This window comes from Lontra canadensis, unplaced genomic scaffold (assembly GCF_010015895.1).
Source record: "Lontra canadensis isolate GAN:19392208 unplaced genomic scaffold, GSC_riverotter_1.0 scaffold53, whole genome shotgun sequence".
NCBI lineage: Eukaryota > Metazoa > Chordata > Mammalia > Carnivora > Mustelidae > Lontra > Lontra canadensis.
In genome coordinates, this window is record NW_022631047.1 from 1001162 (window position 1) to 1425559 (window position 424398).

Below are 424398 nucleotides of genomic sequence, written 5' to 3' on the forward strand. Positions count from 1 at the left end.
CTCAAACCAGCTGTGGCTCTCTTAAGGAAAGGAATTTAGCCTACCATTATTATTTGCCGATGACGTGGTATGTAGAGAAAATCCTTAAGACTCCACCAAAAAAACCTGAGAACTAAAAGTTCAGTAAAATTGTAGGATACAAAGTCAACATACAAAAATCTGTTGCATTTCTATACAGCAGTAGCTGTTAGACAAAACCCATTTACAGGTGCTTCAAAGAGAATAAAATACCTACAAATAAATTTAACCAAGGAGGTAAAAGAGCCATACAGTGAAAACTATATGGTATTAAGGAAAGGAACTGAAGATACAGAAGCCATTCCATGCTCAGGGACTGCAAGTATTGTTAAAATGTCCACACTTCCCAGAACAAACTATAGAGTCAATGCGATCCCTATCAAAAATCCAATGGCAGGGGCGCCTGGGTGGCTCAGTGGGTTTCAGCCTCTGCCTTTGGCTGGGGTCATGATCCCGGGGTCCTGGGATCGAGCCCCACATCGGGCTCTCTGCTCGGCAGGGAGCCTGCTTCCTCCTCTCTCTCTGCCTGCCTCTCTGCCTACCTGTGATCTCTGTCAAATAAATAAAATCTTAAAAAAAAAAAATCCAATGGCTTCTTTCACAGAAATAAATAATCCCAAAATCTGTATGGAACCACAAAAGTCCCCAAACAGCCAAAGCAATCTTGAGAAAACAAAGCTAGAGGCATCACACTCCTTGACCTTCGATTATATTATAAAGCTATAGTAATCAAAACAGTATGGTGTTGGCATAGAACACTCAGAACAACAGAAAGCCCAGAAACAAACCCTTTCAGGCTTCCCCTGCTACCTGAAAGTACAGTGTTCCTATAAAACCTTTGATTGATTGATATAAAGCAAAAAAATCAATTACTGTTAGTTTAAATGGAGAAATTTTCGAGAATTCCCAGACCCTCAAAACAATCTCTTTTAGGTGTCTCTGACACTTGAGGACACATCTTGCTAACGGACGCACAAAATAAATTCAAATAAGGCACAGATGCACACAGTTCAAAGCTATGGCATTCAGATGCTGCGCGTATACCGAGGGAAGAAGCTTGGGGGGCTGCTTTCCCGGCGTGGGGTGCTCACAGCCTCTATGATGGCTCATTGCAACAAAAGCTGAATGTCATTTTTGCTTTTCAGTCTCCTCAGTAAAAGCAAAAATCCCCTTTGGATTTCTTTTGGTTAGTGAAAACAGGTCTTGATGTAGTTTTTTGTTTGTTTGTTTGTTTTGTTTTGTTTTGTTTTTAAGATTCCCTTTATTTATTTGACAGCGAGAGAGGGAACACAAGCAGGGGCAGGGGCAGAGGGAGAAGCACACTTCCTGTCAAGCAGAGAGCCCGACGAGGGGCCGATCCCAGGACCCTGAGATCACAACCGAGCTGAAGACAGACACTCAACGACTGAGCCACCCAGGCACCCCTTAATATAGGTCTTAAAAGCAAAGTGGCCTTGGGGCGCCTGGGTGGCTCAGTGGGTTAAAGCCTCTGCCTTCGGCTCAGGTCATGATCCCAGGGTCGATCCCAGGGTCCTGGGATCAAGCCCCACGTCGGGCTCTCTGCTCAGCAGGGAGCCTGTTTCCCTTCCTCTCTCTCTGCCTGCCTCTCTGCCTACTTGTGATCTCTGTCAAATAAATAAAATCTTTTTTAAAAAAATAAAGTAAATAATTAAAAGCAAAGTGGACTAACATGAACTTTCACAAAGCAAGGGCTATCTGCATATGGCTAACTAATTTATGATAAAGGAGCCAAGTATTCTATATAATGGGAAAAGGACAGTCTCTTTAATAAATGGCACTGGGAAAACTAGACAGCCACATGCAAAACAATGAGACTGGAGCATTATCTTACACTCAACAAAAAACAAATAACTAAAAATGGGTTAAACACTTGAATGTAAGACCTAGAACCATAAAACCAGAAAAAATATGCAATAAGGGGCACCTGGGTGCTCAGTGGGTTAAAGCCTCTGCCTTCAGCTCAGGTCATGATCCCAGGGTCCTGGGATCGAGCCCCACATCGGGCTCTCTGCTCGGCGGGGAGCCTGCTTCCCCCTCTCTCTCTGCCTATCTCTCTGCCTACTTGTGATCTCTGTCAAATAAATAAATAAATAAAAATCTTTAAAAAAAAAATGCAATAAGCTCTTTGACACAGGTCTTGGTGATGAGATGTTTTAATGTGATACCCAAAAGCAAAGGCAATAAAAGCAAAAAAAAAAAAAAAATCATCTATATCAAACTAAAAAGTTCCCACATCACATACATAACCAACAAAATGAAAAGCCAAACTACCAAAAGGGCGAAAATATTTGTAAATTATGTATCTAACAGGGGGTTAATATTTGAAATATGTAAGGAACTCGCACAACTCAATAGCTAAAAAAAAACAAAAAACTCGCACAACTCGATAGCTAAAAAAAAACAAAAAACAAAAAAATGGGCAGATCTGAATAGAGATTTTTCCAAAGAAGACATACAGATGGCCAACAAGTACCTGAAAAGATATTCACCATCACAAATCATCAGGGAAATGCAAATTTAAAGATTTTATTTATTTATTTGACAGACAGAGATCACAAGTAGGCAGAGAGGAAGGCAGAGAGAGAGGAAGGGAAACAGGCTCCCTGCTGAACAGAGATTCCTGATGCAGGACTTGATCCCAGGACCCTGGGATCATGACCTGAGCCAAAGGCAGACACTTAACTGACTGAGCCACCCAGGCACCCTAAGGGAAATGCAAATTTAAACCACAATCAGACATCACCTTACACCTTTCAGAATGGCTCTCATCACAAAGACAAGAAATAACAAGTGTTGGTGAAAAAGGGAACCCTTGTACCCTATGGGATATAAACTGGTACAAGCACTAGGTAAAACAGCATGGAGGGGCCTCAAAAAACTAAAAATAGAGGGGCACCTGGTGGCTCAGTCGGAGACCTTCCTTGTTCAGTGGAAGGCCTGCTTCTCCCTCTCCCACTCCCCCTGCTTGTATTCCCTCTCTCCCTGTCTCTCCCTCTGTCAAATAAATAAATAAAATATTTTTTAAAAAATGGAAAACAAAACTGCTGCATGATCCAATAATTCCACTTCTGGGTATACATCTAAAGGAAATCTCTATCTCAAAGAGATCCCTGCACCGCCATATTCACCGCACCATTATTTACAATAGCCAAGACAGGGACACGACCTAAGTGACCACTGAAGAATGAATGAAGAAAAAATGTGGGGTGTGCATGTGTACACACATACACACACACACACACACACACACACAGAGGAATATTATTCAGTCATAAAAAGAAGGAAATCTTACCATTTGCAACAACATGGATAGGCCTTGAGAGCATTATGCTAAGTGAAACAAGTCAAAGACAAATACTGTATGATCTCACTCACATGTGGAATCTAATACTACTACTAAAAAAAAAAAAGCTCATAGAGGGGTGCCTGGGTGGCTCAGTGGGATAAAGCCTCTGCCTTTGACTCAGGTCATGATCCCAGGGTCCTGGGAACGAGCCCCATATAGGGCTCTCTGCTCAGCAGGGAGCCTGCTTCCCCCTCTCTCTCTGCCTGCGTCTCTGCCTGCTTGTGATCTCTATCTCTGTCAAATAAATAAATAAAATCTTAAAAAAAAAAAAAAAAGGCTCAGAGATACAGAGAACATATTGGTGATTCCAGAGGTGGGGTAGGAGAGTGGGAGAAATGGGTAAAGGGGGTCAAAAGATACAAACTTCCAGCTATAAAATAAGACCTGAGACACAATGTACAGCATGGTGACTATAGTTAAAATACCATATTGTATATGTGAAAGCTGCTAAGACAAGAGATCTGAAAAGTCTCATCACAAGGAAAAAAATTTGTAACAATGTAAGTTGATGAATTTTTTTTTTAAGATTTTATTTATTGACCTGACAGAGAGAGATCACAAGTAGACAGAGAGGCAGAGAGAGAGAGAGAGAGAGGGAAGCAGGCTCCCTGCTGAGCAGAGAGCCCAATGCGGGACTCAATCCCAGGACCCTGAGATCATGACCTGAGCCGAAGGCAGTGGCTTAACCCACTGAGCCACCCAGGCGCCCCTAAGTTGATGAATGTTAACTATAACTAGACTTACTATTTTTCATTTTGAGATTGTATAAATATTGAAATGTTATATATCTGAAACTAATTTAATGTTCTATGTCAATGTTAATTTTTTTTAATAAAAAAAGGAAAAAATACAAGTTAAAATTTTAAAAAAGCTTTTCAATTAATGAATCTTGTCAGTTTAATTAATGGTCACAACCTACTGTGCATCCAGCCACCAAGAATGCTGGTTCCGTTGAGCATGGTCAAGGCACCTGTGTGAAGCGGCTCCCTTTGAGCTTCTCAGTGAGACTCATTCCCAGTCTCGGTGATGAGCGAAGACAGCTCCCTGTCTATGATCCACTGCCCATTATGATCCCGTGCGCTCTGCAGTGAAAGGACTCTAAGCCACAAACATGGACGCTCTGCGGCCCAGCACGGGCTCACAGTGTCTTAGTGGCAGGTGTCTTGCGGCAGGTATCGCCAGACTCACAGAGGCTTCAGGCTTACCTGATAGGCAGCAAAATGAGAAATATTTTCTAACCATTCAGTTATGCTCACTTTGAGCTCTGCTCCTGCTAAGCAGGGTCGGGCCTGGTTAGTACTTGGATGGGAGCTCTGCTCCTTTGGAGACCCCTCCTTGAATGGCAACTAGAGAAGCTGTACTCCATCAGTCCTAACTACCACATGGAAGGAGAGTGGGGGAGAGCAAGGGCAGATTACTGAAAGCAGGCTCAGTGGACCAGGTGATTTCAGAACTGCCTTGGGAGGGGGGATGCTTTGTCATCTTCTCTGGAAATATATAAACCTTAGGATGCTATCCACTGGGAGGAGAGAAAAAGGCTCAGAGGAAAAAACAAAACTCAGTTCCACAAGGCGTTGTCAAAATTCACCTTATTAGCAAAAGCTGAATTCAAATTTCATGCCATCCATGAATGCAGCTCCTATTTTTTCAATAACTTTCATACTCACTGCTGGTCCTCTGCTGCCTCTGTTTCCTTCCCACCAACTTATGAGGATTCTCAAGCCTTGGCCATGGGGACAGAGTTGCCCTCCCCCCAACCCAGAAATTTAAGGAAAACCCAAGAAACACAGGGCAGAGGAACTTACATTTCTAAGGCCTCTTATTGAGTTATTCGATCCTGGGCATGCGGCCCAAGGCCTGCTGCTCTAGCTGGCTTCAGATAATACAAACAGGGATCTTGTAATGTGTGACTTTAAAAAGCACTCTTGACCTAGTTCATCACTTCAAGTAGTTACATTTCCAGAAAACTAGAGGACATGGCACAAATTCTCCCATCCAGGAGGTCCCTAATCTTTCCCAACCTTTGCCAGTTCCGGATATATAAGGGAAGAGGTACTGATCTACATATTAAATGCAAGACAAGACACAATTCAGTACATTGTGGTACTTATATATACAAAGGTGGAACAAATTAAGGGTCATTAATCACAAGAATTAAACAAATGTGTATCTGTTACTTCTCAAACAGCTGGCCTGGATACTAACACATACAAGATGCCTGCTTCTTTCAGAGAAAGGCAGATACCACTGCATATAGGTAGACAATCACTGATATCTGCAAATACTACCCTCTTTTTTTTTTTAAGTTTTATTTATTTAGATAATCTCTATACCCCATGTGGGGCTCAAACTCACAACCTGAGATCAAGAGTCGTATGTTCTTCTGACTGAGCTCACCAGGCGCCCCACAAATACTGCTCTCTTGAAATGCGACTTTACTGGCCCAAAGTGCTGTAGTTAACTGGATGTGGCAATACAGTTGTCTGCCCAACAGCCATTTTCCCCTCTTCCCTACATACAGAATCCTAGAGCATTCCTGACAGTGCCAGCCCCAGGGGATTCATCACAATCCTCTTTGCTGGATACTCTTTCCCAGCCTGCCCTGTAACGTGGGGCGGCTCTGTGTAGCACCAGCTCTAGTCAATAAGATGTAAGAGGAAGTCAGCTGGGGACCAGAGTGTCAACAGAAGAAAGCCCTCACTGCCTTCTTCCTTTACCACCGGGTCACTGTTGGAAGGATGTGATGCCTGGAGCTGCAACTGCCTTTTTTTGTTTTTTTTAGATTTTATTTATTTATTAGAGAGGCAGGCGGAGTGTGGGGGGAAGCAGGCTCCCTGCTGAGCAGAGAGCCAGATGCGGCCTCCATCCCAGGACCCTTACATCAGGACCTGAGATCAGGACCTGAGCCAAAGGTAGAGGCTTAACCCACTGAGCCACCCAGGCACCCCAGCAGCTGTCTTCTTTAAGGCCATGAGGTGACTACCATAAGGAGGAAAAGCTAACATGATTAAGGAATACATATTTTATAAATTAGGGTCATGTGGCATACCATACAATAAAATATTATTCAGCCATTTAAAAAAAAAAAAAAAGGAAAACTTGCCATTTGCAACAATATGGATGGGCCTCCAGGGTATTATGTGAAATAAAGTAAGTCAGAGAAAGGCAAATACTGTATAACTTCACTTGAATGCAAAAACAAACAAAACACTGAACTCACAGATTGTATACTTGAAAGTTGCTGAGAGGTAAGTTTTCATCATAAGAAAAAGATTTTTGGGGGCACCTGGGTGGCTCAGTCATTAAGCGTCTGCCTTCAGTCCAAGAGTCCTGGGATTGAGCCCCGAATCACACTCCCTGCTCAGTGGGGAACCTGCTTCTCCCTCTCCCACTCAGCCTGCTTGTGTTCCCTCTCTCACTGTCTGTCAGAGAAATAAAATCTTAAAAAAAAAAAAAAAAAAGGAAAAAACTTTTTCTAACTATGTGTGGTGATGGACATTAATTACACTCACCGTGTTGTTTACCCCACAATGTGCACAAATATAGAATCATTGTTACACACCTGAAACTAATGTTACATGTCAATTATACCTCAATACAAAGAAAAAAAAAGAACTAAAAATCTATTAGGCAAACAGAGCGATTATATACATAAAACCAAACATAAGAAAGGTACAAAGAATAAAGGGGAGCTAAGGGACGCCTCAGTGGCTCAGTTGGTTAAGCATCTGGCTTTGGCTCAGCTCATGATCCCAGGGTCCTGGTCTGCCCGGCTGGGGCCTCGCTCAGCTGGGAGCCTGCTTCTCCTTCTGCCTGCCACTCCCCCTGCTTGTGTTCTCTCTGACAAATAAATATATAAAATCTTTTTTAAAAAAATTTTTAAAAAGGACAGCTAAGAGAGATGAGGGACCTTGTATCATCTCTGCAAACCTATGTCTACCTAACACCTCCCGTCCACTCTACTCAAAGTTATTATTTTTACACAAAGCTCACTCTGGCCTCCTCTGAAATCTGGCTCACCTCCCAAGAGACCTCATTCACCTGGAGCACCCTCAAGGGGAGACTGCTCCTTTCCGTGAACCCCATATTCTTATACTGGGAAGTGAGGTCCACATTCTCCTTGGACCCCAATGCTGTTTCCCCACTGTTATTCTCAGAGCAGTAAAAATCTCAGCTCCTCTGGAGTTGATGCCAATCTGATACACTGTCTCTACCTTTTCTCATCTCTGTAATTCACAGACACTCAATATTTACTGAAGGGTATGGCACTCTGAATACTGCTATCACCGTGGCGTCTGCAAGGTATAACGTGGGCTATTCAGTAATTAACATCATAGTTCCTCATTGCAGTGGACAATGTAGGTTTCCTCCCCAGTGTCCCTTCTACTCTTCCCCATTTGGATGGACTCCAGTCCACGTCCAATGGCAGACAGACCCTGACTGGCCTATCAGAGTAACATCTCCTTGTCACAGGGGCGGGCAAAACCCCACGTCTAAGCCAAACAGGGCATGTTATTTCCCTAGTCATGCTGATTAATTCAAAGATTGACGGGCATTTTTCTTAGTCAGTCTAGTCAAAGTGAAGTTCAGGAACTGATTCCAATGGTGAAGAAAAGCTCATGCTGCTGTGCCTGGTTGGCTCAGTCAGTAGAGCACGAGACTCCTGATCTCAGGGTCATGAGTTCAAGCCCCATGTTGGTGTAAAGCTTATTTAAATAAATAAATAAATAAATAAATATTTCCAAAATAAAAAAGAAAAGAAAAGCTCCCTCTCTTCCTCCTGTGATATAAAGATGTGATACCCATGCAGCTAAGCAGGTATGGCTCCAGGAGGGAATCAAGTACGAAGTCAACACATGAAGGACAGTGATAAAAAAAATTAGAAAGTCCCTTTGTGATGTCATAAAAGTTCTGGATAAAAATTAACTTGAACCCCACCCTACCTCTTGACTTTTCAATTACATAAGTCAATAAACCCTCTTTACTGGTTAGCCAGTTTTATTTATTTTTTAAGATTTTACTTATTTATTTGTCAGAGAGAGAGAGAGAGCGCACACGAGCATACACAAGTAGACAGAGTGGCAGTCAGAGAGAGAAGCAGGCTTCCCGCTGAGCAAGGAGCCTGATGTGGGACTCGATCCCAGGACCCTGGGATCATGACCTGAGCCAAAGGCAGCAGCTTAACCAACTGAGCCACCCAGGTGTCCCAAGGTTAGCCAGTTTTAGTCAGGTATTTACTACTTGCAACTGAAAAAGCTCTACAGAACATTCTCCTCAGAGCCAATAACCTTCACATCCCTACCCTTTCAACCATTCACTCTCATGGCCAATCAACCTAGTTCCTATCTTCCTCTATATCCTTTAAATATAGGATATATATTCAAATGCACTATTTTCTCCAACTAAACTCTGAGAGCTCCAACCATCTTGCTTCTTCATCCTCGAGACCCAAGCCTGTTAGTGACTTTCTAAATTCCCTCAATCAAATAGGCCACTTTTGGGGCGCCTGGGTGGCTCAGTGGGTAAGCCGCTGCCTTCGGCTCAGGTCATGATCTCAGGGTCCTGGGATCGAGTCCCGCGTCGGGCTCTCTGCTCAGCGGGGAGCCTGCTTCCCTCTCTCTCTCTCTCTCTCTCTCTGCCTGCCTCTCTGTCTACTTGTGATCTCTCTCTGTCAAATCAATAAATAAAATATTTAAAAAAAAAAAAATAGGCCACTTTTTTTTTTTTTAAAGTAAGCTCTACACCCAATGTGGAGCTTGAACTCATGACCCTGAGATTAAGGGTCACATGCTTTATCCTCTGTACCAGCCAGATGGCTCTAATAGGCCACTTTTATACTCATTCCTCTATGTGGCCTAAACCACAAACCCTCTTTGACTTAGATTCTCAATCGCTTCCATGTTCATCCATCATCCCTACTCCACAAAACTCCAACCCATTACCATTTCCAGCTGCCGCTCTGTTCTAGCTCAATCATCCAACCAGCTGAGTACTGCTGGAAGAGGAAATCACTACCTCGTGGACTGGCATCATTACAAACTCATGATCTTCCATGACAACCACCCTCCATGCTACTCAGCAAGTTCATGTAGGGAGCACAGAGAAGGCAACTCAGTAGATGTCAAATGAGTATTTGTGAACGGGTCCCCAGTAAGCCGCCTCCCACTTTTCACAGCACCTATTTCAAACCTTCACCACTTTCTCAAGCCACCTCCTCCTCCTTCCTCTTTTAGCAAATCAATCACCTCGTGTTCTACTACAGAGTAAAAATACCTAGCAACTCTATCTCCTGAATCCCTAATCTATTTCCTAATTAACTTACTAGTGTCAGTGTCCATCCTTGACCCTTCCCTTTTATCCAGAGAGCCATTCATTCTCCAGATATTTGACTGCCCAGTACATGCCAGGCACCGTACTCTGCTTGGCCCCAGAAAGAGTGTGTGTTAGTAGGGATAGGGGACAGAGACAGAAAAGACAGTGGCAACAACCTGAAAAAAAGGAACATGATCCCTTTGAAGATCTGAAAGCTAGTAGATGTGGCTGGTATAGAGGTGTGGCTGATACAAGCAAGCAGCGTTTCAAACTGCCGGGTTTGGTGGCCCAACTAAAGATTCAGTCTTTATCAAAACACATGGAAGGATTTTAGGTAGGGAGATGACATAATCAAATGCACATTTCAAAAAGATCACTCCTCTTATTAAAGCTGTAGTTACCTATGTTAGTTTGTTCTCTGTCCTTTCTGTAGCTAAAAATATCTTCAATAGATTTCCAGACCTAACACAGACCTAGAGTCAGAATCTCTGCGGGCTGAGCCTGGAAGTCTGTCTGTTTATAAAGTTCCCAGGAGATTCTAAAGAACAGCTAAGTCTTGGGGCACCTGGGTGGCTCAGTGGGTTAAAGCCTCTGCCTTTGGCTCGGGTCATGGTCCCAGGGTCCTGGGTTCAAGCCCCGCATCGGGGTCTCTGCTCAGTAGAGAGCCTGCAGGCTCTCTGCTCAGCAGGGAGCCTGCTTTCTCCTTCTGCCTGCCTCTCTGCCTGCCTATGATCTCTATCTGTCAAATAAATAAATAAAATCTTTAAAAAAAAAAAGAATAGCTAAATCTGAGAACCACTATTTTAGAGCAGTAAACAAAAAAAAAAGAAACTAGCATACTTACATATATTTCTTTTTTCTGCTTATATCTTGCATCTAGTGTGGGCTTATTAAAAATGGGACTTGGGGAGCGTCTGGGTTGCTCAGTTGTTTAAGCATCTGTCTTCTGCTCAGGTCATCTCAGGTCATGATCCCAGGGTCTGGGATTGAGTCCCACATCCGGCTACCTGCTCAAGGGAAGTCTGCTTCTCCCTCTGCTCCTCCCCTCTCCTTGTGCTCTCTCTCATTCAAATAAATAAATAAAATCTTTAAAAAATGGGACTGGGGAAAGACTTTATAAACGACCCATGTATCATAAAACATCCTTATTATCCTCCTCTTTCTTTCTGTTATGGGTTACCATGAATACCACTTCCTGGTCAAAATGCCAAAGGACTGATAAAATTCTCTCCTATTTACTTAGGAAATAGTGTTCTCTCTTCCTAAACTATTATACATCTTAACACGTTAGCTAGTGTTTAAAGAGCTAGTTAAGCTCTATAGGGTGAGCCCACAATTAATCAAGTAACTGAAGATCTATAGTGCTGTGTAATTCCAAGAGTTGTTCTATTAGTTTGTTTGTTTGTTTGTTTGTTTTTAAGAGGGAGAAAATGCATGCACGCAATGCCAGGGAGAGAGGCAGAGGGAGAAAGAACGTTAAGCAGGCCCTGTGCCCAGAATGTAGTCCACATGAGGCTCCATCTCACAACCCTGAGATCTTAACGAGAGTCACAATCAAGTCAGATGCTCAATGGATGCTCAACCGACTGAGTCACCTAGGCGACCCTGTGCTCTTAGGTTTGTTTTTTTTTTTAAGATTTTATTTATTTATTCGACAGAGAGAGTGAGAGAGCACAAGCAGGGGGAACAGTGGGGAGAGAGAGGGAGAAGCAGACTCCCTGCTGAGCAAAGAGCCAGATGCAGAGCTCAATCCCAGGACCCTGGGATCATGACCTAAAAGCTGAAGGCAGACAGCTAATTATCTGAGCCACCCAGGCACCCCTCTCTTAGGTTTTTAATGTGTATTTTTCTTTTACTTTTAAAGATGTGCTCTTTCTAATTATTCTATGTTGAGACTAATATTAGAATAAATATGCAATCCCTAAAAACTTACAAGTCAAATGCTATGTGTGGAGAGAGGAGACAGAGGCATTTGTCACAGAAAATCCAAAATCCACATGTGTTGAAGAAATCACCTATGCCTGGTTAAGATCATGTTCAGTATAGTTTACACTATTTATGATTTTTTTTTTTTTTAAAGATTTTATTTATTTTTCAGCGACAGAGGGAGAGCGAGCGAGCACAGGCAGACAGAGGCAGAGGGAGAAGCAGGCTCCCCGCCGAGCAAGGAGCCCGATGTGGGACTCGATCCCAGGACGCTGGGATCATGACCTGAGCCGAAGGCAGCTGCTTAACCAACTGAGCCACCCAGGCGTCCCTACACTATTTATGATTTAAAAAAAAAAAAGAATAGTATGAAAAATGAAGGACATTCTCCAATCTGTTTGCCAAGAGTCTTCATGTTTTCTCCTTGCCCTACTTCTTTATAAAGCAGAAAAAAATGCTAGGAAGTCAGATAATGCCATAACAGCTTCTACTTGACAAAGTGCCAAAAGAGGGCTACAGCTAGACCAAGGGGAAGAGGGAAAAAGAAAAATCAGATAAACCACATTTTCCAAATCAACTACTGCTAACATGATGAAAGACACAAAAAGGCATTTGTGATACAGCTCTTCCCCAGCCTCCTAACCAAACACTTATGAGAACAGATTTCTTCTTGCTCCATTTCTTCAGGTCCAGTGATAATTTACGGGTAGAAAATGGGGGAAAAAACAGCAACTTCATGTGTTGGGAAGAGTAAAGGAAATTTATTTCACACTTTTTCACTACTTACTCTGTGCCAGGCCCCATTCTATTTTACAAATATTAACAGATCTCCTCCTCCCAACAGCCTTATGAACTAGCTACTACTATCCTTATTTTACAGATGGGGGAACTGAGGCACACAGAGGTAACTAAACTTGTTGGTTACCAGCAAATACCTGGTAGAACCTGGGTTCCAATCTAAACAGAGTGGTGTGAGCCCTTCTCTTTGGCTCCCCCTTTGCTGCCTGAGATAATTTAGCCCCTGGAGTTGTAAGGATTCGGTGGAGGCTTCCGGGAATAGCCGCTAAGATTTCTACTCTTCCGAGCAGCTTGCCCCAACCAGCAAACATCACTTACTGCCCATCAAGTTTATTTATGCTTCACCCTCCCGAGCTCGCACGGGCTTTCTACTCCGAATCTCTGCCTGCACACCCGCCCAGGTAGCCCCAGCCTCAGCACCAGGGGCGCGGCATTTACTGACCCAGGGTCTGACCAGTTGGTTCCCTCCCAGCACAGGGCGGGGAACCTCAGAAAATAGTTTGGGGAATGAGATGTCCAAGGCTAGCAGAGATGTCACAGACTGAAAGGGCTGGAGTGCCGAGCCTCCATTCCAGGAGGACCCGTGAAGTCCCGACCGCGGTCAAAAGAAACTTCAACCTGGGAGAAACTGGGTAGGGGACCAAGCTTAATCCCAAATCTTAACATTGATTTCAACTACTAGCTCATTTAAATAAAAAGGGGAGAGGAAAAAGAAACACTTTGGAGTTATTGTTCCAAGTCACATAACAACTCAGTGACCTCTGCTCTCTTCTACCAAACCGCGAGAGTAAGCTAAGCCTTGGCGCTGAAAGCACCCCACTACGCCTTCCACCCGGCCTTCGGCCCTCCCCCTGGTCCGGCGTTCTCCCACAAGCCGATTCGGAGAAAATATCCCAGTCAGCACTAAACGGGGAACTCACGGCTGGGCAAGGGAGATATCCTGGGGGCTCCCCGCACGCTTTTAGGGTCAGGGGAGGGGACTATAAATTGAGCATTGCCTTTTAGTTCCGGGACAAGAAGTGCGCCAAAACTTCCTGAGTCACCAACCGCCGCCACCTGCCGGAAGCCACCGCCTGGGCGTCCTCCTCCTGCTAAACAGCTGCGTCTCCCGTGAGCCCGCGGGAGCTCGAGGACTACGACTCCCGGCATGCTCCGAGGCCTCTGGAGTTAACCCTTAGGGGCCCGCAGCCTCCTCCCAGCGCCCCGCCTCCGCCCTCACCTGGACCCCGCAGGGTGAGTTTTTGGGAGCTGGGGAGGGACTCTTTCCTTTATTTAAGCTTGATTTAAGGTGTGTGTGCGTGCGTGCGTGCGTGTGCGTGTGATGTATTCTGGGAGGGTGGAATGATTCTGATTTTTCTAAAATGGGACAGTGTTCAGTAATAAGATTCAGACGCATTTTTGCAAGTGGAAGACAGATCATCCACTCTGAACCCCAGGGTCTAAGGGGAATCACTACTATCTTCCTCAGAATGCTGCCTAAATCCTTTCCTTCCTTTTCCCTAGAACAAAAGTAGCCAGCAACCTCCCCCCTCTCCCAACCACCTCAGACTTAGACCCAACCCTGGTGCCCCCCTGCAAGGTTTGGGACTTGGGGCCAGTGTCAGAGTTTTTATTATTCTCTGGTTGAGGGGTAAGTACCCGTGGAGCCCACTGGACCTCCCACATCCTTTTGGTTTAGAGATTTTAGGATTTAGGCCCTTTGCCTCTCAGGGCCTCCTGCCCCTCCCCTCAGGTGCCACCACAGAGTGAGTCCCTGCAAATTCAGCTGCATATTCAGCAGGCACCCTACCTTTGTCTGACCTGAATGACCATGGGCTTGTGGAAAAGGGTTCCTTCCTTGGGAGTATGGATGGTGGGCAGTAAACCTGATCCTTGCCCCCACCCTTAATACAATACTGGAAACAGGAGACAATGGGGGTGTCACACTCCTCTTTCTGTTACTATTCTTTATCTATATTGTGCACAATTTCAGTTCTGGGCTGGGAGGGAAGGCAGCAGGGACTGTAAATTTGGGGGATTATTAGTCTATGGGGTCAACTACCCCTGTTCCTCAACCATGGTCAGAGGGGAGTAGAGGAGCTGCTTGTTCTTTTCACCTTTCACTGCTCCCAGACCCCATTTTTTTTTTTTTTTAAGATTTCATTTTTAAGTAGTCTGCACACGCAATGTGGGGCCTGAACCTACAACTCTGAGAGATAGGAGTCACATGTTCTACTGACTGAGCTAAGCAGGTGCCCCTCCCAGACTCCACTTTAACAATCCCTTAGGGGCGCCTGGGTGGCTCAGTGGGTTAAAGCCTCTGCCTTCGGCTCAGGTCGTGATCCCAGGGTCCTGGAATCGAGCCCTGCATCAGGCTCTCTGCTTGGCAGGGAGCCTGCTTTCCTCTCTCTCTCTGCCTGCCTCTCTGCCTACCTGTGATCTCTGTCTGTCAGATAAATAAATAAAATAAAATGAAATTTTTTTAAAATAATAAAATAAAAAACAATCCTAGTTCACAAGGCCCCGCTCCCTGCCTTAGCCTTCAAGAATCTAAAGCTGCTAGAAAAAAGGGCTACTCTGTGTCAGGGGGTTGAGGCCTGGAATGCCTGCATCCTCCTCTTTGCTTCACCCCTATGTCAGTGTCTGTCACTGGCAAACATCCTATCCTTACCCTGGAGGTTAACTCCCTCATTCTGGGCCATCTCTGGCTTCCTTCCCCTGCCCCCAAAGGGGCCATTGTTCTGGCCAGCATTTGGGGCCAAGTGAACAGAAGCGAGAAGACCTTGGGACAGGAGTCCTGAACCATAGGAGTCCAGGGCAGGCCAGCATATCTCTCCTCTATCTCACCCTCCCCACCGCCAACTGGCTCCCTGCCCCTGCCCCCGCCCCTTGACATCCCAGACTCCCTGGCTATTTAAACAGAGATGGGTGCCCCCATCGGCACACTGTCCTTTGGCCACCGGACATCATGCCTCCCAAGAAGGATGTTCCTATGAAGAAACCGGCAGGACCCTCTATTGCCAAACCTGCTGCCAAACCCGCAGTTGGGGCCCCTCCAGCCAAGACCAAGGCTGAGCCAGCTCCAGCTGCCCCTCCAGCCCCTCAGAAAACCCAGGAGCCCCCCATCGATCTCTCCAAAGTGGTGGTGAGTTCCGGGAAAGTGAAGAAAGAATTTGGAAGGGATGACACAGGGTGGGAAACAGCCTAGGAGATGAGGGGGTATCTAGAAAACAGGGAATCACTGAGAACCAGCAGATATTAGAGATTCCTCTTAGTCCCCCCCACTGCCCGCTGCCATTTCAAAGCATCCAGGCTTATGACTCTGCTGTTCTTTTTTGTTCTCTCCCTCTAACCTATAACATGTGTGTGGGTATGTACACACATTCTCACTGACCCCCCTGCCAGAGGCAGGGACCCGTGAGATGGGGAACATCTGGGTTCTGAGGACGGTTTCAAGGTGAAGAGAGGGAGCTTGTGCCTGTGCCTGGCTGACTGTTCAATTCTAAAAGCCACAGCTCCGAACCCCAGGAGGGAAGGCTGAAGAGGACAGACTTGTTAGACAATCACAGCTGGGGGCCAGGGGTAAATTTAGCCTTTGTTCAGCCCCCAGTTATGTGAGGGATGCAGAGCTCAGGGCACTGGAGGGAGGGAAACAGGTGGCATGGGATTAACCCTGTTCCCAGGAAACCCTCCCCCCCATAATTCCTCCTCTTGGGATTCTCCCAAGGTCCGGAGCTGGGAATGGGACTGAGGTGGCTGGGCTCCCAGCCTGGTCTCGTTAGGCCCCTCCCCAAAAGTGGCTGCCAGTTGGTTGGGAGGAGTGCTGGAGAGAGATTGAATGAGCCCTGTCATCCCTCCTCACCTGCTCTTTTCTTCCACAGATCGAGTTTAACAAGGACCAGCTGGAGGGTGAGGAGAAGCTGGTCCCTTATGCTCCACTGTCTAGTCCCAAGCCCCTGGTCAGATCCTCTTTCTCTTCCCCTGACTCCGGTCCCAACCTTGAAAACTTCCACACTAGTGGTCTTTGGGTTCCCTATTCTGCCCAGCTCCAGCACATAGTTTCTGAATCTCCTTTCTGTCAGGGGTGGGGGAGGGGTGGCGATGGGAACCCCTGGTCCCAATACTGACCTTTGCTTATACTTCAGAGTTCAAGGAGGCTTTTGAGCTGTTTGACCGAGTAGGGGATGGCAAGATCCTGTACAGTCAGTGTGGGGATGTGATGAGGGCCCTGGGCCAGAACCCCACCAACGCCGAGGTGCTCAAGGTCCTGGGGAACCCCAAGAGTGATGGTGAGGGGGATGCCTGGAACAATGCGGGTTTTCAGTGTGGTGGTGGAACCGAGGAATGTTGGCAAGGTGACAGAGGATGCTGGGGTGGGTTTCAGGACTTCAAAAACTATCAAACGCGGCTAGAAAAACAAACTGAATGTTGAACAGGATGAAGGCCTATGTGGTAGGGGTGGGAGCTGGGTCCAAGGTGACACTGCACTGACCTCTCCCTCCTCTTTCCAACCACTAGAGCTGAAGTCCCGGCGTGTGGACTTCGAGACTTTCCTGCCTATGCTCCAGGCCGTAGCCAAAAACCGGGACCAAGGCACATATGAGGACTACCTGGAAGGGCTTCGGGTGTTTGACAAAGAGGGGAATGGCAAAGTCATGGGAGCAGAGCTCAGACATGTCCTTACCACCCTGGGTGAGGCAGGGACCAGAACTCCTGTGGGTTGGAGAGGAGGGGGTGGACCAAGAAGGTTAGCCAAGTAGGCAGAGCCTAGAAGGATTATCGGCCTATAGGTCATGGGCAGGAGACTGAGAAGGTCAGAGCCATGGGGCAGAATCCGAAGGGCTTCTTCCTGCAGGAGGTAAAGTGAGGGTAGATGCAGATGCCTCCCAAAGGACAGAGGAAAGAGGATGAGGTGGAAAACCTGATTTTCTGTTGTGGAAGAGATGCTTGTGCTCTGTGATCTGGTAGCCCCTTAACCCTCTTGGAATTCACTTTCCCTCTGTGAAAGCTTTCACCAGGTGCTAGTGCAGGTGAAATGGAAAACAAGATCCAGAGACAGCTTCTAGCTGTTACCATTACAAGGAGGGGATTCCTTTGGGGTTCTGTGGCCATGAGCAAGTTTCCAAGGGTGGGAGAAGAGAAGGTACCACCTAGAAGAGAGGCCTGGTTGGTGAGGGAGGGAGGGCAGGGACTAAAATGCTATGTCTGGGGCTCAGGAGAGAAGATGACTGAAGAGGAGGTGGAGACTGTTCTGGCAGGGCATGAGGACAGCAATGGCTGCATCAACTATGAAGGTGAGGGACCAGCGGAGCAGAAGGGGCAGGGAAGGAGGGGAGGCAGAAGGCTCGCGGTCTGTGGGTGGGGACACCCGAGACCTAGATTGTTAAAATCAGATGGATTATCCACGGGCCTGCTTCTGAACCCCTCTTGCCTCCTCTCTGCAGCCTTCCTGAAGCACATCCTAAGCGTCTGAGCTCCTACAGGTAGGGCTCCTCCCGCCCCACTCCCGGAGAGGCAAGTTTCCTTTCCTTTCCTCAGCCAGGGCAGGAAAGCAGGGAAGTGCGTTTTCATGTCCTGCTGCGCGCGAGTGACCGGCCTTGGCAACTTTCATGTTTTTCCACAGATGCGGTGGGGGTCGGACACTGCCCCACCCCCATCCCCAGCCTCTCCGGCAGGCGGAAGCACGTTCCTGCCACTAGGAGGCCACCTATTGTTTCCAAATAAAGAGACTATTCCTCACTAGGCGTCCGACTGTTGCTTTCTTCCGAGGTGGGGGAGGGAGGAAGGGGGCAGTGACCGATATCCAATCCGATATCCTCTGATCTTCCTGCTGCACGGAGTAGCGAGCTCTCTGCGCCCCGCTCGATCCGCTTCTGCGATTTCCTCCTAGCCAGGTAGGGGGGCTAAGCCGAAGGAAGCAGCGGCGGGCCCTGCCCACCTCATTACTAATATAGCGATGTTATCTGCATAAAGCCAGGCCAGGACTCCTATTGGCTGGATCAGCTGAGAGTGACGTCATTGGGACGTACTAAGACTAGGGTTGGGTGGGGAACCGGAGCCATTACTGCAGGGAAAGGTCCCGCGGAGCGGAGCGGTCAAGATGGTGGGGCCCGGGGCCTGGAACGATGAACGGGATCTGGGGCGAGACGCGGGAAGTTGGGGGTGGGGGTTTGCAAAGGGAAGCTGAGGGCCTGGAAGGTCGGGGGTGGGGTTGGAAAGTTTGGGGGTCTTGTCCTGTCGGGAAGCGAGTTCCCAGCTCGGAACAGGAGTTTGTGGTTCAGTTTGTGGGACTGGGATAGAAGCTTGGGGTTCAGATGCTGACTGCTCCCCTCTTCCCTGAGCAGTGTGATTTCACCGAGGACCAGACTGCAGGTAAGTAATCTCTGACCCCTACTGAGGTCATGTTTAGGGAGAGGGACCCCCGCCTCTAGCACCTACCTCCTAACCCCAACCTGTCATCTCTTCAGCGCCCCCAGGGAAGTACTTACCGGATTCCCTTCTCCCGCTTTCTGGATCCTCCATTTTCTTTTCTCACTCTTTCTTCCTCCCTCCCCTTCCACTCTAGATCCGAGCCCCAAGCCCCGGGTGAGTTTTAGGTGGTGTGGGTATGTGAAACAACTTGGTCACCTAATGCCTGTTGTGTGTGGGGTGTGGGGAGGGTGTATTAAGTTGCCTGTGCTCCTCTGTCCCTTAATCAGCTTCTGCCTCTTTTTTCCTCCTGTGATAACACCCCGCCCCCTCCCCCAGCTTGGAACTGTGAAGATTGTAAAAAGCAGTGACCTGGAATCTTGTGAAAATGGGAACAGGGGGATTTGCTGAGGATATTTCATAGCTGTACCCTCTGAAGGTCTCTTTCTGTACAGGAGGGGTGGGAAGTATCAGGCTGGGATGACCCCAGTCCCAGGCTGCTGCTCCTACTTCCTTATAAGGACAGGCCCCAGACAGGGCGGTGGCAAATTCCTGCCCTTAGTAAGAGTAGTGAGGCAGTTGGGCAGGCTTGCTGTAGGCAGAGGGATCTGTGAATGACAGTTCTGCTCAGGGGGGAGGAAAGCTGTGTCATTATGTGGGACACCAGTGTTGGGAGGCAGGGACACTAGGCCCCTCTTAGTGGACTTAGGTGTACAGTAGTACAAATACCTGGTTTCCTCAGCATGATCGAAGTTGAGGGGGCAGAAGGGGTTGTGAGGGGGGGTTTGGGTTAACCCCCCATATGCTCAGTGCTGATGTATATCTGAATCTTCAGAGTTCAAGGAGGCCTTTCAGCTGTTTGACCGAACAGGGGATGGCAAGATCCTGTACAGCCAGTGTGGGGACGTGATGAGGGCCCTGGGCCAGAACCCCACCAACGCCGAGGTGCTCAAGGTCCTGGGGAACCCCAAGAGTGATGGTGAGGGTCCTTGTGGACAATTTCTCAGTGTGGTGATGGGCCTACAGCTCTTCAGCTGAGAACTTCCCTTTATCTGCATAGGCCCAGAACTCAGGCGGGTTTATCTCAGCAAACCCAACAGATTTCTCCTGCTTTGAGTGGCAGCCACCTCCTCACTCGTGGTCCCTGTCATGTCCTCAGTCCCAAGAACCTGTGTGACTTTCCTTCCGCCTCCTTTATGGCAGAGATGAATGTGAAGGTGCTGGACTTTGAACACTTCCTGCCCATGCTACAGACTGTGGCCAAGAACAAGGACCAGGGCACCTATGAGGACTATGTTGAAGGCCTTCGGGTGTTTGACAAGGAGGGGAATGGCACCGTCATGGGTGCTGAAATCCGGCATGTTCTTGTCACCCTGGGTAAGGCTCTACCCTGGCTCCTAGAGTGGCAGTACCACCTGATTCATGCCTGCCACCCAGTTCCCAAAATGCATTTTTTCTCTCTCTACAGGCGAGAAGATGACCGAGGAAGAAGTAGAGATGCTGGTGGCAGGGCATGAGGACAGCAACGGTTGTATCAACTATGAAGGTGAGGGATGAATTGGGGCTGTCATGGACGAAGTTGTCTAGGCAGGTCACCCCCAGCGTTTGGGGCTCTCCCTATCCCTGGGCTACAAAAAGAACCTGGAGGCAAGGGGCAGGGCCCAGCCCAGCCCAGGAGTGGGAGGCCATGGGAACATGACAGGAAAGGAAGGGGTAATGTGTAAAGGGGGTTGGGAGGCGGGAAGGAATGGGAAGTCAAAGGGAATGTCTGTTCCTCCATCACCTGACCCCTTCACCCCACGTCTGTGTCTTGTCTTCACCATGAATGTCTCTTCCTTCCTGCAGCGTTTGTGAGGCATATCCTGTCGGGGTGACGGGCCCATGGGGCGGGTACGGCTCCTCCCAGCCTCCCCTTCTCTAGTTGCCCCCTCCCCAGTGTTTTTCTGCCCAACCTCTGCTCTCTAGCCCCTGCCCTTCCCCTACTACCATCTGACTTCCTCCTAGCATGTTTCTGCATGGAGCTGACTGGGAAGGGGAGGAGTTCCTCAAAGAGGAAGACAGCCTGGGGGTGTGGTACCTCCTTTTCTCCTAGAATGGGCTCTGAGGTTTTGCTTATAGGGCCCAGGGTGCTGGTGTCTGGGAACTCACACCAGCCTGTTCTGGTCTTGCCTAGAGGTGATCCTCTGGCCCTGGGGCACAGGTGGTTCGCATAGGGGGGTTGGTTGCCTGCCCTGTCGTGCTGCTGGAGCTGACTAGTCTTTTCTTCTTCCTTCTGCTGGGCAGCTTGGAGGTACCCTAACCCAAACCTCTGTCCTCTCCTGCCAATGGCTTACAGTAGCTGTAGGTGTAGTTAAGAACTTTTCTGCCTCCTGCTGTGTTCTCGCTGCTCAGGGTGGGGTGGAGGGGCTAATAGCGGGTGCGGGGGGAGCTGGGGGCCGAGAGAACTGGGCAGATCAAGGTGGCTCCTCCGCAAAGCCAGGGTTGGTTTCTGCGGGCGCACTCCCAGGCTACCTTCGTGGTCCTGTGGTCTCCTGGCCCCTGGTGGACCCCTCCCCGCGGCCCTCCTCCCTGGCTCATCCCTCTCTCCAATCCACAGAGCTTGTCCGTATGGTGCTGAATGGCTGAGGATGTTCCTGGTGTGCCCAAGCCCCGTGCCTTCCCCCGTGTGAGACTGCATGTAGCCCCGAACGTGTCCTAGGTCCTCTTGTCACAGCACCTCTGCCAGCTTGTCTCTTGGAGAATATTTGCTGTCAGCAGTCACCAAATAAACTTGCTCTGTGCCCTAAGTACGGTTCTACTTTCCTTCCTGAGCAGGGTGAAGGGCAGGAGAGACCATCTAGGGTCCTAGGCCAGGGGTTGGGAAAGCTTGGGGAAGAAGGGCTTGTAGGATCCATCTTGGTGTCATTTAAGGACTGCTGGCTCCATTCATTGATGTCACAAAGGCTACCCCCTGGGGGATTAAGGAAGCCAGATATACCCTTAGGACCAAGGCTGACCATGCTCGTGCAGTCTCGCACCAGGAGGTCCTCCTAGCCTCCCAACTGGTTCAGCCCAGCCCTCACCCTCCCAAGCACTGGTGGCTTCTTGTGGGGAAAGCCCAGGGAGTGTCTGATGGAGCGAAAGCCAAGCCTGTGTTAGCACTGCCTGCGCCTGTCACTTCATAACACAAGCTTGTGAAATGCCTGCCTTCTTCCCGCCTTAATAAGGAAAAGAATGAAGCCCTTACTTCTGCGAGGACAAATACACAAAATCTCCAGGTTGTGGGGACGTTCTTCTAAGTCTCAGCTATTTTTAGGGCAGGTGAGCACCTCTGCCCTGCTCCACACCCCAGGGCACAGTCCCCACGCTTGTGCTGCCCGCAGCCCATTGCAGAGAGAGGCCTAGTGGCTGTGTCCCAGTGGCTGGCCCAGTGCCTCTCCAGCCCAGGCGAATGCCCCTGGGAAGGACTCCGGGAAGGTTGCCCCAGCCCAAATCCCCCTGCCTGATAGCCACAGGTCAGAGAACACAGAAGCATTCACAAGATGGAACTGAAAGCAAATTAATTTATAAAAAAAAAAAAAAAAATGAAAAAAAAATGAAAAAAGAAAAGAAAAGAAAAAAAAAGAAAATTTACAGAAAACCTTGAACAGAAGAAAGGTGCCAAGACGCAGAGGAAGAGAAACACGGGGACATGAGGAACAAAGGCCTGGTGGGAGGGACCAGGGAGAGCTGGTGGGAGGCCTGGCGTCCCCGCTGCCTTCATGTCAAGGATGAAGAAGAGAAAAGTGGTAGGGAAGGCAGTGGAATCCAGGGAGCAGAGCCAAGCTGCAAGCTGGGGGTAGGCACTACCCTGGGTCGGGCACCCCTCCTCCACTGTCCCCAAGTCCCAGGGAACCCCTAGCTACCAGTCAAGGTTCTGAGGATCTTGGTGGAAGAGGTTAGAGGGGTGACCCACCAAGTAATAAGAAGGAGGTGCTTAAGTGCTTTTTTAAAAACTCAGGTTTTTACAATTCCCCATCTTCTCTAGCTCCCCTCTCCATGTCTTCTAGGAGCCCAGGAACAGGGCCCAGGGAGGAGGAACAGTGCTCTTTTTTCCTCTATTACCTATCACAGGAATCCCCAAAATACGTTTCCCCACCAAATACACATACGCTGACATCAACTACGCAGGTGACTTTTAAAAACACAAAACTGACATTCAGGGGCAAAGGGGTCATCAGCTGAGCTGGGGTGGCCTAAAACAGCGACACTGAGGAGGCAGCAGGAGAGATCAGTAGGAACAGACTGGGGATGGGGTGGCCAAGGGAGTTTGGGAGTTGATTCGGTCACTAACGAGGGGCTGGAGGAGACAGACTCTGCACCCTATTCTATCCCCAGAGCTCTCCCAGAAACCTTAAATCCCCTTTCCTGTCACCTCCCTCCAAAAAAATGGAATTTTTTTTTTTTTTTTTTTTTTAGTGGGTGGAGGGAGCTCCAATGTGGCTTTTTTATATCTCTCTACTTCCTTTAAAGGGCTTCGTTTGTTTTGTGTTTTTTTTTTTCATCCATAAAAAATGCAGTAGTTTTGAGGGGTGCACCCTTAAAAGTGGTTAATCAGAACCTTGTATAAACACCTTTCCCCAGCCCTTTCTTTGAGGGCAGCATCCCCATCCTATCCTCTCTCCCAGACATTAGAAATATCTTTTAAACAGAAGTCCTTGAATAATCCGATATAAAAATGCACGCCTCTGCCAGGCATGGTGGGGGCTTTGGAGGGGCAGGAGGAGCTTTCCTTACGTAGTGATGAACTCTCCAGGCTGGGGAAGGGTCCCAGTGGTGGGGAGAGGGCTGTTCCTGGAAACTTGATCTCCATAGGGGGTGAGGGAGAGAGATGTCTGGCTGGCTCCTCACTGCGGAGGTGGCACAGGGGTGACTGTGCCTGGGCTCGGGGCCGTGGGATCTGGAGGCAGGGGGGTACCTGGGTCTGTGGAGAGAAGGAAGAGGAATCAGCCGGTGGGCAGCAGAGGGGTCCAGACCCAGGCACCAAAGACAAACAGAACCGGGCACGGCATGCAATGGGTGGGTAGGTGACTGAGGCAGCCTTTCCCCAGCGCTCTCTCCCACCTCACAGCGAGAAAACTGAAACACCCCAAATCTTCCTGCCCCCAAGGGAACTCTCCCTACGGGGCGTTTGAATGTGATGGGAACAAGCAAGGGGGTGCCAGTCATCATGCAAACAGGTAGCTGTTTTTCAAGTTTACAACTGAGACGCTGTGCCTTAGGACTCCTCCGTGACCCACCAGTGAAAGGCCCCAACGTCATCCTAGATGTGGCGGCTGCCAGGGTGGGGAATGGCAGAGGACAGCCAGAGAGGCCCTTCCCCCTGTGTTCTAATTTACCAGAGGGAGCGTTCAAAAAGGATGGTGGAAGTTCTATTACCTAAGCCCTTCCCCTACCTGCCCCCACTTCCCCGACCCTCCATGTGGACCCCTCTCCCTCACCCTTCTCCCTCCAGGACCCTTCTCACCTGGCAGTGGGCTGGCACTGGGCAGGAGGTTGCCCTGAACAGCTGCCACAATGGCAGGGCTCTGGGCTGCGGCGGATCCGAGCCCCGGCCCGAGAGGCAAGGAAGATGGCATGGTGGTGGTCGCCGGCAGGTTAGGGTGTAGAGGGTTCGCCATGGACACAGGCAGGTTAGGTGGGGGGAGAGTGCCCGGGGCAAACGGGAGATGGTGGTGATGCCCATGCAGGTTAGGAGGAGGGGGCAGGTTAATACTGATGGAGTCGGCTAGACTACCAAATGGGATGACGGATGGAGCGGGAGGAGGAGGAGGAGGCGGCATGCCGAAAGGCAAACCCAAAGGAGCATTACCCGCCACGCCTGGGTGCCCGCTGCCTGGCACTGCCCCTGGCATCATTGCGGGAGGAGTTTGTTGGTTGGGGAACGGTGAGGGGCCTGGGAACAAAGAAAAGAGAAAGAAGCTGAGAGGCAGAAAATCTCCCTTCTTGACTCACTCGCACAGCCAGGATGCTCTAGCCACGCCCCAGCACCCGTTTGCCTGATGGACTCAGTGGTAAATCCTTGGAACAAAACCTCCAAGGCCTGGCCCTGGGGAGGGACCCCTGTTGGTTCAGGGATGTCACAGAGGTGAGCCCATCTGCAGAAGTCTCTAGTCCTGCCCTGTATCCCTTTCGAGGTGGGAGATAGGAATGTTCACCCAGAGGCCCCCCAACCCCACCCCCAGTCAGCAAGAGTTCCAGAAGCCATCACTTACCATGGGGTCCAGGGGGGGGTACCCCTGGTGGGACTGCCCCAGGCTGGGGGGCTCCAGCTGGTTGCTGCTGCTGTGGCCCCGCGGCTGACCCTGCCTGCCCAATCTGTTCAGAGGGGCCCAAGCTTGCGGGGGGAGCCCCACCACCAGCAGGAGCAGGGGCGACAGAGGCTGGAGCCATAGCCAAGCTGTGAACCACAGGTGGCCCAGTGCCTGCAGGTGGGACAGGCTGGGAGCCCGGGGGCAGGGCTGGCGGGGGCTGCTGCTGCTGTTGGTGCATTTGCTGGAAGTGCTGCTGCCGGGCCCTCATCTCTGCATACTTCAGCTGCTCCATATGGAAAGCTTGTCTGTCGGCCAGGAGCTGCTGCCTCTGATACTCCAGCTGCCGGGTCCAAGTGAGTACTGTTACCCATTACCCATGTGCACAAAACCCTGCCCCCTGCTCCACCCTCCAACACACCCTGTCTCTCCTGGCCAGTACCAGCACCAAATGCAGATGCAGATCTCGTGCTTGGGCTTCCCGGGCCCTGCCCTGTCCTCCCCACCACAACCCCCAGCACCCGGTCTTCTGGCTGCCCGCATGACTTCTCACTGCAGTGGAGTTCACCTAGTGGGAACCTTTACTCTTTCCAGCTCCAGAGCTCTGAATCTGTCGTTTGTTTTTACTTATTTATTTGAGAGAGAGAGCGCACAAGCAGAGGGAGCGGCAGGCAGAGGGAGAGGAGAAGCAGGCTCCCCGCAGAACAAGGAGTTCAACGTGGAACTCAATTCCAGGACCCTGGGATCATGACCTGAGCCAAAGACAGGCACTTAACCAGCTGGGCCACCCAGGTGCCCTCTGTCATTATCTTCTTTCCTTTCTTTTTTTTTTTTTTTTTTTAAAGATTTTATTTATTTGTCAGAGAGAGAGAAAGAGAGCACAAGCAAGGGGAGCGGCAGGCAGAGGGAGAGGGAGAAGCAGGCTTCCTCCGGGGCAGGGAGCCCGATGAGGGGCTCGATCCCAGGACCCAGACATCATGACCTGAGCTGAAGGCAGATACTTAACCGACTGAGCCACCCAGGCGCCCCTCTGTCATTATTTTCATTTGGAAAATGCCTCCGGTTCCTCTTGTCAACTCATGTTCTTTTCTTCCCTCAAAATTGCCTAAATACTCACCATTCTTAGGAAGCCATCACAGATCAACTCTTTAGCCTCTGAGCTTTGCCTTTATTTTGTTATCTCTCAGGACTTTTAATCTGAATTTGTCAGATACCTTAAGCATTCACTGTTTTGGATGCCTCCTTACTGAATATTGGATGTCTCCAATTAAACCGCAGGTTCTGTTAGGATCCCTGTCTTGCATTTCTTTTTATATCATCTCAGAAACAAAATGGTTCAATACTTTGTCCCTCCCATCCCCTTACCAAGTTCACCATCTGGATCTGAAGCCCCTTTCCTCTCATCATCTGTTAAACCTACTCGATGGCTCAACAAATACTTATTTACTGAAAGTCCACGGTACATCAAACACTGGTCAAGGACCTGGACATGAGGCAATGGAGAAACCAACTAGAATTTCTGCCCCACGATGTCAACATTCCGTGGGACCTGAGGCTCCAGGTTTCACCAGTGGGCCACTGTCCTCTACTGTCCAGGGCGAGCACCTTCTCCTCAGCCATGAAGCCCTGTCACTCTCAGTCTCCTGCCACTGCTGCTCGCCCCCCTCCTAAACCCACACCCTCAAGGTGTGGCCCTGGGCTCCACAGGCCCCCAGGGGATGGTACTCACTGCCTCCCGCTCCCGGTCCATGATGGTCTCTAACTCTTCAAAGTGCCGGAGTTTGATCTCCAACTTTTTCATCTGGGTCTCCACCAGCAGGGCCACCAGCGATTTGATCTTCCTCTCCTCCACGGCAGCCAGGTGCTAGGGAAGGCAGAGAGGGCAGCGTGTGAGCGGGAGGGGCCCACTGGAGGTGGGCTGGGACAGAGCAGTAAGGCGGGGGCTGGCAAGTTTTAAGAAAGAACTGGCTGTAGTCACAACCCACAGAGGAGCAAAGGCTTCACATTCTTAAAAGTACATGAAAAAAAAAAAAGAGTGAAAAAAGATAAGACAAGGTCAAATAACGAGGATAAAACCAGGCCTAATGGTAAAAAGCTTCAAATTGCTTAGAGAAGAGATGATCAACTCTCCCTCTCAGATCAAACTGAGAAGGAAACAGGTCAGCGTTATGGAAGCAAGTGGGGAAGGAGTCAGAGAAGGTGGTCATGAGATCAGAGAAGGTGGTGGCGTCTTCCGGGACCCTAGTCCTCACCTTGGCCTTCACTGCGGCGGCGGCCAGAGCAGCGGCGGCAGCGGTGGACAGATTGCCCTCCCCGATGTCCCGCTCCACCTTCGTCTTCCTCTCCCCCTCTGACTCTACCACATCCTTCAGCACTTCCTCCTGCCCTTCCTTCGGCTCCTTCTCCTTCTCCGCGTCAACTGGGCCAGGAAGAAGGTAGGGTTAGGGCTGCTGCCCACTTCCGTTCCCTGGACACCCAACTACCATGCTGGAAGGCTCACCTATGGGGTCCCCGTCGCTCTTCTCTGATTCCTTCTCGCTGTCACCTTGTTTCCCTCTCTCTTCGTCCTTCTTGGGGACCTCGCTGGTTTTCTCCTTTGTTTCTTCTTCGGCAGCCCCAACTCCTTCTCGGGGTTCCTGAGGTACCAGTGAAAGAAAAGTAGACGGCATCAGGTTGGCTGGTCCTGGCACAGGGGGCCAGTCTGGGAAGTGACTATGACTCCCCTCCCCACCCTGCCACGCCCGGCCCCTCCACCCTCCCAGCCCAGCTCATTCCTGCTGCACCTTGGGCTCCTTCTTCTCCTCCGTGGCCTGGCCCTCCGCCCGTGCCTCGTCCGTCCCGCTCTCCTCTGGGCCCAGGGGAAAGAGAAAATGGGAAACGTCTGATGCTGAGTCTGTCCCCGGATCGCTTTCCCGAAAGCCCACTCTCCTAGCCAAAATCTTAGTGTGAGGGCTGGCAGGGAGCCACAGCCCCTAAAGGGGAGTTCTGGGGAAGAGAAAACCCCTGCCAGTTCCCCGTGTTGGTCTTGTGCTCTGAGGACAAGGCGAGGCAGGGATGGCATGGGGTCACCAGTTAGCGGGGGCTCTCGGTCAAAGGGGAGGACTCTGGGAACCCAGCAGGCCTCACCGATCCGCTCAGGCTCGTCAGAGGTGGTTCCCGCGATACCACTGCTCTCCAGACCGAAGGCTGGGTCGGCCTTGCCTGTCACTTTGGCTGCCTCCTCCACTTTCCGAACGTGGGCCTCCACCAAGGCTGTGGGCACTTCTTCCTTCATTTTGGAGAACTCTTCTGCAAGATCCAGAGAGGACAAGGCTGGGGACAGGGGCAGGCAGGCCATTTTGGCTGTCCCTGTGAAAGCTGCCTCAGAAGCCCATCTCTTCCTCTAGGCCAGCATGGAGCTCGACAGGTGCCTGAGCGGACGCCAGCGGCAGACAGTGCCAGTAGGGCAGCCAAACTTGAGGGTCTTTCAAGGTCTGAGTAACCAGCCTTTCAAACCAAAGAGGCCAGGACCCCTCCACATTACCTAGGGCCGACTTCGCAGCAGCAGAGGCGACTCGAGGATCGACGACAGAGGCCAGGAAGGCAACAGTGCTCATAACAGGGTTGCCTGACTGACTGAAGGGGATAGGCTGGTAGGCCAGGGGGCCCAGGGAGGCCTCTGAGTCCTCCAGGTACGGGTCTTCAATGGGAAGACGAAGAAAATGCAAGATGCACTCATCCTGCGTGCGGCTTCCCACGTGCTCTGACACTTTGTTCCAGTCATCTTTGTACATTTCCAGTGCCTGGTGGTAGTGGTGGAGACACAACTTCCTTACTTAGCCACTTTCCTTGAAGGTCAACTCCCCCCATCCTACTAAGGGCAGCGGGCTTCAAAGCTCTCTGTGTTGTGGTATTTGTGGATTCTGCTGGGTCCCAGGGGAATCTCCAAGTAGCACTACGAGAGGATATGGAGTTAATGAAATGGCCCAAATGCCTGGCTTGGAGCTATTCCCTGGGGCAGGTGCGGCAGGCATTGGGGAAGAGAGAGACTGGGGACGAGATCACGCTCTGCCCACTCACGAGTGCGGCTGGCACCCGGGCCACTTCCGTTTTCAGAGAAAACTCTCCTTTCCTTGCCCCAATTACCTCCAGGAGGAGCAGGGTCTCCTGTTCCGTCCACTCTCGAGTGGCACTGGCCGCAGCTTTACTCTGCAGGAGATACGGGTATGTCAGAGAGAGGAGCCCGTGACTACTGGAGGGTGAAGGCACCCCTGCCCGGAGTCAGCCCACACCTCTGTACCTTGGAGGGGATGTTCTTCTTCGTGTACATGTCTGTGCGCAGGCCAAAGTTCTGCATGTCTGTCGGTTTCTCTTTGCCCTTGTCAGGGAAGTTGAGCATTTGCTGGGAAGCAGAGGTCTGCTATTTGCGGAGGGAAAAGAAAGAGGTGAGGATGGGTGACCCCGGGAGCCAGGGGCGGACAGAGAGAGAAAACAGACAGAAGGAGCTTCCTTCCCAAAGCCAGGGACACCCCTGGGTGGGACTTCCTCCCTCACTGCTGTAGCTCCTCTGCTCTCACGTCTCTTCTCCCCGGGCAGGGGCCCCCCAATAAAGGGGCAAATAAGAAGCCCAGCGGGGTCTACACCCCACCTACCAGCTCTGGCTTGCCCTTAGCCGTCTCTGGCACCAGGTCATCCAGCTCTTTGCCCTTTCGCCCAGCCTTGGTATCAGCATCAACCTGGCGGCCCTGGGGGACAGAGCTTGGCGTCATGGAAGCTGGGCGGAAAATGACCAGGCCAAGGCCCTGGAGGCCTCAAGACCAAATGCTGGGCGGCTCACAAGCTCTGGGGGCACTCATGCCACTGTTCCGTGTTCCCTTCATGATTAATTAGATCTGTAGTTGGCATGATCCCCATTTATATTCACATGGAACTTTATAGGTTCCCTCAGGAGCTGGACAGTTAGGTTCTAATCCTAGATTTGGTACTCTGTGACCCTGGGCAAGCCACATAATCTGTCTCCACTTTATTTCTGTAATGTATGGAATGGAGGTGGAAAAAAAAAATGGAAGTGATGATAATTATGAGGCAAAAATGAAAAAAATGCTGGAAATGCAACAAAGTTAAAAAATTTCATGCAACTTAATTTTCAGCCATTTTTCTCTATCTGCTCCACGCCCTACACTGGCCTGTCTGCTCCTCAAGGACAAGGAGCATCTCTTCTCCCTCAGCAAGTCCTTGCAGTCTTAGGTACAGAGGCTGAGAGAGGGCGCTAAAAACACGGGGCTGACTCCTGTGGCCCTTTGCATCCCATGGAAAAGGAAGAAGCCTCAAAACACTCCCGAACCATTACCCTAAAAAACCAGAAAAAGAAAAGTCCAAAGAAGCCCAGTTTTTCCCAGCACCCCCACCCCGCCCCCACAGCCCCTCACCCTACCTGTGGGGTCTTGGGCTGCAAAGGCACCAGCCCGGAGGGCGTGTCTGCCAGGACATGGAAGTGAGAGGTGGGCGGAGGCCCCATCGGGGTTGGTCGACTCTCAGCATCCACCTGGTAGTTAATAAGACCCCACTGCTCTAGGAAGGCATGGACCCTGGCAGGAGAGAGGTAGAGATAGGGTCACGTGGGGCTGCCGGAAAGGGACGGGGGGGCATAAAGTTCCCTCTCCCCAGCCCTCTTCTCTGCCCATTCTACTGCCTGGCGAACCCCTAAATGCCAGTGACATCCAGGGGGACCTCCAGCCGGGACCTCTCTCCATATCCACATCCAGGGGGACCTCCAGCCGGGACCTCTCTCCATATCCACCATCTCCAAACATCTCTTCCTGGATAGAGTCCGGAAAACTGAACCAGGATCCCTCAATGACACATGCACTCCTCCCTTCTTCCACATGCCAGAGAATGCCACTGCCATTCCCTCAAGTCACATGTGCCCTGAACGTGGACTGTGCCTTTCTCTAGAGGTGTTTTTTTTTTTCCTGCTTGTTCCCCTATGCTCTTTGCTGCCAGCTCTCCTTCTGCCAAGAAGCATCTGTGGCACCTTATGTCTCCCCCTCCCCTCAGCTGCAGACCCACCTCATGATGGCACAGACATCCCCGGCCAGGTTCCTGCGGCAGGCGGTGGAGGTAAGATATTCCTGGGGGTTCAGCCGGTAAGTGTCAATCATGAAGTTTCGATAAGCCAGGTAGCTTTGGGGAGGCGGGGAGGGAGAGAGAGAAAGAGAGGGAGAGAGATATGAATGAGAGGAAGGAAAGTAAGTCTTCTGAGGACTGAGGGGTAGGAAAGGTGATAAAAGAGTGGATGGTTCCTCCTGTGTGACTAAAGGAAACAGAGTGGGTCACAGGCTGTGGTGAACACGGGGGTCCGCCATGTGCTAGATGCAAGGGGTTCCAACGTTGCCACATTTGCCTTGATGGAAGTGGGATTCACTTAAGTGAATCATCTCCTGGGCTGTACTTGGGGAAGTTTTCGTCAAACTTTTCAACAGGCAATCAAAAAGCAAGAAAAGATACCCTTATTTCCAAAGGCAGGTGTTAAGGGGAAGTCTTTATACATGCATCCGACTATAGTCAACATGACGTGCTATAAAGAATATATGTTTTGGGGCGCCTGGGTGGCTCAGTGGGTTAAAGCCTCTGCCTTCGGCTCAGGTCATGATCCCAGGGCCCCAGGATCGAGCCCTGCATCAAGCTCTCTGCTCAGCAGGGAGCCTGCTTCCCTTCCTCTCTGCCTGCCTCTCTGCCTAATTGTGATCTCTGTCAAATAAATAAATAAAATCTTTTAAAAAAAAAAGAATATGTTTTCATTTTTTAAGCCCCACACATAACAGGGAGCAGGTGTGGAGCTCGCTGAGGGAAAAAAAAAAAAATATATATATATATATATTTATCTGTATTTTTTTTTAAGATTTTATTTATTTGTCAGAGAGAGAGTGAGCACAGGCAGACAGAATGGCAGGCAGCGGCAGAGGGAGAAGCAGGCTCCCTGCTAAGCAAGGAGACTGATGTGGGACTCGATCCCAGGACACTGGGATCATGACCTGAGCCGAAGGCAGCCGCTCAACCAACTGAGCCACCCAGGCATCCCTATCTGTATTTTTTAATTAGAGACAGAGCGTGCACAGGGAAGGGGCAGAGGGAGAGAGAATCTTTTTATTGTTTTAAGACATATTTATTTGAGAGAGTGTGTGTGAGTGGGGGAGGGACAAAGGGAGAGAATCTCAAGCAGGCTCCCCACTAAATGTGGAGCCCAGTGCAGGGCTTGATCCCATGACCCATGAAGTCATGACCTGAGCCAAAATCACTAGTTGATGCTCAACTGACTGAGCCCCCCAGCACCCCAAGGGAGAGAAAGTATCTTAAGCAGGCTCCACAGTGCAGAGCCTGATGCTGGCCTCAATCTTATGACCCTGAGATCATGACCTGAGCCATAACCAAAATCGGATGCTACCGAGTCACCCAAGCACCCCTAGAATATAAATACATATATATATTTTTTAAAGATTTTACTTATTTATTTGATAGAGATCTCAAGTAGGGCGAGAGGCAGGCAGAAAGAGAGAGAGGAGGAAGCAGGCTCCCCGCTGAGCAGAGAGCCCAATGTGGGACTTGATCCCAGAACTCTGGGATCTTGACCTGAGATGAAGGCAGAGGCTTTAACCCACGAGCCATCCAGGTACCCCAAATACATATTTTGAGGGTGGAAAGATCTAAGTTCAAATCCCAGTTCTACCATGATGTCTTCACGCAAAGTACTTATTAAATTTTTTGAACCATGGTCTCCTAACCTGTAAAGTGGAGTGTCTGCTGAGGAACAGAAAGACCTGGAAAGATCTAGAACAGTGCCAGGCACATTTCAGCAGCTCAGCAAATAGTAGCTATTGGGTGGTACAGCATACAGTTTGAGAATATGAGCCAGTCTGAAGGACTCAGATCCTGGTTTTTCTACTCACTGTGTGACCTTAATCAAGTGATTTAACCTCTCTCTGATTCTCTGCTCACTTCCTCTTTGTATCTCAGTTTCCTAATCAGTAAACTGGAGAGGAGAATAGGACCTACCTCTAAAGCTGATGTGAAGATTAGTCAATGCCTATAAGACACTTAGGATAGTGCCTGGGAGATAGTAAGCTTTCAGGAAATGCAGGCAATTACCACTATTTACTATCTTAACCAAGAGAATGAAGTGTAGAACAATTCTAGATCATGCCCTGCCTATGCTTGTCACCATGTTATTACTCTTTTCTCCTGGAGAGAGCAAGCTTCTTCATATATACTGCCTTCCCTGGGAAGCAGAGCAGAGAACCATACCACGCTCCAAGAAAGAAATATGGTGGGAAGGCAAGATGGCCCCAGAGAGGGGAAGCTGAGCAATGGCTGGGAAGCAAGCTCAGGGAGATCAACACTTTCTCACCCTTCTCATTACATTTATCCTGGAGCATCCCTAGCCATAGGAGATTCCCAAGACTCATTCAAAGCTAAATAGGTTTCGCTTGAAGCAACACCTTGCCGATAATGAAGACTTCCAAGCCCCAAGCCTGTACAGTACACAACACTTCTCTCCAGAGAGCCTTCTCCATCCCTTAATTCAGAGTCTTGGATCTTCATAGTTCCTCCTCTTGTTTTTCTATTAAAACCTACTTTCAGGGACCAGCACGGTCATTTACATTTCAGTCAGAGCTATTATGTATGCTGGGGATACCTGTGTTTTGAATATCTTAGTAATGATGTAAGGCTCTGGACTCTGTTGAAACAAATGGAGGCATCAGAGCAGGTACCCATTTTGTACAGAAGACCATGCTTAATGTTGCCCCCAGGCAATCCTAGAGAGCACCCTACTGGGGCCACGGTGCTGGGCTGGGGCTGCCTGTGGACAGAGATCATGTCTTTGCAAGAGGAGCACAGTGGCTGGCTCTTGCAAGGAGCACAAGAAATATTTGCTCAATGGGATATTGCTGGATCAGGAAGGATGATCAGGGACAGGAGGGAGAAAGAGTGTTGTGAGCTGAGATTTCCTTACATTTCTGGAGTCTTGGACTTGTTCTTGCCGTTAAAGAACTCAGGGAGAGCCCTCCGCTCAATGGCATGAACACTGCAAAAGAAGACAGAACAGATTCAGAAGGCACTGGTGGAGAGATGGGAGCCTCAGAAGGAAAAGCCTAGATGGGAGGGAGGGAGAACACAGCAGTCGTCCCTTCCTTGGGAAGACCGTCCCCCAGGGGGTGAAGACTCAAAGATACGAGCTTCCCTAAAACCAAAGTGTTCCCCAGTCTACCCGGCTGATGAAGAAATAACTTATTTGGAGACAGGAAGAGGAACAACATGTTGGCCCCTGGAGGCAGGGCAAAAGAGAAGCAGTGAGGCGTTGGGGCGACAATACCTGTTATAGTCAAACCAGGCAGCGTAGCTGGGAATGATGATGTGGTGCGTCTGCTCGGTCACGTTGTCCTCATGGAGGTCCGGATTCTTCGTCTGCTCCCCCTTATTCCCCGTACTGTTTTCATCCTCATCCTACAAGTACGGAGGCTGCTGGACACTCAGCATTCCCATTATGCCCCTGGCAACCCTCTGCTTCTCCCACACCCCAGGGAAGTGGGCACTAAGGATGGGTAGGGAATGAAAAATTACAGGCCCTGGAACATGGAAAGGGTCAGGGTTTTGAGTTTTGAACAACAGCCAGAATTAGTCTAAGGTGGGAAAAGTCCAGGCAGTAGAAAGCTCTGGGGAGAAGGAACTTTATAAGCACAACTCAGAATCCCGTAGAGAGGTAGAGAGGGCCTCTCTAAACTGGCTCCACCTTGCCCGTGGTCTCCATGCTTTCATCCTCCTGCTCATCTGAAAGAGAGAGATGGGGAAACAGAAGGTTGGAGCCTCCTGACAGGCAGGAGAATCCCACTCTCTGAAAAGCCCTGACGGGCTGGGGGAGGCTGGCAGCTGGGCGCCCCCCATCCTTACCCAGGTCAGTCATGGTGCCTCCTTTGACTGGGGCGGACTCTGAATCCTTCTTAGTGTTGACTGCCAGGAGAGAGAGTCATTTTATCAGACAGGTTCTGCCCAAACCGAGCCCTTATGCCTCTCCACCGTTAACAACTCTAGAGATCTCATCTCCCCTAAAAGTTTCTCCACTGGATCGCAAAAGGTGGTAACTCCCTCTGGGCACAGTCATTATAGGCCTTGACACTAACTTGCCACTTTCCCTCCTTCCCCCGCCCAAAATTCAGTTAACTTTTTTCCTGTAAAGAAGCATCTTCTACTCAATGGAAACTCATAAGGCATTCCTGTCTTTGACAGGCCCCTCTGGTCCCTGTGAGTTCTTAATGGACCGAAACCAAGTCTGACCAAATCCCTGTGCAGAGCTGTGGCTGGATCTTCAACATTTTTTTTTTTTTAAAGATTTTATTTATTTATTTGACAGAGAGAGATCACAGTAGACAGAGAGGCAGGCAGAGAGAGAGAGAGGGAAGCAGGCTCCCTGCTGAGCAGAGAGCCCGATGCGGGACTCGATCCCAGGACCCCGAGATCATGACCTGAGCCGAAGGCAGCGGCTTAACCCACTGAGCCACCCAGGCGCCCCGATCTTCAACATTTTTTAAAGCAGGAGGCTTCCCTTAACTGAGTCCGTACATGGCAGCTCCGGAGAAAACACGAATACAGAAGAGAGCCGCGTGATTGAAGAGAGCCTGTGATTGACAACGGGGTGGGAGCCAGCGCTCCTCTAGCTCTGTGGCCCCCTCCCCCACCCCTGAAATACACTCTGGGATATTTGCAGCTCGTTCGTGGAATACAGATCATAGTCCCCCTTTGCAACTGTACCACCCTCTAACACTGCAGAGCAATGGTCTCCAAAGTGGGCTTCTCCCATAGGATGCAATATAGGCAGAATACAGGCAGAGAATTGCAGAACTTCTCTTTGCATTTGTATTTTAATCTTATCCTTTACCTTTTCCCACTTTTACGTGACATTTGCATGTGTTTCATAATGTTCCTAAAGTAACGGTATATACATATACGTACAACGGTACGTACATATAACTTGTGCTTCAACACTTTCCTGCTGATGGTACGTGATCAAAAGCAGTTTGGAAACAACTACCGTCAGGAGCAAAGCACAGGCCACAGCTCCCATATGGATAAAGTCAGAGGACTGTCCATGATGATGAAAATAATTTTAATAACCAGCTAAACTGAAAGGGAAGATCCTCCAGACCTGGAACTGGGCTGGGGAACTCAGCCCTGACAGAATGTACGTCCCAGGAGCTGGTGTGGCCGATACCTGTTTTAGGCAACGTCACCTCCTCTACGTTGGGGACTGGTGAAGGCTCATCCATGTCCTTTGTCAGGTCTTCTTGCTCCTCCTCTCTGTGGCCACGCTTCGACTTGGTGTAAGGTGTCGAGGGACTGGGAAGGAAAGGAAGTGAAAGATAACCCAGTTCTCCTTGGACAGGAAGTCCCTGGAAGTTGACGTTCAAGGGGAGTGAAGCCAGAGAGAACCCCAAATGTGGAGCTGAGCATACACAGAAATCAATCACTACAGAGTACTCGGAAGAGCAAAGGCTTCCACCAGAAGACTAGCTCTCTCTGAGTTCACTAGTGGCTGCAACTAGAACTAACAACTGGGGAGCTAGAGAAGACCTCATCTTCCCTCTCAGAACATCTGGGAATCTGGCCTACCCCAGCAAGGGCCAGCTGGGTATGGGAAGGAGTTTGTCCTTCCTTCCTTCAACATGGCATGGAAAGAACGGTGAAGGTGGGGGGCAGGGTAGGAGCTGGCATACCCTTTCTTAGCATTTTTCTTCTTAGCTTCTGGGGTTGGTGAAGGAGAGGGGGAGCGCTTCCTCTTCTTATAGTTCCCTCCTTTCTTGTCCCGCCGATCTGAATCTGGGCTGTTCACCTGCAGGTTGGAGAACTGGAGTGAACGTCAGCCAACAAGCCCCACTGAAGACCTATCCTAAGGCTTCAGCTAAGGGACCAGGGAAGAAAGAAGAGAAATTTTCACCTCATCTGTCAGCGTCTTAGCTGAAATCTTCTTTCGGCGGGAGACGGGGTTTTTGTCATCATTTACCTCGTAGTCTTCCTCGTTCATCCATTCATTGAAAGTGTCTGTGTCCAGAATCCACTTCGCATGAACCTGAAGTATAAAGGCAGGCTTTGCTGGAGAGAAGTCTGAAGGCCACGGCTGTCTGGGCACCCTTGACGAAAACCCCAAGGACGTGGCTCTTGAGCTTCACTTCCGAAGAGTGGTCTAGTTCTGGTACTTGTCTTTTTTTTTTTTTTTTAAAGATTTTATTTATTTATTTGACAGAGACAGACATGGTGAGAAAGGGAACACAAGCAGGGGGAGTGGGAGAGGGAGAAGCAGGCTCCTTCCAGAGCAGGGAGCCTGATGCAGGGCTGGATCCCAGGACCTTAATGACTGAGCCAGCCAGGCACCCCTCGTCTTTAAAAAACAGATTTCTAAGTAATATCCACACACAATGTGGGGCTCGAACTTAAAACCCCAAGTTCAAGAGTCGCACACTCTACCAACTGAGCCTGCCAGGCACCCCCTGGCATAGTTTCTTGGGCCAGGGGACAAGAAGGGCTCACCTTCCTAGGTTTCTCAGGAGTTGGAGCATCTTCCACAGATGCTTCGATTTCACTGGCTGGGATCCACGTGTCATAACTGCCACGGGAGATTGAGTGTGAAGCGGGATTAACAGGACAGAGTCACAGAAAAGCAAAGTGCAGATCTTTTACCTTTTCCACTTATAAAAAGTAAAGGGTTATTGGGTTCTTTCTTGGTATGCCTATTTTTCCAATTAATATTGATATCCTTTCTTTCTTTTTCTTTTTTCTTTCTTTTTTTTTTTTTGGTATTCTTTCTATTATAAAATAATAAAAACAACTCCAAAAAAATGAAAGAGAGAAAAGAATCCCCCAACACAACTATTTGATATGTACTTTTTCCTAGCAAATTTTTCCTGTACAATTTTGTTTTTAAACATAACTGCAGTGTTATTTTATAATCACACTTTTTGCATTTTATATTTATCTACAAATTATCCATGTGATTTCTTTTTTCCCCCATGTTATTTCTATCAGTTTGATGGCTGCATAATAGTCCACTCAGTAGATATGAAAACTGCTGAAGCATTTTCCCACTGTTAGACATTTAGACTGCTTCTAACATTTATCGGAGATTATACTGGAATAACCATTTCACATATAAAGCCCCAATCTTTTTAGTCTAACCCGCATGGGATAAGTCCAAACGTCTCCCAAGACAGAAAATTCTCATAATAGAGAGGAGGAGAACAAATTAACAGAACTAAAAATAATCCCAAAAGAGTGTCTGCTTGCTTTGCTAGATGTTCTAAGGCTTCTCAGTCTGGCTCCTATGCTTAAACCTGCCCCAGGACCCTGTCCTCACCTGTCAGGATAGTAGCCCCAGTGCAGAAGAACCTGCTTATCCCGCTTCATGACTGGTCGTACCCATTCCTCTGGGGATAGAGACAGAACAAGGAGAGATATAAGCTAAGGGCATACACAGAAAATAACTGTACACAGCTCGTGTTGCAGCCAGAGACCTGGACACAGGAACATAAGGCAGTAGGAGGGCACAGCATCAAAAGGAGAGAGGAGCCCAGGCCCTGTGCAGAGGCTGAATGGTTCCCAACTCCTAGTCCAAGCCGTCCACTGCAGAGGTCAAGAAAACCCAGGTCTCACCTTCTTCCAGGTTCCCTGGGACAGGATACACAACATGGGAGGCATTGTTCTTATCTTCAGTGACTGTTCCCTGGACGCCAGGAGGAAAAGCAGGTAAATAGTCCCCTCTGAAATACTCATGGGTGTAAATAAGCCAAAATAAGACCTAACCACATATCTGCCTTCCTAATCATGTTTTGCTCAGAATGGTATTAAAGTCAGTTTGCATTCTTTAAACACACACCAGCTGAGAGGCAGAAGGAAATAGCTAGGATAGTGCTAATAATGAAGAAAAACTAAAGAACTAAAAGTTGCTACAGATAATCCTCTGAATACATAATCTGCACATGGGAAATGTGAAGCTGCCTGTCCCCAGGAATGGCATCTACTTGTTATTAGAGTTCCAGAGTAGATGTTTCATTTCTCTGAAATCAGGCAATCTCTGGTTTTCCTAACCCCCAGGCCAGTGCAGTCTCTAGGAACAGTGATCCAAGCCTGTCAACTGGGAAATGGGAGGAGCGAACTGAGAAAGAGACGCTCAAGGCTTTAACTCTAGTCTCTTTTCAAGTAGGCAGAGCCGCCTTTGCAGTAGAAAATATGTCACCCAAAGGGCGGCTTATTGTACTGAAAACATCAGGAAAAGAGTCATGGAGTTTCCAAAACTTCTTCTGACCCACCCACTCACCTGGTGTCTCTTGATAATGTCCTTTAATTTCCCCAGCAGTTTGGGTTCAATTTCTGGGCACAGAAATATGTTAGGTCGAGACAGGCAGTTATTCTGTAGGGCGAAGAAAGAGATGCAATGAGATCATGGGAAAGGCGTGTTTTGGATTTTCACTGAGGGAAAGGAGATGGACAGGGGTGGTTTTTGACTATTACCTGCACCAAGGACTTCTCAATGGTCATAAACATTTCCACATTGCGGTCCATGCGTGATGGATTCTGGAAATCATAACGCCGCCTGGAAAAGAGGCAATAATCTGAGTGATTTAGATCAGGCCCAAGACGAGTTAGGGTATGTGGCTTTTTAGCATGGGAAATCGGGATGCAATCTTGCTCAAAACTGTTGCCAAAATGGCCTGGGATCTGGGGTTCACTGATCTCAACTCCACGAATCACTTTGTACTTCATCCGAAAGGACAAAGAGAAGCTTGAGATGCCAACCAAAGAATCCCCTTCCCTCTATGATACACACACCAATGCACACACACATGCTTATTCACTCTTGGAGACTATTTTGATTCTGTCAGCCACCTTTCTGACCCAGCACATCAGGCCTACTGATCTAGCAAAGTAAGAGACTCACAGGAATATCTACTCATGCTCTCCCACCCCAAGAAAGACCCAGGAAATCATAAAGGGGGAGTCCCCCTAAACGTTAAGAACCATAGAGAAGAAGACTTCTCACCATCCCTGGTCACTCTTGAATTTGTAGGCAGCTGCAAGTATGTGGCATAGGGAGCCTCCTGCTTTGAAATCTAGGAAACATTTTATCTACAAAATTGAGACAAGAAAGAAGAATGTGAGAGTTAAATCCTGAATTCCCTTACTAAGAATCCTTTCACAAAATCCCATGCTGAACTAACCTTGCTCTCAAAGCTGGAATTCTTTTATTTTTTTTTTTTTTAAGATTTATCTATTTATTTGAGAGAGGGAGAGAGTGTGCAGAGGGAAGGGGCAGAGGGAAAGGGAGAGAAAATCTTAAACTGACTCCTCATTGAGCACAGAGCCTGATGCAGGGCTTGATCCCATGACCCTGAGATCACAAACTGAGCTGAAATCAAAAGTTGGAGGCCCAATCGACTGAGCCCTCAAAGCTGGAATTCTTTAACCTCTACGCCATGGTATCACATGGCCTGGAAAAAGGCACGGGGAGAAACCAGTATTCATAAAGCCCCACCTTTTGCCATGTTCTTACGGGGTTACCTCACTGACCAGTACAGAAACCCTATAAGGTAGAGATATTAATCCCATCCAGAGATGAAGGAACAGATACTCAAAAGGTTTAAACGGATTCCCCAAGATCACAGAGATACCAAGTGGCAGAGTCAGAATTTGAACACAAGCCTACATAAATCCAAATCTTGTACCCTTTTAACCATGCCATGAGAGTTTCATATATGAGCTTAGACACTCTCAGATAACCTGCTGAATGAAGTTTCGTGGGTTTTTTTTAAGATTTTAAGCAATCTCTCCACCTAACGTGGGGCTCGAATTCACAACCCCCAGATCAAGAGTCGCACGCTCCACCGACTCAGCCAGCCACGCACCCCTTGTTGCATGAAGTATTATGAAGACAAAGGGAGTGGTAAACTGGGGACTAGAGCAAGCCACTGACAGCCTCACTAGGGGCAGAGATAATAGGCAAGTACCAAATCTCAAAAAGCATGAAATTGACAAAAACCCCACAACCCCCTCTCCAGTTTGGAGATTCATTCCCTGGCATTTGCACTCACCGGCAGTTTCGTGAGCGGTGCGTTGCTGACATGTTTGCCAAAAACTTCTTCCTGAAACTGTAGCAACTGTACAACCAGGCTAGACAAGGACTTGTTGGTAGGTGGTTCAGCTTGGATATACTGGGGAAACAGAGGCAAAGGGAAGAAAAGCAAACCCCAGATAAACTGTCCACTATCTCCTTATTTCTTCCCCCAGGGTTCTGGAAGCATCTGGGATAGGAAAAAATAGTGTCTTCTTCTCCCATATGTCTAGTTTCTATAAAGAAAATGGCAGAAGGGAAGCCCTCTAAGCCCCTCACAGTAAGTTGAAATTCTGCTGCCCCCAACCCAGCCTGCCAGCACTCGGTGCTGGAGGCAAGTGGGGCATCCTACTTTTCAGCTACACTCTGAAATTGGAGTTGAAGGACCCTGATTTCTAGTCAACAGCACTGAGGGCTATAAAATCCTAAAGGTTCGTTAAGTTCAGGCAATGGAAGGAGTGTCTCTGAGACTCTAAACAAGACAACAGTGTATTTCTTGGGAGCAACTTCTTGGAAGGCCAAGACTCCCCCTAACTTACTAGAGGATTACAGGGGGTTATAGTCTTATCAGACTATAGACTATAGTCTTATTAGACTCACACAGCTTAATAAGAACGGTGCAAGGAAGTGAGGCAAGGCAAACTAAGAGAATGAGCTTGTGCGCTCTGTTTCTCCTAGGAACTGGGCACAAATGTCTTTGTAGGCTCTCCTAGAAGGCAAGAACCAAGCTACTACCAGCCTGGTGAGAAAGAGCAAGAAAACATCTCTCCTCTCTGAGGAAACTGTATCTGAGACAGGCAACCCTGGGCCTTCTTACGCATTTCCCTGTTATGCTACCTAGTATCCTAGCCTCCTGTTCTAATTTAAATCTGAGCCAGGAGGCTAACTTTCTCTTTACCTTTTGACCCCTGTTTCCTCAACCCTAATCACAGAGAAAAGTGCTCCTCTCAGTGGGAGATGTAAAGAGAGCCTTGAAGGAAAAGATAATCGACAAAGAGCTAAGAACTTGAAAGCTGAATTTGAAAGCTCACAGGCTGTCAATCCCCCCAGGGCTAGAGACTAAGCCCCTAGACTGATCTCCCTTCCAAAAGGTCAAAGGTGGAGGCCTGGGAACCAGATCCTCACGCTGGGGTACAGGCATACCACAGACCCAACAGCTGTTTGTCAGGATTCTGACACTCAGAGAGACCTCCGAGATAGGCCAGAACCAGGATCAGAGGGGTGTACTCCTAAACCACCCATCACATTTCTGACAGGCTGGAAAGCTGGGCAGGAAGAACTGGGGAGCTAAGGAAAGCCAGAAAGAGAACCTCTAACTGGGGGTAGTGAAAGGGAAGAGGCAAACCATCTCCACAGAAAAAACCCACGTATAGACATTCCTTTCAACCAGGCCTAAAGACAAAGACAACACCAGGAAGAGGTTTGACAGAAAAGTCAGGTAGGGCTTTTTGAACCCTTTGTTCACCACCTTATTATCTCCAATTAAAGGCTGGGGGGCTGGAGATTTAAAGCGTGTCTGAGCCTCTGAACCCCAAACCAAAGGCAATGCAAGGCCAGGTGGTCGGATGACTTCATTGTGAAGCTGAGGGATGGTTTAAGAGGTCGCTGCCCAGGAACTGCTATAACCTGGCTCCCAAGGGGTTTTGTTGCCCCTTGGGTGGAGGTGGGGGACGAGCAGTGGAGACAGGTGTGGGGGGCTTCTTCAGGCCAAGGGCCTGCTCTGTGGCTGTTTACCCTCCTGCTTTCATCATCTCTCCGAACATACACAAAGCACTAGGGAGGCCTCAGCCCTGCCGGTACCTGGCTCCGTGGGGAGCTCTGGCGGGCACCGTGGCGGGCACGCTGGGGCGGGCGAGGCGGGAGGGGGGGCATCAGGCACCCCGTCCACCCTCGGCCGCCTCTCCCGGAAAAGCCCGGAAGGCTCTGGCCCAGGGGAGGGTGGGCGGCTGGCACCGAGACCCGCCGGGCAGTGGAGAAAAACAAGGGGCAGAGGGCGCAGCAGGGAGGGCGGGGGCTGGAATCCCAGCCTGCGGGGGGCGGGGGGGCGGTAAAAGAGGCTGGGGGAGGGGCGCGGGGAGCCGGCGGGCGAGCTGGGGCTGCTCCCAAGGCCGCGGGGGAGGGGCCGCGGGCTGCCCGAGGGTGGGCAGGATTCGGGGGGGCTCCGGGGCCGCGGTCCCTTTGTCCCGCCCCCGGCCCCCGCGCGGCCCTGCCCGCGTACCTTCTTGTAGTTCTTGCCGAGCCAGAGCCTCACGTTGTCGAACTGGGTCACGGTGTCCGCGGCCTCGTAGTACTTCACGTTGGGGCCGCCGTCCTTCTTCCGCACCGCCATCTTCTCGGGCTCGGGCCCCGCCGCCGCCCGCCCCGCTCAGCTCAGCTCCCGCCTCCTCCGCCTCCTCCTCCGCCCGCCTCCCGCCGCCTCCCGCCGCCGCGGCCGCCGCCTCCCGCCGCCTGGGCCGGCCCCGGCCCGCGCAGCGCCCCCTGCCGACCGGCCGGGCACGGCGGCGGCCAAGCTCCCAACGCGGGACCCACCCTGGCGGTCTCCCCGGCGGCGGCGGCAGCGGCGGCGGGAGCCTTGGAGAGGCAGCTGCTTCCTGGAGGGGGCGCCCACTCTCCTGAGATCGTTCTCTACCCGAGGCGAAGTCTTTCCCCTCTCTTTGCCTCTCAGCCCAGGGAGTGGGGTACCTCTCTAGCCTACCCCAAGCCGACGTCCGTCTCTGGAGGAACCCGCAGCTCATAGTTCCGCGTGGTCCTTACCTTGCACGTTCCCAACCCCACGGAGCCCTTAATCTCAAGGAACCCCAGACCCCTTTCCCCAGGAAGTTTCTTTCTTTAATCCATCCCCAGGACTTCCCCGTTTCAACTCTTCCGGAGTCTCCCTCACTCTTAACACCTTGCCTCAGCAACCCCTCTCACTCCTTAACCGGAGGAGTCCTCTAGCTGCCACCCTGGGGCCGAGTCTCTTCCCTCCAACTGAGTCCTCTGCAGGCCGCCATCGCCTTCTAAATAGTTTTGCGCTCTTTGAGACCCCAATCTTGTCTGGGCGGGAGGACCCCCGCCCCCAACCTCCCTCCCTGGGTCACCCGCTCCACCCGCTTGTTCCTTTGAGTGGCGTAGAGGCGAGGTAAGGGACGGAGGGCGGGGGTCACAGGGTGTGTGTGTGTATGGGGTCGGGCCGGCTTCCCATTGCTACATTCCCTCCGTGGTCGCAATGCGGACCCCTTCTGTAAGCGCGCGGCGAGAGACGGTTTTGGAAGTCACGGTGGCCGAGTGGTTAAGGCGTTGGACTCGAAATCCAATGGGGATTCCCCGCACAGGTTCGAATCCTGTTCGTGACGGCAGCTTTTTTCCCCCTTCTTCTGGATACGTAAAGGGGACCCCCCGCGCACTTGTCTTTCGTGCACTTCCCTTTCTGTCCCAGAAATAGAAGCCGAGAGGTCTCACGCCTGAATTGGGAGGGAGGGAGGTGATCAAGGGAAGCTTAATCGTGCACAACTGTATTGGCTGCTAAGACACAAGACACTTTCTGAATCCTCTAACTTCAGGTTTGTTAGAGCTTGGGCACACGTTTCATTCTTGGGGACGGGAATGGCAAAGGATTTGGTTGAAGAAGGGTTAGGTTTTTGAAAATCTGAATTCCTGTTGTGATATAATAGTCAAAATTAGAGTTTCCAGGAAAAGAGGGCGCCTCTGGGTTTCATGACTGGAAGTGTGATTATAACTGAGACCCAGGAAAACGCTTTTCTCTTCGGATTTCTTTGAGGAGGCTCATCTCAGATGTCACTGGGCTAGGAGGAAGTAGCCTGTTGAAGGGTAAACACTACAGATCTAGTTGGAATGTAGGGAGATAATACTTTTTACTGATTGCCCATTAGGTGCCAAGTGCTGTTCTAAATTATCCGTGTATTAACCAAGCTAGGGAATTAATTCCTTTTTAAACCTCTAACCCTCCTGTATTCACCTTATCTGGTTCTTCCCATCCCCTAATTTTCTAATCACGGGGAATATGTAGGATACTTGTTGAGGACGTTCTTTTTGTATTTCATTTCTTGTACAGCATCATTTTTTCCAAGAAAGATCTGCCAAAGGGCAGGGAGTTCAAGAGTAATTCAGAGAGCTTTATACACCTTTCTACTTTGCAGTTTTCCACCTTCGTTCGTTTTTCTCATACTCTTCTTTCTGAGATCATCCTCACCACTGTCTCCTTCCATCCTGGCACCCTCATCATTTATAAATTCTCATCCTGCACATCCTTTTATCCTTTCTCTTTGAGACTCTTGATTCTCCAGCTGGAACCTGTTGTTCTACCACTGCCATTGACTCCTGTTGCATGCAACACATCTCCTTTGACACCTCTTTGCAAGAACTGATTAAAAGTTATATTTATTCTGCTTCCTAAATAGATCTTAACTCTTCACGTTTCTCAGGGTCAGTGCAGTCTAGGCCGACCACTTGCTAGAGTCATTGGGAAAGTAGATTGTGAGGACCACATGAGTTACTCTATGTGAAGCTGCACTAAAGCATCCCACTGCAGGGGCTCCTGGGTGACTCAGTCAGTTAAGCAGCTGCCTTTGGCTCAGGTCATGATCCCAGAGTCCTGAGATTGAGCCCCAGATCAGGCTTCCTGCTAGTGGAGAGCCTGCTTCTCCCTCACCCTCTGCCTGCTTGTGCTCTCTATCTCTCTGTCAAATAAATAAATACATTTTTTTTTAAATTGTTGTAGCTGGAGACTTTAAACCCTCCCTCAGCTGCTTTCTGTGTTTCATGAGCTGGTCCCTTTTCACTCACCATTCTTTCCTATTCACTACTTTCCAACCACTGGCACAGTACCTGGTCTAGTATTTGTCTATGTTCATGCTATTCTCTGCCTGAAATAATCTTTCCCATCCTCACCATCTACTCAGCTTCCACATCAATGTTGGTTCTCCTGGGAAGTCATCTCTAACCTCTTGTCACCCACCATACACTAATCATGTTTTGTGAAGTCTTTCTTCCCCGGCAGAACATCAACTCTTGGCACATATAAGCCACTCAATTAAAAAAATAAAATAACTTTGTTGAGTAAATGGATTTTTTTTGTTTTTACAGTAGGTATGTATATGTTTTAATCTTCACTCAGAATGGACTATAAGGTTCTTGAGAGTTAGGACTGTGTATTTTTTGTCTCTTTTTCCTTTACTAGGCCTTTATACACAGATGTGATCAAGTGTGACCTGAATGAACATACTCTAACAGGCTCAGTACTCAGCTTCCTATCAAGTGCCATTTTGCGCATGCTCTCAGTTACGTCTGGAGAGGCAAGACCAAAATTGACCAGCAGAGGGCAACCAACAACTGTGCTGCGAAGGGAAGAAGGCACCGTGGCCTACAAAATGGAGGACCTGGACGGACAAGTTAGCTGAGGTTGTTGGGTACTCGGAGATCCTGCCTTTCCCTCTCAAATACTTCCCTTGCAACTGTCATAGATCAGAGGCCAAGGCTTCAAACTTTAATGTACAATAGGTAATTTCAGATTTCTACCATCCCCACAGCTCACCTGAACTCCCCAATTCCTTCACCTTTGCTCTTGCATTCAACAATTCTCTATCCTGATACATTTCCTTTGGCTATACGATCGGGTACCCCCAGGCATTCCTTCCTTTCTGATTCGACATTTGACTTTGCTCATCTGCCCTAAAGCTACCTTCTCCACCTAGTCTTGTGATCCCACTCATTTCAACCTCCTAAGGAAACTTCCCTTAACATCGTTCGGTAACGTTCAAATTCTGTTCCACTAGATCAATCCATTAAATCACAACTATCCTACACCCTCACCTGACAATTCCAAATGATCAAGTTGTTTTCTACTTCCATTTTTTTCTTCAGGTTTTAAGTAATCTCCACACTCAACTTGGGGCTCAAATTTATAACCCCCAAATCAAGAGTCCCACGCTCCACTGACTGAGCCAGTCAGGAGCCTCTACTTCCATTTTTTGAATGAAATGTACACTCTCTGCCTCCAGCTTCATACTATCTTAACACCCTGTTGTAAAAACCTTTGCTATGTTTGAAACCATTGAGATCTTACTGGACTTCAGAGACACTGTACTCTCATTTTTCTTAGAACATTGTTTCTCCATCTCATTTGTTTTCTCCCTCCTCCTGTGGAATTCTGCCAAAATCTTCATTTTTCTCCCTCCTCCCAAGACAAAAATCCCAAGCTTAAATTGTGGTCCTATACCTTCAGCTATCTATATATCCCCTAAAATGCAAACAAAACTTCTCCCTTCCCAGAATGACATTCTTTTCCCATTTCTGTTAATACTGTTCTTGCAATTCCATGGTTTCCAATCTTATGAATTAATTTGGCATTTTTCTTTCTCCCATGCCTGACATCCATCAATCATTGTTTCTTCTACCACATCATCTAATTTGTTACAATGGGCTTCCTGGTGCCCCAGTTTCACCATATTCAGAGTTCTACAATACTGGTTTCATCATATTCCTCTGCCCAGGGACTTCAACGCCCCATTTGATTACACACATGCTCCTCTGATCAACACACTTGGCCTAAATCACCCTTTTTTTTTTTTTTTTTGAAAAAGATTTGATAGAGAGCAAGAGCACAAGCAGGCAGAGAGGCAAGCAGAGGGAGAGGGAGAAGCAGGCTCCCTGCTGAGCAGGAAGCCTGATGCAGGGCTCCAATCCAGGACCCTGGGACCATGACCTGAGCTGAAGGCAGACCCTTAACCGGCTGAGCCATCTAGGCACCCCCTGAATTACCCATTATATTTATTTATTTTTTAGATTATTTATTTATTTGACAGACAGAGATCACAAGTAGGCAGAGAAGCAGGCAGAGAGAGAGGAGGAAGAAGGCTCCCCGCAGAGCAGAGAGCCCAATGTGGGGCTCGATCCCAGGACCCTGGGATCATGACCTGAGCCGAAGGCAGAGGCTTTAACCCACTGAGCCACCCAGGCGCCCCGTGAATCACCCATTTAAAAAAAAGAATCCTCGGGATGCCTGAGTGGCTCAGTTCGTTAAGCGACTGCCTTCAGCTTAGGTCATGATCCCAGGGTACTGGAATCGAGTCCCGCATCGGGCTCACTGCCTGCCACTCTGCCTTCTTGTGCTCTCTGACAAATAAAATAAAATCTAAAAATACATAGGGCGCCTGGGTTGCTCAGTGGGTTAAAGCCTCTGCCTTCAGCTCAGGTCATGATCCCAGGGTCCTGGGATGGAGCCCCGCATTGGGCTCTCTGCTCGGCGGGGAGCCTGCCTCTCTGCCTACTTGTGATCTCTTGTCTGTCAAATAAACAAATAAAATATTTAAAAAAAAAAAAAAAGACTCTGCCTTCAGCTCAGGTCATGACCTCCGGTCCTGGGATGGAGCCCCGCATCGCCAGGACCCCCACATCGCATCGCATCGGGCTTTCTGCTCAGCAGGGAGCCCGGTTCCACGCCTCCTCTGCCTGCTGCTCTGCCTACTTGTGATCTGTCAAATAAATAAAATCGTTTTAAAAAATCTAAAAATACATAAATAAATAAATCCTTAATCCTTTCCAGCAAAATACCCCCAATCTGTTCAGGCTGAGCATCTCCACAGCTTAATGCCTTCTCTCATGCAGCTCCTTCACCTTATAGCCAAGTAGCTAATGTCACCCTATACTGATCTTTTCAGTGACAAATTCTTAGATCTTAACCAAAATTGCTTTTATGTGATTAAAAAGCTAATGTGCAGACATCTGACACACAAGAACTTATTGTCCCTTTCCAAGTTGCTGACTTGTTCCAAATGTTAAGAGGTCTGGAGCTCTGTAGTTTATCCAGTAATCATTAGAGGACTTCCGCTGACATTATCTCAACCTACACTTATCTCAGGAATGTGGTCATTGCACAAAAACATTTCTGGAACTCCTTCACGGCTAGTTTATGGGCCACATTTAAATGATTCATTACTTGTCAACTGTACTCAAAACACACACCATAATTCTATTATCATACCCAAAAAAAATCATTCCTTCAAAAAAAATTTTTTTTGAAGTGGAGGCATTTGCCAACTTTTTCTTCTATTTTTCAGATTTTTTAAAAAAGAATTATTTGAGAGAGAGAGTGTGAGAGAATGAGCATGAGAAGTGGGAGGGTCAGAGAGAGAAGCAGACTCCCTGCCAAGCAGGGAGCCTGATATGGGACTTGATCCTGGGACTCCAGGATCATGACCTGAGCCGAAGGCAGTTGCTTAACCAACTGAGCCACCCAGGCGTCCCTATTTTTCAGATTTTATTACAGATTACTTCTGGATTTCCCCAAAGTCCCATTCTTAGACTTCCTCCCATCCTCTCTTTTAGTGTTTGTGTTCATTCCCAGAATTTCACCACCACCTTTGGGCAGAGAACTCCCAAAGCCAGATCTTTAACCCTAACTTCTTGCTCTTAAGTTCCATATCCATGTTTCCATTTACTGGCTAAATAGCTTTATGTGGAAGCATTTTAACCCAAGTTCTCTAAATGAGCTCATTACTTCACCCCTGAAACCTGCTCATCCTCTCATCTCTATTCGGGTTAGTAATGATCCTATCTTCCATTCTCACAGACAAGAAATGTCTTTATCTGTGATTCATCTTTGGTTATGTGCCTCGTTATGTGCAGTGGTTAGGAGCCCAGGCTCTGAAATGACTGTGGGTTCAAATCCCAGTTCTGATCATTACCCATGTGAATTTTGCCTATCTCCCCATATAGAAACTGGAGATGGCAAAAGCACTTTTTAATAAAATGGTTGGGAAGTCAAGATGTTTGATACTTAAAATAGTGCCCAACTCACAATAAATGCTCAACCCCCTTTCCTCACTGCCAGTATCTGAACCTGTTTAAAACTCAGTTCATTGATTCTCCTGAGAAGCATCTCACCATTGGTAGTAGGTAGTTGACCCCTTTCCTCCTTCTTGTCCCACTGTACTGAATCCTTATTAGCAATGTATTATTCTGTATTTCCCATTCCTTGTTCAAATTCATGTCACCTATTGAACTACAGATTTCTCTCACCTGTTTCTCAATTATTTGTGTATCTTAAATGCCTGACACCACATGTGACACAGGCCAGGTATGGTATAAATGTTGGCTGAGTCAATCTAGTCAGTTACTAAGGCCTGTCAGTTTTCTTCCCCGATGTCTTGTCCTCTTTCAAGCTCTAAACCCCTTGCATGAATTATGGCAAAGCTTATTTAATATTGCCACCAGAATCATGAGGTGGAAGTTACTCTTGTCAAAAACTTACCTGTAAAACTAAAGTTCAAAAGCCTCTGAAGAACTGGCCCCAGAATAATTTTCTAGTCCTATTTTCTGTTATTTCCTTTGACGAACACTATGGTCCAGATGACACTAGTCTCTTCCTTCTTCAACATATCCTTCACCTCCACTTATTTTCATGCTATGATCTAAACCTAAAGCAGAGGTTGCAAACTGATGGACCCCAGATTTTTGGGGGCCACAAGTATATTTTTTAATTGAGCCAATACTAGGCTCAATTTTGGGCATAAACACTAGGATGGCCAATGGTTCTTTAAAAAATAAGATTTGGCAGTGTGGGGCCCCTGTTCTTGTGGGGCAACAAACTACCTGAGGTGCACTGCTAGCTATCCCCTTCTCTCAGGGCACCTAGCCAGCTTTTAAAAAAACTTCTCAACAATGCAAATATAAATGAAGAAATCAGGCTAATGGTGGGACACACCAGACCTATCTCCTGATGTTACATAACATAAAGACCACCTCTCCTGTGATCCCTTCTATCCCCAAAACTGCTTAACTTGAATCTCTCAGACCCTGGATCTGTTTAGTAAAAAATAGGGGGAGGAAGTTAAGGGACACTGTGAAGTAGCAATCAATCAAATCCAAAAGACCGCTCTCTAGGGTAACTGGCTCAATCTCTTCAACAGATCACTGTTACAAAAAAGGTTGTTCCAGGAATCTAGATTAAGAGTATAAATGGGGCACCTGGGTGGCTCAGTCAGCTGAGCATCAGACTATTGATTTTGGCTCAGGTCATGATCTGCAGGTCCTGATATGGAGCCCCACGTCTGGCTCCACGCTCAGTGCAGCATCTGCTTAGGATTCACCCTCTTCCTCTTCTCCTCCCCCCAACGTACACATGCCCTCTCAATAAATAAAATATTCTTTTAAAAGAGTGGGGCGCCTGTGGGTGGCTCAGTTGGTTAAGTGTCTGCCTTTGGTTCAGGTCATGGTCCCAGGGTCCTGGGATCTAGTCCCACATCCCGCTCTCTGCTCTCATTTCCTCCCCACTTGTGCGCTCTCAAAAAAATAAAATCTTTAATAAAAAGTATATGGGTGGGCGCCTGGGTGGCTCAGTGGGTTAAGCCGCTGCCTTTGGCTCGGGTCATGATCTCGGGGTCCTGGGATCGAGTCCCGCATCGGGGTCTCTGCTCAGCGGGGAGCCTGCTTCCTCCTCTCTCTCTCTCTGCCTGCCTCTCTGTCTACTTGTGATCTCTGTCAAATAAATAAATAAAATCTTTAAAAAAAAAAAAGTATATGGGTGCCTTGGTCATTAAGCATCTGCCTTAGGCTCAGGTCATGATCCCAGGGTCCTGGGATCAAGCCCTGAATGGGGCTCCACACTCAGCGGGAAGCCTGCTTCTCCCTCTGCTTATGCGTGCTCTCTAATAAATAAATAAAAGCTTTAAAAAATAAAAATAAAGGTATAAAAGATAGTTAAGACACATAACCTGGTGTAATGCATGCTTCCTGGATTGGATCCAGGGCTGGACAAAAATTAGCTCTAAAAGTACTTTTCTTGCGTACCTAGGTGGCTCAGTCAGTTAAGTGCCTGCCTTTGGCTCAGGTCATGATCTCAGGGTCCTGGGATCGAGTCCCACATCAGGCTCCCTACTCTGCGGGAACCCTGCTTCTTCTTCTCTCCCTCTGCTTGTGTGCTCGCTCTCAAATAAATAAATAAAATTAAATTATAATAATTAAATTAAATAAATAAAAGTACTTTTCTTGAGACAACTGGAGAAATGTACATATTAATTTTAAGAATTTGTTATGGTAGTAATGTAGAAAACGTTGATTCTTCAAATTAAAATACCGAGGTAAAAAATTGAAACTAAGCTTCATACTTCCCCCGCCCATTCTCCTGGCTTTCAAAGTCTAGAACAGATTGGCAAACTTTCTACACAGCCAAGCAGCAAATATTTTAGGCTTTGTGGGTCATAGTTCTGTGGAACTACTCTGCTCTGCTGCTGTGATCTAAAAGTAGCCCCAGATAACACATAAGCAAATGGGCATAGCTGTGTTCTAGTAAAACATTTTTACAAAAGCAGGGAGCAGGACACAAGCTCTAGTGTGCCAACCTCTGATCCAGAACAGAGAAGTCTCGGAAACGTGTTTCCTGGCACCTATCTGAGTCAGTGCCTTTCCCTTCCCTCTGTTCACATAATGCTTGCAGATCTACTTACCACATTGATTACATCTTATTCTATCATATAGTTATCTCCCTTGTGGAGGAAGTGCTTTCAAAGCAGGTGCCACTGTGCTACATGACACCCATCCCCACCTGAGTTCCTTGCACGATATAACCAGTGAGTATTGCTCCCGCAAACCAAATCTATCCCAAAAGAAAGATCTAGCACCCTTTGTGACACTCAAAAGAACAAGCAGCAGGTCCTGAAAGTAATTTTGAAGGAGCATCAGGCAAAACAAGAGCACTCCTCATCTCTCTAGATACTGTATATCCACTAGATAGCCCGTGTGTCGCCTCTGCCGCTCCACCGTGGCAGATGTGTTCACCATAAAGCATCAGACCTCGTGTGCACGCGAGTTAACAGACGCCGTGGGCTCAGGGATGTCCTTGCACCCTTTTGCTTTTTAGCCTCACTAGAGTACCTAGAGAGCTAATGGATGTACATTAAGTGCATCATAAACAATCAACAAATTTAAAATATACTACTGTGAGGAACGATTCCCTTTTTCTCAAGACCGAGGAGCAGGTGGCAGCAAACGCCTGGGTCAGGCTTCATCGAGACTTGACAACTGGAACAGTACAGTCACCCCCCGGCCTCATGTTTCCTTTCTTGGTTTGGAGACGCTGGGTAATGGAATCCCAGATTCCAGAACAAAGGTGCTTGTGGGACAATGGAGAAGGGTGTATGCATATCTTCTGTAGAAACTGTCCTAAAACTCCAGGAGCACTTAGGGGAAGATATGGAATTTGGGGCAAAGGCAAATGCTGGGAAGAACACATGTCGGCTACTACAGAACAGGAGATAGGAGGGAGGGTGATAGGAGGTCACAAAGGGCAAAAAAGTGAGGTGCCCACTCCCAGACAGACATCCTGCTAAAACAGAGCTTAGTTCTAAGACAAGGGTATGTTATAAAGCAAGAAATAAGGTGAGAGAAAGGCCAAAGCAGAGGAGAAAGCTTCACGAGAAAGGGAGTGATGTTGGATTAAGAATTGAGAGTTGAGTAAAAGGTTTATTAGTAGTGCAGTCAACATCATGGAACAGCACATATAACACAACCAGCAACCCGCAGAGACACTAGTGCAAGGGGAGGGAAGCCTTAACTGAGCTTCCTGGCTCCGTCTGAGGGTGACAACAGGAGGGTATAGGCCTTGGTAAGGCAGGTGAGGGCAGAGGGGAGCGGAAGAAATGTAGTAACCAGACTAAGTATAGCAGCGATTTCAAATTCCTGAGCACAAGGTCCTGGAGCTGGAACACAGGACTGTTCCCTACTCCCTTCAAGCTATAACCCTCACCCCACCCCATTCCCAGTGGAGCCATGTCCCAACTCCCCAGGCCCACAGCAAGCTGGCCTGGAATAAGACTCCAGAGAAAGAAGAAGCTGTTATATGGCCCTATCTCTTCAACCCCCCTCCCACCTGCTTATTAAAATAATCACACCCTCTATCCCCTCCTTTCTCTTCCTCTACCAGCCACCCTAGGGATCAAGGAATGTCCAGGTAGCCGAAGATGGAGCTAAAGTCCTTAGAGGGCATGGGCAAAGCCAGAGCACAGCCTGTACTCAGAGACAAAGAGACATCACGTCTCTCCCATCTTGCCTAGTGCAGCTTAGAACCCAATTCTGGATCTCCAAGGAAACCAGGGGTGGGGAGTAGAAATGTCTTCAAAATTAATACTCTATAAATACAGAGTTTAACAAAGAGACCCGTGGAAGGGCTGGGAGCAAAGTTCTCCAGAGGGCACAGGCATCGATGCTGGACTATCGTACCCATCACTGGAATAGAAGCGCCTCGTCTCAGATGGGGTTATGGAGGGTTGGGGCAGACAGGTTCACCGAGGACTCCCTTGGCCCTTCCTATATTAAAGCCAAAGGTTGTGCTGAAAAGGAAAAATATAAAACAGATCCCCCACCCCTGGCCCACCCTATCCAGAATCCCCAAAATAGGAACATCAAAAAGAAAGTTTTAAGCTTTGTTAATTTTTTTTTCTTTTTCCTTTCTTAAAAAAAAAAAAAAAGTAAATAAATTAGATAGCCAACAATGTGGCTGGGCTGGAAAAGTGGGGTAGCCATAACCAGGCCATTCTTTTTAAAAAAAAAAAAAAAAAAAAAGGGAGGGAAGGAAATACAAACAAAGGAATTATCAAAATAACTGGTTAGAATCACAGGGCTGGAGAGGGGTCCATGGAACTATTATCAGGTAGGCAGTACCTACCTGATTTCAGCAAAAGCCAGAGAGCTGCTTCTTGCTGGGCACATCCACCCCAACAGACTAATCCCCTACCCCCAATGCTGTCATTCCCTAACGTTGAGAAAACGTAGGAAAGCAGAGCTCATCTGGAAAATTCCGGCATGCCAGCCTGCACACCTGCAGAACCAGCAGGAGCCTGCGCCCAGCAGGTGGGCTGGACAGGGTATTGCTTGGCACAGAGGTCCAGTCTTCCCGTAAGGGCCATCAGTTCCCCTCAGGGCCGGTTACTGGCCTCACTGCATATTTCTAGGGTCGATTCCACCCTTACCATTTCTTCGGGATGTCTGCTTCCCAGAGCTGCCCTCTCATACTGTTTAGTGTCAACAGGCCTGCCCGCTCCAATTCCCTGGTTTTGGAGGAGGGGGAACGATCAGATAGTCCTCACTCCACCCTGATCCTCTAGAGAAAAGGAATTCTTTGTGCTTTCTAAAAATATCTAGAACCAGGGACCCTGGGCAGGAAAAGAGATATAGAGGTGGGGACTTTTCCCAAACTGACTGAAAATTTACAGACATCTTAGGGGAAGAAATTAAGCAAAAGGAAGGAATCTGGGTTTCCCACCTGAAAGGCTGAGCAGAATGCCCTGGGCCCTTCAGTGCCAGAAGAACAGGGAAACGGTGCAGCCCACATGTAGGCCACTATACTGTGGATAGGAGGGAGGACTCAGGGGCCGGCTGCTGGAGTGATGGGTCTTCTGGTCCCCATCTCTTCCTGCTAGCCTGTGGAGATCTCCTATATCTCTTCCACGCCATGCGCAAAGATCATGACAAGGCCCGGCTCCTGCACCATGTCGTCACCCATGTGCTGGTTCTCACAGGCCATCACAACGACAGCCTGCTTGCCAGGGATGCGCTTGGCCACATAGTTCTCATAGTAGCGCCGGTTCATCTGTCTTGTCTCTAGGGTGGCCAGACCCTGCGGCCAGCTCCGCTCGTGGGCATTTTCAATCAGCTCGTTGACGATAGAGGCGGGACAGCCACTCTCCACCAGGGAGCGCTTGATTACAGCCTGGAGTACAGCATCTGGGGTCGAGATCATCCCTCCCCAGCGGGTCACTCTTGCGGGCTGCAGGGAGTTCACCCACCTGTGTGGACGGGGTGGGAGACGGTCACTCCAGCTCATTCCCCTTCTCTGCACTAGGCTTTCTCTCCTAATAGGAAGGACCACCCGCTCTGCACTCGGCCTAACCCTGATCTTCCATCTTCCTTTTTCCATCACTGGTTCAGAAACTCCACATCTCCCCCTGGTTGGTCCCATGTGAGTCACTACTTGTCACTCACTCACCAGATTAAACCCTACAACTGAAGAGTTTCTGTCATTTTTCTTAAAAATCCCAATACTCAGCACCTACGGCGCCTGGCACAAACTAAGTGTTCAACAAATGGGTAGTGATTGAAGCCCCAGTTCCTGTGCCCCACGTGGCGCTATTTGCACATTTATTGATTCACACCTAGAATTTACAGGACTCCAGCACTGCACGGGATTTTAGACTTTGCTTGTGTGTGCTGCGCTTTGGATCACTCTCCTGGATTTGCATTCGCTCTCTTTGGATTGTAAGCTACCTGATGACAGGGACACTATCTCTTTCTTCGTGGTCCTCCTAGCCCTCCACAGCCTTTAATGCAGGGCTTGGTACCTGCAGGTACTTGCTAAAGTCTGGATGGACTGCATCCTTGGGTAAGCTCTCCCTTCCATCCACCCAAAAGAATATGAGAGATTCTCCAGTGGGCTGAAAGTTATCCTCTTCTCTGTTCCTGTCCTTCATCCCAATGTCTGAAAAGCGGTGGCCCCCACCCAGCCCTCTTATTACCCTACTTCTGCCACTCCCCTGCTCCTCCTCCATTCAGGGCTTGGTGCAAGGACATGGAGCAAGGGACTCCGCATCCTGAGTGACACTCACTCTAGGATCTCGTTGTATTCAATTGTCTCCTCCAGGTTCTGCAGGTTGGGGTTGACGCTACGGATAGCTCGCATGTATGCCTTTAGCAGCTGGATATCTCGCTTCTGTGGGAGCGAAGAAGAGTCAGAGATGATGGTTAGCGCAGACAACAAATGAAAGACAGAAGTCTGTCTTACAACGAGGGTGACTGAGGGATCTGAAGAACACCAAGACCTGGAAGCTTCATGAAGATGGAGATGTGACGGTCTCATTCACAGCTCCTTATCCCTGGTGCTTAGCAGGGTGCCTTCTTAGAGGAGACATGTAATAAATGTTAGGTGAATGAATGACACTGATGGGATGAAGGAAAGGGAGAAGAGCTCCAGGCTGATTCCCTCCCAGGCCACAGGCAGAGTATCCCCTTCCCTGGGCGCACACACACCTGTGCAGACCTGCATGCTCACAGGGGCGCTCCTCACCCCCAGTTACCCGTACATGTGCACGGCGTGCATGTGTGTGCGCATGCGTGCGCGCGCGCGCACACACACACACACACACACACACACACACACACAGCTACGCACAGTTACATATCTGTTTAACGCACTTATCTGCATATTAGGGACAGGCTCATGCCTATGTTCTCTGGGGCCCACCTGCTCGGCCAGCTGGTGTTTGTGCTCGGCTGAGGTCTTCTCCAGCTCTGCGATGCGCGTCTGCTGCTGCTGCACCACGGAGCGCAGGTGCTTAATGCAGTTGTGATTTGGCAGCTCATCTTTGGGCATCTCCAGGCTGCCATCCAGAGTGGGCAAGAAAAGCAGAACGGGAGCATTCAATGGGACATGTGGGCAAAGGCAGGAAATTGATGAGAGGGCTTTCTCCTAGCCCAGATTTCGAATATGCAGGCCTCCCTCTCATTCCCTTCGCTTCCTTTTCCCCAGCTCTGCTCCCCGTCCCCACCCCGCACTCCTTTGCTCTCTACTTTTTCTGGGCCTCTTTCCCTTTCTAAGACAGTGTTTTATCTACCACATGGCTATCCTATCTTCCTACAGATTCTGCCTGTACACTCATTCCTCCTGAGAAGCCCTAGATTCACGGCCCCAGCTAGCAGCATTTAATCAAATACTTCACACTCCAAAGAAAGGGAAAACAAAAACAAAAACAAAAACAAAAACAGGGCAAGAGGAAATATGAGAAGCCTAGAAATTAGAGCAGTCAGTCTGAAAAAGAGAAAGGGGGTACCGGGCTGACAGGGAAGAATAAAGGAAATCAGTCCTTATTATTAGCACACCGACTGGGAATTGTTGCCTCCTTTCCTTTATTAAAGCAAGAACGCAAAAATCATAGCTGGAAAAGCATCACGGAAGTGAGATCTCGGGGCAGGGAGGCAGGGAGGCCAAGGACACTTCTTGCGTACATTCAGAGGAGACCTCCTGAGCTGGTGGGCAGGGCATCTGGAGACGGCGGAGTGGGGACGGGGAGTGTGGTTGGTGGCAGGGTTGGGGGAGGTCATAAACCGGAAGGCCCTTAACTGTGTGGGGCAGAGGAAGGGAAGCAATCTCACCCGCAGCCCTGCTCACAGGTCACAGGCCGTTTGGGGTTGTGCTCACAGTCGCTGAGGTGAGACATGAGGTTGTCAAGCCGGACAACAGCACTACAGCCAAACACAGCGTTGTCGCAGGCGATCTGCAGCTTCGACAACATGTTCCGCATGATCCGAGGTACTGGGCGCAGGTGGGCAACCGTCACAACGCTACGGTCCACTGGACACGTCTGCTGCTGAGAGAACCACTGGGTGATGCAGGCATTGCAGAAGGCATGCTCACAATGAGGTGCCTAGAAGGAAGAGCAGGGCAAAAGGGACACAAGAGAATTAGCCGGAGCTAAGAGCCTGAGTATAAGTCCACAAAGCCACTCAAGCTCCTGAGCAGCTGCCAGGACCAGGGGTCCCCAGGGGTCACAGCAAAGTACAGATGTGCCACGGTCAAGGCACTGTGTAGGGACAGGCTTCAGACAGATTTCCTGCACTCAGGATTCCAAATGGATTATGACATTAGACAAACAAGTACAAAGTTATGTAACAATAAGAGGTATAAATAATATTCCAGGACAATAGGAGAGATGACATGAGGCAGTTGATTATTAATTGCCAACTGGATTGCATACACAGTAACTGCCAAAATCCAGAGGAGGATGAGATCTTTCTAGGCTAGGTCAGTCAGGGCAGGTATTTATGGAGAGGACAGAATTTGATATGGGTCTGGAAGGATGTGTGGAGAGGACACAGGGAAGAGATTTAGTGGCAGAAATACAATGTAAGAAAGCAAAGCAAAACAAAACAAAAGACTGGAACTCCTGGTGAGAGGTTACGAGTCCTCTCTGTAGGGGCCCAAGCTCCTATCTTGTGAGGGTTGATCTGAGGCATTGCCCTGAATCTTAATGGGAAGGCCTAGCCTCCAAAATAGGGTCATTTTCTCATAGAATCACATTCTTTTCAGTTTCATAAAGATCGTATTTCAGCTTACTTTCTTGATAACTCAGATAAACTCTGAAATTAATCCCTCAAAGTTAGAGGATTCCCAGGCTTCTGTGGAGACACCATCTGCATGGGACAAACACAGCAGGCACTTAGTAGTTGATGAATAAATGGCATGCCATGTCCCAAATACTCTGCTAGGTGCTTAAGATACAAAAGACAGGTTTTGCCTTCAAGATGCTCACAGACACCAAAGACTGGAAACGCAGAAAGACCTTGTAAGAGAAGAAGTCATTCTCAGGGCACCTGGGTGGCTCAGTCAGTTAAGTGTCTGCCTTTGGCTTAGGTCATGATCCCCGGGTCCTGGGATCAAGGCCCATATAGGACACTCCACTTAGCGGGGACCCTGCTTCTCCCCCTCCTTCTGCCTGCTGCCCCCACCCCTTGCCTTGTGTGCTCTCTCTCTCCCCCTCTGTCAAAATAACATCTTGGGAAAAAAAAAAAAAAGAAGAAGAAGTCATTCTCAATGTCACTAATCCAACTGTCAGTAGATTTTTATTTTTCATTCAAAGACAAATCTGAGTCTTTTCAAAATCTTTACAGACCCTATCTCCAAAAATAACCCCCCAAATTTGTCCACTTTTCCCCATCTGTCCTGCCACTAACCCAGTTCAAGCTATCATCTCTCACCTTCATTACTAAGTACATCTTCTAGTTGGCCTCCCTACTTCTACCTCACCACTTTGTAATTCAGGCTACCTTCATCAGCCAGAGTGATCACCTCAAAATGAAAACTAGATCTTATCACTCCCCTGCTTAAAACTTTACAATGGCTTCTCATTGTGCTTAAAATAAATCCAAACTCCCACTCAGGACCTATAAAATTCTGCTGGATCTGGCCCTATGCCTCTGACCTCTCCTCACCTCACACCACGCTCCCAACACTGTGTTCAGGCCATTCTGGCCTCCTTTCTGTGCTTTGTTTACATCCAGCTCACTCCTGCCCCAGGATCTTCACTTTTGTTGCTCCTCTTTGCCTGAAATGCTCTCCCTCTAAATCTCAGCATGAATGTCCCCTTATTATTCAGATCTCATCCCAACTGTCACCTCTCTCATGACCAGCCCATCGAATCCTGCCACCCCTACAAAAATATACAGAATGTGCTATGTTCTGTGTAAGAAAAGTTGGACAAATAAACTAATACAAAGAGTTAACCGTCGGGGTGGTAGGGATTACATGGGCTGGGACGAGGACGGGGACTGTATGCCTTTTTATACTGTTTTGATTTCTGAACCGTATGAATTTACTGCCTATTCAAAAATTAAATAAATATGTCGGGGGTGAGGGGGACCTGGCTGGCTCAGAGGAGAGTGCAACTCTTGATCTCAGGGTTGTGAGTTTCAGTCCCGTATTGGCGGTAGAAATTACTTAAAAAAAAAAAAAAATGATGTAGGGAAATCAGCATTCCCAGCACGTGCCTTCTACCCTTGGTATGTGGCTGCTGACCCGGCATCCTGAGGTCTGCCTGACCTGCTTGCTCCTTAGAAGGCAGGGGTGGGAGAGTGGGTGTGGCTCCTGACTTAGACTGTCAAGAACCAACACTGACTTCTCCACATGTGACTCACACCTCAAATGACAGTGCCAGGGGAGGGAAGGAACTGACACAGCCCATGACCTCTTGACACCACCAGGAGAGCTAGCTACATATCCAGCCAATCTGCTTCTAATGGCCTAGGCAGGGAATAGGTCCAGGGCTAGAGGCCGCTGGAATGCAGTCTGATTTTCAGTCAGCTTGGGCATCTGCGCTCCTTTGGGTGGTGGAAAACTGGAGTAAGAATAAACCCAAAGGATCAAGAGGAGCCCCTGGGAGCTGTATAAGCAGTGAGTGGGGGAAGGGCCATGAGACCTCACTGACTAGTGTCCTGGTTTGGAGAATGGGATTAGGTCTAGCTAGCCAGGAGTGGCAGAGGATTAACTGGTATTTACAGAGGGCGGCCAGTAAGAACCATGCAGGATGACATCCACGAATACTATTGCTAAGGATTCATCTCCCTCATTATACTTGCCTGTTAATCAGGAGTTTCTCCTCATACTTGCCCCAGGAAGACAGACTCTGGTCTGGCAAGGCTTGTAGAGAAATGACCTAGTGAAGGGGGCAGCTTTCATATCAAAATGCAGAGTACAAGGCTGCATCAAAAATTGTTTTTTCTAATAAATCCCAGGAAGAAAACAGGACAATACATACAGTTCCCACTCCCTGTTAGTTAGTAAGTAGGCTGAAAAGGCCTGCAGGCAAACCGGCTGATTAAGTGAAACATGACATTATCTTGAGAGAGAACTTATCGGGAAAGTCCAGAAGTTCACTCATAGCTAGGAAGATGGAACCTAGTCAGAGCCCCAGCAGAGGAAAGGAAGTTCCTGAGCTACTGTCAGAAGACAGAAAAAAATTTCTGACCAATGTAGTGGAAAAATCTCAGCCCGGCCTCAGAAAAATCTGGAGCTCTGGACTTCTGTGGCATCTGCCTCTAGACAGACTCTGAAGACCCTGTTCCTTTCATAGCCGTCACTACTCCTCTGTACCAAACCTCTAGTCTCTATCCGTGTGGCTGTCAAGGGGGTTGGGGGACGGGAGCCAGAACACAGTGCCTTCCCCATTGGTCCCATCGCCTATATTTTCTATTAGCGCCACTGTCTGGCACCCCCCCCCCCCAAACTGCCATCAGACCAACTCACCTGGACTGGCTCCTCCAAGACCCCACTGCAAATAGGACAGATAAGGTCTTCGTCAACATCCCCCTGGAAACGGGTTACATCATACCCCATGTCTCATCACTGAAACCCAGGACCTAGAAGGAGCAAGAGCGGGGGGAAAAAAAAAAAGCCAGTTCAAAAGAAGCTAGAAACATGGGCCAATTTGCACTTACTGTCAAGATCCATTCATTTGTTCAACAATTATTTACTGAGCACCTACTATGTGCCAGTCATTTGGGGGGGTGGAAATCTGACTCAAGAAACTTAATCTAATGGGAGAAGATAATAAATAAGCATACATTTAAAATATGAAATGACAAATGCCTTGACAGGGCATTATGAGGGCAAAAAACGTGGATACCTAACCCAGGCTGGAAGGAGAGGGTGATTTGGGGAAGTTTTATGGGAGCAGGTGTCATCAACAGGACAAGCAAGAGTAGCTAGGTGTTGGGGATGGGCAGGTAAGGGCATTAGCATTGGGCATTAGCATTCAAAAGCCCAGAAGCAAGAGGACATATGATGGATTCAGGGAACTCTGAGTGGTTCAGAAAATGGCTGATCTGAAGGACCCAAAGGAGGGAGTGTCTAGATACAAGGCTAGAGAGGCAAGCAAGGGTCAGGCCACGAGAAGTCTTACGTAAGGAGTTTGGGCTCTATCCTGAAGGCTATGGGAAACCACTGAAAGACTTCAAAGGAATGATGCAATGAAAGTACTCTTCACTCTGTCAACACGGGTGAGACTGGAGACAGGAAGAACGTGTAGGCAGGAGAGAGACAGAGATAGTCTGAAGTTAGGTAGTGGTGATGAAGATAAAGAAGGGAGGTTCAGGAGAGCAAAGATTCAAAGAGCAGGGAGGCTGCCGTGCCTCTTCTTCAGGCTTTCTAAGGGTTAAATCCAAAGACGTCACTGAACGGTGACTGAAACCCTCCTGTGGATTTCCAACTGGTGGGCTAGCTGGATTGAGGATGGGCACCTAACACAAGGGCAGCCACACCACAGACCAGCCATCAGTTGTGATGGCCTAGAAAAGACGAGATAAGTAAGAGGGTTCTCGGAAATTTAGAATCACACTGTCTGACTTAAAAGGGCAGAAAGAACGGGATGCAGAAAGACCTCGCAAGGTCAGTGCAAGTTGAAGTACAGCACTGGATTGAGTCAAGTGACTGGAATAATTGGCTGCTATTCACTAGGCATGTGACCTTGGGCAGGCTGTATCAACTCCCTAAGTCTATTTATTTTTTTAAATACATAAAATGGGTATAAATAATAACAGAAGTGACTTTCACAGAGTTATCCACAAAGAGATGATGTATATAAAACATTTAGGGCCGCTTGGCTGGCTCAGTCAGGTGAGGACCCAACTCTTGATTTCAGTTCAGGTCGTTGTCTCGGGTCATGAGATCAAGCCCTGCAGTGTCCTCTAAGATCAGGAGGAAATCTGCTTCTCTTCTTCCCTCCTTCCCTTTGCCCCAACCCCCAGTAGCACATGCTCTCTCTAATATATATAAATAAATCTTAACAAAACAAAACAAACACATATTTAGCAAAGTGCCTACTGGCCCATAGCAGACACTCAACATACAACGGTTATCACTATTTATATGCATGTTTAATTTCTACTACTTGATTAAAAATTCCTTAAGAGCAGGGGCGCCTGGCTGCCTCAGAGCACGTGACTCTTGCTCTCAGGTCATGAGTCTGAGCCCCACGTTGGGTGTAGAGATTACTTAAAAATGAATAAATAAATTAAAACTTAAAAACAAACAAGTAACTAAAAATAAAAATTCCTTAAGAGCAGAAACTTAGGTTCTATGTCTAATGTAGCACCAAGCAGAGTTCTTACATGTCACTAAAATGTTTGGTGAATTCATATGCTGCTTTCAGTAGGAGCTTCCAGCAGTGAGAGCATATAATCTCCTATTTCACCTAACATCCCATTTTCTGTAAATAGCACCAGTTTTTCTTTAGGAATCACAGCCTGCCTCCTTGTGGACCCAACCCAGGACAGTGAGAGTGATGCCTGGCACCTCTATGGAGCTCTCAAGGGTGTCTTTCCCTGAGGACTGCATAGCTGGTAGAATGTATAACCCAGAGTGGTCAGAGATCATTTCTGCCATTAATGAGGAAGGTCTGTTTATAGAATGAAGGCAATAATGAAGAAAGCAGAGCTGAGGGGCGCCTGGGTGGTTCAGTCGGTTAAGTGTCTGTCTTCAGCTCAGGTCATGATCCCAGTGTCCTCAGATTGAGCCCCATGTGGGGCTCCCTGCTCAGTGGGGAGCCTGCTTCTCCCTCTCCCACTTCTCCTGCTTGTCCTCTCCCTCTCTCTGTCAAATGAATAAATAAAATCTTAAAAAAAGAAAGCAAGCAAGCAAGCAAGCAAGGAGAGCTGAGAGATAATTCAGATGAGATCATTTAAGGTCCTGCATTCCCCCATGCCTGAAGCCACAATCACCTTTTGAACACAGTTACATGAGCCAACAAATTCCCTATTCTGTGTAGGCTAGTTTGAGCTGGGTTTATATCTCTTTCAACTGAGGAAAATGCTGGGGACGCCTGGCCTGGCCGGTTCAGTTGGTAGAGTATGCGACTGCTGATCTCAGGGTTGTTGAGTATGAGCCCCACCGTGGGTGTGGAATTACTTAAAAAACAAAAAACAACCGAACAAAAAAACCCAAGCCAAACCCAACAAAACAAAAAAATCCAGTAACGGCTAACAAGGCTAACGGGTACAAGAAATCCCTTTATTCATTTTATACAGGAACAATGACACCCCATGACACTGCTTCATTTATATTGACCTCTATCACTGCCATTTCTCTATACACTTTGTTCCTCCTTTTTTAGGGCCTAAAGCTTATAAACAACCCCTCTGAAACTGTCACTGTCTACCACCTTGGCCAGACTATATCACATATAAAATGGGGTGGGGAGAGGGTACCTACCATGTACGTGTCTCCCCTCAGACCTCTGATCTGTTTCAAGACCAACATAATAGGGAAAAAAATGGAAGCAAAGGATGTAATTCTCTTGAATCTACAGTGATGGATCAGGATGAGTACATAAATAGTGACACTGAAGATCTAACACAATAAAATGTAAAATCCAGAACCAAGGTCCCTGTGAGTCTCCTTGTCGCACCTCACTGAACTGTACGAGGATGGAGGTGAGAACAAGGGTAGCCCACGGTGTCTTTGTTCTGTGTACTGCAATTACTGGGAGCTGCAGTGGGCCCCATGGCACTGATGCCCCTGCAGCCACACTCAAGGGCTTGTGCTCCTCTCTCATCTGTCTGGCTCTGGTGGAGGCTTAGTGCTACGTAGCACTTAGACCTCCCCCCAAGCTACAGCTGATTGGACAAAGGGTTACCCTAACCAAGTGGGGCCAATGGAGCCTATCCCTGAGAATTTATTTGAGCTGAACTCTAAGAAAATTAAGTTAGTCTTTCTCTGGTTGTCATATGGACTGAGGAAGACAAAAATCTACAGATGGAAAGAAAAGCTTGGAACAGAGACCGTGAGAAAGGCTCAGATAAGAGCTAGAAAGTGTCCTGAGGCTTCAAGTACCTAGTTTGTTCCCAAGGCCTTCCTGTCTTTGGTTTCTGTGAAACATCGTAATATCCTCTTCTTGTTTATGCTACTTTGAGTTGGGTTTCTCTACCTTACAACCAGAAGAATCCTGGCTTCTACAATAGCAAAGAAATAGCATATTAATATCAGAAGTCAGACAGGGAAGGATAAATTAAGGGCAATGTTTTTCTTTAATCTTAAACCTGTTTAGCCAAAAACCATACTGTAAAACAATCTACATAGTATTCACTTAATAGACATTTACTGAGTACTATCTTTACATCAATAAGCCTAATAAAACCTAGTCGCTGTGAGGTAAATGAAGAGGAGGAGAAAGCACAACGTACTAGAGGAACAAAGAGGGAGTTCTACCATCAAAAAGAATGAAAACTTGCCATCTGCAATGAATGATGTGGATCAAACTAGAGTGTATCATGCTAAGCAAAATAAGTCAGAGAAAGACAAGTATCCTCATGATTTCACTCACATGTGGAATTTAAGAAACCAAACAGATGAGCATAGGGGAAGGGAAGGAAAAATAAAGATAAAAACTGAGAGGAAAGCAAACCATACATGACTCTTAACTACAGAAAACAAGCTGAGGGTTGCTGGGAGGTGGGCAGGAGATGGGATAACTGGGTGATGGGCATTAAGGAGGGCACATGATATGAGGAGCACTGGGTGTTATATGTAAGTGATCATCACCAAATTCTACTCCTGAAACCAATACTACACTATATGTTAACTAACTTGAATTTAAAAAAAAAAGAGGGAGTTTGAGATCAGACTAGGGATGGTCAGAAAGACTTCCTAGAGGGACGCCTGGGTGGCTCAGTGGGTTAAGCTGCTGCCTTCGGCTCAGGTCATGATCTCAGGATCCTGGGATCGAGTCCCGCATCGGGCTCTGCTCAGTGGGGAGCCTGCTTCCCTCTCTCTCTCTCTCTCTCTGTCTGCCTCTGTCTACTGTGATCTCTCTCTGTCAAATAAATAAAATAAAATCTTTAAAAAAAAAAAAAAAGAAAAAAAAAGAAAAAAGAAAGACTTCCTAGAAATGTCTCTCAAAATATGTTTAGAACAAGGGTTCACAACTATAACACTAGAGGCATTTGGGCTAAAAGTTCCTTGTTGTAGGGGGCTGGCCTGTGCACGTAACAATGTTTAACAGCATCCCTGGACTCCACCCTCTAGAAGTTGGTAGTAGTCCTCAAATCGCGACACCCAAAATGTCTCCAGACATTGGCATATATCCTCTGGGGAACTAAATCACCCGTGGTTGAGAACCACAGGTTTAAAAAATGAGGAGCTAGCATCATGGAGCAGGGTATGGGTCTTCTAGGTAGATAAAATAGCATGAAGCAAGAAGTCAGCTAAGGGTTTGTGCAGAGATATGCTGAAAGAAGTGCACAGAGAGGCAGGCAGGAGCAAAGCACTGAAGGCCCTGGGACATTTCACCAGACTTAGAATTAACCTGAAAGCTATGGGAGGTACCTGAAGGATTTCCTTTGTTGACATATATTTATATGTTTTAATCTTTTCTTTTTGGTGCCTGGGTGGTTCAGTTGGTTAAGCATCTGCCTTCGGCTCAGGTCATGATCCCTGGGACCTGGGATTGAGTCCCTTGTGGAGCTCTCTGCTCAGCGGAGAGTCTGCTTCTCTCTCTCCCACCAGCCCTCTGCCCTGCTTGTGCTCTCTCTCATTCTTGCTCACTCTCAACCACAATCTTTAAAAAACTTTTATTTTGACAATTTCAGACTTTCTGAAAAGTTCCACAAATAGTAAAAAGAACCCATATACCTTTCATCTAGATTCCCTAAATGTTAACATTTTACCGCATCTTTTATAATCCCTCTTGATATACATGAATAGATAAAAAATTTTCTGAGCTGCTTGAGAGTAAATTATATCCTGAATGCCTTTTTTTTTTTAAAGATTTTATTTATTTATCTGACAGAGATCACAAGTAGGCAGAGAGGCAGGCAGAGAGAGAGGGGGGAAGCAGGCTCCCTGCTGAGCAGAGCGCCCGACGTGGGGCTTGATCCCAGGACCCCGGGATCATGACCCCAGCCGAAGGCAGAGGCCTAACCCACTGAGCCACCCAGGTGCCCCCTGGATGCCTTTATCCCTGAACTTTTTTACTGTGTATTTCCTAAAAAGAACACTCTCTGGGGTGCCTGGATGGCTCAGTCGGTTAAGCGTCTGTCTGCCTTCACCTTGGGTCACGATCCCAGACTCCTAGGATTGAGTCCCATGTTGAGCTCCTTGCTCAATGGGGAGCCTGCTTCTCTCCCTCTGCCTGCCGCTCCCCCTGCTTGTGCTTGCTCTCTCCCTCTGCCCTCTCCGTCAAATAAATAAGATCTTTAAAAAAATAAAAAAAAAGAAACCACCACAACAAAATTCTCTTATATGATAGTAAAATTAGAGAAATCAGGATATTAACATTGACAGGATACTATTATTTACAAACCCTCTTCCAATTTTGCCACTTGTCACAATAATCTCTTTCAGCAAAAGAACATTCAAGACTATGTATTGCATTGAGTTGCCAAGCTTCTTTCAACTTATTTTAAGATTTTATTTATTTGAGAGAGCACACGTGGAAACAGGGGAGAGGGGCAGAGGGAGAGAATATCAACCAGACTCCCCACTGAGCACGGACTCTCATGCAGGGCTCAATCTCATGACCCTGACCCAGAGATCATGACCTGAGCCGAAATCAAGAATCAGACACTCAACTGACTGAGCCACCCAGGCGCCCCTTTATTTATTTATTTAAAGATTTTATTTATTTGACAGAGATCATAAGTGGGCAGAGAGGCAAGTAGAGAGAGAGAGTGGGGAACCAGGCTCCCCACTGAGCAGAGCCCCCCGCCATGAGGGGCTCCATCCTAGGACCCTGAGATCATGACCTGAGCTGAAGGCAGAGGCTTAACCCACTGAGCCACCCAGGCGCCCCCCTTTTTTTAAATTTTATTTAGGGGTGCCTGGGTGGCTCAGTGGGTTAAAGCCTCTGCCTTCAGCTCAGGTCACGATTCCAGGGTCCTGGGATCGAGCCCCCATATCGTGTTCTCTGCTTGGCTAGGAGCCTGCTTCCCCCCTCCCTCTCTGCCTGCCTTTCTGCCTACTTGTGATCTCTGTCCAATAAATAAATAAAATCTTAAAAAAAAAAATTTTTTTTATTTATTTATTTGACCGAAAGAGAGGTCACAAGTAGCCAGAGAGGCAGGCAGAGAGAGAGGGGGAAGCAGGCTTCCTGCTGAGCAGAGCGCCCAATGCGGGACTCATCCCAGGATCCTGAGATCGTGACCTGAGCTGAGGGAGAGGCTTAACCCAGGTGCCCCTTTAAATTATTTTAATCTGAAAAAATTACTAACACGTTTGGGTCTTTCATGATCTTGATTTTTTTTTTTTAATTTATGTTTTAAAGATTTATCTATTTAGGGGCGCCTGGGTGGCTCAGTGGGTTAGGCCACTGCCTTCAGCTCAGGTCATGATCTCAGGGTCCTGGGATCGAGTCCCGCATCGGGCTCTCTGCTCAGCAGGAAGCCTGCTTCCCTCTCTCTCTCTCTCTGCCTGCCTCTCTGTCTACTTGTGATCTCTCTCTGTCAAATAAATAAATAAAATATTAAAAAAAAATAAAGATTTATCTATTTGACAGAGAGAGCTCTCAAGCAGGGGGAGCAGCAGGCAGAGGAAGAGGGAGAAGTGGGCTACCCGTGGAGCCCAAGACAGGGCTTAATCCCATGACCCTGGGATCACGACCTCAGCCAAAAGCAGAGGCTCCACCGAGTGAGCCACCCAGGTGCCCCACCTTGAATTTTTTAAGAATACAGGCCAGTATAATGAGAAGGTCTCTCAGTGTGGGTTTGTCTGATGTTTCCTCATGATTAAATTCAGGTTTCAATTTGGGCAAAAATGCCACAAAAGTCAGACTGTAATCTTAACGTATCAGGAGTACATGTTGATTTGCACCTTTCCCAGGGAAACTAACTCTGGTTAAGTGTTGCTGGCAAGGTTCTCTACTGTAGAGTTACTACTTTACTCCTTTGTAATTAATAAGAATCTTTTGAGGAGATTCTTTGAATCCTGAAGGGTTAAGAAACTGACATGATTTAAAAAAGAGAGAAACTGACATGACCAGTTTTCTTTTTCATTCAGATAACTTTGGCAACTGTGTAGAAAAAGTAGGGGGTAGGGAAGATATGGGAAAACGAGACCTTTTTAGGAGGTTATTATAAAAATTCAGATCAAAAAAAGTATAAAGCCTCAAACCAAAGCAATTAAGAGAAACAATCTACTGGTTTAGGAAGTAATTATTTACCACAATAAGAATTTCAAGAAAAAGATTAGGATTAGGGAGGAAAGATAATGATACTAATTTTGGACATGTAGAGTTTAGGGTTCCAAGTACAAATTCTGAAGCGGGTAGCTGACATCAGGAATTCTGAAAGGCCACACAGGGAAAATACACAGAATAAAAACAGAAAATGAATGTTCGGGGTAGGGGGCAGTGCCTAGATGGCTCTGTCGGTTGGGCGTCTGCCTTTGACTCAGTTCATGATCCCAAGGTCCTGGGATAGAGACCCATGTCAGGCTCCCTGCTCAGCAGGGAGTCTGCTTCTCCCTCTCCTTCTCTTCCATTTGTGTTCTCTCTCTCTCTCAAATAAATAAATAAAATCTAAAAAAAAAAAAAAGAAAGAAAGAAAGAAAATGAGGGTGGGTCTGAAGAATACAGAACGCTGGACAGCACTGATTCTTTATTTTTTTATTTCTATATTTTTAAAAGATTCTATTTATTTGATAAACAGAGCAAGAGGGCACAAGTAGGGGGAGGGGCAGAGGGAGAATCAGAATCCCTGCTGAGCAAGGCACCTACCTGACAAGGGGCTTGACAAGAGACTCAATTCCAGGACTCTGGGATCAGGACCTGAGTCGAAGGCAGCTGTTTAACCAACTGAGCCACCCAGGTGCTCCACTCTGCTTTATTTCTTAGCCTTCTTTTTTTCACAAGTAATATATGACTAAATTCCCATTTTAAAAGACCCAGAGAGGGGCCCCTGGGTGGCTCAGTGGGTTAAAGCCTCTGCCTTTGGCTCAGGTCATGGTCCCAGGGTCCCAGGGTCCTGGGATCGGGCCCCACACTGGGCTCTCTGCTCAGCAGGGAGCCTAGTTCCCTTCCTCTCTCTCTGCCTGCCTCTCTGCCTACTTGTGATCTCTGTCAAATAAATAAATAAAATGTTCAAAAAATTAAAAAATAAAAAATAAAAGACTCAGAGAATATAATTATTAGCCTTTCTTCCCACTTTCCTCTCCCCCATCCATTGCTGGGTGTACACTCGTTCTTTCAATGTGCCTTCTCTGTCATACACAGATTCTTGTATGGACAAGACAGACAAAATCCCTGCTCTCATGTAGTTTTATGTTCTAGTGATAACAATTTCTAGGGGCACCTGCATAGCACAGTCAGTTAAGTGTCCAACTCTTGGTTTTGGCTCAGGTCCTAATCTGAGGGTCCTATAATGGAGACCCATGTCAGGCTCTACACCCAGCAGAGTCTGCTTGAGATTCTCTCTACCTCTCCCTCTGCCCCTCCCACTCATGCTCTGAAAGTAAATAAATAAATCTTAATTTTTTTCCCCCAATCTACAGTCTAAACCTTGATTACAATATATTTTGCCATTCGCCTCAGGACTTCAGTTGCCTGGTTGCCATTTTTCCCCTAGAAACAAATCATGTTGCAATTAACATCCCGGTAACATGATTTTGTTGGAACACAAGATCAAATCTCTCTCCTAGGACAGATACCTAGAGGAGGAACTGCCGGGTTGGTTGAATAGTGTGCCTACTATTTATTTTTCTAGATATATAATCTTCTGGAAAGCCCTTCACAATTTAGACACCACCAAGGGTGCCTGAGAATACTTTAACGATAATATTTAAAAGCAAAGAAAAAAAAGAGCCTGCCCCCCCACTCCTCAAAAAAAGACTGAGAGTTGAGGGCACCTGGGTGGCTCAGTGGGTTAAATTCTCTGCCTTCGGCTCAGGTCATGATCCCAGGGTCCTGGGATCGAGCCCCACATCGGGCTCCCTGCTCAGCAGGGAGCCTGCTTCCTCCTATCTCTCTGCCTGCTTCTCTGCCTACTTGTGATCTCTGTCAAATAAATAAAATCTTAAAAAAAAAAAAAAAAAAGACTGAGAGGAGCCTGAATGGCTCCGTGGATTAAGCACCTGACTTTGGCTCAGGTGGTGATCTCCAGGTCCTGGGATCAAGCTGGCTTCAACTCTGCTCAGCAGGGAGTCTGCTTGTCCTTCCAACTCCCCCCATCCCACCCCCACCTCTGCTCACAGGCACTTGCTCTCTCTCTCAGATAAATAAATGGGTAGAGTCTTTAAAAAAAAAAAAAAAAAAACTGAGAAAGATTGATTAGATGAGAGAAAATCCTGGAGAGAAGAGCCTCGTAAAAGTCAAGGAAGTTGGAGGAAGGGGACTTTTTGTTTAATGGGTATAGAGTTTCAGTTTTGCAAGATAAAAAAGTTCTGGAGATGTTTCACAACCACGTGAACATACTTAACATTCTGAACTATACACTCAAAAATGGTTAAGATGGTTATTTTTTTTTTTTTAAGATTTTGTTTATTTATTTGACAGAGAGAGATCACAAGTAGGCAGAGAGAGAGGGAAGCAGGCTTCCCGCTGAGCAGAGAGCCCGATGCGGGACTCGATCCCAGGACCCTGAGATCATGACCTGAGCTGAAGGCAGCGGCTTAACCCACTGAGCCACCCAGGCGCCCCAAGATGGTTAATTTTATGTTACTTTAAAAAAAAAAAAAAAGATTTTATTTATTTATTTGACAGAGATCACAAGTAGGCAGAGAGGCAGGCAGAGAGAGAGAGGGGGAAGCAGGCTTGCCGCTGAGCAGAGAGCCCGATGCGGGGCTTGATTCCCAGGACTCTTGGGATCATTACCTGAGCTGAAGGCAGAGGCTTTAACCCACTGAGCCACCCAGGCGCCCCGTTACGTGTTTTTTTACCACAATAAAAAAGTCAAGGAAGTGGAGTGCTTGGAGGAGGGAAGGGAAGTGTCAAAAGCTGCAGTCAAGTCTGATTAAAAAAAAAACAAAAATAAATGGCCAGGATGTGGGACCGGATACCAGGGCAGAGCATGGCTGCCTGCAGCTGGGAGGCGCCATGAGGAGCAGCTGTAGTGGCTCACAGAGGTGGTCCCAAGTGAATAAGACGGGAGGCAGAGAGGCAGAGATGCAGAGAACTCTGTCCAAAGCTTGATTTCAAAGGAAGGGAAAGAGTACTACCCTAAGGATGACAAGAGCTTGAGGAAGTGGGTTGTGAGGGGGTTGTTTCCTTCTAATGAGAAAGGCCCCAGGATGCTGATATACAGAGAGGAGAGTGCTAGTGAAGCGGAAAAGGCAAAGACAGGAGAGAATCCGGTCACTGAGGCAGTGGTAGGCAGGAGACCTGGAATGAGGTTCAACAGGAAGAGGGACACCTCTGAAGCAGGAAAGAAGAATGGTACTAAAAACAGTCCACATAGGTTTTCAAAAATCATGTCAGTAAACCTTAAACAAAAATCAGATGATCCCTGATTCATTTACATGACCAGGAAAGTGTACAGTTGAGTGATTATGGTAATGTAAGCCCATTTGATGGAATAATGTATCTATTTTAAATGATGCTTATGAGGAATATGCAATAGAATAATGAAAGGTAAATATAGAAGGACACAAAATTGAATACCGAGCTGTTTAAGAACACCATATATTTATAAATAATCCATACATAAAGAGACCAAAAGGAATGACCAAAATGTTACCAGTGGTTTTATTTGGGATTAGGATAAGGATTTTTTTTTTTCTACTTTTAGTTACCAAAAACTTTAGTAGGTATACATTTTTTTAAAAGTCATAATTCAACTTTAAACAGTCTTCCACATTATGAAAAAAAAAACATATACTTTTTAAATTTAGAAATTACTTGAGAATAAAAAATACAGAATGTTCTTACTTTTGAAGTACAGTAATAAAAGAGGACAGAATTTGGTCATACTGGGAATCATCTCCCATGGACCTGATTAAGAGTCTAATGTTTGCCTTTAGAGTTAGAATGGACTTTAAGAGACCTGTGGTTTAACACCCAGGGCAGGAATCCTCTCCATAGCACCCAAGAGTCAGTCACTCCATGCTTAGACACTCCTGGGAAAGGTCAAGGGTGTGGCAAGAGCACAGATGAGAAATATCTATCTAGCCCAGACTCATTTCTCTCATAGCATTCTAGAATGTCTATGTCCCTCTAAAACAGGGTACCCAGAGCTCCACATGCGGACTGACCAATATGGATACCTTTCCGGGGCACCTGGGTGGCTCAGTGGGTTAAAGCTTCTCCCTTCGGGTCAGGTCATGATCCCAGGTCCTGGGATCGAGCCCTGAGTTGGGCTCTCTGATCAGCCGGGGGCCTGCTTCCCTTCCTCTATCTCTCTCTCTCTCTCTCTCTCTCTCTGCCTGCCTGTGATCTCTGTCTGTCAAATAACTAAATAAAAATCTTAAAAAACAGGGGCGCCTGGGTGGCTCAGTGGGTTAAGCCGCTGCCTTCGGCTCGGGTCATGATCTCAGGGTCCTGGATCGAGTCCCGCGTCGGGCTCTCTGCTCAGCAGGGAGCCTGCTCCCTCCTCTCTCTCCGCCTGCCTCTCTGTCTACTTGTGATCTCTGTCAAATAAATAAATAAAATCTTTAAAAAAAAAAAAACACTTAAAAAACAAAAAAACCACTTGTAAGCTCCACAAATGGGCCAGCCAGGCGCTCCTGCTTTTGGTACTTTTTTTTTTTTTAAGATTTTATTTAATTAATTAATTTATTTATTTTTAAAGATTTTATTTATTTATTTTATTTATTTATTAGACAGAGAGAGGGGACACAAGCAGGGGGAGGAGCAGAGGGAGAAGCAGGCTCCCTGCCGAGCAGGGAGCCCGATGTAGGCCTCAATCCCAGGACCCTCCGATCATAACCTGAGCCGAAGGCAGACACTTAATGACTGAGCCACCCAGGTGCCCTGCTTTTGGTACTTTTAATTCACTCAGTGTTTTTTGTTTCGTTTTAAAATATTTTATTCCTTTATTTGACAGAGAGAGAGAACACAAGCAGGCAGAGAGGCAGGCAGAGGGAGAAGGACCAGACTCGCCACCAAGCAGGGAGCCCAATGCAGGGCTCGATCCCAGGACCCCAAGATCATGACCCGAGCCAAAGGCAGGCGCTTAACCAACTGAGCTGCCCAAGCGCCCCTCACTCAGTCTTGCTTCTTTTTTTCCTACTTCTTCTATAATGATATTTTAATTACCTAATTAAATAATAATGAAGTAAAAATAATAATAATGAAGTCAACATTTATACAGCACTTCTCTACGCTAAGCACTATTCTAAGCATTTCTTGTATATTAACTCATCTAATTTTTACTACTCTGTAAGTTACTCTCTGAGGTTGGGACTGTCATTACCCACATTTTACAGATGAGTAACAGATGCACAAAGGTTAAAAAGCTTGCCTAAAATCATACAGCTCACAACTGGTAGAGACCGATTCAAACCCAGGCAGACTGGCTCCAGAGCCCAAGCTTTTAACCACCATGCTAAATTCCCTCTCAATTCGAAAAAATGCAAGCTGCAAAAGGCATGTTGTATGAATAGTATGGTCCCATTTTTACAAGAACAATTTAAAAAATTAAAACTACAAGTGCCTAGGGGCGCCTGGGTGACTCAGTTGGTTAGGCATCCAACTCCTGATTATGGCTCAGGTCATCTCTGGGTCGTGATGCTGAGCCCCACATCAGGTTCTGCACTTAGTGCAGAATCTGCTTGTCCCCTCTCTCTGTTCTTCCCTCTGTTCAATCTCTTGCTTTCTCAAATAAATAAATTTTTAAATAAAATCTTAAAAAAAAAATTAGGAGTGCCTGGCTCAGAGATTACTTAAAAGTAAAATCTTTAGGGGAGCCTGGGTGGCTCAGTGGGTTAAAGCCTCTGCCTTCGGCTCAGGTCATGATCCCAGGGTCCTGGGATGGTGCCCTGCATCCGGCTCTCTGCTCAGCAGAGAGCCTGCTTCCTCCTCTCTGTCTGCCTGCCTCTCTGCCTACTTGTGATCTCTATCTGTCAAATAAATAAATAAAGTCCTTAAACAAATAAAAATAAAATAAAATAAAATCTTTAGGGGCGCCTGGGTGGCTCACTTGGTTGAGCAACTGCCTTTGGCTAAGGTCATGATCTCCGGGTCCCGGGATCAAGCCCCATGACCAGCTCTTCTCCGTCTTCCACTCACCCTGCTTGTGTTCCCTCTCTCAATTTGTCTCTGTTAAATAAATAAAATCTTAAAAAAAAATAAAGTAAAAAATAAAATCTTTAAAAGAAATAAATAGGGGCACCTGGATGGCTCAGTCATTAAGCATCGGCTCAGGTCATGATCCCAGGATCTTGGGATGGAGCCCAGTGCCAGACTCCCTGTTCAGCACGGAATCTGCTTCCAGGGAGCCTGCTTCTCCCTCTCCCTCTGCCCTACCCCCCCCCCTCGTGCAGTCTCTCTCTCCCTTGTGCTCTCTATTGCAAATAAATAAATTTTTTAAAAATCTAGACGCTAGGGCGCCTGGGTGGCTCAGTGGGTTAAGCCTCTGCCTTCGGCTCAGGTCATGATCTCAGGTTCCTGGGATCGAGTCCCGCATCGGGCTCTCTGCTCAGCAGGGAGCCTGCTTCCCTCTCTCTCTCTCTCTCTCCCCGCCTGCCTCTCTGTCTACTTGTGATCTCTGTCTGTCAAATAAATAAATAAAATCTTTAAAAAAAAAAAAATCTAGACGCTAAAATTTTACTTGTTTTTTTTTAAAAATAGGCTCCACACCCAACATGGGGCTTGAACTCATGACCATGAGTTCCATGCTCTACCAGCTGAGCCAACCAGGTGCCCACTAAGATTTTACTTTTGATCAGGTTATATATTTCTGCAAGATTTAATTTTTTTTAAAAAATCAGTTATCCTTAGAGCAAAGGACAAAAATTAAAATAACATTTCCCTTTTCTCCCTTGTTGCTATGGGGCAATATAGAAAAGCAGGCCTAGAGGGGCGCCTGGGTGGCTCAGTGGATTAAAGCCTCTGCCTTCGGCTCAGATCATGATCCCAGGGTCCTGGGATCAAGCCCTGCATTGCATCAGGCTCTCTGCTCAGCGGGGAATCTGCCTCCTCCTCTCTCTCTGTCTGCCAAATAAATAAATAAAATCTTAAAAAAAAAAAAAAGCAGGCCTAGAGTTTATATGGTGCTTCATTGCACTTTCACTTCATTTTATTTTATTTTACTTTATTTATTTGTCAGAGGGAGAGCACAAGCAGGGGGAGTGGCAGGCAGATGACCCCAAATCATCTACAGACTGAGCCTCTGAGGCGCCCCTGTACTTTACTTTTTTAATTTGTTTATTTACTTATTTATTTGCACTCCTTATTCATTTCTTTTACAGTAGACTCCATGGAGCCCATCATTGGGCTTGAATTCATGACCCCAAGATCAAGACATGAGCTGCAATCAAGAGTCAGACACAACCAAGTGAGCCATACAGGCGCCCCTGCACTTTCAATATACCAATGCTAACAGTATTTTCCTTTTTTTTTTTTTTTTTAAAGATTTTTTTAAATTTACTTCACAGATCACAAGTAGGCAGAGAGGCAGGCAGAGAGAGAGAGGAGGAGGAGGTAGGCTCCCTGCTGAGCAGAGAGCCTGATGCGGGACTGGATCCCAGGACCCTGAGATCACGGCCTGAGCCAAAGGCAGAGGCTTTAACCACTGAGCCACCCAGGCGCCCCAACTAACAGTATTTTCTTAAGGAGGAATACAGATTCTGAAACTTACCTTAATGGGGTCTCAGGAGATCCCCTTTCCCAAAATAAATAGCAGAGAATTTGTCTCTCCTAGCAAAGGGATGGCCAGAGGGGGAGGGAAGCCACTAGTCAGCATTAAGAGCTATAAGGTTCCCACCATAAAGTCAGCATTTACAAAACTACAGACATGCTAGGCATTGTTCTTTCTAGTTTTATTTATTTATTTGTGGTAATCACTACACCCAGTGAGGGGGCTCAGACTTACAACCCAGAGATCAAGAGTCACATGCTCTTCCACCTGAGCCAGCCAGGCACCCTGGCATTGTTCTAAATCAAAACCCCCTTTATCAGATTAGAGGTCCTCCTGTTTTATCTACTCTTACACAATTGCATTCTTTCAGGGGTGCCGCCTCAAGAATTAAGGGGAAATTTAGATTTATCATCTGATTAGGGTATTCCCTATTTGTCATCTAAGGGAAACAAAAGTCGTATACAACCTTGGAAGCCAGCTCTCTGCCCTGCCTTGCCCTGCCCCCAGGCAGGCAGTCAGCCTGACGGGCTAGGCTCCTTGATGATTCCTTCCATTCTCTGGACTCTCAACACTGCCATGGGGCCCGTCAGAGGAGCAGGTTATCATTCCAAGGGGGGGGGAGGCATCACAAGAACTCAACTGCTCACTGCCCTGGGGGTGGAAGCTTCAATAAAACTAACACCTTAGGGACCTCAAGAGTCATAGCCAATGACCATAACCACTGGAAGCAGTTTCCTGGATATTCTCCTTGAGTTGTAGAATAGAAGGAAAGGCCTTCCGAAGGTTTCACCTGAACTAAGGAGCACTGAGGTGTCCCTTCGGGCTGTTCTGCCAACCTCCCTGATTTGAACATCCCAAACCCAACCTGAAGACTGCATTTCCAGCCTTCTTTTCTATAGGCCCAGAATTCAACAAGGTAATTACATTATTTTATTTCCTTGCTGTCACACTGGGGTCTCTCTATATAATCCTCGTCACTATTATCATAAAATGCAAGGGCTTTCTCAGATCCCTTTCTATATAGCCTTTTAACTTGCTGTTGAAGTTGCTTTCTCTGGTCTACCCCTAAAGAGAGCCAGGAATTCAAAACAGATTGTTGCTAAAGGAACCTGAACATTTATCCTCCCTTATTCACAGTTTCTTAAACCTGTGTACAGATGTGCAAACCATGCACCTTGTCTTTTTAAAAATTTTTTTAATCTTAGGGGCACTTGGGTGGCTCAGTGGGTTAAGCCTCTGCCTTCAGCTCAGGTCATGATCTCAGGGTCCTGGGATCAAGCCCCGCATTGGGCTCTCTGCTCAGCAGGGAGCCTGCTTCTCCCCCTCTCTGCCTGCCTCTCTGCCTACTTGTGATCTCTCTCTCTCTGTCAAATAAATAAATAAAATCTTAAAAAATTTTTTTTAAATTTTGAAGATTTTATTTATTTATTTGATAGACAAGTAGGCAGAGAGCCAGGCAGAGAGAGAGAGAGAGGAGGAAGCGGGCTCCCTACTGAGCAGAGAGCCTGATGTGGGGCCTGGGATCATGACCTGAGCCCAAGGCAGAGGCTTTAACCCACTGAGCCACCCAGGTGCCCCGAGATTTTATTTATTCATTTGAGAGAGACAGAGTGAGAGAGTATGAGCTGGGGGCGGGGGGTGGGTGGGCAGAGGGAGAAGCAGACTCCCCACTGAGCAGGGAGCCTGATGCACAGCTCAATACTATAACCTACTCCAATGTAAGGAAACCGGTGACTTCTAGGAATTTCAACATAGTGAAGAAATTAACTGGTGAAGGGTCTCACATTTCATTACAAATCTCCCAATGAAGGAATAGATATGGAAAATAAGAAAACATAGTTGAGAATCCAGAAACTTGAGACCCAGTTCTAGCTCTATTACTGACCAGATGTGTGACCTTGGGCAAGTTACCTAACTGAGCTGGGCCCCAGTTCCCTTACCACACAAGAAATGAAGCATCTTGGACTACATGCATTCTGAGGTACTCTACAAGTTGCAGGATTCTGAGATTCAACATATAAAACAGAAATGCTAAATTAGGGGATAATTAAGTTAGAGAAGGTACCCTGGCTTTACCACTAACTGAACTGACTTTGCTCTCTTTAGGCAACTCTCTTGACTTTTTAAGTGAAAGGAAGTGGTCCTAGGACACCTGGGTGGGTTGCTCAGTTGGTTAAGCGTTTGCCTTCAACTCACGTCTGTGCCTGGGATCAAGCCCTGCCTTGGCTCCCTGCTTAGCCAGGAGCCTTCTTTCCCTCTCCCTCTGCTGCTTGTGCTTGTGCATACATTCTCTCTCTCTGTTAAATAAATAAATAAAATCTTAAAAGAAACAAAGTGGTCTCTTTATTTAAGCAGTAGAGTTCTTAGACTGAAGTTACTCCTTCTCTTAAAGAAATGACTTCTGAGGAATTCTGCTTCCTCACTTATGAGATGAAGGGGTGAGCTACATTGCCCCAAAGATTCTGTTTAATTCTAGAATGCTATGATCCATACTGGATTTACCACAGGGGACTAATTGATTGATTGAAGTGAGCTCTACACCCAATGTGGGGCTTGAACTCATGACCCTAAGATCAAAAGAGTCCTCTGAAATCAAGAGTCACATTGTCCACCGACTGAGCCGGTCATGTGGCCCACCACAGCGGATTTTAAAATTAAAATTCTTTAGGGGACACCTGGGTGGCTCAGTTGGTTAAGTGTCTTGACTCTTGGTTTCAACTCAGGTCATGATCTCATGGTCAGGGGATCGAGCCCCGCATCTGGCTCTATACTGAGCTGAACACAGAGCCTGCTTAGGATTTTCTCTCTTCCCCTCTGCCCCTCCCCCCTGGCTCATGCGCTCTCTCTCATTAAATAGATAAATATTTTTAAAAATGAAATTAAATCCTTTAGTATGTTTTAAGTGGTTCAATTTACAAAGAATCCAGAGGGCACACAATTCCTCAAGAATTTATTTAACACATGAAGTGAGCCCTACCAGGCCTGAAGGCCAGCAAGGACCTCCCACTTAGTCACAAACTCCAAGCACTATTTGTGTGGTTGCCCCAAACCTCAACTTCATCATCTACGCACAGTCACTTTGCCAGTAGAGACACGTAAAAGATAAAGAAAACACAATCATTGTCCTCAAAGTAAGGTGTAGGCTTGAGCCCAATGAATATACAAGATATAAAACACATAAAAAGACATAAAATTGACTGAGCAATTCACCAAAAAGTAAAAGTTAATAGTTACCGTCATACATAAATATGCAAAGAACAGACTGATGTGGGTTAATCACAGGAAGCTTTATGCAGAAGAATCTTTAAGAACCAAGTTTTCAAAAGCAGAGGGAATCCAGACAGGCTGAGAAGAGACCGGAAGCCTGGAATGGGATTCTGAATCAAGGCTCTTTACCTTCCAAGTGTTGGGGGGTAGGTTCCCTGTTCACAAGGCTCCAACCCCCTGAGGCCTCCACTCAGTGCCACTCAGGAGACGCTCCCAGTAACCCATCTTGTTGGCTATTGTCCGACTGAGTCTTCCTTCCTAGTAACAAGCTCCATCGCCAAGGGGATGGATGTGATGTCACAATCAGGAGCACTCTATTAATAGGAACAAGGAAGAAAAAGGTGAGTCAGGGGAACTACCTCCACCTGGCAGTGAAACTAGACAGACCTGGATCTGGCAGTTGGCTGAGGAGGATGAGATGATTCCATTAAGGGCAATAGGTTGCAGGGCTGGGGACATAGGACTGCCTTCTAAAGATGGAGAGCACTGGCTAAGGAATCACATACACAGTCCAGGAGAGTCAAACATAGCTGAGAGAGACAGAGGAAGGAACAAGAAAAAAGGTAAAGAGCTATTTGAGACAGAAAAAGATTCTCTTATTCAGTGCACACAACCACGAGTAATGTCAACGCTTCCAGATCTGTGGCTATATGATGCAGAGATCAGTGACAGCTTACATGCACAGTACGATGCTTTCCTGTTTCCCAAAGGCTTTTCACAGAAATTACTGAAGTCATGTAAAAACAATTCTAATCCCATCCTCCAACTGGAAAATACTATTTCATAAGGAGAAGATACTCAAGAATCCCTGCAGGTGTGATTCTACTTCCCAAATCAGAAAATATTCCTGAGGGGATTAGCCTTTAAAAAAGCAGCAGCAGCAGTAGTGAAATGGGCAATTACTCCCAAGTGGACAACCGGGAGGATCAGAGGTATGATTAGACTGACTAAGAATGGGACCAAGTAAAGGGGGACAAGGCTTCAGATGAAGGGTGCTGTGAGATCTACTCACTACTACACAGGAAAGAAGTAAATATTGAAACTCCTTTCTTCCCCATCACATGGCTATCAACAGATTAAGGGCTGTGTTACAAAGCAACAGGATGATAATTTTTGCACATAAAACTGAGACCATTTCATCTTGAGTCCAGTACACACGCTCATTGGTTTACAATGCTCATCAGCCACAACACGTTTAGTGTAATATTTTTAAATGAACCAGAGAGATAAAGGTGCAATGTCAGACACACTTTCTCTTTCGGGGGTAGTGAGGAAGCTGTTTCTCCCTCATCCATATCACAAAGCAGAATATAATGCTGTTTGCATTTTGACACACCCTATTTCCCAACAACCTGGCACAGGCACCTCTACCTCACGAAATGCTTCCAGGAACCACTGTTACTGGTTATGTTCAGTCTTCTAATGACAAGCTCCAGACTCAGAATCTTGCCCATGCTGGGATGTTCCCTTAGCCAGAAGAAACCAGGATTTTTTCAACTGAGAGGAGGACCAGGAGTCAGGAAACTTGGGTTCTGGTCCCAGGCCTGCCAACTGTAGGACTTTAAACAAGCCATATATCTCTTCCATAGCTTCAATGTCTTCACCTGACAAGTAGGGAAGATACCTGCCTTTATCTACCTTATATGTTGTCCTGGAAAATCAAAGACATAATAAATGTGAAAACATACTGAATACAGCTATGTTTCAGGTAAGATATTTGTAGTAAAAGAACGTAAAATAAATTTATAATACTGAAGGCTAGTGAGGAAATGCTCGAAAAGGAGCTTGTTCCTTTTCAATTACAGGGAAAGAGGCCCAGACACAGTCAGCTGGACACACAGAGTAGTAACATGATCACATCACTCAGATTCCCTACCACTAGTCTACCCCATTCCCACCTGGGGGAAAACTAACAACCAGCAACACTACCAGCTTCTTGCCCTATTATCAGACTCTAAAAGCACCTGTTTAGGAAGTGGTCAAACTATCACTATCACAGCCCAGGCCCCATGAACAGTGTGGCTCCTTCAACAGCCACGGATGCTATTAGGGAGAATGAACTCAGTTTCTGAATGGGGAAGATGTCTGTGAGCCCCTTGGGCAAAACACTCTGACCTCTCAGCTTTCTGCTCCTTCTCCAGCCCCCTCCTCCCCATTCCCAATTCCGCAGAGTTCTGGGTTGGGGAAGGCTTTCCGTGTGTGAAGCCTGCGAAAGGGCCTGGCTCTGCAAAGCCAGGGAAGGGATGTAAGGAATGTGAGATTCCTTCAAGGAGGGGTGAGAGGGGGAGGGGGAAAAGGAATGGAGGAGGAAGACAAGGCTGCCAAAGACAAGGCACGGGAGAGGAGCCAAGCTATGGCGCTTCGAGGGCGGGGGTTCAGATTCCGCCGCCCCTGCCCAGGCTAGCCCCCAGAATGTTCCCTCCCTCCTCTCCCTGCCCGTCGTCACTGCCCATTTAAACACCACGTTGTAACCCCAGGTCCCCTCCTTCCGGTCCTCCAGTCAGCGCAGACCCCCCTCCCGCACTTAGGACTCCCCTACTCCAATGCACCTTCCCAACAACCCACCCACCAGCGCCTCTTTCTCACCTCCGGACTCCTCCCTATTCCTGCTCTCTTCCTCCATTTTTCATCTTTACTCCTATCCCTTCTCCTGACCTCCAATACCTTGAACCCCCCCGCCCCAACCCCCGTGGGACATCACCCCCTCCCGCCCCACACCCTCTTTTAGGTGGAAGCCCGCGCCGGCGCAGTACGCACCGCCCTGGAAGCGGCCTGGACTCTCCGTAACCCGGCCCGACTGGAGCTGAGGCCGCAGCGGCCACAGGATAGCTCCGGTGCCGGGTCCCAGCCTATCCTGGGAGGGGAAGGAGAAGGAGAAGGTAGGTTCCAACCACTCGTCGCCCTGTGAGTCGGATCCCTTGCCCCGCCCACCGCTGCTACGCAACCCGGCGGAAGCTCGTCACCAAACCCCGCCTCTTTGTTTAACTCGAATCTAGACTAGAAGCCAAGAGCGACCAACGAGGAGAGAGGAGGGTTACCCGGGCTTCCCCTCAACACCGGAAATCTTTATGATCCCAACGAGGGCTATATAGCCATTTGGGAAGGAGAACTCTATGGTGTTCCCCGCGTGAATGTAGGGGGCGGAGCACGAGGCTGACTCCCTGCAGGTCTAGACTTCACTTTACTGGGGAATACGAGTCCGATCTCCTATGGGACGAGGTGCGAGATTATTGCGAGGCCAGCCTGTAGTGAGACTTAGCATCTCCTGTTTCCAGAGCGGTGGTCAGCATCCCGGTGCCTCCCGACCCTATGACTCATAGTCACGGGAGTAGATACTGTAGTCTACAGGGCGACCACTGGGTGGAGAGTGGAGTAGTGTCTAACCGCAAGGCTTTGATCTTGGGTGCCCAACGGGTTGCCTGCCTCTCTGCTAGCCGCACGCCTGCTGTATCTACGTTGGCTCTCCGGACACGACTAGAGTTCCATGAAACACCTAAGGGAAGGGGAGATAAGATGTCCCTCTTCCTATGTTATGCTCTGATTTCCTTAGGATACAACACTGTAGTTGGGGGTGTTGGGGGGAGAGAACCTGGGATCGGAGGAAAGTCAAAGCGGAGCCTAAAGCGCTCCAGAAGGTAAGGAAATAAGCCAAGACATTACAATTACATGACCTGTTAGGCTAATCTGATATTAAATAGTATTTGTTAAGGGGGCGCCTGGGTGGCTCAGTGGGTTAAGCCTCTGCCTTTGGCCCAGGTCATAATCTCAGGGTCCTCGGATTGAGCCCCGCATCGGGCTCTCTGCTTGGCGGGTAGCCTGCTTCCCCCTCTCCCTCTGCCTGCCTCTCTGCCTACTTGTGATCCCTCTCTCTCTCTGTCAAATAAATTTAAAAGAAAATCTTAAATACTATTTGTTATGGATAGTCGGTAAACAAATGGTTGTGGTTTGTATATATATGTAACTGGCTGTACACATTACAGAACTAGAACCTTTTGTTGAGTTTCTAACAAGTCCCAGGGGGAACTAAAGGTTCGGGCCTCCTCCGTTAAAGCCTCTGAGAGCAGGGGAGACCCTGGGATCTAGAGAGATAAGTGCATTAGGAAGAGGTACCTTTCACACTCTTAGAGGGACTAATGCAAATGCTGTTCTGTGCCCTGGGTTCCGTTCTTTCAAAAAGGGTGAGTCAGCCTCTAGTGTGAAGGCTACTTTTTCCAAAACCCTGACGAAGCAGGCTGTATAGCGCATTAAAGATGGGGACCCCAAATCAGGAATAAAGATGAGGGTTATAGCAGTGGGAGAAGAAACTGTGCCTGCTATGTGCTAAGCACTGCTTTTTATATAACTTACGTTTTCTTGTATGCAAACCGGAATTACATAGTTAAGAACTGTCGATAAAATAAGTGAAGTGCTGAGCCTGTTTCAGACTTTTGTCCACTGTATTACAAAACCCCTGGTCCTTTTTCCAGGGCCACGTCTTAGAAATAAAGTCATGGAGACTAAGCGTAGTCTCTCAGTCAAGTAAGGAAAATTGGACCCCAGGCGCTCCCTGCTGGCCAATCTTTCTCGAGGCGCCAACCATCTGCGGGGCTCCTTTAACACATAAAATCCGCCCCTTTCGCGGCGCGTGAATCTTGGGTCCCGATTGGCTGAGTGGGGGCCGGCGGCGGGGCGCGGGGCGCGTCGGGACAGTGTTGATTGGCCGGAGGGAGGCCAGCCGGAAACTTCCGGGAATGTCCTCACTCCCGCGTTCCATCGGGCTGCATCCGGCGGCAGCGGAGCCTGTGGCTCCCCCTGCGGGCGGCTCTGCAGCGTGAGCGGTCCGGCCCGCTGGCTGGGTGGGTGGGCGGCGCTGGGTGGGTGGGCGGCGGTGGGTGGGGGGAGGAGGGGATGGACCGAGTCCTGGGTTGTCCGGATGAGGGTTCGGGAAGGTTTGGCGAGTAAGGTTGCATTCCTTGGATCTGCACCAGTTTCCCTACCCCCGTCTCCGTCAGCTCCCCGACGTCGGGGATTGAGACTGAAAGAGCATCCCGGGACGGGGCCTTCCGGCCTCGAAGCAGCCTATCCAGAGACCCTCAAATTCTGATCTTGAAGTTGGAGGCTCTTGGGGAAGTTCGTTTCTAAACTTTTAGAAGAATTAGAGGATTTGCGGCTGCCTGACCCCAGCCTAGTGTGGTAGGTAGGCCTTGGGAAGTGGAGCATGGGGGCGAAGTCTCCAAGCCTTGAGCCTTCATTACCCTTTACCTCTTCTAGTGTAGTGCGGAGGCTCGGACAGCATGACGACGGAGACCTTCGTGAAGGATATCAAGCCCGGGCTCAAGAATCTGAACCTCATCTTCATTGTGCTGGAGACAGGTGGCTATTCTGGGATGGTGGGCCCCCTGCGCGGTCTCTCTGGGTTGCGGGGAGGGGGCAGTGGGGGGAATACCATCTCCGCACTTAACTAGCTACCGGGATGTCAGGGCACACCCCAAGAAATTGCTCACACCTAACCTCTCCTAGATCCTGGCCTGGAGAGTTGTAGTCGCGTGTAGGGTAGATGGAACTCTCCGGATCCAAGCCTCCAGCACCACTTGGGCCTCTTTCCACTAGCGCCCCTCTCCATGGTGCTGTCCCTCCACTCCCCCCTCACCCCACCAGTATCTAGATCTCATCCCTCTGATCATCTATTCCTCCCACCCACCCCACCATTTATCTGTTCCCTGCAGGTCGAGTGACCAAGACAAAGGACGGGCACGAGGTTCGGACCTGCAAAGTGGCAGACAAAACAGGCAGCATCAATATCTCTGTCTGGGACGACGTGGGTAACCTGATCCAGCCTGGAGACATTATTCGGCTCACCAAAGGGTAATTCCTGGTTACTCCTGGTTATCCACGGGCAATAACAGCTAAGGTGGGGGTTGGGGGGGTTAAGAGTTAACAGCCCTTGTAACTTTTATGAGTATTCCAAATCTTACTTTTTTGTGCCCTCACAGGTACGCTTCAGTGTTCAAAGGTTGTCTGACACTATACACTGGACGTGGGGGTGATCTTCAGAAGATTGGAGAGTAAGTGTCTTGGGGATTGAGATGTAGAAGCACCAGGTCAAGGGGGTAAGTTTAAGCTTTGCACAGAGGCAGCATATGGTTATAGAGTCCATGTTTCATATCTGGACCTTTCTGAGGCCTCCAGCAGTGGCCCAGAGACTGGGTCCGAGGCTTTAGCCAACTTCTCTCCTTGCAGATTCTGTATGGTATATTCTGAGGTTCCTAACTTCAGTGAGCCAAACCCAGAGTACAGTGCCCAGCAGGCACCCAACAAGGCGGTGAGTTCCATGGCCTTGAGACAGGGAAGGAGGGCAGGTCAGTCCCAGGAGTATGGGGGGCGGGGGTGGAGGGCAAGGTCTGAGTATTTAATTTGTGCCTTTAGGTGCAGAACGACAGCAGCCCTCCGGCCCCCCAGCCTACCACCGGACCCCCTGCCGTTTCTCCAGGTACACCTCTTTCCTCCCAGCCGCTGGTTCTTTTAGCTCCTCTTCTCTCCCCAGCCTGGAAAGATGAATTGCCTTCATCCCTTTCCCCAATTTCTTTTCTCTCAGTGTGTTCCCTTCCAGCCAGTCCTTCCTCCCAGTTCTTTTGCAAGTCCTTGTGGGGAAAAGATTTGGGGACCTGTTTCTGTCACTGCTAGAGCTCTGGGACTCTTGTGCCACTAGCACTCAAGGACACCAGTGAGAACAGTATCTCAGCAAATATTGCACTCCTTCCTTGGAGCTTGTTTCTTTCTGCTTCTTTGGCGGGTCCTTGCCCTTTTCCCCTTGCCCTTTCAGTTCATTCCACGGTTCTGACATGGATGCAGAGGACTTAACATGGAGTCCACACTGTACAGCTTTAGAGCACCAAGGAGTTTCCTTTTAGGGTCATCACTCTTCTTGAAACTAAAGACCTTTCTTGTATGCCTTGGACCTCAGTGTTAAGATTTCATCTCCTATACTTCAAGCCCTGCTTTTTCATTTCTTGCTTTTGATTAGAATCACTCACCAACATCATCTCCTTCATCCCTTCACTTTTCCTTAGGAACTGGATTTTTACTGCTCTTTTTCTCCATCTGGGTTCTTTCCCAGCTGACCCCAGCACTCCCTGGGATTTGGCTCTCTCTTACCTCTGATCGGTGCCTTAGGTTTTTGCATATGAAACGAGGCTTCGGGGTTGCTTCTGCCCTTCCTCAGTCTGTGCCTATATCCCCAGTTGCTATAGTTCTCAGAATTGTTTTCGTCAGAACCACCAGGGTCAGGGGGTTTCTTGGATACATCATGAAATAACATTTAATTCCACCACAAAAAATCAGCATCCATGTTTTTTTTTCTTTTCTTTTTCTTTCTTTCTTTCTTTTTTTTTTTTTTAAGATATTCTTTTTTTATCAGAGGGCAGAGGGAGAGAGCACAAGCCGGCAGCAGGGGGGATGGGGGGGATGGGCGAGGTAGGCGGCAGGCAGGGGGAAAAGAGCAGGCTCCCTGCCAGCAAGGAGCCCAATGTGGGACTCAATCCCAGGACCCTGGGAATTACAACCTGAGCTGAAGGCAGACACTTAACCAACTGAGCCACCCAGGCGTCCCAACATCCATGTTTTCAATGGGAAATATGACTGTTATATATTTCCAGGTTTCCCTAACTCCGTAATTTGTAAAAAGTATTTTAAATAAGATACATGTTAGCCTCTTGGCCCCTCATATATACCTGCCAGATGTTTATTCACTTGGTGACCTGACAGGTAAAAAAGGCTTAACAAAAAAAACAAAAAAATGTGGATGGCATAAAAACTTAACAGAAAAGCTTTCTATATCCTCTTCTAACATTTTTTGTGTATTGAGCAAAAGGCATTATATTTTTCTGTTTCGGCTGTCTTGGTGTGGAGCAACCGGGTCTCAGCAAGGATGTGGTTGGAGAACTGCTAGCCTATGACTTCTGTCCCGTTTAGGGGTCATAGTGCCCTCTACATATGAGAGGCAGGCCTGTGTCTTCACTTAACAAGCATGTCTAGAGGAGAAAGCCAGGAATAAAACACAGCGCCTGCCTTTAGGAGCCTGTAGCTTATGAAGGAGATAGTCGAACACAGAGTCACACTGTGGGTATGGCAAGGTTAGTAAGATACACCTTTGCAGGCGCTCAGGGAAATCATCTCACACGCCTGGCTCCCATCAGACATGTAAGCTACCCACAAAAATGTTACTTATTATTTGGGGGGGGGGGTGAGTAATAATTGTTTTGCTCACTCTTAGCTACATTTTGTGATACCCACCACTTTTTTTTTTTTTTTTTTTTTTTTTTTTTAAAGATCCTTCTTGTATTTTAACACAGAAACTTCGGGCCCTTCCCCTACCCATGCTTCTCTGGTTTTACAAAGACTTTTGATAAAGGGGCATTCTTGTCAGACATCCTTGAATCTAGAACTAAACAGCGAATTCTAGGTCTGACCTCCCTGATACATAGACGAATAAAAGAGAAAAATATCACACTGGGGCTCACATAGCAACTTCTCTGGGGCTCCGTTCATACAACCTCCACTTGCTTGGTCCTATCGGGCAGGAGTGCACAGCTGTGCTTGATGAAGACTGGGTTCGTCTCTGGGACCTGCAGCAGGGCCTCGGGGACGCACCGCTCTCCTTAGTTCTCTAATTCCTGTATTTCTTCCCCTTCTCCCACTGCTAGCCTCTGAGAACCAGAACGGGAATGGACTGAGTGCCCCACCAGGTCCTGGTGGTGGCCCGCACCCCCCTCACGCACCCTCGCATCCCCCTAGCACCCGAATTACCCGAAGCCAGCCCAACCACACACCTGCCGGCCCTCCCGGCCCCTCCAGCAGCCCTGTCAGTAACGGCAAAGAAACCCGGAGGAGCAGCAAGAGATAGCAAGACTTTCTTCCTCCCTTCCCACCACCCACCAGAACCCCAGCATCTCGAGCACCCAGCCTCCTTCTAGAGTACTGGCTTTGGTGGGGTGGGGTGGGTAGGTAGTAGTATTTTAGCCACTAAATTTCATTAGAGGGGTGTGGTGAGCAGCGGACTTACCCACCCTAAGCCCATACTCCCTGCCTTGCCCAGCTGGGATTCAAGCCCCCTGCCCACCCTCCATCCTCTTAGAAGCAAGTCACAGTCTGTTTCTGGTGTGTGTGATGTGGAAGACAAATTGAATCTCTCCTTCCTAATAAACGTTACCACTCTGTACTGGACTCCTTTGTTCTTTGTGGGAAAATGAAGAGGTTAGCAGTCAGATATTTGGCAAAATGGGCTATCCCTAGGAGGTGGGAGGAAGACTGGTTACAGGTAAGGAGGTCTAGGCAAAGCGGGCCTGCCCCTTTAAGGTAGTTCCCTCCCCCGCCCCCCCCCCCCGCCCCACAGGTGACCCTTGCTCGCCAGCCTGCCTGCTTACCCCCCCACAGCTGGAACCAAGAAGGCTGTGTCCCCCTTCTTCTGGGCGTCCTTCCAGTCCTGCTGTCAGGTAACGCCAACCTCAACCCCCTAGGCAATTGCCCTAATCAGACTGCTCCCCTGATCTTAAGCCAGGTCAGACATCTGAGGGGAGCCCAGTTATTTCTTCCCTCTTTCCACCAGAGCGTCCCCCTTCTTGGTCACTGATTCCCAGAGCTCTGGCTCTTACTCTGCTGGGACAAGGAGTTGCTAAGTATGCTTTCTTCCCCACGCCCCTGGGGTTGCCACTTATCTGCCTCTTTACCCCCTTACCAGCCGAGGAACACCCAGATCCCACTTTCCCAGGGAATGTGGGGAATGGGGTTGGAAATGAAGGACTCCCAGTACTAGATGTAAGGTGGGGTGTGGTGAGAGGATATACAGGGGGAAAGGCTGAAATGGTACCAAGTGGGTTAGTGGGGTGAATTATTTAGAAGAAAATGCCAGGCTCGGGTTTTTCTTAGACACGTGGCTTTTCCAGGGTCAGAGGGTGGCCCCTCCCTACTCAGGGGCCCAGCCAAGACTGACCTTTGACCCCCACCCCAGAGACCAGTGAACCATTAACTCCTCTCTGAGGTGAGCCTTCCCACACTGGCTCCTCCCCTCCCAGACCCCGCCCCAAGGCAGGTGGGCTAGGAGCCGGGAGGGGGGGTGTCCATCCCAGCATTCCATCTGACGTGGCCTCCATTCCACCTGACCGCCTGGAGGCTGAGCCCCGCTCCCTTTCCCGACACAGGAACATCTTAACGTCCACAGTAAAGCCTGCCCAGGACCAGAGGTAACGGCTCTCACACTGCTAACGAGGGTGAGGCCCTGTGGTTTGAGGGGAGATGGAGAGGTGGGGCAGGATTGAAGGGTGGGGTTTTGGGGACAGGATGGGCCGTCAGCTCTGGATCAGGTGAAGGAGGCACTCTGGGTCAAGGAAGGTGTTCTGGGAATTGGCAAATAAGAGGCTGCTCCAGAAGTAGGCAATGGGGAGGGAGAAAGGAGGCTAGAATGGGGGCTGCAGCTAGGTTCTAGGCAGGGCGGTACAGGGACTGAGGAATCCCCAGGCCTGAGCTGGACAGCAGAGCAGAAGCCCAGGCCTTTCCTCCTCGTTCTTCCAGGTCACAGTCCTCAGGATGTTCCAAGGGGAATAGAAGCCCGAAGCTGAGCCTCTAGCCCGTTCCCCCCAATAATGGGGTCCCCAAGGAGTCATCTGGTGGCTGGCCTGTGTGTGTGGATGACCTTGGGCTGGGTAGGGGGCTCAGCCCCCAACCTGGGCCCTGCTGAGCAGGAGCAGAACCATTACCTGGCCCAGCTGTTTGGCCTGTATGGAGAGAACGGGACACTGACCGCGGGGGGCCTAGCACGGCTTCTCCACAGCCTGGGGCTAGGCCGAGTTCAAGCCCTTCGGCTGGGACACCACGGGCCTCCAGCTGGTCGGGCTGCACCCCCAGCTGGAGACAATTCCACGCACAGGTACTAACCCCTTCCCCCACCCCAAAATACCACATCCCCCGCTCTTCCCAGGGCTTGCATCAGTCTCCAGTTGCCTAGCTCTGGCTTCCTAAAATCAGATTCCTGGAATTACAAATTTTTCAAAACCTGACTCCCTGTATTCCTTCATGGCCCCCTTTGCCTCTACTGCCTTTTAATTCTCCCCTCTTCCAAATCCCTGGGTTTCAACTCCTTGCTCTTAGTCCCAGTGCTCAATGCCTCCAGGCTGACTTGGTTCCCAATCTGTAGCATTTTCAGATGTGAGGTGGGCTGCCCCCCACCTCACATCAATTTCTCTCACTCTCACGCCCCCATTCTTATTCTTAGACCCTCCTATAAATCAACAATTCTCAGATCCTCCTAGAACTGACATTCCACGGTTTCTGGGTCCCAGGAACTCCAGCTAGTGGCTGTACCCTCCTTTCCCCCTTAAGCACCCTACGATCCTCAAGGGGGAGTGTCTTTCTTCCTTTTTTTTTTTTTTAAATTTTTAAAGATTTTATTTATTTATTTGACAGAGAGAGAGAGACAGATCACAAGTGGGCAGAGAGGCAAACAGAGAGGGGGAAGCAAGCTCCCTGCTGAGCAGAGAGCCTGATGTGGGGCTTGATCCCAGGACCCTGAGATCATGACCTGAGCCAAAGGCAGAGGCTTAACCCATTGAGCCACCCAGGCGCCCCTCTTTCTTCTTTTTTAAAGATTTATTTATTTGAGAGACAGAGAACAGGGGGAAGGGGCAGAGAGAGTCTTAAGTAGATTCCACACTGAGCTCAGAGCCTGACTAAGGGCTTGATTTCAGGGCTCGATTTCATGACACTGAGATCATGACCTGAGTTGAAACCAAGAGTCCAATGCTTAACAAACTACACCACCCAGGCACCCCTGAAGGGCAGTTTCTTAAAGAACATGAGCTAGTCTGACTTGCTATCTCATCCATTCCAGATCACAGGACCCTGAGCTGAGTGTGGATGTCTGGGCAGGGCTGCCTTTGGGTCCCTCGGGATGGGGTGACCCAGAGAAGCCAAAGGCCCCAGCATCCCCCCATGGGCCAGCACCCTCGGGCCTGGACCTCTTTCACAGGCTTCTGTTGTTGGACCATTCACTGGCTGACCATCTGAATGAGGATGTAAGTCTGGTGATATCTAGGTACAGGGTAAGGACCATGGGCTTTAGATGGCCTAAAGGGTTTAAAGAGTTATTTTTAAAAAGGTTTTATTTATTAGAGAGAGAGAGTGCATGCACAAGAGACAGAGAGAGAGCAGGGGCTGGGGGAGAGAGAAGCAGACTCACCGGTGAGCAAGGAACCCTACGCAGGGTTTGATCCCAGGACCCTGGGATCATAACCTGAGCCAAAGGCAGCCACTTAACAGACCGGGCCACCCAGGTGCCCCTTAAGAGTAATTTCATGCAGTTAATTTAAAAAATAAACAAATCCAGGTGTGATCTTAGGGTATGTTATTCCAATAGTGAAATACGGTTCCTCGGCTCAGCACCCATGAGCCCACACCAAAATCTCCCAGACCTGGCTTAGGGACCACACTGGGCAAAGCAGAGAATCCAGAGAAACAGCCCAGGGTAGAATTTGAGGCTGGCTCTCCGGAGAGGAAACCTGCAGGGAGAGGAAGGCTTTCTTCAGCCAGAAAGTGAGCTTGTTTTACACACACCAGAGGGCAGTGAAAGCGTGCCTGGTGAGGGTGAGCACCCTATCACAGGGGGCATTCAAGCCAAGGCTGGATGAACATGTGACAGGGCTGTTGCAAGGAAGGTTGGATGGCTTTTCAAGTTCTGGCGCTCCTAAGATTCTGCAACAGAGGGCTCTGGCCATCCAACCAACTCCATCACCAAGTCAACGAAGTCATCCGGGGCTTGGGAGGGAGGGAGATGGTGGCATTGTTTATTGGCACCCAATCTGTACTGAGTTGAACGTTTGCACTGGGCTGGACATTCACTAATAGTTAATACCTACTGATCATACAGAACTATCCCTGGTCCCTGATGCACCCGCCGGGGTGAGCAAAGGGGACCCTGGAGAGACCCAGGAGTCCATGCAATGGAAGGACAGACATTAAAGATCTGAGTCACCGTTCTCAGCGGTGCCCCAGTGTGTGACCTCCAACTCAACTCCCCTAGTGTCTGAATGGCTCCCAGCTGCTGGTCAATTTTGGCCTGAGCCCCGCTGCTCCTCTGACCCCACATCAGTTTGCTCTGCTGTGTCCAGCTCTGCTTTATCAGATCGACAGTCGTGTCTGCATCCAGGCCCCAACCCCAAGTCCCCCAGGGGATCTTCTGTCTGGTCAGTGAGAGTGGGTGGCAGGGCTCCGTGAATCCTGGCACAGAGTGGGCCCTTAGCCAAGCAAGGGGGTTCACTGGGGGTGCTGCCTCCCCTTGCAGGGTATCCCTGCCCCACCTTGCTTCCGAGGTCCTCCCTCTACCCCTAGCCTAACTTCAGTCCCTGTTTCTCCCCAGCCCTGGTTCATAGCGCCCTGGCAGTCCTGCTGCTCAGCCTCCCTGCCCCCCTCTCCCTGCTCCTGCTGCGGCTCCTGGGACCACGTCTGTTGCGGCCCCTGCTAGGCTTCCTGGGGGCCCTGGCCGTGGGCACACTTTGTGGGGACGCGGTGCTTCACCTGCTGCCACATGTATGTGAAGCCCCCTCCGGGTACCCAAGGGCTTCCCTCCCCCTTCTTGTCAGCTCCCGAGCTCCACGCCCAGCCCCAGGCTGCAGCCCACAGCTGCCTTCTGATAGAAAATGAATGAAGGCTTGCAGCCTCCCTCACACGAGGGAGATGTTGTAGGTGCACGGGCTTCTGGGGTCTGCCCTGAACCCCCTCTCTGGCAGGCACAAGGGGGGCAGCATGCTGGACCTAGCGGACGACCAGAGGAGGACCTGGGACCAGGACTGTCAGTACTTGGAGGTCTCTTCCTGCTCTTTGTGCTGGAAAACATGCTAGGGCTTTTGCGGCGTCGAGGGTTCAGGCCAGTGAGTGATACTCTTTTCTCCTCCTTCCACCAAACCCAGAATTCTGGCCAACACCAGCCAGGTGAGGCGCCGAGGGTGCTCCTGGCGCTCTTGATATTTGCCTGAGGGTGCAGGACCTGACAGCTAATGGGGTGGGTTGGGGCCCCTCAGCACAAACCCAGGATTTCTGGCCAAAGGGCCCCTCCTCTCCCAAGTTAAAGTCAACAAGAAACAGGGAGGTGCCAACCCTGAAAGAGAGTGGAGAGGCCAAAAAAACACCCCCAAGCGGTAGAGGTGAGCCCAGGTATCCTTTTCCCAGTGAGCAGCCCGGCCTCTCCTTAGCCCCTGGCTCTGCTGCCTCCCCCACCAGGAGGGATACCCTCCCATTTCAGAGATGCTGCAGGCAAAAAAGAAAGGATCTCAGGGTAGCGACCCTGGACCTGGAGGATGGCAGTGGGACGGCCCTTCAGCCCCTACAGGCAGCTCCAGGTAAGCAGAGAAAATGAAGAGCAGGCTCCTGGCTCTCACCTGCAGCCACCTGCACTGCCCTTGTCCTTCCTGCAGAGCCAGAAGCTCAGGGCCGTGGCGAGCAAGCCAGCCAGCCCCCACCGGCCCCAGCTCCCGCTGGGCACCAAGGCCACAGTCATGGGCACCAGGGTGGTGGTGGTGCCCACATCACGTGGATGGTCCTCCTGGGAGACGGTCTGCACAACCTCACTGATGGGCTGGCCATAGGTGCGAGGGGAGGGGAAGGAGGGAGGCAAAGCCCAGGAGAGGGCACCCAGGGGAGAGGAGGCCCGGTGGCTGTGCCGTTCCCCAGACTGACCTCCAACCCTGCCAATCCCAGGTGCTGCCTTCTCCGATGGCTTCTCCAGTGGCCTCAGCACCACCCTGGCCGTCTTCTGCCACGAACTTCCCCACGAACTGGGTAGGAATGGCAGTGAAGCGGGGTGGGGTGGACTCCAGAAAGGAAAGGCCTCCAAGAGGGGGAAGCTGGGAGCCCGGCGGGTGACGAGGCTGAGGGGCAGCCCTGGCTTATTCCCGCACCACCCCCGTCCCCACAGGTGACTTCGCAATGCTGCTCCAGGCAGGCCTGTCCTTCCGGCGGCTGCTGCTGCTGAGCCTGGTGTCTGGAGTTCTGGGACTAGGGGGTGCAGCCCTGGGGGTGGGGCTCAGTTTGGGCCCTGTCCCCCTCACTCCCTGGGTGTTTGGGGTCACTGCTGGGGTCTTCCTCTATGTGGCCCTTGTGGACATGGTGAGAGGTGTGGGGCGGTGCAGAGAAAAGCAAGGGCAGCAGGGAGGTGGGTTTGGCAGGGAGGGGGGTGCCGGTCCCTAGTCCCTCCACCTCCACCGTCCCCTATCCCCCTCCCCTAAGCCACCTGGAAGGGTGCTGGACCCCAGGTCCGGTGGAGCCTGAGAAACAAGGGCCTGGAGGAGTTTGGAGGGGCTGCCGGTACTTTCCGACACCTCCCTCTCCTGCTTCGGGGCGGGGGGTAGAGACCAGGCCAGGATCCTGACGTTCTTCCTTTCTTTCAGCTACCAGCCCTGCTTCGACCTCCTGAGCCCCTCCCTATGCTCCATGTGCTACTGCAGGGTATGGGGCTGCTGCTGGGGGGCGGCCTCATGGTCACCATAGCCCTGCTGGAGGAGCAGCTGTGGCCCCCGGTCTCTGATGGCTGATGGGGACCAGTGGAAAGGTTGCCCTTCCTTCCCCCCAACCACAGGAATGGAGGCGGGACACAGGGCCAGTAGGAGCAACAGGATTTTAATAAACAGAACCCATCCCAAAGCCATGACTACGACAGTTGTACTTGCACCAAAACAGCATAGAAAACCAGGATGTGGTGGGAGGAGGGCTCAAAGCAGGTGGGGGCGGGGTAAGAGGACAGGAGCAGGGCCTGGAGGGGATAGGGTGCGTCCATCTGCAGGGAGAGCATTGTGCTTTAGCCCAGGGGAGGGGGGAGGGGTGGGGCAAATGCACTGCAAGGTCCCCACTTTTTCCTGCTGCCCTCAGCACCCTGGGGATACAGGCATCTGGGCAGACCTGCCCTTTATTGCTGCCCACCAGCATTAAACACCCCCGACCCCAACACTAGCACCACAGGCGGATCTGGGACAGGGTACAGGGCGGGAACGGGAAAATTGCTTAGAGAAAGATTCAACTAGAATCCAGTGAATTGTGCTCAGTTCTCTTTACTTCCTACAACCGAGTACATGGGTCACAGGGTGGAGGGGGTGACAGGACATGGAACATGCCCCTCGGTGCCCCCAACACACCCCTGCACACAGGATGGTGGTGTCTGCAGCATCACAGGTCATGCAGGGCACGGGGGAGGGGGGTTCACACACACAGAGACGCCCACGGCGGGTACCAGACAGAGAACACCCCTGAATATACACAGCTGTACACAGGGAACCCCCAGGTCCCCAACCCAACCCTCTCCCCTGTCTTGCCGTCCCCCCAGGCCGGAGGAACTGTATTGCTTTGAGAGAGCCACCCTGGGGGCCGCTCTGCCAGGCACCCTCCCCTCCCCTCCCCTCCCCTCCCCCCCACCCCCATTTTGGCACATCTGCAAGACACGTGGCGGCGAGAGTAGGCACCCTCCCTCCCAGGCTTCTGTGGCTTGGAGTTGAGGAAGGGGGTAGGAGACTCTGTCCTCCATCTTGCCCCTAGCCCTTCCCAAACCCCTACCAAACCCACTCCAGCCGGAACCCACCCCCACCCCCCGAAACACACACATACAAAGCTGAGCTATCCAGGAATACAGGGGAACAAGGAGATTGTCCGGGACAGGAGCGGAGGCAGTCAGGGGAGAAAGGACTGGAAGCAGAGACCCCCACCCTGGTGTGGGGATAAGACTGGCACAACAGCTACTTTAGTGCAATTGGAGAGGGTGCCCAGAGTGAGGGATGGAGATGGGAGGGGAAGGCTCTCCCTGTCTTCCCTGGGGGGCAAAGCCAGGCTCCCCAGGGAAAGGGCCTAGCAGGAGCAAGCGAGGGCCAAGGGCAGATGCTCTCGTCACCCGCCACCCTCTGCCCTCCCAAATGCAGTGACAGTGTCCCCCTCACACCTAAGTGGGCAACAGCAGCCTCGGAGTCAGTACCTTCAAGTAATTCATAGAACAGACCCTCCCCACCCCAGCTTCCTCCCATCTCTGGGATTTGGTCGCTTCTCTAGGGTTGGGTTGGGAGGAGGGAGTCCCCAAGTCAGGCCCTTCCCTCTCCACCTCCCTCTTCCCAGACCACTGGGCTTGGTCCTCAAAGATTCCTTGCCTCCGCCCTTGCCCAACCTGGGTCAAGGCCACGGAGGGCTGGAGCCACCACAATTAGAGGGGAAGGGGCTGCTTTGCTCCTTATCCCTCCTTCTTAAAAGGTAGGGTTCAAACTAGGTGGGATGGGGCCCCTATACTGGTTTGCCCCAGGAGGAGGGCTTCTGGGCTAGGGTCTGTAAGGCTATTTTCCTTTGCGGTGGGAAGGGAGGTGGGGATGAACACAGGGTGTGGGGAGAGGGGGAGGAATGGCGGAGAGGGAAGGAGGAAGGGGCCTCCCTGCTGGAGCACAGTCACTGGAGTCATTCAGACAAAGAAACACTCCTGTGTACAGAGATAGAGCAGGCCTGCTCCCAGGCCCACCAGCCAGGCCCTGCCCTCAGCTTGCGGGGCCCCTTCCAAGACCCCAGCGGAGGCTTCCGGGGGGTACAGCTGCAGAACCATTCACTCTGGCCCCACGCCCCCCACCCTGCCCACAGCCTCTCCTCCCCTTCTAGGTTCGGGGAGTAAGAAGGTGCTCGGGTGGGCAGACAGCGGTGGAAACAGTATTGAGTTTTCCTTTGGTTACATATTGAAGGCAAAGGTGAGCTGGACTTACAGTCAAAACGGATAGGGATGAGGAAGGAAGAGGGGCCATGCTGGGGTTGGAGAGGGAGGTAGGCCCTCCTCAGCCCCTCCACCCCAAGAAACACATGTCTAAGTGGGGTGGCAGTCCCTCATCTCATCTCTCCCACCCCCCACAGCACCAAACAGAAGGAGAAGCCCCCTCCCCCAGGGGCTGCTCCCCACCCCAACCTGGGCTGTACATTCAGTGGTTTTCAGCAGTCCTATGGCTCAGGGGGCCACGGCGGGGGAGGTGGCCCGTCAGTCTCAGTTGGACAGTGGCAGTGACCCAGGTCTGTTGGCCCATCCTGGGACCCACAGTTTGTGCCATTTGTTTTTCTGAAGGATAGTACACAACCCTACCAAAGCCACCGCCCAATCAGAAACATCTCCCCAAAAATCAGAAACTAAAAACTGGCTCTTTTCAACTCGCCCTCTGATTCACAAGCCTGTTTCCCTGTCTCCTATGTAGCCCTCGCTCTGTCTCCTTTGCTGGGACCTGGGGCTGCTCCCAGGGTCCTCACTTAAAATAGGCCTTTTCTCAAAAGTGCTTATTACTTGAAGCAAGTGCTTTAGAGCTGCGGTGGGGAGAGGGGGAGGGAAGAGGGAGGGCAAAGGGAAGGAGGTGTTTCCTCCCCACCCTACCCCCTTAAGATTGGGGGGCATTCTGCCTGTTTTACTTCTCCACACCCGTTTAAGTCAAAGAGGTTTAAAAAAAAAATCTTAACATTAAAATAAATATGCAGTGGCCATGAGAATGGTCAAAACACTTCAAAAAACACTAGGGGCTGGGGAGCCCAGGGTGGGGTGTGGGATTTCCTTTGGCATAAGGAGAGGAGGCTGCTCGTCCTCCACGCCGCCTCCTCACAGCCGGACGAGGAGGGGCAGGGGACTCCCCACGACCTGCCCCAGCACTGCTGACGGTGTGCTGAAGGGGCAGCGGGGGAAGAGGAAGCAGCCAGAAATCTCATCTAGCAAAACAATGGGGCTCCTGATAAATACTCAGATTCTTCCTGTCGTCGCCAAACATTGATAAAGGAGAACACGACTGATACCCCACTGATACCCCGAGAGTCTTCTCTGGAGGACCCATCTCTCTGCCCACCCCCTGCCCCCCTACCCCCCGTCACCTAATTCCCAGCACCAAAATGAGAGGGAGGGGGTGGAATGGGAAGATCTGAGGAGAGTGGAAATTAGGGCAAGCTTTTCAGAACCAGCAGGGTTGGGGGTGGGGGGGGCTGCAGCCCTTAAGAGAGGTCACATTGATTGTCGTATTGGGGAGGGCAGGGTGTGAAAGGGAGGTGGGCAAGAGGGGCGTCGCAAGGCCCTTTGGCTTTGAAAACAAAACTAAAAACTAAAAGCTGCACAATCCTTCTCACCAATAATGGTCATTTGGAAGCTTTGAAATGGTTTAGGAACTGAGGTTTGGGGGAAGCAAGACACAGAGAGAGGGAATAGAGACCATGACAAAAAGAATAAGGACTTGGACAAACACCCCAGGCTTCAGGGAACCAGCATGAGGTATGGTTAAGGGTATCTGTTAGGGAGGGAGGGGTCTCTGGGATGCCCCCCCTCCCCTCAGGACCCCCTTGGTGAGGGCAGCAAGACTTGCAGGGGACACGACTGAAAAGTGGGTGAGGTTGTGAACGAAGCAAGCGTGGGTGGGGGAAGGAAACTGAGGGATCCCCCGGGCGGCGGTGGGGCAGGGGGGACCCTGTACTGTGTAAACGAAGCCTGTCCAGTTCTCAGGGGACAATACTGATGGCAGCCAAACTGGGCAAGGGTGCACTGTGGGAGTGGAGGGGGCATGACCTCTATTCAAGTTCTGTGTCTTGGCCCCTGGCTGAGGTATTGAGTGTGAGGAAGGGAACACTGGGCTGTGGGAGTGGGTCCAACTGTCCAGGAGGCTTAGCTGGGAGATGGATGGACAGGGCGTTGGAAGGGACCAGGGCCAAATTCAATGCTACATTTAGAGAGAAAACTGCCCCCTCCTCACTCCGGCCCAGTTTGGCTTTTGGGGTGCGACTTTTGGGAATCTTCTCAGTGCGGCCCCTCGCTCAATCCCATCTCTCCCCGAGGCCGGGAGGGCAGGGACCAAGCCTCATAGGGTATTTATCGCTCCCTAGATCAGAGCTTCATCCTCACACGGGAGGGGAAGCCGGTCCAGAGTCGCCACGGTCCCTAGTCTGCCCTGCCCCTCCCACCATCTTTGGCTTCAGATCAGGAGTGACTGGGGGCGGTGGGTACTCTTGGACATAACGGAAGGTGGGGGCACAGAGGAACTATGGGGTTTGGGGGGCACAGGAGGAAGAACACGGTCCTTCCCTCCCCACACATGCAAACACATGCCTGAAACACACAGGACATACTAGGGCTGTGGTTTTGAAATGGGCAGGAAATTAATTTTTTTCTTCCCCTAAAGGATAAAATGCTTACTTAAAAATTCATGACAAGCCTCAAAGTCAAGGGAGGGGGAGCCAGGGCGGGAATGGCCACAGGCTCTGCCCTCCCAAAAGAAGTGAAAAGAAAGAAGCAAGGTTAAAGTGCGTGGTTAGGGGGCCAGGCCAGCGAGGCAGGGAGTCAGGGAGGAGCAGGCTGTGGGGGCAGAGCCAGCCCTTGATTTGCATATGAGGAGCCAGGGGAGAGTGCAGGATTGGGGCCCAGGTACAGTAGTTGCTGCTTCAAGTGTGTTGCATTTGAACTTTAGGGGTGACAGGGTACAGAAGTGGGGGAAAAGCTCCAGGCCCCAGTGCTAAATACCCTCCCCCCTCATCCACTAGCTGCCCCTGAAGGGGGAGGGGGACACCCCCAGAGTGCTCACACAGTACCAGAAATTAAGGCTTCTCACTGCTGCGGGGGTGGAGGGGCCAGCCGAGCAGGGAGGCAGTGATGGGTATGGAAGAGGAGGAGGGATCTGCCTGGCAGTAGGGGCAGGGGGACCCAGAGAGGAGAGACAGAGGGAAGGGAAGGGGGAGTTGGCAGCAGAAAGGGAAACCGAGAGCTGGGGTAAAAGAGAGGGTAGCCAGGCATTTAGCAATCATTTGGGGACACTTGGCAGAAGGGGTTGCCCTGGGGTTGCCAAGGGCCTGGGGTGCTCCCTGTCGGTCCCAGACCCCTGCCAGGCCAGGATGGTGTGGCAAAGGGGTGAGCAGCTGCTCCCCAGTGCTTCTTCCCCCCCGTTCTGTCCCCCCCACCCAGTCGTGTTCTCCTTTAAAGTGCCCTAAATGTATAGACTTTTTCTAAATAAATAGAATAAGATATCAAGCCACCGGCAGGGGGAGGGACACCGAAGGGGGGCTACTCCGAGTAGCAGCCGTCTAAGCCAATGGCGCCGTGCCGCTCCTGGCTGTAGGGGCAGGAGGCCCCGTGGGGCAGGGCCCCGCAGCCACCCACCGTCTTGGCTGCTGCGATGCCGCAGTTCTTGAGCAGGCTGAAGCTGAAAGGACTGACGGCGTCCTTGGGTGGGAAAGGCTTCATGGTGGAGAGGATCAAGGCCAGGCAGTCTGCCACATCTTTGTTGGGGGCGCAGGCCAGCGCTGGGGTGTGACCTGCAGGGCAGAGGGGGAGAACTGAGGCCTGGGGTCCTGCAGCCCCAGGGCCCCACCCATCTTCCCCCAGGCCCTGAGCTCTCCTGCTCTCATCTGTGGAGGGGAGCCAAGGCAGGCAAGTACCCAGAACCATCAGAATTCAAGGCCAACGAGGGCCCAGGGGGGCTGACAGGCAGACTGTTAAGGTGGGGGGTAAAGGGTAGAGCACCGGGGACACAAGGCTGGGAGGCTGAGGTGTGTGGGAGGTCTTCCTGAGGACAGTGCTGGGTCTGCCTAGTTCTGTCAGACTGCCCTCAGAGACTCTAGCGTATTGGTATTGCGTCCCTGCTCTGAAGAGTTCCCCTGGGGGAAAAAAGACACCCCAGTTTATAGGTTAAGGTTAAGAAGTCACCTCCTGAAGAGTGTCCCTGACCCCAAACCCGGGAGAGGCGGGGGACTCGGGACCCCACCCACCTTCTTCATCCACAGCCAGCACTGTGGCCCCACGACTCAGTAGGGCCTGCACCACAGAAGCAAGACCGTTCCGGGCAGCAATGTGGAGTGGCCTTGGAAGAAAGGAAAAAGGAGCAAGAAATCAGTAGGGTACCAAGCTGCCCTTCCTCTTCCAGCCGGAGTATCCCGAGTGCTAAACAAATACTGGGAGTTCCAGAGAGCCCCTGGAAGGTGGGTGGCTCTTTCTTCACCCACCTGCCTCCCCCAGCCAGGAGCCCCCTTCCCCAGGCACTCACATCTGCAGCGCACTGTTGGTAGCATTGATAAGGCCAAGGTCTTGGGTTTCTGCCAGGATCATGAGGGCACATTTCTCATGGCCCTGAGGGAGAGGAACAGAGATGGAGTGGAAGCAGGCAGGCTGCAGAGCAGGAGTTGGGTAGTGGGAGGACAAAGAGCTATGCAGGCTGGACAATCCTGATGGCTGTTCCAGTCTGCCCCCAAGGTGGGCAGACCCTCCCACTGCCCCCCGGCCCCTCATCAAGCCCTGCCCCTTACACAGCCCTCGCCATCCCTGTAGCAAGGCCATACCTTGCTACAAGCCAAGTGGAGGGCAGTGTTCTTGTTCTCATCCAGCACAGTAAGGTCTGCCTTCCCTCGATACAGCAGAAATTCTGCAAGAGAAAGAGGGCAGAGGACTGATGCCTTTCCTCCAGAGCAGGAGCCCTCCCGGCTCCTGGTCCTCCCATCTGCATCCACTCTGCATGCCATCTGCAGAGAATGAACTACCCAGAGACATGCCTCCTGCTTCCTGAGCCATGGCACAGGCAGGGCTGCCCCATCTTGCAGAAACACAAGGAGAGCTCCCCCTCCCACACACAGCCCCTACACACCCACAGCAGCGGTCTGGCCGTTCTCGGCCGCCGTCATGAGCGCGGTGCGGCCGGTGTGGTCAGTGGCGTTCACCTCGGCTTGATGCTGCAGGAGCATCCGGAGCCCAGATATGTTGTCCGCGAAGGCAGCGGCGTGAAGAGGGGTCCTGCGGGGGAGTGGGGGTGTCAGGGCAGAGAGGAAAGGGAAGGCTCGTTCACCTGAGCAGAAAGAGGCCAGAGGCAATGGAGCCTTTTCTCTAAGCCTTCCACCACTCACCGTCCTTTGGCATCTCGGCTGTTCACAATCTTGGCACCCAGAGCTCCCAGCAGCATCTCTGTGGTGCTGTCCTGGTTATTAATTCTGGGGGAGGAGGAAGGGTCAGCAGGAAGGACAAGGAAAATGAAATGCTTGTCCTAAGCCCCGGTCCCAGACCCCCGAGCAGGGTGGAGGTGCAGGAAAGGACTTACACTGCACAGTGCAAAGGAGTGAAGGGGTTTCCCTCCAGGTATGAAAATGGGCTGTGTTCAAGTAACAACTCCAGACAATCTTCATGTCCTGAGCAGGAGAAAGGAAGAACAGTGGAGGGTGGAGAGGGACGAAGACCACCTCTGTCCGGTGCCATCTTGAGACATCCCACTTCCAGATGCAGCTTCACCTGGGTCCCTCCCTCAACTCCACAGGGCCTCAGTCTCTGTTCTGTTCTGCCCTCCCCCATGCCGCACCCCGACTCCCGCACCCGCCAAGGCCGCAGGCCCGCACCAGTGTAGGAGGCCCAGTGCATGGGCGAGTATCCACTATAATCCACGCCAGCATCCAGGGGGTCTGTGGAAAGGGCAGCCTGCAGCAGCGTCCGCAGCACAGCGGTGTGGCCGCAGGCTGAGGCCAGGTGAATGGGGGTGCGGCCCTTGAAGTCTCGGCAGAGCACAAACGCGTCGTGGTCCAGCAGGGCGGCCAGGCAGTCCTCACAGCCGGTCACTGCCTGTGGGCGACGTAACGGTGTGAGGGAGGGCACAGGGCCATTCCCTGCCTCACAGCCAGTCGTCAGAGCTCACCCCGGAATGAGAACCACTTCCAGGGTGCCCATTGTTGTCTTTGCGCCAACTCTAAATGTTAGGTGTCAGCATCTCCTGCCTCCCTCTTCTCTATGCCAACAGACAAGCAGAAGGGTAAGAGTTAATTCTGGCACTCTGGAGTAGGGGACAAATGGCAGTGTTGGAGGATGAAGGGATCGAAGCATCCCCTGGGTTGAGGAGGAGACAGCTTTAGGCCAACTGATGGTGGAGAAGGCCTGAGATGGTGGCATCATTAGCCAGGGGCCAGGACCAGGGCTGGGGTTCCTGGGGCAGGGACTGGGTAGCGAGCATGTGGCTGTATGAGATAACGAAGCAAGGGAATCGGGGAGACCCGCTACAGATGTCAGGTACTCCTCCTGGAGCAAACACAGTAAGGCCCAATTAAGACTCTGGGCACAAAATACTGGCCCACCTGCTAGACAGTCTGCTGTCCTACTGCTGATGGGTCCTGTGTTCCCAAGTCCAGGCCTGTCAGTGAGCAGCCCCACCCAGGAGGTCACTCACCCCACGGTGGAGGGCGGTGCGGCCCCGGAGGTCAGCAGCATCAGCCGTGGATCCTTTCTCTAGCAGCAGATGGACACAATCCACATGGCCATTCATGATGGCCAGCATCAGTGGGGTTCTACAGAGGGGGCAGGAGAAAGGTGAGGGCCCGCAGGGACACGAAAAGCTGCACCCTGCCCCTGGCCCACACTCACTGTCCATAGGCATCCATGACATCTGTGATGTCAGCTCGTTCCCCACTGTCGATCAGCAAGTGCAGGGAGTCAGTGTGGCCAGAGGCAGCTAGGAGAAAAGGGTCTGGGTCAAGGCACAGTCAAGGGGAAAGAGGCAGCCAGGTCGAGCAGAAAGGACTCAAGGGTGAAGATTAAGGGAAGACCTGGAGAGGCAGGCCGAAGTCTTAGGGGAACAGGAAGCCACGAATCAGAACTTGAAGTTTCCATTCTCCTTGCCCTGCTCCACTCCCAACCCTAAGCCCGTTCAGGAAGGGTCTGGGACCCGTCTCCATGCCCTCCAGCAAGGGGAGGGAAGCGCCTGAAGGGCGTCCTCACCAGCAGCGTGCAGGGGCGTCCACTTGCGTCTGCGCTCCCTGACGAGTGCAGAGGCGCCATGGGCTGTAAGTACCTCCACACACTCGGTGGAGCCCCGCTCGGTGGCCAGGAAGAGCGCGGTCCGGCCCTTGTGGTCCCTTACATCCAGATTCACCAGCGTCTCGGCCAGTGTCTTCAGGGCTTCACAGTGACCGTTGTAGGCCTGGGTGGGGCGGCGGGGGGTACAGGTAACCGATGGATACAGCTGAGGACACTGTCCCCACTCTTCTCTTGGGCCCCATGGGGAAACTCCAGGCAGCAGTCCCCCCCACGAGCTCGGGCCCCTCAGACTCTCGACTTGTACCACACCCAGACCTCCCCAGACCACTGCCTGTTTGCCACATCCCCACAAGAAGGCAGAAGCTAGGACAGATTCCCAAGTGCTCATGCCTGTGTGTGGGTCTGGGGCAGGGAGGGACAAGGAAGGCAGGGGGAAAGGACTGTGGACTCACAGCTAAGTGCAAAGGGCTGACTGGAATGGTGCTCTCCACATCCTCCAGGCAGTTAAAGGACATTTCTAAGAGCTGCAATGGACAGGAAAGTAGGGGCAGAGGTTCTTGAATTTCTAAGATGTTACCCCTCCCCCCCCACAGTCACCCCCGAAGCCCCTGGTGCTAGAGACCACATCTGAGTCAACCATCCCTCGGTTTCAGAATCCACAAACACAAAGGTGATGGCGTGCCCTGCCCCTCTCCTCTGCCCCTCACCAGATCCCGCACATACCAGTTCGAGGTTCTGTCTGTTGCCATAGGCGGCTGCATAGTGCACAGCTGTGTAGCCCTGCCTGTCCCGCAGGGAGGGGTCTGCACCGTTATCCAGTAAGAACTCCAGACAGCTGGGGGACAGGGGCACACTGTGAGGCAGGGACAGGCCCAGCAGGGGAGGGCCCAGTTGTACAAAGTGCAGAGGAGAGGGGCAAGGGAGCCCCTCCAGGCCCAGCTGCCCAACACCCGTCCCCTGCTCCACGGAGGCCAACTCCTGCCCATTCGACCCTGGCTCCAGACCCACCACCTCTTTCACATCAGCCCTACTCTGGCTTCGGTGCCTTCCTTTATCCCTGGAACGCTCTCCTGGAGAACCTAGAGCATAGTTATTAGTTACCAACACTTTCCACCAACCTCCACACACACTGACCTCCTGTCTGGAATGCCTTCTCCTTCCAACCTCTCTGAAGAAGTCCTACCCATCCCAAGCTTGTTCCTTGCCTCCTCCCCTCTGTGAGGCCTTCCCCAACCTTCCCAGTGAGGTGCCTCTTCCTCTGTGCTCCCTTGGCACCCTTCTTAGAGGGTCAGCTTAGAAGTACTAGCAGCAATAATAATAATCAGCACTTACTACATGTCAAGCACTGTTCTAAGCACTTCAAGTGTATGAAATCGCTTAGTCTGCATCATGCTCTCATGGTCCTATTCTTATTCCTACCATGGTTAAGTAAATTGAGGCACGGAGAAGTTAAGTTGTCAAAAGTCACACAGTTGAGTTTCTTGGATTGGAGTATCCTTCTTTAAAGAAAAACTACCCTTTCCTTTCAGAACACTCGTAGATTTACGGAAAGACTGTGAAGATAGTCTAGAGTTTCCACATGCACCGCACTATTCTCCCTATTGTTAATATCTAACATTAGAATGTGTAAATGCCCTTTCATTTTTATTTCCCAACAGCTTATTCGTTTTCAAAGGGCAGAAATTTGAGGATTTTTTGTTTGTTTGTTTTGGAGAGTAAGATGCAGGAAGGAGCAGTGGGAGAGGGAGAGAGAGATTCTCAAGCAGGCTCCAAGCCCAGCTCGGAGTCCGAAGTGGGGCTCGATCTCATAACCTTGAGATCCTGACCTGAGCCAAAATGAAGAGTCGGATGCTTAACTGACTGAACCACCCAGGGACCCCAAGAGTAATTCATCTTTTATCCTTGTACCTATCACAGTACTTAGTACCTAATAAGTAAATCCTCAATTCTTCTGGAATAGATAAGTGATTTGGTGTGTTTAGCTCATCTGATTCTCTCAGGAAGGCCATCCATTCCCTGAGGGAAGGAACTAGGTCTCCTACTTTGGTTTGTACCCACAATATTTAGTCTAGGACTGGGCTCAGAGTGCACCCAACGTACTGCAGGCGGGCCAGCTGCCAGCAGCGGAAGTGAGGTGGCAGGATCCGGAGTGGGTGGGAGTGCGTCAGGGCCAGAGCCGACGCCACTGGGACAGCGCATCCAGGGGCTCTGCTCAACTACTCACAAGAAGGCCTCCTTCCTGCGGGACTCCTTCAGTGGCTCGTCCTCTTCAGCATCGTGGCTGGAAGATGAGTGAGGTTCCGCTCTGGGGTACAGACAGTGAAGTCAGGGGAGGCTCAGGGAGGTGAGTGGAGCTGAGAAGGCCAAAGTGGGACTCTCACCTCCGGTAGGTGTCAGAGGCAGCGGCATAATGGAGCGGAGAGCAGCCTTTACAGTCGGCCTCATTGACGCCCGCGCCAGCCGTCACCAGCGTGACTGCACACTGGTAGCTGCCATTGGCGGCTGCGTAGTGCAGTGGGGTCCTGTGGAGAAGGCAAGGAGGGTGGGTAAAAGAGCCGAGGGCAGACCCAAAGGCAACCAGAGGAGCAGCCTGGAGCTGCTCTGTAGTACTCTCCCCACTTAGTCTCCAAACCCCTATCACTCCCTCCATCGTCTGTCTCTCTTAGATGACATTCCCCACATCTACTGCTGCGTATCAACACACCTTCCAAATTTGTCTCTCCTCCTCAAGTCAGCTCCACTGCTCAACAGCAAATTAAGACATTCAACGTTCCTGAAAGGAAAGAGGATGAGGGTTAAGAGAGCGAGAGGCTCAGAGAGAAGCCACAGGCACAAGGAGAGGCTGAGGAAGGATGGCGCCGCAGACAGTCCTTTCTGCTGTGACTGCTCGCACTGTGATGGGGAGACATCTGGGCAGCAGAGACGGGCCCACACCCTTGCCCAGATCTCAGTGCCTGGGAGACAGAAGAGAACTCACCCTCCAGAAGCAGCAGCATGAAGACAGGTGCGGCCAAGGTTGTCAGGCGTATTGATGTCAAAACCAGCTGAAAGCACGTGCTCATTGCTGAGTGAAGATACAATGCTATACAGCTGACCTGCAGGGCCAGAACAGCCACGGATCCCATCTGAGGGGCCTGACCAGAGGGAGAGGCCTGCACCCACCTATACACCTGCCCAACCCCCCAGACAGTCAGCACATACCTGAGGAAAGAAGCTTACGACAACAGTCAGAGAATCCAAAGAGAACAGCTAAGTGCAGAGGGAACATGTCGTGAATGCCGCGCCTGGGGAGAAGTTGAGGAACTCGGTCCTTAGGTCCAGGAGAGACTGGTTATAGACCTCCTTTCTGTAGGCCCCCTCCCACTAGCCCAGGAGATGGTGGGGTTCAGCAAGCTTCCTTTTGGCAAGCTTCTTTGTGCCTCCATGTTTGAAGTGAGAAGCCCGTACAGATCCAAAGGACCCCAACTCACCGGGCGGTATCCGCGCCATTGGTCATGAGGGTGCTGATGAGCAGTTCGTGTCCATAGCGAGCAGCCACGTGCAGTGGCGTGTTCCCAAATTTGTCGGCACAATCAATCTCGCTGCCTGAGAGGGGAAGCACACAAACTCAGGCTGACCTTGGGCTCCAGACCACTCACATACCTAGCTACCACGTGAGTGCTTGGTTCATGCCATGTCCCAGGCCACGCCTTCCACAGGTGTTAGCTTGTTTGTAAGCCTTAGGGGCAGGCAGACCAGGGCCATTTCCACAGGTACCTTGCTCAGAGCTCCAGGTGCTCATCCTGGCTGGAAGGGGGTGTGGGAGGTGGAATGAGGAAACAAAGGGGTTTCTAGGGATGAGTTCTCTGGGGAAGTGGGAAAAGAGAGCACAAAGTCTCCCAAGTTCATACCATTCTGGATGAGGATCTGGGAGCGGGTGAAACGACCATGGATGGCAGCCATGTGCAGAGGACTTTTCCCTTCCTTGCTCTGTGAAAATATGACAATTTTTTTGTTTTCAGCACAAGGCACTGAGAAGACCCCATTCCCCTTTCAAAAGGACACATCTCTGAGGATGGACTAGTCTTGTGGACATCTGCTCAGCCCATACTCTCCTGGCAAGGTCTGATCAACCTAGGAGGCAAGTCACGATTCCCCAGAGTTATCCAGAAGGGAAGATATGGTCAGGACCCCCAGAGCCAGATTCCTCTCCCAGCACTCCCAGAGCCAGGCTGTGGCGTCATCCCTTCAGGCACCTGGTAGTTGACATCAGCCCCATTATTGACCAACAGCTCCAAGCAGAGAGCGCCATTGGTGGAGACTGCAGCCACGTGCAGTGGCGTGAAGCCCTTGTCATTCGGCTGGTTGACATTGGCTCCTGCATTCACCAGCTCAATGGCCACAGCATCCTGGCCCAGGTAGCAGGCGATGTGCAAAGCTGTGTTTCCAAAAGCGTTGGGCTCGTCGATCTGGATTTCCAGGGGTGCAGATAAGGGCACAGGGAAATATCAATTTAAATAAAATGGAAGCCAGCACGGATAGCCTAGAGAACCCCAGAATTCCAACAACCACCCAAGACACCTCAGGGTCCTGACTCAATAGACTGAGCCTCTTCCTTATAGCCAGCGCTATTCACCGCGTTTCACCGTATCCTGCTGACCTCCCCCAATCGCTCCAACAATCCCAGCACCTTACGTCTCTACACACAGACCCCGACGCCCAACTCCCTGCCCTTAGCACCCAGCCTCCCGGGCTCAGCACCCTGACCTCAGCCCCCATCCGGAGCAGGTACTTCACCACTTCAATCTGGCCGCTGGCCGCAGCTGTGTGGAGCAGCCCATAGCCCTTGCGGTCCTTGCAGCCGAGGTCCGCTCCCCGTGCCACCAGCAGTTTTAGGACCTCCAAATGCCCTAGGAAGAAAGAGGAAGCTCTCAAGGGTGTGGAGGGTGAACTAAGACCCCAAGTGCCTCTCTCCAAAGGCTGCAATCCCCATCCCTGCCTTAGAAATCCTAAATGTCAAATTCCTCCTCTTTCCATGAACCGTCTCTCACCCAGGAAAGCTGCCCAGTGCAGAGGCTGCCGCTCCTTTTTGTCACAGACATTGAGGCTGGCTCCCTTGTTCAGGAGCAGGTTCACCGTCTGTATGAGGATATGAAAGACACCTGTTCAGAGCCAGGTTCGTGCTTTCAATGTACCTAAGGGCAGAAGCCTCAGTTCCTGAAAAGGCTGAGGCAGCCAAATGTCTTTGTTCTTGAACAGAACAATCTGGAGAACTAAAGGGAACAGAGGAAGCAGATACTAAGCAGGAGATCCCATACAGATTTGGAAGTTTGAGGGAAATTTGAGAGAGTCTCTTCCTATGATCTGCCGGTTCTTAAATTCTTTTGAAAAACCTTCTAAAACATTTTGAAAAACAGGGACACTCACTTCTGAAAGAGGCATGTATATAAACATTTTCCATCCAACTTTAGAGAGTTTACCTTGGACTTAAGTCCAAGTCAAGAATTTCAATCTAACCCAACCATTCATTTGGTGCTCGAGCCCAAGTGTCTATCCAGGCTGCTGTCCCCCAGACCTGATGGCCCAGAAGCAGAGGATGGTACGTGGGGTGGGAAGGGAAGGGAAGGGCCAGGACAGGATGGGATGGGGATCAGCTGGGTATGGATTGGAGCAGTCCTTACCTCCAGATGCCCACTATGCACTGCATGGTGCAGGGCACTGCGCCCACTCCTGTCGGCCACGTTGAGGCTACTCAACAGGGGTGCCAGAGCCTCAGCACACTTCGTGGCCCGGTTGGCAGCAGCCACATGCAGTGGTGTTTGCCACAGCTTGTCCCGGGCATTCACATCTGCTGAATGTGCCAGCAGCAGTCCCAGCACCTTCTGTAAAGGAGCAGGGGATAGGAGAGAAGAGAGAGGGGAAGTAGAAAGTAAAACAAATGGAGGGAAGAACAGATCAGCATGGCACATGTGGCCCCGTGGAATCCCCCCGTAACCCCCATCCCCCAGCACAGAGTCTCTTCTCATTTTTCCAACAAACGTAGCCTCTCAACCTCTACTTCCCATCTTCTGGATCTTTTTTTTTTTTTTTTTTTTAAGATTTATTTATTTGACAGAGATCACAAGTAGGCGGAGAGGCAGGCAGAGAGAGAGAGGGGAGGAAGAGGCTCCCTGCTGAGCAGACAGCCAGATGCGGGGCTTGATCCCAGAACCCTGGGATCTTGACCTGAGCCAAAGGCAGAGGCTTTAACCCACTGAGCCACCCAGGCGCCCCCCATCTTCTGGATCTTCTGAGAGTTTAAAATCTTCCCAACCTTGCTGAAGTCCCCTCCTTTTCCTCAAACCACCTGGTATCACTCCCTAACCCAGACCCTGAAAATCTTCACCCACACATATAGCTACGACCAGGTAAATCCACATATATAGAGAATCCCAATCCCTCATTACTTTTCACTAGGAAAAATACACGCTCCTGCTACCTTGCCCCAAATACCCTCATTCAGTCCTTCCACAGGCACCAAAATCATTTGTTACCTCAGTAAGCAAACAGATGCTGGTTCTTCTCTAAAACTCAGGCTAAAGGGTCCCTCCTAATCACAACCCACCACATTCCCATTGGTCCCCCATTCCCTTTGGTCTTAGTCTCTCCCCTGGTAGTTGGAGCCAGGGAACTGACCATGGAACTAAGGGAGACGTCTCCTTACCCCCTCCCCCCACCCCACCCTTTCTCTTCAGGGTTGCTGGACCCAATTGATGAGGCACGTTTGACCTCTGTACTGTCAACTTTCATGCTGCTTGAGGGGCAGGGATGCAACAGATCACTACCCTCAATCCCTCCATCACAAGGTAAGAAATCTCAGTGCCCAGAGGGGTATCAGACTCCAAGGTGGCCCCCCAGGGAAGGATGAGTCACTCAGGCCTGGCAGCAGGGCCCCCTGCAGTCTGCCAGCCCAGTGCTAAGCTCTCCCCTGACGTCAAATCAGCTGGCAACACTCAGCCCCCCTTACCAGCCAGTTCTAGGGGTAGGAAGGAGGGGCCAAGGTCTAGTCTCCTGACCTAGGGGTAGACCCGCTTGTAAGCAGACAGCTGAGGCTCTCCGATCCTTAACTTCTACCTTTAACCAACTCATCCTCTCTGAAAGGGTGAAAGGGCAGAGGAGGCCAATACCTCATTTCGGGAAGCAGCAGCACGATGAAGAGGAGTCAGCCACAGTGTGTCCTTAGCATTGACATTAGCACCTGTGGGGATATAATTTCCTCTTTTGGTGGGAAGTGGACAGCAAGTCGGGAAGGAAGCCAGTAATCAGGCTAAGGAATATGGATAGAGATGAAGCCTCTCCCAGAACAAGTACCAGAGAACAATTCTTGGATGGGCGGGGGGGAGGCTCTTCCCTCAGGTCCCCTCCCTAGGTGCCACACCTTCCAGCTCCCCACTTTCACCTGACATCAGTAGCAACTGGAGGATGGGGACATCGCCTACGTAGGCAGCAGCATGCAATGGGGTCCGCCTCTCTTGGTCCTGGGAAGGCAGAAAACAGCTGTGCCGGAGGGTGAACTATCAAGGACCCCAACCCAAGTCTTAGAGCTCCAGGCCTTTCCCCACCTCTTCCCCTAGGTTCTGCAGGCTCCTAAATCCCTATCCTAGGTCAAAACAAGCACCTAGGGAGGGTGGAGTCAGGGAGTCAGGGGGTCAGGGCCAAGGGGCTGTAAGGCAGTCTCCTTCTTCCAGGAGGGGTGGGGGCGCTGCAGATACTGATGGTTCAGAAGAGAACACCGTTTCTGGGCATCCTCAGCTCCACTGGTCTATGCTTCAAGCCTGACCCGCTCTCCATCTCCAAATGTAGAGCAGGCGCCCATCCCTGGGTAGAAAGAGCTGCGGCTTCTTCCGAGCCAAGGAGCCACGGAGCCGCCCCACTGGTTGGGAGGGGTCCAGAACACCAGGGCCCAGATTACTGGCTCCCCATCCTCCCTGATCCCAACTCACCAGTACATTGATGTTCTCCTTCTGCGAGAGGAGGGAACGCACTTCCTCCACATCTCGGCTAAAGATGGCCTGGACCAGGGGCGGCTGCAGGAAGAACCAGCGTTCAGAGAAAGCGGGCCGGAACGGAACCAGCGGTGGGGGGCGGGGGGGACACCTGGTTTGATGAGGGGCGTCGCTGGAGGGGCTCCGCTCTGGGGTCCTGGCTGCAGAGGACACTCCCGCGGCATGTTGGTCGGTCGCCAGGCCCCCAAGGACACCGGCTCGGTTGAGGGGAGCACGGCGTGGGGCGGGGCGGGAGCAGCGGGAGCCCCGGGCTCGGGCCCAGCCTAGGCCGCACATCCCCGGGCTCGCGTGGCGGCGGCGCCGGACCCTGGAAGGAGGAAGCGGGCAAGAACAGGAGGGCTGACCTGGTCCGTGATGCTGAGGATCCCCATGGCCCGGCCCGGGCTCCGTCCGCATCGAGCTCCCGGCGGCGGCGGCGGCGGCTCCACCGGGGACACGGGGCGGCCCAGGCGGCGGCTGCGGCGGCGGCTGCGGGGAGAGCGCGGCCCCGCCTACCGGGGGGCGGGCGAGCGGGAGCCCGCAGCGCTCCCTGGCGGCGGTCCTGGGCCGGGCCGCGGGGCGCTAGCCGCGCAGGCGGCCCCCAGCCTGCCGCCCTCCGCCCTGCCCTGGCTCCCGGAACGGCCCCGGCGCCCCCCACCTCGAGCCCCGGCTCCCCAAGCCCGCTGCGCCGTGCTCTCTGCTCCAGTCTGGAGGCTCGGCGGGTTTCTCACAAGACCCAAGCGTCAACGCGGGCCTTGGCCCCGTGGGGCCTCCCACCACCCAGCCCACCACAATGCCTCCGCGGGAACTAATTCCTCCCGTCTGCGATTACATACCCCCAAATCCGCCACACACTTGGGGAAACAGGGGCGTGGAGACCCGGGGGTTGATTATGGCAATAGCCCCAGAGAGAAGGAAGGCGTGTATCTCCACTGGCGGTGACATGAGTTGGGTAGACAAGAAATAGCGAAAGTGCTCAAACTGCTGAGAGAAATCCCAAAAAGGATTCTCCAGCTGCAGAAAATCCCCACAGAGAGGCTGGGACAGCTGGCAGCTGAAGAAGGCCTCCAAAGCCGACAGAAGGGGCACTTCCCGAATTCCTAATTACTTCACGGCCAGGTTAATGTGGTAGGATGGCTACACTTTAAGAGGCTCAATGGCTTCTCCCCAGAAAAGGGTGGGGTGCTTTCCCTCCTCCATTGGCGAGGCCAGAGAGCAGCCAATCAGGCAAGATCTCGATGGAGGTCGTCCCAGCCCAGAAAAGGAAGAGGGAAGAAAACTGGATATTGAAAAATTGCTGGAGTTTATAAAAGGTGATCCAGGGTCCTTAGAGCTCAGCAACTCACTATGAGTGTTCTAAGAGGGAACACATTTAGGAAGAAGTATGGCAAGTTGGCCCCCTATCAAGGTACAGATATAATAAAAGCTCTTCTTTGCTCTCTAACAATCTATGCCCTTTGTTGCCTTTGGTATCTTGATTCCCACCAGAAAGATACACAAGACACTGATACCTGTGACTTTTCCCGGAGAGAGAAACGGGGAAACAGGGAATGAGGAATGAGAGGGGAAAATACCCATCACTACATATCTTTAATAATTTTTGAACTTTTACCATATTGAAAATAAAATTTACAATATTACTCAAAACTTAACCTTTTTCCAGGAGTCTTCCCTGGTTAACAGGTTCTTTTCCTTTTGTTAGGCATCCTTAACCCTTAAATATTTAGTTTACACTGTAGCAGTCAGGTTTATTTATTTTTTCAAAGATTTTATTTACTTGGCGGGGAGGGAGCGCACACAAGCCTGGGAAGCAACAGAGGAAGAGAGAGAAGCAGGCTCTCCACTAAGCAGGGAGCCCAATGCGGGGCTCAATCCCAGGACTGTAGAACCACGACCCGGCCTGAAGGCAGATGTCCAATAGACTGAGCCACCCAGGCACCCTGTAGCAGTCAGGTTTAAACTGCATACCTTTGTGGCTCATTTCACCTTACATGTTTTTTGTTTTTTGTTTTTTTAAAGATTTTATTTATTTATTTGACAGAGAGAGACCCAGCGAGAGAAGGAACACAAGTGGGGGGAATGGGAGAGGAAGAAGCAGGCTGCCTGCCAAGCAGGCAGGGCTCGATCCCAGGACTCTGGAATCACGACCTGAGCTGAAGACAGACACTCAATGACTGAGCCACCCAGGCGCCCCTCACCTTACATGTTTGACATACAAGTGTCCAACATTTCAGAATGGATTTTAAACTCCTTAGCCAGTCTTCCAACACAGGACTGCGCATTACTTTGGTTTTTTTTGTTTTGTTTTCTATGAAAAAAGGATTTTGAGCTCTCCAAAGTGTATACATTATTCTTTGTAGCTTTAACAGAGCAGGAACAGACACTTAACATTTGATGAGGAGGAGAAAGATGAGGCTGAAGAAGTAGAAACTGAAGGAAGCTGGGGATCAGATGGATATGGGTGTTGGGACATGTTGACTTGACTACTGGACCTTCCAGGAAAGGCTGAGCTAGGATATGACCCAGAGGATGGGGAGGAGCGGACTACATGGCCTTCATTGCCTGAAATAGCTCTTGGTAACCTGAGGAATTGGAGTCAGGGGTTGAGCTGAGATCACGTGCCTGGTTCTGGTGTGGGAGTAGAGGTGAACAAGCGAGGTTACCAGCCGGGTACTTTGGGCAGCTGGAAGAAGAAGGAAGAGCTAAAGAGTTATTTTTAATATTATTCAGAGCACAGAAAGAGGATTTCTCAGTAGGGGAAAAAAGGGATATAATGTAGGTAACACAGATACTTCCAAGGTTCAGGGAGAGGCAGAGGGGTGGGGTGGTGGGAGTGGTATTTAGGCTGGGAGTAGTTGCAAAGCCCTTCTATGAAGACAGTCCTATGATTCAACTACTGAATTCACATTTGGGTAACTCTAGGCAGATATCTGCCTATTTTTAAGCCTCAGTTTTCATTCTTTTAACAAATGCTGATTGAGGACTCAACCATTATAGAATGCATAGTACAGCACTATGCTAACTGGCTTGGAAGTAGAAACTTAGAAGTAATAGTGTCTATTTTTGTGGAACTTTGAAGAGCATACATATACATACGAAACAACAAGGGGATATAGGATACATGCTATTTTACATGGCATCATGTGTTTGGAGTAATTTTCAGGGATGCGTTCAGTTGAAAGACGGTCTTCCTCGAGTAGATGTGTTTTGGGTTAGTACCTGAAGGAAGTTATTGATGTAGAGTGACAGGGAAATGGAAGGAAATTGGTTGTTCGAGTACGAGGAATGAACTAGCAAAGTTTAAATGGCAGTAATTAGCTAATCTAATTAGTAGGGGGACAACAAGCAAATTGGCTCGGCAGGCCTATTGTACCTTGGGGATTCTGCAGCAGTTAACTCGGTTAAGGCATAGTGTTAATGAGGTCACAGTTCAGTCATGTATCCCGGTTAATTTCTGTCTTTTATCCAGCCAGATCCTTTCTCCTCAGTCTAAGCAGCTGTCTCACATGTGTAAGCCCTTAGTCAGAGGGAGTGGGTCTGGACAAGAAGGCAAGGCTGGAAAGAGTAAATCTGTCCCTCAAGGTCACATGCCCATCTGAGAGTGGCTCCAGATTACCATCTTTGAATTGGAAAGTGATACTGACTGTATCCTGGTGGTGGGGGTAGGGGTGCTGAGGAAAAAAGAAGAAACGTTAGGAGAGAAAAAGAGGTAAGATCATTCTCCAATTTGGGGCTCCACGTATATATAATATAAATATAAAATAAGGATTAAAATGCCTTCCTTTAAAAAAATTTTTTAAAAGATTTTATTTATTTGTCAGAGAGAGAGAATGCAAGCACAAGCAGGGGAGAGTGGCAGGCAGAGGGGGGAGCAGTCTCCCCACTGAGCAAGGAGCCCAGCAAGGACTTGATTCTGAAGCAGATGCGTAACCACCCAAGCATTCTCCATAAAACACCTTCTTTAAAAATGTTAAATGTAAGCCAGAGTTCAAGGGAGGGTTCTTGGTCTTTGACATTCAAATAAAATAGGCTCAAAATTTAAAAGCAATCCAGGGCCACCTGACTGGTTCAGTTGATAGAGGATTCAGGGTTGTGAGTTTGAGCCCCAGGATGGGTGTAGAGATTACTTTAAAAAATAAAATCTTTTTTTAAAAAAATACTTTAATTATTTGTCAGAGAGAGAGAGAGAGAGAGAGCACAAGCAGGGGAGCAGCAGGCAGAGGGAGAAGCAAGCTACCCGCTGAGCAGGGAGGCTGATGTAGGACTTGATCCCACAATCCTTGGATCATGACCTGAGCAGAAGGCAGAGGCTTTAACCCACTGAGCCACCAAGGCGCCCCTGTCAAATAAAATCTTTAAAAAAATATTTTATTTGTTTGGCAAGCCTGGGTGGCCTAGTCAGTTAAACATCTATCTGCCTTGGGCTCAGGTCATGATCCCAGGGTCCTAGGATGGAGTCCTAGGGGGATTCATCACGCTCCCCGCTCAGCGGCCAGCTTCAGGGAGGCTGCTTCTCCCTCGGCCTGTTTCTCATGAATAAAATAAAAATAAAGTCTTTTAAAAAATAAGATTTTCAGGATGCCTGGTTGTCTCAGTTAAGCTGCTATCTTCAGCTCAGGTCATGATTCCAGAGTCCTGGGATCAAGTCCCACATCAGGTTCCTTGCTCCGCAGGGAGCCTGCTTCTCTCTCCACCTCTGCCTGCTTGTGCGTGCTCTCTCCCTCTCTCTGACAAATAAATAAATAAATAAAATCTTAAAAAAAAATAAGATTTTATTTATTTACTTGAGAGACAGAGAGAGATCACATACAGGGGTAGAGGGAGAAGCACACTCCCAGCTCAGCAGGTAGTCTGACTCCTGGAGGGTCTCTGTCCCAGGACCCTGGGATCATGACCTAAGACGAGGGCAGACCCTTTACCAACAGAATCACCCAGGCACCTTAGGCAGCACCATTCTTAAAATGTGTGGAGAATTTCAATTACTTTTGTACCCATCTAGATCCAATCTCCCTCTTTTTATTTTCCTTTTGGTTTTCCCACTTTTATCAGGAACATTGTTTTCCCTACTTGTATCAGGATGGAAAGCAGTACAGTGACATTTCTTTGCCTGGGTTCCCACCCTGAGGTCGCACCCTTCAGGTGCACACTTCCAGACAAAGAGGGTTTTCTCCCCTAAAATTAGGTCTTGTTCTTCTCCTCCCCCACCTTCTTTCTATCAATATCAAAAGAAAACATTATGCAAAACCTTAGCCCAGAGTTCGGAAGATTAATTTCCTTTCACAAAGATGTACAGCATAGTACCAGGCACTATAGAGGCTACAAAGATTAACAGAAATTCTACTCATAAACGAGGAAGAATATAATAATGGCTCTAGGGTCGCCTGGGTGGCTCAGTGGGTTAAAGCCTCTGCCTTCGGCTCAGGTCATGATCCCAGGGTCATGGGATCGAGCCCCCGCATGGGGCTGTGTGCTCAGCAGGGAGCCTGCTTCCTCCTCTCCCTGCCTGCCTCTCTGCCTACTTGTAATCTCTGTCTGTGAAATAAATAAATAAATAAAATCTAAAATAATAATAATAATAATGGCTCTAAAAGAGACGTTCAGAAGATCAAAAGATGTCTGACGATGACGCGCCCACGAAGTCGCCTCTGTGCTGCTTATGTATCAATTCCGTGACCACAGACTCGCCAAGTAGTTTGCCTGGCGACTCCGTTCCTCCTGGCCATCTCTGCAGCCTCTCATACACTCACTCCTGCGCCCTTTCTCGCTAGAGGTGTGAAACTACATCTCCCGAAAGGCCGCGTAGTCCCCTTCCTTCCTCCCTCTCCCGGTTCCGAGCCATGGCAACGGCGTGACGTGGGGGTACTGGGAGCTGTGGGAGCAGCGGTCGCGGCTTCAGTTCTAGGCTACCCCGCCGCCCGGGCGGGAGCAGGGCGAGAAGAGCTGCAGCCCCGAGGCGCTCCTGTTCTCGGGGACCCTGAGCCCGCCCGGCGGCAGCTTCCTGCCTCTTTTCCTCCAGAGTGAGGAGGGCGCAGCGGGGGTCAGAGCCCAGAGGGCAAGGGAGGTTCGGTCCCGCGCATGGCCTCGGCGGGTGCGCGGCGGCTCCCAGCCCGGACGCGCGCGGCGGCCCAGCGTTGCTGCGGCTTCACGCTCCGCCCGGGCACGCGCCCGGCTCCGCCCCAGGGCCCTCCGCGACCGCCGCGTCCAATGAGGTGAGAGGGAGGTGCAAGCGTCTGCGCTGCTGGCAAGGGGGTCGCCCAGGGGCCCCAAGTTCCACTGCGGAGGCTTGCAACCCTGGGGTGCGGGCGCGGCGTGGGGCGGCAGCGGTCTTACCCATGGGTCTCATGTAGAGCTTTGGGGAATGCTTTTGCAAGTGATTCGCAAGGGGAAGTACCCGGGATGGGTGCCCAATCACTACGTGCCCCTCGCGGGCGCCTTGGCAACGCCCGGCTTGGCAAGGCCCCAGAGACTGGGATACTTTCTGAGTCCTAGCTTTTAACAGTATCGTAGCCCACACTCCAAGGCAACTACGCTTCGCATGCACCCCACTTTTCCCCGTCTCCTCCCCCGGCACTGTCCTCAACCGCCCTCGACCTTTCGCACTCGTGACTGCCTGGCAAGGGAGCCTGTCGGGCTGCAGCAGGTGCTGGGGAAAAGGCTTGTGTTTGTTTGTATGACCTTCCGCTGGGATGTACCCCCACCCCCTTCCCCCTTCCCCTGGGAATGGTTGAAGAATACAAAGAATCTTGACATCCTCTCTCCTTTCCTTTTGTAGATTTCTGATGTCTTGTAGCCTTTTCTTGCCCCGGGCTGCCCAGGTCTTGGGGGCCGAGGTTAGCTTACCTCCCACGCGCTCCTTCATGGGCTTTGCTGCCCCCTTCACCAACAAGCGAAAAGCTTACTCTGAGCGTAGGATCATGGGGTGAGCATCCTCCCCTGTCCAGCATTCTTCCATATTCCCTTCCTCCCCAAACAAATGATTAAATCCAAGCTAGAATGTAAGGGTAGCAATAGTGGGCAAGATTCATCCCTGGCCATCTCTCTTCCAAGCTATTATTACTGATCCTTTATCCTTCTCTGCCAGCCTTCCAACCTTAATTTCCCTCTTCTTGGTTTCCCTGCATATGCATTAAGTGAAACGGGATTAGATTTGGACAATATAAGACAACAGAGTATTATTTCTCTGCCGACCTTTTAAATGTATTTGTGGGCAGGATATAATACTAACACTTACTGAGCACTTGCTACTGCTAGTAGTTAGGCTACTCAAATGTTTTAGGTAGGTTTTCTCATTTGATCCTCTCAAAAGACCTATGAATCAGGTACTATTATTAACTCTTATTTAGGGATGAGAAAACAGAGGCACAGGTAATTTACTTAGGACTACATTTTTGGAAAGTTGTGGAGCTAGGTTCTGAGTTCCTGTGTGATCACCAGTAAAATTGATAGCGTCTGTTCCCCCTAAATGATCCCTGTTAGGATCAAAATAGATAATAAATACAAAAGCATTCTGTGAACTGCAAAACATAATTTTAACATCATGGAAATTTCCATGTTTGTTTTTGGGAAGTCATTCATCCAGGCTTCTTTGGGATCTCTAGTTCTTGAAGGTGAATGGTTGGTGGGCAAAGGCATGGGTAGGGGGAGGGCAATTAGGGCAAGGAGGAACCTGACCCAGCTGACAGTCCCTTGGCCTCTCTCTGATTCCTTCCATTAGGTACTCAATGCAGGAGATGTTTGAAGTGGTGTCCAATGTCCAGGAGTATCGTGAGTTTGTGCCCTGGTGTAAGAAGTCCTTGGTGGTATCTAGCCGTAAAGGTCACCTGAAGGCCCAGTTAGAGGTTGGCTTTCCACCTATTGTGGAACGTTATACCTCTGCTGTTTCCATGGTCAAACCTCACATGGTCAAGGTGAGGCTCTGGAAAGGATTAATTAGCAAAGTTTTTGTGTTCTCTAGCGTTTTTACATGTAAGGGCTATTTTGGCCTTCTTTGTAATGACTGTATCTCCATGTGTCAAATACTCTCCTAAAAAAACATTAGAAGGAAAAGAAAACATTTCTTACAAACAAACCCTCCTCTACCTACTATAGCTTTTATCCCACTGTAATATTATTTACCTGACTGCCCTCTTCTAGGCTGTTTGCACTGATGCCAAGCTCTTCAACCACTTAGAGACCATTTGGCGATTTAGCCCTGGTATTCCTGCCTACCCCCGAACTTGCACTGTGGACTTTTCGGTGAGTCAAGAGGCTGTGTAGCATAGCACTACAACTGGTTTGTGAGAGTTGAGCAGAGGTACTATGAAAGTTATTAAGTATAGCTAGCACTTAGCATTTCCCAAGTCAATGACACTTTCTACAGGTCTGAGATTATATCAGACTTGTACTCTGTGCTCAGTCCTAAGTAACGGCTTTTGAAGGGATCTAAGGAACTGGAGTGGGAGGGAAAGAAAACACACTGAATAGTAAGTATCCTTGTGTTTGGCCAGGAACTATCCAACATGGTCCTGAGTAGTTTCTGTCTGTCTCTTACCTATTCCAGATTTCCTTTGAATTTCGTTCTCTGCTGCACTCCCAGCTGGCTACCATGTTTTTCGACGAGGTTGTCAAGCAGAATGTCGCTGCCTTTGAGCGTCGGGCAGCTACCAAGTTTGGTCCAGAAACAGCCATCCCCCGTGAACTGATGTTCCATGAGGTGCACCAGACTTGAGGCAGGATTGTTCCCTGGCCTCTTCTCTACTTTCCCTCCCAACCAATTCTCTTATTTATTTCATTTGGCTCCTGCTCCAATCTAAGGGAAGAGTCTGTGTTCATACTGATGTTCTCCCTCTCACTTCCCCAGAAATTGGGTTATAAGCTGGCTGGAAATGCTGGGGCAGAAAGGCAGGAGGTTATGGAAAGGAGACATGCCTAGGAAATGGTCAGGCTCATCTTGAGAGCCCCATATGCCTGATGTCTGCAGCCTACCTACAATGAATTATAATCAGGACAGTTGGTTGTCTCTGGACCCTGTCAAAGTGTCTTAGTATCTGACCAGGGGAAGATAGCAACTTTCTAGAGAATGAATAAACTGAGCTTTTTCCTCTGACAGAGGTACTGAGTGGTCGATAACTGTTGCCTGCCTGAGATGCCTCAGGAAATGCCTGAGATCTGGCCCCAGCTTGAAATCCATATGACCTCACTTTAAGAATATTTCCATGCTGCCTGGTTAGTGGAGAGTGAGGGTCTTTCTTAACATCAGTGCCCAGGGGCAAGGAGAAAAAAGCACTGAAGAGAATTGTACTCTTGGATTGTATCTTTTTCTTCTACTTGGCTGAGTTTTTATAAAATTTCAATAAATTAAATGTGACAGCATGAATTTAGCTTTTTTATACTGTCTTGGGGGAATGATGTGGATATACCAGAGTAGAAGAAAGTCATGGGTTCCTTCCTCAGGGGAATAAAGGTGCAAGAAGGCCTCTTGGACATAGTGTCCCTGCTAACTATAGTAGCACATTCTACAAGCCAGGACCTAGTACCCACTCCCTTGGCTATTTATAGACTTTTTCAGAAGGTCAGTTGTAGCAGGAGTCTCAGGACAGAATAATCTGGCATCAGATCTACCATATAGCTGATGGTCTTAGGACCACCTCTTACTTTGAGGACTTCCTTAGGAGACTGCAAAGAGGAGGCATTCCACACAGTACCAGAGCCCTCTAGTGGCTCAGATCCAGAGCTAGCAGTCCTCCTCTGTTTGCCCTTGGTATGGTTTTGTTCTTTTCACCCAGTGGGCTGCACCAGTTTCCTTGGATTAGTCACATATGCAGTTGTGAGGTCTCAGCTACGGTCCTCGAGTGTTCTATCTTACAACAAAATTAGGAAGGATGGGGGGCTAAAGGTCAAGGACTTTTAACCCTGAGGAAAAACAGAACTCTTCTTTGGAAATTTCACAGGGACCCTGTCTTATTAGGGTAAATGAATGTCAAATCCACGTAAAGATAAAGGGATGTATAGGGTAACTTAGAACCCACTTAGTCTAGGATCTTGCTAGCCAGAATCCTTAATTTAAAACAGAGATTCTTACAGGCCTTATTTAATAGTAGGCTCAAGCATTGTTAATAAAAACATTTATTTTGCATTTTATACAGAACAACCTGAAGTCTGGATCATGACTTGACAGTTACCCAGGGGTATACAGACAATGTGTCCATCTCAGCGTGGTTCTAGGGATTAGGGATCCACACAAACACAGGCAGGAGTTGCAAGAGAGGAAGGGAGCACAGTAGGAGTGTATTTCAATCCTTTCTTAAAGAAAAGGCAGTAGAGCATTCTGAGTCACTGAAAACCTGTGCAAATGGGGCTTCTAAAAAACGAACACTGTACTGTGAGCTCTTAGGGAAGGGGCTGGATAAGGAACTTGATAAATAAAGGGATATTTCCTGGTAGCAGGGAAAGAGAAGGGAAGCCTATTATTAATGTTCTCAGCCCCAGGACCTGATATTCAAAGGAAACCACAGCCAATCTTAAATTTCCCTGCTCAGAAAGAAGTACCCATATCCCTGGAACCAGACTATGAAGATACCATACTAGTCATTCCCAAGTCCTTATTCAATGGCCCACAGCATATTAAAATAAAGGGGGAAAAAAGTCAGAAGATAGTGGCTTGTGTTCCACGGAAGTGAAAACTCAGTTCATGTTAAGCACTGATAAAGCCAAATGACTGGGAAGGACCACAGCTCAGACAGTGGCATATACAACCTGCTGAAAGAGGTCTCTAGTGACGACCAAGAAGGGGAGATCCGGAGAACCTTCAGCTTGAGGTGCAGCAGGTATAGAAAATCTGCAAGGAGGGTCATATTAAAGTAGTGGAGAAAGAACACTCCAGATCTTAATTTTCATGGGATAATTTAAAAAATCAAATACTGGGTGCCTGTCACAATGAATGCCATGGCCTTTATGGTCACCTGGTAGCATAAAAAAAGTGCCAAAGATGTTCGACTAACCACAGGTCTTGCTAGGAAGTGTCTGTGTGCATGGGAGAGAGCAATGGGGTTTGATAGAGCTGACAATCCAACATGATTCCTATGGAAACAGAAGAGGCCAGAGTCCTGATTTGCTGGCCTCTGGAGGGCTAGAGAGAGTAGAACCAAAAGCTCTGAAGTGGTTGCAGAGAATCTGCAGCTTCGACCCAGGCAAAGGAGAGCGAGATTCTCACTCTAGAGTTGGTGGGGGGCCCAAACCTAACCCATACCACATGCACTAGTCCTGGTCACCCTACAGTTGATGGGCAACTCACCAGGCAGGAGAAAGGTACTGGCTGGGGAAGAAGGGGTTACTTTTTATCTTTTAAAGTCTTAATTTATATTTTAACCTCAAACTTATTATCAGTGCCTCAGATACAATTTAATCTTAAGTCTTAAAAAGCCCCCTGAAACAAAACAAAATTATACTTTTTTTAAAGCTCCCTCACTTTCTGATAGTTTCCCCCAGTCTTCAGTTTTACCCTGACTTAGAGTCCACAAACTTCATCAGACCATCCGTGCTCATGGACTTGGGCCTCTCTAGTGGGAAGCCTAGGGCTCGGCTCCAGATGAGTTGTGCCAGTACACCCAGTGCCCGTGACACCCCAAACAGGACTGTGTAGTAATTCATCTCTGTCATGCCATAGTACTGTAAGATAAGAGAGAAAAAAGTTTTGTTAAAGGCCCCGGGGTAATGGCATGCACAAGTCCCAGGTGATAGTAACCTAAACCAACTCAGCCTTCAACAGAAATGACACTATGTAAAGTACAGTAACTAGGATTCTGAAAAGAGAACAGCCCTTTCCTCTTGCCTGCACCTGCCCTCTGCCATACGCAACTTTATCAAAAGAATAAGGAAGAAGGCATCAGTCCTTGCTCTGACTAGTCCTTGCTCTGATTTTCTGCATGGCAGAGAACATTAACGTTTGGCACAAATTAAAGGAAATGTAGGGAAGGGAAGACTCACCTGGAGCAGCACTCCACTGTGAGCATCTACATTGGGCCAAGGATTCTTGGCCTTGCCCTGCTCTAACAGGACATTGGGCACAATCTTGTACAGCTGAGCAACCAGCTTAAACATGGAGTCATGAGGCAGGTGTTTCAAAGCAAACTCTCGCTGACAGGTATATCGTGGATCAGTCTTCCTTAGTACCGCATGGCCATAGCCTGGGACAACCTGCAAAGAGCAAGGGTAAAAAGCCAGTTGTACTCTCAAGTAGAAGTTCTTGTCTTTTCTAAATTCTTCAGGATAGACAAATATGGGGGCGGGGGGAAGTCTCTAACTTAGGGGACCTCTTTCATTCTATTCTTTTTTTTTTTTTTAAAGATTTTATTTATTTATTTGACACAGAGAGAGATCACGAGTAGGCAGAGAGGCAGGCAGATAGAGAGGGGGGAAGCTGGCTCCCTGCTGAGCAGAGAGCCCAACGTGGGGCTCGATCCCAGGACCCTGAGATCATGACCTGAGCAGAAGGCAGAGGCCTTAACCCACTGAGCCAACCAGGAGCCCCATTCTATTCTTTATTCTTCCAAATTGTACAATTTGGGTCTTGGCTTCTTTCCTAGCTGCTAAGCATCTCTGCTTACCCGTCCTGAGTTGAGTGTGTTCCATATGTAGTCTCGTAACTTCTCATCTGACACATCTTTGCCAACTTCTTTCTGTAGTTGTGTCAACCAAACAAGTACTTCCTGTGGGTAAGGTTTAGGGAATAAGATAGTATCAATACATATGCCAGGAGAGAATGCCAAGATCAGAAGCATGGGAGTAAGAAAAACAGGGAGCAGGAAAAGAAAAGGAGTCTTACCTGATTTGCCAAACCATGCAAGGGCCCTGCTAGCCCGTTCATGGCTGCTGCAAAGGACAGGTAGGGGTCTGAAAGGGCACTGCCCACCAGGTGGCTAGTATGGGCACTTACATTGCCTCCCTCATGGTCACTGTGGGGGAAGTAAGAAAGGAGAAAAGCTCTGGTAAGAGAAGTCCCAATCTCATTACCAGCCTTTGTTCACTAATCCACAGGGCTGGAGAGGTCACTGGTTGATGATGCCTGTGTGCCAAGATCCCACACTCTCACTCCAGCTTTAACAGCAATGGCCAGAAGAGGGAGCTCCTGGAAAGCTGAAAGATCACCTACTGCAGCAACTAGCACCTTTCCCAAGCTTCTTAGAAGCATTACTTTGTTCTTATCGTGGTTATGGTAATTTCCCCACACCTCTGGACTTCCTTTACTAGACTCCTTTTTTGCCTTGTGTGATCCTATGCCATGTTTCCATCTCCTTGTTGCCTGCCACCTGTTCCCAGAAGATGAGAATGTTAAGGAGCTTTTCTTAAAATTTTCTACCAACCCAGGCATCTGGTAGCTGTGGTTGCTGGGTCTAGCTTACCTGTGGATGGTGAGGTACAAGCGCATGAGCTCAGTGAACTGAGCATCGGTATAGCCTAACATGTTGGTGAAATTGTGGGACCAGTCCAGCTTAGAGTCAATGGCCCCAATACTGCTGCCCTCCCGGTAAAGATTCCGGTAGATCTTTGCTGCAACACAAGGTAGCTTTGCGATCAGATCCATACAATCTTCATAAATCAACTGAGGAGAGAAGGAAAATGGAGAAAAAAGAAAAGAATATATCAACAAAAAAGAATTAGGCAAGGATGCTCTTTGTCCCCCATGGATTGGTTGATGGTGTTATGCTCAGCAATTATATACGGAGGCTAACAACAATAACTATTTAACCAAATAATTTTATGATCCAGGCTCTGCACTAAGGGATTCACACACAGGATCTCATGTATGTCTTGTGTATATTAAAACATTATTTCTAGGGACACGTGGGTGGCTCAGTCGTTAACCACCTATCTTCAGCTCAGGTCATGATCCCAGGGTCCTGGGATCAAGCCCCACATCAGGCTCCCTGCTCCGTTAAGAAGCCTGCTTCTCCCTCTCCCCCTGCTTGTGTTCTCTCTGTCAAATAAATATACTAAATAAATAAATAAATAAACCACATTATTTCTGGGGTGCCTGGGTGGCTCAATCACTTAAGTGTTTGCCTTAGACTCAGGTCATGATCCATGAGTCCTGCAATTAAGCCCCACATTGGGATCCCTGCTCAGCGGAAAGCCTGCTTCTCCGTCTCCCTCTGCTGCTCCCCCAGCTTAAGCTACCCCCCAAATAAATAAATCTTAAAATACCCAAATCTTAAAATAATACCCAAATCTTAAAATAATAATACCCAAATCTTTAAAAAATACCCAAACAAATAAAATCTTTTAAAAAAATTTCCAATTTTTACCACATAGTGACCTCTATTTTAAAGGTGAGGGAACTAAAGCTCAGAGCATTCAGTTAAATGCCAAAGTCAGATTTTAAAAAAAGATTTATTTATTTACTGGTGGGGAGGGGCAAAGGGAGAGGGACAGAGAATCTCAAGCAGACTCTCCACTGAGCATGGAATCCCATGCAGGGGTCGATCTCATGACCCTGAAATCAGGACACCTGAGCCAAAATCAGAGTCGGATACCTGACTAAGCCACCCAGGCGCCCCCAAAGTCAGATTTTGAAGCCTTTTACATGTAATCATGATCCTTCCCAGTACATGACTCAATGAATGAGCTAAGACACTAGGTTTGAACAATTAATTCTATGTTCCACCTTACAAAGAAAATTCACCATATATGCCAAGGGTCAAACAGTGGCATTCAATTGTTAGTTAATAACAAAGGCTTTCATTTTTTTAAGCACTTATTATATAATAGGCACTGTGGTATGTTATTTGCATTTTTTTTTCTTTTCTCACAATAGTCCTGTAAGGTAATACATCCTTCATTTTATAAATGAAGAAATTGGGGCTTGGCCAGGTCAAGTAACTTGCCCAAAGTTACCCACTCAGCAAAGTTACCCACAAGCATCATGTAGCTTAAACAATTAGCTCATGGGCATTTTTGTTTCATCACACCCTTACTTTCTCCTCCCAAATTACTTTGAGTAAATTCCAGAGATTATATACTCCAACACATAAATATTTAAGCATATTATCTCTAAAAGATAAAGGCTATTGATAAATAAAAATCATAAAACCCTTATCCCACAGTAAAAAAATTAAATCCTCAATATCATTAAGTATCTACTCCGTATTTAAATTTCCCTGATTATAAAGCCCTCCACCTCATTTATTTGATTCAGGACTGAAAACAGCCCACATTGCAATCATCTCATGCTTCTCTGAAGTCTCTCTTTCTCTTTTTTTTAAAAGATTTTATTTATTTATTTGACATGCAGATCACAAGTAGACAGAGAGGCAGGCAGAGAAAGAGAGGAGGAAGCAGGCTCCCCACTGAGCAGAGAACCTGATGCGGGGCCCAATCCCAGGACACTGGGATCATGACCTGAGCCGAAGGCAGAGACTTTAACCCACTGAGCCACCCAGGAGCCCCTCTGAAGTCTCTTTTAATCAATGTTAAGCTCCCCCTTGTGCTCTTTCTTTCCCTTTTTTTTTTTTTTAAAGATTTTATTCATTTGACAGAGACACAGCGAGAGAGGGAACACAAGCAGGGGGAGTGGGAGAGAAGAAGCAGGGTTCCTGCAGAGCAGGGAGCCCGATGCAGGGCCCAAATCCAGGACCCTGGGATCCTGACCCGAGCTGAAGGCAGACCTCCAACGACTGAGCCACCCACATGCCCCTCTCTCCCTTTTTTAACTTTGCAATTTATTTGTGGAAAATTGGATCACTCATTCTGGAGAACTTCCCAGTTTAGATTTTGCTGGTTATATACCTGTGATATCATTTAACGTGTTCCTCTGTCTACTGTATTTTCTACAAACTGAGAGTTAGATCTAAAGGCTTGAGTAGATTCAGGTTCAAGTTTTTTTAGGAAGACTACCCGAATGAGCAGCTGGTGATATATGGAAGTACTGAACCACTATATTGTAAGCTGAAACTAATACTACACTGTACGTTAACTAACTGAAATTTAAACTTAAAAAAAGACTACCTGATAAATAGCGTTGTGTTCATTTATTAAGAGAAACATAGAAAAAGAAAAAAGAGAAACACAGTTGGTAGAGCATAAGACTCTTAATCTTGGGGTTATAAATTCAAGCCCCACACTGGTTGTAGAGATTACTTAAAGATAAAATCTTTTGGGGTGCCTGAGTGGCTCAATGGGTTAAGCCTCTGCCTTCAGCTCAGGTCATGATCTCAGGGTCCTGGGATCAAGCCCCATGTCGGGCTCTCTGCTCAGCAGGGAGCCTGCTTTCCCCTCCACCCCGCCTGCCTCTCTGCCTACTTGTGATCTCTCTCTCTGTCAAATAAATAAAAATAAAACCTTAAAATTAAATAAATAAAATCTTTTTTTTTTTTAAATTTTATTTAGTTACTTGACACAGAGAGAGAGAGAACACAAGCCAGCAGAGTAGCAGGTAGAGGAAGAGGGAGAAGCAGGCTCCCTGATGAGCAAGGAGCCTGACATGGGGCTCGATCCCAGGACCCTGGGATCATGACCTGTGCCGAAGGCAGTTGCTTAACCAACTGAGCCACCAGGTGCCCCAAATAAAATCTTTTTAAAAAAGATAGAAACATATAATCTAGCCACCTGTGATATTAATAGCTTACTCAACTCTTATGTCTCAATTTTATCTTCTCAAAGGGATTTTAAGTTCCTTAGGGACAAGACAGGATTTTGGCATTTTCTTTTTTAAAATAACTTTGAAAAGTATCAAATAGTGAATTTTGTCAGTGCCGCTGGATTCAATAAGTTAAAAGGCTACTTGAAGCAAGAAATACTCAGCCTAACAATTGCAAGTTCTCAGGAGATTACTTAATATGACAATCATACTATTAACTATACCTCCTTTATATCCCCCAAGGAAGTAGGTTACTTCCAGAAGCCTGCATCAAGTATATGCAGTTCTAAGAGACCTGGATGGATTAGCACAATGCCAAGAACAGAATCCTGGGCTAGACAAATTGTTATCCGTGGTATATATACTAACTTGCAAAACTATTTGGAAGGTATGGATGGCCACATCAAAAAGAAGACACATAAAGGAGATTGTGTGTCAATTTCCACTACTGAGAATGAAGTTTATAAACCAACATGTATCAGACCAGGTATGACAGTGTGGGATCCTTACTATGGTCAATGCTGTATAGTCAAGAAAAGATCAACACAAAACAAAACAAAACAAAATGACAGAAAACTCCTGCTATTTATTTTTTAATAAGCTAACACTGAGGTGCTATTAGCTATTTGTACCAACACATTCTTCATCAAGCCTTGGAATTAAAAAGACAATTAAGACATGCCAACATCACAACTATCTGGAATAAAGATTACAAAGCTGACTATAATCATCAACGTGAGCCAGCATCTCCATGGCTACCAAAATCCTGGCCAGGTAGTTAGCTTTCAATCATTTTTAAGGAGACAAAGAAAAAGAAGAAAGCTAGTATTAAGGGTGGAGAGCCCCCAGAGTGAGGGAAACTCAAGTTTGAATCTGGTCTCTATCACTTTTAGCTGCAAGACCTTGGGCTACTCAACTTCTCTAATCCTGAGTTTTCCCATTCAGTAAAATGAGAATAACAAATAACATCTACCTCATAGGGTTGTTCTGAGGATTAAATTTATTAATTAGATTCCTCCTCTCTCTCTCTCTGCCTGCCTCTCTGCCTACTTGTGATCTCTGTCTGTCAAATAAATAAATAAAATCTTTAAAAAGAAAGAAAGAGGGGCACCTGGGTGGCTCAGTGGGTTAAAGCCGCTGCCTTCGGCTCGGGTCATGATCCCAGGGTCCTGGGATCGAGCCCCGCGTCGGGCTCTCTGCTCGGCGGGGAGCCTGCTTCCTCCTCTCTCTCTGCCTGCCTCTCTGCCTACTTGTGATCTCTGTCTGTCAAATAAATAAATAAATAAAATCTTAAAAAACAAAAAAGAAAGAAAAAAAAAACAGTATGAATTGACTGATGGCTCTAGTAAAAACTCAGGTCATACATAAACTCCTTGACATAAATTTTTATTTTTTAATTTTTATTTATTTATTAGATTTTATTTATTTGTTTACCAGATCACAAGTAGGCAGAGAGGCAGGCAGAAAGGGGGAAACAGGCTTCCTGCTGAGCAGAGAGCCCAATGCGGGGCTTGATCCCAGGACCCTGAGATCATGACCTGAGCCAAAGGCAGAGGCTTAACCTACTGAGCCACTCAGGCGCCCCTCGACATAAATTTTCAAACAGAAAAAACCAGCCTAATGATGTCATGCATTTCTACTTAAGTAACCTATGGTTAAATTAACCAAGGCAGAGAACTGGATAGAAATAGTGTGTCTGACCACTGAGAGAGATACAACATGTAATAGCAAAAGAGCATGAAGCTTTACTGAACTAAAGCAGTTACCGGTGCTAGTGTTTGTGCAGTGTAAACTCATCAGACACATACCCTAAGGCTGACAAATACAACGGTACTGCTTATAAATACTCTCCAAAAGATCGGCAAAGTCCTGGAATATAACACATTCACCTCAAGACAACCACACTCACATGACATCTCATGAAGAGATAATGGCAGAACAAGCAATGATATACGTTGAAACAAGATTCATTTTAACAATTAAGTAAAGAATGGTATAAAGTAATGAAGCATGTTTGGATGCCTAGGAAATATCTTACAGACATCTACTGTAAAGCATGAAGAAGCTGTTTTCTCCCCGTCTCATGACAGTCAAGACAACAGCACTGTAAGCAGTTTAACAGCCGCATCTGTGTGGTAAATTTCTAAAAGACAAGTTTTACAATAGCAGAACTGCTCATCTCAATTTAACCTTTTCTGCTATGGTGACCCATATAAATAACAAGCTTGAATAGCATTTTAAAAAGAAAATGGAAAGCAATATATTCAGATTCTACAAACTTCTGAGCCTGCTGATGTATGGCTTTAAATACACTTTAAGCACTTATGAAAGTGGGTATTTTCCACCATTCCTATACCTTCCTTCTCAATGCCAACCAGACTAATTTCAAACCCACTCTCCCTCTTTCCCCCAATAGCAAACACAATTATTTATACACAGTTGGCACTGAGTAAATATTGACCAATCAAATGAAGGAGGATTTGCCAAAACCCCAAGAGGATGGCATCAGACCAGTGGGCGATGCATGCTCTTCTGTGCCAGGCATCAAGTGAACTCTTTGGGGGCTTTCTCCTGGTCAAATCATCTAATGTACCTGCTTTGCAAAAAGGAACTGATCTGTTCTGTATTATTTGTCTCCAAACAAGAAAAGAAAATGAGATGTCTTGCTGTAAACCTAGCCAGATAACTTGTCCTTTACCCAGTGTTTGTGGGTACCATGTGGGGTACTGGAAAGAGGACGGAAGGAATTATGTACTATGCATTTGGACAAGGCACAATAGTCTTCACATACTCAGACCAGTCTGAACTATTAAAATCACATTTCGGGGTGCCTGGGTGGCTCAGTGGGTTAAGCCGCTGCCTTCGGCTCGGGTCATGATCTCAGGGTCCTGGGATCGAGCCCCACATCAGGCTCTCTGCTCAGCGGGGAGCCTGCCTCCTCCTCTCTCTCTGCCTGCCTTTCTGCCTGTGATCTCTCTCTGTCAAATAAATAAATAAAATCTTTAAAAAAAAAAAAATAAAAAAAATAAAATAAAATCACATTTCATTTTCAGAAAATAAAGCTCATTTGTGTCTGGATCCCACTTCCAGGATACTAACCATCCTTCTGCTCCTGAGAGGTATCTTGAATGGGACAGTACAGAACACTGGCTGATTGGCATTAGTCCTCCTAGACTCTAGAACTGCCTTAGTGCCATTCACCTAACGTTCTCAAGGTTCTCCTTATTTGAAGAAGAAGAAGAAGAAGGGACTGTGGGGGGCTAGGGTGAGACTGCTCTGCGAAATCTTCCTCAGGGACCCTCCAGTTAAGTTACATCCTTTCCAGTGTTCCAACAGCCCTGCTTAATACCTCTATTACAGCAAGATTACTGAACTGTAATTTTTTTTACACATATATCACCCTAACCAAATCAATAAACTTGGTGATAGAAAGCATGTTCTATTTATCTGTGTAATCCTAAGGACTGAAAGAAAGCAAGCCTAAATAAAAATGTTAAATGAGCTTCTGGCATAACTCAGAGAAGTAGTTCTCCTAAAGATTCTACATTCCTTTTTCTTCCTTCACACTCAAGTTCTTTGAATCTCCACCACACATCAATCATTGCCATCAAAATTTCCTACCTCCCAGTACTTGGTTCGGTTGATACCCTCTGCGTATGCTCGGGCAAAGTTACTTTCACTGTTGAGGGCTGTAATAGCTGCACTGAGCTGAGACATGGGGTGTAGATTGGTGGGGAAGTTGTCCAGCATGGTGACCACATGGGAAGGTAGAGCTGCCCTCTTTGCCCACTCTTCTGAGAGCCAAGACACCTATGGAAAGGGAGACATTGCTCAGAACACTAGGCAAAGGAAAAGAAGAGAAATAAAAAGACAGTGACATCTGAGTAAAGAAAGTCCAAGAGAATTCAACCCAGTCCACTTATACAGCAGAACTCTGCTGTGATTCCTTCCCCTCACGACACATCCCTATAAACCACCACCCAGAGCCAGATCAGGATTAAGTGTCTGAGCTTAGAGAAAGGCAAAGGAGGAAGAGAACGAGAAGGGCCAATAGCTTTCTATTTTACCTGTTCCTCTGTTGGGATTTGTCCAGTTACCAGCAACCAAAATAAGCCCTCCGGCAGTGGCTCTTCCCCCCCTTTAGCCTTGGGCAGCAGTTTCTGGCATTCAGGGATACTATAGCCTCGGAAACGGATGCCCTTGAGAGAGAAGAGTAAGAGGTGCAAATCTTAAATTTATCAGCCTAGAAGTCACATAATTGACTACTCTCACTCTTATCAGACCTTTTAACAAGTTAGAATTTCTAAAGCTTAAAAAAAATTGTTTTTAAAAGCTTAAATCTTCACATGACTTAATTCTGTTTGGTACTTTTAGTTTTACTCATTGATATACTGAAAAAGTAGACTTAGTCTTCATTTATTCCATATGTACCTATTTTCCATCTTCCAAAACATGAAGGCAGATGCTTTGTTTTCCTTACCCTCACCAGTCTAATCCACGGTGTGCAAACAGTCGGTAAACTCACTGATTATTAGTGTTGACATAAGGGTCTCTCTTACCTCATCAGGATCAAGAACTGATGTTTCATATACTAATCCCTTCATGCCTCTCATGCCACCGTACATCTAAAAGAAAAAGACAAGATGTAACCAGTAGTCAGAATAACTCAGACTAGAGCTTGTCAATGTTTCACGAGATCTGAGAGATGAAATGTATTCTCTGACTTGCAACACTTCATTTTGGAAAGATTTCTGAGGAGTTAACTAAAAACTTTGCAAGGAAGACCACTGACATTGGAAATGAAAAGTTTAAGCTGAAAAATCATTATCTTTATCTAACTATCCAGTCTTATCTCTCATTCCCACCAACCAAAGGCAACAGAATGGGGTCTATAGGAGCGCTTGGATGGCTCAGACTTAAGGTTAAGCATTTGCCTTAGGCTCAAGTCATGGTCCCAGAGCCCTGGGATTGAGCTCCACTTTAGGAATCTCTGCTCAGCAGGGAGCCTGCTTCTCCCTCTCCCTCTGCCTACCCCACTCCTCTGCTTGTGCTCTCTGTCCAATAAGTAAGTAAAATCTTAAGAGAAAAAAAACAAAAACAAAAATGCGATCTATAACAGGAAAAGGAGATAGAGACCACAGGCTAAACACTGCTGTAGAATCATCATCTGAGCTGCTCAGACTCTTCGGACTGGAGAAGAAGCCGTCCTAAAACTGTTCTAATTGGTCTGCTAGAGCTGTGGTATAAATGCATGATCAGCACAGCATTAATTCTAATAGTACTGGCCCCAAAAGCTGAGGGGTTGGGAAGAAGAATAGAAACTTTATTCATCCCTCCCATAGATAAATTAGGTTAGGCTCAACTATTAAATTTACAGAAAAGAACAGTCTAATTTCTAATGAACATCATAAGTGCCAACATTTCCATATACGGGACAGGATGCTTGGATGCTTCTGAATAGTCAGTGAAGAGAATGGTATTTCTTGTTGAGGAACATTACAGAGCTCCTTTTTCCAGCCCAAATCCCATAATCTTTACCATGTCCACAGTGATCTGGCCCACTACCGTCTTGCCATGTTGCTGCCTGAAGGTCTTTATTCTGGCCTGCTCCTTAGGTATCAGGTCAGCCAATATATCTTTCAAATTCTAAAAAGAGAAATAGAGAAGTTAAGTGATGATCAAAGTGTTGATTATATTTTTCCTACAAAGTAGGTATGTTAAGACTGCTTTTTAAAATCTGGCTTTCTCAATCTGCCAGAGAAATCTGGTCAACTACTGTGCACAGATGAAGGTAAAAGAATTAGAGAGGGAGGGGAATGGAGAGCTTATTATTTAATGGCTACCTCAATTTGGGAAGATGAAAAGTTCTGGAGATGGACAGTGGTGACAGTTGTACAATAACATGACTGTACTTACTGTGACTAAACTGTACATGTTAAAATGGAAAACTTTCTGTTATGCATATTTTACTACAACTTAAAAAATTAGGCAAAAATATGGGGCGCCTGGGTGGCTCAGTGGGTTGAGGCCTCTGCCTTCGGCTCAGGTCATGGTCCCAGAGTCCTGGGATCAAGCCCCGCATCGGGTTCTCTACTCGGCAGGGAGCCTGCTTCCTCCTCTCTGCCTGCCTCTGCCTACTTGTGATCTCTCTCTGTCAAATAAATAAATAAAATGTTTAAAAAAAAATTAGGCAAAAATATTTGATATTTCCATCTCACTAACACTACTGAATTATTTCTTAAAATAATAATAATACTAATAGTTTATAACAACAATAACAACGGACACCTCTTAGAGTTATTTAGGATAATGATGAGAGGCTAGGTGGTAACCAACCGCTGCTCCCCACCCCACAATCCCAGGATCAGATTGCCTCAGTGATTCTCCTTTCCAAACCTTACCGTAGGGGAAGCGCTGGCATGCCGAGCAGCAAGAACAAGACAAGATGCATTCTGCAGAGAAAACACAAAACCTTATGCAACAGTTACTCTTCCCTCCTATAATATTAAAAAGGAGTTACAGTGACTCATCTCTTTTCATCTTAGCCTCCAAGGACAGTCTGACATAAAAAAGAGCTGTGAAAGGCCCTAAACAGCTTTGAAGGAGTTCCCAGTCTGGAGCAATAGCAGACCTAACTGTGTCGTGCATCCATAGCTTTAATAGCATTCCCTGAGGAGAGGCTCCTTCCCATCATCTGGGTTTCTGCCTGGGCTTTGTTAGGCACAGAAAAGGTCAGAGGGGCAATTGTTGGGAGTACAGAGGCCATCCCACTCTAGCTATCAATTGTTCTGGGTAGGCCTCAGAAAAGCAAATGAGGAAACTGATCAACTACCTCACTCTGCTGGTAAGACCTCTCCTGCATCTAGTCTTTTGGCAGCACTTCAACCCCTCCAGTCTAGGGCAGCCCAAAGGCAGAGGCCGCCTTTCACAGGTTTCTGGAAAATGCACAGAGAAAACAGAACACCTACAATGTAACAACAGAAAGACCACTCAAAAACAGCACTGGGAAACTAGAAAACTAGAAAATTACCTTTCAAGTGCTGAAAGAAAATAATTACGCTAAAGTTGCATATCCAGGTAAGGAAAAAGTCTCAAAAGAGGGCAAAAAAAAAGACATTTCAGAAAAACAAAAGCTGAGTTTATCACTGACACAACTGTACTAAAGGAATTTTTAAAGATATACTTCAGAACCGTAAAGACAGGTCTGAGATTCAAGGCTATTCTTCACTACAAAGATGAATAGTGTAGCTAACCTATGTTTTCTGTTTAGAGAGAGGTTTTATCCCCCCAAAAGAAAAGTTACTTTCTATGAGAAGACTGCTGAGTTGCAACAGAAAGTTCAACACTGCCTTTGAAAAAGACAACCAATTATACTACTAACCAGCTATAAAGTTTGACAAGATTAACTTTTCTGCACAAGATTATTTTGAAGATAAAATGAGACAGTCAAACTAAGCCTCAGTTTTCTCATCTATAAAACTGGTGTTAAATACCCACCACATATCTTACAGGTTGTCTTGTGATAATTAAATTACAATATTGTGAAAGCACTTTGCAAACTAAAAAGATTACATACACAGACAAACTAATCCAGTAGCAAGATCAAACCTTCCTTCTTTTTGCCAAAAGGCCAGATACACCTTTTCTTGTAGTAACTACTGCACTGTTGTTTGATTGTGCTAAAAATCATTTGAAGCCATAGTACTGTGTAAGTTCTAAAACACCACATGCCTAAGGTGAGAGTTCAGTAAGGCTGGAGATTTTTTAGAATTTAGTATTCCACCTTCTGTTGGGGCATCAGGGAATGCTGAAAAGGGAAGAGATCCTTCAGAAAAGCTGTGGGTTTTTTTGTTTGTTTTGCTTTTTTAGAGAAGGGGGAGGGGAAAAGGGTGAGGGAGAGAGAATCTTAAGCAGATTCTACGCCAAGTACAGAGCCAACTGGGGCTTGATCCCACCACCCTGAGATCATGACCTGAGCCAAATCAAGAGTGTGGAGACTACTTGAGATTCTGTCTCTCCCTCTGCCCCCCTCCCATTTTCCAAATGCACACACACACACACAGCCTCCCTCTAAAATAAATAAAATCTCCAAAAACTAACAAGATTAAAAAAATTTTAAAAAAACAACAACAATGAATTCAAAGCTAAATTCAGAGTACAAGGTAAGTTACTATGCCCCTAAAGTAAAGGGGGCTGCCTCAGCTTTGTTAACCAGGACTGTCTTTAACTCCTTTCATTAACTTCCTAAAGAGTCTCTTCTGGTTCACTGAGGACCATCTGGGCAAAAGTAGGTGGCACAAACAGGCCTTTAGTCTCTTCACCCTACAGGGGCAAATGGGAATTTGACCTAGCACCTAAGAAGTAATTTTACCTTTTCTTACTAGTCACCAAAAAGTGAACAAGAGAAAACATGAGAGTAAGTTCTATTCCACGCTCTGTGGTCCCACAGCTCCCCTGTTATAGAAGGGCCACCTCCCAGAGACTACATCAGCCCTGCAGCAGACCTTTCAACTGTGGGTGGTTGGTTGGTGTGGCAGTTTGGTTTTAAAAAGGCTACAGGGGGGACGCCTGGGTGGCTCAGTTGGTTAAGCCGCTGCCTTCGGCTCAGGTCATGATCCTGGGGTCCTGGGATCGAGTCCCGCATCGGGCTCCTTGCTCGGCGGGGAGCCTGCTTCCTCCTCTCTCTCTGCCTGCCTCTCTACCTGCTGGTGTGTACTCTCTCTCTCTGACAAATAAATAAAATCTTAAAAAAAAAAAAAAAAAAAAGGCTACAGGGGCACATATCATCTTAGAGAAAAGATGTTAAAATCTCCTCATAAATAATTTTTCCACTTTTAAATCATCTTTAAGTTTCTATAATGGCAGGGGTACCCTGCTGGCTCAGTTGGTAGAGCATCTGATTCTTTTATTAAAATATTTTATTTATTTATTTGACAGACAGAGATTACAAGTAGGCAGAGAGGCAGGTAGAGAGAGAGGAGGAAGCAGGCTCCCTGTAGAGCAGAGAGCCCGATGTGGGGCTCGATCCCAGGACTCTGAGATCATGATCTGAGCCAAAGGCAGAGGCTTTAACGCACTGAGCCCCCCAGGCGCCCCGAGCATCTGACTCTTGATCTGGGGATTGTGAGTCCTGCCCCACGTTGGGTGTAGAGATTACTTAAAAGTAAAATCTTTGGGGCACCTGGGTGGCTCAGATGGTAAAACATCTGCCTTCGGCTCAGGTCATGATCCCAGAGTCCTGGGATCGAGCCCCACATTGGACTCCCTGCTCAGTGGGAAGCCTGCTTTCCCTCTCCCACTCTTCCTGCTTATGTTCCTGCTCTCGCTCTCTCTCTGTCATATAAATAAATAAAATCTTTAAAAATAAAATAAATAAAATATTTAGGGACGCCTGGCGTGGCTCAATTGGTTAGGCATCTGCCTTCAGCTTGGGTCCTGATCCCAGGGTCCTGGGATTGAGTCCTGCGTCGGGCTCCCTGCTCCTTGGGGAGCCTGCTTCTCCCTCTCCCTCTGCTGCTCCCCCTGCTTATGCTCTCTCTGTCGAATAAATAAATAAAAATCTTGAAAAATTAAAAAAAAAATCTTAAAAAAAAAAAAGTTTCTACAATAGCTGGCTGGCTGTATTTTAAGGTTAAATCTTGGGGAGGGGGGAACCTATCCTCTTAGAGAAAAGATGTTAAATCTTTTTGATGATTTATGATTTAATGACCTTGTTGACCTATCCAAGGTCAACAAAGAGTGACTGTCCACATCTTAATTAAGATGAAAATGGAGGGGCGCCTTGATGGCTCACTGTTAAGCATCTGACTTCAGCTCAGGTCATGATCTCAGGGTTCTGGGATCGAGCCCCACACCGGGCTCTGCACTCAGCAGGAAATCTGCTTGTCCTTCTCCCTCTGACCCTGCCTGTCTCCTGCTCATGCTCTCTCAAATAAATAAAATTTTAGAAAAAAAAAAAAAAAAGAGGAAAATGGAATTTCCTCAGGCTGAAGTCCTTTCTTCCACGAATATGAATGTAAAACAGAACAAAAATAGTTTCTTTCCTCCTTGTGAGAGAACTGCTAGAATTAATGAGCTGCCCTCTTCTTTTACTTCAAGATAAAACAAACAAAAAACAGCCAAAAAAGAGGAAATCAGAAAGAAAAGGAAGGTAGATCACCTAACAAGGCTGTGAGATGAGACACCATTCAAAGGAATCAGATGGGTCATGACTGCTGCTTTGTTATATTCATTTCTCAGATCTATTTATATGAATGCTACTTTCGGAGAATGCATAGGAAGAGAAACTGAGAACTAAACTATCACCCCACTTCCAACATCAGTGAAGTCTTCATTACCTTTATTTATGTGGAGTGTCTTTGCCATTTCAAGTGAGGAGCTTCAGGAGTAACTTAGAGGGCTGATCTCAACTGTTCCTGATCTCCATCTGCAACACTTCTTAGCCAGAACTCCAATTTGCAAAGCAACACTAGTTTGTGGATAGCGTGGCTATGTAACTATAGAATAAAGCTAGTATATTCTATTTCTAAAGCCCTTTTTTGCCACTTATCACCTGTGTGATTCCAGCCAAGTCATTTAATGTTTCTATGCCTCGATTTCCTTATCTGTAAAATGGGAACAATAATAGTACCTATTTCAAAGGACTGCTGTGAGGATTAATTAACTCAACACTTAAAAAGCACTTAAAATGACATCTGGCCTAAAGCAAATATTCTGCATTTGTTATAAAATAATTATAAAATTAGGGGCGCCTGGGTGGCTCAGTGGGTTAAAGCCTCTGCCTTCGGCTCAGGTCATGATCCCAGCGTCCTGGGATCGAGCCCCGCACTGGGCTCTCTGCTCCGCGGGGAACCTGCTCCCTCTCTCTCTCTGCCTGCCTCTCTGCCTACTTGTGATCTCTGTCAAATAAATAAATAAAATCTTTTAAAAAATAATTATAAAATTAAATAGTATGGCAATTTTCTCACACCCTTCAGCATCAGGATTAGTCATATTTTTAGCTAACCCTGCAGCTGGAAAGAAAACTAAAGAAATTAAAAGGATTTTAAAGGCAGCAATTCATTGATTTAACCACTCAAAAGGGTGGAATAGGGATGCCTGGGTGGCTCAGTTGGTTGGACGACTGCCTTCGGCTCAGGTCATGATCCCGGGGTCCCGGGATCAAGTCCCACATGGGGCTCCCAGCTCCCTGGGGAGTCTGCTTCTCCGTCTGACCTTCTCCTCGCTCATGCTCTCTCTGTCTCTGTCTCAAATAAATAAATAAAATCTTGGGACGCCTGGGTGGCTCAGTTGGTTGGACGACTGCTTTCAGCTCAGGTCATGATCTCGGAGTCCCGGGATCGAGTCCCGCATCAGGCTCCCAGCTCTACGGGGAGTCTGCTTCTCCCTCTGACCTTCTCCTCGCTCATGCTCTCTCTCACTGCCTCTCTTTCAAATAAATAAATAAAATCTTTAAAATAAATAAATAAATAAATAAAATCTTAAAAAAAAAAAGGGTGGAATAGGAAAAATTCAAGTTAGAACAATTTTATCTAATGATGCAGAAGACAGAGCACATAACTTGGAATTTGGAAAGGAAAAACCTAGGTTTTAGCTACAGCTCCATTATGAAATAACAGATATCCAAAGCAAAACAACTAACTACAGTTGACTTTTGAACAATACAGGAATTAGGGGTACAGACCTTTCCCCCCGCCCCCATGCAGTCAAAAATCTGGATATAACTCTTGACTCTCCCAAAATGTAGCTACTAATAGCTGACTGTTGAGAAGCTTTATTGATAATATAAAGTCTATTCATACCTATCTTGTATGTTACATATATTATATACTGTATTCTTACAAAAAAGCTAGAGAAAATGTTACTAAGAAAATCATAAGGAAAAAAACATATTTGCAGTACTATACTGTAAAAATAGCCTCCTGTAAGTGGACCAGCACAGTTCAAACTATGTTGCTCAAGGGTAAACTGTATTGTTTTCCTTTCCTTCTCCATACTTAGAATAACACTCAAGCTATTAGCTCAAAGTCTGATAAGTCTAATAAGGACATATGTAAAGGTACTCAAAAACCTTGCTATTCAAAATATGACTGCCTAGGGGAGCCTGGGTGGCTCAGTGGGTTAAAGCCTTTGCCTTCGGCCCAGGTCCTGATCCCAGAGTCCTGGGATCGAGCCCCACATCGGGCTCTCTGCTCACCGGGGAGCCTGCTTTCTCCTCTCTCTCTCTCTTTCTGCCTGCCTCTCTGTCTACTTGTGGTCTCTGTCAAAAAAAAAAAAAAAAAAAAAAAAGTCTTTAAAATATGACAGCCCAGCCGGTAGCATTAGCATTACCTGGAGCTTGTCAGAAATGCAGAATCTTGGGCCTCACCTCAGACTTACTGCATCCAAAACTGCAGTTTAATAAGCTCAGCAGGTGATCTATATGAACAATAAAGTTTGAGATATATACATGGTCTAAAGTGTTAAGCAATGGAACAGAAGGATAAAATGTAGACCCTAGCATGTACAATTACTAAGGATCAAGTCTTAAGTCCAGGTTCTGCCACTACCTTGCTATGTTACCTTGGCTATATGACCTAACTTCTAGGTCTCAGGTTTCACACCTCTAAATTGATAATAATAAAGTCAATTCTGGGGTAGACAAATAGATTGTATAAAACAATCTGCATGAAAGCATCTAGAACAGTGCCTTATACATAAGTAAATTCGAATAAATATGTGTCTCTGGGGTGCCTGGGTGGCTTAGGTGGTTGGGTGGCTGCCTTCGGCTCAGGTTATGATCCTGGGGTCCTGGGATTGAGCCCCGCGTCGGGCTCCCTGCTCAGTGGGGAGCCTGCTTCTCTCTCTCCCTCTGCCTGCCTCTGCCTGCTTGTGCTATCTCTCTGTCAAATACATGGATAAAATCTTTAAAAAATAAAAAATGAAATGAAATGAAATAAAATAAATATGTGTGTCAGAAAAGTGTTGGCCTATTACCTATGTCAAATGTCACTACCCTCTCCTGTAGTTGGATTCCAGGAAAGAGGCGGTCAGACCTGAGCGAGGGGTAAATGGTAATTCCCTCTACCTGCAGAACAGGAAATAAAGCCCTGATATCCTTTTTAAGGGCCTTAAAGGCCTCCCAATCAAAAGGGGAGGAGTCTCAAGGAAAGAAAACAAATTTAACTACCCAGCAGAACAGACGACAAGAAAGGAGATACTGGAGGACTATTCTACCCAAGGCTACACACCTCAGTTCTCTATCTCCTAGCTGCCAAAGAAACCTGCTGAATAGCTTTGTATAGGGCGTTCAGACTATACTCACTGATGGGACAGGCAGATACAAACTTCTGAGTCATCCCTGAACTTTCACCTACCAGCTCCTCCCCCTAACTCTGAGGTGTGGCAACTAGGCTTTTGCCTTCTGGTAGCATGCCACGTGTAGAGTCACCCTACTGGAACGGCAGCTGTCAGGTGAATCAGGGAGTCACCTCATTCAATAGGTCAGCTCCTTCATGAGCAGAGATGGAGACAGCTGCTTCCAAAGACAAGGGCCTGGCTCACGTGCCTGACAGCCAGGATTCTCTGCAGGGTGGGGGTTGGGGGTATTATAACCACTAAGAGGCTTTTTCAAACCTCAAATGCTGCCACCCCTTGCAAGAACTCTCCTAGTGAGTTTGCATTTATTGATGGAAATGCACTGTAGTTCTCCAATGTGCTAGAAGAGAAAAATATAACTAAAAGAACCACTATCATAAAGGACCAAGAGAAGAAAGGACTAATAGTATATGGAGGAAATTCTGCCATGCCAAAGACTTGCCTTGCCTATAAAACTTAGGGTACTTCTGGAACAGGGTGTTAGCCGAATCACCAAAAATCATCTGAACCTACTCCTGCCCTAAAATTCTAGGAACAAAGGAATTCTATTTGAATAAGCACTTTAAAAAGTGGTTCTTTCCCTCTCACGCTATTACCATCATTGATCCACACCTAGGACCTTTACTCCAAAGGGGAAGAGCCAAATTTTCTTTGGTCCTCCATCCCAGGCACATTTAGAACGTGTCCTGCAACATATTTAAGAGCTCCAACATTAGAAGCCTGAGAAAGATGCTCCTGATTTTAATAGAGCCCTTGTCCTTCATCAAAAAAAAAAAAAAAAAAAGATCAGAACTTGCCAAGCCAGAACTGGCTTAGTTGATGAAGCAAACATAATGCACTAATAACTGGCAGGAAAAATCTTGCGCTGCAAAGGCTTCCAATGCAGAAGGAACAACTTGCATTAAGGGAAAAAGAACACACATAGGACAAAGGCTCCTCTCTCCCCAAAACCAGGTCAGAGAACTAAAGCCTTTTAACATCTATGTTTCACTATGGTGATACTGGAAGGCGGCCTGCACTACTTGGTCAGCCCACTTAATAGCCCGAGCACAGTAATCTTCAGATTTCATACTTTGACCCCCTTTATACTCACAGTAGTTTCCTTAATGATTCTACATAACTATCATTTTCTAACAGACTCTTCCCAAAGATTTACTCCAAGGAAGACCACCAAAGACCTCAGAAAAGAATCAAGAGTCCTAATTTTCCTTTCAATAGAAATCCTTGGGAAGCCTGGGTGGCTCAGTTGGTTAACCGTCTGCCTTCGACTCAGGTCATGATCCCGGGGTCCTGGGATCGAGCCCCGAATCAGGCTCCCTGCTCAGCGGAGAGCCTGCTTCTCCTTCTCCCTCTGCCTGCTGCTCTGCTTACTTGTGTTATCTCTCTGACGAATAAATAAATAAAATCTTAAAAAAAAAAAAGAAATCCTTACCGTTCTTTAACAAATATTTTCTGAACATCTACTTATTCTATACACATTACATATATACTACTGAATAAAGTCTACAGGATCTGCTGTCCTACTAGTTTTGGGGGAACTAGAAACTGCTCTCACTTCTACCAGGAGTACTTAACAAGTTTTAGTGCCTAGCACTTTGGTTCTGAAATTTACAAGAAACTTCCCTTTCCTTCTTTCTTTCTAAGATTTTATTTATCAGAGAAAGAAAGAGAGAGCATACACAAGCAGGGGGAATGGCAGGCAGAGAGAGAAGCAGGCTCTTTGCTGAGCAAGAAGCCCGATGCAGGACTTGATCCCAGGACTCTGGGATCGTGCAACTGAGTTGGACATGAACCGACTGAACCATCTAGGCATCCCAAGAAACTTTTCTAAAGGCATTTGAAAAAAAGGCCTAGGAAAACAAACCTAGAGAAAATATCCTAATGAACTATTGCTAAAAATAGTCACTTTTGAAGTCCATTTTAAAAATAATCACAAAAGGGGCGCCTGGGTGGCTCAGTGGGTTAAAGCCTCTGCCTTCGGCTCAGGTCATGATCCCAGGGTCCTGGGATCGAGCCCCGCATTGGGCTCTCTGCTCAGCAGGGAGCCTGCTTCCTCCTCTCTCTCTGCCTGCCTCTCTGCGTACTTGTGACCTCTGTCTGCCAAATAAATAAACAAAATCTTAAAAAAAAAATCACAAAAAAAGCCCCAATACTCAAAAATTTCATATATACATTCTCCAAGTTGCAAATAAAAAGTCCTGCATGTGGCTTTACTGGCCCAACAGAAGGGGACCACCAGGCATTATCAGTCAACAGAAGTCCTTGGAAGACAAAAACAAAAACAAAACACAAGTTTCCAGATCCCATCTCACTTTTGCTGAACAAGAATCTGAAGACAGGATTCATGAACGTGCAATGCAAACAGGTAAACCACGTGATGATGCCCACTGTGAACTTACAGAACTTTCATTTTTAATTATTTATTTTTCTTCTTTTAATATATTTTTTAGATTTACTTATTTATACGAAAGAGGGACAGAGACAGTGAGAGAGAGAGAGCACAAGTGGGATGAAGGGCAGAGGGAGAAGCACACTCCCCGCTGAGCATGGAGCCCAACATAGGGCTCAAACCTGGGATCCCAGGATCATGACCTGAGCCCAAGGGAGATGCTCAACCAACTGAGCCACCCAGGTGCCCCTATTTATTATTTTTCATTTCTTTTTTTTTTAGTGGGGGTGGGGCAGAAGAAGAGAGAAAGAATCTCAAGCAGGCTCCATGTCCAGCACTGAGCCCAACTTGGGGCTTGATCTCATAACCCTGAGATCATGACCTGAGTCAAAATCAAGAATCAGGTGATTAAACAACTTAGCCACCCAGGCACCCCAAGAACTTTCAAAATGATAATGTGTTAAAAGAAATACAGGGATCTAGGGGTGCCTGGGTGGCTCCGGAGGATGGGTATCTGCTTTCAGCTCAGGTCATGATACTGGAGTCCCTAGATCAGGCCCCATGTCAGGCTCCTTGCTCAGCGAGGAGTCTGCTTCTCCCTCTGCCCCTCGCCCTGCTCTCTCATGCTCGCTCGCTCTCAAATTAATAAATAAAATCTTAAAAAAAAAAAAAAAGGAAAGAAAGAAAGACAGGGACCTAAAGAATTTGGGCAGTTCAGGAGCACTGGCTCAGTCATGGGTGTGCAACTCTTGATCTTGGGGTCATGAATTCGAGCCCCACATAGAGATTGCTTAAAAACAAAATCTGAAGGGAAAAAAAAAAGAATTTGGGCAATTGAGGGAAAAACTGAAAGCCAGTCAAATACTCAGAAACCCATTGTTAGCTTTGCTTCACTGTTTCAAACTTCAAGACCTACTCAACTCTATCCCATAAAGCACTGAAACAGGGCAAAAAGAATTACGGTGTAGCTTTAGAGAGATCCACCACATCTGGCTTCCTGCCTTCTGCCCACTTGGATTCTAAGAAACAGAAATGCCAGCCTTCCCTTCTAATGATCTACTTCAGCACTGCTCACCTCACTACTTCCTCACACCCATGTATTCATCTGTTACCAATCTAAAGGCCACTAGGAAGGACAAATGCAATCATCCCACCATTAGCACATGAGGAGGCTTTATTTTCCACTTTTTATCTTTAGCCCACCTAGTAAGCATCAAGGAACTGACATCACTTTGGGTAGGCTGATAATCAAAGTTAAGGCATACAGGGACGCCTGGGTGGCTCAGTTGGTTGGGCAGCTGCCTTCGGCTCAGGTCATGATCCCAGCGTCCTGGGATCGAGTCCCGCATCGGGCTCCTTGCTCGTCAGGGAACCTGCTTCTCCCTCTGCCTCTGCCTGCCATTCTGTCTGCCTGTGCTCGCTCGCTCTCCCTCTCTCTCTCTCTGATGGATAAATAAATAAAATCTTTAAAAAAAAAAAAAAAAAAAAAAAGTTAAGGCATACAGATTTGGGCACCTGCCTTTAAAAGTTCTAGGCTGTAAAGGGTGCCTGACTGGCTTAGTTGGAAGAGCATATGACTCTTTTAATCTTGGGGTCGTGGGTTCAAGCCCTATGTTGGGTGTAGAGATTACTTAAATAAATAAACTTTAAAAAATGTTTAAAAAATAAAAATAAAAATAAAAGTTCTGGGCTGTAAGCCTAACTAACATTTCACAGAAAAAACTGACTTAGTTTTGTTGAACCCAATTTCAGACTAGGATTTTTTTTTTTAAAGATTTTATTTATTTATTTGACAGAGAGATCACAAGTAGGCAGAGAGGCAGGCGGACAGAGAGGGGGAAGCAGGTTCCCCACTTAACAGAGAGCCCAATGTGGGGCTCGATCCCAGGACCTGAGATCATGACCCGAGCTGAAGGCAGTGGCTTAACCCACTGAGCCACCCAGGTGCCCCTCAGACTAGGATTTATATAGATGCTCAATGGTGTAGGTCTACTGTAAAGGAATTATGGGTATTCATTTAAGAGTCTTGAAAAGGTCTAGAAATAACATAAAAATACTTTTGTCTTGATTTTCTCAAAGTCATTGAACATCCTAGCTTGGAAGAGCAATTCTCAATGGTACAGGAAGTAACTAGAATTTGTTAAGTCACACTGGTGTTAAGAGTCCAGAAGTGAATTGGTAGCCATACTCTAACTCCCAACCCAAATCCAAACCCAGATTACATGTGAAAAAGTAATACATCACAAAGCTAAGGCACCCACAGCTGATCCTAAGGTCACTGCTAAGTATAAGTTCACTTGGGTCAACAAGAAGTCAAATAATCTGGAAGCTCTGAATTCGTCTCTTTCCAACTCAGGTGTTCATTGAATTACCTGAAAGTAAGTAAGGTGGAACAACACAACAATGACTGGCATTTGTGTCACCTAGCAAGGTTAAAAAAAAAGTCTTCTGAGAAAAGTGAAACTATATCTGACCTTGAGAATCAAAGTGGTAGGCGTCAGTTCTTCCAGATCAGAAAACCATTTATTTTTGCCTTTTAAAGCCTACCTTAACAGCAAAAGTAAAACTGAGTACCACTTAAGCTGCAGGCTAATCTGGAAAACACAGGCAGGTACTAACAATGCTGACAAACTGAACAGGCTTCCTGGTATCCTGGTCATTCTACTTAGATCTCAGGAAATTTCCACTCCTGCATTTTTTGGGCTTTGCTCGTTTTAAGGGTCAAAGCCTTCAAATCGCTTCCAAGTTACTGGGATCCTCAGGTTCATTTCTAACAGTGAAGTAAACAAAATAATAATGACTCTACAATTATGTAGTCACCCCAAAAGCTTTCTGGACTCCCCCAGAGGCTTAAAAGATATAGTAAATTCAAAAGGTAAATTCTAAAAGCTTTTTCAAATTCATTGAAGAGTTAGATTATCTATTTGGTCTGGGTTAGGAGCTCTGGAATGAGCTAATTATAGTGTCATGCCCCTATTCTGCCAAAGCACTATCTAGAACTTGCTTCATTTCCCAAGAGTCTTCCTTACCCTGTTCCCTGGCAGCAGAAGAAGCAACAGTCAAGTAAGACAAGTGTCTCCCAAATGATCAGCCTCCACCTTGCTGCTGGGTACCTGGAAGAACCCCAGTGTAAATTCTACAGGCTTCACCTTATCTGCCAACCATGCAATATAACACAGAGCAAAACCATTCTAAGATTTTCCTTTCCTTCAGGTGCTGGCAGCTTTAATCTGCAGAAGAGAAAGTATAAACTCTTTGCAGAAGTCAAGGTCACTTGTGGGACTGTCCCTGCCTGGATGAGAGGACTGGGACTCCCCCCTTAACAGAGCAGTTTCTCTATTTAAAGAGCTAAGTTACCCAGAGACAAAAGTCCTGGCAATCTGAAATTTAAAGCACCATTACCTGCAACAAGATTCCTATGATCCAAAGGAAACAAAATTCAAATAAATTAGGGCCTCAAAGAATGAAAGGACTCTCTCCTGGGTAGACTTAAAAGCAATAGCTAAACCTGAGTGAGCAAGTAGTAGGGTTGGTCATGTGACTTTAGCAGTACTATATCCTGCCCAGTATCTTCACTTAATTGGCCTGCAGTTTGAAGGAACAATCTTTCTGGTTCTTTCTCCAATCATATGTGATAACCATGCAGAAGGTTTTACAGAAGGGCTCCACCCTACCCAAGCTCCTCCTATGTGAAGAGTAAGTGCAAGAGTCCCAAGGACAAAGAGGACCTGAGTCCCACTCCACTAGCAGGAACTACTAAAGCTTGGTCACTGAAAGCTTCAAAAATTGGGTTGGTGAAATGGAAAAAGGCAGTTTAGAAACCGACAAGGCCCTCTCTACAAGGCGGAAGCCGAAATTAGTCACTGCTCCATCTCTGGCCCTGGGACAGTGAGCACATCTGTTCACTCCTGCCACTTCTCCTAACCCTGCACCCCCTCCTCCAAGCAGGCCTCTTCCCTAACTCCAATGGAACAGAACACCTATGTTCTCCACTGGCAGCTCCTTTTTTTTTCATGGCTCTTCCACCCTAGACATGCGGGTGTCTGTAGGGTCTGAGCTCTCCACCCGCCCAAGACCGCACGCCGGGGGCGGGCAGCGCTCTCTTCACCCCCAGGCGCAGAAGGCCAGCGTAGCACATGGTCCTGAGAGCCCCACAGAGGGCTGGCGACCAGCCAAGCGCAGGGCCCCTTTAAGGCTCGCGGGGGTGCGTCTGGGTAGGGGAGGGAGACCCCGCGCTGGAGGGCCTGCAGTCGCCTCAGCCCCACCCTGGGGCCGCGCGCTCCTTCCCGTAGTTGCTCACCTTGGCTCCAAAGAGCCGGGCGGCCGCAGTGAGTAAAGCCATGACGGGCGAACTCGGGGATCTGTCGGGGAGGGAAGGAGGGGAAAGAGCTGCGGCAGGAACGGGAGCTGCCGCCGCTGCACCAAAGGCCGCACGGACGGGTGGACAAGGTTGAAAGGAGGTGGCTGAGGGAAAGAGTAGACAAACCGGCGGCGGCGCCCAGCCCGGGGTCCTCAGTGAGGACCCGCCCACGGCCAGAACTCGCTCCCGCCCCTCTCAGGGGACTCGCCTCGGGCTCGGCCATTGGTCCGGTGTATGTGGGGGCGGGACCTGAGCCGTTGACAGCAGTTGTGGAGGGCAGGATTGGATCGCCTGGGTTAGGCTAATTAGGGATGGGCGCGCGGTGGGGGGGGGACGTGTAGGTGACTAAATAAGTGCCTGATAAGTCAGTTAACTTCCTTCTTAGGCTTCCCTTCTTGCCTTTAATACATTTGGGGTTTGTTCTGAGGTGAATATGAGAGAAAAAGGTCCCAAGGACTCCGACCTTAGAAGGTTCTCGGAAGCCAGTCCCTTAATATTCTATCACAGCTACTGATCATTTACTGCTCCTCCTACCCATTGGCACGATTTCGTGATGAATGTCTTTGGTCAATGACTTAATGGCCATAGAGGTGACGTCACGTGGACAGAGGCTATGATGCCAGAGTTGGCTGCCTGGTGACAATTTGAGGCCAGCAGAGGCCATGGTATTAATGGGTACGAAGAGACCCCAATATGTGGAGAATGAAAGCAAAGGAAGGAGCCTGAGTATCCAGTCCTCTTTACGGGCTGTCAGTTCGGCGTCCAGTGTAGGGAAATCGAAGTCTTACAAATGCCAAGGGCACCTGCTGGCTCAGTCGGTGGATCATGCCACTATTGATATCGGGGTTGTAGGTTGGAGCCCTATCTTGGGTGTAGAAATTACTTAAACAAAATCATTAAAACAACAACAACAACAAAATAAAACAAAACGTGGGTTTCCATCACAGGTTAGAACCTCTAGGTCCTGGGCATTATTCTCATTGCCACTTCAGTCACATGAACCCATGCAGCCAGCCCACCCATCTAGCCATAAGATCAAAAGCTGCAGACTACCCCACATTCAAAATCAGGCATTAAGCACCCTCTCTTTTTGTCACATCACTCTCACTGGGCCTCTGGACCCTTTCTCTTACTTGGTTGTCTTCTATACACCCTTATCATATGCTTCCCAGAGACCATTAAATGAACCACAGTACTAAAGTGACCTTCCACATCACTCTTGACTAACTCCTCTAGATAGACAAGAAAGATCTTAGAACCTTTCTACTGCCTAAGAATATCATTGTCATTGACCAAGGGACAGAGAACTGACCCAAGGACCAGGACACCTTATCTATAATCCAGGCCCCAAATGAACAGTCCTTTTATCTCTTCACATAGCAGTAATAAGATTCAGAAGTCTCAGTGCCATTTAACCAGGTTTAGATAGACCTACTTTATAAAGAAACTAGTTTATATTTTGGAGTTGGGGAAAGAGAAGGAAAACCACCATTTTCTCTTCCCAACTTACCTTGGACCTAGCTTCACACCTACCAACCAATACTCCTTTGGCTTGGGGATCAGATAGGTAGGTCTTAGGAAAGAACTTCAAAAAGAGAAGCCAAGCAGAGCCCCAAAGGAACACTGACCTCAACTACCTTCTCGGTGACTTCAAAGCGCCACTGATCAATATTTGCTCCCAATTTAGCATCTCACAGAGGATTTCCTCCTAACCCTAGAATAGTCTGACCTGGTTTCTGCTCTCTGGTTAATCATCCACAGAGACTAACCAGCTGACCAGAAGCTTGAACTCCAGTGCCCTGAAAAGACAGGAGGCATTCTCTGGGTGAGGCTACCAAAGCGATAATAATAATAATTGTTATTCTATTTATTATCATTAGAGACTTTATTTTTAAGTAATATATATGCCCAATGTGGGGCTTGAACTCAGAACCCCAAGATCAAGAGTCTCACTTTACCTAGTGAACCAGACAGGTGTCCCCCCACCCCCGCCCCTACCCCAAAGAGATAATCATTGAGTGGCTTTAAGGGTAACCTACTTTGGAGCTCTAATGATTGGAGGAAGGGTGGGAAACAGCAATGCTCTAAGCCTCTTGACACGGTGTCTTGGAGCCAAGTGTTACAAAGGCTTTATGGACTTGTTTTGAAGTTGTTTAGTCCAGACATCCACTAACATAGAGCCAGTGGGAAAGCCCAGGGATGAGGACTAAATGCTACCTCTCAGAATCTAGCTTAGAATCAGTTTCTAAATGTGAGTGGGACCTGGGGAGGAGAGAAGAAAATTAAGGCAGGATTGGCACAACTAAAGCAGCCAAATGAGCTTTAGGTCCAAATACACCTAAGTGCCCGAGGAGAGGGGCAATGCAGAGAAGGCTGACAATTGAGGTCATCTTGACCTTGGCAGCACCTCTTTTTAAAATGGACAGGGGCAATGGTGCCCCCTGGTGGCTAAGGGTAAGTGGGAAAATGCAATCTAAACTTCAACTGAAACTGCCTACTTCAGTAAGTCAGTCTCCTGTATTTGACAGGTAATACCTTAAATTTATTGAACACTTAAAATTTCTAGGTACTATCTAAACGTGGTACACACCTTATCTTAATTAATCCTCACAACAGCAACTCTAAGGGATGTAGATAATAGGATCTCTATGGAGCAGAAAACCGAGGTTTAGATAAAGTATCCTGCTGAGGATCATAGTTTGTAATTGGCCTAAAGCTGTATCTTAACTACTAAGCTGTATTGTTTATATGGTGATGACTGTGAATTATCAGCTGCAACTCTGAGTCATTGTTAACTGTCTCCTGGGCACGCCAGCTCAGTGTGTTCTATGAAGTATTTTACAAAATAAGAACTATAGTCTTACTTATCTATAAAACTTTTGTACATTCATACCTGGAAATACATGATAAATCATGACCCTCCCAGAATACATACAGGTAGGAAAGACAAACAGCACCTAAAGTGACCAGGGGTAGAATGGCTTCTTATTACAAGGAATAATCAGTCTGGAGAAACAGCTTGCAGGAGGTATGATGCCTTTTCGGTATTGATTATTAGAGTCAGAGGGCATGTGTTCAAACTTGGGAGGTAGTTTTCAAACAAATAAAAGTACTAGTGTACACAGGCACTGGGGACTACATGGAGACTCCACTATAGGGAGTGAAATGTAGCAGAAAGACCACTGGCCCAGGGATAAGATGATCACTAAGACTGAAGTCTTGGCTCCCCAAGACACAATCCCTTTGAGCTTAGTTTCTTCATCTGTAAAATGGGAGTAACATCTATTTCTTAGAATTGTAAAGATTAAATAAGGTGTATGTGCTTGTTATAGGAGGATTCACCATATACTAGTTCTTTTACCCTTGCTATTCATCCGTGTCCTATATTTAAAGGATAATCTTGTCCCTGCTCTGAATCCTTTTTAATAGCATAAAAACCCTCTAAACCTTTTTTTTTTTTTTTTAATTTTTAAAGATTTTATTTATTTGAGGGGCGCCTGGGTGGCTCAGTGGGTTAAAGCCTCTGCTTTTGGCTCAGGTCATGATCCCAGGGTCCTGGGATCGAGCCCCGCATCGGACTCTGCTCAGCGGGGAGCCTGCTTCCTCCTCTCTCTCTGCCTGCTTCTCTGCCTACTTGTGATCTCTGTCTGTCAAATAAACAAATAAAATCTTAAAAAAAAAAAAGATTTTATTTATTTGAGTGATTGAAAGGGAGAGAGGGAGAAGCAGGCTCCCCACTGAGCAGGGGCCTGAGGCGGGGCTCAACGCAGGACCCTGGGATCATGACCTGAGCCGAAGACAAGACGCTTAACAGACTGAGCCACACAGTTGCCCCTAAAACTTTTAAAGGACTAGATTTTCACATAATTTGTTCAGTCACATCCAGATCTCATTTAATACTATCTCTGAGGATGTTTCTTTAAGTTCTAACATTTTACTGATAAACTCATTTAGAAGATATCTAAAGCTTAAGGTGTAATCAGGTATGCAAAGTTACTATTTGATCTACCAAATAATGGGCTAGAATAATGTTATAGGGAACCTCCAGAAGGGTTCAGATAAATTGGTGGATTCCTTGTGGTAACCTGTGATATGAATAAAGAGCTGTGCAGGGGCACCTGGGTGGCTCAGTGGGTTAAAGCCTCTGCCTTCGGCTCAGGTCATGATCCCAGGGTCCTGGGATCGAGACCCACATCAGGCTCTCTGCTCCGAAGGGAACCTGCTTCCTCCTCTCTCTCTGCCTGCCTCTCTGCCTGCTCGTGATCTCTGTCTGTCAAATAAATAAAAATCTTAAAAAAAAAAAAAAGAGCTGTGCAAACTATATCTTCCTAACTGAGGATCAAGCCAAGGACAATAATGTCCACTCTTCCCTATGTAGGACACATCCCTGTGTAGCAATGGCAAAGATTCTTGGGCAGGAGAGTTCTTAATAGCTGTGTCTTGACAGACTAGTGAGGTGTATCACTATTAATTTATTGTCAACACTATTTTATTAAAACTTGTAAATAATTTGTTTTGTACATTAAAACAATTTCGAGTTTCCTATAAGAGTACTATCAGACTTTTGATAAGCTTTCTGATGGAAGAGTAAGTTTTCAGACACAAAACAATAGACAGAATCCTGGGTATACTCACAGGGGTATGAAGCATGTGAACATTATTCATATGCATCACAGGAGAAAAAAATGGTTAGTGACAGCTGGTCTGGAAAATGAACTTGACAGGATATAGCATTTCTTGTGTCTGATGAGAAAAGAAGGAATTAACACTAGACCCTGAGTTTAGTTGTCAACTAATATCAGGATACTTGCTCTGAACTAGTTCATGTGTTAGATTTCATAGGGATTTGTGGTACAAGAAAGCTTTGTTGAACCTGTTCACTTTGTGTGCCAGGCTTAGTGCACGGTATTAAGAGAAAAAAAGATTTAAAATAGAAGCTACTTTACACCTCTATTTGATCAGACTGACACTTGGGAACATTAGCTTATTGATCCAATTTAGCCACTACAGAACTTCAGGACTGGTGGTATCTCTGGGCTTCAGCTTCTTCATCTGTAAAATGGGCAGAGGTGAACTAGATGACCTGCAAAGTCTCTTAGATTCTAAAACGCGTAATTCAAAAAGTCTTCAAAATGTTTATTCAGGTGTTCTTTCCCTGAGACATTCCTGGGATAGAAATGTTCCATTCCAAACCCTGAGACAGACACACCTCTGGATCAGAGGTGTTTAGAAGCTCCTTATAGAAGGTATCATCCCTATAGGTTTTCATCCCTATGCAGTACAGAATCTCTACACATAAAAAGTGGGGACAGACTTACAGTCCAGGGTGACAGATGGAGATGATAAAGGTATACTTTAGTGTTGCAGTTGGCATCAAGATCTAAAAGCTTAGGTCAGCAAGCAAGGGCCTTCATTAAATAACACTCCTTACCTCATCTCTCCCTATCTGATAGAGCCCTTACGTTTCAGATGAGTTGATCATATCCATTTCCCCTTTTTGTCTGCTACTGCTGATCCCTCTGTCTGGAAGGGCAGGGAGGGGAGAATAATGCATGTCCGTTATTTCAAGATCAAGCTCTGTCTTACTTTATGTTTCATCGGTATAAATACAAGTAATTTCTAGAATCCCATACTACCACACACTTACCTATGTTCCCTTGCTTATTCACAGAAGCTCCTCTTCTCGCCACGATTAGTCTCTAAACACATGGTACTGAGTAAGCACTGATAAGTGCTTATCTAGTTTGTGAGTCCAGCAGGAATCTCAGATGGCAAAAGAAAGCAAGCCTCAGACTCCTCCTACCTTCATGCTTTCCAAATACTTCACCATTTCCAAAGCTCCTCCTTCCCTTCCCTTTCCTATTGGGAATCCCCTATCTTTAAGCCTAATATAAGGATTAATGCTGGGTATGAAAAGACAACACAGTTCATACTTTTGGTTTCACAATTTTTCAGTTCATTTCAGTAAAAACATAATAGAAAAGGCATTGCCACCCTCTTCCCCTCCTGGGGGTGATCCATCAAGCCTGTCAGTCTGGGCCGCTCCAGTAGTTCATAGCTCATCATGCGATATGTGCAGGGCATGGTCACACAGATCTGCAAATAGCACATAACAATTTGAAGGAAAATGCCACTCTCATACCGATATATGCCACTATCGAGAAAATACCCAAAACCAAACTAGCACACACCATCATTTCTCAGAGCATATCCTTTTCAAAGACAAAACATTCCCACTATCCTCTCACCTGTAGCTCAGGTTGAGGGAGCCACAAATTCTGAAAGCTGACAGGAAGAGAATGGAGAGGAAGAACCCAAGTCCCTAAGTCATAAATAATAGAAGCCATGTCTGGAGCTACTATCAGAGAATGGGACATGGGGGTGGGAGGTGGAGGAACATGCTAGGGAATGTGCCGGGTTCCAAAGGGCTGTGAAGACTGGCAGTAAAATGAGAGTAGTTTACCTGTTCGCTTACTACAAAGTTTGTCTTTAACATTGTCAGCCTCTCGGGAAAAGAATTCAATGAGTTCATCCTCATATTCCTCCACAATGCTCTCACACTGTCAACCCAAGGGAGAAATGAGTGAGAGAAGGCAGCAAGAAGAAGCCTCCAGAGAGGAGGAGGACATTAGCACAGCTTGCCACTTGGGCTCTCCAGTAACTCCCCGAATCTTCAAAAACCAGCTACCCACTCCCAAAGCTCACCGCAAACTTGAGAGTGCCACTGATGTCTGAATCAATTCGGATGCCCTGTAGGTCCAGTTCATTGGATTCTCCATTCCGGCCCACTACACGTACGTAGTTCTTGCGGTGGGTGGAAGGGTCAATCTGCTCCCCATACTCCTTCATCCGGTCACATACCTCCTCTAGCAGCTCTGTGAGGTGGGCCTCTGAGCGAGCATAAGGCACCTAGAAATGTCCTCAGCCTTGGGTCACATTCTTCTACGTCTGTACGTTAGTAATTTATATCCTTACTTTTCCTTTCAAATCTAGTTCGATCAACTTATTCTAGAACGCCTTCCTTAATTAAAAACAACAGAATTCATCTGTATAGTTCCAAAGTGCTTTCAAGTATATGATCTTATTTTACCTCATATACTAGATGTAAGCTAATGGTTTTATTTCTTTGTATTCAATGAGACTAATACCTATTCTCAACAGGAGCATTAGAGAGGTAATATAGGCTTTGAGGATAACAATTATTATTATTTTTTTTAAGATTTTATTTATTTATTTGACAGAGATCACAAGCAGGCAGAGAGGCAGGCAGAGAGAGAGGAGGAAGCAGGCTCCCCGCCGAGCAGAAAGCCCAATGCAGGGCTCGATCCCAGGACCCTGAGATCATGACCCGAGCCGAAGGCAGCGGCTTAACCCACTGAGCCACCCAGGTGCCCCAAGGATAACAATTATTAAAGCATCTCACAGACATTGTAGCCTTAAGTTTTCCTTATAAACTGCTGACTAGATACAGCTTTGTGTATTTGTGTTGTTTTCAACTAAAACATAGATTTCCTAAATACGAGGATAAGACCTTCTCTTTCTATTTTGAATGAATGTACATATACGATTATGCCATAGTGAAAACATGAGTGACATGAATTAAGGATGTGGAGAAGGGTGCTGATCTGGGTTTGCTGACAACCAACCACAGCAGAAATAAAGTCTTAAGGTTTGGGACCAGGAAACACATGCATAGGGTAGAAGCCTCTTACAAATGAGACAAGCTTATCTTTTAGCTACCTCTCTGGGTCAATGTTTTCTTCACTTCTATTAAACCAAGGTTCTTAATTAGTCGAGTTCTCATTCAAAGTCCGAGTGAGCTACTTTATTTGGGGGAAGAGTAACAGTTACCTCCACCACTGACTGGCTGCCATCCGGATTAATTCGGAAAGAGCCCATCTGAATGGTCTTCTTGGGATCCACCTGGGCAATTTCCCACTCTAGTTCATCCACCAGAGCCCTGCAAGCTGGTGGGAGAGGAGAGAAAGGAGAAGGGAGGAAAGGAGAAAGGAATCACCAGGGATTTCCATTCATCTTTCTCCCAGGCCCTGGATCTCATGCTCTCCCAAGGCTCTGTCTTCCCCACCCTCCTCCTCTCACTTTTTCTCTTTGTCCCCTTACCTCCACAGTGTAGATCCTGGCTCCTTCGAGCCCAGGCAGTTCCCAGCAGGGCCCCCAGAAGCAGGGCCAGACAACCCCAGCCTTTCATCTTTAGCGTTACGGGGTTGCTCCACCTGGGTTTGGGTTGGAATAAAACATAGGTGTGAGCAGCCGGCTCCATTACCCAACCCCCCCATCCCTCATCCCAAAGCCTACAAAGGCCTCACTGTGACTCTGGCTCTACTTTTCAGGAAATGGCCAGGACACAAAGGGGCTCCTCTGTTCCCAGCGCCTGAGAACTCGGATTCCCCCGGCGGTGAGTGAGAGCGCGAGCTAGGGACTTGGGGCTCAGCCCCAGACTCTACGTCGACAGGTGAGTCCCCAGATGTTGGTACTTCAGCGTCGGCTGCCTAGGGCTTACAGAGTTATGTGGCAGCTGCGGAACGGAGGCTGGCGATTAAGCGAGGACAGCAGGCACAGAGGACCTGCCGGCAAGAGAGGCGGGTGATTCAGGCCGGGAGGCAGCGAGGTGGAGGGCGGGAGAAGAGCACTCAATAACGGGCCTATGTGGGCCCACACCTTAGATTACTGCATCCCCACCTCCAGACCATAAGCTATTTCCCGTGCGGACCAGCCCCCTTTCTAAGGACGCCGCCATTGCCTTCGCTTCAGTCCATCCCCGACACTAGTGCCACTCGCACCCGTCCCACCTCTGCTCCCAGGGCCGCCGCCGTGGCCCAGGCGCTCGAAGACGGCCGGACTCTCACTTTAGCTCCCGACCCTAGCACCTGGCTGCTGGGGAGCGGGGCTGTCCAGGCTTCTCCAGAGCGCTCCGGCACTTTCCAAGCAGGGTGCCCCAGCGACTGCCTGACCCAGCTCCCCGCACTCTACGCGGGCGCCTAAGCGGGGTTCCGATGCGCGGCAGCGCGAGCCCCACACCGGTGACCGACCCCAAACCCGCCCCTCCAAACTCTCGCGCGAACAGGCAGCTCAAGAGAGGCTTCTAGGCAGCGAGGACCCCGGTGGATCGCAGAAGGACCCAGACTTGCGTGGCGAGCAGCTCCACGTGACCACCAGGGGTCAGCCGAAGAATAGGAGTGGCCTGAAGCAAGGACAGAGCGCGTAAGGAGGCGGTCTGACGCGCGCGTCTGTCAGTCTAGGTGCGCTAGGACCTTCCAAAAGGAAGGTGCACTGCTGGTGGGTGAGAAGCCCTGGTTTCAATAGCCAGGAAACTACAACTCCCAGGAAGCACCGCAGCACTACACGGATCCTGTTAGTATCTACAGGTCTCGAGATAACCTGAAACCTGTAGTTTGTCAGCTTCCCCAACTTTCCTTTTGCAATGTTAACGAGGAAACCATACCTTATGTCTTAAAAGAATCCGACCTTAGGGCACTGGGCAGTCACAGCAAAGACCTAACATTGTGGAGGAAAGACATAATTGTATTCCTCCAACATCTTTAACTTTGGACTCCAGAGCTTCACCTTCATTTCTAGGTGGGAATTTGAAAGCTTTGGTTTTTCTCCCAGTTTGAGAAAGCCAATACAAATAAAGCAGAAGAAGGGCTTAAGTCAGAGCATCCCACACTCCCAGGTCTCTAATGACATAGATAACAGCCAATAATATTTTTGTTTTTATTTTATAAAACATGCAGTTTAAAACAAAATTTTAAAAAATAACAAAACATGGGACAGGAGAGTGGATGGAAGACAGATGCTTCTCAGCTGTCAGCCGGAGTGAAGCCGGCAGCCAAGCTTTGTCTAGGACCCAAAGGCCCTTTTGGCAATGATGGTGTTGGCAACACTGGTTTGCTAGGAACACCAATACTCGATGTCCTGACCCCTCCAGGCATCCCTCAAGCAGTCAGAGACTTGAGCTGTCCTGAGCTATTGTTGTAAGCCTGTCACTGTCCAGGACTTCAGTGCTTAGCCAACTAGGAACTGAGAGTACTGGTTCCAGGAGCGTTTGTTTTGTTTTATGTGGGGTTTTGTTTTTGTTTTTGTGTGGCCTGGATATTAATTACCCAGGATATTAATGGAAAATACCAATTACTTTCCATTTGGGTCATTTCTAGACTCTGTTTCTGGACTTCTATTTTGCAAAGGACGAAAAAGGAATCTGGCTTCTCTTCCCTTTGCAACAACTCTGCTGCGTTCCAGTTCTATTAATAGCACCATCTGTAGACCCTGAGCAGGTCCAATTCCGGAAGCGGACAAGGTATAGCCAGCTTGGAAAGCCATCTCCCAGTTCTGGGGCCACAGAACACTGAAGGGAGAGGGGGCAGTTCGCTGGAAGAGGGTGAGGTCAGAGCGCCAACACTGAGGAGAAGACAGCTGCATCTGTCAGAGACAAAACCAAGAGCATTGACTCTTAAGGTGAGTGTAGAAAAAGCAAGAGAAAAGAGGGCAAACTTGCCCCAAACATTTTAGAACCGGGAAAAGGAGGTTAGGATCAATGGAGAGTTTCAGTAATCAAATCTACTTCACTGAATGTTGGGAAGATTAAGTGCTTCGTAAACTACTGAGGGCTTTACAAATACAAGGTGGGGGTATTGGGTAGTGTTGCTGACATCACCATGATTATTATTATCACCCTGGGTATAATCTTTACATACACAGTCAAAACCCACCCTGTCCAGTTTCCCTTGCCCCATTTCCCTTGCCCCATCCCAGGTCTTACTCTTGGGACTTGTCTGGCCCTCAGGTTCAGGCACCTTCCAGTCCATCTTTCGGCCCTTCTCATAAAGACCTTTGAGCACTTTGTGGAAGGACTCAGGCTCAGTGCCATTTTTGCTTAGCTCCAGATATTTTCGGTAGAGCTGAAGGGCTGTTCGGGCATCCTCAATACTGTCATGGGTTTCCCCTTGAATCTTCAAGTCTGTGGGAATTAGAAGTGAACAGTTTGGAACCTAGCAAAGGAAGGTAAGACCATGTCCCCTCCTCACATCTCCAACTCCCATTAAACAATAAAAAAGTTGACTGCCCCCAAGGGAAAGAGCCAAATACCATCCCTAGTGCAGACGGATACTGGAGCTTCTTAAATCCATAAGTAACTCTCACTACTAACTCAGGGTCCTCCTTACTCCTCTGATGAGCACCACAGGGGTCTACAAGGTACACCAATACCAACTCACCCAGAAAGTACCAAGCAAGGAATCGCAGGGATATCATTCGTTTTCGGGGCATGTGAAACAGATAGACAGTGTCAAGGACTTGGTCCTTGGGCACCTGGCAGAGATAAAAGAGTGAGAGACTGAAGGCAGGCGATCTGTAATTTCCCATTTTCCGAAAGCAAAATGTATACCCTCAAGGGCCCACATTCAAAGACTCTTAAAAGAGCCCTGCCCGAACCATGAGGTTGATGACCCGGAAGTCCTTCTGCAAACCATGACCCACAAACTTGACTCCAATGTCTATAAGAAAACGAAGCTTTAAGTAGGTAGACTTGAGAGTTGTGAGGTGCTTAGAGGAAATCTTGGCATCTAGGTCTCCTGGCTTTATCCCCGAATACTGAGTCAAGTAATCCACCACCTAGGCATAAAAAAAAGGATAAGCCGCTCAGGAAGTGAGGTGCAGAGTCTCCCTCAACCACTCTTCTTGAGGGTCTAGAGCACTCTACATATGCACAAGGTCTGTCTCACTTGCACCTCCATATCCTAATACCTGCTCCTGAGTAGAGATGTAGTCATCAATGAAGGGAATACCCTCATTGGGTCCCTGGCCCCGAACACAGGTGATCCTTGCTACTGACATCTGGCTTGGTTTGATGGTAGACTTAGTGCCATCACTGCGTAACTCTGCTTCCTCCTGCGTGACGAGAATTGATAAGAAAATTATGACTCCTACTATCTCTCCAGAGTTCTGTTCCAACACCACACTCTTTTGGACTTTGTTACCTCATTAAGGGTGACAAACTCAGCATCCAGGCCCACCAAGTCCCCAACCTGTGGCATCTCATTCAGCATCAGTGGAATAAAGGTAGTATGTGTTTTCCGCTGCTTCCGTGCTAGTGAGGCTTCAGCCAGCAGGACACTTGCCTCAATAGGGTTCTTGACTGGAAGGAAAAATCCAGAAGACAGATGGCTTGGGACAGGGAAGTAACCAGAGGAGGGAAACCCAGATGGCTGACCAGAGACTGGGGTCTATGCTGTGATCCCTCAATAATCAAAGCATGTGAGTAAAAAGATCATGGCTGATGAACAGATGGATGGAATAGATCAAATCAGAAAACTATTAAGGAATATGTTATGAAAAAAACAAAAAAGCAGAGAGGAAAGAATAAGACTTTAGCTCTGGACTTTAGCTTAAAAAATCCAGAAAAATAAAGATGCAAGGAAACTATGGTTAAAGACACCAAAAAGGGCCTTAGTAAGGAGTTAACCTCTAAAAGAAGAAGAAAGCTTCATTTGGGGAAAAGAATGATTAGACTGAAAATCATAACCTTAGCCATTTTGATCAGATTTCTCCCCATCAACTCTTCCCCCATTACACCTCAGGATTTCCAAGTTCTAAATTTAAGGCCTGATGAACAGGACTCTCTTTAGTATCCCTGGAAATGTTAACACTGTTACCTATCCTAATCTTAACACAATCTCTTCTTAAAGACCAATCTTAATGGCCCACACCCTTTGATCTACTCTGTACCACTTACTGTTCAAGTTGTATTTGGAATTAAGATTCCTTTTGACGTAATAAAGGATAGCAGGCACTTTCCAATTCATGTCAAACTGCACAGCTTCATGCTATAAAAGAAAAAGCACTTAATGGCCTACATATATACCCCTTTTTCCTTTTTCCCTAGCCAGAGAGAAGACAGAACTAGGTGCTATTTTTTAATTCTGCTAATGCTTTTTATTCTTTTTTTTTTTTTTTAAGATTTTATTTATTTATTTGGCACAGAGAGAGAGATCACCAGTAGGGAGAGAGGCAGGCAGAGAGAGAGGGAAGCAGGCTCCCTGCTGAGCAGAGAGCGCAACTTGGGCCTCAATCCCAGGACCCTGGGATCATGATGTGAGCCAAAGACAGAGGCTTAACCCACTGAGCCACCCAGGCACCCAACACTTTTTATTCTTAAGGATCCCTCTCTCCCTCCCGAATCTGCAATCTGCATGGCATTCTCTAGAAGGAGGATGAGAACCGTAGGAGAAGGGGAGATGAAAGGGAGAACGGAATGTGTTACAACTAACCTTATCAATAGGTTCAATAAGAAAGTCATTGAAGAGATACCACTGCTGGTGGGTAACACCCTGTGGAGATAAGAGAAAAAAGACTGACGCTAAAGTGACAGCTGGACCAGTCTGGCTCAGACTTAAGATAGGGGCAGACCTGGGACTCCAATGTGGCTACCGCCAGGAGTGTCCCTGCCTTGTAGAATCTCACTCACCTCCTTACGCTGGTGGTAGGTCTCTCCGACTTTGATGTGAGCCACCAGGCTGCCCCCTGTGCGTGAGTCCAGGATGTGTACCACAGTAGCCATCAGGTCATACACAGAGACACCATGCTCCTCCTCTGCCCTGGCTGGGCCCCACTGTGAGGGGGGTACCCAGGCTGCTAAGCTAAGTTTAAGGATGGGGAAGGAAGGGGAACGGGAATAGAGGACAGGGAGTTTGGGGTATGGGGGACCAGGGTGGGTTATCTCCATTCTAGCCCATCTATGACTTTTAATACTGAACTGAGTCACTCTGGAAAAGCCCACAACTGGGAAATACTTGGCTTTATTCCCTTTCTTTTCCCTATACTAAATTCCATCTTCCCCTTGCCCTGCTTCTGTCCCAACCTTCTCTCCCTTATTCCCCTTTCTCCTCCCAGTTGTTCAACAACCTGTATCTCATCCCCATCAGTCCAATTGCAAACGTCCAGCCCTTTGTTCTTGGTTATCTTCATGCGAATGGAGAAAGGAAGCCAGACATTCTTCAACTCCTCAATGGAGGAACACATCAGCATGCCCTCTGGACTCCCTAGTTCTTTCCTGTCAGGACAAGAGAATTAGGTTTGTTCTAAAATCTAGCCAGTGACAAGAGAAGCCACTGGGTAGCTCAATTCTTTGACTGTTGCCTCAGGCCACACTTACCAATCAGCCAAAGCAAACTCCTTGTTCTTGGAGATTTCCCCACCATGCTTCTTTATTGCCATCTTGAAGGCAACCTGAACACAAAAGAAAAAATATCTGATTCCCAGGGTGCTTGGCTGGCTCAGTTGGTTAAACATCCGACTCTTGGTTTCAGCTCAGGTGATGATCTCACGGTCATAGAATCAAGCCCCGAGTAAGGCTCTGCACTCAGCACAGAGTCTGTTTGTCCCTCTCCCTTTGCTCCTCCCCTGTGCTTGCTTGCTCTCGCTCTCGAATGGATAAATAAAATCTTAAAAACAACAACAAGAACAATTGGGGATGCCTGGGTGGTTCAGTCCTTAAGCACCTGCCTTTGGCTCAGGTCATGATCCCAATGTTCTGGGATGGACCCCCGCATCGGGCTCCCTGCTCAGTCAGAAGCCTGCTTCTCCCTCTCCCACTCCCCTTGCTTGTGTTCCCTCTCTTGCTGTGTCTCCCTGTCAAATAAATAAATAAAATCTTAAAAAAAAAAATCGGATTCCCCAGGAACATTAGTCATAAACGGAGCACAGAAGGGAGAGAAAACTGAAAAGTACACGTAAAGCCCTGCTTCCTGACCTGGTCCTTACCTCGGCCTGCATTCTCCAGAAATCAGCTTCTTTCAGACTGTTCACCTCACAGTTGATGACGAGAATATCTGGCAGATGGCGGATGTTGCGGGTCTGAATCTGAGAGGACAAAACAAACAAGGAATGGCAGGGAGCCTACAGGAAAGGAACCTGGATGGGAACAGTAAAACCTGGACCTGCACTTCCTAACTGAGGTTCTTCCCACTCCCTATACATCTCTGGATGGCAGTGCTGACAGCTCGTCCCAGACGAGACCCCAGCCATGTCCCCAAGGCAGGAGGACTCACCGTGGGCTGGTACTTTTCACAGTTGTCACACCAGGCCTGTGTATTCTGCTCTAGGCAGATGCTTCGCTTCAGCACCTGAGCAAAGTCACAGTTCTTCCCGGTTTTATCTGAGGGGAAACCGGATGCTTCGCTCTACATCCTTCCTTTGGCCTACGGTCGGCCCCCCAACACCCTCTCCGTGATGTTACGGGACATCTGGGGGAGGCTTCCCAGCCCAGCTGCAGGGTATTCCACTGGTGCTACCTTCGGGGTAGGAGAGTGTGAAGAGCAGGGTGGACGAGGCCCGCACGGTCTCGCTGCCACAGCGGCACAGGCTACAGTTCTCCATCTCACAGCTGAACAGTTGCCCGATGACCGAGTCCCCCGATGAGCAAAAGCTGCTAATAGTGGGGAAGGCAGTGCATGCGCATGGAGCCAGTGAGGAGACCCCTGAAGTCACAGGGGGGCCTTCACTGTTCAAGGCCCAATTTCATACCTGCCTCCAGCACCTCGATAAGCCTGAGGTACTTCGAGCTCCTGCATGTCCTGATGCAGTTGAGTGAGAATAAAGCGATTCCACCTCTGGATAAGCCTGGCCAGATTGCCTTTGCCTGAAGCCTCATCTGAGTCCGCCAGGATCAGACCAAGGGCTGACGCCTCAGGGATGGTGCGGAATGCCCGAAGAAAATTACTGCCCTGGAATCCAGGAAGTGTGTTGGTAAAACGGGGCAATTTTCTCTTTTGTGGCCGTTTGCACAGCAATGTAGATACCTACCAGGAACTTCCCTTCCCCTTTTATGGTCTCAGGTCTCTAGACACTGACCTGACAAGGGTCACCCCGAGAGAGGTCCAACATGTGGAAGAGGAAGCCCAGCTCACATGCCAGACAGAACTCCTTCTGGCAAAGATGGTTCTGGATTAGACAGCGAACAGGTTCCAGGAAGTAGAGCACCTGGGGGGGCGGTGGAGAGAGCAAGAGAATTGATGCAGGCAACCAGTACAGGGAGGAAGAGAGATGGGAAGGTTAAGCAAGCTGGTGAAGAATACAGAGCAGGACGCCACTGAAAAATGGAGTACACAGAGGAGACCTGAAGGCTGTGGAGCAAGAAAGAATAGTGGCGGAGGCCACAGTCAAGTGGGCTTGGCTGGAGAGGCCTGGAGAAATAGTGGGTTGTGGGGCCACAGAGGAGAAAGGCAGTAGGCGTGTTAAAGTCGCAGGCGGACCCACCCTTACCTGGATCATGCAGTTACAGTAGGCATTGGGGATGTGGGGCTCCAAGCCAGCAAACAGGGTCTTATTGTAGTGTTTGAAGTCAAAGTCCTCCAGCCCTAGCTTGGAGTATTTGATGGTTACCTGAGGCAGAAACAGTCTGAGCAAGATGAAGATATCCTCAGAGTTCCCCATATCTTCTAAGTAGTCCTAACCTTCCCCAGAACCTCCCTCCCGAGTCCACGTGGTAGGTGAAGGCGTCTTGACTGAGCCCTTTCTCGTATGACCCCCTCTTCCCCAGGGAACCTTTCCCCACATCCCAGAGGGCTCCTTCCTTGGTATCCCCAGCACCTTGCGGTATTTTTTAGAGACCATGTGGAGATGTGGCTCCTCTTCCCGCCCTATCGGTGACTCAGTGACCTGGCTGAAGCTGTCAAATTCACTGTCTGACTCCTTGAGTCGGTAAGGAATCTAGAATATTTAAGAAGAGGTAATTTTATTGGATGTCTTTTTTTTTTTAAGATTTTATTTATTTATTTGACAGAGAGAGAGAGCGATTAAGGGAACACAAGCAGCGGGAGTGGGGCAGGGAAAAGCAGGCTCCCTGCTGAGCAGGGAGCCTGACTCAAGGCTTGATCCCAGACCTGAGCCGAAGGCAGACGCCTAATGACTGAGCCACCCAGGCACCCCTGGATGTCTTAATTATCTTTGGTATCCCCCCACTTTGATCCCAGCACTGAACTTTCTGATTTCATGGGGTTTTCAGCAGCCACTGCTTCCCTTTTTTCCCACTGCCACCACCTGACCTCGTCACAGCCCGACAACGATGATGGCTCCCACGCCAGGCTCTGCACATTCACTCTGTCCAACATCCCACTACTAAACTCTCCCCAAATGCCTATTTCAGTGCATCAGTTCTCCCACTATACACCAGTGTATCAAGGCTTCACAACTGGGCCCTTCCTAACCTTAACGCCTTGTGCTTTCCCAAAACAAGCCACCACTGTAGGCAGATTGGTCCCAGCACAGTCCCCATCAGACATGCCTTTCACAGTTATGCTTCTTGAGACCTTTGCTAACACTGATCTCTCATCTTGAACGTGCTCCCATATTACTTTCTACTTACCCATCTTTCACCTTCCCAGCTCAATATATCCATCTTTTTTGGTATGTCTTCCCTGACCACTCTGGCCCAGAGTAACACTTTTCCTCCAGACGGTCCCTGGCACTGAACTAACATCCTTCCGCATTTCACAAGAGAATATAAATAACTTGTTACAGACAGGTCTTATCTTTACCAACCAAGTACTAAACTTCTTAATGGCAAAGACTATCTTCTGTGTCTCTGAATCCTCCCTAACACCTGGCATGGTACCTTCAATTCAGTAGGCCTCAAAAAACCTTCACTGACTGACCTAAAACTGAAAACTGTTGAGGACTAGTAAAGAACCAAGACAGGAGAAATGCCAGGGTTAGGGCTAACCCTCTCCCCTCTGAACATACCTGATTGCGCAACCGGGTGCGGGGGTTGGGTGCATAGCCAATGAAGCCCACCTTCTTCATGGTGCGGAGAATCTCTGCATCCACAGGGGGCGCTCGCCTGTAATGCAGTATAGTTCTAGGCCTGAAGGTTGTGGGGTCTGCCCATCAAATCCCCAACCCCCAAGGAGCCAGAAAAAAAGATAATGAAGGCAGTCAAAAATCAGGAAAGATGGCTACTCCTACAGGGCTTGCTGAGAATCCTGGTATCCTGGCCCTTCCCCACTCCCTCCTTTTGGCCCAGATGTAAGGTACAACCTGGGAGCTGGAGCGGAGTTGGCAGCAGGCCAGTCAGAGAGAAGTGTGTCAGTGGTGAGCGGGACAGGGATGAGGGAAAGAGGCAGCAGGTCTTGGCTCCAGTCCAGAGGAGGCAGTGAGTCCACGAGACAGGGCAAAGCAAACTCGGTCTCACGGGAGTAAGGGTTGAAGGAAGGCTCAGGGGAATCAGTCCAGAGGTGCACACAGCCCTCAGAATCCCCAAAGGCCAGGGCCTGCTTGCTGGCTGATACGTCAAACGTCATTAGCAGAGGCCCCACAGGATTCACATGAAAGATGTCTGCTGGGTTGGCAAGGCCTGTGGGCTCACAAAACTGGCACTGCCCTAGAAGAGAGGAGGAAGCTCAGTGAGCCCTGGAAGTTGAAAGGGGGCCATCGTCTTATGCCCTGGTATCAAGGAAAGATGGCGCCTAAGTTCATGCCTAGAGATACAAAAAAGACGACCTGATGCCTTCCCATAAACCACAGGCAAGTCCCGTACCAGTAAAGGCAGTTCTAAAGTTGATTTGCCTGCTCCACCTTTATCTTGTTCTGTGTTCTTCACGTGGAGGGAGAAAATGGAAGTCCTAATCTCTGGCCAAACCTAAGCATCATCCTGACAGCCCGCTGAAAGGTTACCGTTTCTGGGGAGGTTCCTTGGAGTACAGGCCTTCCGGAGCCTAGTTCTCCTTCACTCATCAACGCCCCCTGGCCCCTACCCCTCCCTACATCCCTTCCTACCTGACTGGGAGATGATAGCAAGTCGAGAAGTATAGGTGGGGATGAAGCGCAAGAAGGCAGGATCCACATGTACTTGAAGGGGTGTGATGGCGCGCATCATGCGCAGATCATACACCTTGAGGAAACGGTCACAGGCCAGGCCGGTGAGGCGGCTGGAGAAGCCGCAGGCCGCCAGCAGGTTGCCATGCACATCAAAATCTGACAGACTCCCTGAGAAAGCATCGAACTCATGCTCCACCTTAAAAGTACGGAGGTCTCGCAGGGAAACCTGAAGAAGAGAGGACTTGGTTATCCTCCGACACTGGCATCATGAAAGGTACCTGCCACCTACCTCACCCTGTGAGGCCCTCGCCCAAAGAACTAAGGCTCTAGGATATGGGCAATCAAAGCACAGGAAAGGCAGTGAGAGAAGCCAGGAGCTGGAAGGGACCCCCAAGAGAACTCTTGTTTATTCTTGTGCCTTGAAGGTATCTAGTTACAATAGAAACCATCAGGCTGAAAGATAATCTAGTACATTGTGGCTGAGGAGGAACTCCGTTCATTCCTCCAGTCCCCCCCCCGACAACCCCACCCCAACTATAGCCCCAGCTTTGAGGGAAAGGAAGAGGTCAAGCACATGTCTGATGAAACAGGGCCTTGTGGTAGGAGGAAACACAGAACCGAGTCACCTTGCCAGACGTGTGGCCACAGAAGAAGAAACGATTTGTCTGTCTCATAATAGTGACTCCAGGCGTCTCAACCGCATACTGGGGAGGAAAGCAGGAAAAACCATTGAGAATAATTCTTCCCACAGACCAAAGGAACAGAAAGGTCGCACATACACTTAGTCATGTTCCCAGCTCAGGCGTATCCCCAGCCTCCCAAAGTCTCAGACCCTGCCTGAGATCCTGCCCTCAGATCCTGCCCCAGGCTTGTACCTTCTGAGTCTCCTGGACAGTGTTAAGGTCAATCTCCAGTATGTGGTTCTGCAGCCCACCGACAAGCAGAGTGCTGCTGTCAGTCAGCAGAAGACTGTGCATATCCTCACTCTCATCTAGCCTGTGGCAGAGAGAAAAGGCTAAGGGACCAGGCCCTTGAAAGCTTCCAATCCTTTAGCCTTCCGGTTCTAGGAGGGACCCTCTTTCCCAGTCCAGAGCTGAGAAGCCACTTACACGTAATCAAATATAATGAGGCCCCCACGGGCCATATACTTGAGGTTGTTCTTGGTGAGAAAAAGGATACCATTTTCTAGGCTCTGGATCTGTCGAATGTCATCACTGCCATTGACCTGAAACGATGAGTAACGCTCCAAGGCTGGGCCGAAAAATGAAGTAGCATGGCCCTGTTGGGGGAAAAAAGATGAGACACACCCTGAATGGATGGGCAGGGCCATCCCAGATATAGGTCAGGAACTGGACAGTAGTCGTTCAGCTTTCTTCCATTCTTGCTTGGCCTTTCTGGTTAGCAGCCCCCAAGGCATAAGCCTGGGGACCAATCTAAGTGATAAAGACATTGATGATACTATCTATGTTTGTTTAATGCTTTACAAAGTACTTTTGTAAACTCTACCTCCTTTTATCCTCACAGTGACCCTGCTGAATAGGTAATGGCTCAGTTGGTTAGAACAGTTTCAGGTCAAGCACGTGGGTCCGTCTGATTCTCCACTGGCTTTCTGACATTCCAGAGTCAAGTCTTAATCTCTACCAGCCATCTGGGAAATGTGTACTATGGGTCACAGGCTGGAAGATAGAGAATGTGAAACTCATTCCATGCTTAGCTCCTATGACATCATTCACTACTGGTTTCTCTCCTGACTCTTAACTCATACCTTCTCCTTATGTGCTTCCCTTCAGACCACTCTTGAAACATGGCTATTCCCAGTCCACTATTTTCTCATTAGTCCTCCTACGTAATCTCATCCACTCTCAAGGTTTCCACTCTCCATGTTTTTAAACTGATGGATCCTAACTCCCTTCTCTAGCCTAGACCGCTCCCGCAAGCTTCAGACTTATACATTCAAATACCAACTAAACATCTCTTTTCAGATAATTCCATGAGAACCCTAAACTCATTACATTCCCAGTTAAATTCATTATTTTTATCTCATCTTAATTCTTAACTATATTTCTTATGGTACCATGACCCATGTAATGGACTAAGTCACTGGTAGTCAATTTAAGTCTTGTTTACTTTCTAAATATTTCCCAAATCTGTTCCCATGTACGTATCTCTACAGTGCTTCATTCAGGCCTTCATATTCTATATGAACTGCTACAATAACCTACAACTGATCTCATGGAGTCCTGCCCTGTCCCCCTTAAACCAAAGTCTCTACTTCTAACTTGGCATTCTAAGATACAAACCTAACCTTATCATTCTGGATAAAAAAATCTTCAGTGGTGTGAAGGGTCAAGTCCAAGCTCTCTTAACACAGCATACAAGGTTTTTCTAGAATGCTTTTCCCCCAAATAGCTACATGGCTTCCTCTCTCCCTTCTAGGGGACTTAGAATGGACAGTGTGGCCTATATTCAGGTCCCTATTCAAATGTGGCTTCATCAGAGAGACCTTTCCCTGACCAACTATTAAAACAGTAACACCTCCCACCTTCATTACCTCAACCCCCTTACTCCACTTTATTTTCCTTAGAGATACTAAACAACACTTAATGTATTATAAATGTATTCTTGTTACCTTATTAAAAGTTCATTCTAAACCTAGACCACAGAGCAAGGTCTAGCACTTAGTAGGTGGTCAAAAAACACTAGTTAAATGAAGTCATGTCTATCTCTTCACCTTTCTCTCCCAGTGCGGTAAACCCTCATTGCTTATAGTTCCTGTACTCTGCAATCACATTGTATACTATCTTGGAAATCTTTATCCTGTTGCTTTGGCCAAGACAGCATTTTCCCCTCTTCTTCGCCTGACTCCTACTCACCTCTCAAAAACTCACTTCAGGTGTCATTTCCTTCTGAAGGCCCTCTGACCTTTCTCCATCCAGTACAAATATTTATACTGGCACTTAGTAGTTTATAGCTTTATTTCTTGTATCTTATTTCTTATATTTTAATTAATTCACTAATTAATAAGTGAAATAGTTTAGTTTCTTCTAAAGTATCATGAAGTTATCTGGTTATGTATCCTTTTTTCCTCATTGTTTTATAAATTCCTTGAGGGCAAGGATTATGTTTTAGTCAGCTTTATTCTGTGGGCCTAGCATAGCAGTAAAGACTGCCTACTAAAATGAATGTATTATCAAAAAAGCTCATTCTAGGGGCGCCTGGGTGGCTCAGTGGGATAAGCCTCTGCCTTTGGCTCAGGTCATGATCTCTGGGTCCTGGGATCGAGCCCTGCATGGGGCTCTCTGCTCAGCAGGGAATCTGCTTCCCACCCACCCACCCCCCACCACCTCCCTCTCTGCCTACTTGTGATCTCTCTCTGTGTCAAATAAATAAAATCTTAAAAAAAAAACAAAAACAAAAACTCTTTCTAATGGGAAAAGCAAAATTCATGCTCTAGGGAAGGTAAATTAGTAAACCAAGGATAACATGTTATTTCTTACAAAGTCTTGGGCTCCCTAGCATATTGGCAATATAGATACACATTAAAAAAAAAAAATTAACATTGATAACTGCTCTTGCAGAGACTAAAATCAGCCGGAGAAAACAAAATGATTCCACGTAAGGTAGCAGAAACATGTGTTAAACATTCTATAATTGAAAAAATGGGGGGTGCCTGGGCAGCTCAGTGGGTTAAGTTCCTGCCTTCGACTAAGGTCATGGTCTAGGGTCCTGGGATCCAGCCCTGCATCAGGCTCTCTGCTCGGCGGGGAGCCTGATTCCCCCTATCTCTGCCTACTTGCGATCTCTTTCTGTCAAATAAATAAAATCTCTTTTTAAAAATGGAAAACAGGGACTCCTGGGTGGCTCAGTGGGTTAAAGCCTCTGCCTTCGACTCAGGTCATGATCCTAGAGTCCTGGAATCGAGCCCCGCATAGGGCTCTCTGCTCAGCGGGGAGCCTGCTTCCTCCTCTCTCTCTCTGCCTGCCTCTCTGCCTACTTGTAATCTCTGCCTGTCAAATAAATAAATAAAATCTTTTAAAAAAATAAAAAATAAAAAATAAAAATAAAAATGGAAAACAGAGGAGGGGTATTAGAGACTGGATTTGACTACAGACTAACTGATGGGTACAGTTAACAAGATTAATCAAAGCTTGGAAGGGGCAAATAGTAGTAGAAATAGGACGATTCCTATTTCTTTGGAAAAGACTGCCTGTGTAACTTCTCCCTGGATCCTATGGTTCCTTTCACTCCCCTCCTCCTAACTTAGAGACCTAACTAACTCTCATCACCTCAACTTCAGTCTGGTTCCCAGTAAAACAGCTGCCCTCGGGCTAAAACCAGGTAAAAGACCTCCAACAACTCCTTTCATCCCTTACAAAGGGGTACAGTTCTTACCCCGTGGCTTCCCACCCATAGCATCTCCTCGTGCAAGTCAAAGTGGGAGACGGAGACAGGCACACCCACTTCAGCCACCACACTGTGCAATTCAGAGTAGACACCTTCCATTATGTGCACTGACTCCTGGACGGGAAGAGCCTCCAAGGCCACCCCCTCCGGATCCAGCTCCACATTCTGTAGCAGACTTGGGTTCAGATGGGCATCCAGGACAGGGTCCAGGGCAGAATGCATGGCTGGGGCATACTCTGCCAGTCCAGGGTCCAGACCCTCGAAGTTCATGATGACGATGGCAGATTAGACCCTTGTCACACCCTCCCTTGCAACAGCCCCTTAAGAGGCCTGACCCAACCTTCAGCAGAACAGCACCAGTGGGCCTAGAATGGACATCCTGGCCTGCAAAGGGAAAGAGGCAGCTGAGTCAGTGGCAGGCCCAAGTATTTGTATTTAATGTGTTCTCGATTATCTGGGCAGGAGGGAGATGAGGCAGGCAGAGGTGAGAAGGCCAGGTAGGGGATGAAGCAGGCAGGAAGGGAAAGGGCAGCAGGGGTAGAGGTGCAAGTCTTGTCCCTTCTTCTCCTCTAGGCCCTCTGTACTCCCCACCACCCCCACTATCTAACTTAATACTTGACTTCCTTTCCATCTCCCTTCAGGCCTGCTCCCTTGCCTGGTTCACCCCAGAACCATCAGTGGAAAGAGCAGTAACTGCGGGACAGGAGTTAGGCAGAGGGGCTAAGGTGCTTGTTTCCCAAAATTAGGGATGAGGGGTAGGGGGTTGGTAGGTGAGAACGAAATAAGTCAGTTTCCCAGAATCCTCTGCATGTTACCCAGGATTCTCCAGGGAAAAATAAGAATATACAGTTACCCACAATTGGGGCGGGGGTGGGGGGACATGATGAAAATGCCTAGTTACCCACAATTCTCTAGGGGAACCAGAGAAATCAATTACCCAGAATTCTTCCCAGGCAGCGGGGAGGGGAGGGATTAGGGCAGGGGTCAGATGTGTTCTTGGGATGCTTATGGGGATTGGGTCATTACCAAGATTTCTCCATGGCGGATATTTTGGAGCGCGTGGAATTAAAACGAGTAGGGGGAGAGAAAGCGCCGTCACCTCCGCGGGAAATTCCAGTTTCCCCAATTCTCCCCCGCGCCTGACGGTCAACCAAACCCTAAGGCGGAAAGGACGTCGCTCTCCCAGTCAGAGCTTCCAATCAGGAAGGGCGTGGGGCTCACCTAAGCCAATCAGAAGGATCCAGGTACAGACAGCTCCGCGAGAAGACGCGCGACGTAAGGGCTGGGCAAAGACAAGGTTACGGGCCCCCGGTGGGGACAAACGGTGTCAGACCCTAGCGGTATTTGGTGTCGTGAAACGTAGCCTTTTCTCGTTTAAGCTTTCTTTGAGCAGAACTAGAGAACTCGCTTGGAAATCGACCTTTCATACTCCCTAGAACTTTAGAAACTCTAGAATTAGGAACGCCCAAGGTAAAGTACTGGGAATCGTCTGCTGGGTATTCCCAGCATGGTCCAGTCCACCCCCTCTGTCCGCGGTGCTCTTGTGAGCTACTCCGCCACCTTTCACCCTGTTGCCCCCGAAACTCGCCGGCATTTCCTATCATTTTCAGGCATGGAAGAGAAAAAAGGAAGCGGGAGCCAGGCTCTTAAGACGGCCCAGCTAGCCGTGGCTTTTACGATTCTGTAAGCATCTGTCTGAAACACCCATCTGTGATGATCCCTTCCCCACATGCTCCAATGATAGGCCCAGGGAGCCAAGACCCCTCAGCTATCAAATTTCCCTACCTCTTGAAGCTGGGCATTCTCCCTCAGAGAGGGATGAGCACAGCAAATTGGGACATTTGCTTACCGCAAACTCTTAGATTTAGCACCAACGGTTATTTTCAGGGATTCTTGGGGTCTGATTCTGAGCTTGAACTGCTGTGGAATGGGGCCAGGTTGTGAGATGTCTTCAGGGCGCTTTAGCGCAGTTTCCAAAGGCCGCAGAGAGGGCCTCCCTGATGGAAGGAACTTCTCACCAAGGATAGAATGTTAAAGGACTTCTCTCTCAATAAAGGCTGCTAAATACACTGTAATAAAAGGATTCCAGGGGTGCCTGGGTGGCTCAGTCAGTAAAGCATCTGCCTTTGGCTCAGGTCGTGATCATCCCACCTGGGGCTCCCTGCTCAGCGGGGAGCCTGCTGCTCCCTCTCCCTTTACCCTTCCCCCCACTCATGCTCTTTATCGCTCGCTCCCACTCAATCTCTCTCTCCAATAAATCTTTTTAAAAAGAAAAGGGCTTCGTAATTTAGACTTCCAGGATTCACAGGGGTCCTAGAATCGGTCAGAAGTCAAAGATGGAGAGAAAAACACCTTAATTCAGAGGGTCTCCCAAACTGATCTGGCTTCATAGTTCCCTAGATTTAAAATCTTGGGGAAAGATGGTGCTGAGAGACCTAGACAGTTTGTACACTTTGAGAGATTTCCATATTGAGGTCTCAGATTGAGAAAGACTTCACAGACCTATGGGAATTACAGGACCCGAGATACTCAGAGATTCCTGGGCTAAAAGAGCTACTTTATAAAGATATTTTGTGTCTTCTCAGAGTAGTGTCCAGTGTAATAGAATGAGAATGCAGGATCTGAAACCAGATTGTCTGCACTGGACTTCTGGACACTCAGCTCTGTGATCTTGGGTAAATTACTTATCTGTTTCTTCATCTGTAATACAGGGATAATACTAGTAACTACTTCACTGGGTGGTTGTGAGAATGAAATGGGTTAATACATGAAAAGTGCTTAGACCAAGGACTTGGCATAACGTGAGAGTTGCATATATATTACCCATCATTACTAACTCCCTAGAGGTACCTCAACTGGATTTGGAGTCTGGGCATCCAACTGGAAAGGCCTGCTTAGGAGTGTCTTGTGAATGTGATTTGCATAACGGTTGAGGCCCTGCTGACGTCAAGGGGTCACTACAGCTCCAGGTCAGATCTAGACCTGGAAGTAGCTCCTGCCACAGAACAGTCCCACAACCACCCCACCTACCTTGCTTCCTACCCAACTCTCGAAGCACCAGGAAGTGAAACAAAGCAGCAGAGCCCCGTGCCTCCAACTCACCCTTGTCTCTGTCATCCCAACCCCCAAGAGTCTACTTCCTCTTCCCTCTTTTACCTTTCATCTCCTATCCTTTAGGCCTCCCAGAATGGGGCCACATTTGGGAAGAAGACAGGAGATATTAAACACAAGTGAGGTGAGCTTCCCCTCCTTCCTCCCACCCCCATTTCCTTATTCCATTTGTGTCTACCATGTGTAGAAAGAGCCAAACTGGTTCCCACTCAAACTGAAATAATCTGTCCTGATGCTGGGAACATTCCATCTGAAGGATAGATTTACCACAGAGTCCTAATTTTTGAATCAAAAGTTTCATTGGGCAGTTTTGAATAGTTTTAAGAGAAGGGAGACTTCTATCAAGGGTAACTTTCTCAGAGAAGGGTCAACCTCTTGGGGAGGCTTTCAGGACCATCTGTGTGGTCAGCCATGTCCTCATTCTGACGTCCAAATCGTTCTGGGACCCTCCACTAGGTTGGGGCAGTCCCAGATTTGGACCATTCCCCACTCCCACGCCCAACCTCACATTCTCAGCTATTTCACTGGATGTTGCATCAGGGAGGGTGATGAAATCAATGTCCGCGGATTTTACCCATGGATGCAACAGGCTGAAGGACGGGGCAGGGTCACTAACATGGTACACCTTCAACTCCCCCAGAACTCCTGGACTTCCTAGTTGTGGGATAGGGTCTGGGTGCTAGAAGATCTAAATTTGACTCCTAGCCCTTGCTTACGCCAGTATCCCAAAAGAACCAACACCTGAACCCCACAGGTCCTATGAAACTTTCGGCCACTAAGGCTGAGGAATCAGACGGTTCTTAGCAACAACTCTGTCCCTCTTCAAGAGCCCTCCTAGCCTCCACAGCGAGCCCTGAAGAGGGAGCAGTTATACCTTATATGGCATTATATGGCTTCCCAGTTCATAAAGTCCCCTCGAATCGTGAACTCTCTTCCAGTGAAAATGACTGCTCCCAAGGGAGAAAAAGAAGCCCCCTGGGTCTTAGATAGAGGGCACCAGGTGGGAATCACACTTCATTCCAAACTGAGCTCGCTATTCTACGGGGAAATAAACAAATGCTTCTGTTTTTTATTTTTCCTCAGGCAGGAGGTAAGGAAATAAGGTGCTGGGGTGGGGGGAGGAGGATCTAGCCTTGCGAGGCAAAAAGATGAGGGAAAGGTTAAACAGGAAGGAACTTGAGACTAGATCCATTTAAATATTCATTCCTCCTACCCCCACCCCCTCCACAGCCGCCACGATTCATGGAGAGCATTACACACATGCCCCATCCCAGGCCTCCAGCCACAGCAACCACACGTCTCATTTCCCTTGGAGCTGAGGCTGCATACCTGGGCTCCCCACGGAGGGGGATGATGCAGGGAGGGGAATCCCACCTGCTGTGAGTCACCTGCTGCTATAAAGGGCGGGCCTTACAATGCAGGGACCTTAAAAAGAGACTCAGAGACAAGGGGAGAAAAGCAGCAGGAAGCAGCTCAGAAACTCAGTGAACAACAGAAGGAACCAAAGCAGAGGCGCGCAGAACAGACAGCATCAGGCTCAGAAGAGAGGGAAGTGGGCAAAGATTCCACAAGGACTGGTGCAAGGCACAGAGCCAGCCAGATTTGAGCAGGCGACGGAATGCTGGGGAGCAGGGTTCTGATGCTGCTCTTGCCGCTGCTGCTGCTACCACTGCCCTGGCTGGCTGAGACCCGGGCCATGCCTGAGGGCGGTCGCCCTGCCTGGGTCCGGGGCCAGCAGCTCTCACAGCAGCTCTGCACGCTGGCCTGGAGCACACATCCTCATGTGGTAAGTCACGGGCTCTGGTGCCAAACAGGAGACTCTCCAAGCTCTCCAAGGCTGCAGTGGAAGACTCTGTGGCTTTGGATGGAAGCTGGAGGGTCGAGGGTCATCACAGAGTAAGAGAGGAAGGGAGGTGGGGCGAGGAGTGGTGTTCCTGGGAAAGGTGTGGGCCTGAGGGTCCCAGTGGAGTTTGAAAGTACTTCTCTTATCTCTTCACTCTTCCCACGCCTCCTCCGTTCCAGGACTTACCAAGAGAAGAGGAAGATGATGAGACTACACAGGAGGTCCCCCGCATCCAGTGTGAGGATGGCTGTGATCCCCAAGGACTCGAAGACAACAGTCAGGTAGTAAGAGGAGGCTGGACCACAAGGAAGAGGGACTGGGACATCACTGGGTATCATGGTGAACTAGCAAAAGTTCTGTCCTTGTCCATTCAGCTTGCTATATAACAAATACCATAGACCGGGTGGCTTAGAAACATCAAAAATAATTTAGTTCTCACTGTTCTGGAGGCTGGAAGTCGGAGATCAGGGTGCTGGCACGGTCAGGTGAGGGCCCTCTTCCAGACTCCAGACCTCTCATTGTATCTGGCAAAAGGGCCTTGGGAGTTCCGTGGGTCTCTTAGAAGAATACCAGATGCGTTCAAGAGGGCTCCACTCTCATGACTTCAACACTTCTTGAAAGCCCTCCCTCCTAATACCATCATATTGGGGAGTTAGAATTCGACATATGAATTTTGTGGGGACACATTTAGCCCATAGCAGTGTCTAAGAATGGCAAAAACTGGGTGGGTCTTTGGAGAATGGAGTAGGAGGAAGGGATCTGTTTTTTCACTGCTTTCTTCCCCCCACCCCAGTTCTGCTTACAAAGGATCCACCAGGGCCTGGTTTTTTATGAGAAGCTGCTGGGCTCAGACATTTTCACAGGGGAGCCTTCTCCACTCCCCGACGGCCCCATGGGCCAGCTTCACGCCTCCCTCCTGGGCCTGAGGCAACTCTTGCAGGTATGAACCAGGGGCCTGGAGAATGGGGGCTTGCAGGTACCACAGATGAGGACTGGAGGGTGAAGGATCTCAAGTTCTCTCTGATTGTGTCCTGTGTCCTTTCAGCCTGAGGGTCACCACTGGGAGACTGAGCAAACTCCAAGCCCCAGTCCCAGCCAGCCATGGCAGCGCCTCCTTCTCCGCTTCAAGATCCTTCGCAGCCTCCAGGCCTTTGTGGCTGTAGCTGCCCGGGTCTTTGCCCATGGAGCAGCAACCCTGAGCCCCTAAGGCCAACGGCTTAAGGATGGCACCCAGATCTCCATGGCTCAGGAGGGCTGAAATCAATCAGCTCAGGCACCTGGGAGCCGACAAGTTAATTAGTCCATTAATTCTAATGAGACTTGCGTATGTTGAAAATTACCAATACTAACTTATGCTGCTGATCTAGGACCAAGTTGAGTATTTATTAAAAAGGAAGGGAAAACTTGAGATTATTTATCCTCAGGGCAGCAGTTTGGGGAGGATTATTTATTATATTTATTCTGAATTATGTACTTTTTTCAATAAAGACTTATTTATGTGGATATCTGTGTGTGATTTCTAGGCCTGGTTGGGAAAAGGAAAAACAGGGCCAAAGGACTATAGTATGCATCCTTCTGTTCTGCAGGGCTCCAGCGGAGGGGCTATATCCTCATGATCTTCTGGTGTACGCATAAAGTAATAAGGATCTTTTTGGTCTGGATCCCTGTATAGCTGAGCAAGCTGAATGGGATTACCAAGGATTAAGACTAGGAAATTGGACCCGTAAATGGGACTGCTTTTGCTGCCTGACCCTGTGCCTCCTTACTTTCTTGGCCAAGAGTGTATTTGGCCAAACACAGGAATCCCAATTACTGCAGGATCAAAAGTCAGAGCTTTTTGGGCAGGAAGGGCATTCCAGAAAGATGGTGGTAAATCCCCCAAATTAATGGGATTCTCCCTGAGTGGTCATCTGTGAGCCCCATCAGAGGGTTTGACTACCCAAGGGGAGGTCAGCTACCTTTGGAAACAAAGAGAAGGGGAAGGCTACTGTGGTCATTCCCCATCCTTTTCTCCATAGTCACAAGATTAAAAACACATGGGCTTTGGAGTCAAACAGACCCCAGCTTGTATCTTGGCTTTGTCACCAACTAGCTGAGTGACAATGGGCTATAGAACTGCTCACCATACACCCCAACACACAGATGGCTCCCAGCCCCCCTGGAAGAATCTAAGGGACAGAAAAACCTGTTCTAAATAGGGGGGTAAGGAATGCCTGAGTGGCTCAGTCATCAAGAGTCTGCCTTCAGCTCAGGTCATGATCCCAGGGTCCTGGGATTGAGCCCCGCATCAGGCTCCCTGCTCAGTGGGAAACCTGCTTCTCCTTCTCCCCATCCTCCTGCTTGTGTTCCCTCTCTCGTTGTGTCTCTGTCAAATAAATAAAATCTTTGAAAAATAATACATAAACAGAGGGATAATTAGAAAAACATCACAAGAGGGTGCCTACTCTGGAAGGGTGGCTGGGTGACAAGTTGTGATTTGCTGACCTCGATTCTACATGGCCTGCCGGTGTCTCCAAGGACATCAGTCTTTGTGAGCAGAGAAGTAAAGAAGTTCAGAGAGGAAACACTTCTAGGTCAGCACAAAGTTTATTAGCCACTTCTGCTCAGAAGGGCCTCTTTTGGAAGAGGATGATTCCTCTAACATACCAGCCAGAAAACAGCCATACGTACAGGGCCTCACTTTCATTCCATCTCAAGTTATACTAGAAAAAAATAGCAATTATCCTGGGATTCCCTGGGAATGACTAACGTGTGAGATTGTCTGGAAGCCAATGATAAACATTCAAGGTTCTAAGTTCAGGGAACATGGTTTTTGCCCAGGTCCACACCCAAGGAATAGAAACTCTCCTTTCAGATAAGCAATATATTGTACAAAAGAACGAATGGTTATCTTAATAGAGAAATATCTAAGACCCAGGGCTTTTCTTCCTCTGTAAAAATACCAAATTCTATCTAATACTATAAAAAGTGATCCCTAAATTCCCAGCCACCCTACCATCCCTGGCCTCCAAGAGTGATTTGTCTCCTAAGCATTGAGGAAGTGGATACTAGACAGAGTAAATTATTGTGCAAAGCTTCACAGAATATTAGATTGGCAGGATCATTTTAGGGGAAGGAATGGGTGTGGCCAGCTTGGGGGGCAGGGGAAGACACTGGTACACAGGGGATGTTTATCTCCTATTCCCTTCTGCTGAGGGGAGCTTCGCGTGGTGGGCTGAAGCAGGAAGCTCTCAGTCTCGGCAGAAAACAAAGGAATTTGGGCCTTGAATCAGGAGTGAGGGGGAGAAAGAAGGAAAAGGTTATTCTAGACATGAAAGAACCAGAAGACAGAAACGGAATCTATCACACGTCTCTGTTCCCTATGGATGGCCAATGCTAGTGGGCACCACCACGTTAGCCTTACCAACTATTCAAATGTTGACATCCTCCTTTACTGGAAAGAAGCCACTCCAAGCCCCCTCAACACCGCCTAACTGTGCTGGCCTACCCTCAGAACTCCTGTACCTCCCCAAACAGCAGCTGGCCTCAATGATCCTAGTTAGAGCCATGGCTAACATCTCTTCTGGTTCCTTGGTGCCCCTTCCTTACCCATAGTCTGCTTTTACTTCCCATGCCCAATGCTAGAGTTAACCAGCTTGGAACAGGTTTTCCATCCTTGGAGAGCAACACTGTGATGTGGGGGGTAGAAGGGACAAAAGATACAGGAAGAACAGAGGAAATGTTGTTCCTAGTAGTCAGAAGGGATCAAGGGCCCATCCGTGTGGAAATGGCTGGGGTGGAAGACGTAAGCCTCGTCCACGGTGTTCTGTCCAGCAAACAGAGGGTCACCATTTGTCATGATTTCTTCAATCTTCATAGTGTTTCTGAAGACTAAGGTAGTCCAAAGAAAGAAATCAGGCCCTGATCTTAGGTAAGGAGTTCCCAACCCAGCAGGGAAAATGAGGGAGGATGGCAGCAGAGGTCTGAGCAAGGCCCGAGGAGGCACTTAGGTCAGGGAAGGAGGGGGCATGTACATTTCCTAATAAAAGGAATCAAAGAAATGAGCCTCCCTCCAAAGAGGAGCTTAGAGCTCAGCTTTTTCTATAATGGGTAAGGGAGGGCAGTCGGTAAACAGAATGTGTCCCCTCTTCCCGAGCTCTATCTCATCACTTACTTTCCATTTCGTCAGTGTTCAAGTGTCTCAGGTCATGGGGCAAATCTGGCTCTGGCACTGCCTGGGATACAGGGTCTAGAAGAGGCTCCAGCTTCAGCTCTGGTCCCATGTTTGGCTCTGGCATTCTTGGTACCACATCTAGTGTGGGCTCTGGCAGGGGCTCGAGGGCTGGCCCCAGGTCCAGGCCTGCCTCTAGCAGTGGCCCTAACTCCAGGCCTGTCTCTTGCCCTAGCAATGGCGCCAGGCCCGACTCCAGCTCAGATGACTCCGCCTCTGGCTCCAGCTTAAGGTCTGGCAGTTGCTGCAACTCATCAACCTGTCTGGATACCGCAACACAGACAAAGGTGCAGAGCTGGTTGTTTAGGGGAAGTGGGGAATGGCAGAGCAAGCAGAGACTCTCTCTCTAGGCTAAGGCAACAGAGCAGGGAGGGAGGTGGGCAGCGCCTGGGTGGCTCAGTCAGTTAAGCATCTGACTCTTGATTTCAGCTCAGGTCATGATCTCAGAATTGTGAGATCAAGCCCCAGGTCAGGCTCCATGCTCAGTGCAGCAGAATCTGCTTGAGATTCTCTCTCAGCCTCTCCCTCTACCACCCGACCCCACCCCACTGCTCACCCTCTTTCTCTCTCTCAAATAAATAAATACAATCTTTTTTTTTAAAGATTGTATTTATTTATATGACAGATGGAGATCACAAATAGGCAGAGAAGTAGGCAGAGAGAGGGGAAGAAGCAGGGTCCCTGCTGAGCAGAGAGCCCGACACGGGGCTCAATCCCAGGATGCTGGGATCATGACCTGAGCCGAAGGCAGAGGCTTTAACCCAATGAGCCACCCAGGCGCCCCATAAATAAATACAATCTTAAAAAATAAAAATGAAGAAGAAGGAGGCAACAGAGCAGAGGGCTTAAGAGCACAGGCTTTGGAATCAGGCTTGCCAGAGTTTGGGCCCTATCATTTATTGGATGGATGATCTTTAGCTTTCTAAGCCTCAGATTTATTGTCAATAAAATGGGACTACCACCACCTAACAGAATATGAGAGGCACTAGGATGGTTAAACGCAGGACTTTGGAGATTCTCCTGTCGGCTTTGAAGACGTAAGCCGCCAGGAGTCCTACAGCTCCGAGAAAATTAATTCAGCCAACAATCACTTGAGCTTTGGAGAGAACCACAAGCCTCAGATGAGACCGAAGTCCTAACTGAAACTCTGGACTGCAGCCTTGTGAGGCCCTGGGCAAAGAACTCAGCTAAGCCATGACCAGACTCTTGATCCATGGAAAATGTGAGATAATAAATGGGTGTTGTTGGGGTGCCTAGGTGGCTCAGTGGGTTAAGCCTCTGTCTTTGGCCCAGGTCATGATCTCAGGGTCCTGGGATGGAGCCCTGCATCAGGCTCTCTGCAGGGAGCCTGCTTTCCCCTCTCCCTCTGCCTGCCTCTCTGCCTACTTGTGATCTCTCTGTCAAATAAATAAATGAAATCTTTAAAGAAAAATAAATAAATGGGTGCTGTTTTAAGATTTAAAAAAAAAAAAAAAAAGCAGGACTTTGGAATCTGGCAGACCTGGATCATTTATTAGCTAGGTACCAGAATATTGCCACAGTAAACCTCACATTCTTCGGCTACAGAGGTTCATACCCATAGCTACCTCATGGGCTTAGTACGGAGATTCAATAAATCAGAAACTAAACACAGACATTTAGTCCCATATCTGCCATATGATAAATTTTCCTTAAATGTGGCTGTTATCACCTACTTGGGTGGATTCTCAAAAGGATTCAATACAATGAAAAAAAAAAAAAACCAACCCTGTTGTTAAAAAAGTACTTAGTACCATGCTTCAAGTAGCTGCCTAGGAATATCAGTGGTGATGGCGGGTATTAGCAGAGAAGGCCTGTAGAAACAACCTAAGGACGGCAGCAGAACACTAGAGAGGAAAGAGGATGGCAGAACCAGAAAAAAACCCTAGAGGCTCAAGAGTATGGGTTAGTAGGAGAGAAAATCAGCAAGGTGAACTGGGCAGATCTGGGTCACTCCATCAGCCAACAAGGGTTAGGGAGGATGAGTAGAGAAACGCATCTCTCACCTGTTAGAGACCACGATGAGCTTATGTTTCAGGTATTTCCTCCTTTCTTCAAGATTAACTGTGGGGCACATATGCAGGAGGACAGGGACGTCAGGGGGCTGGATGCACAGCCCAAGGACCCCTCACGCAAATGGTCCTGATAACCATGTTCCCCACTAACAAGCGGCATCCTGGGCACAAAGCCTTTCACTTCTCTGGCTATCAATTTTTCCACGTCTGGAGGAAAGGTGTTGGGTTTGTAGATGCCTGAGAACCCCTGCCATCATCCAGGGATGTGTGTCAACGCTTCTCACCTTTCTCTTGGTAGTATCGCCCGAAAGCCTCATCCCGGGGGACTCGGGGGTAGAGGAAGCGCAGTGGGTTCTCCGGGATGTTCTCCTCGGTGAGCAGCTGGTAGTGGCGAATGATTTTGGTCAGTGGGAGAGACTGCAGCACGTCCTTGGTGAAAGGCTGCACGGAGTAGATGAGCACCCTGTCTGCAGAAGGGAAGTGGGAACAGGTAGGCATGAAAGAGGAGGTCGGGCCTGAGACGACTCCACCCTGCCTGTCCAACCCCAAGCCTGCTGAGAGATTGCGGACAGAGCCAGGGAAGCCCAGGGCGGTCGAGGGGCAGAGCGGGCCGGCTCTGGGGACCTCGAGGGCAAAGCTGCTGACCGTCATCCTGGTGTTCCACCCACGAGCAGGTAATGCCCCCTTCCGATGTTTCGCTGAAGCGCAGTAAAAAGGTGCCGGACATGGTCTTCTTGAGCAGCTTGCGCTCCTGGCTCCGGCTCACGAAGCCCATGATGCGTCTGAAACACAGAAAGGCTGCCGTGAGGCCCACCCGCCTCCCTGCTCCCCCGCTCTCCCTGTCTGGGGAGAAAGGGCCAGGTTCTGGGGCCTTGCTCTTGGCCAAGTCACTTCATCTTACTGACAGTACTGGTATCCGCCTTCCATGGTGGGAGGAGGTACGAGGCTTCCGCGAAGTCACAGAGACAAAAAGCATCTTGTAAGAGGCAAAGTGCTGTACAAATGAGCAGGCAGTGTCGTGCAAAGCGCGTGGGCTTGCAGTCAGACAGGCCTGGGTTTGAATCCCAACTATGCCCCTTAGGTGAATTCTTGAACATCTCTGCGACCCCGCGTCATTGCAAGTAGTACACGAGAGAACTCATAAAGAGCGCTCGGCAGGCTCCCAGGGCTCAGTGGACACTGGGCGTGCGCTGGCTGTGACTATTTTTGCACACCGGAGCGTGTGTGACCTTGCAATCTTGCACCAGTGTTTGCTCTCTCCCTTTCCGCCACAGGAGGGCGCACAGGTCCGCTCTCAAGCCCAGAAAGCCAGAAAGGGAGTGGCGGGGAGAGGAAGGCTGACCGAGGCCTTACCCATCATTCCAGAGATCCTTCAAGTGGTCATGCACCAGCTCCAGAATTTTGTCTAACCACGTCCAGAATGGTAGCTTGCCAGGAGGGCTCTCCCGCTGCAGGAGGAATGGGAAAGCAGGAAGAGAAGTGGAGGTGTCTGCAGTGAGCAGAACGTGTGAGGAAGGGAAGGACTAGGGTTTGCATAGGAGCTAGATCTGGCCGCATGGGATGCAGGGAGTTACCTTAGTGAAGTCAGCCCAGGATAACAATGCACCCTCCGTCCTACAGTTCTGCCCTGAGGGAAGACAGGCAGTTCAGATAATGGGAGGAGGCAAGGCCAGGATCCCTGGAACAGAAAGGATGGAGGTCTGGGGAGACAACAGCGAGGGAAAGGCTGAGGGAAAAGGAGGTCTGTACCAAACAGCTTGTTTCTCAGCATGCTCAGCTGGTCTGGGTCAAGGCCTCGGCCAACGTAGGAGGAGAACTGCCAACTGAGAGCAGGACCCAGCAAGCTCCAAGGGGCCTTGGGGGGGCTGGAGAAGAACTGCTGATTCTGCAAGGGTGGGAAGAATGGCTCAGAAGAAGCGCCCTCACACCAAGCTTCCACACCCCTCCTGGCCATCCTTCACTGTTGGTTCCACCTCCTACCTGGGGGTTTGAGCTAAGCAGATTGAACCAAAGAACCGAGGCCCAGGCAATGGAGACTTGGTTCATGTTAGAAATAATCACCACAGGGAGGGTGTCCGTCTGAAGAGAAAACAGGAGTCAGTGGGGGGATGCAATGTTTCTAGCTTTGACAGGGGCAAAGGGGGAGAATTTCCCAAGGCTTCTATTTAACCTCTTCTTAATGCCTTCAGCCAAATCTGCTTCATTTCTCCCTGCCCTCCATTTTCACTCACTTTCAGCTCCTCCTGCAGACCCTGGTAGGTGTATTTGACAGTAATGCTTATAATGTGCAGTTCCTCTGTCACACCCAGCATTCCCTAGGACAGCCGAAGACACAACCGTCAGAGGGCCCTTTGGCAAGTTCCTCCCATCCCCCCATTCTCTCTGTCCAGGCCTCACCTTATTGCAGCCCTTTCCTGAACCACCTGAACGTTGCTCCACCAGAGTCTGTGAGTTGAGAGAAGGAGAGAAAAATGCCAGGGTGGGGATGTCCATGGTCTCTGGAACCCCTGTTTTGCCTCAAGACCTCCCAAGGCCTGGGAACGTCCTTCAGCCTGTTCCACTGGACCAGACACTTAAGCTACTAGCCCTTCTTACCAGGTAGCGGAAGTCCCAAATTAAGCCCTGACTCTGCCCTTTCTCGGGGGTCAAAGTTTTCTGGTTTGAGGTTAGAATGTTGAACTTCCGGAAGCTATTTCGGGGGAAGAAGATATATGGAGAACAGAAGCAGAGTTACTCTAAAAACTCAGCAGGAAAAACAACAAATATTCCACCTCATGTCGGTTCTCCCTTCTCCCTTTGTCCTACCCCAACCAAATCAACCTCCTCCTTGCCTACGCCCCCATGTGGTTGTGCAGGTCGTGCAGCGCCCAGATGTTTGCAGCATCCTTGTCAGACACCTACCTTTGTGATTGAGGAGGATTCCTGAAATTAAAAAAAAAAAAAAAAAAAAATCACTGGGAAGCAAAATCAGTGTAGAAGTTAGGAATTTAGTCTTTAGGATCAGATAGACCTGGGTTCAAACCCAGATCTGTGCTCACTAGCCACGCGGCCTTGCACAGGAGACATACTCTCTCCGGGCTTGTTTCTTCATTTGAATGGTGCACTGATAATACCTAACTCATGGGGTCCCTGTGACGAACAAGTACTTGACAAGCTGCAGGTTATATAGTGCTCGACAAAAGTGAGGAGTTCATTTCTGAGGTAGGCATGGACGGGGTAAGAACACAACCCCAGGGCCCTATGGTGAAGAGTGTGTGTCTCCTCTGCCCCAGCAGCCTATGCCCCAGCCTCCCTGTGGTCCCATGTGCCCCAATGGACCTGTCAATGGAGACTTCTGCAGTCAGTGACTCATTGCCTTCCTGGAGTCTCACCAGCAGCCTAGGAAAAAAGGAGGTGGATAGGGAAAAGCAGTCAGTCTCCCATCTCCTAGAGAGATCGGATGTTTGAAGAAGATAAGGTAAGAGATTAGAAGACCTAGGTGAGGGGAGGAAAAGAAGAAGAAGAAGAAGAAGGAGAAGGAGAAGAAGAAGGAGAAAAGAAGAAGAAGAAGAAAAAGAAGGAGAAGAAGGAAAAGAGGAGGAGGAGGGGGAGGGGGAGGTGGTAGTGGTGGTGGTAGGTGGATTGAGGAGAAAAGAGAGAAGACAAGAGCAGAAAGATCTGTAAAGCCAGAAAGCAAACAGTAGTACCAGGGCTGGAAAAAGGAAGCAGGAATGAGTTCTGAAATGCCAACCTTGTTTGGACAGTGAACTTGGTCCCAGTCTTGAGGATGAGGGGTCGATGGGGAGTTTGGGGCATGCAGGGCTGGATTTCTACCACAAAGGCTCTGCAGAGAGAGATGGAGGAGAGAATAGAGCTCAGTCTCTGTAAGGATGGCTCCTCTTGCTCTTTCTGCCCTCCCAGGAGCTCCCGCCCTGGCCTCTAGACCTTTGGAGCAGGTGGTGTAGCAACTCCATGACCTGAGCCTCCCGCAGGTCCACCCCTCTGGTCAGAGGGTCATTTTGATAGCTAACCAGGCATCTCAATCCCTTCAGCTCCTTCAACAGCTGGCGCAGGTGAAACAACAGCTTGGCTCCAGCTGTGAACCTGGGTGATGGGATTCCAGAGAGGGAGAGAGAACTGATGAGTGTCCTGGTGCCCCCAGACAGGTTCCAGAAGCTCTCCTTTAACTAGACAGAGAGGAAGAAACTGACTGGGACAAAAAAAAAACCCATGAAGCATATGAAAGATGATGCAACATGACTGATAATCCGAGAGATTAAAATCAAAGCCACTTTCACATATGAAACTGCTGAGAGATTTATTTCTATAATGAAGCTACTTTTCATATGATGCTTGATATGTACTATTATTCTAAGTACTTAATGTATTTAATCCTTATAACAACTCGATGAGGTGGCTACTATTATTAGTTCCATTTTACAGATAACTGAACTGTAGTAGAGAAAGGCTAAGTGACTTGCTCAAGGTCATAGAACTAGTATGGAATGAGTGGGTGATCCAGGCAGTCTGGTTGCATAATCCATACTTTCTAAAGTAGGCTCCACTCCCAAAGTGGGGCTCAAACTCACCACCCCAAGATCAAGAGTCACATGCCCTACCTACCAAGTCAGCCATAATACTTTAACTTCTGTACTTTACTATCTCTGTAACAAAAGATAATAATAGGCAATGTGGTGACAGGAAGTCAATTATAAGCTACATATGAGCAAATAGACTATAACAGCGATTTGGAACTAACGTCTAAAAAGACTCAAAACACATGCACAACATTTGCAGTATTTCTTTTCTTTCTTTCTTTTTTTTTTTCTTTTTTTTTGTAGGTTTGTGCCCAGCGTGGAGCCCAATACAGGGCTTGAACTCACAACCCTGAGATCAAGATCTGAACTGAGATCAAGAGTTGGACACTTAACCTACTGAGTCACCTAGGTGCCCCTGCAGTCTTCCATTTCTAAGCTGTATCCTAAGGAATTAATCAGACAGCAATTATTAATCATATATGTTCAATTGCTTTTAAGTTTATTAATTTAAGTCATCTATATGCCCAATGTGGGGCTTGAACTCACAACCCCAAGATCGAGAGTCACACCCTCCAGAAACTGAGCCAGCCAGGTGCCCCAGGCTCAAATTTTTAACTTGCAAAAAATATCCAAAAATATTAAATTGTTTAAAATCACAAGATAGTACATATATGATATTATTCCTATTTAAAATAAATATACAGGGGTACCTGGGTGGTTCAGTCAGTTAAGGACCTGCTTTCAGCTTGGGTCATGATCCTGAAGTCCTGGGATCGAGCTCCATGTTGGGCTCTATGCTCAGTGGGGAGCTGGCTTCTCACTCTCTCTCTCTGCCCCCCCGCCAAATAAATAAATAAATAAATAAATAAATAAATAAAATATTGAAAAACAAAACAAGGGATGCCTGGGTGGCTCAGTCAATTAAGCATCTGCCTTCAGCTCAAGTCATGATCCCCGGGGTCCTGGGATCAAGTCCTGTATAAGGCTTCTTGCTCAGCAGGGAGCCTGCTTCTCCCCCTGCCTGCCACTCCCCCTGCTCATGCTTGCTTGCTCTCTCTCTCTCTGAGAAATAAATAAATAAAATCTTTATTTTTATTTCTTTTTTTAAAAAAGATTTTATGGGGCACCTGGGTGGCTCAGTCGTTAAGTGTCTGCCTTTGGTTCTGGTCATGATCCCCAGGGTCCTGGGATCGAGCCCTGCCTCCAGCTCCCTGCTCAGCAGGAGCCCTGGTTCTCCCTTTTCCACTCTCCCTGCTTATGTTCCCTCTCTCGATGTATTCCCTCTCATTGTATCTCTCTCTGTCAAATACATAAATAAAATCTTTAAAACATTTTTAAAATAAAAAAAAAAATAAAAAGGGATGCCTGGGTGGCTCAGTCAGTTAAGCTGCTGCCTTGGGCTCAGGTCATGATCCCAGAGTCCTGGGATCGAGTCCCGCATCGGGTTCCTTGCTCGGCAGGGAGCCTGCTTCTCTCTTTGCCTCTGCCTGCCACTCTGTCTACTTGTGCATGCGCTCTCTGACAAATGAATTTTAAAAAATTAAAAAAAATAAAAAGATAAAAAAGATTTTATTTGGGGCGTCTGGGTGGCTCAGTTGTTAAGCATCTGCCTTTAGCTCAGGTCATGATCCCAGGGGCCAGCGATGGAGCCCCGCCATCAGGAATTTCTGCTCAGCAGGGGGCCTGCTTCCCCCTTCTCTCTCTTTCTGCCTACTTGTGATCTCTGCTTGTCAAATAACTAAATAAAATCTTTAAAAAATAATAATAATAAAAAATAAAAAAGATTTTATTTATTTGACAGAAAGAGAACAAGCAGGGGGAGCAGCAGAGGGAAGAGAGAAGCAGGCTCTCCGCTGAGCAGGGAGCCCAATGCAGGGCTCGATCTCAGTACCCTGGGATCATGATCTGGACCAAAGGCAGATGCTTAAATAACTGAGCCACCCAGGTGCCCCAATAAAATCTTAAAAAACAAAACAAAACAATGAACCAAAGGATCAATACAATACCACCACCAAAAGAAAGGTGTATTTTTAAACCCAGGAATACCACTTTTGAGAACTTATATTACAGAAATAATTAGGGATATAAATAAAGATAAAGCTATGAGGATGTTTACTGCAGCACTGTTTAAAATAGCAAGAAATTGGGGTGCCCAGCTGGTTCAGTTGGAGCAGCACACAACTCTTGACCTCAGGGTTGTGAGTGTGAGCCCCACACTGGGTGTAGAGATTGTTTAAATAAATAAATAAACTTAAAAAAAAATCCTTTCTCAAAAAAAAAAAAATCCGTTTTCATCTTACATAATGGTGGGTGAAAAAGATGAGAAGCCAGATCCTAAGGAAAAGAAACCTGGAGCCAAGAAGGCTGATGCTGGTAGCAGGATGAAGGAGGGTAACCTCAAGGCTGAAATGCCAAAGAAAGGGAAGCCCCATTGCAGCCCAAAACCCTGTCCTAGTCAGAGGAATTGGCACATAGTTCCCACTGGCTATGTATTCCAGAAAGGCCATGTACAACAGGAAGTATTCAGCAGCTAAATCCAGAGTTGTAAAGATAAGAAGACTCCTGCTACTGTCACAAAACCAGTTGGTGGTGACAAGATTGGTGGTACTGGGGTGGTTAAACTTCCCCAAATGCCTAGGTATTATCCTACTGGAGATGGGGCTTGAAAGATGTTGAGCCATGGCAAAAAAACCTTTCAGGCAGCATATGAGAAAACTGCAAGCTAGTGTCACCGTTTTGTTTTTTTTTTTTAAGATTTTATTATTTATTTGAGAGAGAGAGAGAGAGAAAGAGAGAGAGTATGAGTTGGGGGGAAGGGCAGAGGGAGAGGAAGAAGGAGAAGCAGACTCCCTGTTGAGCAGGGAATCCCATTCAGGGCTTGATCCCAGGACCCTGAGATCATGATCTGAGAGGAAGGCACTTAACTGACTGAGCCACCCAGGTGCCCCTCCAGGTGCCACTGTGATCATCCTCCCTGGGCTCCACAGAGGCAAGAGGGTGGTTTTCCTGAAGCATTAGAACAGTGTGCTTGCTACTTGTGACTGGACCTCTGGCCCTCAATCAAGTTCCTCTACGTAGAACACACTACTAATCTGTCATTGCCACCTCCACCAAAATTGCTATCAGCAGTGTGAAAATTCCCAAGCATCTCACTGATGCTTACTTCAAGAAGAAGTTGCATAAACCCAGACACCAGGAAGGTGAGATCTTTGACAGAAAAATGTGAGATTAGAGCAGTGCAAGGTTGACCAGAAAGCTGTGGAATTGCAAATTCTGCCAAAACTCAAAGCTGTTCCTCTGCTCCAGGGCTACCTCTGCTGTGTTTTCTCCCATGACTGGAGTTTACCCTCACAAACTGGGTACATTTTTTTTTTTTTTTTTAAAAAGAATCTAAAAACTGACCCATTTCCAGAAAAAAAAAAAAAAAAAAAAAAGAAGAAGGAAAGGAAAGGGAAGGAAAAAGAGAGAGGGAGGGAGGGAGGGATGGAGAAAGAAAGAACGAAAGAAAGAGAGAGAGAGAGGGAGGGAGGGAGAGAAAGGGAGGGAAGGAAAAAAGAAAAAAGGGAGGGAGGCAGAGGGAAGAAGGAAGAAAATGAGGGTAGGAAAGGAAGAAAAAGCTTGGAAAATAAACCCCAAAATATTTGTTGATTATGTATAATGGAATATTACTCACTCATAAAAAGAATAAAGTCTTGCCATTTGCAATGACCTGGATGGAGCTAGTGTGCATTATGCTAAGTGAATAAGTCAGTCAGAGAAAGACAAATACCGTATGATTTCATTCATATGTGGAATTTAAGAAATGAAACAGATGAACATAGTGAGGATAAAAAGAGGCATACCATTGAACTGACTCTTAAACCATAGAGAACAAACTGAGGGCTGCTGAAGGGGAGGTGGGCTTAAGGGGGGGCACTTGTGATGAGCACTGGGTATTGTATGTAAGTGATGAATACCTAAATTCTATTCCTGAAACTATGGTAACTAACCTGGAATTAAAAAAAATTTTTTGAAAAAAATTTAAAAATTAAAAAGAGCAAGATATCACTAGTAGGTCAGAGTTTACCATACCCTATACAAATGATGGCTATGTTTGCAATTGTAATTTATTTATTTATTTTTAAGATTTTATTTATTTATTTGACATACAGAGATCACAAGTAGGCAGAGAGGCAGGCAGAGACAGAGGAGAAAGCAGGCTCCCCGCTGAGCAGAGAGCCCAATGCGGGGCTCGATCCCAGGACCCTGGGATCGTGACCTGAGCTGAAGGCAGAGGCTTTAACCCACTGAGCCACCCAGGCGCCCCTGCAATTGTAATTTAAATAGTGATTCTTTATATTAAGCCCTATATATCTGTTTTCAATTTACCTGAACATTGTTGTGATTCATTCTTAATAGTTCACTTTTTATTTATTTATTTATTTATTTGATAGAGAGAGAGAGAGAGAGAGAGAACGAACAAGCAGTGGGAGCGACAGGCAAAGGGAGAGGGAGAAGCAGGCTCCCCACCAAGCAGGGAGCCCAACCCAGGGCTCGATCCCAGGAACTTGGGATCATGATCTGAGCCGAAGGCAAACACTTAATTGATGAGCCACCCAGAAGCCCCAATAGTTTACTTTTTAAAATATTATTTAATTTTTTTAAAGTAAACTCTACCCCTAATATGGGGCTTAAACTCATGACCCCAAGATTAAAAGTTGCATATTCTACCAACTGAGCCAGCCAGGCACCACCATTTTTAATAAGTATCAATGAATTTTCTCATTAGAAAATATTTAAAACAGTAGGTATTTTAAGTATAGTGAAAGACATACTAGTTGTTTTTTCCCCATCACAAAAAAAATTAATATAAAAGAGCTTACTTAAAAAAAAAAAAAGCAAGAATGGGGCACCTGGGTGGCTCAGTGGGTTAAAGCCTCTGCCTTCGGCTCAGGTCATGATCCCAGGGTCCTGGGATCAAGCCCCGCATTGGGCTCTCTGCTCAGCGGGGAGCCTGCTTCTCCCTCTCCCTCTGCCTGCCTCTTTGCCTACTTGTGATCTCTGTCAAATAAATAAATTAAAGAAAAATAGCAAGAAAGTAAAAAATCTAAATGTCCAAAAATAGGAGTTCATTAACTAAATTATGTTACCTCCATACTATGGAGGATGGAACTATGATTCAACCATTAAAAATAAAATGGGTGTGGGGCACCTGGGTGTCTCAGTCAGTTAGGCATCTGACTCTTGATCTCAGCTCAGGTCTTGATCTCAGGGTCGTGAGTTCAAGCCCCACGTTGGGTTCCATGCTGGACGTGGAGTCTACTTAAGCAAACAAACAAACAGACCCAAAAACATGGGTAAGAGGTGCCTGGCTGGCTCAGTCAGTAGGGCATGCAACTCTCCATCTCAGGGTAGTAGGTTTGAGTCCCACATTGGGTGTAGAGTTTACTTAAAAAATAAATAAAATTTTAGAAAAAAAGAAACATCAGCCTTATTTAAAAAAATAAATAACACAGGTAAATACTGTAATACACTGCTAAGTTAAAAAGAAAAACCACAGTTCTCAAAACAGTACAAAAATACGATTCAATTTTTGTATAATGTTACAGTAGCTACATCTGGGCAGTAAGATGATAGGTAATGGTCTTTCTTTTTTTCCGATATTATAGACACTACAGTTTAAAAAAAAAAAAAAAAGTAGTGGAGCACCTGGGTAGCTCAGCTGGTTAAGCAGCTGGCTTGGCTCTGATCATGATCTCACAGTCCTGGGATCGAGCCTTGTATCAGGCTCCGCATTCAGTGGGGAATCTGCTTAAGGATTCTCTCTTTCCCTCTGTCCCTCTCTCCTCCCCCGCCCTGCTTTTATTCTCTCTCTCTTTTTTTTTTTTTTTTTTTTTTAAATTTGACAGACAGAGATCACAAGCAGGCAGAGAGGCAGGCAGAGACAGAGGAGGAAGCAGGCTCCCCGCAGAGCAGAGAGCCCGATGCGGGGCTTGATCCCAGGACCCTGGGATCATGACCTGAGCCAAAGGCAGAGGCTTTAACCTACTGAGCCACACAGGCGCCCCTATTCTCTCTCTTCTAACATAGATAAATACATCTTTAAAAAAAAGTAAAAAACCTATTTCTTAGGTGATTAAAAAGGAAGGAAAAACCAGCTTATGGCTTAAACCATTCCTTTCACCAAAGCAAAGACTAGGCTCTGGGTTCTCTGTGTGATGAGAATGAAGAGAGGTTCACTGTGGTCAGACAAGGGAGCTGGGATCATTTTGGGAAGCAGAGAGTAAGGACAGCAATATCTCCTGCCTAGATAGATCATTCATTACATGAACAAGAAAATTCATTACAATTCATGGTTTATAATTTACAAAGCGCAGCGGCGTGGTTGGGACAAGGGCTGGGCGGGCCTCTCACCAGTTCTCCAGCTGTTCCAACCCTTCATCCGAAGGGGCTCCGAGGCAGGCTTTCTGCTGTTGGACTTTCCATTCCTCCAACTTGGGCAGCAGTAGCTCCACGAGGGTCGTTAACTGGCCTAGCAATGCTTTGATGGCATCCAGCACTTCCTAAGAAAGCCATAAAGTAAGTAGTGAGCACTTCTCACCATCACCCTCCACCACCCACTGGGGAGGAAGAGACAAAGAAGCCAAGGCTAAGAGGCCAGGCCTCCCACATCCCTCATTTTCCCCATTCTCTGTTGCCCACTCCCTCTGTCTGCCTCCCACCTTTCTCCTTTTGTCCAGTTCATTGAGAGTCTCCTGCAGAAGCTGCTGCTGTCTCGTCTGATGGGGGTCTAAAGAGAGTGTCTTCACTGGATGACAGGAGCAGGAGTGAGACAAATACTCAGACCTAGGGCTCCTTCCCCTCTCCATCCTGACCAGGACCTCAGGCAGATTTGGGGGCAGAGAGCAGGGGGCATTTTCAAGGGAGAAGAAGGGGACCCAAGCAAAGCAGAGGCACCTCTGGGCCCTCGGGCAGACTCTGAATGGTCATGCCGGAACCAAAAGCCCACTCGATCTGCTGAGGCAGTTTGCCATGCGTCTCCCCTAGCTCCCACCAGCTGGCCCTCAGCCACACCTCCAGCCTAACCTCCAGAGCACCAGCTGGCCCCTGTAGCTCTGCCTGGCAGTGGGGCTGTACCCAGTGCGGTTGGTGTAGTAGCCAGAGAAGATTACTGCTTCCTGGGGCTCTTCACTTCTCCCCTCTTCCACCCCTGGCCTCCCAGCAGGCACTGGTGTTTCGACCACCCCTCAGTGTGCTTGCTTCCTACCTTGGGCCTGGATCTTATATCGGAAGCAGAAGACATCCTGCTGGTCTTTCAGGTGGCAGATGGATTTCTTCAGTGTCTGGAGATGAGATAAGACCCAGAGGAGGCTGCTTTTGTGGGAGGTGGCAGGCTGAGCCCTACTGACCCTAACTCTTCCCACATCTACCCACCTCCATCATAGCCTTTAATTCCAGGATCCGGGATTCAATCTCATGCTGCTGGCTCTCTACGGGTGCTTCAATGACTGGCTCTCCTTGCTCCTGAAATAAGAGACTCTTGAGCACATTTTAATTCTGATCTTTCATCCCTAAAATCCAGCCTGCACTTATATATATCATGGAATGTGGGGGAGGATCTTGTTCTGAGACAAACTTCTGAGTCCTTTCCACAGTCACTCTCCACTCCAGGGGCTTTCAAAATCACTACAAATTGTTCTTACCAACTGAGCCCTCTGAGCCTGGATCAGAATTCTTTTTTCTTCCAGAAGGAGATTAAAGATCATCTCAGCCAACTGGGTAGGGCCCTGGGGAAGACCCTGCAGTAGAAAGATAAACAATTGGCTGAACTCAACTGTCTTCAGTGATCTAGCCCTCCAGACCTGCCCCACCACTGACCCCAGTACGTCCCCCTCCTACAGGGTCCCTAGCCCTCTCCCTCTTCACCACTGGTACCCTAAAACCTAGCCTCTTCCCAACAGGGTCATCTAGACTCTGCCTTTCTCTCTGCCAGTGATCCCTCCCAAGTCCAGACCTTGTCCTCCCTTTGCCTGGATCTGCCCCCATCCTTTCACATCTCCAGGTCCTGTTCCATACCCTAAACCATACTCCTCTATACTCAGTTCCTTTTCTATTCAGCTTTTTGGCTCTTCCTGGCTCCTCTAAGTACCTGAATGTCCCGAGAGAATTTTCGCAAGTTGTGCTGTAGTAATAGGAGCTCAGGGTCCTGACTGCAGCGGCCACACTCGTTGTTCAATTGGTCCAAGAAGTCGAAGAACAGCACGGTAGCCTTGGAATCATCATTGCCCAGTGCAGCCTCCTGCCTGGGGATCAAAAATGACAAGGATTAGTATCACTGAAGGGTTGCTACCATCTTTCGAGGTCTTCTAACCCCATCCTGCTTTTGGCATCTCCAGGATCCTGGGCACTCGGAAGAACACTGTCTTCATCCTACCCACATCCAGCTTCTTGAGGCACTCACCAGTTCTGGTCTTCAATCCAGACAGCTAAGTACTGTCGAATGTCCACGGGCAGGAGGCTATCTGAGTACAGCTGGTGCAGCTGATCCTGAAATGGGTTGTTGAGATTCTGCAACATCTCCCACTGCGCCATTTGGGGTCTGAGTCTGAAGGATGCAGGTTCCAACTGGAAATTTTGCTAGACTAAATCAGTCACAGTCTCATGACTGCTTATCACTACAATAAAGATTTTTAATTACACAGGTAAGAAAAAAATGCTCACACACACATACAATTAAAGCTACATTGACCCCACTCCTAATCTTGGTCCCTTCCTCTCTTGTCTTCACATGTAACCAGTATTATCAGCTTGGTTCACCTTCTTCCAGAGAGTACTATTTAAGAGCTCTAGTATGGGGGCCTCTTTGTTTGTTTGTTTTTTTAAGTATTTTATTTTTACTTATTTATTTGAGAGAGAGAGACAGCGAGACAGAGCATGAGCGAGAAGGTCAGAGGGAGAAGCAGACTCCCCGTGGAACCGGGAGCCCGATGCAGGATCCCAGGCCTCCAGGATCATGACCTGAGCCGAAGGCAGCCGCCCAACCAACTGAGCCACCCAGGCGCCCCATGGTGGGGGGGCTCTTTGTTTTAATGATAATTTTCAAACACACACCAAGAAGAGTGAATAGGACAAGAACCATCCATGTATCCATCATTCAGCTTCACTAAACAATATTTACACCATCTTTATTTCATCTATCACCCTCAATGAGTTTGTTTTAGATTTATTTGCTTGTGTTTGTATTCACTTACATCGTAGATCATAAATATTTATTTCAGCATGACCCCTGCTGGCCCCAAAACTTTATCAAGGGCTGAAACCTCTTTAGAGATAGGTATAACTTATAATCTGCTCTCCATACAGGAAGGAGGAACTCCATTCCAGATATTTAAATACTGCCCAAGGGGTCACTTAATCCCTAAGACTGTGATACTTTTAAGACCTCTATTGACCTCTGATTCTTCTTGTAGATTATCAACTTTGTGAAAGACCCAGAGATTTCTTCCCTCCACCCACCCCCCATCAGGGTGGGGTCAGGCAAAGAAAGCAGAGGTGTTTGTTTTTTCACAGTGAAATTTCACTCAAAACTGGTTCTTGTGTCACCAAGAAGGCTGGGATAAGAGTATTTCTTCCTCTCTTTCCCCGCCCCTGCCATCTGTCTGTTTAGGAAATCAAAACTTACTCTTGCTGCAGCCTGAACCTAACAGAAAAGGGTATTTACATACATCTGTGGTCTAAAAAAGGTCACATGATCTTATTACAAATGAAAGAAAAATCTCTGCGGTGGGAGAGATTCTCTTCCACCAGTATGAATAATCATGAGATGCTTTTTAACGTCTTTGAAGTAGAAACACGGGGAGGAAAGGACTGGTCAGGAGTTCCTATTTTTCATCTTAAACCTTTTACTAGTGCTTAACTTTTTAAACTATGCACCTGTACTGCTTTAAAACAAACAAACAAATAAAAAACAAAAACAAAAAAATGGAGAGGCCCCACTTCTCCAGGAACGAATCTCAGCTATTATTAAAAGAGCAAGGTGGCAAGTTAACCCTGAGGTTTAAATATGAAAACAAAACAAAACAAAACAACAAAAACCCATGGTCTTCCCAAAATAGATCGCAAAGACGAGGGTTAAAGGCTGTAACACTTAAGTTTTTTTCCAGCATCTCCCACTCTCTTAGGCATATATTTTGTGCTCAAACAGCTTTTGGGGAAAGAACTGCATTTTGTATGTGACCTCAGGCAAATCGTTTCACCTCTCTGTACCTTACACTTCTTTTTATTTATTTATTTATTTGACAGATCGCAGGTAGGAGAGGCAGGCAGAGAGTGAGGAGGAAGCAGGCTCTCCGCGGAGGAGAGAGCCCGATGCGGGGCTCGATTCCGGGACCCTGGGATCGTGACCTGAGCCGAAGGCAGAGCCTTAACCCACTGAGCCACCCAGGCACCACTGTACCTTACACTTCTTAAAATAACAATGAAGGAAGTGAAATCGTATCTACCTTCAGACATCGTGTGTGTGTGTGTGTGTGTGTGTGTGTGTGTGTGTGAGAATCAAAATTAAGACAGACCGGAAGGTAAAGGCATTGGCTAAGGGTATTGGAGGCTGCCAGGGAGTTTGGGAAGATGGGTGTTAGGGCTGGAGAGCTGGGCTGGATGGGGAGATTCGGTTATGCAGCAGGAGACAGTTACCTCAACCTGGAGACGAAGTTTTACCCCTACCGGGCGTACGCCCGGGGCCTGCTGCGTTGCCCACGCAGGAACTTGCGCCTGCACCCGACCCCGCGCGCCCCCTCTGGGCCCGTACCTGATAAGGGTCCCAATCCCGTCTCTCCCTAGCGGCAAGGCTTCCGGCCACAAGAGCTCCAGCGACCCGGCCCGCGCTCCGCCCTCGGCTTCGTCCCGCCCCTCGGGTCCTCCCCCTTGTAGCTGACGCTGGAGCGGAGGGCGGAACCCGGGAGCCCGCCATTCGCTGCCTGGCAACCGTGACGCTAGCTGCCATTCAGCCAAACTTTCCTAAGTTCATTGGCGCCGCCACAACTCCTCCCCCCCCCGCGGGGCGGGACAGGAGGCACCGCAACCACACTTCCATCTCGAACGATTGGTGGGCTAGCTCAACTACGCCCCACCCCGTGCCCACGGAGGGAGGAGTCCAATTAATGGAATAGCCTGGAACTGAAACAGCTGATTTCCGAGAACTCTCGCTACTGGAACGAAACCGAGAGTTTCACGGGACCCTGCAGGCTCTGAGAGCGCCATGAGAGGTGGGACCGGAATTTCGACACTTTGGGATAGGAAGGGACGAGCTGTAGTCATATTTATTGATAGTACCTTGCTAAGAACTTGAGGTTCATTGTTTCGTTTTTAATTACCACAAACCCATACAGGTGAAAATGATAATCACAGACAATTTTTGAAAATTGAGCTTGAAGAAAAATTGTTACTGGTCAGTGATTACTGAGGTTCTTACAAGGGGAGCCTGGATTCAAATCTAAATCCTCGGACTCCAAACCCCAAACTTAAAAATTCCTGCATTTTACAGCATTGCCTTCCTCCTTGATAACAAGCTAGAGATTTGGATTTTGAACATATACACATTACAGCTTGTCAAAATATTAGATTTATTTATTCTGTGATCACCAGCTTTTATATCCCAAGACTGCCATTCCCAGGATCTAAGTCATAGCCATTAAATAAGTCCTGTACTAGTCAGGCAGCTGAACTAAGACCAAAGGGCCCTGGTGGTTGTTTCTTTCTTTTTTTTTTTTTTTCCAAAGATTTTATTTATTTATTTGACAGAGAGAGATCACAAGTAGGCAGAGAGGCGGGCAGAGAGAGAGGAGGAAGCAGGCTTCCTGCCGAGCAGAGAGCCCGATGTGGGGCTCGATCGCAGGAACCTGGGATCATGACCTGAGCTGAAGGCAGAGGCTTCAACCCACTGAGCCACCCAGGCGCCCCCCGGGTGGTTGTTTCTTCCAGGTCACTCACACCTAAGCCCCCCCCCCCCAAGACCTCCCTGCTGATTGCTGGTAGAGCCGTGTTTGCCTCTTTCACTTAGAAATACTGGGTCAACTGTTCAATCCCAACCTTCACTGCAGGTTTAAGTGCAGCGCTGATTAGTAGTCCTGTGGGTCCCCCGGACAATCCAGCCATAGTCATCAGAAGGTCATAACCCATATCTATGACCCCATCTTGGCCTCGTTCCTTGGCCTTGTCTGGACAATTCTGAGCAGCATAATACAAAGCTGTGCCGAGATTGTAGAAGGTTCCCACTTGTGGCAACAATCGGACTATATTGTACACACCTTGCTCCTGCTTCTGCTCACAGTTATTGATACGGGGGGAGCGTCGGGCCCTTGGTGGGCCTGGTCGCTCCCTAGCCAAAAGCTGTAGAGCAGAGAATAGGGCATCCCCTGAAACCATCCTCACGGTGCTTCTGCTTTTCTGGAGTTCTTGAAGATGGTGGATGAGTTTCTGTGTTGCTTTTACACCCCCCTGGCGGTACAGCTGAAGTTGCAGTGTCCAGACATCAGCCTGGCAACCAGCTTTCTCCAGGGCGATCACCAGTGGCAGGGCTACCAGGAACTTGGGTAGAGGAGGCATGTGAGTAAAGCCAGGCAGGGACTTTGGGAGCAGAGTCTGGCAGGACAAGGGGTCTGAGGAAGGTGGCCAGGATCTCAAGGATGAGGGAATATTTGTCTGGTTTCCATATGAAATAACATCCACAGGGTACAGCAGGAGGTAGCAAAGAAGCAACTCAACTTGTATTGTGATGAATCTGAGGCCAAACATGTCTGAAACAGAGTATGCTGGAGAGGGGAGAAACCAGAAACACACAAACTGTTTTCCTAAGGGCTGTGGTCTGAAAGGAGCCCATGACCCAGGGCACACCTCATCCATCATCTCCAAAGTTCTGTTATTTTTAGGCCAAGGCCCAAGAATCAAGAAACGCAGCCCAATTGTTCCCACTTGGCCTTCCCCATTTTCAAGTCACCAGAGACTTCCACTGCTTTATTTCCACCCATTTATACGGGGCGCCAAATTATCACAAAGTTCAGGCAAAAACTGAGACTGTCTTGATGGGTTTGGTTACTCCTCGATCCAGTTCTGCCCACTTCTCTGCCCCATGAATAAAGGAGATATTTGCTTTCCCCATAATCAGTAAGAGATGCAATCTCTGCAAATATTTGTCCATTTGTATTGGCTGCTTAAACCTTGTCCCCTTGTCCCACATTGACCTCAACACCTAAGACCCTGTTCTTTGGCATTTCCTACACATACCTGTCACTTTTCCACTCTAGCTCACGATAGGAGCTGGGAGACCCAGAGTCAGGAGAGATTAGATATCTATGATTCGCTCTTACTGTATTTCTTTTCAGTTTAAGAATTAAATTAGTGAGCTACACCATCTAGTTGGGGATTTAGTACAGGGTGGATGAATGAGAAAAAGGTTAAATTACCTCTCATGCATAGTATATATTACATGCACAGTATATGAAGACTGAAAGGAAAGAAAAGAGCAAAATGGAATAAGAACTAGGGGCTGGGAACTACTAAATGGAGAGGGTCAAGACTAATCCCAGTCACATGTATGATTTAGCTCTGGCATGAAATAAAGTACATCTGTTGAGTGGTTGTCTACCTTTCTTTTTTCAAAATGTTTTTGTAGGGCATCTGGGTCGCTCAGTCAGTTAAGTGTCTGCCTTCACCTCAGGTCATGATCTCAGGGTCCTGGGATCGAGCACCATGTCAGGGCTTCCTGCCCGGTGGGAAGCCTGCTTCTCCCTCTCTCTCTGCCTGCTGCTTCCTCTGCTTGGGCTCTCTCTCTATGTCAAATAAATAAAATATTTAAAATATTATTTAAAAATAAATAAATAAAAATATTTTGGGGGCACCTCAGTGGCTCAATTGTTGGGCAACTGCCTTTGGTTCAGGTCATGATCCTGGAGTTCTGGGATCAAGTCCTGCATCAGGTTCCCTGCTCTGTGGGTAGTCTGCTTCTCCCTCTGATCCTCTCCCCTCTCATGCTGTCTCTCTCTCAAGTAAATAAATAAAGTCTTTAAAAAATATTTTTAAATGTATTTGTCAGAGAGAGAGAGAGAAAGCACAAGCAGGGGGAGCAGCAGGCTGTCCGCTGAGCAGGGAGTCAGATGTGGGGCTGGATCCCAGGACTCTGGGATCATGACCTGAGCCAAAGGCAGACACTTAACTGACTGAGCCACTCAGGAGCCCCTGGTCTTCTACATTTCTAACTACCTCTTCTATCGCATCCTTGAATAGCCCCAAGAAAAGAGACTTACTGCCCGGGTGGCACCGAGTCTCCGAAGTAAACGTAGACAAATACCTGAATGAATTTCTCCATAAAGCCCTCCCAAATAACTGTGGAACGTTTGATAAATTATATTGTCATCATCTGTAGACACCGAGAGGTTCTTAACTGGAGAACCTTGGAGGTTTCTTCAGCTTTTTGCCTAATTCTTCCTCACACTCCCATCACTGCTTCCTGCAGCTCTAGGGGGTACTGACAGCAACATTTTTGAACTGTGTCACCAGTAATGTGGCAGATAGCTGGTAGACCTACCATGCTGGGGGGTGTATTTGCCACCAGCAAGACATTCCTCAGGCAAAATAGCTGAGTGTTAGGTTCTCCAAGCTTCCCTGCAGTTCCCCCCAGATTCCTCAGTGACCTGAGTGCTGTCAGTGTTTTCCTTCTCATTGTGCTCTCCTCTCATGGAGGAGAGTTTCAGTGATAGCCTTTCCTCCCATCCTAACAAGCTTAAGCTGCAGAATGTGTGAGAGTGTGTTCAGAGGATGGCCAATTTTTGTCAAAAATGGCTGGAAGATCAGGGCTCCTTTCTGGGCATTTCTTGGAAAGACAGCCAACGGGGACAGCAAAACACAGCAAAGGGGCACCTGGCTGGCCCAGTTGGTAGAGCATGAGACTGTTGATCTCAGGGTTGTAAGTTTGAGCCCTATGTTGGATGTAGAGATTAATTAAAAATAAAATCTTGAAAAAAAAAAAAGACACATCAAAGGAGCAGCACAGCCTGGATCATGGTGGGCCAGGAGGAACAGCCCACAGGAAACAGGAGAGAAGTAGCGGTCGAGGTGAGAAGTGGGGAAGGGCTTGGGACAAAGAAACACCGAGACTAGTCCGAGCTAAGAAGTGGCTTTTCCCTTGGGAACTTCAGTTACACCTGGACATAGCTTTACCCCCACCCTTGCAAGCTGTGGGCAGTTCTCACCTGCTCCAGAAGGAAACAAGCCAGAGGAACAAGACGATAAGATGATCCAAACACGTCCTTTCCTCGATGCTTCTCTAATCTGAATGCTAACCTTCTCTACACTGCAGTCAAAAACAGTTGGCCCTTCTGAAAACAGTGAAGGACATATGCTTACAAATATTTATCCACCTCTTCCTGGCTCAGGCTTTTCCCCCTCACCTTTGCCCCATCCTGACAAAGGGCCATTGCTCTTTGTGGCTACTGCTTTTCCTGCCTCATATCCCTGTCACCCTAAGGATTTCTCTAGACCTAAACCTAGATCAGGAAAAATGCCTCAGTCTCTTCTGGAGAAGCAGGGAGGCAAAAGGCAGGGATGCCCAATGATTTCTGGGCAGGAGACCCCAAAATGGATTTCAAAGGACTTACCAGGTAAAAAAATGAGAAAATAGAACCTACTGGCAAGTCAGATCAAATCAGAGCAACTTTTGTTTTTATCTCATTATCCCAGCACAATACCCTAATTAAACACATGCATTACCCTGATAGTACCTCTTTCTGATCTTGTATTAGTGTAGGAATTGATCTTCATTTCTCATTTCTAAGGGTGTAGATGAGAAACTGTAGTCTGGAAAATAGGGAACAATGGCATAAGGTGCCTCCTAAAAACTGGTACAAAAATCCCATCATTTTGCCATACTGATTCCTCGCTGGTAATATCATCTAACTCTGGCAGACAGCCAAATGCATTAGGCTAATGAACAAATCCCAGATCCCTTCTCCTATCTTACTCATTCCTCTCAGTCCCAGGAGGGGCCCTAAGTAGCAAAAAGAAATCAGGGGGCGGAAAAAGTTTTCTAGAACAAGATTAAGTCTTCAGAAAACTACTGGGACACAATCCTACAACTGGGAGAAGGATGAACTGGATCTAGAGGCATCCAACCCAGCTGCTTGAAATTCCTGGAGTCCAAATCCATGGATCGTCTCAAGGCTCTGCTGCTTCTCAACAGTTCAGGGAAGTTTGGGGATCCTGTCAGATTCTCCCCTTTCTTTTCTTTTTTAAAAGATTTTATTTATTTATTTGACAGACAGAGATCACAAGTAGGCAAAGAGGCAGGCAGAGAGAGGGGGAAGCAGGCTCCCTGATGAGCAGAGAGCCCAGTTCAGGGCTTGATCCCAGGACCCGGAGATCATGACCTGAGCTGAAGGCAGAGGCTTAACTCACTGAGCCACCCAGGCGCCTGATTCTCCCATTTCTGACTGGAGTTCGCCATCCATAACAGGGCCCATCTTCACATCCAGTTTGTCAGTCAGCATTACCATCCCTCTCAACGTGCAAGTGGCTTCTGGTTGAAATTCCTCCAATTTCCAACTCTAGTGTCCAACTCTAGTGACCCTAGAGAAAAGAATGTGTAAATACGGCAGGGGGAGGAAAAGTGGTGATGAGTTCGTCTCCAGGACCAAGGAGCAAAATGACAGGAGGAGGAGGCCAAAAGCAGATCTCCCCCCAATCCAGCTCCCTAACTTTGGTCCTATACTTGTCTTCCACCTGTTCCTCATTAATTCCCATCAGTTGTCAGCTGAATTTTTTTGGTTGTTGTTTCAATTAGTATTTTTTTTTAAAGATTTTATTTATTTGACAGAATGAGAGAGAGAGAGATCACAAGTAGGCAGAGAGGCGGGGGAGGGAGTAGGCTCCTCAATGAGCAGAGAGCCCGACGTGAGGCTCGATCCGAGGACCCCGAGATCATGACCTGAGCCGAAGGCTGAGGCTCAACCCACTGAGGCGCCCCAAGTGGAGTATTTTTGAAAGTATTTATCTATTTATTATTTTTTTAAAAGATTTTATTTGAGGAGGGGAGCACAAGCAGGGGGAGCAGCAGGCAGAGGGAGAAGTAGGCTCCCCACTGAGCAAGGAGCCTGAAGTGGGACTCGATCCCAGGATCCTGGGGTCACGACCTGAGCCAAAAGCAGACACTTAACTGACTGAGCCAGAAGTCCCAGTAGATTTTATGTATTTATTTGAGAGAGAGAGCATGATCAGGGGAGAGAGGCAGAGGCAGAGGGGATAACAGACTCCACACTCAGGAGGGAGCACAATGTGGGGCTGTGATCCCAGGACCCCGGGAACTGAGCAGAAGGCAGATGCTTAACAACTGAGCCATCCAGGTGCCCCAGGTTATTTATTTGAGAGAGATATAGCGGGAAAGAGCACAAGCAGGGAGAAGAGAGAAAAGCAGACACCCCACTGAGCAGGGAGCCCCATGTGGGGTTTGATCCCAGGATCCTGAGATCACGACTTGAGCTGAAGGCAGAAGCTTAAATTTCTGAGCCACCCAGGCGCCCCACAGCACATCTATTTATAACATGGTGTATTGAGTATTTTAAGCTCACTGTTGAGACTTACTGTTCAGAAAAAAAGATTCCTTTCAAAATATGACTGCTCATCGACAATGCACCTGGTCACCCAAGAGCTCTGATGGAGATGCCCAATGAGGTTAATATTTTCACACCTGCTAACCCAACGTACACTCTGCAGCCCATGGATCAAGGAGTCATTTGGGCTTTCAAGTCTTATTATTTGAGAAATACAGTTTGTAAGGCTCCCATAAATATTGATTCCTCTGGTGGATCTGCACCAAGTAAATTGAAAATCTTTTGGAATGCAATCACCTTGCGAGATGCCATCAAGAATATTCATGGGACGGCTAGGTGGCTCAGTAGGCTAAGCAACTGCTCTCACCTCAGGTCACAATCCCGGGGTCCTGGGATCGAGTCCTGCATCAGGCTCCCTGCTCAGTGGGGAGTCAGCTTCTCCCCCTGCTTGTGCTCTCTCACTATGTCAAATAAATAAAATCTTTAAATAAGATAAAAATAAATTTTTAAAAAAAGAACATTCGTGAGTCAGGGCACCTGAGTAGCTCAGTCAGTTGAGCATCCGACTCGATTTTGACTCAGGTGATGATCTCAGGGTCGTGACACTCCAGCCGCACGTGGAGCCCTGCGTCAGGCTCCAGGCTCCACATGGAATCTTTTTTCTCCCTCTGCTATTCCCCCAGCTTGTACTCTCTCTCCCTCAAATAAGTATAAATCTTAAAAAAAAAAAAAAAATCATGATTCATGGGAAGAAGCCAAAATATCAACATGAACAGGATTTTGGGAGAAGCTGGTTCCAACTCTCAAGGACGACTTTGAGGGGTTCAAGACTTTAGTGGAGGAAGTTACTGCAAATGTGATAGAGATAGCAAGAGAACTAGAATTAGAAGTGGTGCCTGAAGATGGGATTCAGTGGCTGCAACACCATGATAAAACTTTCTCAGATGAGCAGGTGCTTCTTACAGATGAACAAAGAAAGTGATTTCTTGAAATGGAATCTCCTTCTGGTGAAGATGCTGTGAAGATTGTTGAAATGACAGCAAAGAATTTAGAAGGCTACACAAACTTAGTTGATAAAGCAGCGGCAGGGTTTGGGAGGATGGACTCCAGTGTGGAAGAAGTTCTACTGTGGGTAAAATGCTACTGAGCAGCATCACATGCTACAGAGAAATCATTCACAAAAGGAAAGAGTCAATCAGTGCACTAAACTTCACTGTTGTCTTATTTTAAGAAATTGCCACAATGGCAGTGTCTGGGTGGCTTAGTGAGTTGGGCGTCTGAGTCTTGGTTTTGGCTCAGGTCAGGATCCTGGGGTCCTGGGATGGAGCCCAGAGTCAGGCTCCTTGCTCAGTGGGGAGTCTGCTTCTCCCTCTGCCACTCCCCTGCTTATGCTCTCTCTAATAAATAAAATCTTTAAAAACAATATTTAAGGGGGCTTGGGGGGTAGGAAAAGAATAAATGAAACAAGATGGGATTGGGAGGGAGACAAACCATAAGAGACTCTTAATGTCACAAAACAAACTGAGGGGGTCAGGGGGAGGGGGGTAGGGAGAGGGTGGTGGGGTTATGGACATTGGGGAGGGTATGTGCTATGGTGAGTGCTGTGAAGTGTGTAAACCTGGCGATTCACAGACCTGTACTCCTGGGGCTAATAATACATTATATGTTTATAAAAAAATTTAAAAAAACCCCAAAAAACAAAATTTAAAACTACAGAGTAAATAAATGGAAAAGGACAGCAATACCTCTATACCCAATCATAGTAAATGGTCTATACTTAATAAGAGAAACTGGTAGAAGAAATTGGGACTGGAAGTTTCAAAGATGGCTGGCAGGTCAGGGCCCCTTTCACGGCATTTCTTGGAAGGACAGCCAATGGGGACAGCAAGGCACAGCAGAGGAGCAGGAACAGCTCTGCTGAAAAGAAGCAATGCTCCGGTTGGGAAGTGGGGAAAGGCTTGGCATAAAGATATACCAAGACCGGTCCTAGCTGGGAAGCGTCTTAACCCTTGGAAACTTCAATTACCGTGGAGGTAGCTTCACCCCTACCTTTAGAGGCTGTGGGAGGGAAAACGAAAAAACAAAAAAACCCCAGCAAGTTGAAAGAACAAGGCACTACAAACGCATCCTTTACCTAGGGCTCTCCCTGATCTGAATGGTTATTTCCTGAATCTCTCCTTCAGAAACACAGAGACAGAAAGCTGACGGTTTCCAAGAACTGGGAAGGACATGACATTTGCAATATTTATCCATCTCTTTCTTGCCCAGACATTATCCTTTACTCTGGCCCAAGCTGGCAGACTGGCTCTTGCTCCTTTTTGTGGCTCCTGTTTCTTCCTGCTAGATACACTTGTCACACTGAAGATGTACCCTAGACAAAGGATCTGTAGGTGAGAATGTTTTCCTGTCTTCTGTAGGGAAGGCAGGAGAGAAGGGATGGGTGATGGTTTCTTTTAACCCAAAGAGTTAAAAGTTCTTCTTCCAAGAACATAGGTGGAAGGCTGGGGTACTTAGACAGATTGGCACATTAGATCAATGCTGGTGACTTTTAATTTAATTAAACACGTTTAATTTAATACCAAACACATTCGTCATCTAGAGAGTACTGCATCCTAACCCTACCTCAACTGCTGGAATTAGGTTCAATCTGGTGACTAGGGGGTGATCACAGGAAAGAAATGAGGATGGGAGCATCTGGTGCCTTTTAAAACTGGTGCAACCCCCTGTCCCCCATCATGTCACAAAGCTCCCCATCTGGTGTTATGACCCACCTCTAGCAGAAAGCCAAAAGTGTTCCAAGGTGCCTTCTATATGTTACTCACTTCTCCCATTTGCTAAGGGGCGCTGCTAACCCAAAGAAATGGACTCTAAAAGAAGAGGAGTAAGTCTCTGGAGAGCTACTGAGTCAGACTGTTAAAACTGGGAGAAGCAAGGAGTGACTGCAGAGTTGTCCAGTGCTGTTGCCTAAACTTCCTGAACCCCAGATCTGCTTCTGTCTGGTAAGAGAAGTTTCTGGGTCCTGTGTGACTCTCTGAACTCTGACTTAAAAATGGTCTGCCCTTCCCTGAAGCTTCTGGCTCTTCAGTCGCTCTCATCTTCATCCTCAATCTGGAACCGTTTCTTCTTTTGGATTTCTGGAGCTCTCGACTCTGGGCCTAGGGGAATGACAGGGGTGAGAAGAGAGAGTATCTAAATACGTTAAGGGGGAAGAAGGCGGGTAGTGTCGGGTCTTCAGGACTGAGGAGAAGAGTGCTAGGGGTGAGAAGAAAAAGCAGATCCCATTCAGACACCCTACCTTTGGTCCTGCCCTCGCCTTCCTCCTGTTCCTCATCACTGTCTAGCAGCTGACGTTTCCTGGGTGCCATTTTCAGCTGTTCTTTTTCGCCAGCAGGCCCTTCCCCTGAAATGACCATAAGAGGTCTGGAATTAGGGAACCGGGCCCCCAAATATTCTCAAAATACCCTATCAGCCTTCATGGTCAACATGGCTGGTCCATAGTTAGTACCCAACAGGTAAATGGTCTTACCCTCTGGGGACTCCAGGCTGGCTTTCTTTCTTCTGGCTAACAGGAGGGCCCGTACGGCCTGTGCACGATACTCCTTTTGGTGTTCCTCTTCAGGGACAGTAGGTTCTAGTCTTGACTGAAGTTTTCCCTCCTCCTCTGGCTGACTCAAAGAAGCTGCTATCTTCCGGAGCTGGGTAGGACTCAGCTTAGCTGGAATTCTCCAGAAGGTTTCCTACAGGAGCAAAAAAGTTGAAAATGGGAGTGACACGGAAGGAGCAATCTCTAGTTCACCAGATCTTGACATTTTTCATGAGTAAATATGACCCCACATTGGTGGAGATCCACAAAGGTTGTCAATTCTACTTCTCACTTGTTTATCCAATGTATGCACAAAGTCTAACACAATGCCGGAGACATCAGAAGGTTCCCAGTAAATTCAGTTGTTAAGTAAATCAATGAACAAATATCAGGGATCTAAAGGTGAATCAGATACGATCCCTGCTTTCAAGAAACCCACGATCTAGTGGAAGAAAGAACCAACATACTGTAACATGACGGGATTGGGGCTACATCGAGGGAATGAGCAAATCCCAGCTGCCAAAGGTCCTACTTTCACCTCAGCGGGGGAAGGAGTGGTAGGGACTGCTTCTCTGAGGGGACAACTGAACTGACCGTTGAAGGCTGAGTGGAGGTTCAGCCGGAAGATGGGTGATAGGTGAGTGTTGCCTTGTACGTGTGGTTGGAGACCTCCAGTGGAGGGGCTGGCGTGATCAGCTGTTTGGAGGTATGGAAAGTAGTCCAGAACAACGACGGTGAAATGAGGTGTGTGGGTGGCGTGGGTTTGAGGCTGTGAAGGCAGGTTCAGGCTCAGCATGCCCCCCAGAGGCTGTGGACTGTGTCCCGCCAACAGCACAGAACCACCCAGTGCTCTGGACAGGGAAGTGATGTAATCAAAACCGTACTTTAGAAAGATAACTTGGGGGGCAGCATGGAAGGTGGAACAGGGGACTAGGGGATCAGAAAACATGAACAGGACGCCTTGTGCAGGAGCCTCAGTCAGAGGTGACCAGTAAGGAGGTCAGAGATGGCAACTGCAATAAGGAGGAAGAGATGTACAGTTTAAAAAAAGGAGAGAGAGAGAGAGAGAACTGTATAGTAGCAGGAACACACCCCGTAGCTGGAAGTGGAACTGGTGTTTTTACCTGTCCAGAGGCAGGAGGCCGAACCCCTAGCTTGCACAATAGCCGTTGAAACTGCTCATTTTCCATCGCTTCCTCATTTTCTTCTGTCAGCGGCACCAAAGGCACTGCCTGGGAGCAGCCTAGGACGGGGGCAGTGGTCATGTGGTGAGAATCGGAAGCCAGAACCAGTCGTCCACCCCAGGGCCAGGTCTCTGGCAGCCTCCAGTACCCTCAGCCCCGAAAACCATCCTCTATCCGCTCACCATCCTCTTCTCGATCGTCTGCTGCTCGAATCAGACAGTTCTGGAGCCACAGAAGGGGAGCAGAGAAGCCTACGGCAAGGAGGGAAACTTAACATTGGCTCATGCTGCCAACCCCTCCACTGGGACACGTCTCCAGCCCAAGCGCTCACCTTCCTGAGACAGGCTTTGCCCAAGGGCTTCGGTTGAAAGGACTGAGCTACCCTGGGCTTGCCCTGCTTCTGAGTCCTCCTCTTTCTCTTCGCCCTCGTCACTTTCTTCCTCTGGCAGGTTTCCTTCTTCCAGATCCTCCTGGCAAACATCTTTCCGGGACTCCTCTCCGTTAGGCTAAAATTCAGTGGGGGTGGGAATGGAGCGGAGTCATCTGGAAACTGAGGGCACCCAGCCAGAGGAATCTCAGGCTGGAACCGTGCAGGCGAGCAACCGGTGAGGAGCACTTGGGGGGCGGGGGGTGGAGGGGGAGGGCCTGCAGAGCCAGGGAAGGAGCGTTACCGAGCTGGAGGGCGCCAACTTCTTGCGGCGTTTCTTATACAGCTCCCGCCGCTCGGCTACCACTCCCAGAGCCAGCAGCTTGTCTACGATCCGGGCTCGTGAGCGTCTGGCAGTGATATTCTTCATGATATGACCCAGCACATCTACAAAGAGGGAAAGCGTGTTAGAGCAGCAGGGGGAAGGGAGTAGTGAAGGAGAGCAGAGGCCTTTGGAAAGAGGCGAACCTGAGTGAATTACTCACAAATGACACCACAAATAGAGTAAAGGGAAAGAAGGGATGGGATAAGCCTTCCTCGGGACTAGGAGGCAAGGGCAAGACATGGACAGCTTAGCTCCCATCTCAGAGGCTCGGAAGCCGCCCCATCACTTACCATCTGAGTCCTGGAACTCCTCAAAAAGCCGCTGCAGCTCTAGCTCCTGATCTTCCGTCCACAGTACAATATGGGTTCCTTTCCTGCTTAAGGAGGTGTCAGTGGAAGAGTGGGCCCCAGGAGCAAACGGAGGACTCCTTATCTCAATACCCCCCAGAGCATATGAGCCTCTACCTCTGGAAGTCCTTGACGCTGTCAGCCAGTCCCAGCCGTACCAGATGGTGGATGACCTGCTTGCCTGTTCGACGCGTTTTCAGCTGGGCCAAGATGACGTCCACCACATCCTGATCTAAGGGGGAGGGGGAATGAAGCAGTAAAGAGGGGTCCTAGAGCTCCTGCTGCCCACTGCAGAAATCTTCAGATCTCAAGGACTCATACCTTCCACATCCCTATGAGCAAGGTACAATTCCTGAAGCTGGGCCTCCTCCTCTGGGCTCCAAATAGGGGGTCTGCGACCGGAAGATCTAAATGGGGCAAGGAGAAAGTGAGCATGTAGGATGTTGGCTCCAAAAGAGGAGACCAAAGGCCCTCTCCGGTCAGCTCTAAAAGGAACAAGAAGGGCAACGCAGGGAACTCAGAGAAGCCAGCTAGTGGAGGTCTAGTGTGCTTCCTTTCCCTCACTGTCCTTCCACTTAATGAACCCAAAAGTCAAATGAAGAGACTTTCTGAGTTGGGCCTGTGGAAGCAGACGCTGCAGGGGCTGAGCGGATTATGGAAAAAGGAGAGAAGCTGAGCTACAGGAAAAGAGGGCAAACAGTTCCACGAACCCTCATAGTTGCCCAGCACATTTTGGGACAGGGCATATAGGGACTCTCTCCAAAGAGCCAAACCCCACTGACAACTGACTGCCCCCCATGAAGGCAGGTGAAGGAAGGAAACCAGAGCAGAAAGGAGACCAGTCCCATTCCCTCTCGAGTGATCTCAGGGAAAACTTGGGGGCTTGTTTTCTCACCTATGAAAGGGGAAGTCCTACTAGCTGATCTTCGAGCTCCTCCAGCTTTGACACTCTATGCCCGTGTTGCCCACCATTGCCCATCCTTCCCCATCTTCAAGCTCACCCGCCATCCAGAGAGCCATAGCCCTCAGCCATCTCTCGAACCACAGCTGTGTTTTTCCAGAACAGCAGCTCCACAAAGGCTTTCTGGTTGACAGCAGCCAATGCAAAAAACTTGCCCAGGATGTACTTGGCGAAAGTCACCAGCTCCTGGGGGAGAAGGAGGCTGCTCTGAGACCTCTGGCCTCAATATACACACCAAACAGACCTTCTAGGTACTTTTTCTCTACCTGTGCCCAGCTGCCCCTCCTCCCTCAGACTATCTTCCAGTCTCCCTCAATCTGTCTGCCTACCTCCTCACCGTTCTGTCACCTCTCAGCACCCTTTCTCTCCTGAAGACTATCCTTTGTGACCCTATAACTGCCCTAAGCCTCTCGGTCCCCACTGCTTGGGGTGTCCTCACTTGGTAGGCCCCAGCGGCTGGGTCACTAAGCAGTCGGTTGAAGAGGCAGAAGAGCGAGAGCTGGAAAAGCAGTGCTTCCATCTTGAGGTCATGGGCCAAGCGGTGCAGCATCTTGACCAGGCAGTGGTTAGTGTGGGCGCTGTTCTGTCGGTAGCTCCGAAGCAACAGCACATAGGCTCGCACGACAGCTGAGCTCGCAAAACTACACCGAGACAGGGAGGCAGAGCGGGCATCAGCACGAGAGGGGTGCCGCTCACCCTCTCCCCAGCTCTACGATCTCCACCCTGGGGCCCAACTCTGTCTGCTCGGCCCGCACCGTTTGAGGTAGTCCAGGAAATTAAATTCTTTCTCTGACACCTGGACCGCTTGCAGCTCTTCCTCCTCTTCTTCCTCCTCCTCCTCTTCCTCTGCCCCTTGCTCCTCTGGCCCCTGCTGCCCTATAGAAAAAGCGAGGCTTATCAGGTCTCTGTGACGCTGGTTCCAGAGAAGAGAGGGAAGGAAGGGGATGTGAAGAAAGTGGAGACTCACGGGGGAGCGGGGCACCAAGGATTTGTTTCAGCAGCTCGAACTCTTCCTCTGCGGAAATGTCTTGAGAGCCAAACACATCTCCTTCTGGCCATACCTCCCTGAAGCCCAGAGGAAAAAAAAAAAGACCTTCGTTAGGGGGTAGTTGGAGTTATAATTTGAAGTGGGTGAAGGAATTTGGGCTCAGCTCTCATCTGTCACCCAGAAAGAGAATGCAAACTGTTACCTCAAGGATGAAACAAAGACTCTAGGGAAATCAGCCACACTGCAATCCACACCATAAGAACAAAACGCAAGCAATCTAAATGTGTCACAATCAGTTGAACAAATGTACATTTCACACTGCCATTAACAATTATGGCAATATGTCTCATGAGAAACGATGCTCATGATAATACTGAGAAGTAAAAAAATACTATAAAACAGGGCGCCTGGGTGGCTCAGTGGGTTAAGCCGCTGCCTTCGGCTCAGGTCATGATCCCAGGGTCCTGGGATCGAGTCCCGCATCGGGCTCTCTGCTCAGCAGGGAGCCTGCTTCCCTCTCTCTCTCTGCCTGCCTCTCTGTCTACTTGTGATCTCTCTCTGTCAAATAAATAAATAAATCTTAAAAAAAAAAAAAAAATACTATAAAACAGTACATACAATACTTCATTCTTGTCAAGGCAACTGTGTATGTCTATAGATAACACAGAGGGGAAAAAGATGACTCATCAAAATGTTAAAGATGATTACCTTCAGCCAATAGAATTATCTGTATTTTCTCCCCAATTAACTGTGCTTTCTGATATTTCTCAAAAATAAAATGAAAACTAAAAACAGACCCCCCCCAATAAGCCAAATGAAATTGCCCAAGACTCAGTGCTCAGCACAGAGCCCCTGCGCTTCTCATGGGACTTCTCTCTTTGGAAGACAAAGAACCTTGGACCACAATGAAAGCCTCCCTCCGCCCCGCAAAGCCCAGAAGTTGGATCCAGAAGGATGTGGGGGCAGGGCTCTTACCGGGCAGACCTAAGGAGGGCCAGGGCCTGTGGGGCCCGGCCAGCCAGGAGACAGTCTTGGATCCGCACCATGGCTTCTGCCCGCTGCTCTTCCACTGGCACCTCTGAGGCCGCGTCAAAGGGAACCACGGATTCCAAACTGAGCTCTGGATCCTAGAGTGGGGTTAAGGCTATGGGAACAGAGGAGGGAAACCCAGACAGCCTACCAGCACACTACCCTAGGGAAAGGCAGGGTTTCTGCAACTACCCACCTGGGCACAGCACTGAAGCTGCTCGGCCAGGGACAGCCACATAGCCTCTAGTTCCCCTGCACCAGAGGGGACATCTCCAGATGCCAGAGGCCGATCTAGGACCTTCTTTTTCTTCTTTCTCTTCTTTCGTTTGTTCTATGGAGAAAGAACTGTTGTTAGGATGGCTGGAAAGCTAAGGAGATGTTTTCTCATCAATGTCTTCTCCATTCATTCATTCATTCATTCAAGGTCTGAATTAATTAATTCGATAGTCACAGACTGACCATGGTGTGCTATTCATAAGCAATAGGGAAGCAAGAGTGAGCGGTCTATTTCCTTGCCCTTGAGGAGCACACAGTCCAGTGGAGGAGACAGGTGTGTAGACAGGTAAAGTATACTACAGTATGGATAAGACCTAGAGTATGGCTGGGCATAAAATGCCACAGCAAACATAGGAATAGTACTTGACTTATTTATTGGGGTCAGAGATTTCCCCAAAGCAGTGATATCTTAAGCAAGTTTACAGAATGGATTTGCTACAAGGATATGAAATTGTATATGAAAAGGCTTTGTAAAATGCAAAGCCCTATGGAAACATAACCTGTATTTTTTTCTCCTGAAAAGCAGGAAAATGAGTCAACACCCCACCCCTGCTCCCCCAAATCAAAGCTGTGAACCAATTTGGGGCACAAATAGAAGGACTAGGAGGCACTCGAGGTTCACACTCTATTCAAGAAACTCATAACACACCAAAGGTTAGGAACATGAGCTTCAGAGCCCAACAGATGGGGACCTAAGTACTGACACTAGCCACTAGCAAGAACTTGAACAAGCTGCTTCACCACTCTGTGCACGTGTCCTGGCAAGACTGCAAGGATGACATGAAAGCCTTAGCACAGTGTCTGACACACAGTAGATACTCAATAAACAGTAACACCAGGGTGCCTGGGTGGCTCAGTGGGTTAAGCCTCTGCCTTCAGCTCAGGTCATGATCCCGGGGTCCTGGGATCAAGCCCTGCATCAGACTCTCCGCTCAGCAGGGAGTGTGCTTCCCCCTCTCTCTCTTCCTGCCTCTCTGCCTACTTGTGATCTCTCTATCAAATAAATAAAATCTTGAAAAAAAAAAACACAAAAAAACAATAGCACCTAGCGTTTCTGATAATGCAATAGAGCCCTGAATGTAAAAATATCTTTTCTCAAGGTCTCACTGGTACTACTGGCCCTTTTAAGTCCAGTTCTGACCAAATTTTAAGCCATAGCAAATAGAATTACAGGAAGATTTTTACAAAGCAGAGTGCCTGAGTCTGCAGGATACAAATTCATTGAGATTTTCTTCTTGTCTTAGACTTTATCATTTTTTTTTTTCAATCACGGTAAGTGTATTCTTTAATCCTCATCCTTTATTTCCCCCATCCCCCCACCCACCTCCTCTCTGGCAACCATCAGCTTGTTTTCTGTAGTTAAGAGTCTGATTCTTGGTTTGTCAGTCTTTCTCTTTTTTCCTTTGCTCATTTGTTCTGTTTCTTGAATTCCACATATGAGTGAGATCACATGGTATTTGTCTTTCTCTGCTGAATTATTTCACTTAGCATTATACTCTCTAGCTCCATTCATGTTGTTGCAAATGGTGATTTCATTCTTTTTTTTTTTTTTAATTTTATTTATTTATTTGAGAGAGAGTGTGTGAGAGTGGAGAGGTCAGAGGAAGAGCAGACTCCCCGCCAAGCAGGGAGCCCGATGTGGGACTCAATCCCAAGACTCCAGGATCATGACCCAAGCCGAAGGCAGTTGCTCAACCAACTGAGCTACCCAGGTGCCCCGATTTCATTCTTTTTTACAGCTGAATAATATTCCACTATATATATATATATATATATATATATATATATATATACACACACACACACACACACATATATATATATTCCCCCACCCCCGCTCAGCGGGGAGCCTGGTTCTCCCTCTCTCTCTGTCACTCCTCATGCCTGTGCTCACCCATGTGTGTGCTCTGTCAAATAAATAAATAACTGAATCTTTAAAAAAAGGAAAAAAAAACAGTCACATGCTCCATTGACTGAGCCAGGAAGGCACCCCTCATCCAAGGCTTTTAATTTTTTATTTCATTTCAGGCTTTTTTTTTTTTTTTTTAAGATTTTATTTATTTATTTGACAGACAGAGATCACAAATAGGTAGAGAGGCAAGCAGAGAGAGAGGGGGGGAAGCAGGCTTCCCTCGGAGCAGAGATCCTGATGGGGCTCGATCCCAGGACCCTGAGATCACAACTCGAGCCGAAGGCAGAGGCTTAACCCACTGAGCCACCCAGGTGCCCCTCGTTTCAGGCTTATATTATAATACCATCTTAGGGATCTCGGCACTGACATGAGCAGCTTGAGTTAGTCTAACAGTTACTAATACAGAATGAGATTCTAGACCTCCTGGCTTTTTTTTTTTTTAAAGATTTTATTTATTTATTTGATGGGTTGGCAGGGGACAGCACAAGCAGGGGGAACTGTAGGCAGAGGAGAGGCTTCCCCACTGAGCAGGGAGCCCAATGCTGGCCTCAATCCCAGCAACCAGGACCCTGGGATCATGACCCGAGTAGAAGGTAGACACCCAACCAAATGAGCCACCCAGGTACCCCTAGACCTCCTGAGTTTTAACTTAGGGCTCCTTCCATGTCACTACAATGCTTCTGAAGTAGAACCAGGAAAGATCACAGCATAATTACTAAACTTTAAAATTATGAATCCCCAGAATTTATATGCTTTGCACATAATAGGTGTTTCATAAATATTTCCTGTGAATTAAGATATTTACATTACATTGGAGATTAATTTAATGAAAGCAGGAAACTGTATTAGACTCACAGAGGCAACATCAGCAAATCCCTTGCCCTCCTTAGTTCAGAGTAGTTCTCACAGGTCAGCTCAAGTTACAGAAATATGAGGAGAGTTCCCTGTTCTCTGCCCCTCCCTGTGACTCTTTCCACATCCCGGGGCTGTCCAGTACCTGCACAACCAGGTTCCCACGGCTCCGACAGAACCGCTCCAACATCTTGAGGAAGAGGTGAGTGGTTTCCACCAGGTCACGAAGGAAAGAATGTGGCTGGCATCTCTCATCAAACTTTCGGAAGAGTGCCAGGAAGAGTTCTCGGTACTCCATCACATAGAAGATGTTGTCTAGGAATGGGGAAGAGAAAGGAATGGAAGGATTGGTCTGGAAACTTTGAGAAAGAGAGAGACGGATGAAGCTGGAACTGGAAAGAATGAGAATATAGTCAAGAAATGGGCAAGGCCAGGATTAGAGACCGGGCCAGGGTCTTACTCTTGATGATGCGGCTGCTCTCCCTCACAGCCTCGTCTGGGGACATGTCCATCTCATTCACGGTGGCCAGCAGTTCCTGATAGGCCTTCAGCGCCAGGTGCATCCTGGGAGATGAGGTGAAGAGGAAGCATGGAGGACAATTTAGGAAGCTGGCTCGTGGAAACAGTACCACTCCTACCCGTTCCAAAAAATACTTCCATCAAAAACAGTAACCCAGCCTGTCCTTGCTCCCCAGACTAATCACCTTAATCCTGAAACAGCAAGGAAAGTACCACTCAGAATTCAGGCACTCAGATTCCTAGCCTGGCCAAGATGCCCCCCACTTTGACCCCAATTCTTGTCCCACTCACCGACGTGCCCAGGAGGCAGCTTCCTTGCGGTCAGTCAGCATCATCTCATAGTAGTTGGTGAGGTTCTGCTCAATGAAGTGGAAGGTACGGACACTGAGGGTCTCAGAAACCAGGCCTGGCCGGAAGGAGGCAGCTCGGTTGAAGGCCATGAAGAAAGCCAAGGCCCACATGTAGTAGGTCTCGTCATGCTGCTGAGCCTTCTCCCGCAGCAGGTGATCCTGATGTCCAGGAAAAAAAGACCACGTCATGACTCCAGGGCTTCCAACTTTCTCCTCATCTTATAGGATGATGGGATAGACCCTGGACACCACTGTAACAATATTCCAGGATTTGGAATTTCCAGCCCTCTCTTGTTCTCTCCAGGTCTCTCCTCTTCCTCTGGGAATTTCTCTAAGCCTTTTTAAAAAATTTTTTATTTATTTTTTAAATTTCTTTTCAGTGTTCCAAAATTCATTGTTTATGTACCACACCCAGTGTCTAAGCCTTTTTTAAAACAGCCCCAATAACCCACTCCCTCCCAGCATCCTCACCATCTCTCAAGGGCACCCTATACCCCGCCTGACTACTGGTCTACACTCTGGGATCAGCCTCCCATAGGCTCTTCCCCAGGTCCCCTTCTTACCCACCATAGGCCCCATCACCTCTGTGTTCCACCCTTCCCAGGCTCTCACCTTCACTGAGCCCATGAGCCGGTTATAACAGTTCTCTAGGAACTCAGAGCAGAAGTCTCTGAGGAAGAGTCTCACATTGAGGGCAGAGCGGCGCTGAATGGACAGCTCCCGGGCAGCTTGGCGACGTTTAGGCACCCTTCGGGGCTGCTTTCCCAAATCTGAACTGTAGTTTCGGAGCTAGAGGTGTAGGGTGGGGAGGTCAGAATTACTTCCCACCACCACCTTCCCCCTGCAGCTCTTCCCACATTCCCAGTGCTACAATTTCCTCAGAAGAAACTCTTAGGGGTGCCTGGGTGGCTCAGTTGTTAAGTGTCTGCCTTCAGCTCCGGTCATAGTCCCGGGGTCCTGGGACCAAACCCTGCATCAGGCTCCCTGCTTGGCGGATAGCCTGCTTCTCCCTCTTTCACTCCCCTTGCTTGTGTTTCCTCTCCAGCCGTCTCTCCCTCTGTCAAATAAATAAATAGAATCGCTTAAAAAAAAAGAAAGAAAGAAAGGAACTCTTAGAAGGTTTTCTCCCTCTGGTACTAAGTGAAGACATAGATAAAGACAATAAGGCCGGAGGCTCAAAAATTTTTCTCCTATTGTCTCCAACTTTCTTTTTATTTTTTAAGATTCTCTCTCTTTCTTTCTCTTTCCTTCCTTCCTCCCTCCTTTCTTTCTTTGTTTTAAAGATTTTATTTATTTGAGAGAAAGAGAGGGGCGCCTGCGTGGCTCAGTTGTTAAGCGTCTGCCTTCGGCTCAGGCTCATGGGATCGAGTCCCACATCGGGCTCCCTGCTCATTGGGAAGCCTGCTTCTCTCTCTTCCACTCCCCCTGCTTGTGTTCCCTCTCTCACTGTGTCTCTGTCATATAAATAATAAATAAAAACAAAATAATTTAAAAAAAGAGAGAGAGAGAAAGAGCACACGTGCACGAGCAGGGGGAGGAGCAGAGGGAAATGGACAAGCGGGACCCCTGGGATCATGACCTGACACTTAATGGACTGAGCCACCCAGATGCCCCCCAAACTTTTTTTTTTTTGGAGACAGAGAAAGAGAGAAAGAGTGCACATGTGAACAAGCAGGGAGGAGGGCCAGAGGGAAGGGGAGAAGCAGACTCCACGCTGAGCAGGGAACCCAATGAAGCACTTGATCTCAAGACCCTGAGATCATGACCTGAGCCAAAGGCAGACATTTCACTGACTGAACCACCCAGGCATCCCTGTCTCCAACTTTCCAAGCCCAAGAACAAAGTCGGTTTACTTCCAGAGATGCTTGCTTACCTTTATTTCTTTTGTATGATTTTATTTTTAAGTAATCTCTACACCAACATGGGGCTCGAACTCACAGCCCCGAGATCAAGAGCTGCATGCCCCACCGATGGAGGCAGCCAGGCGGCTCCCTCACTTACCTTCCTTAGGGACCCTCAGCTCCACAGTGTTCCCACCCCACATGAGGAGCACACTCACGTTGTGGAGACCTTTGTGAAAGATGAGGTCCCTCTCCCCAATGGATTTCAAGCCTTGGACAATGTAGGAGCCCCCAAATCGAGAATGCCTGCAGTAAAAACAATAGTCCAGGGTGATTCCTCAATTCTCTGGAAGCTTTATCCCCATTCTCTCTCATCAGCACATCACAGCATATTATGACTCCAAAATGTTATCTGGTCATCACTATCTTAGCCTTTGGCCCAAGCCCTCAGACTTCCACACTGAAGGGCTGGGGACAGAGAGAGGGCACCTCCCTGACACTCACCTGTTGCCTCGCTGAAGGGCTCGAGTCTTCTTTTCTGCCATCTCTCGCTGCCGTAACACCTCCAGTTCTGCCACATCCGTGCTCCGCTCCTGCGCTAAGCGTCCCTGTCCTACTCCCGCCAGCTGTTCAGGGTTCTAGATTCAGAACAGAGAGGAAGAGTCAGAAGGACAGTCATTCCTTATTCTAGGTTCAGTCCTGCTGGGAACAGAAGAGGTGAATGAAATAGAACTGTTGAAGGTATCCCATACTCAAGACATGGTCACCTATCCCCCACCTGCTCCCAGATAATTCAGTCACTGTTTCAAGAGTAAGTCTGGCTACACAGCAGAAAGTACATGGGTGAAGGGACTAGGGAAATAAGACAGGTTCTCACCTGGTCACGAAACATAAGGGAGACAATCTCTAGCACATGCAGGCTCCACTGTTGCTCAGCGGGCGAGCTGGCCAGAAAGAGAAGCAGGTCATCCAGACCACTGAGGTGAATTGCCCAGAGAAGCTGGTCATGGACACTGGCATCATCGTCGATTCTCTGGGGAGTGAGTGATAAGGGGAGGAAGACAAGTCATTTGGTTTCACTGCCCTGCCTTGAGGTTCTCCAACTCATTTCTTGACCAAGGGTCCCCCCCTAACTTATCAGAGGGCAGAAAAGCAAAAAAGGGCAGCTCACCTTAACCAAGCATAAGAAGGCATACAACCCAAGACCCTCTCACCTTCTCCTGATCGAGGTCAGTAGGAACATGGAGAATATTTCTGACCAGCAGCAGGATCCGTTCAATCAGCAAGTTATCTTCCTCTTGCCGCTCCTCCCAGCCCTAGTCAGATGGATGGTTAGAGGCAAAGACTCCCTGTGGAAGGCAGGCAGCATCTACCCTGGCTAAAGGGCAGAAGCCCAGAGAAGAACCAGGATTAAGGGAGAGAAGAGGGGTGCCTGGGTGGCTCAGTGGGTTAAGCCTCTGCCTTTGACTCAGGTCATGGTCTCAGGGTCCTGGGATTGAGACCCGCATCAGGCTCTCTGCTCAGCAGGGAGCCTGCTTCCCCCACTCTCTCTGCCTGTTTCTCTGCCTACTTGTGATCTGTCTCTCTGTGTCAAATAAATAAATAAAATCTTTAAAAAAAAAAGGGGAGGGGATAAAAGAGTACAAGCAGTCCTGAGGCAGCCAGAGACAATGGACGGGACCATGTATTGCAAGGACTAGGACCATATCTCCAAACTCCACTGTCCTGACAATGACCAGCCAGCCTGGTGCTCTGCCTGGAGGAGGAGCAAGGCACTAAGAGTCCCCTGGGATCCTGGGCGGTGGACCCTCACTCACCAGCTGCAGCAGCTTATACAAAGTTTCACTGAGGACTCCAAAAGCCTTCTCACTGGCAAAGGCCTATAAAATAGGGGAATGGACCTTAAGTGGTACCCACCCTCCCTTTCCCTACCTCCCCCAACTTTGGACCCAGGGGCCCTGAAGGAGAACCTCACCTCTTTGTAGGCCTGCAAGTGAGCTAACACCTGCAGAAAATGGCACCGGAAGCTAGGCTCCTTGGGCACACTGCCAAAACAGAGCAAGGCTGGTTGTGTCAAGTTCACCATCAGCCTGGGGAGACCATGAAGGAAGGAGATGTTGTTCAGTTTCCTCACTGGGGTCAAACGCCGAAATCTATCAGCTCAAACGCCAAAGGCTGGCACATCATAAAATGGAAAAAGCTGGGGAACCAACCTGATAACAGCATCAAAAAGAGGCTTGTCCTGGCGGTGCTGGGTAAGCATGGGTAGAAGGTCACTCTGCAGGATCTGAGCTGCCCCCAGCTGTCGCCGCACATCGCGAGTGTCATCCTCATGCCTCAAGTATCGGATCAAATCCTTCACACTCTCTTCAGGGACAGAATAAACATTTACAAGAACCCTGGAAGAAGCTCCATCCCGGCCCCCAGGCTACCCATACCCACAACTGGAGAAATTCTACCGACCTCTGCAATTCAAGCAAGGTTTTTTACACCTGTTTCCTCAAAAAGGCACTCACCTAAGCAATCTGGTTCCTTGTGGTAAGTGTCTCCCTCTAAGTACCCAAGGGCACTACACGTGGCTAGAAGTTCACAGTTCATCATGTACAAGTCCATACACCAGTGGAGCAGCCAAGAGAGACAGATGGTAGGTGGAGACAGGACTCAGCAAGGAGGAGGCCTGTAGAGACAGGGAAAGGTAACACATGGAGGGTCCTCTCCACGAAAGGGAGAGGGGAACAGAAGAGGACCCTAATGCTCAGAGTATTCTGAACAAGGTCCTCAAATGCTTCCCTTTTGTCAAAACTACCAAAAGTCTTATGCCTAGTTCCAGGGAAAGCTTAAACTAAGGCTTCCACCTCATCAAAACCAAGGAGACCCCAAGCCTAAGAATTAAGCATCTGCTCCATACTCTAACTTGGATCTAAAACTATGGAAACAGTCTGTTTCAGAGTCAAGGTAATATATAGAAAGAAGGGATGGTCAGAGAAGGGCATCAACCCTGACACTTTCAACCTCAGCGAGCTCCGTAGCCTTCTGGAGGAAGGGTGGGGCAGGGTGGAATGAGCTTCCCTCTCCTTTAAGGCCCCTCCACCTGCCACAGACCCTCCACACACCCTGTCACAGCTCTGTGTACCACAAGGGCTAAGAAACACAATGATTCTACTTAGGATCTGACATTCCTAGGAGTCCAGAGGCTTCTGAGACACTGGGGATGCAGAGAGAAAGTTCCTTCACCATCCTCCCCAAAGTTACTCTTAAATTCTGGGGATCTTAGTAGAAGCTAGTGTCTAACAGAATAGGTATGGAAAAGAACTAAACAGAAACTGGTTCTCAGAAGAACCATCTTCCTTTTCTAAAGCTTGTCCCTTTTGATTAAGATCCCTAAACCCTCATCAGGTAATCAAGTAGGTGGAGATCCTGAATCTTGGATGTTTCAGAACCTGACCCTAATAATGCAGACACACGCACACACATTATATTCACTAACCTGTTCCTGTGGAAAACTGGGAATGTCCTCAGTCTTGTCCCCTTGGCGTATTCAGCTACACTGTTCTCAGGCCTTGGCAGCTTCCTCTCAAAAGACCTTTCCCTGTTCCAAATAGCTACCTCTAGTCCCTGACTCCACCCCTATTCCCCAAGAGTAAATGGGTAGTGTCCAAAGGACTAAGGTTTAATGCCTGATGTTATCTCCTTGCATTTATGTAATTGGTCTGCTTCTCTAGGCTACGTGTTACCCTTCTACCCACACACAGTGCTAATCTACTTTCTGAACTCTCAGCCCAGCAAGAGTGAGCCTATAAAACACTGAAGGACCAGAAGTCTGAAGGGAGACTTCTGTTCAGTGCCTTCTCTCATGGGACCTGTAGCTCCTCAGACCTGGACTCCAGTGCGGTAGGTGCAGTGTGTGGGATCTCTGATTCTCCCCTGAGACACATCCAGCTTTTTCAGATAGGTCACTGGTGTGTTTACTTACGTATACACGCGCGTGCGCGCGCACACACACAGACTGCACACTTCCCTGTCTACTCTCTCTAAGTGGCAGCCTAGGGAGCTGACAAAAACAAATAGAAGAGTCTATAAAGATGCTAAGTCAGCACATCCTCCTCGAAATAAGAGCCAGCATCACACTCTGGTACTGAAAGGTGTGACAGGATAAAGCCTTCTAACAACAGAGACAAAGCCATGTCTGGGAGGCTCTAAGACATAACCTCATACAGTTCTAGCTCCCCTTCCCCTATATCTTTGTAGACTGTAGACCAATGTGATGTAAAGATTCAGTATTTGTAAAATTGTCCCCAACAGAGTACTCAGACGTCTGCTTTCAACACTTTACCTGAAAGGCAAAAATAGCGAGCTAGTAACAGCTACCTGTTACTTGGCTATCGAACTAAGAAGGGGAGGGGAAAGGAGATGGGAAAGGAGCAGTCCTTGCAGACTTGAGATGGAAGAGGTTATGTAAGAGACCCAGGACTGCAGGTTCTAATCCCCCGCAGGTTTGTTTTTATCCCCCCTTGCAGTTCTGACAAAACCAGAGAGCAACAGGCAAAGCAGAGGAAAAAATGGGTCAGATGACCTAATGGAAAGCTCTCTGGTCATGAAGCAAGCTGTCAGTGTTGGGCCTGTCCATTAGCACTGGAATCAAACGGTTCTCTTATGCATTTCAGCCATTCTGGGTGGAAACGCGCTATTAGAAAATCATCCAGAGACAGAAAACTTAAATAGCTCACTCTTCATTCATTTAACTAGAAACTACTCACTTTGTCTGGTCTCATCTTCCTCTCCTAGACCACTTATACTCTGTCTTATTCTCCTTTACTAAATGTTGGCTTATGGATTTCTGAATGCACTCAATGTCTTTCATTTAAGAATCATTGGGTAGGGACGCCTGGGTGCCTTAGTCAGTTAAGCCGCTGCCTTCGGCTCAGGTCATGATCCCAGGGTCTTGGGATTGAGTCCCGCATTGGGCTCCTTGCTCAGCAGGGAGCCTGCTTCTCTCTCTGCCTCTGCCTGCCTCTCTGCCTGTTTGTGTGCTCTCTCTCTCTCTCTGATAAATAAATAGATAAAATCTTAAAATTAAAAAAAAAAGAATCATTGGGTAAAAACTAACACAAAGAAAAGTATAAGGGTCACAGGGTGGGGTCAGGGTCCTGGCTTCTCTTCCTCCCTCTCTGTTCTTCACCAAGGCAGAGTCACAGAAAGGATGCTGTGACAGCCATGGAGGTGCCCGCTTGGAGATTTCTCATCAAGAAAGAGCTTGTCAGGAAGCCTGGGTGGCTCAGTCGCTAAGTGTCTGCTTTCAGCTCAGGTCGTGATCCCAGGGTTCTGGGATCCAGCCGCACATTTGGCTCCTTGCTCAACAGGGAGCCTGCTTCTCCCTTTGCCTGCCACTCACCCTGCTTGCGCGCTCTCTCTCTCTGACAAAGAAATAAAATCTTAAAAAAAAAAAAAAAAGAGAAAGAGAGAGCTTATCATTCAGCTGCAAAGAACGTGGCTTGCTGACAGCACCTCCAGGATCCACTCCAGCTCTGCGCTTCCTGGGCAGCCCCTCAGTGAATGATAAGCACAGGGGTCCTCAGGCCCAACAAGGACCCCTCTACCAGTCAGTCCTTGCTTCTGAGTTTCTCCCTGGCTTGGCCAAGACTGGCCAATCAGCTCTGTGGGCTGAGCCTCTTGCTGCCCTCCAACTTGCTCCCGCCTTGATCTATCACAGCACTCCTCACTCCACTCAGCGCCTGCTCCCCAGAGGAGCTGAACTGACAGACGCCTACCCCACTTCCATTACATGGTTACTGTATTGTGAGAAGCCTGTTAAGTTATATCACAGCACATTGTAAACGCAGATGAATACAAAGTTAAAATAAAAATCAGTGGTTCCCAAGCCTCATGATTTCATGTACCAGTGTATGTCCCCCCCAAACTGGAGAACCCATCTTCACTGGTAAGGATAATAAAGATAGGGATATTAAAAACAAAACAAAACAAAACACTTTTTAAAAGCCCTACTACATCTACTTACACCAGTGTTTCATAAAAGAAAAACAGCTTAACACACACACAAAAAGTAGATATTATATAATCCCAGCTATGCCCTTTCCTTTAAGGTACATAAACAAGTCTTTATGAAAAACTCCCTACATTGATTGTCCTTCTTTTTCTCATTTGACTTCAGACTGATAGAAATGTTATTACAGACCAGTACTGTTCTGCTCACTGGCACTTAGGCATCATTGATTTATATATTTATATAATAAAAGACAGGGTACCCGAGTGGCTCAGTTGGTTAGGGCACGGCCTTTGGCTCAGGTCGTAATCCCAGAGTCCTGGGACTGGGTCCCCCGCATCAGGCTCCCAACTCTGTGGGGAGTCTGCTTCTCCCTCTGACCTTCTCCCTTCTCATGCTCTCTCTCTCTCAAATAAATAAATAAATAAAATCTTTAAAAATAAAATAAAAGTCATAAAACAGCCCAACAAAAGGAAAGTTCCCTGAGGACAAGGTTTCATTTTACTGTTTATTGCTGTACCCCTCAAAGCCGAGAACATGCCTAGAGTGAGCATGTTACATATTTGCTGAATGAATTAATTTTGAATTAACGGATTATCCTGGGTCATAACCTCTGAACCAGTGAGCCCATTTTGGAGATTATAACCCAAGAAAACAATTCGAAAAAGAGAGGAAAACAAAAATAATACCTCTTCCTAGAACATTTTAGTTTATAAAAATGTTTTCATAGCTTTATTACACTTTGAACCTCACAACAGTCCTAAGTGATAGATACAATCATTTCCATTTTACAGATGAAGAAACAGGCTCAGAGAGAATGAACACTTCAGGAAGATGTTTATAGATGAGTTATCTTTAATGGTGAAGGCTTGGAAACAAGTCAGATATCCTAACCCTGAGGAACAGCTAGGAAAACTTGATAATTTCAATAAACAATATGTCATGTAAGTAAAAACTAACTGCACACTAAAATTCAAAAGTTTATATTAAAAAATGGCACATATGGGCCGTCTCGGGGGCGAGGGGCTGACTCTTGATTTTGGGTCAAGTCATGATCTTGGGGTCTTGGGACTGAGCCGTGTGTCAGGCTCCCTGCTCAGTGGGGAGTCTGCTTGTGATTCTCCCTCTCTCTCTGCGCCCCACTCATTCAACCCACTTGTGCTCACATGTGCTCTAATAAACAACCCCCCCCCCTTTTTTTTAGATTTTATTTATTTGTCAGACAGAGAAAGAGAGCAAGCACAAGCAGGGGGAGCGACCGGCAGAGGGAGAAGTAGGCTCCTTGCTGAGCAAGGAACCTGATGCAGGACTCAATCCCAGGACCCTGGGATCATGACCTGAGCTGAAGGCAGATGCTTAACCAACTGAGCCACACAGGTGTCCCAATAAATAAAATCTTAAAAAAAAAAAAAAAAAAAAAGCTTAATTCTGATGCACAGACGAGAGAGTGGGATTTCCTATAGTTACCCACACCCCCAATCCTTTCCTCCTACAAAGAAGGAAAAGGAGAAACCACATGAGCTATTTCCAGGCTTGGGCAGAATAAACACAAGTCTGTAATTTCTCTTTGTTCTAAAATAAGAGCATTTTATTACACTTCCTGGATTTTCTGCTTTGAAAACAATTCTTCCCATGTTGCCTCTTTCACTCACAACAGAGGCAAAACGGGAAAACCATCCATTCTCGTTTGCCAAAGAACCAATAGAAAAGAAAGAAATTCCTTTTTTCCCCCCTATCAATAAACTCTTGGATAGGTTGTTTGTTTGTTTTGTGAAATGCAGCGGTTTCTGAACTGTTGGATTTCATAGACGAGTCTTTATTTTTTTTTTTTTTTAGGGTGACTAACATAAGGTTGCATACTTCACATTTTGTAACTTAAGGACACTTACACACACACATATTGCTTACTCTAAAATGGTTCAGCTGCTGTGGAAAATAGGCAATTCCTCAAAATGTTAAACACAGAGTTATCCTAAGACCCAGCAATTCCACTCTTAGGTATTTATCTGAGAGAAATAAAAAGTACGTCCACACAAAAACGTGTACATGAATGTTCATAGCAGCATTATTTATACTAGTCACAATGTGGGGAAGAACCCAAATGTCCATCAGCTGATGAGTAGATTTTGTGAAATGCAGGGATAAACAAGAAGTGGCATATGTATACAGTAGATATTTGGCAACAAAAAGAAACAAAGAGCTGATGCATGGTACAACAGGGATGAAACTGGAGAATGTTATTTTCAGTGAAAGAAGCCAAACACAAAAGGTTACATACTTTATGTTCCATTTATATGAAATGTCCAGAATAGGCAAAAGCATAGAGACACAAAGTAGATTAGTGGTTGCCAGCACCTGGGAGAAGGAGAGATGGAATACAGCTGGTACAAAGTTTCTTTAGGGGGTGATGAAAACACTCTAATGTTAGTGCTATTGGTTCTACAACTCTGCGAACTGTACCCTCTGCATGGGTGAATTTTATGGTCTGTCATATGTCAATATAAATATGTCATATATATATGTCATATGACATATATATGTCACATATATGACATTTATATGACATATATGTCATATATATGACATTTATATGACATATATATGACATATTTATACGTCAATATAAATATATCAATATAAAACTGTTATGAGAAAATCCCATGCAATTACTATATATCCTATTTTCCATTTAAACATTAAAAAACAACAACAACAACTAAGAATAAAATCTCAGGATAAAATACAGTCCATTGGGTGCCTGGGTGGCTCAGCTGGTTAAGCAACTACCTTCAGCTCAGGTCATGATCCAGGAATCCCGGGATGGATCCTCGCATCTGGCTCCTAGCTCTGCGGAGAGTCTGCTTCTCCCTCTGACCTTCTCCTCTCTTACAGTCTCTCTCCCTCTCTCTCTCTCTCTCAAATAAATAAATAAAATCTTTAGAAAAATACAGTCCATTAAATTTGATAAACTAGAATTTATGAAAAAACTAACTATATTTTACTTTCACAGTTCATCAGAGACAGATGGGAACCTTGTCAAACACCTTAGAGCCAGCAGACCTGGACATTTAAAGGGATGTTAGTTACTTTTCCCACTCACCTAAGTACCAAGTGGTTCAGAGGAAGCACTATTCCTCTGAAACATACTTGCATACTTGTAGGCCTCAAAATTTAAGACCCAAATAAAAGCAAAGGATAAAATATTAAATACATGTACTACTGAAAATAGAAAATTAACTCACTTCTTGAAAACAAAGTAAAGCCAAACAAAAAACTCTGCCCCAAACCAACTCTAAGAACCAGCTCTGAGAATCATTACTATGAACAGAATGACATTTGGCATTTGGATTCCAGTTCTGACCAGTACTAAATTAGTGATCTTGAGTTTGTGGTTTAACCTAAACCTCAATTTCCTTATCAGTCTACCGAGAAGATAAACAGGGATATTTAAATGCGATCATGTATGGAAAGCAGTGCTTCTCAGAGCATGGCATACAGACCACTGCTGGTCCACAGTCAGTCTGCATCAAGTATAGACATGAAGAGTAAGCATTTAGAACATCTTACAGGGGCGCCTGGGTGGCTCAGTGGGTTAAGCCTCTGCTTAGGTCAAGTCATGATCTCAGGGTCCTGGGATAGAGCCCCGCATTGCATTCTCTGCTCAGTGGGGAGCCTGCTTCTCCACCTCTCTCTCTGCCTGCCTCTCTGCCTGCTTGTGATCTCTGTCAAATAAATAAATAAAATCTTAACAACAACAACAAAAGAACATCTTACATTAAGTGTTAATGTTTGTTGAATCTAATAATTTTTTAAAAGATGCATTTCTTGGGGCGCCTGGGTGGCTTAGTGGGTTAAAGCCTCTGCCTTCGGCTCAGGTCATGATTCCAGGGACCTGGGATCGAGCCCCACATCTGGCTCTCTGCTCGGCAGGGAGCCTGTTTCTTCCTCCTCCTCTCTCTCTCTCTGCCTGCCTCTCTGCCTACTTGTGATCTCTATCTGTCAAATAAATAAATAAAATAAAAGATGCATTTCTTTATTTGAGAGAGAAAGAGAGGGCAGGGATGGGCAGAGGGAGAGTCCTATGCAAACTGCACTGAGCACAGAGCCCAACATGGGACTCGATCCCATGACCCTGAGACCATGACCCAACCTGAAACCAAGAGTCAGCCGCTCAACCAACTGCGCCACCCAGGCTCCCCTTGAATCTAATAATTTTTAAAACTCTATATAATTCTGTATTTTTTTTCCATGTTATTTTTCTAGTAATTTAATTTAGTTCAGGTCCTGAGTATCTCTAGATTAGATTACTCAACTGCTTCCTAACCTAACCTCTTTCCCTGCCTTAGTTAAGTCTTTTCATAATATGGTTACCAGATTTGACCATATAACCACCCTACCTAAAACCCTTCAATGGATACATAAGAAACTTCATAATGATTATCTCTGGGGAAATTGGGGGGCAGATGTCTGGGGTAGGAGAAATATTTATCTCATCTGTCTTTCACTTTAGCACTATTTGAATTGTTTATCATTAGTAATTAAATAGTTCCAGTGTTTTACAAAAGCGTTTTTAGAAAAGTACTTTATATGTCAATTCTAACTCAGTAAAGGTGGAGGTGGAGAAGAAAGAAAGAAAAGTACTAATTTTTAACACCTTCGTGGGGGTGGGGGGGGAACCTACTTGGTCCTTTACCAAGATAGTTTGAGAAGCACTGATTGATACCAGGCATTTAACTGAATGCTGAGCACAAAGTAGAACTCTCAAAATGTTCATTTCCTCTCTGCCTATTGGACTCTATAATCAGCCACTAAATGCATATGATGAGCCTCCAAAGAGAAAAGGTGCTAAAGAAACTTAAGAAATGTAGTTGCAGAAATAGAACCCGCCTAACAGAAAAGGAATAATATAAAAGACAAGTCAGGATAAGATCTAAGGAAGTGACACTGAAAAAAATATTCTGAAAAACTAGGGTTCTTTTCAGGTGAAAGTGGTCAAGGAGGTTTGGTCAGAGGAAATGTGACTGGATTGGGGCCTTCTAAGGTGCCACAGTATCCAGGCAGCTAAGAGGAGGTGGGGAGTTTAGGCCGAGAATGACCAGAGCAAAGGCCAAGAGGGAACCACTGTGGGTAACTGAAACTGAAAGGACAGCAGTAGAAAAGGGGGTTGGAACTGACTTTATGGGACAACCTTGTCTTTGTCTACCAATTCAAGGATTTAAACAAAAACCAAGAAGTCATTGAAGATTTTTGAGCTGAAAAACAAAATGATCACACTGGGGTCACACAGGCAGTATCACATAACCTGGTAGTGTGTATCACTACATATCATTCTCTACAAGGGCTCAGTCTTTTTCCTTTCATTGCATTCAACCCTGCAAAAGATCCCAACCTCAGATCAGCCCAACCATCCACTTCCCAGACTCTTGAACTTAGGTCTGGACTCACACTTGCTGAAGAAAACCAAATCCTACAGAATAATACACAATTACTGTGTACTCTCCAGCCTGACCACAGCCCTCAGCCTGGCCCAGCCAATCTTTTTTAGTGTTCCTAGGCCACTTCCTCTTCTCTTTCCCAAGGAACAACTGTTTCTAGCTTTCACCATTATCCTCAAGTCCCTCTACTCCACTGCTTCCCAGACATTTTAGCTGGTGTGTCTGCCCCCTTCCTCTGAGGAACAACTCAGTCCGTCATCAGACAAGGAAGAACTCTTTCAACTTTCTCCACCCAAGCCTAAAAAACGTACATATTTCAAATACCCACCCAGACTTCTTTGCTTCTAATCTAAGCCCTCCATTTGTGATTTATCAATCACTTGTGTCCCTTAGTTGGTTGTTCCTCATTTCTTTCTTTCTTTTTTTTTTTTTTAAGATTTTGTCTTTTGCAGGGTGGCTGGGTGGCTCAGTCATTAAGTGTCTGCCTTCAGCTCAGGTCATGATCCCAGTATCCTGGGATCAGGTCCTGCATCAGGCTCCCTGTTCAGCGGGAAGCCTGCTTCTCCCTCTTTAGCTCCCCCATGCTTGTGTTCCCTCTCTCACTGTCTCTCTCTGTCAAAATAAATAAATAAAATCTCAAGAAAGAAAAAGAAAATAAAAGAAAGAAATGAGGGAAGAAAGAAAGGCGAATATGTAGGAAGGAAGATTTTTATTTTTTTAAGTAATCTTTACACCCAACATGGGACTCAAACTCACCACACTGAGATCAAGAGTCTATCAACTGAGCCAGCCAGGTGCCCCAGTTGTTCCTCATTTCTCATTTGTTTCCGATCTTCTTTATATTGGCCCATATAAGTTGCTCGAAGCCCTTCCATCTCAGGGAGGAAAAAACCCAACATAAAACAAAACCTTTCCTTGATGCCATAAGCTACTCTCCTTCTCAAGCACAGATGGTCATAGGCCTTGGTCTTCAGTTCTCTTCCAGTCTTATTCTACATAGCCTCTTTGGGCAAACTCATCCATTCTCACATCTTCAACTACCATCTCTGAGTCATTAGCCAGCAAATCTCTACTCTTGCCATACTGAGGTCCTATGGTGTCAATCTCACATTCCACTAATGAACAACATTCTCCATCTTTATGTCTCACTGATACCTCACATTAAACCTGACCAAAATGGAATGTCTTCCCCCTAAATTTGTCTCTACTTCTATTCTGGATCTCTTTAGGGACTGACACTCTCTACTCGGTCATTCACGTAGGAAAGCTAGGTGTCATCCTAGATACCCCAAGTCATTAACTCAGGCTAATTCTACTTCCTTAACCTCTGCTATCCAACCCCTATAAACCCCCACTGCTACTGCCTTTGTTCAGACCCTGAATATCTCTAGCTTAGGCTACTCAACCACTTCCTAACCTCCTTTTCTGCTTCCAGTCTTGTTCCCTTAAATCTATTCACAAAATGGTTACTGGATTTGGCCATACAACTATAACTACCCTGCTTAAAACCCTTCAATGGATACATAAGAAACTTCATGGTGATTGTTTCTGGGGAGAATGGTGGGGGCTACAACAGAAGAAAATATTTACCTTTCACTTTAGTACTATTTGAATTATTTACCACAGCATGCACTACAAAACCGAAGTTTCAGGAGCTTCAAATGCCTACAATACAAGGTCCTTGGTAATCTCCCCTGCTGGTTTTTAAGCTGCTCTCTCAAGTTACTCTTCTGTCCTAAATGCGCTAGAGTCTATCCTTTCATCTTTTAAGTTTCAGCCCAAATGGTACTTCCTCCCAACTTTTCCATACGGAAGAGACCTCTCTCTCCTGTGTCTACTTTGTGCTGTAAATATACTTCCATCATGATATCTACAGATCATGTTATATGTCATACTTAAACAGATAGTTTGAAATGTCTGTCTCCCTCCCTTAGCCTTAGATTCCCTGAGGGCATGAAGTATTTCTTACTCATCTCTGAATTTTCAGAGTCTAGTTACAGAATCCGAACTTACAGGGGGTGGGGCTTGGACAAGTGTTTTGAAAGTGCTTACCGGTGATTCTAACTCAATCTCCTATTAATAACTGATCTAAATTATAAACTCCTTGAGATCAGGAATCATTGTGACCAGCACAATGTGAATGATCAAGAAATGGTTTTTAAACTGGAATGGAAGCAGACAAGTCCTGAAATTGAGGGAGGAAGGCTTGGAACTGGAGATTTGGAGGAATCAGAATACAAGGTGTGTGAAACTGCGGCAATAAATAAGTTTACTCAAGAGGGTCCAAAGTGAGACGAGTTAGGGAGCCAGTGCAGACTTGTCACCCAGTAACTGCAGAGGACTCATTTACATGTGTTTCTCCATCTAGACTGTTGAGTTCCTTAAGGTCAGGAACTCTATCCTGTTCATCTCTGTCCACCTGTCACTGAGCACAGTGCACAGCTTAGAACTTCTTACTGGACGGTATCAGTGACACTAACAGAAGAAGGTACAATACTTCCAGAACACAAAGTTAGAAGTGACTACTTTGGCCAGGGCAGTGGGGGGCCAGAAATAGACGTTTTCAGAGGGACAAATAAGTTCAGTCCTGAAAGAGAAGTTCATTTGGCAGAGAAGTAGTTCAAGTGGAGGGAAGAGCAGGAGCTTAAGGCATGAAGGACCACACGGCAGATACACCCCTTCCATGTAGCTGGGATTCGAGTGCATGACACAGGAAAAATGTGGGCGCTTCAGAAAATTAGTCTGAGAGGATCAGACTGTGAAGGGCCACGGAGGCCACCAAAGGATTTAAACCTGACTGTGGGGGGCCAGAGGGGAGTTTTAAATTTAATCTGAAACGACCAGATTGACTTTGTAAAAAGGCAACTAACTAGTGGCAGCACGAAGGGCAAAGTAAAGAACCAAGACTCGAGGGAAGGAGCTTCATTAGTAGCTGACAGCCCAGCTCACAAACCCAAGCAAGAGCTGTATCCTCCTTATGTCTCTCACCCGAGAGAAAGGAGCTAAAGAAACGAGAAATCCATTCTATAAACACCCAAGATTTAAGTCAAGCGAATTTCGATTTCCGACTCCTGCTTGGCGAGCTGCATTTGTTTCTTCGGGTCTGAACAGGATGGAAAGTTCCAAAGTGGAAACGCCCGGGAACCTTCTGTTCTTCCTGAGGGGTTCCACGCCATCCATCCCATCATAGTCGCACCACTGCACGAGGACCGGCTATACACCCGAGCGCGGGGTGAACGCCGCGGCACCTACTGGAACTCGGGGTGGAAAATTGCGCGTGCGCGCCTACCGCGCAAGCCCCTCCCCATGCCTTGAAAGCCGGTGGCGGGAAACCTTCCGCAGCACCTCTCGAAGGTGCCCCCGCGGCTCTGAAAGGACGTTGTCCGCTAGAGCCCTCTCTCCCACACACTCACCCGTTCCCGGCCGGTCCTCAGGATCCCTGCGGAGCCAGCGGCCCTCAGGGGCCCGGCCGAAGCCTTTCCCGCCACCCTACCCGGCGAGACCAGTCCCCGCCTGCGCGGAGAGTGGGGCGGGCGAGCCGGGCTGGTCCATGTAACCCCAACCGAGCCGCGGGGTGGGGGGGGATGGTGGTGGTGGTGATGAAGTAAGGAAAAGGGAAGAGAGTACAAGTACTGTTTGATCTGAGTTGATCCCCTATGGTGAGCTAAGAACCACAGCGCTATAAATTTTCTGCTAAGATAATAGGGATCAAAGACCGATTAGAGGTAAATTTGCAAACATTCACCCCCCGCTTAGTCAAGTGGATTATTCCAAATTCTCAATGGTTAGTTAGAAAAATTAGGCTTTATTTGGGAGGAAGTGGAGAGTTGAGCTACGGGCTAGAGTGGGCTTCCAAGCTAGAGATATAGTTTTAAAGCTTGCGAAGGGAGCGGGCTCCTAAAAGGAAGAGAACAACAATAAATATTCACTGGTAAGTTGAGGATCTCCTCTGGACTCTGCTGAGATGAGTGTATTTTGCTGATGACAAAAGAAGATAGGGCTCAGACGAATAATAATCTGAATCATTAAGCATTTGAATAGAAGGAATCAATTTCTGGGATATGAAGAGAGTTTTAAGAGATTTGCTGAAGATGAAAGGACACACGAAAGAAAAGTGAAAAGACGCACACAAAAAAGGAAAATAAAGAAGACTATAAAACTAGCGGTAAAAGCAGAAAGATACCATTTGAAGAGTGTTTCTGATCGGGTCTAATGAAATTAAAACTGTGAGGATCAAAGCCTCTCCATCCTACGGCCCCCCACCCCTATCTCTGCATTTGCTCTGGGCATCAGATTTCCTGTTTTGATCTTAGGGAGTTCTCCTTTGGCTTAAGTACCAGTTGCCTGGAGGCGCCTTGGGTATGCCTGGCAGAACTGCTAAACTATTTAAATTTTCTAGGTTCTAGGCTCACCCTACCCCTTGTTTAGATTGGGAGCTCACTGGCCCAGGGCCTCCCAAAGAGATCTGTCATACCAGAATGAACACAAAACCCAGCTGGTGGATGTAGACAAGTTTATGTGGCTTTACCCAACAGTTCAAATCCCACTGGCAACTTTTCTCAGAGCTACTTCCCCACCCAAGTCCCTGGGGCAAGCATCCCTGAGATAAGTTGGCTACACTCTTCCATTAACTTCTCCCAATTTTTTGGTACAATTGCAACCTGGTATGGGGCTCATGCCTCCATTTTCTCTCTCCCTGCCCTCAGCCCCTTCTCCCAACCCTTGGAATGCCTTGTCTCCATCTGCCTCCTGTGAGGAGTACCCCCTGCTTCCCTGCTCCCGCATAAACCTAGGGCCATAATAAACTTGACTGGCAGTAGGGTGAAGGCCAGAAGCTGAAAGGTCTTGGTTCCCTGTGTTCACCACACTGGGTTGGGAGAGTAAGGTATAGGGTGATACCTTTTTTCCCTTCCCTACCTCTCCTGCTGTGCCCCAAAACTCAGACACAGCCACGTTCACTCACATTCATACCATTCATACGCACAATCATACACACAGCGGCGAAGAGAGGTGGGTTGGGGAGGAAGGGAAGTTTGCACAAACCAGCTCATGAATGCAACTTGAAAGATTTCACACAGCAAAAGGGGAAAAAAAAAACACACATAAATTAAAAAATAAAGAAGTATATGTCCCTCCCCCAGTCTCTTTCTTCGTCCAGGGGTTGGCTCAGCCCCTCTGAGTAAACCCAGAAGCTTCCTACTCCCTCTAGCCAACTGGAGTTTTCACAGGGCCTGGGTCTTCAGTTCAACAGGTTCCCCAGTGCCCTCTGGTTGTCCATTGGAGTCACTGGGCCTGGCGCCCTTGAGAATAGACAGTCTCTCAGAAACACTCTTGAGCCGGGGAAAGAGGAGAAAGTCGTAGAGGAGACTGCCTAGTCCCCCTCCAATGATTGGGCCCACCCAGTATACCTGTAGGAAAAGGGAGAAGAAAACAAACATCTGTACTTGGTGCATACAACTGGGCACTATTTAAGCAGAAACCAGTGTTTGTTTTTAAATTCTAGATTGCTCTACTGCTTGTACCTCAAAACTTACAATTTCTTTTCTGACTCACCAAATTAGTCCTTTATCCCACATATATATTCTATTTCTTGTTACCAGTTTTCACTAGTTTATACATTGCTTTGAAAAAAAAAAAGCGTTTGATTGTGGTAAAACACATGACATAAAATTTACCACCTTAACCAATGCTAAGTGTACAGTACAGATGTATGTTAAGTATATCATATTGTTGCGCAACAAACCTCCAGAACTCCTTCATCTGGTCAATCTGAATCTCTGTACCCATTAAACAACAGCTCTCCATTGCCCCTTCTCCTGAACCTCCATCAAGTACCCATGTACTTTGTTTCAGTGAATTCGACTACTCTAGACACTTTACGTAAGTGGAGTTATACAGTATTTGTCATTTGGTGACGGTGTATTTCATGTAGCATAATGTCCTCAAGGTCCATCCCATGTTGTAGCCTTCGACAGGACTTCCTTCTTTGTAAGGCTGAATACTATTCCGGTGCATGTGGAGACTGCCTTTTGTTTATCCACTCACTTGTGAGGGACACATGGGTTGCTTCCACCTTTTGGCTTCTGTGAATAATGCTTCTGTGAAAATGGGGATACAGCTTTGAAAAATTTTTAATTATTTCCGTATGCTTGGCGGGCATATGACTAAATAACACAGACATAGCCAATTTTTATTGAGGTCTTAGTCCAGACCAGGTGCTGTGCTAAATATTTCACACATACAATGTTCACACTTACTTCTCCTCACACCCCCATTTTATGGTAAGGAAACTGGGACAAAGAATGACAGAGTCATTTGCCATGGTCACACACTGGGCCAATAATGTGCTAGAACGGGGGTGAGGTGCAGGCCCATCTGTACGCATACATATCCTGAGCCCTGAGAGGAGCAGGTTTTGACTTCCTGTTCAGTTGTCTATCCTCGTAGTGCTAGTTTTAGAATCCTGTGGATACTTAGTAAAAAATCCCTGACCAACCAACCAACCAGTGAAGGAACAACATGAGGAGCAAGAGCTTCTCTTTCTAGCAAATTTATGAATTGTGCTCACAGAGGCATGCCAGATTCTGTGACAGCCCCTTTAGCTGAGTGCTAGTAAAGCAGTTAACATATCCAGATGGAAATCAGGAACCAAATATGGAGCCTGCAGCCCACACCCATACAGGAGGGCTTTGGGATCTTGGCCCTCTCCCCTCACTCACCCAGTGGTTGGTGAAGTTTCTGGTGAGAATGGCAGGAGCAAAGGAGCGGGCAGGGTTCATGCCTGCACCAGTATAATAGATCTGCAAAAGACACAGTCATAACTGAGACACTTTCCCCTACTTCACCCCAGCTTCTCTCCCCACAACCCACATGCCCCCAAGGGCTGGCACCTTGCCCCCAGCCAGCAGCAAGAAGGGAAGGATTAACTGAGGGTGGGCGTTCCACAATGGAGTAAAGGCACTATGGATCCCTAGACAAAGCCCACATCTACCCCTGATGCATACACCTCCACCTTGAGGTCAAGAAGGACCAGATATAGAGATCACAAAAGAGAGGACTAGAACAGGCTTGACTCCTCTGTGCCGACCAAAACAGAGTGAGGAGGACTATGTTCATGTTTGACCATGAGCTGGGCAGAAAAAAACTTTAAAAGTTGGGAAAGGTCTAAGGGCCATAGAGTCCTTAAACAAGAAGTTTCTCTCCTCTCCTGCTTACCCCAAAGAGGTGTCCCAGGGTGAGGGAGAAGCCCACAGCCAGGGCTACAGATCCCAGGCGGCCATTGCGCCTCTCGTCGTATGTAGCAAAGATGCAGAGCACAAACTGGAGCGTCAGGAAGATCTCCACTGTGGTGGCCTGGCCCACACTCACCCCAGGGTGCAACTGGGCGGAAGAAGAAGAAAGGAGGCAACTCATTAGGGTTGTCCCAATGTTACCTCCTCAGGGCTTCCCACCCAGCAAGCCCTGTATGGCATCATTTCCCTGGAGAGGGAGGATGATACAACCCCCTTCACAGTAATTGTATTTGCTTGTTTCTCCCAATAATACTCCTACATGGTAGAAAGAATTGTACCCACTCAGACAGATGAGGAAGCTGAGGCCCTGTCAGGAAAAATAATTCTCCTCGAGAACCTGCAAGGAGCTAGAAGGAAAGCTGAAACCAGAACTTGGGTCTCTTGAGTCAGTCCAGGCCTTTATGCCTTCCTTACTCCTCCAAACTACATTTGACAGACATATGTGTGCATGTGAGCATACACTCCCCCCCCCCCCCCCCTCCCCACAACATCCCAGGATCCCTGAGGAATTGATCGGACTCCTCCAGGCAGGGAGTCAGGGTACCAGGTTCGTCCAGCCCCACTTAGCTGACCATTACCGTATTAAGTGCTAGGTTTCCTCGGACGGCAGGCGGGGTGACACTGTATAGCACGGCAGCCCCAGACACGGCTCCCAGGAGTTGGGCTGCCATATAGCAGAAGGCCCGGAGCAGAGACATCTGGGAACCCACAAGGAAGGCGAAAGTGACTGCAGGATTGACATGGGCTCCGCTGATGTGGCCCACAGCCTGCACCAGCGTAGCCAGGGCCAGGCCAAAGGCCAGAGCCACCTGCAGGACATGCAGGGGTCCGGGGGTCCAACGCAGTGAGGCCCCCAGTCCAAAAAAGACATAGAAGAAGGTGGCAAAGAACTCAGCAAATATGGCCCTCCAGAAGGAGGCTGACCTCAGTTCCCACATGGCAGGGGGGATGGGCACAATGCCTGGGTCCCTGATACCCCCCTGGCCTGATCTGGGTGGACAGTCCCTTTTATAGAGGACTCTTAATCCCTGGGAGGGGCAGGCTGAAGTGGCTGGTCCAGCCTCTTAACCCCTTCAGAGCTGCAGAGGGCTGGACCCACTCTTACGCATCTGATAAAGCTGCTGGATTTCCCCCTCCCTCTTCCAAGGGAGATGAGCAGAGCCCTGGGTGGGTGTTAGGGTAGGGGTAGAGCCAGGGCTAGAGAGACTCTGAGAGAAAAGGATCAAGAACAGGGGGACCGTCAAAGTCCGTTTCTCTCTGTGTCAAATTTGGGGTTCATGGTCCTGATTGACATCTATATTAGAACATTCCTCAGTTCTGCTTGGAAGATCAATCAAATTGAGTTCACTTCACAGGGTATTAGACTGTGATCCTAGGGGCCTTCAGTCTCCTCTGAGTCGGCCAGGGGTAAGGGTGGGGGTGGGGGTCAGGAGTGGGGTCCAGCAGGGAAGCTGGATAACTGAAGAGAATTCTTTAGTTCTCTGGGATTAGAGGGCCTTTTCCCATTGGTTGGTTTGGTCTGGAATCTGTGGACCCTGCAGCTCTGGGACAGAATAGTTCTGCTGTGTCTGTTTTTCTCCAAACCCAGGTTCCCTACCCCCAATCCATGCCAGCACCTCCCTTTCCAAACCCTCAGCCTGGCCTTGTAAACCACAAAGATAAGAGGAAGAATCTATCTTCCATGGATAGGGTGAGGGTGAGCTTGGGGACTGGGGAGGAGAAAAGGGCTTAGTAGTTAAATTTCAGAATCAGCTTATCCTTCATCTTTCCTAACTCACAAAGTCCTAGCAGGAAGTACTCAAAAGAAAGAAACTGAGTCATGGTTATGGAGCAATGCGAGGGTCTAATGCCTCCTAATATGGTCCTAATCAGGACCTTGGGGCCTTAAATCTGGATCCCTAAGGAAGAGTCTGGGGATGGGGGTATCTGGACAAGCATGCTGGTCAAGGAGACAGAAGAGGACAAAATGGGGTAAAAGAGCATGGGGAAAGAGGTTCAGTTGTGCCCAGGCTTGATGGGGGACTTAGTGGGGGGCTCTGCAGTAGTAGAGAAGGCAGAATGGGATACACTGGAAGGCTCTACCATCTCTACCCCATGGCAAGTCATACATGCCACAAACGTTTCCCATGAAGCACCAGAGGAGAACAAAAATTTAAAGAAGAGGTCTGCAATATTGGTTCCCAGCATTGGACCCATCCAATACATCTGTGGAGAGAGAGGAAGAACACAGATTCAGGCCTCTTCTCCTCTCATCCTCCAATATCCAGCTTGGGAATGGATAGGAACAGTTACAGCAAAGGCAGAGAGCCCATCTCACCCACCCACATGTAGGAAGTTGCTGAGAACAGGTCAGAGGGCACCCAAGGAGACTAGAGCGCCCAGTTTCATGGAAGAGGAACAATCCATTAGAGATCCTTGGAATCTCTTGGGTTTTAGATGGCCCACCAATATCCTCACTTCAGGCCCTGGGACCCTTGTTGCATCTCACCCAGAGATGCTCCCAGTTCCCAGTCACCTCTGTCGGCCCCCGAGGAGATACAAGTTTCATGCTGCTTCTGGGGAAAGGAGCCTGGGACAGGACAGAAAGTAGTATGTCATGGTAGTAAGAGCAGAGACTCTGGCAACAGATACCTTGGTTCAGATGTGGATGAGAATACAAAGTGACAGAAGTAGTTAAGACTGATAGTGGGAGTATAAATTGGGATTATTACTTTGGAACAGTATATAGAACGATATTATAAAGACGAACAAACATAGTTTCTGACCCAGGAATTTCACTTCTCATTTATATAACCAAGAGAAACTAACTTCTTCCTTCTTTCCTTCCTTCCTTTCTTCCTTCCTTCCTTCCTTTCTTTCTTTCCCCTTCTTTCTTTCTTTCATTTTCATTCCTTCCCTCTCTCCCTTCCTTACTTCCTGTTTTTCTTTCTCTGTCTCTCTCTTTCCTCCCTCCCTCCCTCCCTCCCCCTTCCATCCTTCCTTCCTCTCTCTTTCATTCTTTCCCTCCCTCCCTTTTTCCTTTCTTTCTTTTCTTCCTTTCTTTCTTTCCTTCCTCCCTCCTTCCTTCCCTCCCTCCCTCCCTCCCTCCCTCCCCCTTTCTTTATTTCTATCTCTCTTTTTCTTTCTTAGGAGACAGAGAGGAGGGAAAGAAGTAGAGGGAGAGAGAGAATCCTAAGCAGGCTCCATGCCTGGTCAGATGCTTAACCAAGTGAGCCACCCAGATACCCCCCAAAAGAAACTTCTCTATACCTACACCAGGAGACATATACAAGAATGTTGAGAGCAGCACTGTTCACAACTGCAAAATGCTTGAAGCAACCCAGATACCCATTGATAGGAGAATGGATGCCTAGACAATGATATATGTCTCTGTCTATATATATACATATATTTCATACAATGGAAAATTATTTGGCAGTCAGAATGAGAGAACCTGGAGCACCTGGGTGGCTCAGTCAGTTAAGCATCTGACTCTTGATGTCAGCTTAGGTCTCCTCTCAGGATTGTGAGTTCATGCCCTGTGCTGGGTTCCATGCTAGATGTGGAGCCTACTTAAAAAAATAAAATAAAAAGTGAACCACCACAGTGATACTCAATAACAGGGAGGAGTTTTAGCAATAAAATATCAAGTAAAAAAAAGAGTCCCAGAAGATTATACATGGCATGATAAACTTTTTATAAAATTAAAAAAAAAAAATCAGGGTGCCTAGCTGGCTTTGTTGGTAGTGCACATGACTCTTGGTCTCAGGGTTGTGAGTTCTAGTTCCATGTTGGGTGTAGAGATTACTTAAAAAAAATCTTAAAAGAATCTAAAATAAAAATATGCTTTTCAGAACACATACAGATAAGATGAAACTACACAAAAAAGAAAATAAAGAATGATGAATACGGGATTCAGGATGGTGTTTACCTCAGGCTGGGGGAGCAAGGGGATGGAGTGGAATATTTATTGATTTCTGTGATTCTCAAGGCTCTAGTTTTTCTGTTACGTGGTTGGTTTAATTGGGGTGCCTAGGTGGCTTAGGCGGTGGCACACATGGCTCTTGATCTCTGGGTCGTGAGTTCAAGCCCTCCATGAGGTGCAGAGATTACTTAATAAAACGATGCTTAGTTTGTTATTTAAAGAAATAAATTAGGGGTGCTTGGGTGGCTCCGCTGGTTAAACGTCCACTCTGTATTTGGCTCAGGTCGTGATCTCAGGGTACTGGGATCAAGCCCCATGTCAGGCTCCGCACTCAGCGTGGAGTCTGCTTGGAATTCTCGCTTCCAGTTCTCTCTGCCCCTCCCCCCACAAGCTCACACTGGCGCTCGTTCTCTCTCTGGTAAATAAATAAATAATTCTTTTTAAAAATTAGGGGAAGCCATATATAGACCAATGAGGAGGGGATGTCATAAACAAAGGAATAGTCCATGCCCTTGAAATCCTTAACAAACAACAGAAACAAACAAACAAAAAAACAACTGGCTAAAGTTATCCCTACTAAATATAAATTCCAGAAGGGCAGGGATGTGTCTGACTTGTTCACCACTGCAAACCCAAAGCTTAACACACAGCAGACAACAAATAAATGTTTGTTGAATAAATTAACATAAGCTCTCCAAGCCTCAATTTCTTCTGGATCAAATAACATAATGTAGGTAAAGTCTTAATATACTGTTTGGTACAGAATAAAGCACTTAATAAAATAAATAGGAGCCATTTGATGAGGGTTTTATTAAAAGCAAAAGCTTATCCCTAACCACCAACTCTACAACCTCTTGTAGTAAGAAACAGAAGAGCAAAGTGCAGCTAATTCAGTCCCCTTGTTTACATCAAATAAAATGATTAGATTTCCTTATTTGAAGCTATCAACTTCTTTTTTTTTAACTTTTTTTTTTTTTAAGTAACCTCTATGCCCAACATGGGGCTCAAACTCATGTCCCTGAGATCAAGAATTGTATGCTACACCGACTGAACCAGACAGACACCCAAATCTCTTCTCTTTATTCCTCACCAAACATTGACTAGAATCTCACGGAAAACTGAATCCTGGCCCATTTCCTTTCGCATTGGCCACTTAGCTGAATGACAAACTTCCAAATTCAATATAAGCTCTCAAAAGCTCACTTGAGTTTTTGCATAGATTTATATTAAACTAAAATAGCCATTATTTTCCATTAGCCTAGACTCTTGACTTTATTTTTTTTAAAGATTTATTTATTTAGTTAGTTAGTTAGTGAGGATTCAGGATCAGAGGGAGAGGGAGAATCAGACTCCCCGTTGAGCAGGGAGCCTGATGTGGGGCTCTATCTCAAGGACTCTGGGATCATGACCTGAGCCAAAGGCAGATGATTAATTGACTGAGCCACCCAGGCACCCCTAAAGAATGATTTATTTGAGAGAAAGAGAGCGAGAGAAACTATGTACACAAAGAGGGAGAGGGAGAGGAGGACACCCCACTGAGCAGGGAACCCCCACATGGGCTCAGTCCCAGAATCCTGGGATCATGACCTGAGATGAAGGCAGCCGCTTAACTGACTGAGCCAGCCAGGCACCCCTAGCCTAGCCTCTTTAAAGGCAGGCGGGGGTGGGGGGGAGCTGTGTCTCCCTTGAGGAGTGGAACCCAGGCTTCCCCAAGGCCCTGCTTGGTATGGGCTGGGTTCTTACCAATGCCAGTTCTCTAGTAGTCACTGAGCAACCCACTGCTGGGCTGGCTGGCCCACCTGCTTCCAAGCACTGCTAGTGAGCCACAGCAAATGTGGTGAGTACCTGCTGGATAGGGAGAAACACTCCACACCCAGAGATTGGCCTATGACTCTTCCTGCTCACCTAGATGAGACCAGAGGTGCTAGAACCAGAGCGGGAGGACACAAACTACCCCCCTCCCCCACTCCCTGCAGCCTCCCAGACCCCACCACCTATCTACCAAGACAGCTTTAAGCAAAGGATCTGCAACAAGTTACCCAAATTCTTAAGTGGCTGAGCCTAACTCATTGGCCTATTTGCATCATACTGAAGGTAGCTGAATGAGAGGATGCACAGAGCAGGGGGCCCTCCTCTTTTGTTCATTCCTTGAAGTCCTATCAGCCACCTGCTTTCATTACCAACCTAGTGTCACCCTACTCAGGAAGAGGGGCTGCTGCATACCTGGATGAGTAACTGGGCTGTAGCCACCTGGGGCAGTGCTAGTTAGAAGAGGACCTAGGCCAGGATGGCTGCTGTGCTCTTGGCAAGGATATTGGACACCTCCTGGAGGGAGTCAAGCCAGTGGGCATGGTGCAGTGCCAGAGGGCAGGATTTGTCTGGGTCCCACTGACCTCATCAAAAATCTGTGCCAGACTCACCACCACCAGCTCTTCAGGCAAGAGTTGAGGGACTGTGCCTGGCACAGAGCTCCCACTGGGGCACAAGGCCCTAAAAACAACCCCTACAAAGACCAGGGTGCCTAGGCCTTTAGCCAGCAGGTCTCTCCCAAACCATTGGCACTATAGGTCCTGGGCGAGAGGGCGGGGAGGGGTAGGCAAGATCAGGCTGGCTGTGTGGGCTGGCAGTGTCTGCTTCACTCTTTTCCTCACTGGTCTCCCACCTCTCTCCTCCTCTTCCTCTTTCTGTTCCCCTCCCCCTCAACAAACTCTCCAGCCTCTTCATCCTGCACCTCTTGTCCACCCCCGCCGCCCCCCCAAGGACCTGTCATGAGAGGATGGGAGAAAGACTGAAGGACAGAATAAGGGAGTAGTCAGTGAATAGGCCTCATTTGCTTTTACTGGGATTTAACAGCGGAGAAGAGGAAAAGTCTCAGTTTCAATAGGAGAAAGAAGGAGTCTATAGAAAAAGATGGTGGTTTCTCCTTTCTGCAAGAATCTCATCTTCTAGATCACCATTTCCCCCATCTGGTTCAGAGTCTCTGTTGAGTATCCCGCTCTGGTTTGGAGACTGCTTTTCTAGGTATAGGTGAGTGGAGCTGGGATGAGGAGCAAGTGTCTCAGGTGCTTTCTCTCAAGAAGGAGGTAGCCAGAGAGGGGAGTGCTCCACTCCTGTGACTAGAGAACATTTAGTGTTCTTCCTTCAGCCAATAGAGAGGAAGCTCCTCCCTCAACCCGCCACCCCTACCCAGTCGGTGCTCTCCCCAAGGGAGCCTTAGACTTTCATACTCACACCTAAACATTCAGCCTCCCCAACCTTGTGCATTCCCTCTCCTACCCATCTCTTTCTTCCTCTTTAGCCCTCCAACCCAGACTCACCACGGGAGGGGCATGAGCTTATAATGGCTTCTGTCTACCAGAGGTACTAACAGTGAAAGTAGGACTCATCCTTCCACTTCCTAATCATCTTTATACAACTGGGTTTCAGGAGCCAGAGAAGTGAAGAGGAAAGCTAAAGCAAGGATCTGGAAGACAATGAGGATTCCAGGGAAGGCAAGGTAAGGGTATTTCCATTCCTCACCAGAAACAGAGCAAGCCAGTGAGAAGGTACCAATGCTGAATTGGCAACTGGGCCACTGGAATCTGCAAAGGAAAGTTCCTCTGAGGAATTGCCTGGGACTGCAGGGGATTCCTGGGGTCGAACACTTCTAGGATTACCCAGGACACATCCCAACTCATCCTTGTCGTCTCTTTTGGTTGGCTTGGTCACTTTCTTTTTCTTTTTTTTCTCTTTTTCTTTCTTTCTTTTTCTTTTCTTTCTTTCTTTCTTTTTTTTTTTTTTTTGCTATCACTCTACTTCGTTATATTTGGGGTCCTTTCCAGGGGTTGCCAAAATTTTAAATTCTAGATTCTCCCCCTTTCTTTCTTCTGCCATTGAGTAGGCATACACATGTTTTTGAATTTTTTTTTCCTACTAAGAACTATGGATGTGGAGGAAAAGGATTTGTAAAACAGCAAACCTGGAGTAGTTACAAACTTATTTTAAGTATTAACCGCTTGTAGAAGTGAGCATCCTGGAGTCTCATCTATCTCTACACTAACTAGACTGAGTTATCTCTTGATTACTAACAATCAGCCTTCCAAACTCTTTATACTCCTGGGGCTAGGGATCCTAAATTTACTGTACCCCCTTCAATAAAGAAGGCTCCATTTCTCAGTCTCTGGGAGGTACCATAGGAAGCATAATCTATAATATTAGGGAGTAAGTACATCTATAAATCTCAGGGAATATGCAGGCAGAGCTATTTGTCTTGTCTCATTTCTCCACAGTGGGTCCCATGTGATTACCACAACCACCTCTGACTTTATCCACCAGCTTACTACCTCTCTGAAGCCAAACCACAGCTAGCCCATATCATCAAGACTTAGAGCATAACCTACATCTGAGTTCAATAGAAATATCTAACTTGCTGATCTTACAGGATTTTATGAGGATCAAATGAGATATACCCAGGCAATAAACACGTGTTAAGTTAGCTGCCTTCAAATGGAAATGAAGTGATTCATGAATTAATCAGATATACACATAATTTATGGTTATCAAGTCTTGAACATCCTCTATGGCAATTACAATGTAGGGTGAATTGAATCGAGATGTGGTCCTGAGGGGCTGGGTGAGCATCTGTCTCTGCATCCACCACGTGGAATCTTTATCCTAACCCATATTCAGAATGCCACATCAGCATGTAACCCAGCTCCATTGTTTGGACAGTTTCATAGGACAAAGGCCCCAGCATAGCACAAGCCAGCCTAGCAGCCCCTTTGGCTAGCTCCTGAGGGCCCCCCTTCTCTCTTTTTCTCTGGTTATGCTTTGCTGACTGCTGACTCCTGGCAAAGTCCAGAACAATCACCAACCTCTGAGTGCCTCATCCCTCTTGTGTCTATAGGAAGAGCTCCAATTAGCACGTGGGTCAGATGAGGACCCCCACATGTTAAAAATGGCCTAATCTAAGAAATAAGGTGAAAACAGACTGACACATCCTGTTCTTGCCCCCTTCTTCCCTTTTCTTCCTGGGGAGTCATATATAACTCCATGCCAGACAAATCAATGCTCACTATGGTTAGAACCTGTTCTAAATACTTAACAATATATGTGTTATCTAAGGTACTGGTTTTCACTAGCATTGCACCATCGGTTTATAACCTACTTATTCTAGTTGACAGCTTCTCCTTAGATGACTTCACCTATTCCACTCTCCCTCAAAATTTATATCCATATATTTACAGAACATTTTCACGTGGGTGTCCTGTAGACACCTCAAATACAGCCTGCCTGAAACAGAATGAGGGATGTCTGGTGGCTCAGTTGGCTGGGCATCTGCTTTCAGCTCAGGTCATGATCTCGGGGTCCTGGTATGGAGCCCCACATCGGGCTCCCTGCTCATCAGGAAGTCTGCTTTTCCCTCTCCCTCTAGCTCTCCCCACCCCCACTCGTTCTGTCACGAATAAATAAATAAAATCTTTTTTTTCTTTAAAGATTTTGTTTATTTATTTGACAGAGAGAGAGAGAGAGAGAGAGAGAGAGAGAGATGGAATAAAAGCAGGGAAGTGGTAGAGGGAGACGCAGGCTTCCCAGAGAGCAGAGAGCCCCATGCTCTGGGATCATGACCTGAGCTGAAGGCAGACGCTTAATGACTGAGCCACCCAGTCGCCCAATAAATAAAATCTTTTAAAAAAAACCCATGAAAAAACAGAAAGAACTATCTTCCCCCATTCAAACATGATTTTCCTTTTGTATTCTCCCATTAAATCAGAATCCTATGAATCAGCTTTGACTCCTTCCCCTATCCTCTCACTCCCACCTAACCAGTCACCAAAACGCGACCCATTCTACCTCTTACATGGTTTAACCCACACCATCTCTCACCTGAGGATTCTAGTGGCTTTAGACCCCACTGACCGTTTCTTTTTTTTTTTTTTAATATTTTATTTATTTATTTGACAGAGAGAGAGAGAGATCACAAGCAGGCTCCCTGCCAAGCAGAGAGCCTGATGCGGGACTTGATCCCAGGACCCTGAGATCATGACTTGAGCCGAAGGCAATGGCTTAACCCACTGAGCCACCCAGGGGCCCTCTTTTTTTTTTTTTTTAAAGATTTTATTTATTTGAGAGAGTGAGAGAGAACGTGAGAGGGGAGAAGGTCAGAGGGAGAAGCATACTCCCCATGGAGGTGGGAACCCAATGCACTACTCGATTCCGGGACTACCAGGATCATGACCTGAGGCGAAGCAGTTGCTTAACCAACTGAGCAGTTAATGGGTGCCCCCATTTGACCCTGTTTCTGGTCTCATTCCCTCCAATTCATTCTCCATGTTGCTGCCAGTTTTATCTTTATAAAAGTGCCTGTAGGGGTCCCTGGGTGGCTCAGTTGGTTAAGCACCTGACTTTAGCTCAGGTCATGATCTTGTGGAGTCTGTTTTTCCCTCTCCCTTTGCCCTTCCCCCTACTCGTGCACGTGCATGCTCTCTCTCTAATAAAATCTTTAATAAAAGTACTTCTAATTTGTCATCTCCCTGTGTCCCTTCAACTGTTCCTGAACGCCTGAAAGACATTCTTACTGTGAATATGTGACTCTTCATAATTCAGCTTTAACTTTCTCAACTGTTCTCCATATCTCCCCAGCATGAGGCCCTGACAATTTTGTGCTTCTTGTCACTCCTCAAAACTTCATTCTATTTCATTACCCAGTGCTTTAGCAGAAGCTGTTCCCTATACCTTGAATGTCTTTTTTTTTTTTAAGATTTTATTTATTTATTTGACAGAGAGAGACACAGCGAGAGAGGGAACACAAGCAGGGGGAGAGGCAGGCAGAGGGAGAAGCAGGCCTCCCACCAAGCAGGGAGCCCCATGTGGAGCTTGATCCCAGGACCCCGGGATTATGACCCGAGCCGAAGGCAGACACTTAATGACTGAGCCACCCAGGCACCCCTACCTTAAATCTCTTTTCACCTTTTTTCTGTCAAGTGAAACTCTATCACTTCTTAATGATTATGCATGGAAATGTTAAGAATTAATCACTTGTGGGGCGCCTGGGTGGCTCAGTCGTTAAGCGGCTGCCTTCGGCTCAGGTTGTGATCCCATGGTCCTGGGATTGAGCCCTGAATTGGGCTCCAGCCTGTTCAGCAGGAAGCCTACTTCTCCCTCTCCTACTCACCCTGTTTGTGTTCCCTCTCTTGCTGTGACTCTGTCAAAAAAATAAAATCTTTTTAAAAAAAGGAATTAATTATTGTATATTAGCAACGAGGTAGGTAAATCATCTGAATGATGAAGGTGAGTTTATCGGGTGGATGGTCAGTGTGCAAAAGTGAAATAACACAAGAGATGACAGGCAAGAAGCTATTTCCTGAACGGGAATAAAGTAATAGAGGTGTGTCTAAGTGACAGTGTGAGGAATATGCAGTGATTGCTTTAGCTCGTGCATCTAGGATGGAACCTAAGGAGAAAAACTACGGAAACAGAACCCAGGAACTTTTCTCTCATTACTACCAAGATGCAAAGTATTGACAGAGCAGGACTTTTCTGAAGGAAATCTGTCCTCCATGCCTTTGCTCCTAGAATTAAGAGGAATAGAAACATCTCTTCTCACACATTAGGCAGGATGTAAAGGCTGGACCAGGCTGACCCCTGGTGGAGAATGAGCCAGCCACTGCACTCCAAGAAGGTGGGCACAAAACTTTCTCCCTTCATCCTCATTCATTTATTAATTCAAAAACAACAGTACACCTACTCTGTGTTAAAGGTAATACTGAGGCCCTAGAGCACAGAGAACAAAGGATTTAATTCCCATTCCTAAGGATTCTTAAGAACCCATTTTAATCCCTATTCCCAAGAATTTAACAGGTGGAGCGTCTGGGTGGCTCAGTAGGTTAAGCATCTGCCTTCGGCAGGGGTCATGATCCCTGAGTTCTGGGATCTGGTCCTGGATCAGGCTCCTTGCTTCTCTTTTCCTCTGACTGCCTGTCCCCTGCTTGTGCACTCTCTGTCAAATAAAAACAACAACAAACGAAAAAACAACAACAAACGAAAACACAACAACCTTAACAGGCAAGGGGCACCTACCTGGGTGGCTCAGTGGTTAAGGGTCTGCCTTCCACTCAGGTCATAAAGGCAGGGTTCTGGGACTGAGCCCTATATAGGGCTCCCTGCTCAGCAGGGAGTCGGCTTTTCCCTGCCTCTGCCTACTACCCCAACATGCTCTCTCTACTCTTTATTTCTCTCAAATAAATAAATAAAATCTTAAAACAAAACACCAAATACATGAGCTACCTAGCTGCCTCTTTAAATGTTCCCTCTTCCCAGCAATGGGGAGAATGGGGAGTCCAGTTAGAAGGCCAATGCAGTAATCCGGGGGAGAAATAATGTGATTGGGGTTCAAGGACAATCAGATATGTGAGATGAGGGAGACAAAGAAGTCAAGGACTTCCTGGTTTCTAGCCTGGGCAGCTGGTTGGTTATGGGTTGCACTTCACAGAAGTCAGGAAACCTAGGTAGGGAAGGAAGCTTGTTTAAGAAGACAAAGTAAGTTTTAGAACAAAGTAAGTTTTAGACATGTTAAATTGAGGTGACTAGCTGACTGGGGGCAGGGGTTGTGGGGGTCAGGAACATCCTGGTAGAAATATCTAATAGGTTGTTGAATATACAAATCTGCCAATGAGGAACGAAATATACAGTAGAGATTGAGTCCTTCTCAAACAACCCTGAAAATACAAAACCAACATTTACAGTATTTACATATTATTATTTATTAAAACAACCCGCCACTTAACCTAGGGATCGCTTTTTGTCAGGTTGTATTCTAGGTTATTCTCTCATTTAATTTTTACCGAGGTCTAAAGGGTTATTATTTTTGTTTTACAAATGAAAACACTAAGGTTCGGAGAAGTTAAGTGATTTGCCCAAAGTCACACAGTGGAGCTGTGTTCGAATCCGATTACTGCTTAATTCTAAAATCTATACTTTTGATCTCTTTTTAAAGGTCCTACTTGGTAAAAACGTGAGCAGCACGCCCCTCAGAAAAAAACTAAACAAACTACCTACCAGGTCCTGACCTAGAGCGCAATTGACTAAAATGGCCGCTCCCCTACCGGGCGCTGGCTCTCTTACGTCATCATATTGCGCTGCGGCCACTCGCGCACCAAGTCGGAAAGGAGCTGGCGGGCAGATGGCGAGGTCCCAGGCCGGGGGGCGTGCCCTATTCATCCCTGGCGCAAGATGGCGCTACCTTTTGCACGTTCGTTTTGTTCATGCCGCTGGGGAGCCAAACGATTGGGGGTTGCCGCCGCCGAAGCCCGCAGAGGTAAGATTATTTCCTTTTACTCTCTTTTATCTCCAAAATGGTTTCCGTTATTCCCGGGAGCTCCTTTGGTTCATTTCCCCTCCCCATCTGCGTTGGTCTTGAGAGTCCAAACATGGAGCACAATCTTATTTATTTTTTTTTAAATCCCGAGGGGTCCGAAGGTCCATATTAAAGTGCCCCACTTTTGCCCGCGTGACATTCTGACTCTTTCCCATGTACTCGTGAACTCATGACTGCCTTTCAGATCGTAATGTGTGTGTATCTCTAAATGTGGGGTTCTAACCCCTGTCATCATTCAGTCTCTCTGCTCTGTTCACAGGCTTCAGCTTCAAACTGGACGAAAAAACCGCCCACAGCAGTCTAGCGCTCTTCAGAGGCGATACAGGTGTCAAATATGGCATAGTGGGATTGGAGCCCACCAAGTTGGCCCTGAATGTAGAGCGCTTCCGGGAGTGGGCTGTGGTGCTGGCAGACACAGCGGTCACCAGTGGCAGGCACTACTGGGAGGTGACAGTGAGGCGCTCCCACCAGTTCCGGATAGGAGTGGCAGATGTGGACATGTCTCGGGATAGTTGCATCGGTGTTGACGATCGTTCCTGGGTGTTCACCTATGCCCAGCGCAAGTGGCACACCATGTTGGCCAACGAAAAAGCCCCTGTTGAAGGCATCGGGCAGCCAGAGAAGGTGGGGCTGCTGCTGGAGTATGAGGCCCAGAAGCTGAGCCTGGTGGATGTGAGCAGGGTTGCTGTGGTCCACACGCTTCAGACAGATTTCCGAGGTCCAGTGGTACCTGCCTTTGCCCTTTGGGATGGAGAGCTGCTGACCCACTCAGGGCTTGAGGTGCCTGAAGGCCTCTAGTATGTCCGTTGCTGGAGTCCCTAATCATGCTCTCAATCATTCTCTGAAAGTGTCTGAAACCTTTTAATTTTGCCACCAAACAGTGTCTCATTTTGGAAACACAGTGTTGGGTTCTCTGTGCAATATCTTAGTCTTCTTCCTCTCCCATACCCTGTGAAAGCTGGGCATATAGCCACTCTTCCCCATCCCCAAATTACTGCTGATTTCCCAAGCTATCATGTGTGTACTTTGCCTGACTGGCTTCCTTCAGCTCCTCTGCCTCCTTGTACCCAGAGCTTTCTCAGACTGAATTCAGTCCTGGGGTGTTAGCTTTGAACTTTGAATTTATTCATCACTGTGATACCTCTGCTTCCCTTTGCCCCATATAATTGCCCCCCCCCCCTTTTGGGGCACTACAGGATCTCTCCAGAGTAAATCCTTTCTACATCTGGCTGGAGGAGTGGTGCAGTCAGTGACTTAGCCCTTTCTCTCTATAGTACATAGAGTCTGGGCTCTGGCTCCCTCAGGAAGTGCTTTACTGTGTCTGAATGAAACAGGGCCCTCCTTCCCCAGTACCTCAGTGCCAGACTCTCAGCCCCACACAGCTGCAGCTGTCACCACCCAGAGTCCGTCTGCCTTAATCTGCACACCTCTGACATTTGGTCAATCTGTTAGAGTCACTGGGCCAGTTACAACGGTGACCAAAGGAGATAAGATACTTTTGCCACAGTTGGAACTTCCAGAGGGAGGAGGGAGGCCTGAGGTCTTGCACAACCCATTTTGGGGCCTGCTTAGTCCCAAACCCTCATGTATTGCCACCTCTCCCTCCCCCCCCCCCCCCCAACCTGACCTCTGGCAGGAGAATACAGTTAAACTACAGTAATATTTAGGGTTGAGGAAAACGCGGTGGGGTGAGTATATATGTGAAATAGGTATTCTCAGTCTCTGACCTTGCAGTTCCCTCATATTCTACTTTCTGATGGTGATGCGGCTGGATACCCCTAAGGGAGAGGGGTAAGAACTGGGTTTAACAACAATAATAATTTGTGTAATTAAAGTTTATTTGAGCACAAAATACTTTCTCTGTCTATAAAATTAGCAGTAGCAGCAGTACTTTCGAGCCAAGGAGGGCAAACCTGTCCAGACGGTTAAATAAAGCCTGGTACATGGCTGTCCCACTTCCTCTGTGGACATATACCTGTGCATGGTGGCTAGGGCCCCTTTTCCAGAGTATCTCTGGCTCTCTCATGATGGTTTCTTTAGGGGAGGGAGAGGGGACCTGGGATGATTCTGAGTGGGCCAAACCATTAGGCTGTATCTCAGAGAAGCTCATCGTCTCCATGGATTGCTGTACTGCATGTGTCCACCAAGGCACTTCTCTAGACTCTGTCTGTCAAGGGAATTGGGTATTTTCACTCTCACAGAAAGCAGTGGCCTAAGTCTTGGTCCCCACTGAAGCAGTGTGGCTGTCCATAGCATGTTTGGTGGTTATGGATTGAGTGTGTGGCCAGCTCGTGCTTTTCCTCAAGCATGGACCATGTGCATGTCCCAGGCTCACACCATGCTCTCTAAGTTCTCTTTGGACAGGGCCTCTGCCGCTGCCTCAGCCTGAGTCTCCGATGGTGTGTAGGAGTCCTGGTAATCCTGAAGCAGCTTCACCACCTCCAGGTGGTTGAACTGCACAGCATCATCCAGGGGAATGTTGCCCCACCTAAAAGGAACCGAGATCGGGATCAGGGAAAGAAAACAGCGACAGTGCTCTGGTCACACTACATGACTGTGGTGGCTGGAGGGCAGAAGGAGAGAAGCTGTGCCCAGACTCCAACCCCCCCCGCCCCCGGCCACCTCCAATTTTAGCTTACTCTTACCTGTCCTTGACAAAAGGATTCACTTTGCAAGCTTCAATCAGGAACTTAACAACTTCAATGTGTCCTAGGAATATGAGCAGAAGGAAAATGAGATGGTATAGATCCTCAACCTTTTGGTGTTAGCCATATAGACTTTGGCAGCTGAAGTCTGAACCAAGAGGGGTGGGGGAAAGGCCTCTTCCCATTTTGCTCCCTGTGGCAGCCAATAATAGTTGGCCTGAAGACTGCAGGGCATCTTGACAAAACTAGTTGCTGCCCCTGTAACCTTATGGGCATATACAATAGGGAGTACTCTTCGTAGAAAAGAAATGGTCTTGGGGTGCTTGGCAGGCTCAGTCGGTAGAGCATATGACTCTTAATCTCAGGATTGTGAGTTTGAGCCCCACACTGGGAGTAGAGTTTACTTTAAAAAAAAAGGGGGGGGGATAAAATATTTTTAAAAAAGGAAAAAAAAAAAAGGATCTTAAGCTCTGGTTCCCCTTTTATTTAACCTTCAGATACCTTCAGCTGCAGCAACATGCAGGGCTGTGCGGGAGTCATAGTCTTTCTGTTCCATGTCCATGGCTGACAAGGCAAACCTGAGGGTTGTGGAAAGCAGCTGGAGTTACCCAGATTAGTCTAGAATCACTAGTGTCTTTTCTGAAGTGGGGTTCTGACTAGATAGGTTCCAGAAAAAATAAAACAGGCTCACTAAGATCTGTAGACCCTGCATAATCATGTTCCATACCCAGATGAGACTGTTACTCCCAAATCAGACAGGGGTGTGATGCTTCCAGAAACATCACTGCCTACCTGTGGTAGGTGCCCAGCACATGTTTGTTGATGTTGGTGATCTACTTGAGGGTGCTTACTTCCCTCCTAGGACTCTGCTCTTAGCACCCAGATTAATCATAACATGGCTGCCATTATTTAAATTCATATCACATGGCAGTCACTGTACTTAAAACAATCTCATTTAAATGCAGTCTGTATCCATTCTATCTGGCTCTAAAGCCGAAAAGCCTTTAACTATTTTGCTGTGTTGACTCCTAATGAGATCTCTGATCAGGAGTATTTTACTGTGTTTATTTGGTACCTTCGAAGGGCTGAGACATCTCCACTATAGGCAGCAAATAACAGGTTCACCACAGTCTTGTTCTGGAAAACAAATACCCACCTGAGATTAACTGTGACTTTGGGCTCACCCATGCTCAGCTCTGTCCTGTGACCCTTCTCCAAAGATGCTTAGCCAAGGGTATTGCTAAACCATTAATGGAATGTTCTATTCTGAAATAGTCTTACAAGCCACCTGGGGTTTTCCTTACCCGAACTTCTCCCCCTTCACGCCGTGGGTCTAACTTTCGAGCACAGTGCCTCAGGTTGTCATAGTTGTGGAAATTGAACAGAGACACCAGCTTCTAGAATTGTAAGCCAAAGAGATCGATTATTTACTCCCTGCACTCACTAGGAGCTCAAAATTGTTTCATTTACTCATTCAAAATCATTAAGATCTTCAGGCAAAATAACTCACTTGGCAGAAGCTGATGCCTCTATGGCTGTTCCCTAGCTTGTCCAATGGAGGTGACAGACACATCATTCCCATGACATTGGGCACCACTAGGAGGATGGCTCCTGATACAGCTGACTTGGCCGGCAGGCCCACCTTGGGGATAAAATTGAGACTGAGGATAAGCTAGTAGTGCCTTCAAGTCTGGATTAATAAGTTCATCTATTCCAAATGACTGCACAGGCAAGGTCATGTCCACCTCAACCTCTTGGCTTGTTAATTAGCTTCTTTCCTTACTCCTCTCCTGTCCTGTCTTCTTTAAACTCGTGGCTTCAGTAAGGAAATACTTGTTGAGTGTCTATGCTGTGCCTGATGCTGCCCTAGAGTTAGGATGGTCTCTTGACTTCATGCTGGTGGTAGGAGATGGACGATCAAGAGACAAAAAGAATCATAGCTTATGAGATAACACAGGAGGAAAGAAGCAGAGTGCTGCAATGGAGAATGCAGTGGGAGGGGGGCCTACTGGAGACAGGATGGTCAGCAAAGCCTCTCTGAGGAAGGGACCTTCTCTGAGGACCGAGACCTAGAGAAGTGCCAGGTACATGGAGGGTGGCAGAAGTGGGGTTCAGAAGCTGCAACATCATGTATTAATGTGTTTGAGGGACTTGATGTGTTTGACAGACTCGCCTAAGGACTCTCAGCCTAACTGCCAGACTAGGAGTTACGAAGGAGAGGCAGGAACAAGTTTCCAGCCTCCACCTTTGGAGACTCCGTGGCCTCACTTCTTGGCTCCGGACCGGTAGCAAACAATGGCAGGGCTGGAAGCACTCACATGGAAGGCAAACTGGCCTGAGAAGTCGTACATGCCGCAGGAGTGCATGAGGCTGAGGGTGTTGCGTACTGCTTCAGCACTCAGGACGCTCTCTCCTGTGATGGGGCAGATCCCGCCATTGGCCAGGGTGGCTGCCATGACACTGCCTGACTCACAGGTCACTTCCACTGAGCACAGCTGTAGAGACAAGGCAGAAGGGTGGGTGCAATGTGGACCATGAACACCATGTTCTTGGGCACAGAGCCATGTTCTTGGCCTCCTGATCTTTCAGAAAGTTCCCCTGGTGTTTCTGAAGGACACCAGAACCACTGGAGAGGACGCATCCCTCATGTGGGTCAGAGCGAGGATGGTGGACTGTCCTATTCCTTTGGCCCTGCGCTGAACAACAGTGTGTGCTCACCTGGAAATAGAGGTCGAGGGCTGCCATCATGTCCACCCCCTTAGGAAAGCACTGTAAGGAAGAAGAAGGGAGAACATTTCCTTTCAGGCCATCAGCAAACCCTGTCAAGCTGCCAGGATCTCAACCGAAGTCCCCAACCCCATGTGCCCTTCCACCAGCTGCAGAATTCTCAGGGACTTTCTTTACCAGCCTCTCCCAGTTACCTTCTTTTCCTTTAGATAATAGCCGATGGCATAATTCCGATCGCCTGTTTCCTTCTCTGACTGGAATCTGAAGCAAACACCCAATTTAGTACTTGATGGTTGAGGGGTGGGTTTTAGGAGAAGGGGAAAAAATACCTTCCCTGAGAGAGACAGGACTAGTTCACACGTGTCAAACTAAATCAGCCCCCAAATAAATCCTCATGGTAATCCTGGAGAAAACTACTGACCCTGAGCAAGCAGTAGACATAGCTTTACTATTAAGTGTGAAAAAGAAACTCCCAACCCCCAAATTGTCTAGTCATCTAGTTTGGAGAAACTGATGAGGTTTCTGGCTTGGAGAGGCTTGGCAAGAAGGGCTTAGGTATAAACCCTCACACTGCCTCTCTAAATACTAAATAGAAATGGAACAAATTCTTTTACAAAATAAACAAATATCAATGAATTGGCTCAGAGGAAGCTGGGTAGCCAAAATTCCCCTGGATTTCCTCCTCTTAAGATTCTTTCATCCAGGGACACCTGGGTGGCTCAGTTGGTTAAGCTGCTGCCTTCGTCTCAGGTCATGATCCCAGCGTCCTGGGATCAAGTCCCACATCGGGCTCCTTGCTCAGCGGGAGCCTGCTTCTCCCTCTGCCTCTGCCTGCCACTCTGTCTGCCTGTGCTCACTCTGACAAATAAATAAATAAAATCTTAAAAAAAAAAAAAAAAAGATTCTTTCATCCCGGGACGCCTGGGTGGCTCAGTGGGTTAAGCCGCTGCCTTCGGCTCAGGTCATGATCTCGGGATCCTGGGATTGAGTCCCGCATCGGGCTCTCTGCTCGGTGGGGAGCCTGCTTCCCTCTCTCTCTCTTCCTGTCTCTGTCTACTGTGATCTCTCTCTGTCAAATAAATAAAATAAAATCTTAAAAAAAAAAAAAAGATTCTTTCATCCCCCTTCTCTATGGCAAGTGCACATATCCCACAATGTATTTAGCCAATCCCGCAAAAGGGGGCCTTACGTGGCATTGCTGAAACCCATGTATTCATTCCCAGCCATTTTGTTCAGATACTGTAACACCTGAAAGAGGAAAGGGGGCATGAAAGGCATCACATGGGTGAGGACCCCTACTGAACACATACTAGCCTGATGAAGCCTTCTGAATTTCTCAGTCATTATCCCAGCAGAGACTCAGGAGGCTTTCCCCTCTGAGGCCATAGATTCCCATGCCTCTGGAAATAAGCCTTCTAGTATGGGCTGGTGCACTATCAGAGTGGAGTTAGAGCTGAGCACTGGGGCAGGTGGAGGGGACAAAATGCTATGGAGAAAAGCAGCCAGGAGCTGAGTAGCAAGGGAACTTACAAAATCAAACTTCTCTGCTTTGTTACAGTCCATCTGCAGAGAGAGAGAGAGAGAGAGAGGGAGAGAGATCGATCAGCTTTCCAAGCCTAGGATGATGACAGGGGAGTGTCAGGAGGACTTAGTGGAGTTTAATGTCTTACACTGATTTTGCCACTGGGAATATTTTACATTTTACAACGATTTTTTTTAATGACTGATATACACACACACACACATTATATATTATTGTTATATATATATTATATATTATATATATGTGTGTGTGTGTGTATATATAATATATAGTTATATAATATTGTGTGTGTGTGTGTGTGTGTGTGTGTGTATTTGGGGGGGTACGGCTGCATATTTAGTGATCTTAAAAACCAAACCATTTAGATTTTATTATCAAGTAATGAGTACAGATAACTTCAGCCCATCCAGGAGTCTTACCCATCTGAGTCTCACTTCCAATTCCATTCTCAATCCCAGGCCTCATCCCTGCCTCTCACTTCCATTATCCTGAGTCCGGTCCTGTCCCCAAGTCCCACTCCAATTCTGATCCCCATCCCCATCCCTTACAGCCCAGGCTGGTGCCATACTCTATCATATCCCTGACCTCCATAGCTATCTCCAACGGGATTAACAGGAATGGGATGAGAGGTGTGTTGCACAGAATATTGTTATATAGATTATATTGATAACCAAAATAAAGCTGAAGATCTTAGCTGAGTCAGGTCCAATAAGGCCTACTTCAATGGGAATAGGATGAGGCAGGTGCAGGTTACAGGGCTGCAGGCAGAGGTAACCCAGGGCAAGGGAGAGCTTGAGCCTGGTCTCCCACCCCACCCCCCACCACACCCTGTTGCTTCCTACACATGTCAACTATAGTGTCAACACCATAGGGACACTGACACCTGAGTCCCTGGGGGGAGGGTTCCTAACACCACCTTCCTCAGGAGGGGCTGTGATTGGCTCTGGAATGTTGCTGCCCACGCTGTTCTCAGGTTCTTGCTCAAGCTTTGGGAGACCTACAGCTGACAGGCCAGCCTGATGCCCTTGCTCAAGGCCAACTCACAGTTTCAAGTGACGTGAATAGCTGCCCTGGCCTGGCCATTCACCCTTCTTTCTGTGTCCCTCACCCAGAAGTGGCCAATCAGTGCCCAGTAGTGCTGTCCTCCCCCTGTATCTGGCATGTGGCCCTTGGTCCTAGGCAGGGGTCAAGACCTGCTCACTTCTCTAAGGGCCAGGAAGCTCTGGGCTCCAGACTCATGGGTGGGGGCAGAGGTATAGTTCCTTTTACTAACATCTTCAATATATGTGGTCGTTGCTGTGCCCTCACTGCCTCCTGGAGACCCTCAAAGGAATCAAAGACCCAGTAATCCCCCTGAAGAGCTGGGCAGATATGAGGAATATAGAAACAAGGGGATTTAGAGAATAGTACCTTCCAGAAGGTTAGGATGGCACTGACCTTGATCAGGGAGCTCACGACAATGGCACCAGCATTGACCATGGGGTTATGGGGGATTCCTGGAGAAATACAAACCACCCAGTCTTATTAGCCACTGTGCAAAGCCTCCTTTACAGCCTGCCCACTCTGCAGGCTAGACAAATCTTTCTTTGCTGGGGAGGATAAAATGACAGAACTGATCAGGAAGGTCAGGGAAACAAACAGGGCTGCAGGGGTAGGTGGGAATAAGAAGGGGGACACCTGAGTCTGATCTGAGCTCTGGTGGCACTCACCTTCCTCATTGAGAGAGAGCTTGTTGTAGCGTAGGCCACTGGGCTCCTTGCCCACAAACTTGTGCACGTAGTCAGTGCCAAGGGTGCTGATGGAGATGGCATAGGTGAGGGGCTTCACACAGGACTGCAGGCAGAAGGGAATCTTTGTGTGGCCCACGGAGTGCCTGCAGCAGACAGGTGCCGCAAAAAGAGTCAGCCTATGTTCTGCACCTGTGCCCTGCCTCCCCATCCTCTCACCCGGCATCTCACCGCTGACCATCCACAGTGCACAGGGAGACGCCCCACAGGTCCGGGTTGGACTTGGCCAGCTGGGGTATATAGGCTGCCACCTGGGCGTGAGTGGGGAGAGAAAACAGAACGGGGATATGGATGTAGAGAGGGGAACAGAGCTGAGGTTCAGGGTCAGGAAACTCTTTTAGATAAAAATGAGAATTCTGTCTTCTGCAGGGCAACAGGGTTCCCTCCTGCCTGTTGTTCCCAGGGACACCCAAGTCTTAAGTCCAAGAAGGCCTTATCTTTCTGTAGCCTTATCCCAATAGAGATGGCAGTAAAGCCTACAGAAGGTAAAAAGTGGAGAATTCTGGGGTCAGTTTCCCTTTTTGGGTCTTGGGCTTAATTACCCTACAGGTCTCCTTCAAAGGTCTATTGAATCCTTCATGCCAATTGTCCCCTTTGGAACTTTGGCTTCCCTCCTCTACTCTAGAAATCACATGTATAGAAATACATAAAACCCTTGTCCCCATTTTTAGAGATTCCGCTTCTCATCTCTCAATCATGGATTCCCAACCCCCGGAAATTTCCAAGAAGCAAAGTATATCTGGCCCAGAGCCCTTGTCCCGCCCTTAGTCCCCTGGCCCTCACTTTGCCTCCAGTGAGCTCTTTGGCATCTTCAAAGATGCGATCCACATGGCTCGTGAACTCCTCAAAATCAGGAATGACAAACTTCCTTCGGAATGCCTGGGTCAGGAGCACAATGTTGCTGCTCACACACCTGGATCCCAGACACGATGGGGTTAGGGGGCTGGAGAGATGCAGCTGCGACTCACTCCGGAGCCATGGAAGTCAGGAATAAGGAAAGTTTGAGTGGTCATTAGGTTTGGGACCAACAGCTGTATGACCTTTGGCATGTTACTTTATCTTTCTGGGTCTCAAGTTTCTTTTGCCCCTAAAATGAGGGGTGGCAATGATCTGGAAGGATAGCCCAAGACACAGTGTCTTAGGATATGAGAAAAAAATAAGTACCCAAATGATATGTACAGTGGGTCACCTTAATATTTTAAAATTCCTAAATCATATAAGTGTATTTACATATATTCCTATATGTACGTAAATGCATAGGACATTATCTAGAAGATACCCACTAATCTGTCATCAATGTTTCCTTCTGGGAAAAGGGACTGGGGTTGGGGAGACAAGGAAGGGAGAACATGTATTTCTATGTTGTTTGCACTTTTATAATGAGTACGCGAACATTCATATGTTACTTGTATAATAAATAATACATTGAGGAGCCCTCCCTGCTGTTATAGTCTATGTCCACAGAACAGTTCTGAGAATGGTGCCCTTAACTGTGGGGCCCTCACTTTTGGAAGAGATCTCGGTCCAAGAGGCCACCACTGCTGGACTCTCGAACCATGCGACGCATCTGGCTCATGCAGTCCCGGAGCCGGGGATCTGATGTCTGCAGTCCGGTGGCCTTCAGTGCCTTTAGGGGAAAGAAGCCTGGTAAGGTCAACTACAAGGACAGTAATGCAATCCTAACCTTCTTTCCCAATGGATAACAATTAGCTCAACCCCAACTACTACGACACGTGGACCAAATGGGTTTGCAGACTAAGAAAGGAGGAATGGTGCAGGGTTGAAGGCTGATAAGAGTTTCCTGCCCTTATTTATCAAGGCAGCTGGTTTCTGAACCCCTTGGGTCAAAGTCTCAAACCAAGAATATGGATTGAGTCAGAGGGTTTAATCTTTCCAGCCTGGAGCATAGATGGGATTGCCTTATGAGCCTTGATATCTACTGCCATCTCCTACTTTTCACCCTCATGAGGCAACGTGTTAGCTACCCTACACTTGTCCTGTCCTCCTTTTCCTGCTTTGCAGAGATCCTGAGGTCTCAGCATTCTGAGAAGATAAGAGAGGAACTTACGGTAGTGAATTTGTGGATAGGGATTCTTTCCTGTCCTTCAGCAATAGTGTAGAAGAGCAGATCACCCAGGCGGGATAGCATGCCACTCTCTGATGAGTCACTGTTTGGGGGCAGAGATAGGAAAGGAGGATAGGAACATGAGAACTGCTCCCTGCTTCTCCTCCTAGAACATGGCCTTATAAATAGATAGGTGTCCCTGGGACACCAAAGTGGTTCAGTCGGTTAAGTGTCTGCCTTTCTTCAGCTCAGGTCACGATCCTAGGGTCCTGGGATTGGGGGGGGTCCCTGCTCAGTGGGGAGCCTGCTTCTCCTTCTGCCCCCACCTTGTGCTCACTCTCTCACTTGCTCTGTCTGAAATAAATAAAATCTTTAAAATAAATACATAAACAAACAAATAAATAGGTAAGTGTCCTCACTCTACCTCACTCAACCCTCCTGCCTGAATCATTTGATCTCTCCCTATACTTCCAGCTTTCACATCTTTCCTGGAAGGTCTTAAATCTTACTCTCTAGCTTTCTTTTGTTTCTACTTTCAGACCTTTATTTCTAGCTGCCTTCTAGACACTTCCATTTCTAGATGTCCCATAGGCACTGACAACTCAAAATGTCCAAACTTGATGTTATCTCACCTCCCTCCCTCTGCTGCTCTTCCTGTGCTCGCCATTTGGGTTAATAGTAGTATCACACACCCTGGTGCCAAGCTGGAAACTTGAAATCATTTGGAGAATTCCCATACCTTACATCCATGTTCGGTCGGTAACCCCACATTATGGTAACCACCATAATGTCTCTCAAATCCACCCTCTTTTCTTCTCCTATGCCAGCACGGTATAGTAGAAAGAACCGAATTTGCCCCTTAGAAGCTGTGTGACCTTAATAGGGTTAGTAAATCAGATTATTTAATCTTGCTGAACCTCCTTCCTCATCTGTAAAATAAGGGTAACAATGCCTACTTCACATGGGTGAAGTAGGCTTAATTAACATAACATTTTGCGAAAAAGTCTTTCACAAAGTAAATGCTCAGTAAACCATGTTTCTTTATTAGCAGTCCATATTGTCTGTTCCCTAACTGTTACTACACTCCCTTGTCTTCCAACCCTTCTTCCACCATGTGCCAGTTCTTTCTAAAACTCAAATATCGGGGCGCCTGGGTGGCTCAGTGGGTTAAAGCCTCTGCCTTCGGCTTGGGTTGTGATCCCAGGGTCCTGCGATTGAGCCCCTCATCAGGATCTCTGCTCAGCAGGGAGCCTGCTTCCCTTCCTCTCTCTCTGCCTGCCTCTCTGCTTACTTGTGATCTCTGTCAAATAAATAAATAAAATCTTTAAAAAAAATAAAAAAAATAAAACTCAAATATCATTTCTCTACTCAAAAACCTTTGATAGTTCCCCAGTGTCTACCAAATAAGTTCTTATTTCTTGGTTTGGCACTCAAGGCTCTTTAAAACCTGCCAACAGGGGCACCTGGGTGGCTCATTTGGGTAAGCATTGGACTCTTGGTTTTGGCTCAGGTCGTGATCCCATGAGTTATGAGCCCTGAGTTGGGCTCTGTGCTTGGTGGGGAGCTTTCCTGAAGAGTTTCTCCCTCTGCCTCTCTCCCACACGCACACACTCTCTCTCAAATAAATAACTCTTAAAAAAACCAAAAAAACAAAAAAAAAAACCAGGCCTGCCAACCTTCCTTTCCTATTCTCCACCATACCCTGACACTCCAGTTATGCCAGATAATAGGTAGGTGTCCAAATGGGCCAGGCATTGTCAGCGTTCCTGGCCTTTGCTTATGCTGCAACTTCTGTATGAAATGACCTTTTTCTCCTTCACTTGGGACAGTCCTGCTCATCCTTCAAGGTCCAGACCAAATATACTAACTCTGTAAAGGCTTCCTCAAACCTTCCAATATTGTTTATGCTGCTGGTATGACACAACCCACCATCTTATTGACAGAAGGATCTCCCTTGCTCCACTGTTAGGTCTTTGTGATTTTTTTTTTTTTTTGAGAGTCTACATTCATTATTTTTCTAAATTAGAAGTGCATTGCAAAATCTAAACAGATATGATATTTTGTATTATAGATTAAATTCAGAAAAGATGTAAAAATTTCCTTTTTTTTTTTTAAGGTTTTATTTTTAAGTACCCTCTGCACTCAGTGTGGGGCTCAAACTTGTGATATGGAGATCAAGAGTTGCATGCTCCACTGACTGAGCCAGCCAGGTGCCCCAAGATGTAAAAATTTCTTTTTCTTTTTTTTAAGATATAAAGATTTCTAATTCCCATTCTCTCAATTTTTTTTAAGGCTTTATTTCCCACACCCCCACCCATTTTGCCCATTCTCCCTCCCCTCCCTCTTCATACATCTTTCTCTCTCTCTCTCTATATATATATATCTATATGTAGATATATATCTATATAGATATATGTATATATCTATATAGATCTAAATATATATCTATATAGATCTATATAGATATACATCCCTCTATAAATTTTTGTCTTCCTAACATTGAGCAAAGTCCCTAACACATAGTGGGTCTTCAATAGAGAATTACCAAGTTACATTTCTAGGAAGCTTCCTGTTTCCCCAAATCTCTCTTTTGCTGGCTTATAGTGCTTAAAATTCCAGGTACTGAAGACTTCTTGGTTTTCATGAATTCCGCTATTAATATGCCAACAGATTTAGAGGAAATATTTTTTCAGATCATTCCAAACATGACAGGTATTTGAAATTAAGACCCTTTAAAACTCTTTGACCCAACAATTTGACTTCCAGGTATTTATCCTGTAAGTGTACTTACACACCTGCAAAGTAACATATTCACATTTATTGTATTGTTAGTAATAGTTAAGACTGGAAATGACCTAAATGTGCATCAACAGGGAACTGGCTAGGTAAATTATGGTATATTCATGTAATGACATATTATGCAGTATAAAAAAATGAAATGAGAGAGTTCCTTAAGTACTGACATGGAATGATATCTAAGATGTCATATTGCTGCACATCAGGCTCCCTGCTCAGCAGGGAGCCTGCTTCTCCCTCTCCCACTCCTCCTGGTTGTGTTCTCTCTCTCGCTGTCTCTCTCTGTCAAATAAATAAAATCTTAAAAAAAAATAAGATGTCATTTTAACTCAAATAAGCAAGCTGTAGAACCATGTTCATAGTATGGTACCATTTATGTTAAAAGGAAAAAGATATACTTCCCTCTTAAGGTACAAAATATTTCTAGAAGGATATATAAGAAACCTATTTAAAAAAAGAAAGAAAGAAACTTGTAAGTCTGATTTACCTTCCTCTAGGGTGACGAAGCAGGTGCTGGGCAAAAGGAGTAGGATGGATATTATCCACTATATATCTCTTTGCATATTTTGAATTTTGAACCATATGAATATGTATATAGTGTTTATTGAATATGGTATATATGAATATGGGCATACTATCTATTAAAACAATGCATTAAAAAATAACAAGTCTCTCAAGAAACTTGGCATAGACGATGCATGTACATATTTAGGGCCAGGAGAATACCAGGAGAGGGGGATTTCTTTTTCTGAGGAAATCCAGTTGTCACATGAGACCAGTGACTTTAGGGAGGACAGGATCCATGCAGTGATAGAAGAAGGATGAAAAAGCTATCTGAGGAATAACTCAAGAAGGCTATTATGTAGAACACTTTAGGGCAGGCCTCTCTGTGCCTGGAAGCTGAAGGAAAATGGGAAATTATGCCATACCACTAAGGTATCACAAGCCTTAAGTAAACTGCATACCCATTTGGCTCAAATATGAATTGATCTACAATATAATGTTGGGGGGGAACAAGGTGCAGGACAATGTGTATAGCATGATGAACAGAAAATAATATCAACATGTATTTGCTGATACATGCATAAAATATCTCTAAAAGGTTATACAAGATACTGATGACAGTTGTCTCTGGGAAGCAAAATCTCCTAGGAATTTACTCTAAGAAATAACTGAGTAGGTGCACAAGAATTTGCAGTAACCAGACTGAAAATTGATTACATAAATTATGATGCCTCATACAATATAATCTCAAAATTGTTAAATAGCCACCATTAAAATGATGATATCACATATACATATTCAATATTAAAAATTGCTTGTAGGGGTGCCTGGGTGGCTCAGTCATTAATCATCTGCCCTCGGCTCATATCCTGGGATTAAGCCCCACATCAGGCTCCCTGCTCAGCGAGGAGCCCACTTCTCCCTCTCCAGCTCCCCTGTGCTTGTGTTCCCTCTCTCTCTCTCTCTCTCTCCATCATAAACAAATAAAATCTTTAAAAAAAAAAAAGCTGTTTGTAAATGAAAAAGATAGGTTACCAAAAATATGAATACTATGATCCTATTTTTGTTAAATTTTTATATATCCATATATAAGGTATATATGGATATATATTGGGTTACCTCTATTACTGGGATCCTTTATTTTCTTCTTGATACTCTATCTTGTTTTTCTCTTATAACAAGAAATAAGAAAGCTAAATATTAAAAAACAAACAAGAACCCGAATAGCAGGGCATTTTCTCTTTTCTCCTTTCCTTTCCCCCCTCAAACACAAGAACACCTCCCCATCATGGTATCACACTCTCAGAGCCCATGCCCTCCCAGTCCTTTCAACTCCTTCTGCCCAAGAGAACACCAGATCAAGGCCCTTACCACAAATTCCCTGGGAGCACAGACAGTCAGAGGCAGGAGGATCAAGGTTCCCCAGAACATGTCTATCACCTGATTCCACTGGACAAGGAAGAGTGTGTGGAAGGAATCAGGGATACCCCTCGCTCCCATCCCACAGAAGGTTTTAAGGTGAGGGAGGTTAAGGCATTGCGCTATCCCACCATTTCTCCCATGGTGATTACTTGGGAAAAGTTGGAATAGAGAGTGGAATGGAAGAGAGAGGGCTAATTTTTGAAAGTTCAATGTTCCACGTTTCCTTGAGAAGAGGCACGTATAGCCTAAAAATTAATAAGTAAATCATACCTTACTGGTCTGTTACCTGTCAGGACAGAGGCTCCAGTGGTGGTGAGACAGTGCTGTGTCTGTCTGGCTACTTTAATTATGATGTGCATGTCTTTCTGAATGTCATCAGTACATGTCAATGACAGGGAAATGGTCCATTTTTTGTTCCTGCTATAACAGAGCAAGAGCCACTTGGGCAGTGTCTACGTTGGCTTCTAGAAAGGACAAAATTTCCTGCTCAGCTCTGTCTGTATTTCGGAGAAAAGAGGCTCAGCCACCAAGTGTTCCTGGGTGGTGGAGAAGAGAGGTACAGCCTCTGGGGCAGAATAATAGCCCAAGGGAAGCAAACCTTTTATTATTATGATTTCTTTGTAAGAGAACCTTTTAAATCGGGGAGCCTGAGCAGCACAAACAAACAACGCAGCTCTGACTGGGTCTGATTTGAGAAATCTGCATCTTGCGATTTTTTCCCTATTACGACTTTCCTCATTCAACAGCCAATTGGAAACTACCCTTATTCTAGAGATTTGAGGGCCCTGACAACGCACACATCCAACACATAAGCAAACGACACACGCACATACCTGCGCACTAATAATACACGCGCATCACACATTACACGCCGAGGACATGCCGAACACAAACACACCATACAGCTGGACAGACCCAAGTACACCAAGACACGAGACGGGAGGCTGTTCCATACCCACTCATCCCCTAAAATACATCCGTGGACCTAGGAGGAGAGAGGGAGGGTGAGGATGCGCGGTGCGCACACGGCCCTGCACTCAGACACGTGCACCAAGCAACACTCCGCGCCCATCTGCGTTCCCAGTTAAGTACGCACCTTGGACAAGCACCATCCCGAGGACCGACCTGCCCAAATGCCCTCCCGGGCGGACGGCATGTTACCGCCCGAGCGCGGCGGACCCAAAGCCCCAAATCTAAAGGAAAAGGCATCGCAGGCTAGTGAGCGAGGAGAAGAGAGGGGAGATGAGATGCGCTCTCGGGGTAAAGGGACTCGGGAGCTGGCGACAACGACAGTGGGAGTAGCGAGCGAGCCTGTCCCCTGCCCCTGTCCCGCAAGCCTTACTGATCCTGGCGCTGCGGCTCGTGGCTGTGCGGCGTCTCCCTGCCCAGCGCCGCGGCCTCACTGAGGTGGTGCCGGACGCCCCCGCCAAGGAGAGGGCTCCGGCTCAGGTGACCCCAGCCTCCCAGCCAGCAGTGACTGCCGGTCCCGCTCAGCGCATTCTGCAGAGCCCTCATAGAGCGCATCCCCCCAGCGCGTCTCCCACTCGGCCCGAGCGCCCGAGGAGTCTGAGCGCTGGTTGGAGGGAGGGGCGGAGGAATCGTAAACGCCGCAAGGTGCGGGGAGCTGGGTGTTGGAGTGCGGAGCCTAGGATGTGGAGGGGAGGGGAGGGGAGGGGCCTAGTGGGTGGGGTCCCGGAGCAGGGGGAGGGGCCGGTCCCTAAGTGTATCGGACCACTGCGAAATGCACTCACGCCCCCCTAGACAGGGGATGGGCGAGGAGTGGATAGGAGAGAAAATGCGGAGGGGGGGAACGTTTAGTGGGTGGTTAAAAAAGGGCGGTGCCCGAAGGTGGGATGGACAACGTCCAGGTCCAATCATCGGGGAAGCAAAGACCTTGGGGGCGGAGAAAAGAGGAGGCTACCCAATGAGAGCAAGGCGGTGGGCCGCCCGCGAAAGCCCTGTGAATTCCTTCGTCCCCCGGCACCTTGCGGCGGCCTTGCGTGCGGACGTTGAGGGCGGGAAAGCCGAGGGTTGGGGCTTTGCGAAGCCAGGAGAGCTCCCGGAGGACGCGGCGGCGTTAGAACGATGGCGCTCTCGGAGAGAGAGGGGAGGAGTACCTGTCTACACTTGGATAAGAGTGAGCCCTATTCAAGAGGCCGCCTAGTGACCTTCAGCATTCGAAGGCCAGACCCGAACACAGTAACTCGCCGCGTCGAGCGGCATGGAGGTCAAATGAACGCCTCGTCTCCGGCACGCGGCATTGGTGAGTTGAGGAGTCAGATGTCCTGGCCGGAAAATAGCCCGACCAGAAACAGCCCCGGGCACTTCAGGGAGGGCCTGAGTTGGATGAAAAGGTCATCCTGATGGTTACTAGGTTGCCTGGGTTCTCATTTCAACTCTGACAGTCATTTGGCGGCTGTTTAGGACTTGCATGTTCTTGACTGGGCCCTTAACACATTTTATAAACCTTTAAGTGCTCCCAAGATTTTAGTTATTTTAATTGCTTGCCCCTGTATTCCTTTTTTTTTTTAATTTTTATTTTTTTATTTTTTTTAAGATTTTTTATTTATTTATTTATTTGACAGAGAGATCACAAGTAGACAGGGAGGCAGGCAGAGAGAGAGGAGGGAGCAGGCTCCCTGCTGAGCAGAGAGCCTGATGCGGGACTCGATCCCAGGGCCCTGAGATCATGACCCCAGCCGAAGGCAGCGGCTTAACCCACTGAGCCACCCAGGCGCCCTGCCCCTGTATTCCTTACGGAAAAGAGGTGATCTAGAAAAGGAATTTTGAAAACTAAGGAAATTTATCATTTGCAACTAGGAAAACATTCATTTGTGGTTTCGCAGTGCTTAACACAGCATCTGTGTTTAATAGAAACTCTGTAAATATTAGCTACCATCTAGTGCATATGGTGGATTTTATATGGTCTATCACTCCCACTTACCAGAGACTTCAGAGTAGTTACAGTTAGTCCCATTTGGAAGATGAGGAAACTAAGACTCAGAACTAGGACTTATTTTAATAACGTAACCCAGTTGTAATTTAATATCAGAGATATCATTGTAATTTAATATCAGAGTCAGGAATTAGACTCAGGTAAGTCTGTGACTACAAGGCTTTCTTCATCATGAAGCTCTTCCCAAAATTAACCCATTGAATTGGATTATCCCAGGAAATGATCCTATCCCTAAAGGAAGCGTTTTATGTGAGAAACGTTATGGTAAGGTACTGGGAGTTGTCTAGAGGCCGTATCACAAACCCTTTTCTTACAAAAAAAAATTTTTTTAAGGGACCCCTGGGTGGCTCAGTTGGTTAAGCAACTGCCTTTGGCTGGGGTCATGATCCTGGGGTCCTGGTATCAAGCCCCATGTCAGGCTCTTTGCTCAGCAGGGAGCCTGCTTCTCCCTGGCCATCTGCCTGCTGCTCTGCCTGTTTGTGCTCTCTCTGTCAAATAAATAAAATTTTTAAAAATTTGTAATTTCTCCATCTAATGTGGGGCTTGAATTTTCAACCCTGAGATCAAGGTTGCACACTCTACCTTCACTTTTCATTTAGGGATTAAAATGAGCATCAAGGGCATTTGGGAGTATAAATATCAAAACCATTCTCTGGTGTGTTTTGTAGAAAGGCAGTTCTCCTTTGCTTTGGTTAGGGATGGAGGGTTTTTTTGGGTTTGAAACCAGATAGAGTGACCTTTCTTTTGTTTGTTTTTCTCTCTGGCAGTCATACCATATCTGCCCTATCTCCTATTGGGACTCTCTCTAACTCAGGAACTCTAGCTTGCTCTCAGCTGCCTCCTGCGTGGCTTTGCCCATGACTTTAAGAATGTTCTGGTAGGGGCACCTGGGTGGCTCAGTTGGTTAAACGTCTGCCTTCACTCAGGTCATGATCGCAGGGTCCTGGGATGGAGCCCAGTTCCAGCTTCCTGCTCAGCAGGGTGTCTGCTTTTCCCTCTCCCTTTGCCCCCCAACACTTGCTTATGCTCCCACCCCCTCAATAAATAAAAATTTTTTTTAAAAAGAGAGTTCTGGAGTATAAACTCAAGCCAGCATTAGTTTTTCCAAATATAATAAAGCTAATCTTATCCTTTTCTCACAGGAATGTAATTTCTCTGAAGCGTTTTAAGCTGTCAAGAAAGCGATACCATATGTTAGGGATTTCTGAACATTACCTAGAAGTTATTTGCTTCCTTTTATTTCCTTCCCCTGCTTTTATGAATTAGCCTTAATTATAGTCAATAATGAGGTCCTCAATCTTCTTCCCAGTTCTCTCTGACTAGAGGAACCTGTTGAGCAGTGAAGTAAATCTACCTGTAGAAAGGGAGGTTGTTAGCATAGAGAACTAGCTTCCAGCTGCCCTTTGACCTTTGGTGTGATTTTCTTCCACTACAGTATTGTTAAATTTACATGAGGATGGAGCATGAACTAGTGACTTGGGAGACCCACAGTATTGTGTAAAGTATAAAATATTCAAGAAGAACAAGTTTGTCATTCCAGGTGGTTAAAGCTTGGCAGTGTCAGATCCTTTTCTTGTTCTTGATTTGAAAAAGACCCATCTAGTTAAATCTGTGCTAAAGTATTAGCCAACTGCGACATGGCCAGCTAGAAATGAGGCTTTCCATAATGTGAAAGAAATCCTCTGTCATGTCTAATAGTAGGTTTTTAGGTCAGTCCCTGGTTCTGCCAGAGTTTTGTGGTGTATGGGGGAGGATTGGTCTTAATGATTTTGAACCTAAATCAGAAAAGCTAAATCCTCTGTAGAAACTTGGTTTGTGTTTGGGGAATGTGTTTGTTATGTTTTAGAGATTCTCATTTGTTCTACTCTTTAGATTGTAGCTAGGCTATTAATTAGTGCAAATGAAAGATTTCACATAAACTTTTTTTTCACAAATCTTTGTCCTGCTAATGTTATTATTGGTGCACATGCCTTCCTGCTTTAGTTTTTCCATTTGCAAAAGATAATCTGGTTAAATATATTTATATATATAACATATGTATGTATATATATTATATATATAAAATAATACTGGGTTAAAATATAAGTCCTGGGGGCTCTAACATCATCTTCCATTCATTCAGTGAGTATTTATTCATTGGCCTATCGTGTGCTGGCCTGGAGCTAGGGAATCCAGAAGTAAAGCAAAAACAAACAAAACCATTTTCTGACTATTGGAAGAAATGAGAAAGCAGTGCTTGGGATACCTGGGTGGCTCAGTCAGTTGAGGGTCTGACTCTAGATTTTGGCTCAGGTCCTGATCTCAGGGTTGTGGGATCAAGCTCTGGGTCAGGCTCCAGGTCAGTGCAGAATCTGCTTGTCCCTCTCACTCTCTTTTCCTCCCCCCCAGATCACATGCTGGTTTGCTCTCTCTTGAATACATAAATAACTTGATGTTAAACCTTCATGGAGTAAATGAAATTTCATATACATTCAGATGTATCTATGATCTATCCCAGTGTATGTTTCTAATTCCTGTTCAGTTTAATAATTACAAAACTAAATTTTATAAGACTGAAAAAATATACACATGAGGATGTGAAAAAAAATCATATCACCACACTGGGTCAAATTTACAATGCCTAATACATTTTGTCTCTTTTGCCAAATGATCTCTCTGTAAATTGGTTTCTTTGATGGCCATAGAATAGATTATAGCAAGAGTGAATCATTATAATATGCTAAGAGAATGTAAATTTTGCCAGGGTCCCTAAAAGATTTTTAAAAACTCTTTTTTTTTTTTTTAAGATTTTATTATTTGTCAGAGAGAAGGAGAGAGAGCATAAGCAAGGGGAGAGGCAGCCTCCCAGTGAGCAGGAGCCCAGTGTGGGATCCATCCCAGGTTGGGATCATGACCTGAGCCAAAGGCAGATGCTTAACTGACTGAGCCACCCAGGCGTTCCTAAAAAACCTCTTAATAGACTAAAGCGAATTTGAAAGAATTTGAAACAGCAAAAAGAAAAAAACCTTTAGTGGATGGTTGTGGTTGGTAACATTTTTTTTTTTTCTAAGATTATTTATTTATTTATTTGAAAGAGAGAGAGAGAGCTCAAGATAGGGAACAGGAAGAGTGGGAGAGAGAGAAGCAGGGCTCCTGCCGAGCAGGGAGCCTGATGCGGGGCTTGATTCCAGGACCCCGGGTTCATGACCTGAGCTGGAGGCAGAGGCTTAACAACTGAGCCACCCAGGTGCCCCTGGTAACATTTTAATACTTTTTTTTTTTTTTTAAGATTTTTTATTTATTTGTCAGAGAGAGAGGGAGAGAGAATGAGCACAGGCAGACAGAATGGCAGGCAGAGGCAGAGGGAGAAGCAGGCGCCCCGCCGAGCAAGGAGCCCGATGTGGGACTCGATCCCAGGACGCTGGGATCATGACCTGAGCCGAAGGCAGCTGCTTAACCAACTGAGCCACCCAGGCGTCCCAATACTTGTTTTTTTAACCTAAAGAACATGAAAGATGTTTTCAGAATCTTGTGTTGCCACACAGTAAACAAAACCATTCTCTAAAAAACTACATAAAGTTACTTTTAACCACATTCATCTACTTAACACTCCATAAACTATAATTTCTCAAGATTTTATGTAATTTGAAAAATTTTACATTATACTATTTTGCCTCTCAGTTTGCTAAAGCTGCTATTATAACTCTCTTATTTTGGGAAATTTAGAGGAAACAATTTTAATTTATTTATTTTTTTGTTTTTCAGGTTTTTATTTAAATTCCCGTTAGTTAACATACAGTGTGTTACCAGTTTCAGCTGTAGAATTTAGTGACTCTTCACTTAACAACACCCCGTGCTCATCTCAACAAGTGTCCTCCTTACTATCACCTGTTTAACCCATCACCCTGCTTACTTACCTCCCTTACGTAAAACAATTTTAGATTATCAGGTAATATGTATAGTAACTACCACTTAGGTAAGAGATTTTCAAGGGTAAGTGTATTTATTTGCTTATTTGCATTTATTATTCCAGTTTAGTTCAGTTTAATTTAGATGAAAAAGTACAGAAGGTGCCAAATAAATTTATGATGTATGAAAATGATTATTAATATAATTGTGAGATTATTAAACATAGAAATTGGAAAAAAGTAATACATATACATATTTCTGTGATAGTTACTGACAATAGTGGTACTCGATTTAAAGTTGTTCTTAAGTATTTTTGTTTTGCACAGTTCTCATGTTATTTATAGCAGAATTAAAATGATTTAAAAACTAGGTTACTGGGGCACCTGGGTGGCTCAGTCGTTTAGACATCTGCCTTCGGCTCGGGTCATGATCCTAGGGTCCTGGGATCGAAACCCACATCTGGCTCCCCGGTCAGTGGAGAGCCTGCTTCTCCCTCTCCCTCTGCCTGCTTGAGCTCTCTCTCTCTCTCCCTCTCTGTCAAATAAACTAAATAAAATCTTTAAAAAAAAACAAAAACAAAAACAAAAAAAAAACTAGATTACTAAGGGCACCTGGGTGACTCAGTTGGTTAATCGACTCCCTTCGGCTCAGGATCATGACCATGATTCTAGGATTCCAGGATCATGACCATGATTCTAGGACCATGAAGTCCTAGAATCGAGTCCACATTGGGATCCCAGCTTGTTAGAGAGTCAGCTTCTCCCTGTGACCCTCCCCACCCTCATGCTCTCATGTTCTCTCTCTCTCAAATGAATGAAATCTTAAAAAAAAAAAAAAAAAACTTAGGAAACTCTATAGGATCACAATATTTAACAGCATTTTTATTATTGAGGATAGCAGCTCAAACAGGGGTAAAATACAGATTGTAAAACTTATAAATTAAGATTCATTGCTGAGGGGCACCTGGGTGGCTCAGTGGGTTAAGGCCTCTGCCTTCAGCTCAGGTCATAATCCCAGGGTCCTGGGATTGAGCCCCGCATCAGGCTCTCTGCTCCGAGGGGAGCCTGCTTTCTCCTCTCTCTCTGCCTGCCTCTCTGCCTGCTTGTGATTTCTGTCTGTCAAATAAATAAAATCTTTAAAAAAAAAATTCATTGCTGGGACTATTTTATGATTTTATTTACTCATCTGAATTTTGGTTCAAAATTTAGAAGGTACAAAAGGGCCTAGTACCCTCTTTCTTTTATAAAAGTGTCCCAATTTTGGGGTGCCTGGATGGCTCATTCGATTAAGCCTCTGCCTTCAGCTTGATTCCAGGGTCCTAGGTTTAAGCCCCATAGGGAGCTCTCTGCTCAGCAGGGAGCCTGCTTCTCCCTCTCCCTCTGTCTGCTTCTCCCTCTTCCTGTGCCTGCTGCTCTGCCTGTTTGTGCACTCTCTCTTTGAAATTAAAAAAAAAAAAAAAAAGGTGTCCCAATTTGGACAATATGTTTTATGGTTACCCTAGGTATTAGAGTGCTGCAGTGAGTAATACTAAATATCTTGTCATTTTGCAGGTTTGCAAATATAACTCGAGGATAAATTCCTAGAATTAGAATTGCTGAGTCAAAAGGTATATACGTTTGTAATTTTGATGTTGCTAAATTGCTTCCTATTGGTCATATCATTTTATAGTCTCACCAGTGTGGGAGATGCTTGTTTTTCTGCCCTCATCTCAGGTGATTATCACCTTTTTAAAAATGTTTCCCATTCCAATGCATATGAAATCGTTTCTAAGTGTTTGTATTTATTTTAACTTTTTATAAATTATGAGATTGAGGACCTTTTTCTAAGGTTAAGAATTATTTGTTTTTTTATGAATTATATATTTCCCCATTTTCTGTTGGGTATTAGAATTTTGATATTGATCTATAGGAACTCTAAACATATTTTGGAAATTAGCCTTATATAAGATGAGTTACATACATTGCCTCTCCTTGTCCTGGTTTATCATTTGACTTTTGGTTTTCCTTTTGTGGTTTTTGCCATGTAAGGATTTTTTCCCCTTTTAAAAAAAAATATTTGGGGCGCCTGGGTGGCTCAGTGGGTTAAAGCCTCTGCCTTCGGCTCAGGTCATGATCCCAGGGTCCTGGGATCGAGCCCCGCATCGGGCTCTCTGTTCTACAGGGAGCCTGCTTCCTCCTCTCTCTATCTGCCTGCCTTTCTGTCTACTTGTGATCTCTGTGAAATAAATAAATAAATTTTTTTGAAAAAAATCATCAATATGCTGGGGAAGGTAGCTAGTAAGACAAAAAAGTTAAAGATAGATGAATACTACATGCTAAGAATATAGGGAGAAATAGGTAGAAAACTTGAGAATGGTAAATATTTAGAGTAACTTGTGGAGACTAAGAGAAAATTCTAGAGTCTTATAGGATTGTTGGAAAATACTAAGAGCTTACTGAGATTAGAAGATTTGTAGTTTAGACATTTATGCAGAAAATAAATACAATAATTTTATGTGGGAGTGCTATGAAACACTCAAAGAACAGATAAACCCAATTTTACGCACTTTGTTCCAAGAAATTAGAAAAAAAAGGGAAACTTCACAACTTGTATTGTTAAATTAGCATAGCTGTTCTTACCTCTACCCTCAACATGGGTTTAGAATTTATGACCCCAAGATCAAGGGTTGTATGTTCTACTGAGTGAGCCAGCCAGGCACCCCACTTAGTATCACTTTAAAACCAAAAGCACATAAGGATAGTATGAGAAAAAATAAATAACAAAGATACAAATGTAAAAGTCATTAAAACATATATTTATGGGCACCTGTGTGGCTCAGTGGGTTAAAGCCTCTGCCTTCGGCTCAGGTCATGATCCCAGGGTCCTGGGATCGAGCCCCTGTATCGGGCTCTCTGCTCTGCAGGGAGCCTGCTTCCTCCTCTCTCTCTCTGCCTGTCTCTCTGCCTAGTTGTGATCTCTGTCTGTCAAATAAATAAAATCTTTAAAAAAACAACAACATATATTTATGACCAAGTAGAATATATCTGAAGGATGCTAGAATGTTTTAACATTGGAAAATATGCATAATTAACCACATCAACAGATTAATAGAGGGAATCTGTTTGATCTTCCTGTTCATTGCAGAAAAAGTATCTGATAAAATTAAATGCCTTTTCCTTCCCAAAGCAAAACAGACAAGAAAAGGAACATGGTCATAAACCTGATAAAGAGCTTATCAGGGAGGTTCCTGGCTGGCTCAGTCTGTACAGCCTGGGACTCTTGATACAGCACGGGTGAGTTCAAGCCCCACCTTGGTTGTAGAACTGACTTAAAAAAAAAAAAAAAAGTTTATCAGGGAACGGGGCCAATAGGTAACAAGTTCTGTTAACTATTTTATTGGACATCTTATTGCCCAATAAGAAAAAGAAAGAAATGGTATAAGGATTATAAGAAACAAAAGTGTCATTCACGATGGTATTCATTAGGAAGATGAATGTACAGGTGAATTATTGGGGCTAAAAAGAGAATTCAGGGGCGCCTGGGTGACCGTCGATTAAGCACTTGCCTTTGGCTCAGGTCATGATCCCAGGCTCCTGCTCAGTGGGGAGTGTGCTTCTCCCTCTCCCCCTGCCCCTATTGTTCCCCCTGCTTGTGCATGCTCTCTCTGTCAAATAAATAAATAAATATCTTTTAAAAATAAATAAAAATAAAAAGAGAATTCAGGGGCACCTGGCTGCCTTAGTCTGTGGAGCACGTGACTCTTGATTTTGGGGTTGTGAGTTTGAGCCCTGCACTGGGAGTAGAGATGACTTAAAAAAAATTTTTTTTTAAATATATTTTATTCGGGACGCCTGGGTGGCTCAGTTGGTTAAGCAGCTGCCTTCGGCTCAGGTCATGATCCCAGCGTCCTGGGATCAAGTCCCACATCGGGCTCCTTGCTCTGCAGGGAGCCTGCTTCTCCCTCTGCCTCTGCCTGCCATTCTGTCTGCCTGTGCTCGCTCTCTCTCTCTCTCATAAATAAATAAAATCTTTAAAAAATAAATAAATAAATATATTTTATTCATTTATTTGACAGAGAGAGAGCACAAATAGGTAGAGCAGCAGGCAGAGGGAGAGGAAGAAACAGGCTGTCCCCTGAGTGGGGACCCCAGCATGGGGCTCTACCCCAGAACCCTGGGATCATGACCTGACAGACGCTCAACCCTCTGAGTCACCCAGGCGGCCCTAGTTGAGAGATTTTATCGTGAACAGATATCAAAGATTTTGTCAGATGTTTTCTACATCTACTAAGATAATCCTTGAATTTTTTTCCTTTATTAATATGCCATATCATTACTTGATTTTTGGATGTTTAACAAGCCTTGCATTTCTGGAGTAAATAGCAGTTGGTCCTGGTGTTATAAACTTCTTTATATATGTTTCCGAGTGCAGTTTACTACTATTTTGTTGAAGTGATTTACCTTTGTATCCATAAAGGACATTTGATATTTTATATAGTTGTTTTTTTCTTATGATACCCAATCATTTTTCAACCTAATGGTCTTAGTAACCCTTCTTTTTTTTTTAAGATTTTATTCATTTACTTGACAGAGAGAGATCACAAGTAGGCAGAGAGGCAGGCAGAGAGAGAGGAGGAAGCAGGCTCCCTGCTGAGCAGAGAGCTGGATGTGGGGCTTGATCCCAGGACCGTGGGATCATGACCTGAGCCAAAGGCAGAGGCTTTAACCCACTGAGCCACCCAGGCACTCCTCTCTCTTTTTTTTTTTTTTTAAATAATCTACACCCAACGTGGATCTCAAACTCATGACCCTAAGATTGAGAGTCTGATGACCAACTGAGCCAACCAGGAACTCCTGGTTTTAGTAATCTTTGACAATCATTGCCTAGATCAATGTTTCACTAAGGGTTGCAGAGTAAGTGGTGCTCTTCTGTCATTCCTTATTTCTTTATTATTTTGAGTTCTTCTTTTAAAGAAGGACTTTGCTTTATCAACTAGGGATAATGGTTCATATGGAAAAGATAGGCTATTTGATTTGTTTCCCTTGCTAATTTTCAGAATAAGTTGGTTCCATAATATCCTTTAAAGGTGTTCAGTTAGACTTTTAAAAACTTATTATGAATTTATGAATTTTAAAAATTTTGATGTGTTTACATTGTTGATAGTTTTTTAAAAAATTATTTTAATGCTCAAGTTGTCTTATCTTTAGACACTGAAAGTTCCATCAAGTTGACTCTTGAATCTTTTGACACAAGCCTAGTAGTTTGTGGGGGTATTTGATGGTTCACATTTTTTAATTTAAAATAAAAATACTTGGGGCACCTGGGTGGCTCAGTGGGTTAAGCCTCTGCCTTGGGCTCAGGTAATGATCCTCAGGGTCCTAGGATTGAGCCCCCGTGTTGGGCTCTCTGCTCAGCAGGGAGCCTGCTTCCCCCCACCCCCCGCCTTCTTGTGATCTCTCTCTCTGTCAAATAAATAAATAAAATCTTTAAAAAAATGATTGAGATTTTCCAGTTTAATACAGAAAATGGTAGAGCTGGGTTTAAATTTCAAACTTCTGATCTTCCTATATACCTATAGACAAATGTTATGCTTTGTTTTCCCTGTATTTGCTAGAGGTTGCATGACCTGTGTTACCCAGGAGGCGGCAGTGTTATCTTAATATTCATTGAGAATTCACTTACCCATTGGATGTATTTAAATGGAAGTGGAAATTGTATTCTTTCAGCTAATTCTTTTTTTTTTTAAATTAACATATAATGTATTATTTGTTTCAGGAGTACAGGTCTGTGATTCATCAGTCCTACATAATTCACAGCATTCACCATAGTATACATCCTCCCCAGTGTCCATCACCGAGCCACCCCATCCCTCCCACCCCTTCACTCCAGCAACCCTCAATTCATTTTCTGAGATTAAGAGTCTCTCATAGTTTGTCTCCCTCTCTGGTTTCGTCCCATTTCATTTTTTCCTCTCTTTCCTCATGATCCTCTGCCTTGTTTCTCAAATTCCGTATCAGTGAGATAATATAATTGTCTTTCTCTGATTGACTTATTTTCCTTAGTGTAATACCCTTTAGTTCCATCCATGTTGTTGCAAATGGTAAGATTTCACTTTTTCGATGGCTGCATAATATTCCATTTGTGTGGGTGTGGGTGTGTGTGTGTGTGTGTGTGTGTGTGTATCACATCTTGTTTATCCATTCATCTCTAGGTGGACATGTAGGCTCTTTCCATAGTTTGGGTATTGTGGACATTGCTGCTATAAATGTTGTGGTCTTTCAGCTAATTCTTGAACATAAATTATGTTTTAATTTTAAATTAGCCTGATAAGCGTGCTTGGGTGGATCAGTTGGTTAAGCGTCTGTCTTCGGCTGAGGTCATGATCTCGGGGTCCTGGGACTGAGCCCTGCAACACCAGGGTCCCTATCAGTGGGGAGTCTGCTTCTCTCTCTCTCTCTGCCCCTCTGCTGCTCTTTCTCTCTCTCGAATAGATAAAATCTTAAAGGAATAAATTAGCCAGGGGTACCTGGGTGGCTCAGTGGGTTAAAGCCTCTGCCTTCAGCTCAGGTCATGATCCCAGGGTCCTGGGATCAAGCCCCACATGGGCTCTCTGCTCAGCAGGGAGCCTGCTTCCTCCTCTCTCTCTCTCTCTGCCTGCTTCTCTGCCTACTTGTGATCTCTCTCTGTCAAATAAATACATAAAATCTTAAAAAAAAAAAAAAGAATAAATTAGCCAGATATTGTTATATGCTAGGGATATAGTAGTGTACACCAAATAGTCCCAGTCCCTGTCCTCATCAAGCTTATGCTTCTGGTAAAACCTCCAAGTGACTAATGTCCTTATAAATAATGTAGATTGATTTTTTTTTTAAGATTTTATTTATTTATCTGACAGAGATCACAAGTAGGCAGAGAGACAGGTGGGGGTAGGGGTGGGGGTAGGGGTAGGGGTGGGGGTGGAGGGGTGGGGAGGAAGCAGACTCCCACTGAGCAGACAGCCTGATGCAGGGCTCCATCCCAGGACCCTGGGATCATGACCCAAGCCGAAGGCAGAAGCTTAACCCACTGAGCCACCCAGGCGCCCATGTAGATTGATATTTTAAGAACAATTTTTTATATTCAAATCTTATGTTTCATCTGAGTTTCAGGATATGATACAAGTTATCCCCAGAAGGAAAGCAGAATTCAAGCAAAATTACTTTCTAAATATATAGTAAATCAGACCTTATGTAGAATCTCAAACACTTAATTAGCAGTACTTCCCAGCAACTGTAGGGTTTTTTTTTTTAATTATTAAGCTTTGTATTTTAATTCCAGTGTAGTTAGCATACAGTGTTATAAAAAAATACAGTGTTATATTAGTTTCAGGTGTATAATATAGTGATTATACAATTCTTACACATTACTCAGTGCTCTTCATGATATGTATATTCTTTAATCCATAGCACCTGTTTCTCTCCTACCCTCCTTCAACCTCCCCTCTGGTAGCCATCGGTTTGTTCTCTATAGTTTAAGGAGTCTGATTTTGGTTTGTATGTGTCTCTCTCTCTCTCTCTTTTTTTTTTTTTACTTTGCTCCTTTGTTTCTTCAATTCCACATATTAATGAAATCATACAGTATTTGTCTTTCTCTGACTGATTTATTTCCTTTAGCATTTTTAAAAAAGATTTTATTTATTTGAGAGAAAGAACGAGAGAGAGAGAACATGAGAGGGGATACGTCAGGGGCAAAAGCTGAATCCCTGCTGAGCAGGGAGCCTGATTTGATTCTGGACTTGATTCTGGGACTCCAGGATCGTGATCTGAGCCGCAGGCAGTTGCTTAACCAACTGAGCCACCCAGGCACCCCATTATTTCACTTAACATTATACTCACTAGCTCTCTCCATGTCATTGCAGATGGCAAAATTTCATTCTTCTTATGGCTGAATAATATTCCATTGTATATGCATACACCACATCTTCTCTTTATCCGTTCATCAGTCTATGGATACTTAGGGCTTCTTCCATAATTTGACTATTGTGAATAATGCTGCTGTAAACATAGGGGTGCATGCATCTCTTTGAATTGGTGTTTTGTATTTTGGGGGTAAATACCCAGTAATGCAATTAGTAGATTGTAGGGTAGTTCTATTTTTTAAGTTTTTTTTTTTTAAAGATTTTATTTATTTATTTGACAGACAGAGATCACAAGTAGGCAGAGAGGCAGGCAGAGAGATAGGAGGAAGAGGCTGCCTGCAGAGCAGAGAACCCGATGGGGGCTCAATCCCAGGACTCTGGAATCATGACCTGAGCTGAAGGCAGAGGTTTTAACCCACTGAGCCACCCAGGCGCCCCTATTTTTTAACTTTTTGAGTAACATCCATACTCTTTCACAGTGGCTGTACCAGTTTGCATTGCCACCAACTGCACAAGGGTTCCTATTTCTCCACATCCTCATCAACACTTATTCCTTGAGTTTTTTATTTTAGCCGTTCTGACAGGTATAAGGTGATATCTCAGTGTGATTTTGATTTGCATTTTCCTAATGATTAGTGATATTGAGCATCTTTTCGTGTGTCTATCCAACAGCTGTAATTTTCTACAAATCTTGTTTCCGTTGTAAGTGTATTCCTAGAAATATTGTCCATTATGCAATTTAATAATAGGCCAAAATATTGTTCATCACTGCTACTTGACATAAAGAGCTGGTTTGAGGAGAATAGTTGAACTTTCACTTCTGGAACCATAAGATTATTCCTTTTTTACTTTTGACCCCAAAATAGATCTCTCTTTTTTTTTTTTTTTAAGATTTTATTTATTTGTCAGAGAGAGGGAGAGTACAAGCAGGGGGAGCAATAGGCAGAGGGAGAAGCAGGGTCTCTGCTGTGCAGGGAGCCCAGTGTGGGACTCCATCCTAGGACCCCAGGATCATGAGCTGAAGACCAACACTTAACCAACTGAGCCACCCAGGCGCCCTCCCAAAATTTACTATTTAAATTCTTTATCAGAATTTTTATTTTTATTTGTTAATTTAAAATATTTTTTTTAAAGTAGGCACCATCCCCATGTGGATGCCTGAATTCATGACCCTGAGATCAAGAGTCTCATGCTCTACAGACTGAGCCATCCAGGGTCTCCATCAGAATTTTTAATTTTATAGACAAATCAGATTGGTATGGAAAGGAATTTGTTGTTGTTGTTGTTTTTAAAGATTTTATTTATTTATTTGACAGAGAGAGGTCACAAGTAGAGAGGCAGGCAGAGAGAGGGGGAAGCAGGCTCCCCGCCGAGCAGAGAGCCCAATGCGGGGCTGGATCCCAGGACCCCAGGATCATGACCTGAGCCGAAGGCAGAGGGTTTAACCTACTGAGCCACCCAGGTGCCCCGGTATAGAAAGGAGTTTGAATTGAGAAACAAAGTCTGGATTCTGGTGTCAGTTATGCCATTGTTTGACTGCCATGATCTTTGCAAGTGAGTTTACCTCTTTAGTTTTTTGTGTTTTTTTTTTTTTAAGATTTTATTTATTTGAGAGGGAGGAAAGAGAGCAGGGGGGAGCAGCAGAGGGAGAGGGCAAGCAGACTCCATGATAAACATGGAGCCTGTTTTGGGGCTCAATCTCAGGACCCCGAGATCATGACCTAAGCTGAAATCAAGAGTCAGACTCTCAACTGAGCTGCTCTGGCACCCTTCTAGGTTTTTTTTTTTTTTTTTTTCCTCTGAAAGTGAGAGAGGAGAAAGGAAAGGAACTATGCAGTTAATTAGTATTCTGACTCTGTATCATCCTCACAATTTCACACTTTTTGCAGTGGTAGATTTAACTATATGAAATTGCCAATATTGATCTATTTGAAGACATTCATATTTGACCTAAAGAGACAACCATTTCATTTGTTCAGCCTAATTGTTGAATTCAGTTGTGGGGATCATCTGAGTTATTTATTTTAAGGATAGCTGAGGCCAAGTAAGATTAATGTGTCAGGTGCAAAGGAAATATACATTTAGAGGATATAATATTACCATGTAATCAATGTAGTTCATTCTGGGTATACACAGAATCCAGTCTAGTCTATTTTTTTTTAAGATTTTATTTATTTATTTGACAGAGAGATCACAAGTAGGCAGAGAGAGAGGGGAAGCAGGCTCCCTGCTGAGCAGAGAACCCAACACGGGGGCTCAATTCTAGGACCCTGAGATCATGACCTGAGCCCAAGGCAGAGGCTTAACCCACTGAGCCACCCAGGCGCTCCTAAAAGTTTTAATTTTAAGGCTGATAATTCCAAAGTTTTAAGACTGAAAAGTCTATTTTTAAAAATTTACTTTTTAAAAATTTATTTATTTACTTACTTTTATTTAAAAGAGTCTATTTATTTGACAGAGTGAGAGAGCACAAGCAGGGGGAGCTTCAGAGGGAGAGGGAGAAGCAGGCTCTGTGCTGAGCCACTGATGGGGGGGAACACACCCCAGGACCGTGGAATGATGACCCAAGCCAAAGGCAGTCACCTACTGACTGAGCCATCCAGCGCCCCTACTTTTTATTTTTTAATTAAAAAAAAATTTTTTTTTATGAAGATTTTTTTTTAAAAAAATGATTTTTTTTTTTTTTTTTTTTAAGTAATCTCTGCACACAACGTGGGGCTCAAACTTGTAACACCAGTATCAAGAGTCATGCTCCACCGACTGAGCCAGTCAGCTATCCCTGAAAACTTTTTTTTTTTAAAGATTTTATTTATGTATTTGCCAGAGAAAGAGAGAGCACAAGCAGAGGGAGAAGCAGACTCCCTGCTGAGCAAGGAGTCTGGTGCGGGACTTGATTCTAGGACCCAGGGATCATGACCCGAGCCAAAGGCAGATGCTTATCCCACTGAGCCATCCAGCTGTCCCCTGAAAAGGTCAATTAAATCAATATCCTCAAATTTATTGTAATACCAGTATTTTCCCAGATCATATGAACATGAAATTCATTTGGATTTAGTTTCTATTTTTGAAAATTTTTATGAATACTAAATATATGTGAGTGCCATTTTTTTATCCCCCCTTTTTGGGGGGGGGCTTCTTCGATGTGGCCTCTTTTCTACCCTTAGTTGTGAAACTTATTCTGCCAGTCTTCAGGACAATTTCTGGGGTACTTTGGATGATTTGATAATTATCTAGTTGCATTTGTGGGATGAGTGAGGCTTGGGTCTTCTTACTCTGCCACCATCTTCCATTTTCCTGATACTGTCTACTTTTAGAGAAGAGAAATGGTATTAAATCTTAGAATGGTTGAAAATCATTTTTTTTTCCTTTTTCTTTTTTCTGGATCTATTTCTATTTCTTAGAGTAGTAGGACTCTAGAGAAATAGGAGCTGGGTGTCATATCTAGTAAGGTTTGATGCTGTATTATTTTGTTTCATTTTTTTGTAGGGATAAGAGATGTTCTACCAATTTCCAGATCAAAGTTAGGAATTTCTGAGTGATCAGATTGTTAGCTTATACAATATAGAGAAAGAAAAAAAAAAATTGGATGGATGATTCCTGAAACTTCTTTTTTGTTTGTTTGTGGGTTTTTTTTTTTTTTAAGATTTTATTTATTTATTTGACAGAAAGAGAAATCACATGTAGGCAGAGAGGCATGCAGAGAGAGGGGGAAACAGGCTCCCTGCTGAGCAGAGAGCCAGATGCAGGGCTCAATCCCAGGACCCTGAGATCATGACCTGAGCCAAAGGCAGAGGCTTTAACCCGCTGAGCCACCCAAGTGCCCTGATTCCTGGAACTTCTTATCCAGTATTTCCCGTTACAGAGTTTAGCCTGCCTAGTCCTAGTATCTTTTGAATGTAATTAAGATACTAGTTTTTGGAAATATTCACTTCACATCATCCAATCTGGATTATACAGTACCCACAAAGTATACACATTGGGAGATAGTAGAGTAATTAGTCATAATGGAGCTAATATCTATTGAGTGTTTACCAAGTGCCGAATACTTTCCTTGAGTCTCCTTTTTTTTTTTTTTTAAGATTTTATGTATTTATTTGACAGAGATCACAAGTAGGCAGAGAGGCAGGCGGGCAGGGTAGAAGGAGAAGCAGGCTTGCCGCGATCAGAGAGCCCAATGTGGGGCTCGATCCCAGGACCCTGGGATCATGACCCGAGCCGAAGGCAGAGGCTTTAACCCACTGAGCCACCCAGGCGCCCTTTTCTCAGGGCTTTATATGTATTGTCTCATTTCACTACAGTTTTAGGAAAGAGATACTCTTTATTTATCCTGTTTTATAGGTGAGAAAAGTTTCAGACATATGAGGTGATTTTCTGTGTCACTAGTTTGTGACAGAACCGAACTAGAACTTAGATTTGATTCCAAAGACTAATGAAGTAGGTATTATCTCCATTTTGCAAATGAGTAATTTAGGGATGTTAAGTACCTTGATGTAAAGTCACGTAAGTAATAACGATGGTGTCAGCATTTGAACTCATGGGCTGTGTCTCTCTAAGACTCATGGTTTTAACTATTTTAGATTTTATTTTTTTAAAGATTTATTTATTTTATTTGAGAGTTAGAGAGCATCAGTGGCAGAGGCAGAGGAAGAGGGAGAGAGAATCTCAAGCAGACTCCATACTCAGAGCCCAAGTTGGGGGTGGGGGGGTTGGGCCATGACCCTGATATCATGACCTGAGCCAAAACCAAGAGTCAGGTGCTTAACCGACTGTGTCACTGAGGGGACCCTATTTTAAATTCTACAATATCATTGAGCATTAAGGAATAAAGGAGGAGAACAAAACACATTGAGAATGTTAGAATTTTTTAAAAAATTAAAATAGGTTGACTGGGGGCACCTGGGTGGCTCAGTGGGTTAAGCGGCTGCCTTCGGCTCAGGTCATGATCTCAGGGTCCTGGGATCGAGTCCCGCATTGGGCGCTCTGCTCAGCAGGGAGCCTGCTTCCCTCTCTCTCTCTCTCTCTGCCTGCCTTTCTGCCTACTTGTGATCTGTCCCTGTCAAATAAATAAATAAAATCTTTAAAAAAAAAAAAAAAAAGAATTTTAAAATAGGTTGACTGGCTTTATAAATTCCATTTTAGGGGGCGCCTGGGTGGCTCAGTGGGTTAAAGCCTCTGCCTTCAGCTCAGGTCATGATCCCAGAGTCCTGGGATGGAGCCCCGCATCGGGCTCTCTGCTCATCAGGGAGCCTGCTTTCTCCTCTCTCTCCCTCTGCCTGCCTCTCTGCCTACTTGTAATCTCTGTCTGTCAAATAAATAAATAAAATCTTTCAGAAGTCCCTGGTAATTTATCTTTAAAAAAAATAATAAAAATGAAAATAAAATAAATTCCTTTTTTTTTTTAAGATTTTATTTATTTATTTATTTGACAGAGATAGATCACAAGTAGGCAGAGAGGCAGGCAGAGAGAGAGAGGGAAGCAGGCTCCCCACTGAGCAGAGAGCCCGATGCAGGACTCGATCCCAGGACCCTGAGATCATGACCTGAGCCGAAGGCAGCAGCTTAACCCACTGAGCCACCCAGGCGCCCAATAAATTCCATTTTAAATCAGGTGTTAGAGATCAAGATTTTTGTACCACATTGGTAAGCTAAGAGAGAAGAAATCAACCAAGGGCCTAACTGGCAAGGATATTTTGGCATATAATGAATGGGAATCTCTGAGGGCAGAAAAGGGACTTTAAAAAAATACAGTAGCACTGAGAGATGCCTTTAGTAATTTATTTATTGCATTTGGCCACTGTTCTTCCAGTCTCCGTTGTAGTTCCCACATTGAGGCTGTTCCCACCCTTCCTGTGTCCCTTGAGCTGAGCAGGCACTTCCTGTCCTGTTGGAAATGAAAGTTAGAGTGTGGTATGTGAATATGTGAGTATTTACTCTGCGGATTGTTAGTCCTGTCTGTCGCATTATCCTAGCAAAAAGGTGGCCTGAAAACTAGAAGGGAGAAGGGCGCTTCATTTAAGGGAGGTTTTGGGCTTAAGGTTTGTTGGGGCAACAGCCCTGCAGACAAGGTTAATTTGTGTTTTGACAGAACATCTATGATGGCACAAGGTGACCTGAAGAAGGGATTTGAAGGCTTTGATTTTACATCCCTGTTCCATTTGGATTGGTAGGAATTACTGGGTATCATTCTTGAATTTTTGGTTTCCTACAAGTTTCTTATTAAGGCTACTTCTACAAGCCATCACTTTGAAACTGTTTGAGGTGAGTGTTGTCTCAACTGTGTTAGATTCTTCTTCCCTAAGAACTTTGTATTTTCTTCTCTGTGAAGCATATGCTTTTAAAAGTAATTTTTTCCTACAGCTCAGAGACACTTGAAGCAGACATTCCAACTCCGAACTTCAGTTTGGGCATAAATTCCACGTTTGGTGAGTAATCTTAATTATTTGAGCTTCACGCACCTTGATGACAGAAAATGGTAGGATAAAGAGTCAAACAAGATAGTTTACAGTTGTTGAAGAAACTGCTAGGCAGGCAGTTTTATCTGGTAAAGCTGGGGGGAAAGAAAAGAAACCACCAGACACCAAATTTCATGACATTGTCCAGTTTGATAATTCCTTCTCAAGTATGAAATCATGCCTGGGGGAATCTGAAAAGGAGTGAGAGGCTGAGCGCAACAGCATGACCCAAGAGGAATGCGGACTAGAACTATCCAAGGATCTGAAACTGGTTACTTCCCATACTCTGTCTCTGCTCTTTGGCCCACTCTTCTGTTTGTTCTTTCTTCCTGCATGAAGATCACTCTAAGTATAAAGTGTGGGAAAAGTCCTGAACTCATCTCACATATTTGTTCTCAGTATAGTTGTCCTCACGTGTTCTCTGAGGCAGTGTGTCACAGTGGTCCCTTTAAAAATCAAGCTTCTAAATCTTATAGCTCTAAGGCAAAAAAAAAAAAAAAAGAAAAAAATCTTCAGTGTCTTTTGCGGGGGGAATCAGAACCTGTTTTTATTGGAAAAGGGATGGAGTTGAAACAGGTAGACCTAAGAACTTTTCTTTTTGCTTTAACTACCAAGACTGTGAAAAATAAAATAACATCTGGGGCATTAGGACCCAGTGGAAGTGCCTCATTCAGACTCTTGGTTAACTTCTCTCAGTGACGTAAACAAGCAGCCCTAGCTCATTCTCTACCCGCCCCCCCCATCCCTCTCCCTCTTGCTCCTTTTCTCCCCCTTTCTCCTCCTCCTCCCTTTTCCCTCTCATTTTCTCTTTCCCCCTTTCTTCCCCCTCCCTTTCCCTCTCCCTCTTCTCTCTCTCAGCTCCCTTATATTAAAGAGAAAATGCTGCTATCAGTGACTTCCAGGCCTGGGATTTCGACTTTTGGCTATAACAAGAGCAACAAGAAGGTAGGGAAAAGTGCTTTTTGGAATCCAGCGACTTCCTTTCCTGGGGATCCGGGAGTGCCCTTGGCTTTAACATTCCCAGTTAGAGGGGATCGGAATTCTTCTCTCCACTCAGTGCCTCTCCCTTTCCACCACTTCTTTCGGCATCTTTTCTCACCTGGTTTTGAAGTTCTAGCAGTTTATAGTCCCTGCCTGTGAGGCCTGAGAAGGCAGGGGAATTAAAAACAAATCAAGCTTGTAAGTTTGTATCTTTGTGAAATAAGTTAGTTTGACTTCCTGCTGATATAGCCAGTCTCCACTGAGATAATATGTCATCTCAAACCCTGGTCTCCTGCCCACTCCCTCCAAGGTTATTTTTATCTTTTTGATGAACTGTTTCTACGCCCCCCACCCCTTCCTTTCTACCCACTTCACCAGCATTATCAGGTACCTGAAATATATAGTCTGTGAAATCACGACAGCTTCATCAAGAACTGGGTATACTCTTCTAGACTAGGTAGAGACCCTGTCCTACCCAGCCCCGAGGGAAGGAGTCCTAAGAGAGAACATACCTTGGAATTAAGGTAGCAGTCTCTGATTCTTTGGGTTCTGCTGCTGAGCTGGTGCTTGGACCTCTGGTGATGGCCAGGCCCAGCAGGGATCCTCAGAGTCTTTGTGATTAACCTGCGGATGCCAGAGAATTGTGGTATGCTTGGAAGCATGGGCAGTCTAACAAGAGGTGGACAGTCATGCCCACATTCAACAGAGAATATCCTTGGCAGTTTCTTGGCATTTCAGGGCACACAGTGGTGATTAGGAAGAACTTCATGGTGTAGGAGAAAGACCCTTTACCCTCTTTCCTGTTATGTAGCTGTTCTTTGAAGAAAAAAGATGCCATGGATGTGTAGGGATCTTTTACCCATCCGATGGAGCATTGGAGGGTTTGGGAAGGATTCCTGGAGCTTTCTCATATATCTAAAGATATTGTTATAGGCAATTTAAACCAAGTGTCTGATCAAGGCAGTGGATAAATATTTAGACCCAAAACACTTAGTATCAATTTGTAACGGTATCCATTCTGTTCATATCCTTATGAAATATGGGTCCATATATGATTGTTAGTTATCAATAATACACATACATATATGAATATATAATTTTGGTAGAAGAATATATTTTTAAGATTTTATTTATATTAGATAAGGAGCCCACGAGTGGGGGCGTGGCACTGAGGGAGAGGGATTGGTGCTTGTTATGGTGCTTGATGTGGGGCTCCATTCTAGGACCCTGAGATCATGACCCAAGCCAAAGGCAGACATTTAACCAATGTCACTAGGTGACTGGATATTTCATTTGTTTTTATTCTTTTCAAAATTTATATAGTACTATATGAAACTTTCCCCATTTTTTTTTTCTCCAAGTCTCTCAGGTTACCCAGACCCATTAAAATAAAGTAAAAATAAATTCTAGAAGTTAGTTTTTTTTTCCTCTTAAGGGCTTCATGTATTCAGTGCTATCTAAAATCTTCTCTTACCTGTCTTTACTCCCTTTCCATCTTGTAGTGTAGGAAGCATTTAACCAGCTTCTAAATCTGGGATACCGTAGGGGACAAAGAGGTATAATTATGGACTAGGATTCAAATCTCATATCTCTTCTGATAACTTGTAAAGTTTGAGAAGCAATCAAGAATCGTGTGGGTTTTTACAGGTCAGTGTAAAAACTTTGTGGCTATGTATATGACTCGTGTGTGTACATACAGGTTGGTGAATATTGGGTATATTGAAAACATTATGACATTGCTCTGTGTTTGTGTTGACATGTAGTACTTAATGTGTTTGTTTCTCTTTTAGGAAGAGTGTTTAGATGGATTTGTTCATGCAATTTGTAAATTTTTACATTCAAGATTACTTTTTCATACTCTTTTAAAAGATTTTATACTTGAGAGAGAGGCAAACGTGCAGATGTGCACGTTTGCAGAGGGCAGAGGAACAGAGTAAGAGGGAGAAAGAGTATAAAGCAGACTCTGCCCAGTGGAGCCCATTGCAGGGCTTGATCCCAGGATCCTGAGATCAAGACCTGAGCCAAAACTAAGAGTCAGCTGCTAACCAGCTGTGACACCCAGGCACCCCCAAGGTTACATTTTTTTTAAAAGATTTATTTATTTGACAGACAGAGATCACAAGTAGGCAGAGAGGCAGGTAGAGAGAGACAGGGGGAAGCAGGCTGCCTGCTGAGCAGAGAGCTAGATGTGGGACTCAATCCCAGGACCCTGAGATCATGACCTGAGCTGACAGCAGAGACTTAACCCACTGAGCCACCCAGATACCCCAACCAAGGTTACATTTTTAAATAACTTTTGTTTTTAGTAATAAATTTAAGACATGCTCACTAAAAAAAAAGTAAGCATAAAGAGGTATATAAAATAAAAAGTTAAGTCTTCCTTTCTTGTCCTAAAGTTCCTTTCTCAAATCCTACCCCTCATGGAAAATAACTGGTAGCAATTTGGTGTATATATCCTACCAGACTTTTCTATGACAAGGTTAAGTTTTAATGTTGATGTTGGCTTTTCATTTATATTAAGAACTCAGTTTCTCAAGTAGATCGAGTCTATGCGATGAAGTTCTTTGACCTGTCCAAAATGTTTAAAACACTGAAAGAACAATCAAAATTTAAACTTTTAAAAAATACAAATTCTCAATATCTGCTTTAACTGTCATTATGTAATACAAAAATCTAGGTATAATAGATTTGTAGATCTGCTTTCTTTTTTTTTTTTTAATTTTATTTATTTATTTGACAGAGATCACAAGTAGGCAGAGAGACAGGCAGAGAGAGAGGAGGAAGCAGGCTCCCCGCTGAGCAGAGAGCCTGACATGGGGCTTGATTCCAGGACCCTGGGATCACGACCTGAGCCAAAGGCAGAGGCTTTACCCCACTGAGCCATCCAGGCGCTCCCAAGATCTGCTTTCTTGAAGGAGGATTTTTACATCATAATTTATTGTAGTCATCACTTCTAGTTTGTGGAGTAGAAATAATTGCCAGGGAGCTCAGAAGAACTATTTGTATACCAGTGTTGTGACTTTTTTGAAAGTGTTAATTTTATTTACTTGACTTTAAAAAGTAGGATTGTTTTATTGGGAAGCATAGTTGTATACTTCACTTGTCAGGGAAATTGTTACCTGAGGAGTCCACGACATAGTTTTCTTACTATTTTTCATTGTGGTAAATGCAGGAATACAACCAACGAATATATAATTCCTAATAAAGGCAGATTCTTTCTCAAGATGTAGTGTTGAATATCCATTCTTTTCTTGGAATTAAAATAGTAACAGAAAGGGGGAATGTGGATTTCAAAGACTGATTCTGAAACATAATGTAGTGCATGTTTTAAAAACATCTGTTTAAATGGGCTTCAATTACTCTTTGGTTCATTTTTAAAAAATTGAAAAGTAAAAGAATCAGAGTTCTAGGGTCTCAACACTTCAGTGTTTGAAAGAGTTGCCTTGGTAGAGAGACTTGAGTGTAGGTGAGATTGAAAGAGGAAATGTTTGGAACTGAAGGAATCTCAGACTTGTGAAGGGCCTAACCACGCCTTCCCTGACATCATCTTCCTGGCATGTGTTATTATAATTTAACTCCTCAGAGCATCAACAACTATTTCCTGTGGAAAAAAAAGAGAAGAGATTGTGTTTAACTTGGGATAATTTGCCTTGCCTAACCTATTTTGCATAAATTTCTATTTCCTCTTGATCTTAACAGACTAAAGAGCTACAGTAGGGGGAGGGGGTTGGAAGCAGTGATGGATGGGAGTGGATCTAACTGGTGGGCACTGTCAGATCTTCACTCTGAGAAGCAGGAGTTATCTGAAAGTTTTTAGTATTTACTTAGGAGAGAAGAAAGTGGGAAGCAATGCTATAAGCTTTTATGCTTATAACAGGGAAGGATGATTTTTCTGTGTCTACTACACTTTCAGCTAGTTTCCATCAAATCAAACTTTATTAAAGCTGAGGACTAAGGACTTTTAGGATTAACATCTCTTGACTGGGGGCAGCTATTTTGTTGTCCATAATAAAGTTGACTCAGTTGGTTAAAGTTTAGTGGTAACGTCTTTCCTTTGATCCTTCCTTTACCTTTTGAGCCCTACCAGACTAATTTATGCACTCATTACTGATTATCTTTACTACTATAATAGGTATCCCACATGATCTGCTTGCCTCCTGGTTCTCCCAGCCTTGCCCCTGACCCCCAGATAACTTTAAAGGATTTTTTTAAAGACTTTTTGTTTATTTATGAGAGTGAGTGAGGAGCAAACACACGAGAGCAGGAGCAGAGGGAGAGGGACAAGCCTAGCTGTGCTTTGCAGGGAGCCTGTCCTGGGGCTGGATCTCCGTATCCTGAGATCACGATGTGAGCCCAAAGCAGGAGTTGGTCCCTTAACTGACTGAGCCAACTAGTAACCCCTCCTCCCCCCTCCACCCAGTAACTTTATATTTGCTGCCATGACAGTCTTCCAGCATCCCAGCAGTAAGTCTAGTACTGAGCATTTCTTGTATAAAAACCTTTAATGGCTATATATTACCTGCTAAACAAAGCCAAAATCCTAACCTAATACTCACTATTTATCCAGCCTTTTTTTTAATTTAAAAAATATTTATTTTTATTTTTTAAAAGATTTTATTTATTTATTTCACAGAGAGAGAGAGAGAGTGAGAGAGAGAACAAGCAGGTGAGTGGCAGGCAGAGGCAGAGGGAGAGGGAGAAGCAAGTTCCCCACTGAGCTGGGAGCTGGATGTGATATGGGGCCCAATCCCAGGACTCTGGGATTATGACTTGAGACAAAGGCAGATAGGTGTTTAACTGACTGAGCCACCTAGGTACCCCTTAATTTTTATTTTCAATTTTTTTTTAAGTAGGCTCCATGCCCAGTGTGGAGCCCGTTGCAGGTCTTGACCTCACCACCCTGAGATCAAGACCTGAATTGAGATTGAGAGTCAGACTTAACCAACTGAGCCACCCAGGTGCTCCTATCCAGCCTTTCCTTATCTTCCACACCTATCCCCCCCGCTCCTTGATTCCGTTCCTTCACTCTGCTTTATGCAGTTGTTTTTACCTGCAATTCTCTGGATATACCCTTGGATTACTGGTTTACATTTCTAATTCCATAAGAAAATATGCTGTAAGACAGAAGGATACAGACAAGAAACAGGATGTCATAAAGTATAGATTAAGAGGTCAGATGGAATTATAATGTGGATGTACAAACCATAGAGTTTTATTCTGGAAGATGAGGACTGAAGAGTAGCCATTGATTTTTTTTTTTTTTTAATTTTCTTAATTTTTTTTTTTTAAGATTTTATTTATTTGACAGAGAGATCACAAGTAGGCAGAGAGGCAGGCAGAGAGAGAGGGAAGCAGGCTCCCTGCTGAGCAGAGAGCCAGACTTGGGACTCGATCCCAGGACCCTGAGATCATGACCTGAGCCAAAGGCAGAGGCTTAACCCACTGAGCTACCCAGGCACCCTTAATTTTATTTTTTATAAGATTTATTTATGAGAGAGAGAGAGTGTGGGGAAAGGGGCAGAGGGAGAAGAAGGAAAAAATCTCCCAACAGACTCCCTGCTGAACACAAGGCCCATTTGGGGCTTGATCCCATGACCCCGAGATCATGACCTGGGCCGAAATCAAGAGTCAGACGCTCAACTGACTGAGCCACCCAGGTACCCCAGTACCCATTGATTTTTGTCACTGCAGAGGTGGTTGGCACTTCTGACAAGCAATTTCAGAGTGGGGAGCAGAAGTGAGGTTGTAGTGGGTTGATGATTGTAAGAAGGTAATGATGTATACCTGGTATATAAAGACTGATCTTTTAAGAATGGTAAGATGGAGAGCAGCACTCAATTAAGAAATGGGCAAAAGATATGAATAAGTATTTCTTCAAAGAAGATCTACAAATAGCCATGAAAAAGGTGTTCAGCATCATTAGCCATCAAGGAAATGCAAATCAAAAACCACAGTGAGATACCACTTCACACCCACTAGGTTGCCTCTGATCAAAAAGACAGGTAATAACATGGAGTAATTGGACTCTTCATACACTGTGGGAATGTAAAATGGTGTGACTGCTTTGGAAAACAGTTTGGCTGTTCTTAAAAGGTTAAACCAGTCAGGGCGCCTGGGTGACTCAGTGGGCTAGGGGTTCGGCTTCTGACTTCAGCTCAGGTCATGGTCTGGGAGGGGGGTTCTGGGATCCAGCCCTGCCTCGGGCTCCTGACTCAGTGGGGAGTCTGCTTGTCCCCCTGCTCCTCCTCCTCCTCTTGCTCTCTTTCTCTCAAATAAATAAAAAATTAAAATTAAAAAAATGTTAAAAACAGTCCTAGGTATATACCCAAGAGGAATTAAAACATGCCCACACAAAAACCTGTGCACCTGTGTTTATAGCAACATTATGGTGGAATAATAGCAAATAAGTGGAAACATCCCAGATACCCACCAACTGATGAATGGATAAATAAAATGTATGTACCCATATAATGGAAGTTTTGGAATTTTATTCATCAATAAGATAGAACAGAATACTGATACATTCTACAAAATGGATGAACCTTGAAAAACATTATGCTAGGTCAAAGATGCCCCTCACGAAGCCCACATATTTTATGCTTCCATTTATATGAAATGTCCGGAATAGGGGCGCCTGGGTAGTTCAGTGGGCTCAGGTCATGATTTCAGGGTCCTGGGATTGAGCCCCATATCAGGCTCTCTGCTCAGCAGGGAGCCTACTCTCCCCCCCCCCACCTGCCTCTCTGCCTACTACTTGTCATCTCTGTCTGTCAAATAAATAAATAATCTTAAAAAAAAAAACAAGAAAGGAAATGTCTGGAATAGGCAAATCTATGGAGATAGCAAATTAGTGGTTGCCTAGGTCTGGGGGAGAAGGGGATGGTTGGGGGAAAATGGGGAGTGACTTGTAATGGGTACTGGGTTTCTTTTTGGGGGTAATGGAAATGTTCTAAAATTAATTGTGATAATGGCTGTGAAACTGTGATCTAAATGCCACTGAATTTATACTTTATTTTTTTATTTTTTTTTTTAAGATTTTATTTATTTATTTGACAGAGATCAGAAGTAGGCAGAGAGAGAGGAAGCAGGCTCCCCGCTGAGCAGAGAGCCTGATGCAGGGCTCGATCCCAGGACTCTGGGACCATGACCTGAGCCGAAGGCAGAGGCTTTAACCCACTGAGCCACCCAGGCGCCCCTGAATTTATACTTTAAGTGGGCTAATTATATGGTATATAAATTATATATCAATAAAGTTGTTATTTTAAAAAGATGGGGAACAGAGAAGTGAGAGAAAGGCAGAAAGAGGATGGGGTGATATTGAGAGAATTTTCTTAACGAAAATGGGAGCCAAAATATAAAAAGAATCATGGTGAGTTACTTGATACTTATTTTCCAAATATATATGTTCCTATTCTTGTCCTTCTCTCTGATCCTTTTGTGTTAGTTGTGCCTCAAGTATTCAGCCTCTCTGATCCTTTGTGGTTGTTGCCATCCCTTCCTTTTGTAATGGCCTTTCTGTTTGTTCCCTGCACCCACATTCATTAAACAGCTCGGGGGCTAAAGCACGATTGTGGCTGTTCAGTAGCTCACAGTTAAAACCCTCTTGGGAGATCCTGTCTAACCCTCAAGTTCAGCTGAAATGTTACCTCTATCAAGCTTCTAATTCCTCTACCTCCCAGCCCTCAAGAAGACTTTTCCTGAGCCTCTATACTCTTTTGCATTTCATATATGGCTGTTTATATAATTTTGCATTGTTTTGGAATCAGGTGATTGTCTTATTTTCATTGGAATATAAACTCTGTAAAGGTAAGACAATGGCATTCAGTTTGTTATCCTCCAAAACACCTGATAACAGCTTCTTAACCGTACCTAATAGATACTGAAAAGTATGTATTCTAATAAATGTAATTAAGCTGATGTTAGGCATTAAATTAAGGTTAAATGAAGGAAGGTAGCATTGTATATTCTATACAAAACGTGAAATAAGGAGTTAGACCTGAATTTAATTGTGACTTTTGTCAATTATTAGCTGTGTGGCTATTTGCGAGTTTCTTAGGCTCTCTGACCTTGAGTTCTTCATCTTAAAGTACAGGTATACTTTATTGGTTATTTTGAAAACCAGTAATATTTGATAATATTTATAATCCTGCATCAGCATGTGTAAATGAACTATTTTCTTTTCTTTCTATTTTTAAAGTAAGCCCTACGCCTAACATGGGGCTTGAACAGGACCCCAAGATTAAGAGTCGCATGTTCTACTGACTTGAGCCAGCCAGGTGCCCCAACTGTTATTTCTTTTATCAAAAAAGGCCTTTTTCTTTTTTTTTTTTTTAAATTTTATTTATTTATTTGACAGAGATCACAGGTAGGCAGAGAGAGAGAGGGGAGAAGCAGGCTCCCTGCTGAGCAGAGAGCCCGACGTGGGGCTCGATCCCAGGACCCTGGGATCATGACCCGAGCCGAAGGCAGAGGCTTTAACCCACTGAGCCACCCAGGCGCCCCCTTTTTCTTTTTTCTTGATGCCATTTCTTCCCCCAGCTGCTGTCCCATTTCTCTTCTTCCCTTTACAGTAAAATATCTTGAAAAAGTTGTTTATTCAAGAGTTGTATATACTTTCTCTCATTTATTTCCTTGCATTTTTCTTTTATTATTATTTATTTCCTTATTTATTTCCTTATTTTTAAAGATTTTATTTATTTCACAGAGATCACAAGTAGGCAGAGCAGCAGGCAGAGAGAAAGGGGGAAGCAGTCTCCCTGCAGGGCAGAGAGCCGGATATTGGGCTCGATCCCAAGACCTTGGGATCATGACCCGAGCGGAAGGCAGAGGTTCAACCCACTAAGCCACCCAGGACCCCCATTATTTATTTATTTAAAAGATTCTATTTATTTGACAGAGAGAGAGCACACAAGCATGGGGGGGGGCGGCTGGAGAAGGGAGAGGGAGAAGTTAAAGGCAAGATCCCAGTACCTTTGGATCATGACTTGAGCCGAAGGCAGACACTTAACCAACTGAGCCACCCAGGCGCCCCTCTTTTATTATCTTTAATATATTACTTGATAATGCAAAAGATTACGTGCAATTATAAAGTATAATAATAAGAGGAATACCTGTAAGTCCACCTTTCAACTCAAGAACTAAAATAATTTCCTATAAATTACATATACTTACGAGTTTCTCCCTGTTCCTTTCCCTACCTCCCCTCTAGAGGTAACCACTCTCCTAAATTTTATATTTATCATTCTGGTGCTTTTTAAAAACACACTTAAAAATCATGTTAATCTGCTTGTTTACATTGTCCTAAGTGCTTTATATATGTTGTACAATATATACATATTATCTCATTTAATCCTTATAACAATTTCATCATCATCATCCCTATTTATAGATGATCCCTATTTATACAGATTAGAAAAAATGAAGTATAGAGAGTTTAATAATCACATTACTGTGAATGGCCTAGTTAGGAGTTGAACTCAGAGAGTCTGGCTCCTAGTCTATGTTCTCAACCACTACCATACTGCCTTATTGCAATGCATAGTCTTCTGGCCTTCCGCCCCCCCATTCTATGTTACATTTTCATGATCCATGTTCTGTACAGCTATGATTTCTTCATTTTTCAATGCTATATGGTATTTCATTTTGTGAATATACCATAATTTATCCATTCTCCTGCCAGTGATTTTTGGATTGCTTCCAGGTTTGTGTTTTCTATTACTAACATTGCTGCACTGAACATTTTCGTATTTGTCGTACATTGGTGTAAGAATTTCTCTTGTGTTTGTACTTAGTTGGATTGCTGAGTCATAAGGTGTGTGAATATTCACCTTAAAGAGGTAATGCTAAATTGCTTTCCACCAAGTATACCAGATTTCTTCCTCTCCACATTGTATAAAATTTACTGTGTATTCACATCCTCTCTACTTGTTCATTTTTCTTAAACCTAATCTAATGAGGCTTTTACTCCCACCACTCCACCAGAATTGTTGGTGGCTTTCATGTTCTTGAATGGTCAGTTCATATCCTCATCTTATTTAATCTGTTGTCAAAACACTTGATACAATTGATCATGCTATTCCTCGAAACACTTCTTCGTTTGTTTTATAGAACACCACATTCTCCTGTCCCTCTACTACCCGTGGCCTCTCCTCTTAAAACTCCTTTGCTTGGGGCGCCTGGGTGGCTCAGTGGGTTAAAGCCTCTGCCTTCAGCTCAGGTCATAATCCCAGGGGCCTGGGATCGAGCCCTGCATCAGGGTCTCTGCTCAGCAGGGAGCGTGCTTCTCTCACTCTCTCTCTGCCTTCCTCTCTGCCTACTTATGATCTCTGTCAAATAAATAAATAAAATCTTTAAGATAAAAAACTCCTTTGCTTGTTCCTCTTTATTCTTCTCCTCTTTAAATCTTGCAGTTCCCCGGGATTCAGTCCTTGAATTTCTTTTCTTCTTTTTAAAATTTAATTTGGAGGGGTGCCTGGGTGGCTCAGTGGGTTAGGGCCTGTGCCTTCGGCTCCGGTCGTGGTCTCGGGGTCCTGGGATCGAGCCCTGCTTGGACTCTCTGCTCGGTGGGGAGTCTGCTTCCTTACCCCCTCACTGCCTGCCTCTCTGCCTACTTGTGATCTCTGTCAAATGAATAAATAAACTCTTAAAAATATTAATTTAGAGGTGCCTGGGTGGCTCAGTCATTAAGTGTCTGCCTTCGGCTTGGGTCGTGATCCCCAGGTACTGAGATTGAGCCCCATGTCAGGCTCCTGCTCAATGGGAAGTCTGCTTCTCCTTCTTCCTCTCCCCCTGCTTGTGTTCCCTCTCTCGCTCTCTCTGTGTCAAGTAAATAAAAAATCTTTAAATATATATATATATAGATATAGATATAGATATAGATATAAAATTTAATTTTTTTGAGAGCGCATGCGTGCGGGTGCATGTGTGCCCATAGGAGGAGTGGCAGGGAAGAGCAGAGGGAGAGGCTTTTAAGCAGACACCATGGTCCTGACACAGGGCTCTGTCATATACCCCTGAGATCATGATCTGAGCTGAAATCAAGAGTCGGATGCTTAATCTGCTGAGCCACCTAGGTACCCCTTGAGTTTCTCGTCTCTCTTTACTTCTCCCTTCATAACTTTGTGCAGTCTCATAGCTTTAAATATCACCCATATCATGGAAACTCTAAAATTGTATTTCTGACCTAGACTGCCTTTTGGCATTCCAAATTCGTATATCTATTGTCACCCTTGACATCTCCATTTAGATGTTTATTGGACATTTCAAATTTAACATGGCTAAAACAGAGCTCCTGCCTGTTTTCTATCTTCCCACCAAACTGTCTTCAGTATCTTCTCTATCTCCATAAATGGTAACTTAATTTTCCCAGGTGCTCAGCCAAAAAGTTTGACTTATACTTCTCTTTTTCTTGTAGAGCCTCATGTCTAATAGTGTAATACTCATACGTATTGTGTTGGACTATTAGTACTTAATACATGGTACACAGTAAATGATCATTAAGGTTAGCAGTTATAACAAATTACCTGTGAAAATAGGATTCCATTTTCTCTATTCCTCTCTGCATATAAAAAACTTTTTCTCCCCCTAAGTTTTTATTTAGGAGTAGAATTTAGTGATTCATCGTTTGTATATAACACCCAATGCTCAATACAAGTACCTTCCTTAATACCCATTACTCATTTAGGCTATCCCCCATCCATCTCCCCTCCATCAACCCTCAGTTTGTTCAAAAACTTTTTTTTTTTAAGATTTTAAAGTAATGTCTGCATCCAATGTGGGACTCACATTTACAACCCCAAGATTAAGAGTTGCATGCTCCAGTGACTGAGGCAGCCATGTGCCCCCATTCCTATCTGCATATAAACAAGTTTATAATTTTCCCATCTTAAACAAACAAATAAAAGCAACCATATCCTGCTTTGATCCCATGTCTCCTGCCAGTACTGCCCATTTCTCTGATCTCTTTCATAATCAAACTTCCTGGAGTGCCTGGCTGGCTCCATAGGTAGAGCATGTGACCCTTGATCTCAGGATTGTGAGTTTAAGCCCCATGTTTGGTGTGGAGATTTAAAAAAAATAAAAACAAAACCAAAATTTATTGAAAGAGCAGTTCCTGTAGAGTCTTTATTTCCTTACCTCTCCCTCCTTTTCTTAATTTTTGTATTTTGTATTTTTATTTTTTTCTGAAGACTTTATTTGACAGAGAGAGAAACAGGAGAGAGGGAGCACAAGCAGGGGGAAGTGGGATAGGAGAAGCAGGCTCCCTGCTGAGCAGGAAGCCCTATGCAGGACTTCTTCCCAATCAGGACCTGAGCAAAAGGCGGACGTTTAATGACTGAGCCACCCACGCACTCTGTATTTTTTATTTTTGACTGTGGTAAAATATATATAACATAAAATTTAACATCTTACCTATTTTTTTTAAAGATTTATTTATTTATTTGTCAAAGGGAGAGAGCACAAGCAGGCAGAGTGGCAGACAGAGGCAGAGAGAGAAGCAGGCTCCCTGCGGAGAAAGGATCCCAGGACCCTGGGATCATGACCTGAGTCCAAGGCAGCCACTTAGCCAACTGAGCCACCCAGGTGTCCCTCTTATCTATTTTTTAATTGTACAGTATGTAATAGTAATTTATTATACTGTTGTGCAACCAGTCTTTAGAATTCTTTTCATCTTGCAGAACTGAAAGTCCGTACCCATTAAACAATTTCCCATTCTTGGGGTGCCTGGGCGGCTCAGTCGTAAGCGTTTGCCTTCTGCTCAGGTCATGATCCCAGGGTCCTGGGATCGAGCCCTGCATCAGGCTCCCTGCTTGGCGGGAAGCCTGCTTCTCCCTCTCCCACTCCCCCTGCTTGTGTTCCCTCTCTTGCTGTGTCTCTCTCTGTCAAATGAATAAATAAAACCTTTAAAAAAAAAACAAAAACAATTTCCCATTTTCTCCTCTTTCCAGACCTTGGCAACCATTGTTGTACTTTGTGTCTCTATGAATTCTCTTAAGACTCTTGTACAAGTTGGAAACACACAGTATTTATCTTTTTGTGATTGGCTTATTTCACTTAACATAATATCCTCAAGGTTCATCCATGTTGAAACATATGTCGGAATTTCTTTGCTTTTTAAGATTGAATAATATTTCATCAAATATATAAAAGAATGTGTTGTGGTTCAACCATTTATCCATTCAACCCAAGTGAGGGACACTTGGTTGCTTCCATCTTTTGGCCATTATGGATAATATATGAGAACATGGGTGTACAAAGATCTTTTCAAGACTCTGGTTTCAATTTTCTTGGGTATATTACCAGAAGTGGAGTTGCTGGATCATATGGTAATCCTGTTTTTAATTTTGTGAGGAATCACCATGTTGTTTTCCGTAGCAGTTTTACTGTTTTCATTCCCACCAACAGTACACAAGGGTTCTGAGTTCTACTTTTTTTGCCAACACCTACTTCCTGTTTTTTTGATAGTAGCCATCCTAATGGGTGTAAGATGGTACCTTAATGTGTTGTTGCTGTTGTTATTTTGTGAATCCTGTAACCATTGTGGGCTTGAACTCAGGACCTGGATATCAAGAGCCTGGATGTCAAGGGTCATGTGCTTTAGTGACAAGCCAACCAGGTGCTGCTTGTAATAGTTTTGATTTGCATTTCTTTAATGGTTAGTGATATTGAACATCTTGTCATGTGCTCGTTGGTTGTTTGTATATCTTCTTTGGATAAATGCCTGAATCTTTTGCCTGTTTTTTTAATGGGATTGTTTATTTTTTTGTTGATGTGTTGTAGTTTGGTTATTAACTGCTTATTAGATAATGTCATTTGCAAGTATTTTCTCTTATTCTGTAAGCTGCCTTTTGACTCTGCTGATTGTGTCCTTTGAAGCACAGAAGTTTTTAATTTTGATATAGTCCAACTGATCTGTTTTTTCTTTTGTTCTTTAGTTCTGTTTGGTTTTTTGTGCTTTGGTCAAGAGATTGCCTAATCCAATCTCATAAGGCTTTTCTCTTATGTTTCCTTCTTCTCTGCCTCCTCCTTCTTTTTTAAAGATTTACTTGAGAGAGAGAGAGAGCATGAGTAGGGGGAGGGTCAGAGGGAGCAGCAGGCTCCCCACTGAGCAGGGGTCTGGGTCCCAGGACTCTGAGATCATGACCTGAGCTGAAGGCAGATGCTTAACCAACTGAGCCATCCAGGTGCCCCTCCTACGTTTTCTTCTAAGAGTTTTATAATTTTAACTCTTGTGTTTAGGTATTTGATCTGTTTTGAGTTAACTTTATATATAGTATTAAGTAATGGTCCATTTTTGCAGGTGGATATTCTATTTTTCCAATGTCATTTATTGAAAAGACTGTCCATTTCACATTGAATGGTCTTGACACTCTTGTTGAAATCATTTGACCATATATTCAATAGTTTCTTTCTTTCCTTCCTTCCTTCCTTTTTTAAGATTTTATTTATTTATTTGTCAGAGAGAAAGAACTCAAAAGCAGCGGGGGGCGGGAGGGGGCTGGGGGTGGGAGGAGTGGCAGAGGGAGAAGCAGGCTCCCTGCTGAGAAAGGAGCTCAGTGTGGGACTCAATCCCAGGACCCTAGGATCATGACCTGAGCCAAAGGCAGATGCTTAATGGACTGAGCTACGCAGGCATCCCGTGGTTTTTCAATTTTAGATGTATGTTGCCTTTCTGCTGTAGAAGATAAGGATTTGATTTTTTGTTAATGTTGTTAGAAGCCTGCCTTTTCCTCTCCCTTACAAGAGTTTTAGGATCTTTATCCCAGTGTTAAAAAAATTTCATGATAATGAATCTTTTGTGGGTCTTATTTATTTAGAGTTGTATACCAATTTCAACCTGGAAATACATATCCTTTGGTTGTAGTGTTTTTGTTGTAATTTATTTCCTTTATTTTTCTCTATGTGTTCTTTTTGAAGTCCTGTTTTTGTTTTGTTTTTATATGGAATAACATTTAAAAACATTTTTTAAGTAATCTCAACACATAATATGGGGCTTACTCTCATGACCCCAAGATCAAGAGTCCCATGTTCTACCAACTGAGCCAGCCAGGTGCCCCTGAAGCACTGTTTTTTATAGGACTTTCCACATCAGTATTTTTCTTCTATTTTCTTTAATATTTTCCCTTTTCTTAAAAGTTTTATTTTCTGTGATATTTCCTCTATCTTCTGTTTATTTTCTAGCCCTTCTATAGATTTTTTTGATATCTGCTATCATATTGTTAATTTCCTTTTCTTTTTTTTAAGAATTTTTATTTATTTATTTGACAGAGATCTCAAGTAGGCAGAGAGGCAGGCAGAGAGAGAGGGGGGAAGCAGGTTCCCTCTGAACAGAGAGCCCAATGCGGGGCTCGATCCTGGGACCCTGAGATCATGAGCTGAGCTGCCCTCTGAGCCACCCAGGCGCTCCCATATCGTTAATTTCTAAGAGCTTTTTTTTTTTTTTTAATCTCTGTATGTTCCTTTTTTTTTTTTTTTTTTTAAAGATTATTTATTTATTTATTTATTTGACAGAGCTCACAAGTAGGCAGAGAGGCAGGCAGAGAGAGAGAGGAGGAAGCAGGCTTCTTGCCAAGCAGAGAGCCCGATTCGGGGCTCAATCCCAGGACCCTGGAATCATGATCTGAGCCTAAGGCAGAGGCTTTAACCCACTGAGCCACCCAGGTGCCCTGAGTATGTTCCTTTTTTTGTTGCCTTTTGTTTTTGCTTCATAGATAAAATATTTTTGTTTAAATCTCTTGAGACTATTCATTAAGTTTTCCTCTTTTGTTCTATTTCTTTTGAGTTTCTTTTTTGTTTTTGTCTTTGACTTCAGAGGTTTTCTTTAAATGTCTAAAGATTTTGGCTGTTTAAGTGAAAGACATTAAAAGACCAGATGGAAATGCTGTTGGCATGGGAAAAGCTTACCAAATTGTGGACTTCACTTTAGGTGATAAAAGTTGTTGCATAGGGAGGGGCCTGAATATCATCGTTTATGGAGCTTTTCTATTGTGGTAGTCAGTTTTCCTAGAGAGAAATACTCCAGTATCCTAAGAGGGGTGGGTTGGAGAAATGGCTGAGAATATTGCTTAATCCTCATGTTTTCACGTTAGTATTTATTCCCACCCAGCTCTGCTTGGTGGCTAGGAAACCAGAGTCCCTCTGGTTCAACCTCCCCAAAGAATAAACTGGTTTTCCTCTGGAGGGGAGGTAGAAGTGGGGTAGTGGTAGCCTGACTGTGTGGCTAACGCTTGTCTTTTTAGGTCCTTGGTGCCTCTAATTTTTTTTTTTTAATTTTATTTATTTATTTGAGAGAGAGTGTGAGAGTGGAGAGGTCAGAGGAAGAGCAGACTCCCCACCAAGCAGGGAGCCCGATGTGGGACTCGATCCCAGGACTCCAGGATCATGACCCAAGCTGAAAGCAGCTGCTCAACCAACTGAGCCACCTAGGTGCCCTGGTGCCTCTAATTTTTGAGTGTCTCTGGAATTTTACAGAATTACCTTTCTCCTAGTTTGCTTCCTATTAGGTTTTAGTTTTCTTTGCTCTTCTAAGTTATATATCACTTACCCATCTGGTGTCCAGGTTCTAAAATGTTGTTGAGATCTGTTACCTGTTTTCTATATCCTCTGAAATCTACGTCTTTTGAAATTTATTTATTTATTTATTTAAATTAAAGTTTCCATTTATTTTTTAGTAATCTTTACACCCAGTATGGGCCTTGAACTCACAACTCTGAGCTAAAGAGTTGCATGCTTTTCAGATGCCAGGCACCTATGTCTTTTTTAAACCTTTATCATAATTTTAGTGGGATTCGAGAGGCTATAGAGATAATTACATATATTCAATTCAGAATCTCCTATTCAGGGACGCCTGGGTGGCTCAGTTGGTTGAGCGGCTGCCTTCGGCTCAGGTCATGATCCCGGCGTCCTGGGATCGAGTCCCACATCGGGCTCCTTGCTCGGCAGGGAGCCTGCTTCTCCCTCTGCCTCTGCCTGCCTCTCTGTCTGCCTGTGCTCGCTCGCTCTCTCTCCCTCTGTCTCTGACAAATAAATAAATAAAATCTTTAAAAAAAAAAAAAAGAATCTCCTATTCATGCTTCATCCCCCTCCAGTCTGGTTTTTGCCTCCCTTGTCCTACTAAAATATGTCATCATAATAATCAGGTTCTCCCCCGCCCCAGTTTTACTGAGATATAATTGACATATAACATTCTGTAAGTTTAATGTATAAAATGTGCCGATTTGCTACAGATCTGTATTGCAAAAGGTTTGCCACACTAAGGTCGGTTAATATATCCTTCACCTCACCTAATTACCTTTTTTGTTGTTATTATTGCTGTGAGCACATGAAAACACTACTGTCCTAGCAGCTTTGAAATATACAGTACAGTAGTGTTAAACTGTAATCACCATGCTGTACATTAGATCCCTAGAACTTACTCATCTTATAGCTGAAATTTGTACCCTTTGACAATATCTCCCTATTTGCCCACCCCTCAACCGTTGGCAACCACCCTTCTCCTCTCTGCTCCTCTCTTTGATGTTTTTTAGATTCCACATAAACTGAGATCATATAGTATTTGTCTTTCTCTGTTTGACTTATTTCACTTAGCATAATGCCATTTAAGTCCGTCGGTGTTGTCACAAATCAAGTTACATTTTTATGGCTGAATAATATTCCTTTGTGTATATATATATGACATTTTCTTTATTCCTCCATCAGTGGATGCTTACATTGTTTCCACATGTTGACTATTGTAAATAATGTTTCAGTGAACATGGGACTCCAGCTATCTCTTTGAGAAAGTGAGTGATTTTATCACCTTTGGATATATACCCAGAAGTGGGATTGCTAGATCTAATGGATTTCTTTCTTTTCTTTTCTTTCTTTTTTTTTTTTAGGATTTTATTTATTTGTGTGTGTGTGTGTGTGTGAGAGAGAGAGAGAGAGAGAGAGCACACTCACACATGAACAGGAGGAGGGGCAGAGGGAGAAGGAAAGGGAAAGACTCTCAAGCAGACTTCACACTGAGTGTGGAGTCTGATGGGGTGCTTGATCTCACAACCCTGAGTTCATGAACTAAGCTGAAACGAAGAGTCAGAGGCTCAATGCACCGAGCCACCCACATACCCCGTGCATTTCTATTTTTAATTTTCTTTCTTTTTTCTAATTTTTATTTTTAAAAAGATTTTATTTATTTATTTATCAGAGAGAGAGCACAGGCAGGGAGAGGAGAAAGCAAGGTCCCTGCTGAGCAAGAAGCCTGATACAGGACTCCATCCCAGGACTCTGGGATCATGACTTGAGGCAGAGGCAGACATTTAACCGACTGAGCCACCCAGGCATCCCTATTTTTAATTTTCTAGGGAATCTCCTTACTGTTTTTCGTAATGGCTGTACCAATTTACATTCCTACCAGTGGTGCACCAGAGTTCCCTTTTCTCCACATCCTTGCTAGCATTTAAAAAAAAATATTTATTTATTTGAGAGAGAGAGAGAGAGTGAGAGAGAGCATGAGAGGGGAGAACGTCAGAAGGAGAAGCAGACTCCCCGTGGAACTGGGAGCCGGACTCGGGACTCGATCCGGGGACTCTGGGATCATGACCCTAGCCTAAGGCAGTCGCCCAACCAACTGAGCCACCCAGGCTCCCTCTTGCTAGCATTTTTAATCTCTTGATTTTATGATAGTCATTCCAGCAGATATGAGATGATATCTTGTAGTGGTTTTGATTTATGTTTCCCTAAGGATTAGTAACATTGAGCACACGTAGCTGTTGGCCATTTGTATGTATTCTTTGGAAAAGTGTCTATTCAAGTTTTCTGCCCATTTTTTAAATTGGATTTTTTTTGCTCTTGATTTGTATGAGTTCCTTATACATTTTGTATGTCAACTCCTCATCAGCTATATAGTTTGAAAATATTTCTTTCATTCAGTAGATTGCCTTTTCATTTGTTGATGGATTCCTTCTATGTGTAAAGGCTTTTTATTTTAGTGTAGTCCCAACTGTTTATTTTTGCTTTTGTTTTCCTTGCTGCAGAAGATATATATATACATACACGCACACACATATATATGTATATGTATATATATATATTTTTAATGCTGCTAAGGCTGATATCAAAGAAATTACTGTCTGTGTTTTCTTCTAAGAGTTTTATGGTTTCATGTCTCGCACTTAGATCCTTAATCCATTTTGAATTTATTTTTGCTTTTTTTGTTTTTGTTGTTTTGTTTTGTTTTTTTTTTAATATATATATATTTTTAAAGATTTTATTTATTTATTTGACAGAGAGAGAGAGACCACAAGCAGGCAGAGCGGTAGGCAGAGAAAGTAGGGGAAGGAGGTTCCCTACGGAGCAGAAAGCCCGATGCGGAGCTCGATCCCAGGACCCTGAGATCATGACCCGAGCCGAAGGCAGAGACTTAATCCACTGAGCCACCCAGGCGCCCCTGTTTTGTTTTTGTTTTTGTTTTTTAAGATTTATTTTATTTATTTATTTGACAGAGATCACAAGTCGGCGAGAGGCAGGCAGAGAGAGAGGAGGAAGCAGGCTCCCCGCAGAGCAGAGAGCCCGATGCGGGGCTCGATCCCAGGACCCTGGAATCATGACCTGAGCTGAAGGCAGCGGCTCAATCCACTGAGCCACCCAGGCGCCCCCTGTTTTGTTTTGTTTTAAAGATTTTATTTAGGGTTGCCTGGGTGGCTCAGTGGGTTAAGTCTCTGCCTTCGGCTCAGGTCATGATCTCAGGGTCCTGAGATGGAGACTCGCATTGGGCTCCCTGCTTGGCGGGAAGCCTGCTTCTCCCTCTCCCACTGTCCCTGCTTGTGTTCTCTCTCGCTGTATTTCTCTCTGTCAAATAAATAAATAAAATCCTTTAAAAAAAATATCTTATTTATTTATTTGTCTGAGAGAGAGCACAAGCAGGGAGAGCAGCAGGCAGAGGGAGAAGCAGGCTCCCCTCTGAGCAAGGACCCTGATGTGGGATTGGATCCCAGGATCCTAGGATCATGACCTGAGCCAAAGGCAGATGCTTAACCAATTGAGCCACTCAGGTGTCCCTTGAATTCATTTTTGTGTATGGGTTTAAGAAAGTGATCCAGTTTCATTTTTTTGCGTGTAGCTGTCCATTTTTTCCAGCACCATTTATTGAAGAGACTGTCTTTCCCCTGTTGTATAATCTTGCCTTTTTTGTCATAGATTAATTGACCATATAAGCATGGGTTTATTTCTGGTCTCTCTTTGCTATTCCACTGATCTGCGTGTCTATTTTGTGCCAGTACCAAACTGTTTTGGTTACTATAGTTACGTATGTATGTATCTATGTTGACTATAGCTTTTTAAATAGTTTGAAATCAGGAGGTGTGATGCCTTTAGCTTTGTTCTTAAGATTATTTTGACTATTTGGGATCTTTTGTGGTTTCACATGAATTTTAGAATTGTTTTTTCTGTTTCTGTGAAAAGTGCCATTGGAATTTTGATAAGGATTGCACTGAATCTATAGATGGCTTTTGATGCAGATTTCAACATTCTTAATTCTTCTGATCCATAAACAGGCATATCTTTCCACTTGTGTCTCCTTCAGTTTCTTTCAACAGTGTTTTGTAGTTTTCAATGTACAGATCTTTCACCTTCTTATTTATCTTATTTTTACCTATTTTATTGGTTTTGATGTTTTTGTTAATGGAATTGTTTTTCTTTTTTTGATAGTATATAGAAATGCAACTGATTTTTTAATGTTGATTTGATTAATTGTTGATTAAATGTTGATTAATGCTGAAACATTACTGAATTCATTAGGTCTCACTTGGTGGAGATTTATGATTTTTTATGTATAAGATATGTTATCAGCAAACAGTTACATGCCCTCCTTTCTGATCTGGCTGCCTGTATTTCCTTTTTTTCGTGAGGGGACTGCTATTTTTTATGACAAATATTCCACATTCATGATCCTCTCCAGTCAGAAGTTGTGTTGTTTTTTTTTTTTTTAAGTTTTATTTATTTAAGTAATCTCTGCATCCCACATGGGGCTGGAGCTCAAGACCCTGAGATCAAGAGTCGTGTGCTCCTCTGACTGAGTCAGGCAGGCGTCCCAGTCAGAACTTCTGTGATACCATGCTCTCAGCTGTGGCCAGAGAATGAAGTCATCTGACTGACCCATCCTGCAAATGACGCCATGGATAGTGTAGGTTGTAAACTGGCCGTTGAACCTCCTGGTCACCTTGCCAGCCTTGGCCATGTTCTTCTGAATGGACATGTGGTCCTTGGCACTGATGATGTGGTTGCTGGAGGAGCACTTTCGAGACATGTACAGTTCCATGAATTTGCTGGCATCATTCTGCATGTTGAGGGTATGCCTGCTGCCACCCTGGATACCTTTCTTTTTCTAGCCTACTTGCTGTGGCTAGGACTTCTAGTACTATGTTGAATACGAGCAGTCAGAATGGGCACCCTTGTCTTGTTCCTGATCTTTGAGGGAAAGCTTTGAGTATACTAGCTATAGGCTTTTCATATATGGCTTTTATTATGTTGAGTTATGTTCGTTCTATATCCAATTTGTTGAGCATTTTTATCATGAAAGGATGTTGAATCTTGTCAGTTGCTTCTTCTGTGTCAAGATGATTGTATGATTTTTGTCTTTCATTCTATTAACGTGGTATATCACATTTATTGATTTTCTGTATGTTGAAACATCCTTGCATCCTAGGAGTAATTCTGACTTGATCATGGCATATGGGCTTTTTAACGTGCTGTTGAATTTATTTTGCTACTATTTTGTTGAGAATTTTTGTGTCTTTATTCATCAGAGATTTTGGTCTGCTGTTTTCTCATAATGTCCTTGTCCGGCTTTGATATCTGTGTAATGCTGGCCTCACCAAATGAGTTTGGGAATGTTACCTCCTCTTCAGTTTTTGGAAGAGTTGAGAAGAACTCATGTTAATTCTTCTTTCAGTGTTTGGTAAAATTCTCCCATGGAGCTGTATAGTCCTGGGCTTTTCTTTATTGGGAGGTGTTTGATTACTAATTCAATCTCCTCAGTTGTTACTGGTCTGTTCAGATTTTATGTGTATTTTGTTTGTCTCTGTTTATGATTAGGACTTAGTAGGTTATATGTTACTAGGAATTTATCTCTTTCTTCTAGGTTATAGAATTCTAGGTTTATCTGTTTCTCTAGGTTATAGAATTTGGTGGCATATCATTGTTCATGGCAATCTCTTAAGATCTTTTGTATTTCTGTGGTATCAGTTGTAATGTCTCTTTTATGTATAATTTTGAGTTCTCTTTTTCTTGGTAAGTCTAGCTAATGTGTTGTCAATTTTGTTTATCTTTTCAAAAAACCAGCACTTGTTTGTCTATTCTCTATTTTATTTATTTCTGCTCTGATTTTTGTTCTCATTTTTTCTGTTAAGTTTGGGCGTAACATATTCTTTCTCTAAGTCCTTGAGGTTTTGGGGGATTTTTTTTTTCTTTATGTGGGCATTTATTGCTATAAACGTCCCTCTTTGCATTGTTTTTGCTGCATATCATGAATTTTGATATGTTGCATTACCATTTATGTTTGCTTCAAGACTTTAAAAATTTCATCTTTGACTCATTAGGTTGTTCAGGAGTATACTGTTTAATTTCCACATATTTATTAATTTTCTGATTTTCTCCCTGTTAACTGATTTCTAGTTTCATACCATTTCGGCCAGAAAAGAATACTTGGTATGATTTCAGTATTTTTGAATTTGTCAGGATGCGTTTCGTCATTTAATACATACTCTATCCTGGAGAATGTTCCATGTATACTTGAAAAGAATGTGTATGCTGCTCTTGGATGGAATGTCCTATATATGTCTGTTAGGGCCATTTGGTCTGAAGTATAGTCTTTTTCAAGCTGATAATACTTGATTTTGATTACGTACAAAACCTATCCTTTTACCTTCCTCCTGACATTTTATGTTTTTATATTACAGTTTGCATCTTTTTATGTTGTGTATCCATTGACAAATTATTGTAGTTATAGCTATTTTTAGTACTTTTTTTTTTTTTAAGTGGGCTCCAGGGGCACCTGGGTGGCTTAGTGGGTTAAGGCCTCTGCCTTTGGCTCAGGTCATGATCCCGGGGTCCTGGGATCGAGCCCCGCATTGGGCTCTCTGCTCTGTGGGGAGCCTACTTCCCCCTCACTCTCACTGCCTGCCTCTTTGCCTACTTGTGATCTCTGTCAAATAAATAAATAAAATCTTTAAAAAAACAAAAAAACAAAAAATAAAGTGGGCTCCACACCCAACGTGGGGCTTGAACTCAGGACCCTAAGATCAAGAGTCACCATGCTCTATCAACTAACCCAGCTAGGTGCCCCGGTACTTTTGTTCCTTAAACTTTATGCTAGAGTTAAGTGATTAACACGGCTATATTGCACTATTAGAATATCCTGAATCTGATTATATGTTTAGCTTTACCAGTGTGACATGTATTTTCATGTTTTCATATTGCCAGTTAGCATCCTTTCATTTTAGCTCAGTGAACTCCTTTTAGCATTTCTTACAAGTTAGGTTGAGTGGTGATGAATTGTCTTAGTTTTTCTTTGTTAGGGAAAGTGTTTCTCACCTTCATTTCTGAAGAACAAACTTTCTGGGTAAATTATTCTTGGTTGGGATTTTTCTTTTTCTTTCATCATTTTGAATATATTATTCTATCATCTCCTGCCCTGCAAGGTTTCTGCTCAAATGTCCATAATTGCCTGATGGAGGTTTTCTTGTATGAGAGAATTTTTTTTCTTGTTGATTTTTAAATTTAATTAATTGATTTGAAAAATTTATTTATTTAAAGGGTGCCTGGGTGGTTCAGTCTGTTGGGGTATCTGACTTCAGCTCAGGTCATGATCCCAGGCTTCTGGGATTGAGCCCTGCATTGGGCTCCTTGCTCAGTGGGAGCCTCCTTCTCCCTCTCCCTCTACCTGCTGCTCCCCCTGCTTGTGTTCTCTCTCTTTCTCAAATAGGTGGATAAAATCTTTTTAAAAAGAACCATAAATAAAATTTTACTTATTTAAGTAACCTCTACACCCAAAGTGGGGCTCGACCATGACCCTGAGATCGAAGTTGCACACTCTTCCATTGAGCCAACCACGCATTCCTTCTTGTTGATTTTTACGATTCTCTCTTTACAGCATGCCTTGCTGGTGCATTCTGTGAAGTATGTAATTCTTGATTTCAGGGTCATAAGTTCATACTGGACAGTGGGATAGAGTTTACTTAAAAAAATTAAATTCTCAGGGTGCCTGGGTGGCTCAGTGGGTTAAAGCCTCTGCCTTCAGCTCAGGTCCATGATCCCAAGGTCCTGGGATCAGGCCGCACATCAGGCTCTCTGCTCAGTGGGGAGCCTGCTTCCCCCTCTTTCTCTGCCTGCCTCTCTGCCTACTTGTGATCTCTGTCTGTCAAATAAATAAATAAAATCTTTAAAATAAATAAATAAAAATTAAATTCTCTCTCTCTCTCTTTTTTTAAGTAGACTCCATGCCCAGTGTGGAGCCCCGCTCAGGGCTTGAACTCATGACCCTGAGGTCAAGACCTGAGATCAAGAGTTGGATGCTTAACTGACTGAGCCATCCAGGTGCCCCTTAAATTCTCTCTTTATCTTTGATTTTAGATAGTTTTATTATAATGTATCTTGGAGAACATTGTTTTGGATTGGAATTTTTGGGTGTGCTATTACTTTCATGAATTGGGTGTCCAAAACGCTTTCCAGGTTTGGGAAGTTCTCAACCATTATTCCTTTGAATAAACTTTCTACCACTTCTCTTCTCCTTCTGGGATTCTAGGGATGCAGAAATTCTTTCTTTTAATGTGTCCCTTAAGTTCCATAAGATAAGCTTTCTTCTTTCCTTTTCATTCTCTTTTTCCCTTTTTCCCTTCTGACTGGGTAATTTTAAATGGTTACTCTTCAGGCTCACTGATTCTTTTGTTTGATCTAATCCATAAGGTACTTTTAAGTTGTTGCCAAATCCAACAAGGTTTTGTTTTGGTTTTGGTTTTGGTTTAGTTTTCATCTTACATAATGTCTTAGCATCATTCGCTAGGGTTGACTATTCTCCATTTCTTGAAATATTCTCCTTGTTCGTCTCTGGTTACACAACTCCAGTTACACAGTCTTGCCCTTTTGACCCTTCTCTTTTGGTCTCTTTGTCAGCTACTTTATTCAGTTTCTGATTATTTAAAGTTCTTTAGGTCTTCTTACTTTACCTTCTCTCTAAATATACTTTCTTCCTAAATTTTAGTTATTACTATGCTAACAGATTTACACGTTATAATTGCTAGGCCAGACCTCTCCTCTGTGTATCCAACTGCCTACTTGATATTTTTTCCTGGAAATCTCACAGGTTATTCAAGGTTTTGTTATTATTTGTTTGGTTGTTTTTGTTTTGTTTTGTTTTGTTTAATAAGTTCTAGGCCCATTGTGGAGCTTGAATCCATGATTCTGAGATCAAGAGTCAAATGTTCTATGACTGAGCCAGCCAGGTGCCTCTCAAATTTAACATATTCAAAATTTAATGCTTGCTTAGTAGTCCCCTAATCTCTACAATGTTGTTAATGATATTGCCGTCCATCCAGTTACTCAAGCTAGACACTGTCCTTGCCTACGTCCAATCAATAAACTAGTCCTGTTGATTCTTATAAGCTAAATCTCAGATCTTCCCACCCTTTTTTTTTTTTTTTTTTATCTTCACTGCCATCTCCAGTTATAGACTGCATTGTGTCTTGTTTGGGTATTATAGTGACTGCCTAATTGATATTCCCATTCAACTCCTGCCTCACTCTAATTTGTTCTTCCCATAGTAGCCACAGTAATATCTTCAAAACATTGATCAGACCTTATAACTTCTTTCCTACATAAAATTATTCATTAATTGTCTAATGTGTTCAGAATGAAAACCAAGCACTTCAACACAGGCTGGAATTTTCTGTGTCCCTCTCCCTCCTTCATTACACTCTAGCTTCACTGGCCTTCTGTTCCTTTTAGATTCATTTGAAAGTCCCACTTTGTGGGGCACGTGGCTGGCTCAGTCGGTTAAGCATCTGCCTTTTGGCTCAGGTCATGATCCCAGGGTCCTGGGATCGAGCCCCTGCTTCCCTTCCTCTCTCTCTCTGCCTGCCTCTCTGCGTACTTGTGATCTCTGTCTGTCAAATAAACAAATAAAATCTTTAAATAAATAAATAAAATCTTTTTTTTTTTTAAGATTTTATTTATTTATTTGACAGAGAGAGAGATCACAAGTAGGCAGAGAGTCAGGCAGAGAGAGAAGGGGAAGCAGACTCCCTGCTGAGCAGAGAGCCCGATGTGGGGCTCGATCCCAGGACACTGAGATCATGACCTGAGCCGAAAGCAGCGGCTTAATCCACTGAGCCACCCAGGCGCCCCAAATAAATAAAATCTTTAAAAGTAAATAAATAAATAAATATCACCTTTTTTACCAGACTAACTAAAGTAGGTTACAGCTTTCTGTTTTGTCTTTCTAGCCCATTTATCATGATGGGTAATTATGCAATTGCTTTATGATTATTTGATTAATGTCTTTATCTCTGCTAAATGCTAAATTTCATTAGGACCAAGACTATCTCTGGTGTAGCTCAGGATTTTGTCCTTGGTACCTGTCCTTGTCTGGTACTCTAAAGGAGAATTCAGTATTTGTTGAATAAACAGATGTGAACTCTTTTTATATCTCAGGGACTATTATAAGAGCTTTACATGTATTTATTTTCATCTCCATAACAATTCTATTGCATAGGTCCTATTACTGTCCCCATTTTACAAGTAAGGTTAGGCAACTTATCCAGAGTCATACAGCTAGTACATGGTGACAGAATTAAATCTAAGTCTTTGTAAGTATTGAGCCTGTGTTTCTTTATTTCTTTTTTAAGCCTGTGTTTTAACCACTTTCTGCTAGCTAATGGGATCTGTAATCAAGAAAGATACTTTTGAAAAAACATTTGGTAAACGTTGATTCATTGCCTACTTAATTCCTAAATGAGTAGTGAATAATTGAATGCCTGTATAAAAACTGAATCTGGGGCGCCTGGGTGGCTCAGTGGGTTAAAGCCTCTGCCTTCCCGCTCAGGTCCATGATCCCAGGGTCCTGAGATCCAGCCCCTTATCAGGCTCTCTGCTCAGCAGGGAGCCTGCTTCCTCCTCTCTCTGCCTGCCTCTCTGCCTACTTGTGATTTCTGTCTGTCAAATAAATAAATAAAATCTTTAAAAAATAATTAAAAAATGAAACTGAATCTGATTTTTCTTCATTTGTAAAATAAAGAAAATGATTTTTTTGTTGTTGTTAACCCAAGTTGAATTATTATTAAATCATTATTTTATTTTGTAATTATAGGATTTACAAACTGGGAGGGCCAGACATGCTAACATTTTACCCCTCCCCACCTCATTTCAACTACCAAAGATAATACTTGCCTTGCCTTTAAGGAATGTTGGGGTTTGAGGGGTTTCAGTTTGAAGCATTCCTCTTCCTCCAGTCCACATGAGAAATACGAAAGTTTGAGAGAGAGAAATCAAAACAAAACATTTCTTATTAATAAAACTAATAGCCAAGAAGGTAGCTTATATCTCGGGCCAGTGGATTTCTAATACTACCCCAGAATTGACAGATTTATCTACCTAGATATAGCAGTGATTTAAAAAAAGCAAATGGAAAGCTATGGACTTCCCCTGTCTGGTGGCTTACCCTTTTAAAACTTAACCAGTTTGAAGGGGCACCTGGGTGGCTCAGTTGGTTAAATGACTGACTCTTGGTTTCTGCTCAGCCCATGATCTCAGGGTCTTGAGAACAAGCCCTGTGTCGGGCTCCCCGATGAGGGTGGAACCTTGTTTGGGATGCTTTTGCCCCTTTTCCTTTGCCCCTCTCCCCACCCATACATGCTCTTTCTCTCTCTAAAACAAACAAAGACTTAATCATTGTGAAGTAGCAGTGCTGAACGTGTATAGGCATACCTTATCCTATCATGCTTCACTTTATTGTGCTCTGCAGTTACTGTATTTTTTACAAACTGAAGATTTGTGCCAGTCCTGTGTTAAGCAAATTGGCACCATTTTTCCAACAGCATTTGCTCATTTCGTGTCATTTTGGTAATCCTTGCAATATTTCAAATTTTTTAAATTGTTATATTGTTCATGGTTATTTATGATCAGTGATCTTTGCTGTTACTATTTTAATTGTTCTGGGGTGCCATGAACCCATGTAAGACGGTGAACTTAACTGATAAATGTGTGTGATCTGACTGCTTCATTGGCTCTTCCCCATTTCTCTCCCTCTCTTTAAGCTTTCAAATAAGTAAATAAAATGTTTTTAAGTGAAGAATCAAAAATGACACCAAGAGGAGGGAGGGGGTATTTTTTTTTTTTTAAATATTTTATTTATTTATTTGTCAGAGAGAGAGAAAGAGAGCACAAGCAGGGGGAGCAGCAGGCAGAGGGAGAAGCAGCTCCCTGCTGAGCAAGGAGCCTGATGTGGGACTTGGTTCCAGGATTCCAGGATCATGACTTGAGTTGAAGGCAGACGCTTAACCCACTGAGCCACCCAGGTCATCCCTTAAAGATGTTTTAGAAATTGATTTTTCTTTTTTTAATAATTGGGATTAATTATTGACCTTGTTTATAGTTTATGAAAGCCATTGCTTTCTCAATGACTAACAATGGAAAGGCTGTGTTTGGGGAGCTGGATGATCCTGAGTAAAGAATAAGATTCCAGGGGCGCCTGGGTGGCTCAGTGTGTTAAAGCCTCTGCCATCGGCTCAGGTCATGATCTCAGGGTCCTGGGATCAAGCCCCAAATCGGGCTCTCTGCTCAGTAGGGAGCCTGCTTCCTCCTCTCTCTGCCTGCTGCTCTTCCTGCTTGTGATCTCTGTCTGTCCAATAAATAAATAAAATCTTTAAAAAAAAAAGAGAGAGTAAGATTCTACTATTTATTTATTATGTGAACTTGAGAAAGCAGCAGGCTCCTCTGAATCTCAGTTTCTGAATCAATACCAAAATGGAAATGATACTTGTCTTATTATCTTCTTTGTAAGGATTATGTTAGATAACAAAGTCTTCTAGGACTTGGAATATGGTAGGTAGCCAGCAAATGTTATTTTGCCTTCTCTTTGCCTGACAGAAAGATAATAAAATAATAGGTCAGTTGCAACTATCTTGTGTTTACTTTTCTACTTTGTTTGTTTGTTTGTTTTTGATATTACCTAGGGTCATCACTTTTGAAAAACTAGGTCGGGGCACTTTTACTTTGCTACTGTGAGTTTTCGGTGGTGTTTTTTTTTGTTTTTTTTTTTTTCATGGCATTGTTCTATTTTTGCATTACATCTTATAATTGAAGGCCAATCTTTTAAAGGTTTTATTTAGGGACGCCTGGGTGGCTCAGTTGCTTAAGTGTCTGCTTAATGTGGGTTCAGACTGAAAACCCAAGATCAAGAGTCATATGTTCTACCACCTATGCCAGCCAGGCACCCCAGGAAAATGCTAATTTTTTAGGTGATATAGTGACATTGTGCTTTGTTTTATAAAAAAGATTTTCTTTTTCATGGCCACCTGGCTGGCTCAGTTTGAAGAATGTGCAACTCTTGGTCTCAGGGTCATGAGTTTGAGCCCCACATTGGATGTTAGGATTGCTTAAATAAATAAATACATAAATAAAGTTTTAAGAAAAGATTTTTTCTGGCTTATATGTGGGAATATTTTAGAATGACATGGTATATTTAGTATTTGTTTTGAAATCATGTGGGCAGTGGAGAAATAGGTAGAGCTACAGATGAAGCAGTTTGTCCATGAATAATTATTGAAGCTAAGTAAGAAGTATGTAAGGATTCATTATACTCTTTTGTTTACTTTTGTGTATGTTTTCCATTATAAAAAGTGAAACAGTTCTTGTTATTAAAATTTGCTTCCTATCCTCTTCCCGGAGTGTCATCTTTTTTTCATAGGTAGGATGTGAGCAACTTTACCACAACCAGACTAGTTATTACTTAAGAATATCACTGAGGGACGCCTGGGTGGTTCAGTTGGTTGGGCGACTGCCTTCGGCTCGGGTCATGGTCCTGGAGTCCTGGGATCGAGTCCCGCATTGGGCTCCCTGCTTGGCAGGGAGTCTGCTTCTCCCTCTGACCCTCTCACTTCTCGTGCTCTCTCTCTCTCATTCTCTCTCTCTCAAGTAAATAAAATCTTAAAAAAAAAAAAAAAGAATATCACTGAACAAAACTGTCAGGAGTAAGCCTAAACAAAGATAGAAAAGAAGGGGGAAAAATGGAGGAAGAGAGGAAGTGAGTAAGAGAGAAGAGGGAGACTAGAGAAAAGGAGAGAAGTCAGGGACAGTGGAAGGTTGCCTTAAAGTGTAAGTCTCTACTCTCATTCTTAATTTTTTGTCTAATTTCACCTCGAAATGATACCTTTAGTAGCTAGGTAGGAACCTGGGATTCTGTTCTATAAGAAAAATAGCTGTTTTGTTTTAATATATCAGTTTAAGCGAGTAAGGATTTCCCTTTTCTATATTCTTTACAGATGCTACTATATTATAGTTGTTATGTACATAGTATATATTTATGAGACAGTGGATACTGGACCTTGCAGAAATTCTTACATAATCTTACACATTGCTATCCAGGAACTGTTTGAATTTTCTCCTTCAGAGAAAGACAAATACCATATGATTTCACTCATGTGGAATTTAAAAAGTAAACCAGATGAATATAGGGGAAGGGAAGGAAAAGAAGATAACATACAAACAGAGGTATTTATTTGACAGAGAGAGAGCACAAGCAGGGGGAGTGGCAGGCAGAGGGAGAAAGAGAAGCAGCAGGCTCCCCTCTAAACAAGGAGCCCGATGTGGGGCTTGATCCCAGGATCTGGGATCATGACCTGAGCTGAAAGCAGATGCTTAACCGACTGAGCCACCCAGGTGCCGCAAGAGACTCTTTTCTTTTTCTTTTTTTTTTTTTTAAGATTTTATTTATTTATTTGACAGACACAGCGACACACGCAGGGGGAGTGGGAGAGAGAGAAGCAGACTTTCTGCTGAGCAGGGAGCCCGATGTGGGGGTCGATCCCAGGATCCTGGGATCATGACCTGAGCCGAAGGCAGACGCTTTACAACTGAGCCACCCAAGTGCCCCAAGCCCCAAGAGACTCTTAACTCTAGGAAACAAACAGGGTTGCTAGAGGGAAGGTAGATGAGGGGATGGGGTAACTGGGTGATGGGCATTAAGGAGGGCACGTGATGAGCGCTGGGTATTATATGCAACTGATGATCACTAAATTCTACCCTTGAAACTAATAATACGGTTATGTTAACTAAATTGAATTTAAATAAACAATTTAAACAAGAATTTTGTCCTCCTTTTTTGGAGCACTTACCCTTTGTTTATACAGTTGACCCTTGAACAGTGCCAGGGTTGGGGATACTGAACCCCTGTGCATTCGGAAGTCCAGGTATGGCCTTTGACTCTCCCAAAACTTAACTACTAATAGCCTACTGTTGACCAGAAGCCTTACCAATAGCATAAACAGTTAATACATATTTTGTATGTTATATGTATTATATGCTGTATTCTCACCATAAAGTTAGAGAAAAGAAAATGTTATTAAGAATATCATAAGGAGGGGTGCCTGGGTGGCTCAGTGGGTTAAAGCTTCTGCCTTCAGCCCAGGTCACGATCCCAGCGTCCTGGGATCCAGCCCCGCATCAGGCTCTCTGCTCAGCGGGGAGCTTGCTTCCTTCTCTCTCTTTGCCTGCCTCTCTCCCTGCTTGTGATCTCTGTCTGCCATATAAATAAATAAAATCTTTAAGAAAAAAAGAAAAAAAAAAGAATATCATAAGGAAGGGCGCCTGGGTGGCTCAGTGGGTTCAAAGCCTCTGCATTCTGCTCGGGTCATGATCTCAGGGTCCTGGGATCGAGCTCCACATCGGCTCTCTGCTCTGCCTGCCTCTCTGCCTACTTGTGATCTCTCTCTCTGTCAAATAAATACATCTTTAAAAAAAATATATCATAAGAAAAAAGACATTTACAGTACTGTACTGTATCGAAAAAAATCTGCATATAAGTGGACTCTCACAGTTCAAACCCGTTGTTTAAGGATGAGATGTAATTGGTTTTTGGTATTTAGTGCTCAGTTTAGCAGTAAGTCTTCACCTCCACTCCTTATCTCCAATCTCTGCCCCATTCCAATTATAGTTTAAGATCTTGAGTTTGAGGGGTGCCTGGGTGGCTCAGTGGGTTAAAACCTCTGCCTTCGGCTCAGGTCATGATCTCAGGGTCCTGGGATCGACCCCCGCATCGGGCTCTCTGCTTGGCAGGGAGCCTGCTTCCTCCTCTCTCTGCCTGCCTCTCTGCCTACTTGTGATCTCTGTTAGATAAATAAATAAAATCTTTAAAAAAAAAAAGATCTTGAGTTTGATAAAATAGGTTAACACTTTTCCTAAGAATTAGTTTTGTTCAGATCACTGTCTTTTTGAGATTTAAAGTATTTTAGGAAGTAGAAGATCATGGATCCAGGACTTAGGCTATATAGACTCAAGGGTTTTAATATTCTATCCTACTTTTTTTTAAAGATTTTATTTATTCACTTGAGAGAGCGAGTGAGCACAAGCAGGGTTTGGAGAGACTGGCAGACTCCTCACTGAGGCGGGAGCCTGACAGGGCTGGATCCCCAGGACCCTGGGATCTTGAGCTGAGTGGAAGGCAGACTGAGCCACCTGGGTACCCCAATAGTCTATCCTACTTTAAAAAATAGTATGTCGGGTTTGTTTGTTTGTTTTAGATTTTATTTATTTATTTGGGGGAGGGAGAGAGAGTGGACAGGGAGGGGAAGCTGCAGAGAGAGAGAGGGAGAAGCAGACTCCCAACCCAGCCGGGAGCCCGACACCAGGCTTGATCCCAAAACTCTGGGATCATGACCCGAGCTGACCAACTGAGCCACCCAGGCGCCCCTAGTATGTCAGATTTTTAAGAGACTTTTAAAAAATTTATTTATTTTAAAGTAATTGTGGGGCATATGGCTGGCTCAGTCAGAAGAGCATCTGACTCTCGATCTTGATGTCTCGGGTTCAAGCCCCACATTGGGTTTGGAGATTACTAAAAATATAAACTTAAGAAAAAATATATGCACCTAAATGGGGCCCAAACTGAAGACCTGAGATCAAGAGCTGGATATTTAGGGTGCCTGGGTGTCTCAGTTGGTTGAGCATCTGCCTTTGGCTCAGGTCGTGATCTCCGGGTCCTGGGATTGAGTCCTTCGTCGGGCTCCCTGCTCAGCGGGGAGTCTGCTTTTCCCTTTCCCTCTGCCTCTCTGCTTGTCCTCTCTTACTGTTTCTTTCAAATGAATAATAAAATCTTAAAAAAAAAAAAAAAGAGCTGGATGCTCTACTGACTGAGCCAGTCAGGTGCCCCAACTTTTATTTGGTTTTAAATATATAATAGATGTTTGGACTTGGTATAAAACAAAAGTTTCAGCAGAGGCTGCTGGGAAGATGGTGGAGTAGAACGACCCTGGCTCACCTCCTGCCATGTGGCAACCTAGAGAACACACTCACTGGCATAAATAACCCAGAAAACGACCTGACTAGAGTCTGGCAGAACAGACTCTCTGCAGCCAGACATAGAGAAGAGGCCATAGTGAAACAGATCACCCCCTCAGATTGCTCCTGACAAGATCCCATCAGAGCAGTGCCACAAGCCTAGAGGTGTGCGTACAGCCCAGACAAGGGTCAGCATCACTCCAAAGTGAGTCCTGCTCCAGGGAGAGGGGAAGATAGCCACATACCAGTCTGACTGTGACCCCAGCAGTGGGTTGGGGGCAGACAGCTGGTCTGACTGCAGGACCCCACCCCTGACCAATAAAAGCTTCTCAGAGAACAACACAGGGAAAGTGCCTGCAGTTTGGTGCTACTTCATCTCTGGCAAACACCTGGTCTTACTGAACTCAAGACCAAGGCTACCTGGGACCAACCCACTAATACCACCGGTGCCAGACTCTGCCTGCAACAGGCAAAGAGAGCCATTGCAGACTGAACCGAAGTCAAGTACATCCCAGCCACAATAGAAGTGTGCACAAACACATAAGGAGACAACCCTGAAGCACCATTTTCTGGTGAAAAGGAGACATTGCACTGCAGGGCACTACAGGACCTCTTTATAAAGCCACTGCTTTCAAGTGCGGGAGATGTAACTGACTTTCCTAACACAGAGAAACAGATGCAGCAATAGACAAAATGAGGAGACAGAGGGATATGTCCCAAATGAAAGAGAAGAACAAAATTACAGCAAGAGACCTAAACAAAATGGAAACAAGTAATATGTCTGATAGTGAATTTAAAGTAATGCTCATAAAGATACTCAGTAGAATTGAGAAAGGATTGTAAGACCTCCATGAGATCCTTCACCAAGAAACAGGAGATCTAAAAAAAGAACCAATTAGAAATAATGAACTCACTAAATGAAAATAAAAATAGACCACCTGGAATAAATAGCAAACAAGAACAGGTCAGCAACCTAGAGGACAGAGTAATGGAAAGTAATCAAGCTGAGCAGATGAGGGGGGGGGATACAAAATGAGAATAGGCCCAGGGAACTCAGTGACACGGTCAAGCATAATAGTCATAATATAGGGATCCCAGAAGGAGAAGGGAGCAAGAAGGCAGAAGATTTATTTTAAGAGATAATAGCTGAAAACTTCCTGAATCTGGGGAAGGAAAGAGAAATCCAGATTCAGGAGGCATAGAGAGCCCCCAACAAAACCAATCCAGAAAGGTCTGCACCAAGATACAAATAAGCTGGCCAAAAGTAGTGATAAAGAGAGAATTTTAAAGCAGCAAGAGAAAAGAAAGAGTGACATACAAAGGAAACCGCATAAAGCTATCAGTGGGTTTTTCAGCAGAAATTTTTCAGGCCAGAAGGAAGCAGCATGATATATTCAAAGTGCTGAAAGGAAAAAATCTGTAGCCAAGAATACTCTATTCAGCAAGGCTTTCATTCAGAATATAAGGTGAGAGAGAGTTTCCCAGACAAACAGAATTCAAAGGAATTCATGACCAGGGACAAAACCAGCCATGTCCTTATTACACTTGATGCCATTGGCTTGTGGGTCCCAAGTTCACAGTCCAGGCACCCTCCTGCCCGAGTCAGCATGCATGGCCTGCCACCTGCTCAGTGCCAAGTCAGCATGCCCTCACCTCAGAATGACAAGGGCTCAAAATGACACTCTTCTCAAATTCCAGCCACTGTACTCAAGTTTGTGCACAAAAGTGGGCATAATTATAACAGTGGAATGAAGCAACCCAAACAGTGACACTAATTCTGTGGAATATATAATGGATAAAAGGAGTGTGCTAGGCTGAGAACATTTCCAAAAGGCACATTAAAGAACAATACATAGAGCATGATTCTGGTTGGTAAAAGAAACAAATCCGGGAGAAATAAGACAAAACCAGAGAGGGAGACAAACCGTAAGACACTCTTAATCATAGGAAACGAACTAAGGGTTTGGGAGTGGAGGGATAGGGTAACTGGGTGATGAGCATTAAGGAGGACACTGATGGAATGAGCACTGGGTATTTCTTTTTTTTAAGATTTTATTTATTTATTTGACAGAGAGATAGCAAGAGAGAGAGAGCGTAAGAGGAGCTGCAGGCAGAGGGAGGGGGAAGCAGGTTCCCCATTGAGCAGGAAGCCTGATTCGGGACTTGATTCCAGGACTCTGGGATCATGATCTGAGCCAAAGGCAGAGACTTAACGACTGAGACATCCAGGTGCCCCTGAGCCCTGGGTACAATGTAAGACTGATGAATCACTGAACTCTACCTCTGAAACTAATAATACACTATATGTTAATTAATTGAATTTAAACTTTTAAAAAAAAGAACCCCCTTGGGCGCCCGGGTGGCTCAGTGGGTTAAAGCCTCTGCCTTCGGCTCAGGTCATGATCTCAGGGTCCTGGGATCGAGCCCCGAATTGGGCTCTCTACTCAGCAGGGAAGCCTGCTTCCCTTCCTCTCTCTCTTCCTGGCTCTCTACCTACTTGTGATCTCTGTCTGTCAAATAAATAAATAAAAATCTTTGAAAATAAAAAAATAATAGTAATAAATAAATAAATAAAAATCTTTTAAAAAATAATAAAAATAGGGGCACCTGGGTGGTTCAGTGGGTTAAGCCTCTGCCTTCGGCTCAGGTCATGATCTCAGGGTCCTGGGATTGAGCCCCGCATCGGGCTCTCTGCTGAGCGGGGAGTCTGCTTTCCTTCCTCTCTCTCTCTGCCTGCCTCTCTGCCTACTTGTGATCTCTCTCTCTGTCAAATAAATAAATAAAATCTTTAAAAAATATTAAAAATAATAATAATAAAATAAATAAATTTGGGACGCCTGGGTGGCTCAGTTGGTTGAGCAGCTGCCTTCGGCTCAGGTCATGATCCCAGTGTCCTGGGATCGAGTCCCACATCGGGCTCCTTGCTCTGCAGGGAGCCTGCCTCTCCCTCTGCTTCTGCCTGCCATTCTGTCTGCCTGTGCTCGCTCTCTCTCCCTCTCTCTCTGACAAATAAATAAAATCTTTAAAAAAAAAATAAATTTATTTTAAAAACCCTCCCCATAAAACCCCCCAAAACTCAAAATGTTCAAATGGGTATTAAAGAAATACAGAAAAAGTCTGTGTTTTCACCCCATCCTCCATATGCCTAGTTCCTTTCTAGTAGCCATAATTATTGTTTCTCTTATATCTTTTTAGAGATACTTGTATAAATATTACATTAGACTTTGTGACATCTTTGTGACTTGTAAAAAGCAAGCTAGAACAAGGTTAAGGACTTGATATACCTGATGTATTGCTGGCTGGTTGCATATGTACATTTTATTTTGATCTGGAAATAGACTAGGCACACGTACCTTTCATATCATTGGGTTAGGCCAGTTCCTTCAGGTGTGTAGTATTACCAGTTATTTATTGTTTGGTGAGTCAAAAGTATTTCTGTAATGAAAAAAAGTTCTATAATGAACAGAGGAGCAGAATCTTTTCATGACTTTGAGTCTTAGTAAGACCAGATCCCCAGTATTCTTTGGGTATTCTGGGTGTTCTTTGAACAGGTAGTGTGAGGGTGGAAAAGAGGAGTGCTGGTGTTTCCTCATTTCCTGTGGGTTTATTTGATTTATTTCTGGCTAAAATGAAATTGTGTCCAATGACGACTACATGGCAAATGATGAGGTAGGGTAAAACAGACTATTGGCAGGCGTTCTCTTTTCCTGTCTGTTCTCTATCTGAAAAAGCCGTATTGTGGCAGAGCCAAATACACTTCTCTTTGAGCCACGGAGATCCACGATGCTGCTATTCTGGTTCACTTTGCAGTTCCTTCCCAGGCCGTATACTCTCCTAAACACAGATGATGCACCAGCCAAGCTGAATAGTGGAGGCGTTGGGTAATGCAGGATAACACTCAGTGGGGACTGAGTTGTGTTCCACACCTATTCTCCCCAAGTAGCTGGCTGTCATGTTCTGACTTCAGCTGCTCAACCCTTAAAGATCCTTCTACCATCCTGAGAAGTTATTAAAGCCTTTGCTGTGTGTTTCCTGGTACATATGAGGTATTGCCACACTGACATGTACCCACAAACTGGTGACATGGTTGGTTATTACTTGGGTTGTAGGCATGGGCTTGTGCTCCTTAAAACCAATGTGTCTAAAAGGGGTCTGCCCACCACAGAACTGCCCATATACTTCAGTTGAGGGCTGTGGCTCTGGTTGGTTTCTGTAAGCACCAGTCTATATAAGAGATTTTCCTCTAGCATATTTGAGTCTTAGTTCAAATACCTTTGTTCCTTCAATGTTCTACACTGACTAGACATTACCAATTGCCTGGGAACTTAGAACTGTTCTCTTTCCAGAAGGAGAGAAACAAAGGATATAAGGTCATGTAAAAGGCAGCTTTATGCGTTTACTCAGCTGTTTGCACTGGTTTGGATACTTTTAGTATTTGGGTTTTCTGTACCTTGGTTCTGCTAAATGAAAAGCAAAGTGATATCACAGAGGGAGTGGTGAAATAAGACTGAGACTCAGTTTCTAAGTGTCAAAAGAGAGTAACACATCCCCTGTTCCACCTCACAGACTTGTCAGGAAGATCAAATGAAATCGCTAATTGTGAAAGGATTGAAGACACTATTAAAGTTTAGACAAAATGATGGAGAACAGAATTCTGTGTTAAATTGCGTATTGAGAATTTTTGCACAGTGAGAAGATTATTTTTATTCAGTTTTAAAGAAAGCAGAGTTTCTCAAGAGCTTCTGACACAAATCTTCCACCCAAGCCTTCAAGGTAGAATGGTTGGTTCATCATTCAGGGTCCCAAAAGGAAACAGATGGCATATCCAAATTGAGTAATTTGAGAAAGATTTAATAAAGAGACCATTTACAAAGGGGTTTAAGGAAACCAGTGAGAGAGAGCAGAGTACCCTATGGCCAGCAATTACAGAGCCTATATTACCTCATTACCTCTAGATCTAATAAAGGAAAATACTGAGAGAGATTACCTCAGAATCTGAGAGTAGCTGTATGGAAAGTACTGTGGGCTTCAGTAGTACGCAGCCAAATCATGGTGCTTTGGCAGGAGCTAGGGAAATAAATACTCTGATCTCATTCTCCACCTACTCTTTGATCTGCTACTGGTGTACATCTGGTTAGCCAAATCCAGCTGGAAGCCAGAGGGCAAGGGAGCCCGTGCATGTACTCTATATGGTCAGCTTCCTGGTACACAAAGCAAGTTTGGTAAGAGTGGTGAGTAGATCTGGAAAGGCAAATGGATTCCTGGGCAGCATGCTGTGGTATATGCTTAACTGTGGATTCTGTAGTTACCGTGGCTGAGGGTTTTTAAATATCAGTCGTATACTTGAGACCCAGTCTGAGCACCACCTTATATTATGTATAAACATAAATAACTCCCTGGAGGTTGTATGGTTTGTGCACTTTACTGTTACCATCTTGGTATTCAAGGGATCCAGGAAACAGATTGCTGTTATAATGGTGAGAGCCATGAAAGAGGAGGAGGAGATGAGCTGGAGATGGTGTCAGGTTTACTTGAGTTAAGAGGAAATAGTAGAAAGTGCTGAGTCAGCTTTTAAAACCAGCTATGGTAGACACATGGTATGTGTGCTCTCGTTCAGGCTCTGCATTTTCCAGAAATGCCTTTTTGTTTTGTTTTGCTATTAATATTGTTAATGTTTATTTTTCTAGAAAAGGGGGAATGTAGGAAATATCCCTCTTTTTTTAAGCTTTTTTTTAAAATTAATATGTATTATTTGTTTTAAGGGTAGAGGTCTGTGATTCATCAGTCTTACACAATTCACAGCATATCACAACACATCACAAGCATAGCACATACCCTCCCCAGTGTCCATCACCCAGCCGTGCTTTCCCTCCCATGCCCCTTCCCTCCTGAGATTGTTTGTTTCCTGAGATTAGGAGTCTCTTATGGTTTGTCTTTTTCTCTGGATGGTCTTGTTTCATTTTTCCCTCCCTTCCCCTATGATTCTCTGTCTTGTTTCTCAAATTCCTCATATCAGTGAGAGCGTATGATTATTGTCTTTCTCTGATTGACTTACTTCGCTTAGTATAGTACCCTCTAGATCCATCTATGTCATTGCAAACGGCAAAATTTTGGGTTTTTTTATGGCTGTTTAATATTCCATTGTATATATATACCACAACTTCTTTACCATTCATCTGTTGATGGACTTCTAGGCTCTTTCCATACTTTGGGTGTTGTGGACATTGCTGCTATAAACATTGGGATGTTTGTGCCCCTTTTGGATCACTACATTTGTATCTTTAGGGTAAATACCCAGTAGTGCAGTCGCTGGGTTGTGGGATAGCTCAATTTTCAACTTTTTGAGGAACCTCCATACTGTTTTCCAGAGTGGCTGCACCAGCTTGCATTTCCACCAACAGTGTAGAAGGATTCCCTTTCCTCCGTATCCTTGCCAACACCTGTTGTTTCCTGACTTGTTAATTTTAGCCATTCTGACTCGTGTGAGGTAGTATCTCACTGTGGTTTTGATTTGTATTTCCCTGATGCTGAGTGATGCTGAGCACTTTTTCATGTGTTGGCCATCTGGATATATCTTCTTTGGAAAAATGTCTGTTCATGTCTTCTGCCCACTTCTTGATGGAAAAGCTCTTTTTTTTTTTTTTTTTTTTAAGTAATCTCAACACCCAACATGGGGTTTGAACTCACAATGCTGAGATCAAAAGTCACATGGTCTTTCAACTGAGCCAGCCAGACACCCTGGAAATATCCCTTTCTTGCTCTGATATGACTAATGGTTGTTCTATATTTCTACTTGAATTTCAAGAAAATATATTAATCTTAGAACGTTTCTATCTGAAAATGAAGTAGGCTGATCCAACCTAAGCTGAATTCTGTGCTAGTTCATGCTAGCCTGTGACTGTCTAATATCTTAAGATGTTTTTAGTGGTTGGAATGCCCTCTTCTCTCCACCCATTCCTATCACATTTTTTAAAAAAGATATTATTTATTTATTTGACAGAGAGAGACACAGCAAGAGAGGGAACACAAGCAGGGGGAGTGGGAGAGGGAGAGGTGGGCTTCCTGCCAAGCAGGAAGCCTGATTCGGGACTTGATCCCAGGACTCTGGGATCATGACCTGAGCCAAAGGCAGATGATTAAACAACTGAGCCACCCAGGCTCCCACTAATCTGCTTTCCTTTTTTTTTTTTTTTTTATTTGACAGGTGGAGATCACAAGTAAGCAAGCAGAGAGGCAGGCAGAGAGAGAGAGGAGGGGAAGCAGGCTCCCCGCTGAGCAGAGAGCCTGATGCAGGACTCGATCCCAGGACTCAGATCATGACCTGAGCCAAAGGCAGAGGCTACAACCCACTGAGCCACCCAGGCGCCCCTAATCTACTTTCTATCTCTATAGACTTGCCTGTTCTAGACATTTCATGTGAATCCAGTCATACAGTATGTGCTCTTTTGTGACTGACTTCTTTCACTTTGTGTGTTTTGAAGTTTCATCAGTGTTATAGCATGTATCGGTACTTCATCCCTTCTTATAGCTGAATAGTAATTTTCTGTATGAATATACAACACTTCATCCATTCATCAGTTGATAGACATTTGCATTGATTCCACTTTTGGCTATTATAAATAATGCTGCTAAGAAATTTGTACAGGTTTTTTGTGGGCATAGGTTTTCAGTTCTCCCGGGTCTGTACTTAGGAGTGGAATTGCTGGGTCATATGAGAACTGTGTTTAACAATGTTAGGAACTGTCAAACTGTTTTTCAAACCAGCTGTTATCATTTTATGTTCCCACCAGCAGTGTAGAAGGGTTCTAGATTCTTCACATTCTTGCCAGCACTTGTTATTTTTGATTATAGATAACATCCAGATGATCTTTGGTTAAAACCATAATGTTTTTATTATACCCATTCTAGTGGTTATGAAGTGGTAACTCATTATGATTTTGATTTACCTTTCCCTATGGCTCCCCATTAAAAGGTTAATATCCTACACATCCTTCAAGATACAGCCTTTTTTTTTGAGAAACTTTTCTCTCAGGAATTAACAGTCTTTTCTTTCGTATGCTTATACAGTTTTGCTTGGATCCCCATTAGCACACTTATTTCATTCTGGTAGTTATCTAGATTGTAAGCTCTGGTTTGTGAATTCCTTAATGTCTCCTTGTGGGTGTGTGTTTGAATTTATTATGAAATATTTCACTCCTACTCTTATGCATTTGTGAGTCCCCACAGCGTCACATAGGGCTTGCACATAGTTGGCATTCAGACATTTTTTTTTAAGATTTTATTTATTTATTTGACAGATAAGAGATCACAAGTAGGCAGAGAGGCAGGCAGAGAGCCTGATGCGGGGCTCGATCCCAGGACCCTGGGATCATGACTGGAGCCAAAGGCAGAGGCTTTAACCCACCAAGCCACCCAGGTGCCCTGGTATTCAGACATTTACTGAATGACTCAAATAGTGCAAAGGGTCTCATGAGTGATTATTAAGAGGTCTGTTATTTCTCAGGGAAAGTGGGCTTTCTCTTGTTAGGATGTATTATGATGAAACCAGGGGAATAATGTATTTTAGACAAAAATGTTCAGATATGGGGACACCTGGCTGGCTCAGTCAGGAGAGCATGTGGCTCTTGATCTTGGAGTCGTGAGTCCGAGTCCCATGTGTGGAGTAACATTTACTTTAAAAAAAAAAAAAAAAGATTTTTTTTTTTTTTTTTTAAATTTCAGATATGGGGGTGCTGGGTAGCTCAGTCGTTAAGCATCTGCCTTCGGCTCAGGTCATGATCCCAGGGTCCTGGAATCAAGCCCCACATCATGTTCCCTCCTTGGTGGGAAGCCTACTTCTCCCTCTCCAGTTCCCCCTGATTGTGTTCCCTCTCTCGCTGTCTCTCTCTCTATCAAATAAATAAATAAAATCTTAAAAAAAAATAAGTTCAGATGTGTTGTATGTCCAAGAGATTACTGGCTCCAGGAATATGTTGGCTAGATCATCCGTATCCATGTTGCAATAGGAATTTTGATGTCAGGCCACTGGGTATTATATTTGCGAGATTGTTTTTAGGGGTTTATTAAAATGATACACAATTAGCAAATCCCCTGAGTTTGTTTTAGCAAATATATTTCATGCCTGTATACTGTGTACCAGGAACTTAGCTAGCTCGGAAATAGACGTGGGATGGGGTTTTCTCCTGCTCTGATGGTAATAAATAAAGCTAAGGGCCCAGGATGGGGATGACCTTGATGGCAAATGAATGGATCCAGGATTTTTGAATTTTATTAAACCATGCAAAATGAACACTTGATCAGAATCTAATTTTCAGAATAAAGATAATGTTTTATTACATTATAATTTAATTAATAAGTAGCTTATCTGACTGGATCATTCTTTTAAAGAGCTGATGAAAACTTTGTGATTGGAAAGTCAGCATTGTATCATCTCTACCGTTACGATCTCTTGACGGAGAACAAAAGGAAGAACACTATCATATCTCCCAGTTTCCTCTAACTCAGCAAGATAGGAAACATAAAATTCCTGCTACAGCAAGAAGGGAGTTTGATTTTTTCTTCTGGATGGAGATGAAGGAGTTACACATTTCTGTATCTGGTTGCTACCAGTCCTTTCCCTGGTATTTATCCCCTGGTATTCTTCTGGGATGTATCACAGTGTATTCTCTGCACATTGTTTAAACACTCCCCCACCAATCTTTAGGCTTTTTCCTATGTCCCTTCATGTCTCATATCTCCTAATAGTCTCACCACCTCTGGTCTCCCACATCTCTGAACCAGCTTTGATGATGTAGCTAAGATCCATGGCATCCTTTCTCTGTTCATAAACCCACTCATGTTTCCCATTCACTTCCAGAATTAAATCTCCTTCCTAAGAACACTGATACCTGTGCTCTTCTACTGGATAACTTTACATATTCCTTTGATACATAATATGCTATCATCCTTTATTTCTGAAGGCAGATTTAATAATCTCAGGCATCTAAGATTCTAGGCTGAACGTGAGGGCCCTTGTTTAGAGAGTTCACATCTTGGAATTACAGGGCATAGGACAGTTCCAAGTCCTATTCTCTCTCTCTCTCTCTCTCTCTCTCTTTTTTTAAGATTTTATTTATTTATTTGAGAGGGAGAGAGCACACATTTGTGCACACATGAGCAAGGGAAGGGCAAAGAGAAAGGAAGAAGACTCCACACTGAGCAGGGAGCCCGATACGGGCCTGGATCCTAGGACCCAGAGATCATGACCTGAGCTGAAGGCAGATACTTAACCAACTAAGCCACCCACATGCCCCTCCAAGTCCTGTTCTCAATGGCCACTAATCCAAATGACTTCAGGGGTTCCACCTACATGAATATGAACCAAGGTTATACATAAAATCCTGCCAGTTTTTCTTTTTCTTCTAGGAGCAAAACAAAGCTACACATCATTCAAAGGAGTGTAGTTAACCGATAGATGCTATAATAGATTTCTGTCCCTTCCTGAAAAGAACTTCATGTAGCAATAACTCAGCCATTTCCACTTCTCTAATAACCCTATATGTGTTCCTTACATGAAAATAACATTTTTTAGGACAAAGTGATAAAAAGCATATTTGCTTTAAGATTTAGAGTCTGCTTTGGTTTATGAAATCTACCATAATACAGGATGATTAAAGGAATATCTTGCTCTTCAGTTTCTAGCCTTAGGCCCTGGCAGAGGACCAGTGACCTAAGAGAACCATTTCGGTAGGAGCTAAGAAAGACAATACTTCCCTATCCTTCCCTCCCCCCATAAGAGTATCTCATTTCTCTATACCATTGTACATACTCCTCTTTTCTCTCTTACATACATAGATAAACATGGATTTTTAGTTTATATTTGTTATTATGTCCAAATATTTTCTTTTGTGAAGCCAGATAGGCTTTACTTAGGGGCTTCCTTGATTGATTGATTGATTGATTGATTAATACTATAACTCCTTGGAGCCAAACCTATGTGGCAGTTGCAGAAGCTACACAGGAATATCAAGAGATAGAAGGGGTTATTTTGAATCATATCTTTTTTCCTAGGAATTTTTCTGGTCTTGCAGTAAGTTTATTATCAACTAAGTTAATTTTTAAGTTAATAGCTAAGACCTTAGTATTAAAGCCAAGGTTATAGCTATGTAGCAAACCAGTAATGTCTTTTCAGTGTATCTCTTTCCTCAGTAAAACTTGTGTTCTTGTTTGGACAGTCCTGGCGTCTTTGATACTTTCTCTTAGAGATGTTCTCTCACAGTGGGAAAGGGGCTAGATGAACTCGGGCAAATGGTCTCATGCTACTGGAGATGCTTTTTCTGCCACTGTTGTAGTTCATGTCATCATGATCATTGTCATCACCACCACCCCAGGCCTAGAATCTCCTATTCAGGAGGAAAAATTTGGCTTTCTCAGCCAAGGGTAAATAGTAGTAATTCCTTGGAGACAAGAAAAGACATATACTACTGAATGATCTTTAGCAGTAATCTTCTTATTCTGACCTTGGGAAAAATCATGATTAGAATATAGGTCACGGTCTTGAATGTACTTTAAATCAGGTGGTGCAATTAGGATAGTAATGATAATGGAGGAGGCCTGAGCCCTCTAGTATTTGCATTATTATTTTTAAAGATTTTATTTATTATTTGACAGAGTGAGAGAGCACAAGCAGGGGGAACAGTAGAAGGAGAGGGAGAAGCAGGCTCCAGTAGGGAGCCTGATGATATGGGGCTGGATCCCAGGACCCTGGGATCATGATCTGAGCCATCTGAGCCACCCTGGTGCCCCAGTATTTGATTGTTATTGCAGATCTAGTAATTCAATGGAGATTTCAATGTCATTTTTTTAAAGATTACTTATTTATTTATTTGAGACAGAGAAAGAGAGTGAGCACGAGTTGAGGGGAGGAGCAGAGGCTGAGGAAGAAGCAGACTCCCCTCTGAGCAGAGGTGGGGAGCCTGATCCTAGGAGCCTAAGATCATGACCTGAGCCAAAGGCAGACGCTTAACAGACCGAGCCATCCAGGTGCCCCTTCAGTGTCATTCTTAAAACGAGTACTGCCATTTCCAGAGCTGAATGTATGACTTGTAGGTTTATTTGCCCTATTTTTGTCTTGTCTAAAAGTTGCCTAAAAATACACACATGACAAAAAAAAAAAATACACACATGCCCCATGCACCATCCTGCCCTTATTGACTGTATCACGTGACTGTCACCACCATCACATGGATTGTTATATATGGGAAATCCTAGTACAAGTGCTGGCAAAGAGAAGGGGGACAGGGATGGGAACTATAACCGGTGTGTGAGAGCCGTAGTAGATCAGGAGTCTTTGAGCCCTCTCAGAATATGGTCTTGGGTCTCTTCTTTGCTGCGGTATAGGGCCAAGAGATACCGTGTGTTTGTGCAAGTGGGTGCACATTTTTATTGTGTATAGTGATAAGAAAATTCCTACTTCAACATATTTTAGCCCAAGCAAAGATTTTAAAGTTTGCTCAAGGTCAGGGGCATAAAATAGAAGAGGCACATTTCACATTAATTAAGATTCTTCGTGGGGGAAGATTTCCTCTCTTTGATATTCATGTTTCTCTTTTTCTTCTGTTAATACTGCTTGCCCTCAACACCACCACCAAAGAGAGAGGGAGGAGAAACCTGGAGATGAAACTAGCATTGAGGGGGAAGTAATTCCAAATAGATTAATATTATAAAGTGCTTTGAGCCTAGGGAGAACTTGAATATGAGTATGTATAGTAAAATGCATTATATTATAGGTAACTATGCAGATTTAGAGTATTATGAACCCAACCTATAAATGTAAACACTAAAAGCCTGATTAGAACATAAGGATTTAAAATATCCACGAGGAATGGATCCATATTCCAGCCAACTTGGTATTTGCCTCTAATGGAAGTACCTTAAAAATGTTGCAGACTCTGGTTGCCTGTCCTGCTATCAGTAGTGAAAGATAAGGGATGCTTGGTCCCAAATCTTGGGTTTCCTTGACCATAATGTATCTATTGTTCATTCAGTTAAACTTTTCAAAATTTGTAACTTAGGACTAAATCCCCATTAGTATGGTAACAAATTTTAGTTTTTACCGGTAATTAGTATTTTTACATGGTCACTAGTATTTCATTTTATTTGTCTAAGTTTACAGAAATGTTTAAGCTCCTACAGGGATTTGGCAGTTCTCATATTCTACAGTGTTTTGAATCATGTATGTTAAACTTATTTATACTTTCATGATTTGATAAAGTTTTATTATTTTGCCTTCATCATTTTTATATTTTTTAAGGTTTTTTAATTATTTATTTATTGGAGGGAGAGAGATGGAGATAGTGAAAGAGGACAGGAGCAGGAAGGAGAGGGAGAAGCAGGCTACCCACTGAGCAGGGAGCCTGATGAGGGACTAGATTCCAGGACTCCGGGATCATGACCTGAGCTGAAGGCAATCGCTTAACCAACTGAGCCACCAGGTGCCCTCGTCATCACCATTTTTATTTTTTTTTTAAATATTTTATTTATTTATGGACAGAGATCACAAGTAGACAGAGAGTCAGGCAGAGAGAGAGGAGGAAGCAGGCTCCCTGCAGAGCGGAGAGCCTGATGCGGGGCAGGCTTTAACCCACTGAGCCACCCAGGCGCCCCTCGTCATCATCATTTGTAAATAGAACTTAGATTTTATTAGCCCTGTCTCATTACATAGGTTACTTAAGAGGCATACACTGTGTTCTCCAGTATGAGTAGGATAAAAGCATTCTACTATAACAAAGTACCTTTTTCCAAAATCTTTAACAAGCTGATTTTGGCCTCTCGTTATTCATGAAAGAGAGTTAAGTTAGTTATATGTGTTCTTATTCTGTGGCAGAGAGGAATTCCTTTAGTTTGTTTTGGTTTTACTCTCTATTGAGTTAATTGCTGTTAAAGTTTGGAATCATTCTTTCCAAGAAGCCAGTATCTTCCTCACTTTCTGGTATCTAAATGTATAATCTTCTGACCTTCTATTCCTCCTGTCTATCTGCAGCCATATGTGTCATTGTCTCAGCAGATGGCACCACCTAGTCCAAGCAACAGTACCACGAACAACAGCAGTGGGAGCAATGGAAATGACCAGTTGAGCAAAACCAACCTCTATATCCGGGGATTGCAACCAGGCACTACTGACCAGGACCTAGTCAAATTGTGCCAGTCGTAAGTTGGGGAACATGTGGGTATGCTTCGAGGGCTAGTAAGGATTTGGTGATACTGGCTTCTTGCCAGATACTCATGTCCTGAAATGCAGTCCTATTTGTCACAAGATTTCTTAGCAGTCCCTCTTAAAGAAATTCTACCTGCTACTAATTCTATTACTATTCTATACTATCCTACTACTAATATATAAAACCTTTATATGTTACTCTGAGGGAATTCAGGATGGGACTGGCCTTTGGAGCCTAGTGTGACTGTTTCCAGTGTGCTCCCAGAATTGATGGTCTTTGTGGAAAGACTATTGTCTCTATGCCTCAAATAGCAATACTCAATGTCCTGGGACACCTGGGTGGTTCAGTCACTTAAGTGTCTGCCTTAGGCTTAGGTCATGATCCCAAGGGTCCTGGGATCAAGTCCCACATCAGGCTTCTAGTTCAGCAGGGAGCCTGCTTCCCCCTCTGCCTGCTGCTCCCTTCCCTTGCTTGTGCTCTCTCTGATAAACAAACAAAATCTTTTAAAAAATGCTCAATGTCCCTAGAGATATTGATTAGAAGGCAGTAGGGATAGAAGAAAGTGGAACTAGCCAATTGAATTGTACACTTAGGAGAGTTTCTGCTGATAGAGATAATCCCAGTGACCCGGAGGAGATCTCGAATTAGTGGATAAAGGAGAAGGTGGAGAAAGAGGCTGTCGCTCAGCATCTCCCCGCTACAGACCTCTAGGGGTTCTTCACAGTAGATTTGAGTCATGAGGTAGAGAGAATTACCATGGAATTAGTCCCGTTGGGAATGGTGGAAAAATGGCAAGAGTCCAAATATGCCAGCTCAGTTCCACTGGGTAGAAAAATGTGTGTGTGTGTGTGTGTGTGTGTGTGTGTGTGTGTGTGTTTTAAGATTTTATTTATTTCTTTGACACAGAGAGAGAGAGACAGTGAGAGAGGGAACACAAGCAGGGTGGGGGTGGGCAGAGGGAGAAGCATGCTTCCCGCTGAGCAGGGAACAGGACTCGGGACTCAATCCCAGAACTCTGGGATCATGACCTGAACCGAAGGCAGCTGCTTAATGACTGAGCCTCCCAGGTGCCCCAGAAAAATACGTATTTCGAATGATACATTTGGGGGGATGCTTAGAAGAAGAAATCTGGGAGTGGGGAGGGAGAAAATTGAGTTTGGGTAAATGAATGGTGGAAAGAAATAGAAACCTTAGACTGTAATTACCATCTTTTAAAACTTTTTATTGATATGTAACAAACGTATAGAAAAGTACACAAATCATAAATGTATATACAGCAGTGATGTCTCAAAGTGAACAGACCCTCCTAAGAGTCCCTGGTAACCGTATCAAGAAATAGAACATTACTAGCTCTTCTGAAGCCCACCTCTCAGTTTCTGCCCCCCCAAGCCCAAGCAATCTACCGTTCGGATTCTAAATAATTGGTTGGTGTGGTTTGTTTGTACTTCATGGAAAGACAATGCTAGAACGTACATGCCCTTCTATGTCTGGCTTCTTTTTGCTCAGTGTTATTTGTGAGATTCCTCTACATCATTGCATGTCACAAAATTTTGTTTATTCTTATTGCTTTCTAGAATTCGGTCAGGTCACCTGAGCAGCTCAATCGTTAGGCGCCTCGATCCCAGCATCCTGGGATTGAGCCCCACATCAGGCTCCTTGCTCAGCGGGAAGCCTGATTCTCCCACTTTGTGTTCCCTCTCTCGCTATGTCTCTCTCTGTCAAATAAATAAATAGAATCTTTAAAAAAAATCCCTTAATAGGAATATACCATAGTTTATTTACCCATTCTGTTGCTGGACATTTTAATTGTTTCCAGTTTGTGACTATTGTCAATACGAATAATGCTGCCATGAACTTGTACGTGACTTCTCGTACATATGTGTACACATTTGTGTTGGGTATATACTTAGGAATAAGATTGCTGGGTCACAGGATATCCATATGTTCAGCTTATGTAGATACTACTAAATGATTTTCTGAAGTGGTTAGACTAATCCAGACTCCCACATCAGCATATGTAAATTCCAAGTGTTCCAAATCCTGGAAAGGCAGAACATTCTGCCCCCCAAAATGTAGTTGTGGGAGTTATCAGAGGTACTTTATAAGTCCCTTATTCTTCTGAGGTTTGGTCCATGCAAATCACATGGATTTTTGCTAGTGCTGGGCTGCACAGACTCCATCTCTAAAGGTTAGGCATTAGTGTAAAATTGGTTTCTTTACCTCAGCTCACCTTGCTAGAAAAGTATTTCAATGGAAGTGAGCGGACTTAGCCTAGGACTAGTAATTTTTGAGGGAAATGGGAATTGGCAGAAATGTTGATTGATGAGGCAAAAGACTCTCCTATGTGTCTAGTTCCTTGATTTCTACACCCTGTGTTTCTTGTACTAAATATAATGTGCTACAAAAATTCTCTCACTCCACGAGACAGACAGAAACTCATTTCTACTTCACTATGCTTTTAGACTTTCATTTTGCTCTTCCCAGCAGCTGCCTTACCTTTGAGTCTATCTGAAGAGATAAGAGTAGTCAAGGTCATGATGTGGGCTAAAAACCAGGACCCGGAGAGGGGACTACAGAGAAGTAGAAATGAGGCAGGGAAAGACTAGGTGGTAGATGAACTATGACAAAAAAGGAGACTGAGAAGAGAGAAGGCTGGATCCCTTATGGCTGCTCTTGAGCATCCTGGAACTGGAACCTCTCTAAGAAGGTTCTTACCATGCATAGAGGGACTTGCTGTTTGGGCCCAGTTGTGTCTTCAGGTTGGAGAGGAAGTGAATGTTGCTGGATGCTAAACCCTGCTGGGCAGGCTGGAGAGGCATGGATTCTGGGACTGGAACCCCTCGTTCTCTGGAAGGGCTCCTTCCTCTCCGGAGGAAGCAGCAGCAACCCAGCTGTTGCCAGTTGCCATGGAAACTCTGGGCTCTAAGTCTCACCCCGCTCAGACCACATCAAGCTCCACCTGGGTGCCTTGGTAAGGGCAGCAGCATACATGTTCTCCCGCTGCTCTCATACCTCCTTTCTCTTGCCTTCATCCGGGGAAGAATCCAAAAGGTGACCCTGGAGGGCTAGAGTTGCCACATTCATCCCCACCGCCCTTGTAATGTGTTCTTTTCTTTCTTTCTTTTTTTTTTTTTAAGATTTTATATATTCATTTGACAGAGATCACAAGTAGGCAGAGAGGCAGGCAGACAGAGAGAGAAAGAGAGGAGGAAGCAGGCTCCCTGCTGAGCAGAGAGCCCAATGCAGGGCTCGATGCGGGGCTCCATCCTAGGACCCTGAGATCATGACCTGAGCCAAAGGCGGAGGTCTAACCCACTGAGCCACCCAGATGCCCCTCTTGTAATGTGTTTTTTCCCCAACCTCCAGACCACTGCTTGGCTTAGCCTGTCTAATCTGTTGGGTGACAGAAGCCCCACCAGAAAGTCCATGAGAGGCTGCCAAGGAGCAAAACAAATATATCAATCATCATATGTTCTTTAGGGGTAAAAGGGGGAAAAAACCCACAATGCTTGTTTGGGGTATTGGTCTCGTATTCAGTCCCTGCCAGCTGTTTTCACTTAAATCCTGTACTTCTGATTCTGTTAGTGATTTCTGTCCTGTATCTTTAATATTTTCACCTTCCTAGAGTGGAATGTAGAGACTTCTTTCTAGTGGAACGCCTCTAGTATAGTCCTGACCTGTGGTACTGCCCTGCTCAAGTTCGGGGAACTCCACATGACTCTGCTGCCAAAGTATACATTTCAGAAAGTTGACAAACATGATTCCTACAAATATAGGTAAACACATGCTCAAGTTTTATTTCATTCTTTAATAAGGGAACCAATAGGATGGTAAAATGGGTTCAAAGAGCATTTGAGGGATTGAGTGTTGGTACTGAAGAAAGAATGTTAGAATAAGATTGCTAGGTTATATACAAAACTGGTTCATCTCCTACAGGACATTATAAAACAGTAATCTTTGGGATTCTCTTTTCTACTGGACGGAAATTAGTGGCATCCAGGCACTGGGTGGCTCAGTTGGTTGATCCTCCAACTCTTCTTCTTTTTTTTTTTTTTTTTTTAAAGATTTTATTTATTTATTTGACAGAGATCACAACTAGGCAGAGAGGCAGGCAGAGAGAGAGGGGGAAGCAGGCTCCCTGCAGAACAGAGAGTCCGATGCAGGGCTCGATCCCAGGACCCTGAGATCATGACCTGAGCCAAAGGCAGAGGCTTTAACCCACTGAGCCACCCAGGCTCCCTGATCCTCCAACTCTTGATTTTGGCTCAGGTCATGGTCTCAGGGTCATGGGATCAAGCCCACGATGGGCTCTTTGCTCACCACAGAATCTGCCCATCCCTCTCCCTCTGCTCCCCTCCCCCAAATAAATAAAACCTTCTTTAAGAATTAAAAAAAGAAATTTGCATTTCTACTGGACAAAATCTACAAGTTAATGTGTATCTTCGCAAGGTCTGGATTCTATTGGTAGTAAATAGTCAAATATAGAAACATTCCCCCTAGATAATGAAATATATTTCATGGGGCACCTAGGTGGCTCAGTGGGTTAAGCCTCTGCCTTCAGCTCGGGTCAAGATCTCAGGGTCCTGGGATCGAGTCCCACGTCCGGCTCTCTGCTCAGCAGGGAGCTTGCTTCCTCCTTTCTCTCTGCCTGCCTGTCTGCCTACTTGTGAGCTCTCTGTCAAATAAATAAAATCTTAAAAAAAAAGAAATATATTTCAAATAGGCCTTTGAGATAGTGTTCCAGAATGACATTGAAAGGATGCGCAATCTTCATTTTGTCTTATTGTTACATTTTGGGCAATTTTCCTTACACTGTTGTTGTACCTGGTCTTATACCCATTCATCTCCCTAACATGCCTAGGTCTTGATAGTGAGAAATAGAAGTCTTAGACTAAAGCAAAGCAGGAGAGAGAACCGCTTGCATTAAGGTTGAGGTTCCTTGAATATAATAACTATATATATACACACACACACATATATGTATATATATGTAATAACAAAACCAATAACAATAATAATGACATTAAGAACATTAAGAACTTATAAGTGTTTACCAAGTGGTGGACATTAGTGCTTTATATTCATGAATTCTTTTATTCCCAATGATCCGATTTCTACAGATGATGAGACTGAGGCCCCGGAAAGTGAAATGACTTGTCCAGGATGGTGGATAGCTACAAAGTAGCAGAACCAGGGTTTGAACAGTTTGACACAGATTAACCTTCACCCAGGGGTGGGGAACAGGGTGTCAGAGAAGAGAAATGTCTACAGGTTTTTCCTAGGAGGAATGGTGTTTCTCCAAAAGAAAATAATTATCAAGGATTATAGTTAGTCTGCAAGGAACTCCAGGGCCAGAGCTCTGCCCATACGCACTCTATGTGGACATCACCAAGCTTCGTTCCAGAAGATAGTAGTCTCTTTCCAACTCACACCTGAGTCTTAGTTGGGGAAGAAGAGAGAAACGTGTTGATATTGTGAAGAATTATAGTTACCTTATTTCTTGTAGGCACCTTTGGAGACTAGATTTTGTATGATAAGTATGACATTTTAAACTCATTTCTTCTTGTTTTTGTTAAGGTTTAAGTGGGAACAGTTGTGAAGAAAGGGCATGGACTCTTCCAGATACCTCAGTGTCTGTCCTGTTCCAAATCCCTGCCCCTACATTATCACTTAGCCTTTTCTTTTCCTTCAGATATGGCAAGATTGTCTCCACTAAGGCCATCCTGGACAAGAGCACGAACAAATGCAAAGGTGAGGGAACAGCTGTCTTGGGTGATGGAAAGCGACTTTGAGGGAGGCTGCACCTTGCCTCCGCTCTACCGCTCTGTGCTCCTAGGACCCAGTGCCGGGGAGGAGTCTCTGAGGTTTTAAGGCTTTAAAGACTAGTAGATATTTAGGTTGTTTGAAGACCAGACAGCTGGAGCTGAAAATGCTCTTCTGGGGACCCAGTGCTAGAAGCCTGCACAGAGTGAGTTCCTTGGGCTTATTTTGGACTTCATGTTTCCAAGAAGCTTCCCAAGACTGGAGGGTGGGTGTGGGTAGGTATAAGATATTTCTACTTAGTAAAGCCTTGTAAATGCCTTGTGGTGGTGACAGTGGTGGGGTGTTCTGGTGGGTCTTACTTTGTAAGGATGAATAGCTTTTTGAAGCAGCTCTGGGTGGGGATGAAGAGAGGAAGGATGGAAAGGAGATCTTTGGGGCAGGGTGGGGCTTCTGTCAGGCGGCTGGCGGTCTGGTCTGCAGCAGAGAGGCCCTATTCCCTACACGCCAAGCGTTCCTGGGAAGTGGCTAGAAAACGGAAGCATTCTGTTAGGAGCGGGGGCTGCGAACTGTTAAAAGAGCCTCGTTTCTGAAACCTCTCATTTCTTAGTGGGGAGGGGGAAAGGCAGGAACACCACAAGGACTTTGTTGCCCTTGGCATTCTTAGCCGTAAAACAGACCAAATATCCCAGGGTTTGAAGAGCACATGGATAACCACCTGAAACCTCTTAATTTCTCTCTCTCCCTCCCACTTCTGTTCCATGGATCCTAACTCTTCCTCTGTCTCCTGAAAAGCCTGGGCCTCCCACCTCCCTCACACCCCCACCTCCCAGTGATGCTGTTTCCCTGTTCCAGGCTATGGCTTTGTGGACTTCGACAGTCCTTCAGCAGCACAAAAAGCTGTCGCGGCGCTGAAAGCCAGCGGTGTACAGGCACAGATGGCGAAGGTGAGCCTTCTGCCCCACATCTGTTCCTCAGAGGGGTGGTGGTTAGCAGAGGTCAAGTTCCAGGGCTTCCAGAGGGCCTAAGGCCATGAATTTGATGGGCATGGGCTATCTGTTGTACTTTTTGACTCTATATGGCCAAAGACAGGCTGGGCCAGGGTCCCACTGAGCACGCCTTGGCTGCCAGAGGAAGTTCTTCAAACTCTGTGGCGGTAGCTCTGGAGACTCTGTTCCTCTCATCAAATATTATAACGTAAGCAGGTGAGAGGGTCAAGAGGCTCCCCTTTCTCTTGCTGTTTCCCCATTTCCACCCTGGCCCACTTCCCTACCAGGCAGCTTTGGTAGTTTTGCAACATTCTCTGAAGAAGCCAGTTGTGCAACTCAGAAGTTCAGAGCCTCTGGCTGCCTCTTTGGGGGAGGAGGGAGGTAGGGGAGGAGAGTTGTTAGGGGTGGGGGAGAGGGAAGCCACAGCAAGGAAGGAAACTGTCCCTCCTTGTCATATCTCCTTGGAGCTTTTCTTTTAATCCAAACTACTAGAAAACTCGAGGCTTTTCTGTCCCTCTTTGGAGGCGGGATTGCCCCCATCACTTTCCGGAAGTCAGTGTGATTACTCTGTAGAGCTGATGAGGCAGGCCTGCCCACCCCCCTTCACAGTCCGGTGGAAGAGACACCAAGCCCTGAGGGGTGAAGCTGCTGGTGACCCACTGTCTGGGGCAGGGACTGCCTCAGTTTTTAAAAATACAGCTCTGGGAAGTTACTGCCATTTTGCACATTCTGCCCCCTAGAGGGGTTTTCTTTCTGGAGAAGAGCCCTCTGACAGTGGAATTCAGGAGCTTTCAGAGTTCCTATGAGACTAGAGCTCTCTGGCCGGCACAGCCACCCAGTGACTCTACATCTGGCCCCGGGCGCACCCCCAGCGCATTGCCCTCCCTTTCCCCTTCTCCCTCTTCCTGCTCGCTCTCCACTGGGGAACGAACAGGCATTCCTACCCAGGGGATTCTGCTGCGGCCGGAAGAAGAGGGAGGGGGATTACTTAAAACAGTCCAGCAGGGGAGCAGTGAAGTCCAGAGAATCCAGCCCCGGAATAGGCTGTTCGCAGCGAGGGAGGAGCTCTGGTCGGCCTGGTTCTTAAAGAGACAGCCAGAACTTCATCAGTGGGCTTGTAAAGCACTAGAGATACGAAGTCTGCTTTTTTTTTTTTTTTCTTTTCTTTTTCTTTTTCGCCTGGACTCAACATACAGTCCATGGTAGTGGGACTAGGTGTTATAAATAGTTAAGATTCCTTTTGTTTATGTGGGCCCCTTCCTACCATGTCTTTTCTGAAATGAGGGCTGCCGAGGGTGGGGGAGGGATAAGAAATGTGAGCTTCATTTTCTCACTTTTTTCCCACAGCAACAGGAGCAGGACCCCACAAATTTATACATATCAAACCTTCCACTCTCAATGGATGAGCAAGAACTGGAGGGGATGCTGAAGCCCTTTGGCCAGGTTATCTCCACTCGGATCCTCCGAGATACCAGTGGGACCAGCAGAGGGGTTGGCTTTGCAAGGTGAGGGACACCAGAATAGGAAAGGATGAGGTTAATGAAGAATGTCCCTAAAAAAAAAAGTCCCTTAGAAGGTCACCAAAAAAATCTGTGCCCCTCCCTCAAGGGATCAAACTAAAGTACTTGACAGTGAATCAGAAGTTCATTTAAACTGTAGATCACAGGGGCACCTGGGTGGCTAAATCATTACGCTTCTGCCTTCAGCTCAGGTAGTAATCCCAGGGTCCTCAGATTGAGCCCTGCGTTGGGCTCCTCGCTGTTCTGCCTGCTTCTCCCTCTCCCTTTCTTGCTCCCCCTGCAAGTATTACGCCTCTCACTTTCTCTGTCAAATAAATAAATAAAATCTTTTTAAAAAAATAAACTGTAGGGGCACCTGTGTGGCTCAGTGGCTTAAAGCCCCTGCCTTCGGCTCAGGTCATGATCTCAGGGTCCTGGGATCAAGCCCCGCATCATCATCGGGTTCTCTGCTCAGCAGGGAGCCTTCTCCCTCCCCGCCACCTACTCTGATTTCTGTCTGTCAAATAAATAAGTAAAATCTTTAAGCAAATAAGAAAATAAAAAAATTTTAAAAATAAACTATAGGTCACAATACTTAAAGACCCATTTGCCCTCAATTCTTTATCCTTTCCCTACTATTTCTTGCAACTCTAGCATTTGTTCCTTTGATCCAAACCCAAGCAGAATAAACTAATTCTGTATCCTTTTATGTAACCAGAGTCTTCACTGTGAAGGGATTTGTCCAGGGTCCCCTAGCAGTGGATAGTAGAACAGCCCCTAATCCTCTGGCTTCAAGATCAGTGGGATGAAGTAGAAGATTTGGTCTTCCTTTTCAGTTCTGTTGAGAGATTCTGGAACTAACCCTGCCACTAACTGCCCCTGTGATATCAGACTTTCCTAAGCCTTGGTTTACTCTGTGAAGTGGAGAGTGACAGAGATGAGTGGTTTTCCTCAGGTGTTCCCTAGAGCTGTGGAGTTCAGAGCTTACCTGTCACTGTAGGGCTTTGGCTTCTCCCAGCCCATTGAAGAAATGTTTTTGCTTTTATTTTAAGATTTTGTTTGAAAGGAGATTCTGTTGCTTTTTCTGAAAGCTTGAAAGTTTGAAAACGATTGGAGTATGTGATCTGAAGGTCGCATTTTGTTTTATAATACCTTGTCTGGTCCAGGAGCACTCCTTTACTCCGGAGTGTTTCTCCGCATCTTGCTAACAAGGAACGGGGAGGTCTCTTCCCCAGCCAGCTCAGTCTGGGGAGCACCACCTGCTGGCAATCCCAAGTATAACTAAAAGAGAGTTCCTAGGCTTGTGCTCATCAAACTGTTTTTGCCCCCACATTTTTTTTTTAATTGAAATTCAGTTAACTTGTAAATACCCAGTGCTGGGTGCCTGGGTGGCTCAGTGGGTTAAAGCCTCTGCCTTCGGCTCAGGTCATGATCCCAGGGTCCTGGGATTGAGCCCTGCATCTGGCTCCGTGCTTGGCAGGGAGCCTGCTTCCCCCTCTCTCTCTGCCTGCCTCTCTGCCTGCTTGTGATCTCTGACAAATAAATAAATAAAATCTTAAAAAAAAAAAATACTTAGGGCCAGGGCGCCTGGGTGGCTCAGTCCTTATGGGGCTGCCTTGGCTCACGTCTTGATCCTGGGGTCTTGGGATCCAGCCCCGCATTGGGCTGCCTGCTCGGCGGGGGTGGGGGCTGCTCGGCAGGGGGCCTGCTTCTCCTTCTGACCCTCCACCTGCTTGTGTTCCCTCTCTCACTGTATCTCTGTCAAATAAAAAAGAAAACAAACCAAACTTGGGGCCAGGGACTGTTAAAGGACCAGTCAGTTAAGCATCTGCTTTCAGCTCAGGTCATGATCCCAGGGTCCTGGGATCAAGTCCCACATCTACCTCCTTGCTCAGCGGGGAGCCTGCTTCTCCCTCTGCCTGCCATTACCCCTGCTTGTGCTCTCTCTCTGACAAATAAATAAATAAAAATAAAAATACTTAGGGCAGGGCATCCCAGTGGCTCAGGAGGGTAAGCCTCTGACTCTTGATCTCAGGGTTGTGAGTTCAAGCCCTGTTTAGGGCTGCAGGCTCAGGGTGGAGCCTACTTTAAAAACAAAAATACTTGGGGCATTTCTTCTGTAATAGTCATAATTCATGTCAATTTTATTATAGTGTTCCTTGTTTGTTCTTGATCTTGAACTTTAATTCCATTTCCTTACAGAATTGCATTCTAGTATAGAGTATTTTTTTTTAAGATTTTATTTATTTATTTGACAGACCGAGATCACAAGTAGGCAGAGAGGCAGGTAGAGAAGAAGAAGCAGGCTGCCTGCTGAGCAGAGAGCCTGATTCAGGGCTCGATCCCAGGACCCTCAGATCATGACCTGAGCCGAAGGCAGAGGCTTTAACCCACCGAGCCACCGAGGTGCCCCTAGTATAGAGTATTTTTATAGTTGAAAGTCTTTTATGGATCATCTTGTCATACTTATCCGCATCAAAAATATGTATATACAATAAATGAGACCTTTTTCCTGCAGTTGTGAGACACTACACATCAAGTAAATTTTATTGGAGAAGCTTACTCCTATGACATGGATAAGTTTCATTATGTTTAGGTTTTTCTAATTAGGTTGTGGAGCCAACAATGACTATTGTTTATTGCTATAATATCAATTCTGTTTCTGTTGTTTGTTTTCATGCTGAGAAACCTTGTTCACATAAATAAGTAAATGGGACTAAGAAGAGTTTTGTTAAAATAGGAATTCTTTGAATTCCTTCTCAATTATAAGCCAAGAACCAAGGTGATCGACCCATCAAAACTGATTATTTTCTGCCTCAGTTAACAACCTGCTGAGTTGTCCAGTTTGCTGAAAGAATTAGAAACATCTGACTTAGAAAAAGATTTAAAAGTCAGGCATCATTGCCTCCTGTTGAATTTAGGGATACATGGGGAGGAAAGGCAAAGCCGTGGCTGTGAGAGGGCCTAGACCTGTGAGGACGAGCTGTCCTCAGGCAGGAACACAGCTGTTCCTCAGTTGTAGGAAAGAGCTTATGAGGAAGCAGAGGTTCCGTGAGCCCTTCTCGTAAAACTCCCTAGGCCTGCTTATGCTCTTGGAAGATTAAGGAGTAGAAGTAACCCAACTGAAGACTGCTGCTCTGGGATACCTAGCTCATGGGTTTTCCCTAAAAGTTTCCATGTGAGGCCTTTTTTTAGTGACTACCTTCATGGGACCGGTTCGTATTTTTAGTGGTTATTGGCATAGAAAATATAATGAGACTTAATTTAAATATGGAAGGAAAGAGAGGTGCCTGGGTGGTATAGTGGGTTAAGTGTCTACTGAACGACTGCCTTTGGCTCAGGTCATGATCCCAGGGTCCCAGGATCCCACCCCAGTTCACACTCCCTGCTCAGCGAGAAGCTTGCTTCTCTCTCTCTTCCTGCCCCTGCCCCCAGCTTGTGTGCGCACATGCATGCTCTCTCGCTCTCTCTCTCATGGGCTTTCTCGCAAGTAAATAAAAGCTTTAAAATAAACAAATAATAAATAGGGGAGGAGGGGAAGATACTGTACCTTGTGTCATGTAGACCCTTAGAATTTTTAGAACACATGGAAATACATAATCTTATTTGCTCTATAGTGGGTAGATGGATGTTATGTCTAATGCAGAAATGAAAAATGGGTCCAATGGGGTTTTGTGCAGGTCCTAACTCACAGAATTTGGAGTAGTGACCTGGAGCAAGAATCTAGATTTTCTGATTCCTTACTCAGTTGTCTTTCTCTAACAAGATACTTTAACTCCATAGTTCTGCTGTTTCTGTCACTGTAGACCATCAATTCTGTCTTATTACTCTTTCCTCCTACAGTTTCATGAAATCCTAATATTCTCAGTAGCTAATTAGACCTTGATAATGATAATCAGAAGCAAAAAATAAACATTGGCAAGTTCTTAGCTTGTACAATTTTATTGGAGTGAGGGAACAATTTCCATGAGGAATTTTTAAATAAAAAATATGGTGACATGAGGCACCTGGCTGGCTCTGTGGGTAGAGCATGGGACATTTGATCTCAGGGTCACGAGTTCAAGGCCTACATTAGGTGTAGAGTTTACTTTAAAAAATGATGATGATGATGTGGGGCGCCTGGGTGGCTTAGTGGGTTAAGCCTCTGCCTTCGGCTTGGGTCATGGTCTCAGGGTCCTGGGATAGAGCCCCACATCGGGCTCCTTGCTCAGCAGGGATCCTGCTTCCTCCTCTCCCCCTCTGCCTGCCTCTCTGTCTGCTTGTGAACTAACTCACTCAGTCTCATTCTCTCTATGTCAAATAAATAAATAAAATCTTAAAAAAAAAAAAAAAAAGAGGTTGATGACAACCACTATGTATTCTTATTTCTTGTTTATAAATCAGACCTAATAGTGGGCCCATCCATTAGTGTCTTTGGAATAGCATAGCTTCATTTTTCCTTTCAGGAGCCCAGCAGGAGCCAGTTGAGAGAACTTGCATAAAAGCTAGGGTTGCCTCTTCAAGTTACCTTGAATTTGTGTGGAGGAGACTGTGTTTTTATAGTCACAACTTCTGGAGCACTTGTGGGCTGGGAACTTAGAGCTTTCTCTTTGAATGTAGGGGGAGCACAGATCTTGGAGAAGCTAGAGCCTAACCCTTCTTGTGCTCCTTAGGATGGAGTCCACAGAGAAGTGTGAAGCCATCATCACCCACTTTAATGGAAAATATATTAAGACACCTGCTGGAGTACCAGGTGAGGCTTCTGGGAATCAGGCTGAGAGAGCCGTAGGTTGTTACTTCTAGTGAAGATTCTGGAGGCGCTTTGCATGAGTGTGAGTGGACTAAGTGAGGTGGGATTCAGCTGTGTCTTTGCTTTCTTTCTTGGCAGCCCCATCTGATCCCTTGCTTTGCAAATTTGCTGATGGTGGTCCAAAGAAACGACAGAACCAAGGGAAATATATGCAAAATGGACGGGCCTGGCCAAGGAACGGAGATATGGTAAGAGGACCTCTGAGGAGACAGTACATTGATATGGAATGGAAATAACTAGGGCCTAATTTCTGTGAGTTTAAGTGGCAAGCGTGAGAGTTATAGTGAGTAACTGAGAGATGGCTGGCTGCTTAGCATGGTCTTCAGTGGGATTTTGTAGCCCACGCAACCAGACAAATTCTGGTTTAATTCACTTTAATCTGTTGAGTCAGATATATCCCAGTCTTGACACTCTGGCCTTCCTCCTGTTCTCCCCAAGGGCTCACAATATGAACTGTGTTCTTCCTTTACAGGGTGGTATGGCCTTGACCTATGACCCCACCACACCTCTTCAGAATGGGTAAGGGTGTTTTATAGAATTGGGGTACCTGAAAAATGTCAATGGCCTGTCCAGACACTGGGATGTTTTGTCTTGGTTTTTAAAGAGCAGTTAGTGGGAAGTGGCTGTGTCTATCAGTGGGGCCCTTACCTTGTGGTTTCCTGTGGCTCCTTACTGATGAGTTTCCTTCCTCCAGGTTTTACCCGGCTCCTTATAACATCACCCCCAACAGGATGCTTGCTCAGTCCGCCCTCTCCCCCTACCTTCCATCTCCTGTGTCTTCCTATCAGGTATGTTCGTGCCCAGAAAAGGGTGTGGGGTTTTCCCCTGTCACTGTGCTTTAGGTAAAGGAGTATAAGGCTGGAAACTTCTTATTTTTTAGTTTTTCCTTTATACATACTGCTCACAAATAATTTTACATGAAAGCATAATGTGTGATCACATGACACACTGTCGTGGCAGTATCCTTTTACTCTGTCCACCACTCCACAAGTAAACCTATATTATTAGATTTTTAGTTTTATATTTCAGAAAATTCCAGATTTTTCTTCATGTGCATATACACATATGTGTACGATTTTAGAAACCATTGTTTATTTTACAAAAATATGGTCAGATTAAATATATTTTTTACACTTTACTCCTCTCACTTAACAGTATCTTAAACCAGTGATTCTTAAAGTTTGGTGCCGGGACGAACAGTATCACCTGGGAATTTCAAAAAACAAATTCTTGGACTCTACCCCATATCTGCTGAATTAGAAACTCTGGGGATGGGTCCCAACAATCTGTTTTTTGTAGTCACCATCTGTCACCATACAAAGTTATTCTAGTATTATTGACTGTATTCCCCATGGGGTGCTTTCCATCCCTGTGACTCAGGTATCTTGTACCTGCTACTCTGTACCTCTCAATCCCCTCCTGTATTCCACGTGCTGGTGCTCCTGTCAGCGTCCTCGCCCCTGCCCCAGCCAGCTGAGTTTTTTTAACAGGCCCTCCAGGTGATTCTGATGTAGCTAATGCTGAGATTTTTTGTTCTGATTCTTTTTTTTTTTTTTTAAGATTTTTATTTATTTATTTGACAGAGATCACAAGTAGGCAGAGAGGCAGGCAGAAAGAGAGGAAGGGAAACAGGCTACCCGCTGAGCAGAGAGCCCGATGAGGGGCTCGATCCCAGGACGCTGGGATCATGACCTGAGCTGAAGGCAGAGGCTTTAACCCACTGAGCCACCCAGGTGCCCCTGATTATTTCTTTTTTTAACAGTTGCATTGTATTTCATGCGGCAGAGAGATCAGGATTCTTCAACCCTACTTCCGTGAAGGGCATTCAGTTGGATTTCAGGGCTTTTCTGGTACAAATACTACTTCCATCCATATATTACTCAACTCGCAGCCTCATTCCTTGGACTCTAATTCCCAGAAACAAAACCATGCATCTGTAAAGATCTTCATGCCTACATTCTTAGATAGGAGTACTGGTGTTTCTGGGGGCTGGAGTCCGAGGATGGGATTGCCAGGTTGGCTAGTATATGGCCATTGAGTTTTGCAGGTGTTGCCCATCGCTTTCTGCAAAGGCCGTGTCAGTTCACATTTCCACTAGTGATGTCTGAGTGGCCATTTCCCTCCAGCCATAAGTGACAGTGGTCTTTTCAAGATTTTTCTTAAATCTCAGCAGGTGTAAAGTGCGTTGTTACTTTAATTTGCACTTCCCTGACTATAGCCGAGTTGAAGCGTGTCTGTGTGTGTTTGTCGTATTTGATTTGCTCTTCTCTGATGGCTCTTGATACGCTTGGCCCATGTTTCTGTTTGGTTATTCGTTTCCCTCAACTTACAAAAACCATTTCCATATTATTAAAGTATTAATCTTCTGAATGTTATCTTTCTTACAAATGTCTTTTTCCAGGTTTAATTTTTGTCCATTGACTGTGCGCTGGTGCTCAAGCTTGAGCTATCAGAATCACTTGGAAAGCTTATCAAACCCAAATTACTGGGCACCACACAAAGAATTTCTGGCTCAGTAAGTCTAGGCTAGGAGGCAAGAATTTGTATTTCTGTTTCCCAGATGCTGCTGCTAATTCCTGCTGCCTGTCCTGGGACCACACTTTGGGAATCGCTCGTTTTCCCCTACAAAAAAAACCCACAAAAGTTTAAAATTTGTATATAGTTAAACATTTCTGTTTTTCCACTAAAGCTTTTGAATTCCTTAATTGAATTCACCCAGGGCACCTGGGTGGCTCAGTCAGTTATGTGTCTGCCTTTGGCTCGGGTCATGATCCCAGGGTCTTGGGATGGAGTCCCACATCGGGGTCCCTGCTCAGCGGTCTCCTTCTCTCTCTCCCTCTCCCTCTGCTGCTCCCCCTGCATGTACTCTCGCTCTCTGTCATATAAATAAAATAATAAATAAATAAATAAATAAAATTGAGATGATTCACATACCATAAAATTCATCTACTTAAAGTATCCAGGTCAGTAGTTTCAAGCATATTTTGCCAAGTTATGTAGCTGTCACCATTATCTAATCCCAGAACATTTCTGTTAGCTCAGGAAGCAGCTGTGTACCCAGTAGCCATCGCCCATTCTCCCTCACCCCCACCCCTGGGGCACCCACTGAGATATGTCCTCTGGCTGTAGACTTGCCTACTCTGGCCACTTTGTGTAAATGGAAGCGTGCAGTGGATGCCTCTGGGGTCGGGCTGCTTCCACTTGGCATGCTTTCGAGGTTTATCCATGTTGTAGCACACAGCAGGACTGAGTCCGTCTCCCACCGCCGTGTGACTACACCTGTTTGTTTTCCGCTTAGTAGTTGATGGCCTTTTGAGTTGTTTCCACCTTTTGGCTATTAGAATAATGCTGCTTTGAATATTTGTGTATGATATTTGTGTCCCCACATGTTTTGACTTCTCTCGGGTATACACCTCCAGTGGACTTGCTCGGTTCCACGGGAACTCTGTGTCTAACTTTTTGAGGAAATGGCACACTGTACCATTTTACATTCCCACCCACAGTGTATGACGTTTGTTCTGTCCTTTTTTTTTTTTTTTTTTAAGATGTATTTATTTTTGGGGCGCCTGGGTGGCTCAGTGGGTTAAAGCCTCTGCCTTCGGCTCAGGTAATGATCCCAGGGTCCGGGGATCGAGCCCTGCATCAGGCTCTCTGCTCCGCGGGGAGCCTGCTCCCTCCAATCTCTCTCTCTGCCTACTTGTGATTTCTGTCAAATAAATAAATAAAAATCTTAAAAAAAAAAAAAGATGTATTTATTTTTGAGCAAGTGGGGGAGGAAGAGGAAGAGAGAAAATCTCCAGCAGACTCCCTGCTGAGCGACCCTGCATGACCTGAGTCAAAATCAAGAGTCAGACACAACCCATTGAGCCATCCAGTCCCCCCTCTTCTGTCCTTTTAATTACAGCCATCCTGGTGGTTGTGAAGTGATCTCATCATGGTTGTAATTCGCATTTCCCTGGTTACTTGTGATGTCAAGCCTCTCTCGTGTGCTTATTGGCCATTTGTGTATCTTCTTCTTTTTTTTTTTTAAAGATTTTATTTATTTATTTGACAGAGATCACAAGTAGGCAGAGAGGCAGGCAGAGAGAGAGAGGAAGGGAAGCAGGCTCCCTGCTGAGCAGACAGCCCGACGCGGGGCTCGATCCCAGTACCCTGGGATCACGACCTGAGCTGAAGGCAGTGGCTTTAACCCACTGAGCCACCCAGGCGCCCCCATTTGTATATCTTCTTAGAGAAGAAGCTATTCCTATCTTTTTTTTTTAATTTTTTTATTTTTTTAATTTCTTTTCAGTGTATTCCTATCTTTTGTCCATTTTTAAATTGGGTTATTTGTTGACGTGTACGGGTTGCAAATATTTTTTAAAGAGTTTATTCTTCGTGTTTCTATTTTGTGAGGGGGCACTCCAACTTTTTTGGGGTTTTGCTGAACATTATTAGGTTACTGGGAGAAACCGTAGTTTCTAGGCGATTATTGTTTTTGTCTGTGTCTTTTGTTTGCACTAGAGAGTAAGTCAGACATCTCCTCTGCAAGTACCTAACCCGTCCTGGATGCACCCGCAGTCGTACCTTGTGCAGCCTCCAGTGAGTGTCCCAGCGTGGGCAGAAGCCAAAGGGGCGGTGTGATGTAAAGAAAAACAGTGGGATCTGACGATAGATGATGTGGGCGTGACCTCTGGCTCAGTCCCTTGTGCAGCCCAGCGGTGTGACCTGAACTCCTGTCAGTTTGTCACTTACATGAGCAGAGCACCTGTTACTGTTGCGCAGTTGGGTTGCTTCTCTCCTATCCTCTCCCAGGACTTTGAAATGTCTGTCTTCAGCGGCCCCAGGAGGCAGAACGCACTGCGGGTCTGCTGGGTGCTGCCAGCGAACCCTGTCCTTTGTTGCTGCCTCCAGGGTTCCGTTCTGCCGCCAGGGATGGATCACCCCATTTCTCTGCAGCCTGCCTCCATGATGGGACCCCTCACCCAGCAGCTGGGGCACCTCTCCCTCAGCAGCCCAGGCACGGTAAAGCAGTATTTCTGACTCCAGACTCTGAGGGAGCAAGGAGTACCTACCTGTGCGGTGCTCTTCAGTGGAGATGCCTGTGATCGAGGGTGTCAGTTGCGTCTGTGTCCTGGAAGGCACACTCAGACGCAGAGTAGGAGAACCACAGAACATAGCCATTCGGCTTCCGGCTCACTCCTTTTAACTGATCTGCACCTACGAAACTAAACAGTGCTTTGTCTACACAGCAGTTTACCCAGGAGCTCACACACATTTCCTAGAAATCCTTCCCAACATGGTGACAAGAAGAACGTGGTGGGGGGCGCTCAGCAGGCTGCTCGTAGGTCTGTGGCCCTGGCCCCCGCGGTGTGCAGGCGAGGGAGGACGGAGGAGGAAGGGAAGCCCCGGAGGCAGCCGTTTCTCCAAGCCCCTCCTCAACTTAAAACCCCCTGGAGTGCTCCGGACAAAGCTGTTCGACTCTCTGGGGATGAGACTTAGGCATCCGTAGTTTTAGAGCTCCTGGGGTGCTTTAAATGTCGCCAGGAGTCCCCTCACTGCTCTGAGCCTGTGGCTGGGTTTCCTTCTAGTACGTGCCGGCGGCCGCCCCCGTGCCCGGAGCTTACCTCTCCCCGTACGCTCCCGCGCCTTCTTCCGGTGTTGCAGCCGAGGTAAGAGCTCTTTGCATGGAGGGTGGGAAAGACTCTTTGCATGGAGGGTGGGAAACATGAACCAAGGTAGCTCTCCCGCCTCCCGCCCCTTCCGCCACTTGAAGATCTTCCTTTACCAGTGATGCTGCTTCTGGGCTACAGGCGGCTGGTAGGTATAAGAAGAACGTAGGAGGGGAGGACCTCGTCTGCATCCTTGAACCAGGCCCTTGCTCCTTGAGGCCGGCTGCACTGACGGTGTCTTGGGAAGAGGCGAGGGCGCCCTGGGTGGCCGGGAGGTGATGCTGTGTGCGTGGGGGAGGGGGTGGGTCGGGAAGGAAACTCCGCTCTGGGTGGGAAGAGACCGAAGGAACACACAGCTTGACTCCCCTGCCTGGGCTGTGCTGCAGGAGAGCAGCGGCCAGCAGACTCAAGTGCCGGTGGAGGCTCCCTCAGACCCTGGGCTCTACTCTTTCCAGTTCAACAAGTAGCAATGGTAAGAGCCCCCCATGGAGGCAGCCAGCCTCTGGTTTATGCCTCCTTTAGGGTTCCTCTCCCCATCTTTGCAGACTACATCTTTTTCTTGTGCTTTACTGAGCTTTGCAAATACTGCTTTTTTTCTTTTTTGTACAAATTGAAGGTCTGTGGCCACCCTGCTTTCCCTGCTTTGAGCAAGTCTGTCAGTGCGGTTGGCATTTACTCACTTCGTGTCTCTGTGTCACATTTGGGTAATTCTCAAAACAGGTTAAATTTGGGGGCGCCTGGGTGGCTCAGTTGGTTAACTGTTATGACCCCAGAGTCCTGAGATCGAGTCCTGCATTGGGCTCCTTGCTCAGCCGGGAGCCCACTTCTCCCTCTGCCTCTGTCCCTCCCCATGATCCTGTTCTCTCTTTCAGATAAATAAAATCTTTTTAAAGAAATGTCAATTTTTTTATTGCATTTTTATGGTGATCTGTGATCAGTGAGTTAACAGTGTTAGCAATGAAGTATTTTTTTTAATATTTTATTTATTTGACAGAGAAAGAGAGAACATAAGCAGACAGAGAAGCAGGCAGAGGGGGGAAGCAGGCTCCCTGTTGAGCAGAGAGCCCGATGCAGCAATGAAGTATTTTTGAGTTAAGGTCTTCATATTATATTTTTACACCTACTGCTGTTGCACACCTAATAGGCTACAGTAGAGTGTAAACATACCTTTTGTATGAATTGGGAAACCAAAAATTTCATTTGACTTGCTTTATTGTGATATTTGCTCTATTGCAGTGGTCTGGAAGCGAACCCGCCATGTCTCTGAGACGTGCCTGGACAAATGGACTCTTGGAAAGGCTGATGCTCCCGAACTCCCGGGGGCTGACCAGGAGTACAGCCCCGCTGTGGGCCCTGCTAAGGACTAACACTTGGGCAGCATTTTTCACAGGCCTGATCCTGGAGAAAGAGATCTCTGCACTTGCGCCCTCTGCTTCTGCCTCCATTCCTGGAGCAGCCGGGGGTTGAGGGGGGAACTGTAACTTTGTGTGTGTGCTGCATTCAAGGAGATCAAAAGAACTTTTTTCTTTCTTTTGCAAAGAAAGTTTTATATTTTGTTTTTAACTGCAATATACTCTTTCCATATCCCAAAGAGATATAGTGCCTTGAGCTTCTTCTCATTTTTATGAAAAACAGTTTTTGATGTGTTGGATTTATCTGGGGAGGCTTTAAAATTTTTTGTTATTTCTTAAAAAAAAAAAAAAGAAGTACAGTGATAGAACATTGATGAGGGAGTCCTACTGTGGGCCCTTATGTGGAGTTTAGTTGTAGGCTTATTTTGGGGTGTGTGTGTGTTTGTAGGAGAATATACAGACTTTACAAGTTTTGTTTTATAAAGCTCTTAGCTCACACATCCCATCTCTTCTTTACACATTTTATGCCTTCTTTCTCTCATCCAGACTGTTCTTTTTCTCTTTTTATACAGCAGAGCTTGCCTACTTTGCCTTTTTTACAGTTTTTAATTTTGTGAATTTCTTTTTTGAATGAAATTTTGTATAGACTGTTTTGGGGGCTGGGCAAGGAACACGTAGAACACTAAGCAGGCAGTGGAAGTGGCTTTTCCTCCCTCTGCCTAGTCACATCCTGAGAGAAGAGACCAGACTTTGCCTTCAAGCAGAGCTGTGCTGTAGACTTCATTAAAGAGACACTCCCACAGTCTTTGGAAGCCATCCTTGAGCCAAATTTAGATGAAGATTAGGTCTTCCCTGGCAAGTTCCAGAAGGGTGGACTTTCTGACTTCTAATTTTTCTCACCACTGAGGCCAGCACCATCTGAGGAAGTGTCTTCTCCAGCGACAGCTTTTCAGGAATCCCCACTTTCCTGTTTCCTGGAGGATCTCCTTTCCTGCCCTGGGTCCTAGGGCCCCTGTCTTCCCCCTCTCACGTTGTTGCGCTCAGAGGAGCCTTTGCAGTTATGACCGTGCTGAATTCACTCAGGTTCTTTCGGCACTGTGGAAGAGCCGCTGCTTCATCTAGACCAGTGGTTCTCAGGAAGGTGGTTTTTTCCCCTAGAGGCTACTTGGAAATCTCTAGAGGCTTTTTTTTTTTTTTTTTTTTTTGATGGCCTTGCTTGGGGGTGAGGGCTGTGCGCTGCTGGCATCTAGTGGCTGGTGGAACAGCAAGGATGCTGCCAACCATCCTGCAGGTGCACAGGACAGCCCCAACCCCCGCCCCCGACCCCCCAGAGAATTATTTGGCTCCAAATGTCGGTGGTGTCAAGGTTGCAAAACCTTGATATAGACAGTTTTGTTAGTCCTCTGATGCCAGAGGACTTGGTAAATTCCCATCCTAACCCTGGACACCCAGTGCCTTTTGATACTCAGTGTAACTGGTTGAGAGAGACAGGACTAGGGTCCTGAATTTTCCCCAGGCTTTGACCTTGGATACCTCCGCATACTGCGCGAGCTGTCCTAGAAATGCTTGTGCTGTGGTGCCCGTGCCACGGGCGTGCGTGCACACATGCACGCACACACGCACGCACACACAGCAGGGTCAAGGTGTGGGGACTGTTCTGTGTTGTGTGCTGTGCCGGGGTGGGAAGGAGTGGAGCTCTCTGTAACTGGCCAAGGCAGCCTGCTCTCCCCTGATGTGTTTGGCTCCCTTTTCCAGGGAACCAGGACGTCAAAAGTAATGTTCCTTCTTGTGGAAGGCTAACAGGGAGCTAGGACAGTAAAGGGCAATAAACCCCATCTTGTTATTTACAAGGTCAGCAATTCTTTAAAACCTGTATTTTGCTCTTGAACTCCTCCTCCTCCTTCGAGCCCTGACGCTGGGAGGGTGGAGACAGGAGGAAGCCTTTGCCCATCTCCTGGAAGCACAGTCCCCGCAGCTGTCCTCTTCCAATCCCTCCCTCTGCCCTGGCAGTCCTGCTACCCTGCACTTCAAGGTCAGGTGCTTTTCACCAGACGGGCAGAGAGCCAAAGAGAGACAATGGAGAAACGGGTGTTGGGGAGGCTGGCTGTCAGGAGAGGAGGGAGAGGATATGGAGGGACAAGAAGCTGAGGTAGCAGTTCTTGGACATAGAGCTCGCAGCCAGCTTTCCCCCCACTTCCACCCACCCCTGAAGTGAGAGTCCCGTGTTCCCTGCCTGTAGACTGCCCTTTTGTACAATCCTGGAGGTAGGGGAGGTGGGTACGGGTAGGGTGTCAAGTGTGAAGGACAGAATTCCCACTATTCATTTTCTCATGGGCACTTCCAACCTCAGGAAGGGCTTATCCCTTGTAAAGCAGCCCTAAATCCAGTCACTTTCTAGAAGGGTGTGGCTGGGTAAGTGGCTCTTGTTTCCGAGTCTCCCGCCCAGGGAAAGTGTACCATAGTGACCTTGAAGAAGAAAACAAATGCAGAATCCTGTTCATTTGATTGCTAGTTTGGAGGAGCCTTGCTGGGTGGGCGGTTTAGCGGGGTGGGGGCCTCTCGGTGTGGAAATTATTGTTCATATGACGGTTGCCTCTCCTTTGCCTCCCAGAACTATTTTTTCCCTTAAACTTTTTTTCCCCCAGAACTCTTGATCCTTTTTTTTGTTTGTTTGTTTGTTTTTAATGTTCAAATGGCCAGGATTTTGCTCTGTTTTGTTTTAAATAATGGAGTTAACTTTTGTGTGTTCTTCTCATGTGAATCTAACTAAGGGTTCTGTTGAATGTTTCTGGTTTGGGCAGGTTAGGGCATGGGACATGATGGGGAGCCTGAAGTTATGTAGTAGTAGTTAATGGCACTGTAGAACTTCTTTTAGTTTTTTGGGGGGGGTACGTTCATGTTTTCACCCTAGTTGTTAGCTCATGTCTAACAGTTAGTTGCTTACATGAGGGAGTGACTGGGAAAAGGGGAGAAAGGAATGAGGGATGCTTTTTCTCTCATGAAATAGCCTACTGGTGGCAGTAGTACCAGGGGATGTGTAGGGGGCCTGGTGCGGGGCTCTTGAGACGCTGTACTTAGTGGTTTCTCCATTGTCTTCATGGAGCCAAGATCATACTGTCTGCACGTCACATCTCACCCCCACCCATTACAGATGCTTGTTACACTCTTAAAAAACTTTTTCTGTTTCCAGTCAAAGTATGTCAGAGTCCTTTCCTCCGATAATCTAATCGTTTCCGAGGCTCAGAGCCTGCTGTCCCGTCTCAGGTCAGTGTTCTTACTGTTCCTTCACGCTCTGAGATGATTTTCAAACCCTAGGCTGATTAGATTTTTTGGAGGAGGGTGTGGGTAGGGGGTAAGGAAAATGTGCAAATGATGATAAGGAGAGATGTTATTTTTTGACTGTTGTTAAAGAATTTGAAGAGCTGCCAAGACCGGGAAGCTTGGTAGCTCTGAAGAGGCAAGAGCCCTTGGCAGTAATACATAGGTAGAGGCGGCAGGAGGACATGACACTCCTGGAGGGTGAAGACTAGACCGGCTGCTCTTCCAGCCCTTCCTGGCTTGGGCTGCCTCAGCCCAGCTCCATTCCTCTTTCTTCACTTACTGGTCAGTGAGTTCATTCACCCTGTTGGTGCCAGCGGGGCTCACTCCCTGCACACCAGGAGTACTTGAGAGGCCGAGCTGAATGGGAATGTTGCAGGGATCGCTGACGGTTTAGTCTTTAGGGGTCAGGGGAGAGAAGGAATCATGGCTGCTCTGTTGCGCACGTGCTCCACCTTCCGGGAGAGCAGCAGCACTACACCCTCGAGGGAATGCGTTGATCTTAACCAGTGGCAATAAACTGAGGTCAGTGATCAGGTCTAAACTTGTCCCCAGGCTCTGGTAAACCAGCGTCAGAGATGAGGGTAGGGGTTATGAAAGCCGATGTGTAAGGGCTAGGTGTTCAACTTGTGCCTGCTCACACTGAGTCCTTAAACCAACTACTTGATTTGTGTTCTACCTGCCAAAGATGAGAAGAGCCCTCGTATTTACTCATCTTTCATCTCCCACTTTTAAGGAGGGTCTTCCTTCAGCCACCAAGGCCGGCCTGTGAGCTGTCACCCTTCTGATCTTTGCTGACCTCAGCAGGGGTGCTCCCCACATGACCGCTCGTGAGAAAGGTGCCCTCTTGCCCATTGCCATCACTCTTTCTACCTGCCATAGCTACTCCAAACTTGTACCAGAACTTTTGTCCTTGTGACACATCTACCTCACAATTTCACGTTCAGCAAGGGCACAGGCATCCATTTTACCTCTTTGCTTTGTCCTTCCCTTCATGAGCAGGGGGCTAGAAAGGGTTCATGATCAAATGGAGCTTACTTTTGGTAATCTCTTATTTCTGGGGTGTCGTCTTTGGGACTTTTTGCTCATTACTCCCCTGAGAAGAGTGTGAGTTCTTCAGTTAGGTCTCAAGATTAAGAGAGTTGGCCAGTGGCTGCCATATAGCTGAGAAGGTAAGCAAGTACCAAAGAGGGAATCTGATTTTTATAGGGCTGGAGGCTGGGGTCCCTGCACCTTATGTCATCCCTGGAGGGTGGTAAGATTTCCCAGCATAAGTAAAGAAACTCCTCACGCCGTTACTGGTGCACATTTTTTGAGTGATGAGTGCTTTCTTACATGCACTTGTCATCTTGAACAGGAAATATTTAATTTATACTCACATTTTGTACACTTTTTTTACCCAGAAACTTTTAATTTTATACTTTTTCTTGTCTATGCCAGTGGTACCTACCCTTCTATTCTTCCTTTCTGACCCTTGGTATTTTCATGTTCCTTCCCTACAACTTGGTATAGCTCCATTTTGTCTTATTTCAACTTTTGTTTTGAAATAAAACACGAAGTCTACCTCCTGGTGTTTTATCCATGGGCAGAAGTTGGGGAGTTGGTGATGGGCCCATATTTGCTACTCTGGTGTCTCACAAGGCAAGAAGTAGGCACTCTGAGTGGCACTTTGCTAACGTGCCGGGAGCACTAAGACCCTGTTCCATCCACATGAGCAGAAATTCTGCCATGGATGCCTCTTGTACAGGAAGGGCCAAGTCTGTAGGTTTAGGGATAAACCTTGAAGTTTAGAAGCAATGTTCTCTCCCTGCCAGCTATCTCCTATACCAGACAAGTCGTACTCATCCTACTACCCAGTCTTCCCCTAAGCAAGTGTGAGAACCTATGTTGAAAGGAAGATAAATACACAAAGAGTCTTTTGAATCTCTATCAAATGTGGTTTTTATTTCAACTGACAAGCACTTTTCTACAGCTGCACTTGTGGAACATCACATGGCAAAAACAGGAGTTTTTTTTCTCTAGACCTTTTTTTTTTTCTTTTTTAAACCTTATTAAAAATGAGATTGGTCCTAAAAATATAGAAAGAAATAAATTTAAATTCACAAAAAACTGTACATTATCAAAAAGTCACTAAAACACCACATTTGGTTATATAAAAAGTCAAGTCCCTTTTCTTGTAAAAGGAACATGGAAACTTGTTGGTGTTGATGGTGTGGTTTCTTCCTGTTACCAGACTGATAGAGGGAGGGGAAACAAAAGGGCAGGGGGTGGGTTTTATTATTTTTTAACCTGCCTTCCCTACCAAATACTCTTATTTGTCAAGAAGAGAAAATCCACCTAGCTCAAGGGGCGGTGAAGATGAAGAAAGAAACATGAGAAATGGCCCCTTTGATCATGCCCTACCCCCACCCCCCATTAAGCCCCAACTTCTTCAGACTGAGGCTAGGACTCCACCCCACCTTAAGAGTGCCTGGTCCCTAGGGAAAAGAGATGGAGCTGGGAGAGGAACACAAAGAAGGAACATGGAGATTTCACTCCCCTGTCCACCCCACCTCCAACAATAAAATTAATCTAGTACATTTTATACCAGGGAAAACTGCCATGGGGAAAAAAGAAGAGCCCCCCAACTATAACAGTTCCAAACGTTTGACTAACACAAACTTTGTTACAGCGCAGTTATTTAGATAAAATATAAATATTTATGCATAATATAAAGTCAATTCAAATATTCTTCAATCCACCTCTTAAAAGCAAAAACAAACAAAAAAAAAACAACCAAAAAACAAAAACAAATAAAATTAAAAGTTTTGAGGTTTATCTGACAGAAAAGGCGACTTTAGAAATAGGCCATGGGAGAGAAGGGGGGCATAAAGGAATAAGACAGGGGCTGCCCCAGGACCTCCCCAAACCGCCCCCCACCCCCTTCAGTGGCTATCCAGTGCTGCCAGAAGTACAAGGAATGCTCCACCTCGCCTGGCACCCACCCCACCCACCCCCCACCCCCGCAACCAATGGAACATTTCTTGGACGCCTCAGCTCTCTGCTTGGGCCAGCCAGCAGCCACCTCCCCAGTGCAAGTACCCGTAATCTCTGATGGGAGGGGCTCTGCTGAGCAGGAAAGCAGGGGGGCAGGGGCCCATGGCTGTAGCTGGGAGTTAGCAGCTTTCCTCTCACATGCTGGGGCTTAACTTGGGCATAGTCACATGTAGGGCAGTGGTGGACCCAGAACCCCTCTTCCCTACTCTCTTGTGCTCTGGGGGTCTCTGCTGCTGCTGGGGAAGGGTCCCGGGTATGAAGCAGGTAAGGGAAGAAAAGCACAACTAAACCCACAGAAGCTCATGGGATTAGGAAAAGATCCAGTTCTACCCCTCTCCCTACAAAAGCTTAAGACTCAAAGCCATTGAAAGGAGAGGGAGTTCCTGCTGAAAGATTGCACAGTTTGAAGAGGCTGGAACAGAAATGCCTGGGAGAGAGGAGACAGAGCCTTGTACCCAGAAAAACTGCTCCTGTGGTTTCCCAAGGACAAAAATGTGACGGTTTGAAACACTAGGGAAGGTGGGGATAAAAACAGATACCTGGGGACACTGGATGCCATCAAACAGCACAGGGGCACAATCACAGCATCCTCCCTCCCTCCCCCTCTCCCACTCCCTCACACACACTCTCCCCCCAACACACACACACACACACACACAGACACACACACACATACACACACACCTCTCTCTGAGGCCAGCTGATTGCTACCTGGCCTCCATCTTGGGAGTGCGCCCAAACTCAGCAGTAGTTGTCCCTGAGGAGTTCCCAAGAGGGAGGTTTAGGTAAGAGTGGGGAAGGAGGCTGGAAGGCCCAGGGTCCAGGGTGCCTCCTTGCCCTCTCCCCAGCTACTGAGTTTCAAAAAAAGGCTAGAAACTCAGCATGCGAGGAGTATCCAACATTACAGAGGGATAGCTATTGGCAGGAAGATGAGGACAGAAAGAAAGACAGGGACTTCTGAACTTCTTTTTCCTTTGAGGGGAAAAAAGATCTGGGGGGAGAGAAAAGGGTAGAGGAACCCGTACACGATAGTTTTACATTATTGGATGAGAGAAAATCTTAAAAGTAGGGAGAGGAGGGGAAAGGAAAAATTGAGAAAGTGAGAAGCAGGGAAGGGACTGAACATGGAAGCAGCATGTTCAGGGCCCGGTGTCCGGCTCGACACACTTGGGAGTTAAGTCCACTTTACTGGCCGTCACTGCGGGTCCACACACAGTACAGAGTGTTTCTCGGTTTCACACATTCACTAGAACTATTGCTATTGTTAAATAGCCCCAGAATGCTGGGGCACGTACAGGGAAGGAGAAGAAGCTGGGAGGAGTAAGTAAGCAGGGACTTCTTTCCTCCTCCTCATTTTAAATTAGGAAATAAAACAGAAAGGAAAAATTCTTTCTTTCTTTCTTTTTTTGGCTTTCAGTCCAGAAGGACCTCATCTCTGCCCCTCTTATTCGAGGAGCAAAAAGAGGAAAGGGAAAAAGGGGTATCGGTAGGGAGAAGAGGATGTAGAGCGCTGCCAAGGGTAAGGTCAAAAATCAGGCTGAGATCTCGGACTTGAGTCTGGACCCAGGGCAGCATCAGCAGGTGAGAACGGCAGGGTTTTTTGTTTGGAGGGCAGGGGGAGATGCCACGAGGTGACTCCCCACCTCCCTTGCCTCACAGATTGGCCTGCTTTCCCTGATAAAACTCCTCCCAGCGGCTCTCGAAGAAGCGGCGCATGATGTGCCCAGCCTTGCCCACTTCTGAGTCATCCTCATTGAAGGTCTGGCAGTTGTCAAAGACCAGGAGTGCATCCGCTGCAAACTCTTCTGAGCTGGTGTACCTGGGCAGAGGGGAGGCAGAGCTATGAGCTAGGGGCTGGGGCTGGGAGAGTCACAGAAGCAACCCAAGAGCCAGGAGACATGCTAATGTCTACTTACCCTCCCCGGAGCAGCCGCTCCCGCATGGTGGAAAAATCCATTGGGTTTTTGATGATGCGCCGGTACCCGCTCACCAAACGTGGGTTCACGGGCTCCAGGAATGGCCAGGCTGCGTCATGGGACTCCATCTCCATCAAGATAATCCTGTCATTAAAGGGAAGGGATGGCTGCATCTCAGGAAGCAAATCCACTGACCCCTCTCAGCCCTTACTCTGGCAAAGGCAGAGCCAGTTGTATCCAGAATTCATTCAACTCACTCGCAAAACGTGAGATCACTGTGGTGGTTCCGCATGGAGAATCGCCGCCGCTTCGAGGGGGACAGCCCTTCTTCTGAGTACCGAGGCACTGCTGGGCTCTCTCGGCCCCTGGAGAGTACCCGGCGTCGGCGGCCATCACCCTCCGGGAAGTTCAGCTCATAACTGTTTTTCCGCTTCTGGCCTCGTTTTGGGAAACCAGGCTTCTGAGTGAATCCTCCTTCTACCTGCTGAGGATAGGAGAAGGGTGAGATCAGTAACAGCTGGAGATGTACTCTGCTGGCCCTCCAGATCATTACCATCCCTATCCATCTAAGCGTGACTGAGGTTTTAAAATACTTCCACGCATTGGCCAGCATGTGCATCTACTCACACAATCCAATAAGGAAGGTAAAAGGGAAAATACAATCATTCCCCCATATAGAAGCAAGTAAGGCCACAGAATTTAAGTGACTTGTCCCAAGAAGGACCAGAACCCAACATCTACCCTGGAGCTCTTTCCAAGGGGACACTGAGGCATGGTAGGAAGTGCTGCTAACTGTAGGACTGGTGACAAATGGGATGAGAAAGAAAACCTCTGACTTCTGCTTGGGAGTGAGAATAAGAAAGCAGAAGCCTTACCTGCGCCAAACATACTGCACAGAACCAATCTCCTTCTGGGACAGCCTCCATCTTGGGCCGATGGCAGTAAATGTGGCAGCCACGGTCACATCCATCACAAAGCAGAAGAAACTCATCATTGTCACCCTTCCGGCAGACGAGACAGGTCTAGGCCAAGGGTATAGGAGGCAAGGTGAGCCCTCAAGCCTCTGTGACCCCACTCCCCCACTGAGCTGGCTGCCCTCTCAGCCTTCCCAGGCTCTCCCCGTCCTCTTACCACTTTGTTGACCGACTTCTCCCAGGCAATGGACCTCTCCAGCTGGCCTAGGCACAAGCACACCTGCGCTGCACTCCGGCACCGCTCAAGCGTCTGCCGCCAGGCCCGAATTCGAGGAGTGATCTCATAGGATCTGGGGTCGGGGGGGATGATGGAGAGAAAGAGGGTGATCTTTGGATGAGGAGCAGGATCCATTAAATGTATCCCTTCTCCCCAAGACCAAGAATGGGGGTGGGTGCTCACATCTCTGTAGTGGTGCACTGGGGGGCACCACTGGGCGTGCTGAGCAAGGCCTTCTCCAGCACAACCTCATGAGCTGGCCAGAGGGGCTCCCGGAGATACCGCCGCTCCACATTCTGCTCCAGAGCAGCCAAGCGCATCACAGCCAGGTCCAGCGGGTTGGTGCTTTTACGCTGGGGTGCCAGTCCTTCCCTACCTCGACCTCGCCAGGTGATATCCTCCTGGGAGTCAGGCAGATGCTCACAGTAGGCCAAGTCTTCACGAGTAGAGTCTGGGCTGGGACATGTCCAGCCCTACAGATGGGAGAGAGGAATAAAACTCATTGTAAAGGAAAAAAAGAAAAAAACCTAGCGTCACAAGAGGCCACTAATTAAGTGGGGACCCAGGGTTTTTCTTAACTGAGTACAAGAGATGACCGTCTCCCCCAACTACTTCCTACCCAGTGCCAATCCCAGTGTACCCGAATCTGCAGATCAGAGAGGATAACCCGTTGTTCCAGCTCCTCTACCCACTGAAGCACAGCCAGGTCTGTCTCATAGGTCTTCTCTTTGGGGGACCAGCTCATAATCCCCTCTTGAAAGGCAGGTAGCTGACTAGGCTCAAAGATGGGGTCTGAGAACACAGAAGGCAGAGGGAAAGGCCCATCAATGAGACAGCAGCAGTTCAGTATTTTACCCCTGGGCTCTTTAACTCAGGCAGGGTCAAAGTGCTTATCTTACCAGTGGAGGGCCGTAGGCAGACTTCCTGTAAGAAGTCCCTGTGCTTGTTGAGGTGTTTGTGAAGTGCCTTTTCTCGGATGCCTCGGGGGTGCAGGGCCTTGAGGGTAGCATCCAGGGTCTCAGGATCTTGGATGCACCACCAGCCAGAGCACATCTCTGTGAAGAGTTCACACATGTGGGGTGGGGAGTGGGCAACAGCTATGAATCCCATGGCCTGTATCTGTTGCCACTCTTACCCCATGCCTCCTCAAGGGCACTCACCAGGGGGGACAGGCTGGGCTGTCAGCTGGGTTAGATAACGCTGTTCCATCTGTTTGAAGAACTTACTGGGGGGTCTCCCTCTCCGTTTTGGCTGTCCTGCCCCTGTGAGACTCTGTGATGTGCCCCCAGGGTCTCCTGTTCGCCTCTTAGAGGCCATCCCAGGCAAGGGGGTAGAAGAGAGCTGTACTGGAGAACAGGGGTTGGCCACACTGGGTCGACTCATCTGTGAGAAGAAACACAAGATGAGGGCATTTGCGGGATTTTTCACAGGCAGTGGAGCCTGTACCAAGATGAAGTCAATTGCATCCGAAGATTTCTGGCTACTTACTGGCTTGGAGGAGGCAGGTTGCTGAGGGGAGAGAGTAGGCTGGTCCTCAGAAACTGCTGGGGGTGGTGTAGGGGCAGCATTGCAAGGCATCTGGGCTAAACTAAACCAGGGAGCTGGAGAATCAGGGATGGGCTCTGCCTCATTAGGCTCTGGCTCCTCCAAGGGCTGTGATGGGGTTGGGTCCAGTTTTCCAGGGCTGCTGTCAGGTGTGAGGACTGAGCTGCTCAACAGGGAGCCATGGCTCTGAGTCTGGCTCAGCCAAGACAGGAAAGCTGACTGGCTAAGGTCATGCTGGCTCTGACCCAGGGACAAGGGGGAGCCTTCTGGCTCCAGAAACCCATTTTGGGGCTGAGGATGAAGCTGAAGCTGGGGTTGAGGCTGGAGCTGGGGCTGAGCCTGAAGTTGAGGATGGGGCTGAATCTCAGGCTGAAGCTGGGCACTGGGCTGTTCAGAACCCTGGCCCTGGCCAGGGGATTTCAGGTGCCTAGGTTGCAGAGACCCAGGCTTAGTTTTCCGAGGTCGGCCTCGGGCCCGGGCAGGAGTACTGGCAGAGGTTCCGGAGCCACCTAACTCCTTCTTCAGGGAGAAGGGGGCTGGGCTGGGTGCTGGATGGGCTGTCACTTTTAAGGAGTCCGTTTCCTGTTTAATCACATCCTCAGGAACTGTAAAAAGAAGTGAAGGGTTTGAAACATACACAGATACAAGGGGAAGGAAAGAGGATGTACAAATGTAGGATATACATTTTCTTTGTCTCTTGGACTTAAACCCCCCTTTTGAGATTCAATTGAGAACAGAATTGTCCCACTGAACAAAGCATCAGGGAAGGAAACACTATTCTCCTAAGTAATCAGAAGCAGCAGCATAATCATACGCTAACGTTTAGTAAGAACCAGATAGGGGCGCCTGGGTGGCTCAGTGGGTTGAGCCTCTGCCTTCAGTTCAGGTCATGATCTCAGGGTCCTGGGATGGGAGCCCCGCATCAGGCTCTCTGCTCAGCGGGGAGCCTGCCTCCCCATCCCCCTCTGCCTGCCTCTCTGCCTTCTTGTGATCTCTCTCTCTGTCATAAATAAATTTTTTAAAAACTTAAAAAAAAAAAAAAAAGAACCAGACAGATGGTGCGCCTGGGTGGCTCAGTCATTAAGCGTCTGTCTTCAGCTCAAGTCATGATCCCAGGGTCCTGGGATCCAGCCCTGCATCGGAGTCCCTGCCCAGTGGGAAGCCTGCTTCTCCCTCTTCAGCTACCCCTGCTTGTGTTCCTGCTCTCACTGTCTCTTTCTGTGTCAAATAAATAAATAAAATCTTTAGGAAAAAAAAAAAAAAGATGTTAAACATTCTCCTAAGAGTATTAACTCATCCTAATCCTCTCAACAGCCCAATGAGGTAGACCCACTGTTATCATCCCCACTGTATAAATGAAGACACTGAAGCATACAGCAGGTGGGAAGTCTCACCCTAGAGTCTGTTCTGTTAACCACAATGCCACAATGATTCTCATAAAATGAAAGAAACCCAAGAAGACTAGACAGAGAAAAAGGAACTGGTTAATTCTGATAGACAGGACTCAATTCAGGCTCCCATGAAACACCTACCTAAGCTCTCCTCTGCTCCTTCCACAAAGATACCAGCCAAATAGGGCAACACCCAGTAGCGGCGTCTGTAGCGGTCCTGACCCAAGGAGACTGCCCGAAGCATCTGGGATGAGTGAAGTAGCTTTTTTCGAAAGAAGAGCTGACGCTGAGTAGGCAGTGGAAAGAGGAGTAAAAAATACATTTCCAAGGAGTGACTCCGTCCAGTATATGGGTTGGGTAATGGCTCTCAGCTTCCCTATAAAATTGGTATCATCTGGGGCCCAACTCACAAGGTGATAAATTCTCTCCCAGCCCACATCTCTACCTCCTGGGAGGTCAGAAGCACAGTACCTTGCTCAGTTTTTCTATCTGGCGCTCTAGCTCTGGGATGCTTGATGCTATGGCATCAACCTGGAGAAGAAACAAATGAACAATGAAAGAGAATTATTCGATTCAAGAAAGAGAACCGATTTCCAACTCCCACTGTCCTCAGTGTGGGGCTAGTACCTCTCCATCTCTTCGACCCCTACGGCCATGGACAGTCGCTACAGTCTCTTCCTCGTCGTCTTCTTCCATACCACTGGTCTCCTCCATGATGCGAGAGCTACGCCTCCGCCCCAGGCCCTCTTCTGGCCCTTGCATCTCTACCTCAGGCCGCCCAGTTCGCTTGGCCAGAGCAGTTTTTAGTCTTAAAACAGATGAAGGGGAAAACTGGTGAGGAACAGGAGAGACTGCCACAAAAGGAGCACCTGGAATCTAAACCATCCTGAGCCCTGGGGTAAGGTCCCAACTCAGCGGGGAGGCTACAGGCATCTGTTCCAGGCGCAAGCTCTGGCTATGTTTCACCCTTTCTGCCTTCTCTCCTCTCTAGGTCCTACCCTCTGTCCCATTCCTACCTCCGGAGCCGGCCTTCAACAATCCACTTGTTTTTCCTGTAGCTGGACATACTCTCCAGAGTCTTGTCGATCTCACTGCAGAGGAACAGGTTATGAGATTTTGAGGAAGAAGTGGTAGTACAAACAAAAAAGAAGGGAGGCTCAAGGGTAAAGGGGCTGTAGCTGAATGGTACTTTCATTCTAGGGCTGAGGCTGGATAAATGGCAGAAGAAGGCTTAGATTCTCCCCCAGGGAAGTACTAAGATCCAGTTCACGAGTCCATCTAGCATCTCCAGAGCACGGCAGTGCACACACATCACCGCCAGGACTTCTGGATGGCTAAACCCTTCTCCCTCCCATTCTGCCCAAGGCATACAGTAACCGTCACCCTAGACTCTCACTTGATGATGAGGGTTGAGCCATTGAGCTCATGCACAAGGAAGGCCAAGACAGCAGCTTTCTGTTGCGGGGGCTGGGCCTGAAAAGGCTGGGTGCGCAGGCTGTCACAGAGGGCAGGCTCCACTCCATATGCCATGAGGAAGCAGCGCAGGATCTCAGACACATTGTCTCTTGTCAGTGGGATCTCGGACACCTTCTCCCCCAAGATCTTTAAGGACTGTTTGAAGGAGAGCAGAATGGAAGTTAGGAGAAAAAGTGGAACAACACAGGCTGGGTGAATCTGGAACAAGAAAATACACTAGGAGAGACTAGGGTGAAAAGAGAAAAGAATGAAAAGTGCTAACAAATTATGAGAAAAGACAAAGGGAAAGTACAAAAGAAAAGGAGTAAAATAAGGGAAAATGAACAAAATAAGCAGGAAGTGAGGAAGAAAAACAAAAGGGGAAAAAATATAAGGAAAACAGAAATAGGAAGAAACCGGATCTCCTTTCACTTGTCCTGATCAGTTCAGGGAAAGACTTTTAACTTAGAGAGAAAGCACACCTGAGACACAGCCCCGGATCCCAGGCACTCCCGACCCGCCTGGGGAAGGCCCTCACCTGACAGTAAGAGGGCAGGCCGGGATCATAGAGCGCCGCCTTCAGGAGCCGCACCAGCAGATCCTGCACCTCACCCAGGCTGTCGCCTTGACACAGGAGTCCCTCCTGCAGGACCCCCAGGCTGGGTACATCTTTGGCAGGGTCAAAGCCTAGCACCTTGCCAAAGCTGTGCAGGAATTCCACGATGGTCAAGCAGTCTGAGAAGGCCCCACTGGGTAGGATCAGACCAGGGATGCGGGAGAAGTCAGGTAGGGGCTGTAAGAATGAAAGCGGTAGGGCTGTCAGACACACCCGAAGGCAACCGTCTGGGTATCTAGGAGGTTCTTCTTTTAGTGGCAATATCTTCGTAACTGGCCCTCCAGGACCCAGGGACCCAGGACCTGTTACTCTCCCCTTACTACCTGGTGATCAGTCAGACACATGTCCTCCGTGGGCTTCTTCATCTCCTCCAAGATCATCTGTTGCCTCTGCCGCTCCTCCAATCGCCTCTGCATGGCCAGCGTTTTATCAGCTTTACAGGCTGACTTGCCTTTGGCCACTTCCTCCTTTTCCTTCATTTTTACTTTCTCCTTCTTCTCCCTTTTCACTTTTTCCTTCAGTTTTTCCTGCTTTGTCTTTACCTTCTCCTTCTCAGCCTACTCACCCAAAGGAGAGAGGGATGAAACATTCCATAAAGATTCCAGTCACCACCCTTCCCTGGTCCCCCTCCTCCCACCTGAGAGCCCAAAAGCGTGGCTATAAAACAAGACCAACTCACACATGTCTTGCAAAATCAGTTTGGTGACTTCAAAGTTATACTTGTGTGAACATGCACCTACCTTGGATTTCTTCTTAGCTTCCTTCTGCTTTAAGCTCTTGGTCTCTTGTTTCCGCTTGTTTCTGGCCTGTAAACCATAAGGGAAGTCATTTCTCCTCAAACTCTGAAAGCATCTCTGCTTGGGCTAGGATTAAAAAACAGACAAGGGTGCTGGGGAGGAGAGGTGAGAGATGGGATGAGGGGTTGGCAATGGATCAATTCTCTCACCCTGGAGATGCCCACATGATTCTTGAACAAGCCCAATTCTCTAAATCAGACCCATCCCCCCCAATTCCAGGTAATGAAGAAGGTACGCTGCCACATGGGGGGGAGGTGGGGAGATGGGAAGGTGGCAAATGTGTGAGAAGGAAGAAGAGATGATGAAGCCAACGGTAGGAAAAGTTAACCCGCTGTATAATCTCTCTGATGTCCCTCACCTGCCCTTGGATAGTAGACTGACATTCTCCTCGTACCTTCTGCTTCATCTTCTTCTTGATTTTACTCATCTTTGCTTTATCCTCCTCATTCAGTGTTTCTGTAGGGCAGAAAGAAAAATGAAGAGTAAGGCAGACTGATCTCCGGCATTCAGAGCAGCACACGCCTGTCACAAAGCTCACTTCCCTAAGCAGCTCTCTGAAGAATCTAGTTTCGTTTTTTGGTATACATAATAAAATGTTGGGGAGAAAAATGTTGAAGAGACACCTGCTGTGGGGTAGCACAAAGAACTCAAAAATCTCCTGCCCAGAAGTCCCAGCCCCTGGAACAGATTTGACTCCTTTAGAAGGGCTCTTAGAGGACACAATGGCAGAACAGCCTTGTAACCTGTCTCTCTCCCAGGCTACCCAGCAGAGGGAGCAACCCACAGACTGATTTCAGAGCAGAGAAAGAAAACAAAACCAAACTGCCAGGGAAAAAGGGTGGTCTCCAAAGTTGAAAGCACCAATTAAAAAGAATGTGCCAGAAAGAAAGAGCTCAAATAATGGACACCTCAGTAGAATCGGATCAACACTGACATTGTTTATGCTCAGCTCTTATGCCTTGCTCTACCAAAAAATATAAAAATTTCTCTGCTTTTTGAAAATAATACAGTGTTTTAGAACTGATGTTTTTGATAGGATAGTACTTATTCTCTTCTGGCATGGACACACCACCACCACCATGTCCATAGAGCAACCCTCTAAATAGATCTACTATCTACAGATAACCCAGCATAGACTTCTAGTAAAGTATAAAAGCCTTGCTCCAGGTCATATGGTCAGAATGTGGCAGAGCTGGAACTCTGAGCTGGAACTCAGAATAGGAATCAGAAGATTCTGAATAGGAGTCAGAAGATGCCAATTTTTTTCAAATTTTTTCACTATATAAGGGTAAATGTAATATTCGCTGAAAAATTACACATTTACTACCTGTCTACCCATTAAAACGGTGTCAATTATCTTTGGATTCAGATGTGAATTCTGAACCTCCATGATGGTAGCAATGAGTATGGTCAAAGTGCACAACCCAAACCAACAAGCCAAGTTGCTGAAAGATGATAGGAAAGGACACGGAAGCCCTCTCTTCTCCTATCAACATCTGGAAACCTCCCAAGGCTCCACCAGTTAGAGCAATTTAAGGAAACAAGTTGTTGAAGTACCACAAAAATGCTGGGAGGGTGGTACTGCTTTCTAAAGAGGGGAAGGTGATTCAGATTCATTCTGCCCAGATAATTAATGTCAGTCATGTTCGTGGGAAACCAAGGCATTAGTAATTCCTCAACATTTCCAAAACTTCAGGGGCATCCAGGTGGCTCAGTGGGTTAAGGATCTGCCTTTAGCTCAGGTTATGATCTCAGGGTCCTGGAATCAGGAGGGGATTTGGGCTCCCTGCTCAGTGGGGAGTGTGCTTCTCCCTTTCCCTCTCCCTCTGCTCATGCTCTCTCACTCTAATAAATAAATAAAATCTTAAAAAAAAATAGTAAAAAATAAAACCACATTTCCAATACTTCACAGAGCAAGCAGAATCCTAAAATAAGAGACATCGGTGTACCTTGGGCCTCCAGTTTCTTTAGGAGGCGGTTATCTGTCTTATTCAGCAGCTCAGCGATTTTGACCTTGGGTGGCCGACCTCGTCCCCGTTTCACCTTGGGGACTTCCTTAGTCTTGGCCTTCTCAGTGTTTCGAGGTCGGCCCCGTTTCCCAGTAATTGCCTGAATCCTGGATGGGATCTCCTCTGCTGAAAGCTGTACCCACTGCAAGCCCTAAGGTAACGAAGAAAACTATTACAACGTGAGGGTGCAAGCCACAATAGCCTCTTAATCATTCAATGTCCCAGAACCTCCAAACCGCACAAGAAGCTACAGCCTCCCCACCAACTCTTTCTCAGAAACAAAAGTGTATTTAACCCTGGGATGTGCACCTCTGGCGTGTCTCTCTCTTCAAAGAAATCTCCAACAGGCATACGGGGACTGAAACTGAAGTGCTCACGACGGACATTGTGTACCACGTTGCGGCTCAGGTACTAAAAGGAGGAGGCAAAGTGGCATTGATTGATGAAGTCACAGCCCTATCATGCCTTTGTCCAACAAGAGCACAAACAGAACAGCCCAAAGAGCAGAAAATGGTAGCCTGTTGCCACTGGGCCCAAGAAAGGTGTCTGCGTTTCCGTTAAGATGCCCATGAAAGCTACATTACCTTGATCACTTCTGGAAACTGTTTCATCCTCTTCCCACAGGGACCATAATACCATGTCTCCCCCTGCCATCGGTGGCTGCCCTTCTTGATGCGCACCTCTCTCCGCCACCTGCCAGAGAAGCACACGGGCCCTGCCGCCAGGTCACACCCCTACCCATGGTCAAGCCAACCCAGGAGCCAAGCCCACAGAGATGACCCTCCCAGAATCTATCTACTAGAACTGCATGTAGATGCAAACACAGCATGAGACACAAGCTTGGCTGGAAGGCAGGCAGGAGCTGTACAAATCCCTCGGGGCCTGGGGAGGGGGAGCAATACATAAAAATGCACAGGCCAGAAAGACCTTCACCCTGCCTTTTTACAAAGTCAGTGTGATGAGCAGCCAGGAACCCCCTCCCTGATGCCATTCAAGGCAATAGCTGGGTTTCCAGTGAAGAGGATGAAGGCGATGAAGACTTGAGGAAATAAAAGCAGAAAAGACAGAGGGTGGGGACGAAAGCAGAAGAGTAAACTTGCTGCTGACTCCATAAAATGACTTTGCAGGCCAAGGTTTAGTAAGGAACTCTATGTTCTAAGAAACAGATTATTCTAAGACTAAGCCTTATCTTTCTCTCAAAACGTTAAGCAGGACTCAGACTTGGTGACCACAAGTAGCCTAGAGGGGTGGGGGTGGGGACAATCAGGAAGGCAGTCATATTCTTAGGAGGCCCTTGGTGTCAACCGGCATGCTCATTCTGGTCACATACTGTTCCTGTCCTTACCTCTCCAAAGAGCATTAAAAAAAAGAAAAGAAAAGAAAAAAAAAATCCCAATTCATCAGGACTGAGCGGACCCCGCAACTCACTGTTATCCCTTCTCTAAGCATATAAAATAAGTCAGCTAATTTGGATATCTGAGCTCTAGGGTGACCAGCTGGGTTTGGAAAAGATAACAGCTACAGCCCCTGGAGCAAGAATCCGAGTGGCCACAAGATGAGGAAAGAATAGGTGAGGGGAGGCAGATCCTGGGAGAAGGAGCAAAGCCTAAGGACCTCAAGCGTTATCATTGCAGATAACTGTCCTTTAATCCATTCTTGCCTAGCCCATTCCTCTCCATCTCTCGGGAGATGACCTCTCTTCCCTTCTTCCTAGAGTCATTCATTAAATTTGTCAAGGTCAATGTATGTAGCAAACTAGAGCATTTACCCATGTTGGAGGGGAAGACGAACTTCTTCTGGGGTAGCAATACGTCTCCTCAGGACATCACCTTGGGAGGAAGAGAGGGGATACCCAACTTAAGAATTCAAGCAAAAGTGAAAACAGGCCACCAGTGAAGGGCTAAATGCCACACAGGACAGAAACTTTTCTTTAAACCGGCTAGGAATGGAACAGAATCTGGACACTCACCATTACCAGAAGTAGTGACTCCTTCTCCAGTGATCTCTTCCAGGTCAGTGGTGGTTTCAGGGAAGGTGCTGACATCCTTATCTGCTGAGGAGGCTGCTGGGAGGACAGATACTGGGGAAACTGCAGGGGACACTTTTGGGGAGGTCACTGGGGAGCCTGTCAAGGAGACTTCTGAGGAGACTGGTGGGAGAGCTGCTGAGGAAGTTGGAGAGACAGCTGGGAAGGCTGCTGGGGAGATGACTGGGGAAATTTCCGAGACTGCTGGCGAAACCGCTGGGGAGACTTCTGGAGAGATTTCCAGGGAGGCTGCTGGCGAAACTGCCAGGGAGATTGCCGGGGAGGCTGTTGACGGGACTGCTGGTGAAGTTGCTGGATGGAGCTGAATAGTGGATGACTGGTCAGAGGCTGGCTGGGTCAGAGGTGGTGGGAAGTCTGAAGCCTGAGTCTCCATTTCTTCCTGTTCCGCATCACTACCATTATTCAAGTCAAAGCTATTATCTAGAATCCAAAGGGACAAGATAGGTAAGGAAAAATGATGTCCTACAGAGCAAGAGAATCTACTCAGTCAACCTGGACTAAGCTGAACAGAGTTACTTAGAGGGCTTTTCCCTAGGGTGGAAAACATGAAAGTAGCCTCTGGCTGTCCTCCCCAGCCATTCATGAAGGTTAAAGGGTAAAACTGCTAGTTCACTGTGTGAAGTACCTTTTACCTGGAACCAGTAACGCCTTTGACCTCCTTTTTCCTGCAAACTCCAAGTCCCACAAGTTCTGGGCACAGGGCAGACAAGTCAGAGTGAGCAGCCTGTGCCTTTTTTAGTCCCACGATAGCCCCCTCAGTTCCCAGTAAGACGCCCACCCTTAATACCCTAACTATGGAACTGGTTCTCTCACCTTTTCTCAGGCCAAAGACTTTCTATCCTACCTCTCTTCACTTACCTTGCAGGACAGACTCTCCAAGGACAGGTGGAGAGGTTGGGCTGGCAAAGATAGAGGCTGATGTTTGACTGTCATCTGCCAGGAGACTGAAGGCAGTGGCATTATTGAGGGAAGGGCAATCAAGGGCAGAAATCACAGGGCTGTCCTCAAGAGGCAGCTTGTCCTCCGCACCCATCAGCTCCGTGTCATCTATACCATAGAGTCCTCCACTCACTGGCTCTTCAGGAGGTGGAAAAATCAGAAAACAAGATTTAAGAAATACTGGTCTCACTATATCCCAACTCTAGTTAGTCCTCGTTGTGTGGAGGGGTTCTTTCTAATGTTAAATTAAGGAAATCTTACAGCTTTCTCCCTGAAACAGTGAAGTGACCAGGCTATAGTGATTGTAAAAGCTTAAAGCAGAAATGAAGGGAAAAACATTGGCTCTATAACAACCCACAGACCAACACAAAATTCTAGCATCCATCGTAAAACAGGCCTTTCTTATTATTTCAGTGGGGTAAAAGGTAATTGTTCACTGGCAACAGTTAGTGAGATAGTTAGAACCCAAACAGCCCAACTGTGTGGTAATAAGTCCTTATGCAGTGAATTATTACAGCCCAGGGCTCCTGGCCAAAAGGAACATTGGGAGAAAACCTGGGAAATGAACCAATTCAGCTCAGAGTGCAGTTGGCCTAGTCAGCCAGTGGGATGAAACTGTAGTTGGCCACATGATTATCTGGAGGCCCCAATGCCCCGGATTCCTCAATACTTCCCTGGTTTATTATCCCTTCTAGGTGATAGAAGCTGGCTACCTTTTGCATGGACAAATTGAAGGGAGCCAGCTTCTAAGCCTACCTGGTGCCAGGGGGTTGAAGGGCTCCAGAGAGACTTCACTGAGGATTGGAGTGTCTTCCAGTTGATCAGGAAGATGTGAAGGATCATCTAAGCAGCTCACTGTGGGGTCAGGGACCAAGACTGAGACCTCTTGGTGTAATGATTCCACAGAAGGGACAGAGCCATTGTAGCCACATATCTTCAGTTCTAGGAAATCCCAGAAAAGAGCAAAAGTCATAATCAGTGCCTTCAACTGGTTCATTCAGCTACAGTAGGCAGTCAGTCTTTGCTAGTGGGATGTTCATTCTTCAGTAAGTCTAAGTACCAGTCCTATGTTGGGTTCCAATCATACCAAAATACTCTAGTGAGCAATACAATAAAATCCTACAGCCGGTAAAGAGAGGGAAAAGGAGAGCAGGGTCTGAGACAAGAACCGCATCATGTTCTTAGGTACTTCCCCTATCCAGGGGGAACAGGTGGTAAACAGAGAAATTATCCTGTAATTTTATAACCATTTATCTATTTTGAGAGAAAAGAGGAGAGGGACTGTCACACGTACCAATGCTAACAACAACCACAACAACAGGAAACCGACAGACAAGCAATGGTATGTTCTGCCTGCTCCCTTCCCTTCTTCAGGTGCCAATCACTACTAGGGCTCAGCCCGCTTTAGCAGCCCAGTCTGGCCTTGCCATAGTGAAGTCCAATCGGCTTCAATGCCCTCTGCTAATGCCCCAACCCCTTCCACTAGTTTAGAAGAAGCCCCTCTCGATGCAGGGTGTCTGTTGAGGCTGTTTCAGGCTCGCCCACCTGCCCTCTCCAGGCCAGCAGCTCTGCATGAGCTTGAAATAATTTGCACTCCCACTTGCGAGCTGGTGCTGCTGCCACAGAAACACCAGCCACTTGGCTCTGCTAATCACCAACATGCAAATCAGCCTCCACTGCAGAGAGCTGAAAGACAAGTTTTCCTCACCTCAAAAAGTCACTGCCCCCCACAGCCCCATTTTTCCTCTCCCAGCCCGGCTCACAGACCCATAGTTATACCTACCTGGCTGCTCTTCTTCCAGCTCCAGGCTGCCTACCAAGCCAGTGCCATTCTCTGCCACAACTGATGTCAGCTCCTTTTCTGCCGCCTCATTAGGATGGATACCACTGCCTACCTCCTGGGAGGGTGCAAAGGTCTGGATGCTGGATCCCAACATAGGAGAAGTCTGTGGGGAGGTGAAAAAACTAGGGGGTCCATTGGGCATCACCTCAAAATTCTGGTCAGGAAAGGAATCATACAGTTCCTGTGAATCGAAGTTAAGCCCCATGGGACTCTGGGTACCGTTGGCCCAGAACTCTTGGCTCCCAGCCCGAAGGTTAGTGTTGTGACTTGGGGATGAAGGCTGCCGGCTGCCCCCAAGGATGCCGTTGAGTGGATATTGTCCCCCCGAGAACTGGGAGAGAAGGGGTGGGTCCTTGAGGTTGCTGCCAGGATTGGCAGATGGGTACTGTGAGTAGTTCCAGAGACAGTCGTAGGCCACGCTGGGGTGATGGAGGTGTGAGGTGCTGGAGGAGTGGGGAGCAGAATTCAAAATCCCTGAAGTAGTAGTGTGAGATACAGTAGATAAGCCATTAACATTCACATCCCCATTCAAACCTGGCAGAGAAAGAGGGAAAAGGGTCAGTTACAGATATGTACGCAAGAAACTCTACCATTTCTACCAAAAGAACAACACTGACTAGAAAAAGGGAAGGTGAAGGGGAGGGGGATTCCCCCTCTGCTATATTTATAGCTTTTCAGACTCCAGAGAACACCAAACCCAGATGCTCCTGGATGTAAGCTTAGCAACTGCTTCTGAGGCTGTTGAGTAGGGGGCTGGGGAGCTCTCCTGGCCTACCACAGGAGCGACCAGCAGAGTGCTGGCTGCTGCTGATGCTCAGGGCTTTTTATTTTTTTAAATGAAGCTGCTTGCAGACTCCCTATAGTGACTTGCATTCTTCTCCACCCTCATTCCCTAGAGGAATTCTTCCCTTGGAGTGGCATGACTGAATTCTCCAGGCACCCCTTACCCCAGAGCCCGTTTGGCCCCGCAGTGGCACCAGAAGGGACAGCCTCCACCTCACTGGCACATGCAGATCCAGCACTTTGTGCTGGGCTAAGAATAGAATCTGCAGTCACCACAGCGGCAAGATCCCAACTCAGAAGGCTGGGCTTGGCCCCTCTGCATAGAAACTGGAGGGTAATATTGTAGGGGGAAAATGACTGCATGATCAGTACTACAGACTTCAGTTCTCAACACCAATGGTAACCCCTGGACTGGAGGACAATTCAAATAAAAGGAACTAAGATACAAAAGAAACTGATGGGGAGGGGGTCCTCAGTGAAATAAAGGTGCTTCTATCTATCTGCAACCCCCTTAGGGAGAACAGAAGGGAGAGGTGGTTAAGGATAAGCCTATGGCAGTATTTTTCTGCCAGAGGGAAAGTGGGAAGCATTTGGGCTTCTCTCTGCTTCCAAACAAAGTACCTGAAATCCAGGCAAGATTAGAGAAGTACTTGGCAGAACTATGTACAGAGCAACTGATAAGCCAAATCCAGGAAAAGACCTGATCCTGGCAGCAACACTCCCGTCTGGAATTATAGATGTTTCTCTCTAGGGAACTAGGTAAGCATTAAAACTCTCTCTCCCTATCTTCTACTCTTCTACTCTCAAGGACAGGGGTGGCACAGACTTCAAGTATCTACCCTCTTCTCTATTACACAAACCAAAAGGCAAACACATCCCCAACCTTCACCCAATCCCTCCACCCCCAATCCTAGATCTCCAACCTTTAAAAACAGCTTCTCAGAGGGCTGGACCCTTATCTCTCTCACAGGTCCAGAAGTCATTATTGGAAGCAGTAGCCATCTCACCATTCTCTGGCAGTAGCCAGGGAACAGGGGTGACAGAAGAGCAGGCCAAGATGAAAAAGCCAGTATGTTTTCCTAACCCCTTCCAACCTAAGTCAAGACTAAGAATGCTGCTTCCATTAACCCCTAGAACCTGTTCTTGGAAACTTGCTTTCTCTCCAGCAGCTGAAGTTCTGAGGATTTACTTACTTCCTCCCTCCCCACCTGGCAAGAAAAAGAGCTGTTGTGAGGTAGCTAGCCCAGAGAGGAGCCAAATCTTGTCCCATCAACCTGCTCTAAAGGAATGATGCCCACTCCCTCCCCAGGCCATGTGGCCCTCACACTCACTTTTCCCTTGCTGGGGGAAGTTCATGGGAGACCCGTTAGTGTAGAGGCCCTCCCCTGAGGAGGGAGAGGGTTTCAGTCCTGAGGCAGCAGGTGCAGGGGGAAGGCCAGTAAAGTTAAAATGGTCGTTTGCCTCCATTTCTGTAGGAGGGGAGAGAGGGGAAAAAAAATACTGGCGGTTAAACAAGGTTATATCACCTGGAATCTTCTACAGGGAATGCCCCCTCCCCTCCATCTACTTACCCTTCTCCTACCTATGTACTGGGGGGAGGGGTAGGGATGTTTCAGGAAGTACAGGTTGAAAAAAAGAGAAGAGGAGGAGGAAATACACCCCTAACCTGGGCAATGACCCTAAAGCCTGGAATAATCTTCCCCCTGTGTAAACCCCACACTCTTAATTTCCAGTCCAGGTTATCCCTCTATGTTAGATATGATATTATTAACCCTCTATTATAACATTTAACCTTTCCATCCCTTTGTCTTCCCTCCCCTCAAGGTAAGGCCAGAGTCCCACTCCCAGGAGCCACAGAAGGTTCTCCATGTCCTCTTTTTGATAGGAAGCCATGGAGATGGGGGTGTTGGCAGAAAAAGCATATCTGATACATATGCTGATTTGTTTTATTATTATACTTGAGTTAAATAATTTCCATGTTATCCTATCCATAGCCCTAGGCATCTGAAGAAGATATCTTAGCAAAGGGATCTGAAAGAATACATTTAGGAAAGGTGACCATAATGGCAAAACTCAAATCATCTGGCAACACTTCTATTCTTTTTCATGATTTTCTAAGAACACAACTCAGAAACATGTCAGAGCTGGAAAACTGACTACAGAGTTTCCCAAGGAACATTATTGTTATACCTATTATGGTTACTTCCTAGTATTTTGGTTTTATAGCTTAAAAGTAAAGAGTCATGGAGAGAATAGCTGGACATCTTACATTTGTAAAGGGCAGTGGCTCCTTGGAAGGATAAAAAAAAGCTTTTCGTCCTGCCCTGAATATGAGGTGATACAGTACTAGAAATGAGAAGAAATGAAGTCCTGGGTCAGAATGTAGTTGATAAAGATAAAAGGGAAGAAACACAGGAAGCAGAAGCCAGAATTATTGGTGAAGTCTGACATATCAATCAGAAACTTATGATGTACTGGGACACCTGGGTGGCTCAGCCCATGAAGCGTCTGCCTTGGGCTCAGGTCATGATCTCAGGGTCCTGGGATCAAGCCCTACACTGGGCTCTCTGTTCAGCGGGGAGCCTGCTTCTTCTTCTCCCTCTGCCTTCCCCCCACATCGCACATGTGCTCTCTCTCTTGCTCACTCTCTCAAATAAATAAAATCTTTTAAAAATAATTAAATAAGTAAATAAATAGATTATGAACATATATGACCACTGTCCAAGGTTTGTTAAGACTCATGTTCCTGGGGCACCTGGGTGGCTCAGTGGGTTAAAGACTCTGCCTTCGGCTCAGGTCATGATCTCAGGGTCCTGGGATCGAGCCCCACATCCGGCTCTCTGCTGTCAAATAAATAAATAAAATCTTAAAAAAAAAAAAAAAAAGACTCATGTTCCTAAATATGCTTGGTAATGCAAATTAGACACCATTAGGTGTCCTGAACATAAAATATAAACCCTGTATTTATGACATGATAGCTGTTAAGATTTTCTAGGCTAAATACCCTATCTCTACCTTTACCAATTTTAACTAAAATTAAAAAAAAATAAAAACAATTCATATTTTGTTGACATAGGGGAATAAGTATTTAGGATCGACTGATTTCCCATCTTCACTCTAAAATATGCAACAGAGCTAAACCTGCTGTGCATCAAAGAAACTGGTTTCTACAAAGACCTCAGGATCCCTGAGGATTTTCCTACAAAGGCCACTCCTCAGTAATAAGGGGTCCGAAAAATAAGCATCATGGAATGATAAGCTTCTGAAATTAAAGACACCCAGGAGGAAAATTCATTCCCTAATCCCTTAGGTTAGGTTCCTTCCAAAGCTTACACCACAAAGTAAAGAGGACATGCAGTAATTCATTTCGGAAGTCCTAGAAATGCTATTCCTGGAGAGCCAATTTCATCTGATCCCCACCTCTTCCTCCCCCAGTTTTATGCACAGCCACACCTCCAATGTGTGTGCCATATACACCTTCTGTCCTATGTACCAAACTATATCTTTCTTTTTTTTTTTTTAAGATTTTATTTATTTATCTGACAGAGGTCACAAGCAGGCAGAGAGGCAGACAGAGAGAGAGAGGAGGAAGCAGGCTCCCACTGAACAGAGAGCCCGATGCGGGGCTTGATCCCAAGACCCTGAGATCATGACCCAAGCAGAAGGCAGAGGCTTTAACCCACTGAGCCACCCAGGCGCCCCCAAACTGTATCTTTCCACTCAATTACAGGCCACAGTTCATTCTTCCATTTCCTATTTGAATCTGTAAGGAAACTAGTGATGGTCTCCTCTCTGCTACTCCGGGAAAGCACAGCATTTCCGGTCTCATAAATTACATACTAATAAGAATAAATGGATGGCTCACAGAAATCAGATAAGTAAAAGAAATGGGAAGTTATCTAGTGCCTGAGTTCTGTTTCCCCACTAGCCTCTACTGAAGGGTCATCAGAACCACAATCACTTCATTTACAAAGAGCTTCCAAGAAATATAAAATACTCTTTGTGTTGTACAGTGAAAATAGCACAACATAGTGGGCTCTACGTTCAAATCTCAGGTCTACTACCATTAGCTGTGTGACCCTGGACAAGTTACTTAACATTGCTGAGCGTCAGCTTCATCATTAGTAAAAATTTTCGTTAAAATTTTTACCTTTTAGATAGAAAGATAACCAGACCCAAAAGATCAAAATATAATTTAAAACCATTACTGGGGGCGCCTGGGTGGTTCAGTTGGTTAAGCATCTGACGCTCAGTTTTGGCTCAGGTCATGATGTGAGCATCGTGGGATTGAGCCCCAAGCGGCACTCAGAGCAGAGTCTGCTTGAGATTTTCTCTCTCCCTCTGCCTCCCCACCCCCTGCTGTATTGGTCTCAAATAAATAAATAAAATCTTAAAAAACAACACCAGGGGCGCCTAGGTGGCTCAGTGGGTTAAAGCCTCTGCCTTTGGCTCAGGTCATGATCCCAGGATCCTGGGATCGAGCCCCCACATCGGGCTCTCTGCTCAGCAGGGAACCTGCTTCCCCCTCTCTCTCTGCCTGCCTCTCTGCCTACTTGTGATCTCTGTCTGTCAAATAAATAAATCAATCTTTAAAAAACAAAACAAAACACAACAACAAAACACAACAACACCAAAAACACACAAAACCCAAAACCATTACCAGTACTAAAAACTAGAAGTAATGCTCCCAACAGCCACACTTCCTTACACTTGACTCTTAATTTCAGATGTCAGTTAACTATGGGATCACACTTACAGCAATGTAAAAATGTGGACACCTCTTCTAAGCAATAAACTCAGGGTTATTTCATTTTCACCTTCCTACCCAAGATGCTTTTCACAATAATGCCTGAAGGTAAATTATGACCTCCCATCTATGCCCTCCCTCCTACTAAGGAGAACAAGTAAAGCAAAGGAGACTATCTTCCTTTGAACTAATAGGATTTTGGCCAAATGAAAAAAGAAATCAGTCAGCGCCCAACCCCCAGAATAGCAGACAGCTCTCATAACCAGGAAGTACAATCAGGCCAATACCCAGCCCAGTCCCGGTTGTGTGTAAATGGATCTCCTAAGAGACTCTATGCTTCATTTGTAAGAATTAAGGGACACTGCTCCTTGAGCTTGAAGCAGTTAAGCCCTTGCCACATGGCCAAATAAGGCTGTTTTTCTTAGTCCCAATTGAAGAGCTACTTACTCTGTGGCCCTGTGACGTGGTTTTAACACAAAAAGGCTGACAATGCACAAAGTGTGTGAAATAAATATTACAGATTTCAACACCATTGCAGGTGCCCTGGCCAATCCTAACACTCAGATTTCTGAGGCTACCCAAGAAAGACAAGACACATTAACCATCCAGGTAGAAACTTTGACAGTATCTGCAACTCTTTGGTTCATTCTTCCCATGTAGCATATGACAAAGTTCCAAAGACAGAGAGGTTCCTAAACTTGGGAGGGGGGAGGGAAGAGGTGAGGGAGAGCTTTCAAATGTTTATCTTTATTCAACAGGAAACGCAAATTTTACTGTATAGTAAATATATCATACCACTGTGTTTTAGCTCCATAACAGTGAATGTTATAAAAGGATCTTTCTCAACTCTACTCATCTCTGGATTCATGAGCCATACTCTAATACAGTAGTTCCTAACCAAGAGTGATTTTGCCTCTGGGAACATTTAGTAATGTTGAAAGGTATATGCTATTGGCTTCTAGTAAGTAGAAGCCAGAGATGCTTCTAATGATCCTGCAATACACTAGATAGCCCATCACAAGAAAAGAATCATCTGGCTCAAGATATCATTAGCGCTAAGGGTGAAAAATCTTGCTATAATACAAAAGCTGCCCCATTCCCCAATTCCTATACCCACACTCTGAGGGAGATACAAAGATGTTCTGAATTTTATATCTAAAAATCCCTTCCTGGCTAAGCTGTCTTCCTCCACCAATTCAGAGTTCAAAATGCGAACCCATGTCTTCTTCAGCCCATTCTGACAGCCCTGGTAACAATCTGCCCTTGGAAGAACTCTGACTCAAGACTACAGCATGTATGGACTGAGGTTCATTCTCTCAAAATGTGCTTTATTTAACCCCCTTTCACAGTCCGGGAAATGAGGCAGGAGAATGAAAAAAAAAAAAGACTACATATATTAAGGGGGGCAACTCAAAGGCAACTGCCATGTCTAGGCTGCTCAGAACACAAAGATGATTGTTCTCCATCTTTATTTCTTCCAAACCATGCAGGTTCTACAGCACCAGTTGGATATTAAGTTTTACCACTGTATGTCCAGCACCTAATTTAGTGCAAAATACATAAAAGAACCAAAGGAAATATTTGTTGAGCCCACAGATTGGACAAATGAATGAAGAAATCTATCTTTTCTGCCACTGCCAGCTTACTCATCTAATAAAGGTTGTGGTTTTTGCTCAGAGAACCCAAAAATTCAGTCTCATTCTTCACAGAGGTAACAATTTCTAGAGGGAAGAGAGGGCCCAAATCTTGACATATTTTAGACAGCTGTCCCCTACAGAAAACAAGGCCTAGAAATCGGGAAGTACTGAGAATGTACGGGGCAGTAAATTTGAGCTCTAAATAGTAAAATGTTTTGCTTGATTTAACTAAACTCAGGGTGCCTGGGTGCTGGGTGGCTCAGCTGGTTAAGCAACTGCCTTCAGCTGGGGTCATCATCCCAGAGTCCCATCAAGTCGCGCATCAGGCTCCCAGCTCCATGGGGAGTCAGTTTCTCCCTCTGACCTTCTCCTCTCATGCTCGCTCTCAATAGTCTCTCTCTCAATTAAATAAATAAAATATTTAAAAAAAAAAATAACTAAACACTCAAGGTACATAGTAGGTTTTAAAATATTTGTTGGCTATTTTATCCAACATATATCCAAAAGGATATATATGATATATATGATTTTATCCAACATGTACCCAAAAGGATATATGATGATTAGATTAGGTTTTCTGCCACAGTTCTCGCTAGTCACTTCACTGTCGGAAGAATGGAAATGCCTCTGAAATAATAGGACAGTAAAAGCTACATTCCAGAGGTTGTAACAAGTTTATTTGTTTCTCAGAATTTCAGTTCTAACAGTTAAGGACTCAACGCTTTCCTTGAAGAAGATAACCCACCCTACCCCACCCCACCCCCACAAAAACAAAAACAAAAACAAAACAAAAAAAAAACCTAAGCTGAGCAGGCAGGTTAAGAATCCCCTTTAGTGAGATAGGTCATGGAAAGTCCAACCCAAGGACACCAAAAGTAGTGAGACCACCTTTCTCTTAAGAACCCTCATGTTGGGGTGCCTGAGTGGCTCATTCGGTTGATCATCTGCCTTTGGCTCGGGTCATTATCGCAGGGTCCCGGGATCAAGCCCCACACTGGGCTCTCTGTTCGGTGGGGAGCCTGCTTCCCCCTCTCTCTGCCTACTTGTGATCTCGGTCTGTGTCAAATAAATAAAATCTCTTAAAAAAAAAAAAAAAACCCTCATGTCTTAGTTTTTTGATGAATTTTTGATAGTTAGATTATCCTTTGTTTGTAAAATGCCCTCTTAATTATTCTCTGTAACTAGAAGGATAAAACATTAAGTAACATATTAACACAATGCTACTGCCAGTGACCCAATCTAAGAACAATCTCCAGAGCTCTTCAAAGATAGGTTTTCTATTTTGCAGAATTTCATATTTTGCAGAATTTCATAAAATTTCAGAAGGATACAGACCGACAACCTGGTTTAAAAAAAAAAAAAAAAAAAGTCCTTCTGTAGGCACCTGGCTAGCTCAGTAGAGCATGCAACTCTCGATCTCTAGGTCCTAAGTTCAAACCCCACGGTGGGTAAAGAAATTATTTTAGAGTCCTCTGACCCATATGCAACAATGCTGATAAAGTATTAATCTTGGGCTATGGGGTATATGAAGACATCCATATTTCAAGAAATAAATTAGGTAGATTATATGCCCCAGGAATACTTCCTGAGTTTTATACTTCACTCTATATCCTAAGACATAAAAACTCTGGCAATACTGCCTTACTGTACACATAAGAAACAACATCAAACATCATACCAATTATAGGACTAACTTCTACACAGTTTAACAGTAAAAGAATATAATATAGCAAACCTCTTCAGAGGTAATCAGAAAGGTCAATGGTAGCACGACACAGTCACCCTGACAAGCTTTGCTTCTCTCTTGGCAACACTTGATTCCAGAACCACAAGACTGCAAGACGAGCCTCTCAGGGCATTCTAGATTTCTGGCTGGCTCTGAGGTCAACCCGCGTAGTTGCCTCCACCCCTCAAAATTTTTTCCTTTATAAAGGAAACAAAAACAAACAAAACAATATTCAGAAATCCACTGCTTTGAAAGAAAAATGCATCTATTTTACAAAAAGGACACAAAAAATTAGCTTCATTCAGCTTTCTGAAAAATCACGTATCAAGTCAAAATCTACTTTCACAAAATCCATTTCTAATTCCTTTGGAGTGGTCCTTTTCCTTCCTTCACTTTCTTAAGTGTTGGGGAACAGGGAAAACCAATCTACTATTCTGTTAGGTCCCAACTTAGGTAAAGGAAATGTTGAAGAAAGGGGAACTTAAAAATCAGTGTCGAATCAACCCTATCAGAAAGCAATTCAAAAGAACCAACCAGTCAAGAAGAGACAAGAAAAAGGACAATGACACTAGACTTGTTTTTATTATTTCCATAATATCAACCCCAACAGCTCCACTGAAAAGAGCAATAATGCTATCTTAACTGTGGTGATGCTGCTGTCACATAATCATACATCCATCTATTCCTACCTGGATCTCTCATCTAGGAACCTATAATTCAGGTGGGACCAGAAAACACTGAAAAGATTATCTAAATGCCAGCCTTAAGCAGTTTTTAGGATAGTCCAAATGATCTCAATATGTCATTTCTCAAAATATAAAATCCTGTCGCCAACTCCTCTAACCAAACCCAGTATCTAACAAAGTGCCTGAGGACACAGTACAAACAATCCTTCACTATATGCTATAGTAGAAATCTTCTGCAGTTATCAGGTGGGAGAAAAGAGAAAATCTGGACACATGACTGTGCAGCACAGAGGGAAAAAAAGCTCACCACTCTCCAAGAAAGGTAACAAGAGACAAAATGTCTTTTATGGATTGAAGATGAAGTCACATGACAGCTAACTCTCCTTATTAGCTGGTTCTACAGAAGGTAAATCCTTCAGCACCCTACATCAACTAAGAGCCTTCCCACAGGGACTATCCTTAGGCTTAGAATCACCAGTAAGGAATAAGCCCATCACCTTCACTCAGTTCCTACCCCAACACATAAATTCCATTCCCTCTTCTTTCACTTCTCAGAATCTACCCTTCTTCACTTCACAAGCTCACCTGACAAGGTGCTCTGCAATTCAAAAAGTTATATTTAAGAATATATTAAACAGGACCCTAAAAAGTCACTCTTGTGCCACAAAAAATCCCAAGTCTTCCTGGAAGCTCTCTATGCTCAGAGAACTTGCATCACTAGCATTGAAAGTGCAGCGGCGCTGGTGGATGACTGAGTTTGCTTCTCTATGACCTCTAGCTCAAGGAAAAAAAAAAAATCCAGACAGGGAGGCAGAGATGCTCTGGAGTGGGAGGGTAGACCGGGATTCAGTGAGTCAACTGCAGTGACTACACTTCCAGTTGACAAATGAAGTTTACTCCCCCCCAAAAAAAAGTCCTACAAAGACTCCCAAGACCACATGGTTGGCAGAATCCAAGCTCGCCCAGAAGGCCTCAGAAAATGAAACTAAATCTGATTAAAATGGACATTTCAAAACAACAAGAGACGCAGCAGCAAACGCACAGCTGCCATTTCCCGGCCACTTCCTGCAGGAGGCTTGGGGGAGGGGCTGTTTGTGTACAGATGGAGGTGGAAGCTACCCCCCCATCGCCCCCCGAAGGATGCAAATCTCACACTCCAATAAATCCTACAAAGGACGTCTGTTACTGTCATTGCCTTTCCTCTGAAAACTGGGTACATCAGCAAAGAAAGGGATGATACCGGATCATCTTTTCTGCCACGCAAATGGGGATCCCCTTAGTGAGGGATCCCCTGCCAAGGAGATCCCTCTTTATTCTTCCCTTTCTAAAAGCCCAGCTCAGACGCCTCAGTATCAACCCCCCTCCCTGGAGTGGGAGACTCCTGGGACTCTGAGGGCCCCAAGCTAAGCACAGCACCGCTCTAGCAAGGCCCTCTCCAGCTTGCCACGCTCAAGATAATGTGCACCCCTCACCGAGGGAGACACCCTGAGACCCCTGGAAACCCTTTCTAACCTCCACTCGCCGCTGCCAAAACGCCCCAATCCTCACAAACGGAGTGTTTAACCCGCCCAGGGAACCCCCTCACCCACCCGTCGCACTCGGGCAGTCCCCACCCCCACCCGAGGAGGTGGAGCCCCTCCCGGGGATTCCATCCGAGTCCCCCACAGGAGTCATCACCAGGCAGGCGGCTTCTCCGCCGCCGCCGCCGCCTCCTCCTCCTCCTCGCCGCCGCCGCCGCCGCCGCAGTCGTCGACGCCGGGAGCCTCCACAGCTCCTCCCGCCCCCGCCGCCCCAGCCCGGGTCTTCAGCAGACCCGCCAGCCCCCTTCTCCTCCCAGTCCCTTGGTAAGGGAGACCCCCGCCCCAGGCTGGGTCCTAACAGGAAATAAGCTCGAGTCAGCTTCTCGCCCACGGCAAGGCTCCTGGCAGCACCGGAGCCTCTGTTTCCTGAGAGAAGCCTCGGATGAAAGCGGGGCTCCCTCCCCTCAGGCCCCCAGCCAGAGACCCAACAGACCTGAGGCGGCGGCGTCCAGCCCGGCTCGGGGCTTGTCTCTCCCCGGGGTACGAGCGGTTCACATGGCCGCGCTCCGGGCGCCAGGAGGGGAGGGGACCGCGGGGGAGGGGGTTTGGGGTCCGGGAGGGGGGAGGGGGACGCGGCTCAACCGCGGGGCCCGAGCGGAGCCAACATGGCCGGCGGGGGAGGAGTGAGCCGAAGCCGGAGGGGGCGGGGAAGCTGCGGCCGAGAGAGAGCCGCCCTCCTCGGCCTCCACCACCGGGTCCTAGTGCCCATCATCTTCCCTCCCCCACCCGGATCTGGGTCCTAGCGCCGCTTTGTCTCCTAGACTACCCGACAGCTCCCTCTGCCTAGAGTCTCATTGTGGGCGGTAGTCCTGTTTCACACTGAGCAAAATGAAAGGCGTGCCATGATCCCAAAGGTTAACCTTAAAGACTAGACCAAAATTTTAGGACCAAGGCATGTGCCATTCCCCTAACAGGGGTGGAGGTGGAGGTGAATTTTCAAGGGCAGTTATTTCCCAGGCTGGGTAGCTGAAAAGTGGAAGTGTCAAAGCGGAAAGGTTAGTCAGGAAAGTCCAGTCCTAATAAAGCGGTGGGGAAAGGCAAAAACCTGCAGCATCTGGTGCCTACTCACCTCTGTCCCGTGGGGGCAGCCTCGTTCTGCCTGGATCACCACTTTCCCAGCAACATCTGCAGGGTTCTGTGGGTCGGGAAGATTCCTGTACATAGAAAAAGGAAACTCGGCTCTGGAACCAGACAAGGAAGACCTGAACCTAGCCAAAACCTGGTCAGAGTGGCAGGAGGTGAGCCAGAAAACTGACACTGCAAATAAGATGCCCCAAATGTCCACCTATTCTATAACCCCAGTACTTTTTTTGATAGGGCCATATGACTGTGTGAAACCTGAGAACAGGAAAGAAAGAACTAGCAGGGGACTAGAGTTTGGCTCTCATCTAAAATGTCAACTGCGGGGTCCCAGGATGGAAAACAGTGTCATATGATGTTAGAATTTAGAGAATTTCTAGCTCAACCTGCTCTTATATGGCAGATGAATTAAGGCCCAGAGAGGTTAACAAACTCGTTCATGGTCAAACAGTGGATAAAATTTGATCAGAAACCAGGTTTGTAACTCAACAGACTTTGCAGGCTTCAAGATAATTCCTACTCAATGCAATGCAGTTCTACAAACAATTGCAAAATTCAGGCTGAATATTCTGGAAGAGGAACAGAGTGTGGATAATGAAACTGGCAGGTTGAAGGGTCAACAAATACCTTTCCCTCTGGGTCTGAAGAGGAAGACAATCTGAAAACTGGATGGGGACGGACGGGGCAAGGCAGGGCCAAATATATCAGTCTGGATTGGATTTCCTTACTCCACAGATGAGTGGGCTCTTCCTCAATTTTGGGAACAGACTCTACTCCCCACTACAAATGGCTCAGAGAAGCTAATAACAAATTGAGCTTTAGCAAAGCTTTAGTGTGTGGAGACTAGAAGGAAGAGGCTAAGAGGGTTAGAAGGGTTTCTCTCCTGTTCCGGAGAAAAGTAGATTACCAGGGGGAAGGAGTAGACAGGTAGAAATCAAAACCCTTCTCTCCTCCCTGACTAAATAACAGATTTATAGGTCACGACTGGAAATAAATAAATACATAAATAAAGACACTAACAGCCTGATGACCTTAAGTTCCTGAGTTAAGTGGGGGCCACAACTTAGGGGATAGGGATCCTTCCTTCTGGAGAAAAGGATCCAGCAAACATCAGCTAAGGAATTCCCCACCTTCTCCAAAATAAAAAATAATAAATAATAAAACTAGATGACGAGAGCTCAGGGATTGGAAGTGGCTTCCTAAAGAGCCGGGGCAGAGAGCTAGTATCTTTTTTTTCTATTCCCTTTTCCAGGGCAAATGAGGGAGAATCTTCCTACCTCCCGCCCCCAATCGTAGAGCCGGCCAGTCAGAGACAGGAGGCAGGGGAGGAGCCTGCGCCAGTCAGACGGGTGTAGCCACGCCCTTTCCCCCCCCACCACACACCCACACACACCCACCCGCTGGCTCCACTACGCTCCGGAAGAGCCGGTTACTCCTGTGCCCCACTGGCTGCCCCCACCCCTTCCGAGCCCCAGGCCTAGTCTCCAGGGCAACCTCTAGGACTATCCCAGCCGGGAGCTGTAGGGAAGAGGGATGTTGGATAGGAGGGCCACCTGCGATTAGAAATGAAAGTGGGGCAGGATCCGTTCTTCCCATCTGGTGCAGAAAGACTTCTACCTTTCCCTGAAGAAGACCCCCTCCTCATCCCATCTAACCAGAGATCTTCCATGTTCTTTGAGCAAGGATGAGGGGTGTCAATATGCCCAACAGCTGGGTATTTACTTCTAGTCAGAAGCCACTCCAGGCAGCAGCTGTGTTGCCCCCCCACCCCCGTCCAGACGACAGAGGGCAGGCTGACCCCGTACGTCCCCAAACATTCTTCAGCGCCATCAGATGGGGCCAATCACCCACCCCATTGCCCTTTAGGAAGCTACTAGAGAGGGGAAGAAGGGGCAAATGGTCATCTTTTCAGCAACTTGTGAGGATATCTAGGGAATACTGAGAACCTCTCTCAAGCCAGGCCGGTGGGCGGGTAATGAAGAAAATGAGAAGGGAGAAATTAGCACCTGCTCCCCCTTTCTCACCCTTCCTGTGTTCCTGCTGCACCACCCTGACTCTGGGGTCAGCTGCCACAGTGCCTGGCTTCACTCTGAAGCCAGATGGCTGGGGCTGGGAGGGGAAAGAAAGAAAGAAAGGGATAAAGAAGGGGATTCCCGTTTGTATCCCTTTACCTCCCTCTCTTCCTCCCTCTCCCCTTCCAGATACTCCTGGAATTCAACCCCAACACCATAGCCGACCACCCCTCTCCTCCACCCAGCTATCTTCCAGGCCATGGAACATGACTCAGAGTGTGAAACAAGTCCAGACACCCTGTCCCCTCATTCTGGAGTGGAGGATCCGGAGAGGGGGGAAGGATGAAAGCACAAGAAGAAAAGAGGCAGAGCTAGGGGCACAGCTGGACTTGGAGGGAGGGGGAATTCCCCAATAGAGGTGAGGTAATTATTAGTTTCCCTGCCCTCTCTGGCTGAATGGTTTATAGTATTAATATGGTCTAGTAGGGAGATAGCCCTCAACTCCCTAACCATTCCAACTTGCTCCCTTCCCTCTCCAGGTTCCTGCAAAACAGTCTCCTGCCCCTCTATATTTTGGGAAGCCTAGATTCTCCTATAACACATCAAAAGAACCATAAATCCTCCTCCTCTTCTCTCCAAGTTGGTGTGTGTCCCCTCAAAGTCACCCACAGACCTGTTTCCAACTCCCCAATGAGCTTCTCCAAGGTCATCTTAGAGGCGGGTGGAACAAGCCCACAGTTTCTTAGAGTGGGGACTCCCTTTCCATCTGAGCAAAGTTAAGATTCCCTCTCTTCTCCCACCACCCCAACACCTTTAGAAGCTTAGTTCCAGCCTCTCACCCACTATCTCCCAACAGACCCTTAAGCCAAGAATCTCGAGATTCTGGGTGTGCCCTCCTCCCCCCCCCCCCATTCCCTGACTCTGGAGTAGGAGTGTTCCTAAACCGGACCAGCCCACCCCAGGTCCAAGAAGAGGGCCTTCTCATCAAGGCTGCTTGATGGATGCTGAGGTCAGACCCCCAAACTCCAAGAGAGGTGGGGTGGGGTGAGAGCTACAGAAAAGCTTTGGATGGGGCTTAGCTGAACTTGAAGGTCTAAGCGGAGCAGGGTCGGGAAGTGACTACAGTCTATGCTAAACCTCCAACCCCTACTTACTACGGAGAAGAGAGAGGAGTGGGGTGGCGGTTATTCCCCCTCCCATTGGAGGTTAGGATGGCGTGGGAAAGCTCTGGATCCAGAGGGGAGGAGGCGAAACCCAGACCGCGGGAGATTTTTCTGGCGAGGAAGGCGCGGGGGAGGGGGAGATCCTGGGTCTAGGATAGGAGGGGTACTCGGGAGAGGTTGGCGGAGACGCGTGAGAAGCCTCCGGATTCCGGTCGCAGAGGACAGGGGAGAAATGGGCGAGTTAGATAGTGCGGGGGAGAGAGGAAGGGCAGCTCCCACAGGGGGGAGAGTCAGATCCTGAGTCTCCGGCAGCGGGGATCCCCGGGTCAGGGGACCGCAGGAGCGGCCCTACCCCGGGACTCTCGTACCGGGCGGGGGTGCCGAGCCTCACCTGGAGCTGGGCCGGGCCGCGGGCGGCGGCGGCGCAGGTGGCCCGAGCCGGGTGGCGGCGGCGTCTCCTCCCCCCCCAGTCCTGGGCCGCAGGCAGTGCGGGGTGGGGGGTAGCACTTAAAGGGGCAGGAACTACTGGAGTAGGGACAAGCGCTTGGGTAAGGCGGTCGCGAAGAATCCGCGGGGGAAGGGGGAAGCGGGTGGCGTCTCCTAGGGGCCAGAACCAGGAAGGATCCCAGATGGAGGAAGAGAAGAGATCCCAGGAAGAAGAGACAAACTTCTCTGGTTAAGAGGGGGAGGGTGGTGGGTCCGAACTGGAGGACTTGGGGAGAGCTCCGACCGCGATCTCGGGACTCCTGCAAAGATCTCCTCACAAAGGAAGGCCGGGAAGAGTCCCAAGGACGCCAGGAGGAGTGGGGGTGCCGGAGGAAGGCCGCGGCTGCTTGGGGTAAAGCACAGCGGCCCTGCTAGATGAACAGGTTCCCTGCATTTCAGCTCCACAAGGCTCCATTCCCTACAGCTGTGGAAGGGCACAGCCTCCTTCCTCCACTACCCAAGTTTAAAAGCCTCTGGAATCAGGAAGCCATGAGGGCAAAGACCTCCTAGGCCTTTCAACCTCAATCCCGCCTCTCAGTGTTAGTGACTGGAGCTGGGGCGTGGGGGAGGGGGGTCGCCGCCAAGAGCAACCCTAGTGGGACTGCTGTGGGACCGTGAGAATCGGCTTTACTTCAGTTTTCCCCCAACCACTACCAGCCTTGCAGCAACCTCTGGGGCAACAGGAAGCAGCTGCTCAGTGCAGCCCCGACCTGGTGGTGGGTCGCGGTGGGGGAGGAGAGAAGACAGGGACTTAAAAGGCCTGGGAGAAAATAAGGGGAGGAAAGGCACCTTAGAAATCCTCCAACGCAACAAAAAGTAGATTTACTTTTTGGGGGGGAGGCCAGCAGTGAATATTGTAAGATATTACTTGAATCTTAGCAGCTTAAACGGGGAGGAGCAAGGGGCTGGGGCGTTGGGTGGGACGGTGAGGTGGGGGAGCCCCCCCCCCCTCCAAGGTGCAGAGTCTCAGGTTCTTCCTGGGAACGGGCGCTAGTCAGTGCTCTCGATCCCTTGGTCCGCAAACTCACCACCTGAGCCCTGTGCCCCGATGGTCCCGTTTCCCCTCCCTCACCCCCCAAAAGAGCAAAGGTTAGGCCCCACCCCTGCTGAGTCAGCCGGGGAGGGAGGTAGACATCCTTCAGGCCTTCCCCGGGGGCTGGTCCTCATACTTACCCATGTCCAGCTGGCAGGGCTCCAAAGCTGGGACCACCCAGCTCCTCACTGTCCTTGGTTCCCCCTTCACGTGAAGGCTGGTGTTAGATCCTCCTAAACTGTGAGCTGGGAACTAGCACGAATCAAAAAGCCAATGTATGCTTCCTGCGAACCACAGCCTGAACTGCTGTAGGGTGATGTCCCTGTGTGACAGACTGGGGTGGGGAGGGAGGAGAGAAGGGCGGGGCTTTCTCTGGGTGGAGAGGGAGGAGGAGGCGAGGACAGGGCAGAACCAGGAGAAATATGGAGGAAGGTTAGATCTGTGTTGACACTCCAGAGGCGTGGTGGAAGAGAGTGGTAAAGGGGGAAGGAAATAAATAGTTGCAGCTAGTGAGAGGGAGAAGATTCTCGATGAATGCTGAGACACGTAAACGTGTGGGGGAGGGGATGGAAGGATACAAACGACCTTAAGGATCAGTTACCAGGTCTGCATCTGGGTAACATGGGAAAACAAAGCAGAAAGGGCTGACCCCTATATCCTGGGGCTTTTCTGCACCAGCTTCTTACCCACTGGAGTCAGGACCTAGAGGAAATGCCCCCACCCCCATAACTCAGCATTTCCCCAAATCCAGGCTTTTCTGGGAGCAAAAGACCAGGCACAGTCGGCTCAGGGGCTCCACCTTCTGTCCAGATCATGACACAGGAGAGACTAGTGCCAAGGACGTCAGAGGCAGATGGGAGGAAACTTACAGGCCCCTGCTCCACCCCTGGCACCTCTCCCAAGGCCCCTCCCCAACCTTCAGCCCCCAGGGGCCTCTGAATTGGGATCTCAGTTTGTCCCCGCCCTGCTTCGACCCAACTTGAATGCCTCAGGGGTGGAGCCTATAGATGCAGGCTCCTCCTCAGGACAAAAGCCCCAGCTGGTTTGTAAACAGTCATTAGCTAAGAACCACATCCCAGCAAATGGCCTTTATGGATTTCAAAATGGTGAGATCAGAGTTCTTGCAGCCTCCAGTCCTACCACCAGAGGGCAGTAGGAGATGGTCCCTAAGCTCTGGAAAGACCACGTTAATAGGGAACCAAAAGGACTTTGCACTGTAATACGCATTTGTTTCACACTGAAAGGAGTGTACTTCTGAGTACTCCTAACCCTGAACTTCTGTGGCTAAAGGAAGGGGAAATTCTCTAGCTCCATTTAGTTCAAAAGCCCAACCCCACAAACCCTGGAAATTGCTTTTCCTTGTAAGAGTCAATCTCTCCAGCTTTCCTAAAGGATCTTAGCAGAGGTCAGGATAGGCCTCATGGTTATTTATACCATGCACTGCAAGGATTCACAGCTCTAAGCTTGCAGAAAAATGACAACCAGCGGACAGTAGTCAAGAGACACTTTCTGAAAAAAGGTGGGGGAGGTGGGCATGGAGAAAAAAAGGCAAGCCTAGGTTAAGACAGAGGGGTGGGCCTTTTGACTACATTTTTGCAGGTTATTAATCCTTTGGAAGCAGCATCATTTCCTAAAAATCAGATTCATTCAATTCACTGACCCCTGCTTTGTCTTAGAATAGCAATTCTCAGAATGTAGACCCATTTTTGCCCAATGTTTCTGAAAATATCCCTGTTGCTTTTTAACCAATCAGGAATAAACTATATAGAATATTCAAGAGGCAAACAATCTGCCTCAACAAATAAAAAGGCCAAAGCTGAGGCCCTACTATTGAAATCATATCAACAGGGAACCCCTCGTAAGACCCACAGTTGTCCATCCAGACAATGGCTTTTCATTTTTGATGACCCCATTCAAACATCTGTGGCCTACTTTGTACTATTTCTTATGGCCACTCTAAAATTCAGTTTTTGCTGTGTTGTCAGGACCAAGAAAAATAGACCAGTTCTGAGGGGTGTACGTTTTATTGGAAACCTTAAATACTCTTCAGACAGAACACAACGTCTTCAAACAAGGCTCTCGTGTGGCCTACAGAGCAAACCGAGATTTCTGCATTAGGGGCAAGGAGAAGCAAAGCACAGAGGACCACCAGTGCTTAGTTTGCCAAAAGGACCTCATGAATGCTCTTCAGCCAGCTTATCAGCTTTTGCCACAGCTTCTTCAATGGGTCCCACCATATAGAAGGCCTGTTCCGGGAGATGGTCATATTCACCTATATGGGGAAAAAAAAATCCAGTGGTTTTAAGGGGAAAGATACACTTTTTACAGTATATACATACTTCACCCCCTGGGGCCACCAGTCAGAATGTGATCAATTTGTCATCCAAGAAATCTTAACATACTTCCGTTACAAATCCAATTTACAAGACATGATACAGTATGGATCAAGAACAAATGGTCCCAGCCACATAACCTGGATTCAAATTATTTGCTCTCTACTTTGGCTGGGTATCAGGACCAGTTATTTTAAACTATTCTGTGCTTCAAGATTCCTGATTTGTAAAAACAGGGTAATAATGCCTTCCTTATAAGGACCTGTATTTCACTTAGAAGAGTAGCTAAGACTGAAAACACTCAGTAAATGTGAATGACAACAACCAAGTAACCCAAGTTTCACTCTCAGAAGTAAATAGAGTATTTCCAAAAAACACTGATGGGAAATAGCTTATTTTTAAAAACTATCTATTAGGCACAATATACTTATATATTGCTTGATGGGTGCTGGAATGGGAATTTAGAACAATGAGCGTTCCAGAGATTTCAGCTTCTTTGCCATTTTACGTTCAGCTTTATTCCCAAAAATCTCACCTGCCAAAATCTGCTGGAATCCTTTGATGGTCTCCTTCAGAGGCACCAGCTTCCCCATATGACCTGTGAAAACCTCAGCTACCTGGAATGGCTGAGACAAGAAACGCTGTATTTTCCGTGCACGGGACACAGTCAACTTGTCTTCCTCAGAAAGTTCATCCATACCCAGGATGGCAATGATGTCCTGGAGAGATTTATAGTCCTATAAGAAGACAAGAGAGGCCTGAATCTAATTTTTCTTTCTTTTTTTAAGTAGGCTCCATGCCCAATGTGGGGCTTGATCTCACAATCCTGGTTATCAAAAATTGGATGCTCTACTGACTGAGCCAGCCAGGTACCCCAATAGTCACATTTTTAAGAATCTGGACAGACACCTACAGATTAATACCATGTTGTATTCACACCAACCTTTGTACAAACCATTTTAGCACCTTACTTCACTTTATAAGGAAAACAAGTTAGTGGTGAAGTTACCGTTGGGATCATGAGGGACCCTGGCTAAGATCAGGGTCTTATCCTACCAACTTCTTGTCTGGTGCCATTAGAAAAAAATAAGATTCCAAATCTAAATACCTGGAAACCCTAGAGACCTCATTCACACTCCCTAATAGAATCTGCCAATCTTGGGGCACCTGGGTGGCTCAGTCAGTTGGGTGTCTGTCTTTGGCTTGGCTCATGATCCCAGGGTCCTGGGACTGAGCCCAGCGTCAGGCTCCCTGCTCATCAGGGAGTGTTTCTCCCTCCCCCTCATGCGCATTCTCTCTCAAATAAAAAATTAATCTTAAAAAAGAAAAAAAACACCTGCTTATCTCATCTTTCCTTACTCTAAAGCAAATTACATACGTCACTGGGAAAGATTTGGTATTAATATAGTCCCCCAAAACCCACTGTATGACTTTATGGCCACCGATCTCACCTACAATACTCACCTGTAAGATCTTTTGTACCCCACGAGCAACATCGTAATGCTCACTTCCAACAATGTTGGGATCCATGATTCGAGAGGTGGAATCCAGAGGATCTACAGCTGGATAGATGCCCAACTCAGCAATAGCACGGGATAGCACAGTGGTAGCATCCAAATGGGCAAAGGTAGTGGCAGGGGCAGGGTCAGTCAAGTCATCAGCAGGCACATAGATAGCCTAATGTGAATGAAGAACCCATAAGAAGCAGCAGGAAGCCAACTAATTTAAGCCACCCCCCCTTTTCTGACCTCTCTTCATCATCTCATTCCATCTTAGCATTTAAGAATCCACCTCAAGGGGCACCTGGGTGGCTCAGTGGATTAAGCCGCTGCCTTCGGCTCAGGTCATGATCTCAGGGTCCTGGGATTGAGCCCCGCATCCGCCTCAGCATCCCTGCTGAGCGGAGAGCCTGCTTCCCCCCCTCTCTCTGCCTACTTGTGATCTCTCTGTCAAATAAATAAATAAAATCTTAAAAAAAAAAAAAAAAAAAAAAAAGAATCCACCTCAAAAAAGCCTTCTTACTACCCCTACTAGTAGAGTGAGCTTATAGATGATCTGGTCCCTCCAAGCTGTGATAAAAAAGTTTTCACTGTCATTCCTTTTGTTCTTCATCCTACATTTTATTTTTTTTTTTTTTTAAAGATTTATTTATTTATTTGACAGACAGAAATCACAAGGAGGCAGAGAGGCAGGCAGAGAGAGAGAGGAGGAAGCAGGCTCCCTGCTGAGCAGAGAGCCCGATGCGAGGCTCGATCCCAGGACCCTGGGATCATGACCTGAGCCGAAGGCAGAGGTTTTAACCCACTGAGCCACCCAGGTGCCCCTTCATCCTACATTTTAACTATTGTAGTGATACCCACACTTTCAGTTAAAAACAAAAGACCTTGCATGACTACAATGGTTCACTAGATTCACTGAAAAGTTACAACTATTTAGACACTCAAGATAATTTTACTATGTGTGTATATTTATGTGTGTGTATATAAAAAATATATATATTTATGTATTTAATGTGTTTCCACGCAGCTTCAGACTCTGTAAGCTGGAAACCACTACTTTTGTGACCTATGTTCACATGTATGCCTTCCTACTTTAAGTGATCATTTTTTCACATTTTAGGGTCTCTATAACATGCACATAGAATTTTACACATGATTTCAGAGAGCTCATTAATCTGGTAAAAAATCTCGAGACATAAGTAACTTCTCTGTATATACCTTTATACAGATTAGACCTTCATCCACTTAACTGTTCTTACCTGTACAGAGGTAATAGATCCCTTCTTGGTGGTGGTGATTCTTTCCTGCATGGTACCCATATCAGTGGCCAGGGTAGGCTGATAGCCCACAGCAGAAGGGATTCTGCCCAATAAAGCAGACACCTTAAAAAAGAGAGAGAAAGAATAACAACAAAGGTGTTAGGTGTCTCCAACTTCAGCCTCATGTGCACCACCCCATAGAAAGGGTAAATGAAAACAGGTACTCTCAAGCCTTCTCTCTTACCTCAGAGCCAGCCTGGGTGAAGCGGAAGATGTTATCAATAAAGAGCAGCACGTCTTGACCCTCTTGGTCTCTGAAGTATTCAGCAACGGTCAGTCCCGTCAGAGCCACCCGGGCGCGAGCACCAGGTGGCTCATTCATTTGACCATACACCAGAGCTACCTAAGTAATCATACACAATCAGAAAACCCGGCAGAGGAAGCCATATACCCAAGGTCCCCAAATCAGAGAAATCTACCCAAGAAACCTTCCTCAGAAATCATCAAGATTTTGGTTACCGCATGTCTTTTCCCTTTTAGAGATATAGTTCAAAATAAACAATTTCCTATCCTATTAAGGCAAAATTCCCAAAACAGGAAAGAAATAAAACTAAGTGAAAAGCACAAAATAGCACAATATATGTTGAGACATATAATTACCTCCAACTCCCAAAATTAACTTTTAAATGGTGGGACTACCTCTTAAAAACAAAGTCTGGAAACGGAATGTAATGTTAAAGAAGAAAGAAAATATGCCTTAGTGTATTACAAGTTGCAGGGAAAACACTAACAGGAATTTCCTTCGTAGGCCCAAGGACACATGAAATGAAAATGTAACACATGGCTTCAACTAGTAATGCAGTCAACTAAAATGGTTTCCTGGCACTACTACTATGTAGACATAAATCAGCTCACTACTTACCTTGGAGGTAGCATCTTTTAAGTTGATAACACCAGACTCAATCATTTCATGGTATAAGTCATTGCCCTCACGGGTCCTCTCACCAACACCAGCAAACACAGAGTAACCACCATGGGCTTTGGCGACATTATTGATTAACTCCATGATCAGTACTGTCTTGCCAACTCCAGCACCACCAAAAAGCCCTGGAATAGGTTGAAAAGAAGTAATATTTAAGAGTTCTGTGTTCCCAAATAAGAAAATTTACAGGAAAAAAAAAATTACACCGGATTTCTATCTTTTCCCTTCTCAGGAATGGCATCTGGCTTCAGCAAAGTCAGAAGAACGAAAGTCAGAAGCAACTCATCAGCGAAGGATAGATCCCAGTACCGACTCATTACATGGCTAAGATTTTTCTTCCCACATTAGGTTTGGAAAATATGTACCACCAGTAACGTACCAATTTTGCCACCCTTGGCATATGGAGCCAGCAGATCCACAACCTTGATACCAGTAACCAGAATTTCCTGCTCAACACTCATCTCCATGAACTCAGGAGCCTCAGCATGAATAGGTGCAAATCTGTAGAGGCAGGAAGAGAGGATCTTGTTGAAAGGTTCCTCTCAGTTCTCAAGTCTAACCCTTTACTCATAATCTCATCTCTTATGTAACACTCCACACACACTGGCATCTAGCACCTCACCTGACATTCTGCAATAAAGGGGATTCCACTTCCATCATCTCAGGAAACAATAATCTCAATCCCTAACACCTTTGTCACAAAGACTTTCCTTTTACTATGCCCTACCCTACCAGCACTTCTTCATATATCCATAGGTAATACAGTCCTGACAGCTTTGGAAACCCCACAACCAAAGCCACTGGTATGAAAACTCAAATAATCAACTTGAGTCCTAAGTAGCAGGTTTTTTTTTTTTTAACATCAAAACTTCTGCATCCTTAATTTTCTTCAGAAACTACATTTGTGGTTTTAATAACAATATTATCAGCATTTTGAGCATTCTCTGCAGGAAGATTTTGCAATACTAGAAGGTGTTGCCTTAACGTACAAAACTAGAAGAGGGGCCCTTGGCTGGCTCAGTCAGTAGAGCATGTGACCTCTGAGTTCAAGCACCAGGTCTGGTGCAGAGCTTACTTAAAAAACAAAAAACAACAACAACAAAATAATTGAAGAAAAAAAAAAAACTGCAGAAAAAGCAGCTCCTTCGCATGTAGATGCAGCAAAAGGGATACTTACTGTTTGGTTTTGATGGGACCTCTCTCATCAATAGGTTCTCCAATGACGTTCATGATTCTGCCCAAGGTCTCAGGACCAACAGGAATTTTAATTGGTGCACCAGAATCCAGGACTTTCTGGCCTCTAACCAAGCCTTCTGTACCATCCATGGCAATAGTCCTTACTGTACTCTCACCTGTTGAAGGGATTGCAGAGTTATGCAGGACAAGTAGGCTTCACCTTTCATGTTCAGCTAGCACAAAAGACCTAAGGTCAACCAAGACTCCTTCTCAGTACCTAAAATGTGGCTTCATTCAGCACACTCAGAAGAACGAAAGTCATCTTGATAAAATCATCACAGAAGGCAGACTGAAATGAGGGTTACTTGGACTAAACAAGCTCTACTATTCTTAACAAAATCTACTTACCCAAATGCTGGGCCACCTCCAAAACCAGCCTGGTCTCCCGGCCTTGCACTTCCAGGGCATTTAGGATGGGTGGTAGTCCCTCATCAAACTGGACATCCACCACTGCACCGATGACCGCCACGATGCGCCCGGTGGCAGCGCCTGCTTTCGGCGAAGGAGATGTTTGGGCAGCATAGTCTCTAGCTAACAGACAAAAGATATTGGAAGAAATGGGGTCAGGTCAATTAATGGTCATGGGAAGCCCCGTCTTAACCCACAAGAACTGGTAAACATGGCCTACGACCGGCATTCTCACGCTTTTAATAAAGACGAGCCCGGAGGGAGGGCCGCGCAGGAACCGAGAAAGCACCTACACGATCTTCCCCATGCCCCAAACCCCATTATTCGAGAGCTCCGTGCCTCCATTTGAGGGAATATCAATGCACCTGCCCGCACTTTTCCGTCACAGAGAGCCCCTTTTCCAAAATGAGATAAATTAGATCGAAGAAAGCTCCCATAGGCGACCTACTCTTGTTCTCCCGCCGTTAGAGGGCAGGGCGCTAGCTCTGACGTCCTTCTAACAGGAGAAATACCTTAGGCCCGAATGACAATCGGCCTCCGGCTCAAGGTCATTGCGTGGCAGAAACAAACCCGACTCCCAGAGGAAGGCACTTACCAGACTGGAGCGCTGCCGGGGTGGCTCGCAGTAAGACCTGGGCTTGCGGTAGCGGTGCTGAAGAGCCGAGTCCCCTCAAGGCCCCGGAGGCCGAGGTAGCGGCCACACGACCCACAAGACCCAACATGGCGGAGCCCGGGTGGAGACTGAGCGCTGCGGCAGTCCGGGTCACCAGCTCCCCCGCCGTTGGGGCGAGGCCTACTCTGCAGTAACCAAGTCCATTGGATGAATTTGCTGAATATCACTTTCAGTGCTGCTCCTATAGGTTAATAATTGCTGATCTTTTCAACCATTGGCTAAAGTTGGTGCCAATCTGAATTCCTTTTTTTTTATTGGACATTTTCAGGTTAGGTGCAACCCTTAGAGCCTCGAAACATAATTGGACAACAAGGATGTCCGTTGGAGAGAGTACTTGGCGGAACTACGTTTCGAAAAGGGCCGAGTTCCTGTTGTGAAGCATGCGGGCGGTCTTTGGCCGTCCTTGGGCTCTCACTTTAGATAAGACCTTGGGCTCAGTGACGGTTTCGGGGGTGGGGGTTAGGGCAGTAGTGGAGTCGGGAAGCACCACTGGCGGTGACCTTGGAAAAGTCAGGAGTCTTTAGATTCAAAACACGGTTATTCTTTCGCAGTAGTGGAATTGGAAGCTTCCAGGCAGTATTGGAGGTCAGGAATGCGGACACTCTATGTCACTTAAAACTGTACAACGTAGGAAGCTAATGTAACCCAGTCACTTAACAGATGTGTGCTGGGCATTGAGAAAACAAAGATAATTAAGACTTAGGACCTCCTGTGTGTGTGTGTGTGTGTGTGTGTGTGTGTGTGTGTGTGTGTATATATAATTTTAAGATTTATTTATTTGACAGAAATCACAAGGAGGCAGAGAGAGAGGAAGGGAAGCAGGCTCCCAGCTAAGCAGAGAGCCCAATGCGGGGCTCGATCCCAGGATCCCAGGACTCTGGGATCATGACCTGAGATGAAGGCAGAGGCTTTAACCCACTGAGCCACCCAGGCGCCCCAGGACCTCCTGTATTTTAAATTTTTTTTTTTTTTAAGTTAAAAAACATGAAGCTTGAACTCATGACCTTGAGGTCAGGAGTCGGTTGATCTACCGACTGAGCCACCCAGGACCCTCCCTCTTAAAGACACAAAACAGTGCAGTGAAGTGTGATGGGTCCTGATTAATACAGGATACATTGGGTACAGGAAGGAGGAGGGGATAAACTTGAGTCACCTAGAGATGTAGGAGAATTGTCTCAAAGTGACAGAGATGGATATACCTGTTGTGAAACTGAGTAATTCCTAGGCTACAGTAGAAAGACTATTCCAAGCCCACGTTTGCATGAAATGGTATGCTCCTTTTGTTTAATTGCAGGTGAGGAAGGTTGGAGGTGAAGGAAAAAAGAAAGGGTGGTAAAGAGATTAGCAAAAGCCAGATCTCAGGGCTTTGGATGGAAGTGGAGACTCAGCTGAGGTAGGTGTGTGGAAACGTTCCTTGAGTATGGAAAATCAGAAAGACCATTGATTTTATTCAAAGCTATCTGGGAGTGGGTTGGAGAGACCCTTAATCTACTAGAACAAACATGGCTATATAGAGTTCATCATGGCACTACCTCCCCAGACTTCCTCCCACCAGCTCCCATAGGTTCTCATCTTTCTGCATGCCAAAAAGTTTTGTTTGGCATGTAGAGCTATCAAAAAATTAAAGGAGAAAATAGGAAGAGAATGTTAAGTTTGGGGTGCCTATGGTAACCTTGCCTAAAATTAGAGGGAAAGAATATAAGAAAACAGCAACATGTATGGAGCAGGTAGAGAAAAATGAAACAGCAAAGGAAGCAACAGAAAAGGAAGACCAGAGACCATAATGTGAAGAATCGGGAAAGAGAGGGGCACCTGGGTGGCTCAGTCAGTTAAGCAGCCCACTCTTGATTTCAGCTCAGGCATGATCTCAGGATCCTGGGATCAAGCCCCGCCATTGGATCTGTGCTCAGCCAGGGAGTCTGCTTGTGGATTCTCTCCTTCTCCCTCTGTCCCTCCCCCTGCTCAAGCTTGCTCTATCTCTAAAATGGAAAACAAACAAACAAAAAACCTTAAAAAAAGGCGGGGGGCGGCGGGGAGATGCACCTGGGTGGCGCTTTTGGTTGGGCATCTGACTCTTGATTTCTGCTCAGGTCCTGGTCTCAGTCTTGAGACCAAGCCCCACGTCAGGTTCTGCACTCAGAAAGGAGTCAGCTGGAGATTCCTGGTATCCCTCTTCCCCTGTCCCCCGCTTTTTCTCTAACGAATAAATCTTAAAAAAATAATCAGGAAATAAAAAAAAAAATCAGGAAAGAGAATGTTGAGAAAGTGGTCAATAGCATCAATCACAATAAATATCCAATAAAATAAGGACTGAAAAGAACCAATTAGTAATGTTTGGCAACTAGGAATTCATCCCTTGGCAAAGGCGGATCAAAGATAATTTCAGTGGGCTGCATCATAAGACATGATACACATTTTTTTTTTAATTTATTTATTTATTTGACAGAGATCACAAGTAGGCAGAGAGGCAGGCAGAGAGAGAGGAGGAAGCAGGCTCCCGGCTGAGCAGAGAGCGTGACGCGGGGCTCAATCCCAGGACCCTGGGACCATGACCTGAGCAGAAGGCAGAGGCCCCAACCCACTGAGCCACCCAGGCGCCCCTCACATTTTTGATTTATGATCCATGCACTTTCCATTACGCTGGGCAGCATCCCAGTTAATAGGGTCCTATATATATATATATATTTTTTTTTTAAAGATTTTATTTATTTATTTGACAGAGATCACAAGTAGGCAGAGAAGCAGGCAGAGAGAGAGAGGAGGAAGCAGGCTCCCTGCTAAGCAGAGAGCCCGATGCGGGGCTCGATCCCAGGACCCTGGGATCATGACCTGAGCAGAAGGCAGAGGCTTTAACCCACTGAGCCACCCAGGCGCCTCGGATCCTATATATTTTATTAGCCTCCCTCAATTGTTAGAGTTGAAATTTCTGTAAATAGGCCAAGATAGCCCTCAGAGTACTGTCACTGGAGCCAGACTGTCTAGGTTAAAATCATTTTTGCTACTTACTAGATGTCATCGGGAAGTTAAATTCTCTGAGCATTACTTTCCTCATCTATAAAAGAGGTAGTAAAATGGGAATAATCTCATAGGATTGTTTTGAGACTTAAAATTAATAATAATGAAAGAAGTATTTAGAACAATCCCTGGCACATTATTAGTACTGTATTTGTGTTAGCTAGTAATTTTACTTGCTGTTGACTTAGTGTTAAGATCCTTTCATTTTGCATCACCAACTTTGGTCTTTGCCAAAATTTTATTAACCATCGGTACATTTAACTAAACCCAGGTGTCAAAGATTTTCCCAAGTTTCCAGATTACTTAAAGCTCATTACCTTTTAAAATGTATCACAAATTTCTTTGTCCTCTTAGCAGATTATCAAGTAATTTAACTTTTTCTTGGACATTTGGGTTATCATTAAATATCTTTGAATCACATTCCAATTCTAAATAGTTTCAGTGTTAAGGCAGATGAGCTGTTTCCCCACTATGCTCAATTTTATTTTTGCTGTCAATGATTACCCTCACAAGTTTATGTCCTGTTGTGAAACTAGAGAATCTGCTAAATTTGTAAATCATACTAAAATAAATGTAAATGAACTTGATTAGCTTGGAATGAAATAAGCCTTTCTGAACAGTGTCATCTATTTTAGAGTTCTGATATGTTTTGGTCCTATTTCATGTTTCTTGATTCCCAGATAGACTAAGGTAAATATTTTATGTGAAGTACAAGCTACTTTTTATGGGACGGTAGGAGCCACAAAGACCTAATCTGGCTTCTTACCTGAAATTAATTCCAAATGATTGCATAATTTATGACTGAAAACCTTACTCATTTTAAAGTCAAAACTGCATTTTCCAACAATTGCTTTCCACAATGGCCATGCCCACATTCTTCCAGTACTCTGGTGTTGACTATGTCTTTGTCTCTACATTTCTTATCATTTGGTGTTATTCCAGATTCATGAAAACAATCCATTCATTACTGTAGTTTCAGAATTCTTTAGCTTCTTAATTCCACTTAGTTTTACATTCACATTTCACTTAAGAATCTTAACTCCTACCAGTGAGCTCGGGGTGTCGCAGAGAAGGGTGGAAGTTCTCATGTCTGTTAGCTACCCATAAGAATGCTGTTTGATGCAGTTTTGTGTCCTGTGCTTGGATGCTTTTTATAAGAGTTGTCAATGTTGGAAATTCTTAAATAAAACTGATTTAAATAAAAAAAAAAAAAAAAAAGAATCTTAACTCCTCAGTCATCCCCAAATTTCATTCCCAAATCGCAAACCTTACAAAGTTCTGGCTCAGAAATCCAATCTTCTCTTGTAAGACCACAATTTTGGTTTTTGTTTCTTTACACACGAATATACATTCTAGATACACAGGATAAAAATAAATCCTTTCATCAGTATCACTAACCCAAAGACTCACTCCTCCTTCCCAGAAATAACCACCGAAAGTTCTCTTTATACCCCATTCACTTTCTATCCATTCCATATACAGAGAACATAGATATGCCTCTGGAACTTTTTTAAACCTCAGTGGAAGCACACTTCCACTAAAAAAGTTTTCTTTTTTCAAATTTTTTTTTTTTAGTAATCTCTACATCTAACATGGGGCTCAAATTTACAACCCCAAGATTGAGCCACATGCTCTACTGACTGAACCAGCCAGGTGCCCCAATACATTTACATTATTGATCATAACTATACATTATGCTTAAGAATGTGTAATTTAGGGGTGCCTGGGTGGCTCAGTGGGTTCAGGCCTCTGCCTTTGGCTTGGGTCATGATCTCAGGGTCCTGGGATCGAGCCCCACATCGGGCTCTCTGCTCAGCGGAGAGACTGCTTCCCTTCCTCTCTCTCTGCCTGCCTCTCTGCCTACTTGTGATCTCTGCCAAATGAATAAATAAAATATTTTTTAAAAAATGTGTAATTTAGGGGCACCTGGGTGGCTCAGTGGGTTAAAGCCTCTGCCTTCGGCTCAGGTCATGATCCCAGGGTCCTGGGATCGAGCCCCACATCAGGCTCTCAGCTTGGTGGGGAGGCTGCTTCCCTTCCTCTCTCTCTCTGCCTGCCTCTCTACCTACTTGTGATCTCTGTCAAATAATTAAAAAAAAAAAGAATGTGTGTTTTATTTAACCCCATTAATGTTCATTTGGATTGTTTCAAATGGCTGTTCTTGCAACAATGGATAAAAAAAATCTTGTACACATATTTGTGTACACTAATGATTCTTCATAGATTCCAAGTAATGTTGGCTTAAATTATTTCATTTAAACGAGATTCTGCTAAATGGTCTTCTAAAACCATCTTGCTGATTTACCAGGTTCCAGAATCCTTCCAAAATTTTAAAAAATGTGGCTAATATTAACGAAATTACTTCACTGAATGAATTTGCATTTCCCGGATTTCTACTAAGCTAGAACTTTCCTGTTAATTTGCCAGTTTTATTTCTTCAGATTCCTTGTTCCTATCTTTTGCCCATTACTTTTCCTCTGGGCTTGTCTTAAGTGCCCTTCAAACACCTTTTAATGTTGTTACATATTTTTTAGTACATCACTTATCCCTTAACCTAACAGCATTTTTTTTTTAAAGGAGCCTAGCCCAGCGCTTGAACTTGTGACCCTGAAATCAGGATCTGAGCTGAGGTCAAGAATTGGATGCTCAGGGGCATCCAGGTGACTCAGGTGGTTAAGCATCTGCCTTCAGCTCAGGTCATAGTCCCATGGTTCTGGGATCTAGCCCCATTGTGTTCCTTGCTCCACGGGAGAGTCTGCTTCTCCCTCTACCCCTGCTCCTCGAACCTAGCTGATGCACTCTCTTGCTCTGCACTCTCAAATTAAAAGAATTGGATGCTCAACCAACTGAGCTGGCCAAGTGCCCCCTAATAGCATTTTTGGACCTCTCTTTTTAAGATTTTACTTTTAAGTAATCTCTACACCCAACGTGAGGCTCAAACTTACAACCCTGAGGCCAAGAGTCACATGCTCCACCAACTGAGCCAACCAGGTGCCCTGACCTATGTTAATGTTTAATGTCAGATTCATGAACTTTTCCTTTATAAGCTTCTAGACTTTATGACTGGAGGGATTTCCCCACAGCATTAGTAAGACCTGATTAATAAATTTTATCAATGGATGGGCCAGGAACAATCTGCATCAGAATCACCTAAGTCTACTCTAGCCATTATGACAACCACTAGATATATGGGATTATTTAAATTTAGAAAAATTAAAATCTCAGTATGTCAGTCACATTAGCCACATGTCAGATTCTTGGTAACTATGTGGCTACTGGCTACTCTATCAGACAATAAAGATGTAGAACATTTGTCAGAAAGTCACACTGGACAGAGCTGATGTGTGTACCACCAATTCAGAATCTGCATTTTAGATTGATCTAAAAGTCACTGTCAAACTTAAGAGGTCTTAAAACAGATCACTGGCCTCTACCCTCTCATTTTGACTCAGTAAGCCTATTTGGGGGCCTAGAATTTGTATTTTTTTAGTATTTTATTTGAAAGAACCCAACTGGGGGGCAGGGCAGAGGGAGCAGCAGACTCCCCACTGAGTGGAGGACCTGGTGATGGCTAAATCCCAGGACCCCGAGATCATGACCTGAGCTGGAGGCAGACACTTAACTGAGCCACCAGACACCCCAGAATTTGTATTTCTAGCAAGTTCCTATGGGAGACGTATGCTAAGCCCAGGGATCACACATCAGAAATTACTATGTCAAGTATAAGTTAAAAGTGGAAATTCCTGGTCCCTGTATGGACCTACGAAAGCGTATTTGGCATTGGGACCTAGGAATCCACTTTATCACAAAGCCCCATGATTCTGATTATGCTGAGAACCACTGGACTCGAGATGAACCACAGGGATACAGAAAGGAGGATGAAACTAGAGCTGTGAGGCTAACTAGTTTTGAAAACAAAGAGCAAGCAATGGTTGGGGTGCCTGGTTGGCTCAGTCCATTGGGTGTGCAACTCTTGATCTCCAAGTTGTTAGTTCAAGTCCCAGGTTGGGTGCTAAGATTAAAAATACAATCTTGGGGGACCCAAGTGATGCAGTTGGTTGAGCATCCAACTCTAGGTTTTGGCTTGGGTCATGAGATTAAGCCCTGTGTTTGGCTTCATGCTCAGCACGGAATCTGCTTTAGATTTTCTTTGCCCCTCCCACTCATGCTCTCTCTCAAATAAATCTTTATTATTTTTTAAAAGAACAACGGTGGGCACCTGGGTGGCTCAGTGGGTTAAAGCCTCTGCCTTCAGCTCAGGTCATGATCTCAGGGTCCTGGGATAGAGCCCCACATCGGGCTCTCTGTTCAGCAGGGAGCCTGCTTCCTCCTCTCTCTGCCTACTTGTGATCTCTGTCAAATAAATAAAATCTTAAAAAAAAAAAAAAAAAAAAGAGGGGCACCTGGATGGCTCAGTGGGTTAAAGCCTCTGCCTTCGGCTCAGGTCAGGATCTCAGGATCCTGGGATTGAGCCCCACATCGGGCTCCCTGCTCAGCGGGGAACCTGCTTCCTCCTCTCACTCTCTGCCTGCCTCTCTGACTACTGGTGATCTCTATCAAATAAATAAATAAAATCTTTAAAAAAATAATAGAATAGTTGAGGGACAAATATAGTCAATAAGGCTGTTCTCATAGCGGAAGAAACTTTAGTTCTCTTACTTCTGAACTTGTGATCATTTCAACACACTGTTATAATGGGAGTATGAAAAGTGAAGGTCAGGGGTGCCTGGGTGGCTCAGTGGGTTAAGCCTCTGCCTTCGGCTCGGGTCATGATCTCAGGGTCCTGGGATCGAGTCCCACATCTGGCTCTCTGCTTGGGGGGGGGGGAGCCTGCTTCCCCCTCTCTCTTCCTGCCTCTCTGCCTACTTGTGATCTCACTCTGTCAAATAAATAAATAAAATCTTAAAAAAAAGTGAAGGTCACTGGATTCGAGGCTAAAAAATTTAGGTTAAAGTTCTGGATAGGCTCTTCACATAAACGAAACTACTGACAACAGAACTTGTAAAAAAGTGACAGGATTTGGTTTTTACTTTAGAAAAGACTGCTAAGACCAAAGCAAGACTGGCAGTATCTTATATGAATTGTCATCATACCCTATTTGACCAGCTATGTTATCTCTGGAAATCTTTCTCCAGGTCCCATTGCCAGGGTGCAAATTTACCTTTATTTTTGACATCTGAATTACTGGATTAACTTGTTTCCTTAGCTCCACTCAAAAAAACATTACCCAAACTATTTCTGAGCTGTATTTATTCAACAATTATTTACTAAGCCTCTACATGTCAGGTGCTATCTTAAGAACTGGAGATTCACTGGTGATATATGATGTCCCTCACTCTTCTGGGAGAAACAGACCTCCAATGATGATTATTAAAGTGTGGTTAATGTCTAAATTTCAAATCCACAGGCCTGAATAGCATAAACTAGGATAAAATAACTTAGGGGGCTAGAGCAGGCCTCAGACAAGGTGTCTGCCTCACCTTTCTTTCCCAGCCTTCATGTTCTCATGCTTAGTATAATGCTTGGTGAGCCATTGCTAACAGCATTGAGATTATCATAGATGTTCAGTATCAGTTGTTTATCAAAAGATTCCCATCAAAGAGAAGAAACTAAAGCCAGTTCAAACTAAATTAATAGATAAAACCTTCATGCAATTATAGCAACTAATGGCCTTCCTTCTCTTCCTTGCAGGTGACTTTACAGTTTAGGAAGTTGCATATAAGCACCTGTATTCACCACATATCAAATGGACATACTATGGGAATACATGCTATTCAAACTAAAAATCTACTCAAGCGGGGGCGCCTGGGTGGCTCAGTGGGTTAAGCCTCTGCCTTCGGCTCAGGTCGTGATCCCAAGGTTCTGGGATCGAGCCCCACATTAGGCTCTCTGCTCTCCTCTCTCTCTCTCGCTGCCTCTCTGCCCACATGTGTCTACCTGTGATTACTCTGTAAAATAAATAAATAAAAATCTAAAAAAAAAAAAAAATCTACTCAAGTGATCCTCTCTCCAGTAATTCTCTTTAAAGCAATAATTACAATTCAGTTATGAGATAACAAGGTCAAATATTTCTCCTCAAGTTCTGGCCTACTGATGCCATACATAAGGCTTGGTATCTGAGTGAGCGATAAGGGTAATAAAATCATATTCAAGTGTCTGAACACAAAAGAACTTTAGAAAATCTTAGGAGACACAGGATACAATCAGATATCCATCAAGCTATACTTTCTTACTGCTACAGCTTAATGGCTGGTGATAAAACCAATGAACCCTTAATGAATCTTTAACTTCTAGAACTCATTGACAAAAGAGAACTAGACTAAAAATGTAGTTCAACTTTTTAAATATTTCCCTGAAGCTAAGAGCTACACTTATCATACTAATGCCTTCAGTATGCTCCAAAGGAGACCAAGTTTTTTGTTATTTTTTTGTTGCAAAAGGTGGGGACCTGTGGACAGAAAGAGCTGGTGCCCAAAGGAAACCAAGTTTAAAACAATAACTTAAAAAAAGCTATAGAAGTTCAAACATACCTCCCAATGTGAAAAAATCTAGGGTTTTGAACAAACTGCATTCCTTAACAGAAGCAGAACCCATGTTATTCTTCTGTAACATAACAGAACAGAGTTGAATACCAAGTGTTATGCCCAGGCCACCTGGAAAGTAGATTTTCTAGTTGTAGAATTTCAAGAAAAATGGTTTTGAGTATCACTCTGGAGAGTCATATACTCAACAGGGGAAGCGAAAAAGGTTGTGTTTTCCTTCTACATCACCATAATGCCCTATGCAAACCTATTATGGCTTACTTCACCATCTCTCAAGTTTTTGTTCAGTATTCGTCTCCTGTGCCTAGCCTGTGACTCCCTGAGCACAGCAGTACCTGAAGGACTGTCTTTATATCCCAAGCCCTTAATACTGCCTGTAACATATATCCTTAATGTCAGACATAAAGAAAAGTGAAACAGGAACCACTTCTATGAAATACTGAAATAGAAACCATTTCTATGCTATAACAAATACAGAGAAGTTAGAAGGAATAAAAACTGCCAAAATGCAGAAGCTCAAAGATTTACAGGAGGACAACACATTTAGTTTTATTTCAATCAAATCACAACACTTTCTTTTCCAACCGCTGCAAAGTCCATCTACAATTTGCTATTACAGATCCACTTTTAAAAGGTTTCCTGACATTACAGCAAGCCTTTTTCCCCCCAGAGGAATATTCCCAAATTTTTCCTCAAGTAAAAATAAAAACTCCATTCCAGTAAATGGTAATACATGAAATTACAGTAAACCAGACACTTAAAAGGACAGCCAAAAAAGTCTTCCAACAGTTTATTAGAAAGAATGTAGACATTAAAAAAAAAAAAAAAAAATCCCCACTGTCATGAACATAAATTGAGGTTTTCAGCCTGGGACAAGCTGAATCAAAAAAAGAAATAAAAAATCCAATAGTGTATTAACATTTTTTTTTTCCACTCATTTGCCATACTGACAGTGTAAATACAATTTGGTCTAAATGTACAGACTCTCAAGCAACAATGTACAGCCTTTCTTCGTCCTCCATGCTAAGAGATGTAAAAGTTTAAGGGTCAAACAATACCAAATGTACAGGCTTCAAAACCATCTAAGTTAGGGCATTCACTAGTTTTAGCTAAGATACATCTGGAACACTGACAAGTGATTACTTACAATAATGTGAAGTAAATTCTTTGAAAAATAAAAACTTTAGTGGAATAATCCTGGAGGATATACCAGAGGACAAGTTACCAAGATTAAGTTATCAACCAATTTGTTTCATCAGCCACTTTTGAGTCCATTTTCTAAAATCTAAAATTTAGTTATCTTCCTTCTAAGCCAAGAGCTTCCTATCATGTCAGTATCTATGTTACGAAGTAAAGGAGACTGAGGTGAAATGTTTTTATTTATCACAACTGCTGTGTCAATTGCCTAGGACCTCAACAGCATCATGGAAGTTTGGGAAAAGTTCATGCATAAGGTTATTGCCTTAGCTGACTTAAAACTGCCCCATACAATGGTACGTATCAACCCTTAGTGAAGCCTTTAAAAAAACAAACAGGTTGAAAAATGGGTTAAAGGAGGCAAATACAGCATCTGCCTTTAGAGCTATCGACTCAGGAATTCTCTCAATTATGAAATCTTGCAGAGAAGTTACTTTTCTTTTCTCAAAATCCGGTGATGACAACATTCTTTACTCCAGATCTGGCATTTCTGAAAGATTTTAAAAAGATTAGCAATGAAGTACAAGGAAACAATCAACTTCAAAGTTTTATTAAAAAAAAAAAAAGAAAGAAAGAAAATTTAAAAAAAAAAAAAGTCAACAACAGAGTTAAATAGTTTCCTAGGGAATTGTCTTTTTTTTTTTCTTCTTTTAAACAGGGGAAAGCGCAAACGCAGTCCCCGACTACCACAAATTATGCAGGTGAGTTTCCCACATTTGGGAAAATCGCAGGGGTCAGCACATCCGGAGTGCAATGGGTAAGTCTCAGCCTGGAAAAACCACCTTAACCCTGCCAGATTAAATATTTGTCTTTTTTATTTTTTTTTATTTATTTTTTTTTTAAAGATTTTATTTATTTATTTGACAGAGATCACAAGTAGATGGAGAGGCAGGCAGAGAGAGGGAAGCAGGCTCCCTGCTGAGCAGAGAGCCCGATGCGGGACTCGATCCCACCACCCTGAGATCATGACCTGAGCTGAAGGCAGCGGCTTAACCCACTGAGCCACCCAGGCGCCCCAATATTTGTCTTTTTTAATGTAAATTTTGAATCATTCAAATTTCTGCTTTGGATATCTTATTAGAGGCTGCGAAGAAATAATTTTTCTTCCAAGAACTGTAAAGAAGTTAACATCTCTATTTTGAGAGTTTGTGGTCTTTGATGTGAAATACCACAGCGTAAACATCTTTTTTACAAAGATACTTACTTTCATCATCACTGTCTTGTGAATCCTGCAGAAGAAGAATTTTAAGAATTACTAAGTTGATTAAACATTACTCTGCTAACAGTATGCCTTAAAAAGCTGAGGCACTGTACTTTTATTAAAATAGCAAAGATATGTGATTGTATCAAGCTTATGAATTTAATTACTGGACTTAAGAACAAGTTTACTTAAGATGAAGAGACATACAGCTGAGGATCTACTTTCCTGTAAGTTGTGTGCCTTCTGATTGGTGCTCATCCTTTAAATCCCTTCCTATCAACCAGACTGAAACTTGGCATAAAATGGTTTCTCTTCTCTTTTGGCATTCAATGGAAGAGGAAAACAGCTCACTGTGAAAACCACTGGACTGACATAAGACAATGAATTCCAATCCTAGCTGCTGAATTGTCTAAGTATTTTTCAAACTGTACTGAGCAACTTTCTTGAAGATGTTAGCAGGATGCCAGCCGAGGGAATGTCGAGAGAAGTGATCAAGTTTATCCTTCTTACAGATTCACAACATCCATCTATTTACTTTATGGTTTCTGACCAATCCTGCTGCAAAACCTGTTTAACTTAGTCAAACTAATCAGAGGACACCTGTTCCCTAGCAGATACCTATTCTTCAAAAATGAGCACATTTCAAAAATTTCTTTTCCCTGTATTTCTTAGAGAAAAACAAAAACAAAAACCAAGAAGTGGCAAAAAAAAAAGCAATCCTGAATCTATATGAAACAACCTATAAATACATTGTTTCTTACTATTTAAGTAAACAGAGAAAAGAATTTATAGACTTACATCATCTGCTCCATCTACTTCTGGTAAATCTACATCCTCATCACCACCCATGTTGTTCATCATCTATTTGAAGTGTAAAAATTAGTTTTAAAAATGATGTTATAAATTAAGCCCTAGTTATTAGGTTGCAAGCTCCAGAATAAACCTTAAGCCTGTCATAGATTTCCACCAATAAAAGAAGCAAAACAAATGTTAAGCACCTTCCTTTCTGAAAAGGTAGATTATCTAGGTAATCACATAAAATCCTGACAACTTGTAGGAAAACTAAGTTCTCACTGAAGAAAAGTGAAGTTGTTAAAACTTATCCAGCAAGATATTTATGTAGGATGTAGAAATTAAATACTGAAATCCTGAACAGTGTCTACCTCTCGTGCCTAAAGAAAAGAATGGGATTCATCTGTAGTTGTAAAGCTTTGTATCTTAAGCTAGGTGGCACATGTATTATGGTATTCTCATTAGTTTTAAATATTGTGAAGAACCAATAAATGATTTAAAATAAAGACCTTCAGGATGATTAGGCTGTATAAAAAGGCCCGAATACTAAATCAAAGACTAAAGAGGAATAAGTAATGTGTTATAAACAGAAAATATATGTAATTCTTGAAATAAAATGTATATACTAAGGAGAGTAATAACATTTGTATATACAGATACTCTTGTATACTCACAACACATTGGGACTAACAAAAAAACATACTTACATGAAGTACTAATTTCCTATCTTTAGTTCCTGATTATAAAGCAAGCGGTATTATTACTTAAAAAGATACGAATAACCAAACTAAACTATTAACAGATGGGAAGGGACTTATGTCCCCAAGCTACAACTGTTCTGTAAATTTTTTTACAATTTTAAATATTCACATAACCATATGTAACTTTATGAAAAAATTTTAAAACTTCCGGAGTCTATGCTTATTTGCACTGTAGGGTTAGAAGAAGCCTTTAAAAGGTACCTAACCATAAAACTGCTCAGTATAAAAGTTCTGGGCAACCCAGTATCGAATAATATAAATAACTAGGAAAGAGTTTCCCTAAAGAACTGTTGAACACTTCGGTTAAGTTTCTTTGAACAGGAAAAAATGCTCAAAATGTGCCAAGCACAATGTTAGCTGTTGAGGATACAATGGCAATAGAGACAGAACGAACTGAATACACTCAAGAACTATTAAGGAGGTAAAAACAAAAAACAGAACAAAAGATAGCTGTTAATGCTATACTGGAGAGAGACAGTGAAAGAGAGTGTTAAGCTATGTCAGGCACAGCTGGGACCAATTACTACAGGTAAGGAGTAGGAACAGGAGTAGGAACAGCATAGTTGAAAACAATCTTCCTATCCCCCCTTTCCCTCTAATTTGAAATCAAGGTGCCAAAACCATGTGAGGAGATGCTGAATAAGCAGTTGCATATAGGGACTCCTACTTTTTAGCTGTTAGTTTTCAAAGAAGAAATATAAACAAAATCCAGTCAATTAAAATTTCAAATTGCCATGAAATGGATTTCATCTTCAACTTACAACCTAATATGCTTTTTCTAATCAGCTTTACTGCTGTACATTTACCTCATAATACCTAAAGGGAGATCGATGACTTTTTCTCTTTGGCCATAGCAATATGTATTTGGAGGACATCTTGGAAAAATACTTACTTAAATCCTTTCCTTGATTTTGCAAACTAGAACATCCTTACACACCACTCATCATGCACATCTCACTACCCATTTTTATGTTTAAAGGTTTATATTCATATTACATGGCTCTAAAATGCAAACTTCTCCATGTTCCTAAAAAAAATCAGTCTCAATGCTAGAATAAGAACTAGATACAAAACAAACCAACAACCCCACCAAACTAGCTACACTGCACTGACAAAATTTTTTGTCTGTATACATCAACTTTAGTACTTACCACTAACTCTTTTAAAAATTATAAAAGAATGTTAAACATCAGGATTAAATGACCACTGTTAAGATCATTACTTTGTTTTGCTGCAGAATGACCTCTGAAGTAAAATCATTCAAGCCTTAAATATCAATAGGAGCTTTAAAACCAAATTAAGTTCACAAAGAAATGTACTGAGGTGGCAAAATGCATTTATAAGAACTTACCTCAGAGAAACGATCAAAATTAGACATGTCTTCATCTGAATCATCTTCCCAGTCTTTCCAATTATTGAAGTCCACACTAAGCCAATTAAGCTATAGATCAATACAAACATAATCCTATGATTACATTAATTTAAACTTACAGCTATATACCTTAAAACTGTATTTTTGGAACTGTGGGTTCATACTATTGAGACATGCAATTAACATATGAAAAAAGCATAGACCAGAAAAATCAGAATGAGGTCAAATGCAGCAAAATACTTTCACAAAGCTCCTTTCACAGTTGTTGAAAAATCCTAGTTTAAAACAAACAAAAAAACCCACACAAAACCAAAAACAGGGGCACCTGAGTGGCTCAGTTTTAGTTAAGCCTCTGACTCTTGATTTTGGGTCAGGTCTTGATCTCACAGTTGTGAGTTCAAGCCCCACATCAGGCTCCACATTGGGCGTGGAGCCTACTTTAAAAACAAACAAAATTCATTGCTAGGAACTATTCTCAGATACAACTGACTTTTTTTTATAGCACCAAAATATGCTCCCATAGAACTTATAAAACCTTCTAAGAAAAATCTGCCTCTTCAATTCAGCAAGAAATTCTGTAACAACTACTGCTGACTTTATTCTGACCACCTTTGGTTTAAGTTGTAACTAATAAAACCCAAAAGAAGGAAAAAAATCATAGAACACAAGACTTTAACAACAATTAACTATGAAACAGAAATATTATATTCCTCTTGCCAAACATATGTGTCTTTTATTACTTAAAATAAAAATGTTAAACTTTCCCTCCCCAAAAAAGAAAAGACACATACCTTTGCCCTTTCTTTTGTTAACCGTGGCCATGACTGGCCAGACTCGCCTTTTCGTAAACAACATAAAATTGATCTGTCCGTTCTTTTATGCTTGGAATCCTAAAAACAAAAACAAAAGCACTATCACACCATTTCTCTCTCCAATAGCACTACAGAATAGAAAGCCACTTGTCATTCCTCAACTCTCTTTTCTAACTTCTCTCCCTACATTTTCTCTAAACTTAAAAAAAACATCCATTTTTTGCAATTTGGATAGCTAATGAAATTTTTAGTACTCTGGTGGGATATGAACCCACAAGAGTACGAAAATTTTTAGTACCCACAAGAGTACTAAAAATTTCATTAGCTATCCAAATTGCAAAAAACTTTTCCCTCCCTGCACAGGTGAATAAAATAAAACCTTAAAAAATTTAACTAAATACGATATAATCATAGACTAATTTTAAGATTCTATAAAGTTAGATTAAGACAAGCCTCAAGAATATTGCCCCAAGTCCAAACACTGATAGCAAGAACAAAAAGAGTATGCAGAGAAGTAGTTCTAAGCGGGAAATATTGCAAAAATATAAATACGCCTAGTTAGCTTCTGAACTGTTAAGAAAAACAATTACTGCTTACTGCTAAAAGGAGTACTTGATGTATGTCCATTTCCTCAGATTTAAATTGGGATTAAAGCATCAAGACTACTTACATTTGGATCAATACAGTGAAAAAGATCAATTTCATTTAAATGTTTAAAATTATCACTTCCTCCAAGACAACTGTGTAAAAAAAAAAAAAAAAATGAGCCTTTATCTTCAGAGAGATAAAGATTAGTAATAACTTCAGTGAAAACACAAAACAAGCAAGCCAAAGTCAGTCAGTTGTCTAACAAGCTTTTTACTCAATGATGTAAAATGGTGATTTACCTGAACGTAAGTTTGGATTTTTCAAAATTTACATTAACATCTTTACTGTCTTCAACACAAAATTCAATGAAGACGTAGTCCCTTCGATCGTACCACTTTGCAGAAGCAGGCTGCCTACAGAGAGATAAAATTAGACAAAGTTAACCTGGAATTCACTAACTGAGTATTTATATAACCTCCGAAGTTTGGCATGTAAGTATACTCCCACTCAAACAAGGAGTATTTTGAGGCAGTTATTATTATTATTGTTATTATTATAATAACTAAAGTAGGCTCCGTGAGCAGCAGGAAGCCCAATGCAGGGCTTGAACTCACAATCCTAAGATCAAGACCTGAGTTGACTGAGCCACCCAGATGCACCTTGAGGCAGTTTATTATAATTTCAAATACACCTTTAGTAACAGCTGCATTCAAAGTTAAAACAACAAAGTGATACTGATTTCACAAAAGAATTTTAAAAATGAAACAAAAAAAAGAAACAATGCTCAATAGGGTTAACCATTAGGAAGCCCTATCAAAGTTTATTTGCCACTCCCTTAGACTTGCTCCTAAATGTCAACTTCATAGAATTAAGGTATCATACAGAACTAATCCACTATCAATTGAAACGCAGTATTAAACATTTTTACTTACAATGCTAGGAACTACGGGGGTAAGAGAGATGATGGTAGAACTGATAGTGTTTTTTAAAAAGTTCTCGTCTATAGCTTATTTCTGATTGTATCAAGCAACCATTTTTTTAAACCAATTTTCCTAACTTTTACAATTCTAAATAATGACATTGAAGAATTAAGCTTTTTTACAGCCTTAACTTCTATCTACACATATATCTGATAGATACTATACTAGAAAAAGCCTGGACTATTTGCTTTTTCTTTATTACTCTTCTGTTCCTGTTTCCTGCAACATACCCGTCTTCCTCATGGTGTAAGCTGCCTAGAGCTCTACCCATCCATTAAAATTATGTTTTAGAATATGATTAAAAACTGCTTGATGCAAATGCAGTCAAATATAGTTGATAAAGACTGTATATGTACATGGTAAATACAGTAATTTTTTTTTTTTTTAATCAAGAGTTGGATGCTTAGTGGCATCTGGGTGGCTCAGTCATTAAGCGTCTGCCTTCGGCTCAGGTAATGGTCCCAGGGTCCTGGGACCAAGCCCCACATCGGGCTCCCTGCTTGGCGGGAAGCCTGCTTCTCCCTCTGCTGCTCCCTTGCTTGTGTCCCCTCTCTTGCTGTGTCGGTCTCTATCAAATAAATAAATTAAAAAAAAAAAAAAAAAGAGTTGGATGCTTAACCAACTGAGCCACCCAAATGCCCTGTTTCTTTAAAACTGTCCTCTGTGGGGTGCCTGGCTGGCTCAGTCAGTACAGCATGCATCTCTTGATCTTGGAGTTGCAGGTTTGAGTCCTATGTTGGGTATAGAGATTATGTAAAAATAGAATAAGAAAATTCCCTTTTTTTTTAAAAAAAGATTTTATTTATTTATTTGACAGAGAGGGAGAGTGATCACAAGTAGGCAGAGAGGCAGGCAGAGAGAGGCGGAAGCAGGCTCACTGCCGAGCAGAGAGCCCGATGTGGGGCTCAATCCCAGGACCGAGATCATGACCCGAGCTGAAGGCAGAGGCTTAACCCACTGAGCCACCCAGGTGCCCTAAGAAAATTCTTTTTTTAAAAA

General features: G+C 46.0%; 21 protein-coding genes, 1 long non-coding RNA gene, 3 other non-coding genes and 2 pseudogenes across 65 annotated transcripts in view; 9 read left to right on the forward strand and 18 right to left on the reverse strand.

The window, feature by feature from the left end:
* The first annotated feature begins 13513 nt into the window (after positions 1–13513).
* On the forward strand, positions 13514–18144 carry MYL6B (myosin light chain 6B). Of its 2 annotated transcripts, none has more exons than XM_032874448.1 (8): positions 13514–13654; positions 15323–15545; positions 16282–16309; positions 16546–16689; positions 16919–17092; positions 17617–17694; positions 17845–17914; positions 18024–18144. In XM_032874448.1, exons 2-7 carry the CDS (start codon positions 15369–15371, stop codon positions 17871–17873), a joined length of 630 nt encoding a protein of 209 aa, XP_032730339.1. In that variant the 5' UTR covers positions 13514–13654; positions 15323–15368; the 3' UTR covers positions 17874–17914; positions 18024–18144. The 2 variants fall into 2 exon arrangements, with proteins under 2 accessions (XP_032730339.1, XP_032730338.1); XM_032874447.1 differs by having other exon boundaries at positions 17845–17883.
* Positions 18145–18420: 276 nt separating this feature from the next.
* MYL6 (myosin light chain 6) lies at positions 18421–21594 on the forward strand. Of its 3 annotated transcripts, XM_032874450.1 has the most exons (7): positions 18421–18503; positions 18745–18772; positions 19644–19787; positions 20012–20185; positions 20277–20354; positions 20654–20698; positions 21405–21594. In XM_032874450.1, the coding sequence occupies exons 1-6, from the start codon at positions 18501–18503 to the stop codon at positions 20680–20682; spliced, it is 456 nt and encodes a 151-aa protein (XP_032730341.1). In that variant the 5' UTR covers positions 18421–18500; the 3' UTR covers positions 20683–20698; positions 21405–21594. The 3 variants fall into 3 exon arrangements, with proteins under 3 accessions (XP_032730341.1, XP_032730340.1, XP_032730342.1); XM_032874449.1 differs by lacking the exon at positions 20654–20698; XM_032874451.1 differs by lacking the exons at positions 18421–18503; positions 18745–18772; positions 20654–20698 and adding an exon at positions 18966–18985.
* Positions 21595–22945: 1351 nt separating this feature from the next.
* Positions 22946–43606, reverse strand: SMARCC2 (SWI/SNF related, matrix associated, actin dependent regulator of chromatin subfamily c member 2). 8 transcript variants are annotated; one of them, XM_032874443.1, is made up of 30 exons: positions 43425–43606; positions 41187–41306; positions 40139–40224; positions 39610–39691; positions 39416–39508; positions 38752–38821; positions 38456–38525; positions 37633–37708; positions 37043–37174; positions 36822–36937; positions 36320–36444; positions 35002–35061; positions 34844–34881; positions 34427–34557; positions 34067–34138; positions 31126–31239; positions 30491–30644; positions 29709–29801; positions 29357–29473; positions 29203–29265; positions 28601–28859; positions 28204–28365; positions 27861–27925; positions 27578–27713; positions 27330–27496; positions 26807–26941; positions 25042–25420; positions 24639–24722; positions 24294–24359; positions 22946–23750 (listed from the first exon to the last, which is right to left on the reverse strand). In XM_032874443.1, the coding sequence occupies exons 1-30, from the start codon at positions 43533–43535 to the stop codon at positions 23674–23676; spliced, it is 3453 nt and encodes a 1150-aa protein (XP_032730334.1). In that variant the 5' UTR covers positions 43536–43606; the 3' UTR covers positions 22946–23673. The 8 variants fall into 8 exon arrangements, with proteins under 8 accessions (XP_032730334.1, XP_032730333.1, XP_032730330.1 ...); XM_032874442.1 differs by having other exon boundaries at positions 29357–29476; positions 43425–43605; XM_032874439.1 differs by having other exon boundaries at positions 24294–24722.
* Positions 43607–44459: 853 nt separating this feature from the next.
* On the forward strand, positions 44460–44541 carry TRNAS-CGA. Its single transcript has one exon. It is a non-coding gene; the product is annotated as a tRNA-Ser (tRNA).
* A 10202-nt stretch (positions 44542–54743) lies between these two features.
* Positions 54744–83613, reverse strand: RNF41 (ring finger protein 41). Of its 5 annotated transcripts, none has more exons than XM_032874452.1 (7): positions 83486–83613; positions 80858–81042; positions 61992–62104; positions 58346–58617; positions 57438–57573; positions 56803–56906; positions 54744–55986 (listed from the first exon to the last, which is right to left on the reverse strand). In XM_032874452.1, exons 3-7 carry the CDS (start codon positions 62079–62081, stop codon positions 55635–55637), a joined length of 954 nt encoding a protein of 317 aa, XP_032730343.1. In that variant the 5' UTR covers positions 62082–62104; positions 80858–81042; positions 83486–83613; the 3' UTR covers positions 54744–55634. The 5 variants fall into 5 exon arrangements, with proteins under 5 accessions (XP_032730343.1, XP_032730344.1, XP_032730346.1 ...); XM_032874453.1 differs by lacking the exon at positions 83486–83613 and adding an exon at positions 83315–83399; XM_032874455.1 differs by lacking the exon at positions 61992–62104.
* A 1931-nt stretch (positions 83614–85544) lies between these two features.
* NABP2 (nucleic acid binding protein 2) lies at positions 85545–89799 on the forward strand. 4 transcript variants are annotated; one of them, XM_032874460.1, is made up of 7 exons: positions 85545–85563; positions 85979–86080; positions 86434–86572; positions 86701–86772; positions 86948–87029; positions 87134–87197; positions 89410–89799. In XM_032874460.1, the coding sequence occupies exons 2-7, from the start codon at positions 86002–86004 to the stop codon at positions 89607–89609; spliced, it is 636 nt and encodes a 211-aa protein (XP_032730351.1). In that variant the 5' UTR covers positions 85545–85563; positions 85979–86001; the 3' UTR covers positions 89610–89799. The 4 variants fall into 4 exon arrangements, with proteins under 4 accessions (XP_032730351.1, XP_032730350.1, XP_032730349.1 ...); XM_032874459.1 differs by lacking the exon at positions 85545–85563 and adding an exon at positions 85585–85900 and having other exon boundaries at positions 85991–86080; XM_032874458.1 differs by lacking the exon at positions 85545–85563 and adding an exon at positions 85585–85833.
* Positions 89800–90113: 314 nt separating this feature from the next.
* On the forward strand, positions 90114–96391 carry SLC39A5 (solute carrier family 39 member 5). 3 transcript variants are annotated; one of them, XM_032874463.1, is made up of 13 exons: positions 90114–90198; positions 90312–90381; positions 90904–90972; positions 91274–91628; positions 92589–92772; positions 93777–93939; positions 94113–94282; positions 94483–94623; positions 94995–95091; positions 95167–95337; positions 95450–95530; positions 95667–95857; positions 96139–96391. In XM_032874463.1, exons 4-13 carry the CDS (start codon positions 91345–91347, stop codon positions 96280–96282), a joined length of 1626 nt encoding a protein of 541 aa, XP_032730354.1. In that variant the 5' UTR covers positions 90114–90198; positions 90312–90381; positions 90904–90972; positions 91274–91344; the 3' UTR covers positions 96283–96391. The 3 variants fall into 3 exon arrangements, with proteins under 3 accessions (XP_032730354.1, XP_032730353.1, XP_032730355.1); XM_032874462.1 differs by lacking the exon at positions 90312–90381; XM_032874464.1 differs by lacking the exons at positions 90312–90381; positions 90904–90972.
* A 3271-nt stretch (positions 96392–99662) lies between these two features.
* On the reverse strand, positions 99663–113984 carry ANKRD52 (ankyrin repeat domain 52). The gene is made up of 28 exons (XM_032874461.1): positions 113857–113984; positions 113450–113533; positions 112906–112984; positions 112634–112704; positions 111149–111349; positions 110519–110606; positions 110235–110377; positions 109724–109936; positions 109379–109457; positions 108959–109073; positions 108690–108772; positions 108466–108583; positions 108193–108261; positions 107870–108010; positions 107713–107793; positions 106212–106323; positions 105941–106012; positions 105450–105651; positions 105096–105183; positions 104902–105019; positions 104084–104303; positions 103792–103879; positions 103601–103684; positions 103345–103490; positions 103043–103125; positions 102751–102833; positions 102476–102567; positions 99663–102022 (listed from the first exon to the last, which is right to left on the reverse strand). The coding sequence occupies exons 1-28, from the start codon at positions 113881–113883 to the stop codon at positions 101772–101774; spliced, it is 3231 nt and encodes a 1076-aa protein (XP_032730352.1). The 5' UTR covers positions 113884–113984; the 3' UTR covers positions 99663–101771.
* A 5360-nt stretch (positions 113985–119344) lies between these two features.
* COQ10A (coenzyme Q10A) lies at positions 119345–122846 on the forward strand. Its single transcript, XM_032874479.1, has 5 exons — positions 119345–119700; positions 120264–120410; positions 121206–121398; positions 121625–121726; positions 122031–122846. The coding sequence occupies exons 1-5, from the start codon at positions 119567–119569 to the stop codon at positions 122196–122198; spliced, it is 744 nt and encodes a 247-aa protein (XP_032730370.1). The 5' UTR covers positions 119345–119566; the 3' UTR covers positions 122199–122846.
* Positions 122847–123577: 731 nt separating this feature from the next.
* On the reverse strand, positions 123578–159358 carry LOC116877660 (citrate synthase, mitochondrial). Of its 4 annotated transcripts, none has more exons than XM_032874474.1 (13): positions 159019–159354; positions 158330–158442; positions 158060–158175; positions 136505–136555; positions 135642–135749; positions 134663–134728; positions 134171–134302; positions 133725–133913; positions 126871–127070; positions 126294–126423; positions 126076–126177; positions 125456–125665; positions 123578–125137 (listed from the first exon to the last, which is right to left on the reverse strand). In XM_032874474.1, the coding sequence occupies exons 2-13, from the start codon at positions 158415–158417 to the stop codon at positions 124967–124969; spliced, it is 1563 nt and encodes a 520-aa protein (XP_032730365.1). In that variant the 5' UTR covers positions 158418–158442; positions 159019–159354; the 3' UTR covers positions 123578–124966. The 4 variants fall into 4 exon arrangements, with proteins under 4 accessions (XP_032730365.1, XP_032730366.1, XP_032730367.1 ...); XM_032874475.1 differs by lacking the exon at positions 159019–159354 and adding an exon at positions 158730–158767; XM_032874476.1 differs by lacking the exons at positions 158060–158175; positions 158330–158442; positions 159019–159354 and adding an exon at positions 150149–150367.
* Positions 159359–159926: 568 nt separating this feature from the next.
* On the reverse strand, positions 159927–173713 carry PAN2 (poly(A) specific ribonuclease subunit PAN2). 3 transcript variants are annotated; one of them, XM_032874469.1, is made up of 25 exons: positions 173432–173713; positions 170149–170318; positions 169915–170035; positions 169666–169743; positions 168998–169265; positions 168260–168602; positions 167966–168062; positions 166814–166933; positions 166487–166606; positions 166076–166204; positions 165749–165948; positions 165517–165650; positions 165274–165380; positions 164987–165085; positions 164379–164452; positions 164129–164276; positions 163692–163835; positions 163495–163554; positions 162960–163050; positions 162205–162362; positions 161972–162115; positions 161660–161839; positions 161443–161536; positions 160989–161186; positions 159927–160648 (listed from the first exon to the last, which is right to left on the reverse strand). In XM_032874469.1, the coding sequence occupies exons 1-25, from the start codon at positions 173711–173713 to the stop codon at positions 160614–160616; spliced, it is 3594 nt and encodes a 1197-aa protein (XP_032730360.1). In that variant the 3' UTR covers positions 159927–160613. The 3 variants fall into 3 exon arrangements, with proteins under 3 accessions (XP_032730360.1, XP_032730359.1, XP_032730361.1); XM_032874468.1 differs by having other exon boundaries at positions 165517–165653; XM_032874470.1 differs by having other exon boundaries at positions 165517–165653; positions 173536–173635.
* On the forward strand, positions 173713–179900 carry IL23A (interleukin 23 subunit alpha). Of its 4 annotated transcripts, none has more exons than XM_032874481.1 (6): positions 173714–174913; positions 175054–175126; positions 176621–176678; positions 178577–178678; positions 179191–179337; positions 179443–179900. In XM_032874481.1, exons 2-6 carry the CDS (start codon positions 175056–175058, stop codon positions 179602–179604), a joined length of 540 nt encoding a protein of 179 aa, XP_032730372.1. In that variant the 5' UTR covers positions 173714–174913; positions 175054–175055; the 3' UTR covers positions 179605–179900. The 4 variants fall into 4 exon arrangements, with proteins under 4 accessions (XP_032730371.1, XP_032730372.1, XP_032730373.1 ...); XM_032874482.1 differs by having other exon boundaries at positions 173714–174687; XM_032874480.1 differs by having other exon boundaries at positions 173713–175126.
* A 1064-nt stretch (positions 179901–180964) lies between these two features.
* Positions 180965–199979, reverse strand: STAT2 (signal transducer and activator of transcription 2). Of its 3 annotated transcripts, none has more exons than XM_032874473.1 (24): positions 199944–199979; positions 197598–197811; positions 197286–197439; positions 196840–196935; positions 196571–196660; positions 196404–196479; positions 195859–195926; positions 195551–195699; positions 188565–188723; positions 188371–188463; positions 187959–188018; positions 187542–187562; positions 187236–187329; positions 187038–187085; positions 186872–186955; positions 186621–186719; positions 186390–186525; positions 186215–186267; positions 185994–186088; positions 185286–185422; positions 184925–185107; positions 184632–184689; positions 182551–182870; positions 180965–182267 (listed from the first exon to the last, which is right to left on the reverse strand). In XM_032874473.1, exons 2-24 carry the CDS (start codon positions 197726–197728, stop codon positions 182125–182127), a joined length of 2547 nt encoding a protein of 848 aa, XP_032730364.1. In that variant the 5' UTR covers positions 197729–197811; positions 199944–199979; the 3' UTR covers positions 180965–182124. The 3 variants fall into 3 exon arrangements, with proteins under 3 accessions (XP_032730364.1, XP_032730362.1, XP_032730363.1); XM_032874471.1 differs by having other exon boundaries at positions 195859–195944; XM_032874472.1 differs by having other exon boundaries at positions 195859–195944; positions 197598–197741; positions 199944–199972.
* Positions 199980–200456: 477 nt separating this feature from the next.
* On the reverse strand, positions 200457–204835 carry APOF (apolipoprotein F). Its single transcript, XM_032874478.1, is given in 3 exon segments — positions 200457–200875; positions 201097–201945; positions 204382–204835. Coding segments are annotated over 2 exon segments (849 nt in total). The 5' UTR covers positions 201929–201945; positions 204382–204835; the 3' UTR covers positions 200457–200858.
* Positions 204836–208919: 4084 nt separating this feature from the next.
* On the reverse strand, positions 208920–236271 carry TIMELESS (timeless circadian regulator). 3 transcript variants are annotated; one of them, XM_032874466.1, is made up of 29 exons: positions 236177–236271; positions 223844–224004; positions 223541–223694; positions 223303–223417; positions 223145–223207; positions 222542–222643; positions 222205–222360; positions 221832–221965; positions 221546–221633; positions 220099–220275; positions 219428–219645; positions 219078–219181; positions 218763–218932; positions 215774–215908; positions 215524–215675; positions 214528–214625; positions 214316–214436; positions 214000–214201; positions 213601–213746; positions 212921–213006; positions 212717–212831; positions 212543–212625; positions 212172–212314; positions 211832–212006; positions 211683–211751; positions 211441–211559; positions 210260–210470; positions 210029–210133; positions 208920–209888 (listed from the first exon to the last, which is right to left on the reverse strand). In XM_032874466.1, exons 2-29 carry the CDS (start codon positions 223938–223940, stop codon positions 209815–209817), a joined length of 3612 nt encoding a protein of 1203 aa, XP_032730357.1. In that variant the 5' UTR covers positions 223941–224004; positions 236177–236271; the 3' UTR covers positions 208920–209814. The 3 variants fall into 3 exon arrangements, with proteins under 3 accessions (XP_032730357.1, XP_032730356.1, XP_032730358.1); XM_032874465.1 differs by having other exon boundaries at positions 212543–212628; XM_032874467.1 differs by lacking the exon at positions 220099–220275 and having other exon boundaries at positions 212543–212628.
* Positions 236272–237113: 842 nt separating this feature from the next.
* MIP (major intrinsic protein of lens fiber) lies at positions 237114–241131 on the reverse strand. Its single transcript, XM_032874484.1, has 4 exons — positions 240634–241131; positions 239979–240143; positions 239483–239563; positions 237114–238171 (listed from the first exon to the last, which is right to left on the reverse strand). Exons 1-4 carry the CDS (start codon positions 240991–240993, stop codon positions 237986–237988), a joined length of 792 nt encoding a protein of 263 aa, XP_032730375.1. The 5' UTR covers positions 240994–241131; the 3' UTR covers positions 237114–237985.
* Positions 241132–253099: 11968 nt separating this feature from the next.
* SPRYD4 (SPRY domain containing 4) lies at positions 253100–255166 on the forward strand. Its single transcript, XM_032874489.1, has 2 exons — positions 253100–253254; positions 253574–255166. The coding sequence occupies exons 1-2, from the start codon at positions 253170–253172 to the stop codon at positions 254110–254112; spliced, it is 624 nt and encodes a 207-aa protein (XP_032730380.1). The 5' UTR covers positions 253100–253169; the 3' UTR covers positions 254113–255166.
* An 84-nt stretch (positions 255167–255250) lies between these two features.
* Positions 255251–270416, reverse strand: GLS2 (glutaminase 2). Of its 3 annotated transcripts, XM_032874487.1 has the most exons (19): positions 270146–270256; positions 269900–269996; positions 264085–264184; positions 263522–263643; positions 262800–262929; positions 262188–262267; positions 261939–262102; positions 261667–261725; positions 260217–260249; positions 259876–259934; positions 258881–258947; positions 258678–258728; positions 258278–258454; positions 257470–257601; positions 257264–257356; positions 257035–257096; positions 256461–256537; positions 255960–256023; positions 255251–255802 (listed from the first exon to the last, which is right to left on the reverse strand). In XM_032874487.1, the coding sequence occupies exons 3-19, from the start codon at positions 264163–264165 to the stop codon at positions 255646–255648; spliced, it is 1608 nt and encodes a 535-aa protein (XP_032730378.1). In that variant the 5' UTR covers positions 264166–264184; positions 269900–269996; positions 270146–270256; the 3' UTR covers positions 255251–255645. The 3 variants fall into 3 exon arrangements, with proteins under 3 accessions (XP_032730378.1, XP_032730376.1, XP_032730377.1); XM_032874485.1 differs by lacking the exon at positions 269900–269996 and having other exon boundaries at positions 270146–270416; XM_032874486.1 differs by lacking the exon at positions 270146–270256 and having other exon boundaries at positions 269900–270139.
* Positions 270417–289290: 18874 nt separating this feature from the next.
* On the reverse strand, positions 289291–292028 carry LOC116877670. The gene is made up of 3 exons (XR_004384686.1): positions 291469–292028; positions 291075–291118; positions 289291–289404 (listed from the first exon to the last, which is right to left on the reverse strand). It is a non-coding gene; the product is annotated as an uncharacterized LOC116877670 (long non-coding RNA).
* Positions 289473–358956, forward strand: RBMS2 (RNA binding motif single stranded interacting protein 2). Of its 4 annotated transcripts, XM_032874491.1 has the most exons (16): positions 289473–289781; positions 289881–289945; positions 290834–290920; positions 338499–338665; positions 344366–344424; positions 345289–345380; positions 346770–346927; positions 351574–351653; positions 351789–351898; positions 352183–352229; positions 352405–352498; positions 356214–356291; positions 356604–356714; positions 357281–357361; positions 357748–357833; positions 358598–358956. In XM_032874491.1, the coding sequence occupies exons 3-15, from the start codon at positions 290855–290857 to the stop codon at positions 357826–357828; spliced, it is 1224 nt and encodes a 407-aa protein (XP_032730382.1). In that variant the 5' UTR covers positions 289473–289781; positions 289881–289945; positions 290834–290854; the 3' UTR covers positions 357829–357833; positions 358598–358956. The 4 variants fall into 4 exon arrangements, with proteins under 4 accessions (XP_032730382.1, XP_032730383.1, XP_032730381.1 ...); XM_032874492.1 differs by lacking the exon at positions 290834–290920 and having other exon boundaries at positions 289474–289781; XM_032874490.1 differs by lacking the exons at positions 289473–289781; positions 289881–289945 and having other exon boundaries at positions 290758–290920.
* On the reverse strand, positions 311979–312483 carry LOC116877669 (annotated as a pseudogene).
* A 6753-nt stretch (positions 358957–365709) lies between the features above and the next one.
* BAZ2A (bromodomain adjacent to zinc finger domain 2A) lies at positions 365710–398082 on the reverse strand. Of its 5 annotated transcripts, none has more exons than XM_032874497.1 (30): positions 397890–398082; positions 393045–393129; positions 382931–383068; positions 380757–381350; positions 379730–379915; positions 378893–379111; positions 377957–378454; positions 377756–377816; positions 376572–376680; positions 376297–376398; positions 375928–376138; positions 374373–374434; positions 373922–373987; positions 373505–373738; positions 373104–373358; positions 372507–372721; positions 372127–372201; positions 371738–371918; positions 371582–371641; positions 371252–371396; positions 369663–370324; positions 369335–369557; positions 369074–369229; positions 368815–368966; positions 368358–368647; positions 368115–368247; positions 367859–368005; positions 367241–367467; positions 366984–367127; positions 365710–366886 (listed from the first exon to the last, which is right to left on the reverse strand). In XM_032874497.1, exons 3-30 carry the CDS (start codon positions 383064–383066, stop codon positions 366721–366723), a joined length of 5709 nt encoding a protein of 1902 aa, XP_032730388.1. In that variant the 5' UTR covers positions 383067–383068; positions 393045–393129; positions 397890–398082; the 3' UTR covers positions 365710–366720. The 5 variants fall into 5 exon arrangements, with proteins under 5 accessions (XP_032730388.1, XP_032730387.1, XP_032730385.1 ...); XM_032874496.1 differs by having other exon boundaries at positions 367241–367464; positions 374337–374434; positions 397890–398081; XM_032874494.1 differs by having other exon boundaries at positions 374337–374434; positions 397890–398081.
* Positions 398083–399754: 1672 nt separating this feature from the next.
* ATP5F1B (ATP synthase F1 subunit beta) lies at positions 399755–406227 on the reverse strand. Its single transcript, XM_032874499.1, has 10 exons — positions 406062–406227; positions 405407–405589; positions 405000–405174; positions 404202–404323; positions 403763–403947; positions 403085–403243; positions 402841–402963; positions 401547–401759; positions 400618–400819; positions 399755–400021 (listed from the first exon to the last, which is right to left on the reverse strand). The coding sequence occupies exons 1-10, from the start codon at positions 406186–406188 to the stop codon at positions 399924–399926; spliced, it is 1587 nt and encodes a 528-aa protein (XP_032730390.1). The 5' UTR covers positions 406189–406227; the 3' UTR covers positions 399755–399923.
* On the reverse strand, positions 404046–404117 carry LOC116877853. Its single transcript, XR_004384725.1, has one exon. It is a non-coding gene; the product is annotated as a small nucleolar RNA SNORD59 (small nucleolar RNA).
* On the reverse strand, positions 405264–405343 carry LOC116877854. The gene has a single exon (XR_004384726.1). It is a non-coding gene; the product is annotated as a small nucleolar RNA SNORD59 (small nucleolar RNA).
* A 9992-nt stretch (positions 406228–416219) lies between the features above and the next one.
* The window catches only part of PTGES3 (prostaglandin E synthase 3), a 23570-nt gene continuing 15391 nt past the window's right edge, over positions 416220–424398 (reverse strand). The window contains 7 exon segments of the mRNA XM_032874501.1: positions 416220–417383; positions 418098–418122; positions 418893–418955; positions 420999–421088; positions 421811–421909; positions 422502–422571; positions 422719–422832. Of these exon segments, the coding sequence (XP_032730392.1) occupies positions 417364–417383; positions 418098–418122; positions 418893–418955; positions 420999–421088; positions 421811–421909; positions 422502–422571; positions 422719–422832 (481 nt within the window). The 3' untranslated portion in view covers positions 416220–417363.
* Positions 417549–417698, reverse strand: LOC116877858 (annotated as a pseudogene).

Bases quoted from the DNA above. Each gene is read 5' to 3' on its own strand.
- STAT2 (XM_032874471.1), bottom strand. From the start codon at position 197,728: ATGGCGCAGTGGGAGATGTTGCAGAATCTCAACAACCCATTTCAGGAT. The intron at 186,956-187,037 runs GTGAGGCCTGGA...CGGCTGTCCTAG, and splicing joins CAGGAAAGGGCTGCAATAAG to GGAATGCTGGGTGTGACAGA. The intron at 186,720-186,871 runs GTGAGTGAAAAT...TTTTCTCTTCAG, and splicing joins GTCTGCAGGAGGAGCTGAAA to ACGGACACCCTCCCTGTGGT.
- SLC39A5 (XM_032874463.1), top strand. From the start codon at position 91,345: ATGGGGTCCCCAAGGAGTCATCTGGTGGCTGGCCTGTGTGTGTGGATG. The intron at 95,338-95,449 runs GTGCGAGGGGAG...TGCCAATCCCAG, and splicing joins CACTGATGGGCTGGCCATAG to GTGCTGCCTTCTCCGATGGC. The intron at 95,858-96,138 runs GTGAGAGGTGTG...CCTTTCTTTCAG, and splicing joins ATGTGGCCCTTGTGGACATG to CTACCAGCCCTGCTTCGACC.
- LOC116877660 (XM_032874474.1), bottom strand. From the start codon at position 158,417: ATGAAAGGCTGGGGTTGTCTGGCCCTGCTTCTGGGGGCCCTGCTGGGA. The intron at 158,176-158,329 runs GTAAGGGGACAA...CTCTCCCACCAG, and splicing joins CCAGGATCTACACTGTGGAG to CTTGCAGGGCTCTGGTGGAT. The intron at 136,556-158,059 runs GTAACTGTTACT...TTTTCTCTGCAG, and splicing joins GCAGCCAGTCAGTGGTGGAG to AATGCATCTTGTCTTGTTCT.
- MIP (XM_032874484.1), bottom strand. From the start codon at position 240,993: ATGTGGGAACTGAGGTCAGCCTCCTTCTGGAGGGCCATATTTGCTGAG. The intron at 239,564-239,978 runs GTAAGCAGGAGA...TGTCTTTTGCAG, and splicing joins CCCTGGGACACCTCTTTGGG to ATCTATTATACTGGTGCAGG. The intron at 238,172-239,482 runs GTGAGTGAGGGG...CTTTTCCTACAG, and splicing joins GAAACTTCACCAACCACTGG to GTATACTGGGTGGGCCCAAT.
- NABP2 (XM_032874460.1), top strand. From the start codon at position 86,002: ATGACGACGGAGACCTTCGTGAAGGATATCAAGCCCGGGCTCAAGAAT. The intron at 86,573-86,700 runs GTAATTCCTGGT...GTGCCCTCACAG, and splicing joins ATTATTCGGCTCACCAAAGG to GTACGCTTCAGTGTTCAAAG. The intron at 87,030-87,133 runs GTGAGTTCCATG...TTGTGCCTTTAG, and splicing joins AGCAGGCACCCAACAAGGCG to GTGCAGAACGACAGCAGCCC.
- MYL6B (XM_032874448.1), top strand. From the start codon at position 15,369: ATGCCTCCCAAGAAGGATGTTCCTATGAAGAAACCGGCAGGACCCTCT. The intron at 15,546-16,281 runs GTGAGTTCCGGG...TTTCTTCCACAG, and splicing joins TCGATCTCTCCAAAGTGGTG to ATCGAGTTTAACAAGGACCA. The intron at 17,695-17,844 runs GTGAGGGACCAG...TCCTCTCTGCAG, and splicing joins TGGCTGCATCAACTATGAAG to CCTTCCTGAAGCACATCCTA.
- BAZ2A (XM_032874494.1), bottom strand. From the start codon at position 383,066: ATGGAGGCAAACGACCATTTTAACTTTACTGGCCTTCCCCCTGCACCT. The intron at 368,648-368,814 runs GTACACTGGGAT...TCCCATCTGTAG, and splicing joins TCTCTGATCTGCAGATTCGG to GGCTGGACATGTCCCAGCCC. The intron at 368,248-368,357 runs GTGAGCACCCAC...CCCCGACCCCAG, and splicing joins CAGTGCACCACTACAGAGAT to ATCCTATGAGATCACTCCTC.
- TIMELESS (XM_032874465.1), bottom strand. From the start codon at position 223,940: ATGGACTTGTACATGATGAACTGTGAACTTCTAGCCACGTGTAGTGCC. The intron at 222,361-222,541 runs GTGAGAGGGTCT...CTCACTCCCCAG, and splicing joins CTGACCTCGATCAGGAGAAG to AGAATCGACGATGATGCCAG. The intron at 219,182-219,427 runs GTGAGTGGGACA...CTCATCTCCCAG, and splicing joins GCTGCCTCCTGGGCACGTCG to GATGCACCTGGCGCTGAAGG.
- RNF41 (XM_032874452.1), bottom strand. From the start codon at position 62,081: ATGGGGTATGATGTAACCCGTTTCCAGGGGGATGTTGACGAAGACCTT. The intron at 58,618-61,991 runs GTGAGTTGGTCT...TCTTCCTTCTAG, and splicing joins TCTTGGAGGAGCCAGTCCAG to GCACCTCATTGTGAGCATGC. The intron at 56,907-57,437 runs GTGGGCCCCAGA...TCGCTCCCACAG, and splicing joins AACACCAGCTGGCCGAGCAG to AAGCGAGATATCCAGCTGCT.
- PAN2 (XM_032874468.1), bottom strand. From the start codon at position 173,713: ATGAACTTCGAGGGTCTGGACCCTGGACTGGCAGAGTATGCCCCAGCC. The intron at 166,934-167,965 runs GTATGTTCAGAG...TAAATATTCTAG, and splicing joins GCACCCGGTTGCGCAATCAG to ATTCCTTACCGACTCAAGGA. The intron at 161,840-161,971 runs GTATTAGGATAT...TTTTATGCCTAG, and splicing joins ACATCTCTACTCAGGAGCAG to GTGGTGGATTACTTGACTCA.
- COQ10A (XM_032874479.1), top strand. From the start codon at position 119,567: ATGGCCTCGGCGGGTGCGCGGCGGCTCCCAGCCCGGACGCGCGCGGCG. The intron at 120,411-121,205 runs GTGAGCATCCTC...TCCTTCCATTAG, and splicing joins TCTGAGCGTAGGATCATGGG to GTACTCAATGCAGGAGATGT. The intron at 121,727-122,030 runs GTGAGTCAAGAG...TACCTATTCCAG, and splicing joins CTTGCACTGTGGACTTTTCG to ATTTCCTTTGAATTTCGTTC.
- SMARCC2 (XM_032874438.1), bottom strand. From the start codon at position 43,535: ATGGCGGTGCGGAAGAAGGACGGCGGCCCCAACGTGAAGTACTACGAG. The intron at 40,225-41,186 runs GTGAGTGCAAAT...TCAATTTTGTAG, and splicing joins CACCGCTCACGAAACTGCCG to ATAAAATGTTTCCTAGATTT. The intron at 37,709-38,455 runs GTGAGGACAGGG...CTCCCGTGGCAG, and splicing joins TGGGGCTACTATCCTGACAG to TTATGACACGTGGATCCCAG.
- GLS2 (XM_032874485.1), bottom strand. From the start codon at position 270,327: ATGCGCTCTATGAGGGCTCTGCAGAATGCGCTGAGCGGGACCGGCAGT. The intron at 264,185-270,145 runs GTAAGGCTTGCG...GCCCCCAAACAG, and splicing joins GAGCCGCAGCGCCAGGATCA to TGACTCATCAGAGAGTGGCA. The intron at 261,726-261,938 runs GTGAGTGCCACC...GTATTTCTCCAG, and splicing joins GCTCTCTCTCAATGAGGAAG to GAATCCCCCATAACCCCATG.
- SPRYD4 (XM_032874489.1), top strand. From the start codon at position 253,170: ATGGCGCTACCTTTTGCACGTTCGTTTTGTTCATGCCGCTGGGGAGCC. The intron at 253,255-253,573 runs GTAAGATTATTT...CTCTGTTCACAG, and splicing joins CGCCGCCGAAGCCCGCAGAG to GCTTCAGCTTCAAACTGGAC.
- RBMS2 (XM_032874491.1), top strand. From the start codon at position 290,855: ATGCTGCTATCAGTGACTTCCAGGCCTGGGATTTCGACTTTTGGCTAT. The intron at 351,654-351,788 runs GTGAGGCTTCTG...CTTTCTTGGCAG, and splicing joins GACACCTGCTGGAGTACCAG to CCCCATCTGATCCCTTGCTT. The intron at 352,230-352,404 runs GTAAGGGTGTTT...TCCTTCCTCCAG, and splicing joins ACCACACCTCTTCAGAATGG to GTTTTACCCGGCTCCTTATA.
- MYL6 (XM_032874450.1), top strand. The intron at 18,773-19,643 runs GTAAGTAATCTC...CTGAATCTTCAG, and splicing joins CACCGAGGACCAGACTGCAG to AGTTCAAGGAGGCCTTTCAG. The intron at 19,788-20,011 runs GTGAGGGTCCTT...CCTTTATGGCAG, and splicing joins GGGGAACCCCAAGAGTGATG to AGATGAATGTGAAGGTGCTG.
- ATP5F1B (XM_032874499.1), bottom strand. From the start codon at position 406,188: ATGTTGGGTCTTGTGGGTCGTGTGGCCGCTACCTCGGCCTCCGGGGCC. The intron at 405,590-406,061 runs GTAAGTGCCTTC...TTTGTCTGTTAG, and splicing joins CCCGGCAGCGCTCCAGTCTG to CTAGAGACTATGCTGCCCAA. The intron at 403,948-404,201 runs GTACGTTACTGG...AACCTATTCCAG, and splicing joins TGCCAAGGGTGGCAAAATTG to GGCTTTTTGGTGGTGCTGGA.
- ANKRD52 (XM_032874461.1), bottom strand. From the start codon at position 113,883: ATGGGGATCCTCAGCATCACGGACCAG. The intron at 108,262-108,465 runs GTGAGTTCTCTT...CTTTCCTTTCAG, and splicing joins CATGCTGCTGCTTCTGGAGG to GAACGTTGAATGTCTTAATT. The intron at 105,184-105,449 runs GTGAGGACGCCC...CTTTTCTCCTAG, and splicing joins GACGCCCCTGCACGCTGCTG to CTGCCTCTGGCCACACTGAC.
- IL23A (XM_032874480.1), top strand. From the start codon at position 174,951: ATGGTCCAGTCCACCCCCTCTGTCCGCGGTGCTCTTGTGAGCTACTCC. The intron at 176,679-178,576 runs GTGAGCTTCCCC...CCTCCGTTCCAG, and splicing joins AGATATTAAACACAAGTGAG to GACTTACCAAGAGAAGAGGA. The intron at 178,679-179,190 runs GTAGTAAGAGGA...CCCCCACCCCAG, and splicing joins GACTCGAAGACAACAGTCAG to TTCTGCTTACAAAGGATCCA.